Source organism: Myotis yumanensis, unplaced genomic scaffold (assembly GCF_028538775.1).
Source record: "Myotis yumanensis isolate MYYU_CA2020_CCGP unplaced genomic scaffold, mMyoYum1.0.hap1 SCAF_1, whole genome shotgun sequence".
NCBI classification, from domain to species: domain Eukaryota; kingdom Metazoa; phylum Chordata; class Mammalia; order Chiroptera; family Vespertilionidae; genus Myotis; species Myotis yumanensis.
In genome coordinates this window covers 212,558,155-213,134,870 of record NW_027223752.1, presented here as the reverse complement: position 1 = coordinate 213,134,870, position 576,716 = coordinate 212,558,155, and the positions used below count along the sequence as shown (strand labels likewise).

Here is a 576,716-nt window from a genome sequence, read left to right as displayed (position 1 = left end):
CTGGTGGGAACACAGACTGGTGCAGCCACTGTGGAAAACCGTATGAAATTTCCTCATAAAATTAAAAATAGAATTCCCATTTGACCCAGTAATCCCACTTCTAGGAATATATCTTAAGAAACCAGAAACACTATTTAGAAAGAATAAATCCATTCCTATGTTCATTGCAGCAATATTTACTATAACCAAGATCTAGAAACAGCCCATGTGCCCATCATTAGATGAGTAGATAAAAAAGCTATAGTACATTTTACACAATGGTATACTACTCAACCATAAAAAAGAAGGAAATCTTGCCTTCTGTGACAGCATGGATGAAACGGTGTGAAATAAGCCAGTCAAAGAAAGACAAATTCCATATGATCTCACTTATATGTGGAATCTAATGAACAAAAAAACCTGACAAACAAAATAGAATTAGAGACTTGACACAGGGAATAGACTAACAGCTGTCAGATGGGACAGAACTTGGAGAACTGGATGAAAGAAGGTGAAGGGATTGAGTAAAATATATAACACAGACACAGACAACAGAGTGGTGGTAACCAGAGTGAAATGGGTGAGGGATAGGTGGAGGGGGTACAGAGAGGCAAGTAAGGTCAGAAAGAGACTTTGCTTGGGGTGGTGGGTGCACCATGCTGTGTGCAGATGATGTTTTATTGAGTTGTATATTTGAAAACTGTCTGGTTTTGAGAACCAATGTCACCCCAATAAACTCAACTAGAAAAAAAACCACAAAATAAAACTCATTGTGAGTGTAACCAACAGATGCTGTCAATAGTGAATACAGAAAATTTAAAGTTACATTTTTTCTAAGTCTCTTACCTGGCATTTAAATTTAAGAATTACTTACTACACAAAAATTATTAAGTTTAATTTTTAACTCCTTTGCAGAATATAGATCAAAACAGTTTTGGGGTTTCTTTTGAAAATGTTCTAGGAATTTACTTACACAATGAATTTATTTATTTTGAGAAGATGTACCCCTGAAATCAAGATCACTTCCTTCTAAATAGCTCATAGGATTTGGCATCATTTAAATTTTTTTGGCATTATTTAATTTAACATTTAAGCTACATCATAGTACATGTGATACTGTTTATATTGGAAATAAAACTTCTCACTACAATAATGCAGTTATACTCAATACTTGCAATGAGATTCCACACTGAGCATGAAATGAGCTTTCATTGCAAAGGTATGATCTAACAAATGTCCAACACCCGATTACCTGACAGCATAGAAAGGAATATACATTTCTCACAGGTGACAGAGTGAAACATTTTTACTGCGTAGAAATCTCTACTTATAATATGAACTCCATTTGTACAGTTCTTAAAAATGCTTTATATTATCACAGTTTTCACTTTTGATTAAAACAAGATTTCAAGTAATCATCAAGGCTCAAAATATACACTTCTCATGAAATTTCAGTAAATATATGTAAAATTATATCTTAAGAAGGAACAGTCATTTTTTTCTCATCTTTTTTTAATTTTATCGGAAAAAACAGTATGGTGCAATAGAAACAGAAACAGATGTAGGACGTCAAGAAATGGGTGTGAGTCCCAGTCCTTCCTTAATTTAACATTTGGCTTGGTTCAAATCAATTAACTTCTGTGCACCTCATTTTTCCATATCTCTAAAATTATAGGATTGATGGAGATGATATGTAAGTTTCCTCCTATATCTAAAAGCATGTGATTGTAACATAATCATTTAAAAATATTAAGTAATCTGAAAAAAAATATATGTATACACATCATTGCAAATTTAGCTATATAATTAGACAATCCATTTTAGAATCTAAATAAAACACTAAGAATACCTAATTGAGGTACAATTTATATACCATATATAATATATTATATACTGAAGTAAAATTTAAATGCATCTATCTTAAGTGTTCAGGATGATGATAGGGGTCAAATAAATATGTCCTTGTATTAAAATGTCCCCAAATTATTTCCATCTAAATAGTTTCCTGTTGCCCCTCTGCAGTCAATCTCTCTCTCCATCCACTACTCCACAGAGAAGCACTTTTCCAGTATCCTGATTACTATCATCATAAATATTTTGTCTTATCATGAACTTCATATAGATGATATCATACAGCATACACTTTTTTATCTGGCGTCTTGGCATGTCATAATCTCTCTGAAATGCATGTTGTCTGCCATTTCAGTGCATTGATCTTTTTGTATTGGTGAATAGCAACCCATATTATAAAGATTACATTCTGTATGATTGAAAGACATGTGTGGGTGTTTTTTTCAGTTTTGAGCTATTATGAATAAAGCTGTCATGGAAATTCATTCACAAGTGTTTTTGTGGACATATGATTTTTTTTTGTACATATGTATCTAAGGAGGGAATGACTGAGTAATAGAAGAGGTGTATTTACCTTACAAACTGCCAAAGAACTTTGAAGAAATGGTTGAACAACTTTACATTCATACCAGAATGCTACAAAATTCCAGTTACTCTATCACCTCACCAATTTTAAATGATATCAATTTGAATGCTGTGAAGATTTAAGTTGCCTGCCCATAATGACTGATGATATTATGCAGCTTCTCATGTTCCCGGGTCATTTATACATTTTTTGTGAATTGTTTATTTAACTCAATTTATCAAATTGATAAATTTGACTATTAAAAATTATGCTAATCAAAGATACCATTGAGCCAATGGAAAGACACACCATAGCAGGAAGAAAGTGTTAGCAATACATATTACATATTGTAATACATGTATGTTTAAAACACCCTCTTTAAAGAACACACAAAGAATTTCTACATAGTAATATGAAAAAGATAAGCAACACGAATTTGCAACTGTGTATAGTATAGTCTTCTAAAATATGCTTTTATGTGGGCCTTAATTTGGCAATAGGTGTTCAGGGATTAAAAAGTTTGGTGAAAATTATTTTTTAAGTTGTCTTATTTAAATATTTGACATTTTAGTCTCCTTATTTGCATGTTATTTGAAAATAAACATATTAAGAACCATGAGAAATATAAAATATTCTCCTTTCCGAGGCTTACCTTTTTATTTTCATTTTATCTTTCAAAAAGGACAAGATTTTAATTTTGATAAAGTCCAATTAAAGTCAATATTTTGTCTTTTATGGAAAATATTTTTAAAGCAAGCTTTATCTACCTCAAAGTGTTGGAGCTTTTCATCTATATTTTCATTATTGTTCACTTTTTTTGTGGCAGAAGAGATAATCCTTCCTATGATTTTTAAACTAATTTATCACTTTTTATATGGCATCTAATTCAGGAGAAGGCTTTCTTAGCTTCTCTAATCTGCCATGCTGTTGTAAGTGAGAATAATTTTAAGCTACCTAAATATAAACGTTGTTCCACAACTTACTAGGTGTATTTATTTTAGCCTGTGGTTAAGTAGTTATATTTTTTTTAGTGAAAAAAATATATCATTACATTTACAATGTGTAGAAAACAAAATTGAAATTTGCAAACAGTTTCACTAAGCATATGGAGCTCCTAAGGATATTGCTACACCAACAGCTCCATGGGAATCCTATATAATAAAGAGCTAATCCTATATAATAAAAGGCTAATATGCAAATAGACCAAAAGGTGGAACAACTTAACAAATGACTGAACACGCTATGACGTGTGTTGACCACCAGTGGGTGCTCACAGAAAATGGCAGGCATCAGCCACGGCAGGATGGAGGAGCAGGTGAGCGGGGGACACCAGACCAAGGTAGGGTGCCGGTTCCTGTCATCAGGGTGAGCCTCTGGTGGTTACTGAAAATTCTTTGCTCCTGTGCACTGAGGTCCCGCCCAGCACTTACACCTGCTGCTGGCGCCGGCCTGATCACTCGGCGCCATCAGCAGGTGCGAGCGACAGCTGCCGGCCCTGATCGCCCCTCAGGGCTTCTCCACCTCCCCCTGCTCCTGAGGGGATGAGTGGGGGTACGAAAATGGGCCAAGACCCACCCCTGTTCCCACAGCAGCCTCGTGGCCCACAGTTCCTTTCAAGTTGCACGAATTCGTGCACTGGGCCCCTAGTATGCTAATTAGACTGTAGAGCCTAATGACTAGACAAAGCCAGGGCTGCAAGGGCTGGCCAAGGCTGCAAGGGGCTGCGAGGGCCGAGCCCCTTGCACAAATTTTGTGCTTCGGGCCTCAGTTAATTCTGTCTAACCAAAGCATAGTTTGATATATTGGGAAACTATATCCAGGGCTCGATCCTTTTTTTTCTATTTGCTAGATCTTGAAATGTCTCACTCTCCTTAAAATCCATTCTCATCTTGTTCAATCCTTAACTTGAATGTTTATTTTTTACTAGGACTCTGCTTCTACTTATCTGGTTCAGGAGCTCATGCTGTGATGCTGGCATATATCAGTTGCCATCACCTTATTCAGGACTTTCCACCCTATTCATTCTGATCAACCCTTCTTAACTTTACACTGGGAAGGCTTTAATAGCTATTAGAAATCTTTTTTTTTTTAGATAAGAAACATGCGTTTCCAAGTGGTGTTCCCAGGGTTTCAAAGCATCCTTATGTCAAATTGAGATCTATCTCTTCTTTCTTTTTTTATTTTAAATAACCCTTTATTATGAAAAATTTCAAACACACACAAACAGCAGTGAATAGTAAACTTCATATGTGCATCACCTGGTCTCAGCAATTATTAACAGATGGCCAATTTTGTACCCCATTGCCCTTGCTTCTCATTAAATTAGTTTAAAACAAATCCTAGCCTCCATATCATTTCATTCATAATATTTAATATATATCTATGAAAATGGGAACTTTTTCTTCACATAACCATCATCATCACACCTAAAATATTTTTTAATAAGTCTAGATATGTTATGTCATTCAAAATTATAGAAGAACTAGAGGTCTGGTGCACAAAATTTGTGCACTGGGGGGGGGGGGGCGGCGTTGTCTCTCAACCTAGCCTGCACCCTCTCCAATCTGGGACATCCCTCTCACAATCCAGGACTGCTGGCTCCTAACCACTGGCCTGCCTGGCTGCCTGATTGCCCCTAACCACTCTGCCTTCTAGCCTGATTGCTCCCTAACCACTCCCCTGCCAGCCTGATTGACACCTAACTGCTCCCCTGCCAGCACGATTGACACTTAACTGCTTCCCTGCCAGCCTGATCACCCCCAACTGCCCTCTCCTTCAGGCCTGGTTGCCCCCAACTGCCCTCCCCTACAGGCCTGGGTGCCCCCAACTGCCCTCCCCTGCTGGCCATCTGTGACAATTTATTATATTCTACCAGGCCAGTGTGGCACAGTGGTTGAGTGTCAACCCATGCACCAGGAGGTTACCAGTTTGATTCCTGATCAGGGCACATATCGGGGTTGCAGGCTCGATCCCCAACAGGGGGTGTGCAAGAGGCAGCCAGTCAATGTTAATGTTCCTCTCTTGTGGTTGTTTCTATCTCTCTCTCCCTCTCCCTTTCTTTGTCTCTAAAATCAATAAAAAACATATTTAAAACATTTATTATAATCAATTAAGATCATAGGTTTAGTCTTATAACCCCCATAGTGCAATAAGCAGATCTTATAACATAGAAACCCACACCTAAAACTGTATGACCATATTAACCAATTCACTCCAATAAATTTAATTAAAAATAAAATAAAAACACAAGGATAAGAAAAGGAAAGATGGAAATTTAATTGGCCCTAAAAATTCTAGAAAAAATATAACAGAAGTATAAAAGCGTAAGAAATCCTTTGTGGAACTCAAGTGACACCGAAGGAAACCAGAATTCAGGAGGTAGATTGTCAGCACGTCAGAATGATAAGTATCCTCCTCGCTCCCACCCTCGGTCTGACTTCAAGTCAGTCTCCATGCCTTCACCTCCCTCACCTCCCCTACAGGATCTTTGACATTTAAAGCAGAGTATTTGTAGTCATGCTCAATAACTCTGAACTCAAATAGCACTATTAATTTATTTAAATTTTATGCATGATGCCGAGTGTAAACCTATTCAGCAGGGTTCACAAATAACAGCAAACACTTTCCTCAGTTTTCGCCTACAGTTAATGCTATAAGGCTGGTTTTCTCTATTACAGCTGTAAAGTCAAGCCCTACTTCATAAGCTGTTTTAATCTGCATTCACATTTAAATATCTTCATCAAGTTCAGCGTCAATTCTTCTAAAACTGTGGGGAGAACTATGTCAACACAGACTTCATTTCTTGAGACTATTTAATGGATGAATATGTCATGTTAGCTTATGCAAAAAAAAAAAGTGCTCAAATTGAATTGGGAGAGGAAGAGAACAGGTGGTATCAATAATTCATATTCTTTGCAGAAAATTATAGCTTGGCATTCTAGGAAATTTTCAGCTCTATTATAGTGGAATTCCATAACCTGGCAGCATGGTCTGAGTACCATTCTATGTGTGCTCTCTTATCTTGGTATCTCTTTAAGTAACTGTGCCAACGTACATGCCATTTACCACCATAGACACAATGTGCACACATATAAACAGGTAACAGGGTAAACCTGAGGCTTATAAATAGTTTACATATAACAATGTAGCCTTATATATTTAGTACAAATCTTTTTTAAACCCTATTATTGAAGCTTCAGTCTTATTAATGAGATTAAAATTTATTTTTTATTTTTATTTTTTAAAATATATTTTATTGATTTTTTACAGAGAGGAAGGGAGAGAGATAGAGAGTTAGAAACATCGATGAGAGAGAAACATCGATCAGCTGCCTCCCGCACATCTCCTACTGGGGATGTGCCTGCAACCCAGGTACATGCCCTTGACCGGAATCGAACCTGGGACCCTTCAGTCCACAGGCCGACGCTCTATCCACCGAGCCAAACCGGTTTCGGCAATGAGATTAAAATTTAGAGGGAGTAGTTATATGCTAATTCCCAGGCAAGACAATATTCACTTCTTTGTAGAGTTCATTGTAATTAGTTTAACCTAACAGTTTCATCATGTACTGTTTGATGGAATAACCAGTGATGAATGTTAAGACTATTACACTTTTTAATGGATGATAAATCTTTAATTGAATAATTATAATAATAAAGTGCAGTATCCATGATATTGGATTAATTCAGAGCTCATGCTTTAAATACAAAATATACTTCCTTCATAATAAGTCATTTTCAAGGTTAATTTTTTGTTTAATTCTATTAAACAGTATTATTTACTTGAGACTTTAACTAAAAGGACTACTTTAGTTTTCTATGGGAAATTCAAATGGCAGAATGAAAGTATCATTATTAAAAATTTGTTCCAAGGATGGTGATTCTCTTAAGACTGGCCATCACCTAGAGATATCAAATTAAACAGCTTGTGATGAGGATTCACCTAATGTAACCTAAGTTTAATATTTCTGTCTTCTGCTCAAGAAAGGAAGTAAAATTTTATTGGGATAATATAGAACTTTAAAAATTAAAGGCTTTTCTTAAAATTATCCTTATGCCTATTAGTAAGCTTTCCATGTGAATACTCCTGAGCAATAAGGAGTATGTGTCTGAAAGAGGAAGATTTGAGAATGGATATAATCACACGCCATTAAATTATAAACTTTTTATTGGGGTAGTGGTACAGAGTTTGATTCCCCCCGCCTCCAAAAGCTCAAGCAGTATTGTTAAAATATTTGTTAAACTTGAACAAACTAGGAGAAAAAAATAATACTTTAAAATTATTGCCGTGCATTGCTTAAAATCAGAGAATAAAATAAATAATTTTAAGAGAAATAGAAAAATTCAAAGATCCATTCTAATGATTCACAACTGGTTGGATAAGAAGGGATTAAGAATATCAAAATAACCTCAAGAAACCTTTTCTGAACCATATATCCACTATTTTTTCTGAAGCCCTTTGTACCAATAAAACCACCTATCATCTAATGCTCTTCATAGAACAACAGCCAAGTAGTAACTTCCTTTTCATTGACCAGCCACTGAATATTTTCATTCAAATTTAAATATATCTAAAAACATTTCCTATGATTAACTGAAAACTTTATCTCTGTACCTTCTGTCTTTGGTTCTTTTGTGTGGATCCATAGTGTCTATGAGTTATTCAATTTTATTCCATTACCATTAGCTTGAAAGCAATTACCAGGCCTTCTCAACTAAAGTTCTACTTTACATTAATTAATGTCTAAAAGGTGGTTAGACAAACCACTAATTAGTGGTACAAGGGAAACTTGAATGTTTGGGTGGGGAGACTCACCTATTGATGTTAAGGAGAAGAAATACGGTGACAATGTCAGAATCTAACTTCTAGCCTGAGTGAAACTTTTCATCTTACTCAGTGAAACCCTACTCCTATCTTTAAACAAAGCACTATTTTAAAATCAACCATCTTATCTAGAATTCAACCTAAAGGAAATGCCAGCTATATTTAATTATTAATAGAGTCACTGAGAAAGTTATATCAGTCATTATCACTTGACATTAAAGAAATAATCTGCTTGTTAGAGCAATGGCTACTGAGTCAGCAAGATTTTAAAGACATGCCCAGACTCTCCATATCAAATAATGAGAAAATTAAAACTTAAAAAATATAAAAAATAATTTATGCATAGTTACATATGATACTCAGTGTTCTTTGAAGTATTTTCATTTTTAGTACTAGATATTAATATATTTTACGAGGTCATCTATGTAATAAAAGCCTAAGCGACTGTTGTGGGACAACCGGTCTCTATGATGCGCACTGACCACTAGTGTGCTCCCACAGGGGGAGCGCTGCTCAGCCAGAAGCCAGGTTCACAGCTGGTGAGCACAGTGGTGGTGGTGGGAGCCTCTCCCGCCTCTGCAGCAGTGCTAAGGAGCATTGAGCCTAGCAGTAAGGAGCAGTGAGCAGGCAGGCAGTAAGGAGTAAGGGGTCCTGGACTGTAAGAGGAATGTCCAACTGTCGGCTTAGGATCGGGCCTAAGCCGGCAGTTGAACATCCCCTGAGGGGTCCCAGACTGTAAGAACTGCGAGGAGAAAGAAAATTAATACCTGGGTGCATTAGAGGGAAACTACCAAAAAAACCTCACAAAAACAAAGGCAGAGAACATCTTAAAAGTAGTCAGAAGAAAACCAGCAGATGGATATCCCTTGAGGGGTCCCAGACTGCAAGAGGGTACAGGCTGAGAGGAGGGACTCTGACCCCCTCCCACCAGTGCATGATTTTTGTGCACCGGGCCTCTAGTGTATGTGTGTGTGTGTGTGCGTGTGTGTGTGTGTGTGTGTGTGTGTATGTAAATACAATACTGTGGCACTTTTTACCTTTTGTTTCTGAACTATTTTAAACTTAATTTGCAACGATGTCCCCACCGTAAGATCTATAAACTTTTTGACAATTTGTTTGAAAAAATATATATATTAGTTCCTTGAAAAGTCTAAAGTTCTAGATAAGGTCCTCAAGTTATCATGAGTAGCTTCCAATGGTATGGAGAATACTGCCTGAGTTCTGTCTTCAATTTGATCATTAAGTGGTAACATCATCTTCAATGGCTAATCAACATTCCCTGAGATTTTGACTGCTCATAATTAAACAATAAAATAATACCTCTCTTATCTTCTTTCCTGGGCTATGGAGAACAGAGTGCTTGAAAAGAATATCACATTTAATGGAAGATATTATTCTATTCTTACTATCATACTAAAGATAATCAATGTTATGAGGACCACCATGGTGTAGTGTTAAGAACACTACCAACAGCATGGATGGAACTGGAGAGCATTATGCTAAGTGAAATAAGCCAGTCGGAGAAAGATAAATATCACATGATCTCACTCATTTATGGAATATAATGAACAACATAAACTGATGAACAAAAACAGATCCAGAGACAGAGAAGCATCAATCAGACCATCAAACCTCAGAGGGAAGATAGGGGAGAGTGGGTGTATGGGGGAGAGATCAACCAAAGGACTTATATGCAAGCATATAGGCCTAACCAATGGACACAGACAACAGGGGTGTGAGGGCATGAGTGGGGGGTAATGTGGGGATAAGGACATATATTTAATAACTTAATCAATAAAGAAATTTTTTAAAAAAGAACACTACCCAGGAACATGATATTTGAGTTCTAGATATAGCTCCTCATTTAATTAATTGGTTGACCTTGAAAAAGCTGTTGAACTTCTCTGAGTTTCCTTTACTTTTTCCTTTACTGTAAAAAGCAAATGAGGAGATTATACCTCAGTTATGACAGGAACCTGTAAATAAGAATATTTTCAGATTAAAATTGCATATTTTAGCAGCAAAACAATTCATTCTTTTTAAAAAAATATATTTTGTTGATTTTTCACAGAGAGGAAGAGAGAGGGATAGAGAGTTAGAAACATCGATGAGAGAGAAACATCCATCAGCTGCCTTTGCACACCTCCTACTGGGCATGTGCTCACAACCTAGGTACATGCCCTTGGCCGGAATTGAACCTGGGACCTTTCAGTCCACAAGCCAATGCTCTATCCACTGAGCCAAACTGGTCAGGGCAAAACAATTCATTCTTGACAATATTAGATAATCTCTTGACAATATTAGATAATGAATTCTCAGTAATAATGTAACCAAACCCAGGTTCCCCTTCCTGATGCAATGAAAGCCAAACTCATGAGACAGGTGCTGATGGAAAAGAAATAGGTGGTTTATTCCAGAGCTGGCATATCAAGAAGATGGGGGAACTCCTGTCCTCAAAAACCTATCTTAATATCTTAGTGTAGACAGTGGCTTTTATAAGCTTGGAAAGGGAACGCAGAACAAAGGGATCAGGGAGGGACTGTGGACATGCCTTCTCTCCCCAGAGCTAAGGGAGGGGGAGCTGAAGGGGAATGTGAACATGTCCCTTCTCTAGAGAAAGAGAAAGGGAGGGGCTGAAGGAGAGTGCTTCCAACTCTCCTCTCAGAGCTCCCTTCAAACAGGAAGTTGCAGTTTACAGCAGACACCTGTGAATCTTCATAGTTGGTGCCAAGCAGCCCTATAGGCTAGTCTAAGCTATAAAAAAATAACAAAACTATATGAAAAGCAAAAACAGGACTTTATTTACGTACTCTAAGAAAACAGAGAGTTGGCAGTAGTCTTGAGAGAGTGCAGAATACATAAACTTTATTGCTTAATGTAAATGTTAAATCATGGTTACAATAATAGTATCTATAATAATAAAAGCGTAATATGTTAATTATACCAGATGTCCTTCCTGATGTCCTTCCTTCCAGACAAAGCCACAGCAAAGCAAGTGGAGGCTGAGGCAGGGGCTGAAACAGAGGCAGCCATCACTGCAGCAGGGGCCAAGGCCCTTGCATAAATTTTGTGCATCGGGCCTCTAGTATTTTCTATAATATAATAATTAAATTTTATTGAGTCCCTAAACTATTCAGAAAATGTAATATTCTATATATGCTGTTTCATTTTATTTGCACAAAAAACCTCTAAGGCATACTATTGTCATCATTTTACCACTAAGAAAATCAAATTTTAAAGGTTAAATAACATCTTCAAAGTCAGAGAGCCTAGTGGTAAGATTTAGATTTAAACCCAATTACCTAATAATAGACAAACATGGTAATTAACCATACCTCCGCTACGCTTCCCATTGGCTAATCAGCAGGATATGCAAATTAACCCAACCAAGATGGTGGCCGGCAGCCATGCAGCTGAAGTGAGCAGGAGGTTTGCTTGCTCCAGTGATGGAGGAAGCCAAGGTTCCCCGCCTGTCGTGGCCCAGCTCTGAGCTCCAGTCTAAGCAACAAAGTTGCAATTAGAGAAGCTAAACAAATCCAGAAACCTGCTTTCAGCCAGCAGTGGCCATGGAGCTGGAGACTTGGGTTACCCCTGGCAATGGAGGAAGCCAAGCCCTGGCCCCAAGCTACAAAGTTTCAATTATAGAAGGTAAATAAATCCCAGGGAAAAAAAAAGAAAAAAAGGAGAGGCTGGGAGCTTCTGTCACTGGGGAGGCTTGGCCAGGCTGAAAATGGCCCTCAGCCCTTCACTCAGACTGGCCAGGCACCCCAGTGGGGGCCCCCACCCTGAAGGGGGTGTGACCAGCTGCAAACAGCCATCAGCCCCTCACCCAGTCTGGCCAGACACCCCAGTGGGGACCCCCACCCTGAAGGGGGTTTGACCAGCTGCAAACAGCCATCAGCCCCTCACCCAGACTGAGCAGGCACCCCAGCGGGACCCCCACCCTGATCTGGGACACCTTTCAGGGCAAACCAGCAGGCCCCCACCCGTGCACCAGGCCTCTATCCTATATAGTAAAAGGGTAATATGCAAACTGACCCTAACAGCAGAATGACTGGGAATGACTGGTCACTATGACACACACTGACCACCAGGGGGCAACTCCTGCATTGAACGTCTGCCCCCTGGTGGTCAGTGCGCTCCCACAGGGGGAGCTCTGCTCAGCCACAATCTAGGTTGATGGCTTCCAGTACAGTGGTGGTGGTGGAAGCCTCTCCTGCCTCCTCAGCAGCGCTAAGGATGTCCGACTGCAGCTTAGGTCTGCTTCCCGCTGGCAAGTGGACATCCCCTAAGGGCTCCCGAGTTGCCAGAGGGATGTCTGATTGCCAGCTTAAGCCCAATCCCCCGGGGAGTAAGCCCAAACCAGCAGGTGATCATCCCCCGAGAGGTCCCAGACTGTGAGAGGGCATAGGCCAGGCTGAGGGGACCCCCACCCCCTTGCAAAAATTTTTGTGTACCGGGCCTCTAGTATGATTATAAAGCCCAGATTTTTAACCATTATGATCCAATATTTCCAATATATTATTTTTTATTATTAATAAAAATGTCAGTTTGAGTCTGTTAAAGGTAAGTAGTAACTACCCAGTATATATATTTATAAGATGCAGGTGTTGTATCTCACTTGGTGATACTTTCCTCTCTTTACACTTTACTCTGTGCCCAGAATACAGGAGATGAATTTTACTCTTGAAACAGGGTTATACACAGTTTTGTGATTTGGCAGCATCAGCCTATATGTCTATGTGTCTCACTTGAAACTCACAAACATCATTGTCAAAACATTCACTTTAGTTATTAGAAAATACAGGGGTTGTATTTGTGAGTACAGAAAGCACAGTTTATAGTTGTGAGTACAGGAAGCACAGTTTATTCTTGTATTATCATTTATTCTATTATTATATATTTTTCCATACAAACAATGTAAACCGGCTTTTGCCCTCCCCTGTGTACAGTTGAGGTCTGTAAAGAGAAGAAACTGAAGCCACCTTAGGCCGGCAATTGTTCTAAGCTGAAAGTCTTGCCCAGGGAATTTTAAGACTGTAATCTACTCCTCTATGGATTAGAAACATTTATAGTTTCCTTCATAGCACAAGACTGATGAATTTTTTACTTTTTGTTATTTTTTAATTAAGATAATTAAATCGGAAGGCTCCTCTGAGGCTCCTATGGCATATTGTACTTGTAATATGGCCACAGCAATACTTCTCATCCCCCTTGCTCATCTGCAATATGATCTTGTCTCTGCAAAATGCAGACATTGGGGACACTGGCTGAAAACGGTTGTATATGTTATGTATTCAGTGTCGGAGCCATTGGATAAGACTGTACTGGCTCACACCTTCACATTCTGATACCTGACTCTACCTTTAAGAACATATCCTTTTATAACAAAGCAACTACGGAGAGCCGGCCGCTGCAAATAGTTGGTATAAGATAAATTTGAAATGTCTTCACCTCTACATTCAGGTGGAGCAAGAAACAGAACATTTTATACTTTGAATACAGGAACAAATGTTGGTCTTTCTATTTTTTATTTTTTCCTTCCTCTTCAATGTCTTCAGTTTGAAAAATAAATGCCCATTTTAGTTCGACTTATATGGATGGGCTAACATAATGAAGCATTCTTGAAAATTACTGAGGTTATTTCAGAAACCATTCAGTGCAGCTGAGCACAGTTCACTTGTTGCTGTCCTAGTTTGTTCACAGTTAGAAATGTGGATAACATGTCTAGTAAATTTTTTTGGACACCAGGGTTAGCCAGGCACTGTGTTAGATGCCAATGAATCAGGAATCCTGGCCCTAACCTTATGTGGCTGACATTGTATTAGAGAATATAAAAATTAAATTAAAATTATGATTTTTATCTGGAATAAAAATACTGTATTCTATGAGTGTAGAGCAGGGGGGCCATAAGCTAAGTTGGAGGAACTTCTTTATGACAGTGACAAGTAATCAGAGACAAGAAGTTGAAAAGAGGACCAGGAGGACTCCAGTCAGAGTGAAGAGCATGTGCAAAGGTCGGTCAGTGGGAGGGAACATGGCACACTGGAGGACTGTAACATGGTCTGCGAGGGCTGTGAGATAGAGAGCCAGGAGAAAGGGTGAGGAATGAGAGAGAGAGAGGTAAGACCACGTCATGCAGGCATATTTAGGCTCCATTAAGGATCTTGTAATATAGGGATCTGAAATACATAGAGAAGTCATTAAAAGGTTTGGCATTGGTTTGCTTTTCAAAGATCAGTGCAGCTTCGCTATGGATAATGGATTGAAAGTAGAAAGAGAAAGTGCTCAGAAACCACGTTAGGAGGTGTTTCAGAAATAGATAAGAGGTAGAGGTGAGGGTGGCTTTGATTAAGATGGAGAGCAGGTGAGAGATGCTAAAATATTTACAATACAGAATTAAAAAGACTTGATAATGAATGGGATGATTGGAATGAGAGGAGTGAGAGAGATTGTGGCATCATAGATGAATTCCAGGTTGTTGTGTGTATGTGTTTTTTTTGTTTTGTTTTTGTTTTGTTGTGTTTTTTTTTTGGAGGTGGGTGCTTTTTACTGAGACAAGAGATCAAGAAGTTTTTGTATTATTGGGGTTGAGATACCTATGAGACATTCAAATAGAGATTGTGAGTAATTGGTAGATGGAGGATATCGATTTGATGGCCACTAGTATACTATTTTATCCCAGAGAAAAGGTTGAGCATGAAACATGAGATTTGAAGAGGGCTGAAAGCCAAAGTCTATGGAATGCTAAGATTGAAAGATTAGCTAGAAGATAATGATGGGTTAATTCCCAATTAAATTAGAGAGATTCTCTAGTATAGTGGTTAGGAGTATGTTACCTAGAACCAGAATACGTGGGTTTGAGTTGTAATGTACCACTTACCACATACAACTGATGAAGTATTTGACTCATTTGGGACCATTATGTCTTCATGTATAAAAAGGGAATAACAGTGCCTGTGTTATAGGAATTTTCTTAAGAAGTTACTTCATGTATATATTTAGAGTTTAGACAGTGCCTGACACAGTAATTACATATTAATTGGTAGTGACTATTAGGGTAACTTTACTTTTAAAAGTGACTTGTTCATTCATTTATTGAGCAATCTCTAAATGAGTGCTAACTGTGCCAGGTACTGGACTGAGTTCTGGGATAGAGTGTTAACCAAGACAAACAAGTCTGTGTGTTCATGGATCTTACGCTCTCTTCGACAGTAAGTCAGTTGACATATTGTTTTTAGTTTTATTGATTTTAAAAAGACTAATCCTGCCTTAGGAACTTAAAAAAGTAAGGCTTCCTTCTAAAATCCAAATTATCACCAGTGAAGGACACTGACAAAGAAGAGTATATAACCTAGGATTACCCAAGAGTTTACCTCACTATACCAGCTCCATACAATAATCACAACTAAACACAGAAAACCTCTAAGCAGGCCCAGCTTAAGGACTCAGCAGGCCAAATCATAAAACCTATCTTTCCTTGTTGTCTGCATCTCTTCAATCGTAACATTGCCTTAGAAGACTGTGTGGTTTTGGGATGTAGCTCAGTCAGAAATTATTATAGATTTGCTTAAATTTAATGCCAGAATATCCTCATTGTCTTTATTATATATCTAAGGGAATTACACATTGCTCAATTAATATTTGACAAAGGAGGCAAGAGCATACAATGGATTCAAGACAGTCTCTTCAATAAATGGTGTTGGGAAAATTGGACAGATACATGCAAAAAAAATAAAAACAAAAACTAAACCACCAACTTACACCATACACAAAAATAAACTCAAAATGGATAAAGGGCTTAAACATAAGACAGGAAACAATAAAAATCTTATAAGAATCCATAGGCAGCAAAATATCAGAAATATGTTGTAGCAATATCTTTACCGATACAGCCCCTAGGACAATGGAAACTAAGGAGAAAATAAACAAATGGGACTACATCAAAATAAAAATCTTCTGAACAGCAAAGAAACCATCAACAAAACAACAAGAAAGCCCACTGCATGAGAGAACATATTTGTCAATGTTATCTCTGATAAGGGTTTAATCTCCAAATTTATATGGAACTCAGGACAACTTAACAAAAGGAAGATCAACAATCCAATCAAAAAATGGGCAAAAGACCTAAATAGACACCATTCGAAAGAGGACATACAGAAAGCCATAAGACATATGAAAACATGCTCAAAGTCACTAATCATCTGAGATATGCAAATCAAAACTACAATGCTGTATCATCTCGAACCTGTCAGAATGGCTATCATCAACAAATCAACAAATGACAAGTGCTGGCAAGGATGCGGAGAAAAAGGAACCCTCACGCACTGCTGGTGGGAATGCAGACTGGTGCAGCCACTGTGAAAGATAGTATTGAATTTCCTCAAAAAGTTAAAAATAGAACTCCCATTTGACCCAGTAATCCCACTTCTAGGACTATATCCCAAGAAACCAGAAACAACCATCAGAAAGGATATATGCACCCCTATGTTCATAGCAGCACAATTTACAATAGCTAAGATTTGGAAACAGACTAAGTTCCCATCAGCAGATGAGTAGATTAGCAGACTGTGGTACATCTACACAATGGAATACTACTCTGTTGTAAAAAAGAAGGAATTCTTACCATTTGCAACAGCATGGATATAACTGGAGAACATTATGCTAAGTGAAATAAGCCAGTCAGAGAAAGATAAATATCACATGATCTCACTCATGTCTGGAATATAATGAACAACATAAACTGATGAACAAAAATAGAACCAGAGACAGAATCATCGAACAGACTGTACAACCTATCAGGGAAAGCAGGGAATGAAGGGGTAAGAAATCAACCAAAGGACTTATATGCATGCATATGAGCATAACCAATGGACACAGATAGTAGGAGGGTGAGGGTATGCTCTGGGGGGTGGGAGTGGCCTGGGAGAGGTAATGGAGGAAAAAGAAAACTCATGTAATAATCTAAACAATAAAGAATTGAAATTAAAAAAATAAACTCTGCCCTATTTCCTGGAATATTTCTTGATGTAGAATAAACATAATCTCTTATGAAACGTTTTTAAAATGCTAATAATTTACATGTAAATTAACCCTCCAGACTTCCAATGGGCCCTTCCAATATAACCAAACATAAAACATTTAAAGTGCTAGTTCCCGGCTGGACTGGCTCAATGATTGAGTGTTGACCTATGACCCAGGAGGTCACAGTTAGATCCCCGGTGTGGGGCCTGCAGGAGGCAGTCGATCAATGATTCTCTCTCATCATTGATGTTTCTCTCTCTTTCTCCCTCTCTGAAATAAATAAAATATTTTAAAAAATAAAGTGCTAGTTATTTTAAACTCAAGATTTAAAGTCATAGTAAGTGGTCTGCTTTATTTCATCTTGATTAGTGAGGCCAGGCTTGTACATCTATATGATGAATAATTATAGTCTATTATTCTAAGCTAATTACCATAGAAAAGTCATAGTTGTGTGAAAGTGTTAACCTTCTTAGCAAACGAGGAATTGTCTTGCCTCCTTCTAAGTTAATATCGTTATTTCGCTCCTGTGTTTAGGACATCAAAACATGATTTTGATACAGACCTGATAGGGCACTAGAGAAGATGGCTTGCCATTCCCTTTGTTATCTGCAAGAACTTCTCTCTTCTGGTCCTACTCATGCAGGTGGCTTTATAGTGAAATTATCATAATAATTTATGGTTATGATAAATATGAGAAATGAGGAACCCAAACTTTAATAATTTCAAATGTAGTCTTGACTTGGAACAGGAACTAAATTCTGAGCTGCTCTGTGCTGAATAAAAAGAAAGAAAATGTGCTCTGTCTCAATAAAAATTTTTTCTAGATTTGCAAAGGTTTTTATTGTAAGATATATATCCTTATTAAAAACTAAGGAAATTATCATAGTTTCCACTTATTAAATGACTATTACATATGCCAGACACTGTGCTTAGACTTTATATTTACCAATAAATGTACCTGTTAGAATATAAGCCTCCTGAGGACAGGAAAGTTTATCTGTTGAGCTCATTTCTACCTCCCTAGTACCTATGACAGTCCTTGAGTCATTTGGCACTCAATAATTACTTCCTGACTACGTGAACTGGACCCGCAATACTCCTATGCATGAGGCATCACTTGCCCCACTTGACTAATGGGGAAACCTGTTAATGAGTTTTAGCAAATTGCTGGCAGTCCCATAGCTGGTGAAGTAGTTCATAGGCCCTAGTTCCTTGATGTCTTTAGCTTTTCTTTACCTCCAGTGTCTAGTAGCTATCACACAAAATATCTTCAAGTCCTGAAACCATCTTTAGAATACTGGTATATTCACATATGGCTCATTCTACATTTTAAGTTGGCAATGTAATTATCAATCATAAAAGGAAGATTTAAAATATATATTTAAAATGTATATATTATATATATATGAAACTAAAGCATTCTCTGTCATTACTATAAGAAAATTACATTGTTAGAGATAATTTACGTTGAAATAGAGGTAATGAATCACTCTCTGAAGATGTTTCAAAAAGGCTTTTTTTTCCCAAAATTGGTATATTCACATTTCAATTACAGAGATAATTTTTTTTAAAGAATAGACATTTTCCTTAGACCTTATATTTATTTCCTACTTAGTTCTCCAAAGACATCCAAATATAGGCAAACCTCAGAGATATTGGGGATTAGGATCCAGACCATCAAAATAAAGTGAATATCAAAATATAGACAGTCACATCAATATTTTTTGATTCCCCAGTGCATATAAAAGTTATGTTTATACTATACTGCAGTATATTAAGTGTATAATATCAGTATGTCTTAAAATGTTTACAGTTTAAAAATATTTCATTACTAAAAATTTCTAGCCATCATTTGAACCTTCAGCAAATCATAATGTTGCCTTGATGTTAATGGCTGCAGACTGATCAGAGTGTGGTTTCTGAAAGTTAGGGTGGCTGTGGCAATTTCTTAAATTAAGACAAAAATAAAGATTGCAGAATTGATTGACCCTTCCTTTCATCTGAACACTTAAGGACCATTGTAGGGTTATCAATTTCAATATTGTTGTGTCTGAAGGAACAGGGAGCCCCCAGGATAGGGAAAGAGATGGAGAATAGCTGATTGGTGGAGTAATCAAAGCACACACAACATTTATTGATTAAGGCCACTGTTTACATGGGCACGGTTTATGGTACTCAAATCGATTACAATAGTAACATCAAAGATCACTGATCACAGATCTCCACAACAAATATGGAAATAATTTAAAATTTTGAAATATTGCAAAAATTACCAAATGTGACGGAGACATAAAGTGAGCAAATGTTTTTTAAAAAAACGGGGCCACTCAACTCACTTCTTTCAGGGTTGCCACAAAACTTCAATTTGTAAAAGAGAGAACATCTGCCCGGCCAGCGCCGCTCAGTGGTTGAACATAGATCTATGAACCAGGAGGTCACGGTTTGATTACTAATCAGGGCACATGCCTGGGTTGTGGGCTTGATCCCCTGTGTGGGGCATGCAGAAGGCAGCCAATCAATGATTCTCTCTTATCATTGATGTTTCTATCTATCTCTCTCTCTCCCTTCCTCTCTGAAATCAATAAAAATATATTTAAAAAATAAAAATAAAAGAGACAACATCTGAGAAATGCAATAAAAAGAAGCACAATAAAATGAGGTATGCCTGTACTATTATTTAGCATATCAGAGCCTAATTTTTTCTCAGTATTAAAGTCTATGTCCCCAAGAAAAGCAATACATTGCCCACACAAGAAGACCATTGTTTTGACAAATGGCTTAACCAAAAAGGAATACTATAGGGGATTGTCCTTTTAGTATTCAGTATAAACCAATATGTATTCTGTGTGTGTGTGTGTGTGTGTGTGTGTGTGTGTCACACACACAATAAAAATAAGCTGTTATATGAGGAGTCATGCACTTCCTTTGTTCATAGAGATGCTGGAAAACCTAATTGATTTTTTTTCTGCAGAGTGTTTATTTTTTTAAAATGTATGACAACTTTTAGGAATTTTAAATTCAGTTTTATTTCCCTAAAGTTACCAGTAGAGCATAATGCTTGCTGAAATGATTCTACTCCTGAAGAAAGATTAGGCATTATGTAAAGATGATGTTTTGCACATCCATCAATCAAAAACTCTCATTCAACTTGAAAACTTCGCAGTATCTAATTTCAAGGCAATGTTACAGAGGCATGCAGTTTTGTGATTTTTAAATTGAACAAGACACTAGACACTCTAAGCTGATATATAATTTCAGTGTTTTTCTGGGATAAATAAGCATTTCAAGTGTTTCTTCTGTCTTCCCTTGAAAGCTACAAGTATATGTCCAGTACATTTTTAAAAATTATATTTATTTTATTCTTATTCTGTTAACATTCACATAATTTCTAAGCAATACTGCATATGAACAGTTAAATATTTTATTTTACTGTATTTTATTGTGGCTTTGATAATTAGTATTCACCAGTTAATAATTACTTTAATTGAATTCTAGGGCTATAGAAGTAAAATGATTTTCTGGTGCAATCGTTTGCTCCAGTAAAGCCAAAAGCTAAATTATGCTAACTAGGTAATTACTTATCTCATTCTCAAAGTACTTTGAGAGAGGAGCTTAATCTATATCCTTTGCTAAACATGATTTATGTACTTTCTTTCTCCAAGGGAGACTACCTAATACTCCTTTCTAATTTTATATCATTCATTTTTCACTTGGTAAGACCACAACTTTTAAATATAATCTCAGAAAAAAAATGAAGTCATAGAAATGGAGTCCTCTTTTAGAATATAGTTGTGCTCCAACTTTTTTCCACAAAAGATATAATATTGTTTATGGATAATCTGAAAAGTAAATAGTGATTGAATGTATGTGTTTAAAAAAAAGATAGGTTTAAGAAAATAATAAGGCTGAGAATTAGATCACTGTAGAGTACTAGAGAATTCATAGCAAGCAATCCTCAACAGTTTCTAAAAGTAGGTCCCAAATGTGCCCCATACTTCACAGATTGACTCAAGAAAAAGATTACTTTATACTTTTTCCAGCTTCCAACTCTTTTGGCCATCCCAATGGTATGTGGTAGGCAGAACTGTAAGATACCCTATAAATTTCTTGACTGCAGTGTACCACTCCTTCCCTTTTTAAAATCAAACATTAATCTAGGTGTTGCTATGAAAAGATTTTGCAGATGAAATTAAGGTCCCAAATCAGTTAACCTTAAGATAGGAAGAGTGTCTTGGTGGGCCTGACTTAATTGCATGAGCCCTTTAAATATGAGGCTTGAGGTCAGAGATAGAGAAGTCAGAGATTCAAAGTGTGAGATGGATTCAACACCTGGAGGGAACTTCTTTGTAACCAGCTTTGAATATGGAGGAGATCACGTGGTAAGGAATGTGGACAACCTGTAGGAGCTGAATATGACCCCTGACAGGTAGCAAGAATGGGGGCCTTAATTCCACAACTACAAGGAAAATAATACTGCCAACAAGCAATGAGCTGAGAATCATACATTTTCTTCAAACCTCCAGAAAAGAACTCAGCCTCCTCAACATCTGATTTCAGTTCTGTGTTACTGTGAGCAGATAACCAATCCAAGCTATGATGGACTTCTGACCTGCAATACTGGGAGCTTATGAGTGACTATTGTTTTAAACTGCTAATTGCATGGTAATTTGTTACACAGCAATACGAAACCAATATATTGTATAACTTCCAGACCACAGTCCCCAACTCGTTTCTATATGGCAGTGCACATAGAATTGTGTTTTTGTTATTTTCTGAAAAAAAGTCTTATTTCCATGGTTTTTCTTATCTTACATGCATCCTATTTTGGACACATCTCCTCCTTAGTTTTTTCAACTTTCAATAAAAAATGTTAACCAAAACACCCTCCCACATGCACATAGTTCTGCTTAAATAAAAGCATAGAATATTTGCATTTAGGGACTTATCAAGGAGAAAAATATAAAATCTCTGATTCTTAACATTTAACAAAAGCTAAGGTAAGAGAAGTAATATTCCTGAGGATTGCCTAAAATCTTGACTTTTTATTTCTACTCCTGTGTGCTTTTAAAATGTCCCTAAATTAAGCCTAACACTCATTCAATAAACAGCCAGATTATAAGATTTTGAAGCTTCCACATTCAAGCATCAATATATATATATTGATTTCAGAGAGGAAAGGAGAATGAGAAAGAGAAAAAATATCAATGATAAGAGAGAATCACTGATTGACTGCCTCCTGCTTGCCCTCTACTGGGGATCCAGCCTACAACCCAGGCCAGAATCAAACCATGACCTCCTGCTTCATAGGTTGACGCTCAACCACTGAGCCATGCCAGCTGGGCAAGCATCACTTTTAATAAACTGTGTTTTGACTCTAGTTGGTTGATCTCTGGGGAAATTTCAGCACCATTTTCCCCTTCTGTACATCAACCTTCAAGAACCTGTATTGACAGAAATCTGTCCATCTGCAATTCTTGGCTTTTGAGATTTCCCTTTGCGCAAAGATATAGCCAACAGATTGAGGAACATGAAGCATGGACGATGAGAAAGGAGGCTATTAGTGCTCGAGTTTGAATTGCCATACTTCACTTCTCCTCAGATTTTATTGGTCAAACCTTAGTCTCATGTTCACATGAGACTTTAGGAGCAGCTGAGAAATGTAGTTGGCTGGGTAGCCCATGAGTAAAGAGAAAAGGGAAATGGGTTTGATAACTAGCCAGTCTCTGTTCATCTTTTGAAAAATGAACATGAATACAAAGCATGGTTTTGTCTTCTTTTTCTCACTGATATACTTTTTAATTTGCCCTAATTTTATGGTACTCCTATTTCACTTTGTTATAGTATGCATGTATTTTAGTTGTTTTAACTTTTTTGAATAAAGTATAATATGAATCAATCATCAAACTGAATAGTCCAGAAGATAACAGTAGTACTTATTTCATGTGAAAATTAAATGTATTATTACATATATAGTAAATCATTACAAAAGTAGAACACAATGCATAGTAGATGAAGAAAATTATGCATTTTTATTTTTTGTTATTGATATTTACAGTATTATAAAGAAAAAACTGAAATGATTGCCTGTGAGAGAAACAACTTTCCCAGAGTTAAGTTCTAAGACATATGTTGCTGCTAGGTCTTTATAATGATATTCTTGGCAACAACAGATATGGCCTTGAGTTTCATAGAGCCCTTATTCATAATACCTGCCACTGTAAGTAAAAAATATAAGCCTAAAATCCCTTTCATTGAAAGCAATATTAATTTAGGACCAAACACTGAGATTAAAGCTTTTCACAATCTAGCTCAATCTTAGAATGAAATTTTGGGTAACTATATAAATGAATTTCATTAAGCATTCTACCATTAATTCAATTCTCACAACTAGAATTTTGATGAGCTAAACAACCAAGAGTTTGAGGTTTACTTTTCTTATAAGAACCTGGAAAACAGGTGTTTCATGTTATGTTGGAAAAATGGAATTGTTTTCAATAATCAACTAAGAACAGATAGTTTGACTTCATATATGTAGAAGATTACTGTATAGCTCCTTATTGATTAGTTTTAATCACATTTCCAATGGCACCAGCAATGCCAAACTGAAGAAAAATTAATGATTTATATTAGGAATGGGGCAGAAAGAACTATTATAATACATACATCATTCAAGTTAATTTGTAGTCCCTGAAAAATTACTTAAACTCAAGATTGACATAAAATCAATTAGCAAGGGAAAGTCAGCTTGTAAATGTTATGTGTTGCCTTATTACCAATTGCATTTTGTTTTATTCTACTGAATTACAAGCATGCTACAAATTTCCTTGTGGCTATTTCTGCTTGAAGAAAATTTTGCAAAACCTTAGGGTTCATATTATAAATGAGAGGAAGAAAAGAGACATAAATGTTCAACATCCACCAACCCACTCAAGCAAATTTTAGCAGAGTCAGAACAACCACCGCCCCCCCCCCCCCCGCCACACACACACACTTACTGTTATTTCTTACAAAAAAAATCATGATTCTATAAAATTTATTATTTGAAAAATTGAGTTTAAAACACCGAAGTGGAAAATTCCATTTAGGGGAATTCAAGAATACAGTGGTGAAGCCTGGGGGGTGGGAGAGAGAGGAGGCTGCAGAAGCAGGGGTGAGGGTGATAGGGGTGGTGCAGGGGGCCATTGGAGGGAGGAAAGGGGAACATTGTAATACTTTCAACAATAAATATAATTTTTAAAATGATATATTTACATTTTTTGAAAAGAAAGTTTAGCTTTAACTTTGATAGTCTTCAGAGCTATTTAGCTCAGTTTCTATAAATACCCCTTGAATAAATTCTTAGTAATTGAATTGCTCTAATTTAGTTCACAGAGGTAAAATATGTCTAATAATGTCATTAAGCATGTGCTCATTTATCTCATTAAAATAAAAACAAAACAAAACAAAAATACCCATATCAGTTTCAATTATATATTTTAGTATAGACACTTATAACTTTTATATGATATTTTTAAAATTTTTACTAGTGGAAACAAGTTAAAACAGAAAATAGTATGGCAATTTCAAAGTCCAATTTAGAATTGAGATCAAGAAAGACTAACACAGGAGGTTTACACTATGAATAAACTAATGATGAGAGTTACAATAATTATCATGAGACTAATCCAAATGCTTAAGCTATTATTCTTCCAGAAGCAATTACTTGGTTCTAATAATCTATTTCCCAGATATTTATGGGATTCTTATCAGTGTTTAAACATATCTCAAATCTGACTGCTAAGAATACAATGCAGTTTGCATTATAATGTTTACTTCCTACTGTTACGTTGTTTTCACATTATCACATAGACTGTGAGTTAGAGATCATTATCATCCAGTAAATGTGGGGGAATTGTTAATCTTTGATTTCTTCTTAATCTATTCAGTGATGGACCTATAACAAATCAAAACTGCCTTTTTTATAGTAAGCTCTTAATCTCCTCCACTGGCAGCCAATTATTGAGCGAGGATAGAGATGTGTACTTGGGCATTAAGAATACACCCCTGCTTGGCCTATTTCAAGACTTTTATTTTAAACAAACAAGCAACATAGCATAAATATTTTTTGCATGATTATAAAGAACAGAATTCATGTCTGCAGAGGGAAAGTGCAGAGGATGAGCTGAGGCCTCGTCTGCGTATTTTATTGGTGGTTTTAATCACATTATCCACATTTCAGTAACTGAACACTACTCTTCTTTGAATTCTCTTTATTATTTTCTCATTCATATAGACATTAAAATCATAAATACTCCACATAATAGTTTTTGATTTTACACATGTATTCCAAATTTCTACACTGAACATTTCTAATGTTTAAATGGGGGGGAAACCACAAAGGTATTAGTAGAAATAGTTGAAAATTTATCCATCATTCACTATTTGTGGAAGTTTCTAAGCATTGATGTGATTAATCTTCATCATAGTCTAAAGAAATTAGCATTATTTTTTCCACTTTCAAAATGAATAAATAGAAATGCAGAAAGATGAAATATGGACATAAGACCATATAAGCAATAAACTTAAAGCCAATGACTTTATCATCACAAAAATGGCAAAAATCACTAAGGCCATTATAAACATAGAGGGGTCGAGGTACAAGCATTTCTCCTATATACAGTCTTCAAAAATGGAATATATTTAATATCATTTAAACTTTATTAGAAATTCTTTATACATATTAAAAATTCAAACTTGTGGTCATATGTCAGCATCCTGGCATCATTTCTACCATCTTCTCTGCACTCCTCTTCATTAACAACAATAGATGTTTGGAAATTACCTTTCCGTACATTCTTGCCCCCAGAAATCCTATTTTGTTTGATCATGGGAGGACTCAGGTCAGATAAGAAAGGGGGAAGAGATTAGGAGCCATTCTTCAGGCGGTATCAGGCCTTACACGGATTCCGGCACACAGGAGGTTTTGTAGGTCTTTGGGCCGTTCTCCTGGGAATCAGCTTGCTCAGGTCTGCAGTCAGTAGAGTTGTTCCCAAATGCCTAGTTTCTTTGAACACTAGCAGCGAACTCACAGGTTGACTGAAGATTTCTCCATCCTTCCAATGATTCTTCTAAGCACTAATTTCACTTTAAAATCCCTTCTATTATGAAATATCTCAGCTGATTTTTTTAAAGCAAATCTATGCACATGCACATAGTGAGTCATTTCGTGAACGTATCAGAGGTTTTCTTTCTTTTTTTTTTTTTTTTACAAATTAATGAGTTGTTTGAAGTTTTTTGTCTCAATTAAAATACTTATTTCAAATTCATCTCTATTTCCTCATTCAAAGCATGTCCACTGTCCACCAGACAAAATGTCAATGATCCCTGTTCTATCTAATTTCCAACATATTTTATGCAGAGACATTTAAGTATAGATAGCCAGTATCTCATCAACTAATCTGGATAGGGCCCGGAGGTAGTACTGTATTAGCCATGTAGGATCTGGGTATCATTTCTATAATTGAGAACTTAAAGCCCCATTTGAGTTATTGATCCTGCAAAAGCAATGCCTCGAGGTGGCTTTGCAACTTCCCTGAAGTTGACTTTATTGTGGTACACTGAGAATAGAAATCCCAAAATAGCTTCGTCTAAGAGATTAGTTTCTTCTCAGAGAAAACGGGGACATGAATCATAAAAACCTCTTCCTTGTAAAAGTTACAGTTTCTTCTATTGATCTTTTTTATTTTCAACTAAGAAGTGCAAGGAGTTGAAAATGAGTTCTGGAAAGATGTAGTGCACAAACAAGCATTTGCGTAAAGATGAAAGACAACTGAAACAACAGCTACCAGAAAACTTGTAAGCATGCATATTAGCATAACCAATGGACACAGACACTGGGGCGGTGGGGGCTTGCCTGGGGTGGGAATGGCTGGTGGGAAGGGGTCAAGCCGGGAAAAAGGAGACATATGTAAAATTTTAGACAATAAAAAAAATAAATAAAAGTTGTTCACAGACCTCACTTCTCTCACTAAAGTATCAGTACCTGATCAATTTCAAGTCTCTCCACTTCTAAGTAAGAAATTGCACTTTCTTAGTTAGTGGATTAAAAAACACAGAGTAAATTTAGCCCTCCATTTAAAAATATATTTTTATTGATTTCAGAGAGGAAGAAAGAGAGATAGAAACATCAATGATGAGAGAGACTCACTGATCAGCTGCCTCCTACATGCCCATCATCGGGGACCAAGCCTGCAACCTGGGCATATGCCCTGATTAGGAATCGACCTGTGACCTCCTGGTTCATAGGTTAATGCTCAACCACTGAGCCACACTGAGTGCAGAGAGGGAGGAAGAGAGAGAGAGAGAGAGAGAGAGAGAGAGAGAGAGAGAGAGAAACATCAATATGAGAGAGTCACATCAGCCATTGGTTGCCTCCTGCATGAGCCTCAACCTGGCATCAAACCCAAAACCTGGGATGTACCCTGAACAGGAATCAAACCCTCAACTTGCTGGTGCACAGGCCCACACTCCAACCAATGAAGCCACACTGGCCAGGATTAGCTCCCAAAGTTTGAAGATAACTTCAAAACATTCAACTTGGTGCTGTCAAAATTATCTGTGTTTATTTGAATTGTTTAATGAAAGCAAAATTTTATTAGGACTTTTTAAGAGCCAATACAATTTAAACAAAAACTAAAACTCTGTCGGCTTATTTTCTTTTTTTAACTAAAATACGTAGTGTCAAATATAATGCTAGCTGACATTTATTAGATACTTTGCAACCTGCCAGGTGTTTCATATGATTCCTTTCATGTAATACCCATTATAGACGTGAAATACTAGTAATATCTAATGAACATTTCACAGCAGAGAAAACTAAGACATAGAAAGATAAATTGCTCACTTAGGATCATGCATCTATTAAAAAGGAAATGCAGGATTCGAATCCAGGTAACATAACAAAGACTTTCCATTATGAAGTATTACAGTAGATTGCTACCCACTATATTCATGATACCAGTCAGTACTCTCTGTAGTGGAGGAAAAATGATAAAGTGGATCAACCCAGTAAAGGTTTATTGAGCATCTACTAGATGCAAGACATTTTACTAGTCAGATGTTGGTGATAAAACCCAGAAGTTTATTGTCCACTTATAGTAGATACCTAGGTCAATTCATTTCTGAGAGGTTATGATTGTAACTTCCACATTACGGACTCACTCATAAAATGTAACCCTGCTTCCAATATTGCCCAGCTAGATAGGACATGTATTCCAATCCATCTTGCATTACTTCCCCCCACGGCTTTATCTAATTGGTACAAGGTCAGAGAGCTAATATGCCTGAGCCAAAAAGTGACATTTTCTAGGAATATAACTTTGGATTTGGGGATTCCGACACTGCTTGAAGATATGGCATATAAACCCAAGAGACTTTGGTGATACTATTTTTATGATATTATCCTGGAAAATAGCTTACATGAAAGGTGAAAGATGAAGCAGACCAGCTCTGAGAAACAATGTGAAAAATAAAGAGAATTGGTGTTTTATTTCCAGTTGGTTCAGAGACCCAGCCTGCATCTCTGTCCTTGAGTTCTATGAAGCACATTGACCTATAAAAATGTTTTCCTTTTTGCTTAAGCCAGTTCAAGTTGGGTTCTGTTACTATTAATCCAAAAGTTTCTAACATTATATGATAGAGAAAACATGACTTTTCAAGCTGTAAACAACTATACCACTGCAACCTTGACCCAATTTGTGTTTCTGATAGGAGCATTTTGAACATGTGAACATATATTGATTTCTTTTTAAATTAAAATCCGTTAACCTTCTGGATAGGGAGAAAATAGCTACTAATCAGATCTCTTAAAATTTTCTATAAAAATCTCCAACTTGGGAATGATTCTACTTCTCTATTCATCGTCCTCTATTCCCAACCATTTACTTAAACTCCAGTTAAAATAACTTATCCTTATCACCAAAGACATCATTTTCCTCAACTAGGTTGATATTCAACTGGCATTCACTGCTATGATGGCTTGGTCAATGTCCGGTCACACTGGTCAGAGGATTTATTCTGACCAGTCAATGCTCATTTCAGATGATCTGATAAAATTTTAAATCTCTCCTACTTTCACAAGTCCCATCTGTTACATGTGTATCCACCAGCTTCGTATGTCCTTCTCTAATTGGCTCGGCGGCAAATTCCTGCTCATTCATTCATTCAAAAATATTGAGCAGCTATGAAAGATGAAATATTTTACTAATTTTGGAGGCTGATGTATGGCTTATTTTTTAAGAAGGTCATTTCTTCATAAGGAAGACTCTAGACTAGAGTCAAGTGTGAAGCAGGGGAACCAGCTGAGGGGTGAGGAAGACAGCCTAGCCAATGCATGATGATATCTAGGATGGTGATGGTAGCAATGCAGATGGTGAGAAATGGTATGTCCTAAGGCAGAGACAAATTATTTGGAATTAAAATATCACTTTTTCTATGAAGCCCTCCATAACTCTACAAGCAGAGTTATTTGCATTATCACATGCACTGACACAACAAGTTATTAACAGCTCTGCTTTAATCTTTATCCAATTGTAATGTAAAATTAAGTTATAAATAATTAACTTTCCACCCATTCTTTGAACTCTTTTAATTCAGACATCTTAAAGTTTTTATTTTCTTTCTCAATGTCTGGCACAATGCCTAGCTTATATTAAACAATTAATCTTTCTCAACAAAGAGCAAGAGAAAAATTACATGGAAATAATATTTTCTAAATTGAGAATATTATTTATATGCATTCTCTGATACTATTTATTATGTTAGTTCTTATATAATACTTAGTAATACTTAGGGCTATCTTATAGTGGTCTGAAAGGGGAAGACTTAATAGAAGATAATTATTTTCTTTATGTTTCATATATATGTATGTTATATATATATATATATATATATATATATATATATATATATATACACCCTTTGATAAAAAAGAGGCAACAAACACATTTTATTCCTATGGCCAATTTTGCAACAATTGCAACCCACTGCATTATATTGGCTAAAAAACCACAAAGATTTGGTAAGGAATCTTCTCATAAAAATTCCTGTTGAAGTACATGCCTAAAATATTGACAACCAGAAGTCAACATTTTGCTCTTTAGTTATGCTATAATACATAATTTATATGGATTGAAGTGGCAGCATAGAGTAAGTAAATGAAGTTTATTTGGCTGACCTTCAAAATGAGTAATCCACAGAATAGTACTTATTATCAAAACAGTCGGTGCTCTTCATGAGCAAAATATGGTGGCCCCACATCATGGTAAAGCAAGAAAGCACTGCAATGGTGGATATCCGAGAAGAAGCAACTTGCTAGTGATACCTCAAGTCCCCAGAGGCTGTGACCATGAGGAAAATTGATTCCCATAGTTTTAAAAGGGATCACCCAAAATAAAGAAAAAATAATTAGTAGAAAATTTTAAGTCTGGGGTTCAACAAAGCATAAAAATACACCTACACCATCTCTTATTGCTCAGTGAAGTCACCAGAAAAGATGCTAACAGCAGAAGAAAAACCATACCCACTGCATTGTAAGTTTCAACTACTGATTTGATATCTGCGATTTACTCTTTTCCCAGAATAAATTGTCCCTAGACATCAATATGTGTCTTAAGAGTATTCTTAATTAAAGAGATGCCACAGGATATGTGGCTTAAATGTTATGAAAATATTATTTCCATGTAATTTTTCTCTTGCTCTTTGTTGAGAAAGATTAATTGTTTAATATAAGCTAGGCATTGTGCCAGACATTGAGAAAGAAAATAAAAACTTTAAGATGTCTGAATTAAAAGAGTTCAAAGAATGGGTGGAAAGTTAATTATTTATACAATTCATGGCACCTTTGCCTTTTATTCCGTAAAATACACTATATCTTTGAACTGATATTTCGGGATGATCAGAAAGGCATTTTCCCATTCAACACCTACAATGGGGTATAGACAAAACAAACAAACAATTTTGTGATATTATCATCTGTGCAATACATTTAATTCATTTTTGTGTATTAGCATAAATCCACTGACCCAAGACTTAAAACAAATTATTAAGTTTAATGCAAATCAAGAATTCATTAAGTAAGGTTTTTAAACGCAAATCATAATGATTACTCTTTGAGCTAATAATAAATCACATTTCCCTGCTATTGGAAATTTATCATGTACTAAATGGGAAAGGCTAAATGTAATTTTGTTGGAGGATTTAAACTTTTAAAACAGTATTATTTTTAACTGTAATTCCTGATATTTCCAGTGAGGAACTTTGAATGAAAAACTCACATATTTCTAATTTAGAAAAGCTGCTTAAAATTCTCTCCATTAACTTGTTTTTAATATGAAAATGTTTATCATAAAAATTGTGTTTTTATATTAAAAAATATTGCATATGAAAACATTCTACCCACCTACATATGATCATTGCTATTATCCAGGCAATATAATTCCAGTCTTTCCTTGGGCATATATAGTGTATGCATGCTTTATCTTCTACAAAAATAACATTAAACTCTACATTCTATTTTAAAATATGCTCTTTAAATGTTATTTTTGTAGAAGAAGCACCTAAATTTAGTAACTTTTTGCTGGTCTCATAAAAGAGACCACTATCCCTATCCCTATAGCCCAAACTGGAAGAAGCTGAAAATTTTTACTGAATAATAAAAAAACAATGATTATACCATGCTTTCGAAAGGTCTGCAGAAGTGAGCAGTGCTGAGCTAGATTTCTTGCTTTAGTAAGCATTATAGAACCATACCTCTCACATACTGAATTATCACACATGCGGTTATTAATTGATAATAATTAATATAGCTATAAATTATTAAATATTAATTTCTTATCAGGAACAGTAGGCACTTGATAAGCATGAGAGCTATGAATACCACACACTGTATTACGTAAGATAGTCTTATTTAATTCTCACATACCCATGTGGGGCAAGAGTTAACATCTCCATTGTACACTTCACATTCAGTCTTAAACTGACAAACAAATAAATCTCCCATGAGATTACAAAGATCACAACTCTAGTTCTAAAATACCAGCTGGTCTTGCTAAAGGTAGAATAAAATGCCATGTAAAGAACTGTAACATTTCCACTGAGTCTGGTGATTGTAGATGCACGCTATGCTTCAGTTTATCCATAAAACATTGTAGCCTAGTTATATCAATTTATTCACCTAAGATCTTTAGCTGATTGATCATGAACCAGAGAGTCCTATAGTTATTCTTTTAAATACCAAATTTATTTTCTTAAAACATCTTTTTGATGATGAAACACTACTCATAACATTATGCTATAATGTTTCAATTGATCTTTTATAAAAAATCTGGTTGAGATATACTTCTGTCAATGAGGCATAAAAGTAATTACACTTCCATTGAAAAATAAAATAGGGATTTAAAAATAAAAGCTATTTAAAAGGAAAATTATCCATTTGTAAATTAAGTATTCTAAACCCTATTTTGGTAATAGTCCTAATTTATATCCATATCTTCATGTCTTTATAGCTACATGAATTGTATTTACATTGAAAATCTCTAGGAAAACAAATTAAGAGCCTTAGCTAGTTTTGCCAGATGGTCAGAGTGTCGGCCCTCAGTCTGAAGGGTCCTAAGTTTGATTCAGGTCAAGGGTATGTACCCTCAGTTTCAGGCTCTCTATTGCAAGCTCAATCCCTGGCCCTGGGTCGCGGCATGACGCATGTGGGTGGCAACCAATCAATGTGTCTCTCTCACATCAATGTTTCTCTCTGACTCTCCCCCTCCCTTCCACTCTCTCTAAAAATCAATGAAAAAAATATCCTTGGGTAAGAATTAACAACAACAACAACACACACACATAAACCTAATTAAGAATGCCCAGCCCTAACCGGTTTGGCTCAGCGGATAGAGCGTCGGCCTGCGGACTAAAGGGTCCCAGGTTCCATTCCGGTCAAGGGCATGTACCTCGGTTGCGGGCACATCCCCAGTAGGGGGCATGCAAGAGGCAGCTGAATCGATGTTTCTCTCTCATCGATGTTTCTAACTCTCTATCCCTCTCCCTTCCTCTCTGTAAAAAATCAATAAAATATATTTTAAAAAAAGAAAGACTAACAAGGCATGACCTGTGTCCTACTTTAAAAAAAAAAGAATGTCCAATATTCAAATATATATATGTTTATCATGAAAGTGTTATAAATCAGAAACTTCTATTATATTATACTAGGGGCTCAGTGCACTAATTTATGCAACTTGAAAGGAACTGTGGGCCGTGAGGCTGTGGTGGGCACAGGGATGGGTCTCAGCCCATCCTCTGTGCCCCCACCCGGTCCCCTGTCTGCTGGCAGCCCCGCCTCCGCTGCCACTCCCAAGCACTGATGCTCTGGCCCCACTCACACCTGCCGAGGGTGTGGAACGATTGGGGCTGGTGGCAGCAGTGGGTGCGAGGGTGTGAGTGGTGGCTCTGGCACTAGCAGCAGATGCAAGCAGGGCTGGCACCGGCAGCAGGTGCAAGTACCAATGGGACCGCAGTGCATGGGAGCAAAGAATTTTCAGTAACCACCAGTGGCTCACCCTGATGACAGCGACCAGCACCCCACTTTGGTCTGGTGCCCCTGCTCACCTGCTCCACCATCTCGCTGTGGCCAATGCCCACCATGTTCCGCACATGCCCCCTGGTGGTCAGTGCACGTCATAGCAACCTATTGTTTGGTTGTTCAGTTGTTTGGTTGTTCCGCCATTTGGTCTATTTGCATATTAGGGTTTTATATATATAGATAATCTGTATATCAAGTTAATAATCCATTACATATATAAATAAATTAAGATAAGGACATGGATCAATTATAAATGGAAGCTAAGTTCTATCCCATGATCATGTAAAGTATAAAATAGTCTTTCCTCCTAATTATTTGTATTAATTTTAACTTATAGCTTATAAAAAAAACAAGCTGCCTGAAAATGTTAGAAATTCTATTAATCATAGAAATTCTATTAATAAAATTTATGCAATTTTCACTTATGCTAAATTTTCTTTTCAATTCATTAAGAATGCTCCCAGTGAAAATTCTTTGAATTCTCTCAAACTCTAGAAATAGAACATGATAAATTTGACATATCTGAACATTTTTCTGTCTTTAATAGCCCTAGAATCCATTTACCTTATTAAGCTCTTTTTTTCTATAAGCTCTTCCTTTATTAAATATAGAGAGGTTTATGTTTTGAAGAAAGTTTGTGACCACAAATATTAATTGTTTAAAAATACTCAAAGCAGTAGTAAATTTTTAACATAAAAAAGGACTTCTGTGAGCTAAAAAATATACAACTTCTGTGGGTTCCAATTGTGAAGTATGCCATTACTTCAGCAGTTATTCATCATGCACCAATTTTTACTGCTTTCAAAACATGTTAGTTAGTAGTAAACTCTTACTCATCTTAAAACATACATCTTTCACTGACTATATGCATTATGCAGCCCCTCTACATAAATGATATTCGCCAGGGTTCAGCTTAATGACACTATTGTATACATTTGTCCTTCAGTTCATCATTGAATCTAGCATATGTATCTATTATGGAAGTTCTAAGCTTATTTTAGTTGTGTGCACAGCTTAGATCAAGGAGGAAAAAATAAGTTGAGGAACAAAATAAACCTCAAAGCAATTATGCAACTGAAGATCTTACTCCAACTCAATGTTTTGTCCTTTAAATTGTTATGTATTTCTTAACATATGTATAACATAACATGGAATTTTAGCTGCTAAGCATTTTTTAAAAAATCATATATGAGCGTTTATTCCAAAAATGCCAGCAGTATGGGAGTGCTAGCTGTTAAGCATTTTAAAACCTGAAGGCCATAATTTTCAGGGTCAGATGTGTCTACACTTCATAAGGGTCATTTAATTTTTAAAAAATAAAACAAAAGAGATAGTTGTTTTAATTTTATTAGTTATGTTTTAAACTACTAATAAATTTGAAAGAATTTAAAAAATAAAATCCTTAAAATTATTATAGATTATTCAACTGGGCAATCTTTCTTAGAGTTAAACAGTGTACAGGATTGAGTGACAACCTCTCAGGTGGCTGTTTCAAATAGAGCACAAGCACTAAATCCCGTGTCTGGGTTCTCCATCAAAAGCAAGTGGTAAAAGTAAATTTGTAGGTTTAACGAAGGTACTAAGAAATATTTCTAGTATGCACTAAACATCCTCTACTTCTGAAATGGATATAGTACAATCTTCTCTGCTCTATAAATATTATATTTTATTCATCTTTGTGCTCTAAATTTTATTTTCATTCTAAAATCCTTTCAAAGTCCAACAAATTCTGCACAAATCTTTAATTATTAGCAGGAAAGATTAGGGATCAGGCTATTTAGCATTAAAATGTTCTCTTCCATTTACGGATTATCAGATACATTGCAAGTAATTTTTATCTTTTTGTGACTCAGTGTTCTCAAAGGAAAAACAAGGATAATAATTTAGTTAACAGGGTTATTATGAGGATTAGAAAGTATGTCAGAAAGCCTGTAGTTTTCAATTTCTGTTATTGAATATCTAAATTCAACAAATATTTTTAGCACCTAGTATAATTATTTTTTAGAAGAAATGTATTTATTTGGAAAATACATTAATAAATCTCTGAAATATGAGCAAGATATTCTTTATAAGAGTAGGAGATCAATTTATTTGCTTCTGAAATGTTGAAGAAGAGAAAAGAGATCATGAAAGAAGATGGAAAAAGAAAAGATCTAAAAAGAGTATGCTATATGCAGGACTACATGGAGAAATAACCAGTGGTTTCCTCTTTACTGTACACTCAGAACACTTAAGGACCAAGGGTGAATGGTGCTGAATTTTAAGTAATTTGATTGTTATAGTGTACACACTTCCCTATTTAGGAGGTCATTGTAACCAAATAGTCACTAAAGCCTGGTACACTAATAAATGCTTTATATGATTTGGTGTACAATTTGGCTCTGTAAAAAAATAAAATAAAATAAAATAAAAAGGGCCACAGTTTTGTGACTTACAAAAAAAATGGACTATCTTGTCAAGAATCAAGAAGGTAATCAGCCCTGACTGGTTGTTCATTCAGTGGTTAGAGCCCATGGACTGAGGGGTATCAGGTTCTATCCCTGGTCAAGGGTACATACCTTGGTTGCAGGCTCCATCCCCAGCCCAGGTCAGGGCTGCTGCTGGAGGCAACCAATCATTGTGTCTCTCTCACACTGATGTTTCTCTCTTTCTCTCGCCCTCCTCCCTCCCTTCCACTCTTTCTAAAAAGTCAATGGAGTAAAAAGAAGGTAGTCAGCCCCAAGAATTGAAATAAATCCTAAGGACAGCTTTGAATTTCCATGGGGTATAGTACTAGTAATTTTAATTAATCATATCTAGATATAAAGGGGTGGGACATTCTGCCATTGATATTGACTTTATGGATATAACCATAATGATTACATTTTTTAAATATATTTTTATCGATTTCAGAGAGGAAGGGAGAGGGGGAGAGAGGTAGAAACATCAATGATGAGAGAGAATCACTGATCAGCTGCCTCCTGCATGATCCACACTGGGCAATCACCTAAAATCGTACAATGTGCTTATATAATTTCATGTAAGATGGTCAAAGCTGTGTTTACAAATAGAAGGGGGATTTCATCCTATGGTCATTGAAAAGAGAATAAACCAGTTGATGCTAGAGGCTAATTTCTCACCTGTCCTGTAGTTTTTTAAAGGGGTGATTCAACACTCCTTATGTAGGTTAATGGAAGTACAGGCTGAGCAAGGAAGGGTTTTATCTCACAAGGCCCTTTACTGTCCTGGGAAGCGCTACCATTACATAATTGCTTATATGTGTCTTAATCTCCTCTTACTATAAATATCTAGAGTTATGGAAGTGAGGGCCCTTTACTGGAACATTTTCCATGGTATGTCCTGTTCAAATATTATCAGGTTAAGCGTGTCTATAGGGTGATTTAAGCTTGGGAGATTAGGTGTGCCCTGCTACTTCTCTGCTTGTAAATCCCCTCCCTGCAAATAAACAGTTTGTTGTATTTACATTGCATGGTGGTGGTTTTATAGACCTCTGTTTTCTTTTTGCACAACAATCATAAGATGGGCATCGGCACACACCATAATATAAACTACTAAGGTAAGGAAAATAGACTTGTGCATTAAAAAACATTTAGAAACTTGGTAACACCTGTCCCTTTATTCCCTCCTCTGTGGTATAGATTTTAGCACCAAGATTACATTAGTAATGGCATATCTATAATCAAAAGTTAAACCTATTGATGCCTAGTAGGATAAAACTTTTACTGAAATTATTCATTCAGGTATTTATTGAGTCTCTACGTGTATATAGCAATCCAGGTACAAACAATATCTATTGCTACAAGACTAAAAGAAGTAGAAGTTCTATCATCCCATAGACAAGTGGTATTTTTCAAATTGTAGGAGATTTAAGGATGAACACATGATAAGACAAAAAGTATCCAAAAATCATTTGGGCCTTATTTTTGAGAGGGTTAGATTTCTATGTTCAATAAGAATGTATACGGGTACTTAATGTTTAACTACCATAATGACAAAATATCAGGCACATAATTTTTCAGTAAAACTTTGTTGACTAAAAAGCATGATGGCATATGCCTCAATCATATTGGCTTGATAATATAATGAAGGTCATTTAAATTTTAAGATATGGCTAGTGTTTACTTTTGCACGTATGAATTATACATCTTATGATATTTGGAGCTTTCTCAGTGTAATTAATGAAGATTAAACAAGAAAGTTTGAAAGTGTCTCTGGGTTCCCTAGGGCTATGTTTAACTAGTAGCAATTTGTTGAAAAGTTGATGGCTATAAAATAATCCATCAAAATAAATATTTTGAAGGAAAACCAGGGCATCAGCAGTGCCATAAAGCCCTGGAGACCAGAAAACAAATGCTTCAGCAAAGACAGGGCATTTTCTTGAGGCAAGAGATCCCAGAGTCACAAACTGACTCTAATTATATATTGGGTTTTCCATACCCCAGCCCCATATTTACATAGAGAATTTTAAAGATAAGTAACATAGAGGAAGAAAGAAGTTTTAGATATTAGCAATAGAGTTATTAATACATCCCAGACTTAAAATGTAAAGTCAAGTTTCCTAAGGCTCATATTGCCCTGGCACTTGTGTGATAGTTCGTATCCATTATTTTTTTTTTAAATATATTTTATTGATTTTTTACAGAGAGGAAGGGAGAGGGATAGAGAGTTAGAAACATTGATGAGAGAGAAGCATCGATCAGCTGCCTCCTGCACACCCCCTACTGGGGATGTGCCTGCAACCAAGGTACATGCCCTTGACCGGAATCAAACCCGGGACTCTTCAGTCCCCAGGCCGACGCTCTATCCAGTGAGCCAAACCAGCTAGGGCTCATATCCATTATTAATATTAAGTCTCTTTAGGAGTTTTCTTTCATACATAAAATGACCTCGACAGCATATGATAATAAACATTTATTTTTGTTTAGGAGTGAATGGGTGAGCTGGGTGGTGATATTGATCTAGTCTAGGCTTAGCTTATTCATTGGTCTGTGCACCTTGCAGATGCATTCAGTGCTGTTAATCTAGGATGTCTTGGCATGGATTTCTAATCTGTGATCCAGGTGGTCTTCCATCTTCCAACCATCTAGCCCCAGCTTTTCCCTGTGTCACAGACAGAGGTTGAGTAGAGAAAATGGAAATGTGTGAGTCCTTTATTGGCCCATCTCAGAAGTGGCACGCCATACTCTGCTGCAGCCTGTTTGTCAAAGTAATAGTTATCCTAGATTCCAAGTATGAGGTTAGGGGAGGAGAACATTATTTTCCCAATTACTCCCCTAGGTTCTCTGGCTGGGCCCTGCTAACTGAGCTGGCCTGCGAATTCATTTAAGGTGAGTTTTATGTGACACAGGAGACCTCCTAAGGAAATGAAGAGCTGAAAGAACGGTTAAACCTGAGAATTTTTATATTAGGTTTGATGAAAAGTGCAAAGTCATGGGGAGAATGGGATGGGATGAGAGGGTATAAACTGAGGTTAATTCACCTGGGGAAACTTAGCAAGTCTGTTCATTCGGATTCCTCCCAGCAACTCTTCATCTACAGAGATAAGGGTGTATCTTTCCTCTGGGTTTCGGGAGGGCATCTCTCAAAGATGAACGTATGACCTGCTTCAGGGGAGAAGAGGGAAGCAGAGAGCCCTCTCTGCACCTGTCATTTCTCAAATCCTTCATTTTACATAATCACTATAACCAGGTGCCATATTTCAGGGTAGTGGGTTCTGAGCCACATCAGAGGTGACATAAAGTTACAAGACATGCATGGAGGCCATTAACTACAACCATCAACACAGTCAATCCACCAAAGTGCCCATGTTAGGAAATACGAACATGTACCTACGCCTTGGGCTGTGTAACAGGAGACTGGGTCTGTCATTGTGCTGCTTCCCGTCCTGAGAAGTCCTGCTGAAGCCAACACGGAACACTTTTCAAAGGCACAATTTCCAAGACTCTTGGCACCTTGGAGAACACTGTTTCCTAAGTTCACTGTCAGTGGCAAATGGCAGGAGGAAAGCACAACTCGCCATCGTGGAAATCCACCAGGCAGCCCTGATAAGCAGTGAGGCGAGGAGAGACTCGCACAGATGTTAACACTTTGCAGTGAACCGAAGCACAGAAAATCCGTCCCACACCAGGTGAAGAGAGATTAGAGCGGCGGTTTAGGGAAGACAGCATCTTCCCGGGAGGAGCGGATCACACGCTTTTTGAACTAAAGCCAAAAATCATAAATAAGAGTGAGGCTCGGTAGTAAATGTCAGATCGTTTTTATTTATTAACGAGTGTTATTTATCCATGTTAAAAGTCCTGTGAAGGAGCTCATATTTCCTGCCCACAGTTGATCTGTGAACACATTAAAATGTGGGAGAGGGGGAGGAATGAAAGGTATTTATCCAGTCCATCCCACAAAATCAATTCCTTTTTAAATCCAGATCAGCAAAACCATCAGCTAAACCCATCCCTCGACTGGCTGTTTTTATTAACATCACCTCAGTGAATAGTAACAATCAACATACATGGAGGACAGAGAAAAAAATGGACCAAAAAGTCACCCAACACACAAATAGACAGCATTAGTTTTTTTTTTTTATCTACCATCAAACTTAGTTGAAAGCTTAATGGTTTAAAAAATATATGTTAGTTTATTTGCTGCCAAAGTCCACATTTATTAGAATGTTAACTTCTTAAAGAGGTAGTTATATTCAGAATAGACCTATTAAAATTTTTTATTTAGTCAAAGGTTTTAGTCACCAATTCCAATCCATTTGTTCCTATTCTGCCCCAATATTTCCTTATTGCATTTCATAGTCTAGGTTCCATCCTTTGAATTTAGCTAATTTTTTTTTGTCTATAGCTAGTAGTAATGATACCATAAAATTGGCAAATTATGCCTCCCATATAAAGAGTTTACCCCAATAACTAAATGCCTCCTTAACATTCTCAGGAGAGTACATATAACAAAGCTTCCCACAGCCTATTAAGAGGGTCTCGATCACAAAGCTTTTATATGAAACCACTGGAAATTGCTAACAATCACTAGAAGGCTAAACTTGTTCTCCATGTCATTGCTAATAAATTGGTCTATTGTCCTTAATTATATTATTTGTTTACTCTTGAAGACGTAGGCAGAATTTTACAAACTTATGGCCAGTATCCTTTATATTCAAGCAATCAGCAAATTTCAGTTGATTTAACTCTGAACTATGTCTCAAGTTCAGTAACTCTACTATCTCCAAGCCGACTGCCTGTGTTCAGGCCCACTTATTTTTTTCCCTAGACTATTCATTAGCCTGCTGCCTTTAGCACTGCTCCCAGCACTGATTCTAATTGAGTGCGTACATCTAAGTTACCTAAATTTATTTTAAAATTTTATAAAGAACCCTTAATTTTAATGAACTCCTCATGGCACCTAGGACAAAAATGTAAAACCCATGGGTATGAGACCATTGGTTAATTCTGAGAAAACCCTTTATTTGCTTTATATGTGTAAGGCTCTGTTTTAAGAGGTGGTTCCTGTGTGAGAAATGATTTAGTCACTATACCTGACACCAAGATGTCTACATGATCGATTTGACAGCCAAAAGATGACTTCAAGCTTTAGTGAGTGGTATGGGTCAGGCAGCAGTTTTTTCATGTTTCCAATTAAGCTTATGCACAAGTTTATATCTGCCCTGAAATAGGAGTATTAGTGATGAGGAAAGACAGATGGCAGTTATTATGCACCTCTTCGCATCCTCGGGGATTTTGTTAAGTGGCTTATAAAATTGTCATTATTATTCCTGTTAATTATAGTTCTGCAGGTTGGGGCATCCCTATTTTTTATATAAAAATTGTCTAAGGCCACTTAGTTAATAAATGGTACATGTCCTTTGGAAAACCTAGAAAGCTAAATGATTTTAGTAATGGTAATTAAAGGTATTTAGGAAAAGTGAATGAGGCATAGCAATTTTACCAGTTAGGAGGAATGTTTTCAGGAACAGTTTTGGGGGCATATAATTTGATTACCCACTTGTTGTTACCTAAGAGCTGGCAAATGGTGATTCTGCTAGCAAGAGATGCCCTTTTCCTGAGCATCTACAGTGAAATTTCCCTATTGCCCTCATGTGTACTTTGAATATTGTGAACATTGATATTATTTCTATTTAAAGTTTATATGATTGGTTAAGATAAATTTAGAAGCTATCATCTTGAAGAGTCATGTTTCCTCTCAAAAAAAAAGTGCAGGCTAGCCCTGACCAGTTTGGCTCAGTGGATAGAGCGTCAGTCTGCAGACTGAAGGGTCCCAGGTTCAATTCCGGTCAAGGGCATGTACCTTGGTTGTGGGCACATCCCCAGTGGGGGGGTGTGCAAAGGCAGCTGATTGATGTTTCTCTCTCATCAATGTTTCTAACTCTCTATCCCTTTCCCTTCCTCTCTGTAAAAAATCAATAAAATATATATATTTTTTTTAAAAAGTGCAGGCTATGTCAAATACTGCCTATAAAAATTTGTTGGGGAGATGCATTAAATAAACTTCATTCTTTTAGAAAAATATTTTTATTGATTTCAGAGAGGATAAGAGAGAGAGAGGGAGAGAGAAACATCAATGACGAGGATTATTGATTGACTGCCTCATATATGCTTCCACTGCGGACTGAGCCGGCATATGCCCAGGAATTGAACCATGACCTCCTGGTTCATAAATCAACATTAAACCACTGAGCCACTGGAGCTGGGCAGTAAACTTCATTCTTGAAAATATATTGGGAGAAATAGGAAATCTAGCTTCAAGAGTCAACAACCCAAATTTAAGAGAAGTCATCAAGAATTAATGCAACTCTCCTGTAATGGAAAAAGCCACTCACAGAAATGAATGTCTGTTGAGAACATGCATCACACAGCTGTGCTCTGTCTTACATCTGCTCCCAGACAGAGAAGCCCAAATGTCTCTCATGCCAGAATTTAAGGACTGTGATCCCAGAGCCATCAGTTATCACCATAAGCCAAAAAAATAGGGTGAATTCAATTTAATTGCTCATGAAGGAAAATCAGAGTTAGAATAAGAAAATATGTAGATCCCTTCACAACATTATCAAGGTATCTTCTGTCTTAATTTTTTTTTCAAATCATGAGGACTATATGAAGAGTATTTTTGCTCATTGAAAATAGAGTCCCAATTCTATGTAAAAATACATGACTAGTGGAAAAGGTACTTTATATTCTCTTTGTTTTAGCTCAGGACTCTAATGAGCAGTTGAGATAACTAGCTCATTAGTCCAACTATAAAATATGAATGTGCATTTTGAGAAATCTCCTCTTAAGGGACTATGACAGTTTATGAAGTATGAATATTTCAGCTGATCTATAAATAGCTGGGGCTGAGAGCAATAACAACACCACATCTGGGGCAGAATTTAGGCTGCCTCCTCTACCAGATGGACAATCTGGAGATGAACTTCATATAAGGAGTTCAAGGAGGGCCAGGAGGTCAGGATGCATTCTCTAGAGACAGGAGAGAACTAGAATCAACATCAAAATAATTCAATAAAAACAAATGCCTATTTGACAACCAAAGAAGGGAAAAAAAGGCAGGAGAAAACCTTTAATATTGGTAGATGAGCTGAGAATTAAAAAAATACCTTTGCTCAACTTGACACCAGAAATAACAGCTGTTTTAATTTCTATTCTGTTTATAATGCTTGGTTTTTGAGTATCCATTTTTGAACTATGATTTAGCAATACAAGTTTATTTTCTAACTAAAGCAGTGCACACACACACACACACACACACACACAAATACATTTTGGTCATATTTACATGCTTTAAAAAACAAAACTAACAACTGGTGAACTATAAACTATTTAAAGAAATACTTGACAAGTATAAAATATTAATTTTCATATTAGATTGCTTAATCCATATTGGTGTTTTTATAATCATTCAGTACAAAAAATAGTTGCTGAATCTAGGAATCATCTAACTGAAAAATGAAAATCAACTTTGCTGTCTTGTAGTCCTCTGAGACATAATCTCTTAATCACTGGATTGTACCAAGGCATAGAGAAGAATTTTTCTCAAACCTTTACTGGCATCACAGAGAAGGAGCTACAACAAGGAAGACTATGAAAGCACAGGCAAACCCCTCTTCTCTGTTAAAGTTCAGGATTAAGTTTTTAGTCAAAGGAGAGCTCAGAGTTCATCTTTAATATCTTAATAAAAACATAGAATTTAAACGTCTTAAAATTAAACTTCCAAAAATAACCATTTTATTTTATTCATTATTTCATCTTATGTCTATTCTCATTGGACTTAAATTGATAAAGAAGATAATGATTTCTCCTTCTCCTGACTCCTTTACCTCTAGTGGCCTTTAAGCATAAGTAATAAAATTATTGAATATATGTGTTGCTTTTTAACAACTTAACAAAGCACTGTTTTCTGATACTGCATAATAAATTAGACTTCCCAAATGGTTTTTTTTTCTTTTTTGTTTTTTGCTATACTTTCAATTGTTCATTTTTCTATATACTGAGTACCTCTCTGCTAATGATATCTTATTCAAAATTTCTTCTACTGAACTTCATCCTTAATTTTATATCCAATAGAACTTTCTACAGTGATAGAAATATTTACTATCTACACTGTTCCAAATAGTGGCCCCTAACCACATGTGGCTATTGAGCACATACAATGTGACTAGTGCAACAAAGAAACCAAAATTTAAATTTAATTAGACACATGTGGCTTTTGGATACTGTATTGTACAGCAAAGTTCTAGATTTCCATTCTGAAATGCCTGTTATATTTCTCATGAATATCCCATTAAAATTTCAATTTTAATACATCAATATCTAAAGGTTTATTTCCTGGTTAATGTACCCAGTACCCCACACCATCAAAATCTATTTTCTATCTCTGTTATGGTGTTATAAAAGTTTCCAAGAATCTGGATGTTATCTTCTTCCAGGGATAGTTTGCTTTGTCTGCCAGCAGGCATTTACAGTTGGGTGACCCGCTTAGGAACTGAGCTCACTTAAAGCTAGGCTTCAGTTTCATAAGCTTTGTCTACGTCTGGTTCACCCAACACAAGAAGTTTCAACAGAGTACCTGTGTTATGGTGCTTAACGGAACTCTTCTTCCTTGGCTGCGGGGGGGAAGGGGGGGGTTGGGGGGGGAGGTCCCCAAATTCTAAATTTTGTTACTTCAGTATCATAAAATGTTTAGAGACTGTTCTGTTATTCAGTTGTTTCCTGCTTCCCTTCTTAGATGGTTGTGAAGTGTAGAAAACAAGACCAAATTGGAAGCTGTGAAGATGGGCTGGAAACCACCTTTGAACAGGGACTTATGAAGACCAATGACAGCCTGCTTGTCTACCTTTAAGTCTCCAACTTCAAAGATGCCAGAGTTTAACAGAGGATGCTGCCCCTCTTCATCACCTAACGAAACACATACCCAGGCCAGGAGCTAGAGAATCTATAGGAGAAACTCTGCCACGATGTGAAGTCACTGCAAGTTGAGCTACTACTTCACAACAACAAGGAAACCGGCAGATGCTGACACATCTCAAGAACTTCCACAGCAGCTAAGGCCTGCACTGACCTCCCTTCGGTTAAGAAGAAGATCGTTGCTGCTGCCCATCTGCCTTCCGATCCTTGTGTGGACTGTCTCCTGCGGCCACTCTCACAGTGAGCAATGCAGGGAAAGGAATTCTGCCGGATAGAGTCTCAGTTTAGCTAAGGACACAATATAATCCACCATAGTCCATCCTTTATCATTGAACCCATATACAACCCCTTTATCAACATTGGACATTCAAATAAAGACAAAAGGCATACTTCTGCTACCTTTTGTAATTCCTTGTAAAGCAGAAAATATGCCAACTACCTCCACCACCACCACCACCATCACCAACAAAAGGACAAAAAGTCCCTTTATCTGTGGGTGATGTTCATTCTCATGTTTCATCTTCTCATGATTGTGTAGAAAAATAAATAAATTATCTATGTGGTTAAAAAAAAAAGTCAATCATCACCACCAGTCCAGTAATCCCCTTTTTTGCTTCTTTGTTCACTGGCATGAAGAGTCCAAAGTAGCCCAGTGGCTGCCTCACACTCAGTTTAGTGAAGCCATTCATGTATCCTCCAGTGGAAGCCTTCCTCCCTTCGACACGCAGAGCCTAAAGCTGCAGGCAGAGGAGGAAGTAAACATTTTGCTAGAGCATCAATAGAGATCATAGTGAGATGAGTCACTCCTCTCTCCATCCTTTGGTTTCCCGACTTGAGTGGCTACAGGAGAAAGAACACACCACTGGTTGCTTACATGCTGGAAGCATTACTCAATCTGTGGAAGGTGTTGCCAGCAACTAGTGCATAACTGAGTCTTAAAAAAGACATCCCAACCTGCTTGCAGCCAACATGAACTATTAGGGGCCAGATAAACCTTTCCTCCCATAAAAAACAGACGAAGGGGGAAAGTAATTTTCAAGGAATTACATCAGACAGTGAAGGATCATGATCCTCACAATTTTAAGTTTATTCATATTTAATTTGAGATCCAAAAATTAATAACCTCAAACCAAATAAAAAAGATGCTTGGATTATCTGTAAGTAGTGCAGAATGCATCTCTTTATCCCCTTCCTGTCTATTATGATAGGGCTTACCATACAAACAATTACCATTGCTATTTGTTCAGTCAATACCTATTTTTCAAGCATTTTATTTTTTAATACTGTGCTGAGAGTGATGTCAAAAGAGAAGCTAAGCCTTATACCTTAATGGGATACAGTCAATGTGATCTCTACTCTGGTGAACGCTGTGAAATGCCACAACAGTCAGCTTCCTAAGCACATTTCTAAAACTAGTCCCCAGTTGTTTTGTCCTCTTTCAGAGACCTGTGAAGAAGAAGCAGTGTGAGGGAGTTAGCTCTTGAATTGGTCTTTCGAAGCATACAAAACATGAAAGTACTCAAAATCCTCTGTGTGTTTCATCTGTGGGAATGAACTGCTGGAAGAAAATTAATCAATAATAATTATTGATTACCTTCTAAGTTTAAAACTATGATATTATTTCTAGAGGTTTCTGTATGGTGAAGATACAAAAATACACAGTATAGATTTTCCATACTCAAGACATTTATGAACTTGCTGGAAATTATATTTTCTTCCCTCTCTGCCTTTCCCCCAAAGTATAGCAAGGAGACTGTTTCCGTGACTCTCCAAATACTATAAACTCATTCAATATTCAGTAATAAATATTTAATTGAAAATCTACACTGAGCTGGATATTTCTCTGGACTCAAGTATACAACAGTAACCAAAAATATAAAATAATCTCTGCCTCCACCCTGGTTAGATGGCTCTGTTGAAGCATCATCCCATGCAACAAAAGGCTGAGGGTTCAACTCCCGGTCAAGGCACATACCTAGTTTGCAGGTTCCATCTGGCAGGGCTGCATGTTTTCCTCTCACATCAATATTTCTCTCTCTCTCTCTCTCTCTCTCTCTCTCTCTCTCTTCCTCTCTCCAAAAATCAATAAAAATAAGTCCTTGGGTGAGAATTTTTAAAAAATGCTCTGTCTTCATAAAACTTATCATGAAAAGAGAAAATTATTTACTTAAAATAGCAAAAAACAGACTAGAAATCCAAATTCACCAAAATATGATTTAAAATGTGATTGTTGATATTCAATTAAAAACTAAACACAAAAATTAATTAGATTTTAAATTAGATGAGCCAAATACATTTGGGTCTGCCTCTCTCCTCCACATTGCACATTTTCTTCTTCACGCAGAATAGCTCTGAAACTCTACATCATTTGCATACTAGCCATTCTCTTTTTCTTCTGTATTTGGTAAGTTGATTTAGAATATTATTTTCACCAATGTTTGGTTACAAATAAGTCTCTTCTTTTAAATGTAGGAATATAATTGTTTAAATACTTAAAATGTAGTTTTATAAGGCCCTAGTGAACACAGGTTTATATAAATTAAGGTTAGACTATGGCTATGATTGTAGTTCCCATGTGATAGATTAAAAAAGAAAAGAAAAGAAAACTTCAGCAAAAAAATAAAGAAACGATGACAACAAAACTTTCATGTTCTTTAAATATTTAATGTCTTTCCATAAGGCATCCCAAGATGCTACCCAGTATGGCCTACAAAACTGTTTATTTGAATGACCTAAGAAATTGTTGCTTTCACAAAAGGATTCATCCTAAATTTGTTTAAAGCTTATTTTCTTACATTTGAAACTCGATTCAATTTCAATGGACATAATATATTATATTTTTTACCTATACATGACAAAGAAAATATAACAGAGCTTTCATTAGGTTAGATTTCTGTGAGCACTAATGTCTCCCTTTTTCTAGAACCTGTAGAAGAAAATAAATTTTAAATCTTGGTCTGGAAAATGAACTTCTTGGGTAAGAAGCCTCATAAGTTACTTATGGGAATAATATCATACTTCCTGCTGTCCAGCAGGGCAGGTTCTTGGAGTACTTACTCCTAAATCCTGCTCACTGTGTAATTGTGAAAGCAAGTTCCTACTTGAATCCTGCTCGCTGTACTATTCTTGGAAGTACAGGTCCTCTTTTATCTTCTGCTCCACTATGCCAACTGTTGGGTCTGAGCTCCTCTGCCAGCGGCTGGACCTTCTTGGATGCCAGGTAGTAGATGGAGAAGTCATGAGAAGTTGTGGATGTATAAGAGAATCTTTTTTTTTTTAATATATTTTATTGATTTCTTACAGAGAGGAAGGGAGAGAGATAGAGAGTTAGAAACATCGATGAGAGAGAACCATCGATCAGCTGCCTCCTGCACATATCCTACTGGGGATGTGCCCACAACCCAGGTACGTGCCCTTGACCGGAATCGAACCTGGGACCCTTCAGTCCGCAGGCCAACGCTCTATCCACTGAGCCAAACCGGTTTCGGCAAGAGAATCTTTATTGTAGAAGTTAGTAGCCATTGCTAACAAGGAGTCACTAGACAAAATAGTTCTTCAAACAGTCCATAAAACAGGCAGGTAGCCACACACCAGCTAGGTAACAATACATCTTCCCCACACAGTAGCAGCAGCCTCTGTACGACAGCCATTATCTGAGCAGCAGTGTGCTGCCCAGACCCACGGCCTCACATAGCAGTCGCAGCTGAGCCCTCTGTCCTCTGCAGCCTTAGTAACATACTTCAATACTATTTAGACAAAAGAGGCTTTCTGCCAAATAGTGACCTCAGTCTTTTGGGTTATAGAAGGGCACACTTGCACAGTATACCATGAGATTACTCTGTCCTTGCACCTGTGTGTAGCATCTTAGCCTTGAACATTCTCATTAAGATTCCCATGCTCAGAGTTGCCTTGGACATCCAACATACTCTGAATAGGGTCCTTACACCTACCTTCCCAGCCAGTGTTGCTCAGTGGTTGAGCTTGTACCCATGAACCAGGAGGTCACAGTTCAATTCCCTGTCAGGGCACATGCCTGGATCATAGGCTCGATCCCCAGTGTGGGGCATGCAGGAGGAGCCGATCAATGATTCTCTCTCATAATTGATGCTTCTCTTTCTCCCTCTCCCTTCCTCTCTCTGAAATCAATAAAAATATATATATTTTTTAATGAAAGAAAGCAAGACACAAAAAGGAAGGGAGAGAGGGGAGGAAGGGAGGATGGGAGAGAGGGAGGGGGACAAGGAGAAAGGAAGCCAGGAAGGAAGGAGGGAATGTTTCCCTGCTTTGTCTCTTAAACTTGATATTCACATTTGAAGCACCTACTTGACAATTTGTATAATCTGATTTTTTATTTCAACATTAGTAAAAATAAATTTTTAAATCTTTCTCTACACATAAACATATACATGCACACCTTTTGCACTCTAACCTGCAAGCTTGATCTTCAGTTTTCTTTTTCTTATAGATTCTGAATCTCCCATCCTCTTCTCAACCTGGCCTCAAAAATCAAGTCAGTTTAGATTCCTTTCCCCTTTTTATATTAATTTATTTAAATTCTGTTAGTTAATATTTTTCATTGCTTCAAATTTTTTTCTTGCATCTCTTCATAATGACATTTTTTAACTTAGATTTCTAGCATCCCTAATGATTGCACATAGAGGCAATGATTTCTCTGCTTCTAGTCATGCTCTTCCCAAATGCTTTGCTCCATATTCTCTCCACATTCTTTCTCAGTCTCCTATTTTTAAAACCTGTCATTCTGCTCATTTCCTCTAAAATTAGATATCCAAGTCTTCCATGATTAATCCTAACATACTTTTCCAAAGCTGCCTCTCAGGATTTACTACCATAGTCCCTTACCACCTAAAACCATAATCCCACCAGGCCGATTTTCTCATTATTCAATTTCGTGCACTTGGGGGTGGGGGGTCCTTCAGCCCAGCCTGCCCCCTCTCACATACTGGGAGCCCTCAGGGGATGTCCTACTGATGGCTTAGGCCCGCTCCCCGCTCCCCTTGTGGAGCAGGCCTAAGCCGCAGTCTGGCCTTCCTTTATGGGAGGCGACCAGGCTGATCAGGGGAAGGCACCAGTCCTATCACCTCGCTGCTGCAGCCACTGCCAGTCACCGCAGCCACCAAGGTGGTTTCATCAACACAGACTCCAGTCCCTTCACCTTGAAAAAATGACAACTTTCTTTAGGCATTTTCAAGATGTCTCTTTCATAGGATATGACATTTCTTTATAATTTTTTTTTTATCCCCACCTGAGGATATGTTTCCACTGATTTTTAGAGAATGTGGAAGAGAAAGGGAAAGATAGAGAGAAACATCAATATGAGAGGGACACTTTGATTGGTTGCTTCCTGCATGAGCCCTGACCTGGGCCCCAGCCAAAGAGGAGCCTGCAACCTAGGTACATGCCCTTGGTCAGAATTTAACCCAGACCCTGAGGTAGGCAGGCTGAGGCATTATCTACTGAGCCAAACCGGCTAGGGCAGGATATGATATTTCTTAGCCCCTCCAGCAGCAGACCTTTGTTTTTTTCTCCAGGAGTGAGGTGGAAAAACCCTAGATCACCTTCTTGGATTCTATTACCCAAGTTACTAAGAATATTGCCAGTGGCATACAGGGAGCTTAGCCAATGAGCGGTCAGAATAGGTGTTTCCTCTGTAGTTCACACTGATCCCCAGCTCGGCCCCTGCCCAGGCCTAAGACCTCTGGCCGGGGCCTTAGCCCTGGGCAGGGGACCTGCAGCCCATTCTGATTGCAGGCTCCGCCCCTGCCCAGGCTTCAGGCCTCTGGCCAGGGCACTAGGCCTGGACAGGGGACCCCCCAGCCTGCTCGGATTGCAGGCTCTGCCCCTGCCCAGGCCAGAAAGGCTTTAGGCCTGGGCAGGGGATCCCCAGCCCTGTGCAATCGCCGGCTCTGCCCCTGCCCAGGCCTCAGGCCTCTGGCTGAGCAGGGGACCCCCAGCCTGCTCAGATAGCAGAGGGACATTAGGCCTGGGCAGGGGACCCTCAGTCCACTCCGATCGCCTCCCAGGCCTAAGACCTCTGGCCAGGGCCTTAAGCTCTGGCAGGGGACCTGCAGCCCACTCCGATCCCAGGCTCTGCCCCTGCCCAGGTCTCAGGCCTCTGGCCCAGGCGTTAGGCCTGGGTAGGGGACCCCCATCCCTGTGCGATCACCGGCTCCGCCCCTGCCCAGGCCTCAGGCTTCTGGCGGAGGCAATCGCCTGCTCTGCCTCCCCGGGTGGTGTCTGGCACTGCCCGCCCCACCTGCAGTATGAAAATTTAATGGCCATCTTTGTTGGGTTAATTTGCATACTCTTCTGATTGGCTGGTGGGCGTAGTGAAGGTACAGTCAATTAGCATCTTTGTTTTTTATTAGTGTAGATTCCTTCTTAGATCTGACTTTGAAGCCTAAGCTCTCACCATTTTCCCTCATTTATTCTACTGCAGTCTTGCAATTTCATTCATTTCTTAGTTTCAATCCCATTAATATAACCAATTTAGAAGTAGCATTAAAATAAAATTCAAGACTCTGGCCATCTTCAAAACATGATCAGTACTCCTTCTTAGATGATCATTTAAAATGAAAAATGTACTTTTTCCATAGTTTTTTTTAGTCTCCAAAGGAAGTTTTTATGAGAGCCAAAAAATGGCTTATGCATTTTAATTGGTAATAAATTCACATAGATGTTGCCTGATTAACAGATTCATAGATAATATAACTTTGTAGAAAGATCTAGAATTCAAATGGTATTCAATTAAAGCAGATGTAATGTCCTACTTATCCGAATAAGGTATAGAGTGGCTGAGAATAACTAAAGAGAAACTAAAGGGAATTAAGTAATAGAGTTTATAATTTTAATTAAAGTCTAGCTTGTGGATAATATTCAATCAGCTCTTTTGTATAAGAAAAAGTTTGTGTATTTGGGAATGCTTATTAAAATGCAAGTTTCTTTTACTCATTCACATGGTTAAAAAATTGCTGCTCATCTGCAATTAAAAATATTCTTTTATATCAACCCCACTTTTGAATAACACACATTCTCAATGGTGCTTCAGTTCATGGAGGACTAACCCATTTGATGTGATACATGGAAAAACATTAAAAACTGGCTTTAAACACTGGGTTGACCAACTCCCAAAGTAAACAGTTTCCTGGCAAATTTAATAATTTAATAATTTCAAGGTCTACACTTGTATGGAGAGCAGTGAGATATGTGGAAACTAGGTAGATTTCTGAAAACTTATATTCATTTTACAAGGTTAGAATTAACATTAGAATTAGTGTTGGGGTTGGCTCAGCATTCATTGACTGGGGACAGAGAGAGTGAAGATCTTTAATAACACATTATATTTCATAATAGGCATTATTTTTCAAAATATTTTCTACCTGGGGTGATAGATAATCCTTTTTGCCATTAACTCAGGCTTGACCATGTGACTTACAATGCACCTCTCCTTCAATGAAAGATTATACCTCTTATTTTGTTGAATTTGGGAGGGGCCATATGACTTGGGTTAGCCAAAAAATAATATATATAATTTTTAAGAGAGCTTTAAGAGCTATGGTTCACATCTCACTCGTTTCCTTCTGGCATGAGGCTACCAGATAGGAACAGTTCCATTAACATTAACCTGGAATGCAGACAACATGAAAGAGAAATGAAACAGACATGAGAAACTTGTTTTGTAAAACACTGAGATTTGGGGGTTGCTTGTTGTGGCAAAATAACCGAGCCTATTCTGACTAAACCCTGTTTAGTACAATGAATTGCATCCTTTGAACATTTCAATTTATATTTTATGCAGATGTAAATGCTAAATGATTCTATATTTCCAATTTCTTTCCAAATAGCATGAACGCTTTATTCATTCAATTACCCAATAGGAGTTATTATGTCTATAAGTATAAAATGGTACACGGTGAAATGTCTCCCTCACTCCCTGCTTGCTCCTCCTCCCATTTTTTTCTTTACTTTTTAAATCATTGTTCTTAGATTCTTTTGTATCTTTTAAGACCTTGTTTATGTTTATCCAAGTAAACATACATATAGATTCTATTTTTTGCTATTTTTACACAAAAGATGACACATTATGCACATTGTTCTGAACATAACTTTTTACTGAGAGCATATCTTAGTGGACTTTCTATATCAGTGCATAGATAAGTACTCATTGGTTTTTATATACATATTCTACATTATATAGGAGCATCATCATTTATTTAAGTTTTCTCCTTTTAATAGCATTTTGGGTGGTTTTAGTCTTTGGTTATTGCCAACAATCTACACTAATAAAAGAGAAACATGGTAATTAGCATACGACCACTACCCTTCCCATTGGCTAATCAGCATATCCTTATGCAAATTAACTGTCAGCCAAGATGGCAGCCGGCAGCCAGGCAGCTGGAAGCGAGCATGAGACTTGCTTGCTCCAGTGACTGCAGACTGCAACGTTCCCCGCCTGACTTGCCGGCCTCTGAGCTACAACTCTAAGAAACTATCTTGCAAATACAGAAGCTAAACAAAACCCCAGAGAAAAGCTCTCAGCCAGCCGGGATCTCAGAGCTAGAGTTATACATTGTTTCGATTATAGCAGTGGAAGCCTCAGAGCTAGAGCCAGAGCTAAAGCTGGCCCAGAATAAAAATTAAAAAAAGCAAGAAAACAAGGAGCGGTTGGGAGCTTTAGTCACCCGCTTCCGGAAAACAGCCCTCAGCCTCTCACCCAGACTGGCCAGGCACCCCAGCGGGGACCCCCACCCTAATCCAGGACACCCTTCAGGGCAAACCAGCCAGCCCCCACCCATGCACCAGGCCTCTATCCTATATAGTAAAAGGTTAATATGCCTCCCGGCACTGGGATCAGCAGAGCAGCGAGGCTCCCTGCACCGGGATCAGCGTGATAGGGGGCAGCACCCAAACCCCCTGATTGCCCTGCGGCTCTGTGTGTGACAGGGGGCGGGGCCACAACCTCCCTATATGCCCTGCTCTGTTCGTGACAGGGGAAGGCGCCCAACCCCCTGATCAGCCCTGCTCTGTGCCTGATAGGGGGAGCTCCCCAACCCCCTGATTGCCCTGCAGCTCTGTGTTTGACAGGGTGCAGCGCACCAACCCCCTGATCGGCCCTGCTCTGTGTGTGACAGGGTAGAGCCATAACCTCTCCATCGGCCCTGCCCCGAGTGTGACAGTGGCGGCGCCCCAACCCCCTGATGGGCCCTGCTCTGTGGGTGATAGAGGGCGGCGCCCCAACCCCCCTCTATGCGCCTTGCTCTGTGTGTGACAGGGTAGAGCCATAACCTCCCCATTGGCCCTGCCCTGAGTGTGACAGGGTGCAGCGCCCCAACCCCTGATCCGCCCTGCTCTGTGTGTGACAGGGGACGGTGTCCCAACCCCTCAATCGGCCCTACCCTGAGTGTGACTGAGGTTGGCATCACAACCTCCCAATCCGCCCTGCTCTGTGCATGACAGGGGGCAGCGCCCCAACTCCCCAATTGGCCCTGCTCTGAGCCTGACCAGGGGCTGCACTTAGGGACTGGGCCTATCCTCTGCCACCTGGGAGCAGGCCTATGCCAGCAAGTCGTTATCTCCCGAGGGGTCCCAGACTGCGAGAGGGCACAGGCTGGGCTGGGGGACCCCGCCCCGCCCCCCCCCTGAGTGCACAAATTTTTGTGCACCGGGCCTCTAGTGCTGTAATAAATAAACATATTTATGTCATTTTGCATATGTACAACCCCATCTGTAAATGAAATTCCAAGAAGCAGAATTATTTGGTCAAAAGTATGAGTTTGAAATTTGAATAGATATTGCTGAATTTCTGACTACAGGGATTGTACTAATTTATACTTCCATCAGCAATGTATTAAGGTCTCTGATTTCCTAAGTGCTTTTCCAAGAGTATGGTACCAAACTTCAGGATATTTACAAATCTGATAAGTGAGTGATGGCACCTCATTGTAGCTTTATTTTGCATCATTCTTATCATGAGAGAGGTAGCAACCATGTACTTATTCTTCTTTGCTATTGTCCTGGACATCAAATCATCCCTGAATCAGGCTCTCTTCTGATTAACATCTCCTTTCTTTCATTTGCTGCTTTTATTCAAAATACCTTTCTGCTTCTAATTTCTAATTTCATTTCTTCAGTTTTCCCCCCTTTGACTTAGTGCTTTCTTGACTAACTAGAATATAATTATCCTTGGATGGAGTGGGATGTTACTTACAACAAATCAGTGTTTCACAAAATAAAGTGAATAAATCCATTGATATGCTTTCTAATGAGACTTCTTTTTCATTAAATTTATTGGGTGACATCTTACCTAATAATAGACAAACATGGTAATTGACCATACCTTCACTACGCCTCCCATTGGCTAATCAGCGAGATATGCAAATTCATTGCCAACAAAGATGGCAGCCAGCAGCCACGGAGCTGGAACGAGCAGGAGGCTTGCTTGCTCCAGTGATGGAGGAAGCCAAGCTTCCCCGCCTGGCATGGCCGGCTCTAAGCTACACTCAAAGCAACAAAGTTTCAATTATAGAAGATAAACAAACCCCAGATACCTGCTTTCAGCCAGCCGTGACCATGGAGCTGGAGTGCAGGAGGCTTTCCCTCCCACCCGCCCTGGCCGGCTCTGAGCTCCACTCAGGCAACAAAGTTTCAATTATAGAAGGCAAATAAACCCCAGATACCTGCTTTCAGCCGGCCGTGGCCACTGAGCTGGAGCCTTGGGTTGCCCCTGGTGATGGAGGAAGCCAAGCCCTGGCTGGCTCTGAGCTCCACTCCAGGTTACAAAGTTTCAGTTATAGAAGGTAAATAAATCCCAGGAAAAAGAAAGAAAAAAAAGGAGAGGCTGGGAGCTTCTGTCGCTGGGGAGGCTTGGCCAGCCTGAAAACGGCCCTCAGCCCTTCACCCAGACTGGCCAGGCACCCCAGTGGGGACCCCCCACCCTGAAGGGCAAACCAGGCCTCTATCCTATATAATAAAAGGGTAATATGCAAACTGACCCTAACAGCAGAAAGACTGGGAATGACTGGTCACTATGACACACACTGACCACCAGGGGGCAGACGCTCAATGCAGGAGCTGCCCCTTGGTGGTCAGTGAGCTCCTGCAGGGGGAGCTCTGCTCAACCACAAGCCAGGCTGATGGCTGTCAGTACAACAGTGGTGGTGGGAGCCTCTCCCACCTCCTCAGCAGCGCTAAGGATGTCCGACTGCAGCTTAGGTCTGCTCCCCACTGGCAAATGGACATCCCCCGAGGGCTCCTGGGCTGCCAGAGGGATGTCTGATTGCCAGCTTAGGCCCAATCCCCCGGGGAGCGGGCCTAAACTAGCAGGTGGTCATCCCCCGAGGGGTCCCAGACTGCGAGAGGGCACAGGCCGGGCTGAGGGACACCCCCCCTCCCATGCACAAATTTTTGTGCACCGGGCCTCTAGTCTATATATATATATAAAAGCTTAAGCAATCGAACAACCGATTGACTGAACAATTGGTCGACCAGTTGCTATGATGCACACTGACCGCCAGGGGGCAGACGCTCCACCAGGAGCTGCCCCCTGGTGATCAGTGTGTTCCCACAGCCAACCTCCCATGGCCAGCCAACCTCCCGTGGTCCCTCTCCCTAGCTGGTCAGCCCTCCCCTGTCCCCCATCACCCCGATCACCAGCCAGGCCAAGGGACCCCATCCATGCATGAATTCGTGCACTGAGCCTCTAGTTGGTTTAATAAGATTATATAGGTTTCAAGTGTACACTTCTATACATGATCTATACATTGCATTGTGTGCCCACCATCCAAAGTCAGATAGTCTTCTGTCACCATATATTTGACACTTTACTACCCTCAAACCCTCTTCTCTCTGATAGTAACCATGGTGTTGTCTGTATCTCTGAGTTTTTGTTTATTTTACTTGTGAGATTTCTAAACTTAAAAAACTAGGGGTTTCTGGCTTTTCCCTGAGGAAAGATGAAAAAGGAAACAGAAAAGATGCTTGATAGCACCACGAGAAATCTCTGCCAAAGGAAAATTATTATTTCAGTAGGACTAAACAGACTTTACTAGTATACTTAAATATCTTGACTTGTAATCTCTCTGTTCTTCCTCTCTTTTTCCCTCTTTCTGACCCACTTAACACTGTACCTCACACAAAATTAGAAAGCATAAAGACAATCAACTGAGGAGCTTATTCGAAAGGAGCCATCCCAGGGCATCAAAGTTGGTTTAAGAACCAGAGAAAATGAAACAGTATTTGTAATCTGCAGGTTTGGAACTGATTTTTTTTGTAAACTATATTATAGTTATTATCATGCAATCAAAGATCCTGGTTTCATGTTTATTTATCAGTAATTCCTGGCTGAGAGCCTTACAATATATAAAAACTGGTTCTTTCTATTCTGCCAGAATAGTTGTTCATCAAATTGAATTATGAACAAATGGAATTTTCTCTAAGAGATACACTTTTCCATTTTCTGCAGAGCTTTTAGTCAATAGTTAGATAATTGAAATCTCCCATGAGCAACATTTTTACTTTTTCAGACCTTTTCTGATCTATACAAATATTTCACAGTTTGATTTCACTAATGTGTTTTTGCAGATCAATTGGGAACCAGAAGCATCTTGTTCCCTTTTCTAATGTTAAATTGTGTCTCGATAGTAAAGAGAATCTGCCAGTCAAGATGTTATGTATCCATCCATCTGGCAATTCACAGTTTTCATCACAGACCCTGACAAAATGTCAAAATCCCCATGTCAGAGAATATAACACTCATTTAAAAAAATGTATAAAATTTTAAATGTCAGTATTTATAAAGTAAGAATGCAAGTCTATCTTTAAGTTAAAAATATGTAAGTTTCCAAGCCCCCCAAGTCTCCTGAGAATGTTAGGGGTGTGATAGGTGTGCTAAGGTATAAAATATGACAGGGATGTTGGGCAGTGATGTTGACATGCTTTACTTGCATTTTAATCCAGCTCCTTCCCTGACTCCTAGCACACAATTTTGGAAGGCTGTCTAGAGAAATACTTTCCTCCACAGCTTATTCCATCCTCCTGTTCTTTTCCTATTTTGAAATAGCAATGATGCCGTCAGTTCAGCCTGCTCTTCTAAAGGAGCCTATTTGTCTTTGTTGTAGTTTGCAAACTTACCCTCAAAAAAAAAGCAATATTTTTAGGACCACCTAGGGTGACAGAAGGAAAAAATGTGGATTCTCTCCCAGCCTGGAACTCTTTTATACCTCCACAGCATGATATTTGATTTGAATTTTCATAATAGATAATTATGTACTTGACTTAATGACCCTCTAGATGTAGGTTTTTGAAGAAAAGGTTTGATTATCACCCCCAGAATCCCGTGCACGCTGCTTTATAATATATAAGTAATGTATAAAACTGTGTTGATTGAGTTAAATAGTTAAGGTTTCTAGGTTTCATCGATACCACTCTTATTTTACCCTCCTTGACCATTGGCTTTCAACTGAGTAGTCAGCTATGTATTGATATGTATAAATTTAAATATATTTTCACATTTTAATTATTTAATTTTTTATTATTAAAATATTGTTTGACAACAGCAATATTAGCTTTAAAAATATGTACTTTGTGCCCTAGCTGGTTTGGCTCAGTGGATAAACTTTTGGCCCATGGACTGAAGATCCTGGGTTGGATTCCCATTAATGGCATGTACCTTGGTTGCAGGTTGATCACCGGCCCAGGTGGGGCCTGAGGGTGGAAGGCAACCAGTCAATGTGTCTCTCTCATACTGATGTTTCTGTTTCTCTCTCTGTCTCTCCCCTTCCTTTCCACTCTCTCCAAAAATCAATGGAAAAATATCCTTGGGTGAGGATTAAAAAAATACATATAAATTATATTTATAGATATATTAATATGTATACACATGTATATTAATATATATATATACTAGTATATATATACAATTTGTGTATGTTTCATAATATATATAACATTTATTTTTATAGAATGTGTATAATATTTATAAATAAATATATATGTATTGGAGGTATGTATTCATTTTTTATTAAAATGATCACAAAATCATAAAATATTGGAAACTATTCTTTTAGAATATAATACATAATGAAAGTGAGGGGTTGAGCCTCCAAGATGAGGACAATTTTATGGGAACATTCAAGTTATGTTTGGATTGTTATATCTACTTTATTCTTTTTTCCTGGAATAATAAAAGGTAAAGGGCCTGAGATTGAAATTCAAAAAGAATTCAGATTGGCTTCTTTCGTTTGGTAATATGCATTGCCAAGATTTGTTTCCTCCTTGTCTTTCATGGCTTGATAGCTCACTTCTTTTTAGTACGGAGTAATATCCCATAGTCTGACTGCATTATAGTTTATCCATTCACTCACTAAAGAACATCTTGGTTGCTTCCAAGTTTTTGCAATTAGGAATGAAACTGTTCTAAACATCCTTGTGCAGGTTATTGTGTGGCCATAAAATTTCAGCTCCATTGGGTAAATAACAAGGAGTGAAATTTCTGGATCTTACATTAAGGTTTATGATCCATTTTGAGTTAATTTTGGTGAGGGGTGTAAGATCTGTATGCAGATTCATTTTTTAATAGGTGGATATCCCAGTGTCTCAACAGCATTTGCTGAAAGACTATATCTTCTCCATTCTATTTCCTTTGCTCCTTTGTCCAAGATCAGTTGACTATACTTGTGTTTTAGATCATTTAATTTTTTTTAAATATATTTTATTGATTTTTTACAGAGAGGAAGGGAGAGAGATAGTCGGAAACATCAATGAGAGAGAAACATCGATCAGCTGCCTCCTGCACACCTCCCACTGGGGATGTGCCCGCAACCAAGGTACATGCCCTTGACTGGAATCAAACCCTTCAGGCTGACGGTCTATCCACTGAGCCAAACCGGTTACGGCTAGATCATTTAATTTTTATTATAAACACTCAGTTTATTTACAGGCTTTGGATTTCTTATCTGATTCTTAACTAATTATTGATGAGAATATTTAGGCCTAGCGGTATTCTAGAATTCACTTACCATGGCCAAGACAAGAATCAATACTTTTCCCTCTCCAGTCCATTTTAAAATCTGAATTCTGTAGTTATAAAAATTTATTTTTATTTTATGACCTAATATTATCACTCAAAATTTGAATATTAATATATTATAAATATAAACAAAAATGTTATATTGAGTTGGCTAATAAACAATTATTTCAAGAGTGTTAATCAGGCTGGTGTGAAGGGTTTCAATATTTCTAATATAATTAATTCCATAAGGTCTCTAATAAATTAAAGGGAAGCAGGATCATAAAACTCATTGGACTATGCCAGCCATAGTCTGGTTTGATTTTTTCTAGTTGCTGTCCTGGATTTTGCTTCTCTCTGATTGAGATGTGTAAATTGCATCTCTTTATGTAATCTTATATTTGAACAACACCAAATGTTCCTTCTTTTTGTAGTACTAATCATCTCCAAGGCAACCAAGGCCTTTAGTTGAATAGAAAGTGATGTAGAAGGAAATATTTAAAAGAAAATCCACAAATATACATTTCAAAAAAATGTACCCTTCTTAAACTGATCATTCTCCACTTATGTGAAACTTGGCTTCAGCTGGCTATTCTCCACCTTTGAAATCTAAATATCTCAATCTTTGACAGCATTCTTATATTTAAAGTAAGTCTCATATACACAGCATATTTTTCTTTAAAATCTGACAAATTGTTTTTTAATTTGATTATTCAGTATATTTACATTTAATATAATTATTGATATGGTTGATCTACCATATTACTCCCTGCTTTCTTTTTTGTGCTCACTTTTCTTTACTTGATTTCCCTTTCTTGCCAAGAACAATGCATGTCACTTAGTTGGCTTACAATTCTTGTTCATTCTCACTTCTAAATAATCACTAATTCCTTCAAAAATACCTCTTTAACACTTAAAATTAGGCTAGTTCCTCAACTGTTATTACTACTTCTTTTGTTCAACAATTTCCAGTTCATGCTTGGTTACCTCAGTAGATTTACCTTTCCTGCACCTTCTTTTGCCTTGGTTCACCATACTGCAAGCAGAATGATCTTTCTAAAATGCCAGTTTAAGTATATCATCCTCCTATATAATTATTCAATGGCTAAACATTATAACATCCGTTTTGGAAAAGCCTGCGTTACTTATGAAGAGATCAAAAGTTTATCTTCTTCCCACAACCTCTTCACATCTTATACAACAAATATATTGAGCTACATGATATTTTTTCATACACACCATGTTATTTCTCTGCTTTGAGCCTGAGAATACTCTCATTTTCCTTGTTAGCACCTGCCCCCAAATTTTCTCCATTTAACCTTCCTCTAATCAGCTTCCAAAAGAAAGCTAATCACATTTTGTTCCCAATACTTTCCTTCCACCTAAATCTATTTTAAATTAAAATGTCTTGTCTGTTCCATGTTAAATAATAATGGCTTGTCTCTTCCTTCTCTGAACAATGCCATTCTTCAGGACTTGGGAATGAGTCTTGTATGTAAAACTCTTGCAACATAATAAATGTTGTATAAATAGTTGTTATTTCCTGTCTATAACAAAAGCATAACACCTAGTAGACAGGAGGGGCACATTAATATGTTAAACACATGTTTATATGCATGTATAAATCAGTAAAGGGTAAATAAATGAAAATGTGAGAATATATACATAAAAGATTACTAAAACAGATGGTAACAAATATTTCACTTCATCTTTGGAATATCAGAGGCAATATCAATGTTAGCATAGAATCATGAGACTCTTTCCTATTTTGCATAGTTTATGTTGAGAAAGTTTTCCCTTTAACCAATATTTAGAATTGGAAAGCAGCATAGGGCTCGTGACAATTTTGGAGAAACAATCTTTGTTATATTGACATTGCATTGAAGATTTGAGAATAGTTGTCAGTTACTTAGATATGAATAATTTTAGGAAAGGAAAGAATATTTTTCCCTCTTTCTTTCAAAGTCCTGAGCTGGAACTCCTCTATAACAAAAGACAGATTAACAGTAGAAGTACAAAAAAGTTCATTAAAGTGTATACTTAATGTATACATAGGTGATGCACAGGGGGAGATTAATAACTCAGAGGTTTGGTTAGAACTTGAGTTTATATAGTATCTTAGTATAAAACCAATACATTTTTAGAAAAGTGACAAGACAAAAGAAACTACCTCAAGTTTCTTGGGCAACAAGAAACTTGTTTCATAATTTTGGGAAGGCAAATATATGAAAAGCTAATGGTAGATAAAGAATAGCTAATAAAATGTGTTATGTAAATTCTGCTGGTGCTTCCCCAGGCTGGTGGGGTCTAAAGTTGTCTCTGATGATTAACTTCTGTATGTCCTGGTAGAGAAGGGAGGAAGGACTCTATGAAAATGTATGTCCTGCTTCTGGGCAAATAGGAGGAAGGCCGAGAGCTTCTCTTGTCTCTGCTTCTCAATTGAGTGAGCTCAAAAATAATCCTTATTTTAAATTAGCATATTTTGTGGTGGCCTATTCTGCCATCCTCCTAAAGAAATACACTTGACTCAGCTGTGTGTAGTAAATGCTTTTGTTAGCAAAACAGATAAAAGTAAAAATAACTTCAAATTCTCTAGTACATACACATATGTAATTTCCTTCATAATATAGTCATTATACTTTTTTTTTGGCTGACTTACTGTTGTCTTTGCAAATTCATAAACATAAAATTACATTCTATGTTTTAGAATGTTCCTGTTGGATGTGAGCACAATATAAGCTAGAATAGCAAACCTTTCTTTAAATATGAAATTTTTTACTAAATAGAGGAATTTGTCATTATCTTGACTTTATATAGGTCTGCCTTTGTGTGTTTTGTTCCCAGAGGCCACAATTTACAAGTCTATGTTTATGATTTTTCAGTGTAGATTAACACACATATAAAACTCAACTTCTCTCCCTCATCTTTGTTTTTAATTATGTATCTAACTTTGACTTGAATAGTAGGTTTGTATTTTCCAGAGCAAATTATTTATGGAAAAATCAAAGTTATAGGCACATTCATTTATTCTCAAATTTTAAAGAAATCAGATTTTTAAAAACGCAAGATTAAAAAAAAGACATTATAAAGAAAACATCGTTGCTAAAGTGGGAACCCTAAACTAAGGGAAAAATGAAAGGAGCTGGATTCTAAAGTCCCCAAAATTAGTTTAAATCCCACCTGGGACCTTTGCCACTCAGTAGCTGTGTGACATAGGAAAAACTACAGTATTCCTCTGACTCTTGGTTTCTTTATCTAGAAAGTGATGCTAATGGTTCAAACTTGTTGAGATTAAATATTTATAATGGGACAACTGAGACTATTAGCCTAGAACCTCCATAAGAAGAGCGATCTTACCTCTCTCACTCACTGTGAGTCCAACACATAACACATACATAGTGCTCAATAATTATTTATTTAATAAATAATAAATTGGGAGAGTTGTGGTGAAGCTTGCTGTGTAAACTAACCAGCACATTTGTAGGCCCTGAACACGAGTATACATTTTCTTCCAGTTAATTTGATTTGGCCCTTTTGGGTTTTTCACTTTTACCATCTATCTATCTATCTATATATATATATACTAGAGGCCCGGTGCACAAAAATTTGTGCACTCGGGGGCGGGGAGAGGGGGGTCCCCTAGCCCGGCCTGTGCCCTCTCTCAGTCTGGGATCCCTCGAGAGATAACGACCTGCTGGCTTAGGCCTGCTCCCGGGTGGCAGAGGGCAGGCCCAATCCCTAAGTGCAGCCCCTGGTCAGGCTCAGAGCAGGGCCGATTGGGGGGTTGGGGCACCGCCCCCTGTCACACTCAAGGCAGGGTCGATGGGGAGGTTGCGTCGCCACCCCCTGTCACGCACAGAGCAGGGCCCATCAGGGGGTTGGGGTGCTGCCCTCTGTCACTCACAGAGCAGGGCCCATCAGGGGGGTTGGGGCTCTGTACCCTGTCACTCACAGAGCAGGGCCGATCAGGGGGTTGAGGAGCTCCCCCCTGTCACTCACAGAGTAGGGTCGATAGGGGAGTTGGGGCACCGCCCCCTGTCACACACAGAGCAGGGTGGATCAGGGGGTTGGGGGGCTGCACCCTGTCACACTCAGGGCAGGGCTAATAAGGAGGTTATGGCTCTACCCTGTCACACACAGAGCAAGGCCCGTGGAGGGGGGTTGGGGCGCTACCCTCTATCACTCACAGAGCAGGGCCAATCAGGGGGTTGGGGTGCCACCACTGTCACATTTGGGGCAGGGCCAATGGAGAGGTTATGGCTCTACCCTGTCACACACAGAGCAGGGCTGATCAGGGGGTTGGTGTACTGCACCCTGTCACACACAGAGCAGGGCCGATCAGGGGGTTGGGGAGCACCCCCCTATCAGGCACAGAGCAGGGCTGATCAGGGGGTTGGGGTGCCTTCCCCTGTCACGGCACCAAAGTTAAGTTAGGGTTTTTCAAAATGCTGACACACCGAGCTCAAAAGGTTCACCATCACTGGTCTAGACCGTCAGGTGTCTAGGAGTGGTGCCCACCACAACCACCATCTTCCCGAGTCCTCTCTCCACAGTTTACTACCAAAGAGGGCAGCCACATCACACCACGGCCTTTCTTTAGAGCAGTGGTTCTCAACCTTCTGGCCCTTTAAATACAGTTCCTCATTGTTGGAGACCGGGTGTAAACTGACACAGTTCTTGCACCTGAAGGGGCTAGCAAGGCTGGGACCCTTACCCACACAGTTTTCCCAGGCTAGTTTGGGTGGCGATTATCAGTAGAATCAGAACAGCCTTTCATGGCTTATCAAGAAGTCTGTAACTATTTACTGAGATTTGCTGTACCGAGAATTTGTCCTTCTGCTGTGTCTCTTCCTTAGAGATTAAGAGGAACAAAGAATACATTCCTCTTGACAGACCTCTTATTCAGTGTTTTGCGTACAAAAGGCATTGCTTGGTTAATAAACTTACTGCAGTTCCTTGATTGAGCTGTAGTCCTCCCGATCCCGCTCTCCTGTCTTTCTTTCTTTTCTCAATTCCCACCTCCCTACCTCAGCCTGGTTCAACCTGTCAGGCTGGCCCTGACACCTCATGTTGTGACCCAACCATAAAATTATTTTCATTGCTACTTCATAACTGTAATGTTTCTACTGTTATGAATCATAATGTAAATATCTGATATGCAGGATGGTCTTAGGCGACCCCTGTGAAAGGGTCGTTCAACTGCCAAAGGGGTTGCGACCCACAGGTTGAGAACCGCTGCTTTAGAGGGTTTATGAGCAGGGAACTAAATCATACCCTGCAAAGATCTTTGACACTAATAACTGCCCCCCCCCCCCCGCCAGCCCTGCCCCTCGAGTGCTGCCCCCACCCTCCTACCCCCGCCAACCTGAATGGGGGTGGGCCAGCCAGACCCCACCTGCACACTAGTCCTCTAGTTTTGTTAAAAATGTGTTATCATTTTGTTGAGGTGGTAGCTTGCTGAAATTATTAACATTTTTGGTCATGGCTGGTCATTGTAATGGATAAGATTGTTATATTTATCTTATATTGGAAATTTATCTTACAGTTGTCTACTGTCATTAGATCTTACTTACATAATACAAAATTCAACAGGAAAAATGAAATGTATTAATGATAGGAGATTTTCATGGATTTTCTTTAAAATTACTGTACTGAACATATTATGTGCTCAGAAATAACTGCGTTCAGCATAAAGCTGCTTTTATTTCCTCTCCACTTCTGAAGCCTGCGGGAAGCTTACAGGTCTCCTGGCAGATTATGGCTCTACGTAAATGAAGAAAAGAAGATTAAAACTGCGAGGGCTTTCCCACCCCATGAGAAGCTCTGTTTAAAGGAAAATAAATGGCTTTCCTTACTTGCATGTCACAGAGAAACAGGTTTCAACCACTAGAGCTATGCCATGTGAGTGAGACATGAAGAAAAAGGCCTTCCATTGTTAAGTAGCGGCATCTGATTAACACAGCTCTCTTTCTAAAGTGTCTAAATGCTCCCTTTGCCTTCAAGTGAAACTCAGATCATTCAGAAAGTTCAAAAACGCATGAAAGCTTGCTTTGACATCAATCCTTAAAAATTAGTTTTAAATTCAGTTTCCTTGTTAAACATGCTTATTTGCCCTCATCCTTGAGTTCTCTCTCTTCAAAGGTGTAACTTATTTAAATTTGGAGAGAATGAACTTACATCATAATATTCCAGGATATAAAAGGATTAACAATGGTTATGAAGCCAAATTTATAACTTTTTTTTTTAATGAACTCCAGCCATAATGGCCACATAAGATTTAGCACTTGTTTGCATGCTTCCAGAGAGAGGGCAAGCTCACTATTTGTCAAAAAACAAAACCACAAAACATAGCAGAAACATAGCAGCGTTGGATACTCACATTTAAAGAAAAATTACACTTCTGGTAAATTGAAATTTGGCTCCTTTTAATTGCCAATCATTAGTACATTTTTCTATGTGTAGCCATCCAGAACAAATATACATATGATTTTTCTACATTATAGAGTCACATTCTTTTCACAACGCAGAGCAATGTCTTGGTAAAGATGTCTTCAGTCTAAATAAAATTATGTTGACAGTGTTTTTCCCTCTTGATCATGCAATAGAAAAATTGTACTATGGGATTGCATATAGTGCATGAGTAACAAAAACAGTATTACGCCCTAACTGGTTTGGCTCAGTGGATAGAGCGTCGGCCTGCGGACTGAAAGGTTCCACGTTCGATTCCAGTCAACGGCATGTACCTTGGTTGCAGGCACATCCCCAGTAGGGGGCGTGCAGGATGCAGCTGATCAATGTTTCTCTCTCATTGATGTTTCTAACTCTCTATCCCTCTCCCTTCCTCTCTGTAAAAACTCAATAAAATATATTAAAAACAAAAACAAAAAAAACAGTATTACAATAAATTCCTCTAATTAATTAGTATATTTAAAAAATAAAGTTTCCTTCATTCAGTTTTCCAATTTATATCATTTAAGATGAATGAAAGCAAATGTGTATTGATCATTTTCAAAGAAGATGGTTCCTGTGTATGCTAGGCACTTTTCTAAAGACTTTACAAATATCAAGTTATCTAATTTTCATAACAATTTACAAAGTAGATACTTTTGTGATCCCTATTTTTGGATGAAAAAAAAACACAGAACATTTGAGAATAATTTGTCTAAAATCATATAGCTAGTAAATAATCAAGCTGGGCTTTGGATGTAGTGCTGCCTCTAAAGCAATCTTATAAGATGTTACTAGTCTTGTTTCACAGATATGGAAACTAGGGTAGAGAGATAAAATACTTTTCTTATGCTTGTGGGAATCTGGAAACCAAAACCTATAAGAAAGAAAATGTAGAAGAAAATTTGAAAATGTATATTAATAAAAATAATCATAAAATAAAAATAAATTAAAGAAATGCCTTTGCTAACCTCATCCAACTGAATTGATGAATTGAATCTGGTGGCATTGTTAGTATAGAAAAGGTCACGAAGCAGTGTGTGCCTGCATCCACTACTAAATAGCTTTTTACCTTTCAAATAGCAGAATTTAAACTCACCTACCTTTTTTTAAAATCTCTTAGTAGGATCTATTAAAATGTAATTCCCATTGGTGATTTTGTTTCTAATTCATGTTTCAACTGTTCTTTCCAACACTACTCCGGACTATTGACATATTTTTCTCTTCTCATTTCTTTCATGCACCAATCTACTGGGCTTCATGTCCTTGTTCAACTGTACACACAAAAACAGTGGTCTGTCCTCACTTTGATTCACCTGGAAGTACTTTTTCTGTATTTCACAAACTACAACTATGTCTTTGATGCTTCTGTACAATGAAGAAGCTGTTTGAACTTGAGAAATACCTCTTCTATCTCTTGCAGTATTTCGTAACAGAATAGCTTGTGTCCTATATACAGGCAAATGTGGACTTTGTAGCATTCATTTGCAAACAAACTTCTATTTCCCTCTGGGAAACACCATTCACCCACTCTCATATCATTAGGGTTCAAGGGAAGCTGACACCACTTTTAACTCACACAATGGGAACATGACTGAAACTTACAACAATGTGTGTGTGTTTTTTTGTTTTTGTTTTTGTTTTTTTACAATTCAGTACATACTTTTTTCCCCATTTTTTTTCACCCCAATGACCAGACATTACATAACTTAATATGTGATCATCCCAATAAATTCCAAACCCACTCAACACCACACCTACCTATCAGAATATTATTGACTGCATTTGCTATGCTGTAATTTGCATCCCCCTGGCTATTCTGTAACAACCAATTTGTACTTCTTAATCCCTTCAGCATTTGTGCCCACCATCCCCAAATCCCCTCCCATCTGGCAACCAACAAAATTTCTGTATCTATGAGTCTGTTTCTGTTTTGCGTGTTCATTTTATTTGTAGATTCAATGTTGATAGATATGTATTTATTGACATTTGATTGTTCATATTTTTGTAGAATTGGTAGAATTATGTAAAAGATCTCTTAATTTTTCTTTGGGACCTATCATTTTAAGAATACCCCACTTTCAATATTTGATCATGCTTGATAACTAATCACACACAATATCTGATCAAATCCCTCATCCCCACACTCCCCAGGTTATATCTGGTCACCTTGGCCTGCCTTCAGCAAGAAGTCTGTCAAGTTAGGTTAGCAGAAATCCCACTTTAACCCAAATGTTTCCTGTTAATAATTTTCTATCCACTGACTTCCCCACCCCTTGGCTATAAATTGGTTATACATTTTCAGAATTATGTCCAGTTCAATATGGAGGTCTCCTTCTCCCTGTTGTAACAATTCCTGAGTGAAATATATCTTTACTACTTCGCTGGCAGGCTCTGGTTTTTCTTTGACAACATCAATAGGAAAGCCTGGAGTGGGAGGTGAGAGGTTTTGGTGATGCATTACCTTGTTGACACTGATCAATGCCCTCCTTTAGCTGGCTATGGCAGTGGTGGCTGGAACAAGAGACAGGGGCTCCAAGAGGATCTGAAGTTCCACAGCACGTGCCCTAGTGATTTACCTCTTGTAGTTTTATTACATGGCACTGGGAGGGTCCCATTATAGAACTGTCTGAAAGAGTAAACACTCTTTCAATTTTACTTCATTATCATCTCCTTCCTAGGCCACATTGGAATGTTCCTTGACAAAGAGTTAAGTCGGGATTGGTTTAAGTAAATGTGGATCCTGCTATTTGAATCCCTGGACTCTTACTACTTCAAGATACTAAGGCCAAGGCACAGCTTTCTTCACTTTTAGCAATTTTTGTATTATAAACTTGATTTACTTTTAAGTTGTTGTTAATCCTCACTTGAGGATATTTTTTCATTGACTTTTAGGGAGAATCGAAGAGAGAGGGAAAGACAGAGAGAAATGTCGATGTGAGAGAAACAGATCCATTGGTTGCCCCCTGCACAAGTCCTGATCAGGGCCAGGGCTGGGAGGAACCTGCAACAGAGGTACATGCCTTTGACCAGAATGGAACCTGACCCTTTGGTCCGCAGGCCGACGCTCTATCCACTGAGCCAAACCGATTAGTGGGTATCATAATACTTTTTTGTTCAGTGGTCTACCTTCTTTTAGGGCCTGTCCCCTAGTCCTTGATTCCATAAAGCATATGTGTGTATAACTAGAACCTGATTGGAACAGGGCTCATTCCTGACTTCCCCCCATCACCCTGGAAGTCTGGCATCACATAAAAATCAGTCATATTTTTTCTTATTTATGCACAATACACAATCAAAATTTTGAGCAGTATTCCATTGCTTACATTTTTTAAATAGATAAAAATTAAAATATAAAAATAAATATGTACAGTATAGAGAGTAAATCATAGTAATAAAATTAAAAATACCTTAAATGATTGACTGTAGACAAAATTTAAAAACCAATACTTTTAAAATAATTTGGAAGAAAAATGAAGTGACAAATTTATTAATAGTGATACATAAAATGATATACAGCTTATTCTCACTATTTGTGGTAATTATGTTCTGTAAAGTCACCGAATTAGCAAGCCCTGAAACATTATTCGTAGGGGAAATACAGGGTTAGATTCCTGTTAGTATCTAAATCACATTTTTTTCAATCAATCCATACATAATATTGTTTTAGATGTGTTTCTGCTTAAAGATACCATATTTACTATATGTATTACTGATCCATTGAATTCATAACTAATAACAACATTTATCCCTAAGTGAAGCTTACCTGATACACACATTTTCTTGGAAAACCTTATCAGAGACTTACTGCACTTCCTGACAGCACATCTGTACTCTGCGTGGGGCCACTTTAGATAACAAGATCACCAACAAAAATGTGGCACTAACTAGAACGTAGGAGATAAAGCAAGGCAGAATACTGCCTTGTGCAACTGTGGCAGCTGGGAACATGAGCATCTGGCAACTCAAAATGTTCTCCACTTTACCCACATTTGCAAATAACCACAAAAGCACCCTGGGGATTAATTTGAGGGCTACAAATAAATATTAGCAAGTTGGCACATTTACAACTATGGAAACTAAATAATGAGGAGCTACTGACATAAAGCGGAATATGGTAAATTAAGGAATTCAAATACGAGAAATCCAGTGCCTGTAAAGAAATCAAGAAAAGGAGGCATCGGTGAATGCTGTGCAGAAGCAGCTCGCTTAGCTTTGGGTAAAGAACACAGAGGCAGAGAGCAAAAGCTTTGGCCTTATCCGTGTCTCTGCGTTAGGAGATTGAACTGCTGAGGACAGAGGAAGGGGTTGGGCCCTGAGGACAGGGCCTAATCCACACACCGCAGCAGCGCATGTAGACAAGCCTATGTAAGGCTTTGCATGAGGACTCAGGAAATATTATCCTGGAAAGAAAAATCAGTGCTCCATCTACCTTGAATTTACATACACTTTTAATGTGATTTGTATTTTGAGATTTTTAGCACTTCTTGAGTTAAAATGTTCATGAATATTATATTCATCCTCAATTTACCTATTTCAGGTAATGAAGACTTACTTCTTTGGGCAAACTTATGTCTTCTTTTAGAGATATATGCTTTACAAAATTGGTGAAAGTTAAAGATTTGATTAGAATCTAATATATATTTGGATACACCTGACCATGCAAATAATCAAGAGAACTAAACCAAAGTTAAAAAGAGGTGTGTAGCATATAATACATCCTCCACGCTCATTATTTCTCTTCCTAGTACTACTTTCACATTCAGAAATTGAACTAAGTAATCACTCCACTCCGTTTCTGAAGCATTCTTATTAATTGAATAAAAAACGATGGCTATGTTTTAGGACACACTAATGTCCTAATTTGACAAATTTTTACTGTTTTTCTTAATGAAAGCAAATTATTTGGAAGTTATATTAAAAGATACTCATGGCATTTTTTTCTAACCTACAACATAGTTATCAATATAAGCTATTAATGGATAATTTTAATTTTTTATTTTTATTATTCGCCACAAAGAACACATTTACAAATATGTAAAGTGTTTGAAACAATACTGGACACATTGTAGGGATCAACATGTGGGTGTGATAAGAAGCCAGGCTTAATAATAAGTAAATTTTTATTTTTAATGGAAAAGACATTTTTGGAAAGCTTTTATTTTATGTACATAAAATTGATTAGTAAGATGAGGGATGGTAACTCTCCAGGTGGAAGATTTCAGAGGTTCATTCTGTTCAAGTTCATATAATGAGAAGAAAAATCAAATGAGAGAAAGTTTTTAACAAACCAGAATTTTGAACACATTCCAATGAAAATGGAACTCGCTAAGAAATGCAGTTACAATATATGATGTCACAATGGTCTTGATTCAGTGTGAAATCTAAAGAGAGAGAATATCAAGAAATGAAGAAGCTGCACCAAAATTGAATGCACTGAAAACACTTTAGAGATATTACCTTTTCAACCTGTCAAAGTAGTCAAACTCAAGGCAGTATCTGTAATTTAACAGAAAATGAGTTTGCTAGTCTGTCATATATTTCCCAGTTTCTTCCACCATATTTAGACTAGCACTTCTCATGCATATAACAGTGGTAATACTATCATTTTTTAGAATTAACATTAAAGTTATTTTGTTATCATATTAAAATATAATACTGTTATAACTTAAGTTGCTTCAAGACAAAATGTCCCGAGAGTATAGCTGAAAGCAACTCTTCATCCTTATGTGTGGTGATGGGTATATTTTAATAGGATGCACTTGAATTTTAGGTAATTTGCACAGATTTGTAAAAGGCTTTTACCTTCTTAAAGCCTTTGTTTCCAAAGGCAATGTGTTTGAAATATTGACAGGGGTGCTCAGTAATCTAAGGTTTTGTTCAGGATCATACAAATGATAACAATGAGTTGTTCTCTTTTTTAAAAAATCTATAAGCACTTACTTTGAGGATAATTTTGAAGTTATATTGATGCAGATTCATTATGCTACACCTATGAAAATAAATTCATTCTCAGAATCATGAGCCTTGCAGGCACTGCAACCTTCTTAACCAATAAAGATAAATATCTATATATTTTATATGTTTTAACTTTATTTTTAACACTATTACAGAAGTCCCTATTTTCCGCTCCTTTGTCCACCTCCGCCCAGCTCTTGCTGCCCCTTACCTCTGAACATCACCACACTGTTGTCTGTTTCTATGAGTTTTGCATATATTTTCTTTGGCTCATCCCTTCACCTATTTCCATCTACCCCCTTCCCTGCTGACAGCTGTCAATCTGTTCCATGTATCCATGCATCTGTTTCTATTTTGTTTGCCAGCTTATCTTGTTCATTAGATTCCACACATAAGTGAGATCATATGGTATTTACCTTTTGCTGACTGGTTTATTTCACTTAGCATAATAATCTCTGGGTCCATCCATGTTGTTGCAAAGTAGGGTTTCTTTCTTTTTTATTTCCAAGTATCTTCCAATTATGTAAATGTACCAGCATTTTTTATCCACTCACCTACTGATGGGCACTTGGGCTGTTTCCAGATCTTAACTATTGTAAATTGTGCTACTATGAACATAGGAGTGCATACATTCTTTCTGATTGGTGTTTCGTGTTTCTTAGGATATATTCCTAGAAGTGGGGTCACTGGGTCAAGTGGCAGTTCCACATTTAATTTTTTGAGGAAACTCCATACTGTTTTCCACAGTGGCAGCACCAGTCTGCATAGTGGCATTCCCACCAGCAGTGCACGAGGGTTCCCTTTTCTCCACATCCTCACCAGAACTTGTCGTTTGTTACTTTATTTATTGATGGTAGCCATTCTGGCAGGTGTGAAGTGATATCTCATTGTAGTTTTAATTTGCATCTTTCTGATGATTGGTGACATTGAGCATTTTTTCATGTCTATTGGCCTCTTTGGAGAAGTATCTATTCAGGTATTTTGCCCATTTTTTTTTTTAAATTGGACTGTTTGTCTTCCTCGTGTTGAGTTGTATAAATTCTTTATATACTTTGAAAATTAAACACTTATCAGATGTATCATTGAAAAATATGTTCTCCCATACAGTGGGGTCCCTTTTCATTTTGTTGATGGTTTCTTTTGTTGTGCAGAAGATTTTTAGCTTGATGCAGTCCCATTTGTTTGTTTTTTCCCTTGCCCTAGGATATATACAGGCAAAATATTGCTCTGAGAGATGTCTGAGATTTTTGCTGCCTACATTTTTTTCTATGATTTTTATGGTTTTGCAACTCACATTTAATCTTTTATGCATTTTGGGGTTATCCTTGTGTCTGATGTAAGTTGGTGGTTGTTTCATTGTTTTGCTTGTCCCTGTCCAATTTTCCCAACACCATGTTTTGAAGAGACTTTCAGATTCATTATGACACACCTATAAAAATAAATTCATGCTCAGAATCATGATCATCGCAGGCACTGCAACTTTCTTAACCAATAAAGATGTGTTTCAATGTTCCATGCTCTCTAAAACAGAGATGTGCATTTGTATATATTTACTAAAATGCAGGAATCTCTGCCATGTAAATCCATTAAGGCTTTCACTGAATCCTATATGGTTTTACTTGTGAGGATTTCATTGCCATGTATACACTCTACCATAGACAGGTCCACAGCTTTGATTTTTGTGAGCATTGTAGTAAAAAAAGATTTGGAGACCAAGAGCAGAGCCCAAATATTCAAAACCTTGTGTAATGATGGCAAGTTTTCCTGCTTAGCTCATGGTGACAGGAATCAAATGAGAACATGTGTTTACACTTACCACATCTTTCTCCCAGTGAAACTCTATCATTAATGGGAAGTCTCCCTAGACTCAGGGAATTTGATGGCCCTAACATGTTACTTTTGGTGCTATAATGAATGTCTATATTTTTAATTTTTTTTCCTTCCCTGTTTTCCCAGAATTTCAGAGACTGCTTAGCCATACAATGTCTTATTTTGGAAGATATTCATGTTTTGATTAGGATTATATAATTACTATGAAATACCATCTTCTGGGATTAAAGTGAGCCATACTATACAGCTACATGAACGTAATGTTTTCTCAAGAACTGTAAAAGAACAAAGGGAAGAAATTGCTTGCTGCTCCCAATATCAGTTTACCTCTTCTATTCGTCAAATTGATACTCATTTTTGAAAAGAACTGCTCCACAACAAACCTACATTTCCAAGCCTCCTTTCTTGGCCAAAAGACTAAAAGATTCTGGCCAGTGAGAGGTAGGTAGAAATTACAATGTAGTAGATTTTCTTAAGATAACTTTATTAAGAGATACCTGGCATAAGTTTTAAGTTTCTGTTCTTCAATTCTCTATCCTGCTGCTTAAAACATGGATACCTGGAATGCTTAGAATGTAAATGTCAGCCTCCTGAAAAATCACTGAAGCATAGTGAGTAATAAAATTGAAGAAGTCTAGTTTCTTGAGTCCTTGGAGTATGAAAATAATTCATAATTATTTTTCTAGAATTATAATTTAAGATTTTGTAAATTGTTTTATGTTTCATTTACAAATATGTCTATAGTAATTTCTTGTGTGGAAGATGTTAGGGAATAAAAATAAATAAAATACCCACCTATTATTAGATGCAAAAAAGTGTCCCCATCACAAATCAAAATAAATACTCACTTGGAATCTTATGCAGTAAAATTTGTAAGTTGTAGACATCCTTCAGAAGTCATTTTGGGAATAGTGTGGTTAGTATGTCATTTGATTGCCTCTTGAATAGAATTGACTAATTTGAACCCCCATTTAGTCAGAATTTGTGATAATTTGAAAGGAACTAATCATTACCTAGGGAAGATAAGTTTCTTTCAAAATTGACAGCATAAACATTGTTAACAGGTTTTTATGCACCATTTTATATGTAAACAAAGATATTCTAATTTCTAATTTCCTTCATCTGCTAAAGCAGGTCCCCAAACAACTAATTTAGGCAGTGTTTATTTATGCTTGAGTTCCTGTGTGGCCTGTATAGGAAGAAAACTCAGTTTCTTGTGAAACATTCCCTGATGAAAATATTTTAGTAGTTTAGAAAAGTTTCATTTTACCCAACATGCGCGAATAGAAAAAATTATCTGAAAATTTAGCTACTTTTCAAGAAAAGCTCTCACAACATATTTGGCCAAAGTATAACCTAGAGACTTCCAGTTCCTTCTGGAAAGTATTTTCACAAGTTGGAAGCACTGACCAGAGGATGCTGCTAAGATTGTGTTGCACCTTCAGTTTAAAAACTGAGGTTAGTAATGGATAGGGCAACTTCAAAAAGAATCTTACCTATTTCCACCAAAATTACAAACACATTTACACATGGGCCCAGTAGTTCCACTTCCAAGAGTATATTCTGAAGATATTATTTTATGTAATTAAAATGCATTTGATCATTTATGCATTGATTCTTATTCCTAATTCTAAAGGTTTGATAACAACCCAGTATTCATGGATATGGAACTGATTGAGTAAACTATGAACTATCCATGCAATGCAATGTTCTTCAATGGTTAAAAACATGAAGGAAATAAAAATAAAGAAATTCTCCATGTGCTGATGTGGTAGATGTTAAGTTAGGCTATATGAAATTGGTGAGTCAATATAATGGTACTTGGGGAATTTTATGTGGTTTATATTACTAATTCTAAAGCAAGCAAAAAAGACACAAAAATGAATATATTATGTTAACATTTGTGAAAAATAGAAGAAATTTATGATTATATATGGTCACATTTTTTGGAAACAGAGACATTAATAAAATTACCTAAAGGTAGTGGAGTGGGAGGGGCAGGATGAGAATGAGGATTTTCTTTGTTCATATTTGTATGTTATTTCGTTTTAACCAAGTGAATGCATTGCTTGTTTTTTTTGTTTATTTGTTTTTTTAAAAACAAAACAAAACAGGCTTTGCTTTTTGCCTATTTATTTTTCATCATAATGCCTGGAGAATTTTAACTCAGCCTTTTACATTCTTTTTTGGAAGAATTTGTGTTATTAAATCCTAAATAAATAAGATGAAACAAGAATTAAAGTATTATTTGCTTCCAAGATGTCCCTTATCTAATCAAATATTCATTATTATAGCTTTTAAAATTATATAATGCCAGAGCTTTTAAATACCTTACCTGACAGTGGTATTCTCTTAATACAATCTTGTAGTTTGACAGTATCTATATATATAAAACCCTAATATGCAAATAGACTAAATGGTGGAAAAATTGAACAACTGGCAGCTATGATGTGCGATGACCACCAGGAAGCGCTCACGGAACATGGCAGGCTTCAGACATGGTGGGATAGTGCACTGACCACCAAGTCGGCTGCAGCAGGCATAGCCGGGGCACCAGACCAAGGCAGGGCGCCAGTCACTGTCATCAGGGCTAGCCTCTGGTGGTTACTGAAAATTCTTTGCTCTTTGCTGCAGTCCCGCCAGTGCTCACACCCGCTGCTGGCACTGGAGCTGCTGTTTGTACCCCCTGCTGGTGTCTGCCACCAATCCCAATTACTCAGTGCCGTCAGTGGGTGAGAGTGGGGGCTGCTGGCCCTGATTGCTCCTGAGGCCTTCTCCACCACCCCCTGCTCCTGAGGGGCACTCAGGGCAGCAGCCACCACTTGCACCCACTGACAGCACTGGCCCCGCTCACACCAGCTGCTGGTGCCGGCCCCAATCGCTCTGTGCCATCAGCAGGTGCGAGCGGGGCTGGCACCATCAGCTCATGGGAGCAGCAGCGGTGGAAGCCGGGCTGCTGGCAGACAGGGGACTGGGGACTGTGGTGGGAGGGACTGCACAGGGCATGGAGGATGGGCTGAGACCCGCCCCTGTGCCCACCACAGCCTTGTGGCCCACAGTTACTCTCAAGGTGCATGAATTCATGCACTGGGCCCCGAGTCCATATATATAAAAACCTAGGCAACCATTATGACTGAACGACCGGAACAACCGGTAGCTATAATGCACACTGCCCACCAGGGGGAAGACACTCAATGCAGAAGCTGCCCTCTGGCGGTCAGTGCACACCCACTGACAATCTGACCCAGCAGTCCAACATTTCCCAAGGAGTCCCAGATTGCAAGAGGGCACAGCCAGGTTGAGGTACCCCACCCATGCATGAATCTGTGCACCTGGCCTCTAGCCTATATATAAGACTTAACTTTCAGTATTCATGCCTGAGGAATTAAAATGTTTTACTACAGCATCAATGTTATTCTTTACAACCCCATGAGCCTCCCCAAGAAAATGTTTAATGCGATATTTTTCTTTACTACCTATGAACATTACAAGGGTGTAAATGATTACCAGGAGTAAAATCTACCATGTTTAATGAGCACCTGCTAAAACTATGGGTCAGATTGTGATGAAACATTTACCAGCTACTTATTATAATTTGCATCATTAGGCCTTTTGAACGGCTGTTCCCATGAAAGAAAAACATTTCTTAACCTACCTTATACATGTTTATAAAACCTGCTGATTTTCAGCTCTAAAGACATAATTTCTAATATTCATAGGTTTTTGTGAAGAATGAGGCTGAATGAGCTTTTATACTAACATTCTTCCCCATTTGACTGTATGGGTCTGCATCTAGAGCATACAGAAAATATGAACTAATTCAGGGGAAAATGCCTCCCTTTAGGTCTTATACCCATGTTTTGTGAGTCTTATAGGTGCCTACATTTTTATATCTCAAAAGAAAATAAATGTAAGGAATGGGGAAAAAATTGTGAAAGTTATGAAAGGTGATGACTGCTCCTAAGTATTAAATAACTAAACAACAGAATATTTTACTTATAAAATATCTGGTATTCTAGATGATTAACATATAGCAACATTATTTAATGCCCTTTAGAGACCTCTAAGGTCTCTATGAGGTACATACTAAAGACAGTGCTCGTAGTCATTATGCTATAAGGACTTACTGAATAATTAATCAAGTATGCACTACACTGATTTAGTATATGAATATATAAATGGATGAATGATTTAATGAATGAATAAATAGCAATTTAAGGCAGTGGAAAGAACAATCGTATATAATAAAAGGCTAATATGCAAATTGTCCCCTCGACTGGGAGTTCAACCAGGGGGCAGGGCCGGCGGGCCAACCACCCAGCCCCTCCCCCTGGCCGGCCCCACCCCCGATCGACCCTCAATCTCCCCCCACCTCAATTGGGGTTTGGCGGGCTGGACCCCACCCATGCACCAATACATGCACCGGGCCTCTAGTACTTCACAATAAATTCAGGGCCAAGTCTAGTTCAATATATTTTCTGAGCTTTCACCTTCACAAAGAGACCCTTAGTCATTAGATTCTCCCTTCCTTTTCTAACTGCAAAGATTCTATGATTCCATAGGTGAGGACAAATTTTTTTTCTAAACCCAAACTTGTTCTCTACTACCAATCTTATTGGAGATATTACAAAATGGGTTAACAAAATCTATTTTTATTAATATCATTTTAATAGAATACCCATTATGATTCAGGACAGTGTAATGCCAAAGGAATAATGAACAAGGCATAGCCTCTGCATGCTAGGAAATTTGTGTAATCAGGGATTTATGAATCACCAGGATGTGTCTCTTTATTGGCAGACTGTCTGGGGAACACATAGGGGCATTTAAACAGTTTGAAGAGTGGGTAGGGGCAGAGGAATTTCCCTGAACAAAAGTTCTTGGCTGAGTTCTGAAGTGTAAGTAGAGCAAGCCACTAAAGAAGAGATAAAGCACAATGCAAGCCTTAGCTGGTTTGGCTCAGTGGATAGAGCATTGGCCTGTGTACTGAAGGGTTCCAGGTTTGATTCTGGTCAAGGGCACATGCCCAGGTTGTGGGCTCAGTCCCCAGTAGAGGGGTGTGCAGGAGGCAGCCAATCAAGGATTCTCTGTCATCATTGATGTTTCTCTCTATCTCCCTCTCCTTTCCTCTCTGAAATCAATAAAAAATATATATTTTTTAAAAAGCACAGTGTAGGAATTAGAGTAGCCAGTGCAAGTCCAAAGGCAAAAGAAAGTGGGTGCACTCAGAGAATTGGGTTTTTGTTTGTTTATAATTTTGTTTTGTTTTAAATTCAAATTGATTGAAAATTTTGAGATTTTCAGGACCTAAAAGAGCTAACACTAAAATATATTTTTCTTGAAAGAGAAAAATAAAGTTGGAGGGCTAACTTCCTGATTCCTGATTTCATGAATAGTGGCATGGTTATTATAAAGCTGCAGTGATCAATAGAATACCACATTGGTGCAAAAGTAGTGAAATAGATCAAAGGAACAGACTAGAATCTAAATACAGACTCACAAATTTGTGGACAACCAATATTGGACAAAAGTTCAAAGGCAATTAATTCAGCATAGAAAGGGTTTTTCAGCAAGTGGTATTGAATTGATAGGATATTCATATACAAAACAAAACACAACTCCACGCAGTCTTCACACCATAAACAAAAATAACTCAAAATGGCCCTGACTGGTTTGGCTCAGGTGATAGAGCGTCGGCCTGCAGACTGAAGGGTCTCAGGTTCGATTCCAGTTAAGGGCATGTACCTTGGTTGCAGGCACACCCCCAGTAGGAGGTGTGCAGGAGGCAACTGATCGATGCTTCTCTCTCATAGATGTTTCTAATTCTCTATTTCTCTCCCTTCCTCTCTGTAAAAAAATCAATAAAATATATTTTTAAAAAATAACTCAAAATGAGTCATAGATTTACATATAGAACCTAAAACCTAAGATATAAAACTATGCAATTTCTAAAAGAAATAAAGTTTTGTAACTTGGATTAGGCAAAATTTCTCAGCTACAACATTACAGCACAATTCATAAAAGAACAATTTGCTAAGCTGGGCTTTTTCAAAATTAGTAACTTTTGTAGTTTTTCAAAAAACAGTATTAAGAGAATAAAAATATAGGTCACAGATGGGGAAAATATCTGTATAGCATTTATCTGAAATTATTTGCTTGTTTGTTTGTTCATTGTTGTAATATAAGCTACTAGAGGGCCAATGTCTTGTTTGTACCTTTAAGTGCTGTGTGTCTAACATCTAGAATAGTGCTCTGTACACAAAAGGTCCTCAAAAAACATTTTTCTAATCAAAGAATTAATGAACTAACAAACAAATCAGCATATAGTGGAAACTGAAGCTTTGTAAGTCATGAAAGCACCTGATGATAGGCAGTCGGTGGTCAGAAAACTTATTAGTCAACAGAGCCAAATATCAACAGTACTTCTTCAAAATAGACTTGCCCAGGCCGAAAACCGACTTCTGCGCATGGGCCACGAAGTTTCAATCGCACTGTACGTGCGCCTGCAAGTGGTATTTTGTGGAAGAGCCACACTCAAGGGGCCAAAGAGCCGCATGTGGCTCGCGAGCCACAGTTTGCCAACCACGGGTACAGAATTGTTTCTCAAACTGTAGCGTGGAATGAAAGCTTTTTGGAATCTTGTTAAAATGTAGATCCTAATTCTGTTAAGCTCTGAGATGGGACTTGAAGCTCCTCTTTCTTAACAAGCTGGAGGTGTTGGCAAAGCAGCTGGTCCTGAGACCACTCTTTTCGAGCCAACGGCACAGGTATAATTCAGCTCAAGACACAAGCAAGAATTGACAATTTCCTCATTAAATTGCACATGAGGTGACCTGCTGAGGAACAATGACATGGAAAACTAGAAGAGTATTCAAAGAAGGGAAAGAGGAAATAAAATGAGAGTTGTTTGCAAAGAGGGAAAACAAATAAAATAATTTCAATGAATCTTGGAAAATATCTATTAATAGAGAAAATGGTGACTCTATTCTATGGAGAGTCAATGTTCAAACAAACTAACCCATTCAAAACATCATCTACAAATTTCAGGTGTTAGAATTTCCCTGCTGCTTTCCTCCAAACCAGGTAAATGAGGAAGCTCTGAAATGTCAATCAACTTGGTAGGCCTGCATGTTAACAACTCCAGGAAGATTTTGATAAGGGAAGAAGGTTGGAATTTAACTGTTCAAGTGAGAATTGGGGATTTGCTCTAGATTTCATTAATGTGCTATATCTACCTTGCATTTCTATAGGGAATTGAGAGTTTAAAGTAATGAGCACAGATTTGATGTTCAGGATGAAAAAAAAAATCAAAGTTGTCACCAGAGCATACATATTACATGGTATTGAATTTTACATAACCTACAACGTGTTTAATTGAGGAGACAAAACATTTCAGGGATGAGGCCCTCTTAATCATAAGCAGCTCATTGCACTGCTGAAGAGCTCTGCTGGGCACCTTTTCCTTATGTAGAAATCAAAGTCAGTCTCCAGCCCATTGTTCTAACTCATTCCTGCAGCTCTATTGAATATACATTCCAATTTCTCTTCCAGGTTTCAGATTTTCAAATCCTTAAAAGCAAAAATCATTCTGCCAACAACTCTGAAGCTGCATCTCTTCAGCACCTGCAAAAGTCTCAACAATGAGCTACATACGCTTTATTACAGTCACACTGCTCTTAATTTGTCTTCATTGCCTGTGTCCTGTTGAAAATCATACCACCTGGCTGGTGTGGCTCCATGGTTGAGCTTCTACTTATGAAACAGGTCACAGTTTGATTCTTGGTCAAGGCACATGCCTGGGTTTCAGGCTGATCCCCAGTAAAGGGTGTGCAGGAGGCAGCCAATCAAAGGTTCTCTCTTATCATTGATATTTCTCTCTTGCTCCCTCTTCCTTCCTCTCTGAAATCAGTAATATATATCTATATATTTTTTAAAAAGAAAATCATACCAAGAGCAAAAAATACTACTTTCAGTACATTAGCGCAAAGGACTTCCTTAACCTAAACACTATATATGTATCAACATAGTCCAAGTTTATAAGTAGTTTTTACACCACCTATAGGCACCAAGTAAGACTCAATTTAATTCAGAACTGCACTGCTCATTCATGTCAGTGAAAAACTTGGGTCCAGGTATATATCCTCATACATGCTGTCTCTCATATAGACCACAAATTATATGGGGAAAATATGAGACTATATTCATCAGTGACTGTATAAATTTGGAAAGACATATCCACATACTCTTTTTTAACTGCAGTGGTCCCGTTATGCAGATAAAGTATGCCTAATTCCATTTGTCTGTCCACAAAAAAATTGTATACATGAAAACACTTTTTGTAAACTGTCACAAAATATAGTATTTACTATTTGTTTCCAATTTTAACCAATGTTATTTATAATAATTAAACCTGTATGTTTTCAAATTAGACAAATCTAGATTTAAAATATAGATCTACTATTCTCTCTCTCTCTCTCTCTCTAATTTTCTTAACCTTTCTGACTTTCAGTTATGGTGTCTAAAAATGTATTATCAATACCTAAGTTATATGTTTTTGAGGAGGATGATACAAGACAATCTGAGCAAAATGTTCAGTATAAGACATGGCATATAATAAACAAATACTAAGAGATATCCATAGTTTTGACTCCTTGTAAAAAAACTAATCATCAAGAACAATTTAAATTATTTTATTATATAGTTTGTTATTTATTAGAAAGGAATAATATATATGGTACATTTTTAAAATAATCCAATTTATAATAAATTTTTAAAAATTGACTTAAAATGAGGTTCTGTTAGTTAAAACAAATAGATTAGCTCATTTACTTAGAGTACCAGATGACTTATACACTTTGGTTAGAGATACAGATCTCAAATAATCCTCCAAATTATGTAAAAAAAAATAATATGTATTTTTATAAAAAATAATTATGTATTTTTATAAAATCCTTACCTTGTTCTTGGCACTATGCTAGGTAAAGTATGGACCTTCATGTGAATCTAAGATCAATCTGTGGGGCAGTGATTACATTTATTTTACAGAGGAATAAACTGGCATATAGAGAGTTGCTAGCCATATAGTTTGAAATATGAGAAAGACAAAACTTTATAAAATGAGGGCTATTAAAGCATGCCATTTTAAAAAAAACTATGAGCAAGAATTCTCTTCAATAACTAAGATCACACAGGGGATGAATTAAAACTTTGAGAAGAAGCAAAAGGGCAATAATTACTCACTGTACTGAAAATACTTATTTAATATGTTTAGAGATAAGGGAATAAAGTCTTGGGACTCAGGAACAAAAAAAAATCAAAAACCTAATAAGTAAGAGCAAGAGGTTATATTAAATTTTGATGTGGGAATAGATGTCCAAAAGAATTTAATATAACTGCAGTGACATCTTACTACAAAACTAACAATGTTATTAACTAGAGGCCCAGTGCACAAATTCGTGCATGAGAAGGGGGGACTGCAGGAAGTTGGCCAGCTGTGGGGGAAGGACTGTGGGAGGTTGGCTACTGGCCCCAAGGAGGGAGCAGGTCCTCGGCCCCCCTGGGAAAGGGGCTGCGTCTGCCGCCACCAATCCCCAGTTCCCTGTCCCAGCCCAGCCTGAAGGCCCCGATGGGGTCAGGAAAGGAGGCAACGGTCGCTGGGCCAGGAGTAGAATAAATGGAGGCCAGACGCCAACATGGCCATCAGCACCCCGCCACCACGCTGTTCCCCATCTCCCCCACTCCTCCTTCCTTCGTCCTCCATCCCTCGCCACCCCACCACCACCATGGTGGGTGGGCAGCCCCCGGGGAAAGGAGAGGAGGAGAGTGAGACAAACCCTTGTGTGTCAAGGGCTGACTTTCAATAGGTCGTACGAAACCCTGACCCAGAAGCAGGTCTCTACGAATGGTTTAGCACCAGGGGCCAATGGGGGCCAGCCAGCGGGGGGAGGGGCCGTGGGAGGTTGACTGTGGGAGTGCACTGACCACTACGGGGAAGTTCCTGTGTTGAGCGTCTGCCCCCTGGTGGTCAGTGCATGTCATAGTGACTGGTCGATCTGTCATTCTGGTCGTTCGGTTGTAACAGTCTCTTAGGCTTTTATGTATACAGACTAGAGGGCCGGTGCACAAAAATTTGTGCACTCGGGGGGGGGGGGGGGGGGCCCTCAGCCCGGCCTGTGCCCTCTCGCAGTCTGGGACCCCTTGGGAGATAACGACCTGCTGGCTTAGCCCTGCTCCCGGGTGGCAGAGGGCAGGCCCAATCCCTAGGTGCAGCCCCTGGTCGGGCTCAGAGCAGGGCTGATTGAGGAGTTGGGGCACCGCCCCCTGTCATGCACAGAGCAGGGCAGATCGGGAGGTTGCAATGCCACCCTCAGTCACCCTCAGGGTAGGGCCAATTGGGGGATTGGGGCACCGCCCCTTATCACACTCAAGGCAGGGTCAATGGGGAGGTTGTGGCACCACCCCCTGTGATGCACAGAGCAGGGCCCATCAGGGGGTTGGGGAGCTCCCCCCTCTCATGCACAGAGCAGGGCCCATCAGGGGGTTGGGGAGCTCCCCCGTCACGCACAGAGTAGGGCCAATAGGGGAGTTAGGGCACCGCCCCCTGTCACACACAGAGCAGGGCGGATCAGGGGGTTGGGGTGCCACCACTGTCACACTCAGGGCAGGGCCAATGGGGAGGTTATGGCTCTACCCCGTCACAGACAGAGCAGGGCCCGTGGGGGGGGCGGGGGGGTTGGGGCGCCACCCCCTGTCACACACAGAGCAGGGCCAATCAGGGGATTGGGACGCCGCACCCTGTCACACACAGAGCCGCAGGGCGATCAGGGGTTTTGGGTGCTGCCCCCTGTCATGCTGATCTGGTGCCAGAAGACCTCTTGGCTCCGCTGATCCCGGTGCTGGGAGGCATATTACCCTTTTACTATATAGGATAGAGGCCTGGGGGCCGGCTGGTTTGCCCTGAAGGGTGTCCTGGATCAGGGTGGGGGTCCCCACTGGGGTGCCTGGCCAGCCTGGATGAGGGGATGATGGCTGTTTGCAGCTGGTCACACACCCTTCAGGGTGGGGGTCCCCACTGGGGTGCCTGGCCAGCCTGGATGAGGGGATGATGGTTGTTTGCAGCTGGTCACACACCCTTCAGGGTGGGGGTTCCCACTGGGGTGCCTGGCCAGTCTGGGTGAGGGGCTGAGGGCTGCTTTCAGGCTGGCGGTTTTGACTGAAGCTCCCAACCGCTCCTTTTTTTCTTTTTCTTCTGGGCCAGCTTTAGCTCTGGCTCTAGCTCTGAGGCTTCTGCTGCTGGTTTGTTTGCCATTCTATAATCGAAACAATGTATAACTCCAGCTCTGAGATCCCGGCCTTCTATATTTGTTAGAATGTTTCAAACTGCCAGCTCAGAGGCCTGCAAGGCAGACGGGAACGTTGGAGTCCGCAGTCACGGGAGCAAGCAAGCCTCATGTTCGCTTTCAGCTGCCTGGCTGCCGGCCGCCATCTTGGCTGACAGTTAATTTGCATAAGGATATGCTGATTAGCCAATGGGAAGGGTAGCGGTCGTACGCTAATTACCATTTTTCTCTTTTATTAGTGTAGATGTTTTACAGGCTTTCTATTTTAAATTCAACACAATGAAACTATATTAGGCCATGAAAATAGTCTTTATTTTTTCCACTTAGGCTGCACTTACTTAGACAAACTTAGGGCTGGTTAACTTTGCAAAACACCATGCATATAATGCTTTTGTTTGTTTGGTATTTAATATTTTTTAAGTAAAGTGATAGTTGTGGTTATTTTTTTTTCTTTAGGAAGTAGGTAGACAGAAAAAGGACAAGAAGGGGAATAAGACCCAGCCCCAGTCTGTTCTGGGTGTTTTCAAAAAGATGTCAGCATTACTTGACAACTATAATTTACATTTCTGGGTGTGGGAACCATGCCAGGTTTCTGGATGGTCAAGGCCAGTGGGAGCACAGAGACCCTGTTATCAATACAACAGAATGACCAAAGGCCGATCTGGGCATGAGCCTGATTGTCATGTTCAAGGATTCTGAGCGTGGGAATCTTAATCAGGCCAAGATATCAAGAGCGGGTGCAAGGACACACGGTACATTGTGTCCTTCAGTAGCCAATGTGATTGATGTAACTATTGGCACAAAGCCTTCTTTGTCTAATTAGTGTAAAAGTAGGTTACTGACCATCTACTTGGCTGGAGTATTGAGAGAGAGCAGCTAGTCAGATGGAGTGTGGGCAGGAGAGACAGGAGAAGCTGCTGAGCTGGAGAGCTCAGGTACTGCTACGATGTGAGGCGGTGAGTCTGGGGCAGCATGCAACTGCTCAGACCAGGACTGTGGGCACAGAGACTAATGCCACAATGTGAGAAAGATATGTATTCACCAGCCGGTGTCGGCCTGCCTGCCCTTGTGGACTTTGCTGTAAAGGCCTGTCTTGTCTGATGGCTATGTGGACACTGGTTCTGCAATAAAGACTCATTCTTACACTCCCACAACTTCTCATGGCCTCTCCATCTGCACCACCACTGAGGCTTGACCTGTGTCTCCGTGAACAGAAGATAAAGGAGGAACTTGGACTAAGTTCCCAACAGTTAGTACAATGGACAGGGTTTGAGAGGGACCTTCCCTGGTGTCGTCCAATGGGAGAATTTAGGGGAATACATGGACTCAGCACAACTCGGAACACCAGAGCTCGTGCAGGGCTCTGGCTGTGCTCTGACACTGGGCTAAAAGAACTCAAGTTCAAATAGTAATTCCCCATCGGAGAAGCATCACTTTAGCCGGCTTTCCTTTTTGTGTCATCCTAAATTCTTCTGAAAGATTAGATCTCCCTTACTGATACATTTTTGTGTCAGCATCCTACAAAGGTTAATTTAAAAAGTGCAGGAAGCTCTATGCATTGATGGCATCTCCCCAGGGCTGAACATTATGTTCTATTTGCTTTCTTTCATGTATGAAAATTAATCTCTTCAGGAACATTAAAGAGCTCCTTTGCAGGGAGCCAGATTGCATTTCAGGCTCCTAGTTTACCACAATACTAAAGACCAGTCCGCAGGTATTTGTGCTTTACAAAATTTATTTTCTGATTCCGTTGAAGTATTTCTGAATCTTCTGTTCTTGTTGAGCTGCATGCCTCTGGAGTTTTAAGTTCTGTGGTTTACTTGAATTTTTAATCATGCATTTTTTTTATACCAATGCTTAATACCCGTAGCATATTCAATTCTCCTCTATGGACACATATGTAGTGCAGGTAGAATTTAAAGAAACAAAGAGTTTTGATCAAATCATTTTCCTTAAGAGATGACACATTTTCCCTTACTAGTTAATCAGTTTGAAGGTTTGCAATAACTTAGCTATAAGAATTTGAATTCTTTAAATCGAGATTGGCTCATTTCTGTGGGAAAATCAGCCCTAGTTTTAAGCAAAATTTTCTTTGGGAGCTTGTGATATGTGCAAAGTGCACAGAGAGGAGAAACAGAAAAATAAGATTGGCCTTAACCAGAGCAAAAATACGATAACCATAATTAACACAATTCTCCATGAAAAACATCAGATCATAGTAGAAGTCACTGGTATTAAGTCTCTTGCTGATATTCTTCTGCCAGTGAATCCTACTGCCAGTGAATACTAAATTGAGTAAATTTTTTAAATTAATTAATTAATTAATTAATTTATATTTCATTGTTGATAGTATTGCAAATGTCCCAGATTTTCCCCTCCTTTGCCCTCCTCCAACCAGCTCCTGCCCCACCCCAGGCCTTCCCCACACTATTGTCTATGTCCATGGGTTATGCACTTATGCATATGAGTTCTTTGATCTCTTTCAGTCTCCCACCTCCTTCACCTCTGAGCTCTATCATCTTGTTCCATGAATCCATGCCTCAGGGCCTGTTTTGTTTGCCAGCTTATTTTGTTCATTAGATTCCACATATAAGTGAGATCATGTGATATTTGTCTTTCTCTGACTGGCTTGTTTTGCTTAGCATAATCATTGATGGTTGCTGTTCTGGCAGGTGTGAGATAACATTTTATTGCTGTTTTAATTTACATAATCCTAATCCATTCCAGCCAGTCACTCAGGTAAATATTCTCTCTTGGATCCTTTGATATCCCTCTCTCCCTCTTTTATTGACTTGCACCTCCTTCCATTCTGTAATAGACCTCTGACCTGGTTATTATCTTGGTCCAACCTGGCATCATCTCTCTTGAGAATGGAGTTCTGTTGAAATTCCATATTCTTCTCATCCTTCATATGTTCTGAGAACTTCTGTTCAGGGATTCTTGTGTTACTGGCTAAAATGTTGACGAGGATGCTTGTCTCCCATTTGATTAGCATCTACCGGGGGAAAAAAATAGTAAATAGTACATTGGGAAATCAGACAAGACCTCCGTCAATTAACATCACCAGAAAAGTCTTGATAGACACGGTGTGTCTAGAGAGTAATACCCACATTTTTACAGCTTTGTATTATAATAGTCCAGCCAGGAACATAAAAATGAAATTTAAATCATGATCGAACACCAGACAAGTGTAAATGAAGAAAGAGGCTCAATTAAAACCAAATACTAAACCATGTTTACAGTAATGAATATAGGTAAAAAAGATATTAATATTTCTCTAAATTTTAAGTTTGAAATTATTTCCTAATAAAACATTTTTGTAAAAGTGTGTTGAAATATTAATTTATGTTGACATAAGGAATTATAATTTTTTCTTATACTTTTCAATTAGAATATATTTCCATTGCAATATTTATATACTTGTCCTTCCATAAAACTTCAACAGTGACTTTTTGTTTCTTTTTATAAAAAATTTTAATGTTGATATTATTGCAGACTTCTCCCATTCCACCCACCCCTTGGCTCACCTCCACCTCTTCCTCCATCCCTTTCCCTTGGCCATCACTGAACTATTGTCCCTGGCCAATGGGATATGCATATATGTTCTTTAGCTAATCCTTTCTTATCCATTCACTCCCCACCCCTCTCCTCTGGCATCCTCCAGTCTGTTTCATGTATCAGTGCTTCTGGTTCCATCTTATTCTTCAGGTTATTTGTACATTGAGTTTAAATATCTGTGTACTTAGATCTATGGCTAAGATAGCTCCTGTAGTTCTTTTAAAAGTGGCTGACTTGGAACATATTTATGAATTTTAAAATGCATATCCATACACAAATGCATGTCTTTTAATAACTTTAAAAATAAGAGTTTACTTATTCTACATAATAAAAGGGTAATATGCAAATTGACCAAACCGCAGAACAATCAGTCACTATTATGTGCACTGACCACCAGGGGGCAGACGCTCACTGCAGGAGCTGTCCCCTCGTGGTCAGTGTGCTCCCAAAGGGGGAGCACCACTCTAGCCAGAAGCCAGCTCAAGGCTGGTGAGCACAGCGGTGGTGGAGGGACATCTCCTGAGAGCTAAGGACATCTTCTGAGGGCTCCCTGACTGCGAGAGCACTAGGCCTCGTTAAAAATATAAAATGTTGGAAGACAGTTTTAATGAATTGATAAGAAAAGATACTATCTGCCAGGGGGTAGTAGAGATACTGTAAAACACCTTTTTATATCATGAATATCTTTATTTAATTGGTAATATTCATTTATTTTCTATCCATTTTAAGAATGTCCTTCAGAATGACAAAAGGGTGATTGCATTTTATTATGTAGAAATGCAGAAATGAATGTCAGTTCCAATAATAAACTGTCTTATGTAGACCTAATATCACAAGTATGTCCTTATAAATCATAATTTGTATCTATCAACTACCATATACTTCTTAGATCACCAAAGTACTTTTCATTAAGTAACAATAAGCAAATTATAAATCTAAATTGCCTTCCAATTGATTAAAACATAGTTAGGCATATAAAAGTTTATTTTTATTCTTAGTTATTTAATTTTATTTATCTATTTATTTTTACTATTTTTATAATTTATTTGTTCTAGAGGTTTATTTTTAAATTAGTAAGGTATATTGAAAACAAATGTCATTTTGAGAATAAAATGACATTTAATTTCATGAGAGTTTATGACACCTCTAAGATTTTCCCTTAATATCTCTCTACTAAGCAAAATGATAAAAGTTAATAAATGAGAAACATTTGTTAATAATGTAATTGATTTTTAGAGAAAGGAAGACAGAGAGAGAGAGAGAGAGAGAGAGGGAGAGAGAAAGGTGGGAGCGAACCCACAACCTAGGTACATATGTGCCCTGATGGGGAATCAAACTTTTGGTATATGGGACAACACTCTAACCAACTGAGTCACCCAGCCAGGGCCATTTGTTAATAATTTAATGAGGAGAAAAAAAACTAAAAAAAAAAGGGAGGGCAAATTTAAATATCATTTGCTGTTTTCTAAGAGTATTGGAAAGATGCTATTATTAAAACAGTGTCCTTCTTACTTCTAAAGCACCTCTTCCATTAAGACATTGCATTGTTTCCTGGGACCCAGTCACACCCTTTGGTCTATGGCCTAGAATTATCTGATGTCCAAAATGGCTACTCATTCTGATTTATGGCCAAAAAGCATCCTCCAGCCACAAACTATCCTCACCAAAGTTTTTATACATCCCAAACACTCATGCTTTAGGTTAACCCATCAGAGCCCAATAACAAAATGCAAATATGTTAAAAAGAAAAGTAACCATCTAGAAAAGTAGCATACTTGACCCTTGCCAATCAATACAGATTTTTTTTCTAAAAAACTCACCTAGCTAAATTCTGGGGCTCTGCTAAACCAATAAGTTGACAATCATTAATTTTGTGTTCTGTAAGTGGCGAGTAACTTTGCCACTGAGGCTGTAAAGCCTAGTTTTCAAATTGTGCCATCTTCTAATGTATAATGTAGTAATTCATTTACATCTATAAACCTCCAGGATTGAGAAGTTATCTTTGTGGTTAATCTAAAATAGTAGTAATTTATTGATGATCTATCTTCATATTCAAAAAAGTACACTTCTATGAATTTATCAATAGCTTTGTTTATGCAAGTACCTAATTCTTTTATAGATTTTTGAAAAAAGAAATTTAAAAAAATTAGAAACACAAAACCATTCAGTATGCTCCACTGGCTGTGAATAGGAATTTTAAAATAGGCAGCAATGCACCCTTCAATGTCACAGTCATTTGTTTATCAGTTTTGTCTCTGAGGGACCTTTGATCTGAACCCTACTTCCCATCTTGCAACTTCAATATATATAATGTTGATTCATTATTTTCTGACATTTTGCTTCCTAGTGAGCAGATGAAACTCTAAACTGCTATATAAAAGCAATTTCTAATGGTGTTTCCAACACCTAAGAGGCAGTCTATTTTTCAATGATTCATTTGGATTCAAAATCTCAGGTTTTGAGGTTCTAATTGGTGATTTCAGAAAAAAATGTACACATTTTTTTTAACCTTACTAGTCAAAGGGGTTTTGATGATTTAAAAAAATCTTCTCTGAGTGTGTGCATGTAAATTTTTACTATGAGAATTGTAAAGTATTCAGAACGAAGCCCATTGGCTAACACACAGTTTGGGAAGCCATTACTATTGCCCTAAGCATGTGTATTACTTTATAGTGAATAATCATGAGTTTATTCTATAACCTTGTCCAGATTTCATTGATTGCAGAGAAATGAAACATAAGGCAAATCATATTTGATTAAATATCAAAATAAAAATAGGTGATGCCGTTATAATAACCTGGTTATTAGTTAACAGGAATGGAATGAAGGGGACAGTAGATAATATAAGCATGGCATTGCACAGCCTTGCCAGAAAGCTGCATTTAACACTCCCCACATCTGTGCTCTGCTGGTTGATGTGGGGAAGGGACTGGACAAAGGCAGTTTAGACACATACCCAGTAAGGTCTGAGTGACTGGGAGGTGTTTGTCTGTCTGTCACACCTGAGAACAAATTAGTGGCCAGGATGAGTGTGGCCACAGCAAGCTTGTAAAATTTGAATATTGAAACTTCTAAATAAAGGAGCCACTCTTTCTTCTCTCTCTAACCACCAGGCTTCTGTGACTCCTGTCGGAGGGGGATGACCTCCCCTGCACCCACGTGGTTCATGGCCAGTGCGGGACTCCACACAATGTACTGATGGACTGTCATTAGCTTGGATGCTGAACTACACCCAACTGCAACACGAAGGGAAACTATGGACACTGGCCTTGCTTTGGCTCTACTGGAAGCCCGGGTGTATCATCTCCTCCAGGACTGGCTTAAGGGGCATGAATTCTCATTCTCCCTTGGGGGCTTTTGAAACTTATTATTTCAGCAGTAGCCCAGGAACGTCACTCCCACTCCCATGAGCAAGGGAGGGATTTGATCCTCCAGCAACCCAGCAACCTAGTGATTACTATTTAGTAAGGCTAAAAAAACAAACAAACAAAAAAACAAACACTTTAGAACTTGAGATAAGGCAAAGGGAGGATAGTATGTACCTTCAATATCATAGTTAGGCATCGTTTAACAGGGCTACCTGGCTTATTCACCTTTCTAGGAGAATGCATCAATGTTTGACTTTGCCATTTATCTCGATTAGAACCCCCCACTGCATGGAATTATTCACTAGCTAAAAGACTATTGTCTAAAAGTTATGCAAATGATGTCTTTATGATAGACATAACCTCAAAGATTATGGTTATGATTCCATTGATTTATAGGTTATTAACTAGTTTCATATATAATGTAATAATTTTATTCTCATGCTTAATTTCCACTGCTTATTAATTGCTCATTTCAAAAAATAATATTAGAATCAGCTTTACAATCTTGCTGGTTTCTTCATGAGTAAGGTAAATGCATTTGTGACAAGTTTATGAAAGAACTTCAATATGGTACACTAAAAATTAACAGGCATAATTCAAGTCATGCTACATTGAATAAGAATCTTTTAAAACTTGTTTTGAAAATTATAATACAGTATCTTCAATCATATTACAGTAATTAAATCAGTTAAAATTTGGTGCAGCCTTTATGAAGTGATTTTACCATGGAACTTCTCATGTAAAATACATGAAATTCCATCTAAATGGCCTGGAATATGGTTGAAAATGGCAGCCTATTGACCATACAGTGTTGGTGATACCATTGTCACCATAATGACTAAATGCCTTGGTTATCACAGTGTATCTCCTAAAGCCTTGCTCAGTACATGCTCTTCATCCAATGTCATCTTACTAATAATGTTTATCATTATTCCCCCACATGCAGGGGTTACCAGTGTATCTCATTTCCCAGGATGGGACCCAGTTGATGCATCCACCAAGGTCGGCTTCACAGGACCTGGAAGAGTGTAGAGCAGGGGTCCTCAAACTATGGCCTGCGGGCCACATGCAAATACAAATATTATATTTGTTCCCGTTTTGTTTTGTTTTTACTTCAAAATAAGATATGTGCAGTGTGCATAGGAATTTGTTCATAGTTTTTTTAAACTATAGTCCGGCCCTCCAACAGTCTGAGGGACTGTGAACTGGCCCCCTGTTTAAAAAGTTTGAGGACCCCTGGTGTAGAGAGTGGAGCTGTGTATGCAAACAGAGACTATCCAGGGAAATTATTTATCTGAAATTTGCACAAATTCCCTTTGTCCAATGGCATGTCCTTATTTTTATTTCAGGTCGTCATCACTAGAGAAGGCCATCTAAGCTGAAGCCATCATTTTATATCCCCAACATTTGAACTATTACTATGATTCATAAATATCCTGTCAATTTCAAAATGAATAACATTTCATCGAATTGTCACTAATGTGTTGACTAATATTTTTGACTGTGACCTAGTATAAAAGAATCAACAACTATTAAGCTGGCTGAATTGGTAAGAATCCTTCCTCTGGAACCCCACCTCTAAGAGAATTGCAGAGAACAGAAGGAGCAAGGCAAAGCTCCTCCCGTAATAGAAAGAGAGCCCTTTTTTTTCTAAGACGGGAACAGAACGTACCACAATGCTGAGATCTGTACTGGGCTGATTTTTTGGAGGCCCTGGGTGGCTTTTGTTTCCTGAAGTTTATGTTTATTTGCCTTTTGAAACTTCTCATTTAACAGGAAAACTTTCTCCTTCTTAAAATGTTAATGATTGGGATGCACACTGATGTTAATGAGATACCAGTGGGGTGATAATGGAGTTGTAACAAAACTAGCTTAACTCCTATGAAAAAAATTTCATAATGTGTTTACTTCTTTCTCCTTTTCCACTGATATCTTCTAATATGACTCTTACTCACCCTATGATTTCAAATCTTCTGAAGTTCAAATATCATATCCTACAATAGCATCAAACTCAGGTGTATGCCTCTAAGACTCCCTAGACCCCAAAACATTCTTGAACCCAGAGTATATGCAGAACTGCACAATTCATATGTGTGCATACACCTTTCAGAATTTATTCTCAGCATTATTACTAATTATTCATGAGAATCCTTTGCAGGTGAACGATATGAATTAGAGAACTCTGAGCAGCATCTCCTCTAATGTCCCTTTACTGGTCTCATGGGCCATTTATTCATACACCCCCAGAACATTACCAAAAGATAAACAAATACAGTCTGTTCTCCATGTCTGCAGGTTCTATATTTGTGAATTCAATGAACCCTGGATTGAAAATATTTTGAAGTGGCACTGTTGCTGACATGTACTATGTACCATAGTTAGGCCTACAATGATTATGTCTGTACTGAACATGGATAGACCTTTTTTTCTTATCATATGCCCTAAACAATATAACAACTACTAACATTGCATTAGGATTACAAATAATCTAGTGATGATTTAAAGTATATGGGAAGATACGCTTAGACTATATGCAAATACTATATCATCTATAATAATAAAAGAGCAATATGCTAATTAGACCGGACGTCGTTCCAGAAAACCTTATGGATGAAGCCAGAGCTGCGAGGGAAGCCCAGGTCCTGGGTGCCAGAGGGAAGCTGGTGTCAGCAGCCGGGGGAAGGAGGGCCTACTCTTGCATGAATTTCGTGCATTGGTCCTCTAGTTTTATATAAAAAACTTGGTCATCCTTAGATTTTGGTTTCCACGGGATTCCTGGAACCAATCATCAGCAGATACCAAGGGACAAATATACTTCAAACAAAACAGGCTTTATTGAACAACTGTTATCTCTGAAGTCAAGGGAGAATTTTGCAAGAGTATGAGGATTCTGTTTCTCCACAGTACACTGAATGTTCACTGCATCATTTGAATAAATGTAAAATACATATAAAAAAATGAAGTCCAAGTTCTCTTCATATAATCCCCTGACTAAAGAGTTGATCTAGGTCTGTAGGATTTTGTACTGCATTTCTGCAAAATTGTTCCTAAACGTATTTATATTCTTGAACATAAGTTGTCCAAATATACACCATATAAATATAAATATTTGTGCTAGGAGATATATAATCGTGTGTCTGGTATTTTCATTGTAAGCATGTTTGCCATACACATCTTTGCCACAAATATTTTCAATGCAGAACTAATTAGGCATATTTACCATAGTTTGGACAACTTTTGGTTTTAAAGGATGGGAGGGATGACTGTGCTCAGAAAGGTTTTGCAAAACAATATCTTTTCATTTTTTAGCATAGTATAAAATCTGGCTTTACATGCAGAAATGCAATCTGGCTTTTTATGTAATTGTGATCATCCACTATTTTAAGATTACCACATATAGTCTATTCATTGCTATATAGACCACAAGGAGGGCTAAGATTTATCTATATATATAAAAAGCCAGCAACCATAATAGCTATAATGACCATACGACAGGTCGCTATGACACCCACTGTGGCCAACAAACTGGCCCAATCAGGGGGTGGGGCCAGCCAGCCAACCTCGTGGTCCATACCCCCTGCTGGCCTGCCCCTGATCAGACTCTCCTACCCTGATCAAGAGCTGACCCCCGGCCAAATGGCCCCTCCCTCCCCCCCATCCAGCCCTGCCCCCGATCAGCCTGCCCCTCCACGATAGGCCCGCAGGCCCTCTACCTAGCTGGTCCACCCCTGATCTCACACCCTCATGCCAATAGGGGGCAGGGCTGTGTGGCCAACCTCCTGCTACCCCTCCCTCTGGCTGCCCCACCCCTGATCACACCCCCACCCCAATAGAGGGTGGGGCTTGCCAGCCAACCTCCTGCAGCCCTTTCCCCGATCCGATCCCTCCCCAGATCAGCCCTCACCCCATCAGGGGCAGGGCTGGCTGGCCAACCACCCATGTCCCCTACCCCAGGTCACTGGCTCCTAATCAGCAATCCCATCCCATTTGGGGGTGGGGCCAGATGGCCCACCACCCACAGCCCCTCCCCATGGCCGGCCCCACCCACAATCAGCCCCCAACCCCAACTGGGGGTAGGGCCCACCAGCCAATAGCCCATAGCCACTTCCCCCAGCCAGCCAGCCCTGATTGGGCCCCTGATCGGACCCCGATCAGGGCAGGCCAGCTGGCCAACCTCCCTCCATCTCCTCCTCCCTACAGGCCCAGCCCCGATTGGCCCTGATTGGGGCCGGGCCAGCCGGACCCCACAATGCACGAATTCGTGCACTGAGCCTCTAGTATAATATAAAAGTGGGCATACTGCAAAAACTTTGTCAATGGAGAAATAAAACCAAATTGACAAGATTTAAGTACATTAAGTCTGCTAAATGCAAACCAAACTGTCAGCCAGTTATTTTATCTCTTACAACAAAATTGCCTCATGGTCAATTAGTTGTGCTGTGAAAATGTTTGTGACCGAAATACTTGCAATGAAAATGGTGTGGCAAAGATGTTTATAACAAAAATGCTTAAAGTAAAAATATCTAGAACCATACAATAGTCCTGAAATTGGCTATAATGCTAATATATCAAATTGACTACATAAATAAATAATTTTTTTAAACAAAACAGGAATCTAAACTTCAATGTAAGTATTTCTCATACCATTTCATGTTAAGAATAAAAAATATAAAATTTTAAAATATAAAGAGCTAGGGTCTGTCACAGCCTAAACATCCTGATGGACAAGCAAACACTGGGCTAGGGTCCTGGTCGGCAGGCGGAAGTCAATCCTGGGTCCCGGCCTCCTGGGACATGGCAGCGGGAGGGAGCTGTGAAAATGGAGCCATGCTGCCATTGGATTTGCCTCTGGGTCCCTCCCCCTGCCCGCAGGCTCTGGGGAACCAGAGCCATGCTGCCATAGGACTGGCCTCTTGGTCCTTCCCCCGGGCCTGCAGGCCCAGGGAACCGGAGCCATGCTGCAATGGAACTGGACCTTACCCAAAGGGTCCCGAATTGTGAAAGCATGCAGGCTGGACTGAGAATTTTTGTGCACTGGGCCTCTAGTTTCTTTATAAAAACAAAGGAAAAGCATAACAGATGATGGGACTTTAAATTTGAATTGATGATCTGATTTCTTAATCAAGGAAAGTGCATACACTCAAACCCCAAATGTCTTAAAACAGTAATACAAAAAATTGTGAATATAACAGCAGTGTATGGACAATGTCTTAACTAGAAATATCTGCCAACAGAATTCTAATCTATACCAAAATGGCCTTGATAATGAGCTATCAAACCGAGGGGGGGGGGGGGGGGGCGGACAAAACAAAACACAAACCTGTGTTTCAGTTGATTAACCTTTCTCACATGCAAACAAAAAGAATCTCAAGCTAATCAAGTACATCTCTTTTTAATATAGCAGATTGCTCATTTCTTACAGCAATATTCTACTAATGGATGATGACAAGAAATGAATGCTTATCCATGAAGCAAACCAACATGTTGAATAAATTAGGAAAGCTGTCACAATTAATGTGATTTAATGTTCATATGAAAATTAAACAGGTTGGGAGAAATATAGAAAAATGATGAATAAATATAAGAATTGGTATCTGTGAAATGTCTTTGAAGTATGCTCACTAGCTCATTTTCTTTTTGTCATTTCAACCTTTAGAGTTAAAAAGATTTAGGAAATTCTATTCGAAACCAAGATCTTCAGAGCAGCAGGCCATACTCTTATTTTTGTTTCTCTGGCTTCCTCTTTCTTCATTTGTAATGTGTACAAATCAATCTTATCATCAAGTATCTGAACAAATTAAAAATGTACAAAGGCCCTAAATTTTGACCAGTTTAGTATTTCCAGCCAAAATGGTGATGTAGGTCAGATTTGCTGTAGGACATATTCAGATTTCTCTAACCCTTGCTTGGTATAACTTTTCTCTATTTTCATCCCCATAATAGTTATTTCATGTCATTTTTTAAAAAGTCCTATGCATTCCAAATATATAGTCACATGCCATATAATGATGTTTCTGTCAAGTAGAACCGCATATGTGATGGTGATATGCCAGCTAGCCTGGGTGTGTAAGTTCCATCTAGGTTTGTGTAAGTACACTTTATGATCTTCACATGACAATATTACCTAATGCCAAATTTCTCAGAACATATACCCATTGTTAAGTGGCCTATGACTCTGTTAGATTAAAAAAAAAATTCAAACTAATATGTTTAGGACCCAATTACTATTGTCCAACATAGCATTCTCCATCTATATTTGCTAGTCTTTGAAGATGAAGTTTAGTAGTTGAATATTGTGAATATAAAGATCATTAGAAAAAAAAATCTGTAGGAAAGAGCTGTTAAATAGAAAAGGCTCTTTATGGCCAGTAAGTGCATGAGCCTGGATTTCACTCTGATACTGCAAAGATCTGAATTATGAACAAATGATAAATCAGGAGAATTCGGAAGACAATTAAAACTTGTCTGAGCCCCAGCAGAAGCTGGAATAGGACTTATAATTAATGAAGGCAAACTAGGAAGAGACTAGTATCACAGTAGTAGGACCAGGATAATACAGAAATGAAAAAAAAACATGTCATCATGCAGTTGTGCTTAGAACTACCAAAATGACTTCCATAGCCTGACCTATGGGGTGAAAGCTGATATTGTATGGAATTGACAGAGGCCTATTCTCCCACGCAGGAACTATTAAGAAGTAAAATATTGATAAAAACAAAACAAAAATAAAACTTTAAAAAAAATGCAAACCACTTAATTATCTTTTGGTTGAAATATTTTCTTTAATACTTTTTAAATATTCTGAGCTCTAATAAAACAAGCAGTGTGGGCTAAAATTAAAATAAATATATTCTAATTTAAAAGGCATTTCCACTACTTATCTTCAAATTCTGTGTTGCCTGTTCTTATTATCTTCTTATTAAAGATGAAAATGCAAAGTGCATGACTATTTGCATTTGGAGCTACAGTGATCTTATTAGTTATCTATTGCTGCATAACAAATTATTTCTGTACTCAATGAGTTAAAACAATAATTATTTATTATCCTAAAGTGTCTGAGGCCAGGAATCCTGGAGCAAGGTAGCTGAGTGGTCCTTTCTGAGAGGATTTCCTGAGGTTACAGCCACTCAGTCTCTCACCGGGGCTGCATCATCTGAAGGTTAGCTGAGGTTCGAGAACCTGCTTGCAAAAAGGCTCCCACGCATGGCTGGTCAGGGGGCCTCAGTTCCAGCTGACTTTTGGCTGGAAGTCTTAGTTTTCTTCCAGGTGGGTCTCTCCACAGTGATGCCTGAGTGTCCTCATGATATGACAGCGAGTTTCCCTGAGAGCAGTGGTTCTCAACCTTCCTAATGCCGCGACCGACCCTTTAATACAGTTCCTCATGTTGTGGTGACCCCCAATTTCATTGTTACAAATTGAACATAATTAAAGCATAGTGATTAATCACAAAAACAATATGTAATTATATATGTGTTTTATGATGGTCTTAGGTGACCCCTGTGAAAGGGTCGTTCGACCCCCAAAGGGGTCGCGACCCACAGGTTAAGAACTGCTGCCTTAGAGCAATCTGAGAGAGAACGAATATGAAAGAATGACAGAAGCTAAAGTGGCATTTATTATCTAATCTCAAAAGTGACATATCATGTCTTCCATTCTATTGATAATACAGACCAACCCTTGTAAAATGTGTGAGGAAACTACCCAAAGGTGGAAATTCCAGGAGACTCAGGTAATTGGGGGTCATTTTATGGCTGGCTACTATGGCAAGAGAATCAAATATACATTTTGTACTAAAAAAATACTTATTGAAGTCAGCCAACTAACTAATTATCCTAAAGTAAGTATTAAAAGAGTAAGATATAATGTGGCTCATGTGCTTAAAAATTAATGTACAAATACAGCTAATCACATGGTAAATGAAAGCTGAGTTAATTCTAAACGTTACTGTTCTGAGCACATGAGTTAAATAGAATTAAACACACAATAACACATACACACACTTTAAGTGCTTAGTTTGGAAAAGCACTTCTGTTTCACTAACACTAGATACTATTTCAAGTTGTTCCTATTCCATTTTATTTGGCAGGAATTAATTTTATACTAGATATCAGAATTTAAGATAATTTCATATGAAGAAATCATATAGTGATTTCAAAACAAATCAATAAAAGATTTCAGTGTAAAGGATATAAACAGAAGAAATAAGACACACACACACACAAATAACTAACCATCTTTCTTGTAATTTATAGAATATTAGGCCTCCAATGATGCCCATGGCCTAATTGCTAGAATTTATAAACATATTACATTATATGCAAAATGGCAAATAAGGTTGCTGATGGATTTAAGGTTGCTACTCAACTGACCTTAAATCAGAGAGATTATCCTGGATTATCTGTTGGAGCCCAATTTAATCACAAGGATCATTAAAACTAAAGAAAGTGGCCGCAGAGGCAATCAGAGTGATATGTGAGAAGCACCTGACCCGATGCTGCTGGCTTTGAAGGTGGATGAAATAGGATCTCGAGTCAAGGACTGTGAGTGCCCTCTGGAAGCTGGAAAAGACAAGGAAATAGATCCTATCCATCACCCACAGAAAGAAATGCAGCCCTGCCAACACCTGACTTTAAGCCCAGTGAGACCTATATTAGATTTCTAACCTGCAGAACTGAAAGATAATAAATTTGTATGCTGTATGCCACAAGTTTAGGGTGATTTTTTACAATAGTAACCGAAAACTAACATGTTCCCTTGTATTGAAAAGAAGTCAGTAGTCTACTCCTCCTGAATTAGAAAAAAGTTTAGTCTTCCTCCAGTGTCTTTCTCCTTTACCTTCACATGGAACACTTCCCTTTTGACACTTCTGGTCACCAGATGTGTGAGAGCCTTCTCCCACGAGTAATTCTCTGTGACACCAGCTGAGTGCTCTGCAATTTAACTGAATTCTGATAGTAGGTACCTGGAGGTAGCTTCAGATCCCACAGGGTAAGTACTTTGGGGATTTTATGGAGGCTTCCTCACATAGTTATGATCAATCATTAATTCCATTTTCAGCCCTTTTCCTTTCTCAAGAGGATGAGGGGTGGAGATGAAAATTCTAAGCTTATAATCAGGGCCTTGGTCATCAGTTCCTGGAGGCAGAGATCAATATATATATAGTTTTTATTGTCTCACATTCCCCAAAGTAGTAACTAAATGAATGCAAATAGAATGAGAGAGAATTTCCAGTGTCAGGTGAGCAAAAATTTAAAAGACTGATAATACCCATTGTTAAAACAAAATGTGGAGAACTTTATGTTCCCATATTACTTTCTTATGAGTGTAAATTCAATTACATAAACCAACATGATGAAATTCATAATTTATATTATGATTTAATTTTAGAAAATAATATTCTCTCCCAATAATGAATTTTGTTATCTGCTAATATCACATTTGAAGCCAGACTCATATTAAGGATTACTCTTTCAATTTAATGATTTGAAAATGATTTTAATTTATGATTTTCATAATTGCATACAATGGATGTTTTATATCAATTACATAATTGTAAACAACTGATTTTCTATATTTCATTTAGAATTAATCATCTTTTCTATTCTCTGAATAAATATTTACAATAAAAAGGTCTTCTTTCATGTTTATCTGACATGGGTTGAGATATTGGCAATAGCGGTTATGAAGATGAAAGCTGTTTTTTCTAAATTTTAAGTTCCTAAGAATTGTCATATTTTTAGTAGCACTACAAGAAATATACATTTTTGAATAAAATGTTTTACATATATTTAATTTTAATGGTGACTTTGTGGCCTTATGTTTTGCCAAAATCAATTTTATCTACATATACTTGAGCTCTGTACCATCATTAGTACTGCAGCTTTTCACAGTAGTGGAGTTCTGGTTATTTTATTGTAGAAATAACTTCTTTTTAATTGAAATGCTTCATGTAGTAATTTTATTTTTTTTCCTTTTTTCTAGTTACTTTATTCTTTAGATGACTCATGCATGAATTCATACAAGCCCATTTTAAAATTCAAGGCACAAGTGATTTTTGAAATTCATTTCAGAGATATAATAGACTCAATATTTTGTAAAATTTTAAGATATAGAGTCAAATGATTCTGCTCCAAGAACATTATTTTACACTTTCACATAAACTGGGTACTTTATTACTACATTTAATCAATCCTATTAATATGGTCGGTATAGTACTATACATAGAAGTAGTTATAGTTGCTTTTCTATGGTTTCTTTTTGGTCAATAAATCCAGACACATTTAGTTTTCCAGGTGAATTTAATTTGTTCATCTTTTTTTCATTTATTATTGAACCTATTTTGAATTTTTCATGTCAATATTGGACTGAATTTTAAAAGTGTATTTCCCCCCAAATAGTGTTTTTATTGTCATCACCAAATATTAACTTTCTTTATTAATCAAATTAACAATTTTTGGTGGCATTTAAGGGACCTTAAAATAATTCAAAATATTACCCTGGTCTACTCCTTTAAAATATAGAGTAAGATTCACAATAAACACAGAAGAACATGATGGAAGTATAAACCTGGAAAATAATTTTGTAACATTGGATAGTACTGAATTTTTTTTCTGCCTCTATAGACTCAGACTGGTTTGTGGTTATGATACGGAAGTTTTGACTATAAACTAAATCTATGCTTATTAAAAGAATAAAACATATATAATGTATACTATACCCAGTTGACAGATGTTTATGCACAAGATTAAGCAGATGGTAGTGGTGGTGCTAAAACAAAAATCTAATTTTTTTCATCCCATTTAAAGAGTCTTTTTCATTTTGACTCTGTGGTGCACAAGCCCAGATTCCGGAAAACATGTGCCAAGAAGCCAGGACAAGGGTCAAAGGTGAAAGGCAGTAAGGTAACCAATCTGAGAGGCATGGAGACTCTTGGAAGAATTGTACTAGGAAATAAGGAAGAACACTTAACCAAGAACAGAGTACAGAAGGCTTTAAATACCAGCCTTAAGGGCAAATAGTAAAGGACAATTTTCCAATTTATAAATTCCTCCCTATGAGTCAGTCATAATCTTTCATGCCATCAAGAAAAATTATAAGCTACTAAATGATACTGGAGAGAACTTCCCTAAGTATTCAAGTTAATTGATATAGGGCAAGGATGAATATTGTTAATCCTAGAACTGTTTTCATTTCCTTTTGTTGTCTTCAATATATTCCTTGTAAGCAATACAAATCATATGATGAAAATATAACACGTTGGAAGTAAAAGGAAGAAAAACTTAAGAAAAAATGTAGTAATGAATTCAGAAATTGAGGATTTTTTTTAAAAATAAAGTCAATAAGGCTTCCTACAAAGTTTTGTTTTCAAAGATGCCTGAAGATGAGAGTTAATATTATGTGTCAACTTTACTGGCCATGACATGCCCAGATGTTTGGTTATCATTGATCTAGGTGTGTCTGTGAGGGTGTTTCTGGATGAGCAGAGCATTTGAATAGATTGACTGCCTAAAGCAGACTGACCTCCCCAATGGGGGTGGTCCTCATTCAGTCCAATGAAGGTATGACTAGAACAAAGAGGGAGCAAGGAAGAATTAACTTTCTCTGCTTGACTATCTTTGAGCTGATACATTGATTGGTCTTTTTCTGCTCTCTGACTCCCAATGAAAAATGGTCTCTTCTTGGATCTTGAGCCTATCAGCCTTCAGTCTGGAATGTATGTATCTGTTTTCCTGATTCTCAGAGGCCTTTGAACTTGGAACAGACCTAAACTATCAACTCTCCTGGGACTCCAACTTGCCAAATGAAAATTCGAGTACTTAAGTTCCATAAACGTATAAGTCAATTTCTTATGATAAATTTCTGATAGATATTGACATAATCTCTAATTGGTTATGTTTCTTGTGAGAATCCAGACAACTACTCTGAGAATCTTATTTGCCTGGTTATTTGATGCCTGTAAAAGGTTGATTATCATCATCCTTCTACTGAACTTTCTCATTAGATTAAATGCATGGATTATTTTTATGATGCAAAGAAGTAAAAACTGAAAGATTCAGAAATTGCAAAAAAGAAATTTTTCCATCACCTGGTCTACTTTTTTTTTTTTTTACAAATTTAAGCAATTTTTAAATTGAAGGAACTTGACAAGCCTCGATTGACATTTTATAAACTATATATTTAGCCCCGAAGACCTAGGAAATAGACATTGTTACTGTTATACATCAAAGGTGACTCAGACTTCTCTTGATTTCTCCTACTCACTTGCCCATAGTGGGGTAAATGTCTCTGTCTCCGGTTCTTTCTCCTATAGGTTTGCTGGGTCACACAAGAGGCCATTACCACTGCCCAGGCTATGCCTTCAAGAGTGGTTCTTTTTTGGCATTGGAGTAAATATGCATTTATTCTACACACTAATTGGTTACATCTTGCTTGAAATAACCTTACCTCACTATTTTGGTGGTGAGATACAGAATACCAAAGGATTATATGTGAGATTAGATGGAAATGAGCAAGGAAGCCATTTAGCCAGCTTTGTGTTTAGTTATTTAATCTTTTTCAAAGAAAAAAAAATAGGGAGGGGAGAGAGAGACAGAGGAAGAGATGAGAATTCCAGGTGATCCGTCCAAGCTTCCTAGGATTTGGGGCCTCAGAACTATATGAAAGCCTCTAAAACACACTGGAGGATAAATCTTTATCAGAACACAATCTGGTACTTGAATTTGAGAGACTTGTGATCAGTCGCCTTGTCCCCTGCGTTGCCCCTAAGTTTTAATTTAAGAGTAGCAATCCAAATGCGGTTGTTTTCCTGGAGATTACTGATCATTCAGAAGGCATACATTTCCTTGGGACAAATATCTAATCCTTAGTCCTATAGAAATGTAACGTACAAAAGTCATTATTATCACCATCAAATGGCAATTCTTCTTTCTTTAAGTGCTACTTTATTTCAAGATGATCAAAGGTCCAAAAATGAGCATTCTGTAGGTAGACAAGCTCTATTAATTTGCTAGACCAGAGACTATCAGATGAGAAAAAAGAATCCTAAACAGGTAGTGGTATAAATTGGACTCAACAGAAAGGAGTTTTAAATTCACTAAATTACACTGTTGAACAAGGGTTAATTAAGAGTTCTTCATCACCTGCCATTCTTCTATGTTGGGGTCACTGCTTATTTTCCTAATCAATGTGTTGTTAATGAAAAAGTGCTTTGATTCTTTATTAGATTTTATCAGATTCAATATTTCCTATCCACAATGTCTTCAAATTGCCAGTATATTCTTTGGGAGTGAGTTTAAGACAACTTCTCCAATAATGGTCCCTCTTTCTGAGTGACTAGAAAGTTAGTGTCCTCATACTATAGGTGAAATTAAACTGTAACGTAGCAACAATAATATTTTCAGATAAAGGTGTAAAACCACAGTAAGAAAATTATTTAATTCTTTCTTTGTTTAGTATACATCTACTGAGCACCTGCTGATTGCTAAGCAGACTTCTGATTAAAGAGAATAGAGCTGTGAAAAAGAGAAATGTCCTTAAGAGCATATACCATTATGAGGGGGAAAATGATTTAATAATAAACCTATGACTAATATATGAAATACTGTCAGATAATGAAAAGTGCTGTGCATAAAATCAAACAGTCTGTGGAGTAGTTTAGGGTGGGGTGCAATTTTAGATTGGGAGTTCATGGAAGGTTCTTTGAGGTGATATTTAAATATTCTGAAAGGATGTGAATGAGAAGGTCATTGCTTCAGTGAATTAGAAAGTTGTAGGAAAAAAAGAAGCAAGAGCAAAAGACTTATGACAGTGCAATATTTAGTTTATTCAGTGAATATCAGCTGGCTGAAACAGAATGTTAAGAGGAGAATGTTAAGAATGATTTAGAATGGACAGACTAGGGAAGATCATTAAATCCTTACATATCACATGACGAAGGTTGATTCTTTTTACTGTTATAGAAAGCCATTAGAAAACTTTTTGTAAATGATGCTAAAAACTTAACTTTAAAAAATGTTTTTTCTCTGGCTGATGACAAAATCTGTCCCTTAACCAAACTCTAGTCAGACTCTTCTGGGGTGTCCTGGCCTACAAAAACTACAGATTCAGCACAAATGATCCGTCCACCTTCTCACTCCAACATACACACACACTAAGAGTGTAGTTTCTAACAGCTCAAAGCTGGCTCCCTAGAAGCATGACTATAGCCCCCTTAATTATCTGCCTGGGAAGGCTTAAGGCTGCCAAAGAATTTTGTGTTTTCTCCAGCCAACGCCTGAAGATGGAGCTTCCCCCAGTCTCTGTGGGAGGGTAATAGCCTAACTTCAATAAGTGCCATTTGGCAAACCCAGATGGCCCAATCACATCCCCCTTCTCACTTTTTGAAAAGTTCCTCTTCCCTGATTCTGTTCAACCTCCTGCTGATCATTTTCTCTAATGTCTCACTTTTCCTTCAAAATGCCCAGGCACCTCTACACAAATTAAAGTTGAGCTCAGTTCAGGCTGCACCCTCTACCCTACTGTAATAGTTATTACTGAATAAATCTATCTTACAGTGTTAACTAGTATCTGGCTTTGTTTACTGTTGGCATTACTTGTGGAATAAAATAACAGTAGGGAGTAAGAATTGAAATGGTAAAATATCAATAAGTTAATGAAGTAGTTTAAGAAAGATATTATATTGGTAGAATTATAATAGTACAAATGGTGAGAAGTGGTGTATTTTGAGGTTAAAAGCATGGTTACCATGGGTAATGGATTGGATCAAGAATGGTAGTGCTTTTTTTTTTCTTTTCATTATTTCATTGTCTATAAACATATTTCAGTAAATAGATAATATTTTTATTTTTAATTAAATTGTAATTTACATAAAATGAAATACCTGGATCTTAAGAGTATAGTTCAATGAGTTTGACAATAGACTCAAAATTTATGTTCTTATCAACATATGGAACATTTCCATCATCCTAGAAAGTTCCTTTTTGTCCCTGCCCTTCCCAGACCCCCAACACAATAGACAACTACTGTTTAAATTTCTTCAACACAGATTAGTTTTGCCTGTCCTAGAAACTTCATAAAAATTAAATAATAAAGTATATACTCTTTTTAAAAAAAATATTTTTATTGATTGCAAAGAGGAAAGGAGAGAGAGGTTGAGATAGAAACATCAATGATGAGAGAGAATCATTGATTGGGTGCCTCCTGCACAACCCCCACTGAGGATTGAGCCGCAACCAGGAATTGAACCATGACCTCCTGGTTCATAAGTTGATGCTCAACTACTGGGCAAGTATATATATTTGTACACGTCTCTGTTTACTCAGAATAATGTTTCTGAGATTTATCCGTACTGTTGCATATTTTAGTAGCGTATTGGTTTTATTGCTGAGTGTTATGGACTGAATGTGTCTCCCCAAAATTCATATTTTGAAGCTGTAACCCCCAATATTATCTTATTAGAGGTGGGGCCTTTTAGAAGTAATTCAATGAGGTAATGAGGAACCCCATGATGGGATTTGTTCCCTCCTAAGAATAGGAGGAGACAGAAGAACTTCCTCTCTTTGCCGGACACAGAAAGAATTTGGCCATCTGCAAATTTGGAGGAAGGCCTGAACCAAGACCTAAATCTGCTGCATTCTTGATCTTGGACTTACTTTCCAACCTACAGAATTATGAGAAATAAATGTCTGTTGTTTAAGACACTCAGTCTATGGTATTTTGTTATAGCAACTGGAGTTGATTAAGAAGACACTGAGGCCGAACCGGTTTGGCTCAGTGGATAGAGTGTCGGCCTGCGGACTCAGGGGTCCCAGGTTCGATTCCGGTCAAGGGCATGTACCTAGGTTGCGGGCACATCCCCACTGTGGGGCGTGCAGGAGGCAGCTGATCGATCTCTCTCATCGATGTTTCTGGCTCTCTATCCCTCTCCCTTCCTCTCTGTAAAAAATCAATAAAATATATTTAAAAAAAAAAAAAAAAAAGAAGACACAGTACAATCACAATGCATGGGCTTAACACAATGTGTTTATCCCTTCTTTCCTCACAAACATTTGAGTAATTCAGTTTGGGACATTGATAATTATGACCTACCAATTCCATATCTTATATAAGCTTTTTCTTGGATATGTTCTAATTTTTCTTTTGTGAATATCTAGATATGAAATTGGTAGTTCATGGGCAGATGCATGTTTAATTATATGAAAAACTGCCAGAATGATTTCTCAAGTGATTTTGCTTTGTCATTTACCTGTAATATATGAGAGTTCCGGTTGCTCCACATACGAAAACACCAAGTTGTTGTCAGGCCTTTAAATTTTAGCCATTTTTTGTGGATGAAAAAGAGTATCTCATTGTGGTTTTAATTTACATTTCTTTGATGAAAAACCATGTTGAGCATTCCGGCATGTGCTTTTGAGTCATTTCTATGTTATGTATGTGTGTGGTGTCCATTTATATCTCTTGCCTATTTTATTCAATTGTTTCTTTTTTATTATAGAATTTAGTTAATAGTCAAAGTAGAAGCCCCTTGCTTCCACGTTCTGCCAAAAAAATATTTGCTGACACAGATTATGAAGATATTTTCTTATTTCCTCCTAGAAGCTTATCTCTTATCACTTTAATATTTAGGTCTATAATTCATCTCAATTTATTTTTTCTGTTTGATATGTAATATGGTCAAGTTTCATATTTATGAATATATTAACATTTTCTATACCACATGTCCAAAATTTTTTGTTCTCATTAAATCATTTGAACAACTTTTATAAAAAAATCCATCATGTAACTGGGGTTCTATTCTGCACTTTCTATTTTCTTTTATCTATTTGTCTATAATTAAACCAATAGAACACTGTTTACTATAGGATTGCAGTAAGTCTTGAAAGCAGGCATTTCAATTCCTCCCAGTTAATTTTTTTCACGTTTACCTTCTGGTCACTTCTCCAACTCTCTTGGACATCTCTCCTATCTGGGAGGCATAGCCAAGCATGAATTCTCCACTCTTCCTAGCAGAAAGACCCACGCAGTCACTCTCTTTCGCTTGTAAATGGATAAAGACATGAGGGCTGAAATCCTTTCCCATGTAACGACTTGGGTAAGAGAAAATAATGTCTGGACTCAGTCATATTTCAGCAGGCACATCTGACCGTATTGATCCCAAGATTTAGATGCCCAAGTTTATATCTATTTTCTGCTTTATTCGTGATTTTTCTAATATACTTCAAAAATTAGATTCCTATGGGGAAGAGAGGTAAGATGCACCATGATTCTTCTCTTCCTCTAAAACCATTGCAAAATGCAGTAATTGTTTTTAACTATAATTTTCAGAACCATATTATAACAAGCTTACCCCAGAAACCAACATAAAAAAGCAATAATAACTTTATACAAATACCATGTAATTTTAAAAATGTGTTGTGTCTTCCTGCAAAGTTCTATTCTAGAATTCATTGAAAATCTAAATTCAGCTAATGGCTTTTCTATAAAAACCATGGGGAGCTTCTGTTGAGGATATTATAAAACTTTATTTATTTATTCATTTATTTGCAAATGCACATATAAAGATGAGAATGGCTTTGCTGTTCATAATATGAGCCATCTTTGACAAGTATTTAAAGTGGGGCATAAACTTAAAAAGATGGATTTAACTCAGCTTTTCTCCCATTTCAAACAGAGTGATCTTCAATAAACAGAACACTGAAACCCTAAAACAGTACCATGATCCACTTGGAATACAGCAGGCCCAAACCATCAGACAAATGAAGACATATATTTCCAGCCCATAATTTTGGCATTATGGCACTTTTAAAATATTTTTTATTTATTTCAGAGAGGAAGGGAGAGGGAAAGAGAGGTAGAAACAATCTGAATTTTCTATTCATGAAACCATCAAAATAATATGATCTTTTTTTGACAGGTTCTAGTCACATAGTTGGCTGAGAATAATGAAGTGGAATGGGGAGAGACAGAGATTCTGGTACATATAGCCATGGCCATGGGGGAAACAGGTAGCATAAGTAATAGGAATCTTTAAACTCCTGAGGCTAATTTAAAGCACTATGTTTCATGTCTATCTTCTTGTTTAAAACCCATGTCTTTTATAAGGGATGCTAAATTAAATGATTAGCTTTCATAAAGTTGTCCTGACTATGCTCACCTACTCATGAAACTGTTCATGAACAGTGAAATGATAACAGTAAAAGCAGAAGAGAAAATAAGGAAGTTAATTGGGACAAAACACTATATTTTGTTTATTTGATTCATCCTATAAGCATAGATTTTGACACTGTCACAAAAAAAACAACTAAGACATAGAATGTACTTGGTTCTATATGTTTTTCACATGGCTTTCAATGATGTGTCAGATTTAGTGAGATTGCATTAGTATGTAATAGTAAATAACCCTTATACAACCCTGAAAATGAGATATGTGTTGTGTTAGGTGTTTTGTTTGCATTATCTCAATCAATCTTTAATTGTAGAACTGTAGAAGTAGGAAGGGTAGGGTACAATGTGATCATTAAATACCTCTCCTATAGACAGATACATGTGTTAAAATCCCAGGTCTTCCATGTATTGGCCATGTGATTGTGAGTAATTAAACTGTCTTCTCCTCAGATTTTTCATTCATAAAACAGAGGTAAAAATACTTTCTATGTTGGGCAATTGTAAGATTAAAATTATGATTGACCTAAAGAATGTTGAAAATGTGCTGATATATAATTGGCTATCAATATATTATGTACAGATGCAAAAAGTTGGATCCATTTAAAGGAGTTAATTATAATTCTCACGTTTGCATAGGTAGTTGGTGGTGAAAATAGACTGAAGACCCCCATCTGATTTAAAAGTGAAAGTTCATGTTGAACTAATGCCACATAATGTCATCCTCCCTTTGTACAATTAAGCATCCAAAACATTGCATTACACAAATGGACTTTTTGAATGCTTTTATAGAATAATGTTTCAAAAGAATAGGATGATTCTGCCACACCAATTGATAAATGTTATACAAACAAGGTAACCCCTAGAAGAAATGCTATGATATTTTCAATAATCCCAAGCCACTTTTTAAGTCATAAATGGTAATTACTTTATTTTACAATTTATGTGGATGGCCTGTGAAGTAACTCATTGTTATTATCTTGTTAATGTCTTCCTTGTTCATAGCCTGACAATGCTCCAACCAAGAAGAGAGCTTGTAGAGAGAACCTTAGTCTGGTTGTCAGCACTAGGGCTTAAAACCTCAGTCTTCTACTAATCAAAATATGGGCAAATACCCCCCCCCCCCCCTAATTTTTTAATGTGCCAAAGAAGGTTTTAACTAAATTTTCACTAAAATGTGTTACAGGTTCTTCTAAATGCATTCCACTAATATCAGGGAACACAGAAGGGGAGATGATGGCAGAACATGTAGCTACTCTAACAAAATCACCCAGATCACATGTCTAATTCAACAGATACATCACTTAAGTGCCCACGCGTGATAGGATAGCAAGGATATTTATGTAAATTATCTAGTATCAGTCTTAGATAAGACATTGATAACATAAGACAATGTTTATGTTCATAAAAACATCACGTTTATAAAAGGCTTGCACCTAAAGCATATATTGAATAGTATATTTACAAAAATTGTAAAGTGGCATTTATGATCCCTTCTTTTCAGAAAAACACACACAGTATTTTCAGAAATTTCAAGATGTGTTTTAATAAGGGTTATAGTCAATATTTAAATTAAGTTTTTCAACCTTAGTCTAGTATGTGGCTCCTACACCATAGCTGGCTGTTTGTAAGGTTAGCATGTTTCTGCTCCGTAATGTTTTTCATCTCTTTTTATTATGTTTTCTTTTTAAAAAAGCACTAATAATTTGGAGTCTGTATATTCCTGTTGTATAAAATAGCATGACAACTCAGAAGTTCAAAACCAATCGGAAAAGAACATTCTATAAGGTTAGAGGATGAGAATGGCTTCTGGTGCAGATCATGTGTTGCTAGTTGCTGAGTCGGTGAGGCCATATCACTTACCTTCTCTCTTCCTAATAACCGCTCCTGTGAAATTGAGATATAATACACCTTCATTTCATAGGCCTGAGCACTCACCTTTAATGTTTAAAATGCACTTAGCTCCATTACTAGCAATCCCTCAATAAATGCTGGTTGGCATTATTACTCCTGCTGTTGTTGTTGAAACATATCCAAACCAAACTGTCCATGGTCATCTTGTTTATTGAATCGTCATCCTGATCACGTTATATTTCAGAGTATTATATTGTACATATAACCAAATTTTAATACAAAATGTGCATCAAATAAATAAACAGAATTTGCCCCCATAAATGTCCTGATATATCCAAAGACAGGAAAATAGAAAAGTTAGATATTTATTTAATTTTCACACCTTTTGATAGCAATGTAACTCATTTTCCTTATCTATAATGTAAAAATTATTTCCTAAAAATGTTGAAAATCTTCTAACAAAAATAATTTTAAAGGCTCCATATTTAAGAGAGCTATTAAATAGCATAACGCCTGCACCTACCAAAACTATATTGCATACTTCAAATTTGCTAAGATTGTATGTTAAGTGTTTTTACCACAAAAACAATGACAATAACAATAATAGTAATTGGAGCTGAAGGAAACTTTGGGAGGTGGTGGATCTGTTTATGGCCTTAATAGTGGTGATGGCTTCATCGGTTTATACTCATCCTTTAACTCATAAATCTGTACATGTAGTATTAAATATACACAGCTTTTTATATACCAATCAGGCCTCAATAATATCATTAACAATTCATATTATGTATGAAGATCTCATTGGTAGCATAGAGATTAGAAAATATGAACAGGTTTTGAAATTGGCCGGTGAGTAATTATGAGATCCTATTTCAGATGAGAAATTACACTACATGAAGAAATGTGTGGTAATATTGTGCAAGGAATTAAAAATAATTCCAGCCCAGCTGGTGTGTCTCAGTGGTTGAACATAGGCTCATGAACCAGGAGGTCATGGTTCGCTTCTCGGTCAGGGCACATGCCTGTGTTTCAAACTTGATCCCCAGTAGGGGGAGTGCAGGAGGTAGCGGATTAATGATTCTCTCTAATCATTGATGTTTCTATCTCTCTCTCCCTCTTCCTTCCTCTCTCTGAAGTGAATAAAAACATTTAAAATGATGATGATGATGATGATAATAATAATAATTCCAAAAATTACAAGGGCAATTCAAAGAGAACATCACCATGTTCATAGAAGTTTGAAAATTGACTACTATGGAACCAAGAAAAACCAAGACTTCTTTTAAAGAACCATTAATCTTTCTAGTCTCCATTGTATATTAATTAAAATAAAGAATCAAAGACTCTTTTTGCTGTTCATCAAAACTGTGTGACAGAATCATAGTGCCAGTAACCGGGAGACTGCTAAATGAAACTCCATGGTCTTTTCACTAACAAAGTAATACATGGATAAGAGGACATTCAACTGTCTAAATCTGATAGACAACAGAATATAATAGTACATAAAAATTTTTAGGTAAATTGTGAAATGTGATTGCAGTTCCAGTTGTTATACTATAATCATCACACCTTCTATCTAAAGGTAAAATCTAAGAGCAAAGATACAGTAGTTAGTCAATTTATTTGACACACACACACACACCACCATGACCACCACAACCACCACCAGGCAGATAACACTTGGCATATTGTGACATTAGAAAAATATTTCCTACTCCAATTTAAAACTAGAACCCATCAGAAAATAATTAACAATGCTCTTAGTTGAGTCTTCAAAAATAAAAATTTGATTGAACTCCTTACTTCCCCCTAAAATTTTATTTTGGTGTCCTCCAAGAAAACAAATACCATAAAATACTGATGTGACATTCCAAAAAATGGTCCCTTTTATGTGATTCATTTATATACTTGAAAATGCATATGACCTGCAGAATTTAAATACATGAAAGATGTAAATCATTGTTGATTCTCATAAAAAATAATTGCCAGCAGAAATACAAGTTTTTTCACACCCGGAGATAATATCACTAAGTCTCCTCAATAATCATAAAGTTGGAGGAGATCGTGGTGGCCCAGTCCAGGCTGGTCCCGTCCATGCGGTGTCTTCAGGCATAGGCTTCTCTACATTATCTTGCACTGACAAAAATGCAGATGGTCATCACGGAGACCTGAGTTACTTAGAGAAACATACTTGCAACATGAGTGGTCTAGTTCAGTGCTGCACAGGGACAACAGAGAGTTCTGTAAATTAAGAAGGTCCTTAATTAACATTTAAGTAAGCAGCTATTGCCACTTAAGTACATTATGGCATCAATCTGCAATGAATAATTACTTACTGGCTCTGACAATATTAGGTACCAGTCCTCTGACAACCTTTTCAAAAGATTAATGTATAATAATAACAAAACTATGGCCCTATTGATTCTCTTATACATGGCTTGTCTATAACAGTGGAAGATGAATTTCAAAATGCCAGAAAACATTGCTCAGTAGTGATAAGTGCATGAAACTCTCTCTACTTTCTTCATGAATCCATATTTAACAAAATGACTACAATTTTAACAAAATTGCAAGCAATGCTAATGGCTTAAATGGCAGGTTATTCATTTCTAGAGGGTTGAAGTGAACCATCACAGTGCACGTTTGGGACTAGGTGGCTAAAGTATCATTTGATGATGTGTAACATGGGAAGACCATTTTATAATTTCTTCTTTTGGGAATTATGATCAGGAAGAACACAAGGGATTTTCTTATGTTTCTAAAAACATGTCGTGACCCATTATTTATTCACCTGGCTTTAGTGAACATTGGCATTCAGAAATCAGTTTGTTGGCTTAATAAATATTTCACAACATAGTATGCAATTATTTGGTGTCAACCTTGGCTTTTAATAAATATTCTTTAAAAAGCCCCAGGGAAAAAAGTGAAAAAGGCCCAATTAAAATAGGGTGCAGTTTGTGTGATTGGTTGGACTAGAGCTCAGGTGTATAACTAAATGTATTGTGTTTATATTTGTACTAAAGACCTCATTTTTGGGAAAAGCATTCATTTTGAGTAATAAATGGCAGACACTTTAAAATAAATAGCAGCTTATCAAGATGGTTTCTGGGTAAGAACCTTCCTCAATGTCAATTGGAGGTTTAGGTGTTTGACTTTGCAGAGAAATGCAAGGAACTAAACCACTTGCCTACCACCTGGGGAGTGGAACCTCATTAGGAAGAGATGTGTTTACAGAGGGAGACATGACTAGGTTGAATCAAGTTCTGGGGCGTTTGAAAATGCAAAGCCTAGTGAATGGTTGTAGCAGAAGGTCAAATTTTTCTATGTTTAGCCATTCTGGTTTGTGCTAATTAATAAGAAATGTCCTGTAAATATACATTCTTAATTGCAAGTAAATTAAATATTCATTTGTAACATTTGCTCTAAAAATTGATTTCTTAATGAGGATGAAATGAATAGATCAGACTTTCAATGCACACAGAACTCTTTGTAAAAGGAGCCAACAGAAAATAGCATAGGTAATTTTTGAACTTTATAAAGATTACAGAAGGCTGGCTCTTCACAAATAGGATAGTTTCCTGATATTGTTACTATCCTCCTAAAATATGCATTTATAAAAATCAGAAGCTCTCGTTCACTCTATAAACATTAAGTGTGGTAGGTTGTTTGCCTGTGTGTGCCGGATTTGATCATCCAAACTCTCCATGTAATTGAAACAGATATAGGTCAGTCACGGTGCCTGCATCATCCACAACTACACTTTGGAAAAATTCCTTGCTCTCGTTCTTGCCACTGTGATAATATGCCCACGGCCATCATAAGTTTTCTAAAGAAAAATATAAGCAAATCAATGCTACTTCTTTTCTAAAATGGGTTTCTGTCAAAAAAACAAAAAGTAACGCTCAAAGTCATTGGCTACCTTTCAGATCTCATTTTTTAGCATTTTCTTGCCATTCTCTGCTACAACAACACTGATGTCCTGAAACTTCCCCAGTATGCTCACATCACAGAATACCTAGAGAACCATTCCCCCTGGCAGTTGTAGGACTTCTTTCATCTCATCCTGAATGTATCTTTTCAAATGTCACTTTTTTAGAAAAATTCTTCTCTTATTAACTTAACAATAGTGACAACCTATCACTTTTCATACCTGTATCCTACTTTATTTTTTTCCAGAAGACCTATAACCTGAAATATGGAATAGTTGCTGTGTGTCTCTCCTCTCTTAATTATAACATTAGAACAGGGTTTTGTTTCTTTTGACCATAGCTGTATCTCAGAGCCTGGAATAATGTCTGATACATAGTAGGTACTTAATAAGTGCTATTGGACAAATAACTGAATAGACAAACTCATCTTTTAATGTATCAATTATTGTCCCTTTTCCCTCAGAAACCCTCTCCTCTCTGACCATCTAATTAGACTACACATTATCTAATTCAAAGGTGGTGGATCAATAAGACAGTCCTATAATAGGACATAATACAAAAAAACCCAAAACCTCAAATATAATATTCTCATGATATTTCTAATCATATTCTCTTTAGTTTTTAAATTTGACCTAGCAAATATCAAAATAATAAGAAAATTAGCTGCAGAGATGCATTAGGAGGATTGGAATACAGTGGGGACCATGTGTGGTCATGGAGAGCCAATGTTAGGAAGAAGCAGTAATCATAAGCAGACTTGAAGATCATCTGAGATACCATGAGTATATAACACAAAGAAAGGACAGGCATATAAGGATCATGTTCTTAGAATGCCTCCATTCCTGGTGCACAATGCAATCAAATAAATATCCCCTTCTGTGCTGGTTAGTTCAATGAGATGTTCCAATTCTAAATGAAAAGAAACAGCCTATAAAACAATACCCCCCCCCCCAAATTACTACTACTACTAATTATAAACACAAATGAAGCTTTATTAGATAGTTCACATGGAATAATCCACTGCTTATCCAAATGTGTTCTTCAGAACTGTGGGCCCAGAACTTTGGGGTGCAAGACCACAATATGACTCAAATCAATGAAGTAGGAAAAGATAATTAATGAATATTTAGGTGTCTTCAATGCATTCACTCTTAACTCCCTCAAAGACATGAAATAAAATGGACGAATTGAACCTATTAGTAACAGAATTAAATGGCAACCTTCTAAAAATTAATGAGTTGCCCTTGTCCATTCATAACTATGATTGTCATACATGTATCCAGAACTATAACAAAAGTAAAGAAAATGTAAAACCTTATTTGAACTGACATATGGAGAAATTTATAGTGCTTCAAAATCCTATATAATAAAAAGCTAATATGCAAATTGACCAAACAGTGGAATGACTGGTTGCTATGACATGCACTGACCACCAGGGGGCAAATGCTCAATGCAGAAGCTGCCCCCTGGTGATCAGTGCACTCCCACAGGGGGAGCACCACTCAGCCGGAAGCCTGGCTAATGGCTGGTAAGCAAAGAGGCTGTGGTGGGAGCCTCTCCCGCCTCCACGGCAGTGCTAAGGATGTCCGACTGCCAGCTTAGGACTGCTCAAGGAGCGGGCCTAAGCCGTCAGTTGGAAATAGTTGGAAATCCCCCAAAGGTTCCTGGATGGCGAGAGGTGCAGGCTGGGCTGAGAGATACCCCCCCTTCCTGCCCCCCGAGTACACAAATTTCGTGTACTGGGCCTCTAGTACTTAATTAAAAATAAATATATTTATTAATTCCAAGTAATTTGGTATACAGTTTAGTAGTGTTGGGATAGGAATTGTGTACAGAATTCGGTAAAATATTTCATGTGTAAGAACAGACAAGAGAGAATACTAAAAGAAAGAGAAACATCCAGTCAAAGACTATTTCACTTGCATTCCCATTACCTCAAATGCTGTCCTTTTTTGGTTCCACTAGCTCAGTGGTTGGCAAACTCATTAGTCAACAGAGCCAAATATCAACAGTACAACGATTGAAATTTCTTTTGAGAGCCAAATTTTTTAAACTTAAACTATATAGGTAGATACATTGTTATTAACTTAATTAGGGTACTCCTAAGGCTTAGGAAGAGCCACACTCAAGGGGCCAAAGAGCCACATGTGGCTCGTGAGATGCAGTTTGCCAACCACGGCACTAGCTCATTTATTTTATTTTTCAAAGTTCAGTTGTAGGGTAATCTGAAAAAAATCTTTCTCTAACCATTGCAAGATGATGTCAATTTCTCACATCTTTGCTTGCCTATACATAGTAGTTGTTGGCATATTGATTTGGTAAAATTATCCACCATGTTACTAAATTCAGGTTAATTTAGTAAGATGCTTCTTGAAGTTCCTAGGAATAAAATAATCTCATCTTTACATAATATAATTATTCCTCCTCTTCCACTATTTATTACTCATGATTTTATTTGCTGACTTATATCATTGAGCAGACCAAAATTTCCAAATTATACTACACAAGCTCCTCTATTTAATGGAGTGAAGTCCCAATAAACCCATGTTAAGTTGAAGATATTGTAAGTTGAAAATGCATTTAGTACTACACTGTACAGTATTGGTTTCTTGTCCTTGTGCCTGAGGGGTTGACTGGGAGTTAGGGCTCCTTATAGCTGCCCAGATCTCAGAGAGTATTACATCACTTATCTCTAGTGAAATATCAAAATTCTAAAAACAAATTATGGTTTCTACTGAGTGCATATCATTTTCACACCACTATAAAATAAAATAAAATAAAAAACTGTGATTTGAACCATTCTAAGTCAGTAAATAATAAATAATAATGGTGAAGCAGAAATCATTTTTCCTGTATATAAAGACAATTTTTAAAATTTGATTTAAAGTATTTTATTAAATAAGAATAATTTTCTATTACTATTAAATTTAATTTAAAAACTTGACTTGTGCAATTCAACAATTTGGGCACATCCAAAATTTATATTCTAATTTTTATTTACTTAGTAACATATATTTCATTATGCCACCTTTACATGCATTCTTGGATCAAATCCAATCTTGGTATTATTGAATCACTAGAAATTTGTGCACGGGGGGAGGGGGAGAGTCCCTCAGCCCAGCCTGCACCCTCTCTGATCTGGGACCCCTCGAGGGATGTCCAGAACTGCTGGCTCCCAACCACTCACCTGCCTGCCTGCTTGATTGCCCCTAACCCAGCCGTGGGCAAACTATGGCCTGCGGGCCGGATCCGGCCCATTTGAAATGAATAAAACTAAAAAAAAAAAAGACCGTACCCTTTTATGTAATGATGTTTACTTTGAATTTATATTAGTTCACACAAACACTCCATCCATGCTTTTGTTCCGGCCCTCTGGTCCAGTTTAAGAACCCATTGTGGCCCTTGAGTCAAAAAGTTTGCCCACCCCTGCCCTAACCGCTTCTGTCTGCCAGCCTGACCACCCTCTAACCACCCCCCTGCCAGCCTGATCGATGCCTAACTGCTCCCTTGCCAGCCCGATTGCCCCCAACTACCCTCCCCTGCTGGCCTGGTCACCCCCAACTGCCCTCCCCTGCTGGCAAGATCACCCCTAACTGCTCTCCCCTGCTGGCCATCTTGCGGTGGCCATCTTGTGTCCACATGGGGCAGCCATCTTTGACCACATGGGGTGGCCATCTTTGTGTGTTGGAGTGATGGTCAATTTGCATATTACCTCTTTATTATATAGGCTGTTTAATTATAGTTAGTATTTCTATTCAGGTATTGTGGGGTGTTTTTTTTTTGTTATATACATGTATGAAATTGATATAGCATTTACTACTTTTATGTTATTACCAAATTTGGGATTAAGATGATATTAACTTCATATGATGAATTTACTAATCTCACATTTTGTGATCTAAAACAAATAATGTAACTTGATAAGTATATTTCTCTTGAAAGATTATTCCAGTAAACATGTGAAGACATTGTGACTTTTAATTTTCATATTTAAAGAAAATTTCCATGAATTATTGACTACTACTTTTTATAATTCTTTTATATCAATTTGGCATTGTATTTTTTAATAAAACTATCAATGTCAATTATGATTGCAGTATTTATTATCAATTTTACATTCTTTTAAAACATTTTTTTTTGACTTTTTACTCGTTTTTTTCCAGAATCAGATTTACCAATATCTGAATTTTATGTTGTTTTATAAATCAGATGAAGTTTGTAATAATTGATGTGGTTGAAATGCTCACAAATTTCTTTAAGCTGAGCATTCATCCCTTCAAAATTAAGTCATTCTGTACTTTCAGATATCAACTTATGTTGAGAGACAGTATAGCATGGTATTAAATGGTATAGGTTCTAGAGCCAAACTCTTTAGCCATGAATCCAGCTCTGCCACCTACCAACTGTGTGATGTTAAGCAAATTATTAGACTATGTGCTTCAGTTACCTCATCTGATAAATCCGTATAATACTAGGATTTCCCTTGTATGTTGGTGTCGAGAAATAAATGCATGGATTCATATACAGCATTTAGAGAACTGTCTGGCACAGAGTGCGCACTTGATAAATATAAGTAATTGTATTGATTTTTGTTCTACTTGATGGCATAACAATGGAACAAGTAAATATGATGTGTAAGGGGATTGTGAATCTGACACCTTTCTGCTGCTTGTTTCATCTGCAGGTAAGAAAAATGTTCAGGGATCAAGCTCAAAGAAATGAACTCTTCTAGTTGTTTGTTTTCATATGTGGGTTTAGGTCCCATCAATATCTCTCTGAGCAATAGATGAATGTGGTGACTTGTCAGTATTTCTCTGCATACACATACCGATATCCTGACAACAAAATGAAAATACCTGAAGTCAATGAATATATGTACAAATAGTCACTCAAGTAAATGAAATAATATAGCACCTTATAAACTATCACGGTAGGTGACAAGGGGAGCAAAATAAACAACCCTTTGTTTAAAATAAAGTACAGTTTTAAGCAAATATAATAGAGCCAGATGCCTTTAGAATCAGTCATAAGGAATAGAGTTTACTGGGTGTAACTAGATGATTATTTCTCCAGTAAACCTGCAGTAAGACTTTCTAAAACTAAGCAGATACAATCTAGGTGCTAAGTAGGTTTCCATCTTTTTCTTATGATCAGCAAAGTTAGTTACTTAGTGTGCTAAGTGCTTTCAGGTTTGGAGGATGATATGTCTGCAGGCAGCATAAAGCCAGGCTAATCTTAGATGCAGGACCAGATGGTAACAAGAGCTCCATGCTTCTAGGATGTGACTCTAAGGCTTATCCAAGACAATGGCGATAAATAATTTCTGGTGTTCATAATTTAATCCTTTAGACTCCCTATATTTTACTTTCAAGTATGTGTTCCCTGTTTCATTTACTTTTCAAATATCATCTGTATTTCAAGATGTTTACAACTTCATTTAACCTGTGACCTATTTTTTGTGAAAGAGTAAACTGAATGAAGTGCATTGAGTGGGTTAATAAATATTTGAAAATACTCTTCAGTGCAATGACTTTCCCTGACAGGTACAAAAATAAATATGAAAATATGTATCCAAGAACAATATTTTGAGAAGCATATTCACAAAAATACATAAACTATAAATTAATAATGCATTCATGTTGACATTTTATTAACAGCTGATTTTAAAAGTAATCAACAAAGACAGGGCATTTAAGACATGTTTTTCTCTTTGACAGTTTTTCATGAAAGGGGAATCTGCTGACTCAAGTGTCTGTGTAATTAATCTGCCAGTCCTTAGTGAACATGAAATTTGTGATGTACAGAAAGTGTCAGACTCAACTATTTATACTGTTTGCCTTATGAATAAACTATTACTATCGATTCTTGGCATTCTGTGCTATTTTTTCAATGTTTTTGAAAGCTCTAGCCATTGCTGTATCTCTTATCCAATGAAAAACACAAATCTACTCTAAGGAAAGTTTAAGAGTGGATGTGATTTTCCATAATTGGCTTTATTTTAATTGGAAGATGTCCTGAGTCTATACAGTCTTCTCACTTGCACTTCTTCCTCTCTCCTGATTAACGTGAAAGTATGAGAGTTAGTGAATGGCTTACCTTCTTGGTGATAGACATGTCCTCAATATCCAGGTGAGTGTATGTAAAAGCAGAAGTGAAAGTTTGCTAAATCACATCAAAAATAGCTGATACAATGCAGAAAGTCATAAAATATAATAACTTTTTATATCAGATCCTGAGCTGATAAAGAGAAGCCAAAATTTCAAAGTATGTGTCTGCAGACACATTCTCCCTTAGTAGTGTATTTTCTTTCTATCAAAAGGGAAAGGCAACCCTGTCAACAAATGACTTGCAAATTCTGGGTTATATCCACTGCACAATGTTACTTTCTAAAGAGGACTAGGACACCCGGCCGTCATGGCTTAGTGGTTGAGCATCGGCCCATGAACCAGGAGGTCACGATCCAATTCCAGGTCAGGGTACATGCCCAGGTTACAGGCTCAATCCCCAATGTGGGGCATGCAGGAGGCAGCCAAACAATGATTCTCTATCATCACTGATGTTCCTCTCTCTCTCTCTCTTACTCTCTGAAATCAATAAAAATATATTTTAAAAAATCTCTCTCTATATAAAAGCCTAATATACTAAGTGTCCAACCATTCCTTTGACCATATGACCAACCAGTCACTATGATGTGCATTTACCACCAGGGGACATACACTCTGACTGGTAGGTTAGCTTGCTGCTGAGATCCTGCTGATCAGGACTGGACGAGAGGGGCTGGACATGCCCTGGAGTCCTCCCATGGTCCCTCCGCAGCCCTGATTGTGCACCGGTGAGGTCCCTCGACCTGGCCTGTGCCCTCACGCAATCTGTGACCCTTCGGTGGATGTTGGAGAGCTGGTTTCTTCCCGATCCCTTCAGGCCAGGTCAAGGAACCCACTGGTGCATGAATCTGTGCACCAGGTCTCTAGTAAATAAATAAAGAGGACTGGGATGTAGTCCCTGTCTTCAAGGAGGTTTTAGTCAATTACAACATTTAATAAATCAAGTAAAATGATTATGATGATTTAAAATCTATGTAGTTTCTAAATATTATCTTTATAACCCTTCTCAATAGTCTCTAGATGATCCAGACATAGGCAACACTTTCATTGGCAAAAATGTATCTATTTGATTCAATTATGGAATTTACTTCAAATTAACTTCCTTTCAACTTCTAACTCCCAAACGCTTGGGGAAACAAAGGGTAATAATGTAGTTCTCATGAACCAAGGACTTAACTATACCCTTATTATAGGTGCTCTGTGAACATGTTTCACTTTCTACTCTCTCTACTATTCCTCTTCAGCAGCTACACTATTTACTTGGTCCCTAGTCCAAGCACCTTAACAGTCTGTTCCAAATTTATAATGTTTTTAAAGATGTGTTTTATTTTTTCTCTCGCATCATTGATGTTTCTATCTCTCTCTCCCTTTCAGAAATAAATAAAAAATATTTTAAAAAAAGAATTGGCTTTTTGCTTTTATTCATAAATTCATTAGCTATCCAAGATGCTAATTGTAGAAGAGATCTCATCTCCACCCCACCAGCCTATTTCTCCTCTATTTCTTCTTATCCTGGTACATGTTAGCCATGTAATCCAGACACTGAGGTTGGAAACTATAGAACCATCCTGAGTACAGATTTAAATGTGATTGCTGTTTTAGCTTACAATAATCTGTTTTATCTTAACCTCTTGCTTCTGAGGATTCTTAACAATATTTGCACAGACAGTTATTTAATCAAATTTGGAGGAATTGCTCTCAAAACCCCTCTTTGAAAAGCAATCATCATATTTAAAAAATAATGTTTCTTACTTAAAACAATAGCAGATGTACATTAAAGAATTCTAAACCAAAATTACATGATTGGAGGGGCTAGAAGAGGTCAAAGGGGGAAAAAGGGGGTCATATGTAATACTTTCAACAATAAAGTTTTTAAAAAATAAATTAACAAAAAATAAAGTTGTTGTTAATCATCACCTGAGGATATTTTCCCATTGATTTTTATTTTTTAGAGATAGTGGAAGGAAGGGCAAGAGATAGAGAGAGAGAAACATAGATGTGAGATGAACACATTTATTGATTGCCTCTCAAAGGCAGGCACCGGGACCAGGCCTGGGGATCGAGCCTGCAACCAAGGTACATGCCCGGAGTTGAACCCAGCACCATTCAGTCAGTAGGTCGACACTTGATTCACTGAGCCAAACCTGCTAGAGCTAAAAAGGTAATTTTTATGGTCTGAATAGTGTGTCTTTAAGAAATGAGATTATTGCCGAGGCCGGTTTGGCTCAGTGGATAGAGCGTCGGCCTGCGGACTGAAGGGTCCCGGGTTCGATTCCGGTCGGGGGCATGTGCCTGGGTTGCGGGCACATCCCCAGTGGGGGGTGTGCAGGAGGCAGCTGGTCGATGTTTCTCTCTCATCGATGTTTCTGGCTCTCTGTCTCTCTCCCTTCCTCTCTGTAGAAAATCAATGGAATATATTAAAAAAAAAAAAAAAAAAAAAGAAATGAGATTATGGAGCCCTGACTGAGTAGCTCAGTTGGTTAGAATGTCTGGATACACCAAGGTTTCAGGTTCAATCCCCTGGTCAGAGCACATACATGAATCTACCAAGAAATGCATAAATAAGTGGAATAGCAAATGGATGTTTCTCTCTCTTCCTCTGTTTCTCCTTCTTCTTCTTCTTCTTCTTCTTCTTCTTCTTCTTCTTCTTCTTCTTCTTCTTCTTCTTCTTCTCTCTCTGTCTCTCTCTCTCTCTTTCTCTCTCATCTCTCATAGGTCAATAAAATAAAAAGTTAGACAATGGACATGAAAATTAAAAACAATTACAGGTAAATTGTACTCTACTATTGTATGAATATGCTTTGAATGCTACTATGTAGAAAAGTCAATGGAGGTAAGAAACAGTATAAAACATCATCCCAAGAATGAGATTTAGGGACAATTTCCAATGCCTTGGTTGCAAAAATCTAAATTTAATGGGAAGACGTATGTGAGAATTTCTTGTATGATTTTTGCTTGGGGATGTTAAAAGATTCTAGTCATTATACATGTGTCATCTATGATTTTAAAAATATTTTTGTATAATTTATAAACATATGATACTTTCAATTTCACATCCCTAATGATACAGGGTTGTAAAATGAATTTGGTATGCTCTGATATAATTCTACTATACTACATTCTTCAGAGTAACTTTATTCAGATAACATAGTGTTGTCAACTTTGAACAAAATTGAATCTGAATTTCCTGAGTGTGGTGACCTTATGTCAAACAGTTAGTGTTTTGCCTTTGAGAAGGGAAAGTGATCATTTTTAGAATATGTAATAGGAGACAATAAATTATGGGAGTGGGCTGCAATACTGGGTGGCCTTTTCAGTATTCAGTCGTTTGAATAGCTGGTCTTTTTACTCACTTGATTAAAACACCACTAATCATCAAGAAAGTGAATGCAAGATAAAACATTTCTTTTTAAATGGCATAGCATTAATTCTTTCACAGGGCAGAAGTTGAAATGGGAGCTGTTAGACATTTGTAACAAATTTCAGTGTCTCTGCTGTAGTTGCAAATCTTTCGACAGCAGCCATTGACTCTGGATGATGGAATTGTGACCTGGTAAAACCTTGGTCCAGCACTTTTTAGAGTTATGGTATATTACAAATGTGTCTGCCATTCAGAGAGTAGACATGACCTTGGGAAATAACATTGATGTGTCCCTTTCCCTTAGAACATCGAAAATAAATTACATCTCCTGAGAATCCTATTTATAATGATATCCAATAATATCAATTTTATCATATTTTTCAGTAACCCACTGCAAAACAGAAAACGCAATGAAAGAGAGTTCTTATTTACACTCAGTGAAGTAACTTATAACTGATGTAAATCTGTGTTGTACTGGTAGGTAGTTTTGCTGGCCATTCAATAAACATGTATTAATTGAGGAGCAGCTAATGAAAAAAATTGTTTTAAATATGCTAGGTTTTTATATGTAGTAAATTTTTAGGATCATAGAACTTATTTCACTGATTAATTGTATCCAAAAGTTTAGTTAAAGTAAGTAAATTTATATTTCAACACATTGGAGAACACAGTAAATTATAAACAGATATTCCCTTCTTATTTAAGAGTATATTAACTATTCTATTATAATCATCAATATGTAATATTTGGGATTTAAATGGAGAATAGAGTATTATATTTATTGTTTATAGCAAACTTTTCAATGTCTGACACAGAGCAGGAACTCAATAAATGTACTGGAACAACACGTGACGGAATGAGGAATGAGAACACAAGGATAATTACATGTGTGAAAATGTGTTCTTTGTTTCCATCATACTACCAAGTTAACATGAAATAGGCTTTAGTTGTGTTATAGATTTGGAAGTAGAAGGACCAATATTGATTGTGAAGAGATTATATGGATGTTTAAATATAAGCAAGTACCAATAGGAGAATTGATATATACAAAAAAATAATTATTCATAGGAGAGTTAGTTAATGAGGAGATTGGAAGTTACCTATGGTTCCACTGAATGATCAGAGTTTAAAATAAATTGAAAATAAACCAGACTTCTCGGTTGAAATAGTTCTGTTTTTCCTTATTTTAAAGCAGACCTAACTTCTTAGCCCTTTCTTAAGGGTTGGAAATCATAATATTCCTTTATCCTTTTTTGCAAATGAGATTTTAGAGTTTCAAAGAAGCAATACTTTTATTATAGTCTCTCAAAGCATTCTGTAGTTTTATATATATACTAGAGGCCCAATGCACAAAAATTTGTGTACTCGGGGGGGGTAGGGGAGTCCCCCAGCCCGGCCTGTGCCCTCTCACAGTCTGGGACCCCTTGGGAGATAATGACCTGCTGGCTTAGGCCTGCTCCTGGGTGGCAGAGGGCAGGTCCAATCCCAAAGTGCAGCCCCTGGTCAGGCTCAGAGCAGGGCTGATTGGGGAGTTGGGGCGCCGCCCCGTCATGCACAGAGCAGGACGGATCGGGAGGTTACGATGCCTCCCTCAGTCACGCTGAGGGTAGGGCCGATTGGGGGGTTGGGGCACCGCCCCCTGTCACACTCAAGGCAGGGTCGATGGGGAGGTTGCAGCGCCACCCCCTGTCACTCACAGAGCAGGGCCAATCAAGGGGTTGGGGCGCTGCCCCCTGTCACTCACAGAGCAGGGCCCATCAGGGGGGTTGGAGCTCCGTACCCTGTCACACCCAGAGCAGGGTCGATCAGGGGGTTGGGGACCTCCCCCCTGTCACGCACAGAGCAGGACCCATCAGGGGGTTGAGGAGCTCCCCCCTGTCATTCACAGAGCAGGGCCGATCAGGGGGTTGAGGAGCTCCCCCGTGTCACTCACAGAGTAGGGCCGATAGGGGAGTTGGGGCACCGCCCCCTGTCACACACAGAACAGGGCAGATCAGGAGGTTGGGGCACTGCACCCTGTCACACTCAGGGCAGGGCCAATGGAGAGGTTATGGCTCTCCCCCGTCACACACAGAGCAAGGCCCATGGAGGGGGGTTGGGGCGCCACCCTCTATCACCCACAGAGCAGGGCCGATCAGGGGGTTGGGGCGTCGCCACTGTCACACTCAGGGCAGGGCCGATGGGGAGGTTATGGTTCTACCCCGTCACACACAGAGCAGGGCCCGTTGGGGGGGTTGGGGCACCGCCCTCTATCACCCACAGAGCAGAGCCGATCAGGGGGTTGGGGCGCTGCACCCTGTCACACACAGAGCCGCAGGGCGATCAGGGGATGGGGGAGCTCCCCCCATCAGGCACAGAGCAGGGCTGATCAGGGGGTTGGGGCACCTTCTCCTGTCAGGAACAGAGCAGGGCTGATCAGGGGGTTGTGGCCCCACCCCTGTCACACACAGAGCCACAGGGCAATCAGGGGGTTTGGGCACTGCCCCCTGTCACGCTGATCCCGGTGCTGGGAGGCCTCACTGCTCCTCTGATCCCAGTGCCCGGAGGCATATTACCCTTTTACTATATAGGATAGAGGCCTGGTGCACGGGTGGGGGCTGGCTGGTTTGCCCTGAAGGGTGTCTTGGATCAGGTTGGGGGTCCCCACTGAGGTGCCTGACCAGGCTGACTGAGGGGCTGAGGGCTGTTTTCCGGCTGGCGGGTGACTAAAAGCTCCCAACCACTCCTTTTTTTCTTTCTTTTTTTTTTATTCTGGGCCAGCTTTAGCTCTGAGGCCTCGCTGCTGAAAGCAGGTTTCTGGCCTTTACCTTCTGTATTTGATACAATGTTGCGGTCAGGCTGGCTGAAGGCCGGCTGATTGAAAGCCGGTTTCTGGGTTTTGTTTAGCTTCTATATTGGCAACATAGTTGCTTAGAGTTGCAGCTGAGAGGCTGGCAAGTGCAGGGAACGTTGGAGTCTGCAGTCACTGGAGCAAGCAAGCCTCCCTGCTCGCTTCAGTGCATGGCTGCTGGCCGCCATCTTGGTTGACAGTTAATTTGCATAAGGATATGCTGATTAGCCAATGGGAAGGGTAGCGGTCGTACGCTAATTACCATGTTTCTCTTTTATTAGTATAGATGATCTAGTTTGCATTTCCTCCATCAAGTGGATTATCTGGCATAACAGGTTTTGGGATTTTTTTTTTTTTTTTTGCCTGACCTCTATTGATTCAGAATCAGAAATCTAAACACTAATCCAAGTAAAATAAGTCTTGGTACAGTGGAAAACTAAGTCTGTGTGTATCTGATATTTTTTTCTTCATGTCTTTTACAAGATAATATAATTCTCCATGTTTTATAAGACTACTTTGCATCTACCAGGTGCAAATAAATGTTTAAGAATGAAGAGTTTATGTATCCAGAATATAGTTTACTTCATTATCCACTGTTTCATTAAATAAAATTTATGAGGCATCTAATATGTGCCAAATTTGCAGTAGGTGCTAGAGACTCTTTGTTAAACAGAGCACAAAAGCGACCTGTTAGTTTATACTTCAGTTGGTAAAAGCAGGATATAGACAAATACAAGATTAACAAATAAGACAATTTTAGCTGATGAAAAATTTGTGAAGGCAACAAATGTGGAAAATGTACAAGAAAATAATCAGGGCTTGTACTCTGTATCTGTGTTTTCATTTAACAAATTAGAAATAACTTTACTATTCTTATTCTATAGAGAAGGAAAATAATTGTAATGGGATAAATCATAAGAGTTCATCGAAATTGCTTACAATTGAATTTATTGAAACTGGCATACCCTAAATGGTTTGCATTACGAAATGTAATTTGGTGGTGCTCTTTGAATATTGCTTGATATTAATAAATAATAATTCACTTTGCATTATAAATATTAAAAAAGAAGCTAGTGACTTCTCCATGCAGAGTGAGGTCAATAATATTACATGGGTTGCATCAGCAATGTTAGTTCAATCAACAAGAAGCTTTTAAATTTTGTATGCTTTACTCTTCTATTGATATACCAATAGAGGCAACTCACCATTTTAAATCATGAAGTGTGGATTAAAGTACTAGCAACTTGACATCATCCTCTAGATATTCATAATATAGAACTAGCTAATAGCTGTCCAAGATTATGCTGTCTGAAAAATATCGCTGAAAATATTAAATTCTAACTAAAGTTTCAAAAATATGGCAGCAGGATTCATCAATTTCAAGAGAAGGAATTGGTTATATGGTAAGTAAAATTCAAAATACCCAATAGATTTTTTTAAGTATCTTTTTTTAAAGATGAGTTTCATACATAAAGTAAGTTGCTAGATTATCTGGCATCTCATTCTCCATGGACATCTTAGCACTCTGACGGCTCCAAACAGGGCAAAGACAAAATTGGGATTTATTTCTAAAGGATTTGTGCAGAACTCACCTTAGTAAAAAATCATTTCTATTCAACTACTTCCAAATCACACACATTATGGGGATCAGCTCTTACAATATAAACTATAAATCAGAGATGGGGCTCTGACCACATTATAACTATAGAAATAACTAAATCCATGTCTTGGGATCATCCTCTTCTTTCTTATGGAATTCAAGATTACCTTGGATGTTTTCCTCTGGTTCAATTTATAGACACTGAATATATTTAGAAGAGAATATGATATAACTAACGGTATTGGAAATGGCGAGAAAGAGGAAGAGAGAGGTAGAGGTAGAGGGAGAAGTAGAGGGAGAGGTAAAGGGAGAAGTAGAGACAGGAGAGAGAGAGAGAGAAAAGAGAGAGAGAAAGAGAGAGAGAGAGAAAAAAAAAAACAAAGCTCTGTTATTCTCAAGATTATTTTAGAATCCATTCCAATCTAGCTTTTCTGTGTCTCTGATCAAGATTTTCTTGGACAATATAGGAATTTCCCTAGTTGGGAACTGTGTCTAAGGGGCCAGTGTTGTTTTAAGTTATTAAGACTGTAATTTAAACTTTGAAAAAAAAATTGTTTCATGTTAAAACTTGAATTTATCTTTGTGTCAGTTCCCTTTGGACAGTGACAGATAAATCAATCATTAGAACCTTGCGAGTTAGGCAAGAACTTAATGTGGGGAAGCAACTGAAAGGAAGAATTTATGGGTCAGACATTTAAGTGTTGTATTCAGTAAGGTAGAATTACTGTCTTTTGTAACAGATTTATATTCCTGCAAAGGCTTCACTTAGATTAATGTGTGTGTGTGTGTGTGTTTTCCTAAGGAAACATTTAGACTATCCAATGGCTTATTTAGGCAAAGTTGGGCATGTTTTTGTTCAGAGAGTTGTCCCTGGGGGATCTGGCATGCAGACCCTTAAAGCTGCAGGACCTCCAGACCTGCTATATGCTCTTCACCTTCTACCATAAGAGAGTTGATGAGAACAACCTGGACTAGGGATGCAGAACACAACCTGACTCAGCGTGATGATGCACTAGGCCCAGAGGACACTGCTGCTATTATTTTTGACTGACTTTCTTAGATCATGGGAAAATGTACTATGTTGAAATATTACTGTTAACTTTTGCAAAATCATACCTGTGCTGCTATGCACAGCTGTGTAAGCTGTACACTGCAAAAAAAAATACAAAACAAAACAAAAGACAAACAAACAAACAAAAAAACCTGTCTGGGCACAGCACTGGCTCCCAACTGAGGAAGAGGCATGCTTGTCTTCATTGTTTGTTTGGTTTTATTTGTCACTGAGCTGTGTTCCCTGTGGATGTGGTTCTTAGAGGGGCACCATTTTTTATTTGCCTGAACGAGACACCTTTTTCAAGTTCAAACTTGGGCTCTGGATATACTTATAGAAGCCCTGACTGCAGTCTTGTGGATGGGAGACTTTAAAAGGTTAGATTTATCCACTGCGAATTATCTGGGAAATTATCCAGGAATCTAAGATTCGGGAGACCAAGTTTCACCTAAAGTGAGGAACTTCATTTGTAAACTTTGGAGTCAGTTTTTTCTGGATTCTGTAACATGGCAATGTATAGATGTCCCCCAATGCCACATGGTTGTGACATAGGAGCAAGGCGGGGATCGATGAAAGCAGAAATTCTGCAGCAGCTATAAGCTATAATGACTTCCCTCCTGAATTCTAAACCTTTAGAAAAGTCTTGACAACTGTGATGACTGAAATTGACTGTGAGGAATTAAGGAGACTGCCTATTCCTTGCCAGAGATGTAGTTAAAAGAATAGAGCAGTATTCTCTTCCCCTATTCTAAATAGCAAGGACATATTTACTTATGGGAAGGGCACCATTTGGATTAAGCGCAGAGGCCTGGTAGGGCACGGAAGGTTGTTTTTCTTCTTAAATAATATAAACATATTTAGGCCAGGTGATTGCTCTCAAAGTTATATTTTAGAAAATAGTATGAAAAACTGTTCATAATAGCTTTGGATAAAAGTTTTTCTAAAATTAATGTTTACTAGCTGAAATTAGGTTTTACAACTTTTTTTTTTCTATGAAAGTATTCAATTCCTTTTTTGGGAGGAGGAATTGTGGTATATACTCAAATGATACAAATGCTTTTTTCTCTTTTGAGGTGTAACTGGGAAAGGATCACCGAGAAAATATGTGATAATCTCAAAAGAAGAGTCAGAAGTTTTAGATACAAACACATAACTGAATTTGACAAATAATCAAGTAGAAGGCATTTGGATGATGGCTTTTATAAACACTTTGTATATGTAAAAAGTCATGTGGCCATAAAAAGAAGTTGTAATAATTTCCTGTAGGGGCTCTGGTTTTTGTCTGCCCTTTATTTAAATTTTTATTCTCCTAGTTTTATTAATAAACCTTGTTCTGAATAGCATAAGGAATACAGTAAAATAATAGTGTAATAACTATGTATCCTGCCAGGTGAATACTTAAAATATTGGGGGATCACTTTGGAAAGTATATGATTATCTAACCATTATGCTGTGTCCCTGAAATTAATACAAAATAGTGTTGTCAACTGTAATTTAAAAATAAAATTTAAAAAACACACACCTTGTTCTCCTGAACACAAAAATGAATTTCTAACTCTGTCAAGCTAATCACAACCAACCTTTTTTCCAGGGTGATTGGTTCAGAGAAGCGTATAAACTCAAGCAGGGACCTCTCAGAGGCCTGGTATGATGTTACATTATGGTCCCAGGGAAAAATGCTGGCTGTCTTTCCAAGGGATTACTATCCTGGAATCTTGTAGGAAAAGATGAGCGTGACTCTTATCACTACCACATTGAAGAAGCTTAACTCCAGTCAGAGAAACTACTAGTAAGATCTGCACACTGAGGAAGCTAAGAGATGGTTGGGGAGATAGGAAGCATGCAGTACCCTGTAGGCGGCCTATGCTCAAGAAACATTGAAGCCAGTCTCCTCCTCCTCTGGTGTGGTAAAGCAAATCCCTTTGTTTGAGTGGAAACTCTAGCTGCTCATTAAATAAGAGAAAGCTGTGAAACTGGATAAATCTAAGCTCTAAGGTCTAGACTGTTTTTCTCTAAATCATTGTGTCTTTAGAGACAGTTATTCCTTCTGAACCTACCATAGATGCTATTAACGATATATGATAAAATAATTTTATAACTTATTTTTTTGTTATAACAATCTCCATTTTGTCTGGCCTTCATTTTTACATTAAATGCAAAACTTTGACTTGGAGATAAGGTGTTAGAGAAACCATTTGCTGTTTCTGTAGCTCTCTTTTCCAGGCAGATAAATCAATGAAGTAGGGTTCCTTGCATGAATGTTGAGTAACTGTCTGTGACTGTCAAGAATGTAATACAGATATACAACTCACTCATTCCCTCAATGACTATTTTTATTGAGATATAATTGACATAAATCCTTGTGTAAGTTTAAGGTGCAAACCATGTTCATTTGAAACACTGATATATTGAAATTTTGGTAGTATTTCCACTGAATCTATGGATGGCTTAAGGTACTATTGACAAGTTAACAATGTAAATTCTTACAACACACACACACACACACACACACGAGATATCTTTCCAATTGTGTTTTTTTTAATTTGTCTTATGAAAGTTTTACAGTTTACATTGTATATATCTTTCACTTATCTGATTAAATCTATTACTAAACATTTTATTTTTTTATGTTGTGAATGAGATTGTTGTTGTTGTTTTCATTTCTTTTTCACATATTTCATTGTTAGTATACCACTGATTTGTTGATCGGTTCCAACATTTTTCAGTTGAGTCTTATGCCATCATACTTCTGACTATTTTTTAGTAGTCCTCAATAACTACTTTTTAAATAACTACTTTGAGTCAGCTCCTTTCTAGTGATGCAAATCCAGCAATGAAAAATAGAGATAGATCTTTTGTGAGACTTACTTTCCAATGGCATTTTTATAATTAAAACTAACAAATAAGTAGAAAATTTCAAATTTAGTGCAAAAAAAAAAGAAAAAGAAAGCTAACAAGATAATAGATTTTGACTGGGATGGCTATGTAATAAAAGTGCCAATTTAGGTAGATTGTTCAGGAAAAATTCTTCTACAGAAGGGACATTTGCTATGAGACCTGAATGATATAAGAAATCAATCATGTGATAATCTTTGGAAGAAGGATAGAGAAGAAAGATCCAGGAGTTTAAATAACAAAGAATACTAGATTTGGGTTGACTTCATAGTAATTATTAAGGGAATTACTCATGCTGATTCTTGGTACCCTAATTTTGAATATTCTGATAAAATACATCTGAAAACATGAAAATCATTTATACAAAATTTCCACTGTACTAATTTTTTGATGGATCTGCAAAAATCATACTGAGGGGGCATTCAAAGATGGGCCTCCTTTCTCATATAATTAAGACCAACTGGGTAATTAGGGGGAAAATATGGAAGGATGAAAAAAACAGTACCACCTTCATATTACCTCTATTAAATATAAATAATTAGAATCAATCATCAATGGAGCTGACTCCTTAGTTTATTCCAAAATAAATACTGCAGTCCTACAACTTTTCACATGTACCTAAGCACATAAAATATTTAGAAAATTTTATCTCAGCAAATTTGGAAGATATAGTCAATCTTAACTACCTTTTCTTACAAAGATTTAGAGGACTTTTGAGAGATAGAAAAAGAAAGCTCTAACCATCATTCAGATCAAGCCAGGACCATTAACATGCCTGTCACCCTAATGATAAAAGCAAACTGCTTTTGTAGTTGAGAAGCTATCGGTAAGCAATTGGACAGTATATTTAGAGACTTGATATGTCAAAAGTCTAAAACATTCCCAGAGAATATATAAACTCCTGTTCCATTAATGGAACCAAGCACACTTACCTTAAATCATTTCTGATGAATTTAAATGTTAACTTATAAAGCAAACCCAGCAATATAAACGTTATCAAGATCTTCTTGTGAAAGTATCTTACTTGGTTTATTTATTTAGATTGATATGAATAGTATTTCCATTTCATACTCTTCCCAATTTACACTTAATCCTGTTACATATACAGATATAACTAAAAGTTATAACATGGACTGGGTACCTGGAGGATTTAATATATTTCAGTGAGCCAGGCAGTAAGTGCTCAAATGCAGATGAGGCAAGGGTTGCATGGTGCAGAGAGAAAATCATCACACATGAAGCTGAAAGTTAGTTCTACTCTGACACTTTCAATAACCAATTGAAGTCCCAAGTGGAACATGTGTTTTGTGCCTGGTGAGTGTGATGATATCAAAAGTATAAGGTCTGTTCTGGTAAGAGGGATCAGTTGTTGCTGAAGGTGAGCACGTAAACTGCCTGCACTTTTGTCTGAAGAGGATGCCTTCGGAGTAAATTCCAAAGCCAACATCTATGAACCACTTGTCTAGGTTCTCTGTCCTAGGAACTCAATCTCAGGCCCTCGCCATACAAATGCTACACTTGAAGAAGGCCACTCTACAAATGAACTTCAACCTTGAAAGGCAGTGGCTTCGGGGGAAAATATGAAATTCTGAATTAAAATGACCTGGGTTCGTGTCCTGGGTAGGATCAGCTCCAGGTGCATGTGGCCTTCACACAGGGACCCAGACCTGGGAGCGAATGCGCTATAGTAGCTGTCTTGAAATTCTTAATAGTATTATCTTTAATTTGTGTTTTGTAAGTGAAGCTTATGGAACAATGGAGGATGTATGCATTAGGGACTTACAGCCTGGGATGACACATGCCCTGCCTCCCACCTCTCCCACCTTCTTGCATCCCCTAGCTAGGTTCTCTGCCACCTGCACCCACTCCGCAACTGCTACCAGCCTCTGCCCTTGGGGGAAAGGGTGGGGAGTGGGAGAGTGAATCCGGGCATACCCCCCACTCACAGTTGGGGCGGGACTCCAAGCACCCTCAAGAGTCTCCTGCATTTGTCCCAAGATTTCCCCCATTCCTGTGCTGAAAGGACACTGAAATCAAAAACACCATGACAGCTAGAGAGACAGACTGTGGAACAAAGGAAATATCCTCTTTCCTGATTTTTTGAACAAGGGGCCTTGCATTTGCATTTTCCACTGAGTCCCTCAAATTACATAGCTGTCCCTGATACCATGTCCTACCACTTTACTGGCTGCGTGATCTTTGGTAGGTAATTTATTACTTGAAGTTTGTTCATTTATCTGTAAACTGTGGGTTATGTTTGCTGTTACTCAATGGTGTCAACTAAAAATGCCATTATCTTGACAGGAAACAAGTAGCAGGGGGAAGTGACGAGTTGCCTTTGAGTTGATTCATTCACAGTTACTTGTACTTCTAAATCACTTTAAGCAGACAAATCTATAGATTACATAAATCTATAGATCGTTCACTAGAACAACCAGTTCTAGAAGTCTCAGTGTCAAATCAGCAGGAAGATATGTTTCTCAAAGGCCAGGTTAGCACTTTGCATAGAATTAACTTTATAAATTTTAACTAGGTTCAGAATCAATAGTCTTTTTAGTTCCACTGTTAAACTGTAAAGCAGATTAAATGAGATTATGTTGTCTGGTTTAGAAAACTGATTGTCGCTTTTAACGTTATAAAGCCATTATTATATTTTCATAGGAAAATGAATTTTGCATTTCAAGACACTCAAACATACAAAAATGAACTTTGATATCTAGCCTATTTTTATGCTGGAGTTGGACTGATAGTAATTCATTTTGAGGAGATTTCAGTATGACAGTTATGGATGCACAAATTAAATAGTCACACCCTAACTGGTTTGGCTCAATGGATAGAGTGTCAGCCTGTTGAGTGAAGGGTCCCAGGTTCAATTCAGGTCAAAGGGCATGTACCTCCAATATGGGGTAGAGGCAGCTGATTGATGTTTCTCTCTCATCAATGTTTGTAACTCTCGATCCCTCTCCCTTCCTCTCTGTAAAAAAATCAATAAAAAAATTAAACAGTCACCTTCTTCACCCCTCTAGCTCTCCTCTGCCCTATATTTCTAATTAAAAATTCACATGCTAGAAGGAGAATCTGATCTAAGATATCTTGAAGTCATATCTTCTCTCCTTCCCTTTCAGCCATTTGTTCCTGCGTGCATTTCCTCACCATTCCATATCTTTGCCAGTTAAATTTTAAATGCACCAATGCCCATGTCAATTTCTAAATTAATGATGAAAAGAGGAATAAACATTCATATGAAAATATTCTATAATGGCTAGCAGTTTTCTAGCCTTTCGTGTCACTGAGAAATACAGTACTGTAAATCTTTAATACTCAAGAAATATTTATCCCAGGAAACAGAAAGATTATCCTCTTGGGTAGAGTCGAAAGTAAGTTATGTCTTGGAATCATGTTTCTAAAGTTTAATTTCACCGTGAAGCCAGTTATTAGGAGCATATCTTTCCTGCAAGTGGAATTTAAAATTTATAAGCATGCCAGATAGTTTGGACTTTATGGCACGGCAGCAACAAATACATAATTTAGTATTTGGGCTTATTCTCGTTGCCCTACACATCAAATACCCTCACTCCCAGCCTGTATATTAGACTGACAAGTGGTGTTTAATGCAGGTCTGAGGACCCCCTTCCACTGTCTTACCACACGGGCTGTAACAGATATGTCAAGCACATTGGGAAAATTCAAACAATATAACTGGGTAAGAATATTATAAATGGATTGTTTTACAATTTTCTAAAGATGATATGATTTTAAAAGGGAAAGAAATAAACGCTCAGTTCTTCTCTCTGACTAATATCACATCAAGTTAAAATAATCAGATTATATACAGCAAGACCTTTTTTCAAAACTTTAAAGGAATATCAGGTTAACAGGAAGGAGACTTGAAAACTACTTAGTTATAAAAAGAGGATCTAAGGCTCTTTGAGGCTTTGACTCCAAGAAAATGAGGTGAGAAGGTGTGCATATTTGGGCTGGAAACAGACGTCACGTCCCAAATGGGGCTCCATGCTTAAATCCATGAAGCACTCATCTGATCTGTTCCGTCTTTTTATGAAATTTTCTCTAGTTGCCGGAGTCCATTCATTGTCTTCACTCGCTGAGTTCAGACAGAGACCCCCCGAAAAGCTAGTAGCCATTGAAAGTCCTAGCAAAGGTCAGGGCTGTGCACCACCCAGTTAATCTAGGAACCACTCAGTTAATTTAGGCAATAATAGTTGAAGCATCCCCCACCTTAGTTCCCTTAATTCCTTAGATACTTATGTAGATCCTTGTTGATTATTGTTCATCAGATACTCCCGGAAATCTATTGATGAGTTAATCAGATACTTTTGTCTACTCCTGGAAATTGTCTGCTGATCTGTGTGTCATTGAAACTTCCTTACCCTAAGGGCTACTCCAGATCAATAAAAGATTGGAGCAGCCTGAGCATGGGAGGAAGTCCTTCGGGACTTGCCCGCCTGGTCCCCCAATATTGCAAAATTATCTCGTGTCTTTTTCTCTCATTTGCTGTGTGGCTCCTCTTTCAGATACCGAACCCTACTCCACGCAGAACGTGGAGGGAGTGTTACTCAACATCTAGTCACATATTTTCATGTTCAAAACTCACTGTAAATCTTATATTTAAAATGACATACTCCCATCATTCAATATCCAGATCACCAAGGCTCTAATTTTTCTATGCTTCTCCAAACATTGTAACATTAATCATGACATATTTTTTATAGATTTGTTAAATTTCCCTTGATTCTACTCTCTTTTCCTCCCCCAAAAGATTACATTTTTCATACAGTTCTCTTTTTTTCTATTTAGTTTTCTACCATTGGAAAAAAATGTAATGCTTTCTTTAATTTAGCCATATTTGTACTGTACTTCTTAAAATGAGTTCACAGAAATGCTTGTCCTTTTTTTTTTTTAGATATATTTTATTGGTTTTTTACAGAGAGGAAGGGAGAGAGATAGAGAGTTAGAAACATCGATGAGAGAGAAACATCGATCAGCTGCCTCCTGCACACCCCCTATTGGGGATATGCCCGCAACCAAGGTACATGCCCCTGACCGGAATCGAACCCGGGACCCTTCAGTCCTCAGGCCGACGCTCTGTCCACTGAGCCAAACCGGTTTCGGCAATGCTTGTCCTTAATGTATAAATGTGCATATGGCATGACATAAAATTATATTTTGGATATATGCATTAAAATACATGTGCACAGATAAACACTGCTATTCTATTTCAACCCTTGTAAAATTAATACAATTCTGTATGATTATAAGGACATTTTACTAGATAGAAAGTTATATAAACTTATTTATATCAATGAATGTCCTAGAACTAAGATGACCCTCTAAACTTGTTATAAAGTTACTTAAGTTTAGAGCATTCAAAATATATTAACCTTAAATAACATCTATAATAATAACAGCATAATATGCTAATTAGACCGAGCCCCTTGCAAGAATTTTGTGCATTGGGCTTCTAGTATTGAATGAATTTGCATGTCTATTTATTTATTTTCAATTTGGTTTAAGAAATGTGATCACTAACCTATTTTCATTGTTCAGTTCAGTATTAAATATTCATCAATTCTGTTTGTACTGGGATCATACACTGAAAGCAAAACACATGGATCCTGTCTTCTATCATTTTATGAAGCAAATTGTATATATTATATATCATATTTTAGAAGGATAAATCATACGCCCCTGAAATGTAGATACAAGAAAATATCATGACAAAATCTCAAGTTACAAATAAAATTAACAAATATCTTGGAGTAAACTTCACAGAAAAAAAAGTAATTTTGGTGAATATTGCCAATGTTGTTCTGTTGTTTTGTGAAAAAATTTCACCTCAGATATTGGTGATAGTGTGCAGGTCAGGAAATAATTCTTATAGGGATTCTAAGTGTGCTTAGGAAAAGAGAATAGGAATTGAGAGCTATTCAAATAGCTCCTATTATAGAAGGAAAATATAGAAGCCAGCATTTAGCAGTTATCAAAAATAATAAATAATATTGTATACACTTTCTCTACCAAGTCATTATTCTAATTGATACATATCTATAATCATATCCACATATCTATCTATCTATATATATCTATCTATCTACTTACCTAGTCATTTAAGTCTCACAGCCATTCTAAGAAGGTGCTCAATTTGTTGCCATTTAATAGTTGAGGATAATAAAGCACAAAAAGGGTAACATGCCCAAATTTCTCTCCCATTAAATGGAAAGCTAGATTAGATTCATGATTCCAAATGAGAATGCGGATTTTGAACAATTGTTATTTCAAATATGATTAGCCCCTCAAGTACATTATACACATACAGGGTAGTATCTGAAAGCCTGTTAATTGATTTGATAGGGTGTTTATGATTTTCTACCTTTCTTGTGGGATATGTTTTGTACCTATAGATTAATGGTCACTTATATGAAATAACTGACCATGTAGTTAGGCTATCACTCAAATTATCTAACAAGAAAGTTTCTATTTCCTGTTTCTCCATAGCTATGACCATCTGTTTCTTGTATGAAATGTCGCATAATTAGATGTTATCTGTTTCTTGTATGAAATGTTGCATAATTAGATGTTTGAAATTTCTGCTGCAAGAAGAGTAAGCATATATTAGGCAGGAAAGTGTTGATTGCAAGTAAGAGAAACTGAACTCAACTGAGCTTAGGGAATGAAGAGAATTTATTGCTTTACAGAGACAATGAAAACGAGGGGCCAACCAGTTTTGGTCTCTACATAGTGGGGAACATGGACACAGACATTTTGAGAACCTCATTTACTATCGTTTCTGCCACAAAATGCTGATTTCTTTACCTAGTTCCCAGGTTCACAATCCCAGAGAAGAACCGTGATTGGTTCTTGATAGCCATACACCTAGCCCCCAGACAACTGTGGCCAGAATGGACTGTGTATTTGTTTCTTCTGGAGAAGCTAGGAAAGAAAGAAGAGTGTCCCTCAAATGAAGGTAGAGGGGGGAGGACAAGGAAAAGGAGATAATATTGGTCAGACAGAAACTAATTGTATGCAATAAAAATAATTAATGCACTACAAAACCATTAATGAAAGGAAGCTAGATGAACATATTTGTTGCTTGTTTACAAAGCACAGGACAGTGAATGTTTATACTAATCAAGATGATAAATCACTACTTTTATGGACTATTAACAACAATTTAGATATATCCTTTTTAAAATTCTAGTTGATAGATTGGACAGTCTAATTGTTAATAACTTTGTTCTGCATTTGCATAATATAAGTAGTCCTGATAATTATGAAGATTCGTGTTGCATGACAAAAATCAGTGGTGGGTACAATAGTGGTAGGATAATGATTTCACTACATGTCACAGAAACAGCCTTCTCCATTGAATGGTAGGTAAAGTTTGCCTTCTTTCTACACATATATAGATATGCATCTCTGCATGTTTTATGTATGTCCAGTTAAGTTATGGATTTCCTAGGACTATCACATTTTTGCCCCAGTTTTCATTTTCTTTACATGCAATTGGTTAAAGATAACATAAAATGTTTAACTGAAAATATAATTTAAATAAATTTGTGAATCAAATTCTAAGCATCTAGCTTTTTTCCCCTAATACTACATGTGATTTCTTATATGCATATTCTGGAAAATATATCTCTACTAGAGGCCTGGTGCATAAAATTTGTGCACTTGGGGCGGGCCGGCGGTGTCCCTCAGCCAGGCCTGCACCCTCTCGCAGTCCGGGACCCCTTGGGGGATGTCTGACTGATGGCTTAGGCCTGCTCCTTTGCGCTGCCATGAAGGCAGGAGAGGCTCCTGCCACCGCCGCTGCGCTTGCCAGCTGTGAGCCCGGCTTCTGGCTGAGCAGCGCTCCCCCTGTGGGATCACACTGACCGCCAGGGGGCAGCTCCCGCGTTGAGCGGGATTGGTCTGAAATCAGCTCTCTGACATTCCTTGAAGGTCCCGGATTGCGAGAGGGCAGAGGCCAGGCCGAGAGACCCTACCAGTGACCATCGGGATCAGGGAGGGACATGGGAGGTTGGCCAGCCGAGGAGGAACCACAGGAGGGCTCTAGGGCATGTTCAGTCTGTCTCGCTCAGTCCCGATCTGCCAGATGCCAGCAACAAGCTAATCTACCGGTTGGAGCATCTGCCCCCTGATAGTCAGTGAATGTCATAGGGAGCAGTTGAGTGGCCTTAGCATATCATTAGCATATTATGCTTTGATTTGTTGAATGGATGGCCAGACAATGGGACACTTAGCATATTAGGCTTTTATTACATAGGATATTTGTTGCTCAAGTCCAAGGTATTTCTCTAATTATGAATTTTAAAGAGACATTATTTTACTTACTTATTGGTGTTTTTTTTTTTATTTGTTTGTTTAGAGACTTCTAATATATCCCAAATGACTTAATTGTTTAAGAGAGACCTTATAGATTTCTAGTGCTAGGAAGATAATAAACTGGCATAGGTTGCTAACTCTATTATTTAGGCTGACTTTGGAAAGAGTACCAAAGTAAATATGGCCCAGGACAAGAGACCAAAAGAGAGTGTTAGAAACATGTATTTGTTTTGTCTGAAGGTCAAAATATTGATAATTTCAAGAAACATTAAAGGTAATGTGAAGATGACTATTTGTCTTAGTAAGTGACAGATAACCACACAAAACATTTTAATTTGATTCTCTTATCTTTAAAACAGAAGAGAGATATTTTAATCTAACCAGTGGAAGAAAAGATAGTACTTAACAAGAGTTTTAAAAATATAGTAAATTGAAATGAAATAAGACAGAAGAAATATCCTATCTACTAAAGATGAAATATGCAAATTGACCTTCACTTTATGACAAAGATGGTGGCGCCCACAGCCAATAAGGAGGGGATATGCAAATTAATGTGACAAAGATGGCGGCGGCCAGCTGGAGCTAAGGCAGGAGGTGGCAGCCAGAGTGAAGGCCTGGGTCCTGGGTGCTGGAGGGAAACTGGTGCCAGCAGCCAGAGAAGGAAGGCCTATTCTTGAATGAATCTTTGTGCATTGGGACTCCAGTTTCAATATAATGTACTTGCAAATATATAAATGGATTAAATTCACTTATCAAAATATAGATTCTCAAATTAGAATAAAACATTAAAAACAATTCCAGCATTGTAGACTATAAATGACATATAAAATGATGAAGAAAAGATTAGTGGAACAGAAAAAGATATACTAGGTCATTTTGAATTACAAGAAAGAGCAAATAAAACTTTCACATACCATCATATAAAAATTAAGGCAAAGCATTATGCTAGTAAAAGAATATCAAACTTAATAAAATGTAGTGATCATCATGATATGTACATAATGATAGAGTTCCAAAAAAACATAGGGAGAAACAGATAAATCAACATTTGTATTTAGGTTTTTTAAGTACATTTCTCTCAGGAGATGAAAGCACCAGTGATTACTTGATCCCCTCTTCTCCCTTCTCCCTTTTCTCTTCCTCCTTTTTCTCATTTTATTATAGTTTTATGGCAGTTTAGTAAACCAGGCCTTCCTTCCTTCCCATAGTTCTACTTTTAGAGCTTCTACAATGAGCTTTGGAAATACTACTGACGTGCTCTACTCACCTCACTTAGCTCCACTTGAGATTTTTGCTGTTATCAGCTGTATCCTCTGTTTTTATCTACTTACCAACACTAAAAAAAGGACACACGTTTTTATATTTTATATTTTTCTAGAGAATGTCCAGTCTAAGAGTAAAGTGCCAGGCCTCAATGGCAGGAACAGTTTTGAGGATCATGGAGAGAAATGACTTAGATTAGACTCATTACCTTCAGTTCAAGTGTCTACACTTAAGAATACAGAAGAGAGTGCACACAGTCCCCCAATGCCTCTCCTTGTTCCTCAAGGATGCACACCAGTAGTTGGATGGTCTCAGTATGTGGCATGGAAGAAGAGATTGGCCAGGTCAGAAAAACCCAGAAATTTATTCTACGTTAAATTGAGGTGCTGGAGCATGTCAGCATTAAAAGGCTCATGCTGTTACCATAGGAGAAAATTCTTGTCCAATCAGTTACACATTTCTTTACTCTAATTCTTACTGGAACATTAGATCTATTTGCAGTTTCAGTGCTACAGCCTTGGCCATGGCCTGTGGTATGACAGAGAGCAATTTGAAAGAGAAGTATTATCACGTACACAGTCTCACTCAATGTCTCTTTTCTCAACCCCCTGCTGTTGTTTATCTTTTAACTTCCTTTCCCAACCCACTGGTAATCTTCTCATTTGTTATGCAGAGTAGTTTAGGCTGTGCCCTTATCTAGTATCTATCCCACCACTCATCAAAGAGCTCTTTGGAGCACACCATCATGAGAAAGGCACCTGGGACTACATACCAGTATAATAGATATATCCTGTCATTCAGGTGTTCAAGCAAAGCACTGAGAACCAATAGTGTGGATTTATGGAGAAGTCTCCTCTGACCTTCAAGAGTATATCTGTACCAGGGGGGTGAGGGCATGCTTGGGGGGGGGGGGGGTTGGGGGACAATGGGGATATCAGGACACATATGTAACACCTTAATCAATAAAGAAAAAAAGAATATATCTGTAAACCTGCAATGCTATAAGAACCTTGTGTCTTAAAAGCCTTCTGGGAATTGTACACCCCTAGGAGCTGGGAGTCAACCTTGGACCTGGGAGTCAACCTTGGACCTGGGAGTCAACCTGGGAATGCTGTTCATTCTCATTCAATTACCATGTAAAGATTAACAACCTTGTTGCACAAATAATGGAGTCCCATCCCAAGCCCATTTGCCTACTTCCCCATGCCTGCAATTCCTACATTCCCATGTAATCTTTGTCCTACCCAATATAAGCAGCTGGCTTATGGGGAGAAGCAGAGCAGATTTTTGTGGATGACCTGATGCTCTCCCATACTGCTGGCAGTATTGGAATAAATGCTCATATATGACTCAACCCTGTTTCTGCTTAATTGGCTCAAGTAGTGACAGGCAGCATGGACCCCTTGGTTACACTTGGTCACACTTCAAACATTCTAATTAGTGTATTGAAGCATTTAGTGGAAAACTATTTAGAAATTATAGAGGTTCAGCACCTTACAACATGTGAAAAAGTTAAGCCACAATTAGAATTTTGCATTTACATCTGTACTTAAAAGAATCATTACTCCTTTACTAATATTATGAACATTTTATGAACATAATTTATCTTCATTGCCCTTTTTTTTGGTCTGTTTCTGTTGATATATGGCACACTCCACATTGCTAGAAATAAGTTATTACAGAGAGCAATTTCTAATTATTTCCTCTGATGAAAGTTCAGACATGTCAAGAAACCTGATCTCACATGTTGCTGCCTGATGGAAGAAACTATGCTTTATAATTCATCTCTGCCATTTAAAAAATATATGACTTGGAGTTAACATTAATGTCTGTGGACTGTTTTAATAATTTTACTTCTTATTTGCTTCTGATTTATTGGTGGGTCAATTATCATATCCAACATAACTTAGAATAAATGAAACACCACTCTGATGAATAGGAGTATTATATGCTCGATTTAGTATAAGGGTGAACACAGTTAAGCATCTACGAGGAAATTTTATAATCAGATGCAAATCTAAATATTGGGTGTTTCACTCACACTTCTACTTAGAGCTTTCTGCAGAGAAAACTATTAATTTTCTGAGGCACTATTTTCCAACTATATACTCCCATGAACAAGGATTTAATGGAGAACTCACTTTTAATCATACTGAGAATTCTTAAAAATTAATTTTAAAGATTAATAACTCATTATAATCTGGCTAGAGCAGAAATACAACCATGAAGGAAAAAAGAGATTAATATAGTTTCTCCTAAATTGTTTACCGAAAGGTAGTTTGGGATATGAAATCACGTGAACTGAACTTAAACTTTTGATTCTGCCTCTCCTTAGTTGTATAACATTGAGAAGTTGCTTAGTTTATCACTGTTTTTTTCAGAGGTCTTTTGGAGAGAACAGCACCAAACCCAAAGTGATATTGTCACGAACAAGTTAAATAATGTTTGTGACTATTATTTATAAAGTGAAAAACACTATAGAAGTGATAGAAATTACTTTTAATGGTAATAAAAAGGTGCTAATTTTCTAGGTATCTGACAGCTCCTTGGCAGGAAGACATGATAGAATTAAACTGTCTAAAGAGAAACCAACTGTCCAAAGTCCTTTGAGCACTAATCTATACTATTATGAAAACTAGAGGCCCAGTGCACAAAATTTGTGCACGAGTACAGTTCCTAAGCCTGGCCTGCAATCAGAGCCATCTTCCCCAGCTGCCAGCAGCTGGCCCCTCCCCCCTGCCGCCACCCACCCCCAGTTCTTCTTTCGCCATCAGGTGATCAGGGCCTGTGGGCTGGGGGCAGATCCTGCACTGAGCATCTAACCTCTGGTGATCAGTGTGCATCATAGCAACCAGTCATTCCACTGTTTGGTCAATTTGCATATTACCCTTTTATTATATAGGATGATTCAGCCAATAGAAAGCAAATATTTTTTTTTTTTTCGCTTAAAGTATTACAAAGGGTATTACATAAGTGTCCTTTTTTCCCCCCCGCCCTTGACAAACCCCTACCCTCCCTTACCCCCCAGTGTCTTATGTCCATTAGTTATGCTTATATGCATGCATACAAGTCCTTCGGTTGATCTCTTACTCCCCTCCCTCCTGCCCCCCAACTCTCTCTGGCCTTCCCACTGCAGTTTGACAATCAGTTTGAGGCAGCTCTGCCTCTGTATCTATTATTGTTCAAAAGTTTGTAATGGTCTTTATTATCCATGAATGAGTGAGATCATGTGGTATTTTTCCTTCATTGACTGGCTTGTTTCACTTAGCATAATGCTCTCCAGTTCCATCCATGATGTTGCAAATGGTAGGAGTTCCTTCTTTTTAACAGCAGCATAGTATTCCATCGTGTAGATGTACCACAGTTTTCTAATCCATTCATCTACTGATGGGCACTTAGGCTGTTTCCAGATCTTAGCTATGGTGAATTGTGCTGCTATGAACATCTGGTTACATATATCCTTTCTGATAGGTGTTTCTGGTTTCTTGGGATATATTCCTAGACGTGGGATCACAGGGTCAAATGGGAGTTCCATTTCCAATTTTTCGAGGAACCTCCATACTGCCTTCCATAGTGGCTGCACCAGTCTGCATTCCCACCAGCAGTGCACAAGTGTTCCTTTTTCTCCACATCCTCTCCAGCACTTGTCGTTTGTTGATTTGTTGATGATGGCCATTCTGACAGGTGTGAGATGGTACCTCATTGTTGTTTTGATTTGCATCTCTCGGATGATTAGTGACTTTGAGCATGTTTTCATATGTCTCTTGGCTTTCTGAATGTCCTCTTTTGAAAGGTGTCTATTTAGATCCTTTGCCCATTTTTTGATTGGATTGTTTATCTTCTTTTTGTTAAGTTGTATGAGTTCCCTATAAATTTTGGAGATTAAGCCCTTATCAGATATGACGTTGGCAAATATGTTTTCCCAAGAGGTGGGTTTTCTTGTTGTTTTGTTGATGGTTTCTTTTGCTGTGCAGAAGCTTTTTATTTTGATGTAGTCCCATTTGTTCAGTTTCTCTTTAGTTTCAACTGCCCTAGGAGCTGTATCAGTGAAGAAATTGTTTTGGCATAAGTCTGAGATTTTGTAGCCTTTGTATTCTTCTAGAATCTTTATGGTTTCCTGTCGTACATTTAAGTCCTTTATCCATTTTGAGTTTATTCTTGTGTATGGTGTAAGTTGGTGGTCTAGTTTCATTTTCTTGCATATATCTGTCCAATTTTCCCAACACCATTTATTGAAGAGACTATCTTGGCTCCATTGTATGTTCATGCCTCCTTTGTCAAAAATTAATTGAGCATATTGGTTCGGGCTAATTTCTGGACTCTCTATTCTATTCCACTGGTCTATATGTCTGTTCTTGTGCCAGTACCAGGCAGTTTTGAGAACAGTGGCTTTGTAATACAGTTTGATATCTGGCATTGAGATCCCACCTACTTTGTTCTTTCTCAGGATCGCTGCAGCTATTCAGGGTCTTTTTTTATTCCAGATGAATTTTTGGAGAGTTCGTTCTAGATCTTTGAAGAAGGCCATTGGTATTTTAATGGGAAGTGCGTTGAATTTATAGATTGCTTTGGGTAGTATGGACATTTTAATGATGTTGATTCTACCAATCCAAGAACATGGTATGTTCTTCCATCTGTTTATGTCTTCCTCTATCTCTTTTTTCAACGTCCTGTAGTTTTCTGAGTAGAGGTCTTTAACCTCTTTAGTTAAGTTTATTCCTAGGTATCTTAATTTTTTTGGTGCGATGGTAAATGGGATTGTTTTTCTAATCTCTCTTTCTGAAAGTTCACTATTGGTGTATAGAAATGCCTCAGATTTCTTGGGGTTAATTTTGTATCCTGCTACATTGCCAAATTCATGTATTAAGTCTAGTAGCTTTTTGATGGAGTCTCTAGGGTTTTGTATGTATAATATCATGTCATCTGCAAATAAGGACAGTTTTACTTCCTCTTTTCCAATTTGGATGCCTTTTATTTCTTCTTCTTGCCTAATTGCAATGGCTAATACTTCCAGTACTATGTTGAACAGGAGTGGTGAGAGTGGGCATCCCTGTCTTGTTCCTGTTCTTAGGGGAAATGGTGTTAGTTTTTGTTCATTGAGTATGATGTTGGCTGTGGGCCTGTCATATATGGCTTTTATTATGTTGAGGTATGATCCTTCTATTCCCACCTTTCTGAGAGTTTTTATCAAAAATGGGTGTTGGATTTTGTCGAATGCTTTTTCTGCATCAATTGATATGACCATGTGGTTTTTTTCTTTCAATTTGTTTATGTGATGTATCACATTTATTGATTTACGGATGTTGTACCATCCTTGCATCTCTGGGATAAATCCTACTTGGTCATGGTGTATGATCCTTCTGATGTACTGCTGGATCCGATTTGCTAAGATTTTGTTGAGGATTTTGGCATCTATGTTCATGAGGGATATTGGCCTGTAATTCTCTTTCATTGTGATGTCTTTACCTGGTTTTGGTATTAGGGTGATGCTGGCTTCATAGAATGAGCTTGGAAGTGTTCCTTCCTCTTGAATTTTTTGTAGTAGTCTGAGGAGGGTAGGTTTTAGTTCTTCCTTGAATGTTTGGTAGAACTCCCCTGTGAAGCCGTCTGGCCCTGGGCTTTTGTTTGCTGGAAGCTTTCTGATGACTGCTTCAATTTCTTCCATAGTTATTGGCCTATTGAGGTTTTTAGATTCTTCCTGATTGAGTTTTGGAATGTTGTATTTTTCTAGGAATTTGTCCATTTCCTCCAGGTTGTCTAGTTTGTTGGAGTAGAGTTGCCCGTAGTATTGTTTAACAATCATTTGTATTTCTGTGGGGTCTGTTGTTATTTCGCCTCTATCATTTCTGATTTGGTTTATTTGGGACCTTTCTCTTTGCTTCTTGGTGAGCCTGGCGAGCGGTTTGTCAATCTTGTTTATCCTTTCAAAGAACCAGCTCTTGGTTTCATTGATTTTCTGTATTGTTTTTTTGGTCTCTATGTCATTGATTTCTGCTCTAATCTTTATTATCTCCTTCCTTCTGCTCACTCTGGGGTTTTCTTGTTGCTCTCTTTCTAATTCTTTGAGTTGTAGAGTTAGATGATTAACTACCATTTTTTCTTGTTTTTTGAGATAGGCCTGTAGAGCTATAAACTTCCCTCTCAGGACTGCTTTCATTGTGTCCCAGAGGTTTTGGATTGTTGTGTTTTCATTGTCATTAGTGTCCAGGATGTTTTTAATTTCTTCTTTGATGTCATCGGTAACCCAATCAATATTTAATAACATGCTATTCAGCTTCCAAGTGTTTGAGTATTTTGGGTTGTTTTTTTTGTAGTTTATTTCTAACATTATGCCATCGTGGTCTGAGAAGATGCTTTTTATGATCTCAATCTTCTTGAATTTGTGGAGACTTTGCTTGTGACCCAATATGTGGTCTATTTTTGAATATGTCCCATGAGCACCTGAGAGGAATGTATATTCCGCAGCTGTGGGGTGTAGTGTTCTGAAGATGTCAATTAAGTCCATCTGATCTAGTGAGTCATTTAGGATTGCTGTTTCTTTGCTGATTGTTTGTCTAGCGGATTTATCCAGTGATGTCAGTGGTGTATTAAAGTCCCCTACTATGATTGTGTTATTGTCGATATCTCCCCTGATATCTTCCAGAAGTTTTCTTATGTATGTGGGTGCTCCTGCATTGGGTGCATATATGTTTACCAGGGTTATATCTTCTTGTTGTATTGATCCCTTTAGTATTATGAAGTGGCCTTCCTTATCTCTGGTTATGGCCTTCACTTTGAGATATATTTTGTCAGATATAAGTATTGCTACCCCAGCTAGAAAGCAAGTATTAAGAAGTAAACCTTAAATAGGCATTTTCACTTTCCAGCCGGCACAAGTGCCACAAGACTGGTGACAAAAGAAAGCCCTACCATAAGAAGCGAAAATATGAGCTGGGATGCCCTGCTACCAACAGTAAGATTGGACGCCATCACATACACACAGTCCAAGTGCATGGAGGCAACAAGAAGTACCGAGCCTTGAGGCTGGATGTGGGCAACTTCTCCTGGGGCTCAGAGTATTATACGCGCAAAACAAAGATTATTGATGTTGTCTACATTGCATCCAACAATGAACTGATCCTCACCAAGACCCTAGTAAAGAACTGCATCTTGCTCGTTGACAGCACACTGTACCGACAGTGGTATGAGCCCCACTACACACTGCCCCTGGGCTGCAAGAAGGGGGCCAAGCTGACTCCTGAAGAGGAAGAGATTTTGAACAAAAAACGATCAAGGAAAATTCAGAAGAAATATGATGAAAGGAAAAAGAACACCAAAATCAGCAGACTTCTCAAGGGGTAGCTCCAACAGGAGAGCTTCTTGCATGCATTGCATCAAGACCAGGCCAGTGCGGCTGAGCAGATTGCTATGTGCTTGAGGGCAAGGAGCTAGAGTTCTATCTGAGGAAAATCAAGGCCTGGAAAGGCAAATAAATCCTCATCCCTCCTATCTTGGTATAATAAAGGTGTTTATTCTAAAAAAAAAAAAAAAAAAAAAAAGTAAACCTTAAATAAACAGCATGTGTCATAAATATAATGGAATTGTAATAGTAAATATTTAGTTATTATCAAGATGCCATCAAATTATGAACAACTCAAATGAATTCCATTCAAAAATATTAACCGAGCAAAGTCAAATGTACTGTGCTTAGTTCTGAGGACTAGAAACTTGAATAAATAAATCATCTTTATTTTGGTATTTGTGTAGTTACCAAACTCTAAGCATTATAAGAGTGACACAAAAACAAGTAAAAACAACATATTAATTTTAAAACACTGACTATGACAAAAGATTTTTCCGTTATTTACTTCACTTGATAACTGCAATGAAGACAAACATAGCATATGTTCAGCACAAAGAGGAAAGAGAAATAAAATAATATAAGGGATTCATTTGAAACAAAATTATTATAATTAAAGCTATGCTTTCTTTGTGAAACTGTTACCCTCGTTACAATTATTTTGCTTTTTACCTACTGGCACCAATATGTAATCCAAACAGAATCTACAGTCTCAGACTAAAAATAATTTCTTTCTCAAAATGATAATAATTGTTTGAGTATTTAGTACAGTGAAGCCAAGCAAAAGGAGAATGAAGCTCAAGTGACATGTCTGTGTGGGGCTTAGGAATGAGAGTGGCTCAGAGTAATCAAATAAAGATTAATAGTGATGCTTTCTTCAAGAGGAGGCTAAATTGTGTGTTGATGTTGTTTAGCGAAGAGGCAAAAAGAGAATTGTATGCTTATTTAGTAAATATTGTTTGAAAACCTCTTATTTGTCAGGCTGTGATCTAGGCATGAAGATACAGTGGCAAACAAAACAAAGTATAGGTACTTATGGAACTTACATACCATTGAGGAAGAGAGCTAATTAAGCAAATTCACTATATGTATAATAGAAAATTCCTCTGGAAGAGGAATTTCTAAGAGATATAAAGATAAAGAAAGCCGAGTAAGAATAGAGTTTCCTATGCTGTTTGTTTATTTATTTATTTATTTATTTATTTATTTAAATATAGTTTTATCATTGATAGTATTACAGATATCTCACATTGTCCCTCCTCCCTTTATTCCTCTCTTCCCAGACCCTGCCAATCCCCCTAGGTCTTCACTACCTTATTGCCCATGTCCATGGACTATGCACATAAGTATATAAGTTCTTTGGTTTATCTCTTCTTGTCCCCCCAACACCCACATCAAGGTATGTCAGTCTGTTCCAAGACTCCATGCTTTGGTTCTTATGTTGTTGGTCGATTCATTTTGTTCCTTAGACTACACAAATAAGATTGGATAATCAGGCATGGTCTCTTTGAAGAGGAGAGCAGATGTAAAGACTGCAAAGAAAGCTTAGTGCTCAAGAAACAGCCATTCAGAGAGGCTGGGCTTGGATGAACTGGGGGAATTCAAAGGAGACAAGGTCACTCAGGTAGTCATAGTTCACATCATAGAGGGTCTTGTAGGGCCATGAAGAAGACTTTCAATTATTCAATCATTGTAAGGATTTGAGTTTAATGTGGTTTTATAAACATTTTAAAACTTTCTGGAGAACAGACATGAGGATGAGAATGGTGGGGAGGGTGGGACAGTGAGTGGAAGGAATGAGGTTGGGCAGGAGACACTGCTGTGGTCACCTGGTCACCATAGACATGATAGCAACTTGAACAGAGTAGCAGTGTTGGAGGCAATTAGAAGTTATTAGATCCTGGATGTATTTCAAAGTATCTTAGCAGAACTTGACAATGGGTTGTATTTGGATTGTTAAAAAAAAAAAAATGTAAAAAAAAAAGAAAAACAAATGTGACCCTAGACTTTTGTCCTGAGCTGCTGGGGAAAAGTGATGGCAAACACTCAGGGTGAAGGGAGTAAGTTTGGAGATACAGACGAGTAATTCTTTACAAACATGTTAAAATGTGTGTGCCATGATAAGTAGGCAAACAATAGAAGAGTCTAGAACCAAGGGAGAGTCTGGGGTTGGTGATCATAAGCCTACAGAAAAGCCATGGGCCTGGATAAAATTAACTAAAGCATGTGAAGAAGCGAAGAAGCACAAAGGATGAGCCCTGGGAAATTCTGAGAGTGAAATGTCAGAAAGAAGGGGAAGAGCCAATGGAAGAGACTGAGAAGGAGCAGTGTGCTTGCAGGGTAGGAGACTCAGATCTCATACGGGAATATATCCATGAGCTTCGGGAAGTTGGCTCCCACTATCACATCAAGGGTTGGATGTCAGAGTAAGATGTGGGTGCATTCTGTATTTTAGTAGAAGTTGAGATATATACAGTCACATCAATAATAAGGCATAAAATATTTACAGAGATATTGACAATGTAGAGATTCAACTAAACCCACCCACGTATCTTAGAATTTGTTCAATCCCATGTATTATGTATGGTATTCTCAGACTAAGTAGTGACCATCAGACCCTCAGTGGTTCCATTCAAAACACAGGGGTGGTTTTTCTCTGGTCTATGAAGGAAACTTTGGTTTTGTATCCTCGGAGTGTCTTTATTTTTCAGAAGCTAATCAGGGTGAGCTCATCCTGAAAGTATTTGTCTTTCTTGCAAACAGTTACATATAAAAATTGCATTTTGCCTTTTTTCAGCACAGTTGCAGTCAGTACCAGAGGAAATGAAGACAAACAAAATGTGTCTGCCATGCATAAGGCTGTGTGAAAGAATTCCCACAAAAGCTGTTTGCTAAAGGCAATGTTTTATAGTTTTAATTATAACACGGCTGGAAAATCATGGAATGTATATACAAATTCATTTACCTCATTTGTTTTTTGCCCTTAGGTCCAATATTGTACACAACTGCAGTTGAAATCTGAAACAGAAATTTATTTCCCACCAGTGTTTGTTGACTCCTAGCAAAGTGGACTTCCTTCAAGCAACATGTCATTGTGTATAATGCCCTGGCAAGCCAGGGTCTTAATTTCATTAAATGGCACACTTTTTATGGCTCCAAATGCCTTTTGGCCACCATTTATTATTGAAGAACATAGTAATAATTGTAAAATATGAACTCCTGATTATTGGGTAGATATTTTAAGTAATTCACTACCACCTCCATAAACATTACCATTGGTGAACACAACACAATTATAGAGGAAAGCAATTACAGTGTTTTTCTTCATCATCAAGTGAAATCTAATCATCCTTGAGAAATAGACATTCCCTATTTTGACTGGAGCATAAGAAAGTAAATAAAGCATTTCATAATGGATATGATGAAGTCTAATTATTATTTTTTAAAATATATTTTTATTGATCTCAGAGAGGGAGAAAGAAATAAAAATATCCATGAGAGAGAATAATTGATTGGCTGTCTCCCTACTGGGGATCGAGCCTGCAACCCTGTCATGTGTCCTGACCAGGAATCAAACTGTAACCTCTTGGTTCTTGGGTTGACACTCAACCACTGAGCCACCAGCTAGGCTGATGAAGTTTAATTATAAAAATAGACTGCTAACTATAGTTTTCCATCTCTGATTTCCATATCTGTTTGGAAACTTTAAACCATCCTTTATATATTAGATTTCTTAACGTTCAGATTTCACATGAAGATGTAATAGCAGTAGGGATCTGAATGCATCGTGAAAGATTAGCTTTGGGCCAGAAGGGTCAAATGTGACAGAGAAAACAGTGATTCCTTTCAACTTACTACCTGAGACTTGCAGTGTTTATTCTCTTCTACATTCTATTCTTGCAATTGTAGGGAAGTCATGGTTCCGCTAAAGCCAAACTCTTCTGGGAACAAGAGTGCCAGCCAATCAATGAATCTCTCTCATCATTGGTGTTTCTATCTCCCTCTCCCTCTCTTTTTCTCTCTGAAATCAATACAAATATATTTTAAAAAATATACTTTACTGGTCACGATTCTAGGTAGGAAATAGAAAACACTAAAGCACTCCCTGCATCTATTTAAAATTTCATAGAGGAAAATAAGTGCCCACAATATTCTTGGAAGGGTTAGAGGAATGCAATTCAGTCTGGGACTTCAGGAATGACTGCCAAACCCTGAGAACTTGCCTGCCAAGGGAGCTTCCACCACTGAAGCCACCACCAACACTATAGAGATGAAGATCAGACTACCTGGTTGTACTCCAGATATCAGGAATGTATTGTCACTATGAATGGGATACACACAAAACTGGGGCCTGTGTTCTGGAACATGGTAACAGCCTCTTTATAGCCAGAACCCTGGAGAGGAGAAACTGGAGTGCTGATGCAGAACACTTTCCCATCTCCATGACCTTGCTTGTGAGAAGAGAATCAAAATGGCAAGAAAATGGTCCAATTCACACATGGGTTTTCCCCATCTCGTTGGGTTGGATCTTTTTGGTACAAATCAATCCGCATCCAGAATCTTAGCTACAAAGAAATATAGAAAATGTAACTTTTAGTTTTCCTATCTCTGCACTAGAAAGACATACTAGAAGATTGTTGGAATGGAGGAAGGGCAAAGCAATCTGCAATACCTATCACTAATGGAATTTGAAACAAATATTATTTTCAAATAAAGATAGTATAAAAGGATGCTTTTAATTTTAGATTGTGTGAACTCATATGTTGGCAATGTTTGCCAAACCTTTCCAGATCCCCATCTTTCCCTAAAGTTTACCAGAACTTTATTCTACAGCACAGGTATGAAGTAAAATAACATGACATATTGTGTGTCTTCCAATTTCTAAATCTTTGATAAATGGTAGGTATGTTACACTGGTGACTTATTTTCACACATTCCAAAAGAAACACAGACAAGTCATTCAGTCATATGTGTTCGAACATCAATGGTGGTGACAGCATAAACTATAGAAATTGATTTTTATTTGAATTGGTCAATGTTTCTTTTGGATACTTCCAGTGACAACTATTAACCTGACTTTTCTAGAGAATAAGAAATTGCCACCGTTATTCAATTTGCTTTCATTTCATGTGATCTCTTAAGTTCATTTTTTAGCATTTTCTTTTTTGGTCTATCAATATGAAATAAATTTCCTCTGAAATAATATTATGAGCTGACATTTAGTTTTTTTTAATTAAATTTGTTGAAGCTGAAATTTAAAGTGGCTTTTTTTTATTCACTTAATTTCCTTAAATAACAGTATCAAGCAAGGCTTTGAGTTTCACTAATATTTTCCTGTTATTTTTACATGTATGCAAATAAAAATTTTATTTTTGTTAGAATTGTCAGTTAATTACCTGAGTGCAATTCTGAATATGACACTGACAAAGATACCCTAATGCTTAAATATGGGCAAAGATCTCTTGGAGCTAAACAAGAAAGTAAATATACTATTGTTTTGATTGTTTTGTAAACTTGTCATTAGTGAGATGCAAAAACAACTGTATATTTACCATTCTTCTTTTTTTCAAATAGAAATAATGTATTTGAGCAACAGAATCCAATGCAACTTCTCATTAAAACTATTAGGTCAAGTTTCGACAGAGTCTGAAGGGATTTCTTTTCTCTACAGAGTCAATGGAATTAGCCTCAGATATTCATGTGCAAGACATTTATGGGGGGAGGGGTAATTCGGTTTTGTTTGATTTTGATTTTGCCTCCCCACCTTTGATCTTCTTTCTGTGAGTGTGAACACCTACCCTCCATCCCAACTTTATGAGATCTGGTGGGCAACACAGTCCTCAGCCATGACTAATGACTGATGCTTGCATGCCCAGCCTCTCTTTTTGTTTCCCTGCAAACTAGGTCATGGAAAAGTGATCTATGCTAGGGCCAGCCTCCTATGACCCCTTAGGACTCTGAATTTGTTTCTAATGATGCCTTGGAGCAGGGAGAGAGGAGACTTCAGTATGGTAGTGGCAGAAGCATCCATAGTGTCCCCTGACCAGGGAACAGTGGGAGCAGGGCCAATGGTGTTATGCAGGGTGCAGGGCTGAAGGACAGCTCTTCAGCCTGGTGTCCTGTGGTTGTGGCAGTGCCGGGTTCACCAGACTGGAACTGCGGACTGATCTGGACTGTTTTTGACTGCCTAAACTTCTGCTCATTTTCTATCCATTTGCTGACCTTCATCTCCAAGCCTTCATAGAGAGTCTATTAGTGGTCTCTACCATTAATAAATTGCTGCTGATTTTTTGCTTTGTTGTGTGTTGTTTTTTATAAACAGTGATTTGGGTTTATTTATCTGTTTGTTTGGTTGCTGTTTTTTTTTGGTGGGGGGGGGGGCGTTGCTTTCTTTCTTTTCTTTTTTTTTTTTTGCAACTAAGAAACCTGACTAGGACAGAAATAGATAACATCAGAACAGTGCACATAATTCTGACAAATAAAGAGAATTATAATTTGTGGTTGTATTAGTTTCCTGTGGCTGCTATAACAAATTACCACAGACTGGGTAGCGTAAAACAACAGAAATTTATTATCTTGTGATTCTGGAAGCCACAGGCTGAAATCAAGGTGTTGGCAGAGTCACATTCCTTGCAAAGGCTCTCGGGGACAATCTCTCCTTGCCTCTCCCAGGGTGTACTGGCCCCTGGTAGTTCTCGGCTTGTGACAGCATAACTTCATCCATGACTCCATCTTCACCTGGCTTCTGTCTCTGTGTGTCCTTTTGTCCCTCTTACAGGGACATGATCATTAGACATAGGGCCCACTCTAACCCAGTATGATCAAATCTCTAGCCTTACCTAAATGACATCTACAAAGGCCTTCTATATTATAAAAGCCAAAGCAACCATTAAGGCAGAACAACTGGAATGACTGGTCACTATAATGCACACTGACCACCAGGGGGCAGATGCTCAACATAGGAGCTGCCCTTGGTGGTCAGTGAGCTCCCACAGGAGAAGTGCCACTCAGCCAGAGGCCGGGCTCATGGCTGGTGAGCACAGTGGTGGTGGGGGGAGCCTCTCCCACCTCCACTGAAGGCGGGTGGTAAGGAGCAAGGGGTCCTGGACTGCGAGAGCCCCAGACTACTAGAGCCCCTAAACCCTATCAGCCAAAATAGCCCCGGACTGGAGATCGGGCCTAAGCCTATAGGCAGACACCCCCTGAGGGGTCCCGGACTGCGAAAGGGTGCAGGCTGGGCTGAGGGATTCCCCCTTCCCCCCCTCCAGTGCAAGAATTTTATGCACTGGGCCTCTAGTTTCCAAATAAGAATACATTCTGAGGGTTCAGGAAGATGTGAATTTCTGGGGGACACTATTCAACCTACTACAGTTAGTATACTTCATTTGACTGGAAGTCAGTGAAAATTCATTAGTGGGGAAAGATAACCTGGGACCCAAGAGGTATGCTGACAAAACAGTTGGTTATTTTATCTCCTTAAAATGAAGGTGAGGCTTTAGATGCTGCATTGCTACTTTTAAAACATAAAGTGCATTGGGATGTCAAGGACTGTGGGGTGAGGTAGCTGCCTCTACAGCACTGACTATCTTAAGAAAAGGGAGTGAGCCTGGTCAGTGTGGCTCTGAGGTAGAGCGTCAACCTATGAACCAGGTCATGGTTCAATTCCCAGTCAGGGCACATGCCCAGGCTGGGGCTCCATCCCCAGTGTAGTGTATACAGGAGGCAGCCTATCCATGATTCTCTCTCATCATTGATGTTTCTCTCTCTCTCTCCCTCTCCCTTCCTCTCTGAAATCAATATTTTTTTTTTAAAAAAAGAGAATGACAAGTTAAAATCTCCAAAATATCTATAATTTGGATTTAAGCTACACATAAAAGCTACAGAGTATGATTATGTTCAAAGAATAGCCAAATATTTAATATGAAAGGATAAATATGTCTCAAAATATAAAAGCACATCTAGTTTTATCCTACAGATTGACAAAGCTTGATATCAAGTGAATTCAATTGTCTTGGGAATATTATATGAAGACTATGGCACTGACTGATGAGGGAGGAGGAAACCAGATTTGGGATAAATTTATATAGAGGATTTCAGAGGATCCAGCACACCCTGTACCCCTAAACCCAATCAGCCAAAACAGCCCTGCCTCTTGATTCCTCTAAGTGTATTCCTGCAGGCAGAATGGGCTGTGATATGAATCATTACTTTTGCCTCTTTAGTCTTTAGTGGTGGTACCTATCCTTGACTTTTCTAGTCATACAGTGCAGCTTTTTGTTTACTCTTTCCTTAGAGAGGTTAAACTATGGTAGCTTGGCTCCACCTTTTATAATACCTCTTACTCAGGCTTCTGTCAACTGCTTAAGTTATTTTCAGAAACCATACACTATGGGACTGGGGAGCCAAAGGCAGGTGTCCCAACTGGGTATACAGGGAGGTGGACATAGGTCAAAATGGAAGTTTTTATTTGATCCCCAACAACACTTTGGCTATTTGCCCAACTAGTGGCAATTCAGACTGAGTGCCCAATAGTAAATTTGGCAGAATCTTTTAGAGAAGGTCTGGAGGTATATTTGTAGCACTTATTGTGATTTCATCATGGGATCTTTCCTCCTGATTACCTGACAATCTCTTACTTCAAGGATACCAGGTCTAGTAAAGATATTAGTTCTGGAAATTCAATGAGAATTTACAACTCTCCACTGAAATGACTCATCTCGACTTTTGCTCATCTCATCTGGGAGATTTGTTTTTCCAGCTGTGTAAATCAAGTATGGCCTAATGCACATTCTGTATTTATGGTAGCATCACTGAGGTTAATGATGTTACTAATCATAATGTGCTGCTGTCTGAAGTGGTTACCATTGAAAATCACCTCTGGTATTCATGCCACTCCTCTGGAAAAATGAGGAATTAAGCCAAGAAGAAAGAAACTAGGGGACCTCTGACATAAGAAGGATGCCACAGAGAAGAGACGTGAAAGAAATCAACAGGCTGGTGGTGTGTGGAGCTGGCAGTTAACAGCAAAATAGGAATTGATGGAGGAGAGACTCCAGAAGGGATATGTAAGAATAAGATGAAATTAGTGGTGTACTAGATTTTCAACAAAAAATGTACTAAAATGAAACTTTATTCATTACAAAAGAGCTCAATTGTAACAGGCGTGAGGCAGCTCTTGGGTCATACCAATCTCTGGCTAAAAAACTCAGCTTTGCTCTCTGATGTTCTTCTTTGGGCTGTGCTGGTCAGGTCTGCTGTTTTGTACTGAATAAAGTTTACTTCTTGCCCTAGCCGGTTAGGCTCAGGGGATAGAGCTTTGGTCTGTAGGCTGAAGGGTCTCTCTGCTTCAATTCTAGTCAAGAGCATTTACCTCAGTTGTAGGATCCTCCTCAGGCACTGGTCAGGGCACAGGCAGGAGGCAATCAATCAATGTGTTTTTCTCACATTGATATTTCTTTCTGTCTCTCCCTCTCTATTCCACTCTCTCTAAGAAATCAATGGAGTCCTAGTCAGTTTGGCTCAGTGGATAGAGCTTTGGCCTGTGGACTGAAGGGTCCTGGGTTCAATTCCGGTCAAGGGCACATGCCTGGGTTGCAGGTTTGATCTCCAGTAAGGGGAATGCAGGAGGCAATGATTCTCTCTCATCATTGATGTGTCTACCTCTCTCTCCCTCTCCCTTGCTCTCTGAAATAAATAAAAAAATATATTTTTAAAAAATCAATGAAAAAATATCCTCTGGTGAGGATTAAAAAAAATAACAAACCCTATATAATAAGAGGCTAATATGCAAATCGACTAAACAGTGGAACAACTGGTCACTATGACATGCACTGACCACCAGGGGACAAACACTCAATGCAGGAGCTGCCCCCTGGTGGTCAGTGCACTCCACAGGGGGAGCGCTGCTCAGCTGGCTCAAGAATGGTGAGCGCAGTGGCAGTGACAGGAGCCTCTCCTGCCTCTGCTGCAGGTGGTGGTAAGGAGCAAGGCATCCCAGACCGCAAGAGGGATGTGGAATTTCTGACTGCCAGCAGGTGGACATCTCACAAGGGGTCCCAGACTGCAAGAGGGAGAAGGCTGGGCTGAGGGACCCCACCCCCGACCAGTGCACGAATGTCCTGCACCAGGTCTCTAGTAAATAAAGTTTACTTCTTTACTGAAATAAATAAATAAATAAATAAATAAATAAATAAATAAATACTAAAAGGAGACATAATTGGGAGGCCTATTGTAATAGATATGTTAAAATCTATAATAACTAGAGGCCCGGTGCACAAAAATTTGTGCACTCGGGGGGGGGGGGAAGGGGGGTTTCTCAGCCCGGCCTGTGCCCTCTCGCAGTCTGGGACCCCTCGGGAGATAACGACCTGCTGGCTTAGGCCTGCTCCTGGGTGGCAGAGGACAGGCCCAATTCCTAGTGCAGCCCCTGGTCTGGCTCAGAGCAGAGCCGATTGGGGAGTTGGGGAGCCGCCCCGTCATGCACAGAGCAGGGTCGATCAGGAGGTTGCGATGCCACCCCCAGTCACGCTCAGGGTAGGGCCGATTGGGGGGTTGGGGCACCGCCCCCTGTCATACTCAAGGAAGGGTCGATGGGGAGGTTGCGGTGCTACCCCCTGTCACACACAGAGCAGGGCCAATCAGGGGATTGGGGTGCTGCCCCCTGTCACTCACAGAGCAGGGCCCATCAAGGGGTTTGGGGCACCGCCCCCTGTCACGCACAGAGCAGGGCCCATCAGGGGGTTGGGGAGCTCCCCCCTGTCATGCACAGAGCAGGGCCGATCAGGGGGTTGAGGAGCTCTCCCCTGTCACTCACAGAGTGGGGCCTATAGGGGAGTTGGGGCACCGCCCCCTGTCACACACAGAGCAGGGCGGATCAGGGGGTTGGGACGCTGCACCCTGTCACACTCAGGGCAGGGCCAATGGGGAGGTTATGGCTCTCCCCCGTCACACACAGAGCAAGGCCCGTGGAGGGGGGTTGGGGCGCCACCCTCTATCACCCACAGAGCAGGGCCGATCAGGGGGTTGGGGCACCGCCGCTGTCACACTCAGGGCAGGGCCGATGGAGAGGTTATGGCTCTACCCTGTCACACACAGATGAGGGTCCGTGGGGGGGAGGGTTGGGGCGCCGCACCCTGTCACACACAGAGCAGGGCCGATCAGGGGGTTGGTGCGCCACACCCTGTCAAACACAGAGCCACAGGGCCATCAGGGGATTGGGGAGCTCCCCCCTATCAGGCACAAAGCAGGGCTGATCAGGGGGTTGGGGCGACTTCCCCTGTCACACACAGAGCCACAGGGCGATCAGGGGGTTGGGGAGCTCCCCCCTGTCACAAACAGAGCAGGGCGGATAGGGAGGTTGTGGCCCCACCCCCTGTCACTCACAGAGCCGCAGGGCGATCAGGGGGTTTGGGTTCTGCCCCCTATCACGCTGATCCCGGTGCTGGGAGGCCTCGCGGCTCTGCTGATCCCTGTGCTGGGAGGCATATTACCCTTTTACTATATAGAATAGAGGCCTGGTGCATGGGTGGGGGCCAGCTGGTTTGCCCTGAAGGGTGTCCTGGATCAGGGTGGGGGTCCCCACTGGGGTGCCTGGCCAGTCTGGGTGAGGGGCTGAGGGCCGTTTTCAGGCTGGCAGGTGACTGAAGCTCCCAACTGCTCCTTTTTTTCTTTTTTCTTTTTTTTTTTCATTCTGGGCCAGCTTTAGCTTTGAGGCCTCGCTGCTGAAAACATCGATACAATGTTGGAGTCTGGCTGGCTTTCAGTCCAGCTGGTTTCTGGGGTTTTGTTTATCTTCTTATTTGTAACATAGTACATAGTTGGTTAGAGTTGCAGCTGAGAGGCCGGCAAGTGAGGCGGGGAACGTTGGAGTCTGCAGTCACTGAAGCAAGCAAGCCTCCCTGCTCGTGCATGGCTGCTGGACACCATCTTGGCTGACAGTTAATTTGCATAAGGATATGCTGATTAGCCAATGGGAAGGGTAGCGGTCGTATGCTAATTACCATGTTTCTCTTTTATTAGTGTAGATGTTAAATTCCTATTAAGGAGGATGGTGATCCAGCTCTCCCATTCCTAACCTGCCACATCCTCCAATGCAGTTATATTATTACTTTTGTTTATATCACTATTCAGTTGTTGTTATGTGAAATATTAACAGCTGAGCAATGTGATATAACAAAAACAGCAGCACCAACAACATCAAACATTTTTTAGAATTCTCTCTGTGTAAGACAATTTTCTTATTTCTACATTCTTAATTTTGGAGTTCAAAACTTATTTCTATGTCTGTTTTTAAATTATTTAACCATTAGAGGCCTGATGCACAAAATTTGTGCAAGAGTAGGCCTTCCTACCCCTGGCCGCCGGCACCGGCTTCCTTCCGGCACTCGGGACCCAGCTTCGCACCGGGTCTCTAGTGTAAGATATAAATAAGGAAGGGCAACATGAACTAATGTTGATGCAGATGCCAAAGATATCAGCTAAGAAAGTGAGATGAAGCGGGTGTGAAGGAAGATTTGCTGAGAGCTGGCTGGAGGGAAGATGAGGAAGAGACTACTGCCTTTTGTAAAGTACCTTGTATGGTTTTGTGTCTACATAATTTTAATAAAAATTAAACTTAAAAATCTTTAGCAATATGGCTAAAAGTATAAGCTAAGACAATCATACAGACACTTGCCTGCCCCAGACTGGAATACTGTGGGTCCCATCCCTCTAACCTACAGAGAGGCTTGCAGATTTATTAGCAGCCTTTGCACTGCATGTCAGGGCCAGCTTGACAGGTTGAGCCGGGCTGAGGTAGGGAGGTGGGAATTGAGAAAAGAAAGAAAGACAGGAAAGCGGGGTCAGGAGGACTCCAGCTCTCGAGGAACTGAACTGAAGTTTATTAGTCACATAATCTTATTTATACACAACACACTGAATAGGAGGTCTGTCAAGAGGAATGTAGTCTTTGTTCCTCTTAATCTCTAAGGGAGAGACACAGCAGAAGGACAAGTTCTCAGTACAGCATATCTCAATAAATAGTTACAGACTTCTTGGTAAGCCATGAAGGGCTGTTCACTTTCTCCTGATAATCGCCATCCAAACAAGTCTGGGTAAACTGTGTGGGTAAGGGTCCCAGCCTTGCTAACCCCTTCAGGTGCAAGGACCTTGCCAGCTTACATCTGGCCCCCAACATCTGCGCCCTGCTTTTTCCTGTCTCTGTGACCAAGCAGCACATCACCTACATGATGTCATCTTTCTTTAGTTCGGTTCAGACATTACTCATGTCACAGCAAATCTTCCTGGTGAGGAGGTTTTTCTGTCAAGCTCTTGCTTTCACCCCTATGTGGTGATTATCATACTTTCACCTTTCTCATTTGATTTAGTTAATTTCAGCTTCCTGAAGCATGTTTCCCTCTACCCTCTCCAAATAGAAACAGTTCCTAACCCTGATTCAAAATGTATATCCTTATTATTATAACTTATTTCTTAATAGCCTGTTTTAAACACACTAATTCACCCTTAAAGATCTATATACTCTTTGCAAGCATGAGTAATTCATTTTACTTTAATGTGTGTGGGTTTTTTTTTCTCTCCTCAACCTCTGTTCTCTGTTTTATGTGAATGCAGGGACTTAGCAATCTGTATATTTAGGACACTCTTACAATGCACATGCTCCATTGAGAGAAGTTAATTAATTGACAATTTAAAACTGTTTTTCATGGTTATCTGCTGAATGCCTAATACATTAAATTGGCAGAAAACAGTATTAAATAACTTTGGGATTTATTTTCTACAAATATCATTCCCCTTACACCATAAAGAGTATAAAATTATGAGCTTAGTGCTTCTGATGAAATGCAACTCTTTACGAATTAAATTGAGTTTTAGAATTATGTTGGTAAAAAAATGACCTTAGAGCTCAATTAATTTTAACCTTATTCCAAGGGCAATAAACACAATTATATGAAGATATAGTAAGACAGATTCTGTATTTCTTGCAGTGGCAGTCAGTTCTGAAAGTACAAACAGGAAAAAGCTAACACAAATCAATGATTTCACCCTCCTGGAATTGGACACAACATATCTCTTTTCATCACTAATGCTCACACTGTAGAATTCCTTGGCAAATGTTGACCAAGTCTATTAGCAGTGATTCGATCTATAAAGAAACTTTAAGATCAACACTATTATAACATTTGTCCCCAAATAGAGATTATAGGTGTTTTCCCTGAGATTTTTAGGAGAGTTTTAAACCTACATGAAGGATATGTTCACTGGATAGTACATATTTTTAGCAATATAAAACTCTTCCCCATGAAAAGATGGCATTGTTCATATCCTCTTCATCAATACATGAAAGTACTTAATATATTTTATTAATTTCAAAAAATAACAATATATATAGTTTTTATTGGAAGTGAGCTTTGGATTTAGTGATGAACTAAACTTTCCAAAGTAAATTGAGAGGGTCCCAGTTTGCTCCTGATTCTGGATGAACCCAAGGCCAGCTGTGTATCCTTTAATATACACTTTTCAGAATGGAAGAGTATATTTTAAAAATGGGACTTTACTTATCCCAACCAATTATTTTCAAGATTTAAAGCCCCTGTTCTCCCAAGAAATGTTTGGGACACTCTGCAACTAAATGCATCTCACCTTAAATTGGTAGGTGTGCATGGAATATGAATATCTAAGAAATATTCCAAAGACTTCTGACCTCAATTACCCACAGACCTCACTTGGAGAGGCCCCACTTTAACTTTTATCAATAACAGCAACAAAGAAGTCATAGCATTCCCTAGTTCCTCTGGATTCCCTTTATGTTTAAAGGGTAACTCAATCCTTTAAGCCAGTTACCTCAGTCCTGAACTTCTGCAAATTGATATTATTATTGTAAACTTAGAATTTTATTTTTTTTCTGTTAATATTCTTGTTAATTTGAATCCAAGTGGATGCTGTTGGGTAAAACCTTTGAACCTTGATTGTGTCACCGAGAACATTTGCTTCCCTTGCCAGCGCCGTGTCTCTTACACAGTTCACCAATGTCTCTTCGTCCAAGTCACTGGTGGAAATTTATGAAGCCAAATAAAGAAAATCTTACGATATGCCACAAGATACCTCCCTCCAAGATGACAATCGTTTATTAAATAACATATTTGGGGGTTTCTGTGCATTCATTTGAACTGCTCTATCACTTAACACATATTTCTCTGTCTTATCTACCAGAATGCCATACCCAAGAGAATTTACCCAGTGTTTTTACTGTGATTCTAATAAACTGTGTCAGTAATTTACCTCTACTCTCACAGAACTCGCAGAGACAGTTCTGGTGGGGGAAAGCAATGAACACTACTAAGCGTTTAACCCTTCAAAATGCATCATCTCATTTATGATCACTTTCCACATCAGCATTTTATCCCCTGCTAAGAAGTACACAGAGGCTTAGGGTAGTTGTATAGGTACACAATGTCATAAAACTACAAGGTATGGGGTCCAAGTGTTTTTTGTATCACACCACATACTAGCCCTTTGGTATTAAGCAAGTCTCTAAATATCTCTATAATACACATATTTCAACATGTATACTCAGCTCTGAATAATCAGTTATGCCCCGAATCTGTCAGCTAAGTCACATTCAATGTAACAGAGAACCAGAATATAAGTGATTAAAATATAATAGAAATGTATGTATTTGCCACTTAAAAGTTCAAGGTCGGCAGTCCAAAGCTAATATGATTCCTTTGTTCTATACGGTTCTCAGGATCCCAGGCTCCTTCTGTCTTGTTCCTTCATGCATGGCTTCCCATCTTCAGATCAATTCATTGCTCATGAGGGCTCCTGCTCTAATTATTACACCCACACGCCAGCCGGTGGAAAAGAGGAAGGGCAAAGATGAATATAAAACACAAATTGGTTTTAGGAAATGATTCTGGCAGCTGCTATATGGCACATCCACTTACATCTCATTGTCTAAAAGTTAGAGAGATATAGCCACATCTCTGCAAAGAAAGCGAGAAATACATTTAAAAAATTCTGTGTGCCCATGCACCCAATTACAAATTAGGTATTCTATTGCTATGCAACAAAGAAATGGATTTGAGGAGACAACTTTGAGTCTCTACTACACTCTTTCAATATAAATGAAACAAGTTCACATGCTTGTTTTAGTGAACACCAAATGACCCCTAAAATGTGAACTTTTTTTGTGTTGCTTAAAATATGTTCTAGAAATGTCCTAAGATAAAACACATTAATTAATTCATTTATTCAGTCAATGGACATCAACAAAGTGTCCCAGATAACAAGGTTACACATTGGTGCTTCAATAATCAATATAAAACATGGTCCCTGTTTTTAAAGGACTCAAAATCCTCTGAAGGAGATCGACTTTTGAACAAATATAATAAGTTTCATAACAGAATTATGTACAGAGAGACCTGGGAGAGGAGCAAGATTAAATTAACTCTTTGGAGATTTGAGAAAGGCTTCAAAAATGTAATATTTAAACTGAATTTTAAAAGAAAATATATTTTTTATCAGAAAAAGGGAGTAGAGAAGTACTCTGGGTTAAGATAATAATATATGCTGAGGCATAAAGAACAACAACAACAACAAAAATCCGGCAATTAGAGTAACGGTACACAGTTACATCTAAGTGCAAGTAAAGACATAAGTGGGGTGGAGGGAAATGAGGCTGGAGATTAAAACGGGGTGCAATTTGATAGGAACCATGAGTACCATCCAAATCTATCCAATAGGAATAAAGGCATTAAAGGCAAAGAGGGAGTGATGTGATACTTTCTATGGAGTTTCCTATTTGGTGAGTGTTGGCAGCATGAATGGAACTTTGGAACCAGTGGACTAGAGGCAGGATGGTTATTGCACAGATTAACGACTCAAATGAGACCTGTGAGACTCTCCATGGGACAAAGGGAGAGATGACGCTCAAAGACGCCATTGATCCCCTTATCAGCTCCTCGTTTATCAGTGGCACCAAAGTCTCCTTACTTTTTACTTTGTTCTTTCCAGTTGTGAAATCTTTTTAAATGGGAAAACAGATACTAAATAAATAGGTATCATATAATTTTTCATTTTGGAAGGTTTACAACAATAGCTTAAAGTACTGGACATAATCAAAGCTAATTATATGCGAAACACTATGTCAAGAGCTACACATAAATTATTTCGCCTATTCTCCCTTTACCTATAAATACCTACCTCCAAGGCACATGCTATTATTAAGAAAAATTAAATAACTTTTTCATGGGCACCTTGTTGGTAAGTAGCAGATCTTCGATACAAAACCGGGTCTATCACAAGTAAATAACAAGTATGTCTATCGATATATAGTATTTTGCTTATTTACTTATGAAGAGCAAACAGAAAGTCCACTCTATTTTTTGAGCTTTGTGAGTAAGTTTATCATTCATTTGTGCCTTTCTTATCCTGTGTGTGCACAGGCGGTTGTTGTTTCTGTTGTCCCATGTGTCCCTTCTTCTACTTCTCTTTTACAACAAGATTTACCAAAAAGGAATTCCATTTCTCTCCTTAAAGAATGGAAGCTTCTATACTAGTGATGGCGAACCTATGACACACCTGTTAGAGGTGACACACGAACTCATTTTTTTGGTTGATTTTTCTTTGTTAAATGGCATTTAAATATATAAAATAAATATCAAAAATATAAGTCTTTGTTTTACTATGGTTGCAAATATCAAAAAATTTCTACATGCGACATGGCACCAGAGTTAAGTTAGGGTTTTTCAAAATGCTGACACACCGAGCTCAAAAGGTTCGCCATCACTGTTCTACCACTCAAACTATGAGGACAACTTTGTACACAGGCATCCAGTCTCCCTGAACCAGAGCACTTTCTTTAAAAAAAAAAAATATATATATATATATATTGATTTCAGAGAGGAAGTGAAAGGGAAAGATAGAAACATCAATGATGAGAGAATCATTGGTTGGCTGCCTCCCACACACCCCACACTGGGGATCAAGTCTGCAACCCAGGTATATGTCCCGACTAGGAATTGAACCATGACCTTCTGGTTCCCAGGTCAATGCTCAACCACTGATCCACACTGGCTGGGCCCAGAGCATTTTCAATGAGGACGGCATTTTGGATTTTTTTTAATAATCTGTGGAATTTCACCACCCTTTGTATTTCTCTGCTTCCTTAACCCTCCCAGCTTCCAACTTCACCTACAAATACATAGCTTAGTGTTAACCAGTGGTTTTACAGCTATGCTTAGTTTCATTCAACTTTCTTTTTCAAAAAAATATTAATTGATTTATTTGAGAGAGAGGAATGGAGGGAGACAGAGAGAAAAATTAATTTGTTGTTCCACTTATTTCTGCATTCATTGGTTGCTTCTTGTGTGTGCCCTGACCAGAGAGCAAACCCGCAACCTTGGCATATCAGGGCGACATTCTAAGCAACTGAGCTTACTTGGCAAGGGCTCATTTAACTTTCTTAATGTCATTTGTTAATAGTAAATAAAATTGGGTTTTCCAGGACACATAATTATAGAACATAATTTTAAAATTCTGTCAAAATGGTAATTATATCACTGGTATGAATTTATAGTACATAATAAAGATGAAAAGGAAATCCATTATTTAATACCAAGTGTAATTACTTTCAGAAAATATTAGTTCTACCATTTTTGTGACTAAATCAGGCACTTTATGTGCTCTTCTGACACTCATTTTTCTCTCTGGGAGCACTATGCTAATGGTAGGTAAAAACAAAAATATTTGGAGCGGGAAAGACCTGGTTTTAAGTAAAAAAAACTTTCTACTTATGACCCTGTGCAAGTCACTTAACCTTTCTAATCTTTAGTTGCCTAATCGGTAAAATGCAGATAATACCACACGTAGTTTAGAATGGATATATATGAAATATCATGTCTGAAATGCCAGTATAATGCCTAAAACAGGCATGGTTGAAACTTTGCCTCGTAACAGATTCAAGTGGAACACTTTGGATCTGCAAGGAAACTCTTGGAGATAATTTCATTCAACTTAATTATTTAACAGATGAGGTCATGGAAGCCTGCAGAGGTGAAGTGATTTGCCCAAAGTTACACAACCCACTGAGACCGAGCAGACCAGACCTTATAACACCTTATTCCAGTGTAAACTTTACCCACTACTTCATACCATTTCATCCAGAGGAAAACAGTTTTCAAATTTCACACCAAAGAATTCACGTAAAAGATTTTATATCATCCAGAGAAAAAAAGGAATTAAAGAAAATAGTATAATAAAAAAAATTACTGTAGAATTCAAATGTATCATCATATTGATAAAGAGAAATTTGGGCTTTTGAAATCTACTTAACTATTCTAGACCATAAGACCGTAGCTTTCACAAAGTAAAATGAGAAAAGGGAAAAAAAGTAAAAGAAAATGAATTCAAGAAAAACTATTTAACTCTGTCTGCTCCATAATAGCAGAAAACTATGTACTTTAAAACAGTAAAATGAGAACATTAGAAATTCTGTATCATTTTCAAGTTTTATAGATATAGCAACCAAAGTAGATTAAAGTAAAAAAAAATAAAATAAAGTAAAAACTACTTTGTATAACAAATAGCTCTAAATGCTAATAATATTAGCAACTATATATTACCCCAAAATTATGTTAAACACTGTTAATAATTTATTATAGTAATTTATTTCTAATAATTTATATTTATTTATGTAAATACTAGAGGCCTAGTGCACAAAATTCATGCATGATGGGGGGCTCCCTCAGCCCGGCCTGCACCCTCTCCAATCTGGTACCCCTCAGGGGATGTCTGACTGCCCGTTTAGGATGGGGTCTAAACTGGCAGTCGTACATCCCTCTCACAATCCTGGACTGCTGACTCCTGACTGCATGCCTGCCTGCCTGATTGCTCCTAACCCCTTCTGCCTGCCAGCCTGATTGCCCCCTAACTGCTCCCCTGCCGGCCCGATCACCCACAACTGCCCTCCCCTGCCACAACCCACCTCCTCTGCCAGGACCCACCTCCACCGTGCAAGGCAACGGAAAACTAGCCTCCTCCATGCCACACAGAGACACGGGACCCCCAGGCCTCATTGTGTGGAGCAGCTGCCAGGACCCGCCTCTGCTGTGCATGTGTCCATCTTGTGGTGGCTATCTTGTGACGACTTTGAGCATAATAGGTTGCTGCTGCCCTCCTGTAGCTCTCCCTGACCTCCAACCCCACCCCCCATAGCTTGCTGCCCTGCCCCCTCCTGTAGCTCCCTGCAGCCCGCTTGTACCTTGCTGGCCCACCCTCCTGCTGATCCGTGATCTGGTCGTGATGCACTTGGTCATTACACCTCAGGGCATAACAGCTAATTAGCATATTCCTTTTTTATTATATAGGATTGCATATTCTTTCAGTAGCTTCAAATGTAGGAAAATGTGAGAATTTTATTTTATGTATTTATCTTTTTAATTCTTTATTGTTGAAAGTATCACATATGTCCAGTCTCTCCCCCACTGCCTTCTCCCAGCCTCCTCCCGCCCTCACAAAGCATTGTAGAGGTGTCAAACCCAGATACAAACATTTGGCTCTAAAGCCCATTATCTTTCTTTTCTTTTTCTTCTGCTTCTCACGCCAGATCATCTCTTTGTTGCAGAGACATTGCTCCTATCTTCCATTCCTTCTGAGACAACCACCATCCCGAGGAAGGCGTGATGCAGCATAACTGGAAAACAATGACATTACATTACTACACTTAAAGTCCATAGCCTCAATTTATGTGAAAAGACATAAAAATGAAAGATATACTGGTTTTCCTCAACTTGTCTAGCAACCTCACCCCAGATGAAATATGATTCTTTGAGGAGAGGCGGGAGGCTTTGTAAAGTCAGTCACAAGAAACACGAAGTCGTTGGGGGCCATGCACCCTGACCCCTCACTGCATATCAAGGTCTAACCTGGAATCCTTTTGAGTCTACGGATGCTTCTGAGAGAACAGAGGGCCTTTGCTTTGCTTCCTGTGTTAGGACCAAGGACATATCAAGCCACGTAGAAATCTGCTGTGAGTGGTAGAACTGCTGGAACTCCAGGAGGCAGTGAGTGTCAGAGCTAGTGGACTCTGACGTCTACCATCTGAGTAAGAGAGAAGCCGGTGTGAGGCTTAAGGAGGGGAAAAGGCCTATGAAAGCTGGAAGCCTCTTGAGGCTCCTGTTGAGTGACATGAAGCGGGTGAAACTTCCCTGGGGATTCTGGGGATTCCGGATTTGACTCAGTTTAAACGTGACATGATTTACGAGACCCAGACGTGACCGATAATATTTGACAGTCACTAGATTATTGTTTTCTGCCAGCATGCAGAATGTAATCTTGAGATAGGAATTGCATTCGATTTTGTAGAAATAAGGAAATTTTTCTTTCTGGGGCTATCTCTGTTTGCAACTTGGAAAATCCATATCAATAAAGAATGAAATTAAAGGACTAATATTTCAAATAAAGTAACCAGAGTTCTTGACCACAAGGCTGTTTTAATTGACCAAGCTTTGCTATTTTTAAACTAGGTTATCTGCACACTGAAGCTCATTTGTATGGGAGAGAGTAGAATAATGAAATCATAGGGGAATTAGTACCATAAGAAAGCAAATGCTCTTTGCCCTGTGTGTGAAATAATGAGCATGTCTTGTTCACAGCCTTCCCCATTATAATGTTATTGCATGACCATTAAACTGCAGTTCTTATTCCACGGCTAAAACAACTGATCAATATCCATTTCCATCCTCTGACGGTTGGAACCAAGATGATATTAATGTAAATGAGCCACAGTCAGGTAATGATCCTTTTGCATTGATATATATTTATTTAAAGAAATTCCCTGAAGCTCCTAACTTCCTTAAGTGATGATACAAATTATCAACAAAGTACTCCATGTAAGAAAGAAAATGTGCTTTCACATCCTCTGTTCTATGCAACATTATATTAACATTTGAGATAGAATTTTGAGAGTCCAGAACTAGTCCCTGCCATTCTTTCTGGAACTAATCCCTTTGAGGAAGTTTAATTTCATCCCGAAACTGAGCAAGCGCACGTTCTAATGAGCCAGATAACATATGAGCCCTGAAAGACTGCTTTACTGATTGTTTCTGTGTTTTGGGCGCTCTCTGAAATAAATAGATGTCATTATTACCAATGGCATACGATTTACTGAAATTATATGCATGGAGAATTTAAATTCTATGCTTGACAAGAGATGGGCAGAAGTTCAGCTGTAACAGGAAGACAGAAACAGACCATTGGAGAAAAAAATATATAATTTTTAGTACTTTAATTCCAAAGGGGGGGAAACTACTGCATACTTCTATTTAAAGCCTTGTGTAATATATTATAATTAAAGTAGGTGACGGAGCATATTGTATATAAAACTATATTTACATATTACATGTGAAATTATACACATTTTTTTCAGAAAAAAATGCCTAAATATTAATAATGTATTAAAAACATTGTATTTTTAAATACCAGCTACATATATTAAAGTATTACTACAGCAATGAAAAGGTTGTTGTTATAGTCACTGACGCTGTTCACCTCCTTCCTGGCTCCTGTCATTTGATGGGACCCTGCTGTGGGCTGAGTTGTGTGTCCTCAAAACTTATTGGTGCCCTGACCTGTTTGGCTCAGTGGATAGAGCGTCCGCCTGGGGAATGCAGGGTCCCAGGTTCGATTCCAGTCAAGGGCATGTACCTTGGTTGCGGACACTTCCCCAAGTGGGGGGTGTGCAGGAGGCAGCTGATTGATGTTTCTCTCTCATTGGTGATGTTTCTAACTCTCTATCCTTCTCCCTTCCTCTCTGTAAAAAATCAATAAAATTAAAATTAAAAAAACTTATTGGTAGTATTTCAATGACCGATGCTTCAGAATGTGACTGTATTTAGAGATAGGTTCTTACCAAGATAATTAAGTTAAAATGAGATTATTCAGTGGACCCTAATCCAATATGATCAGTGTCCTTAAAAGAAGAGGGGATTAGGACACAGACACATACAGAGGGAAGACCAAATGAAGATACAGGGAGAAGACCAGCTATAAGCCAAGGAGAGAGGCCTCATAAGAAGCCAAGCCTGCTGACAACTTGATCTTGGACTTCCACCCTTAAGAACTGAAAGAAAATACATGCCTGTTGTTTAGGCAATCCTAGCAAACCAATTCAGGCCTTGTGAGCTGTGAGCAATGAATTGCCAGTATGCCAGGCATGCTGGCACCATGCCAGGTAGTGGCTTGCTTCGTTGGCCTTGGTCCTAGGGGGAGTAGGATTCAACATACAGCCCAGTGACTTGCAATGGTATGGACAGAAAATAAACCTTCTTTGTTCAAGCCATAGGGATTTTGAGGATATTGGTACATAGCATGACATGGTCCGTGGTGACTGCTGCACATCTGTGCTCTGAGATTATTAAAGTCAGCAAAAATCCTTAAAAATTATACAAATATATTAATGATAAGGCTATGGAAGAAAAGTATAGCTTTCTCTTTGCATAGTAAAGCTACTTTTGGATGAATTTTTCATTTGATTCACATTCCAACCATTTCAAACACTGAAATGGTAAATATTTTGCTAGGCTGCTGAGAAATTAATTTTCAGAAAGGTAACTGACAGTCAGGCTGCATCAATAAAGCATGATGAAACAAGGGTCAGAATCCACATTTTTCAACTTGGTTTTTAAAAATACTTTTTACTCTACCTTTCTGCCTCCTTAAGAAGTTGAATTTACATTGGAATAGCCATTCAAAGTAAACAAATTCATCACTGCGGATACATCCCTTTCCCCAAAAACTATAAAAAGAAATGTAATTTTATTTTCTTATTATAAACAATGTAACATAGCAGTTATAAGTTTTGACTTCAGAAGATAAATTAAATGTTTATCATTATTAATTGTTGTAAACATAATTTATCTAAACAACAACAAAAAATAGTATCTTTGTGTCCTGTTCATCTTTGATCTACCCTTAGATTCAATGTGACTTCTAGTAGTATTGGACTGCTTCATAAGCTAAGTTTTAATTAATTCAATTTGATGAAGAGTTACGAAGTCCCTAGATGTTTCATGTTCCATGCTAGACTATGGGACCCATAGAGATGACAACTGGGCCTGTGAAGAGCAAGCTTGTTCAGTTAAATTCTAAAACTCTATAATTCTAGGCATGGAGCTGATATTTAATGACTGAGAATATGATTATTTTGATAATATGAGATGAATCTCAAGGTAAAGATTTCAAAGGGTATTCGTAACAATGGAAAGAATTACATGTTCACACTTAGAGTAACCAGGTAGGTTAACCCTGTAGTTTAAATCAGACTGAGCTACTGCGAAGATTTTAATAATGAATTTCACCTTGTCTTGGAAAAGCCTAGATTAAAGATGAAAACCATGTATTGCATTATCTGGGCCATAACCTGGGGACCAGCAGGATTGTTCTTTACAGTTTAATGTCTTTGATTCTCTGCTGTCTAACTCCATATACTTCTGTCAGTAGGGTTTCCACGATGTCCTTTGCAAAAGACAATCTTGGTACAATTGATCTTACTGTCAGGAAAATCTTTGAAGATATTCTGAATAACTTTCTTATTCTCTTAATCATGTATCTGGGACAATTCCCAATTTAGAGCCATACAATAAACTGAATAAAGTTTGTAACAAAAGATCATGCTCTTTTGTTAATACTCTGGTGAAACGTTATTAACAGGTGCACCCGCCATGAGCACCATTCCCTAAATCTGTCATCAGAGAATAAAGAGAAGTTGACTCCTATGAAATACCTTAATTTCATTTAATTACTAGTAAGATTTGTTGTCTTAATGGTACAAGTAACTCATAGAAGTGTTTGGGATTATCCTCAATCCAGAACTAGCTTCATAATTTAAATTTAAGTATTTAGACCAGGATTTGAAAATGACAGTCCATGATTATAGCTACTCGAACTTACATTTTGTATGCCCTTTCAGTGTTTTGGCAGCATTGAAAATTTGGAGACTTTTCATAAAATAAAGCTTTTGGACTTCTATTAAAAATGAAAAAAAAGAAGAGAAAAAATGTAGGAAAGCGGGAGGAGAGAGGGGTGGGAATGAACAGGAAGAGGGGAGGGGAGGGGAGGGGAGGAGAGGGGAGGGGAGGGGAGGGGAGGGGAGAAGAGAAGAGGAATTTAGAACTTCTGAGCCAGCATTGCCTCTTGGTAACAATGGTTTCTTCTGAGTAGCAGGTGTTCCCTTCAGAAGGTATCTCTACTGTTGACATTTACTATAAGCCTCTCTTTTTCCCATTCTTTGACATCTGGCTCTTTTTTAAACTTACTCTTGTGCGCTGTGGTCACTTAGTCTGTGGCCCTTAGTTTAGAGTTCAAACTCTTTAAGGCAAACCCAGTGCCTAGCATAATGTCAAGTCCACAGTAAAATTTATTTGGGCTGAAATGAATTGTGTACAAAGTTGAAGTCTCACCAAATAATGCAAATTGATTTCCATATGAATTTCCATTAGCTACAGTAGGTGAATGTCTGTTTATTCACTCATTCTTCATTTTCCATTCTCAGTATCAGGTAGCACCTTTATGTTGTACTCATGCTCCTAACCTCACCTCCACCTGGCAATTCTTGTAGTCATCCCCCTTTCAAGGATTTCATTTTCTCCAAAGTCCCTGAAGCAAATAGTTCTCCATCTCTCAAATCAAAATATGATTCATCTTAAATGCAAAAGAAAAATAATGTCATCATAAAGTATCTCCAGCTGTATTAACTAGGGCAAAAGAGTCTTACCCCCTTAATTTTGCATTATCAAATATGTATTCAAGAACTGTGAATCGACTCTTACTTACCACTTCAACAACTAAGACTTTTTAGTCATGCAAATTAATCAGTTCTAATTAATTTGAGCCCCTAAAACATAATTAGACTCCTTTCTCATTACTCACTTTAATTTTAAATTTACAGCCTTCACCTAAGTTTATTGCCTATATTGTAATCATCATTAGAATTAAAATAAAATAAATATCATGGCTTCTCTATCCAAAAATTTTAAAAATTCAAATATTGTTTTAATTTAATCTGCTAATTATGCAATATTTAATAAGTTTGGATTTTGTGTTGTTGGTTTTTCTTAAGCATCTGGGTGCTAAATAATCATGCTTCTATCAGTCTTCAGAATTTGGAAGGGTTTTTCCCATCACAATATATTCATTTCACTATCTTCTTGAGGTTTTCATTTTTTTCCTACTAGTGTAATTCTTCTTACTTCAATTCTTAACTCATAACTCCAAAATACCACAAGACATTCAATTTTTAAAAAATGATTGATCCTTTTTCTGCTAAGCTTTTATCTTATTTGGATAATGTCCAAGATTCATGTGCATTTTCATTTAAAAATCTTCCTATTTTTTATATATCTTTATTCTAAATGGTTATTTTTGTCAAGATCTCATCTTATATGTATTTTAAAAGTAGAAAAGAGAATTATATAATTAGGAGTTCTTAGACATTTGAGAGCCACTATTATTTTTAAGCCTCATTTATTTTCTCTCTAGTATTTTTCATTGCATAACATCATTGTAAAGGCCCTGCTTATTCTGTGCCCTTCCCATGGCTACATTGCTGCTTTTAGTTTTGTTTAGTTATTTTTATTTTTTTTATTTTTCTTCCTCACCCACAGACATGTTTTTATTGATATTAGAGAAAGAGGAAGGAGGAAGAGAGAGAGAGAGAGAGAGAGAGAGAGAGAGAGAGAGAAACATAGATGTGAAAGTGAAACATGGAGTGGTTGCCACCCACATGTGCCCTGACTGGGGATGGAACCCACAACCTAGGTACAGTGGGGCCTTGACTTACGAGTTTAATTCATTCTGTGACGGAGCTCATAACTCAAATTACTCGTTTGTCAAATCTTAAAGTGAACGAGTGAGACACGTGATGCTGGGCTGATGTTGTGGCGTTCACTGTGACATTCACTGCGCCAACTAGCGGTGGGGTATCTGAAGCTGGCTCGTAACCCGAATTTTAGCTCGCAACTCAAAGCAAAAAATCAGCCGAGAGATGGCTCGTATCTCGAAAAACTCGTTAGTCGGGACACTCGTAAGTCAAAGCCCCACTGTATGTGCCTTGACTGGGAGTAGAATCTGTGACCCTTTGGTGCACAAAACAATGCTCCAACCAACTGAGCCAGGCCAGCCAGGTCTAGTTTTATTTTTAAAAATACATTCAAGTAAAATAGAAACAGACTAATAAATAGTGAGTAGGCAGACAGCTCTGGTGGTGGTGGTGCGTGTGTGTGGGGGGCGGGGGAGGGTGTTGGGAGAGGTGTTGGGGGCTTGGGGGATTGAGAAAAAAGAGAAAAGAAAAAAGAGAGAACTCATGGACATGGACAACAGGGGGTGGGTGGGGGAGATGGAAGATGGCATAGAGGGGATAAATGGTGATGGAAAAAATAAACAAAAATAAATAACATTTCTTTTTTTCCTTGAAAGCTTTAAATTATAAAATATGATGTAGGCTCTACTCTTAGTTTCCTTTCTAAACCCTGGCTTGGTTTATTTGGAAGCCCTTGTTAGACATGCGCATTTTTTTTTTTACCTTGTCTTTCCAGAACATATATACTCCTTTTTACCTCATTTAGATGCAGTTTAAGAGTATTGACTGTTGTTATTAATTTCTTTTTCTATTTAGCAAACTACAGCTCTTCTTTCTGGTTGAAGGAATAAATGCACTATATAATTACAGTTGCTCAGAGTTTACTGATAAAGGTTGTAAGAAATGCTTAATGAAAATAAACTTGACCACTACCCTCATGTGATTAACACTGGTAACATTCATAGCACACACTCCTTTTCCATTCTGCCAAACAATGGAGTGACTCAGAATGACTCTGGGTCATCCTACTATGTAAAGTAAGATAACCTAGAAGGAGAGAAGGGGGACTATAGTTTTTCAACAACTAAAGTATGTTATTTAATTTTTCAAAAGAATAATCGCTTAAAATTTGTTTTCTAAGACCCGAGGAATCAGTCTGCTAACTATATAACTGTAACAAGCCATGTAACAAACCATTTTATTACTGAAAACTTTATAATGGACACAGTGTAGACAGAAACAAATTTGAAAGTGAAATTTGGAACAAGTCTGACAAATAAAATTGTATTTACAGATGACAAATTCATTAAAACCAGAGTTGTGTCTGAAATTCCAGAACTAAAGAGCCTCCCACCATAGAGAAAGCTAACTAAGCAGAGTGCCAATATCCTGGGAGGGACTGCCAGCCCCAGCTGGATTGGTTCTTTCTTTTCTGCCAATGGAGCAGGTACCTCTCGCTATGCTATGTTAATTCTTCAAAGGACAATAGGAAACAAATGTCACACTGTTAGTTTTTTTCCCCCTAAAAATCCTAACTTCAGGCCCTTTCCATTCCAAAAGTGGCTATATACTCCTGTACTTGCTAAAATGGAACATATATAATCCTTTATAATAAAAGGGTAATATGAAAATTGACCCTAAAGGTGGAACATTGGGAAACGACCGGTCGCTATGACGTGCACTGACCACCAGGGAGCAGACGCTCAATACAGGAGCTGCACCCTGGTGGTCAGTGTGCTTCCTCAGGGGGACTGCCACTCAGCCAGAAGCAGACTCATTGCTGGACAGCACAGCGATGGTGGTGGAAGCTTCTCCCGCCTCCGGGGAAGCACTAAGGATGTCCAACTAACAGCCTAGGCTCGCTCCCTCCTAAGAGCAGGCCTTAGCCATTAGTCAGACATCCCCCGAGGGCTCCCAGGCTTCCAGAGGGATGTTCGACTGCCAGCTTAAGCCCGAGAAGCGGGCCTAAACCAGCAGGTGGACATCCCCTGAGGGGTCCTGGACTACAAGAGGGCACAGGTTGGGCTGATCGACCCTGCAGAGTGCACAAATTTTCATGTACCGGGCCTCTAGTGCCTATATAATACTCTATTTGTAGACTCACAATTCACTCTGCTAACTTGGATGATAAATATTATGACTATTTTGTTTCTAAACTCTGATAAGTTGTGTAAGTTTATTTTAAAACTATTAAAATATTTTTATTATAAATAAATTTGAAACTATAAAACATTTGTAAACTATCCACTATGGTAGAACATTGCTTAGGATAAAACAAATATTTAAAATTTTCAGATGCATCATTATATTTTGAGGTGTGTTTTTTTTCTTTTTTTTTTTTTTTTTTTTTCTTTCTTTTTTTTTTTTTTTTTTTTTTTTGCAGGATGGTCTTTTTTTTTATTTTTTATTTTCCTCTTAAAGTATTACAAAGGGTATTACATAAGTATCCTTTTTCCCCCCCCCCCCGCCCTTGACAAACCACTACCCTCCCTTACCCCCCAGTGTCTTATGTCCATTAGTTATGCTTATATGCATGCATACAAGTCCTTCGGTTGATCTCTTACTCCCCTCCCTCCTGCCCCCCAACTCTCTCTGGCCTTCCCACTGCAGTTTGACAATCAGTTTGAGGCAGCTCTGCCTCTGTATCTATTATTGTTCAAAAGTTTGTAATGGTCTTTGTTATCCATGAATGAGTGAGATCATGTGGTATTTTTCCTTCATTGACTGGCTTGTTTCACTTAGCATAATGCTCTCCAGTTCCATCCATGATGTTGCAAATGGTAGGAGTTCCTTCTTTTTAACAGCAGCATAGTATTCCATCGTGTAGATGTACCACAGTTTTCTAATCCATTCATCTACTGATGGGCACTTACGCTGTTTCCAGATCTTAGCTATGGTGAATTGTGCTGCTATGAACATCTGGGTGCATATATCCTTTCTGATAGGTGTTTCTGGTTTCTTGGGATATATTCCTAGTAGTGGGATCACAGGGTCAAATGGGAGTTCCATTTCCAATTTTTTGAGGAACCTCCATACTGCCTTCCATAGTGGCTGCACCAGTCTGCATTCCCACCAGCAGTGCACAAGTGTTCCTTTTTCTCCACATCCTCTCCAGCACTTGTCGTTTGTTGATTTGTTGATGATGGCCATTCTGACAGGTGTGAGATGGTACCTCATTGTTGTTTTGATTTGCATCTCTCGGATGATTAGTGACTTTGAGCATGTTTTCATATGTCTCTTGGCTTTCTGAATGTCCTCTTTTGAAAGGTGTCTATTTAGATCCTTTGCCCATTTTTTGATTGGATTGTTTATCTTCTTTTTGTTAAGTTGTATGAGTTCCCTATAAATTTTGGAGATTAAGCCCTTATCAGATATGACGTTGGCAAATATGTTTTCCCACGAGGTGGGTTTTCTTGTTGTTTTGTTGATGGTTTCTTTTGCTGTGCAGAAGCTTTTTATTTTGATGTATTCCCATTTGTTCAGTTTCTCTTTAGTTTCAACTGCCCTAGGAGCTGTATCAGTGAAGAAATTGTTTTGGCATATGTCTGAGATTTTGTTGCCTTTGTATTCTTCTAGAATTTTTATGGTTTCCTGTCGTACATTTAAGTCCTTTATCCATTTTGAGTTTATTCTTGTGTATGGTGTAAGTTGGTGGTCTAGTTTCATTTTCTTGCATATGTCTGTCCAATTTTCCCAACACCATTTATTGAAGAGACTATCTTGGCTCCATTGTATGTTCATGCCTCCTTTGTCAAAAATTAATTGAGCATATTGGTTCGGGCTAATTTCTGGACTCTCTATTCTATTCCACTGATCTATATGTCTGTTCTTGTGCCAGTACCAGGCAGTTTTGAGAACAGTGGCTTTGTAATACAGCTTGATATCTGGCATTGAGATCCCACCTACTTTGTTCTTTCTCAGGATCGCTGCAGCTATTCGGGGTCTTTTTTTATTCCAGATGAATTTTTGGAGAGTTCGTTCTAGATCTTTGAAGAAGGCCATTGGTATTTTAATGGGAAGTGCGTTGAATGTATAGATTGCTTTGGGTAGTATGGACATTTTAATGATGTTGATTCTACCAATCCAAGAACATGGTATGTTCTTCCATCTGTTTATGTCTTCCTCTATCTCTTTTTTCAACGTCCTGTAGTTTTCTGAGTAGAGGTCTTTAACCTCTTTAGTTAAGTTTATTCCTAGGTATCTTAATTTTTTTGGTGCGATGGTAAATGGGATTGTTTTTCTGATCTCCCTTTCTGAAAGTTCACTGTTGGTGTATAGAAATGCCTCAGATTTCTTGGGGTTAATTTTGTATCCTGCTACATTGCCAAATTCATGTATTAAGTCTAGTAGCTTTTTGATGGAGTCTCTAGGGTTTTGTATGTATAATATCATGTCATCTGCAAATAAGGACAGTTTTACTTCCTCTTTTCCAATTTGGATGCCTTTTATTCCTTCTTCTTGCCTAATTGCAATGGCTAATACTTCCAGTACTATGTTGAACAGGAGTGGTGAGAGTGGGCATCCCTGTCTTGTTCCTGTTCTTAGGGGAAATGGTGTTAGTTTTTGTCCATTGAGTATGATGTTGGCAGTGGGCCTGTCATATATGGCTTTTATTATGTTGAGGTATGATCCTTCTATTCCCACCTTTCTGAGAGTTTTTATCAAAAATGGGTGTTGGATTTTGTCGAATGCTTTTTCTGCATCAATTGATATGACCATGTGGTTTTTTTCTTTCAATTTGTTTATGTGATGTATCACATTTATTGATTTACGGATGTTGTACCATCCTTGCATCTCTGGGATGAATCCTACTTGGTCATGGTGTATGATCCTTCTGATGTACTGCTGGATCCGATTTGCTAAGATTTTGTTGAGGATTTTGGCATCTATGTTCATGAGGGATATTGGCCTGTAATTCTCTTTCATTGTGATGTCTTTACCTGGTTTTGGTATTAGGGTGATGCTGGCTTCATAGAATGAGCTTGGAAGCGTTCCTTCCTCTTGAATTTTTTGTAGTAGTCTGAGGAGGGTAGGTTTTAGTTCTTCCTTGAATGTTTGGTAGAACTCCCCTGTGAAGCCGTCTGGCCCTGGGCTTTTGTTTGCTGGAAGCTTTCTGATGACTGCTTCAATTTCTTCCATAGTTATTGGCCTATTGAGGTTTTTAGATTCTTCCTGATTGAGTTTTGGAATGTTGTATTTTTCTAGGAATTTGTCCATTTCCTCCAGGTTGTCCAGTTTGTTGGAGTAGAGTTGCTCGTAGTATTGTTTAACAATCATTTGTATTTCTGTGGGGTCTGTTGTTATTTCGCCTCTATCATTTCTGATTTGGTTTATTTGGGACCTCTCTCTTTGCTTCTTGGTGAGCCTGGCTAGGGGTTTGTCAATCTTGTTTATCCTTTCAAAGAACCAGCTCTTGGTTTCATTGATTTTCTGTATTGTTTTTTTGGTCTCTATTTCATTGATTTCTGCTCTAATCTTTATTATCTCCTTCCTTCTGCTCACTCTGGGGTTTTCTTGTTGCTCTCTTTCTAATTCTTTGAGTTGTAGAGTTAGATGATTAACTACCATTTTTTCTTGTTTTTTGAGATAGGCCTGTAGAGCTATAAACTTCCCTCTCAGGACTGCTTTCATTGTGTCCCAGAGGTTTTGGATTGTTGTGTTTTCATTGTCATTAGTGTCCAGGATGTTTTTAATTTCTTCTTTGATGTCATCGGTAACCCAATCAATATTTAATAACATGCTATTCAGCTTCCAAGTGTTTGAGTATTTTGGGTTGTTTTTATTGTAGTTTATTTCTAACATTATGCCATCGTGGTCTGTGAAGAAGCTTTTTATGATTTCAATCTTCTTGAATTTGTGGAGACTTTGCTTGTGACCCAATATGTGGTCTATTTTTGAATATGTCCCATGAGCACCTGAGAGGAATGTATATTCCGCAGCTGTGGGGTGAAGTGTTCTGAAGATGTCAATTAAGTCCATCTGATCTAGTGAGTCATTTAGGATTGCTGTTTCTTTGCTGAGTTTTTGTCTAGCGGATTTATCCAGTGATGTCAGTGGTGTATTAAAGTCCCCTACTATGATTGTATTGTTGTCGATCTCTCCCCTGATATCTTCCAGAAGTTTTCTTATGTATGTGGGTGCTCCTGCATTGGGTGCATATATGTTTACCAGGGTTATATCTTCTTGTTGTATTGATCCCTTTAGTATTATGAAGTGGCCTTCCTTATCTCTGGTTATGGCCTTCACTTTGAGATGTACTTTGTCAGATATAAGTATTGCTACCCCAGCTTTCTTTTCCTTTCCATTTGCGTGAAAGATATTTTTCCATCCCTTCACTTTCAGTCTGTGTGAGTCCCTTCTAATGAGGTGGGTCTCTTGTAGACAGCAGATGTATGGGTCATGTTTTTTTATCCATTCAGCCACTCGATGTCTTTTGGTTGGAGCATTTAGTCCATTTACATTTAAAGTTATTATTGAAAGGTATTTGTTTGTAGCCATTTCTTTTTGTGTGTGTGTGTGTGGCTGTTTTCTTTCTGAGCTTGATATTTCTTCTTTTTACACCAGTCCCTTTAGCATTTCTTGCATGGCTGGCTTGGTGGTGATAAACTCCCTTAGCCCTTTTTTGTCTGTGAAGCTTCTTATTTCCCCTTCAATTTTGAATGATAGCCTTGCTGGATAGAGTATTCTTGGATTCAGTCCTTTGCTTTGCATCACTTTGTAGATTTCCGTCCATTCTTTTCTGGCCTGATGTGTTTCTGTTGAGAAATCATTTGATAATCTAATGGGAGATCCCTTGTATGTTACTTTCCGTCTCTCTCTTGCAGCCTGTAAGATTCTCTCTTTATCCTGAACATTTGCCATGGTAATTATGATGTGTCTTGGTGTGGGTCTTTTCGGGTTCACCTTGTTTGGGACTCTCTGGGCTTGTGTGACTTTTTTCTTCCCCACCTCAGGGAAGTTTTCTGATATTATTTCTTCGAATAGGTTTTCTAATCCATGTTCATCTTTCTGTTGTTCTGGCACCCCTATTATTCGTATGTTGTTTCGTTTCATGTTGTCCCAAAGCTCCCTTAGGCTCTCCTCCTGTCTTTTAATTTTTTTCTCCATTTGCCGTACAGTTTGAGTGTGTTTTGCTTCCTTGTCTTCTAATTCACTAATTCGGTCCTCCGCTTCTCCCAGTCTACTGTTGATACTTTCAATGGAGTTTTTTATTGAAGCTATGTCACTCTTCATTTCTTCTTGGGACTTACTTAAGTTGTTGATTTTTTCATCTGTTTCTTCTAGCTTCTTGCATAAGTAGTTGAGTTTTTCATCTGTTTCTTCTTGCTTCTTGAACATGTGGTGCATGTACTCTAGGAACCTTATTCTGAATTCTTTTTCCGTCATGTTGCATATCTCTGTCTCACTTAGCTGCTTTTCTGGCGAGTCCTCCTTTTCTTTCCTTTGGGGGTTTCTTTGCCTACCCATGTTTGATCTCGCTGACATATGTAGATGTTGAGGTGTTCAGTGGCTGCTCCCTGGGTGGCAGGGGCTCCTTGGGTTGTGGTTGCTGCTCAGACGGTTGCGGTAGCAGCTGCTTTCCAGTTGGCAGCAGCTCCTCTGGTGGGTGTTGTTCACAGCTGTGTTGGCTCTTCTGGCTGGTGGGGGGAGGCTTCACGTACAGTTGCTGTTCCACAGACAGAGGGTGTGGTGATCAGGAGGCTGTGGTGATCAGGAGGCTGCGGTGATCAGGGGGCTGCTGTTGCTTGGATCTGCGGTCTGGGAAACGCTCCTCTTACCAGCACTGCATGGTCTGGGAAACGCTCCTCTCTTATGGGCACTGCACGGTCTGATCAGTTCCTCAGGATGCCCCCTTTAGTCTCAGTTCTCCGCAATCACAAAATCCAAATCTCAAATCTCCTGGCGCCAGCAAACCCGCGGAACTCCTTACCCTGGTCAGGGTCTGTGTCTGTCCCAAGAGACGCGGCTGTCTGCCATGCGGTCTCCCTCCGACCCTCTGGGCTCAGGTCTGGCAAACTTTCCTGCCCAGATCCCTGGTTTTTAACCTTTCCAGGGGAGGTCTGCCCTTCCAGGCTGCAAGCCGTCTCACCAGCTGAGTAAATTTGCCAATTCGGGGTGGGTGTTATTAGTTTCAGCTGCTTACTCCGTTTGCTCCGGGACAAGACCTGGGACGCGTCTGCCTATATCGCCGCCATCTTGCTTCCTCCTGTTTTTTTTCTTAGAAACAGTTCAGAGAATACTATATAAACATCCTTGTGCTTACTACCTAGACGAGGTACATATTAACAGTTTCTTTTATTCTTTTTTATCTTTCATTAAATGAAATAAAATATTATTGGCAAAGCTGAAGTAAATTTATATTTTATTCCTGGTCTCTCTCACCTCCACCCTCAGTGACCAGCACTACCATAAATTGGTGTATATTGTTTAGTCCATATTTTAATAAGAAAAAGAATAGGGAGAAAGAGAAACAGAAGGAAGAGGATTAAAAAGTATAGACTTTTTAATTTGTTGAGAATTTACTGTAAAGCAGTCTATTCAAGTGCTTTTCACATATTAACTCATTAACTCATTTAATCATCCAAACAAGAGATTTTTATAGATGAGGAAACCAAGCCACAATGAATTCAAGTCTACTGCACAAGGTCACGGATATCATAGATTCCAGAACCAGAATATAAGGCCAGTTTCTCTATTACATATAGCTGTATATGTATCCTTTAATTATGCTTCAGTATTATTTTATGTTTTAATACTTTTTTTTTCATGCAACATTTTTGAGGTACATTCCTCTTTGTTTTGTCAAACAAGCATATCTTTGTAAATAATTATCACATTATTTTTACATATAAGTAAAAACAGAATTTCTGAACCTAGTGAATATATATTTCTACTTTTAGTAAAGTTCATTAAATTTTTCTCCACAGTGGTTATATTTATACTTCCACAAGATTTCAGAATTTTACATTTACCTCAGATTCTTTTCAACATATTCTGCCAGATAATTTATTTTCATTCAGATATGTGTAAAATTGTAATTATTTTTTTAAATTTATCTTCTTGGTTATGAGAGAGAAGGAACAGCTGGGGGTTTTACCTGAAATTTTTCTAGTTCTATACAGTGTTGGGCAACAGTAGGTTTACAGTTGTGAGTACGTGAAACACAGTTTATTCTTGCATTATTATTTATTAATTATTGTATTATTTTCCATATATAAACCTACTTTGCCCAACATTTATTTTCCCAGTTAGCTTTTGATTTACTAGTCTTTCACTGATATATAATTTTTTTTTAAATTCTGAATATAAATCCTTTTTCTGTTGCAAGTACACTCTTTCAGTTTGGCACAGGTCTTCTTAAGCATTTACCTTTGTTTCTATTGAGGTATAATTGACATATAACATTATATTAATTTCAGGTATACAACATAATGATTCAGTATTTCAATATATTGTGAAATGATCGTTACAAAAAGTATAGCTAACATCTGTAACTTACATAGCTACAAAATTTTTTTTTCTTGTGATGAGAAATCTTAAGATTTACTCTCAATAACTTTCAAATATGCAATAACTATAGTCACCATGCTTTAAATTACATCTCCATAACTTATTTATTTAATAACTGGAAATCTGTTGCTTTTAACCATTTTCACCCATTTCTTCCACCCTTCACCCATACCACTGGCACCACCAATCTGTTCATTGTATATATAAGCTTGTTTTTGTTTTTGTTCTGCTTTGTTTGTAGGTTTCCCATATAAATGAGATGTTGCAGTATTTGTCTTTTATGACATTTTATTTAGCAAAATGCCCTTGAGGTTGCAAAAGGCAAGATTTCAATAGGTTTTTTTATGGTTAAATTGTTTGTTACAACTGTAAAAAGCATGATATAATAATTAGTTTAAAAGGAGAAATAAAAGAAAATAAAGTTAAGTCCAAAATCTTGGAACTTGGATGTGAAAAAAGCAGATGTGGAAAATTGTACTTTCCAAAGATGCTACCAACAATATCTCCCACCAGCTCATTTGCCATCTACCCTGAAAGATCTTTCCTGACCCCATCAACTGTGCTGAAGCAACCCTGTTATGTGCTCTCACAGCTAACTGCCTGTAGACATATTATCTTTCCAACTGGATAGTGCATTACTTGGTGGGAAATACCTATTTATTGATCTTAATATTCTCAACTCCTGGCACGGTGCTTAGCACACAATATAATAGTTCTCCAGAAAATAAACTTAATTATACCAAATTGAAATTAACTTATATGGAATGAACCAAGATGGGAAAAAATGAAAACTATGAGCGTTTGGTGTTATGGAAGACAGGCAAAAGAATGGCTGCATCAAATATTTCAGAGAAAGGAATATGTCCAAAAAAGTTTATTAGTTTCAACTAATGAACACAGATGAATATGTACAGTTAGTGAGAAAAAGGTGAGATAAAAGGTGAAATTAGGTGACAAAGAAAAAAAGATCCTCTAAAGAGTATTGCTTTGTTTTTAAGATGAGAAGTAATGGCTTTCCCAAAACATATCACAGGATATAAAAATAAACAGCTTACATTGTAATTGTTCCCGAGTGTCTAGTCTTGGATTCCATTATTTTATACTCAGCATAAATAACACATGCCCTCGGGCATTCAAGGTTAATGATGTCCAATTTTTGGTTTCTCAATTGCCGAGGAAGTATACTTTCTGAAATAGCTGAGCAGGTATGTAATTAAACAAGCATATTTCATTACTGGGATCAGAGTATTTTTAGTGTCCTGAGTTTTCAAATGCGTTTCAATTCTCAAAATGTTATTTCCCGAAAATTTGTATTTGTTCTTGCATTCTTAAGCTAATTGTGATTCTATTTTCAAAAAGAAAAGGCAAGGTTTATATCCTTTTGTTAGTAATAATGCACTATAAATCATATGAAGAATGTTTACCTCAGCTCCAAGGATGATTATTTTCTTCTCATGTGTCCAAAATAAGCACATGACACTTTTTGTTAGCCTTTTTTGTATCCCATAAATGGAAATCCTTCAAAATACTCTGAATGCACTTTCTCCTTTCCCCATCACTCTGGCCTGCTCTAGATCCCAGGGGGGTGAAGATAAATCCTGCCGAGTAAGATAAAGTCATAAGAAGATCAAATGATTACAAGGAAATGGAATAACACCTCAGTCTGGAGCATTTCCTTCTTACCATACCCCAAGCATCACTTGGAGAATTGGACCTTTCAAAGGAAGTGAGGGGATTCTGTGAATATCATATTTTTGGAGCAAAGAAGACCCTGGGATAGTTCAACACTATAGATTTATTTTCTTTCTTTCTCCACTGTTCTTTGGGCCTGCGTATGCACTCCCTGAGGTGGGGTCAAGAACCTATTGTATTGCCCAGCCAGTGTGGCTCAGTGGTTGAGCATCAACCTATGAACCAAGTCATGGTTCAATTTCCAGTCAGGGCATATGCCCAGGTTGCAGGCTCAGTCTCCAGTGAGGAGCGTGCAGGAGGCAGCTGATCAATGATTCTCTCTCATCATTGATTTTTCTTTCTCCCTCTCCCTTCCTCTCTGAAATCAACAAAATTTTATAAAAAAAGAACTTATAATATTTTTTCCACAAACCATACATTAATCATGAAATATCACATAAAACACTTTATTGGACTTCTCGTGGAAAGCTTTTGGAGAATGCAACTGGGTTTGCTTATATTGTGTATCTATCCCTTGACAACGACCTATGGTAAAGGGAATGTGATCACACTATATAGATATGACTACCTAGGTGGAATGAGAATTATTAAAAAAGAATTATGTGGACTAAAGAGGTGTTCACTATAGGGAGAAAATTCTAGGCAGTATTGACAAACATATTAGGGTTATGCTTCTGAGTCTGTAGATAAGAGAGTAGATTAATTATCTTGATTGATTTTACTTTCTTTAAAAAAAGATCTCAGAGACATAAGAATTGAGGGTTGTAAAAGAACAAGGTTTGGGAAGAAAATTGAGAATAGTCTAGGAAAGAAGACCCCAAAGGTTAAAAATAATTTTTTTTGTCTACTTAAAAAAATGTTTTTCTCTCTTTTTTTAATACAACAAATCTTAACTGGGAATCAATAGTGTCAATTCAGCAAAGCCTAGTTTCAAACTGGCTGTTTAGATTTCAGAGAGATGCTTGAAAGAATTCCATGAGTAATTAGCAACAGGTAAAATTAGGCTATTTAATTATGAAAAAAATATTTTTCTCATTATTTTTTAAAAAGATGTTGTAGATTTCTTTCCCTGAAGGATAATGAGCTGCCTTAAACTAACAAAGCCCCAAAGCAACTGGACTGAGGAATTATAATATTATTCTTATTTTTGTATATATTAGGATTAGCATTTAAAAATACTTTACAAATAATTTGTAATTATACTTCGAGGATTTATTGTAATCTTTCTTCAATGTAAATGGCCTCTAACAGGCCAATTCAAATTGTTCTCACTTTTTAACAGCTTAACTGAAATATAAATCACATAGCATGAAATTCACTATTAGATGTGCATAATTTGGTATGTTTTAGGATATTCACAAAGTTGTGTAATCATTACCACTATGTAAATTTTAGAACAATCTCATCACCCTAAAATGAAACTACATAACCATTAGCAATGGTTTCTCTCCCATCATCCTCACATCTGGACCCAGTTCTAAGTAGCCACTTATGTCTGTTATGCCCCTATAAAATTGCTTATTCAAGAAATTCCATATAAATGAAATTATACAATATGTGGTCTCTTGTGACTGTCTTTTTTTACTTAGTATATGTTTTCAAGGTTCATTCACACTGTAATGTGTTAATATTTTATTTGTTTTTGCTGCTGAGTAAGTTCTCCTTGTATGAATATGCCACATTTTGGTTATGCTTTCATTAATTGATGGGTATTTGGGTTTTTACTTTATGAATAACAAACTTTTAGAGAGAGTGGAAGAGAGGAGAAAAGACAGAGAGAAATATCATTGTGAGAGAACACATCCATTGATTGCCTCCTGCAGGAGCCCGAACCAGAGCCTGGGCCAGGGAGGAGCCTGTAACCGAGGTACGTGCCGTTGACCAGAATCAAACCTGGAACCCTTCAGTCTGCAGGTCAACACTCTATGCACTGAACCAAACTGGTTAGGGCATGAATAATATTAATATGAACATTTGGGCACAAGTTTTTTGTGTGGACATTAGATTTCAGTCCTCTTGGATTTATACCTAGTGGTGGAATCACAGGATCATATGAAAAACCTCTTAATAACTTGTTAAGGAATTGCCAAAAACTCCTTTCCTTAAATTCGCTGCCTCATTTGCATTCCTATGGGTGATGTACAAGGATCCTCATTTTTCTACAACCTCACCAATATTGTTATTGCACTCTTTTTTGTTTAATTTTAGCCATCCTAGTGAGTGTGAAGTGGATCTTTTTGTGGTTTTGATTTGCATTTCCCTAATGGCTAATTATGTTAAGCAACTTTTTATGTGCTTGTTTGTCATTTGTATCCTCTCTGGAGACATGGCTGTCCGGAGTCTTTGCTCCCTGACTAATTGGTTTATTTCCCTTTCTATTGTTGAGTTGTAGGAATCCTTTTTATATTTTATATAGAAATTTCTTATCAGATATATGTTTTGAAAACATTTTTTCCATTATGTGGGTTGTCTTTTTGATGGTGTCCTTTGTAGCACAGAAATTTTTAATATCAATGAAATCCAATTAATCTAATTTTTCTCTTTAGTTATTTGTATTTTTGATAGCATATAAAAAACAAAACAAACACATTACCTAAACCAAGGTCACATAGATTTATGCCTGTATCCTTTTAATATTTTTATAATTTTAGCTCTTTCATTTAGGTCTATGATCAATTTTGAGTTAATAATTTTATATAGTATAAGGTAAGGTTTGTCTCAAAACTATTTATTGAAAAAATATTTATCTATTAATTGAGATATTTTTGAGGAAAAATTATAAAAAATATTTGTAGAGTTGATTATTAAAAATGCTATTATTAGAATTTATAGAAAAAGGAAGTAATGCCTGGCTAAAGGTCACTAGACTCTTGACTGGCTGTACTCTGGAGGGCTAGGTTGCTACTTTCCTAGAAAAAGAGTCGGTCCCTTCCCCCCAGCTCCCCCAGAAATTATTTATGCATCTTATCGGAAATACTTATTTGCTTGTTGGTTATCAGTTGTCTCACCATAAGCTTATTTTTGACCAAGTTTTAAACTTTTTTTAATGGGCTGGGCTCTAGCTAAAGGGAGATATCAAAATTCCAATAAACTTACTCTTCTGTCTAATAAAAGTTCTGATAAATTTTTATTTTTACCACAGGAAGATATAGAAATTAATATATTAATATAACTTTTGCATGTTTTCAGACATTCAAATGATCACTGACAAGTGTCATATATTTAAAGAACCTGAGCGATTTGTTGTTATTCTTGCTGTTTCATTATTGTTGCTATTTTTGTGTTTTTTCATTTGAATCAGTCATTTCATGGTCTAATCCAAACTCCAGAAACCTTTGTTCATAATGATTGTATAAACTATAATATAATATTTAAACACATCTCCTATATTTTTTAAAGCACAGAGACTGATTTCTGACAGACCAGTGATGGAAATAATAGCAATATTTGAAATCAATTTACTAGGTGAAAAAGGAAAACAGAGAAGCAATTATGCAAATGATCACCATGCAAAGGTTTTCAGAGCCCTTCTGCCTGGAGAAGATAATGTGCAATATGGAGGAAAGGGCAAACCAACATGGATTTGTCTCATTTGATTTCAAGTTTAATGCTCAGTTACTGTTTGTTTTCTGAATGTTAGTCATCCTTTTACTTACCTGTTTAGGTATATTTGTAATTCTGGTCATTATCCCTCATAATTTTTAGGCAAATAATTTTCTCTTATTATAAGAATACTAGAGGCCCAATGCATGAAAATTCATGAACTGGAGGCGGGGGGGGGCCTCTCAGCCCGCCCTGCCCCCTCTCACAATCCGGGAGTCCTCAGGGTCAGGAGGCGACCCGATGATCAGGGGAAGGCGATGCCCCCATCACACCTCTGCTGCTGTCACTGCCGGCAGCGCAAGACTTGGCCGGCCCTGGTTACCTGAGCCTTGAGCGGCCCTGGGAGGCTGGGCAGCCGCCATCTGAGGCTTGCCTGTGCCTCATACCGGCCCTGCATGGCTGGGGGCTGAAGAGATTGGGGGACTTCGGAGGCAGGCGCCCAGAGCAGCTTGCCGGGCACCTGCTGCCCCAGCGGGGCTGAGGGGTCTGAGCACCACCATCTTGTGGCTGTGGGTGCTGGCATCTTTGAGGGCCTGGCCATCAATTAGCATATACCCTCCTTATTGGCTATGGGTGCCACCATCTTTGCAATAGCGGGAGGGTCAATTAGCATATTCCCTCTTTATTAGATAGGATAAGTTTCAGGAGTGCTGAGATGTTTTAAAGTTTTCTTTGCCACTATATTTTATAATCTAGAACAGTGTCTGGCACATAGGAGATGATCAGTAGGAATTTTTGACTGAATGTTGAAGTGTCTGTTCTATTTAGAAATCGGTAACAACAGAGCCCCTGCTACACTTTTGGAAAAGGCAGAGAAGAAGGAAAGAGGCTTTTCAACAAGCTTGTAGATATTTTGAGCATGGGAAATCTATGTGATATGTTTTTGTATATTCACAACTAAAAATATACCAAAAAAACATAAAACTGTTAAACATAAAGAGACTTTAATTTGTATACACTCCCCAAATCCAATTCAATGGATAGTTTTCTTCATATCATTTCTTCCTCAACAGACTCCGAAAGAGAATAAAACCATTCAAGCAATAGTAATGTTAGGACAAGGTTTGTTCACTGTTTTATAGTCTGGAAAACTAATCCTTCTCCAGAGAAGCACAAAAATGGATTTCATTTAGGGAATAAAGATTAGTTTGATAACTATTATCCTCCATTAGGAAATGAAGCTTGATGTCTCTTCTTGCATCAATCCCAGAACAGTTCGTGCAAAACAAAATTATTTAAAATCTTTATTGACTGAATGAGCAGTAATGTAAGTAGAGTAAACCTCACCATAATAGAACAGGGTAGGGGAACGGAGCCATGCATTCACCATTACTATATAAAATGCAAGTATTACTTTTATTTGACTTAAGAATATATATTCTGTATTCTTATTGAATTATGGGTCTGCCTAAATTTTGAGTAAGTTCAGTATAGGTGAAAGAATTCTGACGCTACAGTGGCAATACCTTGATCCAAAACCTAGGTTTCCTATTTACTATCTGGGTGGCTTTGGGAAATTAGTGATCTCATTCTTAACCCTGTGAGTGCCAACCAATATCCTAGGAACTATGCTAAAATTGCCAAGGCATTTTGAGTTAAGGTTTTTAAATTTCCCCCCCCACATAAACAGTGAACTACTAGCATCTAATAGTGACACTGCAGGAGGAGCGTCATCGAGCTCCCTGGCACTCTAGGGGTTAAAAATAAAAAATAAACTGCTTCCGACTACCTCACAGGGTTGTTTTAAAAGTCAAATAAGAGAATATTTTAGCTTAGCAACTTGCATGATGCTGGAATAAAAAGTTGAATAAGTTGTGGGCCTGTTCTCACATCCACCACTTAGTCTATGTAGCAAATAGCTACATAAATGGTAAAGTTCTGTATAAATGATCGTCGCCAGCAGGATGTTCTAGAGACATGATTCTGGAGGAGACTAAAAGTGGTCTAATTTTTCTCTTCAGTGCCCTTCCTCAACAGTGTCTTGCAATCAACTTTCTGAAGTCCTTTTTAACTCTGAGAATGAAGGAATCTATTTTTGAAAGATGTTTTCTTTTAAATCCTGTCTGGAATGAGTAGCATCGGTTTGAAATACATGGTCTATTCCTGGAACCTAAGATAAAATGAAAGATGAAAATAACTATGTAGCAGAGAATTATCTTTGGTTGTATTCTCATTTTAAATGAAAATATTTACCTAAGTCATTTGAATTTTGGAAGGCATGATAAAGGTTACCACTTTTGACTATCTCTAAAGTAATAGAGTTTTTATTAAGCCCAAATCGCCAATTTGTATAGTGCTTTCTTTATTTCTCATCGCTAACCGTGTGACTTTCGGCAAGTTATTTAAATTTTTAAATCTGTTACCCCAAACATAAACTGAGGATAACAATAACACCGACCTCATAAAATAGTTGTAAGGAGGCCAATTGAATATTAAACATGGGAGCATATAAAGAATCAGTACATTTAACCATTATCATTATTATTTTATTCACAGAGGTTATAAGAGAAACTTCATAAATGACCTTCCTAGGCATTTATGCTGTGCTCTGAAATTCCAAACCCGTTCTGCAAATAGCCAGCTTCCCCTGGCTTTCTTCCACTGGAATAGCAAAGATGCTGCAGTAACTCTACCTTAGCCAGGCAGAGGACCTGACGGGCAAAGACACCTGCATTGTGAAAAAAGAAGGCTGGTGCCTGAGTTTCCAGAGGAAGCAGCATTGAACTAAATGGAAGGAAACTCTCTTTAGTTAGGTTGGGTGGGAGGTATGAGTTGGGGGAGAAGTGAGAGCAGAGGGAAAATGCAAATATCTACAGAGCTCTGCTAGAAGACCAAGGTTTTTCATTTTTCTTATTTAAACAGGAAACGTAATTAATTTTGCAGGAATTCTCCTGGCATAGTTGTCTTTTTATGTTGGCTTCTTTCTGAGGTTGGCTTTTTTCATGGCAAAATGTTTTCCAACAAATGTTATTGACTACAACTACAGATTTTCTTACAGTTAGGCAGCAAGAATGTACAACCATCAGATAAAAGTTCCACATTCACTTGATTGGACCAATATGAACCAATAACAGTAACCAGAGACAATATTACATGGTCATTGGTTTATGCTTCAGTTGTTGCTCATCCTTGAACCCACAATTTAGCAACAGGGATTGTAATTATGCCAATTTGCTCCCATTAATCAATTTGCCACACAGGGAAAGAGGTTTTGCTGAAAATAGGGAAGAGGAAATGGTTGCTAAGGAAACAAATGACTGATGATCACTCCAGGACCAATTAAAAAGTCAATTTTAGTTCAGTTGGTAAATACCATCTCTTCTATTGCAAAATGGTCAAACATGGAGAAAATATACTGGCCATGTACTGATTTTTGCCATGCACACTATTACCAAGCATGTTCAAAATATCTTCCATACGTCTTGAAATCCATTTGGTATGAAAGTGAAGTTTTCATTTCCTCATTTTAAAGATCACATGTAGAAATCAGTTTACCTATAATTGATTTACTATGCAGCTTGTGAAGTAGAGATCAAGTTTTATTTTTCTCCATGTGGATCCCTAATCGATTTAGCCTCAGTTACTTTTCCCCACTGTTTTGCAATGCTTGCTTTTTTAAAACAATTCTCCAGATAGGTATGGGATTGTTTCTGGGCACTTTATTTTGTTCCATTGGTCTATTTGTCTATCCTTATATAAATTATAATACACAATATATATGAATACATAATAGATAGATAGATAGATAGATAGATAGATAGATATACCAATATTCCATATAGCAACTCTTCCAACCTTAATTTTTAAGAGTGTCTGAGTTACTCATGGCCTGGTGCAGTCCCCTTTGCATTGAATTTACTAATTTGAGAATTGACATTTATCAATATTATGAATGGATATTTAATTTTATTGTTTTTTTCTATCTATATTAAAATAATCTTATGTTTTTTCTCCTTTATTCAAACAGACAACTTATTTTATAATATTAAGTGAACTTTGCTTTTAGGTATATATAATCTTATATAATAAAAGCCTAATATGCAAATCAACCAAATGGGACAGCTCCTACATTGAGCCTCTGCCCACCCCACCCCACCCCCTGCGAGAGGGGGGTGGGGCCAGTGAACAGGTGGTGCCTGGCCACCAGCCAAGGTGGGTGCCAGTAGGAGCTCCCAAATCCCCCTCCCGCCGGTCGCCCCACAGATGGCCCTGATCGCCAGCCAGGCCTAGGGACCCTACCCATGAATGAATTTCATGCACCAGCCCTCTAGTCTTTATTAAAATGCATCATATTTTTGTACAGTCTCACATTTATGACTTTTGTTGTAAAGTTTAAGAATGAATTCGAATGTGCTTTTTTGTAACTTATTTTAGGGATTTTGTATCAAGTTTATACTGGCTTCATAAAATGAGTTAGAAAGTCTTTCAGTTTTTTTTTTTTTTATTTTATTCTCTAAAAGAATTTGTGTAAGATTGACATTATGTCTTAACCGATTGGCTGGTGAAGCCACATGAAACTGCAGTTCCCATTGTGGCAAAATTTTAAATTAAAAACTTTACATTCTTTAGTAGTTTAAAAAACTATCCTTATTTTCTTTTATTCTTGTATCCATTTGGTACTCTGTAAAGTTTGATAACTTTATTACAAGTTAAATAATTACTTTTATAATATTTACAAAACTGAAATGAGGACCCCTTTTTATTCTTATCTATCTTTGCTTTTGTTGTCTGTGCTTTTGGTGTCATATGAAAGAAATCATTGCCAAGGCCAATATCAAGAAGGTTTTCCCCTCTGTATAAAAGATAAAAGCAAGAATAAAGAGGTTTTAGAAGGGTCAATACAGAATGGGAACAACAAACTTTTAAAGGTAGAGATGGAAGCTTACGAGATTTTTAAAGGTCAATTTCTAAAGGTAAAGTGGAAGCTTAAGAGATTTTGGAGAACTTTGCAGAGAGAGAGATTGACTAGATAAAGTTAGAAAAGAGAATGAAGACTGTGATTGAGATTATAGTTTGGAGGAGACCAAAATTTTAAATTGTTTAGGTCATGAATTCAAGTCTGTAAAGATGCATCAGAAGATTGCCAGGTGGTGTGAGGGGACCAGACAAGGACATATAGCACAATTGTTTAGTAGACTCAGTCATCAGAGCTGTATGACTTTGATCTGTAATGATTGATAGGATAAATTGTCACATAAAGAATTGTTGGGTAAAGTGTATGTACATTTAAAGGTCTTATACATGGTACCAAAATTGTGTATCAGTGGTCTATAATTATCTTAGCCAATTTGGGCTACTACAACAGAAATACCATAGACTGGGTGGATTAAATAACATTCCTTTCTCATAGTTCTAGAGGCTGGGAAAGCCAAGACCAAGGCACCAGCTGTTCTGGTGTCTAGTGAGGGTCTGCTATGTCTTTGCATGACAGAAAAAAAAGCAAGATAGCTCCTTAAAATCTCTTTAATAAAGACCCTCATCTCATTCATACAGGACTTAACCCTCATGACCTAATCATTTCCCCAAGACCCCATCACCTAATACCATCACATTGGGAATCAGACGTCAACATATGAGAATGGGGGGACCTGGTAATCAGTCCATAAAAGTAAGATTACCTGTGATTTGTCTAAAATGTATTTTCTTCCAGGAAAGAAAAATGTTTAAATAAATTATTATTGATTTCATATTAGAAAATTAGTAATAAATTATTATTGAAATTACAAGCAATATTTTAAAATATTATTTATGATATGTTTTCCTGATTTTTATTACAAAAAGTTCCAATATTACAATGAGAAAAAATGTATTTTAATGAAAAGGCAAGATAATGACTCAACTCTGTGGCATGGCAAGTAAAAATCAAGAAAAAGTTCTGAACATTTCTAAGATAGCATTACAGTCATCTGTAGATGATTGATCATGGAGTTCAGCTAATCAGCCTGCAGGTCCATGAGAGTGAGTGAAAGCAAAATGTGCATGTGGGGGAGTAGGCTGGAATGAGAAGAAACAGAGGATGGATAAAAGGCTTGAAGTCATAGCGAGGTTGGAAAAGAGGGCTTGTGGGAGAAGAAATATGAATGGCAGGAGAGCAGGAGTTTATTGGAGGAGACGAAGCATGAGATCTTTGACATAGAGTGGTTTACAGAGGTAATGCGCACATCACCGTGGGTGCTTTGAAAAGACAGATATCTGGTCCCAACTTATACCTTCGGAGTTGTTTTCATGAAGTTTCACATGTGATCTTAATGTATACTGGAATTTATAATGATTTAAGAAATGGGCAGCAGATGAGCGGGGGCGGGGGGACAATGAGGGGATAAGGACACATATGTAATACCTTAATCAATAAAGAAAATTTTAAAAAAGAAATGGGCAGCAGAAATAGAGGAAAGATGGATGCTACTAGTTCAACAGGTTAATGGAGTGACCCTTTTAAGAAGATGATGAACTAATTTACTTTATTACTGTCTTTCATTAAGGAAGCACAATGGAATAATGAGATAGAGAGATCATTTATTGAAAAACAGTATGAAAACTTCAGTTGAAAGTATTAGCAGGTAATGAAGATAATGCTGATTCCCTTTACTGGCTATAGAAGTAGAGGTACACATTGATTGAAGGGGGTTCTGAAGGAAACAGGTACTTTATAGTTCAGTTAAAAAAATGTAAACAGAAAAATTGGTGTTTGAGAAAAATTCTGAAGAAGCACTGTGGAAGGATATGTGATTCCCCAAATGCTGGGGTCCAACCCCAGCGGGTCCAGGGGTCCCCAAAGGTGTGGACGGAGTCGGCGATGAAGGAATGACATGGAGACAGCGTTCAGTTGATCAGCAGCCTAGCCAGGATCTCTAGCCAGGAACTCCAGCCAAGTTCTGGTCAGGATCTCCAGACAAGTTCTGGTCAGGATCTCCAACCAAGTTCTGTAGCCAGGTTCTGGTTCTCCAGCCAGGTTCGGTTGCCAGGTTCTATCCAGGTTCTCCCGCCATGTTCTGTCTAGGTTCTCCAGCCAAGTTCTGTAGCCAGGTTCTGTCCAGGATCTTTTGCCATGTTCTCTTCCTAGGTTCTCTCTCTAGGTTCTGTGTCTAGGTTCTGTCTAGGATCTCCAGCCAAGTCCTGTCTCTAGGTTCTGTCTAGGTTCTGCCTCTAGGTTCTGTGTTTTGTTGTCTTGTTACATCTGTATTTATACCAGTTGATTTTAATCCTATCAACTTCTATTCCAAAGGTTAGGGTGTTTCTTATCTCCATTCCAGGGAGTAAAGATTATGTAGTTTAAGCATGATTAACTACCCACCTGGCACTTAGTTAAGGGGTTTTATCTCCTCCCTAACTTCAGGGAAAAATCCCTACCTGGGGAAACAACCTTTCTCGGAGAGGTGACCTTGGTTAAAACACATAGCGCTAAGGGGAGCAAACATATCAAGAACAGTATGCCACATACGCCAGGTCCCCCGAAACATACGCTGTGCAGATGTTTCTTCTCTGCAGCAACTGTGTCAAGCAGCAAGGATGGACCGGCTCCCGGCACCCAAACAATCTGGAAACCCAATAAAAAATTGATCTTTTTTCTTCTTGAGATTTTGTTTCTTAAAAATAGATTAACTACTCCTATAAGTTTTTGCAGGAAAAATTAAGTATCCTCTTTCACATACAATCAATGCACTTATTTTAACATCACTTTAAATTACAGAATTCCACTGAAATGCATAAAATAAATAGTTAACAATGTATATAGATTTTATTTCTATTTTTATTACAATCTATTTAGTAACTTATGAAAAGTTGATTCTTAATTGCTTTAGGTAATTGAGTCTCTCTTGATTATGGTACCAAATAATTTATTGAAAAAGAATTAAGTGGTTAATGAGTACAACTCTAGGATTTTCTAATTAATTTAAAAAAATTTAAATATAAGCATTAATTATGTTTTGGATTTGCTGACCTATTCTTTTTTTTTTTCCCTTTTACTTATGTACCTCCAATTGCAGCCACTAAACTAGCCCAGGGACAAAATAAAAAATAAATCTGTGTGGGATTGAGAATCACATGCAACCAAAGAGAACCTGAGATAAAGTAGAGATAAGGTAGCAGAAGGAAGGAAATTCAGGAGCCTTACAAGAATGGAAAGGGAAGTTTTTAAGGTTGCCATATCCTTTAGTCATGTTTCAGTCAAGTAAACAATAAATGTGAGACAAGAATACTTATTTCAGCCGAAACCGTTTTGGCTCAGTGGATAGAGCGTTGGCCTGTGGACCTTTCAGGTCCCAGGTTCGATTCCGGTCAAGGGCATGTACCTGGGTTGTGGGCACATCCCCAGTGGGAGATGTGCAGGAGGCAGCTGATCGATGTTTCTCTCTCATCGATGTTTCTAACTCTCTATCTCTCTCCCTTTCTCTCTGTAAAAAATCAATAAAATATTTTTAAAAAAAGAATACTTATTTCAGCTTCTACCTATAAAAAAGAAATTGTATTTTTAATAAGTATGCAAATACGCTATCACTTGGAAAACAAATTGAAAAGCGCTTTCTTCCTAAACATATTAATTTGATAAAATTTTTAATTAATCACTGAACTGACTCCAAGATAACCTAAAACAATTTGGAGAACTATTGTCTTTAACTTCATGAAAAAATTAATACTCACACTACAATGGCCATTTCCCCCATAGACTTATTATTGACAAATACAACCAACAATATGGCCTAACATCAGAAGAAACATTTAAAGTCTATGTATATAAAAGCCTAAGCTATCAAGTGCATTGACCACCAGGGGGCAGACGCTCAACGCACAGGATCCGGCTCCCTCCTGTCTGGATCAGGCCTGTGGGGATCAGACCGAAACCCGCTTTCCGACATCCCCTGAGGAGTCCCGGATTGAGAGAGGGCACAGGCCAGGCAGAGGGACCCCACTAGTGCACGAATCCGTGCACTAGGCCTCTAGTATAATAATATTTCAGATAAGTGATGTAATTCTTTTGTTATGATTATTATCAGTCATGGTGCTTTTTAAATACGCCCACAAATTTGTTGACATTCTTCTCCCTAAATGCTAGAACCTAGTTCTCCTTATCTTGACTGTGGCCAGATTAAGTGACTTGCTTCTAACAAATTAACAATCACTAATTTTTTTTTTAATTTTATAAATGTAACCAATTTTGAAATGATTTTAATTCTGTTTTCTTTTTTTTAATATATTTTATTGATTTTTTACAGAGAGGAAGGGAGAGAGATAGAGAGTGAGAAACATCAATGAGAGAGAAACATCGATCAGCTGCCTCCTGCACATCTCCTACTGGGGATGTGCCGGCAACCCAGGTACATGCCCTTGACCGGAATCGAACCTGGGACCTTTCAGTCTGCAGGCCGACACTCTATCCATTGAGCCAAACCGGTTTCGGCTAATTCTGTTTTCTTGTTCTTAACTTGTTACATTTTACATTCCTTAGAAGTGTGATTATTACCTTCAACAGAATTTTAAAAATCATTAGTCCACCAGAAACACGCTGCTTGGCTTCTGTAGTGTTGTTTATCATTGATTAAATTACAGAAAAATATTGATTCCCTTTTCTCTACTTTTTTCATATATTGAGCTTGAACTTGTTTGTGACCATGTTATTTTTTTTTATATATAAATGAGTATGCCACTGAAATTTTGTGGCTATTATGCAACAATAGCTAACAAAAGTATCTCACTCAACAATCAGAGTTTTCCAGTTTGGAGTGGGTCATAGCAGAGAAAATTTAGTTAGCTTACAAGACAATTCTGAATGAGTGAATGAATAAGTGAAGAAATGATAGAATGGCCCTAACAGGTTTGGCTCAGCGGATAGAGTGTCGGCCTGCGGACTCAAGGGTCCCAGGTTTGATTCCGGTCAAGGGCATGTACCTTGGTTGCGGGCACATCCCCAGTGGGGAGTGTGCAAGAGGCAGCTGATCGATGTTTCTCTCTCATCGATGTTTCTGACTCTCTATCCCTCTCCCTTCCTCTCTGTAAAAAATCAATAAAAATATATATTTTTTAAAAAAAGAAGTGATAGAATGAACACACAAATGTCCGCAATCCAGATTCTGTGTATATGGAAATGTTATGGAGACTTCTTGACATAACATGCCTCACTTTTCATCTAGGGCACTCTTTTTTCTTATTTCTCTTCATGTCTCAATATCCATTTGTCCTCAGTGTCCTTTGCTCATTGTAACTCATTCTTGGAACTTCTTTTTCTACCTTCATGGATTCTCTAGATAGCATCATCAGTTTGGAGGCTTTAAACACTATGTATATGTTGATTCCTTCCTTAATCCATTGTCTTGTTTGAACTTCAGGTTCATATTCCTATTTTTCTATTTATAAGATCCATCAAAAGTGAGATATTGAATTTCCCACTGAACCTTCTCTATCTCCAGTTTTACCCGTCTTCAGTAATGGCAACTCCACCATTGCACTTTCTCAGGTCAAAACCATGAGTTATCTTTCGTACACACCATAAAATTATGTTGGACCTTCAAAAGGTAGTTAGATGTGACTATTTATCACCACCTTTTTTGCTACTACCTCAGTCCTAGCCTCATTCATCTTTCACTGTTCCCATTCTTGCCAACTTTACATCTATTTTCAAATATGCAGCAAAAGTGATTGATCCCTTTAACACATAAAAATATCTCTCTTCTGCTTATAACTCTCCAGTTGCATTTCATCTTACATAGAGTTAAATCCATATTTTTTGCAATGAATTAGAAAGCTCTCAAAAGATCCTTTACCTATTTATGTCTCTTTACTCATGCCCTACCACTATTTTATATCCAATTCTTCCCCAACTCATATTGGACACTTTGCTAAGCCTTGTACACTCTATGTATGCTCTTGTGGCTCATTCTTCTTGGGATATTATTCCTTCAGACTTTTGCATGGCTAGGTAGGGCCCTTACCTTCTTCAAGTTATCTTCTCATTGAAGTCTTCCCTACTCTATATTTAAAAACCCCACATTTCCTATTTTACTTCAGTGCTTTATTTTTTTTCCTCTTTCTTATTACTATGCATGCAGTTGGCAAAGTTTGTGTGGCTTTCTATAATCTATAGTGTTGGTTTTTAATTTAATTTCATAACTTTAGATTTTATATATGTTACACATGTAGAATTAACTTTAATTTATAAGAGATTATATTTTCATTCCAAATCACTCTTTTCCATCATTTATAAATAGAGATTTGTTAGACTAGGCCGCTATATTATTTTGCTAGAACTGCCATAACAAAGTACACCATACTGTGTGACTTAAATACCAAAAATTTATGTCCTCATAATTCAGAGGTTAGAAATTCAAGATCAGGGTATCTGCAGGGTTGTTTTTTTCTGAGGAATGTGAGGGAAGGATCAGTTCCAGGCCTCTCTCCTTAGCTTCTAGGTGGCCATCTGCTCCCTGGGCCTTTACATCATCTTCTGTCTGTCTATGTCTGTATCCAAATTTCCTCTTCTCATAAAAATATCAGACATATTTCTTTGGGAGTCACACTACCTACTTCATTTTATGCAATGACCTCTGTTAAGATCCTATCACCAAATATGGTCACATTCTGAGGTACTTGGGATTTGAACTTCAACATATAAACTAGAAGGGGGGCATAATTCAGCCCACAAAGACCACTTATTCATGTTCATGTCAGGAATTTGCAATATAACTGATTCTGAATTAAACTATAAGATATTGTAAAGGAGTATTTATTGACGGGAGGAAGAAATGAAAGCATAAAAGGGTAGATTGATTTTTTTCAAAAAAATATACTAGGTTGTACATTCATGAACCATTCAGGTGCTGAGAGATTTTCATATGCACTGTTAGCCTGATCCACTACATAGAATATTGTTAAAACAAAATTGGTTATATAGCTCTCCAATGGATGTCTAACTTGTGACTTCAACCTAGTACAGACTTAGAATTTATTGCAACATATTAAAATTTAGAACTATTCAAATTGTTCCTAGTTGTATTCAAGTTCTTACCCTAGCTATTTTGGAAAAGAAATTAGCTGCAAGAATATTGGATTGAAAATGTTACCCTCAGTATTTATCTCTTGGGCCTTAAATCTTTTGATTTTCCCAGGCCACTAAACACTGAATAAATGCCTGAGAGCACAATAAAATATCTGCTGTTATATTTGTTTATCAACTGATTTTGGGAAAAGGCCACTTAGGAGACTTTAACTTGGTGCATGCAGAAAAGAGGTAGTTGTTGGGTTTTATGTTGTTTTGAATCTTTAAATCTCATGACAATACTTACCTTGGAAGTGAGTTAGTTCAAATAATTCATTTTTATAAAAATTTAAGATGAGAAATGGGGAGTCCTTAACATTCTATATTTGCCCATAATCAGTTCATTAGCTTATCTGGAAACCGGACAAATGCCCTACAAATAAAGTGTAATCATTAAGCCTGCCTGCTGGGGAATCACTATTATGATAAAATTCAGGTCATGACAGGTTTCTAACTTCAAGTTGATGGTGAATGATCCTGGAGTTAATTTGCCCCACTCTTTTTCTTCCAAGATTTCTTACATAACATACTTTGGCCCCCCCCAGTCAGAGAATTCATTTACATAACTTTTGGGTTCCTTCATTCTGCCTCCTGGAAAAAAAAATGATAGGAATGGCTCTTCCCCTCAAAATCCCAGAGCTTCAGAACTCTCCTTTTAGAAATGTATGAGAAATGAGCAATGACATTGAAAACCCCCTCAGCGGTCAACACCAAGCTCTGAAAAAAGTTTAGAAGTAGTGTTCATTGACTAAGAGCAGGGTGGATATAGAAACAATAACTAATGGTGCAACATGGATACCAGCCAATCCGGCCTGGGGCACCTAGCAACTAGTCACAACTGCACTAGCTATAAGTAAGCTTCCTGTTGCCCGCCACCTCTCAGGTCTGTTCAGAATTCTGGCAGATGTGGCTTCACATACCCGTCTTGCTGTGTGAATGAGAAAGTTCTAAACTCTTTGAACCACTATTTCGTTTTGTTTTCTTCTGTGTCCTTTGTTCAGAAAATTATACTGCCTGGTTCATGAGATTATTGTAGGATCTAAATAGATAACGAAACAAGATAATTTCAAGTTCTCAACACATAAGCACACAAAAAAAGTGCACATATACATCTATAAATATGTAGATTAGAAGTTTACCAAATCCTTTCTCACTTGATTTGGAGTTTATTATTTCGAAAGGAACAGTTGGGGTGTCTAAGAATAGGAGCGAATAGACCATTGTAAAGCGTGTGAAGGTACTGATTGTTTTATCCTTTGAGTAATTTTCCCAGACAGTTCTTAGTTGCTTAAGAGGATCCAGCATTATGAGCTATCACAACAAGTAAAAATAAAAAGCAGAGTCCATTATTATTATGACAGTGTTTGATTGATTTAGGGAGTAAATATTTTGAAAAGCGTTATTTATTTAATAATGATGATGATAACAATAACACTATCAGTAATATGACCAGCAAGGACTGATGTAGTTAACACTATCTTCCAGACATTGTTCTAAGTAGGTATTATCATTGTTCCCATCCTATAGGTAAGAAACCTGAGAAACAAAGGTCAAGGCATTGTGACCAAGCTCTTATTCCTAGTTAAGTGCTAGCACTGGGTCTTGAACCCAACTAGTCTATTCCAGAGTCAAGGTGCTAGACAACCTCACCACTTTTCCCTTAAGCATTTCCATGTGCCAGAAACATTGACAAGTTCTTTCATTTATCTTATAATATTAAGGCTTGCATAGGACACTTATCCCAATTTTGTAGGATAAGATTCACAGATGTTTAATGATTTAAAAGTCAAGTTCCTGAGAAATGACAGGTGTAGCATTTCCACTTAAGATTCTAATTCCTGTGTTCCAGGAAACAGTTCCAAATATTACCTCAAATATTTTGTTTAAAAAAATTTTTTTTGGTCGTCACCATTTAGTTCAGGTTCAGTTGGTGAAAATATTCAATTTTTCTTTCCTGAAGGTAATGTGTCTGGCTGAGGCCATAAATGTAACCTGAAAGCAGGTCAGCTAGGTATAGCACTTGAAGCAATGTGCCAACAATGTAACGAACTGCGGTTGCAGCTCTAGGTTCTGATTTATAGTCACTGAAATAGAATTGCACTATTTGAGAAGATTGTCAGTTTTTATTTGGGTGACATCCGGAGATTTCTGAAAATATCTCAAACAATGACTAAGAAAATATATTCATAATTGAGAACTCGAAATGAAAGGCACACGTTGTCAAGAAGGATGGGAGGAAAAGAGCCAAAGTCCACAGTTTTCTACTTTCAAGGTAAAAGGTGCTCCCCCATAAAGATAAATGAACATGAAAGTGTCACTTTAAAGGGCTGTGATGGATTCCCTGGGTGACTAGTAGCAATCAGTTTCTTCCTTTTGAATCATGCCTCATATGTCACAGCTCAAAGAGCCTTAATGCCAGCTAATGCCGGCACCCAGGAAAAACAAGTAAAGAATTCATGAATTGCCTTGCGTTCTATAGCTCATTTAGGAAAGCTAACTGTTTAGGGAATAGACTCTTCCTGGCTCAATGGTTTAATAATACAGGAAACACTTTTGGAAGTTTACAGGCCTTCCATTACTCAGCAGGAAGCCAGGCTCAGTCTAAATGAACAATCCTTCCTTAACTCGCACTTGTGGTAAAAGCAGAGAGCCTTACTCATCATTAAAATGTAAACAGATAATGAATGAATTTACTAATAATTCTTGCCTGCTGGGGCAGTTAGCCTTTGGGTAGCCTTTCCCTCTAAACTATACAAAAAGTAAATACTCACTGATTTGAAGCAAAAGATCACAAATTAAACATTCTGTTCACCAACAGTCGCCTCCTAGTTCAACAGACCTCCACCACAAGAGCGTGTCTGATCACTTGAGAGAGATGTCACTAGTATTTTATGATTTCACTATTTTTTTTGCACTAATGAGCATGAATTCCAGGAAGCCCTCCAGAAAGAAAGTGCTGAATTTAGAGCTATAGCCTCCAGAATTGCTTACAATGCTAGGTATATCCAGAGGAATATCTCATTTGTGAGTCATCAGTTATCTGTTTCCAGAAATAAAACAGGTAGAGAACCACTGATACAGTTGGTAATATTTAAAGTCTGATTTTAAACAAGTATCAATTTTTATAGTCAAAAGTTTATATAAGCAGAACAAACTAACAGATACCCAATCTTTGTCCTCTGAAATTTATATTGTAAAGTAAGCTCTGTTATCAAAGACTAATACGCAATGTATTTATGTATGACAAAGTACAGCATGATGATAACAATGCCACTGTTAATAATAGGTTTAATTCCTGGAGTTTTTGTCTAATAACAGATATTAAATTTGATGCCTTACATTCATGGCATCAAATACACGGAGAGATGTTATTATACCCATTTTTACAGGAGAAATATAAAGCCCAGAAGGTAGAGGACTTACCCCAGGAACCAATAAGTAGTGAAGGCAAGATGTAAGCCTAAGGTTCACATGAAATGTGTGTGCATGGTTTTCCCATGTGCCATGAAAAATGTCAACACCAACCACAGATCAAATTTATACTTGATTTTTATCAAGGTCAAAATGAGTGATTCTAACGTACAGACCGTGGAAAGAGCTCCCAATGACCCAGGGCCTTGTAAAATCCCTTCCCCAAACTGTGGGTAGGATCTGTGGATATGATAGGCTATCTCAATCAGCAAAGCAAAAGTGAAGAGACTTTTTAGATGTAATTAAGGGCTCTGGTCAGTTGACTTCGAAGATGTATGCCTTCTTTAAACACTGCAGCGCTCCCCTGCTGGCATTGAACAAGTAAGCTGCCTGGTTGTGGGAAGGATTATGGAAGGGGTCAAAGGGCAAGGACAAAAAGACTGCCTCTAACAACTGAGAGTGGTGCCTTCCTAGAACCATCAAGTTAATAAAACATATTGAGGTGTTTCTTATCATTCTGGATAATTTCCTAGAGGAGGAATTCAGAAATCAAGACTGCAGGATACTCTGAAATATGGTAAATAGACTGCAATTTGTAAATGGGCATTTGGAGACCACTACTTAATAAGTGACATTCAATATAATGCCTAAATGCGAAATTTCCTAACAGCATTAATGAAAGAAAAAGAAGGTAACTTTAATTATATCACAAAAGCCAGTGGCTAGTATATATAAGGAGATAACTATTCCTCTAGAAAACCTGAGTGAATATAGTGTGAATGAATACGAGTACTAGTATATGAGAAAGTAGTTCTGAAATCCAAGTATAACTATGTTCACTATTTTGTTACCTTCACTTGATTTGACATGACAAATGTATAGAGATCTTGACGAGTCTTTCATACAGAAAACAGCACCTCATTTTTATGAAAAATTTACATCTTAAAAGGTTATTTCACCTCTAGGCTGAAATGTGAAATACCACCTCTTACTTGTCTCCTGTGGGTTTGTGAAGGTTTAGAGTCTTTCCTTTTTTTTTGATTTCTGGAGGTTTGATCAAGGTGCCCTGAGCTGCATCAAAACCTGAGATTTAATAGAGATTGTGACATCTGCATTGGCATTAAATTGTTGAGGGAAATAGGATATTACCCCCAAGCCAGAATCATGAAAAATATATGGCAAGCTGAGTCATTGAATGAAGACAATGCATGATGATGTTATATTCATAAAATAAAGTACTATGTGGCTATTTCAAATTTTGTCTTCATAATATTTAACATCTTCAGAGACATTAATCGTGTGTTAAGTGGAAAACTAGGATCTTAGTCTGAGGGCTATTTATTAAAAAAATATTTCAGACAAGAAGACATGAAAATTAGATCAATGTGTTAGCAGCTCTTAGCTATAGACAGTGAGATTATGTAAAATCTTATTTTATAGGTTTTTTTTTTTGCATTTACGTACTTTTATGTAGAGTGTTGATTAGCATGCACATTTTAAATGAATTTATTATTTTTAGAATCAGAACTAGTCGAGCTGAGAAAATTGAGCTTCATGGCGAAGCATTAGAATTTAAAATGACCTTGGTTGTCTATAAAAAGTGAACAAAATGCAATCACTGAATCCCTTCCAGATGCCTTGATTCTAAGTTCACTTCGGGACATGTGCAAAAAGAGGAACATTCTTTGGCACTTAGCCATGTCTGTCGTTCACAATGCATCATAAATGAAATGTTACTCTGTTTCCTTAACTACGAAAAGTGATAGCTAATTCAGGTAATGATCTCTTCCAGCTCTAATAGTCTGGTTCCACAGTCTGTGTTCACTCATCTAGAGTTCTTGTAGATTTTCAACGTTGCATGGTGTTTAGAAACTTTAGTTTATTTAAAGAAATACAAACTGAAAACATGCAACCTTAGAATGTGTTACATCATGAAGGAGTTGGGATGCAGGGAGAGAGAAACAGGCTAGATTACCTGTAGTTGAATAACGTCACTGACACATCCTATCTAATAATAGACAAACATGGTAATTAACCGTAACTTCGCTACCCTTCCCATTGGCTAATCAGGATGATATGCAAATTAACTGCCAACCATGATGGCGGCAGGCAGCCAGGCAGCTGAAGCGAACATGAGGCTTTCTTGCTCCAGTGATGGAGGAAGCCAAGGTTCCCCCCCTGCCACAGCCCAGCTCTGAGCTCCAGATGCAGCAATGTTGCAATTATAGAAACTAAACAAACCCAGAAACCTGCTTTCAGCAGCCAGCGGGCTCAGAGCTGGAGCCGGCTCTCAGCTCCAGTGACAGCTATAGAAGGTAAATAAATTCCAGAATAAAAAAAAAAAAAAGAGGCTGGGAGCTTCAGTCGCCTGCCAGCCTGAAAACGGCCCTCAGCCCCTCACCCACACTGGCCAGGCACCCCAGTGGGGACCCCCACCCTGAAGGGGGTGTGACCAGCTGCAAACAGCCATCAGCCCCTAACCCAGGCTGGCCAGGCAACCCAGTGGGGACCCCCACCCTGAAGGGGGTGTGACCAGCTGCAAACAGCCATCAACCCATCATCCAGGCTGGCCAGGCACCCAAGCGGGACCCCCACCCTTATCCAGATCACCCTTCAGGGCAAACAAGCTGGCCCCCCCCGGTGCACCAGGCCTATCCTATATAGTAAAAGGGTAATATGCAAACTGACCCTAACAACAGAAAGACTGGGAATGACTGGTCACTATGACACACACTGACCACCAGGGGGCAGAAGCTCAATGCAAAATCTGCCATCTGGTGGTCAGTCGCTCTCACAACAGGGAGCTCTGCTCTGCCACAAGCCAGGCTGATGGCTGCCAGTACAGTGGTGGTGGTGGGAGCCTCTCCTGCCTCCTCAGCAGCGCTAAGGATGTTTGACTGCAGCTTAGGTCTGCTCCCTGCTGGCAAGTGGACATCCCCCAAGGGCTGCCGGGCTGCCAGAGGGATGTCTGATTGCCAGCTTAGGCCCAATCCCCCGGGGAGCAGGCCTAAACCAGCAAATGGTCACCCCCGAGGAGTCCCAGACTGCGAGAGGGCACAGGACGGGCTGAGGGACCCCCCTACCCCGAGTGCACAAATTTTTGTGCACCGGGCCTCTAGTATTAGATATGTGACTTGAGGCAAATTACTCAACCTCTCTGTGCTTTCATTTTCTCATCTAAGAATACATGCTGAACTCATGGGGTTGGAGTGAAGATTAAATTAATTCATAGCTGTAGAGAACTTTAGAACAATGCCTGCCCATGTTCAATAAATATTATCTATTATTATTTTCTTCCCTCACTTAAATAGGAAGAAAAAAATGAGTCAAATGAAGAACAGCCCAATGGGACTGGAACAATTTATTCTGCATTAGAAGAAGGTGAGCTGGGACATCCAACATTTCTCAGTCAAAGCAACCTTATTATTTGCATGATTGCTTCTCCTCTAAAACCTGATATTTTACCTTTAGAGAAGTACAGAGGAAGAATTATGTGGGCATATTGCTAATGATGGTAAAATAACTCCGAGATTCTAGCTCAGTGGAGGGAGGATTTGGTAGATAACCTGGTCTGCCAATTCAATTTTACCTTTCTCCTAAGGCCATGCTAAAATGTCTTTTTCTGTTTAGGTGTTGCTGTTCATCATAGGTAGACCATATGATATGCTCCCCATCTCCTCTAAAGTCATCCTTTGCGTTAGCACACCCCTGACACTTTGTGGGTTGAAGTGACATTTTGTGAGTTGAGAGTTTGGGCTGAAAGAAGTTTCGCAGCTTCTGCTCTCACTCTCTTGCTGCCCCAAGACTGCCAGGTAAAGGGACCCACATCAGCTTTCTTTGAAGATAAATGACCACATGGGAAGACAGACCAACCAACGACTAGGACCACCTACCAGAAAGCCAAGTGACCTTTGTAGATCAAATATTCCCAGCGGGATCACCGGATGGCTTGAGTTGCATGAGTGACCTAAGCGAGAGCAGCAGAATCACCCATTGAATTTCAGCCACTAAGTTTGAGGTTTGTTTTGCAGCCAAAGTTGATATCTGCCCATCCTATCTAATAAAAGGGTAATATTCAAGTTAACCATCACTCCACAACAAAGATGGCAGTGCCCATAGTGGCTGGGGCAGGACGCTGGCGGCATCACCCCAGCAACGTAAGCCCAGCAGGAAAGTGCGCCCGCAGGCAGCACCCAGCAGGGCCTGCTTGCCCATCCCCATGGTGTGGAGCAGAAAGGCCCCGCAGAGAGCAGAGAACCATGGGGAGTGGGCTCAAGCCATCAGTAGGACATCCCCTGACGGCTCCTGAATTGGAGAGGGTGCAGGTAAGGCTGAGGGACCCCTCTCCCCCCGGGTCCCCTGTGCATGAATTTTGTGCTCTGGGCCTTAGTAATAACACCATTCTCCTGTTAATATGGACTAGCTACAATTCCATTTTACAAATGAGGAAGCTTAGATAAACTAAATAAACTGTTCAAGGTTGCACAGCTGGTGCATGGCAAACCCAAAGTCCCAACCCCAAATCTGTGGTCTTAGCCATTACATTGAGCTGACTTCCTTAAATTCATATTCCATTTTATAATCTGATCAGTTACACAAACAAACTTTAATCAAGCAACCTTGTCCTCAGTTAGGGACCATAGGTTGGGGTGACATTCCCATAGGCATTGCTTTGTTTGACTCTCCCAACTAGCCTCTGAGATAGGCAGGTCAAGTGTAAAAATTTTCAGCTATAGACTTGAGACAGAGATATTTAGAGGCTGAGTATAATGCCCAAAATTACACAACTATGAAGACGGTAGAGTCCAAATTATGTTCTTTTTTTTTAAACACTTTGCCTAGCGCACAGGTACTAAGTTTAACCTCAAGGCACACGCAATAAAGTCTCTTGCATGTAGCAAGTTTTCAACAAATATTTATCATAAATAAATGCAATGAGAGATCATCCTGTAATCCCTGCTTAATTTATCTTTCCCTTTTCATGGATTTGACCTCTACAGAGCAAAGTTATGAGCTCTTTATTACATCCTGATTATATATATATATACACACACTGTTTGAATAATACATATGGTAGCTATTTTGTTTAATTTAAGAGAGTAAACTTTGGATTACATGTGAACCTCGAGTGTTGATAAGAGCCTAGACACTTTTGATTTATAATTAAATGAATAAATATCACAAATCCTGGCACACTAAATATCAGGACTTGTGACCTATTCGATGCTAATGCCTCATTAAAGTCCTCTGTCCATTGCCTTAGGAAAATAGGGCTTATGGGAGAGTCATTACTGCCAGCCCCAGGAGGCTGAACTTTAAGAACCACTGCAAACACCCACCAGGAAGGCAAGCTCTATTTAAGCAAAGAGGATGTACTGAACAGAAAATATAAATATAAATGTGCTGTTCTTCTTTCCTACCCTACTTCCTCCCACAGCTGTGTCTTTTGGGAAGATGGAGATATGGAGGAGGTTTGTCACTTTAGCAAAAAGTTAAACTTAGGGAAAAGTAAGAAGCAAATTAATAGTATAACTATAATAGTTTAAAATATTTCTAGTGTAAGAAGCCTTCACACTCCAGACAAAGTCTGTGTTACTCTGGGTTGAGCTTAATATTAGATGTGGCACATTCTAGCTGTGTGTTAATTTTCACTGGAGTCTCTTTTATGCTAAGAAATCCAGAAAACTAAGGTTAGAATAGGAAGGTGAGTATAGGAGAGAACCATACACCATATTCTTTTTTTTTAATGTTTTTATTGATTTTAGAGAAAAAGGAATGGAGAGGGATAGGTGGAAACATTGATTGGCTGCCTCCTGCACACCCCCCACTGGGGATCGAACTCATAATCTGGACACGTGTCTTGATCAGGAATGGAACCAGTGACCTCTTGGTTCACAAGTCAACGCTTAAACCCTGATCCACACCAGCCTGACCACCATATTATTATAAAAGTTTGAAGCAATGTATCTAAGAAAATAGCAGATGAGGTTTGCATCTTCTTTATTATTTCTTTCTTGTCTTTTTTTTTTTTTCCCTGGTGCAGAGGGACCTTAATGATAGAAATTTTAAATTCTAGGATCTGGATTTAGAACTGGAATATATTCAATACTGATGCAGGGAGTAAAAATAAGGTGCGTATTACTGTATATCTAACTCTATGTATGAAATGACCTGGATCTAAAGTAATGCTATTAATTCTACTAAAGTCATTTTCTAATTTCCTGCCTTGGTGATAGTTTTATTACTAAGAAAATGAAGGGATTTGTTTCACAGATTTTACATATCTGTGCCTTCTCTTGTATCGTGTTTAAGAAGTAGCACAAAGATAAACACAAGAGCTAAGGAATAACATAAGCTTTGTTACCCTAAAATATAGTAGACATTGTTTAAGTCTAGATTCAAAATGGAACTGTTTCTACTTTTCCTTCACCATCCCTCAAAAAATATACTTGATCTAGATTCTTGGGAAACTCTAGATTAGGCAGACTCTGTGGGGAAAAGGCAGTGTTTATAGTACATATACATAGCCACTGAATTTAAGGTTGAGCCTATTTCAAACTCCAAGTGCAAGATATGTAACACAGGAAAAGCAAATAGACAAACCATCACTGCTTCTTAAAACATCCATTCGCCTTAAGGTGTCCATAGCACCAGTCTGGTGAAGCACTCCTCCCGTGAGGAAGAAGAGTGTAGGGAGTTCAGAAAGGGTTTGCAAATACTTTAATAGTGCTTCCTCTGGAAGTAAAATGGAAGTCCCTTGGAAAATATAAGAATGGGTCAGGAAAAGACCCCTTCCTTCTGATGAAGAGATGGTAGTGTTACTGGACTAAGGGTTTATTTTTAGGATGTGGCCTGTGCCTAGAGTCACAGTTGAGCTAACGCTCAAAGATGCAGCTTCTCGATGGCTTCCAAGGGATGGGTTATGTTGGGAAAAAATCATTAATCATGTTGACTAGCCATGGTCGGCAAACCGCGGCTCGCGAGCCACATGCGGCTCTTTGACCCCTTGAGTGTGGCTCTTCCACAAAATACCATGTGCGGGCACGCATGTATAGCGCGATTGAAACTTCGTGGCCCATGCGCAGAAGTCGGTATTTTGTGGAAGAGCCACACTCAAGGGGCCAAAGAGCTGCATGTGGCTCACGAGCCGCGGTTTCCGAGCCGCAGTTTGCCGACCACTGGACTAGAGGGTCATGATCAGGGTTGTGGTCCCTATGGATTTGTTGGTGCTAGGATAAGGATTCATTGGTAATTGCATCATAGCATCACTTCATCTGGTTCCCCAGCTTTTCTGGGCCTGGAGCTAAAAGACAACTGAGACCTAGATGCTATCTGTAGTTGGACTGAAACTCTGTCTCTGGGGTCAACAGACTTGAGGCTTCGTTCCTAACATTACTTGATGCTGATGAGAAACACATTTTCCTGAGGGCTTAATGACTGAGGTAGTGAAAGTGCAAAGGAGGAGGCAGGTGAGCCAGGATGCTGGGTGAGGCCAGTTTGAATCAAAAGGAAAGAAAGCAGAAAAGGTCATATTAAATAAATGAAGTTTCTATAGTAGGCATTACTACTTTTAACTCTCAGTGGATTAATAAGGCAAATAACTAAAGTATATTTTTAAAATAACTTTATATACAAGCCTATAATAGCTTTAATAGCACAGTTTGAAACAAAGAATATTATATGACTTAATATTATATAATTAAGTCATATAATATTCTTTGTCCAAAGGAAGGAGGGAGAAGGGAATAAGGAAGGAGGGAAACAAAAGAAAGGGGTGTAATCATGAAAAAACAATTACTATAATTTTATAATAGGAAAACAGGGAATTCAGAGAGTAGTCAGAGAATTTATTCCATCCATTTACTAATTAAATAATGTGATTCATTTATTTTTATAAAATCAATAACATACTGTCAGAGTAAAAATTGCACTGGATAAAGTGGATCAAGCAAGGAAGATTTTATTCAAGGCTATTGCTATAGGGAAGAGAAGCCAGAACTCAGTCTGAACTCAACACTTCAGATTTAAAGAGCTGGAGAGTTTTAAAAGCTGGGGTGGAATAGATTGTGGGTATCTGTGCTTAAGTGCTCTTACCCAAAGGAAAAGTAAACTTAGATAAAATGGAAGTTTCATAACTTGGAACAAGGCTGCTCCCTGAAGTTAACCTCCTACCCTCTCACAGAAACTTGGAGATGAGCTAACTGATTCTTCCTTGATGATTTCATTTCAAAGAGGTAGTTTCCTGGTCCTTGAGAAGACATCCCTGGGCTATAAACTGGAAAAGGTACTTTAAAAGATTTACATCTCAAAGAGGCAGAAAAGAATTTCCAATTACAAATGTCCTAAAGTAAATACTCTAGGAAAGAGGAAGTCAGGGGTCCACGACAGAGAGAGAGAGAGAGAGAGAGAGAGAGAGAGAAACAAACCTGTCTAAAGTTAAATTGAGCTGAATGTAAGGAAATTCCTATCTTGGTCAGTATCATCATAAGCAAGAATTTTAAAAAGGGATAGAGGATAATTTAAAAAATGTCATTGAAGAAATGCTAATGATCCAAATAAATATGGCTCTTAAGTGAAAAGCACAGATTTATGGAGAATATACAAAGATATTATGGGATGCATAGCCACGACTGAACAATAAAAGGATATCATATATTAATGACCAGATACGAAAACCAACAATGTGTCAATCTCTCATAGAGCCTTCACTTGGCACTAATATTTTTGGCTGCCTACATTTTATAATAATGAGGAGAAAACTCAAGATATATTTTTAAAAATTAAGAAAGTAAAAGAATGGGAGAAAGCAACTATTTGAGTTAGGTATTATACTGTTAGTAGAAAGAAGTCAGGCCCATCTAAGCTCGGAATTCTTAATCAAGATTGATGTTAATATAGGAAATGCTAAAGTAAATATCATTAAAAGGAAATTAAGCCTCAGTAAGAAATATTATAGCAAGAGTATCCAGACATTTAAAATAAATTTAAGTATCCAGGCCCAGGTGCCCAGAAGAGATCTTAAAGCTCAATTGTTCAATATCTGTAAGAGGCCTGGAATACTTGTGGATGGGATTGCAAAAGCTATTTCAATAATCTTTGAAAAACCATGGAAAATAAGGAATGTGTTGTAAGACATTTTATTTAAAGAATGCAAAAGAGAAAACTTTCTTTAAAATTTTATCAGCCAATTGCATATTTGCTGTGTGGTTCATCTGTAGCCCTGACATCTATTTTAGTTGATATGTTGAAAAGACTGCTATCTATATATAAAAAGAAACATTTTTTTTAAATTTAAGATTTATAATGATTCCAAATATAAGACTATTTGAAAGGCAAGAGAATAGCTGGAGATATTATCTGACTTCTCACAAAAAGTAATGTGAAAAATATTTTCAGGTAAATATGAAATATGCATGAAATATCCTATATAATAAAAGGCTAATATGCAAATTGTCCCCTCAGGAGTTCGACTGACCGGGAGTTTGACCACTTGCTATGACGTGCACTGACCACCAGGGGGTGGCGCGGAACGAAGTAAGGCCTTGGGGAAGAAAGGCCCCAGCCAGTAGCCAGAAGGCCCCAATCGGCCCTGATCACTAGGCAGGCCTAGGGACCCTACTTGTGTACGAATTTTGTGCACCAAGACTCTAGTATAATATATATTACATAATCTATGACTTACCAAGTCCTAGATTAAACAATCATTTTTGGAGCTTCAATAACACTAAATTGTTTTAATAAATATTATTAAATGTCTCCTTGCATTTATTAAAAACTTTCTGGTTCATCATGTAATATAAAATAACCATACCAAGTATACCTGTCATCTTCACGTTACTACTACATTTTATGTCTCAAGCAAATCAAAGCTCTGTCTAAAAATTTAAGATTTCTTTTTCATAAGCAGTAATCTAAGAATATTATATAGGTGATGATTGAATTCAGAATTGCTTTCTTTCTTTCTTTCTTTCTTTCTTTCTTTCTTTCTTTCTTTCTCACCCATCCTGGTTATTTCTCTTCCATTATTAAACTATGTTCTCAATAAAGATTCTGATGCTAGCAATTTATATTTGATCATAAATTTAATTTTATTTCTTGCTTCCTCCAATTGTATTTAAATGGTAGATTCACCTACACTGTGTGGTTTAGGTTGTTCATCTATTTCCTAACAACATGGAGCAAGTTAGGTATCACAACATGGATCCTTAATTTACTTATTCCAATGATTGTCAAGCTGTAGGCAACTCAATAGGTCTGCATGTCTCAAGAAGCTTACAAAAACTTAGACCCCATACATTTCCATTGATCTAGTCCAGACCATCCCAGAATATCATCGTATTTTTTGTTTACTAAAAAGGAAAAGAAAAGAAAAAGAAAACCCTTCAATGTATATTCAATGTATATTTCCCTGTGTTTGGATTTAGTTAGATCTGCTCTTTCATTTGCTTAAATCATCACTTTGTGCTTTGCTCATCCCACTTTTTTAATCACCAAAATGCAAACATTCTATAGTCTTCTCCTTTTTATCTTGCACTGATATTTCATAAAGGTGTGGTAATCTATACATGCTCCCATAAATTCACAAGTTAAAGCTTCCTATTTCTATTAGTTAAACCTGATATACTGTCGTCATCCAAGTCAATAGATTTCTATTCCAATTAGACCTTCTGGAATGAATTTATTCATCTGATGTTAAATATATTTCTGACAAGAAGTGGTAAAACTTATATTCTGGGAGACTGGGGTTTTCAAATGTCCTTGAAAAAGCATTGCTTTTTTACATATGATTGTGTATTAGTATATAGGCATAAGGCAGGAAATCTATGCTATTTTCACAAATCCATTCTCTTCACTCCTTCTTCTCTGCAATTGCTTTAGTTAAGGCCTTACCATTCCTCACTGAATTATTGCCCTAGCCTCTTAACTGGCCTCCCCATCTCTAATATTTTCCTTCTAATGTCTAGCCACCACAATATTGCCTGTCAAAATTTTTTAACTGATCATGCCACTTTCCCACTTAAAACCTCTTAAAGCAGTGGTTCTTAACCTTCCTAATGCCACGACCCTTTAATACAGTTCCTCATGTTGTGGTGACCCCCAATTTCATTGTTACAAATTGAACATAATTAAAGCATAGTGATTAATCACAAAAACAATATGTAATTATATATGTGTTTTCCGATGGTCTTAGGCGACCCCTGTGAAAGGGTCATTTGACCCCCAAAGGGGTCGCGACCCACAGGTTGAGAACTGCTGTAAAGGCTTTCTGTGACATACAAGCCACATCATGACCTTTACTTTGTCTTCTCAGGCCTCATCATCCCACTATTGCTGCATTTACCTATGAAAAGTCAACCAACCACTTTCAGTTTCCTAACACACAATTCTCTTTCAGGACTCCTTGGCTTTGTCATTGCAAATCTCCTGCCTAAAATACTTGTCATCCCTCTGCTATACCTGACTAATCCTTATGGTTCTTCATGGATCATCTCCCTGAGAAAGCTTTCATGCCTCTTTTGCTTCCCTGCTGGGCTGGGCTCCTATAATAGACTATGAATAGCTCCATAAGGGTACTTGCCATATAGGATAACAAATTTTGGTCTATTTTTATATCTCTTCTATTAAACTATGAATGCCTTGAAGTTTCAAACAGAACCCTTTGAAGTTTTTCTCAATGTCCATGCTATTAACAACATTTTGGGTGGGATTGTGAAGGAAAACCCCTATACTGTAAAACTGCTGTTTGGAATTCTCTGCTATTCCTTGGACGGCCTCTTATTCTGAAAAAGTAACTTTGCTTTCTAGCCTGCTTGAATAATGGGGGAGATAAACTTAGCTGTCTGACCTTGTAAGCCAGAGACTAGATACACCCAATGCCATGCCAGGTGCATTTTTTAATTGGATAGAACTGTGTAGTTTTCAAGGCCGCCACCAGCAAGCGCACAAAGGACTGGCTCTTCCATCAAAAGGGAAGTTCTGCTTGTAGCTGGACTTAGAATTTGGATTCATTTCCCTAAGCCCGCCGCGGTGAATAAAGTGTAACTCCAAACTCTCAGAGAGCTGTTTGGTTCTTGTCTGTTTTTTCTGTAACAGGATAATTATTCTTTATGTGGAATGTTTTTGACACTAGAAAATATTTTGCATTCATGGCTCCAACCAAATATTTGTAGGACCCAAGTCAAATTTCCAAATGCCTATTAAGTGGGTGCTACTATCCACAGCCCAAATATGTGGTATAAATAAGGCACTAGAATGTGTGTTGAGTAAATGGATAAATGAATAAATTAATGAATAGATGAGTGAATGAATGAATGCTTTTTCCTTAAAATGAATTGGAATTTTCTGGTTGGTTTTTAGCAAATTCTAAATGCTTTAGTTGTTGTTTTGTGTGGTGTTTGTTTGTTTTTTCAAATATCTCCAATTACTCTGAGTCAATACTTCCAGTAGGCAATTTTATTTCTAAGTGACAACTTCTTAAATGATGCTGATGCAATTAATATAGATGATGTCTAAATTCTTTTAATTTCATAGTCAGATAATTTTTTAGTTGTGGTTGTATTCTATTAACCTTGAAGCTTAACCTATATATACTGACAACTTTGATAAATATAATTTATTTTTCTTATAACAGATACTGCATAAAATACAGCTACTATTAAAATATGGTCATTTCATGGAGTATAACATATGCCAAAATTTGTTTATAGATGTGATTGCAGTTGAAAAAGTATTACAAATTCTAATAGACTAAGATTAGTGAGTATGTCTAATCAACACAGAATTCTTTCTCTTGCTCTCCAATGTGCCATCTTTACATTTTCACTTCTAAGCTTTAATCTAAACTTCCAGTTGCTCAGGTCAAAAATCCTGGTCCAAATACACATCATTTTTCTTCAGAATGATATCAATAGACTTTTAACTAGCTAACCTCCTTGAAGCCTTATTGTCCACTATGATATTTTTTAACAATGAAGCAAACATGATCCACTTGAAATTTAACACAGATTATGTCCTCTTCTCCTAAAAATCTTTAAGAACGCCCCATCTCACCCAGAAAAACCAATGTCCGTATCCACCTCCATAATGTGCCATTGCAGCTCTGACCTCATTCTCTACCAGTCTTTCCCTCCTACACTTTGTTCCAGTCGCATTGCCTTCCTCACTCCTGGACATGTTGGCAATGCTCCTGCTTCAAGGTCTTTGCATTTTCTTTTCCCTCTACTAGAACTCTCTTGTCCTACCTGTCCAAATGATTTTTACTTTTGCTTTAAAGAATAACTTGAATAAACTTTATTTTTAGAGCAGTTTTAGGTTTATATAAAAGTTGAATGGAATATGTATAGAGTTCTCACATACCTACTTAACTGCCCCCACCATAGTTTCCCTGATTTTTAGCATCTTGCATTGCTGTGGTACATTTGTTATAATTGATAAATAGTATTGATACAATATTTTAATTAACATTTACCATTGACATGTTTACATTAGGATTATTCTGTCTAAATTCTACATGTTTTGAAAAATACATAATGAGATGAATCCACCATTATAGTATTACATAGAATCAGATTACCTGCTCTAAACTTCTCCTGTATTCCACATATTCATCTCTCCCTTTTCCTGAACTGATAACCACTTATCTTTTCATTGTCTCCATGATTTTTCCTGATGTCATATACTTGGCAATACAGTATGCATGTAAGTTTTGTAGGTTAACTTTTATGCTTAGCAATATGCAGTTATGGTTCCTCCATGTCTATTTTGTCTTCATAGCATATTTTCTTATATTAAAAATATTAGAGGCCCAGTGCACGAATTCGTGCACCTTGAAAGAAACCGTGGGCTGTGAGGCTGTGGTGGGCACAAGGGCTGGTCTCAGCCCATCCTCTTTGCCCCCACCTGGGCCCTCCCACCACAGCCCCTGGTCCCCTGTCTCAGGTGCAGAAGCCCTTAGGGGTGATCAGGATTGCGCTGGGCACCAGCAGTGGGTGCGAGCAGTGGCTCCAGTGCTGGCAGTAGGTGCAAGAGGCTGCTGCCAAGCCCGATCATCCCTCAGTAGTAGGAGGAGATGGAGAAGCTGGGCAGGACCGCAGCACGAGGGAGCAAAGAATTTTCAGTAACCACCAAAAGCTGAAAATTCTTTGCTCCCTAGTGCTGCGGTCCTGCCCAGCTTCTCCCTGATGACAGCACTGGTGTCCCGCCTTGATCTGACACCCCTGCTCACCTGCTCCACTATCCCGCCATGGCCAATGCCAGCCATGTTCCATGCTCTGCTGCCTGCTGCTAAAGCCTGCCTGTTCTGCATGCTCCCTGGTGGTCAGAGCACGTCATAGCAACTGGTTGTTCAGTTGTTCGGTTGTACAACCATTCGGTCTATTTGCATATTAGGATTTTATATATATATAGATTCCATTGTGTGGATGTATCAGTTTGTCTATTGGAAGACATCTTTGCTGCTTCTCAGTTTGGGCAATTATAAATAATATTGCTATAAACATTTGTTTATAGACTATTGTGTAGACAGAAGTTTTCAACTCAATTGGACAGATGAGTGCAATTGCTAGGTGGCATGTGGTAGCAGTATGGTAACAGTTTTCTAAGAATTTGGCAAATGGCCTTCCAAAATTTTTCTGAACTTTACAAGGTCTTTAGTCACATATCACCTTCTAGTCCAAGAGTGGGCAAACTTTTTGACTCGAGGGCCACAATGGGTTCTTAACCTGGACCGGAGGGCCGGAACAAAAGCATGGATGGAGTGTTTGTGTGAACTAATATAAATTCAAAGTAAACATCATTACATAAAAGGGTACGGTCTTTTTTTTTTTTTAGTTTTATTCATTTCAAACGGGCCGGATCCGGCCCGCGGGCCGTAGTTTGCCCACGGCTGTTCTAGTCAGTCCTTCCCCAAGGATCCTATTTAAAATCACAAGTTATAATTTCTTGACCATGATCTTATATAAAACTTGACACTCTCTACCCATTGCCCTTACTTTAAAGCACTAATCACTATGTAACATATCATATATCTTAACTTATTGAGGTGTCCCCATTGAGATGTCCCCACTGACGTTCCTCTATTTAATGCCATTGGAGTATACATTTAATAAGAATGGAATTTTTGTTTTTGTTTTTTTTCTTCAAGTGTTCTATTACCAAAGCCTAGAACACTAATGAGATCATAAAGGCCTTTTAAACATATTTATAGAACAGATGTATACCTGGTAAATTCAAGGAAATATAATTGTTAAAAACTATGAAGGGCCTGAGATTTTATCCTCTTTTAAGCCAACAAGTTTGTTTACCATAGTTTCATGATTTATGGCAGAAAGCATGAACCTTCTGGGTCAGGGACAAAGAATGTTATTACTTGTGACACAGAAATAGTGTGTGTTTCATGTGCATAATGGTTCCTCTTCCTCCCAAGCCCCATGGAACTAATCCTGGTGCACATGCACTGGGTTTGTATCACACTTAAAGAATCCCAACATTAGACAAATCAACCTTTTGTAATAGGTTGCAACCTAACCTGAGAAACTTTGGCCCTGGAGAAAGATATGATCTTTATTATCCTGGGCACTGAAAAAAGCCTTATCTCTGCTCCAACTCTATTTGATAACATCCTTGAAAAGACAGTCTGCAACAAAACATTTCAGTTCCCATGTCTGCAAGGTGTACAGAAACACTGGAGACTGCTGGAGGATTGTCTCCCAATAATAATGATCCAGCTCAATTTTAACTTCCACAACATCTTCCTACACATCCCTAAAGGGGTGGCCAGTGTTCTAAACTATTTGGAGATCCCTGAGTGCAGTCATGCTACTTTTATGTCTTTCGCTGTCTTTGCTTATATTCTCAGTGAAACAGGAATTTTGGGGGTAAAATAGGACAGGTTTAGGAAATTTTAGAAATTTTGGAAATTAAGGGGACCATGGAGGAAGCACAGGGCTGCAGAGCAACAGAAGGTATATTTCCATATAATGGGGAAGCTGAAAAGCTGCAACAGGTACATTTCCATAGAATGGGGGAGCTGGGAACAGCAAAAGGTCTATATTTACAAAATAAAGAGAAGGAAACCCTTCATCCAGAAGGAGAAGAAGAAAACCCAAAGGGAATAGGAAAACAATAATGAAGCAGGGGAGGGGAAGAACCTCACATGTCCCATGTGAGGGTCGACCTTTGAGCCCAGGAGTTACTATAGTAACCAGTCTAAGGGAATAGTGACCAATCAGTGGGGATAGCAAGGCACCAGGATCTGCAGCCTTTATAAGCCATATGGACAAGGAACTCAGTGGGACCCTTGCCTCCTCCCTACTTGGGAGTCCATTCTGTGGGACTCTTTCCCTCTCCCCATGTGGGAGTCTGTATTTGTTCTTCAATAAATCTCCACCTTTGCTATACCACTTTCTGTCCTTGGATTCATTCTTTGATTCCTGCAGACAAAGAATCCAGGTTCCAGTCCAAAATTCCATTTCATTAGGAAATTCTTTTGGCAACCCCTTCCATCAGGTATGCCCAAACTTCTACTTGGAATGCATCTTTTCTCCTTTCAGAATGGAAGTGCAATGTTACTTCCTCCTTAAAGCATCCCCTGTGTATCTTTAAGAGTAATGACCCCCCCACCCTCACCCCACACCCCGCCATTGGTGCCTGCATTGAGTCCTATACAGACATCTGTCAGAGCACCTGGAGGTTATATGTTCACATGTATAAATGCTTTTTACTGTCCACTGCTTCTCTCCCACTGGCTCTTGATATATTGTTGAGGCCTCATTTATGGTGGAGATTAACTATTACTAATAATAAAGTGTTGGAATTTGCCTCTGCTTTGTTACTTAAATAAATTTGAATCGTTTTAAGGTTTTTTTATATAAAAATATCATTTTTATTTCACTATATCCTTTTAAATGAGAAAAATATGGAAGAGTAATCCACACAATGTCTAAATTAGCTAGGCCCAGCATTCCTCCAGTTTTCCCCCTATATCACTAAAACAACTGAAGAGTAATTCTGTTTTTTATTTTATTTGCTAAATTATCTAAAAACCTGTTCATCCTGAGTTTGATATTTTGTTATGCATGTGACCCCCAATTTGCTACTAAATGAAGACTCTTATCCGTAATTGGCACCAGATGTGTTATTCCACTCAACGTAATTCTTCTTAAATTTCAATTTATAAAAGTCATACAATGTCAGTATAAAGTAATGATTTTTTTCTATACGTTGTTAAAGAACAAAAAATAAAACAACACAACACCTATTTTTATAGCTTTGGGCTAGAGCTTCTCTAACTCGCTGTGCCTTGCGAGTGAAGTGATTGCATTATGTTTCATTGCTCAATGTGCTGAGACTGTACAGTGCCTCTCGGGGTGAGTTAGTGGCAGGCTTGCAGTTTCAATTCTCACTTGCCTTCCTTTAATTCATTTGTTACAATATTGCTAGAATCTTTATGTTTTTAATGTTTAATAATAAAAAGGTGGGGTTTTTATTTGTTCATTCTCTTCAGATAGCTGTCTGGCTTTTGTAGGTATATAGTAATTGTGCACATTGCTGATTCATACTGCCAAAAGCAAACTTGAAGATACCAAGTAAGTGAGCCATCCGGTGAAAACAAAAGAAATATCCTCATGGAACTCTGAAAGCTTAAAAGGGGACGCAGTACTATTAAACACAAGGCTAAGTCCAGAATCAATTCACACGATTCTTTAGGGCATACCCTCTCATAACAGCAAAAGTAAATAAATAATGTGAAATAAAAATGATTATATAACTTTTTTAAGAAATGATTGTGCCCATTTACAGTAAAGAATAAAAGTGTAATATATATCTCAGTGTCAGTTGTCAAAGTGTTTTGGGGGCATAAGGCACAATATATAAGCATCATACATACTACATAGTGGGGTTTCAGTGAGCATAAATTAAGAGGCAATATAGCAAAGTAGTTAAGCTTGCAGACTTAGGTTAAAATTCCAGTAACATAACCTTCTAGTTGTGTGACCTTGGACAAATTATATAATGCTTCTGAGCTTTAATATTTATACCTATAAAAGGGGAACACTAACATCCTTATTCTCTTCATCGTATTTGTCATCATAAGTAATATCCTTTGAGATTTGCCCATCTTACTATATGCCAAGGACTGTACTAGGCATTTTTTGTACATCACCTCACATAACCCTCAGAGCAATATTATAAAGTGTGTTTTATAGATGAGAAAACTGAGATCCAGAAAGCTTTCATCATGTGCTCAAAGTCACATAACTAGAAAGAAGCAAAACCTAAATTGAAACTGAGGTGTGTTAGCCGAAACCGGTTTGGCTCAGTGGATAGAGCGTCGGCCTGCGGACTGAGGGGTCCTGGGTTCGATTCCGGTCAAGGGCATGTACCTGGGTTGCGGGCACATCGCCAGTAGGGGGTGTGCAGGAGGCAGCTGATCGATGTTTCTCTCTCATGGATGTTTCTAACTCTCTATCTCTCTCCCTTCCTCTCTGTAAAAAATCAACAAAATATATTAAAAAAAAAAGAAAAGAAACTGAGGTGTGTTTGAATTAAAAACCAATCCAAGCTAGGCGGGGATTGAATAAAAGAACGGATACACAAATTTTTGGCATAGACGAGGATATAGAGTAAATGCTATGCTAACTGTGCCCAGGACAAGTCCCTAAACTCAGAATTTCATGGATGTGGCAGAGTAAAGGAGGAAGCAAGAAGCACTCAGAATTTGTTCTTCCTCCATTTTCCTTAGTCACTCATACCATGAGTTACTCCCACATAATTTTAGGAGAGACCACAAACTACTAAGAGGCATGGATAGAAGAGAGAAGAAAATAGGACTTACCAGAGATAAATACTGGTAAGTGAATCAGTATCCCAGAGGAGCCACACAGCAGCAAACAAAGAAACAAACAAATCAACAAACACAAACAGGGCACTGAATTTCTTCTACACCCTAAGGTATTTTTACTGTCTTTAGAATATAATGTAATTGCCAGAAAGGGTAAATTCATCCTGAATTTGCTGCAAATAGTGCCTGGCTTCCCCCTTGTTAATCCTCTAAGTTTCCTTCAGTCAACTTTTCCTCTGGCATTGCTAAAACTTAGCCCATTTTGCTCAATTTATGGACCCAAACCAGAGATAGGAAAGTTTTGGGTCATATCTAAACTCTAAATTCATGTGTTCCTGTATCTCCAAATCAGTGTTGCCTCTTCTTGCAGTGTTTGTTTTCCTTAACTCACTCTGTGGCACCTTTTGTTCTTTTACATATATCCCCCCACCCAGAGTAAGAGTGAATGAACCTTTATCCTAATGATGGAAGAGCTGTCTGTGAATCATAGTGTCTTGTCAACGCAGATGTGTAGTTTCCTTATGGAGTTGGGCATTGCAGTTGTATTAGCTGTATTAGCTTGTTGGGGCTGTTAGAGTACCAGGTGGCTTAAAACATAGAAATTTATTTTCTCACAGTTCTGGAGGCTGGAAGTCCAAGATCAAGGTGTTGGCAGAATTCACTTCCGAGGCCTCTTCTCCTTGGCTTATGTATGGTCAAGATTCTTGCTCCATCTTCAACTGGTCTTCCCTCTGTCACTATCCACGTCCTACAGTCACAGTGGTTTAGGGCCGACAAAGGTTGTCTCCTTGGTCCAACTCTTCTTAAGCTCCCCAACTTTCAAGTAGACCATGACTTTTGTGCTTTTGCGTTCATCCTGCTAAGTCAGTTTAGCCAGAATCGTCCAACCTTGACATCTGATGACCTTGGACATCTGATAAGGTTTCTCATTCTCTATCATCTCCCAGGCGGTGTCTGACCACCCTGGCCTGCCTTCAGCAACAATACTATTATGTCAGTGTAGCCAGAATCCCCTTCCCCTCATCCCTGATGTTTTCTATTAGTACTTTTTCCATCTGCTAACATACACCCCCAACACAAATGACATCATATGAATGTGAAGAGACATAAACTAGCCCATAATACAGGGCATCTCTGCCCTGAATCTGGGTCCTGATTTCAGAACTGAGGCCAAAGGAACTTTGAGATTCCCTTCTTTCTCTCTTCTTCCTGATTCCCTTTAATGTAGGATTTAGAGGAGTCCTCCCGTGGTCCCCAGGGAATAGCAAGATAGTCGGCAAGCATAGCGGGCTGGATTTCTGAGCTGTTTGCCTTGGCCTGGTAGCTCTTCATTTTTCAAGTGTTCCTAACTGAATAGTGTGATTTACTCAAACAAATAGTTTTCTTTATTTTATTAATTTTCTTTGCACTGCTAGAATTTTGAAAATCTCTGTTGGGCCAGTGTTACAGTTAGCGACAAGAAAAAAAATGAACAAAGTTAGTGTGGGGCTCAATGAACTGATCTATGCTGAACCAAAGGCATAAACTCATTCCCTGAAACTAATCTTTTTTTCATGATCCTTCCTTCTGCCCAACAGCCATTCCCACTTGGCCAATGAGAACAGGCAGCCCTGTGGCGTGGCTGTGGCAGCTGGTTCCTGTGAAAGGCAAAGGAAAGGATTTGGGCAATTGCCTCTCCTCATCTCAACCCCCATTCAATAATTCATAGAGAACCCAGGTGTCTGAGAGGCAGAATTCAAAAATTGCATCCCTTCCCTTTGCAAATCCTGATGGCAGACACAATGCCATTCCACAGGCATCACCTTCTTCATTAGTACCAGGAGGAGTCCATTTGCTTCTACACGTACCATTTTCCTGGAGAGTATAAGCTTTTGTGTTCACGTGTGTGTTTTTGCCTTCCTTACAATTTCCAGTGCTTAGACCGGTAGCTGGTATTCTTTCTAATGGCTTTAAAAAAAAAGCCCTGAGGCCAGAGGGATGAGTGCATTGTGTGAGTTCAATAATAAACAGATCTGGCAAAGAGGAAAGAGATCGGTTCTTATTTGGAGGCGCTCCAAAGGGCTCAGCTCTGGGCACACTTTACAAATCAGTGATCTGAGAAGCGCTTCTGTTGAAAGAAATGGAAATCTCCAGTGAGTGTGGGAAAAGCTTTTCCCCCCTGTTTCTTGTCAGAGGCAACATCCAGAAAGAGAGCTTGGCTCCTCTTGGACTTGCTCTAGAATTATTTTGACAGGATTTGCTTTCAGTTTTTGTAGTCTTTGTTCTTGCCTTCATTATTTTTTTCACCACTGAGGCTTAGTGATTCCTCCTGCAGCAAGGAAAACAAATTTGCTGAGAGAATGGCCTATTAATCACATTGACCCTAAGTCATCAGCAAGTGTTAATTACATAACAAACAACTTAAATGCATCCTATAACTAATCATAAAACCTCTGCAGCACTTTCTCTGGACATTTGAAACTTGCTTGTTTCTGTGATTATACTGAGGTCTTGCATTTGTGAAATAAGCTTTGAGTTCTCAGCCTTCTCTAAAATAAATGGTTTCTATGTCTCCTGTGGGCTATTTCCTCTCATGATTTCCTTTTGCATTTGGTTATTAATAGTATAGAGGTAGCAAACAGCTATTTCTTAATAAAACACATTTTAATTTTAATAGCAGTGGATTCGCTGTATTGGGAAACATAATCATTTAATTGTTTCAAAATCAAGCAGGCCCCTCTTTACAAAACCTCATCTTGTACAATTGAAATCAATATTCATTTCTTTGCCTTCTTCTATGTTAATTCCTTGAGAAAATACCAAATGAATAATCATTTTGTTAATATAAAGATATAGCTGAACATTACTAGTGGAAAGACCCTTGGCTCTATAAATAGACTTACACATACACACACCTTACAGGCACACAAACAAAATATTGGAGAATCAGGAAAAAACTGAAAAACAACTTTTTTCTTCACAGAAAGCATAGTTTTGAATGGTTTGCATTTTGTTTATCTTTTCACAATGTGTGAAATGGCTTGAAGAACAGTGAAACATTTAGTTTTGATATGAGTCCAAATAAAAGAGATCAGATTTTATATCATTCATTCCATTTGTATCTGATTAAAATACCTTTGATTTAATAAATTCAGTATTTCATCTGTTCTTTTATTCTTCCTCCCTTTCTGTTTTTCCTCTCTACTCTTTTTACTATTTTTTTCTGTTTACATTTCCCTCAATTTTTTTGACCATTTTGAACTTCCTCCATTGTAGTGTAATTTCTCAACACTTGCTTTTTATCTAGTGCTTTCTACCTTTTGCTGACTTCCCCCTCACTCTCTCTTTTCCACCTGTCATTTTAAAATATAAAATAATGCCATGGTTTTCTTTGCTGCCACCTCAGTAATGCTTTATTCCTGTCCTTTCTTTACCACTCCTGGCTCTTAAAAGATTATTTTGTACTGGATTTTACAATCCATTGCCTAGGCATATTAAATTCTAATAAGCAGGGATAACATCATTAGTAAATTATGTGTAATATTTAGAATATCATCAGTGGAGAATAAATTTTGAACAGTTTAGCAAGGGAATATCCTATCACCACAACCACCAATCACAGCAAAAGATAAATGTTCCAGAGATATTGTTTTCTAGGCTTCACTTTATAATCCATATTCAGTTAAGCACCTTAAGACAGGATCTTCTAAAGTTCTTTTATTTTCAAACTTCACTTTTCTCTGCTCCATGAACCATGTAATAACAAAATGAAAATCACAGAGGAGTGTCTAACAACTCAGGCACCACATTTTCTACAAAAAAAAAAAAAAATACCCAAACATAGACTTTAAATTACATAACAAAATTAGATAGTAACATCAGGAATTAATTAAAGTGACTATCATAAACTTTAACAATGTAAGATATAAACTATAAAAATTTCTAGTTTTTAGAAGAACAAAATTAAAAGTCTACTTGATTAAAATATAGATTTTTATTTCGATCTTATATATGATATGAAGATAAAGGCTTAGGCATATTTTTATGGAAGAAAAAATCCCTTAAAAAGAGAAAAGAAGGTCAGGTTGAAATAGAAAGTATAAGTAAGAATCTTAAGAGAAAATGTAGGTAGAAACTACTTGTACTTATCAGCTCTAGGAAATTGAAGATTTTCCTCTTAAAGATAAGTTTTATGCTCTAGTGTTGTTGTTGTTTTTAATTCAGCTTTTCAGGTCAGAAGCATCTGGAAAATTCTTGACATTTTATTACATAATCCATATTTTCTAACAAAAATTTGAGTATAACAGCTCCCACTGGGAGTTTTTTTTTTAAACTTTTCATATTTTTTAAGCATAGTTTAAGATATTAGTGATTAATGTATAAGTATTTCAGATGAACATGATGATTTAGTCTTGCTTGGTGAATTTTGGTAACATAGGATATGTATATGATCCAAAAGAGACAAAATAGAAACATTTTATGGAAAAAAATTATTAAAGAAAACATGGTATTAAATAAAGCATGTCATTAAAACATTATTAAAAATTTAGAGAAAATGTTATTAAAATATGTTATTAATTATTTAACATTGTGTTTTTAAAACAACTCATTGTTTGATGGGATTTTCAAAATTTAACCATGACTGCAATTTTAAAATTACACAGATACAACCAGGAATCTGTGCCACTAGTACCAGCATCCATACCACCAGCTGGGGCTCACCTGCTGGCATGACACAACCTTGATTCCTCTCATAAAATGTATCCTCTCTACATTCACAGTCTATAAAAGTAACTCTAAAAACTAAGATCTGTGAGCTGTAGCAAAAAGAGGAACAATAGCAACAGTCTTATGAGTTTCTGTTAGATAATTTTTAAAGAATAAAAGATAATAGAGGTGCAATGCTGATTTTAATGCACAGTTTTAAAGAATATTTTTCTTATTTTATACAAAATAAAGTCCAATAATCCTGGTGTCAACAAGGTTACATGAAACCAAGCTAGTGATGATAAATAGGATTTCATTTAAAATCACTTAGACACAAGAAAGTTGAGATGCAAAGCACAGAAGACAGATTAAATTAAATTAAATGGAGAGTATTAGTGATATATAATGTGGTTGCCTACATTTAATTTATTAATGCATAAATATGAGAGATAAAATAAAATTGCTGTCTAAAATGTGCAATGCTATGGAAACAACAGTAAATATTTATATTTCAGAATATACGTGTAATTAAAATGTGCACTATAACTGATAATAACATACAATTTACAAAAAACTGGGTCATACAAAATATATATATTACAAATATAATACATAAGTATGTTTTAAACATGTACATTAATTATATCTTGGAAATAGTAACTTACCAATTATTTATTATCCTATACCTCTTGACCAGTTAGGGATAGAAATACTGGTATTTCAAGAGATCATTGTCTAAGTTAGATAAGCCAGCCTCAGATTTTATAGAAATCATACGCTCAGAATTATGCTTTGGACTTAAAAAAAATACAAAGTAAGCATCTGCCACGCCCAGCATCTCTTTGAAGACTAGATGGACAAAATGAAACTATCATGTCATTAACTAATTATGTAAATGCATTATTTCTTCATTTATATATTAGGCAAGAGATCGCAATGCCTTACTCACATAGACACTGCCAAAATATTAAAGAATTACCTGCTGAGATAGAATGTTACCTATGGCTTGGGGAAAAGGGGAGGAACTGGATATATGTGTGCTGAGAGTTACTATGTTAAAGACAAATTTTAATTAAGTGATGTGCAAACTAAAATGTTGTAAAATACTAGTGACCCGGTACACGGATTTGTGCACATTGAAAGGAAATTAATTAGAAGGTGGCCAGTGGGGTGGGACTAGGCAAGACAGGACAGACATGCCCTGGAGCAAAACTCCCACGGTCCCTCCCGGACCGGCCATACCTGTGGTGACCCCATGGCTCAAAAGGCATCTGTGGAGTGAGCAGTATCCCTCCAGTAGGTGGGGTCCCTCAGCCTGGCCTGTGGGGATGGGGGCAAAACCAGCTCTCCGGCATCCCCCGAGGGGCCCCAGGGTGTGAGAGGGCACTCTGCAAAGTTGCTGTCATACAGGGTGTGGAATGCAAATGCAAGTGTGCAGTAAACCAGATTCGGGGCCGACAGTGCCCCAGCATCAACATAACCCACCACTGAAGGGGGACTAGCACATTCCCACAAGGAATTGGCTCCCTCCTCTCTGGTTTTGAGGTGCGTCACCCGAGAACCACCACTGCCAAGTCACTGCAGCCTCGCAGCTCCTGTGTTGAGCACCTGCCCCCCGGTAGTCAGTGCAAGTCATAGCAACCGGTCAGAGAGTCAGACACTTGGCATAGTAGCCTTTTATATATATAGACTAGAGGACCGGTGCATGAAATATGTGCATGAGGGGTGGGTCCCTCAGCCTGGCCTGCACCCTCTCACAATCCGGGACCACTGGCTCCTAACTGCTTGCCTGCCTTCCTGATCGCCCCTAACTACTCTGTCTGCCTGCCTTATCATCCTTAACCACTCACCTGCCTGCCTGATGACCCCTAACCACTCGCCTGCTTCCCTGATCACCCCTAACTGCCTCTGCCTCAGCCCCTGCTGCCACAGCTATGTCTGGAAGGACATTCGGAATGATGTCTGGAAGGTTGTTCAGCTGTCTGGTCTAATAAGCATATTATGCTTTTATTATTATAGACTAGAGACCCAATGCATGAAATTCATGCATGAGTAGGGTCCCTAGGCCTGGCTGATGATCAGGGACGATCTGTGGAGCAGCTGGCGAGGCAATCAAGGGCCCCCGCTTGGCACCCGTCTTGGCTGGCTGGGGCCTGTGGGCTAGGGGCAGCTCCTGCATTGAGCATCTGCCCCCTGGTGGTCAGTGCACATCAAAGCAACCAGTCGTTCCACCGGTCATTCTGCCATTCAGTCAATTTGCATATTAAGCTTTTATTATGTAGGATATTTACCATCATCATGAATATATTTACCAAAATGTAAAATATTAGCAATATCAAATACTGATAAGCAGTAGAGACACAGATACAATTTAGTATGACAGCCTTCATGGATATTCATTAGCATAATATATTAAAATTGTAATTTTATATACCTGTTGTCCAGAAATTTCACATCTAAGAAACCATCTCAAATAAATAAAATGTAATAATATTATTATATACACATATGCATATTCATATCAGTCTTATTTCTAACAACAAATCTGAAGGCAAGGTAATTGTTCATCAGTAATCTATCATGTACCACAAATTATGGAATATAATACAGTCATTAAGAATAATAGTTATCTCTAACTAGCGGCCTGTTGCACAACATTTGTGCACTGGGGGTGGGGTCCCTCAGCCCAGCCTGTGCCCTCTCGCAGTCCAGGAACCCTTGGGGGATGTCCGACTGCTGGCTTAGGCCCACACTCCACCAGGAGGAATGGGCCTAAGCCAGCAGTCGGACATCCCCCGAGGGGTCCTTAGCGCTGTCGCAGAGGCAGGAGAGGATAAGTGAGCCACTGCACTCACCAGCCATGAGCCCAGCTTCTGGCTCAGCATCGCTCCCCCTGTGGGAGAGCACTAATCACTAGGGGGCAGCTTCTGCATTGAGCATCTGCCCCCTGGTGGTCAGTGCATGTCATAGAGACCAGTCATTATGTCATTGGTCTATTTGCATATTAGCCTTTTATTATATAGGATGTGAAGAATATCTATACAATTACTAAAAAAACTTAGTTGCAAAGTAATATATGTGTGTGTGTGTGTGTGTGTGTGTGCGCGTGTGATATCAATTTAGTAAAAATAAAATAAAAAGCATATATATATTTATATATATGCATCTATTCCTATTTATGTAAACATAAAAGTCTGTAAAGTTGTGAACATAGTAGAAACTCAATATATGTAGCAAACCTGTTTAAATTGATTTAAGCTTAGGTTTCTTCCAAACTCAAATGAACTTCTGTTACTGTATAACTAGGTATTCAATGGCAGTAATGCATAGTTGTTGCTTAATTTTTCATTTTCTCTTAAAAATATTCATCTTCTGAGTTCCATCTTGTTCATTCTTCACTTCAATTTATTATTATATTGGATTTTATGATATCAAATACACAAATTTAAAAATATGTATGCACAGAGGGTGATACATGGATACAGAGTTGATAAAGAAGCTCATTCTGGACTTTTTAAAACACTCTACATATCAGGAGAAAAATTATATAAATACATAACTGACTACTATTATAAAGCATTATGGATCTGTAATTAATAGAGGTGCAAACCAGATTCTGTGGGCATTCCCATTAAGGACCAAGTAGGTCTTGCCTTGTCAATCAGGAGGCTGAATTTGAGAAAGTTTTGAAGGAACAGTTAACACTTTATGGGTGCAGAAAGAAATTCCAGGTGGTAAACTAGTGTAAGCAGTAATATAGTTGGGAAACCAAGGGTTATTTGTGAAATGATGGTCAATCCCATTTGGCTTTAGTGTAAGGTATAAAAAATGATTAATGTGGGGGCCGAGAAAGGAAGTAAAGGTGCTGTATCTTGCCAGAGGACAACTTCATCAAGGGAGCCACTAAAGGTCTTGTCCTAGGAGAATAGGTGTTGTCTTTACGCTGAGGCCATCCAAGTGATCTTTTGACCCTGACTAATCGTCAATGAAGCCAGTAAAATGTCAGCTCTGTGATTCTCCTAGGCTAATGACAATATTATATGCATACACCGAAAAATTAACATATAAATCCAATAATGTTGAGGTTCACACTTTGTGGCTCCTTGAACTTTAATTTTTCCAAAGTATGCAAAAATAAGAGGCATTTCATATATTTTCTGAGAAAAGAGCAAGTGGTTTTACCTTATGAGTGATCATAAATGTCCTCAGAAATACCCTGCGGCAAAGTCACTAATGGTTAACTCCTTAGAGATAAAACTGACCACGCTGTAGAAATAGAAGGAAATCGTGTAAATTTCTGAAATTCAGTAGCATACAATTTGTTTGCCTGAAAATACTGAAAGATAATAAAAAGAGGTGTTGGAAGAAATGTGCAATAAATATACTTATTCAATACACAATAATTGTTTTACGATGTTTTTTCTAAGATCAGGGAAAACTTACCTGTCATGGTGAGACCTCACCTTAATTTGTTTTTAATAAGGTACTGAATGAAAGGCTGGCTCGTTTATCCATGCAACAGACTTCAGTTTAAACATCTTTTCATCAAAGTCCATTTATTTTCTACTTGCGGTAGCATTAAATAATACCTACAATTAAATATTACCTACAATTTTTTCAGAACTCTGCCAGGGAGGTCTCTTTGATATAATTACAAAACCTCAAGCAAAGCATCCACATTCAAGGACAAAGCTCATGCCCTAGTCACTGTTCTTTCCTTTTCCTTGCTTCCTCCTTTTATCTTCAAAATAACAACAATGATATTTACATCTTTTCCTTTTTTCATTTGGTGCATGAAGAAGTGGGATTCTTCTATTTGCTAACAGAGACATTATAGAGTTACAAGCAAACAAAAAAAATTTTTTGACAGTGAAGGATAGCAACATTGAAGAAATATTATACTTTATTTTGTTCTTTATCCCCCTGTTATAAATTACATAAATTGTTTCCTAGAAATGGATGAAAGGTGGAGACTATACTGTCACCTGGACTCACAGGAACAGTTTGCTGAGTCTATCTGCTCACAGTTGAAGGAAACATTGTCTGGTGGCAAATGTCCAAGATGCTCTCTCAGCCTGCCCACGAGGGGCTGTTTGAGGACGTTCTGGCACAATGAGTCAAGCTGTAAATGTACAGGTGGTTCTTGAACCACGCAGGGTATAGGGGCACAGACGTCCCACGCAAGAAAACCCGCTTATAACTAATATTCTAAAGTGAAACAAGGGCCATGCTGGCCATAGGTGTACTCAACTTCATGATGCTAGGTTACATGAAGCCCTGACCAGTTTGGATCAGTTGGCTGGTGTTACCCCATTCCCAAAAGGTTGCCAGTTCTATTCCAGGTCAGGGCACAGACCCTGGATTCAGGTAGGGGGCATACCAGGGGGCAGCCAATGGATGTTTCCCTCTCACATCAATGTTTAGCTCTCTCTCTCTCTCTCCCTCCTTTTCTTTCTCTCTAAAATTCTATTTTAAAAATTGTCTTAGAGAGATGATAGGTTATGAAGACACTATTAAATTTTCACTGGCTGGAGTGGACATTAAACAGGAAAACTAAAAATGGCTGAGGCCAAGATCTCTCATTGGGATTTTTTTTTTTTTGGACCTGAGTGCAGACTTGAACTGTGTCATTGGTCCAAATGAGAGACACTTGTCTTATGGGAAGATGATGGGGAGTTACAATCAGACTGACACCAGGAAACACTATAGAATAGATCAAGTTATCCTTCAAATCCTATTTCTCCATTTCGGCCCTTAGCTACTGTAATACACATCCAACATTCTAACTGCTCTCTTGGTTTGAGAATGAAGTTGACCCAGGTCACTCATACCTTATTGTAAAACAATTTACTTTCTTTTATCTACTCTAGAGTTATTTACATGTTATAATATAAAATAACCAATAAAGGTAAAAGAAATGAGAATGAATTCCTAGTGGGAAAAGTCCAGACCCTGGTACCAGAATAGGTGGTTATTGGCCTATTATGGCAGCATGGTCCTTCAAATACCCCTCAAACCATGCCACAGAAAACATAAAGCACTTTTGTTCTTCACAGGTGGAAAAAACAAGGTTCACTGGATGCTTATGGAAAAAAGGACAAAATGACAACTGTATAAAACTTACGGTAACCGATTTGATTAACAACTATAGGGAAAAATTATAACAAATTAATCATACCGTCCGAGCCTGTCTACATAGATCTATAGAAATATATGAGATTTTGAGTGTTAAAGCCGGAACAAGATCCTCATTCATGAGAAAGTGTGTCAATCATATTCTAACATACTTGTTAAGACAGAAAATTAGTTTCTTATGACTTCTTAAAAAAAAAACCCATTAGCAATAAGGTCTAAAAAGAAAAGGGCACTTAAATGAGCTCAGTTAATCAACATGTCAAATTCCTTAAGGATGTGGGATAACAAAACGTTGCCATAATGCATGCCCCAGAATTTTTAAATTTATCTACATATTGCCATTTACAGAGAAAGATTCAGCATTACTCAGTTCTGATTATCCGGAGAAAAGTTCTATGTAAATCAAATACCTATGGTTGTCTGGGACTCAACCAGAGATCACACTAAGAACCAGCCAACTCAGAAAAGGGAGAGCAGAGTTATTGGCACTGCTGCCCAAGCAACTTGTGACTGAAGTCAGGGTGGGCAGGGGACGGGGAGCTGGATTCTACCCAGCAGCTTCCATTAGTTGCTTTTTGCACTATCGGATGTTAGTCAAACATTGTCAGGCTTAGTGACGAGATCTCATGTATGAAGATCTAATGAGAGGAAAGGAGTGCTGCCAGATGGACTAAAGGTGACCATGAATAATGTAGCTAAGTCCAGCAGGGAAGCAAAAGCAAGCCACATGGAAAAACCCCTTTATAACTACCTCCAGTGACATTAACTGGCACATTTTTAGAATCAAAGGCATATCTGTGGTTTATAGAATTGCTGGCCAAAGGAAATGCACAAAGCTCCAACAGGAAAGATAAAAGTTGTGGGCAATAAAATAAAGAATAGCTACCTATGGCCAAGCTGACATTTTATATCTAAGGACGGCTACTGTTAAGATCTACCCAAAGAATGAATTACTAGAATCCAAAGAAATATTCCAGTGGCCTCAGCTTCTCAAATAATAGAAGACTATTGCATACAGCTATTTAGAATAACTCTTGCAGCTACAAGTAATTTAAATAAAAATTCAAAGTCAGTTCACAGTTATTAAGGTTATTTCTTAATTTGGAACTCAAAAACATGGACTCATGCCAGAAAATTGTAGAGTCATTTAATAAATATATCTGCCATTATCAAATATATGTGAATGTTTTCACTAAGCAAAGATATGAAAAATATGCTCACTAACATCGGGATTCTTGATCCACTAGACATGCATTTTTCTGGCCCTGGAGATATATGATATAAATGATATGTATGTTATAGATACAGTAGCTTCTGGGTGGTCCTCAAAGGAAGGAAAGGAAATGCGTTGCTCACATAATGTGCAATAGAAAGAGACATCATATTATATTACAAACCTTGCTTTTAAATCAGTTTATACAGGGTCATGGAGTTTCTGCAGATGTTTGATGTGAAAACAGGTATAACATTCAACAGACTGACTTAGAATGTGTAATAGACTATTGAATTTCCCCTTCCCAGATGTCTCTTTAAGAATATCTGATTCCCCATCTCTACACTGCTCCAGGTGCATAATTATTCATGCTAACCTACTTGTTTACTTGCTGCTAATAAAAGTGTTATCTCTATTTGTAGTTTATAAAGTACCTTGTACAGGTATTATCTGCTAGGTAGTATGGTTCTCCACTATAGAACCAAAGAAGAACTAATTCCAAAAAGCTAAGTGACTTGCCAGGAGGTAGTGAATAAGTGAATTGGAATTCCATTTGCATCTGCTGCCTTTTATACTTACAGTTTTAAATTCCCACTAAAAAACTTGTTATAATGGTTATAAAAGGCTTATAAAAGGGTTAAACCACCTGAGGCATTTGTACCAGATGTGCCAGGATAGCTAAGAAAATCCTATATAATAAAAGGCTAATATGCAAATTGTCCTTATAGGTGAGAATTCAATCAACTGGGAGTTAGACATACGCTGACCACCAGGGGGCAGTGCAGAACATGGCAGGTGTCAGCGACAGGGCACTGGCAACAGGTGGCAGTGGAGGCACTGCCGGCCCCGATGGGCCCCAACGAGAGCAGGACCACAGCAGGATGGTGGAGCAGGTGAGCGGACAGCACCAGGCCAAGATGGGTGCAAAGGGAGGCCCTGGCTGGTGGCAGTGGCAGCAGGCAGCCAAGGGAAGGGAGACACCGGCTGGCAGCCGGCAGCTGTTAGGGACCCTACCTGTGCACGAATTTCATGCACTGAGCTTCTAGTAATTTATATATATATACACACACACACAAAATAAAAACTAAAACAAAACAAACAAATTAATAATGACTGCATGAATAGATGTGCAAATAAAATGGTGGGTGCAAATAGATATGAATAAAGGACTAATGGTTTTCTAGCTAGGGTTCCAGTTAGCTTTTTATTTAATTGCCCAATTAAAAATAAAGAAATACTTCAAAACCAATATGATAGGTGCATTATGTCAACCTAGGGTATTTCTGCATTAATGACAATTTGTGAAACGACTATTTAGTATGTAAGATATGACATTTTGTAAATAAGGAACAGACGGAGAGACAGGGTGACGGATGTAGTGAAAAGGCACACCATCAACATGTAGGAAACTTTGATTACTTGGAATCAAAATTTCATCCATGTCTTTAATTGTGCTATAGATGCATCTGTTTCAGCACCTAGACATTGACAACAGCACATGCGAGATGAAAATTTCTTCCTAATTTGAAGATAGATCCTGTCTGCTCACCATTGTAGGTGATTTCTACCATCAGACTGAAGAATCTAAGCTCTACTTTGAAAAAAAATAAGGCAGTTTAAGGTTTTCAGTTAAACATTTCAAGCATTAAAATATTTAATGATGCTTTATGTATTTTGTAATTTTTTAATTCTTGGAATAATGACCTAGCATTTCCTATAGATAATATTTTTATGTAGGACTGCAGTGATGATTGTTAACAGAAATGTTGCATAATGTAAAATAATGTATTTATAACACACTTCATTTTTTTCGTGTCCTCAGGTAGAAAGACCCTGCATTTTCAGTGATAGTTTACTTGCTGTTAGGAAGATGCTAGTTTAAGATTGGATTCATTTAATTGTGTTTTGTGTATAGGTAGATTCAGAATTTTATGCCCAAATATTACTACTACTATTTATGAGCAGTTCTATGTGATTATGAAATGATTGCTTTATCTCTGCCTTTGTATTGTCTTTACTTCAAACATGAAAAATCTGAGATTGCTGAAGTAATAAGGGGGAAGTGAGAAGGCAGCCAGTCAAACATGCTAATAATGATTTAATTGGAATTAGGGTTTACTATTGTGACATCAAAACCACTTTTATTGGGCTTAAAATTGAAAAAGTCCATTTAAAAATAAAAAGGTTGCAAAAGGACATTATGCTATCTTGCTACAAGCCAGTCTGCATATACCCATACATGCCCTGTTCAAAGCAAACCAGCTTCTTGCCCATGAACCAAAGCTTTGGACCTGCACTTCGCTGGTGACTGGTGATTTTGTTTCCTTAATAGAATTTTCCAAGCTAAATCATTCTTCCACTGACAAGGAGTTTTGAGAGAGGTGACTATTCTAAACAGCAAAATTTTTACTTCAGTCTGATCTAATCAAGACTAAGGTAGGAGCTCTTTTGAAGTGATTGGATTTATTACATGGTGTGACAGCCTTGAGCTTGACCTCTCTCGTGCGGGCGCATGATTTCTAGATACTGAGGGAAGTGATTATTATGCTGTTCAGAATGCAGGAAACTCTAGAACAATGGAGGCAGTTATGAAATATAAAAGTTATGAAATATAAATTTTTTGCTGACCACTATCATTCTTTGTCCATGGAAGGAAATCTAGACACCACAGCCAGTGTTTTTATTACCATAATATCAGAACTGCCAGTATTTTCAGTCATGTGAAATACAACTTTCAACATATTGCATATTCTTCGATTTATGTTATTTTACTGCAGTCTTATTTTGCATGGGGCATAATTCATCATAGGATTACACTGCAATCTCAGAGTGATGAAATCAAGAAGCAAGAATATCACTAACGAGGAAAATGATTGTTCTTGTGGTCTCCGTCCCTTAGGAGTCAAATTATGTTGAATTTGCACTGGGGCTTCTGAGAAGACTATGGAGGGAATAGCGTCAGCTTGTAAGAGCCCACATGATGCCATGGAATGAGCACATCTTTTCTGTACATTGAAATATGACTTTCTATTTGTTAAAAAATGTCCTTTAAAAAAAGACAAACATTAAATTTATATCAATTTCAAAAACACTGATAGAGGAGGAATGGATAAGAACTCCAAAAATCCTCTCCTCAGAAGAGCAATGAGAACATTGGAAAAAAATGGTCAAAGTCAACTTTTTAAAAACTCTGGAAATTAACCAAAGGCTTGCATCAATTTGGAGAGTCTTTATTCAAGACTTTACTAAATCCCAGTTAAAAAAAAACAAACAAACTGAGTTGTGTGGCATTTTAACATGCCCCAGTCCCAGGCCCTTTCTCAAAAGCCCGCAGAGTCAAGAACAGCAGCCTACCATCTTCTGGAGGGAATAAAACGTGGCTGGCGTCCTTCCAAAGCACAATTCCCCACGTTTTCTAGAAAATGTTTCTGGCAAGACTTGTTTTTGTTTGACCTGACTCAGACGTCTCACAGTGTGAACATTCTTTCCTGAGGGAGTTGGAGAAAATAATCAGTGGCAATTGTTTATTATCACAGCAAAGAACAAACTGACCAAAGCAATGAAAAGGATATGCTGGGGAACGAGATGTCCATGGGGGACTTTGACAAACAACATGTTTCTGGGAGACGATGAGGCCACAGGCTTCTGCAGGCCTGTGTTCAGTGCCGGGGCTGCACAGGTGCCAGGAGAGGCCTGACAATGTCCTAAGCCAGTGGTTCTCAACCTTGGCTGCACATTGGAATCACCTGGGAATCTTTTTAAAATCCTGATTTCTGAGCCCCATCCTCCGGAAATTCTGTTTCTTTGTTATGGGGTGGGGCCACAACATTAGTAACAAAGAAACAATTTCTGGAGGATGAGGCCCAGAAATCAGAATTTTAAAAAGATTTTCAGGTGATTCTAATGTGCAGCCAAGGTTGAGAACCACTGTCCTAAGGACTCCCCGTGCTGGCTGACCTTCAAGCTCTGCCCGAGCAGTAGGCAAAGGTCAAAGTGGAGTAAGTAATCTGTCTGAGTGTTGAAGGGTAGCCCTGACATGTGCACAAAGCCTCTTGGCAAGGACTAGGAAACTTATTGGCCCAAACGTTTAATAAAAACACTTCCAAATCTTTATCGGATAAGCTCTAATATCCAGGACATACTAAACACTCCTGCCCTGGCTGGTTTGGCTCAGTGGATAGAGAGCTGGCCTGCGGACTGAAGGGTCCTGAGTTTGATTCCAGCCAAGGGTACATGCCGGGTTGCAAGCTCAGTCCCTAGTGGGGGGCGTGCAGGAGGCAGCCAATCAATGATTCTCTCTCATCATTGATGTTTCTATGTCTCCCTCTCCCTTGCTCTCTAAAATCAATAAAAATATATTTATAAAAAACACACAAAAAACACTCTTACAACTTAAAAATACAAAAAAAAAATCCAATTTAAAATGAGCAAAGGATTTGAATAAGCATTTTTCCAAAGAAGATATAGAAATGGCCAATAAGCTTATACACAAGTGTTCAACATCACTAATCATTAGACAAATACAAATCAAAACCACAGCAAATTAGCATTTCACAATTACTAGGTGGCTATAATAAAAAAGACAGACAATAGGTCTGGTTGAGGAAAGGGAGATAGGAGCCCTCATAGAGTGCTTGCAGCACTATACAAAGTTGCAATCGTTTTGAAAAAAGAATATGGTAGCCCCTCAAAAGGTTAAACACAGTTACAGTAGGGCTCAGTAATTACATTAAGTACATACTCAAGAGAATTTAAAACATACCCCAAAACTCGAAAGCAAATGTTCATAGCAGCATTACTTGTAATAGCCAAGAGCGGAAACAACCCGAATGCCTATCAATTGACGAATGGATAAACAAAATGTGCTAGATCTGTACACTACAACATTATTCAGCTTCAAAAGAAATGAAGCACTGATTCATGATACAACATTCACAGACTTTGAAAACATTATGCTAAGTGTAACATACTTCCTGTATGATTTTGAGACAGGCGCGTAAGCCAGGACAGGTGGAACAGGGAAACAGACAATAGCTGAACAAACAAGAGCAACTGACAGCAGGTACCGAGGTCACCAGGGCAGAAAGCCCCGAAACCTATCAAAGGGCAAAACTGGGAAAACAAGGACCTCGCCCCCAGATTGACCTTCCTTCCCTAGCATATTGCTACTCCTGGGGTTAAGACCCCCTGACCTATCCTCCTTAGAGATAACATCGAGCTCTCAGTTGTATTTCAGCTCCAGGCCCAGACAAGCAACTCCCAGGCTGACCTCAGGACCAGCTGCATTGACTAATCAGCAGTGACCTTGATTCTGTGAGAATACACCTGGAAAGCTGATGAACATTCTATTGAGATCCACCCCTGAGACCTTTCCTAAGATTCCCGCCAGCAAGAGAGAGATAAATACCCTCAACACAAAGGACCCAATGCACATTCTCCCTCAGGAGAGCATGCCCTTCCCCACCCCCTTCCCTCCAAGGGACAGGAGACTTGCAACCAGGAGAGCAATGGGCAGCGCCAGCTGGTCTGGGCTAACCCCCGAACCTGTCTCCAAGGCCTCCTTTTCTGACTTCCCTGGGAGCTAAAGCAGCCCAGTCTAGGCTCTCCTGCTGCTTCTATGCTAAGTCCTTCCTTGCTTCTCTATCCTGAGTGTGCTTTTGCTGCAGCCAATAAATTGTTGCTTACTTTGCTGTATTTTGTCTCTTGACTGAAATCTTTCTTTCAAGAAGACAAGAACCAAGGTCTTCTCGTCTCGCCGCTAATAATCTCATATATGTGAAATGTCCAGAAGAGGCAAACCCGTAAAGAAAGAAAGCAGATTAATCAGCACCAAGGGGCGGCTGGGGAGAAAGGGCATAAGGAAATGACTGCTAATGGGTATGGGCTTCTTTGATAGGATGAAAATATATATTTTGTTAATTAAATAGTGGTTGGTTGTGCCACTTGGTGAATGCACTAAAGATTTTTGAATTATATAATGTAAAGTGGTGAATTTTGTGGTACTGGATTATATCTTAATAAAAAAAACGCTGATAATATGTTTACTAAGGAAAAATAGAGAAGACATTCACTTTGATGTCAATTTTTATATATATTCAAAATAATCAGGTAATGAGATATTATAATATTAAACAGAAGTTTAGGAGAAATATTACCTTTGCAATAATGGCAACATCCCAAAAATTATTCAGCAGAATCTCAAAGTATATTATCATTCAGATATTCCATTGTATTACATTGATATAGACAAGTTTGAATATTAGAGCAATTATTTACATGAAAGGCATCTAAAATGTCAACATTGATTCGTGTCAGAATTTACTTTCTGACACATTGTCAGTACATTTAAGAGCTCTATGAAGCTTAGCAATGCTTTTGAAACCCCTGTAAAATAGTACATTTTCTTGAAAGTTTGTATAGCAAAATAACTTTACTAACAAACAGCTAGCAGCTATAATGGTGAAAAATGGATATACTTTGGTTTTCCGAATTAGAATGGTGATGAATAATTAGTGGGGGGTTACAACTCAGGAGTTTTAAGGTTTTACGGTTGAATGGAACCAAATTGACAAAGCAATACCTGAGAAAAAAGAACTAAGCTGGAGGTATCACACTTCTTGGCTTCAAATTATACTACAAAGCTACGATAATCAAAACAGCAAGGTACTGGCAAAAAAAGAGACACACAGACCAATGGAACAGAATTGAGAGCCCAGAAATAATCCCACATGTATATGGGCAAATAATTTTCAACGAAGGAACGAAAAACCTGCAATGAAGAAAAGAAAGCCTCTTCAGTAAATGGTGCTGGAAAAATTGAGAAGCCACATGCAAAAAACAAAACAAAAAACAAACAAATGAAATTGGACTGCTATTTGTCCTCATACACAAAAATTAACTCAAAACAGATAAAGAAACTAAATATAAGACCTCAAACAATAAATTACATAGAAAAAAACATAGGTACTAAATTTATGGACCTTGGTCTCAGAGAGATTTTATGAATTTGACCACAAAAGAAAGATGAGTAAAGGCAAAAATAAATGAATGGTACTATATTAAACTAAAAAGCTTCTGCACAGCAAAAGAAACCAACAACAAAACAAAAAGACAACCAACTGAATGGAAAATGACATTTGCTAACAACAGCTCTGACCAAGAGTTAACACATTGCGTACCGCATAGAAATCTCTAAGACGTATGCCAGGGACCACACGTTTTTGGGCAAACTGCACGTTATTTAAGTCATCATAATGCACTTTAGGTGTTGTTTTTCAATAACTATAACATTTTTATTTACAAAAACAATTAAACAATTAAAGTTCCTAGTACTTTTTTAACGTATGGTACTGAGTAAAACGTTTTCCTCTATGAAGAGGGACCAAACAAAATTTACGTAAGTGTCTAGATTTGCTCCTTTTTCCATGGGTGTGAAAAACGAGAACACTCATGAGCGGTCCTTAACAGATGGCGCTCGAAACACGAGAAAACTCCTGAGTGGTACGAAATGTGTTAAGATGTAAAATAGATAAAGAACTCATACAACTCAGCATAAAAAAAACCAAACAGTCCAATTAAAAAATGGGCAGAGGGCCTAGATAGACACTTCTTCCACGAAGATGTGTAAATGGCCAACAGGTATATAAAAGATGCTCAACTTACTAGCTATTAGGCAAATGCAAATCAAAACTATAATTAACCCTGGCCAGTGTAGCTGAATGGTTAGAGCAATGGCCTGTACATGGAAGGGTCACAGTTTTGATTCCCAAACAAGGGCACGTACCTGTGTTGCAGGTTCAACCAGTCCCGGTAGGGGCTTGTAGGAGACAGCCAGTCTCTCTCACATCGATGTGTCTTTCTTTCTCTTTCTCTCTCCCTCCCATCCCCTCTTTCACTCTCTTTAAAAATCAATGGAAAAATATCCTCAGGTGAGGATTAACAAAAGAAAAGAACAAACTATAAATAGCCATCTCACAACTGTTAGAATGGCTATTATCAACAAGAAAAGTAATTACAAGTGTTGGAGAGATTTTGGAGAAAAAGAAGCCTTCATTCACTGCTGGTAGGAAGATAAACTTGCACAACCACTATGGAAAAAAGTATGAAGGTTCCTCAAAAAATTAGGAATAGAATTACCATATGACCCAGCAGCCCCTCTTCTGGGTATCCACCCAAATATTTTAAAAATATTTATTAGCAAAGACTTATGAACCCCTCCATGTTTATTGCAGCATTATTCATGGTGGCTAGACATGGAAACTAACATAGTGTTCTGCAATAGATGATTGAATAAAGAAGATGTGGTACATATGTACAATGGAATACTACTCAGCTGTAAGCAAAGATGAAATACTGCATTTTGTGACAACATGATGGACCTTGAGAATATCATTCTAAGTGAAATAAGTCAGTCAGATAAAGCTAAGAACCATATGATTTCAATCCTATCTTATCTAATAATAGACAAACATGGTAATTGACCATACCTTTGCTATCCCTCCCATTGGCTAATCAGTGAGATATGCAAATTAACCACCAACAAAGATGGTGGCTAATTTGAATACTGCAGTCAGGGCGGGACAGTGCGAGCTGCCAGCGCGTGAGACCCCAGAAGCCGCCTGCATGCCACCTGTGATCGGATCCGATCCCGGGCCTCTGGCCAGGCCCAGAAGCCCCAGAAGCCACCTGATATGGTAGTAACTCTATCAGTAAACACTCTGAAAGTCAGTGGAATAAATGCACCAATTAAAAGACACATTATGAGGGTGAATCAAAAACAAAACCCACTTTAAATATAAAGATGCATATAGATTAAAAGTAAATGAATTAAGCTGCAGCCTGGTTTGCTCAGTGGATAGAGCATTAGCCCATGGACTGAAGGGTCCCAGGTTAGATTCCAGTCAAGGGCATGTACCTCAGTTGCTGGGTTGATACCCAGTCCCTATCAGAGCATGTGCAGGAGGCAACCAATCAATGTGTCTCTCCCTTTCCCTTCACTCTCTCTAAAATTCAATGGAAAAATATCCTTGGGTGAAGATTAACAAAAACAAAGTAAATGGATTAAATAACATTAAAGAGATTATAAGAAAAATATATTCCAAATTTTGTTAGTTGTAAAATGGTTATGTTTAAATTATTAACACCTAAGAAATTGGGTGAAGGGTACATATAATATGCTGTACTGTTTTATAGTTTTTTACATGTATGAGATTATTTCAAATTAAAATATTAAAAAATTAAGAATTAATAAAATATTAATTGAAATGTATCTGCATTACATGAAAAATCTAATTGTTTCTAGCATAATTTATTAAATTGTGCTAAAATTTACAAGGGTTCAATTAAAAAATATCTTAATTCTAAATGATATAATAGAAAATATAAATAGTGCAGTTATAAGCACTTATCTGAAAATAAAAATTTAAAGAAGTGAATTTAAGGAAGGGATTAGCCAAAGAAAATATATACACAACCCATGGACTCAGACAACAGTATGGTAATGGCCAGAGAGAAGTGGGGGGCAAGAGCTGGGTAGAGGGGGCAAATAGGGGGAAATAGGGACATCCTATAGAATAATAATAAAAGGCTAATATGCAAATTGACTGAATGGCAGAATGACCAGTTGCTATGATGTGCACTGGCCACCAGGGGGCAGACGCTCAATGCAGGAGCTGTCCCCCTGGTGGTCAGTGCACTTCCATATGGGGAGTGCCACTCAGCCAGAAACTGGCTCATGGCTGGCCAGTGCAGAGGTGATGGCAGGAGCCTCTCCCACCTCCTTGGCAGCACTAAGAATGTCCAACTAAGGGTTTAGACCTGATCCCTTGGGAGCCTAAGCCTTTAGTCGAACATCCCCTGAGGGCTCCCTGGCTGCCGGAAGGATGTCTGACTGCAAGCTTAGGCCTGATCCCCCAGGGTGTGGGCCTAAGTCAACAGGTGGACATCCCACAAGGGGTCCTGGACTGCAAATGGGTGCAGGTTGGGCTGAGCGACCCCCCATCCTGAGTGCACAAATTTTTGTGCACCGGGCCTCTAGTGTAGGTTATAAACTGAAAGCAATAAATGAACAAACAAGAAGAACAAACATACTAAAACTCATAGATGCCGACAACTGATATATTGGTTACCAGAGGGGAGGGGGTGGGGGAAAGTAAAAGGTAAAGGGGGACAAACATATGGTGATAGATAATTTGACTTTGGGTGGTAGGCACACAATGTAATATGAAGGTCGTGTATCATAGAAATGTACACTGAAAACCTATATAGTTTTATTAACCAACTAGAGGTCCAATCAGTGCATGACATTTGTGCACTGGGGGGAGGGTCCCCTCAGCTCGACCTGCACTTGCAGTCCAGGACCCCTCGGGGGATGTCCACTGAGGGGTCCTTAGTGCTGCCGCAGAGGTGGGATTGGCTCCTGTCACTGCCGCTGCACTCACCAGCCGTGAGCCTGGCTTCTGGCTGAGCAGCGCCCCCCCTGTGGGAGCGCACTGACCACCAGGGGGCAGCTCCTGTATTGAGTGTCTGCCCCTGGTGGTCAGTGTGCATCATAGTGACCAGTTATTCCATTGTTGGGTCGATTTGCATATTACCCTTTTATTATAGAGCAGCGGTTCTCAACCTGTGGGTTGCGACCCCTTTGGCGGTCAAACGACCCTTTCACAGGGGTCGCCTGAGACCATCCTGCATATCAGATATTTACATTACGATACATAGCAGTAGCAACATTACAGTTATGAAGTAGCAACAAAAATAATTTTGTGGTTGGGTCATAACATGAGGAACTGTATTTAAAGGGCCAGAAGGTTGAGAACCACTGTTATAGAGGATGTCACCCCAACAAATTTAATAAAAAGGAAAAAAAGGAAATCATGTAATTTGTTATGTGAACTCCATCCTTTTAGAAATTACTGACTGAATTCTGTCATCATTTAAAGCGTTCTTTATTCCCTGTTTTTCCAGAAAACTGGTAGTTAGATACAGTGCTGTGAGCTTCTGAGTGCCTCTTGCTTCACCAAAGAGGCACTGATGCCTAATGTTTCTCTATGTGTGGTAAGATTTGACAACGGGATTGAATACTATCAGCCTTATCCACCCATTACAAAGATTCCCATATTCTTTGATGTAATGATTTCAGCAGTACAATGGAATATATTTCTTAGATCCATTATTTCACTAGGTTTACAAAATGGTAATATTTTATTTTTATTACTGATTTTGCCGGGAAGACAAAGCTAAGAGAAAATAAGAAAACTGTGGTAGTCATGAAGTGTGTACTGTGTTTCTTGTATTCTCAGTATTTTTATTCTGTGTCACCAAATAGGTGGGGCCTGAGCTGGCAAAGCTTCACTTCTGCTTGGGAGAAGCAGAGGAAGGAACGTTCACACAAGCTAATGAAATGTGTCCCTCTCATAATAAATATTACACTGCTGTGCATAAAGAAAGGAGTGGTAAATTCTTATTGGGAGTTAGAGGTAGAGATAGCTGGAAAAAAGGAATGTGTGTGTGTGTGTAGCACGCGCAAGTGTGTGTGCACATGTTGGTACATGATGATAAAATTGGAGGAAGTGAGGAGGTAGAAAACAGAGAGCTTTGTTAATTATATAAGGTAGACTGTAAGTTTTTTTCCTAGTAGGAAATGAGATGAAGGATTTTCAGCAGGAGAATATAAAAAATTGGTTGTGAGATCACATTTTTAGCAGAGTGAGGAAGGAGGAAGGCAGATCAGTATGGTTCTGATTACTGCCACAGAAGTGGAAAATGAGGAAGGTGTGAACTTGTATTTGAACTAGAGACAGTCCTTTTACTATGTGCCCCTAGCAAACTAATTTGGTTCTTCCTTAGTGCTCTGCTGCTGCAATTGGAGACTGAGGGCCAGGGAGAAAAAAAGACTGGGTGGGTTTAAGAAGAATTTACTCAAGAGCATATATATTTGGCCCTAGCTGGCTTGGCTCAGTGGATAGAGCATCGGCCTGCAGACTGAAGGGTCCTGAGTTCAATACCAGTCAAGGGCACATGCCCAGGTTGCAGGCTCGATCCCCAGCAGGGGGTGGGCAGGAGGCAGCCTATCAATGATTCTCTCTCATCATTGATGTTTTTGTCTCCTCTCCCTCTCCCTTCCTCTCTGAATTTAATAAAAATATATTTAAAAAACGCAAAAAGAGCATATAAATTTGAATATGAAGATTATTAAACTATTCTTTGCTAATATATTCTTTAGCATAAGAATGATTATTCATTAAAATTTGTATTAAAATATATCCGTTAATGTTTTTGTGAAAAATTTTCTGGAATATTTTCATCTACTATATTCTTCTTCCATATTTAAACTTATATGCTTGTCTCTTTCCTCTTTTCAACATTCTTATAAGTACAAATCCAAAACCCCTTTTTCATGTTTTAGCTCCGATTTTACTTCTACTATAAAGTTGTCTCTTTTCTCTAAATCTCTGTAGCAATATTTGTGCTGCTATTATAGCCAACCCCACTGCCTGCGCTTTATCATAGTCATTGTGCACATACCGTGTGGCATGTGGTAGAAATTAAATCTATAAGCTTGTAGGCATTTTTATTATTGCTTATTTACTGCTGTACCTTTAATTCATCTGGTAGAAGGCCTTGCCCACAGAAGGCACTCTAGAAATAGGCATAGTTTACTTCTAATTCATTTGTATAGAAAATGTACATGCGATTCTTTCAACCCTGCAGTTTTGTGATTCGTTTAACTTCTGCATGTTCTGCTTCAAAGTGAATGTTTTTAGTAACATAGAATGAAGCAGGAGAATAAATTTGAAAATAGATGTGACATTTAAGGGTTTTGTAGACAAGTCTTCCAAATTGCTTCCTTTTTAAATGATTATAACTATTTTTTATTCTATTTTCTTAACTAATCTAAAAAAAACACTAATATGATATTAGATTATGTTTACCTCATGCAAACAAAAGGTAAACACTGTGAAAGGATGGTAATTTTAAAGCCAAATCACTGCCTACCTAGCAGTAGAGGCTAAACCACATTCATACAAGTTGAAACAAACTATGAAATATTTTGAAAAATACTCATTTGAGTCATATCTCTGTGAAGGATTAGCAACATAAGACCAATGAATGAAACTTGGCCTGCACACATTGCAAAATAGCTGCTAGCAAGCTTAGTGAGACAGGGAGAGTCTCTCTCAAGGACTGTTGGGGAGATTCTTACATTGGAAAGAATGTTTATTCAGTTGTCAAATGAATATACATTATTTATTCATTTGTCAAAATCATTAATACCCACTGTGCATCAAAAACTGTCTACTCATTGTTTTTGCTAATTCAAAGACAAATGAATATGATCTTAATCTATATGAAAAATCTCTTCATACATTTGTAATGAAACATACAAATGTATATTCTTATATATTATAAAACAAATAATTTATACAGCAAGGCAGAATGTTTTTGAAGTGCTCTGAGATCTGAGAGTGGAATGATTAATAATTCTGCCCTGAGGAATTAATGAAAACCTTGGAAAATATGTGTTATTTGAATTAAAATATGCAGTATGGGTAAGATTTCAAATGTGAATGAAGAAGTGTGTGTGTGTGTGTGTGTGTGTGATGAGTTTACGGTATGGGTAGAGTCTTGATAAGTCACTAATAAGTGGTGTACAGAGTTTGCTTCTGGTTTTAATCTGGAAAGACAGATTGGATCTCTAGATTACAAATGGCCACAAATTGTTGTTGCTCCCATGAAGACATAGATTAGACTTCCATATTCCTTAAATTTGAGATAACTTGCTTTGACCAACAGAATGCAGGAGAAGTGAGTTGTATGAGTTGGGAGCCAGGTTTCCAAAGGCCTTATAACTTCTGGTCTCACACTCTTGGATCACTGCCACTATGAGAGCAATTCTGAGGTTGACTACTGGAGAGGAAGGGATATGCAGAGAACTGAGGCACCCAGATCCAAGCCTGGCAATGAGCAAGGCCATCATAGGTTAGTTGGCCCCTGACAACTTAGCAGCAGATTGTCCAGATGAGTAAACGCAGATAAGACCAGTGGAAGAGCAGTCCAATGGAGATCAGCCAAAATTGCTCATCCTCAGAATGGCAAACTTAGAAATGGTGGTTGTTTTTAAGTCACTAAGTTTTGAAAGTGATTTTTTGCCCAAGAAAGGTAAACTAAGACGGAGCCACTTTGTTAGTGTTTTTGGGTAACCAGCTTCTCTAGCTCCAAAAATGAATGTAGATTTTTAAGTTTGGAGTTAATAATGCTTATCTCCCTCTATTATCCTCAGTGCTTCTCAACTTCTATTCCAACTAACCACAGAGAAGGTTGAGCTCTATAATTCCTGAAGTTATTTTTATCCTCTTTCAGTCTATTTTTAAATGAAATTTCATGATTTTATTCTTTCCTTATGGTGGGGAAGGTAAGGCAAGAATTGTGTGGCTTCTGATAAGAAAACTTGTTTCCACATGTGCAGCCAGGAAGGAATTTCTTATTGTTCAGGTTAACCTTTTAGCTTGCTGTTGACATCTTTGTCTCTTAATTTGTAAGAAGTAACTTCCCAATTGTTTTTGGAGAGGCTTTCAATCTGATTGTCAGCTAAAATAAAAGTTTAGTGCATTCTCAGGTGAAGCTATTTTCTCTGTGGGCTAAGAGTTTATGAATCAATACCAAGGCTCTCAGGACCAGAATCTAGCTCCATTTTGAATTATACTAAAACTCTAACTTGTCAGCATTAAGTTTGCACATGTCATTCTCTAACTTGTGATTTTAAAGAAAAATTGGAGACAATGTAAAAATTGAATATTTTAAAAGAAGAGTCCATAGAAACCAAGGAATTCTAATATATTTTCCTTTTTTAATAAATACATAAAGCTTTTTACCATTTCCCTCAGTGATTTTGATTAATATGATAGTAGGATCTTTCAGAGCATCATTATACCAATTTTCACAGCCTGATGTAAGAACTCATTTCACAGAAATAATCATGACTAGCATTAATATATGAATGTCAGTGCCATAACACAATAGTATAAGGCATATTTACACCATCTGAACATACAGAACACCATACACATACACACCAAAAAAATCACAGATCTAGAACAAACAAAACCCAATTTCCTAGACAGCTTACATTAACAGGCTTCGCCTGAAACAATTTATTTTTTTGCTTTACTTTTTTATAACATTTTTTTCTTTCCAAACAACAAACAGACCTTCCCTATGTCTTGTGATTTACTTGTAACATTGTGCTCATGCAAAAATAATACTTGTTTTATTGCAATAACAGTTAAACAGTTTTGGATTTGGGTCCCAAAACCATCATCTAACATTTTACTTGATGTTGCTCCATCCATATTGTCCTTTCAGTTGGAGTGATATGATGATTTCTTTTTAGTGAGTTACAAAACGACAAACATATCCAGTTGACCATATCCAGTTCAAAAATCAAGATTCTAAGCTTCTTGATCATGCACATTGTACTTTCATCCTTGAAAAATGGTTCGAATCAGACACACCACTTTGATTCAACATTTACTGGTGTTCTTTTCTTTTTGTAAAATATTTCTAAAAACAACAACAGCAAAAAGGAATGAAAGGAAATACTGTCCCACATTAACAGCTCACGAAACGGAAGAGCAGCAAGAATCACACTGACAATTGTTAAGACACAGTCAGGTGGTGACACTGGAGTAAACACTGAATGTCATTGCAACACTGTAGGAACGTGATCATCACTACAACCCATACTTCTGTAACAGTTCGGATTGCCACTGGCGTTTCCGCTCTGGAAAATAATCGGGAATGTGGATTTTTTTAAAATCCTGAATACACTTTTTCATTTCTTCTTCTACGCTGAGCTTCTCACAGACTTTCTTTTTGGAAAGATTGGTTTCCCGGGACTTGCTGATGAGTGTCTGAAAGAGTTCACTGTTTCTGCGTTTGTCTGGTGGGGGCATCCATTGCACAGGCGCTTTTTTGGAAGGGCGATCCAAGGTTAAGGTGTTAGGCTGGTGAGCTGTGGCCTGCTGGGCGTTGGCTGGGTTGTCCTGGGGGGTGCTCGCCTCTGAGTGGCTGTCACAACTGGAGGTGGAGAGCTCATTACAGGAAGTCCCACTTTCACTTCCTTTATCTGTGACTTTGTCATGTTTCCTGTCCTCATGTTCTTGTTTGGGTGACACCATTTTCTGAGATGGCCCTAAAAAGGATAAAAAAGAGTAGAACAATTGAATGAGAAGTGAAAAAGTCCAATTAAATAAACTTTATTTCTTTTTTGTTTTAAACCAAGAATATTTATATTAAGAAAAATGCTGTTTGTTGAGGGATTAAATACAACACTCAGGGCTGTTAGTCTAGCTTAAAATATGCAGCATGCTGATTAATTATTTATAACATAAAGTTTGGGAGGTTTGCCTAAGGAACATTTCTGCCATAATGGGTCATCCATAACTTTATGTTTAAAAGATTTTTGCTAGGTACTATTTCCTGAAATCTGAAAAAGATATCACATGTAAATATTCTGTAACCATGTCATTAGACACTTAGTTCATTTCTGTTCTAGGTACCAACATTGGCTGTTCATTCTGCCATTATAAGAACAGAGAGTACCATTGCTCACTTTTATAAAGTAGCAGCATTCTCCGGGCCCAGAGGCACAATAGCATCATTTATGCTTCCCAGGGGGTGGCTGGTTTGAATCTTATCCTCCGTCTTTTAATCTTGTTTCCTGTCTATTTCCTTGGGGAGAATTATGCAAGTGCTATAGACATATATGTGCCTCCTATTATGGTGAAAAAAAGTATAGTTGAAATACAGTGTTCTCTTAAAATACAAGGCTTACCATTTGAGGTAAATTACCTAGGAGGACAATTTTCAGAAAGTGATAGTTTGCTAAGATAATTATTTCAAATACATAAACAGTTTATTTCCAAGAGAGAGTGTATTTTATTCCCCCTCGCCTCTGCTGTGAGATTAGGACATCTATTTAACATTTATTGAACACCACCACATACCCAGAACTATAATAAAACCTGATTAACTGGAGCCTAACCAATCAGAAATATTAAATTACCCAAATTTGGCTTTTTTAGTCAACTTTTATGAACAAGTTACATAAGTCAGAATGAGGGATTCATCAGTATTTTTGAACAGTTGCCCCAGGGGATTCTACTATGCAGGCAGAGTTGATAAAAATTGGTCTAATTCATAGGGACTCACCTGAGCCACATAAGGAATTACTTGGAAAGATTAGATTATTGATGCCTTGGTATCAATCCAAGATGCCCTGCTTTAATGGGATGCCACCTGGCCATTGGGCCGTTTAACAGATTCAGGTAACTTCAATGTGCAGCCAAAATTATGAACCTTTTCTAAGCCTATTACATGTGCAGTGAGTTCATAACCAGTATGAGTAGTTATATTACTGAGAAGGGTGGGAAAACAAACCAACAAAAATACTTTTTACCAAAGCACCTATTATTTGCAACTTACTGTTTGGGTGTTAACATCAATTTCCTATTTAAAATCAGAAGAAACAAAAGTTGATACCAAACATTCAGGTGAGTTGGATTAAAGATTTAAAAAGCTTTAGAACTTTTTGGAATGATGGAAATATCCTGTATCTCGATTGTACTGTTAGTTACAGGATTGTACACATTTGTGAAAACTGACAAAATTACATAGTTAAAATGGGTGAGCTTTTCTGTATGGAAACTATATCTCAATTAACCAAAAACAAACAAACAAACAAACAAACAAAAAAGCCCTAAACACCTTATTAAAGGATATGTACCTATTTGAGGGAAGGCCTAGCCATTATTTCATACCTGCTTTTTCTGCAATAGAGTATACCTAAAACAAATGGTGATGTTAATAAATGCTTAGTACAAAAGTGCACTAGTACATTTCAGAAGCATTTGCAATCATGAATTAAAGAAAACAAAAGCAGCAGCTGTTTTGCAGTCTCTGCCATCTATAATAATAAAAACATAATATGCTAATTAGAGTGGACATCCTTCCGGTCATCCTTCTGAAACAAAGCTGGGCTGCAGCCGAAGGATCCAGGCAGCCACCAGTGGCTGTGAGGGAGGGATCCAGGCAGCCAGGGCTGCGAAGGCCTACTCTTGCACGAATTTCGTGCATTGGGCCTCTAGTGACATTATAAAAGCAGAGAGTACCATTACTTAATTCTACAAAGTGACAGCATTCTCCAGGTCCAGAGGTGTAATAGCACATTTATGCTTCCAAGGGGGTGGCTGGTTTAAATCTTATCCTCAGGCTTTTAATCTTGTTTCCTATTTCCTTGGGGAGAATTATGCAAGGGCAATAATTCCAGGGTAAGAGAGAATGGAGGTGAGCCTGAGGGGAGGGAATGAATGAGGTGCACTTCTCACATCCCTAGCTGACTTACTTACCCTGAGGCATTCTGAACCCTGCTTTATCCTCTGTGGTGGTTGGGCACAAGCTATGCCCTTAGGGCCCCTTGCCTTCTGGCTTTCAGTTGGATTCAATGACAAAGACTCGCAACACTATGTCTCACCCCAGAAATTCTGTCATCTAGTTGCCTCCCTGGACCAAGAGGCACATCCCTGGTCAGCAGTTCTCTCTACCTCCTTCTCACTTCTCTCCTTTTTCCTTCTCTCTCCATCCCTCTGTCACCCTTCTTTCCAGATCCCATTAAAATGAGGCTCACATCTTCAGGCCTACTGGTGTTAACCATGTCATTGTAACTGGTCTGAGGGTATTGCCCACATTAATGCATAATGTCAATAGTCAACTTTTCTCAAATCACCCAATTCAATGTGCTTTCTCTTTCTTCCAGAGCCCTGTCTGATAGACCCATACTGGTCCCCAACCATCCTCTCCAATTACTAGGTGTATGTTACTTGTAGGATCAGTTTTTAGTGGTACCAAGTTTTTGTGGCAATAATATTGAAGTGTTTTGACCTGGAATCAAATTCTAGCTCTTTAGCAAACAACCTCATGGCCTTGGAACCATACTTAGTGCCTCTAAGCTTCAATTCCCTTATCTGTAAAATGGGTATTAGTACTTTCCTCATACGGTTATTTTTGAGATTAAATGAAATACCATACAAAGGGTCTAGCAAAATAATGCACAACAATCAGAGTATATCATTGTCATTTAAAAAAGTTCTGACAGGTGTTCAGTCCCATCTCTAGAGATTTTACATTTGCCAAAGGGTTTGTATGTACATGTTTACATAGAGGTCGGTGTGGTTGGAGGAGCTAAAGCATCTGTTTATCTCATTATCGTTATGGCTGAATGTGATCCATGCTAGTGTGATGCCCACAAGCCTAGTGAGACATAGGATATAAATAAATGCTTTCTGTCCTTTCTGTCAATCTTCTGCATTACTTTAGCCAGAAATCCCTAAAGAGAAATCTACAGTTTTCATTCCTACTAATGACTAAGGAATTAAACTGCAAATACTTGAGAAAACCAATTTATATTTAAGGAGAAATGAGAAATGAGAAATAATTTCATGTTAATAGGCACGGGGAGAGAGCATTAGACAGAAACATCAGGCAAAAAAAGAGTAACATCCGAGTGGAAGACAGTACAGAAGGAGGACACAGGTGATCCTTGAACAATGTAGGGGTTGGGGCACCCCACACACAGTTGAAAATCCATGCACAACTTTTGACTCACCCAAAGCTAACTGCTCATAGCCTACTGTTTACCAGAAGTTTTACTGGTAACATAAACAGTTAACACATATTTTGTATGTTATATGTATTATATACTATAGTCTTACAATATGCAGTAAGCCAGAGGAAAGAAAATGTTATTAAGAAAATTATAAGGAAGGGAAAATGCATTTTCAGTATTTTTCTATTTATTGAAAAAAAAAATCTGTGTATTGCTGGACCGGTGCAGCTCAGACCTGTCAAGGGTAAACTGTCCTAGATAATACAAAATCAAATGTTTCCTTCTGTTTGTATTCACTGGGAGGGAATGCTTAATGACATACCCTAAGGAGAATACAGAGTTTCATAAATTCCATGCTTTAGCTAAATAAATCATATACAGTTATTATGCCTAACGGCATTACAATTTATTCATGAAAATAAGTCTCTGCACCCACCACATGCACGTGCGCATGCACGGGCATGCACGCGCGCACACACACACACACACACACACATTTTTATTATGCGCATATTTCTCTTCAATGAGGGAAGAGCCTTGGAAGAAATGGGTTTGAACTTGGTGCACTTACCAAGTCCTATTGTGCTGGTCACGTAACCTCTTTACTATTTGGTCCTTGCTGGTTAAAATTTTGGGATTGGCTCCTAAGTTCATTAATGTAATGAAGTTGTAGAGTTCTAAAGTATCCTATCTAATAAAGAGGGAATATGCTAATTGACCCTCACACCATCACAAAGATGGAGGCGCCCACAACCAATAAGGAGGGAATATGCTAATTGACTGCCCCACCCTCAAAGATGGTGGCACCCACAGCCACAAGATAGTGGTGTCCAGTCTCCTCAGCCCCCCAGCCACCCAGGGCCGGCCTGAGGCACAGGCAAGCCTAGGATGGCAGCTGCCCAGCCACCTAGGGCCGCCCAAGGCTCAGGTAACCAGGGCCGGCCAAGGCTTGCGCTACCAGCAGTGGCAGCAGCTGATGGGAGCATCGCCTTCCCCTGATCTCTGGGTTGCCTCCTGTTCCTGAGGACTCCTGGACTGTGAGAGGGGGCAGACCGGGCTGAGGGACCCCCCCTCCAGTGCATGAATTTTCATGTACCAGGCCTCTAGTATAATACATAAGAAGGGATTTTCCAGGTAGTAAAATTCTAATCATATATTAAATATGAAACATTAAAGAGTTACCATTAATAAAAATTACCTTTTAGAATGGGGAAACAAATTCAATTTCCACTAAAGTACTTCACAGAATTACAGGCTCCCGGATAACTTTTTAAAGTTAATCAGTGGGAAGAGTAGTCCTAGAAGACATTATTGACTCACATTTATTTCATTAAGTCTATTCTTGTCAGCAATGACAGCAATAAGAATGATTTCTAAAGCAGGACAGTGTGGACTGGCTGGACTCACATCCTTACCTTCTTTGCATCTCTATTTTCTTCCTTTTTTAAATATATATTTTTATTGATTTCAGAGAGGAAGAGAAAAGGAGAGAGAGAAGGAAACATCAGTGATGAGAGAGAATCATTGATTGGCTGCCTCCTGCCCTTGCAGCCCCACACTGGGAACTGAGTCTGCAAACTGGGAATATTCCCTGACCGGGAATGGAACTGTGACCCCTGGTTCGTAGGTCAATGCTCAACCACTGAGCCATGCTCACTGGGCAGGGTCTCTGTTTACTTAAGTTTAAATTTCATGGAGTTGTGACAAAGATTACATGAGTCAACACATGTAAAGTACTTAGGATGTATCTTGCATGGGTACTTGCTCAAAATGTTAATTATTATTATTCAGCATAAGTACCCAGTGTTATTTGGCCATAGTATGGCATATTTGTTTATCTAAATACTAGAGGCCTGGTGCACAAAAATTTGTGCACTCAGGGGGGGTCTCTCAGCCCGGCCAATGCCCTCCTGCAGTCTGAGACCCCTTGGGGGATGTCCACCTGCTGGCTTAGGCCTGCTCCTTGGGGGATCAGGCCTAAACTGGCAGTCAGACATCCCTCTGGCAGCCCAAGAGCCCTTGGGGGATGTCTACTTGCCAGCGGGGACCAGGCCTAAGCTGCAGTCGGACATCCTTAGCATTGCTGAGGAGGCGGGAGAGGCTCCTGCCATCACTGCTGTGCTGGCAGCCATCAGCCTGGCTTGTGGCTGAGCAGAGCTCCCCCTGTGGGAGTGCACTGACCACCAGGGGGCAGCTCCTGCATTGAGCGTCTGCCCCCTGGTGGTCAGTGTGTGTCATAGTGACCAGTCATTTCCAGTCATTCTGCTGTTAGGGTCAATTTGCATATTACCATTTTATTATATGCCTGGTACATGGGTGGGGGCTGGCTGGTTTGCCCTAAAGGGTGTCCCAGATCAAAGTGGGTGTCTTGCTGGGGTGCCTGGCCAGCCTGGGTGAGGGGCTGAGGGCCGTTTTCAGGTTGGCCACACCCCCTTCAGGGAGGGGGGTCCTGCTGGGGTGCCTGGCCAGCCTGGGTGAGGGGCTGAGGGCTGTTTGCAGGCTTGTCAAGGCCCCCAGCAGGGACCCTCACCCCTTGAGGGTGTGGCCAGCCTGGGTGAGGGGCTGATGGCTGTTTGCAGGCTGACCACAACCCCTTCAGGGTAGGGGTCCCTGCTGGGGTGCCTGGCCAGCTTGGGTGAGGGCCTGATGGCTGTTTTCAGGCTGGCCAAGACCCCCAGCAGGGACCCTCACCCCATGAGGGTGTGGCCAGCCTGGGTGAGGGGCTGATGGCTGTTTGCAGGCTGGCCACAGCCCCCAGCCACCCAAGCTCACAGTGGCGGCTGGCTGGAAGGAGGTATCTGGGATTTATTTATCTTCTATAATGGAAACTTTGTTGCCTTTAGCAGAGGCCACAGCCGGCCAGGGCAGGCAGGAAGCTTGGCTTCCTCCATCGCCAGAGCAACAAAGCCTCCTGCTTGCTCCAGCTCCTTGGCTGCCGGCCGCCATCTTGGTTGGGTTAATTTGCATATAGTCACTCTGATTGGCTGGTGGGCGTGGCTTGAGGCATAGCAAAGGTACGGTCAATTTGCATCTTTCTCTTTCATTAGATTAGATTGAGAGGATTGAATGAAGAATACAAATACTTCCATTTTAATTCTGGTTCTGTACATGGTATTTATGAACAAATGAATTGCAGGCAAGTCTCTTAGCTATTTTCAGTCTCAGTTTTTTATCTATTAAAATAAAATAAGGATGGTAATACTGTCACATGGCTATAATAAGAAAGGAGATAATGTCAAAGCAATTTTGTTGTCCAAGTAATTTTGTTGTAAAGATCTACATAACAGATTTGAGATATTATTAAGCATTACGTTTTCATGTACTAAAAGGAACTTATTTGAGACAATAAAACACACAAGCTCTTTTAAGTTATGAAAACATGTGAATTTAAAGCAACAGTAAAAACATTACATTAAACTAAATAAAATAATTTGAAGGACAATGGACCAAATTTGTAAAATTGGGAAAAACAGGGCTTTCAATTAATTTGATTGGGTTATATTACAGTGACATAAAAAGGAGGACATAATAGCTTTTCTAAGTCCTTTGGGTGGATAGTGTAGTAAAGAATTTAATTGTTACTATTTTCGTCTTTAAAGAAGACACTGACTCTAGTTAGTTGTGAGTGTGGGCACCTTCAATGTGTTCTTTCATATTATTTCTTGAAATACACAGGCATTTCCAAGGGAAGTCTATGTGAACAACTGCTCATCTGAGAGAACCATTTATTTTTTTACCTGCCTAGTGATGATAAAAAAAAGGACTGGATATGTAAAATATTTCTGCAACAGGCACAATTCTCAGGAGGGAAATTGGCTTTTAATAGTACTAAACTCAATAGTGTGTGAATGTTTATGTGGTACTTGAACGGAATAAATCAATCTATCTTAAATATTAGTACTACATGCCTTTGAGTTTTAAGCGCTTAAATCAAAAGGGAAAAAAACTCAATTTTTATTAGATAAGCATTTGTTGAACACCTACTAGGTACCAGGCATAGTGTTAGTTACAAGAGCAAGGACACACACACACTCACACCCTAAGCACAGTAATGCAGCTGTAACTAAAGTTTGACTAGGACATGAAGAAGGGAACAGGAGTACATTGTGTTTGGACTGAGCTAAGAAATGAAATCATTTTTAATTTATCAGATACATTTTCGTAGTAAATTGAAACTTAACAGTCATACAGAAGGTGCATTCATTTTAGAGTAAAAAGGCTATGGGAATAAATAAAAATTAATTTATATGTAATCCCTACTTAACCACTTTTATGAATAAAGGGATATAAGAAAGAAAGGAAACATAAAGAAATGCAACTTAAAAAAAGAAACAATTTGTGGTCTTCCTTCCTTACATCCTGATATGACTGGTCACTAACACACGCTTCTGATTATCCTTATACTTGTTCATTTTTACTGTACTATTCACCTAAATGTGTCCCCCAGTCCTAAATCGTAAATCTTTTGAAGGCAGAAACTGTGTCTTTCTAGCCTACTGTGGAGCCTTGATCATAGTAATTGACTAACCAAAATAATAAAATGATTGTCATTGCTAGGAATTCCTATAGAATCTACTACTGACTACACAATTCATTTGGCACTTAGTACTCACTCCCTTGTATGTTACTAAATATTCAGCTAACTGAGCACAGACTAGTAGGACTGTTCCCATCATCCCCACACAGATGTCCATCCCAAAGCCACACATGTCTGTTGTCCCATCTTCCTCAATAAGGTTATCATTTCAACGAGGGCATAGACTGTGTCCTCTGTTTCTTTGTATCATACAGTTCGGGAGGCTGGTTTGTTGTATCACTGAGTCAAAGACACTAATAACGGGAATAAGCAAATACAGCATTAGGAAGAGTGTGAGAGAATATACATTTAATTGAACATATAGTGGAGAAGGTTTTCAAAAGTGATCTGACCACCTTCCTCCCATTCTATGCATCCGTGTCTTCCTATCAGTTCTTTCTATAGATGATATTCAAGGTCACCTTTGGCTACCCAGTGGATTCATCTTTTATTTCCCATTACTTTCCAGATCTTGTAATTCTAACCTTGCAGTGGCTCTTGAATCTAGATCTGCACTTTTGTTCCTATGTTCGCCAGGTATAAGAGGTTTCTCATTATTTCTTACTGTGTCTCTTAACCAGTTTTCTGACTCCACTTTAGTCTCCCTTCAAACTATTCTCCACACCATTGCCATATAAACATCCCTGTAGTCTAATTCCTTAAGTCCCCGCCCCCCCCAGCCCCTTGTACATAAACCTTTTAAAGAGTTCCTCTGCAAAAGGAAATCTGAATGCCACGTTCTGGCATTGAGGACTGTCCTCAGGTTTTATCACCCCAGTCCATCTTGCAGTGTTCCCCACAGAGCAGCCAAAAGACACTTGTTGTTTCTGGGAAATGCCTTGCCTTATCCATGCCTGTTTCTCTCCATCTGGATTGTATTTCTTCCTGCTTCCATGTCCTACGAAACCACTCCACACAGTGCTTTCAGCATAAAATCTTCCATTCTCACATTTGGATGTAATTTCTGGTGAGTTCTCACTCTCTTAATGGCCCATAGCACAGTGTTCGAATCTATCTCAAAGTGTTAAGCCTATTTTGTCTAGGAATAGTTATTTCTGTACTAATTTATCTTATATCTCTGTATGTCCTACTCCACAAAACAAACACACTAACACAGATACAAACTACACTAGTCACTCTGGAACAGAGGGGTTTTTTGTGAGTTTGTTTGTTTTTTTAATCTTTGTATTTCCTGGTGTACCCCCTCCCACAATTAGGCTCATAACAATTCATTTACTAAATTAAATGAAATCAGTATTATATACTAAAAAATGTCTAAGCACATAGTGAATTGTTTTAGCCCCAAAGAAGTTCTTTTGTGGTTTGTTTTAACTAAAAAAAAGATAAACCCAAGTATAACTGAGCTTATAGGGTGTAACCAAGAAAAAAAAGGAGAAAAGATGAGCCTTTTTCGGTTACCTATAAATCTATAAGAAGGACCTCATAGTCATTCTAGTTAGTAAAAATATTCTTTGGGGAAAGTCCTTATATTATCCCTTTTCTGTTATTAAAGAGAAATAAAAATATTTAGTTATTATAAAATAATGAGGAAAAACAATCCCTTCATCTACTGAAGAATTTTATCTCACAGGATTATCTGATTATGTCATATGAGTTACTGATTACGTGATACTTGCACCTACATATTTCTAGTAGAAAAGGTATTAGGTGTTCACTTGTCTTTTCCGGAGCCTTAGCACTTGTAACATAATTCATTTGTTCATCCCCATCGCAGAGGTCTACATTTAAAACTAATCTGCACATTTCACTCATGGAAGCCAGGATTCCATGGCACACTCTCCATTTTTGTGTTTAAAAAGAAAAACAAACACGCAAAAAAAAAAATCCAAAAAAACAAAACCAGACAGATGCCAGGCTCCTTTTAAACCCTGGCATTAAGATGTGCTCACTCCCAGGTTCGCACTTCTGACTCTACCGTTGCTTATTATTGATATTGTCAGAGGGTTGTTGTGTTTTTTGCCACATATTTTCTAATGACCTTTCTTTTCACTGGCACATGCAGCATGAAACGGACAATTTATCTGTTCTTCAAACTCGTGAATACAAGCCTACTCTAACTTGTTCCACATCCATAAGCTGTGGATTGGAAAACCTACATGGTGCGTGGCAAAGATGAATGAGAATTTGTATCTACAACACGACTGATGGCTCAGGAGGGGAAAACAAGGCATTCTGTAAATACAAATTGGGGTTGCATGTATGATGTGCTGTGTATAACAAATCTGTATGAACATAAAACCATGCTGGTTATAAATTATCATTTCCTGTTATAAAATACTAAACAGCTGTCTCAAACCGGAGAAAAAAGGCTTGGTGACAACAGGGATGCAGAGACAGTGAGGAGGCAAACACACACACACACACACACACACACACACACAGAGGCTAATACGCTGGGGTTCTGGGAGCAGCAGCAAGTGCAGGCAGAAAGTCATAGTTGAGGGGACTGTTATTTGTCAGATCTCTTCAGATCTTGAGTGCCTGCCTGCCTGTAAAGGTTTTCAAGTACTCCCAACAAGGTCAGCAAGATGCCACTTTCTGTCGCTGTCAGACTATTTAACATGAGTGCCACCTCTATCCACTTTGAGATTTATAAGAGTGGGCCTATTTTGGAGGCAGCTCAGTGTACAACACTTCAGCAAGTACAAAATGGAAATGTACATGCTCACAGCAGAGTTCAATCTCATGTTGTGTGACCATTGGAACAAATGCTCGGCCTTTGCAAATATCAAAACTGTGCTTGAAGTGACGTTCTGACACCTGCTCGCTAGGTCAAAGGTGTCTGCAAGAATCCTTTTCTTATCCTGCTTAAGAGGGAATAAAACTATGGAACCTTTCTCCTCGAGTTGCTTTAAGTCAAGTCAAGCATGAGGAAGAGCCTCACAATAGTGGCCTCAGAAAAGATATCAGATCCTAATCCCTGGAAACTGTAAATGTCACTTTACATAACAAAGTCTTTGCAGATGATTAAGGATTTTGAGATCTTGAAATTATTCTGGATTTCCTAGTTGGGCCCCAATCAACCGCAGGTATCCTCATAAGAGGAAATAGGAGGGATATTTGATGCACAGATAGGAGGAGCAAGCAACGTGACCACAGAGTCAGTTGGAGTGATGCGGCTACAAATCAAGGAATATTATCAACCACCAAAGCTGAAGAAAGTTAGAATGAGTCAGGCATAAAAAATATAATCAAGTGTGTATTTGTGAGTAAATCTTTATAATAGAAATATATATAATTTAGGAAATCCTGGGGATTGACTTTTATTTGACTAACAGGGACATGTGCCCCCCGACTTGCCTTAGAACCTGTGACTAGGGTGGGGCAGGCACTATGATGGTCCTAGACTAAGATGCTGACCCTTTCCTGTGTCCTGGGGAAGAAGGTCTGTCTCCAAAAGTAGATAGGATGCAAGGTAAACGCAAAGACACACACACACACTCTGTACTTTATTATGTCAGTGTGGTTAAATTCAGAATCACGATGTTTTATAGTAAAATCAGTGTTTCATACCATCCCAAGGCACCATGACACTTTTTGTCATCTTTTCCTGAGTTTAGAGAGACAAAGTAATGCAACCAGAACAGTTTTACTTAGTTCATATTTTACCAAGTGAGTGCAAGTTTGTAATAAGGAATGTTCACTGAACACTTACTATGGGCCAAAAACCATGCTAAGTGCATTACCCGTAGCTACTCCTGTAGTTCTAACAGTAACTTTGCAAGGCTCAGTGCCTATGATGCCATGTTACACATGAGAAAACTGAGACTTAGAAGGTTCTATAACTTGACAGGTCACATTTGAAAGAGACAGATTCAAAGGGAGGTCTGTCAGATTCCTGAGTTGATGCTGACTTAAGCTCTGAGAGACAATGCCTCAAAAATCCTGACCATGCCAGCTCCCCTGAAATGCCAAAGGAGAGCTAAAATTACTCATGAATTTTAATCCCTGATAAAATTAAGCTAAGGTGCCTATCTATAAACATTTTGGGATAAAAGTGCATAATTGTACCTGAGAGTTAGAATTTCTTTAGATCATTTGAAATAAAGGATTATTTTGTATCATGTCTAACTATTTTAACAAAAAGTTAATAAAAAAGGCTAAACATATGAAAATGTGGACTGTGCTTTCGAACTCAGTTCCTTGTGACCACTATTGGGACCAAACCACTTTAACCAAGCAACTTTGATTTATCAAACTTAAGATTTTCACATTTCAAAACAAATGCTAATTGGCAGTATCTTTACAATGAGTTTTTTGTGAATATAAAAATTAAAAACAAACCTCTTACTTTGATTGGATAGGTACAGGTTGAGAAACAAGTATGGTTTAAAGAAAAAAATTATATATTTAGGATATAAATTCTACCATAAAATTTACAGGGTAAATATAATTAGGACTTTTTTAAAAAAATATGTTTTTATTGACTTTTAGAGAGAGCGGAAGGAAGAAGGATAGAGAAATAGAAACATTAATGAGAGAAACATCAACTGGCTGCCTCCTGCACATCCCCTACTGGGAATCAAGCTGAAACCTGGGCTTATGCCCTGACTGGGCATGGAACCATGACCTCCTGGTTTATGGGTCCATGCTCAACCACTGAGTCACCCTGGCCAGGCTAAAAATAATTAGAAAAATATATAAGATGATGTAGGCTTATAGCAGAGAAGAAACAGTGAAAATGAGAGACTTACTTGGACTCATGACTAGTCAGGCACTATAATTTCTAAGATATCAGAATTATACTTGTACGATAGGGCACCTTTAAGATTGAACCTTTCGATGATGTTCACCTCTTGATCAAGAACGGTCCTGACATAAGGCCAGACATTTTTTGAAAAGAGCTTTCAGAGTCTAATTAAATAATGAGTCAGTTCTGTCAGAGTTGAGATGCCTTGAACTGTTCACATCACTTTATAGTGCATTTTACTCTAAACCTCATCTTTCAAGAGCAGCAGTATCATCAATCTCCCCTTCTGACATGAAAGCCTTAAAGATTAAAAGCAAAAAAATTGTGCAGTGGTGCTAATGAAACCATTTAAGATAAAATGATGTACTGGTAACACCTTTTATGTGGATCAAGCAAAGTGGCCGTGTAAAGGAAGCCTTTGCACTGGGGATGCATTTGGAAATCCATGTTTAATTACAATATATATGAATGATTATTCATTCAAAGCTTGAAGATAGACAATCATTTACTACATGAAGCATTAGGACTCGAGAGTGCTCCCTGTATGACACATGTTGAATGGGTCTCCAGGAAGAGTTGAGAACATAGGATTCACAAAAATGAATAGTGTGCGCTGACTTTATGTATTTCAGTGAAGGTAACCTGGGGTGGCCACCTTCTGTTCACTTTACAAAACTGATACAAATTTTGTACAATTGGAATAAAAAATTCAAATATATGCACTCCTTTTAGGGCAAACATTTCCATAACAAGGAACTAAACTAGAGCTACCATTACTCAATTACAAGGACCATACTATATAAAGATCATTAATTAATTGGAAATTGTGATTTACAGTATAATTGATTTTAATACAATTGTGATTGCATATTGGCATTAGAGAGAGAAAAAAAAAGAAAAGATGTTGAGATGAAGACTGAAGACTCAGAATTCCTTTGCTTGAATGGCTGGCTGATTCATTTACCTTTAATAGACTATGAACTATTTTGCCTGAAAAACAGCAAGGTCAAAGCCAAAGATATTGAAGACTGAGATAATTCTGATTTTTTGATGTGTAGATCAAAAAGAAAATAAGAATGGCTGTTTGTTTTTTATTGGTTTTGTTCTATCCATTTTTTGTCAGTTTTGTTTATAATAACAAAAACATACATTTAACTAGAAAAAAACTTTATAATAAAAATCTTCAGTATTATGTGTCTAAATTGCTTTATGCTTTAACTACTTTATCATAAGAAAAATATTGTTTTTGGTAGCATGTATTCTATTTAAAATATTACCTTTTAGCACAGTACATTCCCAAAAACTCAAAGCAATTATAAGGGAAATGAATCACATTCACATCACTTTTTTTAGTACTCTATTTTTATAAAATCACCAGGGAATAAGGCATCAAGATTACAGAGCATTTCCTACTCTAGTGCATATAGTCCAAAAGGGACAGGAAAGGAAACGGAGGAGATTGAATAAAAATGTCAGGCCATTTTTTTGTATTTCCCAATCTCTTACAAAACCTTTTAAATTTTAATGGGGCGGGGGTGTGCAGAGAGAGAGAATGAATGAATTCAATCCTTGCCTTTGCTACAAAACAAGAAAAGTGTCACTAACAGAACAGATCTTGGAAAAATTCTGGGTGACACAAAGCAGATGGAATCAGTCTAAGGAAGAGTAGAGGACACATTAGTTTCACACACACTCACAGGAAAAAAAAATTAAAAAGAATGATTCAGTAGAACCCAAAGCCTGGAGTAAACTAATAAAAGAGACAAAAGGAATCTTCAAGATCTAATCTAATAAGCAAGCATATCCAACTGGTTTTATAGAAATGATAAGATGTATGTTATACAAACTGAACCAAGAAATGGAAAATAAGAGAAAGAAAAATTCCTAACCAATTCTGTAAGCATCAATAACCCTGACCTCCAATCCAAAGAAAAATGCATACAGAAAAGAATATTGGGGATCCATCTACTTTATGAACCTGGATGTAAAAATCTTAAATATAATTTATACAACTTTAATCCAGTAAACTATCAAAAGGATAATGTATCATAACCAAGTAATGTTTATTTCAAAAATAGAGACAATTCTTCACCATAAAACATATAATGCAAGATAAAAAAAATGAGAAAATAATGTAATTATCACACTATATAAACAAAACATTAGATAGAGTACAATACCCATACTTGATTTAATTTTTTCTAAAAACAGCCAACCTAAAAATTGGAAAAAAATAATTTCTTAATAATAGAGGTATAAAAAGTATTTCTATCCAAGTTAATTAAGTCCAATATGCCTACTATTAATACTGCTATTCAATTTTGTACAGAAGGATATCATCAATAACATAAGTAGAGAAAAACAGATAGAGCTATTGGAAAGGAACAAAAGAAACATCATTATTTCAGGTGGCATGATATGATCCAGAAAAACTGATAAACTCTTTAACAGTTTCATAAGGAGGCTAGATAGAAGATTGACATGTAAAAAGTAACGGCTTTCTTTTACATCAGCAATGCCAATTAAAAAATATATATTTTATAGAAAACAGATCACAGCACAGCAACATAAATTTTAAATTAACTGTGGATAAGTTCAACAAGAGGTAGATAAAAAAAAAACTTTGGTATTATTGTACTTTATTGAGGGACCCAGAGAAAGTAAATAAATGGAGAAAAAACTATATGTTCCCTGTTATGATAACATTTAAAGATGAAATTATCTCAAAATAAATGTATAAATGCAATGAAAGACTAACACAAATCTCAATAACATAATTTATGTAACTTGCCAAACTGGTGTTAAAATAATTTAGAAAAAGAAATATATAAGAATTACATGTTTTGAGACATACAAAAAGTCTAACAGACTTGCCTTCCTGGATATCAAATTATACTTTAAAACTTTATTAGTATTGCAACAATGTGGAAAATCATGTCAATGAAATGGAGTGAAAAGTGCAGAAACCAAACCATGTATTTATAGAAATTTGGTATTTCAATTTAATGGGAAAACAATGCACTATTCAGTTATTTGTATTAAGGTAGTTGCCTATCCATTTGGAAAAATATATATATATATATTTATACCTCATATTATATATAAACATAAATTCTGGATCAATTAAGAGCTAAATGTAAATAATAAAACTATCAATGCACTTGAAGAAAATGCAAAGTTTTTGGAAAATAATTTTATGCTGGTTAAAAATACTCAGAATCGATAAAGGTAAAGCATGTTGAACTTGCTTTATAAAAATGTAAACTTTCTATAGGATCATGGTACCAGCACAAAATTAAAGACTAGTGATCACCTTTAAAAACAACTCAACGAATATAATGTATTGTGACCCAACTGAAAGATGATGGAGGTCAAAATATCATTGGTGATGAAAATATTGCAAAATGGAATTAGTATTAGGGAGAAACAATTTTGTTATCATTGCACTCTAGAAATAAACTTACCATGTCATAGACAGAACCAGACAATTACAGACACCCTTTCGAACACGCCCCCCGCCCCACCGCCAAGGGAGGCCTGGCCCCTCTAAGCTTCATGGCATAGAGAAGCAAAGCAAAATGCACCTTTCCTAGAAGTAATCAGGTCACAAATAAAAGATGCTAAAAGCTAAAGGAAGCACTCCAATCTAATAAGGGTAGCTTTTCTAGGGAGAAGCCCCTGGGATTAAGAACAGTGAAGGGAGGCTCTCCTTCTATACTTTAATTTTTAAAATTTGCAATGAGTATGTTTGCATTACTTGTGATGAAAAGAGCAGGTGGGAAGACATGATAAGAGACTTGTCTTCAAGTCTCGGTTCTGCTGGTAACTGGCAGAATGACTTTCAAGAAGGAACTTCAACAATGTGGAGCCCAATTCGTTATTGTTTCAACGGGGATGATATTTTTCAGCTCTGAAGTTTGCAAACATCCCAGAATAAGGATATGGGCAGTTAGGGCCCAGTATTTCCTACTGGCAAGACCTAGTATCTATTGTCTTGACTCAAAACGGCCTCCAGCCACAAGTCTACAACATGTATGGAACATTCAGACCTGGGCAATCAAGATGAAACCATACCACACCCAATACCAGGTCATGGCTGCCTCCGACGAGGGTCTCCTGTGGATTGCTGGAAGGGGAGCGGAGTTGTCTATCCAGTGACCCATGTACTGAAGCAGGGCAGTCCTCAGTCTGACCAGGGCAGTCTTCAGTCTGACCCGCAGACTCTTCTCCTTGCTCTGGGGGACCAGATGCCTCTCCCAGATCATGTCATCTAAACTCACACCCCCTTTTGCTCATCCCAAATTAAATTGGAAACTTCTAACTGAGAAGGAATTGTGCCTGAAATAGTTGCCACAAGCCAAGCTTTGAGTACAGACAGGCCTGTGTTCAAGCTCAGGCCTGCCTACTTCCTGGCTGGAGGTGACCATTGGGAGGTTACTGAAACATCTCCCCACAATGAGTCTTCTTGTCTGTGAAGATTACATGAGATATATTATTATTATATGTTATTATCAGTAATAATCACTCAACATAAACTTTTACTATTTGTCCACTCCTTTTTCTAAGAGCTGAATCTACAACAACCTTGCGAGAGTCTCTTTATGTCCAATATCAGATGAGAAGATACTTGGAGATGGCAGAGAGGTTGATACTAGTACTTGTGCTGTTGCTTCCCAGCTGTTTAACCTTGAATGAGTTACCTGAACTCTCCATAAGCCAGATTCTTTATATGTAACATAGAGGTTAAAATATATCTTTCACAACATGTTTGGCCTTGCCCTTAGTAACTACTCAGTAAATATTTTTAACTAAACAATTGAGTAAATCTTGAAAGGCAATGCAAATGGTAAAGTATGGTGTGCATGATTCATCATGCTACATAATCTTTCATGTGCTTTTTTGATCAATCTTGTCTCAGGGAGTCCGACCCTGCCCACCCTATTCTAAGTGGTCACCCACCTCTGCTTCTGTCCTGATTCCCATCCCAATTGAAAAGTTCTCACACATCCTTCTGCTCTGTCCCATATTATTGGCATACAAAGTTGTTTTCTCGACAAACGTGTGCATCAACATGGAAAGTTAATGTAAGCAAACATATATCTCCTTCATTCTGTGGAGGGGGTAAATTTCCCTGCCAGCTTGTGCTACTCATGTCAACTGCTACACACGCCCTGAGTATAGCATATTAAAAACTCCCTCCTAGAGGAAAACACCGCTGCCTCCTCCAGGAAGCTACAGTCAGGCTGAAAGGTGCAATTGCTTCGCCTGAGGAGTTTCATTCCATGCTCCGAGCCTGGGGAATGGCTTGCTGCTGAGTAGATAGTGGTATAAACAGTCAGAGTAAGCCAGGATGAGAATCCCAAGTACAAAGACCAGGCTGAGATGACCAATTATGACCTCGATGTGACACCAGAACTTCTTGTGGAACTTGAGAGGTAAGTATTGAAGTCCCAGGAAATTGGGATAGGCTTAGAAACCCTGTGTCTATTTCAGAGTTTGAATCTGAGCATCGCCTTTAAGAAGAGGTTTCACTTGGCTTTCTTAGAAAAGAGAATGTCTTGATACCCCAGCAATGATCTCTGTACAATTTCTAATCATTACCATACTTGTAAAAGAGTAATTGCATTCAGGGTTTAACCAAAGGCACTATTGGTCATTATTTTTACTGAAGTTTTACTGAGTTAATACCATTTAGTGACACCTCTCCAATCTGCCCCTGTGCATCCTGTCGCGTGAAGGACCAGCTAGAAGGGGAAGTAATTAGTGGGGAGCACAGTCACAGGGACCTTTAGAGAACTGTGCCACCCCCGGAATGCATCCTAATGAGTAGAATATTGTACCTCCACCTCTTATCACTACTTCCAAAAAATGAAGCATTCCCTAATTAGAGTCATCATATTAGCCCACAAGATAAAAAGCACATAGAAAATTGCTCAGGCCTGCCCACTAGGGCATAGAACCCTAGATGAGAAGTTCAGTGTGCTCCAAAACTGCAATGTATGCAAATTTTTTATCCAAAAAGGAAAAAAAAAGATCTTGTCAAGGAGTAGAATAATTGGTCTGCAGTTATTGAAGCCCTGTGCCTCCCAACTCTCACTGACACATTGCCCTCCTCTTCCATTTAATTGTCCTCATAAAACTCCATTGGAACCCCCTCCCCCAATTATAAATACTGAAATTACTGAGTAAGGCAAAGTCTGCATCATCCTATTAGGAATTAGAAATAAGATTAGGGAGGATATATTTACATTTTTACAGTGCTTATCAGTTCTGACTTGATAACTGATGCCAAGGCAGAAAATTACAAACCAGCTGAAGGCTCATCTTTGATTCACTATCTAACTCTCTAGACAATGTGAAAATTTATTTACTTGTTTATTAAGAGGATTCAATTTCCTTGCATGAGGATTTCATTTGAGAGTTTGTTATTTTATAAATGGCACCCACTTTCGGTTTAAATATTCTAATAGAAAAATTAAAACAAAAAATAAAAATGGTGTTTGTTCTGGAATCTTGGGTTTCTACTCCGTTACACGCAATAAATTTAATGATGTTAAAATGGGGCTTTTCTGAAGGGTTTTTATTATGCACACACAGCAGGGCTTGCTTTAAAATGGCTCCTCTTGTGATGGGAAACAGAGAAAAGAGATGTGATGGGCCAGAGAACTTAATAAAAGTATATGAGATTCAGAATTCCTGTCAAAAGGCAAGATACCCACTAGGGAATAAGGTTCAAAAATGATTTTCATCTTTTTGAGTTTACTCTTCAAGTCAGTAGACATTTTATTTTACAGTCCTTAGGGGGAAAAGGTCTCCTTTCCCTTTCTTTTATCATGTGAAAATAAAAATATAAGATTATGAATTAAAAGAAACAAACATATCTATAATAATAAAAGCATAATATGCTAATTACACTGGACGTCCTTCCGGATGAAGCTGGGACTACGAGGGAAACCCAGGTCCAAGGTGCCTGCCGGTGGCCGGAGGGAAGCCAGCCTGGGTCCCGGGTGCTAGAGGGAAGCCAGTGCCAGTAGCCAGGGGAAGGAAGGACTACTTTTGCATGAATTTTATGCACCGGGCCTCTAAAATACACACACATATATATAAAATACACACACTCCCCTGCCTGCCTGATCGCCCCTAACCACTCACCTGCCTGCCTGATATCCCCTGACTACTCGCCTGCCTGCCTGATCACCCCTAACTGCTCACCTGCCTGCCAGATCACCCCTAACCGCCTCTGCCTGGCAGCCTTATTGCCCCTAACCACTCATCTTACTGCCTAATCGCCCCTAGCCACTCACCTGCCTGATCACCCCTAACCACCTCTGCCTCAGCCCCCACCACCGCAGCTTCAGCTGGAAGATCATCCGGAAGGTTGTCCAGCTATCCTGTCTAATTAGCATATTATGCTTTTATTATATATATATACACACACTAATAAAAGAGAAACATGGTAATTAGCATACGACCGCTACCCTTCCCATTGGCTAATCAGCATATCCTTATGCAAATTAACTGTCGCCAAGATGGCAGCCGGCAGCCAGGCAGCTGGAAGCGAACATGAGGCTTGCTTGCTCCAGTGACTGCAGACTGCAACGTTCCCCGCTTGACTTGCTGGCCTCTGAGTTGCAACTCTAAGCAACTATGTACTATGTTGCAAATGTAGAAGCTAAACAAAACCCCAGAAACCAGCTTTCAGCCTGCCGGGATCTCAGAGCTGAAGTTATACATTGTTTTGATTATAGAACGGCAAACAAACCAGATACGAAGCCTCAGAGCTAGAGCCAGAGCTAAAGCTGGCCCAGAATAAAATAAAAAAAAGAGAAAAAAAAGGAGCGGTTGGGAGCTTCAGTCAACAACTGCCAGCCTAAAAGCAGCCCTCAGCCCCTCACCCAGACTGGCCAGGCACCCCAGTGGGGAACCCCACCCTGAAGGGTGTGTGACCAGCTGCAAACAGCCATCATCCCCTCATCCAGGCTGGCCAGGCACTCCAGTGGGGACCCCCACCCTGATCCAGGACACCCTTCAGGGCAAACCAGCTGGCCCTCAGGCCTCTATCCTATATAGTAAAAGGGTAATATGCCTCCCAGCACTGGGATCAGCGTGACAGGGGGCAGCGCCCAAATCCCCTGATCGCCCTGCAGCTCTGCGTGTGACAGGGGGCGGAGACACAACCTCCCTATCCGCCCTGCTCTGTTCATGACAGGGGATGGCGCCCCAACCCCCTGATGGGCCCTGCTCTGTGTGTGACAGGGTGCGGCGCCCCAACCCCGCACCCCCCCACGGGCCCTGCTCTGTGTGTGATGGGGTAGAGCCATGACCTCTCCATTGGCCCTGCCCTGAGTGTGACAGTGGCAGCGCCCCAACCCCCTGATCGGCCTTGCTCTGTGGGTAATAGAGGGCGGCGCCCCAACCCCCTGATCCGCCCTGCTCTGTGTGTGACAGGGGGCGGTGCCCTAACTCCCCTATCAGCCCTACTCTGTGTGTGACAGGGGGGAGCTCCCCAACCCCCTGATGGGCCCTGCTCTGTGCGTGACAGGGGGCAGCGTCCCAACCCCCTGATTGGCCCTGCTCTGTGCGTGACAGGGGGTGGCAACGCAACCTCCCCATCCACCCTGCCTTGAGTGTGACAGGGGGCGGTGCCCCAACCCCCCAATAGGCCCCACCCTGAGCATGACTGAGGGTGGCATCGCAACCTCCCGATCCGCCCTGCTCTGTGCATGACAGGGAGCGGCGCCCCAACTACCCAATCGGCCCTGCTCTGAGCCTGACCAGGGGCTGCACCTAGGGATTGGGCGTGCCCTCTGCCACCCGGGAGCAGGCCTAAGCCAGCAGGTCGTTATCTCCTGAGGAGTCCCAGACTGCGAGAGGGCACAGGCCGGGCTGGGAGACCCTCCTCTCCCCCCTGAGTGCACAGCCCGGCCTGTGCCCTCTCGCAGTCTGGGACCCCTCAGGAGATAACGACCTGCTGGCTTAGGCCTGCTCCCGGGTGGCAGAAGGCAGGCCCAATCCCTAGGTGCAGCCCCTGGTCAGGCTCGGAGCAGGGCCGATTGGGGAGTTGGGGTGCTGCCCCCTGTCATGCACAGAGCAGGGCGGATCGGGAGGTTGCGATGCCACCCTCAGTCACACTCAGGGTAGGGCCGATTGGGGGGTTGGGGCACCGCCCCCGTCACACTCAAGGCAGGGTGGATGGGGAGGTTGCGGCACCACCCCCTGTCACGCACAGAGCAGGGCCCATCAGGGGGTTGGGGAGCTCCCCCCTCTCATGCACAGAGCAGGGCCGATCAGGAGTTTGAGGAGCTCCCCCCTGTCACTCACAGAGTAGGGCCGATAGGGGAGTTGGGGCACCGACCCCTGTCACACACAGAGCAGGGCGGATCAGGGGGTTGGGTTGCCACCACTGTCACACTCAGGGCAGGGCCGATGGGGAGGTTATGGCTCTACCCCATCACACACAGAGCAGGGCCCGTTGGGGGGGGGGGGGTTGGGGCGCCACATCCTGTCACACACAGAGCAGGGCCGATCAGGGGGTTGGGCCGCCGCACCCTGTCACACACAGAGCCACAGGGCGATCAGGGGGTTTGGTCGCTGCTCCCTGTCACACTGATCCCGGTGCTGGGAGACATATTACCCTTTTACTATATAGGATAGAGGCCTGGTGTACAGGTAGGGGCTGGCTAGTTTGCCCTGAAGGGTGTCCTGGATCAAGGTGGGGGTCCCCACTGGGGTGCCTGGCCAGCCTGGATGAGAGGATGATGGCTGTTTGCAGCTGGTCCCACCCCCTTCAGGGTGGGGGTCCCCACTGTGGTGCCTGGCCAGTCTGGGTGAGGGGCTGAGGGCTGTTTTCAGGCTGGCAGCTGACTGAAGCTCCAAACCTGTCCTTTTTTTCTTTTTTTTTTTATTCTGGGCCAGCTTTAGCTCTGAGGCTTGGCTCCAGCTCTGAAGCCTCAGCTGCTGAAAGCAGGTATCTGGTTTGTTTGGGTTCTATAATTGTAATACTGTTGCGGTCCTGCTCACTCCAGCTCTGTGATCTCGGCTGGCTGAAAGCAGGGATCTGCGTTTGTTCTATAATTGAAACAATGTTGTGGTCCTGCTGGCTGAAGCCTGGCTGGCTGAAAGCAGGTTTCTGGGGTTTTGTTTAGCTTCTATATTTGTAACAATGTTTCTTAAACTGCAAGCTCAGAGGCCGGCAAGGCAGGCGGGGAACGTTGGCTTCCTCCGTCACTGAAGCAAGCAAGCCTCCTGTTTGCTTCAAGCTGCCTGGCTGCCGGCCGCCATCTTGGTTGGCAGTTAATTTGCATATCGCCCTGATTAGCCAATGGGAAGGGTAGCGGAGGTATGGCTAATTACCATGTTTCTCTATTATTAGATAGGATATACAAATACACATACACATACATATACATATATATACTAGATGTACTGGTTAATAATGTGGATTTTTTTTCAATAGATGGAGTTACACATATGTTGATATATATGTGATTTGATATGTATACTATTTTGTTGTATTGACAGCAAGTTTCAAAAGTTCATATGTCAAATTTTCTGAAGGTGTTAACATCATAGATATTTTTATGCTTAAAAATGTCAAATTTTGTGCCAAAAAAAAGAGCATTTGTGGGAAGTTTTAAGTCATTACTTTATTTTGAAGAAAAATGCTGCTGAAAGTTATTGTATACTTCAGGAAGGTTATGGTGAACATGCTCCATCTCAAGATACTTGTGAACGCTGGTTTAAATGCTTTAAAAGTGATGATTTCGATGTGAAAGACAAATAACATTCAGGTCAACTGAAAAAGTTCAAAGACCAACAATTACAAGCATTATTGGATGAAGATGCGTGTCAAACTCAAAAACAACTTGCAGAAAGATTAAACATTGCTCAGCAAACAATTTCTGATCGTTTACAAGCAATGGGAAATATTTTAAAGGAAGGAAAATGGGTGCCACATCAACTGAATGAAAGACAAATGGAAAACTGAAAAGTCATCAGTAAAATGTTGCTTCAACAGCACGAAAGAAAGTCTTTTTTGCCCCGAATTGTGACTGGCGAGGAAAAGTGGATTTGTTTTGAGAATCCCAAATGCACAAAATCATGGGTTGATCCAAGCCAGTCATCAACATCGACTGCAAGGCCAAATCGCTTCTGAAAGAAGACAATGCTCTGCGTTTGGTGGGATCAGGAAGGCGTGGTGTGTTATGAGCTTCTAAAACCAGGTGAAACCTTTAATACTGATCGCTACCAACAACAAATAATCAATTTGAACCACACTTTGATTGTGAAATGATCAGAATGTGCCAGAAGACATGGCAAAGTAATTTTGCTTCATGATGACACACCATCACACACTTCAAAACCAGTTAAAGACACGTTATAAGATCTTGTCTGGGAAGTATTAACCCACCCACCATATTCACCAGACCTAGCTCCTTCAGCTACCACTTATTCTGATCGATGGCACACACACTTTCTGAGCAGCACTTCAAAACATACGAAGAAGTGGAAAATTGGCTCTCTGAATGGTTTGCCTCAAAACAAGAAAAGTTCTATTGGGACGGTATCCACAAATTACCTGAAAGATGGGGAAAATGCATAGCTAACGATAGACATTACTTTTAATAAAGCACTTTTGATGTTTCTCTTAAAATTATCGTGTTTTCTTTGATTACAAAATCCGCCATTATTAACCGGTACACCTAGTATATGCAGAGACACATTGAAAGCCTGCACAGATTGGATAGTGAAATGTACAGTTGGATAGCTACAGAGGAGCTACACTACAGAGACCAAAGGAGATGCTGGAGTTCCAGCTAAATAACTCCAAGAGGTGAAAGCTGCTGGGTGTTCTAGATTGGAGGAAAGATCTAATAAAAAGCAGAGTTAAAGCTGAGGCCAGAAGGCAATTAACCTATCTGAACTCAGGTTGAGATCTCTCCGTTTACATGCCCAACACACATATTTTTGTTGATATTATGTAAATATTCTAACAGGTAACAAGATAGTAGTTACTTCTTACCTTTGCTTCAGAATTTTTCCCCTGAAAGTGTTTTCCCCGTCTATAAAACATAATGCGCCTTTAGTGCATCTAAATCCTCTAAGAGCATTGGGAATGGGAAGCTGCTGTTCAATGGGTATAGTTTCAGTTATGTGGGATGGAAAAGTTCTCAAGATCTTCTCTAAAACACTGTGATTAGAGTTAAAATACACTGCACACTTGAAATTTTGTTAAGAGGGTAGATGTGATATTCTCTGTTCTTACCACAACTAAAATTAAAAAGAGAGAGTTTTACAAAGTCAGATCATCACAGTAATGAGTCTTTCCAGTTCTCTAATTCTCTGGGTATAACTGTGGCCATGAAAAAAAAAATGCTAAAGCATTTTTCTTTATTTAATATGTTTATCCCCTATTAATCACAGTAGTTTTGTTTTGAAAGGGAGAAGATAATCTTGAAATGTTTTTTGTAAAATAACCAAGAAAGCAGTCTTATTAAATGGGAATATAGATTTAAACCATTAAGAAATTATAAAGCAGTTTGCTCTAAAATTGAGTGGTTCCTTTAATGCTATTTCATTATTATTGTCTGCCTCAAAGAGCACCTCTCCATTATTGGTTTTGCTAATCACATAGAAAAAATTACTTAAAAAACCTCCACAAAATTTCAGTTCAATCTGATAAACAATTCCTGGAAGAAGGGAATAAAATCAATTTCCTGTAGGAATATGGAGAAGGGGCACGACCTCATCTCTGATAGGAAGATAGGATGGAGGGGGGGCCACTCTCTCTTATTTCATGATGTGCGTGGAGCCTGGGGTTTGCAGCCAGACACTAAGCAGTATAGCTCCTAGGAGAGTTTCCACTTCACATTAAGGGAGGAGCAGGAAAGCTTGCTCTCTGGGGGTAGGCAGAGTCACTGTCACTGATACGGAAGTAATAGCAGGACACGTCACATGAGCAAGTGGGGCTGTAACAGAGAGAAAATGCACCGATCACCTAGAGGCAGAAATGTGTTCATTCTGGTTCTACCTAATGTTCATAAACAATATTCTGTTTGACAAAGATTTCCCCTTTCATTAGATCTGTACAACTGTTTTATTTTTACTGTTTTTGTGATTTCACAATTTAGACATAATCATTAATTTTGGAGCATGTGTCATTTTTCATACAGGTGAACACATTCTGATGCTCTTGTGCTTTTCTGCTAGAACGGTTTACTTTCTTCTTAAAATATTTCTTTTATAGAATAACTTTGAGGGCCTGTTTATAGTAAACTTTCTGCTTTTGCTTATCTATTTTTTAATGTTTATTGTTATTCTAGAAATAATAGTTTTGCTGAGGACATATTTCTAGATGGACTGTATTTTTTCTTAGTAATTTCAATGTATTTGTCCAATGTCAATTGATTTCCATTGTAGCTGTAGAGAAATGTCGCTGTCATTTAGCTGATCTCTCTTTTGTCGTCCTTTTAGAAAGGTTGGGAGACTTTAGCCTACGGCCTGTGTCCTATACTTATAAGGCCCTCAAGCTACTAGTAAGAATGGGTTTATATTTTTAAAGGGTTAAAATAGAAGAGTATGAGACTGTAATCCTCCCGACAGTCAAAGCCTAAAACATTTAAAACATTTACTTTGGGACCCTTTTCAGAAAAAGTTGGCTAAACCCTGTCTCATTTTGCTAGTTTATCTTATCTCTTTCCCATTCTCTCTCTCTCTCTCTCTCTCTCTCTCTCTCTCTCTCTCTCTCTCTCTCTTTCTCTCTCTCCTCAGCCTTTTTGTTTTGTAGTTTCTCTACAACACAATAGGTGTCTATTTTGTTTATTCCTTTTTATACAACTTAAACTTTGGGCTGGTAAACTTATAGGTTTGGTCTTCTAAAATAATGTATATAATTGTTTTTCAAGTTGTCTCTCCTTTACTTTTTTTTATTTATAGGACTTTCCATTCTATGTTCCATGTCCTGTTCACTCTTTCATAATTTCTAACTCCTTTTTATCTAAAAACTGAATTGTGGGTCATTTTTCCATCCCTATTAAAAGGAGCTTTAGAGGTAAAATAGGCAACTTCAGGGAGTTTTAGGAATGAAGAGGGTCCATGGGGGAGGAGGAATACATAGATGGGAGACTTGAAGACGCCAGGTGCTTATCTTACTTGTACAAAGGACAGAGCAATGCCACAGGTAGATGGAAACATTTCTGGCCTAAACAATTAAAACAGCCATAAACCAAGGACAGACAGGGGTATCTCTGGCCTGAGATATTAAGGTGACCATAAGTTAGACCAAAAGTAGCCCTGACCTGAGTAGCTGGGAGGGCTATAAGATAAGGCATCTCTGCCAGCACAATTAGGAGAAAACCACAGGATAAATCAAAAGTGATTCCAACCTAAACAGGTAAGATAGCCAAAAGAGGAAAAGTGCGAACATAGGGGTCCTGGGCTAAGTTCCCATGGTAGAAAAGGAGGGTCTCCAGCCTCTTTAATGCCTCAAGACAAAGAAAGCAGCGGTCACCCTTCTTAGGGGCCCCTCTGTCCGTCCAGGAGGGACATAGTCTCAGGATTAGGAACTTAGAGGACACCTTTCTTAGGGGGCCCCTCTGTCCTTCTGCACCAAGAGGGACAGAGTTGTAGGCTTAGAATTTAGAATTAAGGTTTAGAGGTAGTATTTGCTTGCAATACAGTTTCTGTACTTTTCACCTACACCTTTTTTCCGTGGCTTCATTCTACGAATCCATCTGGACAAGGACCTGGGCAAGAAATCACCCTGCTCAATAAAACAACCTGAATCACTATCTCCAGTCTCTTAAGTTCTCTTTTCATTTATGTCTAAATTGCTACATATAACTCATGTCTTGAGTCTTTTTGATATTGATTATGTTTTTTATTTCTAAAAGTTCTACTTTGATTTCTAAGTAGTACTTTGTCCTAATTTTATTTGTAAGCATTCTACTTTGTTCTTTCCTGGCTAGAACACTTTCTGGCAATGTTCCTTTTTATATTAATTCTCACCAATGGTATCTCATATACTTATAAACTGGCTATTTTTGTGTGTGTGTGACCCCATATTTGGTTTAGGTTAATGTTTAAGAATCCTTAGGACTTAAATTCAGATTACTTTCTTGCGAAAAGCATTTGGGTTTCCTTCTAGCTGGTCAAGGTTACCCCCCAATTAGACATTCCTCCCTATAATAGACCTAGATTAATACAGAATATCAGGTTGGCATCTCTACCTTGTGATAATGCAGGCTTAGCTTCCCTATCTATTCTCAGTTATTTTAGCTCCCTTATTGCTGTTTGCCCCATACAGGTTTTTGCCTGCAGTTGGTTTATACACATTATTTAAATTTTCTTCTCCATCTTTTCTTGCTCTTCCTCTTTGTTCTCTTTTTGACACTCGATGATTTCCCCTGGAAGCCTAAGAGTCTTTAAACATTGTTTATAGTAGTTTATCAGCAATCTACTTGTAGAAAGATTATTATTTAGAACACTAGAGGCCAGGTGCACGGATTCGTGCACTGGTGGGGTCCCTAAGCCTGACCTGAGTCCTCTCACAATCCGGGGTCCTTCAGGGGGATGTCCGACTGCCAGTTTCACGGGGATCAGGCTGAAACTGGCAGTACAACATCCCCTGAGGGATGTAGTAGCGCACGAAGGGACAGGCAGCCAGGAGGAGCCTGGGCCAGGCACTACCCTGCTCCTGCTCATCCCAACCTCACTGTGCCGGTAGCCACCACTGCTCAGTAGCGCTGCCGCAGAGGCAGGAGAGGCTCGTGCCACTACAGCTGTGATCGCTTGGTGCACATTTGTATACTTCATTTATTTTTCATGAATATCAATTTTGTTCCCATATCTAGACTGGAAAATCCCTGAGATCAGGCAAAATACCTGCCCTTATACTTTTACCTTTTTATCCTTTGAATATCTAAAAGAATTCATTTCCTCTTGACCAACTTGTTTGCTAATTGTTTATGTCTCAATGTGATCCATGTAAACTCTTTAAGTCCCATTCTTTACCCTGTCTCTCTTCTCTTTCTGTTTGAAGAATGCCTCAAGTATACAAAAAACGCAATATTCTTCATATAAAGCTTTTCTCAATTCTGCTTAAAAGGGAAATCATGCATTTTCATGACCTATGTATAGAGTAATACAAGCAATGATATGCAGCTTAGTATTTTACCAGAATAAAATTAAATAAATAGCAAACCATTTATTAAATGAAAAGAAAACATCATAAAATGTGTTTTCTTTTTTCAATTAAAAATATAGATGAGTATAATTCAATTTTAAATAAAATTTATATTAAATAATAGATTTATTCACTTATTTAAATTTTAATAACATTCTTTTAAATAGTTTATGTTTATACAGAAACACTTTTTTAATATTAATTAAAAACTAAGTCACTTAAATTTCACACTTATATATTTTCATTATGATACTTAATTAGGAGGTCAATCTTTAATTCAGAATTCTTAGAGAAGTAACAGAAAATACTGTATGGAATTGATCGTGAATTTTAGCCAAGGTCTGTTTTGAGGATATGTTTACCTTCCCAATTTTAAATCCTTCATTAATCTTATATAGACATTTAATGAATACAGAATTATATAATACAAAAGAGGCTTTTGAAAACTAGTACACTAATATTATTCTAATTCTTCTTAAAGAAAAGAACCAGCAAATGTGAAAAGAGCAGAGTGTTTGTCTAAACTGATAAGTCTTTGAATATAAAACTATAAGCAGGTCCCCTATACAGTGTCATGTCTTACTAGAAGCTTAAAAAAATATTCAAACGTTGATAATATGGTAAAGTGCAGAAAGAGAAAACTTTAACATTTACTGTAGCCAAAAGACACTTTGAAATTTAATATAGAGAGACTCTGAATAAAAGAAAATAGCACAGAACAGGACATTAATATTTCTGAAAATGATCTCTGCTACTAATTTTCTGAATGGCAATTATAAGTGAGAATTTATGACAATATAGAGATAACATGTTATAAAGATTATCAGAATATACATTTTGCAGTTTCATGACTATTATCCAAAGCATCATTTTCCCAAGAATCTCTAAGACTCCTGGTGAGAAATGATGCAGTCTATTGGAATGACAGACCCAAGGGATTATGATTCTTGACCCAAAATTAAAGCTGGGTCTAAGGAGTATAGGGATGGTTTTGTCTGTAGGAAAATTTTATTGGCTAGAAGATGAATATTTTGGGAGCAACAATGAAACATTAGCACCAACAAAGAAGTGTGTAAAGGCCATCCATACTAGTTTCAAAAGGTAAGGAACATGAAATATCATATTATCTCTATTTGGTTATGGTTGCTGAGTCAAAGGCCTTCTTAACATTCTTCCTTAAGCCCTGTCTTCCACCCTTCCTGGGCCAATGTAGCCTCATGAAACAAGAATGAGAGACACCCATCATAAATTGAAAGACACATGTGTTTCTACAATAGAGCAAGTAGGTCTGGAAGGATATACCTAATGCCCAGCACCTAGGATGTAATAGCGGTTAAAGAGGCACTGCTAAAAGATACATAAGAAATATCTTTGAAGAGTTGACTAAGGTATGACTAGGGCAAGAGTATGGTGGAACTACACATACTCAAACCCTGATCCTGCCCCCAGCACCATTTATTGCCCCTCTCATATTTCCTTAATAAAGATGTTATCATCAAAATGAAGTCTGTAGTAGTAGACATCCTGCTCCTGTTACCATATAAGGAGCAGTTTGCTTTTGTCTTCTGTGTATTCTTTCCTCCACAGGGATGCATCAGGTCACACTAAGATCTTTGAGGCATCTTAACACTGAATAGAGATAAATGCAGTCAGAGAAGAACAGCAGGTATTTGGAACTGAGGTCAAAGATGGAAAGTTTCTGGAGTATTTGAGGTGAAGGATTCAATACTCTAGAATGTGAGGAAAACAAATTTAAGATTAAAAAAAGAAAATTTACATTGAGCTTTATGTCCCCCTTTACAGTGTTTAACAAATTACCTTTGGTTGAAGTGCTTCTTTTAACAATATTACCATTCTGAGTCTAGACCAGTGGTCGGCAAACTGCGAATCGAGAGCCACATGCGGCTCTTTGGTCCTTTGAGTGTGGCTCTTCCACAAAATACCGACTTCTGCGCATGGGCCACGAAGTTTCAATCGCACTGTACGTGCGCACCCACACGTGGTATTTTGTGGAAGAGCCACACTCAAGGGGCCAAAGAGCCGCATGTGGCTCGCGAGCTGCAGTTTGCCAACCATTGGTCTAAACTATGAGGGTCCTGGCCATCTACTTGGTATATTTTGAGAGACATATGATGGATTTTAGGCCTAAGTATCAATAGGTGGCTGTGTGCACACAAACACAACACACACACACACACACACACACACACACCTGAATAAGCAAATAAATCCATCATCCTGAAATGCTAGAAATGTATGTCATCATCACTCCTAACACTGGACTTAGACCAACTGGTGTCGCTCAGTGGTTGACCCTCAACCTATGAACCAGGAGGTCACAGTTTGATTTCCCATCAGGAACTGGGGTCAAAGATGAAAAGTTTCACATGCCCAGGATGCAGCTCATCAATGATTCTCTTTCATCATTGATGTTTCTATCTCTCTCTCCCTCTCCCTTCCTCTCTGAAATCAATAAAAACATATTTTTAAAAAGTGCTGGACTTATAAGGGTATAAATACAGGAAATGTCATCAGTAGGAATTCCAGGATTGTCCTTGGAATATTACTAATACTCCCAAAGGGCTCTGTGGCAGCTATCAATTTACTGTCTCCCAGCTCTGAATTCACCTTCAATACCATCTCTATTACAAAGGACTGGGCTCTTAAAGCATTTCAAGCATGTCTCCTTTACAATGACCATGATCTCATAATGAGAGTAGAGGGCAGGGTGGTGGTGGATCACTTCAGGAAGGAAGAATAAGCTCTTGTTTCACTGTGCTGCAATTTGCTTTTCCTTGCTCTCCTACTGCAAGGTTCATCAGTGTGTGTGTGTGTGTGTGTGTGTGTGTGTGTGTGTGTATAAAATAAAATAAAATAAAATAAATAAAATAAAATAAAATAAAATCAAGGTGTTGGCAGGTCCCTACTCCATCTGAAACCTGTAGGTGAATCTTTCCTTGCCACTTACTAACTGCTGGTGGTTTGCTAGTAGTCATTGACATGCCTGGACTTGCAGATGCTTCATGACAATTTTTGCTTTTGTTGTCAGATGGCATTCTTCTTGTATGTCTTTGTCTTTACATGGTCTTCTTCTTATAGGAGCACTGGTCATATTGAATGAGGGGCCCACCCCACTCCAATAAGACTTCATCTTAATTAATTGCATCTGCAATTAAAGTCACAGATTCTGGGGTACTGGGGATTAGGACTTCAACATATTCATGGACACAATTTGAGCCATAACAGAAAGGAAGACCTTCTTCCAAGTTTGTCCTTCTTTATTCTCCCTCAGCCTCAGGATACCTTTAAGAGTTCTTGTTACATCTTCACACTTATTTTTTCCATCATCCTATCTAATAATAGACAAACATGGTAATTGAGCATACCTTCCCTATGCCTCCCATTGGCTAATCAGCATGATATGCAAATTAACTGCCAACAAAGATGGCAGCTAATTTGCATATACCAGGTGGGAGCAAAGACTGAAGACACTGTAGAAGGCAGCCAAGCAACGGAGCCGAGGTAGCAGAGATGGGCAGGAAAGAAGCGGCAGAGATGGGTGGGGTAGCAGTGGCAGAGAAGGGTGGGGTAGCAGTGGCAGAGAAGGGCAGGGTAGCAGTGGAAGAAAAGGGCGGGGTAGCAGTGGCAGAGAAGGGCGGGGTAGCAGCAGCAGAGACAGACGGGAGTGAAGCCCTATTCTTGCAGGAATCTTCCTGCAACAGGCTTCTAGTAGTTTAATAAATTGGTAAATAGCTTCTGTCTCTTAATTGGATGCAGACTAAAAGAAACTCTGTGGAAATCATGCTAAAATTGAAATAATTTTTGGAAGACTTCAATTTTGTATAATTTCAGAGTTGCAAAAATGGAACTGTGAGTTGGAACACAGGAAAATGAGCAGGCATTGACTATAGAATTCCTGTTATCAGTGAATAAGCTAGAAAGGTTCATTGTAAAAGTTATAAGAAAAGTTTCTGTGCAGAACTGCCTCACTGACCTTGATCATGTGTATGTCAGAGGGGTCAGTCTTGGTTTTATATTCCAAATTTATAACCTTAAATCTGTGAGATCTATACTACACTTTCCTCATGACTGCGAGTCTTTATGATTCTACAGCAACTTAAAAAGGGATTAGCCCTTATGCCAGTGTGAAAGCTGATGGGACAGTCTAGGCAGCCTACTGCCTCTGTTTTCAGAGTTGAGTCTGAAGTTGCTATCGAATCATGAAGACCGGAAGTCATCAATAGAAGCTGAATGTGGTTGAGAGCAAGGATAAACTAGAACCTGCAGGGACAAATCGAAAATGACAATGACCATTGAAATTGTGTGTGTCTTTCAAGAACTTCAACCTTGATTTTGTGTGTGACCTGCAGGAATAACTAACTCCTTCTCCACAGCTGCAAACATATGCCTAGGATCCAGAGAATCTGAAATTGGATATCTGTCTAGGGCTTGAGGAGCTATGAAAAAGGATGCTGCCACACTGCAAAATGTGAGCAACCAATGTAGTTCCCAGTACTCTATATCATCATTCAAAGAGTAAAAAAATGGGCCTGCTGCTTCATTATCACTTTCCAAGTCTCATACAAAATATATCTATTGTCTAAAGCTAATGTTGAGCTATTCACAGAAGGGAAATCTAGGAATTCTAGTTTAGTCGACCAAGCACCAAGCCACCATACCTGCCTATTATGCAAAGAGAGGGGGGAAGAACTAGGCAAAAAGAAAGAAAGCAAAAGCAGGTTTGATATTGTTTAGGAATGACTGGCTATTATCGGGTAAGGTGGAGAGTAACCTTGACACTAGATTGGAGATTTGGGTAAATGATTTATTACGGATGTCTGTAGGTCATGATGTGGAGTATGGATTTATTCCAAATCCAATAGGAAATCATTGAACAGTTTTAACCAGAAAAGCAACTGACTTATAGTGATGTAGAGAATACTAGGAAGGTATCAATATCGGAAGCACATTTGTTCTGCAATAATCCATATGGATCTTTTAAAATTCAGAGGTAGAGTCTACAGGAAATTTTTTCCAAAATTCCATTCCTCTAAGTTCAGGTATAAGAATGGCTCATAGAATTTCTGTTTCTAGTGACTAGAGAAATGGCAACAACATTGATGAAAACGGAGAGCACCAGAAGATTAGATTTGAGGGTAGAGGACAAAGGGAAATTAATATCTGCCAATTTTTAAATGACTCTTGGACATCCAGGTAAAGAAAGGCTAGATAATTTGTTCAAAGTAATAAACATTTCTAATAATGGCATGACAATTTTCCATTAATTCAAGGTTTCTAGTCATTCTGAATCACATGGGGTCTTCATCTATTCTTTCTTACTCTCCATATTCAGTAAGTCAAAATTTATCTAATTAATTATGCAACTATTTAATTAAATACTTACCATGTTGCCAATACTTAGAAGAATACCATTGAGCCTTTCCTTCATGAAGCTCCTAGTTTATTAGTAGCAGAGAACAAAGTATACTGATTATAGAGTCAACATTGAAATTATTATAAGTTCTAGCTCTGAAAATTCTGTTTGATTGACTTCTATGTGTTATATTCCTGTATTCTATTGTCCTTCCATTGACCCCCCTCCAATAATTGAAGTGGAGTTTTATTAAAATTTTTTGAAACATATGAAATGTGTCTATTCATTTCTATACTGTCTATGACTACTTTCACATTACAAAAGGAAGAGTTGTGTAGTCACAGCACAATGACCTACAAGCCTGAAATATGTATTACTTGGCCTTAAGAAACATTTTCAGATCCCTGATTTAGACCAAAGTATTAAAATACTTTTTATGGAAATTCCTTGTTTCCTCTCTCTTCAATCCAATCCTGCTAGATTAATATCTCCAAAGTTTCTATAATCCTTTCTTCAATGAGACATTGTATTCATACATAAATATGAAAAACATTTTACAAATATCTTTGAATATATAACACCCGTGCTCATAATTCTTCAACAGCTCTCTAATGCCTCATGAATAAAATATGAACACCAATTCTGTAATTTGAAAGTCTCCATTATATATGATCAAGACCTAATTGGTCAGGCTTATCTCCAAATACACCTCAGGAGAGGGACTCCAGCCAAATTGGTCTCCTTCCTTTATGATTCTCCTCTCTGTACCTTTACTCCTATGCCATTCCCTCTATCAGAAAACCCCTCTTTCTGCCACTGTCTTTGCAGTTTCAATGATGTCCAACTACATTTGTTGGGACAATGTTAGCTCCTAAACAAACTTAAATTTCAATGGCTTAACACAATAAAAAAGAAGGATCTCTTACTCTTTGTGACAGCATAGATGGACTTAGACAGTAGCATGCTAAGTGAAATAAACCAGTCAGAGAAAGATAAATTCACATGATCTCATTTATATGTTCACTTTAATGAACAAAATAAACTGACAAAATAGGTCCAGAGACATGCATGCATACAACAGACTGACAGATCTCAGAAGGGAGAAGAATGGGATGGGAAGAGATTAACCAAAGAATTTACACACACAAGTGCCTAGCCCATGGACACAGACAATAGTGTGGTGAAGGCCTGGGGTGGAATAGGGGGTGGGTAGAAAAGGGGAAAGGGGGGAAGTAGGGGACACCTGTAATAGTGTCAACAATAAAAATATACATTAAAAATTGTCTCATCCACATAATAGTTCAATGCAGATGTTCTTAGTCAGTGGTGTGGGGTGAAGTATGGCGAGAGTGATAGTTTATTTCACAAAGTCACTCAAAACAAGTCTTTCAAGGTCAACCTGGGCATCAATGTCCAGTTTGCAAGTAAGGAAGAGATGACAGAAAAGGGACAGTGCTTTTTAATCCCAAAGAAGTCACACACATTGCTTCTGTCATTATTTCATTGCTGAGAACTAGTTTTATGGCCCCAGCTAATTTCAAGAGTATTTGAGAAATATGGTCCCTGTATAAGCATCTAATTATCAGCAACATGTTTACAGGATCAGTGGGTAGCATGAATCTTTAATGGGCAGTTACAGTCTCTGCCAAACCATCTTTCATGGTACATCCATTTCCTTACGACTTTCCTATTCCTATAAACTCTTTTTTTCCATTTAACCTTTGTAGCACTTTGCATTTTAAAAAATATATTATTAGGTTCTAACATGGTTTATCAGGTATTTATCATGTGTCTATTTATATTACTGTTTTTTTTTAACTTAATTTCTCTTTTTACTTTTTTGACCTTACATTATTCAAATAGTCTTTGTATCCATCGTGGTGATGAGGAATAAACCCTTGTGCTAGGTTTGAAGGGTTTTTGAATTTTAAATCTCTTGATCAAGAAAATAGTTTTTATGAGCAAGGCATCCAGATTTTTCCCTGTCTGTGTAAACACCAAGACTGATATTTGGATGATAGAGGAGGAAATGGCACCAATGGGTGTTTCCTGAGAGACAATATCCCTGAGGTTAAAGATGAGATTCATAGATAGTCCCTACTACTAATACATGCTCATTTTAGAATGTGTGTGGCTACATAATTCTGGAAACTAACTGTTATGAGTTGAATTGTGCTCCTCTGACCTCACCGTAGCCAAATAGAAGGTATGTTGAAGTCCTAACCACCAGTACTTCAGAATGTGACCTTACTTGGAAATAGGATCTTTACAAATTATAATAAAGCCATTAGAGTGGGTTATATTCTAATGACTAGTGTCATTACAAAAAGAAAACATGCAGACACAGAGATAGTCTTGCACAGAGACAAAAAGATGTGAAGACACTTAGGGAGAATGTCATGTAAAAATGGGGCAGAATTTGGAATTATGCTGCCATAAGCCAAGAAATATCTGGGGTAAGGAGAAGGTGGAAAAGGCAATAAAGGGTCTTTCCCCTACAGGTTTCAGAGGGAGCATGGCCCTACTGACACCTTGGTTTTGGACTTCCAGCCTCCAGAACTGTGAGACAATAAATTTTCTGCTCTTTGAATATCTGGGTTTTCTTTTCTTTTTTTTATTCTCACTTCACCTCCTCCAAGATGTCTTCCCAGGCCAACAAATCTAAAACTCCACCATTGCCCACTGTTCCAGCTTCATAATCTACCTTAGCATATTCATCATCTGTGTCCCTCCTTAAAATGTAACCTACAAGAGCGCAGGGTATTTGTCTCATTCATTTATTTCACTAATCCTTCTGTGCATAGCATAGTGACTTCTATCTCATACGGTCTCAGTAAACACTCGGTGAAACAACGAATAGTCCTCTTAACTTAAATGAAGAAAAGTTACTCAGATAAATCATCATGTATTTTCAAACTTCTTGCCAATTTTTGGATTTAAAATACACAGAATCTGAAGCCAAACTTACTGCGTTTAAATCTCAGCCTTATTATTTCATAACTCTGATTTAGGGCACATTGAATAACCTCTTTGTTGTTTGATTTCCACACATCTCCAAGATGAATTTCTATATCCATGGTACTACGTTGTTCTAATGATTGAATGATTGTACAATTATTTAGAACTACCCCAGCACATGGCAAATGCTATATAAACATTTGCTGCTATTATTATTATTGCTAAAGATATGCAAGATATAAAATTATTTGCAATAGGTGATAAAAAGTGATTAAGGCTATTTTCTCTGCCCACAGGACTTAACCATATACGTAAAGAGACTATAGAAATTAAGTTATTTAAATAAAATTCAACTTACCAACTTAAAACAAATGAGATAAGAAAAATATAAAATGTAAAATATTTGGGGTAATAACTATAAGAAAAATTAATATAATTAATGTGATTGTGAATCATATAGTTATTTCAGAATGAATGGTACTGCTTAGTACGAATTTCACCATTTCTCCTCGTCTGGATTACAAAGCTCAGTTCCAAGAAGCATTGTTTACAAGGGGCTTCACTAGAGTTTCCAAATAAATTCCTTCTGAAGTATTTCTTTTTTAAAAAAAAGTTCTTTAATGATGCAAAAAGACCCAATGACTGGCAGAAATCTACAGCAGAATGCAGGATGTCCCAGGGCCTCTCAGCAGGCACCCCCAAATTTAGGATTAATATGCTGCTTATAATTTTAGTATTCTTTCTCAGGGAGGAAGTCTTCAGACAAACAGTTCGGCTTTGCCATTAAAATCTCTTAATATTCAAAGCTTGTCTTGGGGATTTAGAGATCTTATTAGAACACCCCATTTTCAGCTTCCAGTTGGAAATACTCAGACTCTCAAGCATAATGGATGGAAAAGAGGGTCGTTTCTGAGCCATCTGGCCATCTGCGCTAGGGAGTTCCAAGCAAATGCCCTGAAATATTGGATTTTGCTTGCAAATTTATAAGTTGGGGCCTAATTCTCTGTGTTTGTTTAGTGCTCCTCCACTGGGCAGCAGAGACACTACGTGGTGATGGCAAACTCAGACATGCACATTTAGGTGATTATTTTGGATTCCAAACACCTGCGCCAGGAGTTGGTCGCCAGCCAATATTCCCAGTTATCCCGCAGCTGCCATGTGACTTGTTTCATATGTGGGCAAGGAAAAGATCAGATGTCTCACCCTTTTCCTCCCCACACTGGCCCCATCTCTGATTTTCAGGTCTTTCTATAATTGCTTCAACCAATGCTATAACACATTACGTGGCTATTTATGGAAAATCAATTTAGATCACTATAATTAGCAAGCACTGTAAGCCTGAAGATGTTCATGCAAATCATTCAACTACAAAAAGGGATTTGTCTATAATAAAATTGGTATAAAATTACCTAGCAGATTTACCAATATGATTTGATTGATGCTTAAATATTGGTTTTTAGTTTAATTTTTTCAGATACTACATCTGGCCTTTATATTATTCTCTCAAACAATAATGAAGCTGTATTCCAAAATGAAACGTTATCTTTGGATATGTAGTTTAAATGTTTTCAGCATCATGTTAGAGGCACTAAGATGCAATTTTGTATCCCATTGATGAATTTTTAAAATGTTCTTCATGTATCAGAAAGACATACTAGAAAAATTAACTACATATGTCTTTAAATCAACCCTGGAATAAATCAACCCTCTTCTCTTTCTTTTCTCTTTCCCTCTCCCTCTCCCTCTCCCTCTCCCTCTCCCTCTGCCTCTCCCTCTCCCTCTCCCTCTCCCCCTCCCTCTCCCCTTCCCTCTCCCCCTCCCCCTCCCCTTCCCCCTTCCTCTCCCCCTCCCCCTTTCTCTTTCTCTTTCTCTTTCTTCCCCCTTTGACTCTCTGATGTCTATCTGATGGAATAACAAGTTGATGCCAGGTTGATTCTAGGCAGTGACTCCAGAAATGAAATCAGATTGGTAGCTCTAAAAGTCAACTGCTAAAATGAACACCTTCTCAATCTCTCTGGGTGTATGCATAATGAAGTTGTCCACAGTTCAAAATTGAATAATAGTGTCTCTACCACTAGTCCCCAAACTCCCAATCATGTGAGGAGAAGGTGTTCTGGATAAATTGCAAACGTATAGGCCCTAACCTTTGATAATCTGATTCAATAGATCTGAAATGTGATCTACATTTTGATAATACTCAGATGAGTCTTAACTGAACACATAAGAAATCCAGAAACAGCATTTTCAGAAATAATTTGTAGAGTGAAAGGCTTTTTCATATTATTCAAATATTCCCTCATATATTTCTTCTTGATTAATTTCTCAAGATCTTGTCTTTATCTTTCCAGAGCCAAAATCCCACCCTCCTTTATTAATGGTTGGAGTGATTTTGGGAGCTGTCCAAAAAATCAGCAGCGCTTCAGAGATTCATACCCACCCTTCTGTGATCCTGACCCAGGATAAGGCCAGTCTACCTAGCATGGACTCCTCGATTTTTAAGGAAGGTGCACAGCTAGAAAATAAAGTGGGACACAACAGGGCCAATTTACAGAAAAAAAGGAACTCAGCTGTGCTTACCCTTCTATTAACAGAAGAAATTATTGTGTTAGTTTTACCCTCTAAAACAGTGGTTCTCAACCTGTGGGTCGCAACCCCTTTGGCGGTCGAACGACCCTTTCACAGGGGTTGCCTAAGACCATCCTGTATGTCATATATTTATATTCGATTCATAACCGTAGCAACGAAAATAATTTTATGGTTGGGTCACAACATAAGGAACTGTATTAAAAGGGCCAGAAGGTTGAGAACTACTGCCTAAAAGATGATTAAAAAATAAATGGACTGAGCAATTACAATTATAGGATAATAAAAATGACAAACAACACATGTAGGATAACGGTTTCCTTTGGGGAAATGGAAGTTCTACTGTGACTGGTGAACTTTATTTCTTAAGTTGAAGCATAGGTTCATTATATTATTATTTATACCTATTCAATTTAACTCAATATTTAAATAATAAGATATTAAATATTCATCTAGATATATGGAGGTAAATGATGAAATAACTAGAAAACGGTTGCCCCTGAGGAGCTAAAGTTGGGAATGGGGAAGTAGGAGAAATGTGTAGTTGCTTATATTTTGTTACAAATTTTATGATAGTAAAACTGTGTAATTCAGTGTTCAATAAATGCAAAATGTTTAAACTGTATAATGCACTGTTCAATAAATGCAAAACTTAGATAAAAATTTATAGGACACTAATTTAGCTAATGTTTTTGTTTGGTGGGTTTTTAATTTTTTGTTTTGCAGTTTTCTAGAAGCAAGCAAATCAGCTTAGGTGATTATCTTATGAAACACTTTCTAGAGAGAGAGTAGAAAAGAAATGTGTTTTCTTACTATTCATTGTGGCTTTTATCTTTATATGATTGTGATCTGGGTGCTTTATTTTATAAGCTTTTTAAGTTGCCTTAATATTTTATGCCTTTTCAAAAATTTCTAAGCCACAAAGTACTTTATTAAAGATCAATTATTTTACCGTTTTCTATCTCTCATTTTAATTCAGAGTGTTTCTATTTTGGTGAATTTAATAATCTTAAATATAAGTTATCCTTTTCATGTAGCTTCCTAATTCATCTCACGGCTGTGTAGTGCCCCAATCCCACTAGGCTGTTTACCACTTCAGCATTCTATATAACATTTGAACCTGTCAATCCCTGATTTCATTAAGATTAAATTTGCTTGAATGTAGCAAATACCATTGCCTCAGGTTCAATACAATGAAGTGAAGGCTAGGAACCAGGTTGCTGTCACATGGAACTGTCAGGTATACTATGTTACTTTGTCCTTGTCTTATTTTTTATATAAATCCTGTATCTCAGAAGAATGCAAATATTTTAAATATTTAGATTAAGACTAAAATTTACCAGAAGAATATGATTCTCGAAAAAGCACGCTTTATATAGTACCTAAGAATTTTAAGTATTTTTCTAAGGATCCAGGTTTCTTTAACATTGTGCATTACTGACATAAACACAATGCAAAGCATTTCAACAGAGTCAGTCTGTAAATGAGGCGGTTTGAAATATTTTCTCATGCATTTATATATTTTTTCCTATTAGCTCTATGACCTTGTGAAATCCATGCCTACGTTTTCTCTTCTGTAAAATGAGGTTTAAAACATTATCAACTTTATAAGATTAAATTATTCAATAATATAGCTAATTCTTATGCATAGCACTCACCTTGTATCATACACTATCCTAAGCCGCTTGAGTATAAGCATTATTTAGTCCTCAAAACAACCCAGGATAGAGTTACTCTTGTCAACATCTACATTTTATAGGTTAATAAAGTGATGACTGACAATGGCCATGGTTTTTACTCTTAGGGAGCTTATACAAAATATAAACAATTACAATCAAGTGTGCCTGGTATCCAGGCATGAGCATATAGGTAGTGTGATGGCAGGAGACAACATGAAGCTCCAATCTACTCTACAGCGTGAAGGAAAACCCTTCAGGTCAGAACTGGCTCCATTGATGAAGATGTAAAAGCTAAGCTCAAAGAGAATTCTGAAGGTGACAGTAAGGATGGTCTCAGGAGGTGTCCTTCGGTAGTTGGGTACAAAGGTGAGAGTCGAAGAAAAGGTCTTTTAGGATGAATGGAGAAAATTTGGACCTTACTTTTTCTCTAGAATTATTCACAGGTGCCAACTGGACAGTGAACATTAGCAGAGGAGAGTCGAGCACTGGTCAAGGGCAGACTAGGTGTTCACTGCATCTCTCTGCTTTGACTCTCCAGGAGAGAGCAGAACAAAAAGTCACTATTTTTTCCCACCCTCCCTACTTCCTTAGTCAATGAACATATAAGAGATTACTATACGCGAGGCCCTGCTGGGAAATAGCAGGAAATATTACAGATACGGTCTATGTTCCGAGGATCTTTACATTCCTATGTGAACCTAACAAAAGTGAAGACTCCATTACTGAAAGTATCACTCTTGCACAGGAAAAAAATTAAAGTTAATTTTCTAGAAAAGGCAGACTCGGGCTCATTTCTAATTGACATTTCCTTTAAAGATAGGATTGATAGAGGCCCTGAGACTGAAGCAACAGTGTTAAGCATAAATAAAATGTATTAAAAAATTGTTAGGAAGAAGGTGACATTTGCTTGTTGTCTAACTCTGATAACAAATCAAGATCATAAGATCAATACATCAGAACATGTCAGCACTGACCAATGGTGAGCAATAATAATGATAATAATGATAATAATACACTATTAAGACTAGAAATATGATTGAGCATTTAAACCTTGCCAAGCAGTGTGCTTAATTTTCTATACACAATATCTCACTCAACCCTGAAAACCTTTTGTACCTAAGAAACCTGAGGCTTCAGTAGGCATGGCTCAGTGGTTAAGTGTCAACCTATGAACGAGGAGGTCACAGTTCGATTCCTGGTCAGGGCATATGCCTAGGTTGTGGGCTCCATCCCCACTGTGGGGTGTGCAGGAGGCAGCTGATCAATGACTCTCTCTCATAATTGATGTTTCTATCTCTCTCTCCCTTTCCCTTCCTCTCTGAAATCAATAAAAATATATTTAGAAAAAGAAAGGTAACAAAATGTTTACAATATGGAAACTGAATGATAGGTACATTAGAACCATTATATTTTTCTATATCTATATATGTTTGAAATTTTCTATAATAAAAATAATTTAAGCTACCATAATTTGTAAGCAAGTCTCATGAATGAAGTGTTGATTAAAATGTTATCCCATTTTTGTTGAAAAAAAAAAAAAACCCACAAAAAAACCTGAGGCTTCAATGAGTTAAATATCCAGTCCAAAGTCACCCAGCAAGTAAGGGGCAAAACAGATTCACATCCTTATTTGTCATAATAATTTTCTGAATGTCAGTAAAACTAACATACATTGAGAATAGCTTGGGTGAAATGGAATCCCTAAGCAGGTAATAGACCACATAGCTTTCACTCTATCAGTAAAATTGTTTTATTAGATCTTATTTGTGATTATGGTTATTTTATATAGTACACAAAGTTTAATAGAGAAATAATATTATACATCTCTCAACTGCCTGGCACATTCTGGTTTTTCCAGACTCTGATGAATCAATTCTTCCCCACAAACATGCCATAATGCCATAAGCATTCTTGGCTTTAATTTTACGCATAGTTCACCTTTACTACAATGATGTCCTGTATCAATCAAGGTCATAATAGGAAACAGAGCACTCAAAGATGTTGTTGGAGTAGAAGTTACTAAAGGGACTACTGATGACGGGTGAGTGGGAATAAAGGAACCAAACAGGAGCTGCTGAAGCACTACAGGGCTAGCAACAGAGGGGGATCCTCACTGTGTCTCCAGACCTGAGGGGTCAGAAGACAGCACAGCTACCCCAACCTGGAAAGAGTACCTGCAACTGAGGGGAGAGCTGTAGGGGCTCTGGCCCCAGGTCCAGGAACACAGCCACTGTCCACCTGCAGCCAAGAGAATGGGAGCCAGGAAATCAATACCTTGACCTCATTGTTGTCCTGTGCTCTCGCTGTCCTGCAGTGCTCCCCGTGCCTGAACCCTTTCAGAAGCCAGAGTGCAAGTGAGCATGGCTGATGCAGTACAGAACGGTCAGCCTCCTGGAGTCTGGAGGGTGAGGTCAAGGAAGAAGTCTAGGCTGGCTTCATGGTTTCTGGCCACCCAGTGAACAGTGGTTGAGGCCCTGACTCAAAAAGGAATCTAAAAGAGAAGGATGAGATTTTTAACAAGTATGAAAAATATGTATTTTGAAACCAAGTGTATCACTTTAAAAGGAGTTCATTTTGGAAGAAGTGTTTATCTCCTGCCATCCCTCTTATGGTTTTGATAAATGTGAGTTCATTGTATTTAATTCTTACATATGTACACATATAGTATTGACATTATATATATATATATATATATATATATATATATATATGAAAAAATAATAATTACTCTTCTCCACCTGGGATGCTATGTTTAAATTTTCCTGAAATGTACACACCGATTGATATGTATATATGTCTACTTGGAAGACAAGTAGAAAGGGCTAATATTGAAGAAACAAAATATAACAAAGAAAAATGAAAATGCAGTTATATAGCTATGAGGGAGGGTGGACATATAGTCACACTTCTTGTTTCTCTAATAGGGAAGAAATTTCTACTGTTCTCCTAGGAAGAAGAATATGGGAAGAATCCTTTGTGCCTCTCTCTCTATGCCTTCTTATTCCTCCTCAGGGAAGGAGTGATATCTGACAGGTGAATGGTTCTAGAGAGTCTATCTCTCACTCCTGCCTCTCTCTCTTCCCATTTACTCCTGCAAGAAAAAGAAGAGTTGCTATTCCCCTATAGGTTGAGTATATTAGAACACCCTCTGGCTCTACAAGTTGCTATTTGGGAGGTGGGAGTGAGTTTCATGGGCTGGGGTGGCCTGTAGTTACAGATGAGTAAAATTTATTCATGGCACTATCAGGTCACAATTGTGACCTAGATGTAAATGGTATTCTCCAACTCAGATTGACCAATAGTAAAACAAACATATTGATCTCCATCTGTCTAACACATACATCATTTCAATTAGTTTTCAACTCAGAAGAAGAAAAAAAGAACGATCTTTATTACTCCACCCTGAAAAGAAGTTCAGCAACTACTACATTGAAGAATGAAATAACATGAGAGACCTCTTTCCCGATTCTCTATTTAACCCTGAGCACATTTTGTACGATCTCTAATTTGCCCACTCCGTTTGAGTAGGCACATCATAGGAGTGGGTGACTCATTACATAAACCACAGTTGTTGGAGGGGAGAAACACTGCTGAGAGATTATGCAGAAACTGATGGAACAGCTGAGGTCCAAATTTCACAGTTCCCAGTCATGTGTGCATAACACTCAGCCCTGCTCCTGTCACCACTCCCTCTCCAGACATTCTATTCAAACAACACTAAGAAATAAAGAAAAAACAAACAAAACTCAGACCTTCCAATATCTTCTCTTGCTCTCAAGATGAAGTGCAAAATCCCTGACAGGATTAGAGCTCTGCCATTTTCTCCCACTCAGGATTCATCTTTACTACAAACTCCATTACTGTCTATGTTCTCTATCCCTCAAACCCAACACTCTCCCTTCTGTCACAGGGCCTCTGTGTATGCTGTTAGTGCTCCTTGGAATGTTCTTCCCACCCTTATCATAGTTAACTGTTCTTCATGTTTCCTATTTCAGTTTAAGCTTACCTTCTTCAGGGAATCATCCTTGACCCTCTAGCTTAGTTAGGTTATCCTATATCAGGGGTGGGAAACCCCTGGCACGCGTGACAAACATGGCACACCAGTAACTTTTGCTGGCATGCAAAACCCTCTCTTATAATCTTCCATTTACTATTTTTTTCTTAATATTGACTTTTTTATTTTTCAGATAAATTCAGTGTAGATGCATCTTAAATAAATAAATAATTTTACATAACAAGTTATCTTAAAGACCATAGACATGGATTGATGAGAGAGGGGAAGAGCAATTTCTATGCCTCTGCCTTAACTCTTCCTGCCTTCCTAGATCCGACCAGTGTTTTGGTTTCATCCACATATGCTTGTGAATCTTTGTTCTCAGTGATGAATTTTGTTAAGTCTCGTAATAGGAGTAGCCTGACGGATGAAAGTAGTAGCTCGTGCATATCTCTGAAGGTCACAAAATATAAACCTGATGTAAAATCTCTGTCATCAGTGATGCAGCAGCAAAAGTCCCACTGATAATATCAAATGGAATCATAAAGTTTTCTGTCGGACTATCAGTGTACATGTATACATTAAAAAATAAATGTATTTTTCATCATCATATACTGTGTTTTTGTCACTTGAATGAATTTTATTATTTCTTCAAGGTTCTTCACATACATACACCTTAAGAGATATCAAGTAGGCGTAACATGTTCTCAAAAAATTAGGGTTGGCACACAGAAGAATTTTGAGTCAGAGATTTTGCTGGTTTTGGCACGCACTCACAAAAAGGTTGCCCACCCCTGTCCTATATAATAAAAGAGTAATATGCAAATCAACCAGATGGTGGAATGAGTGATCGCTATGACACGCACTGAACACCAGGTGGCAGATGCTCAATGCAGAAGCTTTCCCTGGTGGTCAGTGAGCTCCCACAGGGGGAGCACCACTCAGCCAGAAGCCAGTCTCATGGCTAACGAGCGCAGCGGTGGTGGCAGGAGCTTCTCCTGCCTCAGTGGCAGTGCTAAGGACCCCTTGAGAGATGTCTGCCTGTCGGCTTAGGCCTGCTCCCTGCGAGAGGGTGCAGGCTTGGCTGAGGGACACCCACCTCCAGTGCACGAATGTTGTGCTCAGGGCCTCTAATTGTTATATGTTCTCATAGGAAAAAGTCTTAACTGGCTTCATGAATGGTGTGAATTCTGCAGCCTTTTGGATGGAGAAAGAATCCACGGTCCACTTAACACTTCAGGGATATTTTATCAAGGGAAATATAACTTTGCCAATTGGAATTTAATTATAAGAAATTTACCATTTTTAATTTACTACTTAATCTCTACTGTCTTTCTAAATTAAATTTGTTGGGATAATGTTGATTAATAACATTAAATAAATTTCATGTGTACAATTCCATAATACATCATCTGTGTGCTCACCACCCATAGTCTACTTCCTTCTTTTGATCTCCTTTACCCTCTTCATCCTCCCCCCACCCCTTTCCTCTCTGGTAACCACCATACAGTTGTCTGTGTCCATGAGTTTGTCTTGTTTGTTCACTTGTTGCTTCCTGTTTTATATCCCACATATGAGTGAAATCATACGGTTCTTGTCCTTTTCCTTCTGACTTATTTCATTTATCATGATGCTCTTAGGATTCACCCATGTTGTCACAAATAGCAAGATTTCATCTTTTTATGGCTGCAATCCCTCTTCTAGGTATCTACCCCCAAATTTTGAAAATACATATTTGTGAAGATGTATATTTAGCCCTATATTCATGGCAGCAATATTAATAATAGCCAAGACATGGAAACAACCTAAGTGTCCTTTGATTGATGATTGAACAAAGAATATGTGACATACACACAATGGAATGCTACTTTACTGTTTTTGTTGTTGTCTCATGGTTTTCTTGGTCTTGCCTTCTCCCACAGAGAGAGGTGTGCCTGGGACTTTTGATGGGCTTGCACTTTCATCTCTCAGAGTAGGCTTCCACATTTTCCAAAGAGTTAGCCTCTAACCTTGCTGCCTGGTTTCTCTTGGTCTTGAGGGTACATCACTTTAATTTTTGGTAAATCTCTCTTCTTTCTTTTATGCTAACCACCTCCCCATATAGATTTAGTAATAAAGAGATTGGGGATGGAACTTAATACTAGAAACCACGTAACTTCTGGTGCCATTTGTCAGGACTTCACTGCCCATCTCCATTGTGGGAAGCAGGCTCACTTTGAAGCTTGTTTAAATCAATCTGTAAAACTGCCTGAGACACTAACAGATGATTTACTGAAATTGAGGTATAACTATTACTTTCTCAGTTGCCATAAATGGCGTTCCTCTAGCAAAACAGCAATTGAGTGAGATTTACATGATTTGTTTTTAAAAGACCTACAGCCTTCACTGTTCACATTTGTTTTATCCTGCAGTTGCTGGCAACTCCTTCCCCTAGTCCTTTACTTTGCAGAGATTAAAGCGAGATTTGAGGGTCAGTGACTGCCAACAGCAGGTGCTGCAGCCCCACACACGCTTTCATCACCGTCTTGTATTGCTCCCGGCAGGTTTTTAATGTATGTGTTTAACTCCACCCGTGAATCAGAATTATTATCAGCTGCAGGATTTCATTCTTGTTTGTGCTCATGAATGAATTGTTCACCCTTCTAAAGGCTGGGATAGGAATCACGTATCTCCAGGAACCCAAAGAGAGAGAGACTCATCTCTGCAGCAGCTTTTAAAACGTGTAAGCCTGACATGACTGCAATTCTAAAGATCAGCTGGCCATGGTCAAAATAATGTATTTGGAGATATGCAGAGCCCACATAGTCCCCTGGGCTATTGTTCAATTGTAGTGAAAGAGAAAGGAATTTTTATTTTATGTTAACCACCTGGCAGAAGCCACTCAGATGAAGACATGCAACAAAGTCTACCTCCACTAAGCCTTTCTCCATAATCTCAAGCAGAAACACCATCTCTCTTGAGATCAAAATCCACACTTAATTTTCCTGCAGCTGCCTCCATACCAACTCTTCCCCAGCTCCATTTCAAAGCTCGGTGATACCCTAACCTCATTTTGCCAATTATGAAATCCCTAATCTATATTGCAGTTACTTTCTGCTAGACTAGGTGCCAAACACTGGTTATGATTTTTATATGCATTTTCTTTTTTCATCTAGGAAAAAGAAAACTAAATCATGGTTGTAACACTGGTGTACTGAATTCATAAAAGATCAAAAATATGTAGGGCTATAAGTAACTGAAAAATAAAAAATTATCTTGTGAATGTTATATCATAACTTTGAAAGAAAATTAGGAGGTTGTATTTAATACAACAACAATGAACAGGACAATATGTGTGTGTGTGTGTGTGTGTGTGTAGTCATTAATGAATTGAGTGCATGTGCATTTATTTAGCCCATGTAAATTAATCTCATGATGAACACTGAGTCATGCAAAGGAGATGGCACAGAAGACCTGCCTGCTCTTTATACCTGGGCATTGTGGGTTGGACTGTGCCCCTCAATTCAGCTTTTACAATCTCCAGTCCACTGACTCCTCTGAAGCAAAACCTGTATTTAATAAAACAAACATTTAAAATATTCTCTTACTACGTGCAAGATACTATTTTAAACGTTTTAACTATATCATACTATTTCATTTTCATAGCAACCTTTGTGTGATCGGTTTGATTTTCACCCCATTTTGCACATGAGGATACCAAAACATAGAGATAACTCATTCAAAATCAACTAAGAAGTAAGTGAAAAGGAGAGGAGGGGAGGGAAGAATATGGATATGAACTTGGTTGAACCACAAAGACAGATAGCCACAGAGGGATAAAGAAACAAACAAGATGAAAGGGAGCTGACAGTTTTAAGATCAAGAAAGGCCACTTCCTTTGCAGGTTCCAGGCAAGGAAATGTGGAGAGATGCTAAAGTAGCGGTCAGAAACGTGTGCCTTTGTTTTACTTTTAATAAATCAAAACCTATACATTCTTTTTTATAAATAAATCTTTATTGTTCAGATTATTACAGTTGTTTCTCTTCTTTCCCCCCATAGCTCCCCTCCACCAGGTTCCCGCCCCACCCTCTGCCCTTACCCCCCACACTGTCCTCATCCATAGGTGCACGATTTTTGCCCAGTCTCTTCCCGCACCCCCCACATCCCTTTCCCCCTGAGAATTTTCAGTCCACTCCCTTTCTATGCCCCTGATTCTATTATATTCACCAGTTTCTGACAAGCTGATTCTATTGCTACCTCAAGGATGGTCACAACTTTTGTATTTAGAGGATGATTTCAGTATTAATAAAAATCACATACTTAAGGTACACCAGCACAGAGCCTGAGTTAACAGGGGCAAGATGAATATTAATTAATTCCCCCACTTCTGTATGAAATTTTTGCGAGGTAATTCCCAACGTCTTAATGCGGGGGTCTTCCCAGATGTAAGGCCTGAACACACGACCCTGCCGGATTCCCAGGTCCTTTCACCCGGGCTGGTCAAGACTCTGATTCAAGGGCTTTAATAAATCGTCTGGTGTTCACAACAAACTTTTCATTTTACAAAAGTTGGGACAAATGTGACTCATGAGGTGTTAATTAACCTAAGAATCATCAACTTACAAGAAGTGACACTGACAGAATCCAAAAGCCAAATCTACTTCCAGCCACCCAGCTGCCTTGTCATTAGACAGCAAAAGAATAGGAAGAGAATGAGAATGGCTGGTGGCAGAAACATTCCTGTCTATCATCTTGTTGCATCCTCCCAGGTACTTCTTATCGGTTACTATCACTTACTACCTAACAACAATCCCGCAAGTAATCTTTGTACTACATGTTTTTTTCCCAGACACTCTAACTGCTCCTGTCTTTCAGAAATGGCTTTCAGAAGATGGCTTCGCACCATTCCCCTTTAATCACCTACATTCTGACTATTCTTAGGTAGAGCTAGAGATAAAATACAAGATGTCCAGGCGATATATGGGACATACACATAAATCATTCACAACAGTCATCTGGAATTCAAATACGACTGGGCAACCTGTATTTTTATTTACTAAATCTGGCAACCTTATTACCAGGAGACATTAATTTAAACAAAATGTTCACATTCTATTATTGAAACTTTTGCTCCCAGTCCTTAAAACAGGTTCAAACTTCCGCTTTATCTCCATATGCAAACACAAAAATATCTATAGAACCTGATATTTTCTAGTGATTCTGAAATTTGATTGCAGAAAATTTGTTTTAGCACCAACAATTTCCCCCACTTTTTCTTAGAGTAAAATAAACATACCCAATCGTTCTTTCCTTCTTTTCTGTACCAATTTTCTAAAGTGGCAAAAAAAGTACAAACGTTTGAATTTGTGGCTTTCAAAACTCTACAAAACATGTCCAGAAAGAAGTGTTTTGGATGAGAACAATGAGAATAAGGGACATAAAGCTAGCTGCTTTTCTAAAGAAGGGATGGAAGTAGGAAGACTGGAAATGAAACTAATAGTCCTTGAACTGTTTTAAAATATATAGAGCTCAGCTGGTGTGGCTCAGTGGTTGAGCATCAACCCATGAACCAAGAGGTCACTGGTTTGATTCCCAGTCAGGGCACATGCCCGCCTGGGTTGTAGGCATGATCCCCAGCAGGGGGACATGCAGGAAGCAGCAGATGGGCGAAGTTTCTCTCATTGATGTTTCTCTCTATCCTTCTCCTTTCCCCTCACTCTCAAGATCAATAAAACCATTTAAAATTGACTGCATTTATAAAAATAAATAAAATATATATTAAATATTAGTATATTTATAACATGACTGAAAAAAGTGTAGGATCTATCATACTCAAAATAATATGCAAAAGAGGCTAAAATTGGCAGCTAACTATCAAAATGTTGGTAACTATTTATGTTTGGAAGCCTCAGAAAATGATCTGACAAAGAAACAACTGTTACACTAAGCTAACAATATATATGGGATCTGGGTTAACATAATGTATGGTTTTATAATGTTATGGCTTTTATAGCAGGTACTAATGGTATGTGAATTTTTACTTTAATTTTCTTTGAAGAAAATTATTTTTAAGATATAAGAAGAAAGGAAAGATAAGATTATTATCATAATTCAATAAAGTGATAAAGGAGACTTATCAAGAAAATGAGATTAAGGATGTAGTCTAATTGGTATTAAAATGTCAATATTCCAATAACCATATGCCAGCACTAAAGTCAACTTAATTAGTATTTTTTCTTACCAAGCAATAAATCAAGCAGAAGACTGATTGCGGAAAAATCAGCTGACTCTTATGAAACACTCTGGAACTAGTTTTCTAAGATAAAGATGCCTCCAGATAGATAAAACATGCTTGGGATAATTTGAATAATTTAAAGGTTCAGAACACATTATGTAATCTGTGCAATCCTCCCAGTGCTTTATACATATGCTTCCCATATTTTAGCTTTTTATATATTTTTTAAATTGTGAGACTATAGTAAACACTAGAACAAGAAAACAAACAACAAATAAAACAATTATTTATTATTTTGCGTAGCATCAGAAATAAGAATATAATATTGGTCCCCCAAATTGCTGACACACAGTTATAATAGATTCCAATATCTAAAAACATCTGGACAATGTACTTCTATCTGTCATGTAGAAAATCTTTCTAATCTATCCTAGCATTTCATTGGTTCAAACTTCTTAGAAATCAATCCCAAACCTTTGCAACAATCCTCCAGATAAACCAACCTCAAATGCATCTCATTCCTGGCAAACGGCTATCTTCTACTTAAAAAGGAATTTGAAGTCACTGGGCCTGAACTATAACTCTCCAAACAACCAAACACACCCACATTTTGTCCCATTTTCTCTCCAACTTTGAAGATGAGGTACCTCTCCTCTTGTTTGAATTAGTCAACCCAGTTATGCTTTTTAACCCCTTGTTTTCCATTTCTTCAAGGAACATGCTCCATTGACCATAGCTAATTTCTCCAAGATCTTTACTCTCCAAAAATCCTTCTTTCTGAAGAAGTAGACTTAAGTTTCTCCTACTATGAAAATCAAAAACCCTCCTTAGCTTGGATCTGCTTTATTTTTCTCTTTCCCAATTATCGTGTGTTATCTTCTTTAAAAAAACATCAATTCTTGTTGCTTTTAATTCCTCACTTCACATTCATTCTCAGTTATCAGTCTTACTTTTCCTCCCACCTTTACCCCCAGATCCTCCCCTGGAAACACCTTTGCTACAACCAACTATGAAGACTGTTGCCAAATCCAGCGGCAATTTCTCATTTTTCATCATATTCTCCCATGGCCTTTCAGCTGGGCAGCATATATTTGGCCTCTGTGTTACTGCTTCTCCTACTCTTTGCTATTCCATTTGGTCATTGCTGGGTTGTCTTGCTCTGCATATCCTTAATTTGTACCATTCCACAGAATTGTGCCACAGGTCCTGTGCTTTTTTTTATTTAACTATACAATTCTCATTATGTATAGTATTATTTATAGAGTGGCCATTTCCAATTTGTACACATAGTCCAGACATCTCACAGGAGTTCCAAAACAGTATGTGTATCCTCCAACTGGTCATCAATACCTGAGCACCTAACACTAAAGTCAACCTGTCCAAAACGTACCCTCTTATGCCTCCCCCAACGCCTATGCCCCCCCACCTCCCTGCTTTTTGCTGTATTCTTTATTTCTGTTTATGGAATCAATGCTTACACATGGAAAAAGTCATCTTAGATCCATTTTTAGTGACCCATTTCCAACCATGCAACTAATCACTCACTTTGATTAGTTATAAAGCCTAATTATTTCCTGATTATTTTCCTTTTTACTAGCCATACTGTTTTGGTCACTATTCTCGTTTTTCTCCCTAAACTCTCTTTACTAGACTATTATAATAATTTTTTAAAACTTTATTTTACAGTGGTAAGGCCATTTAACATGAGAACTACCCTTTTAACACATTTCTAAGTGCACAATACAGTATTGTTAACTGTAAGCACAATGTTGTACAGCAGATCTCTGGATTCATCTTGCATAACTGAAAGTTTATACCTGTTCAATAGCAACACCCCATTTTCCCCTGCCTGCACCTTGGCGACCATCATTCTACTCTGTTTCTATGAATTTGACTATGTTAAACATCTCATGTAAGTGGAATCATGCAGTATTTGTCCTTCAGTGCTTGGCTTATATTACGCAACATACTGTCCTCTAGGTTATCTACATCCTTGGATAGGGCAGGATTTCCACTCTTACTAAGGCTGAATAATATTCAATTGTATGAATATACCACATTTTCTTTATTCGTTTATCCAACCATGGACAGTTAGGTTGTTTCTGTATATTGGCTATTGTGAATAACACTGCAATGAACATGGGGCGGGGGGAGTCTACTCAAAAAAGTAAAAATAGAACTATCATATGATCCAGCATTCCCACTTCTAGGTATATATCCAAAATAATTAAGATCAAGATCTCACCTGGCTGGTGTGGCTCAGTGGTTGAGCATCAGCCCATGAACCAGGAGGTCACTGTTCATTCCAGGTTAGGGCACATGCCAGAGTTGTGGGCTCAATCCCCACGTTTCTATCTCCCTTCCTCTCTCTAAAATCAATAACAAATATATTTTAAAAAATCAAGACCTCAAAAAGCTACAATAGTTCCTTTTCTCCTAATTTTTCCTTATTTTTTCTTCCTCTGATTTAACCTCTTCAAATCTGTATTCCTTTATGCTGTTCGCATGACTTTAACATTCATAGGGCAGTAACTTTCATATGCTCTTCTTAAAATCTTTAAATGGCACATTACTACTCACCAGAATGAATGTAATCTTTTTAAAAGGGATGAAATAACTTCATGATATGTAGCATTACCACATTTAGCAAATGAAATTACTGCATAGGAGATACTTAAAATTGCCATTATTTCTCTGAAATTCAGATTTAATAAGGCATCCTTTATTTTTCTGGCAACCCCACTGATATGGGACTTGATTACTTCTCTAGTCATCTTTTCCTGTGCTCCCCCCATAACACTACTTCTCACCCAAGTACATTACCCCCCCAACCCCCCAAAAGAAAAATCTGCTGGCCTACTCTACTACACTTTCTTGCCTGTATGTCGAATCCCTATCTGTGGTATGCTCTCATTCTCTGTAGTAGCCAGGCACAGGTCTAACTAGCTTGACCCCACTTTTCAAATGGATCTGCAGTTAGGTGCGACCATATATCAAATTATCACCGATGGAATAGGAACGAATGTAATCTGTGTCATGATCCAGCCCTGTTTCATAAAACTTTCAAAGAGAGCCTTTTAATGTTCTTTGGGATGATGCTACAGAGAGGACCTTAAATCCATGTATGGTTGATAATCACGCTGCCATCAGCCTGGGTCCCTGAAAACCTGCATGGAAAGGACTCTCTCCATCCTTGTGGTGTACCTGCCTTAGAGTGTTTTGTGAGAAAAATAAATTAATAAAAATGCATTTAAAATTCTATTGTGTCTGAGTCCCTTATGTTCAGGATCTAACTAGCTTATTTTACTGATTCACTTTCTTCCCATACATTTAGGTTTCAGTGAAAAAAAACAACATCTAATATTGTAAGATTTTTCTGCCTGTGAAATATTGGGCTGCAGAAGGAGGTGTAGAGTAGATGAAGGAGGTTTGATGGTTTTGAGGATTGAAAGCTGCAGTGAGAAGTGTAAGACTTTCATTAAATTTTATTTGCGACATGGATCATAATGGAAGAAGCCCATATCCTCATTATTACTTATGAACAAAGACACAGAGGTTAACAATTATTTTCTCATGGCTAAACATAAGCTCCTCTGACTTTCATCTTTGAAAAAAAAATTGGAAGTTAACAAGTTACCATTAACATGGCTTTTGAATAAAATCACTTCAAAAATAAATTTCCTTTACAAGTCACTGTATTTTAATGCATATTTAAGAAACATAAAATACTTTAAATAAATGGAAAAGGCACATATTGTATTCTACACTAAGCATCACATTTTTCTGAAAAAAGTACCTAAGAAATATTTTAGAATTTGAAGGTCATAAGTTCTCTGTCACAATTTTTCAACACTATCATTAAAATACAAGAGCAGACTATAGATGATATGTAAACAAATGAGCATGGTTGTATTCCAATAAAACTTTATTTATATAAACAGATAACAGGCAGAATTTGGCTCATAGGTTTTAGTTTTCAAATCCCCAATCTATATCCAAATATACAGTACCTTAAAAACAGCACAAATGATAATCATATTAATATTTTGTCCCTCCCCCATCTCTCTAAAATTTCCCTCTGTCTATACAAATTCCTCTTTCTCCCTTTCTCCCTCCTTCTCTCTGACTCTCTCTCTCTCTCTCTCTCTCTCTCTCTCTCTCTCTCTCTCCATATATATATATATATAGTATGGCATTGGCTGTATCTGTAATATTATATATTACATATATAATATTATATATATAGTATTACAGATACAGCCAATGCATTTACTTCCTGTCCCTTCCTCAGACCTTTCCCCCTCATCACTTCCACAGTAACCACTATACTAAAGCTAGTGTCTGTCATTTCTATGCTGATGTAACCACACTTCCCCTAGATATACACAAATCCATAAATGATGCAAATTAACATGTTTATTTTTTAAGTTACATAAATGGTAACCTTTTCATACACAATCTTTTGCAGCCAGTTTTTCCACTAAACATTGTCTTTTGAAAATTAAGCATATAGATTGAGTTAGTTCGTTTTCATTGATATATAATATGTTGGTGTGTTGACAGTTTTTCATTATTCTTCACTGGTTGACAATTTGTACACTTTTTAACTCTAAAGAACAATGTGACTATAGATATCTTTGTACACTTGTAAAAATTGTATATAGGTAACATTATACATGTCCATGCGTGAGATTTTTCTCTTATATGCTTCAAAGTGGAAATGCTGAGTACTAAGAGTATGTGTATCTTCAATCTTACTATTCCCAAAATGTTTTTCAAATTAGGTGCTATGTTCTCACCAGAAATATGTCAGTTCTTGTTTCCTCTTATCCTTCCACAGGCCATTATCCGACTTAAAATTTTTTGGCCATTTTATGAGTGTTAAATACAATCCTTATTGTTTTTTTGTTGTTGTTGTGTGTTTTTTGTTGTTGGTTTTTGTTGCTTTATTTTATTTTATTTTATTTTTTAATTTCTTTATTGATTAAGTTATTACATATGTGTCCTTATCCCCCCAACCCCCCACTCATGCCTTCACCCCCCTGTTGTCTGTGTCCATTGGTTAGGCCTATATGCCTGCATATAAGTCCTTCGGTTGATCTCTTTCCCTTACCCCCACCCTCCCCTACCTTCCCTCCTAGGTTTGATGGTCTGATTGATGCTTCTCTGTCTCTGGATCTGTTTTTGTTCATCAGTTTATGTTGTTCATTATATTCCATAAATGAGTGAGATCATATGATATTTATCTTTCTCTGACTAGCTTATTTCATTTAGCATAATGCTCTCCAGTTCCATCCATGCTGTTGCAAATGGTAAGAACTCCTTTTTTACTGCAGCGTAGTATTTCATTGTATGGATGTACCAAGTTTTTTAATCCACTCATCTACTGATGGGCACTTAGGCTGTTTCCAAATCTTAGCTATGGTGAATTGTGCTGCTATGAACATACAGGTGCATATATCCTTTCTAATCGGTGTTTCTAGTTTCTTGGGATATATCGTTCATAGAAAACTCTAAAGACTCCATCAAAAAATTATTAGACTTAATAAATGAATTCGGCAATGTAGCAGGATACAAAATTAATGCCAAGAAATCTATGGCATTTCTATACACCAATAATAAATTTACAGAAAAAGAGACTAAAAAAGAAATTCCATTTACCATCGCACCAAAAAAATTAAGATACCTAGGAATAAACTTGACTAAGGAGGTAAAAGACCTCTACTCAGAAAACTACAGGACATTGAAAAAAAGAGAAAAAGGAAGACATAAACAGATGGAAGAACATACCATGTTCATGGATTGGTAGAATCAACATCATCAAGATGTCCATACTACCCAAAGCAATCTATAGATTCAATGCACTCCCCATTAATATACCAACGACATATTTCACAGACCTATAACGAACTCTCCAAAAATTTATCTGGAATAAAAAAAGACCCCGAATAGCTGCAGCAATCCTGAGAAAGAAGAACAAAGTAGGTGGGATCTCAATACCAGATATCAAGCTGTATTACAAAGCCACTGTTCTCAAAACAGCCTGGTACTGGCACAAGAACAGACATATAGATCAATGGAATAGAATAGAGAACCCAGAAATCAACCCAAACCACTATGCTCAATTAATATTCGACAAAGGAGGCATGAACATACAATGGAGTCAAAACAGTCTCTTCAATAAATGGTGTTGAGAAAATAGGACAGATACATGCAAAAAAAATGAAACTAGATCACCAACTTACACCATACACAAAAATAAACTCAAAATGGATAAAGGACTTAAACATAAGACAGGAAAGCATAAAAGTACTAGAGGAATCACAGGTAGAAAAATCTCAGACATATGCTGAAGCAATTTCTTCACTGATACTGCTTCTAGGTCCATGGTCGGCAAACTGAGGCTCGCGAGCCACATGCGGCTCTTTGGCCCCTTGAGTGTGGCTCTTCCTAAGCCTTAGGAGTACCCTAATTAAGATAATAACAATGTACCTACCTATATAGTTTAAGTTTAAAAAATTTGGCTCTCAAAAAAAATTTCAATCGTTGTACTGTTAATATTTGGCTCTGTTGACTAATGAGTTTGCCCACCACTGTTAGGGCAATGGAAACTAAAGAGGAAATAAACAAATGGGACTACATCAAAATAAAAACTTTTGCACAGCAAAGGAAACCATTAACAAGACAACAAGAAAGCCCACTGCATGGGAAAACATATTTGCAAATATTATCACCGATAAGGGTTTAATCTCCAAAATTTACAGGGAACACATACAATTTAACAAAAGGAAGATAAACAACCCAATCAAAAAATGGGCAACAGACCTAAATAGATACTTTTCGAAAGAAGACAGAAGAAAGGCCCAGAGACATATGAAAACATGCTCAAAGTCACTAATCATCCGAGAGATGCAAATCAAAACAACAATGAGGTACCATCTCACACCTGTCAGAATGGCTATCAGCAACAAATTAACAAATAATAAGTGCTGGAGAGGATGCAGAGAAAAAGGAACCCTTGTGCACTGCTGGTGGAAATGCAGACTGGGGCAGCCACTGTGGAGAACAGTATGGAGTTTCCTCAAAAAACTAAAAATGGAACTCCCATTTGACCCAGTGATCCCACTTCTAGGTATCCCTTTTGTTTTAAGTGATTACTTATACTTATGAAGTGACTGCATTGAACACGATCCAAATAACTAATATGCCATAACACACTCATAGGTCGAAGCTATTATCTTCATGTCCATTTTACAGCTGAGATAACAGAGGCTGAACGATGTAAAGTAACTTTCCCAAGGTCACTCAGACAGCGATAGAGCCAGAATTTGAACCCAGGGCATCTGATTCTAAAGTCCATGTTCATTGCCCACAAAACTAATTCTCTAGGTTTGACTTTGCTTTTCTCTGATTGTGAGTAAATTAGATGAAGCAATAAAAATTAATGAATATTTTATATGTTTACTAGAGGCCGGGTGCACAAAATTCATGCACTCAGGGGGGTACCTCAGCCCGGCCTGTGCCCTCTCGCAGTCCAGGAGCCCTTGGGGGATGTCCGACTGATGGCTTAGCAGGTAGTCAGACATCCATCATTGCTGCACTCGCCAGCCTGAGTCCTGCTCAGGGCTTCTGGCTGAGCAGTGCTCCACCTGTGGGAGTGCACTAACCACCAGGGGGCAGCTCCTGCATTGAGTGTCTGCCCCTGGTGGTCAGTGTGCATCATAGTGACCAGTCATCCTGCAGTTTAGTCAATTTGCATATTACCCTTTTATTATAGAGGATTAAAATTCCGATGTCCTCTTTGGTGAACTACCTAGATCTATCCTGGGCTCATGGGCTAATTATTATCAAACTATGTTTTTATTAACCTGTTTGAAGAGGTTTCTTTATATATTCTGAAAAGTAAGTACTATCTAATTTATACAGAATACAAATATTATCTACAATTTAAAAGCTTTGTTTTTTTTCTTTCCATTTTTTTTAGGTCATTTTGGGTTCTGGAAAAAAAACACATAAGTTATGTATGCAAATGTATCATACTTCATTCTTTTCCTTCTTGGTTGTCTCTTTTCATTCTTATTTAAGAAATTATTTTGAATTTCAAGATCATAAAGATATTTCTTTATGATTTTTTTACATAGATAGCCAATTTTACCAGCTCCATTAATGAAAAAAATCCATCCTTTGCCTCTCTGAATTTTAATGTCGCCCTTGACACTGACTATTTTTCCTACATGCTAAGTTATTTTGGAGCTGTTTATTCATTTTCATTGAGATATTTATCCCTTCACTGATGTCAAAATATTTTAATTTCCATATATTTTTCACAAATTTTGCCATCTAGTGGGGTGTATTTTCTCTCACATCCACAAATAATACTAAGACTAGAATTTTCATCCTTTCAGTTTTTCTTATAAATTTTAGGAACAGTTAGACAAATGCAAAAAATGAATAAAGACACACTGGTGGGTTGAGAATAATTCGAATGTGTGGATTAATTTAGGGAGAACTGACAACTTTATTTCAGTGAGTCTTTGCAAGAATGAGCATGGTAAATCTCTCTTCTATTTGCGTATTTTTTATGCCTTTCTTTGAGATTTAATATATGTTTCCATATAAGTTCCACATAACTTTTGTTAGATTTATTCTTAAGTACCTTGTTTTTGTCATTATTGTAAATAATACCTATTTAAAATTAGATTTTCTAATTACTTATTGCTGGCATTTATGAAAACTATAGATTTTTGTGGCAGTAAGCTTCCTTACTTTGTTCCTCCTTTAAAATAACATGAAAGAGGACATAAGGAAGGCCAAGAGACATAAAAAACGTGCTCAAAGTCACTAATCATCCAAGAGATGCAAATCAAAACAACGAGGTACATCTCACACCTGTCAGAATGGCTGTCATCAACAAATCAACAAATGACAAGTGCTGCAGAGGATGCAGAGAAAAAGGAACCCTCCTGCACTGCTGGTGGGAATGCAGACTGGTGCAGCCACTATGGAGAAAGGATGGAGTTTCCTCAAAAAACTAAAAATGGAACTCCCATTTGACCCTTTGATCCCACTTCTAGGAATATATCCCAAGAAACTAGAAACACCAGTCAGAAAGGATATATGCACCCATATGTTCATAGCAGCACAATTCACCATAGCTAAGATCTGGAAACAGCCTAAGTGTCCATCAGCAGATGAGTGGATTAGAAAACTGTGGTACATCTACACAATGGAATTCTATGCTGTGGTAAAAAAGAAGGAATTCTTATCATTTGCAACAGCATGGATGGACCTGGAGAGCATTATGCTAAGCGAAATAATCTAGTCGGAGAAAGATAAATATCACATGATCTCACTCACTGTGGAATATAATGAACAACATAAACTGATGAACTAAAATAGATCCAGAGACACAGAAGCATCAAACAGACTATCAAACATCCAACCTCAGAGGGAAGGCGGGGGTGGGTGGGGGTGTGGGGGTGTGGAGGGGTGTGAGAGATCAACCAAAGGACTCGTATGCATGCATATAAGCATAACCCATGAACACAGACAGTAGAGGGGTGAGGGCATGTGCTGAGGCGGGGGTGTGTGTAGAAACGACCAGGGAGAGGTCAATGGGGGAAAAGGATACATACGTAATACTTTAAACAATAAAGAATTTTTAAAAATAAAATAAAGTAAGGACTGTAACATTTCTCCATTAAGTATGACCTATGTTATAGGTTTTGGAAGATAAACTTCTTAGAGTTAAGATCATTCTAGTTTGCAAAGCTTTTCTTTCTTTTTAAATCATGTTTAGATGTAGAACTTTTAAATGCTTTCTTGTATGTGCTGAGAGATATTTTCCCTTTATTGTTTACCGTAGAGAATTTCACTAATAGATTTTTCTAACATTAAACCAGTCTTAATTGAAGAAATATATTCTACCTGTCCTACTGTATTTTTAAAATTACACTCCTGCGTTGATGCACTGACATTTAATACTTTTACATCGATAGCCACATATATCATGGCCTATGGTTCCTTTTCCTGAAAGATACTTAAAATTTGTATTCAGTTATCCAGTGGTCTCACTAATTGAAAACAGGTGCTTCCTTGTTTGCTGAAATAGCTTGCATGTTATGAGGAATGACAATTTGAAGGTTTATCATTACTTGACCTTTACAACCTCCTCGCTTAGAGCTGTTTTGTATTTCAGGGTAGCCTTTAATGTACTGATACTGTTCAGAGGCTAAGAGTTGTTTCAGATATTACATTATTTTCGTGAATCCGATTGTTAAAGTTCCCCCAACGTTGAAATAAATGTATGCATAATAAAGCATTATGTGCTTTATTTTTCACACACTCACATTTTTAAATTAATAACTTTTCTCCTTTGTTTTGTTCAACCTTGCTAGAGATTTTCTAGTACAATAGACCTGTCAATGAATATGTTTGGTTTTGTTGATCTTTTTTATTATTTGTTTCATAAAATTTACCAGTGAAACCATCAAGGTCCAAGATTTTCTTTATCGGAAGGTGTTTTTTTAACAGAAATTCAAATTTTAGGAGATATACCTTATCCATATTTTTAATTTTTCTTTCTTCCGTTTTAATAAATGGTTAATTTGAAAGTGTTTATCTCTGGTGGATTACAAATGGCCAAAAATTATTGTCGCTACCCTCTATATGGTTTCATGTGTACCTTCTTTAAATCTGGGCTGGTTATAGAACACGGCAGGACTGATGCCATCCCAGGCTATGAAAGCGCTCACAGCTTCCAATACTCACTCTTGGATTCCAGATAAAGAAGCTACCCTCACGGTGAGCCCAAATGAGTATAGAGAGAGGCACCAGCCAGTTTGTCAGTCCTTTCTAATTCTCCGGAACACAACGTGAGTGAAGCCATCCTGGCTATGTTAGCCTATCTACCGTCTGATTGCAGCCACATGAGAGACCCCAAGTGAGACGAGTGGAATAACTACCTGGTCAAACCAGAGATCCATGAGAAATGATTATTTTTATATTTTGCCATTGAATTTTAGAGGTTCTGTTTCATCACCATAAGTAACCAAAACAGAAATTGGTCCTGCAAGTGCGGTGCAACTATATAACAAAAGCCTTCAATATGTGGTGGTGGTGGTAGTGGGAGGAAACTGGAAGGGATTTAAGGGTTAGTGCATAGTGGAAAGACAGTGAAAAAATGTTATCACAAAAAGAATAAAAGACAACCTGTGGTGAGCAGTGCTGGGAAATGTGGCAACAATATCATCACCTACAATAATAGTAAAAAAGAAAAATAAATCTATGGGTTTGCTGAAGAAGATTTCCATGCTGAATATTGGAAATCCTGACTGCATTCTTTCAGTGGTATATGCCAAGGCATAGAGAGAGAGAGATGAACTACATAACAAACTGTTCAGTTAGTGAGCAGAATCTAGAGAAAATATTTCCAAGCTTGGACTTGCAAAACAAAACTTGCAGGTTTTGTGTCTAATTTCTAATATCTCCCAGCCAAATCTTTTTAAATAAGTACTGTTCTTAGGGCAAAAAAAAAAAAAAAAAATCAAATGCAGGTCCTGATAGGAAAACATGGAATCATGATGCTCAGGCTGTGAGACCTGCATCCAATTCCCAGAGTCCGCAGCATCCCGTCTCTGCTAGATCTGAAGGAGGCTTATCCTGCACATGCACAGCCCAGCCCTTGGCCAAAGGATTGCGGTGAACACCAACACAGACATCTGATACCTCCCAATGGAAAGTTTACTTTCTCCATTTTTTTCCCCTGCAAATTGGAGACACTCCAGCAGCCCTGAGTTCTGATCTCATCTTCTCAGCAACATAGGTCACCTCTCAGCTTGGGTGTTTCTTCCCGACACAGTGGTGAAGAAAATGCTCTCACAGGAGGGCCTGGGTAAACACAAGGTCCACTCCATCTGTCTTTCCTGTCTCAGGAATCTCAGCCTCTCTGTCTATTGCCCAATGCTGAAGACTGTTTTGTTAACTATCTTGTCCAGTTTTGTGTTGTTACGGAACAAGGAAAAGTCTAGTATCATTTATTCTGTCACTATGGGAGACATGGTCATTCTGAGCTCATATTTATGGGTGCTTATCTTTATGTAAGAACCTTTACAATTTGGGAGGGGGGAAAACCTCTCTAAGCAATTTTATACCTGTTTCCACCAGTGCCCTAGGGGTTTCTCGACCCCAGAAATCATTTTCATTTTGAGGAGTGAAATTCAAAACTTAAACGCTGTGCAAGTGCTGTGAGTAAACAGAGATTTTTGTTTAACCCTGAGCCCAGGCATAAAAAATATAACAGCATCTGACGTGTGATGGTAAACTGTTCTTTTCCACCCCCTAAATAATCCTTGCACTGTGTGCAGCCTTACTTGCTAAGGAAGACCTTGTGGCACCAATACCTCAACTCTAGCGGAACCTATGTCATTCCTTCTGTTTTGCTGTGGGTGCTAAAACCTACCCAAGTCCCAAAGACGGAAAACCTCCTCATTCCCCAAATACCCCATTCTTTCCTCAAGGAACTGGTACTATGTCCATCTGGGGTATCTGACCTCCAAAACTGGGTATAATAAGTACGCGTTGTCTTAAGCTGCTACATATGTGGTGATTTGTTATAGGAGGAGTAATACAAAATGCACCCAATGAACCAGCGATTTCTTTCTTCGGGCTCCCCTTATTAGGGAATGCATTTATTAAGAGAGGTGCTACAACATTCATTGCAACACTCTTTGTAATGCTGAAAGCTAGAAACCAGTGGTCTCCCAAGAGTAGATTGGATAAATAAATTGTGGCACAGTCACACAGTAGGATACTATGTAGCAATCAGAATGAACACTCTATAAATACATGAAATAACATAAATCACCTTACAATGTTGACAGAAATTCCACACATAACAATAAATGCTATATGACCTAATTTACATAAAATTTTTTTTAAAAGCTATGATTATAGATATGTGAATAGTGGCCACCCCTGAGGGGCAGCACAGAGCCTACAGGGGAGCAAGAGGTGCATTTTGGTTATGTTAGTCTGCTTCTTAGGCTGGTGATTCCTATATAAGAGTGTTTAGTCTATGACAATACATCACTATTTCTATGTGCATTTGTCTGTATTTGATATTTCAATAAAAAGTACATTTAGAATGCGATCCAGAAATTTCTTTTGATAGACAACAGGGAAGATTAAAATCTGTGGAAAATTTAAAACACTTAAAAAAATTGAAATGACTTCAAAAGTCTTCTTGGATAAGTTCATCAAATATTATTAACCAAGGTGTTTTTGAGGTCTTATTTAAAAGTTTTAAGATTCTCTCTGGGCCTGAGGGCCTCACCAGAGGCTACAACTATCCCCAGAGCACTGCCATGAGGCCATGCATATTTAATTGAATAGTTAATTGAAATATACATAGAAGAAAAATTTCCCATAGCTGACACAATGGCAATAGTTTCCTTTCTAATTATTTGTTCCCATGTCCCTACTGAGACTAAAATCTTAATAGAAGCTCCATTTAGCTGCAGTCACTCCTACTCAGATGTCTTTCAATTCCTACTAAGTGTGTTGCACTACTTCTCCTTAACAGACACACTGACGTCATCGGCACCAGCTGCTCTCTGCCTACAGCATGGATGGGTGAGGATGCAAGGCAGCCATGATCCGGGCTTTAAAAGTGAGTTGTGAGTAATGGACAAGGCCTCTACTCTCCCTCTTTACCTCTACACAAAGAAAAATAGCCCACTGTCCAGATACAAGGTCTTCATCCATTGACCTGAATTCCCATTTTTCGAAGATCCAAGCAGCTAGACAAGTAAACTCATCATCAATAGGAAGAAAGGTACGTTACTAAAGTGTGCCCTTCTAAATTCCTTGCAGTTCATTAGTTCCTTTCAGCTAAATGTAATATATAATATATGTCTATTGGATAGAAAGTGCTGTTTTAAGAAACTAAAGAGGTAACAAAAATGAGTTAGAAAATCTCTGCCCTCAAAGAAATCAGGTGCTCAGAGGAGAGGCAAGTCATGATTCATGGACATAAATATATTACTACTAGACCAGTGATGGCGAACCTTTTGAGCTCGGTGTGTCAGCATTTTGAAAAACCCTAACTTAATTCTGGTGCCGTTTCACATATAGAAATTTTTTGATATTTGCAACCATAGTAAAACAAAGACTTATATTTTTGATATTTATTTTATATATTTAAAGGCCATTTAACAAAGAAAAATCAACCAAAAAAAATGAGTTCGCGTGTCATAGGTTCGCCATCATTGTACTAGAGGCCCAATGCACAAAATTCGTGCAAGAGTAGGCCTTCCCCCCACCCCGCTGCCGTACCAGCTTCCCTCTGGCACCTGGGACCCGGGCTTCCCTCACAGCCCCAGCTTCATTCAGAAGGTAGTCCCGAAGGATGTCCAGTCTAATTAGCATATTATGCTTTTATTATTATAAATGGTATTTTTCCAAATCATTCAAGGTTTTAAATTTAAGGGAATAGCAGGAATATTGAATGAAAGAAGATTTCAATTGGGAGTTGAAACAGACTATTTAATACATTTCCCTGGATGATACCGCACTTTGTTTTCATAATGGCTTTCCCTTCCTTTAATCTAAATCAATTACAAGGATAGTCTTTGATACCTACATCGACATACCAGTCAAATAATTTAAAATGTGGGCTCTCTAACTACAGTGTTTGGATTTCAATCTGGTCCCACCACTTACATACTGTGTGATCTTGGGGAAATTACTTAACTGCCCTGTGTCTCAGTTTCTTCATCTGAAATGGGAATAATAATGACACATACGATGTAAAATTGGTGTGAAGTGCCTGAGACATAGTAAGTACTCACAAATATTAACTATTATTATTGTGTCATTTGGAGCCAATAACTTCTAAATATATGGTTCTCACAATTAATAAATGTACCGCCAAATGTGATCCTGAGTGGGGGGGTGAAAGGATTGAGAAAAGACAGACAAGAGAATGAAAGCTGAGTCTCGGTGGGACGCTGCTCCCTGATGAGGAGACAGCACCCACAAGCCGTGTCTTTATTTTATAGCAAATGCCACCAGGCAAAGTAGGGGCATGATCACGTTGTTTACAGCATTCTCGTGAGTTCCAACCCTACTCAACTACGTGCACCTGAACTCTAGCACAAGGCACGTGCGGCCATGTGTTTGGACCATAGGTTCAAGCTTACAACCACAGCCATTGGCTATGATTGTGCTGGGAGGGCCCTGCCCTCCAGCTGGGACTTGCACGTGGCAATGAGAGGACCCTGTCCTTTCATTAGTCCGAGGCTTGAACCTGGCCAAAACACTGTAGCCGCGCCCCACAAATAAAGTGAGTTAGGAAATTGTTTTTTGGACAGCAAAGCAGACCTTTCAAAATTCGCACTACCAATGTCATTTAAACTTTCAGCTGAAGATTCTGTACTGGGTCTGGGATCGTGCCTCCAGGAGTTTTGTTTGTATGTTTTTTATGAAGGAGATTCTTTGGTTTAGTTTTGTCTGTTTTACCTGTTTACCTACCTACCTACCTACCTATCTTCTTAGTGAAAATACATGATCTTCTACATGTAGCAGATGGCTAGAGAGATGGTAATTACATGATTCTTTCCTGCACCATGAGGAAATTACATATTCTTCAACTATCACTGGCAGGTTCCTATATTAATTCTAGTACAAACATGTCACACTACCACTCTGAATCTGGCAAATAAAGCTTCTACTTCCCTTTTCAAGTAGAAATGGCCATAGGATTATAGAACCAGAGATTCAATAGAGCGGAAAGTAATTTTAAGATTTAGCTCATCCTTTTTTAAATCCAAGTACCTAAGCCATCCCCCAAAGTAAGGCTAGTTTATTCTCCCAAACCTCTTGAGATGGAAATGTATTTTCCTTTGGCAGCCTCTTCTAATTTCTTATAATCTGTACAAATAGTTCTGAAAGCAAATTCAGAAAAAAAATTGACCACACTTCTATTTCTGGTCCTTTCCCTAAACATGACGTTTTCTTCCACAGAAACTTCCTGAATTATATCATCACTTTTGTGAACTGTTTGACACCATTAATGCTAGAAAATTCTGGTAGGAGCAAAAAAGTCTATGGGCAAATTTTTCGTGATAGATCTGTTCTCTGAAGTAGAGAACAGTTTCTCTTATCCTCCTAAAAGTCTTAAATATTTTTTCAATTATTGTAAAAATTTTTAACATATCACATGTGCAATTCCATATCTTAGGTATAAATCTGATAGGAGGACTCAATTTTTATATGTACTTCAGCTTTCCCGCAATATAATATACAGGTCATGTATCATAGAAATGTACACTTATAACCTATATAATTTTATTAACCAATGTGACCTCAATAAATTTAATTTTAAAAAAGAGAGAATGGGAGATGAGGAGGCAGAGATTTCAAAGTACTTTTCTCTTAAGCAGAAAAATGGAGCCATTGCTGCCAAAGGGAATATAAGATCAAATATAAGATCAAGGTCAGTGTCTCTCTATCATCTATGTATCTATGCATCTATGCATCTATCTATCTATCATCTATCTACCATTTATCTATGATCCAGGAGAGAAGAAATCAAATAACTGATGATAAGAGAGTGAAAATGCAATAAGGAGTGTAATTCACATTAATTATATATTAACCTGTGCTTTAAGGTTTAAAAATGCATTTATTCTTTAAATTAATGCTAAGGAAAGACTTTATTATTTTGCTGTCTAGAAAGTGTGCATTAAATTGTATTTGAATCACTTTTTTCATCAATGTCTTATGATAGATAAAAACAACTGGCATAGCCCTAAAAGAAAATAATTTCTTTAATGGGCATATTTCCGCCCTTGAGTTATTCAACATATTAAGTGGGATTGCAGTGGCACACAGGTAGAGTGGTGAAGCAGGACCGGTACTCTATTCTCAGTGGAAGGTGTAACAGTTTGTTCAAAAATTAATATTCATTGTTCTCAAGGGTAACTTTTTTTTTATATTTTATTGATTCTTTACAGGGAAGAAGGGAGAGAGATAGAGTCAGAAACATCGATGAGAGAGAAACATAGATCAGCCGCCTCCTGCACATCCCCCACCGGGGATGTGCCCACAACCCAGGTACATGCCCTTGACCGGAATCGAACCTGGGACCTTTCAGTCTGCAGGCCGACGCTCTATCCACCGAGCCAAACCGGATTCGGCATCAAGGGTAACTTTTAAGCTTCAAACTGAGACTTTCTGATGTTGTAGTTGGTATGAACACTTGAGCTAAGGTGGTATTATGAAATATGTGAAATTACCATATTAAGAGACCAGTTTAGGGCAAGGGGCTGCTTTCTGTATGAGTGTTTGTGTAATTGTTATCGCTCTCCCCATGAGAATTCAAAATCTCACTCTGAGGTGTTCTTTCTTCTGCCATTGCATCAATGGAAATAATGTGGTAGTTCTTCTTTTTACCTCTATACTATGATTTTCTTAATTTTATCACATTTTAGTTTAACAAGGAAGTTGAAAACCTGCTTCTTTCCCTGTATCAACATTAAGTTGGGTATCAAAATCTAGGCCGGTGAGGAAATGAGCTGTTTTATTTTCCGAAGAAGGCAGGTTACATAAACCATGGCTGTCTCTCTGGATTCTTGCAAAGAGAGTAAATAGAACGCCGTGTTGTCACGACCCCGAGTCTGCACTGATGGACTTGCTTATGTAAATGCACTGATGTTTGCGGCCCTAAAAATGGTTCCTTATTAATGGTTGTCTGTTGATTTTTTTAAACCCTGATATAAACACTGCACTGTCTTACTGTCTACATATTGCAACAAAATATATAGTTTGTCATTGTATTTTACTTTTATCCTCAAAAGAACAGAGAGTAAAAATAGAAGTACAGCAAAAAAAGGGAAGTGAAGAAAAAAGAAGGGAAGGGAAGACAATACCCAGTTTGGGGAAAAAGGATTTAAAATATTTAAAAGGGCGATGAAGATCACTAATGCCTTAAAATGCATCCCTGGTCAACAGCCTTCTAACAGCGTAAGTTGAATTTGCCACCAAGACAGCAAGAAGAATCATTTGTCCATCAGCATGCTTGCTTGTACTATCCAAATGTAGCTGTACTCGTTTCCTTAGCAGAATCCAAGGGAATTCCAAAAAAGGCTTTGTGTCCCTGACAAAATGACAAGTGTCATTTCTTTTCTTTGCTGGGAAAGGTCTCCAATCTCTCTCACTGTTTCCAAGTAACTGGGATCTGCAGCCACATTTGTCTGTGTCCAAAGACTTACCAATTCAGAGCAACTATCTTGCCTTCTTTCGCCTGCATGTTCTCATCTGTAAAATTTGGAAAATTCAGTTTTTACCTCAAAGGGTGTTATGAAGATAAAGTGAGTTCAAAAGGATGAGGTGCTTTAAATGGTATTTAGCACATTGTAAGTACTCAGCAAATATTACTTATTATTAAAATTACAATTAGCCCTAAAATAATGAAGAGTCGCTCCTTTTCACTCTTAAACTCACAATTGAAACTTGTTCAAAGCCTGCCCAAGTATTTGAACCAGAGTTCAGTACTTAGTCCTTTTATTACTTAGTCAATATAAAATCAAAACCATTATGAAAATTCCTCTAAGTTAATGTCAATTTTTTTCATTTCCTTCAAAGTAGGGCATTTGTCAAACCTCATCAGAGTATCTGTATTAAATAATAAAATCCTAGTCCAGCCAATGTGGCTCAGTGGTTGAGTGTCGACCTATGAACCAGGAGGTCAAGGTTTGGTTCCCAGTCAGGGCACATGCCCGGGTTGCGGGCTTGATCCTCAGTGTGGGGCATGCAGGAGGCAGCTGATCAATGATTCTTTCTCATCACTGATGTTTTTTTTATCTCTCCCTCTTCCTTCCTCTCTGAAATCAATAAAAAATATTTTTTTTAAAAAAAATTATGAAGTCCTGGAAGCAGTATTGGAACTCTATTGGAAAGTTTCACATACTTATTATGTCCTATTTCTTGAGATTAATAAATAACTTGGTATAATGTTGTTCCAAAAAATATAAGTAGTGCATTCCACATAAGGAGAAACTTCTTAAAGCACAGTTTGTTGAAAACTATTATCTTCAACAATAATTTCATTTTATAAGAAATGTGTTTATATTTACATTAATGTACATTTTTCCTAGATGATTTCTATGTCAAGATAATTAGAATTTTGTCTTCAAATGTTACTACTTTTGAATAAGAAGAGTTCTCTTTTAAATCTACTTTTTCTCAGAATATCATTCTTTTTCCCCAATATGTATTTCCTAACCTTTCTCTTCTTTCATTTCTACTTTTTTATAGTTTAAGAATGCAAAATAATTAACCCACCTGTTGACTACATATAAATAAAGTGTTAGGAAGAATAATGATGACTGAACACTATCTACCCCCTCCACATGCCATAGGAAATTAAAAACTTAGGAACCAAATTGAGGCTAAAATCCATAAAGAATAACAGCAAGTTATACAAGTGTTTACACTTTGGTTACTATTTAAAGCTTAATTTATTATAATCATCATTGCCTGTCAGAATAATAATGCATTTCAAAGTCCTTTCATTTGGAGTTCATCTTCAATCAATATTTACATAGAACTGCAGTCCTCTAGAAGAAATAGTCAACCTAATGAATAGCAATCAATCATGATAGAGAGATACTGAGTACAGCAGATAATTAATTTGCTAATAATTGTTTCATTTTGAGAGACAGACGAGCATAATGATTAAGAGTCTGCAGATTTCCAAGTTCTAGTATTCAAATTCCAATGCTAGAGTACTGAATGTGTGACCCTAATTCCTGTATCACATGAAGATAATATGATTATATACACCTCATGGGGTTTTGTCAGTAGGAAATGAGAAGAGACACACTAAGTGGATATAAATAGTAATAGCTCATTGATAAATACCTACAATATTATTAACATCAATATATACTAGGCTGAGCCGAAGTAACTGCTGTTTTTGTCAATATCTGTCAAATATGGAATGTTTATATGATTCAATCTAACAGAGGCAAACAGAGTGACTCTCCAGAAGCTTCAAAACAACACCCCCAAAATTTAGCAACAGAAGTATTTTCCCATAGACTTTTTCAGAAGGACAAATGATGAACACATTAACCAAACTTAAAAAATATTAAAGCTATATCTAGGATATATTATGGAACCAGCATAATTTTTTCCCATCTTTCATACTCATGTCTAAAGTAATGTACAATGACAATTCAACATGGTACACTTTTAAACTTGAAGAACTTTAAATCATAAGATGTTTAAAATATGTGTAAATAGTGCATTCCCGTGTACTATGTTCCTTGAAAAGTGATAATCTATATAGAATAACATTGTAGATAATCAGCATATGAAATTAATTTCATGGTTTAAAAATTCTTAAAGAATTCATGTCACCTAAAGCTCGCATACATCTATGGAGTATGTACAAATGAATTAGAAACACAAACACAGTCTGCAGCATTGTGCATTTTGAGTCATTCATTCATTTAACAGGTCTGTTTTCATGTTAATCACCTGCCAGGCACAGTGTCTGGCACTCGGTACACAATGGTGAGTGGGATAGGCTGGGTCTCTACTCCCAGGTAGCACAGACCTTTGGAACTGCTGAAATCTAGTTATTACTGCAATGCCACAAAAACAGAATAAAAAACTTTTCAAATATAAAAACTCAAATCCCTTTGCTCGCTGCTAATATTCACTAAGATCAGGGTTTATGGTATTTCTGAAAACACGGAGAGTAGAAGGTTATCCCTCATTTATGAGCCACATCACATATTAAGAACCAGAAATTTTCTTAAATGACTTGAAGAGTTAGACAGCTAATAACAAAATTGGAACTAAAAGAATAATAGGTAAATTATAAATCTGCTTAAAGAATTCTGAATGTTATGGCTTTTTCCTAAAAAAACAAAAACACAACAAACTGTTTCACAATTTTTTAAAAATCAAATGTTTTAAATATTCAGAAGGTAACATTCTTTCCCTGTGGCCAATATAATTTGTCATTTTCTCCATGCTTCTATTTTCAGGTAAAAAAGATGTACATTAAAAGGGTGCTGACTATTTATTTGGATTTAAAAGCACACTCTCTCATAGCAAATGTATAATTTCCAAAAAAGAAAAGCATGTGTGTGTTTTGGTCATATGTATTTTAACAGACTTCTCCTTAAACATTTTTTTATGAGAAAACAACTAAGATAGTTCAATGTTGGCATCTTAAAATCTTAATGAATTCTTCATGACTGAAAGAGCGCAAAGGTTTGGAATATGAATTAGAAATCTTATAAAAGTTGAAAATGTCTCTTGTTCCAGTCATTGAACCATGTGAGAAAAAAAATGAAGATTTTGAAAAAAAGAAATCACCTTTCCTGAACTCAGAAAAGCAGCTTGTCAACTGAATTGCCAGGATACTTCACACATGGTCACCTCCTAATTTTACCCATTGATAAGTGAGTAATTCTCTTGGGAAATATGTTTTTTAAGAAATAGCATGGCTAAAAGAAAAATGCATGTTACAGAATTAGCCTAACATTATCAGTTAAGCCAAATGATGTTCAAAAAATGATAACAATGATCGATAATAATCTAAAAATGCTATAATGATAATATAGTTTATAATTATCTTGTCAAGATTAGGAGATATTAAGTTGGAGCCTCTTAGTTATGCCTATTTACTTGTTTTTGTTTTGTTTTGGAGGGGCTAACATTTGTTTATAATATAAGTTCCAGGTATACAACATTATAATTCCACATCCAAATATACTATATCATTCTCACTACCAAAAGTCTAGTTTCCATCTTCTCCCTTGGAAGATTAATTTGGGTTTTAAAGCAATTGGGGTTATCTTCCTTCTCCCCAAACACTCAACTTTTTCATCACTGTCAAGAGTAGCATCTTCTCCTCAGATTTAGGGTCATCCAGATATTCAAACTTCACTGATGACAATTAGTAATCTCAAGACTAAGGATCAAGAAAACAAACGGGGTGCTCCAGAGTGAAGAAGAAGTACAAGCCTCCATTTTATGCCCTCCCTCACAGCTCCCCTGGGCTAGGGACACGACCCCTGGGGATCAAATTGTAAAAGGAGACAGATGTCTTTCCTACCATGCAGCTCCCCACCTGGCTGGCCGAACAACAGAAGGGTTCTCCCTTTGCGCTCTGAAAGTTTCTCTGTGCTTCATACACTCCTTCCATTATGACCCCAGAGCACCTGCCAAATCTGGATGAAATTCTCGCTCCCTACTACCGAGATGGTGCCTGTGATTTTCTTCTTGGGTTCCTTCTGTTTATGTCCATCGTTTCAGTAAGACTTTATTTTTTTAATATGTCTTTATTGATTTCAGAGAGGAAGGGAGAGGGAGAGAGAGAGATAGAAACATCAGCGATGAGAGAGAATCACTGGTCGGCTGCCTCTTGCACGCCCCACACAGGGGATCAAGACCACAACCCAGGCATGTGCCCTGACTGGAAATCAAACTGTGACCTCTTGGTTCATAGGTCAACACTTAACCACTGAGCCATGCAGGCCAGGCCAGTATGAGTTTAAATTGAGAGAAAAAGGAAGTGTGGTTGCATTGTTTCATTATGAGTATTATTGCAAAATGAGATGGTTTTTCCTGAGGTAGCTTAGAGTACATGAATTTTTTTTATCTTTCTAAGAAAACTGTCATTGAATAAGAATGATGAAGTTTCAGAGCTATGAGATTCAAAATTACCTAATACAACTATATTGATTTTAAAATGAGGCTAAGAGAAGTTAAGTAATTTGCCTAACGTGGCACAACTTAATCAGAACTAGCAAGACTGACACAAAGAGGTGGCCAATCTGATGTTATTGCCACTACACAACATGCCTCACACCCTTTAAAATTCTGCTAATCTCAATATGTGAAACTGTCTCCAGTAATATGTTCCCAAATTAACCAATGCTGATCACAATCCTATTCCTGGCCATTGAGTATTTATTGATTGCAACAGAGTTAAATTTATGGGTTGATTTTTCACACAGAAAGCAACTCAGTAGTCTTCGTTTCTAAAAGTGTGCATATTTTCTATTTAGATTTAGAAGAAATATGTATTCTTCTCTCTCTCTTCCACATATGAAACTAAAAAGCTTGAGTTGCAGGCATCCCTGAGTCCATCTACTTCTCCTGGGCACTACTCTGAAAGAAAAAAATAAAAAAAAGATGTGTGCACTCATTAAATACTGGGGTTTGACTGATTAGAATTTTCCGTGAGCTTTCTTCTGCCTAATGATATTAAGACAGAGTTCCCAATTTGTACCTGCGGTGATTTACCGTTTCTGCTTCAACAGTAATGATGGAAAATGCTTTTCCACTATCATTTAATTAGTCCAGGATGCTAGTAGAAATTCATCTTCAAAATGTACCAGCAGAGAAAAGATTGAGAGCAACTATAAAGAACCTTGAACCCAGACTGGACAACTTTAATAGCACAGGGTTGATATTAAACACTATTAATAATGTGCGTGATCCTTTACAATGCAACAGTCAGAAGCAGACGTCCTTAGCTTTTTGGGCCTTGCACTCTCCATCTGTATAATAAAAAGGCTGGTCTAGTGCATTCAAAATATTCGTCTCCCAAAGGACATCCTCAAATAGAAGTGGCTGGAGGATTAATAGCATGCTGACAAATGTTTTAAAATGAGTGAGAAGGAATGCCAAAAACAGTGAAGTAAATCTGGCTTGCTTAACTACATACCACAACTTAATTCTTCCAAGTTCCATGCACCCAGAAAAGTACCTAGTTGCTACATAAATATCAAGCAGACTAGGGGTATTCTTCTTCATTTCCTATGGCAAGTGTGAACTCATCTGGAATGGTTGAGAAATTATAGTAACACCTCAGGACTAATGAGCTATTACAAATAAGCGAGAGTTAACAATATTTAAAGAATCAGTACAATCAAACTACTAGATATTGAAACCATAGTAAAGGAAAAGTTACTATGACATACTTTAGAATTGCATAGTGATTTTGAGTCACAATATTTTTTTTTAAAGAAACTTGATAAATTACAGTTATTTGAGATTTCCAACTGACTATGTAAATGAAGGTAGCACTAAGAAAAGAATAATTTCAAGCAAATAAAATAGCATTTGATCTTTACCTGGCAGTTAAAATGAGTTGAGTTCTTTATAAGAAAAAAATCTGTCTTTTGCCTTTATTTTCTTTAGTTTTCTCTTCAGTAAAATGAATATAGACAACCATTCTATCACAGAAACCAAAATGATAAAACGTCTGTCAATTACATCTCTTTCTTCTCAGGCATAAGTATGCAAAAATACAAATAAATTTTGAGTGCCAGATTCATTTTCACCCATGTTAATTCCCTTGGTAAATGCAGAGACTAATGACTTTAAGTGCCAAGTACATCCCAACAACTCAAAAAACTTTATCTCAGCCCAGACCTCTATTCTCAACACCAGGCTCAAATACTCAACTCTTAGACATCTCAAATTCAACATCTACCAGAAGAAACTCCCAAACTTCTCTTCCTAATATACACCCCCAACTTAGCTTCTCCCATTTTAATTGATGGCAACTCTATCCTTCCAGGTGCTCAGGCCAGAAACCTTGGAGTCATCCTTAAACCCCTTTCTGTCACACAAAGTATCTGCCAGGAACTGATGTTACTTCTACCTTCCAAATGCATTCATACCTGACTCCTTCTCATCTCCAATACTACCACCCTTGTTCCTCACTGATAATACTGCAATAGCCCCTCACTGATAAAAAGCCCAGTGTGGCTGGGCACGGGGGGGAAGGGACAGAGGGTATATCAGAGAGGGAGGCAAGAGATAGATTCTTGGAGAGCTTTTTAGGTAAAGATAAGAAGCTCAGGTACATTTTATGCTACTGTGATAGGAAACTATTGGAGTATTTCAAATAGGAAAGTGACATGATCTGAACTATTTTTCAAGAAAGATACTTCTGCTCCTGGATGGAGGATGAATGATACAGGAACAAGGGTAAAAAAAGGTGTATCAAAGAAGAGGCATTTCTGTAGACCAGGGAGAGATGGTGATGACAGTGGATATAGAAAGAAGAGGGCAGGTTTGGGATTGGGGTAGAGACTTCAGGGCTTGTTGATGGATGTAATGTAACTACTGGGTTCTTAGCTTAAGTAACCTGGTAGATGGTAATATTATTTTCACCAAGTTAGGGGATACTCATTTACTATAGTTTTGTGGCATCTTCAAACATTTGCCCAAAGACTATTTTCTCTTACTTAAATGTTCTACAGCTTTAAACCCTAAAAACTTGCATGAGTTCAATAAAAATTGAAATGTAAAAAATTATTTCATATACCTAACAATACTTCTCTGCTTTAAAATTAATTCCTTAACATGCCTTGGTTATATTGGTAAACTACTTCCTACAAGCTTAGAATCAGAGTGGAAAGTATAGTGTTTGATATTTTTCCAATATTTTTCTAATTTATGTGCTAAAATTTCTATGAAAGGGAATGTCACCTATCCCAGGGACTCTAGCACTGAACTCACTTTTTAAACTTATTTATTTAATAGAACACTGATTGTTATATTGAGCCAAATCTACCTCCTGGAGTATTTATCTAATAGTCCTGATACTGCCATCTGTGGCAAATAAATAGCATCTAATCTAGGATGAACAATATTTGCTACTTTGGCACCACTTTTAATTCTTTGGCTCGGGGCAGACATTGCTAGCTGATCAATTTACCCATTCTTGCTGAGCCGCCAGTGACCTCAGAATCACTCTCCACACAGTATTCTTGGCAGGCACGACAAATCAACAGAAGATAAACCTAAGCCTTCTGAATTTAAAAAAGAAAAAGAAAAAGATTATTGGGTGCTTATTATGTTTCTGAACTCAAGGAATTCACAGTCTAGACTTGTATGTGATGATTATAAAACAACCTCAGACATCAGTTAAAACAATCAGTTGAACCACTTTAGAATTAAAAATTATAAATAGAAATTTGTTTGGGAGTGACTGGCATCCATCAGATGATTATAAAACAACCTCACAAATACTGTATACTAGAAATCACAGAATACTATAAAATACAGAAAGGGCACCTGGCCCTGATTAAACAAAACAAGAATGAGTTTCCTTGTTGCTAATAGCACTTTAGTTAGATGTATATAATTTTCTTTCTCCAGGCTAAATATCTTTAGTATCCTCAAAGTCATTTGCTAAAAGAAAATGTTAAAGCAATTTAGGAAGATTTCTAAAACTTTCCAATGCAAAAGGCACTTCGAACTTGCACATAATTAACATTGGGAGACAGCTGAGAAATGACTGCACAATTCTAATGTGAAAGTATAAATCAGGAATTGTATACTCAGCCAAGTATTCCTTCATCTATAATCAAGAGACACTGGCAACTATGCAAGAGATTAGGTAGTTTAGCCCATGGAAGCTTTTCTCTAAAAACACATAGACATACAAACTGACAATGTGATTGAGGCAACCAAGAAATTAATCAGAGTACTTCAATAACGAAAACTAGTGATAAATCAAAAATACCTAATGGTGATTACTGAATCCATTTCAGTATGAAAATTAAGCAACTGTGGGTTTTGAAAGGCAATATGTTTTTTATTTCTTTCCAGGGAGTAAGAAGATACTTTGCATAGTTGAAACAGTTAAAAACATTGATGCCAAGCACATATGGGCATGGCCAATTTAGAGGTAAGTTTTTTTAATGAAGAAATATTAAAGTTCAATATACCATTTTACTTCTGTTTCCGTTATTTTAGTTACACTGAAGTAAAAATTAAATCAATATTTTCTATCTTTATATGAAAATGTATTGCATCATCCCATTTTCAAAACTCATGTCTTTCTGACAAGCTATCTAACTTTTTCATGTCTTTTCTGCACATACATATATTTAGAGATGCAGCTGAGGAATATGTTCAGAGAAGGTGGGTAATGATTATTGTTGGAAAGTCAGATTTTGAGTCTTATTTTGAGTTTTTCTTATGAGTATTGATCAATTTTTATAAAAACAATTTAAGTATACCTAAAAACCGTATTTTTTTAAAAAAAATCTACATTTTCATTTTGGTCTTATTCATTCTTATGTGAATATCTTCAGAATTCCCATCTATAAAATGGGGATATTATCTCACAGATAGCTGTGAGCTTTAAACAAATTGATGTATGTAAAATGTTCTCTAGTTGTGTTTCATATTCATATATATACACAATATTATATGCATATACTATACATAAGTTATAAATAATATAATTTTATATATCAATATAGTTATGTATTATGTATTAATATTATAACATATTAATATAACAGAACAATATTAACATTATATGAGATTCTACTCTTCAGTGCCAATAATGTCTCACAATATATTAACATAATTATCACAGACCAACATATAAGAAAAATTAAATATAAGTCAAAACATATAGTATAATTGTTCTTAGGACAACATTGATACTATTTATCTTCCATTTAAATACAATTAGATGATGATGTATATATTTTTAGTGACTAGTTGTCAGAATTATATATAGTGGGGTAGAAAATTCAAGATGTTACAAGTAAGTTCTAGTCTTCATTAATAACTCTTCAACCTGAAAAAAATATAGAATTATAGAATTTTATAAAAATTATAGAATTTTCTGTAGAATTAAATTTTATCTCAGAAATACCAGTCATTTCCAAACAAATTCTTTATTATAATTTTTAATTCAAAAGCAGTTCAACTGAGATCTGCTATATGAAGACATAGGGACTACAATAAATATTTTTTTCTGTATCTCCTATGGTTGAAGTCTTTTTCAAGATTCCTTATACACAAATCTCTAGTTGTTAAGAGACTATAGATTATCATTGCAAGATCATTAAAAGATGTTGATAAAATACCCCCAAGAAAATATAAATAAATTTTCAATTAGGTTAAAAAACAGAATCTGAACAGACATAAACCTTACCTAAGCACCGAATTATTATGGCAAGTAATATCTCTTTTTTTAATTTGGTTTTTTTCCAAATAATGCAATTTTCTTTTAAAAATTATTTTGATTTTTTTTCTACTTAGTTGATGACCTTTTCCCATTCAGGCAAGTTATCAAATATAATCTCCCAAGTTACTGAGCTCAAATTATTTCCAAAAGAGCCCAGCTAGTGTGGCTCAGTAGTTGAGCATCAACCTAAGAACCAGAAGGTCAGGGTTAGATTCCTGGCCAGGGCACATACCTGGGTTTCAGGCTAGATCCTCAGTAGGGGGCATGCAGGAGATAGCTGATCAATGATTCTCTCTCATCATTGATGTTTCTATTTCTTCCTCTCCCTTCCTCTCTCTAAATAAATTAAAAAATTATTTCCACAAGAAATGTTCATCTTGTCCAGATTTAGAACCAGACTATTATATCCCCCATACTTTCTGAAGAATATTAACCTTAACTGCTGCCAGGATTCTGAACTCAGTTCTGCATCTCAATTTATGTTTGAAGGGGGCAAACAATCATAAGTAGCTCTATATTCAAGCATGAAAATTGTAAAAGTGTAATTCCTAGAAGAAGCATACAGAGTATAAAGACATCTGATTCATATAAGAAAACATCAGAGAAAAGAAAATATTTATTCATAATCTAGGTTTCTCAGACATTTACCACCCCCCTAAGATTCCCATGTATTAGGTTGATTGATAGTGTTTAATCAATTGTTTGATGAATCAAGGGAAAGAAAAAAACAACCCTACAACTTTTTTGACCCAGGCCAAAAATGGAACAAACTTAAAAATATTGAAGCACAGTAACTTGAAAATTCTTTCAGCATTTTAGAGTTAGAGAACAGGCTCTAGCATGAAAACATTGTCAAACAGACTGTGGAAAAACCTATGAAAAAGGAGCTTTCCTTATAAGAAATGTTATAGAAAGATTATTGCATTGAGAGGTAAGTCCATTTATTCATTCGTTCAACAATCTTGATGAACATTTTAATATCTAAATTATCAACACAAAAATTTAGCATGACTAATAATTAAATTTTAAGTTAATACAATCCATGCCTTTTTGCTTAAAAATTGACAAAGGATAATGCTTATGGCCAGCAAGGTTTTAGTGAAATTGACAATCAAAACTTATGATGTAAATGATATTATGTTGTGGAGCTATGTCATAGAAATAACTTGGGACATGTAAGTTCCATCCTATATAATAAAAGCCTAATATGCTAAGTGTCCAGTCGTCTAGTCATCCATTCAACCAATCAAAGCGTAATATGCTAATGATATGCTCAACCACTCACTATGACGTGCACTGACCATCAGGGGGCAGATGCTCCAACCGGTAGGTTAGCTTGCTGCTGGGGTCCAGCCAATCAGGACTGAGCGAGATGGGCCAGACATTCCCAGGAGCCCTCTTGCGGTCCCTCCCTGGCTGGTCAACCTCCTGCATCCCTCCTCAGCCCCGATTGTGCACCAGTGGGGTCCCTCGACCTGGTCTGCACCCTCTTACCATCCAGAACCCCTTGGGGCATGTCAGAGAGCTGGTTTCATCCCAATCCCACAGGTTAGGCCAAGGGACCCACTGATGCATGAATTCGTGCACCGGGCCTCTGGTATAAATATAAAGAAGGAAAAACAAACAATTATGTTACTCCTTCCTAGACATCCCTCCTCTTAGACCACCTGGGTTCCTAGAGTCCTGTGGTAGTAATGTAGGAAAGATGGAAGCTGGTCTGACTCTTAGTAACTTCGATTGTATAAGCCTTACTTGCCCACAGCTACCTAAGGAGCCATCAAAATGTGCCCAAGATCTGAATATAAGAGCATGTTCTGACTAAAGCTCTGATAAATCAAAACCAGATTTTCTCATTGAAATAAGAGAAAATAATTTCTCAAAGGAAAATCTATTCTTTTCTCATGCCATTTAGTTCAAATCTATTTCCTTATCACCCGCCAGCACCATGGTAAGATTATCTGGTTTTGATTTATCAAAGCATTGACTCAATGTGACATAGAGCACCTATCCATGGATACTGAAAAAAAAATTCCTGATGGATGTCTTATTTTCTTGACAACTTCTCACCATATATCATGATAAACAAAACTGAAGAATGAAGAATGCTGATTGTGCATAGCATTCTACACATCAATTTGTGTATGGTTTTTATTTTTCTTCTCTTTTTCTTCATGGAGGAAAAATTCACACAAAATAAAATTAACCAGTCTAACCACGGCTTTGTTTTATTTATCCACCTCTATACCCTCTTCCACGTGCATGGATTTTCAGACTTACATTTTTAAAATTTGGACTTGCTTTACTAAGTGAATTGTATGCAGAGCCCAATATACAGAAGAAAGGAAAGTGGAGCTGATTTGTTAAAAAGCAGAATGAGAAACCAGCACCCTTCACTTTAAAGTCCCACCTTTTTTCCTCATAATATCCTGAGGCATATCCATTGAATCTTAAGGCCAAGGAGAACATAGATAAAACACTATAGAACTAGGGAGAAGTTACAACAATATGTGCTGGGGCTCACCAGCGGACCCTGAGTGATGGATGAATGATTACTCTGACACACATGTCTGTGAAAGAGAGGGCTAAAGGACTGCCTGGCTATAGGAACCAGACAGCCTCATTCGCCTTTCTCTTCATGCTTTTATTGTAACAGCAGTTTGAGATAAAGTTTAACTTTTAGATACAATCAGTAGGGTAAACATTCTTGGGAGGACACATGTGTCTGCAGTGTCCTTTGAGCAAGGACATCTAAAGATTAAGCATAAAGATTCTGGTAAACACACAAGGGTCTGCATGTACACAGACTTGTTTAGAAAGGTAAAGGAACAATTAGGGGCAGCTGCCTTCAGCCAACTCCCCTAAGTCGGAATTTCCTCCTTAAAAACTTTCCAACTAGGCCCCGTGCTTCCCCACAGATCCCACAGATATGTTCTAAGACAGGAGGAGACAAAAGGCTATAAAGACAGAACAACTAGATGACTACAAGCATGTCCTTTGATGGGGCTTCTGGAACTAAGATGCTGGCAACTTCAAGTTTGGCCCTGGAATGACAGCTCTTAAATGGGAGGTCCAGGTGAGCCCTTCTTTAAGATCCTTTAAGGTCCTCATCATTTAATTGACAGGGGAAGAGAAGAAAAGCCAAAAACCAAAACAACTTAATTTTTCAAAATGTTGCAGATAAATATATATTTTATTTGTATCTGACAATATTTACATTCTTTATGTTTTCCTTTAAGTATTACCTGTCTTTTCTTTCTATATACAACTGGAGGCCCGGTGCATGACATTCATGCACTGGGGAGTGTGGGGGTCCCTCAGCCCAACCTGCACCCTCTCCAATCTGGGAGCCCTCAGGGGAGCCCTCTCCAATCTGGGAGTTTCTGTCTGTCTTTGCAATCATATGAGCAAATTGTCTGAGACCCCAACTCAGTTTGGTTTGTTGCTTACAGAATAATAGAGGCTTTTTTTTTTATTTGCTTCATTGGTGGAGATTTCCTGGAAGTTTTAGGATATCTTCCCTTTAATTTTTCCTAGACACTCTGATTTTACTTATGTCTCTCACCTTTGCTTTCCCTCCATCCCCCACTGCAACAGTAACCTGCTCCAGGCTCACTTTGCTCTACTGCAGCGGTTCTCAACCTATGGGTTGCAACCCCTGTGGTGGTCGAACAACCCTTTCACAGGGGTAATCTAAGACCATCCTGCATATCAGATATTTACATTATGATTCATAACAGTAGCAACATTACAGTTATGAAGTAGCAACAAAAATAATTTTATTGTTGGGTCACAACATGAGGAACTGTATTTAAGGGCCAGAAGGTTGCTCTAGTGTCTAGGAGATCCGTCTGCCACCAGAACTACGATTCCCAGCATTCCTGGTGCTCCCCATGCTCTGGGCTTCTGCTTCTGGTCCTGTGGCTGCCACCAAAACTACTATTCCCAGAATTCCTGGTGCTCCCCACACTGCTGGGAGTGACCAAGGGAACCACGTCCCCCCCAAGCCACTGGCTCTCCTGCTCTGCTCTCCTCCCGTGGCCTGTGTATGCAAATTAACCCTCCATCTTTGTTGGGTTAATTTGCATACTTGTTCCTGATTGGCTAGTGAGTATAGCAGGAGGGATGGTCAAATTACATGTTTCTCTTTTATTATATAGGACTAGAGGCCCGGTGTACAAAAATTTGTGCACTCGGGGATAGGGGGTCCCTCAGCCCGGCCTGTGCCCTCTCGCAGTCTGAGAACCCTTGGGGGTGACCACTTGCTGGCTTAGGCCTGCTCCCCAGGGGATTGGGCCTAAGATGGCAATCAGACATCCCTCTGGCAGCCCGGCAGCCCTCAGGGGATGCCCATTTGCCAGCACGGAGCAGACCTAAGCTGCAGTCGGACATCCTTAGCACTGCTGAGGAGGCAGAAGAGGCTCCCACCACCACCACTGTTCTGGCAGCCATCAGCCTGGCTTGTGGCTGAGCAGAGCTCCCTGCTGTGAAAGCACACTGACCACCAGAGGGCAGCTCCTGCATTGAGAGTCTGCCCCCTGGTGGTCAGTGTTTGTCATAGTGATCAGTCATTCCCAGTCTTTCTGCTGTTAGGGTCATTTTGCATATTATCCTTTTACTATATAGGATAGAGGCCTGGTGCACGGGTGGGGGCCGGCTGGTTTGCCCTGAAGGGTGTCCTGAATCAGAGTGGGGGTCCCGCTTGGGTGCCTGGCCAGCCTGGATGACGGACTGATGGCTGTTTGCAGCTGGTCATACCCCCTTCAGGGTGGGGGTCCCCACTGGGGTGCCTGGGCAGTCTGGGTGAGGGGCTAAGGGCCGTTTTCAGGCTAGTGGGCGACTGAAGCTCCCAGCCTTTTTTTCTTTCTGGGATTTATTTACCTTTTATAGCTGTCACTGGAGCTGAGAGCCGGCTCCAGCTCTGAGGCTGTGGCTGGCTGAAAGCGGGTATCTGGGTTTGTTTACCTTCTATAATTGAAACTCTGTTGCCATCACTGGCGCTCTAAGCTCTAAGCCTGCTGGCGGCTGAAAGCAGGTTTCTGGGTTTGTTTAGCTTCTATAATTGCAACATTGTTGCATCCGGAGCTCAGAGCTGGGCTGAGGCAGGCGGGGAACCTTGGCTTCCTCCGTCACTGGAGCAAGCCAGCCTCATGTTCGCTTCAGCTGTGTGGCTGCCTGCCGCCATCTTTGTTGGCAGTTAATTTGCATATCTCGCTAATTAGCCAATGGGAAGGGTAGCAAAGTTATGGTTAATTACCATGTTTCTCTATTATTAGATAGGATTATTAATGTTGGTGATTCACTAAATGCTAATTAAATTTTAATAGTTTTTTATTTTATAAATAGCCTGGTCATTTGGTAGATAACTTAAAAAATTTTAAGTTCCTAAATAATTGAAACTTCTCTACCTATTTCCCTTAATTGTCTGGCAATCAATAGTGCTTTTCCTTGGTTTAAATATTTACAATTTGTATCTGATCATATTTGTTATTAAAAGCAATATGCAGCCCTAACCTGTTTGGCTCAGTGGATAGAGCATCTGCCTGCAGATTGAAGGGTCCCGGGTTCGATTCCAGTCAAAGGTATGTACCTTGGTTGAGGGCACATCCTCAGTAGCGGGTATGCAGGAGGCAGCTGATCAATATTTCTCTCATTGATGTTTCTAACTCTCTATCCTTCTCCCTTCTTCTCTGTAAAAAAATGAATAAAATATATTTTAAAAATATTTTTTTTTAAAAAAGCAATATGCAGCAGAACAAAGATTGCTCAGATCTTGTTACTTGACAGCATGGTGCAAATAGAGATTATCAATAATTTTTTAAAAACCTACACACATATTATATAAAATAATTTAAATTTTTCTTTGTTGGAAAAGCAAAAAGTAAATCTTCCCTCGTTTTTCTGATTTTGTGACTAGGTCAGTTTCATTAGTTGCCAGTCCTGGCTTTTAAAGCACATAGTAGGTTCAACATCTACTTATTGCACATCCTGTAATTGGTGTATCCATATCCCAGCCTGCCATTCATTAGACTGAACTCATTGTAGTCAAGACCATCTTAGTTATTGCTTTCCCTTCACAAGGCACACAGTGTCTGGTATAGAGTCTGTCAGTATTCAAGACGATGTGTGGAATGAGAGCTATAATGGAAATACACACGAGATGTCTATACAGAAAACATACACTAAAATGATGCAGAATAATGAAAAGACACTGGGTCCAAGGTCACTCTTTCTCTGTGTTCAAATGGGGACTTATAGTGCCCTTCCAGGTCCACTGAAGCTGAAAAGCCCTTGTTCCCTACAAACATCAGTGGCAAATTCTCCACTTTTCCTCACAGACCTCCCTCACACTAATGACCTCTTACTAACTTTACTTTTTTGTAAAATAAACTTAACTCAAATGAATTATTGAAAAAAGAGGGAACATCACCACCCCACCACTGTCTTTACCTACATTTCCTGTGTAAGCAGCAATATGGTTGTAAACACATAGAAAATCACCTCAGGGAAGAGGTGGCAGCCTCAGGCAACAACAGGAAATAGCTCCCTGGAGAACTTCCCTAAAGCTGTTTCTTCATAGTAACCCTGACAGTCCCAGTGTGAAACCAACTCCCTCAACTGACAGAAGGGAGTATTAAGAAGTTTAAAGTTCAGACGTACTGGATCTGTAACCAAATGACAAAATGCTACCTTCTTAATGATAGGTGAAAAGATTTAGATTTGAAAAAGCCTCATTGGATCCAGAAAAGCAGAGAACAACACAGAAGTCAGACCTGAAATAAACTGTGTTAAATAACAGCAAATAAAGTGAAGGTCTTTTGATAAAGTCATTTACCTCATGTAATAGCCTACAAAGGTGAAAACATAGTAAAATGCATATAGTTGTAAAAAGAATTAACTCTAAGTTTTCAGCAGCAATAAAATACCTTTTTTTAGCAATAAAATCTTAATCATTATCCTAAAGTTCTTTAAAAATTGCCATGAACCTAGGTTAGAAACATAAACATTGAGAAAATTCATTTTAACATGTGTTAGGTATAATTTCCCCCCATTTAGAACTGAACATGCACTTGTGAAAATTTATGGAAGACAGAAAAGTATGAAAAGGATCTCAAACACTAAAGCTGAATCACCTAAAGATAATCACTACAGAATCCTTACATAACCCTGGAACAGATGTTCGCCAGGGTCTTCTCCATCTCGTTTTCAAAGAAAAACTCTTCTTATTTCTCTTTAAAGAGTGAGAAGGTCATCATGTTTTGTGGCCTACCAAGTCCTCTGTCACGTGCAGCGTTCTCACATAATGGAACTCCAGGATATGTCCAATAAAACTTAAAGTGAGGAGCAAACCATGGTGTGCGCCTTTCTTCTTACAAAAGAAATGGAGTGGGCAATTTTAAAAAAAATAACTGACTCTTATCTATTTTTAATATGTAATGAAAATTCAGAGTTGTCTGAAATGACGTATGGAAATGTAACATATTGTTTTGCATTATAATTAAGTCTTCCCATTTATGTGCAAATTAGGAGAGATTCCAGTCCTCTGAAGGTCTGGTATTTATTAGAGACATAGCTTCTGTTTCATGATTTTTATTGCTAGTATTATAAGATAATAATAAATGTAAAGGACCTTCCAAAATGGATTTAATTCCAATCATGCTATCAGAAAAAAAAGATCACATTCACATATTTTATGAGAAAATTATTTTCTGTATTGCCATCTCTTTTTAAATAGAATATTGGCATATCCTAGTAAGTGATGCAGATTTAATCAACTCTGCAATCTGATTGCAACAAGGGAAAATACTATCATCTATAATAATAAAAGCATAATATGCTAATTAGACAAGACATCCTTCCAGATGTCCTTCCAGACAACCTTCCGGACAAAGCTAGGGCTGTAAAGGAAGTCCAGGTCCTGGGTGCCAGAGGGAAGCCAGTGCCAGCAGCCAGGGGAAGGAAGGCATACTCTTGCATGAATTTTGTGCATTGGGCCTCTAATATGTAATAACTAGAAAAAAATTAAAAACTATAATGGTATGTTTATATATATTTTTTTAATTTTTACTGAATTTATTGGGGTGACATTGGTTAAATAAAATTATATAGGTTTCAGGTGTATAATTCTATAAGACATCATCTGTATGTTGTATTGTGTGCTCACCACCCTAAGTCAAGTCTCCTTCCATCACCATTTACCCCACCATTACCCTTTTCTACCTCCGCCCATACCCCTTCCCCTCTGGTAATTACCATACTGTGCTTTGTGTATGTTTTTTATAGTATGTTTTTAAATTTTATTTCATGTTTTATTTTTATTGAATTTATTGGAATTATACAGGTTTCTGGTGCATAATTCCACAACACATCATGTGTACACTGTATTGAGTGTTCACTGCCCCAAGTCAAGTATCCTCCCATCAGCATTTATCTCCCCTATACCCTCCCCTGACCCGCTTCCCCTGGCAATCACCACACTGTTTTTTTCTTTTTTGTTCAATGTCTCCACCACCACTCCCTCCCTGCCCTGGAACTCCACCCTATGCTCAATTCAAACTAATCCATGCTAGGATGATTAGTAACATGGATTAATTTTTTTAATTTTCTTAAATAGAGAAAGAGATAAAAAGTTCTTTAAATTAACAAATTGTTAGCAGAAAGAGTATAGTGCTTCAAAATCACAACTGCATGACAAATACAAATTCAGGTTACAAATCAATATGGCAACATGTATGAAGCCACATTAATAAAACTTCATACAACACTAAGCTGTGGTGGGGCACTGCAGTCGGTCCAGCCTCCAGCTGTCCTGTGTCCTGAGAGGCTGCATTATCAAACCTGAGGCACCTGAGTTTTACTTTACCTGTAAATATCACCAAGTGACCATCTATATCCCCAGATCTGTGAGAACCCTTGTCCCCATATTAAAGCCTTTGTTTGTTTGTTTGTTTTTACTAAGCCCAAGAAGGATAAAACAAGACAATAGGAAAAGATGGGCAAGTGGTATTTTAAAATTCACTCTAGATTTGAATAAGGATTGAAATATCTGACACATAGAACATGCTCAATAACTATCCATTTATTAAGTAAAAAACATGTAATCAAGGCAGAATTCCTGAAACTAGAAAGCTTTCATTTAAAAAGTATTTTCCCTAACCTCTCTACCACTTGAATCATTATTTGAGTCAACAAATTCTTTTGTTGCAACTCCAGATACATCATTGATTATTCCTAGTTCAGTAATAAGTAGCAAGAAATGATAATACATTTGATAATATTAACAACTCTCTGAAATCAGCCTCAGTGAACAGATTTGTCTGAAAGGGATGAGAAATCCAATATGTTGAGGCCTGGACCAGACCCAAATTCATAAAGTAACTTCTCTTTATTTCACTTCCCCTTTAAAATGGTTACTTGTGGTTAACAGTAGTTAATAATGTCAGTTAATACAGTTAACAATGGCTTCCATATTCACAGGAACTATACTACTCCTCAGAATTTCAACATGTCTCCGAAGATATTAAGCCTGTGGCCTTTTCTTAATACTTTAAACATTTTCTCATATTGTTATCAAAAATGGTATTATTTGAATGTGTCTCTTTAGCTCATGTTTTGCCAGCTGCGTGGACCATATGGTCAAAGTAATTTTTTAAAATGTTTGCACAAATTGGAATATGGAAGCTGAAATCATAAAGTTATCTATATCCCTACTATTCAGAGAATAATCTATGAACTGCTATTACCTGGAAGATTGTTAAAATGCAGAAGCTGGGGACCCTGAGCCTATACATCAGAAACCGCACTTTTAACAAGATGACCAGGTAAACAGCTCCTCGTTAGTATAGTGGTTAGTATCCCCGCCTGTCACAAGATGACCAGGTAATCCATGGGCACGTTATAGTTTAAGAGCATTGTTATTTACAATGTATTATTCATCTACTATCATATGTAAATGGACAATCATGTGGAATACTCACATCAAATGGCCAGGGCTTATAGTGTTGGGAGAAATTAATATATTGGAGAATAAAATCAAGATTCTCAAAGGTCTAGGTAGGCTAGAAGCTGGCTCAGAAACCCATGTGCTGTTCAAAGTGCTGGCTTTTTTTGGCCAATGAAGCAATTGTTACTAACCCTGTTTTTGCAGATAATAAAAAATGAGGGGCAAAATTTATGCAAAATAAGCCTGAAAGTCTGGCCCGTTTGACTCCAAAGGCTCTGTGTACTGCCCCTGTGACACACCTTACATTTGAGATTTTAAAATACCATATCCAAATATAAGAAGACTTAGCTGAAAGTCTATATAGTTCATGTAATAAAAAAACATGAGAATTGTAATAGACAAATTTAACCTATGCATATAGTATAATGTAATATTTAAAATTATATATGGTACCCTTAGAAATGCCATGCCCATATTTTGGTAAAATCACCAAATTGGGCTGTATCTTCACCACTGCCTAGTTCCAGAGCTTATACTTTAACATGTACATTAGATATTGTTTGGCTATATGCAAAAAACCTTAACAAAAAATCTTTAAACAACTTAATGAATTCTTTTTCTCTCATATCAAGAGCAATTTAGAGTTAAGATGGAAGAGCTACTCCTGCCCTTCTATCCTGCTCTCCAGTCATTCTCAGCAAGTGTGTTGCCTTATTAGCACCAGATGACTGATCCACCTCTTGCTTTGGAATTACACCCAATACGAAGGAGAAGGGGAAGAGGGAAAGGTCCATCAATATGAGTCAATCCCCTTGTGAAGGTATTTTCATGGGAAACATAGGCAATATTTTCTGCTTAGATGTGACTGGCCAGAAGTGAGTCAATGGCCATCTCAGGGAGCTAAGAAATGCGTGTTTTATTGGATTTGTTTCTAATAAAATTGGCCTTCTGTTAGTAAAAAAGGAAATGGATTTGAATAGGCTACTAGCACTCTCTGCTACAGTCATTAAGAAAAGCACAACAAGAAGCCTCTAATTAACAAATTAGACGCTTTTTATAGATGGCCAGCACCAGCGTGACCAGGAAATCAGAAACACCAAGAGATATGGAGAATGATTGGAGGTACCAGGGACATTTTGACTTTAGCAGTCTTCACATATATGAGGAATTATTTCACCACAGCAGCCGTAAACAGGAACAGTCATTAAGAGTTTATAAGGACAGAATTGGTTTGAATATAAGGAAGGATAGTTTAGTAAAAGTTATCTAATCACAGAACTAGCAACGCCAGTGAGGAAGTCCCATCCCTGAAGAATTTCACCACAGTCAGGGTGAATGTTTGCGAATGATATTGTAGAAGGGCTATATGTCTAAGGGGAAGATCACATAAGGAGAAACTGAAAAGGTCTTCCAAGCCCATGTTCAGGTTCTTATAATGATGACCACATACTTTCTTTGCACTTAATGCCCAGAATTAATCAAATTTATAGAGTTAGAAATAAGCTAAGTCATCCAGATGTATTGTTGAAAACTGGTCTATTACATTATGGGAAATGCCCACTCACTCACACTGTGAACTCATACTATGGTTTTTTTATGCATCATTATTTTCAAGAGAAACATCATTTTTAAAAAATAGCACAGCACAAGATGTATTTTTTTTTATTTTTTTTAAATATATTTTATTGATATTTTACAGAGAGGAAGGGAGAGAGATAGAGAGTTAGAAACATCGATGAGAGAGAAACATCGATCAGCCGCCTCCTGCACATCTTCTACTGGGGATGTGCCTGCAACCCAGGTACATGCCCTCAACCGGAATCGAACCTGGGACCTTTCAGTCCGCAGGCGACGCTCTATCCACTGAGCCAAACCGGTTTCAGCAAGATGTATGTTTTTAATAAGCTTTGTCAAATAAGACAAAAATATTCAATATAATGTCACTGTGATGTCAGATTATAAAAACAATGTGAAGCTTTATTTAAAAAAGATAATAATAGACCACCGGGTTTAACACAATACTTCCATTGTAATTTATTTTCCAATTAATTGAATAATTAGGTTTCAAACCACAAGAGAAAACACCCTGATTCAAGCTGCATATCAGCCTTGGGTTTTCTGTATCACAACAAATATGATGAGCAAAGTAGAAATTATCACGAAATAGGCTACATTTTATATGTAATTTTTAAGTGCATAGTCTTATTGCTCATAAATATATCTACCTAATAAAATCTCTTTTCAAAAATCCATAAAATTAAATAGTGTAGAAGTTCAATGCATATTTTAAAGAGACCCAGACCAAAGACAGATTTGTTAATTATAAAAAGCAATATCATATCCTCAAGTAACTTACAAACATGGGAATACAGCCCACTGTTACAGTCACTATGGCTTATTTCCATATAATGAAATATATTCCTTGTCTATTTTTCAAATATTCAATTACTATTATATGTAGATGCAATATTTTCTCATTCTATGAAGGTGCTCTGTTATATATAATTCAGTTAAATAAAACCTTCCATGGGTCCAGATGAGAAAATAATATTTAAGTATATGTGATGTCTCATAGCTGGATACGGTAATAAAACTTTCAAACTGAACTATTAGTGTATTTTAATCAATCAGGTGTTCATTAAGCACTAAATCTATGCCCACATAGAGAATAAATTTTTTAAAAATTTCTTCTTTTCCTCTACAAAAGTGTGAAACCTGTTCCATATTCCGGTAGTTTATTAAGAAGATTATCTAAATCTCATTCTGCTGGTTTAATAGACTGTATACTAATCATAAGCTGGCAGAAGAGTCATAAGTAAATAGGAAAAGAGGAAGCAAGAACAAACAGTGTAGAATTTGACCCATTCCATGTTCAAGATCTGTAAGTGGTAGTATCACAATATTTCATTCTGTGCATATTTTAGTTTGATTTATGGATGCATCTTCTTGGATGAACTTAATGTTTACAAGAAGAAACATATGAGAATATGCTTACATCTATGCACCCATCTTATTTAATGTTTATGGCCTGTCCCTTGAAGAGTACTTTTAAAGATAAAAGATAAACATAGATGGCAATATAAAAATAAAGTTATGCAATAATCAATTACAAAAATGCAGATTAACAAAAATTCACTAAGACACTAAAATTTTAATAAAATATGAAGAAATAAATGTTGAGTCACTGTCATGTATGTTTCACAGTACAGTAATAAATTAGGAAAGCCAGGAGTTTGCCCCAAATCAGCACATTAATCCTAGAGGACATAACAATATTGAATAATGATGATCTTAACTAAATACAGGTGAGACAAATATGCATTTCCTTGACGCATCTTTGACAGACCAAATTCATGAATTTAAATCTAACATTTAAAGGCAGGTATTTGAACTAAATGAATTTTAATTTCAAAACTATCTAGTTGCAATAACTTAAAAGTAATATTTCACAGAATTTTAAGTCTCTTTGGAAGATATATACCTTATAAATGGTATTATTCTGAGCATCGACAATCTGGGAATCCAGTAAAATCTTTCAGCTATATTTGTTTTTTTCTCATAAAATATTCAGCAACACACATTATTAGAATTGTATAGCTGAGATAAAATAGAACTAATTATGACTTTCAAAAAGGTAGATATTAAGTTTCATTGAACCATAATCTTCCTTTCCCAATTCTCAACACTTGATTTTTAAAATATAGTTATGCAGTAATTGCATCTATAAAATAATAATGATGTGAAGAACAGTTACCTAACAGAGTATTGACTCTTTGGAGGCAATCTGATCATAAAATTTACATCATTTTGAGAATTGTAAGCCCTTGGAGAGATGCTTTAAAAAGGAAAATAGAAGAAAAAAAGAACTGTATGTTCTTTAAAAGCATAGTTCCTGGTGTTAGTAAATTATATCCAATTGAGAAGAACTACAGTTGTTTTTGATTACATGTACCACTTTGAAACATTCGACACTTTAAACATTTTAGATGTAATCCAATGAAATAAATGGATTGATAGTATGCTGCTTGTATAATGATTACTTTGTGAATAATCCAGCTTTGAATATAGAACCAGCCCTAGTACATAATTCTAGACCAAGAAACACTAAGTGTAATTAATTGTTTAATCAGATGACTTTTAGTGCTACAATAAAAAAGACCATGGAGTGTTTTATGAAATAATCAAAATATTAAAATTGAGAATAAAAGTACAAATTTTAACACATATTCAGCAAACTAAGGTCTTATGTCTCCTGATCTGGTTTAAATGATTGATTTGCTGGTTAGTCACTTTCAGGGGGAAAAACACACACATTACTTCACTATTATAGGCTTTTTATCTTATCATAACATTTAAACTTCCAAATGTTTCTTGGAAACATTGGTTGCACTACAAGGAAGGTGATAAGATTAATGAGAAAACCCAAGTACCCAACATAATTAGTTCCCATCAATGTGCAGACATTGTAGATGTGATTAAGACACCTTTCAATTATAAATCCTACCTTAATTTCTGAAAATCTTTTAATTTATCAGTCTTGATATTGTAAGGAATTTATTTTTATTTTGGCTTGTGTGTGCATGTTTTTGTAATTATATACAAGTCAACTACTTTCTGATTCAGTAGAAAAGATTAGCCATGATAAACCCATTTCCTTCCCATTGCCTGGAAGGTTAAATAGAGACCACACCAGCAGTTCTGCAAATCAGAGTAGTTCTACACCATCTTGCACATACTTCTAGACCCCACCCCATTTTTTGTTTATTTGTGTTTATTTTCCTTTTAGCTGTCTTTAAAATTATTTTTTTAATTTTCTCAATTACAGTTTACATTCAATATTGTTTTGTATTAGTTTGAGGTGTATAGCATAGTGGTTAAACAATCATAAGCTTTGCAAAGTGTTCCCCCTGATATTTCCAGTAACCAAATGGCACCATACATAGTTATTGCAATATTATTTACTATATTTTCTACACTGTGCTTTACATTCCAAACACTCTCTTGTAACTATCAATTTGTACTTCTCAGTCCTTCACCTTTTTCACCCAGTCCCTCATCCCCGCTCCCATCTGTCAACCATCAGTCTATTCTCTGTATCTGAGTCTGTTTCTGTTTTGTTTGTTCATTTAGGTCAGTGATGGCGAACCTTTTGAGCTCGGCATGTCAGCATTTTGAAAAACCCTAACTTAACTCTGGTGCCGTGTCACATATAGAAATTTTTTGATATTTGAAACCATAGTAAAACAAAGACTTATAATTTTGATATTTATTTTATATATTTAAATGCCATTTAACACAGAAAAATCAACCAAAAAAATGAGTTCGCGTGTCACCTCTGACAAGCGTGTCATCGGTTCGCCATCATTGATTTATGTTGTTCTTTAGATTATACATGTAAGTGAAATCATATGAATATATCCCCATTTCTCACTACCTTGTATTATATTAATATAGGTCTGAATTTCAGGCTTGATAATACCCTTTAAGGTACATAATTGTTTAAGATATTTTCTTTAAAAACACGGTTAGGCACTCAAATTCTTCCATAAATAACGTTCCTACCGATCCCTTAGAATCAGACACATAAACAACCTTTAGTTCTAATATCCTCTTTCTCCCATCATTTTTCTCTTCCAAAATGTTCAAAATTCACAGTTTAAATGACAAAGAAAATATCTGCAATAAGCTCTCTCTCCCCATACCTTTCCTACCTTACATAGAGTTGCCTTCAATCTCCGAAGCATTTTCTGTGAGAATAAGAGAAGCTCCTGTAACCACAAGGATAGAGATAATGTCTGTCCATTACATTCACATCAGTCAGATGAAAATGAAAATTGCATATTCAACTCCTAACCATATTTACATATAGCAAATAGTGTTATCCACTTTAACATTATTATAAGGAAGTTACACTTTGAAACCCAAGCATCAACAACCAATACTACGGTATGTCCATCCCAATATAAGAACATGCGTCCATTCTGCCTGTCAGAGAGAGAGCCTGTAGTTACAACATCAGAAACCATGTGAACACACACAGTGCATAACATTCAACAACACATGGCAGTTTAAACAAATCCAAAGGGAGCAGGTAATTAACAAATGTGCTTTACAGTATGAATAGTTGAGATGAAAGTGATTTAGGAACTGCAAAACAAGAGGCCAAATTAATTTATTTGCATCTCAACCCCTAAATTGAATTTCAAAAGCAGAATCTTATATTTGTATTCCTCTTAGGTTCTGCGTTGTCATTATGTAATCCTGTGTCATTATCATAGAGAATACATAATTGGACCGAATAACTAAAGCAAGTGAAGGAGATCTGGGGTCTTAAGCAAACTGCTCACCCATATTTTTGTAGACACCTATCAGAAATAAAGGATGATAATTATTTTCCATGTGTCACCTTCCACTCTGGAGTCCACAACCCACTTTCCCTTTTGAGTTTTAGATATCTTGATTGATGATTTTTAAAAAGCTAGATAAAGTGTGGGGAAAGGTATAACATTGTTAAACATTGGAAAATGTTCTCCAAAGATTTTTTTCAATTGAAGAACACAGTTCTTTGGAAGCTCTTAAGAGTGGAGAAAGCATTTTAATTATCTTTGTTTCCCAAAATACACTTAGCTTCTCAATAAGTGTTAGGGGTTCTAAGCCAGATAACTCACTTGCATGGACTATTATATTGAACTGAATTGACTTCCTAACTGTATCTGCAAACAGAAAGGCCAATCAAATCAGGACTTACATCCTTGGGATCTAATCTGTTACGTTTTAGCTTACAATAAAGGCATATGATTAATAATGATGGTATTTTTTCAATTATTCACTTTTTAAATGCAATTGTAAATAAATATTATTCAGGGCATAAAGCTTGAAAAAAAAACACACCAACAGACATAACTACCACATGAATACAAAACCAACTTCTAAATGTATCTGATGCACCTAGAAAGCAAAGTTCAAATTTTACACAGATGCATAAAGAAAACATGACTTATACCCCACCCTCTGCTGCCTTTAAGGTTAAAGTTTGATATGCATCCCTTCACAATTTTCTTTATACATAAATATGTGTGTTTCTATACACACACACACACACACTGTGTACTGATTGTTTGAGTCTTGTATTTGTTGTTGGTATTTTATATATGCAATAATGTTTGTGGGAAGACAAACAGGTTTGTTCAATGAATGACCCCAGGGAGTCTCCAGAAATTTCCTGGCAATGAACTAACTGAGACAAGGGTTTTCCTCCTCTCCCAACAAGGAGTGCTGCGTAAGCTCTTACCTTTCCCCAAAGCCTGATGCTGGTAGGCAGCTGGAATTCTCCACACTCCAATACCAGCTGATATCCTGGATCAGACTATTTTTCCAAACTCAGACTATTTTCTCCCGTTTTTGAGGTCACTTGCACATTCATCTCACAAAAAAATGAGTGTACCAGGGGCGTGTGTCACTTTCTTGTAACCGTCCTACAGTGTGCCCAGCTGTGTCCAGCCCAAGCACGCCTTCTGCAGCATTCCAAGAAAAAGGGGGACTCATACCTGTGATCTGTCCATGAGCTCCAGTCGGAGCAAGGTGACAATTTACTAATGATGCCTTGCAAATCTGTGGGTCACTGGCATCAGAGGTGTGGTGAGTACCACTACTCTGTGAATGTTGAAAGCATTTAACTGAGCACACGCTCTAGAGTTAAAGCAGGTCAGTGAATGTGATGATCATGTGGTCATGTGGCCTGTGGACTACAGTTGTCAGGAAGCAGGCTGAACAGTGAAATAAGGTACATCAGTGTCTCTCTGTTCTCCCTAAAACTCCTTTTAGACATGCACTCAATTCTTCTGATTTAGTTTTCTTGTCATTTGATTTTCTTCATAATGTTCATCTGTTCTTTTTTGTCTAAATTCTGTCCAATTTCCTTGATTTTCATCTTTCAGCTGATTTGTCGCTCTGATATAAATTCTTCCACCTGTACACCTTAATGATGTCCACTTTTACCATTCAGACTGCAAATGTCCTTTTTACTTACATACTCATTTTAAAATGTCATCATTATTTTCCCAACAGATGAAATTTACACCTAAGTCTTTATAAGGACAATTAAAATTATTTTTAAGTTTCCTTTTGTTCTCTGAGTTATCTCTAATCCTCCAGGGTTTGTTTGTTTTTTTAATTGATTTTAGTTCTCTGATGGTGTTGATTTTTTTCAGATGCCATATGACCTGTTGTTGTCCATTCGTAAAGGTATTGTTAGCTAATGTGTGTGGGTAAGGTTTTTTTTCTCACCAAGTGTGTTATGTCCCTTTAAGGTGATCTAACTTGAATTGGAAAACCAGCTGCAATTTTTGTATACAGGTATACAGATAACACTGAAAGATTGGGCATGTCAAAAGGCAATATTCCTGCAGGTGCATAGATAAGAAACAGGAAGTCAGACATCTATACTGGCCTGAGTGAGGAGGAAGTAATTTGGCAATACAGATAATCTTACTGCTCCATGAAACTATGTTCCTTCCTATGTCCCTCTCCGGATTATTAATATTTATTTGTGTGTGAATCCATGGCAGGAGTTGACACGCATATCACAAATTTACCGGAACACAGCCATGCTCATTTGTTTAACAGAATTGAGTAGTTGCTGCATAAGACTATATGGCCTGCAAAACCTAAAATATTTTCTATGTGGACCAAAAGTTTGCTAGCACTTGGTCTAGAGTACTCTTAAGCTCTATGATAATTCTTTCTCATCCTCTAATACTCAATAGTAGCTGTGCTCAGGTAGATCACTTTCTCTGTTTAGAGAAGAATTCTCAGTATTACCTTGATGTCAAAAACTCCAACTGCTAGATACTTAGTTTATAATAGGAAGAGGGGAAAAGGCATCTGCCTCAGGTAGTCTAAAGGTTTTTACTTAATAAATAACGTGGCTAATTCCCAGGAGTTTTTAAATTTGTTGACTCGACCTGCAGCATCTCTGGACTTCCTTGGGAAACCCCTGCTTATCTCTGATGTCTGCAATATATTCCATATCAATCCTATGCCATCTGCTTTCTATATCTCAACTATCATAAAATCTCTGATTCACTATTGGTATAAATTATTTATTTGTTATCATTGTAACTGATCTTATCTTCTTTTTTCATGAATTTTCTGATAGGTCCATAAAACATTTGGAAATAAGTGAGCTAGCCCAGCCAGCGTGGCTCAATGGTTAAGTGCTGACCTATGAACCAGGAATTCACAATTCCATTCCCGGTCAGGGCACATGCCCAGCTTGCAGCCTCGATCCCCAGTGTGGGGCATGCAGGAGGCAGCCAATTGATGATTATCTCTCATCATTGATCGTTCTCTCTCTCCCTCTTCCTTTCTCTCTGAAATCAATAAAAATATATTAAAATAATAAGAAATATGTGAGCTAGATTCTTGTGCTCAAGCTGTCATCTAATACATGAAACTCCAAAGGAAAATGTTTTACAAGAAGGAATAATAAAATAATGCTAAATACTACAGAAATTTCTAGTGAATTGGGGGTGGAAAAGTGCCTATAGATATAGAAACAAGAACGTCTTTGGTTACCTAGGAGATGGCACATTAAGAGGAGTAAAGGGGAAGAGGGCAGAGAGCAGTAGCTTGGGGGAATAATTGAGATTTGAAGAAAGAGACAGTGAACATATATAACTCTCTAGTGTTCGACTTTGAGGGAGAGAACTAGGCTGGTATGCGGCTTCATGGGAGTGTGTGATTGAATTGTGGAGCTTTGCTTGTTTATTGCTATTTTTCCCTTTTAAAATAGAAGTGAATATATCAAATTTAAAGTTCAGTGAAAGGAACTTTGAGACAGAAAGATATTTTGTGGAAGAAAATGAGAATGAGGGAGAATGAATAACTTATGAATTGTATCCATGAAGAGGCAGAAGAGAATAGAATTCAGAGCACTTAAAGAAGAATTTACTTCAGATAAGAGTGTAGATGGAAGGATAGTAGGAAAGGACTGATGTGGATACAATCTAGAAATTGACAGCAGTAGGTCACAATAGTTTATTTTATCACTTTAATGTTCTATGGGAGTTACCAGCTGACAATGTATATTAGGTGTTAGCTAGTCTAGGAAATTGAGAAGGTTGAAATAGCAGCCAATAGATAATGAAAGAGAGAGATGATTTCGGTAACACTGAAATATTGAAAAAGTATTAAGGATTCAACTAAGGGTAGGTATCATTCTTTTATTTTATTTATTTTTTTAAATATGTTTTTATTGATTTTAGAGAGAGGGGAAGGGAGATATAGAGAGATAGAAATATTAATGAGAGAAACATCAATCTACTGCCTCCTGCTAACATCCTACTGGGGATGGAGCCCTCAACCCACCCCTGGAATCAAACCGGTGACCTCTCGGTTCACAGGTCAACGCTCAACCACTGAGTCACCCTGGCCAGGCAGTATCATTCTGTTAAAGTGAAGCAAGCTTCATTTTGTGAATTTCTACTAGTATAACAGCTTTCCACAGTCCAAATAAGGGTGCAGAAGAATCACAGTTGGATTTATCTAGACTTGGGGTTTTACCCAGTAAGGAACTGGAAGATTAGCAAGAGACTAAGGGAAAGTTGACCATGATGTTTAACATGAATAGGAAGGAAGTAAAAATAGGAGGTAATTGGTAGAGAGAAAATGTAGATGATTTAAGAACTCCCATTTGACCCAGTGATCCCACTTCTAGGAATATATCCCAATAAACTAGAAACACCAATCAGAAAAGATATATGCACCCCTATGTTCATAGCAGCACAATTCACCATAGCTAAGATTTGGAAACAGCCTAAGTACCCATCAGCAGATGAGTGGATTAAAAAACTGTGGTACATCTACACAATGGAATACTACTACGCTGCTGTAAAAAGGAAGGAACTCCTACCATTTGCAACAGCATGGATGGACCTGGAGAGCATTATCCTAAGTGAAATAGGTCAGTCAGGGAAAGATAAATATCACATGATCTCACGCATTTGTGGAATATAATGAACAACATAAACTGATGAACAAAAACAGATCCAGAGAAGCATCAATCAGACCGTCAAACCTCAGAGGGAAGGTAGGGGAGGGTTGGGTAAGGGGGAGAGATCAACCAAAGGACGTGTATGCATGCATATAAGCATAACCAATGAACCCAGACACCAGGGGGGTGAGGCCATGAGTGGAGGGTATGTGTGTGTGTGGGGGGGTAATGGTGGGATAAGGACACATATGTAATACCTTAATCAATAAAGAAAATTTAAAAATAAAAATAAAAAAGTAAGCAAGATAGTGTACGAACAGAACAGGGAGTAGGAGAAATTAGAGAGTAAAATGTTTAAATTTAAAGTAATGGAGATAAAGCATTTCTATGTTATGATCCATCCCTGGTGTAGTTGTAGAAATGAATTATCTAATTAAATTCTCACTCCAAGGTGAAGAACTATTCTCTCGGAGATGAGAAAATTACGTCTCAGAACAGTAACTTGCAAAGGGTTACACATTCCAAAAAGTGATTGACCTGAAGTTAGAAAAGCCCAGGTGTTTCTACAATCTGGTGTTCTTCATACACTCCCTGTGTCTCAGTGATACCCCACTGAGAAGGGGACTGGCATAGGATAACAGTTTTACACCCTGTTCTCATAGAACATCATCAAATCCTGGAGGAAGTTACTCTTATCTCCTTCTTCACTTTCTAACCATCCTTTCGGACACAAATTCACCTAAAAAAAAATGACCCCTTTGTGAATAGTTTGGGAACTCCTGATCTAGAGGAAATTAAAAACAAAACAAAACAAAACAAAAAATCTGACGGTTTTTTCAAGTGCACTCAGGGATATTTCAGAATTTTCTTCAATAGAAATCTCATTTTTGTTTCTGGTGGTACCGTCTTAAATTACACAAAGACATGTTATGATTCAGATATACAGCTATGCCTAATCATTGGTACTTTTTCTCCTGTAAATATTGTGAAATATGGCTTTCTACATTTTGATAGTGTGGAGAAAATCTAGAAGTAGAGCAAACTAAATAAAGCGTTTTTATTTTGGAAGCGTAATTACAGTCTTAGAAGACTCTGCTAGAATGCATTTTCAGGAAAGGTTTTGAAATTGAAAGACTGGATGCATAACAGTAAAGCATCCTAGTGGTTGGGTTTGAGAAAATGGAGACAATGTTAATGAATCTATATATCCCTGTGCAATGGTTGCTGGAAGAATGGAAGAGAGGAAAATGAGACAAAATCCACTGCTGATTCCTGACTAAAATAAAATCCCATCAATACCTCCTCTTTGCTAATGCACTTGGTTTGCTTTAAAACATTTAAGAAGGTATGTGAAAGGACAACCACATTAAAGACATATGAGAAGCCTGGTCATGACTCTGGGAGACCTCACGAGGGGCATTCCCAGTGCCTTTGCACGTGCTCTTCTCCGTTCCTATACTCTGTTCCTGGAAATGCTCACGCTTCACTTGTTCCATTTTGTTCCACAAGTGCCATTGGTTCACAGCAGCTTTCACCAGCCACCCTCTAGGTAAACACTTCCTGCCGTGTTTGCCCATCACGTCACTCTGTTTATTTCCTCCAAATCATTTATCATAATACCACTTTTCCTTGCACTCATTTATTCTCACTGTCTGTCTTCTCTTTAACCCCCATTTTTACTGTATAAATAATTAAAATCAGAAGCAACGCTATTTTATGTATAACTGTCCACCAAGAAGCTTACACAGAGTGTACACTTTATTATGGACTTAATTAATGTGCCGTCCTCTCTGCTCTATGACAGCACTCTTCCAAAGGCTGATTGTAAGATTTACCGTGTAGTTTAGGATTGCATTTGGGTGCAGGCAACAGAGAGTCTAGAGTGGCTCATCCACAGGGGATGTTGTTTTGTTTTCCATGTAACATGTTCATGGGTAAGTACTTCAGGAAAGGTGTGGCATTACTACTGTCGTGAGAACTTCTGACTTTTCTGTTTTCCCATCTTTAACATCCTGCAAGAGAGTCTGGAAAAGGTAGTTTCTGTTTATTTGCATAAGCTCAAAATATTACAAAAATATGAGGCGTGGTTAATAAGAAAGAAGGCTGGGCAGAGAATTAACAGTCTCATATACTAGAATGACTCTTGATTAATATATAACAACAAATCAGCAGCAGCAGCCACATACACCATTAGACACAGGAAACAAAATATTTATCAGAAGAAAGCTGGAGAGGAATGAGTTAGGACAAAGAGAGATAATTTAATAAAATAAACATTTGACGGCAGAGTAAGACAGCCTGATGTGTACACACCCACTTTAGGAAGGGCCTTTGCAATGAGAGAAGAATGTTCAGTTTGTTGAAAGGCTTGTTCTCCCCTAGACCTTACTTGGATCAATATAATCACCTCTTAATTCTGGGACCTTCTCTTTACTATGCTTCACTTTCTAACTTCTTTCTGATAGACATATTCTTTCATTTGATATTTTAATATATTCAATTAGATTAAGTTTAGGCTTGCAATTCAGGAAGCTAATCTTTCTCTCTAAGGCAATTTTGCATATCTCTGATCTGATATATTATGTGCTGACTTCACAGTTTAACTCTCAGAAAGCAATTGCATTTCCATTTTTTTCCCAAGTTCTCCTGAGATATTTCAGCATAGTTATAAAATATTGACAAAGAATGTATGTAATAGACTACACCTAATGTGCAATCTAAAATTAACTAGTAAATATTCACCATAAAATAACTTTCAAAGTTTGTTTAACTTTTTGTTCAATTACCCCTTAGGCTGAGTAATTGTTCCTAATCATGTTTTAGCAATAAAAACTCTTCTGCTAAAGCCGCAATATTTATATTGGATTTCCCTTGGAGAAGTTTGATAAATGTATAAATTTCATTAATTAAGAATTTTTAAAATTTCTGAATGTTTGGTTGTTTAATTAATTCACCAACACATTACCAATTTATTCTCTTTTTAAGAGTAAGGGTTTTAAATCTAAATGTTCCAACTTAGGTGGGCTTTACATTCACTAGCTGTGGTTTTAAGCAACTCACTTGACATCCCTAAACTTCATTTTCTTTATCCAGTGATGTTCCAGCCAAGCCAATTGTTTAAAAATCAGATTATATAGTCATGAGGAAAAATACGGTAAAATGAATGATCTTAGGGAAGACTTCCTAAGTGTTATTTACCTTTATATTTCTACAATTTTGGGCAAAAGAACTTAAAATACAATTGTCTATTTGAATATATCTGATGCTCATATGGAGGGTGGCAGCTCCTGCTTTAAGCTTCTGCCTTGTGGTGGTCAGTGTACGTCATAGCGATTGGTGTGTGTCATAACAAAACTTAGCATATTAGTATTTTATATATATAGACTAGAGGCCCGGTGCACAGGATTCGTGCACTGGTGGATGGCGTGGCCTCTGGGGATCTGCCTGCTGTGGGAGCGCCACTCATCCCGGTCAGCCGAGCAGCTGCTCATTCTCACCAGCCAAGTGGCACTCCCACTGTGGGGGCACACTGACCACCAGGGGGCAGCTCCTGCATTGAGTGTCTGCCCCCTGATGGTCAGTGAGCATCATAGCAACTGGTCAACTGGTTATTCTGGTCGTTCTGCCATTCGGTCGCTGGGCTTTTATATATAGAAATTCTTGCCCCAGGTCTGCAAATGTTAACAGTAGGCTTGGTTAGTCTGACTCTCCATACTGAGAAAAAATATGAACACAGTCTTACTTAAGAGGTGTATCCTCAAATCCCTAATTCTTGAGAGATATAATCAATGTATGTTATAAGGCACAAGAAATTCAATTCAAGGCAGGAAGAAACTTATACAGATACAAGACATACCTTCCATCACCTACAAAGAGTGGTGAGGTGGGAAAAACATACACTCAATGCATAACCTCTCAAAACAGAATCTCTGGCTATACAGAGAAAACAGAAGTGAGTGAGACAGCCATTGTGCAAATGGCCACATCTGAAATGTGCTCTACAACATCCAGTTTGAAAAGCTTATCCCTTTGTGCCATTGCTGCTTCTCTTATGTTCACAACTCAGTTCTGTTTTGTTTTTTTGCTTGTTTGTTTCACTCATTAAATAAATTGAGCATATGTGATGGGCTTTTTGTACATGTTTAACATGTACCACTTCATATTTCGGGTCATTGTTACCTTCATGAACAATAGCACAGAACTAATCACACTATGATTACACATCATTGTGTCTATGTGTGTGTGTGCGTGTGCATGCGTGCACGTGCATATGCGTGCATGCACATGCATGTGTTCTTTGGTAGCTGTCTATACCTCAGGATTAAGTTTTTCTAAAAATCAGGATTCCATTCTTTGCCCTATGGATTTAGAATTATGAATAAAAGAGTTTGATTTAGAGAACATAATTACTTAAAGCCCTTACTATATATATATTTTTAAAAAGCTTCAGCTCTATTTCCATATATTTTACTTTCCTGCAGTGTCTAGAGCCTGAATTATCAAGATAATTGCTTTCACTCTCCATTGCATTTGTTTAAACAGTTTGTTTAAAGCATAAGCATAAATTTGTTTTCCACATTTTGGCTCATCTTTTTTTTTTTTTTTTTTTATAAACTGGCTGTATCTTTTTTCTTGTGCTCTATGCCCAGGTTGTTTGTCTAGTGAGCTTCCTCCCTTCCTGTTATTTACTATGTGTGGCCATGACTGATACTCTTGTCTTTCTAATAGATCCTTCAATTTATTTTTATTTATTTTCTTAGCCTCACCCGAGGATTTTTTATTGATTTTAGAGAGTGAGGAAGGGAGAGAGAAAAAAAACAAAACACACACACAACAACATGAATGTAAGAGAGAAACATCAATTGGTTGCCTCCCAAACGAGCCCTGACTGGAATCAAACCCACAACCAAAATATGTGCCCTGATCAAAATCGAACCCACAATCTTTTTAGTTTATGGGAGGACACTCCAACCAACTGAGCCAGCCAGCCAGAGCCCAACATCTGAACCTTTTAAAGCAAGCTCAACTCCCAGGTATGGGTAACACGTATTCTGACAGTGAAATCAACTGCCTTATATTCTTTGTCCCTTTATTCTTCCAAATGAAAAAACTAATCTTGTTATATAAGAAGCCATTACTTCATCTACTCATCAGCTGTTTCTGACATGCTCCAGTTGGCTCTTAGTTTGGAAATAAAATCACACGAGGATGAAAATGAAGCCTGTTTCAGAACATTTTCAAGGAAGATTTGTTCCTCTAATGGGGCTCTTGGCCAAAATGTATGGCTCTTAATATGTGATAAAATAAAAACCTGTTCAAACAAATAAAGCATAAAAACTCAGGGGTCAGAAGACTTACTTCTATTTGTAGAAAGGAAGTTTAAACTCCGTATGAAGTGAAATTGCAAACACAATTTTTTCTGTGATTTCTCAGTTTGGGAAATTCATCTGAAAACAACTTAAGTCTAGTTTTAATACCTCTGTTTTTCATGCATATTAGTCTTAGAAGCCATTTTTTTAAGTAAATATGAGTCACTTTAACTTCAGCCTCAGCGTCTCTATTTTCTTATAATTATAGGTCTCTGCTTTACATTTTCTGGAAAATAAAATATTTCCTAATTAATACATGGGGTGCTAAAGAATGTTTGCATAATGTTCTCATCAGTAGCTCTGGTTGCAAGACTTTATAAATATTGGAACTGAGAGCAAGCTTTAAGAATACAGAGAAATAATCCAGGTTCACAAAGAATATAGGAGTCTGAGGTAAAGTTACTTAACATTAATAGTATTACTACGACTATTATTTTAGTTCAATGTTTACAGAAGGTAGGAACTAAGACTATCAAGTCACTGAAGATAAACTTTGTGTTCACATGCCAGCTTCACCACCACCCAGCTATGTGCTCTTGGGCAAATAACTCAACATATTTATGCCTCAGAAACCCCATCTGTTGCCTGGGGGTAAGGAGGTTTGGGGATGGGGGACAAGATAACAATGTAGATCCTAACTCAAAGAGCTGCTGTGTAGGTTTTATGGGTCACTACAAAGTGCGTCATTTACTGAGCACTTGCTTTGTGTCAGACACTGCGCTAAGAATTTATAATCCCACACGGGTCATTTAAGAAAGTTTTAAAATACTAATTTTCAAAGCACATTGGGAATTTATACACTCCTTCAGGGGTACTTCTTTGAAAAGAAAGCAAGGTCTCTGTCTCACATCAAGTACTAATTTTATCTGTTTTATTTACATTCAACTGACTTTGTATTCATTTTCAAATACAAACGTAATAATTAGAATAATTGCTTATAGAAGGAAGTTTGCATAAAGAATCTACATAAAAATAAACCACACAGTTGTTCAGTGTGTTGATGGCAAAGGCAACAGGTTGGAACTGACTTATTTTTAAAGGATCTTTCCTAACAGCAACTGACTCTAGCAAATATATTTACCTAGGAAGAGGTCTTTGCACAACTGAATGACCACTTTGTGCACATATACACTCTTTGGCAATCCCAATGATTTGGTTCTACCACATGTATCTTCTCTCAGCTTATGGGACTTTTCACTCTATAGATGTAGGGCACCTGCCAAATGTACAGATAGAGGGTGTCCCCCCAAAATGTATATACACACGTTGAGTAATGATAAAGGTAGCGTTTATTAAAATACATCTCATTTTCAAAATTGAGCTATCAGCTGTTAAAGTGCACATATATTTTGGGGGCCACCCTGTATTATTGTACATAGTAAACACTCAATAAAAATAATTTTAGATGATTTCCCATGAGGGACACAAAACTATTAACTATATTAACTATTCTACACTAAAACAAAGACCAGGAGAGTTGGGCTGCTAAATAATCAGTGTCATCCTGAGAATTGCTTTTAGGCTTCAACAAATAATAGATGAGGTTGAACTGAACTAAGGGAAGTGGTTCTAGCTCTTATTGAGTCGAACCTTAACTACCCACAAGTTATTTTGAACAATCCATTGATCTTTAGAGAGCTCTGAGATTTACTTCATTATTGACTATCATGGGAGACTGGATTTGCCTGTCACTCCCTTGAAGCTAAGGAGAAGAGAACACGGCCAAGGAGCTCTGAGCTCAGTCCCCACTCCATCCACACTTAGCTGCCATATTGCACAAGTCATGAATCCTCCCAGGGTTTTTTGTGTTTTCATCTACATACGGACACTAAATATCTCTCTTATGATCTGCTAAATTTGGGGGTTATGGTTAGGTACCACAAGTACCAGAAGGTTCCTTTTGGAACATTACATAAGAATTAAATATTACCTTAGTGTCTTGAACTAGTTCATGGGTTTCAATATTGTTAAGAATAAATTATCTACATTTTTAGATAAAAATAACCTCACTATTTTTCTTCTAAAAATCTATTCTTTTTAAAAATAGCCTGTTAAGATGTGAACAAAATGATCATTTACAAGTCAATTGCATTTCTGGGGAAAAATTAAGTTTCTGAGTATTCTGAAAACTTTGAGAAAAAGTTTCTTCTTTCCCTTTTACACATTTTTAATAGGTTTCTATTACTTTATCTCCTGCTTCTTTTTAAAAGTTCTCTCTGTAGGCTTTACTTTCAGTGAGCTCACAGTGAAGTCTCTTCTTGTGACTGTGTGTTAGTCCTTCGGCCTGACTAAGCTCAGTTGCCTCCTGTGCAGAAAGGAGGGGCAGATGGAAAGGTGCTTCGCTGCTAAAAGTGAACCAACACTGGTGTCAAGCCGGACCTTGTAAGAAAAGCAGAATCTCAGGCCCCAGCCAAGACTTGCTGAATCAGACCTGACATTTTATCAAAATCCTCAAATTATTCTTCTGCACACTGAACTTTGAAAAGTGTTGAAAGGATGAAGTTGGGTGACGATGAAGGTGAAGATGATGCTTGAACAACAGAGGTTTGAAATGTGTAGGTCCTTTATGCAGTTTTGTGTTGTTGTTGTTTTTTTCCAGTAAATATCCAGTCAGCCCTCATATCCCCAGGTTTCCCATCCATAGTTTCAACCAACCACAGATTGAAAACAGCGGATGCAGAGGACTGACTGCATTTTTTTATCCTCACCCAATGATATGTTTACTGATGTTTAGAGAGAGAGAGAGAGAAACATCAATGTAAGAAAGAAATATCAATTGGTTGCAACCAACTGAGCCACCTGGCCAGAGCTGTATGCATTGTTCTATGCCATTTTACGTAAGAGACTTGACCATCTACAGATTGTGGTATCCACCGAGGCCTCAGAACCAATCTCCCACGGATAACGAGAGATGGACTGCAGAGTCCAAAGTTACATGTTACTTTTGACTATGCAAGGGTGGGTGCCCCAACCCCTGTTGTCCAAGGGTCAATTGTAGTTTGTAAACTGTAAAGCTCTATAAAGTGTGACACGCCCATTATTCTCATGTTCTTAATTCTAACAGAGATAAGACTAGCCCTTACCTTGCTCCGTGCAGATTAAAGCATGAACACACAACATAAATCTTTTTACTAGATTATAGCAATAAATACACCTTTATCTAATAAAACATAAAAGTGAGTTGAGAATGTAGAGCACTTGCTCTAAATGTAATATTAATAACACTCTATCAGAATAATTTTCTTTAGCTACAAAGGAGTCAATCATTCATTTTTATTTCTCAATGTCATACTGCCCACATGGGCTGGTGGTGACAGGGAAGAAGGAAAGTAGATTTTAAACTGCAATTAATATGGCTACCATGTTTTGTACAAGACACATAGGGAAAAATTCACAAAGTGGCATGCACAAAATCTGAAAATCATTTTTAATAATTCCATAAATTGCTTTCTATATATCTCAGAATGAGTATTTCTGTACAAAATTAAAATCTGACCTCATAGGTTTTACCTTACAGGAAAAAACACTAAGTTAAGTGAGCTCATACTGCTGGGGTTTCCCAGGAGTACCCTGAGAAACATCTCATGAAACCTCATGTCTCAATACCTTACAGTCTGGCCACTGCCTCCACTTTCTGTTCTATGTAGAAAAGCCCAAACAATTAAAAAAAAAAGAAAGAAATGCACACAAGCTGGTCAGTTTTTCCTCTTGTCATTCTCTTGTTCAGCACAATGAAAAGCCTCACATCTCCGGTTAGATATGTCTGAACTACAGTAGGCAGATGGATCTTTGGTTAGTCTTCCAGCCATCAGCAGTACACTGTCAGACTTTCCTGTAAGATTTACAAATTTGGGTCATACCTCAGGGGGATTTTTCACTTGTAAAAATTATACCCACATGGACTATTAGCTTGAAAACCTCAGGCCAAAGCTGTCCTTACCTTTCCATAACACTGTCACTGATCATTGTCATGTTTTATTTAGTTCTGCTCTTCTCCCATACACCAGTTTCTCCTCTTAAGGAATTTTTAGAAAGTTTGCATCTCTCTGGGTTTATTTTCCTATTTCGGTTGCCATTAGCTTTGTTATTCATAGTTATCAGTACCCCAGGATGTTATCTGTTTTGCAAGAGCTCCAACCCACCTTTGTAGTAGGTTTTATGATTTTAAAAAAGGAAGCAGTTAACCGTGGTATGCATTATGGAAAAACATTAGAATACAAATTCAGAGAGACCTGAGTATAAATCAGAGTCAGATAGTTACCAAAGATGTGAGTTTGAGTGAAATTCCTTAACTTCTCTGAGCCTTAGTGAAATGTCTCCATATTTGGTATAAAAAAATGGTCAGCAAGAAGGTGGCTGTGAAAATTAAATGAGGAAATATATGCAAGGCACATGGTATATAGCAAATGTAGGCATATAATTTCATACCAGGGTTGGTTGTGACATTGACGATGGCCTTAATGATGACAAAGATGTGTGTTGATTATGCTGAATGAGAGCTTCTATCACTTTTCTGTTTGAATCAGAAAGTAGGACTTTGGCACAAATACTTTATGTAATTATGCATATGATTGTATATACATATACATACATACACACACACAGAGAGAAAAAGAGAGAGAGGCCCTAAGACCAATTAAAAAAAAACAACCTGAAATAAGGCACAAATGAAAAAAAAATTATTATATAGTTACTCCAAAGGAACTAATAGATATCCTCAATTAATACATCAAATTCTCTCAGATCATCACCCTTTAACAGGCATAAAGTTTAATGCAATATGCTAAAATATACTGTAAGGAGTCAGAAACCCTAAATTTCACCCAAAATTCAATTATTTTCTACCTACAGAATCTCAAGTAGGTCACCCAAGCTCTAAATGTCAGTGTTCTCAATTGTCATAGAAGGAGTTGGACTATAGCAGTCAGTGTTTTCCCCACTGGTCTTCATAGCAGTTGACTCATCTTTTTCAATCACAGTCTTTACAGGGTGTCAATATGTTCAATCTGCTCTGCTGCAATGAAGATGAGAGAAGATGGTGCAAGACCCTTATCTGTTGAATGTAGCTGTTCTACAAATATCCAAAACGTTGTTTCAAATCAAGTATCTCCACTTCTCAAAGGTATTAATCCCAAATCTACAAATTTCCGTTTTTCAATGCAGAAATGAATGAAATTGTATTCAATGTTTTCACCCTCAGTAGAACCGTACAACACATAAGTACTCAATACATGATTATTATCTTGAGTGCCTTCAATTGCTATTCTACTTATGTACTGTTTTACTTCTTACAAAGCACTTTCACATAGTATCTCATTATCTCACTTGTTTTCATCACTAATGAAGTAGGCAAACAAGTGAATGAAAGAGGAGAAAGCTGTTTTTCACAGCATTAGGCTTTCTCTTAAAAAATAGATCTTAATAGTTAGGAAAAGACAAACCATCATACTGATCCCTTCATAAATGATTCTATTTTTATATCACCTCACATCAGACATGCTCTATATTCATATCATCTTTTCAAAAATGCCTTTTGTTCAGGGATTCTCACCCTTGCCATACTGACACTGGGGGTTGGAGAGTTCTTAGTTGTGGATTATGTGATATCCTGTGAATTATCGGAGATTAACAGCATCCCTGGCCTTTGTCTTGCACACTCATTTTGCTCTTCCCCAGTTGTGACAACCAAAAATGTCTCCCAACATTGTCAAATGTCCCTTGAGGGGAAAAATTGAAAACCATTTGATAGACAAACATTGAAGCCTACAAGAGCTATGAATTTAACTATGTGTGAATCATATCTTAATAAAACAAAATTCAAAATCAACAACATGTAATGAGGTGTACCCCGATTAAGCTTTTAGCTCTTGCTTTAGCAACTATAAAATCAAAACATAAAAAACACAAATATAGTTTATGTTATAAAGTAACAAAGTATGTTAATATTCACATAAATATAAAGAACCAGATAATGTTGTTATGCTGAACTAAATCAGTATTTACTATGTGAAAACTGAACCAGCGACCACATTATAGGGTCTTTTGAATTCAGTATGCGTATATGCTGACTACTGAACTAGTTCTATTTTCTTCTATTCAAACTACTATGAAATCTTCAATTGTACAAAATCCATGACATTAGGACTTGGTTTGTAGTTCACACGCATTCTTTCTACCTTAAGTCCCCCCTCTCCTTTGTTACAGGCTATAAGATTAAAGAAGCATTACAATATGCAAATACAGGAATCAAATCTGGTATTCTGACATAATGGTCAGCCATTGATCCAGGATCTACCTAGAGTAATTTTCTGAAAAGTATCATTGAATTAAAAACACAGAACTTAATATTAAGGAATGCCCACAAAATGTGAAAAGAGGGTACTCTTTGGGCTTCAGTTTGAGAAACAATGCTATAAACTTCCCCATTTCCAGTAGCAATGCACATTTCTTGAGATAGCAGGGAAAAAAGTAGTTGAATGTGCTCCCTCCTCTTCACTGTTCTTAATTCAGCATTGGCTCACATTATTCTCTTCTTCCTGGTTTCTGTGTTCTTTTATCAAGTCCCTGGAGCCAACTTAACTGTCTTTTCTATACCTGTAAGGGTAACTGAACTACTTCAGCATGCTTCTCAAGCCTGAATAGCTTAGTCAGTTTCTACTTTCTTTATTAGGTATTTCTGGAACTTACTTTTCACTCCTTTCCAGTAATCCAGTACTTAGTTTGAGAATATTTTATTAAGTACTTAGAACAATAAATTAGCCTTTACTTTTTAATTTCTCATGGAAATTATTTTTAACTTATTCAAAATCCTGTATTTTTAATATAAACAATTTTCATGAATAATAAATGTAAAAGAAGAATGAATATTAGATGCCAACATAGTAAAGAAAATTGGAAATTTTCTCAAACATGTTCTTTGCAAATTGGAATAAAATGCCCTAAGGAAATTATTTGAAACGTACTCTCTGGATAAACTTACATAAAGTAAAACAGAGAATTGACCACTAAGCGATAAGTTCTGAAGCTATATTCAACCAATATAAGTAGTTTAAAAATATATATATATATGGTTGGGTTATCAGAGGGATCACCTCATAAATTACATAAATGTCTGAACATTGTGCTGAACACTTGAAACTAATATAAAACAGTAATGAATGTCAACTGTAATTGGAAAAATTAAAAAATTAAAAATAAAAATAGGGACTGAAGTCAAGAATAATTTTATGCAGAAAGGAAGAATGAATACCTGTCAAATGCTCAGTCAAGTAGCCCTGATGAGGTCCTTCATTTTCTCTCTTCCCTGTAAATCCTTACCAGTGGTAATAAACTTCTCTATTGATGTCTACAGTATACTAGTGTATACATAGACCATTGGTCCCCACTAGCTAAATAGCTAAATGAGCATTTCATATCCCTAGTTTACCATATAGTATTCACAGGATGTTACGTGCTATAGAGAGCTGGCATCCTTGGAATCAGTTTGATTGACTAAAAAAATGAAAATTTTATATATCTAGTGTACATACTGATCAATTTTACACCTCTTTATTATGACCCAAACGTAAGTATACTCTACATATATTCAAGAAGGTGTGAAAATGAACAAATAGGACCTAAATCAAATGGAGACCGAAAACTAGGAAAAGAGAGCTCTTAGCAGCATATTACTCACTGCAGCTCGCACACCTCACTAGGAGGAGGAAATTCCTTCTGACCCAGCAACAACAAGCTGCCCACCACTTGCAGCCAATAAAAACCTGGAGAGCATTATGCTAAGTGAAATAAGCCAGTCAATGAAAGAAAAATACCACATGATCTCACTCATTTATGGATAATAAAGACCATTATAAACTGATGAACAAAAATAGATACAGAGGCAGAGCAGCATCGAACAGAACTACAGCAGGAAGGCTGAGGAGGGTTGGCGGGGGGTGGGGGTGGGGGGGGTAAGAGATCAACTGAAGGACTTGTATGCATGCATATAAGCAAAACCAATGGACACAAATCACTGGGGGGTAGGGGAGGCCTGGGGAAGGTCAAGGGGGGAAAAAAAGGAGACATATGTAATACTCTTTGTAATACTTTAAGCAATAAAACAAAATTTTAAAAAAGCAATCACAATATAAAAAATTAAAACAAATTATGTATGTCATTTAAGATCATTGTTATTTAATTGCCATTAATAATTTTATAGAATAAGTCATTAAGAAAGCCTAAAATTATTCTCATAAGTAAAAGTGATTTGTTATTTTGAAAACATTAAAAAACAAAAACAAAAAAAACCTGCAACAGCCCTCCCCAATTTCCTCCTATAAACTAGTGAAAGCTGACTTTCCTGTGTCCCCTTACATTTGCCTATGATTGGCCATAGTTTGCTTGTCCCAATGTGCAATTTTCCTCTGCTATTCTCAAATAAACTCATTTCAGCTAGCTAAAGACTTTATTATTTCATTTTTTAAAATATATTTTATTGATTTTTTACAGAGAGGAGGGAGAGGGATAGAGAGTTAGAAACATCTATGAGAGAGAAACATCCATAGCTGCCTCCTGCACACCGGCTACTGGGGATGTGCCTGCAACCAAGGTATATGCCCTTGGCCAGAATCGAACCTGGGACCCTTCAATCTGCAGGCCGACGCTCTTTCCACTGAGCCAAACCAGGTAGGGCTTATTATTTTACTTTTAAGGTGAACAAGAGTTTTGTGGGTTTTTTGCTTGTTTGATTTTGGTGTTGGGTTTTTTGGGTGTGTGTGTTTTGTTTTTTATTGTTTGTTTGATTTTGGCATCTCATTGTTTCTTCCTTATCACCTCAACTACACTGTATTCCCAAGTACAGGATTCTCCAGAACACCAAGCACTAGGGAGAATACACAATATGTATTACATAAATTAAAACTAAGATATAGATTATCTGGATAAGAGACAAAATAAATTTTTTAGCAATTCTGTATCACAAATTAAGTTTTAAACTATGTATTCAAAAGGTTTAACATTGGGAGCCAGGGGGACAGTCAATAAGAGAAATACAAAAAAAAAATTTTAATTGAGATGTTTCTATCCTAATAGAGGGGATATCAATCTACTTGAGTTCAGTAGATATGTTTTACTAGTACTATTAACGTGAAACTTATTAAAGGAAAGGTATAAAAATGCTAGATCTGTATTTGAGTAGCTGAATAGACTCAGATCTCAAAAGAACTTATGAACAGAAACATCTGCAATGGAGTCACTAATATCAAGGAACTCTAAACTGGAGCCTGCAGGCCATTGGGGAAATTGGTCTTATGCTCATCCACACTGGATGGAACATGAACTTTTAGACAGTGCCTATCCTATTGCAGTTCTAGGAATGAGGCATATTTTGCTGAACTCCAACCTAGCAACTGGTATAGTAATCTACCCTATATAGACTAATGTTAATTAGTTTTGTCTATAGCAATTATAATTCTTTCAAAACAATTTAAGCCTGTGGTGTTTGCTTTATAAACTCTGTCTTTCTCCTCCCCACCACCTTGGAGGACATTTCCGTTTCCTCCTGAAATGTGCCTCCAGAATTTGAATTCCTAAGATCCCAAATAAACTCTGGTTTGCTTTGAAGCCTCAGTTCTTTCTTGTTTGAAAGACCCCACTTGAGAATTCTACAGTAGTTTTCAATCTAATTTTCAAGTGACTATTACATATTTATGTAACTCAAAGGCTTGGCTTTGTCAAAATGACTTCAGGAATACAAGATCATTCTGCCCAAGGTCTTAGATGATTCCTGTAACCAGAGGCTCTGGTTCTAATTCCAAAGATATTTATTGCAAAGAAGTTGCAGTAAACTACAAGAGCTGGCATATTTTATATCCCACATCTATACATATTTTAGATATTTTAAATTCTAACTCCAGTATCTCCTTACTAGTGAGAATACAAGTGACAAATTCAACCACTCATAAACTTTCTCTACATCTGATATCCAGACACTAATTGATTCACCAGTTTCCTTCTGATAGCTTGTTAATCACCCAGAGCAACTACCTCACATGATTGGACTAATTAATGAATAAGTGGCCAGAGGCCACTTTTAGTGACAGACCTCAAACTCCAGAGAAAGAACGAAAATGATTCCAACCAATATATATACAGATACAAGTATCACCCCCATCTCTTGGCTGCACGAAAGAAACAGGATATTGCAACACAGATGACTGTGTAGCAGTGGCACGAAGAGAAACTTGTAATGCTCTAAATCACCATAAACCAGGACTCTTTTATAGAACTAGTTGTCTTCCTAACAAAATACACATCCTTTCACTTAAAAACAGCAGACCTCTTGATGTTTAGTAAAAGGGATGGGGATTATAACTTTGGTTTTGTAAGCCCATAAACACAAAAAGTAAAGTACATATTTGTAAGGAAAGAACAAAATTACTAAGATTTGGACTGAATATCTCATGAGCTTGGCAGAAAATGGAAAAATAAGCCTCAGTGTACCAAATTTCTCAGTAGGGTTCCTCAGATTTAGATTCTCCAGACACAGTATCTTGGATGATACGATTCCCGACAACATTGAATACCACCATGTCATGGTTTTAGATATAAAATAGAGGCTGCTGTTCAGATGCTGTGAATAAGGATATAATTCTAGCCCCTCTTAAAATTGTCATGCAACTAGTAGAAATTAGCAATTGTTCACATTATATCAAAGCTTTCATCAGATCTTATTAAACATGGTAATATCAGCATTAGGTATGTCTAATGGATGAAAGGGTCATCTAAATTCCCCTGGTCAAGGCCCGTGACAATCATGGTTGGAATAAAGACTTTGGACCACAGAAGGCTCAAGCCAGTTCTGGTATATCAATGATGGCTGCATAAAGCAAAGAGGATGGCAAGTGACTCAGCTTTTTCTTAGTGTTAATCAGTGGGAACTAAAGCTCTAGGTCCAGAATGCACTGCTAAAGACACCAAAAGCATAAGGCTCTCAGTCATTGGAGACCTTTTAACCTCCATCCACAGTATTTGATCCTGGAAAAACAGTTCCATTGAGACATCCCTTTGTTTGCTCATATTGTTTAATGCAGTATTCCTTAGCTTTTTTTCAACTAAACATGCTTAGTTATCACTAAAGCCTAGAAGTCATTAATAAGTAAGGTATTTTATATCACAATTTTTATATATGCCCTTAGTATAATTAATGAGAAAATTATATTAGATAAAAATACATCATCATTATCAACACTCTGACATCCATGATCAATAAAATAACTTAAGATAAAGCCATAAGATTTTTGAAAATTTCAAGTCTTTCAAATAAAGTTTATTTTATTTTTGTAAAAAATAAATCTATACCATTTATACTTTAAAAATTTTATTTTATCTAATTTTGATTCCATGCTCACCAAGCAGTTTTCTTATTACAATTTGGCTACTATATAAAAAAGTTTTTACTCATTTACTCACTCCACTAATATTTATTGAGAGCCTACTATAGGTCATGCTTCATTTTAGGCAGGGAAGTACAGTAAACTAAATATTTCTAAGGGAGGAAGGCAAACAATAAACTTGTGACAAGTGCTATGGATAAAAATAAAGCAGAAAAGGGAGGGTGTGGGTGATTGGGGGGTTTCTATTAAATTAGAGAAATGTCCTAATTATGTATGTTCTGATCCACAAGATAGTCTTTTTTAAAATGGATTGCAGTGTAGTTTTCTTTAACTCACTCTCTGTTGTGCATTAACAATGTCAATATAGTGAATACGTTACTTTTCATGCATTTCATAAATTCAACATCATTTGTATAGGTAATTGGCAAGTGAGAAAAAAATAACCTAAAAAGATGATGCTGATTTCCCTATTTCAAACTGTCTTAGGTTGGGTCCCCTCCAAAGCAAGCCCTGTACAAATGATTTGAGTTCAAGTAGTTGAACTGGGAGGTGACCCCAGGAAGCCGTACTGGTGGGAGAGGTACATGATACAAGGAAGAGACGCCAATATAAGGTGTGTTAATGACAGGACTTCTGTGGACGACTGGGGCTCTGAGAGACCATGGGGAGGAAGGAAGCTGGAGTAGTTACCAATTTTGTCCATCATCCATTAAGGGCCCCTCTATTAAATATGTGAATAGGGAGCTCATGAGCATAAGGAATCAATAATGTCTACTACACTGTGGCAAAAACCTCATATTTTATTTTTTACTCTCCTAATTCAGAATTGTTAATATAGTATTTAAACAGCATCTAAGTTCTGGTTTTCCTTTTTTCAAATAAGCTTTCCACATTATGATACAATATCATAGATAAGATTGTGGGAAGAATACTTTAAATTACTTAAGGAATGAGACTATTTTCACACATTCTCAAAAGTTTCAGAAACCCTAATTTTCTAATGTGCTAATAACAAATTATTATCTATTCATTAAAGCAAGGCATATGAAATCTAGTAATTTGATTTAAACTCTAAAGATAATGAAGTTGCATTCTTTAGAAATAGTCTACACTAATATTTCTTTCCTGAATTAATTTGAAAAAGAGAACACTGTTTTTATGTTACCAATCCAGTGGACCTTCCCAGCAAATGAGCAACAGATAAGGGACGTCTCTATATTCATTCTGCTATAATTGTATATAACACCAGCCAAGGGGAAACTGGTCTTTCACTTGCTCAAATTTTCTTGAGAACATTGAGAAATCAAGGCTTTCCCTACACAGACAATTGAAGCAAAATGGGATTAAAAATTGCAGATCTTTTCTTTTGTCCACTTTTTGCATAAGAGCTTCTCTGTGCTTCATTTTTTAAATATATATTTTTATTGATTTTAGGGAGGAAGGGAGAGGGAGATAGAAACATCAAAGATGAGAGAGAATCATTGATCAGCTGCCTCCTGCATGTTCCCTAATGGGGATCGAGCCAGCAACCTGGGCATGTGCTCTGACCAGGAATAGAAGCGTGACCTCTGGGTTCATAGGTTGATGCTCAATCATTGAGCCATGGTGGCCAGGCCTCTGTGCTTCTGTGGGGACCAGATAACATGGATCCCCTGGAGTGAGGCAGGAGTGGGCTTCTAAGGTTAGGAAGAAAGTTTCTCAGGAAGTCATTTAGGTAAATGCAATGGTAGAAATTGGAACATTGTCAAGTATTTTATTTCTTTATTTATTTTTCTTACACATATTGTGATTTTTTAATTTCTACAGCTAAGAACTCAAAAGTCACAGATCTTTTAGGTCCTTATAGGTGTTCCACAGGGCATCTGTACTTTTCTTAATTTTCTTTTTATTTTTTTAAATTTATATTCTTTCAATTTCAGTTTACATTCAATGTTATTTTGTATTAGTTTCAGGTATATAGCATAGTGATTAGACAATCATATACATTACAAAGTGATATTTATAGTACCCACTGGCTCCATCCATAGTTATTAAATATTATTGACTATATTTCCTATGCTGTACTTTACACCCCATGTGTATTTTGTAACTACCAATCTGTACTTCTCAATCCCTTCACCTTTTTACCCAGTCCCCCCAAACCACTCCCTTCTGGCAACATCAGTCTGCTCTGTAATTATGAGTTTGTTTCTGTTTAGGACATTGTCAAATCTTTTTTTTTAATTTAATTTATTGGGGGTAACATTGGTTAATAAAATTATTTAGGTTTCAGGTGTACAGTTGAATAATACATCATCTGTATATTGTATTGTTAGATATAAGTTCTTTTTTAAATTAGTTTAAAATATAACTTAATATTATATGTATAGCCCTAGCCGACGGGCTCAGTGGCTAGAGCATCAGCCTGCGGACTGAAGGGTCCCAGGTTCAATTCCAGCCAAGGCCACATGCCTGGGTTGTGGGCTCGATCCCCATTAGGGGGCATGCAGGAGGCAGCCGATCAATGATTCTCTCTCATCATTGTTGTTTCCATCTTTCTCTCCTTCTCCCTTCCTCTCTGAAATCAATAAAGAAATATATATATATATATATATATATATATATGATGTATAAACCAGAATCATGTTAATGATAATGCAGGCGGTCAAATGTTTCTCCTAGAACCATTAAAGAAATAATTAGATCAATACTTTAATACCAAAAAAAAGTCATTATTCTCCCTGTAAGGCATAATCTTGGCCTTTCACTTGAAATAAGTTGGCAAGTTTCCTTCATGATAAATAATGTAATATTAAAATCACAGTTGGAGAACTGTTCTCCAAATACACACAGCAGGTTATAGGAATTATAGCCCAATTTTACTTGGAAATAAACTATTCCTTCCTAATGAGTATGTCTAGCTTCAAATAACATAGAAGGGCAGAGTTAAGAACATAATTAAAATAATTATATTGCATAAAAAAGAGCACATGAGTTTGCATAGTAAAGACTGGATCAGCTGTGAAAATCACCAAAGAAAATGACACAGTTAATTGGGCTAAACATTAGACAAGTAAAGCCATAATTCAAAACCCTATTTTTCTACTTTCCATTTCTTAACACAGTTTTAAATAACTATAACAATGCAGATGGCATATGTAACAGGAATCTGAAAGTCACACTCTACAAAATATAGGTATAAACGAACTTCAGCTTCAATCAGAGTGGAAAATGAGTGCAAAGTGGCCAGAATCACAAAATGAACGGTATTCATTCTAATAATGAATAATGTGTCTTAACTGTAGTTGATTATGATTCTTATGTTAACTCCTTATCAAAATTACTTATAAGAAAAGATATATCTATTGCCTTAGAGGGCAAGTGATGTTTACTCAGGGTTTTTTACATCATTAAGTTCTAGACACAAAATTCTAGGGATTGTGACCCTCTCGCTCTTGTTGCTCAGTCATTTATGATCACATTGAAGAACAAAGTCACATTTTTTAAAAAAGAAACGTGACCTTTCTGCTGTGTTCACCCTCTTTGGCAGCTTTGCAGAATTTATGGTATTGATTCCCTCCTCCCCACAGAAACTCTCTTCTGTCTGTTGGCAAAGTCCTCCTCTTCGACCCTTGAGCCTCCTTTTTTCTGACTTTTTCTCTCTATCTTAGATTCTCTTTAGATGCATTGTCAGTTCTAGAAACTGCACATTTATAAACTGTATTTCTGAGTGTGACTATAAAAAAACCCAAATTATTCTAAAGTCACTGTTATCATTAGCATTAGCATTATCATCCTTATCATCATCACCATCATCATCACCATCAGCAGCAGCATTCAGCAACAGCTCTACCATCTGTCTTCATTTTTTTAGTTTTACACTTCAATCATCCCAAGACAAACATTTCTGAGATGGAGTTAAGAACACATGTGATTTTTTGGGAGTAATATCTGTGACAGATAAAAGGGGAAGAAGGAAGACTGGGTAGGGAAAGCCTTCAGACTGGGATACGGATATGAAAAATGTTTAAAGAAAGGAGTTGCAGCTGTTAGTCTGTTTTCTGTTTCTATGAGTCTGTTTCTATTTTGTTTGTTAGTTTATTTTGTTCATTATATTCACATATAAGTGAAATCATATGGATCAGAGGGGAGGAGGTTAGTGGGTGTATGAAAAAGGTGAAGGGATTAAGAAAAAAAAAACAAAAAAAAACCTCACAGACAACAGTATGGTGATTACCAGAGGGAAAGGGGGGTGGGGTGAGGTAGAAGAGGGTAAAGGAGGAATAAATAGTGATGGAAGGAGACTTGACCTGGGGTGGTGAACACACAATACAATAAATAATGATGTATTATAGAACTGTACACCTGAAACCTATATCATTTTCTTAACCAATGTCACCCCAATAAATTCAATAAATAAAAAAAATACAGAATGAATAAATCCTATATAATAAAAGCCTAATATGCAAATTGACCGAACAGCAGAATGACTGACTGGTTGGGGGGGGCTGGGCCGGTGGGCAGGGGGGTGGCAACCTGCGGCGGTGGAGGGGCGATCTGGGAGGGGGGCAGGGCTGGCCACCAGCAGTGATAGGGTGATGTGGGACAGGGCCAGCCACTCGCTGGCCAGCACCATCCCCCAATCGGCCCACCGGTTGCCTCCCTCAGAGGGAGGCCAGACTGTGGCTTAGGCCTGCTCCCTGCGAGGACATCCCCCGAGGCTCCCGAACTGCAAGAGGGCACAGGCCGGGCTGAGGGGCTTCCCCCTCCACCGAGTGCATGAATTTTCCTGCACCAGGCCTCTAGTAAATAAATAAATAAATAAGGAAAGGAGTTGTGGGAAGAAAAGAAGCAGGTTTCGGCAGGCAGTGCTTCAAACCACAGTAAAGATCTGACACTCTTGGCTCACCCAGGGGGCAGCTAAGGAACAAGCAGCTCCTATTATAGGAGTCCCACATTGGGCAGAAATGTTCAGGCACTAGAACCTCTGATATGCTCAGTTATTGTTAAAGAACCACCCAGAAAAAAGCATGGCTTTGAATCAAAAACCATTGTGGATCCTGAAAGGACTAACAGCTGGAATCTGTCTACTAACTATACAACTTCCACTGAACATCAAGTTCCATCTGGAAGGGAGAGCCACGGCTGCCATCTTCTTCATGCCTTCCCCGGACATGGCTACATTTGACTTATGTTTGCTGTGTTCTATCCTGACTTCTCCATAACAAACAGTTCTAGACTCAGCCAACCGATTAATTTTCCAAAGCACAATTCTGATTATACCAATGCTTATTCAAAAAGCCGTTGATATTATTTAACATTATTATCTATTATGTACAGTTGACCACTGAACAAGGTGGGGGGTTAGGGCCACCTGTGCCCGCACTGTCAAAAATCTGCATATAATTTATGTCATCCCTCTGCACCCACAACTTAAAAATACTGTTTCTGATCCACAGTTGGTTGAATCTGCAGATGTGAAACCCTGGGCTGTGAAGGGCCAACTGTATGTTTACATTAGCCGTGTGTAAGTGAACCTGTGTAGTTTAAACCATGCAGGTCAAGGATCAATGTATTTATTATTTAGTAATAAGATTAAAAGTCTTTAAGCATCAAATACCCACCAAAATCTGGGCCAAATCATTCTTTCTGAATTTATCTAAGACAGTAAACTGCAGGAAAAAACACATTTCAGAGCCAGGAAAGATAAGCTTTGAAATGCTGACTTTATCCACCACTTACTAGGTGGATAGCTCGATTTCTTCATTAATAAAATAAGAAAACTTGGCATGGATTGTGCAAAAGTTTATTGAAATAATTTTAGGACCAAAAAGCACTTGGTACACTTGAATTCCCTCCCACAGTTCTTTCTCCTCTGCTTGCCTCCAATCAGATCAATTGCCAAGCCTTGGAAGTGTCTCCTACTTTCCTGCCTATGTTTCACCTCTGATCCTTTTTAAACATCTTTCTCTGCACCATACCATTTCCCAATACTTCATAAAATATTATCCATCTTCTGAATTTTTACAGTTTACACCTTATAATCATTCCAGGCAGACGTTAATCCATCATTTAGACTAAAACAGAAGCAAAACGAAACAAACCATTTTGGGGGAATATTCATGGGCTGCCACGTGTTCTTTTTATTTCTGCACCCGTTTGTTTTCATTTATTCCTAGAATAAGTAGCTCATGAGGTCAAGTTCAGTGTGTGTATTTATGTATACACATAAATACTGGAGCTTCTAGCACAGCATTTACAATAGGAGATCCTCAATAAATATTCCCACATGACATCAACTGGTGATGTGCAAGCTAACAACTTCATGAGATTATTTGTAATGTTCTAATGATATCTGCTTATGTATGATGGCTCCACAAAAGATATACTATGGCAAAATGAATAAAAAACTGTCAGTGTTTAGAAAACAATTGACAGCCACAAATCTATGAAATGCCATCAATGTAAAATGGCATTACAATGAGTCGGAAAAACCAGACCATCCTTTCCATCATTTATTTAACAAATATTTATTGTCTGCCTTAATTCAGCCAAAGTCCTTGAAAGAACTGTCAATACCTACTCTCTAGCTACCCACTGCAATCAGCCTTCTATCCCCATTACTTGACTAGGACATCACATTTGCCAATGAACTCCATGTTGGCTTCCTGGAACACTGACACTGTAAATTCTGACTCACTCCATATCTCAGTTTCATTCAGATCTTTCTCCGAATATAGATCCTCTGCTTCCCTGGTCCCCAATCTAAAGTGGAATTTTCCCCATTTACTCTATTCCTTCACTGAGCTTTGTTTTCACATACTGATAATTACCTGACATAATTTACGTATCAGTTCTTTATTTTTTTCCCCACGAATGAAAGTCTTAATAAGGAAATAGACTTGATCTTACTGTTTTATCCTTAGCACTTGGAATAGCTCCCGGCTGTCAGGAAGTAACTGTGGCATGCAGGAATAAATGATGTGCTGAGAATAGCATTATGGGTAAGATGATCTGATATTTTTAGCACAAAACTGAAATTAGATCAATTTTATTGATATTAAAAGAGGATTTTTGTACCAAGTTAGGGGAGGGTAGGGGTAAGGGGGAGAGATCAACCAAAGAACTTGTATGCATGAATATAAGCCTAACCAAGGGACACTGACACCAGGGGGGTGAGGGCATGAGTGGAGGGAGTGAGGGGAGGGGGCAATGGGGGATAAGGACACCTATGTAACACTTTAATCAATAAAGAAAAAATAAAATAAAAACATAATGTACCAACTTTAAATAAATAAATAAATCCAAGTTAGATTTGCATATTATTTCTGCTATATTTCTTCAGGAGAAAAAAAACACATAATGTAGATTGGTGCAAAATCAATGTGTGTCGTTGGTTTTCAACTTGTGTGTTCATAGACCATAAGTTCAAGGATGTCTGGAGATCTCAACTCAGAGAGACCCCTGGACTCTGTCTTGGCTTTTCCTCCTCACATCAAGGTGAGAAAAATGTTTTCAAGAAAAAAAGCCAAGGTGATCACAGAGCTATCCTCATTTTCTTCTCTTTACTCTGTGGCCACAGTCCTGAATTTCCCATTGCTCAACATGGGAAATTGTTTAACCTATTGTATCCAATGTCCTAGTTATGCACTGAAAACGCTACTCCAAATCCAGTTATGCTACCATGATTGGAAAACTTGCTTTATTCCAAGTATTTTTATTGGTCACTCAGTAACCAACATAAGAAAAATCTAGTAGATACTCAATAGAAGCAAAAGTTAATTTTGTAACATCCATCTTTAACTCCCTATTTTTGAGTCTTATTATCACTAACCTACTTCTTTATTTATTTTTTTTGCAATAGCATACAACAGGTCTCTCTTCCTCTAATCTCTTTTTTAAACAAATTAAATATATTCACTTACTAAGATAAAATTTTAATCCTATCAGTTTCCAGGTTTAATCACATCTGGTGTTTTTTGTAGAGTTGTTTTTGTTTTGTTTCTTTTGCTGGGGGAAGGGGGGGGAGGATTTCTAAATTAGGTCGAACCTTCTTAGATTGGCCTAACAGCCTTCCCACTCCCTGACCACAATGTTTCCATCTAATTTGATCATATTCCTTCATGCTCACTGTACATACCAATGAAATTGGATGACATTTCCTTAAATATGACACAAAGTCTCATCTGTAAACCGTCGCTCTCCCACCTGACACAGCCTCCTCTTTCAGAGGCTTGCCTCTCCTCTTGTCATCTCAGAAACCACATTTTTCTTGAAGCCTAAAGAGATGTTGCCTCCTTCTTTTGAACCATTATAACACACCCTTCTTTTACTGACTTATTGAGCACGTAGCAGGTGCCACTTCTCTCAGGTTTCGGGGCGAATTATTTTATTTGAGCTTCATAAAGTCCTATTGGGTGAGTTCTGTTATTATCCCCACCTTCAAAATGGGGAAACAGCGCACAGGGATGATAAACAAGTTGTCTAATGTTACACTACGTGCAAGCTCTATGCTGTGTTGCTTTACTTAGCACATCCTCACAGTATCATAGATATAAACTACATGAGGGCAGCAACTTTGCAAAACATTTAGCAAAGATCTTGCATCCAGAAGGTTTAATACAGTAAGTATTTGCCCCTGCTCTGAAAGGCAGAAAGAGTGAAAAATAATGGCCATGAAATGCTATTCTTTTAAAAAAAAATTTATATATCTGCAGATAAATTAATAAAAATATACTAGAAAGTAGTAAATAATAAAAGTTTTAGCTGCCTCAACACTTTATTTTCCAAAATTGTTGTTCTATAACTAAAAATTGGAATAGAGAATGATGAAAAATGGAGTCAATAGAGAAAAACTCAAAAGCCGACAGTTATGTTGGAAATCGTTTTCAGGTAAGGTTTATCCCGGGTAGCTCAGTTGGTTAGAGTATCACCCCAATGCCATAGTGTTGGTTTGATACCCAGTCAGGACACATACAAAAAGCAACCAAAGAGTGAATGAATAAGTGGAACAACAAATCAATGTTTCTCTCTCCTCTCTCTCTCCCTTCGCCCTCCTTCCCTCCTTTCCTCTTTTCCTTCTCTCCTTTCACTCTCCCTTCCTCTCTTTCTCTTAAATCAATAAATACAAAATTTTTAAAATCTTTAAGTAATTAGGAAAAAGTTACTATATGCTTTTCTCTGTCTTTTAAATCAAGAATACCAAAATATAGCTTATTCTTTCTCTTGAAAATATAGCCTTTGGAAACATTGATTACTAAATTATGCAGTTATGAGACCATGCCTTCTGGAGTTAATGAGATTGATGAAGACATTTGCTTTATTGCTAGGCATGTTGTTTCTTGTGTCTTCGTTCTCATTAGAAACCATGATACAGAGTTTCAACTTTCAGTAACACTAATCCATTCTGTTAATATTTTGTGATGGCAAATTTATTAACTAAGCAACACAACAGTGCACTTAATTTAAAAAATATTCTCTGCCATGATGGGTGGTTCTAATGCTATTATAATTCTACTAGGCCTGGTGCATGAAAATTTTGTGGAGGGGGCGGGCGGGGGGGGTGTCCTTCAGCCCAGTCTGCACCCTCTCCAATCTGGGACCCCTGTGGGATCGGGCCTAAACCAGCAGTCGGACATCCCTCTCACAATCTTGGACTGCTGGCTCCTAATCATTCGCCTGCCTACCTGCCTGACTGCCTCTAACCGCTTCTGCCTGCCAGCCTGATCACCCCCTAACCACACCCCTGCCAGCCTGATTGACACCTAACTGCTCCGCTGCGGGCCTGATTCCCCCAACTGCCCTCCCCTGCCGGCCTGATTTTTCATAACTGCCCTCCCCTGCCAGCCCAATCGCCCCCAACTGCCCTCCCCTATAGGCCTGATTGCCCACAACTGCCCTCCCCTGCCAGCCCAATCGCCCCCAACTGCCCTCCCCTGTAGGCCTGATTGCCCACAACTGCCCTCCCCTGCCACAACCTGCCTCCTCCGCCGGGACCCACCTCCTCCTCACGAGGTGGTGAAGATGCTGGAACCGTTCTCCTCTGCACCATGCAGAGACGTGGGACCCCCAGGCCTCACCATGTGGAGCAGCCACCAGGCCCCACCTCCACTGTGTGCACGGCCATCTTATGATGGCGTCGGGCGTGACGCCACCTAGGCTTTTATTATACAGGATGGGGACTTTGCAATAGGTATCTAGTGAGAAATTGTTTTCATTTATTTCTTGGTGACTTTGTTTTGTCTGTCAGAATTCTCAGAATATGACTCTTATGCAAATAAGATATTTACATAACTAGAATAAATTACCATCCAGTGTCTTAGAAAAAATTTATTTGGTCTGCATGTTGAGGGCATGGACACACAATCAAGAACTCCAGATTAGAATGCTTCTCCACTAGATAATATCAATCTCTAAGAATGTGATTTATTTATCTTTGTATTCCATATGGCACAGTACAGTTACTCAAAATTCTTAATAAATGAACAAAGCCACTGAAAGAGTTAAATATAATCATTAAAGAAAATTTACAGAAGTGTAGAAAATAATACAATTTATAGTAAAATTAAAGAAATACAAAATCTGAGTATTATCATCGACAATAACTTGCAAAATGATCACTTACTCATGAACACACACATTCAACCCTATGCATACAGATACACTATAGAGAACTTCTCCATCCCATCCTGACTTTGCCTCTCATGCTTCAGTTGTATACATCTTTCCAGCTAACACTGAATGTTTCATAAGTTTCATAGTTTTTATGATAGCTTAAGGGTGTCTAACATTGCATCAAGTCTTTTTTATGCCCCCTTCACTGAACTTTCTAATTTTATTTTATTGATTAAGGTATTACATATGTGTCTTTATCTCCCCATTGCCCCCCCAAACCCCCCACTCATGCCCTCATCCCCTGTTGTCTGCGTCCATTAGTCAGGCTTATATGCATGCATACAAGTCCTTTGGTTGATCTCTCCCCCTTACCCCAACCCTCCCCTACCTTCCCTGTGAGGTTTGACAATCTAATCAATGCTTCTCTTTAACCTTTAACTTACTTTACCTAAAATTTATTAAGATCCCCAAAATCCCAAGAAATTTGGCGTGAGTTAATAATAACAGATGTAGTTTCTCTCTTTACATTTCTTTACATCATGACTTTTTTACTGCAAAAAAAAGAGGGGAAAAAAACGCTAAGCATTATTAGTTGACAATTATAAAAGATAAGTTGCTCCAATCTATAGATCTCTTAACATGTTCTTAAATCCCCATTTTCTCCACCTCTTGCCGGGTGCCTGGAGCCTGTGCATGATGGCATCAAATAAAAAAAGCAGTGAACTAGAATTTCTCAGGAATATTTCATTTCTGTCTTAGCTACTTGTGGTTTGTGTAACTGTGAATGAAAGGCTTTGTCTGTATGAGGATATTAATGAGTATGATGGATATGACATGAAATTGTCATAAGACCCAATAATCCCATGTTTAGAACAATATTTTCAACCCTCTGAACAGTAAAAAATGCAGACAATTTTATACATGAACTAAAATGTGTATAAGGTATTCTTATGGTACAAGAATATATATGATATCTTCCTTTGTAAAATGTCATGTCATGTTGCATAAAACTCAAAAGCAATTGTTACCCTGGCCAGGTGGTAGTAGGTGGAGCATGGTCTCTCTCTCTCTCTCTCTCTCTCTCTCTCTCATCTCTCTGTCTCTCTCTCTCTTTCCCTTCCCTCCCTTTCTCTTTCTCTCCCATCCTTCCTCCCTTCTTCTCTCTCTAAAAATAAAAAAGCATATCCTTGGGTGACGATTTAGGATTTTAAAGAATGTTTTTAAAGGTAATTTTTGCAAAAAAAAATACTTTTAAAACAAAGGTATAAAAAGTTAACATTTACCTTACATGAATTAACTTTCACCACATCATTTTGTTCTTGTAAAGATGAGGAAACTGAGAAACTACAAGGTTAAATTATTTGACAAATGTAAAGTGGTGAAACTCAAGCAACCTGCCTTCAGAGACTATGCTGTGGCCTCCGCCCTTGTCCTTTCTTCACTGATCCACCCTTTCTCCTTCTTTCCCCTCTCCCCCATCATTACCAGCACAGAGAAATACATTTGAATGAATGAGTGAATGAATGCAGGTTAGGTTCTCTGTAATTCCTAAAACAACTGCAGTGGCTCCCAGTACAAAAGACCAAATAGCTGAAAAGTGTTGTAAGAATATTTCAGGCTGATTAAGAGTCAATTAACATCACTGTTGAATGACAGAGGATTCCCCTCCTAAAGCAAATTCTCAACAACAGGGAACAAGGATATGAAGTTAACGTCCATGGAGATTCTACTCTGCTCAAAGGAATCACCAGAACTGAGTAAATCCTTCAAAGGAGGGAGTGACAGCCATGCATATTATGTTCAACATTTTGTAACTTACCTAAAAGTGAATAAGAAAAAGCCCAAAGTCTGTATATATGTGAAAGTAGATGTATTCTTTTTTAATTATACCTTATATTTGAATAAATATAATCAATATAAGTATTATCAAAATAAAATAAAATATAAAAGTTAAGGAATAATTATATCAGACATAAGATTCAAGATCCTGTCTAAACATTTAAATATTCTTCAAATAAATGTTCTGAATTTCATCTTTTCTGTGTATCTTTTTTCTTGTTCACAGTATAGTAAAAATAAACAACAGGTGAGAGGAAATAAATACTGCCAGAAATATTTTCTTGTGGTAACCTTGAATGCTATTAAAGTATCTAAATATAGGAGATGACACTCAGTTGGAAATTTCTACCAAATCCATAGAGGAAGGACTTCACAAGGTTGGGCTTTTTGCCCCTTCGCTTGAAGCTACACTCTTCTTGTAATTTATATGAGCATAAACATGTTGCTTAAAACTTCAAGGTAGGGTCACCGCTTAATTAGCAGTTCAAGAATTATTTCCATCAAGGTCATTACAATATAAAAACTATGCAGCAGAAAAATAGGAGGCAGTGGAAAGTATACTGATTTAGGAGCTATGGAACTCAGTTCTTGTCCCAGTACTGCTACCAAGTGACATGCACACATTACTCCCTATATTAATATTTTTTCTTATTTGCTAAGATAAAGTGATTATTTCAATAATAAAAATACAAATAACCCAATTAAAAATGAGAATATTCTCAGGGAAATGTATTGAAATGGTTCCAATTTATAATCTCTTAACAAAAAACATGAAAAATCATAATGAAATATCATCTTTGGACTATTGATTTGCCCAAAATAAAAAGATTGTGGCTATTAGATTGTGGTTATTATTCACTGTTGGAGCATGCCTGGTGTGAGTGTAAATCACAATGTCATTAGAGAACAATTTGATGTTGAATGTCACCCAAAGCAATCTATAGATTCAATGCACTCCCCATTAAAATATCAATGGCATATTTCACAGACCTAGAGTGAACTCTCCAAAAATTCACTTGGAATATAAAAAAAAAAAACCAAATAGCTGCAGCAATCCTGAGAAAGAAGAACAAAGTAGGAGGGATCTCAATACCAGATATCAAGCTGTATTACAAAGCCACTGTTCTCAAAACTGGCATAGGAACAGACATATTGACCAATGCAATAGAATAGAGAACCCAGAAATCGACCAAACCACTATGGTCAATTAATATTTGACAAAGGATGTAAGACCATACAATAGAATCAAGATAGTCTCTTCAATAAATGGTGTTGCGAAAATTGGACAGAAACATGTAAAAAAAGAAAGAAAGAAAAGAAAAGAAACAAGACCACAAACTTACATCATACACAAAAATAAACTCAAAATGGATAAAGGATTTAAACAGAAGACAGGAAGCTATAAAAATATTAGAGGAATCCACAGGCAGCAAAATCTCAGATATATGCTGAAGCAATATCTTCACTGATACAGCTCCTAGGGCAATGGAAACTAAAGAGAAAATGAACAAATGGGACTACATCAAAATAAAAAGTTTCTGTAGAGCAAAATAAACCATCAACAAAACAACAAGAAAGCCCATGGCATGGGAGAACATATTTGCCAATGTTATCTCTGATAAGCGTTTAATCTCCAACATTTACAGGGAACTCATACAACTTAACAAAAGAAAGATAAACAACCCAATCAAAAAATGGGCAACGGACCTAAATAGATACTTTTTGAAAGAGGACATAAGGAAGGCCAAGAGACACATGAAAACATGCTCAAAATCACTAATCATCCGAGAGATGCAAATCAAAACAACAATGAGGTACCATCTCACACCTGTCACAATGGCTGTCATCAACAAACAAGTGCTGGCAGTGAGGATGCAGAGAAAAAGGAACCCTTGTGCACTGCTGGTGGGAATGCAGACTGGTGCAGCCACTGTGGAGAACAGCATGGAGTTTCCTCAAAAAACTAAAAATGGAACTCCCATTTGACCCAGTAATCCCACTTCTAGGAATATATCCCAATAAACTAGAAACACCAATCAGAAAGGATATATGCACCCCTATGTTCATAGCAGCACAATTTACCATAGCTAAGATTTGGAAACAGCCTAAGTGCCCATCAGCAGATGAGTGGATTAAAAAACGGTGGTACATCTACACAATGGAATACTACGCTGTGGTTAAAAAAGAAGGAGTTCTTACCATTTGCAATAGCATGGATGGAACTGGAGAGCATTATGCTAAGCTAAATAAGCCAGTTGCAGAAAGATAAATATCACATGATCTCACTCATTTGTAGAATATAATGAACAACATAAACTGATGAATAAAAACAGATCCAGAGACAGAGAAGCATCAAACCTCAGAGGGAAGGTAGGGGAGAGTGGGGGTAAGGGGGAGAGATCAACCAAAGGACTTGTATGCATACATATAAGCCTAACCAACGGACACAGACACCAGGGGGGTGAGGGCATGAGTAGGGGATGGGCACTGGGGGGGGGGGCGGGGGGGGGTAAGGACACATATGTAATACCTTAATCAATTTTTAAAAAGGTGACATCAAATACTTTGAACTCAGTCATTCCAGTTCAAAGAATCTATAATAGAAATATTCACAGGGAAGCTTTTGCAATATTATTTGTTATAAATAATCAAAAGACACATATACTCATTAAAAGCTAAATGAATTAGTTTTTAGAATACTCAAGTTATGGAGTAACAAGCACTCATTGTTTAAAGGATATAGCTACCAATACAAATATGTATTACTATTTAAAAACATTTCTGAATAGTTATATATTATGAACATTTTCTTATAAATTATACTACTTAGGAAGACAATATTAAGAAATATATCTCAATGACATAATCATGGGCTTAAGTTATTTTTGTTCTTCATACTATTGCTGTGTTGTCTTCTCAATAAAAAACTCTCTCTACCTTAAGAGAGCTGATAGTATTTGTTATTAACTGTTTGCATGGGAACTAGATTACATGCATGTGACCTTGAAATGGCACTTTCATTCCTTAAGGAGTTGATGCACCTACTGACACAGGTACTTTAAAAATCTTTCAATGCAGCGATTTTACAAATTAAAGTCATGCTTTCTTTGGCTTTTATTTTATCAAAAGGAGAGTTATGATTACTACTTTCATTATTTAGAAAACTTTCACGATATAAACACATAGCATTTTAATGACAAAATGATGCTCCTTTCTATCACATCAGCGTCCTAAACAAAAGTGTCATTTGTGTATATATACACTCTACTACAGGCACTCATACTGAGGTAAAAATTCAATAACAGGTGAAGCATCATGCAGAATGTCAAGCCAGTCTATTCAGTTCTGTGTTTGAGTAGTAAAATCAAATTCCACAAACGTCCTACATATGTTATGAAAGCATATTAAACAGTTCCCTTTTCTCTTTTAAAGATAGCTTGTCTATACTAAAAACATTTATTTTAAGAACTAAAAATACATGACACATAAGACATTGGGGGGGGGGGGGGGAAGCACTTAAGAAGGCCATGACAGCTATTGTTCAACCACCTGCAGTGTTGTCATGTGAACAAAAAGTAGACACACATTCTCTTGCTTCAGAAGGCTGAACTTAGACAAACATGTGGAACTAGCACAGAGGAAAAATTATGGCAGCACTAGAAGAAACTTCAAAGCTTTCACTTCCTGTTTTGTACAATACTACCTGCAAAAACATGTTTTTGAATATATGTAGTATTTTTATAATGCAAAAAAATCACTTCAGGAAAAAAAAGAGATAAAAAGTAAGTCGAGTAGTAGAATCTTTAAAAATTGATAAAGAAAGTGACTTTAGTGTTGCCCAATAATGGAGGAGGCTGGCTCAAAGAGCACATTCTTCATCCCAGGAAGCTTTCCAATTTGTTTGCTCTCCAGCATTCAAACCCTCTTCTTGAAAGCACCCAATTTTCCTTTGAAGAATTATATTCTGCTCTCTTTCCCATGTGTATAGCATCAGCTGAAAGATAAATGTAAGGTACTGCAAAGAGCCAAGAATAGCTAAGACACTACTGAGGAACAAGGTGAAAAGACCTGCTCTGTTGTAGATCAGGAATGATTATAAAAATGCAGTTTTTAAGATAATGTAGCATTGGCACAAGGACAGGGAAAGGAACAAATGAAACAAAATGGAGAGTGTATTACTAGATGTGTGCATATAAGGACATTTTTTTAAACAAAGTTGGCACTTTATACAGAAGGGAAAGGACATGTTCAATAAATAATTCTAGGACAATTCAATATCCACATAGAATAAAATAATTTGATATCATTGTACAAAATACATAAAAATCAATTCCAGGTAAATTATAGAGCAAAATATAAAAGGCAAAACAATAAAGCTTCTAGAATATAATATAGAAAGTATCTTTATGATAGGGCAGGGAAAGATTTCCTAAACAGACACAATCAACATTAACCATGAAGAAAAAGATTGATTAATTGGACCACATAAAAATTAGTTATTTATGTTCCCAGCAGATAGCATTAAGAGAATTAAAATAAACCACTCTCAAGGAGAAGCTATTCACCAAAAAACATAACCAACAGGGAATTTTTATGCTCTGTGTGTATATCAATCATACAAATTAATAGAAAAAATAATAATCCAATAAAAATTATGGCAAGAAATTTAAACTAATACTTCACAAATGGCCAAATAGAACTCAACCTAATTAGTCAGATGAGCAAATTAAAAGTATGCCAAGATACTAATATATACAAATCAGAGTGGCTAGAATTTAAAAACCTGACAGATAATGAAAGATTGCTAAGGAGGTGAAGTAATGGGGGATCATCAAGAGAGAGATGGGAGTGCATAGTTGCACCACTTTGGAAAGCAGTTTGGCATTATCTACTAAAGCTGAAAATACACATACCCAGCAGTGCAGTTCCACACCTAAATATACACCCAAGAGATATAAAGTTAAAAACTAAAAACAACTCAAATGTCCATGAGTGGTAGAATGGATTTAAAAATTGTGAAGTAGCTATATAGTAAATACCGTAAAGTAATGAAAATGAAAAACAGTGCAGCTACATGCAACATCTTGACTAAATATCACAAACATCATGTTGAGAAGGGTTGAAGCTAGGCACATAAGGATACATATTGCATCATCCCATTTCTTTACAAAATAGTGAACTAAACATGGGGAGGGATGCACACCTAGGAGTTAAAACTATAAAGAAAATTAATACCATTAAATAAGTAACAAACATTGATGTGAGAAACATCAACTGGTTGCATCCCATAAACACCCCAATTGGGGATCGAACCCGAAATCTAGGTATGTGCCCTGACCAGAAATCAAACCTGCAACCTTTTGGTGCACGGGATGATGTTCCAACCAACTGAGCAATCCAGACAGGGCTGGTCTTGTTGCTGTGGGGACTTACTTCAAAGTTTAAGCCCAGGTAGAACAGTTATCTTTTCTCTGGGCTTTGACAATATTTCTAGCACCAAAGACCATTCTGAATAACTTCAATGCTGATCTGATTGAGACCAGATGAGGCAAGATTAAGACCAGATAAGTGATTATTATTAAAAAAAAACTGCATGTATAGAAGGTCCTCGGGACCACCTACATAAGCACCTACGTCACTCACATGGAGCACATACACAGCAGTAATGAAGTGAAACAATAAAAAAAAATTAAAAGAAAGATAATTCCTGACCTTTACTTGTGCTAAATACAGTAAATAATAAAAAAAAAAAAAACCCATAAAGCACATATGTGCATACGTCAAAATGATGGAACTTTTTTTTTATATAAATAAATGGGAGATGGCAACGTAACCACAAAACGATGTAACCCGAGGACTGCCTGTAGTTCTCCCTTAAATATCTTTGAGACATTACCACTTATCAAAACCAGACATTTTAATTCTGCCTTTCTGTGCTGCCTAGTGAATAGATATAAACAAGTGACTTTTTAAAAAATATATGTTTTTATTTATTTCAGAGAGAGGAAGGGAGAGGCAGAGAGAGATAGAAACATCAATGATGAGAGAGAATCATTGATCGGCTGCCTCCTGCATGCCCCCTACCGGGGATCAAGCCTATAAACCTGGGCATGTGTCCTGACTGGGAATTGAACCATGACCTCCTGGTTCATAGGTCAACACTCAACCACTGAGCTATACCAGCTGGGCCACAAGTGACTTTTTAAAAATATAAGGAACAAGGAATTCTGTCAGCAAGGTTGAAAGGAGAGTTGATGATTACAATGAGGATACGGACACGTAGAAACATATCCTCACTTCTCAGGATCAAGACACAGGGAACCAGGAATGTTTCAGTATATTTTTTTCAGTAGATATAAGTTAACAGCAATCCAACACCCACATGTTTTCTTTTATATTTTGATAAAATGTTTCATCCTAAAAAAGAAATATATGGAACATATAAATTATCCATGTAATATAATGAAAATGTAGGTTACACCACCCAAATTCTATAAGAAACTACAAATTTTTTTTTAATTTACTTTATGGATACCTGGCCTTACTTTAATAAGATATTTTATTATAAAATAAAACATAAGTTATAAAAGTAATGTAATGAAAAGATAGATTGTACAGATTGGTTTGGACACGCCATTCAAATTCTCTAAGAAACTATGAAATTTTCATTTAGTTTATGGATACCTGGCCTGAAAGGAAAGATAACAGAAATTGTTAAAAGCCCTGCTCCCTTTTACTTTCCACACACTTAGGGCAGGTAGCTCACTTTTCCCCCAGTGCCAGCCAGGGTCACAGAGTTATCTTTAAGAATACACAATTCTTAAAGAAAATGTAGATGCAGTCACATAAAAACAGAACTGAAACTGCCAGAAGGAAAACAACAACTATACTAATGGATGGTTTTAATTATCCTTACATCTGCTGGGAGTGTGCAGAGGTAGAACAACAAACAAGCGTTTTCTTTATTAAATGAATCCAGTGTTTTGTTTTGTTTTTTAAATAGCCAGAAGCATCAAGAAAACAGAATAGAAGGCAACCCTTATATTTAATTCATTTATTAAAAACTAACCAAAGTGAAAATAGAGAAATTCTTGAGGAATCCTTGGAGAAAAGCCATCATAAAAATGTAGTATTTACAGTTTTAAAATTGCATGGGGTTTTTGTTAAACATTAAGCAGACAATATAAATTCACAGCTCGCAGTTTTTAAACTTCAGTACAACAGACATCAAATATCTCTTAAAGATGCTATTTAGGAAAGCTTCAGTTGGGTCCGAGCCGCTCTGACAGGGACTAGACCTCCTTGGACGCCGGGTATCGATCGGAGAAGAAGTGAGAAGTTGTGAGTATATGAGAGTCTTTATTGTAGCCCAAGTAACCATTACTATGACGAGAGCTATTAGCCAAAGCAGTTATTCGGAGTAAAGTCCCATACAGTAGCCATACACCAGCTAGATGACAATACATCTTTCCTACAGAGTAGCAGTGGCCTCCAACATAGGAGCTATACAGGAGCCATCCTTAGAGCTACAGCCTCACCAAGCAGTGGTCTCACACTAAGCAGTCCAGCCTTACCTAGCAGCAGCCTCCTCTGCTGGTCAGTAACATACTTATATACAAGCTCAAACACAAGATCCTTTATGCTAAATAGTGACCTCAGCACTTAGGCTATAGAAAGGCACACTTGCACAGTGCATAGCTTGCTGTGTCCTTGCTTTACACCTGCACATAGCAACTCAACCTTGAACACTTTGATTAGGAGTCCCACACTCAGAGTGGCCTTGAACATCCGGCCATCCGGTGCACTCTAGACAATGTGTCTTTTCTATTTCATTTACTTATGGGAATAGTATTTCTTTCCATATGCTTTTTTTCCCATTTAATTCCCAATATTTCTTCTTCAGATTTCACAAATGCTCTTCTCTTCCCTTTCCTCTTCCATCACAGTTCATTCTCTCTTCATTCTCTCTCTCAAAGCAGAGTTTTCCTGAGATGCATCATTACAAGCCTTCCAATATGCTTTATGCTTACCTAATCTCAAGCAAGGTGCCGTATTTTTCTTGATCTTACTCATTCCAAGTTTTTCATTGACACATTTCATCTGTCACTGCAATAGCTCTAGGGTTCATATACCAGCACTCATTTGTGAAGATCCTTCTTGTATAAGGGAGGTTATGAAATCAACTTTCCATGGGGTGGTTAAGGCTGGAAGAGTTATCGTCCTGTCAGAAATGGTTTATGTAAATATTGCCTGAAAATGTGTAAAAGTACTGGACAGATTCAGAAGCTTTTCTTAGCCTTACAGTATATAATGAGGTATTAAGAATTAGTTGGGGCATTTTTTTGTATGTTCTTCTGCACAAAACCACACTCATTTAGTAATACAGCAGAGCCTTGTGTGTTTAGATGTTTGGGTCAGAAATAACCTGCATTTAAAATATATATAAATTATTAATTAACAATGCCTCAGATCTGATACATTAGGGGATTTTTTTTTTTTTTTTGCTATTAGTCTATTTGAGCTAGTTTTCTAGACAATAGTAATACAAATACTCAGAGTGATATGCATGTACTCTGCATTGCTAAAGTGAACAAATAAGTCCTCTTGGGCCAATCTAGGAAAAACACAAATACACCCAGATTTTGATGGTTGGTGATCTGTATGAGAGATAATCCTGAAATAATAGGATAATTATTAATATTAAAAAGGTAAATGATACCTTAATTCACCAAACAGTTACTGAAAATGTTTAACTTTGTGTCCAATACTGTTCTAAGAGCCATAAGCATGCATGGTTATACCATTGGCTTTGATGTTGAGTATCTCATGATCTCTTAGAAAAGACCTTACACAAGTAACTATCCCTCAAAACAGTTACTATTACATGGTTACGTGTCAGAAGAAAGCAAAATCAGTGTCCTACAAACATCAGGAGGAAAAACAGTCACTTTAGGCTGGCTACCCCTGATTGAATTTGACAATGTCATACACTTGGGATGTGGAGGTAGCAATCAGTTGGCTTCAATGAGTTGGCAGCATTTCACTAAATCAGGAAGATCAGAAGAAAGAAACTCTAGGCAGAATATAAATAGAGATGAAGGTACAGGAATAGAGAAGCCAAGAATGGTAGGAGGTCTCTGAAAAAGGCTTTGGCTAAAATGTTGGCCACATATAGATGAGTTAATTAAGGGTTCAGAGTTTTCTGAGCCAAAATATTGATTGATTCTGTATTCCAAGTTAAAAAATGTTAGAATTTATTCTTTAGGCAGATGAGAAGTATTAAGAAATAAGAATTACGTTCATTCAATGATAATCCCAACTTTTATGAGTTTGCTAATAGTGTTCCACTTTATGGTTATGGATACTGAACCATAGACATATTAGGAAGTGTGTCCAAAATCACAGAGATAGCAAGTGGTATTTACTCCAAGACCCATGCTGTTTCTACACTACAATGCAGAACAGTTACTACAATATGAGCAGGGTGTTATTTGTGGAAGATCAAATACTGTGTAGAGTATGGGGCAAAACAGTGAAGGAAAAGATTGAAGTGAGGGATATCATGAAGTTATTATAAAAACAGTTTAGGTGAGATGAAATGAAACCTGCAATAAGTGCAGTAGGAAAGTAACAGAAAATAAATATTTCAAATAATACCACAAAGAATCTAGAGAGTTTCTTTACTGAATAATAAAGGGAATACCGGATAACTTCAAGTGGCTAATTTTTTCTGTGTTAAAGGTGAAAAAATTCTTTAAAACTCTAACCCAGTTAAGACTCCCCCAAAATATAATAACTCAATCAATTAATAAGTAATAGCAGACATTTAAAAGAAATAGCTCAGCAATCCAAACATAATCTTCTAAATAACAAAAGTGTTACAAGATGTATTTATAATATTTAAGCCATATGCTTTACTTTTTAAAAATATTTCTATAATTTAGGTTTAAAAATAACCTGGTAAAATTAGGCAAATGTAAGCATGGTGTTACATGAATTCAAATAATTCTTGAAGTTGCTATTTTCAACTCACTTATGCCAGAAAGGAATTTGTATGAAAGATGGTAACTTAAATAAGAAGCTAGAGGAATTAAAAACACATTTATATTTCAAATCAACTGAAAGTATCATTAATTCTATTTCCTTGATGCCTGTCACCATAGTATCAAAACACAGAACTATTAGAAGAGAAGCATTAAGAACTGAAACTCTTGGGTCTTTTTATCCATTGTAAGTCATATCAAAGCTTATGAACTAAGAGGAATACTTCCACATTATTTATTCTAAGGTTAAAGGAAGACATTGAAAAAAATGTATCTTTGATGTATTCCCGCACATATTAATACTGAGACTATAGCTAGTCTCCAAGGGTATGGATCAGGGGCCAGAGCATTCAGCTAAGAACTCTGCTTCCAGCATCAGTGAATGAAGTTCACTGCAAGCCAGCAAAGACATAGATTATAAATTTGTGTAAAATAAGAAGCTTCAAGAAAGACCAGAGCAGAGAGGGAAGATGTAGGAAACAGAATTTCTCCTCTAAGGACATCTATAATTTTGCAACAACTTTCGTCTTCATTTTTTCATATGTGAAGATTTATAGCACGTTTTATTGAATTTATTGAGGTAATATTGGTTAAAAACATTATAAAGTTTCAGCAGTACAACTATCTAATACAACATCTGTATACTCCATTGTGTGCTATATGTGCCCTCACATTCACTGCAGCATTATTCACAATAGCCAAGATATAGAAACAATCTAAATGTCCTTGGATGGATAATTGGATAAAAAGATGTTGCATCAACTTTTGAATAGAACTTTGTGTATCTCTATACAACATACCAGTTCTATGAAAATTGGATGTTAGGAAGTGTTCCTACCAATGAGCACATCCTTACTTAAAGATATAACAGGATAAACAGAAGTCAGTTTACTGGTTTTCAAAAAAACTGATGAAAAGTAACAAAATATTCAGAACTTTATTTAAATCTATAGCCACACTTATAAATTAGTATCAATAACACAGGGATGTTTGGAGGGTTCCAAGCATGTACAAAAAACATTTGTGGTTCTTGAACTAAAAATCTGCATGCAAAAAAGTGAATATAAACACAGTCCTTACACCTTCCACAAAAATCAACTCAAAATGAATCATGGAGCTAAAAGTAAAAGACAAAGCTATAAAACCTCTAAAGTATAAAATAGGAGAAAATTTAAGTGGCTTTGGTTTTGAGAATGACTTTTTAGAAACAACACCAAAAGCACTATCCATGAAAGAAAAATTTGATAAATTCAACTCAACTTTGATAAATTCAAGGCCATATCTCACTGACTTATAATAATCATAATAAATACTGTATCAACAATTCACAGTAACAGGATTTGGAATTACAATCATTACCAATTTCTAGAAAACTGATTAAGCAAATGACTTCTCTTCTGTCATTTGAAAATACTAGAAAGCTCTAACCAAATAATAGGTATACACTCCCCTCCCTCCAACTTTTTCTTTAGAATAGGAATTTTATAGTGTTATATGTCTTCTACCCTGCTCCCTGAATCACCTATTTAAAAATCCTTTACTGAATTCCCGTTGCTCCTAAGCACTTTAAGAGCCTATGGAGTGACTATTAATAACCAGTCCAGCCTCACAGTGAGCCATATTCCTCTCTCCACTACAGCCATACCTGTCTTCCTTGAGTCTCTCAGACTTGCCAGAGGCTCCCTTCTGCCACAGGCGCTCAGGACCTTCTTCATTTCCTCTTCTAAACCAGAACCAATAACGGCACCAATGGGAATTCATCCAGCCAGTGAGATCAAGGGGGACCTTCCTTCTACTCCACATAATAGTGTCAAGTACTCAGTGAAGCCCCCCTTGACCTTCCTGGCTGAAGTCCCCTATTATGCAATCACATAGCATCTTGTACACTCTTCTCTGGTTGCTCTTACCATAGCTGAAATTTCTGATAAATTTTATTAATATCTGTCTCCCCTACTTCACAATAAACTCCAAGAGTACAGGGAACATGTCTATTTTTGCTTACTGTTCTGATGCTAGTACACAGCCTGAACTCAATGAATCATTCATTTAATGAATAAATACATGAATCAATCAATCAGTCTAAAAGCTAACAGAATTCTTAGAGGTTATATTCCATTACTGGTTCTAGTTTAGCACATCAGACTACAATGTTTACACTGTACATTAAGTTTACAATAGGAATCATGTATGAAGAGACTACAAAGTAGGGGAACTCAACATACTTGAAATTAGAATTAATGCCACCATCTATCCAATTAACTAAATTGCTATTATTGCAAATCTCTGAGTTGACTACAGATAACTACTGGCATAAGTGTGATGATCTAGGCCAGTGGTTCTCAACCTTGGCTGCACATTGGAATCACCTGGGAATCTTTTTAAAATCCTGATTTCTGGGCCTCATCCTCCGGAAATTCTGTTTCTTTGTTACTAATGTTGTGGCCCCACCCCATAACAAAGAAACAGAATTTCTGGAGGATGAGGCCCAGAAATCGGGATTTTAAAAAGATTCCCAGGTGATTCTAATGTGCAGTCAAGGTAGAGAACCACTGATCTAGGCAGGTAGTCTTTTAAATATTTTTTCAGCTATTGGCTGTATACAAGGCAGCAAATGGCACCATAAAAACCATCAACCATTCAAAGATATTCATGATTTTATACCAGTACAATCTTTAAAGCTATCACTTAAGATTGCTGCCTTAAGTTATGACAGGAATCTTTTAAAAAAATGAACTTACAGAGCAGGGAAAATATTTTTCTTCAGAAAATCTTTTGGTTGCTTTATAAAGGTGGCATTGAATTGAAATCCTCTCATATGGGCAGTCATGCCCAATCTTTGAGATTAAGGATAAAACCAGGATCTCACAGACATCACATTTAGCTTCTTGATCAGTTTCATCAGTGCCTTGTTTATATCTTCCTGAAAGCAAATCAGATTCTGCATGAGCCATACTTTGGAAATCAGCCAATAGCTGCTGAAACTCAGTGACACTAAACTCACAGCAGGATGCCCAAGCACAGAATTATTTTTGGTGGGATTAAGGTGAGGTCCACATTTAGTATATGAATAACCCCTATAAATACAGAACATGCTGTGTTTAGATCCCTTGACATTGGCATTAGTCAGCAGTGGAAAGATAAATATGAATGTTGGCACCCAGACCAGAAACAGGTTTTTTGAGGGGAAAAGCTGTTGTGTAAACTATAAGATAAAGAAGTAAGCTCAGAGACAACAAAATATAAACCCTGCTGGACTCATCTTTACCCTTCAGTATTTTCAAAATCACTTGCTTCAGAGAAAGCAACTATAACCCATATTATAATTAAATAGGAAGGGCAATGATATTTTGAGAAAGGATTAAAGCTAAGAAAACACACTTTCTAGAAATCTTACCTTTTGGCACATCTCAGTAACTGGACTGGGGTGTTTCTAACCTGATTTCACACTTGACCAGACTTCAGTGAGTCATCAGTAGAGACACTGCTCAGCTCCTTCTGTCCTTTTTTGCAGCGTTACATGTTAGCTGGTCATCCAGTTTTTCTACACCCGCGACTCTACTCAAGTAGTAGCTGAATACACACCAGTGTAAAGAAGATACAGAATGAAAATATTCCTAATAATTAGAGGTGGAATTTAGGGCACTTACTGGCATAAAAGGACTCTCTACCAGGAAAGGGATACACTAAAGAAGGAGAAGTATTCACTTAGCATAGTTTTCTGGAATTGATTGGAGACAGATTTTTTCCCCTTTTTATTGAATTTTATTTAAGCTCCTTAAAGAGTTATCTGTGCTACTTAGGTCATTTTTAGTATTCTAGAAAACAACTCCTAAAGGAAAGGTTTTTTTGTTTCTTTCTCTATAGGAGAGCTGAGAATAATTACTAGTTCAGTATATGCTCCATATTTCAAAATGAGAAAAGAGTATATTTAAGAAAAAAAAATTCCAACCTGCTAGCAGGATGTACACATTTTATGTGCAAAAGATAGAAGTTGTGGAGCACTTAAACAATTGAAGTCTTTTCAGTTTTGCTGAATTTATTTGATAACCATTATTTTTTAATAAAAGGAATGAGATTATAATAGATGAACATATTTGCTTTTACTGGAATTTTTTTTCTGCTCATTTGAAGTTTTTTTCAAATAAATATCATACCTGTTGGATGGAATTTTCCTGAAATTTACACAAATTCTCGTCATTTTCTGGGTTAAAAACTGCTTCGATATTTCAGAACTCATATCTATTTTACTATACTTAAAGAACATGATGAGTTGAAAATGTATAGTTAAAAAGCACCAGTCATTTGAACTGGGTACTTTTATTTTATTTGAGATTATAAAATGTTTCAAATTGTCATGTTAGAAATATGGCCAAACTGCATCCAAAACCATGCCCTATATACAGTAATTATACATCTAGAAACTTATCAGAATAATTACAAGTGGGCTTAAAATTTTGCATATGATATTATTCATTCTAGTATAATTTTAAAATTAGAAAAATGTAAAGTAACCTAACTATACTAAAACAGCCGGCTGGCTAAATAATAGGTAACATTAGGACTCTATGTGGCTACAAATAACAGGAAATTGAACTAATGTACATGAACGAATAAGAGTTCTTACATAATGTCTATTGATAAATAGTGGCTGATATGGCTTTAGGTGCTCAACAATGCCACTAGGACCCCAGAATTTTTCCATACTTCTGTTCTGACTTCCTTAGCATGCTGCTTGCATTCTCATAGTTGAAAGATGGCAGATAGCTCGGACATCTGTGCCAAGCCAGCTCAACCAAGGGTTCCAAAAGCCTGAGTGAGGGCGGCGAATGGATGAAGACAGACAAAGAGAATAAGCTGGGTCTAGGTGGATCTTCCTGTGCCTGGCTGAGGCCACAGAGAGAGAAAGCCAGAGGCAAGCTGAGCCTTTGTTTTATAGCCAGTGGTAAACAAGGTAGTGGTCACCGTAGTTACAATGTTCTTGTGAGTTTCACTTGTTTGGGCAGCACTTGCTACATCTCCCTCAGCCCATTAGCTTCCCAGATAAGATCTAGGGCACATCATGAAGTCAATCCCAATTACGCTAAGAGGGCTGTGCCCTATAACCTGGGATTTGTTTGTGGCTTTGCCAACAGGTCAGTCCGAGGCTTAACCCTATAGCCGCACCCTACAGACATCATCTTTCAAGGTAGAAAAAAGGGAGATAATGGGCAAAAATCTCAATATCTATCAGTCCTCTTAAAAAAAAAAGCAAAAACATACCAGAAATCCAGCATGAGACTTCTATTGAAATCTCACAGGCTAAACTATGTTACATTGCCAACCAACCCAACCAGGAAGAGAAGTAGAGAAAATCTTTCTTTTTCAGCCTTAATTCTTGGAAGTAGAGAGAAGGAAGTGGAAATAAATGCTGAGTTGGCCAACCAACAGGACAGGCCACAGATATTATATCTTTAAAGTAAGTTACATGAGAGCAGGAATTTTATCTATTGGCTCTTGTATCCCTAGAGTACAGTGCACTGCTTGGCACACAACAATGTTCAATAAGTAGTTGATGAGTGAATGGACTGACAAATAAATGGAATATAGATAGTCATTGAAAGTATATTTTCAAAGGCTATTAAGGACACTGGAGTTTGTCCCAATAAACATTATATGAAGAAAGGAGAATACAAAATATATATTATATGACCCCCAATTCTGAAACATAAACATGCAAACAAGTTTGAAAATAAAGTCCAGACTATTGAGTAGTTCTTTCTAGTTAATATTATTCTGAGTTACAACATAGTTGTACCTTAGTATATCCATTGTAAATGGGTAACAGAATTTATATCTTAAGGTCCTTGTGATAGTGAAATGAAATATCTCACTTGTTAGTGACTCAAATGAATCTGCTCTTGTCCTTTGCTTATTCTTTGAATGGGTTTTACCCAGTTTTAAAACTTTGTGATTTATCCTTGTCTTCCTTCCTGATTGTCTCAATTTATGCTCTGAACAACTTATGTGGAGTTTAAAGTTACATTCTGCTTATCTGAGGCTAATCCTGACCATGAAATGGTTTTTTTTAAAAAGAAAGTATTGGTTAATACTGGTGACAATCTTTGTATTTCTGAGGAGACATGCATTTGCTTTTTCTAGCTAAAATAGCATGATTCCCCCTAGGTAATAGTTTATCTAGTGATATTAGGTGACTAAGTCTTTTAACAAGCACAGTGTGTCATGAAATCCATTAGACTGAATATAATAAAACTAGAGGCCGAGTGCAAATTTGTGCACTCGGGGGGGGGGGGGTCCCTCAGCCCGGCCTGTGCCCTCTCGCAGTCTGGGACCCCTCAGGGGATGTCCACCTGCTGCCTAAGGCCCACTCCCCAAGGGATAGGGCCTAAGCTGGCAGTCAGACATCCCTCTGGCAACCCAGGAGCCCTCGGGGGATGTCCACTTGCCAGCAGGGAACAGGCCTAAGCTGCAGTCAGACATCCTTAGTGCTGCTGAGGAGGCAGAAGAGGCTCCCGCCACCACTGCTGTACTGGCAGCCATCAGCCTGGCTTGTGGCTGAGCAGAACTCCCCCTGTGGGAGGACACTGACCACCAGGGGACAGCTCCTGCATTGAGCGTCTGCCCCCTGGTGGTCAGTGTGTGTCAATAGTGACCAGTCATTCCCAGTCGTTCTGTTGTCAGGGTCAATTTACATATTACCCTTTTATTATATAGGACTAGAGGCCCAGTGCACAAAAATTTGTGCACTCGGGGGGGAGGGGGGTGTCCCTCAGCCCGGCCTGTGCCCTCTCGCAGTCTGGGACCCCTCGGGAGATAACGACCTGCTGGCTTAGGCCTTCTCCCAGGTGGCAGAGGGAGGACCAATCCCTAGGTACAGCCCCTGGTCGGGCTCAGAGCAGGGCTGATTGGGAAGTTGGGGCGCCACCCCCTGTCATGCACAGAGCAGGGCTGATCAGGAGGTTGTGATGCCACCCTCAGTCACGCTCAGGGTAGGGCCAATTGGTGGGTTGGGGCACCGCCCCCTGTCACACTCAAGGCAGGGTCGATGGGGAGGTTGGGGCTCCGTACCCTGTCACACACAGAGCAGGGCCCATCAGAGTGTTGGGGAGCTCTCCCCTGTCACTCACAGAGTAGGGCTGATAGGAGAGTTGGGACACCTCCCCCTGTCACACACAGAGCAGGGCGGATCAGGGGGTTGGGGCGACGCACCCTGTCACATTCAGGGCAGGGCCAATGGGGAGGTTATGGCTCTACCCCGTCACACACAGAGCAGGGCCCGTGGGGGAGGGGGGGGCCGCGCCCTGTCACACACAGAGCAGGGCTGATCAGGGAGTTGGGGCGCCTTCCCCTGTTACGAACAGAGCAGGGCAGATAGGGAGGTTGTGGCCCCGCCCCCTGTCACACACAGAGCCGCAGGGCGATCAGGGGGTTTGGGCGCTACCCCCTGTCACGCTGATCCCGGTGCCAGGAGGCCTCGCGGCTCCTCTGATCCCAGTGCTGGGAGGCATATTACCCTTTTACTATATAGGATAGAAGCCTGGTATACGGGTGGGGGCCAGCTGGTTTTCCCTGAAGGGTGTCCTGGATCAGGGTGGGGGTCCCACTTGGGTGCCTGGCCAGCCTGGGTGAGGGGCTGATGGCTGTTTGCAGCTGGTCACACACCCTTCAGGGTGGGGGTCCCCACTGGGATGCCTGGCCAGTCTGGGTGAGGGGCTGAGGACCGTTTTCAGGCTGGCAGGTGACTGAAGCTCCCAACCACTCCTTTTTTTCTTTTTTTTTTTATTCTGGGCCAGCTTTAGCTCTGAGGCTTGGCTCCAGCTCTGAGGCCTCGGCTGCTGAAAGCAGGTATCTGGTTTGTTTGGGTTCTATAATCGAAACACTGTTTCAACTCCAGCTCTGAGATCCCGGCTGGCTGAAAGCAGGTTTCTGGGGTTTTGCTTAGCTTCTATCTTTGTAACAATGTTTCAAACTGCAAGCTCAGAGGCCGGCAGCCGCAGGCGGGGAACATTGGCTTCCTCCGTCACTGAAGCAAGCAAGCCTCCTGTTAGCTTCAAGCTGCCTGGCTGCCGGCCGCCATCTTGGCTGGCAGTTAATTTGCATATTTCCCTGATTAGCCAATGGGAAAGGTAGCGGAGGTACGGCTAATTACCATGTTTCTCTTTTATTAGATAGGATAGAGGCCTGGTGCATGGGTGGGGGCCAGCTGGTTTGCCCTGAAGGGTATCCCAGATCAGGGTGGGGGTCCCGCTGGGGTGCCTGGCCAGCCAGGGTAAGGGTCTGAGGGCTGTTTTCAGGCTGACCACACCCCCTTCAGGGTGCCTGGCTAGCCTGGGTGAGGGGCTGATGGCTGTTAGTAGGCTGGCCAAGCCCCCCAGCAGGGACCCTCACCCCCTGGGGGTGTGGCCAGCCTGGGTGAGGGGCTGAGGGCCATTTCAGGCTGCCCACAGCTTCTTCAGAGTGGGGGAGTCCCTTTGGGGTGCCTGGCCAGCCTGGGTGTGGGGCTGATGGCTGTTTTTGGGCTGGCCATGACCCGTGGCGACCCAAGCTCCCAGCCTCTCCTTTTTTTCTTTTTCTTTTTTTCTGGGATTCATTTATCTTCTATAATTGAAACTGTGTAGCCTTGAGTGGAGCCCAGGGCTGGCCAGAGTAGGTAGGAAGCTTGGCTTCCTCCATCGCTGGGGGCAACCCAAGCCTCCTGCTCGCTGCAGCTCTGTGGCCACCGCCATCTTAGTTGGGTTAATTTGCATACTCGCTCCTGATTGGCTTGTGGGCATGGCTTGAGCATAGCAGAGGGATGGTTAATTTGTATGCTTTCTTTTATTATGTAGGATTCCTACCCTCAAGGAGCTCACAGTTCAAAAAAAAAAATACAAACACATGTACCAAGAACTATACATAATTATGGGGAAGATGCACTGTTGAGCTAAAGCTATTAGTGAGGGTATGGGCATAGTGTGGAGGAAGACCACAGGATCAACATAGAGGCAAAGACTACCGGATCAACCTAGAGATCAAGGCTGCTTTATGGAGGGGATGATCACAGAGCCAGGTGTTACAGAAACAGGTGGAGTATAAAGGGAAGGAAGGGTGGTAACGCACTCAAGAAGAAGAGGAAAAGGAGAACATCTGTTGTTTATTCATTTTGTTCACTCAATTTTGATTATTCATTTCCATAGAAAGAAACCTGGGTTACTTTTTCCTTCAGTCACTTTACTAACAAATCCAACTCACAATCCAGTGAATTCGGATTAATAAACATCATTCACTGTGTTGGAAAGGGAAGGTCGTAAAGCCAATAACAGGATGTTTTTCTAGGCACAGATTTGTGTCTTAATTTATACTTCTGCGATTCAGGCCACATTTTAGAGACACTGCTTGAATTTTTTAAAAAACCTAAGATATCATTACAAGATGCATGGTCGGTACAGAGATATAGCTCATTATCTTTTATTACAGCACAACTATAATTAAAATCCCAGCTGTATCAATGGCTTTTGAAATCCACAGGATAGCTCTTAGCAGCTCAAGTAAAATATGGAGGGAACCTTTTCTATTCAATAATATAGAGTGATGCAGCGGTGGCAAATACTGTTTCTTTTACATAATGTAAATGCAAAGTCTGCACCTTTACTAGTGGGGTTCACCCTTGCTTGGATTTTCTTCTTCCTACTCTCACTTGGCTGAACTCCAATTAACCATCAGCAAGTACAAACCTCACCTTCTCTGGAATGAATCCCTTCCCAAGGGAGAGAAATCTTTCCTGTTTGTTTCCTTATCTTCCCACGATTTTCATCTTAACAGATGTCTATCAATTGTCCCTTTCCTTTATGTCCCTAACCTTAGACTCATGGACTATAGTTCCTCAAGAAGGTTTAATACAGTGTTGTGATGTTGTGATTAAGAATAAGGGCTCCAGAGCAGGGCTTCCTGAGATCGAATCCAGGCTCTGCCACTCAGTGACTTATGTACATAGTCTGTTTGTTTATTCTTCAGTTTCCACATTTGAAAAATGAGGAACATAACAATACCAATCTCACAGGATGTTATGAAGATAAATGACTTAATATTTTTAAAGTATTTATTCTTGGACTTGACTCATAGTAAGTACTATACAGGCTTAGATATTTTTCACTCTTATTTAATCATCAGTCTTTGCCAAGGACTAGCATGATTCCTGGCACCAAACAGATAATAAATATATGTTAAATAAATGAATTTTAAAAATACTAAACAGTTTTCTTTTCTCCCACCTCATTCTTTCCACTTTTTCTGCCTCTTCTTCCTTCCTTCTTTCCCAGGGTCCCATTTCCATTTCCCTCTCTCCTACTCTTTCTCCCTCTCTCACTCACTCACATTTCAGACATCCAGGTAATACTTCAAGTTATGATAAAATCCTTGGACTAGACACTGTGAAATTTCATACATCCCATTTGTTGCACTGAAAAACCAGGCTTGGTTAAAGATGCATAAGTCTATTTCTACCCCCCAAGTACAATTCTTCAGAAATAACACAAAATAGTTTAGACAGCTACATAGGCAGCAAGGTAAGTGAAGATTATAGACTTCTCAGTAGAATTTGGGCAATTCTCAAAACCAGTCTATCATGTAGGCAGTGGTCAATGTTTGTTAGCCTAGATTACATATAACTATCTAGATGAGTAAACAGATTTTTCCTATATACTGATGGGTGGACACAAATTTTAAGTGTAGACTAATGCAAAAAAGTATATAAAGGTGTTCCCAGAGGAGTAAGGACAGTCAAGATACAGAGGCGTGTTGGCATGTGATAAGATGAATTTTACCTACATTTTAGCAGACCTAGAGGCTGTTGAGAAAGTCACAGATAAATTTTAAAAACAGGTAATTAATTGTTGGGCACCTAATATGTGTCAGGTTTCATAATAGAGGCTCTCTGCATTTACTTAATTTGCTTTCTATGAGTTATCTATCTTTGTACTCATGTCAATATTGAGGAAACTGAAACTTAATGCAATTAACTAATATTCCTAAAATGAAGAAGCTATTTTGAGCTTGGATTTAAAGCCCGATTTGTCTCACTTCTAAGGTCCTATTTTTTCTCACTACTATATGCTAGTTAAATAATAATAACTTTGATCAAACCACACATGAGAATTAATAATTCCCCAAAGTATCCTTTTCTAATAGTTCTCAAGAATGGGTAAATGACTTCAAAGACTTTTGTATCCCTGGGATAAAAGACTTCAAGATTTGGTAGGTTCTTAGTTTTTTTCCAACATGGTATTCATAGTAAATGAAAAATAATTTTAAGTTATGCTTCCAATGATTTCCTTATATAAAACAAACAAAATAAGCAGGATTGTCCTCTTATATCACACAAAAAAAATTGTGTGGGACACATTTGCTAGTCAGAAATAAAGTCATGTTCAAGGACATGAGGTGAATACAATAAAACAGAAATGACCCCGGGTTATCAGTTTTCACAGATTCTCAGAAAGCCTGATTTTTAAGAAGAGTTAAGAGAATTTTAGATGTTTTATGGCAGCTTTAACACTAGGATTAATAAAAAAATGATGCAATATCAGAATTCTGGTTATTTGATTGTTTATAATGAAAAACTATGGTTGTAGATCCAGCATAAAGAATAAATACATGAAGCCCGGCCGGTGTGGCTCAGTGGTTGAGTATCAACCTATGAACCAGAAGGTTACAGTTCAATTCCTAATCAGGGCACATGCCTGGGGTTGCGGGCTCTATCCCCAGTATGGGGGATGCAGGAGGCAGCCAATCAATGATACTGTCTCATCATTGATGGCTCTATCTCTCTCACCTCCTTTCCTCTCTGATGTCAATAAAAATATATTTTTTAAGAAAAGGATAAATACATGAAAAAAATCTGTGTTCCTCACACAATACCTAGCCATACACACACACACACACACACACACACACACACACACTGCATATGTTACTAGAGGCTCCGTACACGAAATTCATGCACAGGTAGGGTCCCTAGGCCTGGCCAGTGATCAGGGCCGATTGGGGCCTTCTGGCTGCAGGCTGGAACCTTCCTTCCCCAGATGCCTGCTGCAGGGCTGGGGCCTTCCTTCTCTCCACACCACACCCTAGTGGTCAGCGCACATCATAGCGAGCGATGGAACTCCCAGTCTCCATGTCAAACTCCTGAGGGAATACTTTTCATATTAGCCTTTTATATGCATAGATTGTTATGGTTAATAATTGACCTTTTAAACAAGTGGAGTTTGCCAAATTACAAAAATGAGTAAGTCAGACATCTGAACTATTTAAATTATTTCTGTTTTCTTGAAACATTTTCAGTTTCCCATTCTTTAACTTTTGTTATGTAAAAAAACGCTATTTAGTTAATGGAATCAGTCTTAATAGACCCATTAGATTTCAATGTAACTTTAATATTTATTTGAAAAATTTTAATAAATATTTTTGTTGTTAATAAAATTAGAAGCCACAATATTCCTTATTGTAGCATTTTTTGTTCACATTACTATTAACATTAACTTTTACTTCAGTGTATAAATCACATAAGATTTTTTCACTTTAAGTTACCTCTAAAATGTTTACCTATTTTTTAAAATCTTCTTCCACATACAAAAAAAAATGCTTAAACCAAATAAATTCAGCAAAGTCACATGATACAAAATCACCCAAAAAACAAATGCATTTCTACACACTAACAATAAATCACATGAAAAGGAAATTAAGAACACAACTCCATTTACAATAGGACGAAAAGGAATAAAACACTTAGTAATAAATTTAACCACCAGAGAGGTAAAAGACTTGTACATTGAAAACTACAAAACATTGAAAGAAATTAAAGAAGATGCAAACAAATATAAAGACATCTATGTGTTTATAGATTAGAAGACTTAATATTTTTAAGATGCCAATACTACCCAAAGTGATCTGATCTACAGATTTAATGTAATCTCTATTAAAATCCTGATGATACTTTTTGCAGAAATAAAATCATGTATTCATCTACAAATTCTTATGGAATATTAAGGAATCTGAATAGACAAAACAATTTTGGAAAAAAAAAGTTGGAGATCTCAAACTTTCTGATTTTAAACCCTATTACAAAGTTAAAGTAATCGAAAGTTTGATACTGGCATAAAGAAAAACATATAACCCTAACCGGTTTGGCTCAGTGGATAAAGCGTCAGCCTACAGACTGAAGGGTCCCAGGTTCGATTCCAGTCAAGGGCATGTACCTTGGTTGTGGGCACATCCCCAGGAGGGGTTGTGCAGGAGGCAGCTGATCAATGTTTCTCTCCCATTGATGTTTCTAACTCTCTATCCTTCTCCCTTCCTTTCTTTAAAGAATCAATAAAATATATTTTTAAAAAGGAAAGAAAGACATATAGACCAATGGAATAAAACAGAGAGCCCAGAAATAAACCCATTTGATTAAATTATTTTGGAGGAGTGTACAAAGATTATTCAAAGGAGAAAGGACAGTCTTTTCAACAAATGGTATTCAGAAAACTAGACATCTATGTGCAGAAGAGTGAAGAATGAAAAAAACTAAATACCCACATGCAAAAGAATGAGTGAAGAATGCAAACATGAGAATGAATTTGGACCCTTACTTTACATCGTATATAAAAATCACTAAAAATGCACCTAAGAGATAAAACTCTTAGAGTAAAACAGAGGAGGAAAACTTTATGACTTTGGATTTGGTAATGATTTCATTGATATGACACCAAAATCACAAACAACCAAAGAAAAATAGGTCAGTTGGACTACATCAAAATTTAAAACTCCTGGCCCGGCTATATTGACCATTGTCCATGGACCATGAGGTACCAGGTTCAATTTCCAGTCAGGGCACATGCCCGAGTTGCCAGCTTGATCCCCAGTAGGGGGAGTGCAGGAGGCAGCTTAATGATATGTCTCATAGATGTTTCTATCTCTCCCTCTCCCTTCCTCACTGAAATCAATTTAAAAAAAAAATAAAAAGAATTCTTAGCCCTAACCGGTTTGGCTCAGTGGATAGAGCATCAGCCTGTGGACTTAGGGATCCCGGGTTCGATTTGGTCAAGGACATGTACCTTGGTTGTGGGCACAACCCCAGTAGGGGGTGTGCAGGAGGCAGTTGATCAATGTTTCTCTCTCATTGATGTTTCTAACTCTCTATCCCTCTCCCTTCCTCTCTATAAAAAATCAATAAAATATATTTTTTTTTTAAAAGAATTTTTAAATTTCTGTACAGCAGGGACATATCAGAATGAAAAAGCAATCTACAGAATAGAAGAAAATATTTGCATACTGTATATATGATAAGGCATTATATCCAGAATATATTTAAAACTTCTGTAACTATCTAACAAAAAAGAATATTATTAAAAATGGGCAAAAGACTTGAATAGACATTTCTCCTAAGAAAAATACAAATGGCCAACAAGCACAAGAAAAAATGGTCAATATCACTAATCATTAGAAAAATGCATATCAAAATAATAAGATAGCACATCGCACTCATTAATATGGCTACTTTTAAAAACAAAACAGAAAATAACAAGCATTGGCAAGAATGTAAAAAAATAATAACAATGGAACCCTGTGTACTGTTGGGCTAGAATGTAAAATGATGCAGTGGTTCCGGCTGGTGTGGCTCAGTGAATGGCCTATGAGCCAGGTCACTGTTCAATTTCCAGTCAGGGCACATGCTGGGCTTGTGGGCTCAATCCCCAGTGTGCAGCGTGGAGGCAGCCAATCAATGATTCTCTTTCATCGTTGATGTTTCTATCTCTCCCTCTCCTTCCTCTCTGAAACCAATAAAAATATATTTGAAAACATGAAATTGCCAAACCGGTTTGGCTCAGTGGATAGAGCGTCGGCCTGCAAACTGAAAGGTCCCAGGTTCGATTCCGGTCAAGGGCATGTACCTGGGTTGCGGGCACATCCCCAGTGGGAGATGTGCAGGAGGCAGCTGATCGATGTTTCTAACTCTCTATCTCTCTCCCTTCCTCTCTGTAAAAAATCAATAAAATATATTTAAAAAAAAAAAAAAGAAAACATGAAATGATGCCATAGTTATAGAAAATAATTTGGCAGTTCCTCAAAAAATTAAAAATAGGATTACCATATGATCCAGCAATTCCACTTCTGGGTGCATACCCAAAGACACCCAAATAATTGAAAGCAGTGTCTCAAGGAGATAATTTTACACCAGATTCATAGCAGCATTATTCACAATAGCTAAAATGTGCAAGCTGACCTCGCTGATGTGGCTCAGTTGGTTGAAGCGGTGTCCCATGCACCAAAAGGTAGTGGGTTCAATCCCTGGTCAGGGCATGCAAGAGGCAATAAATCTCTCTCTCTCTCTCTCTCTCTCTCTCTCTCTCCTGTCCCTCTCTCTCTCCCTCTCCCTCTTTCTACAATCAATAGAAAAAAAAATTTTTTTAAGGAAGCATCAATCAGAAATTAAATGTGGAAGCAACTCAAGTGTGCATCCACAAACGAATGAAGAAACAAATGTGGTATATTATTTGACCCAAGTGGAATATCATCCAACCTAAACAAGGAAGGAATTTCCTACTCATGCTACAACATGGATAAACTTTGAGGACATTAAGCTAAGTAAAATAAAGCATTCAAAAAAGACAAATACTATATGATTCAATTTATATGAGGTACCTATAATGGTCAAATTCATACAGACAAAAGGAGAACAGTGGCTGCTGGAAGTTTTCGGAAAAGGGGAATAAGGAGTTATTTAATGGGTACAGAGTTTCAGTTTTGCAGATGAAGAGTTCTGAGACTGGTTGCTGCTGTGGTCTAAAGGTTATGTCCTCCCCAACTTCATATGTTAAAAGCTGATGCTCAATATGATCAATGTGATGGATTAGGACGTAGGGCCTTTGGAGGTACATGGGGCATGAGGATGAAGCCCTCCCGAATGGATTAGTGTCCTAAAAGAGGCACCAAGATAAAATATTGCCTCCTCCAATGTGTGAGGACAAAACACTAAAGCAGTCTATGAAGTGGGTCCTCATGAGACTCTACTCTACTGCTGTTTGATCATCGCTTTCTCAGCCTCCAGAACTGTGTGAAATAAATGTCTGCTGTTTTATAAGCCCCTTGGTCTATGTTATGTTGCTATGGCAGCTGAAATTGACTAAGAGAGTTGACAATCTGAGTATGCTTAACATTACTGAACTGTATACTTTTAATGATTAAGATGATAAATTTTGCTATATGTATTTTACCACAAATAAAATTTTTAAATAATAAAACATGTTCATATTTTTAAAAATTAATACAAATATCATACTTTGCATTATGTTACACTGATTAGATGTACCACCATATGATGGTGATATTTATGATCCCACACAAGTTCAAGGTTGCCAAAAATGACACAGATAGGGCATTTAGCTAATCAGTGTTCCAAAACCTGAGCTTGAAGCTAAAGTCAAACAGCAGGTATAGTCTAAATTTTACAGCCCATGCCAAAACTCAGTGTGAACCAAAAAGAAGACTTGCGGTCTTGCCAATAGTGAAAATTTCAGAAACTTTTGGCAGTCAAGTTAAAAACCAATTTCTGGTCAAGCAGCTAGATTTACCTTCTCTTAAACCACACATATCTTATTATTTAGACTGCCGCTCATTTCCATTTATAGAATTGGACCTAGAAGTTTTTACTAACACTTAAATAAGCCTCTTCTTCCTTAACTTGATGCTGAGAAAGGACATTCAGATTTGTGGAAGGAGAGAGAGTTGGTTCTCTGGATGGGTGTACCATGTGACCTTCTCCAGGATCTTGGAAGTGAGGGCCCTCCTACAGTGATGAAAACGTGGACCTCTGCAAAAAAAGGCACTAAATACTTATTAAATAGCATATTTGTTGACCATATCTTTTAAATACTAAAGAAAAAACACACACACAAGTTGAGCTGCTGGGTTGAGATTTTAGTTGCCATTACAGTTTCAACTATCATTGAATTTGATTACTCACAGCATCAAAGTCAAACGGTAGTTAAATGGCTTGAGTGTACTTGGAGAAGACTGAATTATTGCACCTTGGTTTCCGCTGTCGATATTCATGAGCATCTAAAGGTTAGCAGCTGATGCATCCTTATAAGTATCATAAAAAAGATGCTTATTGAGTACTTTTGATCATGCTGATGATTAAAAACAAAAACAAAACAACAAAAAAAACCTTCTGAAGCTAAGAATAGCCAGGTGAGGAGAAGTGTAAAAAGGGTGAGATCTGGCGTACAAGCAGGGAATGTTCTCAATGGATCATAATTTCTTCCTGAACACTGCATTATAAAGTCTATTATAAACTATGGTGCTGTACAGCTGAAAAACATCTATTTTTTCGAAATCCCAAATATATCACCCACTGATATTCATGAGATAAACTGAAATATATCAAATTGTTGGAACAGATAAGGACAAGGAGGCACTTTCCTCCCAGCCTACAAAACAAGACTACTGATCACTGCTAAGTCATAGTTGGGAAAGTGCTGACACTGCATCCCAATTCCTGCTGGAAATACTGGGCCACAAAATGTGGGGAAGATGTAGTAGTGTGACAACAGCAGAGATGTATTCCTCCCATATACAAGCACTGATTACAGTAGAACAGTTCTATAGCCTTAGATGGGTAGGTATTTTTAGGAGCATTATCATAGCAAACTATTGCTTTGCTGGCTCTCAAATGTAGGATCAGGCTTCAGTAAAGGAAACATGGTAGGGACAAAAACAAAGGTAATGCTATTTTCCTATAGTTATAAATAAAATTATTTTTTAAATATATTTTATTGATTTTTTACAGAGAGGAAGGGAGAGGGATAGAGAGGTTAGAAATATCGATGAGAGAGAAACATTGATCAGCTGCCTCCTGCACAACCCCTACTGGGGATGTGCCCGCAACCAAGGTACATGCCCTTGACCAGAATCGAACCTGGGACCCTTGAGTCTTCAGGCTGACGCTCTATCCACTGAGCCAAACCGGTTAGAGCAAAATAAAATTATTTTTAAAAGAACAGAGATTTGGTCTTGCAAATAACATAATTCTTAGAAAAAATTAATGCCAAAAATTTCTAAACACACCAGTGGGACTAAAAATAGATTTTTAAACAAAAAATCTAGGCAACTAAAATTACACCAATAATGTTAGTCAATGTACTATATTTTCAAAATAGAGTAGCTACTAAGCATCACTATGGAAAATATACATAAAAAGCCTATCCACCTACTAACATTATAGATATTCAACTCCGTTTTTAAAAAATCTAGGCATAAAGTTCAAATGAGCATCTTTTAAAACTACTGTGCATAAGCAATGAAGTTTCTGAATGGTAATTATCAGAATATTAAATTATCTTATGAATTATTAGTATAAAACTAAATGGCATTTAGTATGCCCATATTAATATTATTTATAGTTTTCCAGTTACTTTGAAAAAAATTAGTTTTATTGATTTCAGAGAGAAAGGGAAAGGAAGAGAGAGATAGAAACATTAATTATGAGAAAGCATCATTGATTGGCTGCCTCCTGCACATCCCATACAGGGGATGAGCCTGAAACATGGGCATGTGCCCTGACCAGGAAGCGAACCATGACCCTTCTGGGTCAACACTCAACCACTGAGCCACACCAGGGGAGCTCCAATTATTTTAAAATTGATAATATGTAGTAGTATTTTATGAATGAAAATATAGAGTCCAAGAGTACATAATATTTTGCAACCATTCTATATGTTTAGTTACTGTCATTTACTTTCAATTAAGTCATTAAAAAGTACCAAAAGTAATATTTAATTCAAAATACAAGACATTCACTCTAAAACATAATTATGAGTAACAAACTCAAATGAATCAGAAAATATCATGTACTGATTCCTCAGTAGTCTGGCAAGGACTAGTTCTCAATTGCATCATCTTATTTAGTGGAGGGTAAGTGCTACTATGCCCTTTGATACAGACAGAGAAACAGAGAAACCAGAGGTTGAGAAAGTTCAAGTAACTACCTGAAGTACACAATTCATAGAAGTGGAATTTAAGTACTTTCTTTCTTTGAGCTGCCAAATACCATAATCCCTACAGAAATATCATAATACGTCTCAAAAGAAACCTAAACTCAGAAAAAAAATAAAAGAACCCCTTTGGTCATTTTGCAAGTTACTTCAAGAAAAACCCATTGGCCCTAACCAGTTTGTATCAGTGGATAGAGCATCAGCCTGTGGACTCAAGAGTCCCAGGTTCGATTCCGGTCAAGGGCATGTACCTTGGTTGTGGGCACATCCCCAGTAGGCAGCTGATCAATGTTTCTCTCTCATCAATGTTTCTAACTCTCTATCCCTCTCCCTTCCTTTCTGTAAAAAAAAAAAATCAATAAAATATATGAAAAAAAATAAAAAAAGAAAAGAAAAGAAAAACCCATTATTTGTGCAACATGTATTCCCATATAATTGTATTTACTCTCACAAAACCCCATGAGGCCCTCTTTCCCCTATGTAGGGGGATAAATGATAATGGAGAAAAAATAATAAAATAAAATAAAGGGAAAACATTTATAAAATAATGAAAACCTTGAAAATAAATCAATAAAAGTACAAATTATAATATAGTCGATAATATTGCAATAACTAGGTATGATGCCAGGTGGGTACTTAAAATATCAGAGGGATCACTTTGTAAATTATGTGATTGCCTAAATCATTATGCTGTACACTTGCAACTAATGTGAAATAATATTGAATGTCAACTGTAATAGAAAAAATTAAATTCAATTAAATTTTTAAAAACCCATTATGTAGACATTATTATTCCTATTTTAAATTTAATTCCTCAAGAAAAAACCCTGGCTTCAAACTCAAGCCTGTCTAACAACATAAAACCACACTGAGCTCAAATCAGGTAACTTGTACAGTACACACACCTTTTTGCTATCCTATGAATGATATGGACAGATGAAGCATTCCTTCTTGGGGCTTTTTATGACAATTCTAAACTAGGCCAAAGTCTCAAAGACGAAAACAACACATTAACCTTAGTTTAGTTCAGCAAATAAATGGACACAATAGGGCCTCAATAACATTTCTAGGTGCCTCCATCTAAACCCTGTACATGAATATTAAAAACAAAACAAAACACTTAATTTGTTTAGGGCATAGTTTATCAGGTTCTGTTAGCCAGCTTATAAATTGCTATTAATTGGACATAAAGATATCATGTCAAATCTAAATGAATCATCTTACAGAAAAACAACCACAGAGATATTAAGAATCAATAGTCCCTTTCATAGGTCAGATGCTTACTGGTGAAATAATTTTTACTGATTTAAAAGTATCTTGACCAAAAGTAGAAAATATTAAGCTTACTTCTCTAATATTTACATGTATAAATATTGATAATATATACACATATACTTATGCAATTCATTTATATGTAGAAAGTATATGTATGTGTATATAGTGTATACACCTACACATACATACACAGATAAACATATACATATACACTTCAGACAATAATTACTTCGTAAGTAGGAGTTTATGTTCAGGGTTTAAAATGAAGTTATGGAGGCAAGTCTTACGTAAAGAAATGACTATAATGGCATCTGCATAATTTTCATAATAGTATTTTCTGGGTGGTTACCTTTTAATAACTTTTATTATTATTCTTGAATGTTTCTATATTGCTTATCTATTTTTTATTAATGAGGTTGCATCTTTCTCTTACAAAAGAAATTAAGTCATTCTGTAGGATTTATTGTGGCTAATGTGTTAAAACTAAAATATACTGGCAAATGTTTTTACAATGTGAGAAAATATTACAAGAATTTTGAACTGTTCTTTCAAGCACAATTTATTGCAATTATATATATATAAATATATATAAATATATATACATGAAAAATGGAATTAATTTGTGCTTACAAAGCAGTTCAAGCACAATGAATTACAGTTAAATCAACATTTAAAAAGAGAGACTAATTACCTTTTGCTCATGTCTATATTTTAATATAAAGAACACATTTCACAGCCATGTTCCCATAGGAAAATGGTGGATAGGAAATTAAAATATTTATTCTTGGGTTCAGAGAATGAAACTCAGACATGCATTTCATTTTATAAGAGAGTCATAAGAAAATATTTAAAGTGACATGTTTCAGGTAAATAACTGAAATTGATACGGTTCTGTGATGTTAGAGTCAAAGCCTTTCATCTGTTTTTCTTACTGCCTAAGTTATTCCTTGGAAGTACGTGTAAGAAGTCAATCACTGCAGCCCATTAAGTCAGCTGTTCAAGAAAATGGTGACCCGTTACCTTAGTTAAATATGTCCTCTTTATCATTTTCTACCTTTAGTCATGAAAGGATTAGACTTTCTATCTACTTCTCATCAGAAATTAAAGAAGCAAAACTGAAGCATAAGCATCAAAGATGAAGCCCGAAAAGAAGTGACTTATCTTAAGTCACACCATGGCAACTGATTTATTCATTAAGCATCCACGGTGCATCAATTATATTCTAGCTGCTGGGGACACAGAGTTAATGAAGGGGATACTTGAAGGTATTTCACTTGATGGCCATTATAGTGGCCTTTCAACTCTATCATCTTAGGTCATTTAGGTCTATCACAGAATTAAAGATCCAGAACGAACTCTAGAGGGCAACTTGAACAAGCTCATTTTACAGCTGATTTCACTGGGTAGCAAGAGAGCAGACCTATTCTGCAGAAGGTAGTCATTTAAACTAAAGAAACAGCCAAGCACGGGAAGAGCCAGGTACAGCATTTACTAAGCCACATGGAGGAAAGACCACATGTGGCTCTTGGAACAGAGGGAAGGCCACAGTGACTGACTGAAGCATACTGATGCCAAAGAAGCATGAGCTGAAGTCAGAAAGTAGCCAGGACCAGATCACGGCATGGAGGTTGGATTTAATTTTAAGTCAATAAACAAATGGGAAAAGAGATTTGATGATAAAACTTTCAAGAGAGCCTTCATACAGTTGGTATAGAGGAGAAGGAAAAGGAACTGGCAAGTTTGGGTAAAACAGAACTATGCAGGTGACCAAAACAGAACTACGTCACAGAAGCTGAGGGAGAAGAGAGTTGCCGGTGGGGAGAAGAGAGCTGATCCAGACTGCAAACATGCAGTCACAGCGAAGAGGTCATCCTATAAACCCACGGAACAGATTCAGTAAAACATTGAAAGGCAAAAGCTACATTATAGAGAAGTAAAAGACCATTGACTAGTCAAGGAATTCAGGAAACTGGCTTTTGCAACTGAAGGAAGAAAAGAAACATCAGTGAAGAGACACCACTGAAATAGAAGTAATGGTGGGAAAAAATTGTTGGCATGTAGAGATGTTAGTTTGGATACAGGTAAAGGCAGAAGAGCCAGGGGACAGGGCGAGACTGAGGATGTGAGCAAGATCACAGGGGAGGCAGAAGGGGATGAGAGCTGAAGCCAAGTTGGAAGAATTGTCCTGGGCAAAGGTTCAAGGGAAGAAAAGACCAATGGCCATTTTTAAAGGATTAGTAAAGGCTAATACAATTCACAAGTGATGGTCCCCAGCAGGATAAAGGGTATCTAATAAAGATGCAGTGAGCATATGGCTTGGGGACTCAAGGAGAAAATGTTCTGTGAACTAGCATGGGCTCCCTCACAAGATGATTTTGAGGCCATCTAGTCAGAGTAAGGTTTTAACTAAGGTCTGATAGCACTAATCACACAACAGAAGGAAAGGGTCCAAACTTAAGTGACAGGATGTTTCTCTCCCTTCCACTGTGATGGGGATGAATCTTTTTCTGAGCATGTATTCTAGTTCAGCGGTTCTCAACCTGTGGGTCGCGACCCCTTTGGCGGTCGAACGACCCTTTCACAGGGGTCGCCTAAGACCATCCTGCATATCAGATATTTACATTACGATTCATAACAGTAGCAACATTACAGTTATGAAGTAGAAACGAAAATAATTTTATGGTTGGGTCACAACATTAGGAACTGTATTTGAAGGGCCAGAAGGTTAAGAACCACTGTTCTAGTTGGTATTGGAAATAAATATAATCTTAATAGTTAAAGCCAACTCATCATCTTTTCAGATGGACTCACAAATAACTTTGAATTTCCCACTATCATTCTTTAATCCAGCATTATTTTTCTGTGGTAAAAGGAGACCTTGCACTACTTAGAAACTAGTTAATTTACTATTAATACCAACTCTATTGTTCATAGTACATCTTCAAACTAATTGAGATTCAATTGCCTGTTTCTGTTCAAATAAATCCACATTATTTTATTACCAGAAGAAAATAGGTTCAAATTTCTCATATTTAATTTCTGTAATAAATTTTTATAAAGTTTCTTCAAATGCTAAAATAAAATCTTATATTGCCTATCCAATAACATCTGTTAAGTGTCTGAATCAGACATAAGACACTTACAAATCTTTGAAGTATAGAATTTCATCTACTTTCCCACTACTTCAATAGATAGTGAACGCAGGTCAAAACCACAATTTTCCTGTCTCCTAGTTTCCATCTCTTCTAGCATGCTGTTACCATGCTCAGACCTGAGAGAAGGAAAGAAAAATGACACATCAAAACCAGTTTTTCTAGCACCTTCAATTCTGAGCTCAACCAATCTCATGGGAATTCACTATGCGGCTATTTTATTTTAGTTCAATGGATAGATTTTATAGTTTTGTTTTGATCATGTATTTCTTTTCAAAAAAACTTTATTGTTGAAAGTATTACACATGTACCCTTTCCCCCCCGCCATTGACTTCTTCTAACCCGCCCAGGTCCCCAGCCCCAGGCCTTCACCACCCTATTGTCTGTGTCCATGGGTTATACATACATGCATACAAGTTCTTTGGTTGATCTCTTCCCGCCCAGCCATCCTCCAAACTGTTGAATCATAGAGGGAAGTGGGGAGGGGAAGGAGGTTGATCATGTATTACTTAAGATATACAGTTTGGTATGATAAGTAAATACTGTAGACTTATGAAGCTGAGTTCTTTCAAACAAGACTTTATGATTCCTACTTTCAATACTTTTCTCTTAAAGCACCATATCAGAAGCACGAATCTTTTAGAACTCTCTGGAAGACTGGAGTTTTCATCTTTGTTTTTAGTATGTTTCTCTGGAGTACATCTGCTTACAGCTGTCACTGACAGGCCTTCAAAGACAAAGGGGCAGTATAGGCCAAAGGTTAGGCATCTGAGCTCTGAAGTCAGAAACACCTGGGTTTAAGTCACCTCTGGACAAGTTACTTTACCTCTCTGAGCCTTGGTCTCCTCATCTGTGAAATGGAGATGGAAATACTACTTATGTTGTCATTGTTTTACAGATTAAATGAGTTAACATATGTAGAATGTTTAGCACAGGACAGAAGACACTCAATCTTAATTAAATGAGAGCAATTACTAGTCTAGGTAGGCATTTCCTCTTATTCCCACCTCCTTAATACTCACTTGAAGTCTCAAAATAACTCCACTGCTCCATCCAGAAACTGCAATGTCACTATGGTATTGAACAAAAGAATTCTATTTTTCATATTACCAAGAGAAACATATAACTGTATACAAAGAGCCATGAAATTATGCAAACTGAAATACACAATGAAGTACAAGGTAGTTCAACAAACATTCATTTGGGTATTTCAAGACCCTCTATATTTTTTAATTCTAAATTTTAATATAAAAATCTATATTCTAGAGCAAGAATTGAATTCACAAAGGTAAAGTAAACCTGGCATTTTAAGGACTATTTGTCAAAAAAAAAATGACTATATAGAATGACTATTTAGCTCTTCTGGAGAAGAGCAACAAAATAAAGGACAATTGAGGGAGTTTCAATTTTAATTCTTAGATTTTCATCAAGCTGCTATTTGATATTTCATTGCAGTGTCATCTGAATCTCAGCCTTTCAACCTCAAATGCTTATTTTCTCTTTTAAGCATGGAAAACCTTAGTGCGACAGAGTAATGAAAACAATAAATTATTCATGCAACTATCCCAAGAAAAATATTAAGATAAATATTCCTCAGGGCATTAGATAAAGTCTTTATAAGAATATCAGTAATTAGTATTTAATTTAAATTGGCTGTCATATGACACTTAACTGTATTAGAAAAATTAAAATGCATAAATCCATGCTTAAAAAAAGAAAGAGAAAGAAAACTACATAAATAGACCTACCACAGAGGCCCCACTAACCACTGCATGAATTTAGGCAATCTCTTGAGTCCAAGAAATTGATTATCCAGAAGCCTAAGCTTCAAGGCTCCCTCCTTGGCCTAAGAGGCCCTAGCAATATGTATACATTTAGATTTTCATAAAATTTGCAAATGGCATTTTAATTGCAAATGGCATTTTAACTGCAATTGGCTATAAATGTTGTCTGCTTCCCATGTCAGGTGGCACTGGAGTGTTTGTAAGCACTTTGGGACTCTGGCTAAGAGAAGTTGAATTATGAATACATGTCGTTGAAATGATTTTAAGTAGCGTCCACTATGCAGCCATCCCAGTGTACAAGTGGCTTCTAAGAACACTTCTACCATCCACCAGCACAATAAATTCAGCTTTGTAACAAAAAGGCACAGATGAAAGATTATACCATGACTAGAGGCCCGATGCACGAATATGTGCACCGGTCGAGTCCAGCCAGCCCACCTCGATCAGAGCCAATCAGGCCAGGCCAGCCAGGGTAAGGGGCCATGGGCGGTTGGCTGGCCGGCCCCGCCCACTGGTCAAACTTCTGGTCGAATTCCCAGTCAAACTACTGGTCAAGGGGACAATTTGCATACTAGCCTTTTATTATATAGGATATAAATGTGTCCTTTGGCACCAAGCAATAAAGTGTGTGGTCAGAATAGAATAGAATAGAATAGAATAGAGAACCCAGAAATTGACCCAAACCACTATGCTCAATTAATATTTGACAAAGAAGGCAAAAACATTCACTGGAGATCAAGACAGTCTCTTCAATAAATGGTGTTGGGAAAATTGTACAGATACATGCAAAAACATGAAACTAGACCACCAACTTACACCATACACAAATGAAGAACTTAAACGTAAGACAGGAAACCATAAAAATATTAGAGGAATCCACAGGCAGCAAAATCTCAGACATATGCCAAAGCAATATCTTCACTGATACAGCGCCTAGGGCAATGGAAACTAAAGAGAAAATAAACAAATGAGACTACATCAAAATAAAAAGCTTCTGTACAGCTAAAGAAACCATCCACAAAATACCAAGAAAGCCCACTGCATGAGAGAACATATTTATGTTCTCTCCAATAAGGGTTTTTTGTTGTTGTTGTTGTTGTTGTTGTTTTAAATATATTTTATTAATTTTTTACAGAGAGGAAGGGAGAGAGATAGAGAGTTAGAAACATCGATGAGAAAGAAACATCGACCAGCTGCCTCCTGCACATCCCCTACTGGGGATGTGCCCGCAACCAAGGTACATGCCCTTGACCTTCAGTCCGCAGGCCGACGCTCTATCCACTGAGCCAAATTGGTTAGGCCCCGATAAGCGTTTAATCTCCTACATTTACAGGGAACTCATACAAATTAACAAAAGGAAGATAAACAATCCAACCAAAAAATGGGTCACGGACCTAAATAGATGCTTTTCGAAAGAGGACATAAGGAAGGCCAAGAGACATATGAAAACTTGCTCAAAGTCACTAATCATCCGAGAGATGCAAATCAAAACAACAATGAGGTACCATCTCACACCTGTCACAATGGCTGTCATCAACAAATCAACAAGTGACAAGTGCTGGTGAGAATGCAGAGAAAAAGGAACCCTCGTGCACTGCTGGTGGGAATGCAGACTGGTACAGCCACTATGGAGAACACTATGGAGTTTCCTCAAAAAACTAAAAACGGAACTCCCATTTGACTTAGTAATCCCATTTCTAGGAATATATCCCAATAAACTAGAAACAACAATCAGAAAGGATATATGCACCCCTATGTTCATAGCAGCACAATTCACCATAGCTAAGATTTGGAAACAGCCTAAGTGCCCATCAGCAGATGAGCGGATTAAAAAACGGTGGTACATCTACACAATGGAATACTACACTGTGGTAAAAAAGAAGGAATTCTTACCATTTGCAACAGCATGGATGGAGCTGGAGAGCATTATGCTAAGCAAAATAAGTCATTCAGAGAAAGATAAATATCACACAATCTCACTCATTTGTGGACTATAATGAACAACATAAACAGATCCAGAGACTGAGAAGTATTGATCAGATGCTCAAACCTCAGAGGGAAGGTAGGGGAGGGTGGAGGTAAGGGGGAGAGATCAACCAAAGAACTTGTATGCATACATATAAGCATAACCAATGGACACAGAGAGCAGGGGGTGAGGGCATGAGCAGGGGGTGGGGGTGAATGGGAGGATAAGGAAACATATGTAATACCTCAATCAATAGGTGCAAGGGTACAAATGTGAATGTCAGCTCTAAGCTCTTGGTCTCAGCAACACTGTCCTGGTAACATTGGTTACCTTACAGAGAGGGAAATGGAGGAAATTAAGGGGAAGTTTGAAAGTTCTCTGAATGTTTATCTTTGCAATTGTTTCACTATTGGCATTACTTGACTGATAAGGATTGGGTCAGTATAATTGAATGGACACGCTGTAACTTGCCTGGCACTGATTTAGGGTCAGTGGGGACAAAAGTTTGTTACTAGGAGCTAGCGTTGATTGAAGGTTACCACTGGCCCGTACTAGTCTAAGCATTTTATATTTATTAACACATTTTATTAATTAAAAACATATTTAATTTTCACTATAAAAAAAAAGTGTGTGGTCAGGCCTAGCCGGCTTGTCTCAGTAGATATGTTGTTGGACTAAAGGCTCCCGTGTTTGATTTTGATCAAAGGCATGTACCAAGGTTGCAGGCTCCATCCCTGTCCTAGTCTGGGTGTGTGCAGGAGGCAACCAATCAATGTGCCTCTCTCACATGAATGTTTCTCTCTATATATCTCTCTCGGTCCCTTCCACTCTCTCTAAAAATAAATGGAACCCTAGCTAGTTTGGTTCAGTAGATAGAAGGGTCCTGGGTTCGATTCCGGTCAAGGTCACATACCTCACTTGCAGCCTCCCGGCTCTGGTTTGGGGCATGTGGGAAGCAACGAATTGATGTGTCTCTTTCACATAGGTGTTTCTCTCTGTCTCTCCTTCTCCCTTCCACTCTTTCTAAAAATCAATGGGAAAAGTATCCTCAGTTGAGGATTAACAAAATATAAATAAATAAATAAATAAAATCATAAAATAAAATAAAATAAAATAAGTGTGTGGTCAGTGAATGAGAGACAAGATAAGAAATAAATTAAGCCAAAACCGGTTTGGCTCAGTGGATAGAGCGTTGGCCTGCGGACTGAAAGGTCCCAGGTTCGATTCCGGTCAAGGGCATGTACCTGGGTTGCGGGCACATCCCCAGTGGGAGATGTGCAGGAGGCAGCTGATCGATGTTTCTCTCTCATCGATGTTTCTAACTCTCTATCTCTCTCCCTTCCTCTCTGTAAAAAATCAATAAAATATATTTAAAAAAAAAAAAAAAGAAAAAGAAAGAAATTAAGCAAAAAAAAAAAAAAAAAAAAGAAAGAAATGAAGCCAGGAGCTAGTCTGTGGGAAATTATTTTATTTTTCAAGTATTTTAATGGAAATTTGAAAATGAAAAATTTATGATTAAAACTAAATTTCTCTCTTGTCAAGATACTCAACAATGAAGCATATGTAATTATAAATACATAATTTTGGAGGGGTTGTAGTTAAACAAAATAGAATTTATCAGAATTACACTTTGATAATCATAAAGTAAATACATCTGTGTGTAAAGTCACATGGCTTATGCATCCCAATAATAAAATATATATTTCAAACAACTATATAAGAGAAAAGGTTGGATCATATTTCTATTTTTTCTCTTATATAATAAAAGCCTAATATGCAAACTGTCCCCTTGACTGGGAGTTTGACCGCTCACTATGATGTGCGCTGCCACCAGGAGGCGGCGTGGAACATGGCGGATGTCAGCTACATGGCGCTGGCAGCAGGCAGCAGTGGAGGTCCTGCTGGCCCCAATGGGCCCCAATGAGAGTGGGACCACAGCAGGACGGTGGAGCAGGTGAGTGAGTGGCACCAGGCAAAGGCGGGTGAGAGCGGGGCCTGATCACCCTGCCAATCACCCCACAGACAGCGACCAGTGGCAGCAGCGGGGGGGGGGGGGGGGGTGCTGCCCGGCTCCCAGGTGCTGAGGGAGCCGGGCGGGGACCCAATGATTCAGGCAGAGGGGGCCACATGGGGGCCCAGATGCTGCCCAGGGCCCAGAGGTCAGCTGCGACCGGCCCTCGCACGCCAAGACGTTCATGCTTCAATCACCAACCAGGCCTAGGGACCACACCCTTGGACAAATTTCATGCACTGGGCCTCTAGTAGAAAATATTACAAAATCATTTTAATAGTACTAGTTTGCTACAGCTGCCATAACAAAATACCAAAGATTGAGTGGCTTAAATTGCACACATTTATTTTTCTCACTAGAGGCCTGGTGCATGAACTCATGCACCAGTTGGTTTCCTCAGCCTGGCCTGCAGGATTGGGCCAAAACCAGCTCTCAGACATCCCCTGAGGGGTCCCAGCTTGTGAGAGGGTGCAGGCCAGGCCGAGGGAACCCACCAGTGCACAATCGAGGCCTGGAAGGTATGTGGGAGATTGGCCAGCCAGGGAGGGACTGTGGGAGGGTTCCAGGGCATGTCCAGCCTGTCTCACTCAGTCCCAATCAGCCAGACCCCAGCAGCAAGTTAACCTACAGGTCAGAGTGTCTGCCCCCTGGTGGTCAGTGAGCATAACAGCGAGCGGTTGAACAGCCTTAGCATATCATTAGCATATTACGCTTTGCTTGGTTGAATGGACGACCAGACGACCAGACACTTAGCATATTAGGCTTTTATTATATAGGACTAGAGGCCCGGTGCAAAAAATTCGTGCACTAGGGGAGGGCCCTCAGCCCGGCCTGCAACCTCTTACAATCCGGGACCACTCAGGAGATGTCCAACTGCCAGTCAGACATACCTCTCACTATCTGGGAACGCTGGCTCCTAACCACTCGCCTGCCTGCCTGCTTGATTGCCCCAAACCACTGAGCCTGACTGCCTCACCACCCCTAACCACTCGCCTGCCTGCCTGATAGTCCTAACTGCTTGCCTGCCCGCCTGATCACCCCTAACTGTCTCTGCCTCAGCCCTCGCTGTGTCAGCTTCATCCGGAAGAACACCCAGAATGATGTCCAGAAGTTCGTTCAGCTGTTTGGTCTAATTAGCATATTACACTTTTTAAAAATATATATATTTTATTGATTTTTTTACAGAAAGGAAGGGAGAGGAATAGAGTGTTAGAAACATCGATCAGCTGCCTCCTGCACACCTCCCACTGGGGATGTGCCCGCAACCAAGGTACATGCCCTTGACCGGAATCGAACCCGGGACCTTTCAGTCTGCAGGCTGATGCTCTATCCACTGAGCCAAACCGGTTAGGCTACACTTTTATTATTATAGATGGTCTGGATGTTAAAAGTCAAAATCAAGGTGTCAGCAGGTTTGGTTTCCCCTCAGGCCTCTCTTCTTGGCTGGCAGGTGGCAACCTCTCCCTGTGAGCACACATGCCTGGTGTCCCTTCATGTCCTGATCTCTTCTTCGGAGGACGCCAGTCAGACTATATTGGGGCCCACTCTAAAGGCCTCACTTTAACTGAATTACCTCTTCATTACCTCTGCAAAAGCCCATCTTCATTCTGAGGTACTGCGGGTGAAGGTCTCAACATGCAAATCCAAGGGGGACACAATTCAGCCCTTAGCAGACACTGAGAGTATCGGAACATAAAATGTAGTGAAAAAATAAACTCGGTAGGCAATTAACAATTTTTTAAAGACTGTTGTTTTTATGGATTTTGATAGGTTTCTGGCAGTTGTCATGTTTTTCAATGGGCATGTGTTGCAATTTATTCCCTCATGAAAGATAAGTTCACTTTGTACCAATTCTGTATTTATAATTGGTTTTGTATTCTCCTAGGAGAGCTATCTACCCCCACATTGTATTAGATTCAGCCCCTAAAAAAACAGGATCCACTCCTAGCTCATAAATCTGATGCCTTTATAAAATGCCAGGATTCAACGGATTAATCTCTAAAATCAAAATCATTTTGACATTGAAAAATATGTAGTTTCCATCCCAATAAAAGATTATCTGTATTTCAAAAAGAAATGGTCCTCTTTAAAATGTCATATAGTAAAAGTGTTTCCTAGAAGGCCAAAGAGAAGGTGGCTTTTTATACTAATATTCAACTCTCCTTAAAGTTTAGATACTAACTGCCTGGCTGTGTTCATATTATATTTCATATCTCATTCCTATTTCTATACATGCAGAAAATTTTTAAAATAACAATCAGGAACATCTTGTCTAGTGACACCAACCATTTCTACATGAGGCTGGCCTTGCCAAAAAGACAACTAAGTATAACATTTTATATTTCTATATTAAAGTCTATACATCATTTTTTAAAAATATTTTTTATTGGTTTCAAAGAAGAAAGGGAAGGGAGAGAAAGATAGAAACATCAATGATGACAGAGGATCATTGATCAGCTGCCTCCTGCACGCTCCACGCTGGGAATCAAGCCCGCAACCCGGGATGTGCCCTGACCGGAATCAAACTGTGACCTTTTGGTTCACGGGTCAATGCTCAATCACAGAGCATCACTGGCCGGGCTATACATAATTTTTTAATGGGACACTACTTGTGTAAACCCTGTGCATATAGTTTCTCCTGAAACACCAGCATCCCCTTCAGTATAATCCGAGACAGACCTCAGGACTAAGGAGAAAGAATCTAAAAGAGGAAATAAGCTGAATGACGTCAAGAGCTGGCCTGTTGAACAGAATCCCCAGGGAATAATGAGACAGATAAACTGGGTAACTAATTTATAAAATCCTCACGTTTCACATTTTGAGAAATCCCCTAACTCACACTCATTCAAGATTCTATCATTTTACATTTAATTTCATGTTTGAAGCCACATAAAAGTAATGAAGCGTGTCAAGCAATCTCGCTTTGAACATTCCCTGAAATGGTGAGAAAATTTAGGTCAGACTTCCAGGTGCTAAATGCCTCTCTTGTTTCATAATAATCACAGTTCGCCTTCACTGGGCAATGTTGGAAGTAAAAAAATTTGGGTTTCTTAGGACATAACTGCTTTGAAAAGCGTAAAGAAATTACAGTTCAAAGTAGATAACTGCACTTTTATTTTTCGAAATTTAAATTCATGAGGCTTCCTAATTTAGGTCTGGATTTCTACCTTCTTGGATCTAATATTCATGACCAAATATACCAGCTTTTGTTCCAACCAAAAAATAAAAAAAGGAAAGAAAAAGGATTTTAAATATCCATACATCATCTTAGGTTAAAAAAGAAATCATGCCCGGCCAGCGTGACTAAGTGGTTGAGTGTTGACCTATGAACCAGAGGTCACAGTTCGATTCCCTGTCAGGGCACATGCCCGGGTTGTAGGCTTGATCCCCAGTGTGGGGCATGTAGGAGGCAGCCAATCAATGATTCTCTCTCATCATTGATGTTTCTATCTCTCTCTCCCTCTCCTTTCCTCTCTGAAGTCAATAAACAATATATATTTTTTAAATCACTTGCAAAATCTGGTCTTAGCAGGGTCAAAGATCTGATCAGCCAGGTCCTTAAAATCACAGAACAGTAGAGGAAGGCATGGCCAGAGTTAGTGCAAGTCACTTTTCTAATTTTCTTCTCTAGAACGCTTCTCAACTAGCCCAAATACCAAGAAAAATGTTATCCATTTCTACCTTAAGCCAAGGTAAAACCTAAAAAGTCAAATGGCTGTCAGTGTTCCAGGGATCAGATCAGTTATCCCTCTAAGTATTCTGAAGGTCTTGTTTCCTCCAGAGAACAAGAACTAGCATGGTTTTTCTCATCTCGAAGCATGTCTTTATATTCGGAGACATTTTGCAAACAAGGTTTGATTGCCGGGAAGTGAACAAGAGTAGAAAAGATGGGTGGCCATCCTAGAAGACTGTCATGATTACTTTGGCAGCTTTGTTTTCTTTGAGATCAACATTTCTATTTTTCACTTCTTTGTGAAGGTACAGCCAGTGGAAAAATACATCATGTCTCCTGTACACCGAGACATTTCTGCAGTCTTTATACTGCTCCGGGTATCCTTTCTCTTTCCATACTGGGACAGCATCCAAGGATGAGGAGGTGGATAGACAGTGAATATCAGTTCTGAGGTTAAGGTAGAAAAGGGACAAGTCTTTGGTAGTCAGCGCAACACCCAGAGTATATAATAAATATCTTTCGTGAGTTAAATATAGCTTGGACAGTCAACTTCAAAGCATAATTTTATGCATTAAAAGATATGGCTCTTTTCTTAACTCAAATAAGATGTATAAAATCTCAAACCTGCAAAAAGGACTTAAGGGCATAAGTATCTATAGGAATGATAGCTTTGCCAAGAAAAGAAAAAAAGAAAGGGAGAAGAAAAAATTCTGAAAAAAGTATTCATGATTCCAATGAAGAAGATCCCATCTGTGCTTCTTGTCACATTATTTTTAGCTTCAAATTTACATATTGTATTTACAAATGTTTCTGTTCTCAGGTTAATTTTAAGAGCTCAAGTTGGGTAGTTAAATGTTTTAATTAAGCATGACAACTAAATAAACATAAGGACACAAATCTTGGGTGTTAAATGCATATAGATGACTAATTTTTCTCCTTAATTCTCAGCTAACACGAGTTCAGTTCCATCTGTGTAATAGCCTACTAGACATATCCATATCATTGCCCAACCCTCAACCACAATTCTCTAAATTTATTGCTTCTTCTTCCTCAAAAATGTTCTGCCTTATATTGCCCTTACTTCAATCAATATCACAATTCTTCCAATTACTTAAAACACACATTTTATTCTAAATTTTATTTAGGAGTGTGTTTCACTCCTAAAACAAGTCCGAAAGATACCACCTTCAAAAATCTCCTATTTTATTAACCTAGTCTAAGTTCTCATCATTCTCATCTCAATTACTATAAAAACTCCTAATTCATTTTAGTGCTTCAAAGTCTACCACTTTCCAATTACACTGACATAGTTATCACGTGTGTGTTTTTAATTCATTGCTTTCATCATGACATTCCATCACTCTAGATCAGTGGTTCTCAACCTTCCTAATGCCGCAACCCTTTAATACAGTTCCTCATGTTGTGGTGACCCCCAATTTCATTGTTACAAATTGAACATAATTAAAGCATAGTGATTAATCACAAAAACAATATGTAACTATATATGTTTTCCGATGGTCTTAGGCGAACCCTGTGAAAGGGTCGTTCGATGCCCAAAGGGGTCGAAACCCACAGGTTGAGAACCACTGCTCTAGATCAAATCCTTCTATACTTTTTCATTACCTACTGAAACAATTTTATGCTTTCCAGTCTGTTATTGAAGCTAGAACTACCTAATATTTTTTTATCAGAATATTTTCCTGCAAACAATCCTAGTTCTCTTATTTTCTCATTTTCCATCCCATACCCCACACCTCTTTCTAATGAATGTTCTCCTACTTTCTCACTGCCTTACTTCATAGGAGTTAATCTGGTCGCACCACTTTTCTGATTTTTCTTCGTCCTTATGTCACCAGAAGCAGCATAGTAGAGTAGGAAATAGATACTCTAAGATTTCAGGCAACTTTGAGGTCAAGTCCTAGCCCTATCATCTATCTACTGTGAAGGACAAGTTAAATCCTTGGACCTTGGCTTCATTGCCTGCAATATAGGGGATAATAAAACCAAACTCATGTGGCCAATGAAAGATTAAATGAAACAGTGTATGTAAAGTACAAGCATGGACAAGTGACTTTTACTTGACAGTCTATTAAACACAGACCCATACTTCTAAATATAATCATAAAGTACTTGTTAAAATTACAACCTTGACTCACTAAATGATCCCTACATACTTATTAAACAAAAATGAAATCTCTGTGGTGTACTTTTATTGCTGCCTATACTGTCTATGTATTATGAGCCTTTTAAAAATTGGTAATATATACCTGGTAAATATGCTGCATTTAACTAGAATTTTTCATTACAAAATAATGATAATAAAATACAATAATTCCTTCAAAGGACACTGCCAGACAGAGCTTAATATATTGTGAAGTTGAGAAATGAATGTAAAAGATTTTTTAATTCAGAAATACCTACTTGAGTAGAAAATTTCTAACCATCCTTTTAGCAGTATAATTTTTAAATATATTTTATTGATTTTTTACAAAGAGGAAGGGAGAGGGATAGAGAGAGAAACATCAATCAGCTGCCTCCTGCACACCCTCTACTGGGGATGTGCCTGCAACCAAGATACATGCCCTTAACCAGAATCGAACCTGTGACCCTTCACTCCACAGGCCGACGCTCTATCCACTGAGCCAAACCAGTTAGGGCTGCATTATAATTTTTGTAAGTGAAATGACTGACAAAGAACGGAGAGACATTTTGACATATCCAAGGGAGACCCCAGACATAGTCTGCAGCTATTCTAAGACAGAACTGTCATGCAGCATAAGATGTGCTGGGAAAGTGTTTGCATCCTCCAATAGGCTGGAAGACAAGCTTCTGACTCCCAGGGCCTACCTGAAAGAGGGATGGCGGTAGCCAGATTGGTACCCATTTGGAGAAATTATGTGAAACTGACTGGGAAAAGGGGGGCATTTAGAGACTAATAAACGATGGTGAAGTGGCAATTTGGGAGCTATCTTTAGCTTACACAAAAGTAATCATTTTATGGGACATAATACTGTAACGTGTTATCCACTGAGCTAGCAATTTTAACCATGTAGAAACATATACTCAAGAATTTGCAGTAAAAAAAATAATATTTCGGCCATTTTTATAATGTTAGAAAGAACTGAATAACACTCATGATCAGGTTCCCACTTTATTGTATATTTTAAAAGAGCAAGGTTTGGAATAAGTAATAAAATAAAACACCTGAGAAACAGGGGAAAAAACTGTCAACTGATTTCTTTACATAAAGGGCAACAGAAGCAAACACACTAAAATCCAAAGCAAAGTATTCTGGGGCTTCTATTGCAAGTTCTCCCAGCCTATACATTTCAATTGCTCCAGGGCATCATTTTTATTAACAGCACAATAAAATGGCTAGTATTCTTAATGGGAAACCTTCTTAATTTAATCATTCTCCACAAAACTATTTCTAAAATGTATTGCACAATTCCCTCTCTTACCGTACCCATTAAACTGATTCTAATATAACCTTTTTTCTTTATTTCTTGAGGTATTGCTATAACACAGCTAAAGCTCCTAAATACTTATAGAATAAAATACATAATCTCTTTATTCTGTGAACTAGATAAAAAGTGTTCAATCTTAAAAGTATGAAACTCTTATTTGATGCATCCTGACTCTGGACTAATGCCTAGTGACAAATCTTGACTATAATAATAAAATTCAAAATAATAATAAACATGTATCAAGTCATGTTTGCATCTTGCTCTTGGCCTGGTCTTCTTATTTAATTGTCTCAATATTTTTTATGATACAACTACAATTATTATTTTCATTTTACAGTTGATAAAGCTGAAGCATACAAAGGTTAAAGTAATCTGCCCGTGTTCTTAATGAAAAGGGACAATAATATCAATGTTGTGGTCTTCTAATTCAGCATTTCCCAAGATAGTTGTGCAAAATAAAAATGGTTACATGATAAAGACTTTCCAACATCAAACATATTTAGGAAATTTAAGATTAGATTCAATTGATTTTACATAGGACTTCTCAGGGACTTTAAAAACCTAAAGGGCACTAGGGTACCTAAGTAGAATACGGTTCAGAATATACCATAATTATCTATAACACGCCACATTACTTAGAGTATCTTGAAAAACTTGTATTTCTTGAAACAAACTTGGAGAAACACTTACTTATAAAAAGTATAATAATTATTTCTATACAATCATTATTTGTAGCATTTTTTGATAAAAATCTGAAAAAATAAAGCCAAAATACACAATTTATAACATAACACTGTATTTTTCCAAATATGGTACACATGGTGTTATGGGTTGAATTGTGTCCGCCAAAGAAGATATGTTGAAATCCTCCCAGGCCTTCAGAATATTACCTTATTTGGAAATAGGGTTGTTACCAATGTAATTAATTAAGGTCATACTGTAGTAGGGTAGGCCCTCATTCTGATATGACTGGTGTCCTTATAAGAAGAGGAGAGAGAGATACAGAAAGGAGAATGCCATCTGCAGACTCACAGACACATGTGATGGCAGAGGCAGAGACTGGAGTGCTGTGGTTACAGGTCAAGGGACAGCCACCATCGGAAACCAGGAAGAAACAAAGGCTCCATGCAGTCTAGAGGGAGCATGGTCCTGCAGACGCTTCTCCAAAACTGTGAAAGAATACGTTTCTGTTGTTTGAAGCCCCTAGTTTGTGGCACATTGCTCCAGTAGCCCTAGACAACCAATTGGTATAGGTTACAAGAAGACAAAATTCTGATACCTTGAATGTGGAGTAAACTGTAAAATACTTAGAGTAAAACACTGTGTAATAATTGGACAAAGTGAATAATTTGGAAAGAGACTTGAGAGCAGTTTTCCATGTGATCAATGGAGAAGTTATCTACTTTTTATATTAATTTTAAAAACTTATCTAGTTAAGAACCATATTTCACTCATAGGTGGAATATAAAACTGAAAGGAAAAATGAACAAACAGGAAAAACAAACAAAAACTCAGATACAGACAACAGTATGGTGTTTACAAGAGGGAAGAGGAGTGCGGTGAGTAGTAAAAGGGAATCAAATATATGGTGAAGGAAGATGATTTGACTTTACGCACACAGTGCAATATACAGATGATGTGTCATAGAATCCTACACTTGAAAATATATAATCTTATTAGCCAATGTCACTCCAATAAATTTCATTTTTAAAAAATATATCAGAGTAAGGAATTTAACATCTGTTTAAAACTCAGTTTTCTCATCTGGGAAATGGGACTACCAGCTCCTACCTTACAAGATTATTATGCCAGCCTGGCCAGCATGGCTCAGTGATTGAGCATCAACCTATGAACCAGGAGGTCATGATCTGATTCTCAGTCAGAGCACATGCCCGTGTTTCGGGTTTGATCCCAAGTATGGACATACAAGGGCAGCCAATCAATGATTCTCTTTCATTATTGATGTTTTATCTCTCTCTCCCTCTCCCTTCCTCTCTAAAATCAATAAAAATATATTTTTCAAAGATAATTATGACAATTAACTAAGATACATAGCTTAAAAGGAAGCAATCAAGATATATTTCTACATTAGCTACTTCATACTACCAAAATTATCTCTCCAGCCACCTTCAGTTACCAACATTTTGTTTACCCCTTGAGTTATCTCAGAGCACTCTAAAGTCACTGCCAAAGTGTTATTCTAGTGAAGAAAGGATCGATATTATAAATTGATTCCCAAGTTATAATATCTCAAACCCAGTCTCCGTAAGATACTAGGCATTAGCTTAATGGCTCAAGAGAGTTAGTATAACTTCTAAAAGCAATACATTTATAAGAAGACAGCACAGAGCCATACATCTTTAAAAGTCAGCCTTCTGTGAAAGGGATTCTTAGAAGATTTTATTTTCTTTGATAATATTGGTGGGCAGAGCTTGGCCTAAGACTACAAATTTTAAGAGTATTTAATCAGACAGAATGGCCTCCAAGTAGATAATGGAATGGGAAAGAAAAGCACTTACTACATACAATGACACTCAAAATGCAATTTAAAATTAATGCTATAATTTTTTCTAGCCAAATTGTCAATTACTTCAATTATTTAATGTAATATAAAGCTATTCACTTGACCTTCAATGTAGAACATTTCTGTTTCTTCAACGGGCTGGTCCAAAACACAAAAACATATTTTTCTTTCTTCTGAGCCTTTTCTCTTAGTCATCTTCACCTTGTCGTGATCATACTTCCCTGCTATTGAAATTTATGCACTAGTTCAGGATCTATAAAATGACTTGATAGTGTATGCCTACTATAACTCCCAGGTAAAAGATGCTTACTCTGTCTCTATAGCTGTTTAATACAGTAAATTCTATAATAAAATACCTATTATATCACATCAAGTCAATTCAAATATTTTGCATCCACATATGAAAGGCATTCAAAATAATTCATTGCATAATTTTCCTAAACTGACCATGCAAAGCATGAGTACATCTAAATGAGGAGACAGATTATAGTACTTGTTAAAATTTAAGTTATTCCTAAGTAAGGTACAGTAACGTCTAACTGAATTGGCATCCTCAGAAAATGAGCAGTTCCCCAGAAGTAAATTTCCCAGGTGGTTGAAACTTTCAATTTTAAAAGATAAAATTCACTTCTAAAGGTGGAAACCTCTAAAATATATTTTCTACATCCTTGTGATTTCTAGTTAGTCAATAAAAGAAGTATTTGAACTTGAATACAACATTAGCCTTTAAGAGTTGAACTAGTAAGTTAAACACAGAAGGGATAAGATGAGCTATTAACCTGCCTAAAGAACAAGATTTTTCCCAAATCAATATACTTAAAGAGCAGTCCAAAAAGAGAATTGCATCATTGTTAAATGTGAAAGGTGTCATTATGCAACCAAGAGTATTACCATACCACAGAAAGACTATCTAAGCATGCCAAACTCAAAGGCTAACATGGGCCAAGTAAACAAGGTTTCAGTTCATGTGGGCCGCAAAGAAAACCAAAGCTTCACTTTTCATGGAAAAGTAGGTTTATTTTGATAGGGACATGCTGAATACAAAAGGCTGAAATAAATGAGTCATCGTTAACATAAAGTAGTAGAACATTTAAAAAATAAACATATTTTTTCTTGAACATTAACTTACCAGACACTGAATAACTGTACAAATTAATAAGCATAGCACAAATAAATCTATTTTTCTTGTTCTCCGAAAGCGAAATATTTCCTGTTACGCACACCAAACAAGTCAGTCCAAGACTAATGACGTGGCAATTGGCTGCTAAAATATTCACTGCTAGTATTAGTGGAGAGAAATAGTGCGCATAAGGCGCATAAGGGAAATGAATGCCACCTGATTATAGTCATCAGTCATTAGCGAATATTGTAGCTTGCTATTAATAATTATGTATAACAGGATATTGTAAAAATTAAGTTTTGAAATTTTTATTAAAATGTTTCTAACATACCATTATATTGGCTGGGTCGCAAAAATGTTCGTTGTGGGCCGGTTTGTCACGCTTGATCTCAGCGGTGGATGTAAGCAGAATAAAGCACCCCCCCCCAAAAAAAAATGTTCACCCCCAAGCCCCGAGAACCTGTGAATATGTTACCTTACATGGCAAAAGAGATTTTTCAAATTCGATTAAGTTAAGGGTCTTGAAATGGGGGAAACGCTCAAGCATTTTCCAGATGAGCCCAATGTAATCATGGGGTCATTATAAGTGAAAGAAAGTGTCAGGAGACTCAGGGAGACAGAGAGGCAGAGACAGAGAGGGAGACGGAGGGATTGGTGTGCAGTGTTACTTGTCTGGCTTTGAAGATGGAAGAGGACCAGGAACCAAAGAATACAGTCAGCTTCTCGATGCCAGTAAAGGCAAGAAACAGATTGTGCCCTGGCGCCTCCAGGAACACAGCCCTGCCCACACCTGGATTTTACCTACGGAAACCCACTTCAGACTTCTGACCCCCAGAACTGCAAGATGTATGTTGTTGTAAGCCACTAAGTCTGTGGTCGTCTGTTAGAGCAGCACTAGGAAACTGACTCGGGGAGACTTCATAGAGTACTGAAGAAGAACACTGAAGAAAAGCGAAAGATTGATTAGAAGAAACAGTACACTAGGTATACTGGTCAGGAGATCGCATTGTTTTTAAGCAACTTTCCTTGGATCAGCTTCTGTGCTCACAATGAAAATGTCTAATGACCAAATTGGCTTTTAGGATATAAAACAGGAAGAAAGTGCTCTGGGGAGTGAACTGTATTATAAAAATGAGCCAAAAGCAGAAAGCATCTCCTGTTAATCCCAAGTCTATTTACAAAGGTGCATCCCGATAAATCAGAGTGTCTGCCTCTCATGGCTGAGGATTACAGCCACGGCCACTCTTCCTAAAGTCTGGGTGCCTTGCCATGAATCCTTTACAACACCTTTATCTCACTCTCTTTTATTTGACACTGTCTTGACTAGACACACGACGAGTTATTCAAAATATTTTAAAACTAATTCAGGAGCATTATTGTAGTAACATAAAGATAGTAAATATATTTTGAGGGCTTGCCAGGTACAAGGCACTCTACTATAAGTCATAATCTTTTTTAATCCTCAAAACAATTTCTGAGGCATCACACAGATGAAATGATACTATCTCTCCAAGGTTATCCTATATAATAAAAAGGTAATATGCAAATTGACTAAACGGGGGAATGACCGGTCACTATGATGTGCACTGACCACCAAGGGGCATACGCTCAACACAGGAACTGCCCCCTGATGGTCAGTGGACTCCCACAGAGGGAGAACTGCTCAGCCACAAGCCAGGCTGACGGCTGGCGAGTGCAGCAGACCTATGCCAACAGTCAGACATCCCCCAAAAACTCCTGGACTGCTAAAGGGTGCAGGCTGGGCTGAGGAGGACCCTCCCCCCCCCACCACCAGTGCACAAATGTCATGCACTGGGCCTCTAGTACAATTAATAAGAAGTCAGAGTTGAATCCCTGTGTATCTGACTTCAAAGCCCCAAGCTCTAAACAGCAAATGGCCCTGAAAAGATGGATCCTTTTAAAATTCTTGAGTGGCGTCTTATTGGGTTTGCTAACTTACTAGTAATTCTCATAATTTAAATTATGTATCCCACAGAAGTTAGAAAACAAAGCTTGCTAAAAATTATGTCCAAATTTTAACTCATAACTTTTACTCTCTAGGTCAGTGGTCGGAAAACTGCAGCTCAGCAAACCGTGGCTCGTGCGCCACATGTGGCTCTTTGGCCCCTTGAGTGTGGCTCTTCCACAAAATACCGACTTCTACGCATGGGCCACGAAGTTTCAATCGCACTGTACATGCACGCCCGCACATGGTATTTTGTGGAAGAGCCACACTAAAGGGGCCAAAGAGCTGCATGTGGCTTGCGAGCCACGGTTTGCCAACCACGGCTCTAGGTGAATACTTTATCTACAAATGGTGTTTTTAAAAAACATTAGCTTTCAAAATCATTTTAAAATACATAATAATATAATCTCTTCTAGTAATGCACTAACTCAGAAGACCTTGCCACACTGTTTTGTTTGTTTTTTGAAATACCCACTACTCTTTATTTTTTTAGTTTTTTTCTTTATTGTTGAAAGTATTACAGATGTCCCTTTTGTTTGTTTGTTTGTTTTTCCCATTGACCCCCTCCACCTCGAGCCCGCCTGTATGTTTTACTGATGAGATTATCCACTACCTGGGGAAAACAATGCATTATTTGGGTTTGTATCTCTGTCTATGGCAGATCCTTGAGGAGTATCTCCTCCATGAGGCCTGAAAAACACACCAACAACACCCACTGGAAGCAAGTCTCCCTTATTATGGGAAGCTGGTGACATCAGCACACTGTGTGCTGTATATTGTACCCATTCTCCTGACCATGCTGCCCTAAAGTCTGTGTCTTTTCCAAAACTAGGAACTGCATGTTGCAATAAGGAAGATCTTCAAATATCCTCTGATTTCCTAGAAATTGTTTGCTCTTCTATTTCTATTGAAAATAGAGATAATTTTATCTGTGAAATGTCACAATTGAAGTAAGAAAATTATGTATGAATGTCATCCAAAGACCAGTAACTTCTGCCCTAAAAAAGGAGCCCAAAGACCATCCCCTTGAAACAGGAGCCTCTTAGCTGGTAAAGCATGTAAGGTACGTATTGTAAGGTAAGACATCCTCACTTGTCAATGCCCGTCATTAAGGGAATAATAACTTGGAGCCTAGACCCACTGGGACAACTGAATAATTTGACCTTGGAGAACCAGGGATAGTTCAATTAGCTTCTGAATATTAAGATTGTGTTTGATCAGAAAAATAAATAGTAAAACCATGTTGCATAGTCTATGTCTCTTAATGTCCTAAAATGTCAATCTCATTGTGATTTGTTTATTTTTTATTGTAGACACTATTACAGATATCACTCATTTTTTACTTTTGCACACCTCCACCCAGCCCCACCTCCCCCGCCCCTGGCCTTCATTATTCTGGTGTCTGTGTCCATGGGCTATGCAGATGTGTATTTTGGCTACTCTGTCTCATTCTGATTTTAAAAAATTAAAGCACAATCTTTTCCAACAAGGTCCATCACCCCTGACTTGGCAAAATTCTAGACCTATCCAGAAATGACAACTATTAGCTTTCAATACGTAAGTGATTTATTAAATGAGTGAATGAATAAATGAATGATGGAAATGTAAGCTGATGAAGTATTTGAGGTTGTTGAAAATAAAATCAATCTGCATTTGGCTTTATAAAAGCAGTGTTTAGTTTATTTCTAAAATTCAATCTGTTTTGCCGAAACCGGTTTGGCTCAGTGGATAGAGCGTCGGCCTGCGGACTGAAAGGTCCCGGGTTCGATTCCGGTCAAGGGCATGTACCTGGGTTGCGGGCACATCCCCAGTAGGAGATGTGCAGGAGGTAGCTGGTCGATGTTTCTCTCTCATCGATGTTTCTGACTCTCTATCTCTCTCCCTTCCTCTCTGTAAAAAATCAATAAAATATATTTTTAAAAAATAAAAATAAAATAAAATAAAATTCAATCTGTTTAAATGAGTATAAACCACTAGACCCGAGAACAGGAAAAGCTGATTACGAATGTTAATTAAAATATTTAATTTTGCTGGGCATGATGAGCTACATGAAGAAATATTATTCACATGCAGATAATTCTCAGAGGACTGTCATGCAAGATAGAAGGTTAATTTGGGGGCAAATATCGAAAAATAAAATGCTGTCTGTTTATCCATGCTTACGTAAGCATAGTTTTGAATATATGTTACTTTAGATAAGTAATAACAGAATAAGTATGCAATTGTTAAGTATTTGTTTTCAAACCAAGAAGCTAAAACTTGTCTTATAATAGCAACATAAACTCTCTCATACTAATTGGGTTCATCTAACAAAACTGATTGGAGTTCTTTGTTCCAAGTAATGTGGAAACTCTGGGATTACAAAGATGAATAATACATTGTCCCATTCCTCGGTAAACTCAGAGTCTAGCAGAGCAGACAGATGCACAAAAAACTCACCTAAACACACTCAGATAAATGCTATGATATAGATCTTTTCTAATGACTGTGCGAGGCCCATTAAGGAGCCATAAATTCTAACACAGCACTGGAGGAAACCAGGGAAGGCCTCACACATCAGGCCACCTAGGCATCTCGATTTAAAAAATGGCAATGGGGAGAGAGAACATTATACGAAGAGATGGCAGCATGAGCAAAAACGAGGGTGAAACTAAAGGGCAACGCTACCGAAAGTGAATAGATGGATGTGGCTGGAACAAATCATTCCTAATGGGCAGTCACTAAAAACAGGGCAAAAAAAAAAAAAAAATAAGCAAGCATCAGTGGTGGAGTAGTTGAACTTTCTTCTGTGGCAATAAAATGTGAACTAGAATATTGTCCAGTCGCATACTTTTCTGACCAGTTAGAACTTATCACAGAGGTTTTAGAGTTTTTGTTTTGTATTTTATTGGTGAAGCAAAGGGTCAGATCAATGTCAGAGGGCATGGAGGAAGTTGCAAGGGATTGGGAGGTTACAGTAGGTCCTTGGGTTACGTTGGAGAGCCGTTCTGGCATGACGTAATGCGATTTTCGCCATAAGTAGGAACCCACCTACATAAGCGCCTACGTTACTCACATGGAGCACACACACAGCAGTAATGAAGTGAAACAGTAAAAAATTTAAAAGAAAGATAACAATTCCTGACCTTTACTTGTGGTAAATAAATAATAAAAAACATAATGCACATATGTACAGACGTCAAAATGACAGAACTTTTTTTTTTTAATAAATAAATGGGAGATGGCTACGTCACCGCAAAATGATGTACGTAGAGTCCGATGTAACCCGAGGACTGTCTGTACTTTTAGAAGTTCTTAGAGAGGATTAAAGCAGTGGGTGAGAAAATGCAGAAGGAAGGAAGACAAAAGAAGGCTTTGCTGAACAACAAGTGTATTGCAGTGATCAAGGCATGCATATTCTGTAGAATCTACATGCTTTTGTTAGAATGCCACCTTCCCAATTACTAGTGTATTACCTTGAGCAAATAATAACACTTAACTTCTTTTTTTAATATGATCTGGTTGATTTTATAGAGAGAGGAAAAGGAGAGGGAGAGAGAGAGAGAAACATTGATCAATTGGCTGCCTCCTTCTTGCCCCTTACTATGGATCAAGTCCACAACACAGGGCCCAATGTACGCTCAGTTGTAATTGAACAGGTGACCTTTTGGTGCTTGGGATGATGCTTAACCAATTAGTTCACAGGGGCCAGGGCCATACTTCACTTCTTCAAGCCTTGGTCTCCTCATCTGCAAAATGGTAAAAACAAATACTATGGCCGTAACCGGTTTGGCTCAGTGGATAGAGCGTCGGCCTGCGGACTGAAAGGTCCCGGGTTCGATTCAGGTCAAGGGCATGTACCTTGGTTGCAGGCACATCTCCAGTAGGGAGTGTGCAGGAGGCAGCTGATCGATGTTTCTCTCTCATCAATGTTTCTAACTATCTCTCTCCCTTCCTCTCTGTAAAAAAGATCAATAAAATATATTAAAAAACAAAAAAAACAAAAAACAAATACTATGTATCTCCATGTGACTTCTAAAAAAACCTTCCAAGCTGCCTTTCTGAACAGGACTCCACACAGAGGAAAAACTGCTGGAGGTAGAACCAAAATACAGCCCGAGAGAGACAAAAGGGAGGAAGAAATGAGAAGGCCCCCAAAAAAGTAGAGTTTGGGACCCAAGCTAGAAAAAAAGCTTCCAGAAAAGCAAGGGGCCATATTATTTTAATGCTACACAATAAACAATCCTGTGGGAAAATCTACCAAATTACCTGGATTCTTTAACCGACAAATTGTAAGGGGGGGACAGGGAGGAATAATGGAGACTTTGGGGTATCACTTGGGGATGTAGAAAATTGAAAGACCTTCCTCAAACTTGAAACAACAAATGATGGGTGGCTTAGTTCGTTTGGCTGCTATCACAGAATACCACCGGCAGGGTGGCTTATAAACAACAAACATTTCTCTCACAGTTCTGGAGGCTGAGAAGTCCAAGATCAAGGTGCTGGCAGATTCAGTGTCTAGTGAGATCCCGCTTCCTGTGGGATCACAGACAGCCCTCTTTTCACTGTGTATTCACATGGCAGGAGGGGTGAGGGAGCCCTCCGGGGCCCTTTTATAAGACACTCATCCCTTGCCAGTGGGCTCTACCTTCATGACCTAATCACCTCCCGATACCCTACATACACTGGGCATTAGGCTTTCCCACGTGAATTTAGATGAGACATAAATGTTCAGTCTTCAGCAATGAACAAACCGCAGGTTGACAACCTGAACTTACTGGAGAGCTAAGGCCACAGGGCAGCCAGCTGAGAGTTAGGTGCTTGCAGGAAGAGACAAGAGGTGAGCAGTGATTTAAGTTTTTGTTTCACTGATTTTTTCAGGGATAGTGGGAGGGAGAGAAGGAGGGGGAGGGAGAGAAGGAAGGAGGGGGAGAGAGAGAAACATCAATGCTAGAGAGACACATGGATTGGTTGCCTCCCACATGTGCCCCACCAAATGGCAAGCCAGGTACATGCCCTTGACTGGAATCAAACCCAATATCTTCAGTGCAGAGGCCAACACTCTAACCACTGAGCACACCGGCAGCAGTGATTTAATTTTAATTAGCCAAAATAATCCAGGCACTGGTAAGAAGAGATCAACGGTCAGCAAGTATTTTTTTCATAGGGCCAGATAGTAAATATTTTTAGCTTTGGAGACCACACACACTGGGTCATAACTACTCAGCTGTATTAAAAATGGAGATAGCTAATAGGGAAATGAATGAGCATGGATGTGTCCCAGTAGAAGTTCATTTACAAAAAAAATTCACAACAGGTCATGGTTTGCCAGCCCTAGGCTATATGTTTGGTCAATTGCTGGAGACTCTGTGTGCTGGTCAGAAAGCATTAGGCCCCTGAGAACTGTAAATATAGGTGAGTTCATATCCTTGTCCCGGCATCTCCCCAGGCATTCAGAGACAATCTCAGGAAAATCCTGGCAAAGTTTCTTTCGTGAAATTAAATAAGAATTCCTAACAGAGCAATTCAGATGTTAAAGAGACACAGGGAAGGATTATAAGACTGTCAGGAAGTTAACCAGAAGAGTCAGAAAATGATGGTGCTAAAGCAGCAGTTCTCAAAATGTGGGTCGCGACCCCTTTGGAGGTCGAACGACCCTTTCACAGGGGTCGCCTACGACCATCCTGAATATCAGATATTTACATTACGATTCATAACAGTAGCAACATGACAGTTATGAAGTAGCAACGAAAATAATTTTATGGTTGGGTCACAACATGAGGAACTGTGTTTAAAGGGCCAGAAGGTTGAGAACCACTGCTCTAAGGGAATTACAATTGAATACTTAAAAGAGGGGTAGTGGTCTTCAGTCCCTAGAATGACCCTCATCCAGAGACAGATATTAAGCTGCTTTTTGGAGGAAGGTGATAAATTGCCAACAGAAAGGCAAGAGGCTTGTGGAATCTCTTTGTGGAGGTGTTCTTAAAATTTTTGTGGGTTTTTTTTTTTTGGTCATTTTATTATGTTTTGCTTAATTCAGGAAATTGAGATAGCATAAATGAATTTTCCTGAAAGCAAAATGTTTCTTCAAACCCTCTGGTTTTATGATAGTTACTGAGAGTGACGTATGGCATATATTTTCTTCCAAGGAATGGCATACATTTCTGAAACGTAGGCTCTAAGAGCACCCATCCAAATAGAGTCACAAATTTCAGTCACAACATACGCATTTCAGGGGTATTGCATACCTCCATACCTTACCTACCTTTTGTGATACATAAAATCTTTGGAAATCTGTTTCAGTGTTTGATGTAGCAACTACTGGGAGAAAGCCCAGAATTCTTATAGGAAAAAAAGTGACAATGGCCTGTTCATAACAATGCTTGGTTTCCAATTTTAACTATGGATCACCTTTTTTCCCCTTTATTTAAATTATTCTATGCTTAACAGCAATTCTGTGATATCAGCATGGGAATTAATTATGCCTAAAATATATGCCATTCATTCTTATTTTTATTACTTAGCAATGTCTTTCTAAATGTCTATGCATAATGTAATACACTTCATTCTTTAGCAATGAAGCAGAAATCTCAGACTTGACATTCGTATCCTTTTTAAAATATATTTTTATTGATTTCAGAGAGCAAGGAGAGAGAGAGAGAGAGAGAGAGAGAGAGAGATACATCAATGATGAGAGAGAATCATTGATCGGCTGCCTCCTGCACACCCCACACTGGGGATCGAGCCCACAACTTGGGCATGTGCCCTGATGGGAAATAAAACTATGACCTTCTGGTTCATAGATAGATGCTCAACCACTAAGCGACGCCAACCATGCTTCACATTTATATCTTTATTTTTTATTTTTTTTTAAATATATTTTATTGATTTTTTACAGAGAGGAAGGGAGAGAGATAGAGAGTTAGAAACAACGATGAGAGAGAAACATCGACCAGCTGCCTCCTGCACATCTCCTACTGGGGATGTGCCCGCAACCCAGGTACATGCCCTTGACCGGAATCGAACCCGGGACCTTTCAGTCTGCAGGCCGACGCTCTATCCACTGAGCCAAACCGGTTTCGGCACACATTTATATCTTTAACTTAGAATTTTACCCCTCCTTAGTTTTGCTACCTGCTTACTAGCTATTTGGTTCCTGATAAGGTCCCTCTCTCCAAGGGAACAATGAAAAGTACTGAATTTAAACCTATCAACCTTTGTTATTAGAAAGAAGGTCTTAATATTTAGGAATTGAGGTGTTTGTAATATGAGTTTTTTTCTCCATTACCAACTATCGGAGTGAATACCTTTGAGATACCTGTATTAGTGTGATTTTCAATTTGGGTATATAGGAGTGGGGGAAGAGCCAACTCCATAGCCAAGAAAGAATCTACTATATTAGAATTCCTTTGAGAGTCAATATATTTTTAAAGGATCTCTATCACAATTATTATTGTGTTCATTTAAAACAGAAAACCATATCACATTTAAAGTAGAGCTAATAATTTTATTAATATATAAAAATTAAAACAGAATACTGAATGCTTAGAACCATGTTATCATTGACAGAAAGAATGAAACTTACAAAGAAAGATGTTTTAAGGGCACAGTGGAATGAGGCAGAAAAAAAATTGGGTTTAGAGGTGGGTCTGGCTACGTTTCTTCCCAACCACACCACCTATCAGATGACTGACCCTGGGGAGGTAGCTTAATCACCCTGCCTCAATGTTCATGGTAGCAGAATGAGAGCCACAATGTTCTCCTCACGGGGCTATTAGGAGGAGTAAACGAAATAACATCCAGGGCCAAGATAGCACCTGGCACTTGGTTTCTATCCAGCAAACATTCCTTTCCATCCCCTCAGCCCAAAGGTGGGAGTAATGGCTGTTGTTTCTGTTGTTCTTTTGGGATAAGAAAGAGATAGACCCTACCACAACTCTATTTTACTAACCATGAATCTGACTGCCTCAGTTTCCAGCATAAATTTTAACATTGATCTAAGTCAGTGGCTCTCAACTAGGGCAATTTTGTCACCACCATCCCAGACATTTGGCAATATCAGGAGACATTCTTGGTTGTCACTCCTGGGAAAGGGGACAAGATGAGTTTGCTACTAGTATCTATTGGGTAAATGCCAGAAATAGTACTAAACTTCTTACACAGCTCAACCCCCATAACAAAGCATTATTGGACCCAAAACATCAACAGCACTGAAGCTGAGAACCCCAGACCCAAATTAGTAAAGTTGACACCCTTATATTGTGTCTTCAGTGAGCACCCATTACACAGAGCAGAGTACATACTTTCCTGTTCTTTAGCAGTTTTTGAAGTAAGCAATCATAACACCCAGAACACAAAATATTCCATTAGTAACAGCCCTGCTGTTCATTATCCTGTGAATTGTCAAGTCATCAGTGAAATAAGAGCTTCTTTGCAGTTCATTAACTGACACAGCTGTGTTTCCAGAGACTATCTACAAGCCTGTCTGCTCAATAAAATGTGACCCAATTCCTCTGTTAATTTATGCTGGAAAAGAAGTTCTTGGTCCAGAGAGTGGTCCACAAGAGACAGTGAACTTCATCTCCCTCTAAAGGTAAAGCCAGGATTCTAAAGACAAATAGAGACTAGAAAGGTAGTCAAGGAAAAAAGTAAGAAATAAATGTACCATGAGATTATTGTTTACTTGAGTCAACAATGACGAAGAAATATGAGCTTTTTTAATCCCACTGATCTGTGAACACTGAATATATAGTATATGTATATGTGTATGTATATGTATATGTATATGTATATGTATATGTATATGTATATATGTGTATATAAGTGTATATGGATTATAGACCCCTTTGAGAATCTAATAAATACTAGAGACCTTCTTTTCTCCTAAAACTGCTCAGAGATTATGTACAGAAATCTGGGAATGAAATGTCAGAGGTTTCGCTCAGATTAAATACTTCTGAATGAGCAAATGCCTACAATTCCTTTCAATTCTAAAAGAAAACAAGTAAAAGGATGCATCAAGGAAGATTACTAAGTCTCTGGTCTGTGTATCAGAATGTGATAAGATGATCATTTACTAAAGGAGACAATATTAAAATAAAAATAGGTGGTGGTAGGAGTGGGGGAAAAGAAGGAAGAAAATTATGAATTTTGCACTTATTAACTTGGACATAATATTCACACAGAAATTTCAAATAGGAGTTGGGTAGGTATGTCCTCAAAGGAGAAGTATACATTATGGACCTAAATTTGGGAGCTATTGACATGTAAGAAAGTGATCAGTGACGGTGAACTTTGAGTAACATGGGAATGGTGAGCTGTGAGATAGAACAAATCAAGTAACTCTAATATTTAAATGCTAGTCAGAGAATGATAAACCCACAAAGGAAACAAAAGGAAGAGCCAAAGAGATAAGTATACTGTTGTGTCATAAAATTAAGAACCCTGAAAGTGTCCCTTATGAACGGATGAATAGAAAAATCTCCTCTTCCTTCTGATCTGACACTGGTCCATGCTCTTCTACAGGCTCGGATAGAGAATCACACATTAGATTCTGTCCTCTAGTTAGGCACAAGCTGAACAGCCACATGCACAGAAGCCAAAAAATGCATGCTTCAAGACTATTAGAATAGTCAACAAGGCAAATGCTGATAAGAGGTAGAAATAAATGAGGAAATAAAGATAGCTGCTGGTTTTAATGCACAGATGGAAAATACTGGAGTCCTGTGAAGAGGCTGTTTTAAAGATGTGCTGAGGACCAAAAGCCACATTGGAGAATGCTGAGATGTAAGAATAAAGTGAAAACAAGGAAATATGGACATCAAAATACAGACCATTCTTTCAATAAGTTCAGTTGTGCAAAGATATAATTGGATAGAGATAAGGAATACCCTCAAAAACTTCGGCTGTGTAAGGGGCATAGAGCAGAGACGCATCCTAGGACAGAGAAAAGAAAGTTGCTCTGTTATAGTAACATCAGGGAAGGCAGATAAGATGGACTCAGCCGTGCATAGATTTGTAGGTTGGCAGCAGAAAGATGAATGGGCAGGAAGATGAATGAATGTAGCGGCTTCCATTTTTTTCTGTAAAGAAAGAAGCAAAAACATTTGCTGAGACTGAGGTAAGGAATAGGGGAGGTAACTGGAGGTTTAAAAAAAGTTATAATAAGACTGTATTGTGAAAGTTAGAAGAGCTTCCCACAGAAGCACAGGAGAATTCTCAAGCAGTGGTGAATGTCTGTTTAAGACTGGTGTCCATGGATTTTTAGTAGAAATGATCTGTTCTATTGTGTGACTTTCTCCAGCAGCTCTCGGCTGTTTGGTTATAAGAGGGAAAAGTTGCAGGCTGGGCCCACTCAGAGCCACAAAAGGCATGGGGTGGGGGGTGGGGGCGCGGGGAATAAGAGGAATAAGAGCGTTCCAGATATTTCCAGGAGAGTCACTACCATTACAAACCTGTAACCTAAATCAGATAATGAGGGCAATGAACAAAAGAAGGCTGATGAATTGAGAGAAAGTGGTAATAGAGAGCGATAGCATAAGAATACTGATAGGAACGAATATTATGATTCATGAGACTTCGAATTAACAGCTTTGGAGGTGAGAAAACTATGTGACTATGGCATATGATTGATCTTTGTTATCCTGAGTTAGTGACCAGAAAAATATTTGGAGCCAACATGTGTCTCATCCCCAACCTTCGTGTCTCCCCCTGGTGATCTACATCTTTAAAATGTTCCTTGGTAATCTTCTTTCCATGAAGATGTGCTCTGAAGAGAGAAGTACACGTTCTCATGGATATGACTGTGACTGTAATGACCAACTTGATGTAATAAACTAGACTTGTCGCCCTGACCGGTTTGGCTTAGTGGATAGAGCGTCAGCCTGCAGACTGAAGGGTCCTGGGTTCGATTCTGGTCAAGGGCATGTAGCTTGACTGTGGGCACATCCCCAGTAGAGGGTGTGCAGGAGGCAGCTGATCGATGTTTCTCTCTCATGGATGTTTCTAACTCTCTATCCCTCTCCCTCCTCTCTGTAAAAAATCAATAAAACATATTAAAAACAAAAACAAAACTAGACTTGCCATTTCCCTCCTGCGCCTACATCAGTCCTTCCTCTCATCCTCCATCTTCCTGTGAGTCTTTCTAGGTCTGAGCACTGAAGCCCTGGAGTCCTCTTTGACTTCACCTCCCTATTTCTCTTATACTCATACAGTTCACAGCCCTAATGATTATTTCTTCACAGTGTTTCTCATGCCCATCTTCTGCTTCTTTGTTTTTGTTAATCCTCACTTGAGGATATTTTCCCATTGATTTTTAGAGAGAGTGGAAGGGAGGGGGAGAGACACAGAGAGAAACATCGCTGTGAGAGAGACACATTGATTGGTTGCCTCCCACAAGCACCCCAACCAGGGCCAGGAATAAAGCCTGCAACCAAGATACCTGCCCTTGACCAGAATCGAACCTGGGACCCTTCAGTCTGCGGGCTGACGCTCTAGCCAATGAGCCAAACTAGCTAAAGCCCATCTTCTGTTTTCCATTCTCCTTATCATCAGTTCAAGCTAGGGCCCTCTCATGCCTAGACTCTTGTAATCACCTCCCAAAGGCTTTTTCTTACTATAATCTACTCCCTTTCTGTCTTCCTTTGCTTGCAAGTCTTTAATATTTGCCATTATCTTCAGAATAGAGATCTCATTTATTTTGTCTTCTTATTTACTTTGCAAGCTCCCTGAAGTTAAGTATGATATATATACATTTTGATATCCCTCCTTAAAGAGTCTACTCTAGTCTATAATAATTGGCTCTGACATTTGCTATGTATAACAAGCCCTGTAACACAACTTAATGCAAAAAAAAAAAAACCCCAACAAATTCTTTTGTTTAAGTCTTGCAGACTATTCTGACCTCCTGTACCCAATTTTTATCAGGATAGCTTTTGAAAGATATACTCCCACGTGACCAGTAATCTATGCTAGATTTCAGCAATTCCTCTAAAATAGCCTTTGGGAATTATCCTAACACAGCTGGATGCATGATTTCAGGCTTTTTTCAGACTGATAACCCCACGACTAAGTGAACTGACTCCACAAGTGACCTGTAATTTTATTTGAACATCTGTAGTCTCTTGGGTATTAGAGGTTGGCAAAATTATAAAGGACATGGAAATTATCTTTCACAAAGCTCTGCTTTGCCTCCATGTTCCTCTCAGATATCATTTCCTCTAAACTTAATTCAGGTATAAAATGCTTTTTATGCTCTTTCTTCTATCCTTGTCAAAACATCCTTTTTAAGGCACTATCCTATATCTCTCTATATCCATAGCTACAATCAAGTATATAGAAATATATCATTTATTAGCTACTGGTTTTTAATAACTGTAATTTATTTCTAATTATAAAATAAATGTAAGCTGTGATTAAAAGATTTTCAAAAAACAAATAAAAGTTATTTAAAATCCTTCAAACAGCTAAGTGCATTTCCTTCTAGCCTTTCTAATGCATAAACATTGACTTGCATCTTTTTAAATATAATTAACAGCATTCTATGTATACAGATCTCTGTTCTGTTTTTTTCTTCACTTAATATTTTAGCAAGACCATAATTTTTCTCAGAACTAGCTTGTTTATAATTAAATATTCTTAAACATTAATCTGGACAGCTGCTTTAAAAAAGAATATTCTCAAGCAGACTCTAACTCATTAGGGAACAAATATTCAATTTTAACCAATAGCCCAGATGATACCACTACAAGTTCTTTAGACAAGTATGGCGAATCGATTTCTTTACCCATCCTGTAACAAGCAGCTGGCTGCATCAGCTACTCTGTTACCAGCATCTTTAACTAGCTCTGCTCTGTTCGTAGCAGCCACACTAAGAATCCACAAGCTTGGATGAATCCCATTATCTACCCTCTACTTTTGCATCCATACCAGAGACCATATTCCAGTCATGCAATTTATCAGCACTATAAATTTATAATTTTCTTTGATCATTTCAATAATCACTAATGAGCTCCTAATTGGTCAATCTAATTGATGTTTTCTGTCTTAATCTATGATCAACCCTCTGTAGCGTTACACTGGTTTGCTTAAAACTTACTTATTTCTTGCCCTAACCGGTTTGGCTCAGTGGATAGAGCATCAGCCTGCGGACTCAAGGGTCCCGGGTTCGATTCCGGTCAAGGGCATGTACCTTGGTTGCGGGCACATTCCCAGTAGGGAGTGTGCAGGAGGCAGCTGATCGATGTTTCTCTCTCATTGATGTTTCTAGCTCTCTATCCCTCTCCCTTCCTCTCTGTAAAAATCAATAAAATATATTTTTTTTTAAAAACTTACTTATTTCTGCTTAAAACTTATTTTTCCCATAAATTTCCCAACCACCTCTCTCTCCTGATATTTCCAATGTCCAACTGACCATTCTCAATATGACCCCCAGGCTCCTCTTCATCTACTCATTCAGTAGCTTCACCAAAGCCCTCTACCTCTCCGAACTCACTGGTTATTCATTTGGTCTCCATATTTGAGACACCTCCACCTGAAAGTTTCAGAAATACCTCACACTTAACAGTTTTAGCACTGACCTTCTCATCTTCTCCTTGTGGCCCAACCCCTCCAGTACGCCCTATCTCAGGTAAGACCATCACCAACTCTGGAGTCATCCTCTATATCTCATTCTCCCCCTCCCTCACATCCAGTAGGTCACAGAGTTTGAGCTAAGACAGAAAATCAGAACACCAAAGCAGACTCCCATGAAAAAGAGATTGGGGGATCAAGATCTACTAATAAAGAATAGAGGCATGGATGAAACAAAGAGTGGTCTACCACATCCCACGTGGCTCTCCAGTTCTTTCTTTTCCACATAGAATATTTCTTCTCTGACCTAGAATGATCGATGGAGAGTTCAAGAGAGGTTTTATGGGGCTCCTCACAGAGACAGAAACATGTAAGTTATAAAACTTCTACATTTTATACACCCAGAGAAATGACTAACTTACATGGTAACCTCCAGGGAGCCAAACCTTATAGAGTCTGTCCTTATTTACTGTAAGTCATCCTTCAGCCAGGGTCATCGGTAAAAGCCTTTACTAGGTCAGGCCTCCTCTTCCTAGAAATAGCATTCATCTACTTCAGTGATGGTGAACCTTTTGAGCTCGGCGTGTCAGCATTTTGAAAAACCCTAACTTTACTCTGGTGCCGTGTCACATATAGAAATTTTTTGATGTTTGCAACCACAGTAAAACAAAGACTTATATTTTTGATATTTATTTTATATATTTAAATGCCATTTAACAAAGAAAAATCAACCAAAAAAATGAGTTCGCGTGTCACCTCTGACACGCGGGTCATAGGTTCGCCATCACTGGTCTTCTTACTTAGAAAGCCAGTTGACAAGGATATTAGACCTCCCTTCTTTTCTTTCTCCCAAGGTATCACCCTGTTAAAGGGAATAAATGAATCATGGTTGCCAGACAGTTTAACTCCTTTTCCTCAGAGTTTAACTGATTACACCACCTTCATAGCTCTAGAATCCATCTCTTTCTCCCTATCACTACTAGAGCACATTGGCTTATCTTTGGCCTGAGCCTTTCCAATAACCACCAACTAACCAAGTAACTTCAGTTTCCCCAGCAACCTGTGTCATTCTGCTGCCATCTTTTCTTCCTGAATAAGCATACTTGACCATGTCACTTTCTGGCTTAAAATCCTTCGCCTGATATAAAATGTACTGCATCAGCTTTCCTTAGCCTACATTTCCAGATTTTCCCCCCAACACAGTCTCTGGTATCCAGCCAAACTAAGCTAGCCTCTAACAAGCCGTGCCTGGCAAAGCTCCCAAGCACTGATCTAGGATGCCCACCGTTCTGGCCATAATTTGCAATGTCACCTTTTCCCAAATGCCATCCCTGAACCCTCCATTTAGTGCAGGCACTAAACACCTCCTCTGTATTGCCATTGTTCTTTATAAATAGGTAATAGTTCACTTTAGAAAACCTGGACTTTGAATACGTTGCTGGGCCAGGTATTTTATATGCATCCTATGATTTAATCCTCAGAGCACCTTCTGAAATATATACTATCATTCCAATGCGTTTACAAAGGAGGAAGCCAAGGTTTGCAGACTATAAATGACTTACCGATAGTCAGACAAGTATTAACTAAAAGGGTTATGATATGAAGGTAGCCCTGGTTTACTTTGGAGCCCTCTTCCTTAAGTCCAGTCATATGTCTATCCTCATCTATCACACAGCTTCACTAATTATATCAATAAACTTGTTCTAAGTGACAATTTGGTGCCAGAAACAGTGTGAGGTTTACTGAGTGAGACACAGAGAATAAATACAATTTAAAAACATCGCCCTCTCTAACTGAAGAAACATGAGTTTCAAATTCTAAAAACCTACCTCCACATACCATCCTTCACGACTTCTATCAAGAAATGCTAACTGAGTGTCAGACACAGTACAGTGCAAGACTTCATGCCACAGGAAGGGGAGAGCAGAGCTATTATGAAATTACTAGAGGCCCGGTGCACAAATTCATGCACAGGTGGAGTCCCTCAGCCCTGGCAGGCGATCGGGGCCAATCGGGGCAGTTTCACCCAGTCCTGATCTGGGCCGATCGGGGCCAGCCGGCCAGGGAGAGGGACTGTGGGAGCGCACTGACTACCAGGGGGCAGCTCCTGCATTGAGCATCTGCCCCCTGGTGATCAGTGTGCATCATAGCAACTGGTCGACCAGTCGTTCGGTCGTAATGGTCGCTTAGGCTTTTAAATATATAGATCCCCGTAACTCAATTGGCCAAAACATCTGCATCAGGTTTCACAGTGAATTTCTCTGGGAAGTTAAAGTCACTAGTAATTGCTGCCATTCCTGATTTCCTGTGGGAGTACAGGCATTATTATTAGTGTTGCCTGTGATTTTTCTACATCTGCTCTACATCTCACACTTCACAAACGTAAATTCACATTTAATTGCCAGGCAAAAGTTATTCACCTGGCAAATAACTGGGGCAGAACCTCAGCTTGTATCTTACCTATTACAAGAAAATGAGGAAGTTCCTTAGCCAGCTTCTTCCTCACATTCTAGCCCCAAACAATCTATGTGTTGTTACTACTAGTTCAATTTACACCACATAATTCAACTGAAGTGCTAAAAACACCTGGCAAGTATTATCTTGTTGTGCTCAGATCATTCTTCGGGGGAGAGATGGTGAAATAGTCTCAAAGTACTTGAGTGATTTTTGTGGAACAATAAGTGGAAAGTGACAGAAGCAAATGGTTTACCAAAATCCTCTAATTTTCTCTAACGCTTGCCAGAACCCATATACACTATAGCATTACTACAACTATAGTCTAACAATGTAGCACACATCCATTTATCCTAGACTCTAGCTTTTAGAATGACATTCTTCCACAATATAAATACTATTCCTCAGGCATTTTTTATTTCCAGGCTGTGCTCCTACTTTCTATACTTTTTCCTCAGTGATAACTTGCACTGAAATGATGAGATTAAAATTACTGGTCTCATTTCTATTGTGCATACATTAGTATATAAAGGAATGCCCATAAAGGGAGTTGTGCAGTGATGTCTTTGCAAAAATTAGATGTGTGAGAATATTAAAATATTTGCAGGTATTTTAATAAAAGTGATCATCTTTCAGATGTTCTCAAATGCTAATGAGACACCGAGTGTACAGGCTACAGTGACTGGGCACGAAGAGACTGAAAATAATTTCCTAACTCCATTGAGATGGACTCCTGAGTGTGATCCATGTCCCACCACTGAGTAGCCCTCCCACAGACTGTCATTCATTCAGGACAGGCTGGGCACAGGGCATCAGGGTGTTGGGGAGAAGCGGCCTATGGCTGCGCCAGCAGATTCTTTGTTCTCAGTTCCCTGACGGTGGCAAAGGCAGAAGCTACTTCAGTGGCGGTTCCCCAGTGAAGTCTTATGAGCTCAGTCTAGAGTCTTTTCCTTGAATCCTTCCTTTGATTCTATAAGATATGCATATCCTTAATAAATCCCTTCAACTTAAACTAACTAGAGTGCATTTGGTTTTAATGCGGCTAAGAAATATAACTTGGACTAGGGACGATGGCCCCGTTTTGCAATACCTGAAGGATGCTACGGGTTCAATGTAGCAGGGAGGCAGTCAGGTGGTTGGCCGCAGGATAACAATGTTACAGATGGAGAAACTGGCAACAACTATTACATGATGGTGACCATTTGATCAGATGATGATCTGTTGTACTTTAGAAGGTAGATGCGTGCCAACTATAGCTGTAGCACGAAATAAAATGCCAGGGAATTTCAGAATGTTAGTGTGTAGTGTTTGCTCCTGCCTTTTTCAGCAAAGTCTAATAAGGGAGAAAGACCCAATTAGCAAGCCTACCAAAAGAGGCAGAAGACACAGGTCTTGCAAAGGAGGTGCTCTTTAGTCCCTCTGCCTGAAGCCCATAAGAGAAGGTGAAGGAGAGTCCTGTAATTCAGACATTTAGGGAGCTATTTCTATACCACCAATCCAAGTAGTTAAAGGTTGTGGCTACATAATAGCAAGTAATGCTCCAAGGACTTAATGGGCTGTGTCAAAAGAGCACAGAGTTTCTCACTGGTCAAAGACTGAACTGCTTGAGCATCCTAAATACCATTGACCGAAATGCTCAAATATGAAAATATCCATGATTTCACAACTACACATGAGAGAGAGAGAGAGAGGGAGGGAGGGAGAGAGAGCGAGTGAGCACAAAGATGACAACTACCACAACAGAAAAGGGAAAAAAAGAAAGCACTGAAATACCACAACAACAGCTACAATTCACTGAATATTACTGAAAATGACTAGAGAACCGATTCCTTACTATGAAAAATGACAAGAAATAAGAATTATTCATTTTCCTGCCTTTCCTCTATGAACTATATTTTAGTAGTTTTTGAGAAAAGTTACAAGATTCCACCTACCAAATGTAGAATGACAAAATTAGAAAAGTCATAATTTTGCAGTCCCTAATGTAATATTTGCATCAGATAATGGTCATCAATGGTAAAACTACTAGATAAATGTTTGATGGGAGTCAGGCTGACACCATTCACATCTCCTGAGAGTTATCATTAAAAATGGGACAACCTGATACTTGTGGAATGATCACCTGTGAGTTGAAATAATAATGGAGCACACAGAATCACCATGATCACCTTGCTCCTCCCCCCGAAAAAAGAAAAAGAAGCTGAGTTTAATATGCTCAATTTAATATTCACTTACAAATAATATAGGGACAGAGAAAGCATGTAGCTACATACAGAACATGGGGCATTAATCAAGTCAACAGACCCTGTTTCTAGAAACAAACTGATGGTGTTACATGTGAAGAGACAGAGAGAGGCAGAGAGATAGCGATAGAGAGAGATAGAGATAGAGATAGAGATAGAGAGAAATAGAGATAGAGATGAACAGGGGAAAAGAGAGAGCAGGAGCTATCCTATATTAATTAAGAGACAGGCACATAATAATAAAATGTACAATCCCGACTTCAAAACAAGAAACAACTAAAAAACATACTTTTGAGGCAATCTAAGAAATATGATTATGGATTATATATCAGATATTGCCAAAATCATTATTCATCTAGTTAAAGTTGATAATGGAATAGTATTGATATAAAAAATACCCATTCTTTGTTTATACATAGATTTGAAATAACATAATATTTTGGAGTTGCTTTGAAATGCTTTAGCAAAAAAAAAAAAAAAAAGATCAGAGATACAATTATATTTTTATTACTGTTGAACCTAGAAGGTGAATATATGGGAGTTTTTTTGAACAATTGTCTTTTTTCCATTATGTTTAAAATGTCCACAATACAAAAACTTAAGTTTAAAAAACAGCAATAACTAAATATAACCACAAAAGTGCAGCCTTAGCAGGAGGTACAACTCTTTCACACAGTAGATCGCCCTGCTGACAAAGCTGGCACCACACTCCGAAACCTTTCATTTGAGAGGGGAAATGAGTGATTCAGAGAGGCCACAAAATAGCTCTCAGGTATAAAAATTACATTAGAGGAGATATTTTCGCTCTTAATTCACTCATGAAACTGACCAAAAGTCCACTACAATTTTGCCAGAAACTGCAAAACTGGCCATCAACAGCATAAGCTATTTAATCCTTAAAGCCACCTGCAAGCCGCTGAACCTGCAGAGTCAGGAAGTGAGCTGTGAAATCTGTGCAGCCGCGAAGAGGGTGCATGGCCCAAATGCCTGCCTCAGGGGTAGCCAGGGAAGACAACTGACAGGTAAGAATCTCCCAGAAGGCAAAGGAAGGGACCATGGAGGACAACAGGCAAGGGAGATGGCTCCATAGCAAAACCAGGTGCTGCCAGATAGGTTTAACAAGGCATTTATTCTATTGGCAGGAAAGGGAGTCAGTCTCTGACATGCCTGCCCAGCAGAATTTGCTGCAAGACCTGCGATGCTATGTGGGTTCCATTCTCCTGTTCTTGGACCACAAGCTTTCACTGAAGTCATCCTGCTCCCATCTGATTTGTTTATTGACTGCATTGAGGGCAAATGACATCTATTAAAATATTAATTCATAAGAGACCATTCCACAAGGAATCACCTTCATACCTCATACAATATACTGTATGTACATCATCCAAGATGGAGGCAGGGTCGATGAAACTCTGAGGTCTCCCTTTTGAGAAGAAGGGTAGTAAACATTCAATTGCATGAAGAGTAATTTTATCATTTTATGCAGGAGCATGTGTTTGTGATGCTGTTGCTGCCGTTGAAATTTGAATAGGAATAGAAGGTAGCCTATGATTAGACCATAGAGCAGTGGTTCTCAACCTGTGGGTCGCGACCCCTTTGGCGGTGGAACGACCCTTTCACAGGGGTCGCCTAAGACCACCCTGCATATCAGATCTTTACATTACGATTCATATCAGTAGCAACATTACAGTTATGAAGTAGCAACGAAAATAATTTTATGGTTGGGTCACAACATGAGGAACTGTATTTAAAGGGCCAGAAGGTTGAGAACCACTGCCATAGAGGATCTTCTTGACCTGCTTACTCAAAATCTTTCCAATACCCTTCTAATCTACAGAGACTGGTGAGCTAAAAATTACCTTTCCATCATTAGTAATTAGAGAGATGAAATTGAAAACAACAATGAACTATCACTTTTCTTCTATTTTTGCAACAATTAGAAAACTGGATTTTGACAAGTTGGCAGGGAAGTGGAGATAATGACATTCTCGTGTACTATTCTTAGAAGTGAAGACTGGTTTACTCATTTGGAAAGCAATCTGACAGTACTTAACCAAGTGCATCCCCAATGGCCCACTAATTCCCTCCTAGATGTATATTTTAAAGGTTCTCACACAGGTTCACAGTAGGCTCAGCCATGACAGGTGGAAGAAATCTAAATGTGGATCATCAGTGAGGGTAGAGGTTAGTTAGGGCAAGTACACACCAGGAAATACGTTTCAGTAATCAATCATTTAGAAGGGCACATAAAAAGGAAAGGATCTTAAAAAGAAAGTTCTTAATGACAGACATATGTATGTAAATTGATAATATATAAAAGTTAAAACAGAATATATATTTTGCAGTAATGCATAAGGATATACATTAAAGACATTAGGTTGTTTCTGGGGATGAAATGGTAGAAACTAATTGATTTAACTTTTTTAAATATATTTTTTATTGATTTCAGAGAGGAAGGGAGGGGGGAGAGAGATAGAATAATCAATGATGAGTGAGAATCATTGATTGGCTGCCTCCTGCACGCCCCTCCCCCGCCCACTGGAGATCAAGCCTGCAACCTGGGCATGTGCCCTTGACCGGAATTGAACCTGGAACCCTTCAGTCCACAGGCCAACGCTCTATCCACTGAGCCAGATCGGCTAGGGCTAACTTTTTAAAATAATAATAAAAATAAGAAATATGCTTGCACAAACAAATCTTGATAATGTGCCATGAAGATTTGTTATTATTGTTATGTTTAAAACACCATTTCCTAAGCTCTCTTATGGCTAAGATTCCACATGTCATTCATGTTGCACAACTAGACACTTGTGAACTGAGGAATATGAGACAGGCAGTGTGCTGACAATAGATTTTGTTGTTACGGATCATGGCAGAGGTGGTGCGTCTAACGGCTGGGCTAGACCATGGCAGCTTCCTAATTCTAAGCTTGAACATCATAGCAAGGCAACACCACCCTTGGCAGCTCTACTCTTGGTGTGGTTGGGAATCATTTCCTGGAAGCTCAGTTCTCCCAGGCAATCTGTGAGCTATCTGTATTACACTTATTAAGTTTTTTCCAACTTCAGTTATCTAGAGTGGAGTCTGCTTTCCGCAACTAACACCTCTGGAAAACACAGGAAATTGAAAAACCATTAACTTGTCAAACTTTTCCCAGATTTGCTACAAGATAAAGAATTTGAAATGGCAGTATTGCTTTGCTAAGGCTGCTGTAACAAAGCATAAACTGGGTAGCTTAAACAACAAAAATTGATTATCTCCCAGTGCTAACGGCTAGAAGTCTGACATCAAGGTGTTGGAAGGGTTGGTTCTTCCTGAGAAATGTGAGGAAGAATCTGTTCCGTGCTTCTCTCCTAGTTTCTGGTGGTTTGCTATCGATCTTCAGCATCCCTTACTTTGTAGATGCATGAGCCTGGTCTCTGCTTTCATGTTCACATGGTGTGCCCCCAGTGGGCATGCCCATCTATATCTCTAAGTCCAAAAGATCTCCTTTTTATAAAGATGTTAATCATTTTGGAGTAGGGTCCACCATAATGACCTCATTTTAACTTGCTTTCCTCTGTAAAGACCTTGTTTCCAAAAAAGGTCACACTCTGAGGCACTAGGGTTTCAGGCATCAACACATTTTTTTGGCGGGGACACAATTCAACCCATAAAATACTACACACAATTTAACCAAAAGTATGGCCATTAGTCCCTAGACCTTGGTGCTTGTACTAAAACTGGGGTAGACCTGTTATTCCTTTTCTTAGTTTTATCAAAAACTGGGTATTACTGAGCTTCACAGTATGAATGCTAAGTATCAAGTGAGGATTATGATAAATAAGGCTTCATAATGGTAGCTATAAAACAGACAGATTACAATAACTTAAGTTTACAATCCAAACATGCTAACACGTTCGGCCCTGGTGAGACTCAGACGGCCCTGGTGAGGTTGAGACTACTCCAGTGAGGTTGGGACAAATAAAGGGGACCAGTATGGACTGATGAACAGGTGTAGATACAGAAGCAGAGCAACATGGAACAGAATGTTAAACTACAATGGGGAGCCTGGGGAGGGTTGGGGGGGGATTAAGAGACCAACTGAAGGACTTATATGCATGCATATAAGATTAACCAATGGACACAAGACACGGGGCGGGGGTGGCGGGGGGTAGGGGCCGGGGGAATGTCATGGGGGGGAAAAAGGAGACATATGTAATACTCTTTGTAATACTTTAAGAAATAAAAATTATAAAAAAATAAAAAAAAAATAAAAAAATAAAAAAAAAAAAATAAACAAACATGCTAACACGGAAAGTAAAAACTAGAATAGTGTAAGTGGTTCCTGCATGCCAAAGAACCCTATTAGTCCAGCAGGAAAAAAGTAAACAATTATACTAAGCTACAGAATGTCAATGCTGCACTTCCTAGCAGATTTATTCATGGTTCCTTTCACCAGCAACATTAACAATTCTATGTCTTTTTAACAATTTCTATATCTTCTTATTCCAAAGCAAATATATATCTTTTATGTTGTCAGTGAAGCATGCTAACCCAACCTTTCACAGATCCACTTGACTGAAATGAAAAGGAATACCTCATACCCATTTCAAATTCAAATTTAACCTTAATTATGAACTAAGGCAACCAGGAAAAGCCTTCATGTTAATTTGACTTTAGAATTTCTTCATGAAGAATAGGCAACATTTCTAAGATATAGGGCAAATCCCGACCCTTGAACAGGCTGTGCATTTCTTCAAGTGGTAATATCTCTCAGAAATGGAGTCAGGTGTGATACAGAAACTAGAAAGTTCATCACTTTCAAATTACTGAGTTTATCTCTAAACAGGCAATTTCAATAAAAGGTCAAGATCAATATTAGTATGACATTTTTCTAAAACAACTGGGTCATTATTCAGGCACAGTCTATAGGGCAAATATTTTTAACTACCAGGAGCACCATGGAATTATGCTGATGCTTCCCCTACACACACTTACATGTACACACACACACATACACACACTCAAATTCATGCCTGGATTCTTGTGAACGGAAGTTAGTAAGAGATATAGTTGGTCTTTGGCAATGAGCAGGGCCATCTTACAGAGCCTCAGAAGCTGGGTATTGCGCATCTATTACTACCACATCTTTAGCAGCTAACCGACTGTTTCACATATAATATTGGTTAATGAATGCATTAATTAATATAAAGAGCTAAATAAGAGATATGACTCATTAGTTTAAGATGAATCTACTCTGGATTTCTCTTAGTTTGAAAGATTTTATGTTTCTAAATTTTTTAAAAAACCATTAAATGAGATAGTGAGTGAAAAGATATCTACCCTCAATAAATACCTTCAACATACTCATTAAGAAAAGACAGTATGAAACACTAAGATAAAAACAAATAAATTTTATTCAGCACAGATTACTTTAAACATATTACTTATGGAATCCCATGGAAGTAAGATGGAAAGGGTCAATTTCTACCATTTGCTATATAAAGAAATGAAATACAGAAAAAGAACATAGCACAAAATAAAATAAATCTTCATGCAGAAAATTAAAACTATAGCTCATGGACTTCTATTGCCAAATCTTGTTTATTCTAAGTCAAGACCAACATTAGATGGACTAATCCCCAAAATTACCAAAGAGAGCAGACTAATAATTTGTAATTGCCATGCCTGTTTCCTCCCACTACTCACTACGAAGTTTCCTCTGTAACAACTTTTCCTTATCAGAAACAGATGTCACCAAACCGAATTCAAGAACACATCAAAAGGGGTATAACATAACCAAATGGGATTTATCCCAGGCATGCAAGGATGGTTCAACATGCTCAAATCAATAAGTGTAATACACACAAGGATAAAAATTGCATGATCATCTAAGGAAGAGCAGTACTATGTTGAAGGAGAGATAATATCAGAATCTCTTGGTCCCCATGCCTAAGAAGCAAAACCCCTGAATACTATGAATGGCTTAATATTTTTTAGTCAGATTCCTTGACAAATTCTGACTGGAGCTTTGAGGTACTGGGAAAGTAATTTAATCTCTCTCCTGAAGGGAAAGTGGGGAAAAATACAACACACATCTCAGAGGTTTGCTATGAGGGTTAAATGAAGTTTTACACATATACTTAAAAGAATATCAAACACAAATTAAATGCTCAATATGTGCTCACCATTGTTATATATTAACTTAAAGGCCTCAAAATACATAACTAATTGCATTTCTGTACATTGTAATTCTCAATACCACATTTCTCTTTTCTTTTGAGGAATTTGATAGCTATACCTATTCAAAATTGCTCTGGTAGCATTATCTGATTCCATTATCATTATCATTAGTAAAACTTTAGAACAGTTGTTGACCTACTAAATGTAAAATCAGTTGTAATTTATTATTAAAATAAGTTTGTTCTAGTTGGCTCTTCACTGCTTAGGGGGAAATGCGTTCTTTTAGGTCTATTGCTGGTCACTCATTAATTTTGACATCATTAACAAGAACACTGGTATTCAATGATTATTGTTTCAAACAATAGGTTGTATTTAGGCAAGGCATCTCTTAATCTGATGAAGGCTTTTAGCTTTGATTTTCAGCAGTTTTGTATAAGAGAACAAATGGTCACAAGGCCAGGCAGGCTCAAACATTGCTCAGAGTTTGGACTTTTGGCCAAAAATTTCAGGCTAGATTTTGGATTCAAGTACATATCTCCTCAATTTTGGGAAAACTATGTTAGATTTCAACTCAATCAGCTCCTATTGAAACTATGCTACACATATGAATATAAGTTTTCTAATTGCTAAAAGTCTAGGTATTTGAAGAAAGCAGGTATCTAAGGCAAATGCTGGCAGCCATTCAGAGATAATTCTCAGATATATTGACCTCTTCTGGTTGGTGAAGGCAGCATCTAGAATGTCTCTGCAGGTGGAGGGTAAGGATTTTCATGCATATAATTTCACAGTGAGTTGTGTGTTTTTTTTTAAGTTTAAGGTATGCTGCACGTAACTTGGAAACATTTATGTATTGTTATATGATTACTGATGACATGATATTTATCACATTACATAATTATAGTACAAGATTATTGTCTATATTCATCATACTGTGTTTTAAATCTCTATAGCTTATAATTTCTTGTTACAAGCTTGTACCCTTATCACATTGTATGCGGGTAGTTTTCATCAGACGCTAACAGGTGGCACGTGGCGCGGGCCATTTTTGCTAATTTTTTTGCGCAAATGGCAACGTTCAGTAAAATTATGGTAACTTTAGTTTACGTATTTATATGTTACCCGCATTCTACCGCTAGTCTATAAAAAAACGTATTAATACGTGTCCTGCTCTCTACTTACTCCCAGTCAACGTAAAACGTATAAATATGTTTCCCGCATTCAATGTGTTAAACACCATTACTCTTATTCCCCTCCCCCAACCACCGCTCTTTACTCTCTGCTCTTTACAGGTTTAACATTTTTAGATTCCACATATACGTGATTATCACACAGTATTTCTCTGTGTCTGACTTATCTCAACATAATATGCTCAAGGTCCATTCATATTGTTGCAAATGTCAGGAAGTCCTCTTTCCTCAGGGCTGAATAATATTTCATTGTGTATATGTACCACATTTTTTATTCATTCATCTGTTGATTGACATTTGGCATGTTTTCTTGACTATTGTGAAGAATACTGTGATAAAGTGATGGAGAGTGCTTATATCTTATTGAAATTCTGTTTTCATTTCTGTTGGGTGTATACCCAGAAGTGGAGTTGCTGGATCATATGGTCATTCTGTGTTTTAATTTTTCATAGTGGTTGGCCAGTTTACATTTCCACCAACAATAGTTAAGGGTTCCCTTTTTACCACATCCTTGCCAACACCTGCTGCCTCTTGTCCTCTTGATGATATCTCAGTGTGGTTTTGATTTGCATTTCCCTGATGATTAGTGATGTTGAGCATTGTTCATATGCCTATTGGCCATTTTGATGTCTTCTTTAGAAAAAATGTCTATTTAGTTCTGCCCATTTTAATTGGATTAGTTCTTTTTTGTTATTAAGTTGACTGAATTCTTTATATTTTGGATATTGCCCCTTAGTTGATATATGGTTAGTAAAAATTTTCTCCCATTCTGTAAACTGTCTTTTCATTTTATTAATTGTTTATTTTGCTATGTAAAAGCTTTTGAGTTTTATGTAGCCCCATTTGATGATTTTTCTTTTTTGTGTGAGTGTACTTTTTGTATTATGTTCAAAATGTATGCCAAGATCAATACTGATGAGCTTCTTCTCTAAGTTTTTCCTAGGAGTTGTATGGTATTAGGTCTTACATTTTAAACCTTTGATCCATTTTGAGTTAATTTGTGTGTGTGGTGTGAGATAGGGGTTCAATTTCACTATCCTGTATATGTTTCTCCAGTTTTCTTAGCACTAAGCATTTTCCCATCTTTCATACACTGAAGACCATAGGTAGCAAAATCTCAGACATCTCTTGTAGCAATTACAGATATATCTCCTAGGGCAAAGGAAACTAAAGAGAAAATAAACAAGTGGGACTGCATCAAAATAAAAAAAACTTCTGCACAACAAAAGAAACTATCAACAAAATGAAAAGAGAGCCCACAGCATGGGAGAACATATTTGCCACTAATTCATCTGCTAAGGGGTTAATTTTCAAAATATATAGGGAACACTTAACCAAAGGAAGACAAACAATCCAATTAAAAAATGGGCAAAGGACCTAAATGGACAGGTCTCCAAAGTGGACATACAGAAGGCCAAGAGACATGAAAAAATGCTCAAAGTCACTAATCATCTGAGAGATGCAAATTAAAATGACAATGAGGTATCACCTCACACATATCAGAATGGCTATCATCAACAAATCAACAAATGACAAGTACTGGTGAGGATGTGGAGAAAAAGGGTACCCTAGTACATGCAGGTGGGAATGCAGACTGGTGCAGCCACTGTGGAAAACAGTATGGAGTTTCCTCAAAAAACTAAATATGGAATTCCCACTTGACCCTGTGATCCCACTTCTAGGAATATATCCTAAGAAACCCAAAACACCAATCAGAAAAAATATATGCACCCCTACGTTCGTAGCAGTGCAATTTACAATAGCTAAGATTTGGAAACAGCCCAAGTGCCCATCAGCAGATGAATGGATAAAAAAACTGTGGTGCATCTACACAATGGAATACTACACAACTGTATAAAAGAAATAATTCTTACCATTTGCAACAGCATGGATGGAACTGGAGAGTATTATGCTAAGTGAAATAAGCCAGTCAGAGAAAGATAAGTACCACATGATCTCACTCATATGTAGAATCTAACAAATAAAATAAACTGATGAACAAAACAGGTCCAGAGACATAGAAGCATGAAATAGACTGTCAAATTGTAGAGGGAGTGCAGGGGAGGGTGGGTGGGTGGGTGGGAAGGGATTTACCAAAGAATTTATATGCATAACCCATGGACACAGACAATAGGGTGGTGAAGGCCTGGGGTGGGGGATGTGGGTGGGCTACAAAAGGTCAATGGGGGAAAAGGAGGACATATGTAATACTTTCAACAATAAAGATTTTTTTTAAATTATTTTTTAAAATATATTTTATTGATTTTTTACAGAGTGGAAGGGAGAGGGATAGAGAGTTAGGAACACTGATGAAAGAGAAACATCGATCAGCTGCCTCCTGCACACCCTCATTGGGGATGCACCCACAACCAAGGTACATGCCCTTGACTGGAATCGAACCCAGGACCCTTCAGTCCGCAGGCTGACGCTCTAGCCACTAAGCCAAAATGGTTAGGGCTAAATTTTTTAAAAAAATAAAAATCTAGTAAGATGAATTAGACTTCACATCCCAGTTCAACAATAGCATGAATTCCTAGATCTGGCACTCTCACATAGCACAACAAAAATGGGTATACAGAGAAATCCTAGAGAAGGGTGTACTTTGGCACCACATGCTACTCAGTCAACATATGGAGCGCAAAACTCAAAACGCTGTTACAGAAGATCAATAAATCAGTAATATGGTAAACCCACCAATTATGAGAAATGAAGGACATGTGTAATGCTAGTTTTAACTATGGTGGTCTGTGTATCACATTTCAAGCAGATGTTGCGAAAAACAGCCAGAAATACACATAACAGACACCCCCTCAAAAAAGAAAGCCCAATAAATCACTGGTTTTCTTCAAGAAAGAGCAACCCATCTTAATTATTAAAAGAGTAATATGAAATGTAATAGTACTAGTATATGTTGCAGATTTTACTGTAAATGAATTGATAAAATAATGAGTTATGACTGAGAATAGATAAGAGTGTCCATGTAGCTAAATGAAGCTGGTATTCCGTGTTTAATGTTCTGTATATAACCTTTAGCATTACAACCCACTGACTTGGATACAGTCAGAAAATACTGCCAAAATTTCAAGTCCTGGCGGACAGCGTTAAAACACTTCTTGGCGCTGAATCAGAAAAGGCTTCTATTGGAGTTAATCCAAAGAAACTAACTGGAGTATGATTCGCAAAGCCAGGTGACTTGAACTCGGCCTGAAAATTTCAAGTTCCAGAAAAGAAGTTGGTTATTAAATTGGTTGTTTCAAACTTTTGAAAGTTTATTATACTACCATTTAATTGCAAAATAATTCTACAATTAACTTTAAAATGTAATAAATTATCCTTACTATAAAGCAAAATTAAAATTTAACATTAACAAGAATAATAAAATCTGTCCTCTACTACTTATCATTGTTAACAGCTAACCTTTGTAAACTTTTACTACAGGTCGAGCACTGTTCTAAGCACTTTATGTTTATTCTCAAATCCTATTAAATTGATACTATAATTATATTAGACTGGTGAGGAAACTGAGACACTGAACAATTAAATAATTTAACCAATATCACACATTTGGCAAATAGCAAGTGTTGCAACTACTGAACCATATGCCACTCTCTTCCTATTTATAAAGGGGCAAAAGGAGGCAGGTGAGGAGATGAAATTGGCATTTGAGTGTATAAACTATAATTCTCTAGTTTTAGGAAAGCTTCAAACTAAGTTCATGTGCAGCCTGAATTTAAAAGTGTGTTAACATGACTGATGCATGTTATACACTAAATAAATATTTGTTGAAAGTACTGTGTCAAAGGAAAAATAAAAGGTAAGGCCCTCTTCTGTATTTGAAACATAGTGGACAAACAAGGTCATCCAATAATTTTGTTTTTAATGAGTAACACTGATATTCATTTTAAATAAAGACCACTAAACAAGGTAACTATATGCTGTATATTTCCATCATTACCTAAACTGAATAAGATGAAAATACAAATATTTTATAGTGTATTTTCATTTCCAATTTTAAAAGGAATCTCGTCCAAAATAATTTGTGAAAATATGCTGCAAGCTATATAAAACATAAGTGTATGTATAATAGTATTCAATATCAACTTTACATAATAAATTTATAGTGATAACTAAATTAGGCTGTCCAATGACTGGAATACCACTTCAAAGAGCAATATTTAATCTGAAATTTTCCCCTACAGGGTAATTAATGAGGAAAGTTTTGGGTTGCTTCCTTAGATTTCTGGGATTTTTATGAATGAATCTCAGAGCTCATTAGTTATATGAATACTCTGCAAAAGGTTATTCATAATATGACTATTTATTTTGTTAACATTTCTTCTAGCCCCAGAAGTGAAATATTCTGAATTCCAAATATCTCTCTCAAATTACTTTATTAGTTTAATTGGCTGAGTTTCCAACTTCAATGTACTATTTTAAGGACAATTTTTTTCATAAGTTAGAGATAACCTGTTGTTATCTCTTTATAATCTAACTAATGAACATTTTTTATTGCCTAAAGTTTTACATATCTCTTCTTTTTCCCCAACTGACCCCCACCCCAGTCATTCCCACCTGGGCAAGCCCCCACTGCCCCAGTGCCTGTGTCCATTGGTTATGCTAATATGCATGCATACAAGTCCTTTGGTTGCTCTCTAATCTCCCCCATCCCCTACCATTTGTCTCTGGATGTATTCTTCTTAATGAACATTTTTAAGTCCACAACTTTCTATGGGCAAAAAGACCAAATCTATAAAAGATTCCAAAATGCAAGAAACTCAACTACAGAACACATGCTTATATCTGCTCTAACAAAAATCACTAACCACAAGAGAGTCAAAAGTTCATTTCATCTCATCTTCTGAAATGCTTGAAAATATATCCATTTTGAAATGATAAATGTTTAAAATCTCAAATGTTAATACGGAATAAGATGTAAAGAATACTGCTAAATAGTTTAATTACTTAAATATAGTGAAGAGATATTGTATATATGCAGTAAAAAAAAAAACCACCTTCCTTTGGGTGGCTTTTCTATCTCTTTATTACTGTGCAACTTGTAATAGCACTTTGATATAATTAAGACAATTAGATTTTTATCCACCACTTCAGTGGACACTTTCTTTGCTTCTCTGTTGAAATGCTTTGTTTTCTCAGAACATCCACTCTATTTAAAAAGACAATCTAACTCTAAGACTGAGCCTGCTGTGTCTTATCACACTGCCTCAAAGGTTACTAGAATATACCATGAGCACCTTCCAATCAAGCTTGTGCCTGTGCAAAGAGACTTCCCACTTCTCCAGTCAAAATAAAGTGCAAAAAAATTGTCTAATTCTCAAACAGTGAGTAAATTACCAAAATAAACAAATACAATTAAAACTGGTTTGTTTCTATCATAGACGGCCAATGGTACTCTCCCAATAGTACAGGCACATTTCGAAGCTTCTTGTGTCTTGCCAAAGAAGCACCGTTTGCCAAATGATGTTCCTGCTGCCATCCCAGCTGGCTTTTCATTTCCCCAAACAGCTCTCAGTTGTGGCCCTCCTCGCTGTCTAAACGCCACTGAGAACTGAGCCGGCCCCGCCTCCCCACCCTCCAAGCCCCAGTGATATTCCATGGAGTTCTTGAACTTGATCCACAGGGCCCCCTCCTGAAGCGCACTGCACAAAGCATCATGCCAAACGCTTTCCAAATCCTCTCCCTCATTCCCTCATTTCAGAATATCCCATGATTTATTCCCCCTGGGAAAGTCGACTCAAACTCCCTACCCCCTTTGCATTTGAGATGTCCAGAAGGAGGGCTCTCTCTCGCTCGCTCTCTCTCTCTCTCTCTCTCTCACACACACACACACACACACACACACACACACACACACACAGTCACTTCCTAATCTCCAGCCCTGACAACAGCACTCAGACATGCACACTCTTTGGTTCCCTCCACCTTCCGCCGTCCAAAACACCCAACAATTAGGGATGACAAGTGGCGCGGGAAAAAATCTGAGGTTTCTCTGGGTCGATGGAGACCTTTCCCACCAGCCGCTCACGCCCCCGCCCCCTGAGGGGCTCTGGAGGCACAGCCATCACTTCTCAGGTTGCCTCCTGCTGAAACCACCCCTCCTGGGGCGCTCGTGCGCCTAGACCCGTACCAACAGGAGGGGATCCCGGCGGTGCGCGGCGGCGCCTCCCTGCTACCCTGCCCTCGGAGAGGAAACACTGAGACGCACCTGTATTGATCCCCAGGAGTCCCGCAGGCGCCGAGAGAAAAAGGAGAACCCCTGTGCCCAGCCAGTTCTCCCAGGCCCCCTCCCTGCCCTCCGCCGCAGAAGGGAGCCCAGGACTGCCAGGTGCAGAGTGGAGGAGAGGGCAAAATCAGTGAAGTTCAGACAGAGAGGACTGCGTAGGAACTACGCGCTCCTAAGGGACCAAGTGGCGATCGCTAAAGCAGAAGGCCTACAGTCAGTGGCGGGGCGCGCAGGGAGAGCCCCCGCGCTCATTAATGAACCAGCGCCCGCCGAGACACCCTGTCCGTCCGGGTTGGGGGGGGGGGGGGGGTACAGAACATGCGAACACTGCGAACTTACGGAAGAAGATGTACTCAGTGTAGCTGCTCCAGATCTTGTCGTCGCGGTACTGGTTGACGAAGGCGGCGGTGCCCGAGGAGTTGCACGCCACCATGTGGAAGCCGGCCTCGGACAGGCGATCGAACGCCTGCTCCAAGTAGGTGAACTTGAGGTAGAAGCGGGACGTGTACTTCTCGGGAGGGCGGTCGGGGTCGCGGCTCTCGTTGAGCGTGTCTCCAAAGACCTCCTTGGCCAGCGCGATGCGCCCGCACACCATGATGCGCGCCACCCGCCGGAACTTGGCGTCCGCCTGGTTGTCGCGCACGGTGGTGTAGGAGCCGCGGTAGCCGAGCGTCAGGAAGCCCGAGCGCTTGTCCGGCGCCCCGCCGCCGCCGCCGTGCGCTCCGGGGCCCGAGGGCGCGGCCGCCGCCCCCCGCAGGAGGAGCGCGTCGCTGCTGCCCTGCGAGAGGTTGTCCTCCAGGTCGCTCTGGCAGCCCTCGTCGTTGAGCGAGTTCTGCTTGGTGACCTTGGGCGACAGCAGCTTGACCAGGTCGGGGAGCTGGAAGTACTCGGCCTCGCGCAGGAGGCGCTCCTTCTCGGGAAAGTGCTCGGGGAGCGCGAGCTGCTTGTCCCGCAGGTAGTCCAGCACGTACCTGAAGAGGAAGCCGTCGCGGTCGATGAAGAAGCGCGCCCGGCTGTCCCTGGGCAGCTCGCCCCGGCGCCGCGCGCCGCCCCGGGGGCTGGAGGGCGAGAACATCGCGGCCAGAGTGCTGTCCGGGACGCTGAGCAGCGTCGAGTGCTTGGTCACATAGACCTGGCCGCCCACGTTCAGCTCCACCACCTCGGGGAAGGGCGAGGGCGCGCAGGACCCCGGGGCCGCGGCTGCCGACGCCCCGGGCGAGGCGGACGAGGAGACCATCTCGCTAATGGGCAGGATGGTGGTGCCCACGCTGCCCGTGTCCTTCAGAGCCATGGTCCGCCCCGCCTCCGACCGAGGGACCGGGGAGAGCCGCACTTTCTCGATCGATCCCGAAGCCCGTGCCCTGCACCTCCGGGGGCCCGCCCCCGGCCTTGGCGCGCGCTGGGTGCGCCCTCGGGCCGGGCGGCACGTTCCTCCGGCCGGGGCGGCCGGGTTCAGGGCTCGGGGCAGCGGCGGCGGCCCCGGCGCTCGGGCTCCATCGGGGGAGCGAAGCGCAGGAGAGGAGCTCAGCGGGAGCGGCGGCGGCGGCGGAGGCGCTGGGAGGAGCGGCCGCTCCTTTGGGGCGACGGCGGGGAAGAGTGCGAGAGACTTGCCAAAGGCTCTGGCGCGGCCGCTCGCCTCCCCGCGGGGAGGGCGGAAGGAGGGGTCGGAGCGAAGGAAACTCGCCGCCCCGGCGGCTGGCGAGCGCGCCGCGAGTGCCGAGCGCGGTCGGTGGCGCTCACTACTCCTCTCCGCCGGGGAGGCGGCACTGACGTCAAGCCCAGGATTGGGACCCGAGCCACAGCTGTCATTTAAAGAGATAAGCGCCAGCCGCGGGCTGCGGGCTCCGCCGCTAGGGGGCGCAGCCGGGGGCCGAGCCGGGAGGAGAAGCTCTACTTGGCTGGGAGCCGGATTAGTGGGCAGCGAACCTCCGAAAACAAATGGAAAAAGGACGGCAACTCTGCATTTTATTCCCTCCTTCCGTACATCTGTGTGTTCCTCCCTGTCTCCCTCCTTCTCTCCCTTCCTTACCCCCCTCTCCCCCGTTCACCCCGGAAAACTAGTTTTTTTGTTGTTTTGTTTTGTTTTGTTTCACTCTTGCATTAAAGTGGAAAATGGAGTGGAGAGGGGAGGAGGGGGAATTATAACAAAAAATGCCAATCTTCTCATCTTTCTTTACTATGTTGACCTGAGAGCAGTGACTGCGAAAAGACTAAGTGGGGTTTAATCCCTTATAATGATTTTACCACGGATGTTAAAGTGCAGGCAGAAATGTCGGAAGGTCTGTTACAATCAAATATCACGATTACTTATTTAACTGCATGAGCTACATGCAGTTGAAGAATTTTTTTAAATTAAAATCTGATTTCAGTTCCCAAGACGAATAAAGGACTATATGTAACATGATTGTTTTCTTCTTTCATCGTCTCAGTATTTGACTCATAGGAGATGCTTAATAAACGTGTATGGGGGAGGGGACAGTGCCAGGAGGAAACAGCTCTGTTTGTTCCTAGTTTCCAATCCTGATCATCTCTTCGTTAATCTCTCCATTCCCCTTTCAACTAGAGCAAGAGAAATGGCTTTTGTTTTATTGGTCTTTTAACTCCAAGGATCGGGTCACAAATAAAAATAATCTGTATTTAAGCTCACCTTAATTTCCATTGTATACAGCACAAGTACAATCTGCAAGATCAGCATTATTTGTCATAAAGAGTGATGACGGAAATGCAAATGAGAATCTTCTTTATGGTGTGGGAGAATTGAACATGCTACCCATCCTTTTGTGTTCATAAATATAAAGACTCATTCATTTATAAAGTGCTGAAGTGAAGAGTATACTGTGCCACAAAGTAGTTTCTTCAAACATTAGCATAATAATGTAGACGAACCTTATCCATTAAAAGTTAAAATACACAGATGTTAATTTTTTTAATTTAATGCTTTAGGATTCCTTCTCTTTGAACACACCAGAAAAGCACTAGAATTGTGATAAAATTTTTTATCAGTAACACATTATTCTTTGGAGCACTACAAACTGCATTTAATTCATTGATCCTTATAAGCCATACCCACAGAAAATGTTACACCAATTTTGAAGTTATAGCACCTGAGGCAGAGAGAACCTAATGGGCCAATGAAAGAACACAAATATTTCCAAAGGCCTAAGACTTTGAAACTGGGTTTGTAATAAGCATCTTCATGCAATCTTTTTATTTATTTTGTACAAGGCAGCTGAAAGTTGTACAAAACAACAATAAACAAACACCTCAAGTATTTGTAATTCTAAGCAAAAGCCTGAGGTTCTTTCCAATATCAGAAGCTTTGTGGTTTTTAGAGCAGTGCTGTCCTGTAAAAATGTGTAATTTACCTAATTTAAATATTCTAATAGCCACATTAAAAAAAGTAAAAATGAAATAGGTAACACTTTATTTCTATAATATATTTTACTTAGCCCAATATAGCCAAACTATTACCATTTCAACATGCAATCAATATGAAAATTTATTAATGATGTAATTTATATTTTTTCATACTAGATATTCAAAATATAGTATGTATTTTACACTGATAATACATCTCAATAAGAACTAGCCATATTTCACATGCTCGATAGCCACATGTGGCTAGTAGCTACTGTTTTGTACCGCACAGCGCTCGAGCATTCGTGACTCTTAAATACCCACTTGCTTTAAGAATTAGGCGAGATAACATGTCTTTTAAAAGATTTTATTACAGAACTTGTAATGAGAGGAGCTGGAATTCAACACTTGAATAGAATCAAAAGAAGAAATAAAATAACTCTATCAGTGGGAGAATTGTGGTTTCCTTTCATACCCATCACACCCCCATGATGGTGGGTGAAATTTGAGTGAGTTTTGCTTTTCATTCTTATGAAAAGCGGGCCAAGACAAGGGTCTATGCTGGCTTCTTGCAAGGTAAGAAGTAAAATGTTTGCTGCCGGAGCAGGGCCAACATTGGCAGAAATGACAATATAGGACGGAAATGACCATCAACAAATTCAACAACTGCTGTAGAAACTGGGGGAAATTGCAAACCAGACTATCTATAATAATAAAAGTGTGATATGCTAATTAGACTGGACAGCCGAACGACCTTCCAGATGTCCTCCCGGACAACCTTCCGGAGGAAGCTGGGGCTGAGGGCCTAGGCAAGCTGACGCAACTGCGAGGGCCGAGGCATGCCACCGTGGCTGTGAGGGCTGAGCCTCTTGCACAAATTTCATGCATTGGGCCTCTAGTAAAACTATATTTTAGTTCACCTCAAAATCTCACATACCAGTTTGAGAATTTCAATGATGCTATGAAATGGAAACCTTTGCAAATGAGGCTTTTAGGAAACTCCAAGTATCAGTGCTGGATGTGCATGTTATATAGCATATACCAGCAATTTAAATATCTTAATATATTGATATGAGTTCTTGCTCTATATTACAATTATTACAGAAGCATTATTAAAGGTTAGGTAACACTTGGTAAAACCCTAGGAAATTAAATACCCAAAGACATTAATGAAAGCTTGTATAGATTATGATGCAATGTATCTGAGCACTTAATGCCTGACACATAAAAAGTAATCAGTAGCCTGGCTGGCATGGCTCAGTGGTTGATGGTCGACCTATGAACCAGGAGGTCATGGTTCAATTCCCAGTCAGGGCACAAGCCCAGGTTGCTGGCTTGATCCCCAGGAGGAAGCATTCAGGGGCAACTGATCAATGATTCTCTCTCATCATTGATGTTTCTATCTCTGGCCCCCTGCCCTTCCTCTCTTAAATCAATAAAATTATTTTTAAAAGTAATCAATAGATGTTTATGAATAAAACCATTTTCATATCAACATATAATGTAAAGGTCATGTTTTTGGAGGTAGCTAAGTGGGTAAGAATATTTGTTTTGAGGATAGTTTAATAAGATGATCTAGTATTTCATATTGCCCAGTTGGTTATCTCCTTAAAACACTACTTAGCTCCTCAAAGCTTGGGGAAAGGGCAACCTAAGTTCCCATAACATTAAAACACCTGGGGGGAAATTGCGGTCTGGAGAGTGGGGATAATATTTTGATCCAAAATGGATTCTAAGCCCCTTCAGATAACATAAACCAGGAGCCTAAAACTGGTATTCTCATATACATAATTGAATATTGTCAATTCAGTGCTATAACTTAAAAAAAAATGTTTCAATGGTTGAAAAAACAATCTAAAATATAAGCCAATGCTAATTTCTCCTCACCACCAGATTTTCTTTGGAAATGTCCCCAAGTTATAAGTTTTATTTTAATTTGTTATTTGAAGTAGTGACTATTAATTGATGAGTTTGACTCCACCATTAAAACCATAATTACAGCAGGAATTCAATCGTTTCCTATACTTTTAAGCTTTTTGTCTTATCTAATATGTTTGTCCAGGGAATTATTTATATAATAACTCCAAGACACTTGATGCTCCTCAAAGGAAGTCACTATGGAACCCAAATAGTGTTATTGTAAATATTATATTTCTCCTATGCTGCTTGTCTTGTCTCCAGTGGGAGCACAGGGCGAGTTGGATTTGTGAAATTAATCCTTCAACCTAAGGTTTATAGTTAATGAAATGCTTGATAACTATCTTAAATTGAAAAAGAAGCAATCAAGGCCCTGGCCATATAGTTCAGTTGGTTAGAGCATTGTCCAGATATGCCAAGGTTGCAGGTTGCAGGTTCGAACTCTGGTCAGGGCATACACAAAAAGTAAACAGGAAATGCGTAAATAAGTGGAATAACACAAATTGATGTCTCTCTCTCTCTCTCTCTCTCTCTCTCTCTCTCTCCCTCTCCCCCCCCACTCACTCTCTTTCTAAAAATCAATTTAAATAAATAAAAATAAGCAATCAAAATTTTAAAATAAATGTCCCCTGGAAAATCTACCATTAAAAATTATGAATGTATGTGTGGATGCTGATAGTTTGATATAAATAAAAACGATTTAATTACAAGTAGTATTGCTTCTCTTGTCACTGGGATTTTTTTACATGAAATACTGAACATTATGTCAAGTGACTTAGGTCCTTGGTAGTGCTTAATTATCTGAGCCTGTGACAGTAACTTCACCAAATTAATAAGCTAAACTGTATCAAATAGCTAATTTTGTAAAAACTTGAAAAATTTGGCAATTTCATATGGTTCAACTTAGTGGTTTTCAGTAATAAGGGCAATGATCTAGCACCATATCACTACATGCTTAAATATTTAGAACTGTGCATTTTATAACAAGTTTTAAACATGCATATGTTAATGTGTTAAATCTTTATAATTTTTCACACAAAAAAGTTATGCCTACTACTTTACTCTTGGTTCTCTTAGCACTTAAATATAGCCTGTATAAATATATATATAAGCCTAAGCGACCATTACGACCAAATGACCAGAACGACTGGAACGACCAGTAGCTCTGATGAGCACCGACCAGCAGGAGCTGCCCCCTGGTGGTCATTGCGCTCCCACAGTGAGAGCACCGCTCAGCCAAAAGCCAGGCTCATGGCTGGCAAGCACAGCAGCAGTGGCGGGAGCCTCTCCTGCTTCCGTGGCAGCGCTAAGGAGCGGCAAGTGGCCCAGGAGCACTGAGCAACCTAGGAACACTGAGCCAGATGGCACCCGGCCTGGCTCAGGCTCCTCCCAGGCCACCTGCTGCTTTGTGCACTGCTACATCCCCCAAGGGGTCTCAGATTGCAAGAGGGAGCAGTCCAGGCTGAAGGACCCCAACCGGTGCACAAATCTGTGCACCGTGCCTCCAGTCTATATATATTTGGGTTGTATGTGTCCTGAATTATCCTTCATATGGATCTGTTTTCCATCTCTACCTAGATAACAAACTCTTTGAAAACAGGGACTATTCTCCAGTGGTTTTATTTCCAGTTCAGTGTTCTACACACAGGAAGCTCAAAATGATGATGGGCAAATTATTTATCCACAGGGTGACTAATTAGCAGTGAGACTACTCATAGGTATTTGTGGTTCTGCTTAATTTTTCTATGTACTGCTAAAATAGTAAATATTGATATTTGTATATCTCCAGATTCTACTTTAAAAAGTACATCAGTCAAATCAGACTTTTAAAATACAATTAAAGCACCGCAATGCCTCTATCTGGGAGAGCATTCTACCATAAGGTATAAATTCAGCTAATGAACACCAGTTATAGTAGGTTACGGTATTCAGATTCAGTAGACAGCTTTTTAAAAGTCTATCTTTAAATTGAATTGTGTTACACATTTTCATGCCAATAAATGTTAGGGTGTGTTGTCCACTCGTAACTAAAGTGAATCACTGGTCTGAACAAAAGATAGACACTCTGATTTGCAATCTCACCCCTAACAATGACACAGATTTACTCAGTGACCAGAACAAGTATCTTTTCTTTTTACCTTCCTACCTGGTCAAATGGACACATCCTAATATATTTTGGGAAATACAGTTCTTTTAATTCTCATCTGAGGATATGTTTTTATTGACTTTTAAAGAGAGGGGAAAGGAGAGAGAGAGAGAGAGAGAGAGAGAGAGAGAGAGAGAGAAACATTGATCTGTTTCCTCCCTGATGTGCCCCAACCAGGGATCTAACCACACCCTAGGTATGTGCCCTGACAGGAATCAAACTCACCACCGTTTTGGTGTATGGGACAATGCTCCAAGTAACTGAGCCACCCGGCCAGGGCTGGAAATAGTGTTCTTATTATCTACTCCTGTAAAACAAACTGCCCTTAAACTTAGCGCCTTACACAACAGTGACTTTATCATGATACTAGAGGCTCAGTGCACAAAAATTTGTGCACTCGGTGGGGTCCCTCAGCCCGGCCTATGCCCTCTTGCAGTCTGGGACCCCTCGGAGGATGTCCACCTGCTGGCTTAGGCCCACTCCCTGGGGGATCGGGCCCAAGCTGGCTGTCAGACATCCCTCTGGCAGCCCGGCAGCCCTCAGGGGATGTCCACTTACCAGCAGGGAGCAGACCTAAGCTGCAGTTGGACATCCTTAGTGCTGCTGAGGAGGCGGGAGAGGCTCCCACCACCACTGCTGTGTGGGCAGCCATCAGCCTGGCTTGTGGCTGAGCAGAGCTCCCCCTGTGGGAGCGCACTGACCACCAGGGGACAGCTCCTGAATTGAGCATCTGCCCCCTGGAGGTCAGTGTGTGTCATAGTGACCAGTCATTCCCAATCATTCTGCTGTTAGGGTCAATTTGCATATTAACCTTTTATTATATAGGATAGAGGCCTGGTGCATGGGTGGGGGCCGGCTGGTTGGCCCTGAAGGGTGTCCTGGATCAGGGTGGGGGTTCCCACTGGGGTGCCTGGCCAGCCAGGGTGAGGGGCTGATGGCTGTTTGCAGCTGGTCAAGCCCCCCCACCCAAGTGGGGACCCTCACCCCATAGAAGTTTGGCCAGCCTGGGTGAGGGGTTGATGGCTGTTTTCTGGTTGGCCACAGCCCCTTTAGGGAGGGAGGTCCCCACTGAGGTGCCTGGCCAGTCTGGGTGAGGGGCTGAGGGCCATTTTCAGGCTGGCCAAGCCCCCTGGCGACGGAAGCTCCCAGCCTCTCCTTTTTTTCTTTTCTTTTTTTATTCTGAGATTTATTTACCTTCTATAATTGAAACTTTGTTACCTTCAGTGGAGCTCAGAGCCAGCCAGAACAGGCGGGAAGCTTGGCTTCCTCCATCACTGGAGCAACCAAGCCTCCTGCTCACTCCAGCTCCGTGGCCACGGCCAGCTGAAAGCAGGTATCTGGGGTTTATTTATCTTCTATAATTGAAACTTTGTTGCCTTCAGTGGAGCTCAGAGCTGGCCGCAGCAGGTGGGAAGCTTGGCTTCCTCCATCACTGGAGCAACCAAGCCTCCTGCTCGCTCCAGCTCTGTGGTTGCTGGCCACCATCTTGGTTGGGTTAATTTGCATACAGTTGCTCTGATTGGCTGGTGGGTGTGGCTTAAGGCGTAGCGAAGGTATGCTCAATTTGCATGTTTGTCTTTTATTAGATTAGATTAATGGTCTAGCGGCTCAGTTGGGAAGTTCTTCTCAGGTCTCTCACAGGTTGCAATCAGCTGTGAAGACTTAAACATCTGAGAGCTGGAATAGTGGGGCTTTTTGCTCTCTCTTTTTGCTCTTTCTCTCTCTCTCTTCCTTTCTATGTGATTTGCTCTTGTGGTCTTCCCATCATCATCACACAGGGCTCCAAAATTACATGATCCAAAGAAGAGTCAGCCAAGCAGACGCTGTATCATGTTTATAATCTAACCTAAGAAGTCACAAAGTGTCCTTCTATCATATTCTGTTAAGCAAGGTAGCCACAAAGGCCCTCCCAGTTTGAAGGGGAGGAAACAAGACCCTACTGCTGAAGGGAGAGTGGAAACATTCTGGAAGAGCATGTGAGACTAAACATTGTAGCAGGGAGAGAGTGTCACCTGGTTGATTTGACTTTGAGTGGTAAACACACAATGCAATATACAAATCATGTACCATAGAATTTTACACTTGAACCCTGTATAATTTTATTAACCAATGTCACCCTTACAAACTTAATAAATTTAAAAAATAAAAAATGCAAACTAAAACAAAAAATATTGTAGCCATTTCTGAGAAGTGTAATCTGTCACAAAAGCAGTAAGGATCAAGAGTCAGTACACTCTTTATGAGATGCATAGAGAGAGAGTTCTGGAAAGAGAGCCATGGCATTTTGCTGTGGCACACGTTTTGTAGGCTTTGCATACCTAATTTTGATGTATGGAGATACATGAACACAGAGCACACACACATGCACAAGCAGCTAACTCAATGGTATGGTTGTCTAAATCTTCAGCCAGTATTTAAGGACAGGCCGCCTCCTTCATTTTCAATAAAAATTTCCATTTTTTAAACTTTTGATCATTTATTCTGCTCTAATAAACTGCTTCAGCCAATTTGCCTTTGCTCTAGTTAATCCAGAACTCTCCTCTGCCTTGTCCTTTTAACATCCCTTACAACATCTGCAAGTCTTCATTCTCCCTCAGTAAATCATCTCTTTTCATGTCCAGATGCTGACCTAGTTAACACAAATACATCTGTAAACACCTCAAGACTTACCTGTCACCCAATTTTTCAACAATTTGCTTTCCTCTGATCATTACACATAATGAATACAGCCCTACTGTATAAATTTCAATCTCTGTGTTCTTCAGTTCACTCTTCTCCACACAAAAGTGCTGGCTCTTTGGCAGCTCTCATTATGTTTATTTTTCATTATGTCATTACCACCCATGTTACTCTCATTTATTCCATACAACTCATGTTGCTTATTTACTCAAACATTGGAAAGATAGTAAATATAATATGGCTTGGCACATGGTCACTCATGAAACCAAAAATTTTGAATTTTCTGCCCAATCTTAGGGAAATTACTCAAATAAAAGGAAACAGTTGCTTTCACCCAAATATTTTTTCAATAAAGATAGTATTTATGTTTTGGTCATACAAAAAGTTTGAATAACTTTGAAGTAGCTTTAAAAGCTAAGTTCATACCAAATTAATTTCAATGAAATTCAACAAGTGTTTGCTGAATATCAATTATATACTCTGCTAAGTGCACTATGGGTTATAAAAATAAATAGGACATATACCCCTGTCATTAAAAACTTACAACATTGGCCCAGTTGCTGTGGCTCAGTGGTTGAGCGTTGACCCATAAACCAAGAATTCACTGGTTCGATTCCCAGTCAGGGCACATACCCAGGTTGCACTCAATCCCCAGTAGGGGTCATGCAGGAGGCAACAGATTGATGATGTTTCTCTCTCATTGATGTTTCTTTCTCTCTATCCCTCTACCTTCCTCTCTCTCTCGCAAACCAATTTTAAAAAATATACTTTACAACATGAGAAAGAAGAATTTAAAAATTACCGAGATTGAATTACAGAGAGGAGTAAGGTTAATGTTTCAACTGAAAAATACACAAAGTGATATGAGAGCAGAGAGAGAAAAAACACTTCAAATTGAAGGAGTAAAAGATGTTAAAAGCAGTAGATAGTGGGTAGATAGGCTTTAAAAGATAGATATAATTTTCATAGACCTGGATGACAGAGAATAGTATTTCAAATATAAATTACAGCATTAGCAAAACCAAGACAAGTAAGCAACAACCCTTTCTCAGTGATCTACTATCTACTCACCTATCTATTAAATTATTTATCTATCAATACTCACTTGTTTCAGAAAGGTGGTTATAGAAAAATATAAATATATACAAATTAGGATATAGAGGGAGCAAAAAGTGATCAGTTATTCTAGGGATCAGGATAACTAGATGTCTTTATTAGCCATGGATTTGCCACCTATCTAAGATTTGTATGACATTTGGACAAAATCATTCCAGATCCTAGATTATTCACTTTGGACTACTCTCTCAGAGAATGGGAGCCTCAGTATCACCATGTAACATTTGCTACTTGAATTTTATTAATTTTTAAATGTGCCCATGATTATGCCCATTACACACTAAGCATTCAATAAGTGTAAATTTGTCCCTTCCTATACCTTTAATTTTTACAAATATATATATTTTTTATTGATTTCAGAGAGGAAGGGAGAGGGAGAGAGAGAAACATCAATGATGAGAGAGAATCACTGAGCATCTGTCTCCTGCATGCTCCCTACTGGGGATTGAGCCCACAACCTGGGCATGTGCCCTTGACTGGAATCAAACCTGGGACCCTTCAGTCTACAGGCCGATGCTCTACCACTGAGCCAAACTGCCTAAGGCCCCTCCTATACCTTAAATCCACACACAGCACATATCAAGGTCTGACAGTTGGATAGAGATTCTTAATAGGAGAGAAGTAAATGCCCCCTCATCTGGAATTTATTTATTACTAGGGGCTGGGTGCACAAAATTCGTGCACTTGGTGGGGGGTGGGGGGAGTCCCTCAGCCCAGCCTGCACCCTCTTGCAGTCCGGGAGCCCTCGGGGGATGTCCGACTGACAACTGGAAGGAAGCAGGCCTAAGCCATCAGTCGGACATCCTTAGTGCTGCTTGCCAGCCATGAGCCCAGCTTCTGGCTGAGCGACACTCCCACTGTGGGAGCACACTGACCACCAGGGGGCAGCTCCTGTATTGAGCATCTGTCCCGTGGTGGTCAGTGTGCATTATAGTGACCTGTCATTCCGCCATCAGGCTGAAACTGGCTCTCCGACATCCCCCGAAGGGTCTTGGATTGCAAGAGGGTCCAGGTCAGGCAAAGGGACACCACTGGTGCATTATCAGGGCCAGGGAAGGATGCAGGAGGTTGGCCAGCCAGCATCTGCCCCCTGGTGGCCAGTGCACATCATAGCGAGCAGTTGAGCCGCCTTAGCATATCATTAGGATATGCTACTTTGATTGGTTAAACCGCCAACTGGAAGACCAGACACTTAACATATTAGGCTTTTATTATATAGGATTTCATTTCTAATAGGATTTCATTTCTAATTCTTTCAATAAATATTAATGCAATGCATTCTATGTGGCAAGAACCCAGGTATTCTTGAAAATGATGTATAATATCAGATTTAGGCAACATTCTCCTGACTGTTCTGTCTATCTTAAACCTTAGTCTATTCCATGCTTCTATTTTTAGGTGTTTTGTCACTTGTATTAGTACTTAAAATCCTATATCTTAGTACAAATCTTGATCCCCTTATTATAAGATGCAGGTTTCTGCTTCCTGCTTCACATCTCTTACTTAGGTTCTATATCAAGTTAATAATTTTGTTCTGATGCCTGATTGAACAAGGCCAGGATTAGTAAGATAACATATCAAATATGCTTTAAACACCTGAGAGAAAAAAACATGGGCAAGAACAAGATGTAAATTGTTTCATAAATAAAATAATAAAATTCATAATGTATTTTCTGAAATAATTGTTTCCTGTTCAATTACTCCAATTCAGAATATTTGTCAATCTCCTTTCTCAAAGAGTATTGTAAGCATTGTGTCAGACACAGGCTAGGCAGGAAACTGATAGTACACACTCCTGCTGTGGATAAACCTCATGACATTTAAAATACTGTGTTCCACCGGGTGATTAGAATTCCAACAAATGTATGTACTTAAATAACTAATTGCCATTTAAATAATTGTTTTCTACATTGAGCTGTGGTACCTCAGATGCCTTATTCCACTTTTTCCTGCTTGAGCTTGATTCTACCTTGGCATACAAAAAAAAAAAAAAATACAACACAAGTCATAAAAGTGAGACATGTACTGTTACAAGTGCTAGTAGCCACATTAAACAAAGTAAAGAGAAACAGGGCAAAGCTCAGGAGACCACCCTCACTTCTAATGCGAGTTTGAGGGTCCTCAAGACCATCAATTGCAAGTTCAGGGTCTATAAGACCACTCTCTATTTCAGTGACTTTCTAGAATTCACTGAAAGCATTTGTACTTGTGGTTAGGGTTTGTTACAGTGAAAGGTACAGATTCAAATCCGTCAAGGGAAGAGAGAAAGATTCCAAGAGAGTTTCACACATGGACCTTCCATGTGTCCACTCCTGAGAGAGGCATGGACAGTGCTGACTTGCCCAGTATCATTGTGCGGCAATCGGGAAGCTCACCTGAGATATGCTGTCCAGAGCTGCATCACATTGACATGGTCAGCTGCCCATGGGGCCGGCATTCGTTCCAGCCCTTCCCAAGTTTGAGCTGATACCATATGATTCAGAGCCCCTTTTGTAAATCACATTATTAGACTGTCTGCTGGGGCTCAAGACTTGCAGATAAACAGACTTCTCTTTGAGCAAGGGTAAAGTTTTTACTACACACAGGTGAAACTAATTTTAATAATGTATGTTATTTAGTTCAGTTAATACATAAATTATTATGTATTAACATTATCATGTTAATACATAATCAATATAACATATTATTGAGATTTTTATTTTTTATATACTAAGTTTTCGAAATCCTGAATTTTACATTTACAGTACATCTAAATTTGAACAAGCCACATTTCAAATGCTTTAAAGCTACATATGGCTGGTGGGTAATGTACCGGTCAGGGCAGCTCTATGCTCTCCTCCGTCTTGTTGAATCTAACAAAGTTTTACCTATTTTTTTCTGTGGGCGTAACTATCAGTGTGCTCTAATATTTTAACCTATTGTTATAAATGCATTCATTATTACAGAACTGTTCCTATCACACTTAAAACTGATATATTTTTCAAAAACAAAATCAAGATTACCTCCTTACCTTCTCATTTGAAATCTAAGTTTCTATTCCTTAACTATGTAGTCTTTATTCCTCTGGTATATTTAGGTTGGTTTTCAAGTTGTTCTTAAGGTGACACTTCAGATGGTTAATGATCTACCTCTTGTCACTTATAATTCAACATTTTACTTTCAGTGCACCTGATTTTTGCTTAGCATTTAAGGGCCTTTCTCTTTCAATATCATCTTTTGCAAACCAGGGCAATAGAGGCAAGATATTAGAGAATTTCAAAATATTATTTCTTTTTGTATGGAAACTCTCCCCTTCCTAAGAGAAACGTTGACATCATTTATTTTTATCTTTGTCTAAAAATAACCAAGAAGCTTGCAAAAACCTTGAAAATATCTAGAACCTACCTAAGTTATCATTAAAACTGACCAAGAAACACTGCTAGCTATTAGAGATTTTTTTTCCCCTTCAGCATTCTTTATTACAGTTTTAGGCCAACACAAAAGGAGTTCCCTCAAAATTAAAAAATTGAGCTGCCTTTTGACCCAGTGATCCCACTTCCAGGAATACATCCTAAGAATCACGAAACACCAATTCAAAAGAATGTATGTATCCCTATGTTCATAGCAGCATTATTTATAGTAGCCAAGATCTGGAAACAGCCCAAAAGCCCATCAGTAGATGAGTAGATAAAAAAGCTCTGGTATGAACCATGTCCAGCATGGCCAGGGGTGAACCTGAGGAGGGGCGGTGAAGGATTAAAGAAGACAGACAAGAGAACACAGTTGGAGCCAGGTGGGACACTGTTCTTGGATGGAGAGACAGTGCCACAGCCTGTAAGCCAACTCTTTATTTTATAGTCAGATCCCACGAGGCTAAGCAAGGGCATGGTCAAGATCTTTACAAAGTTCTCCCAAGTTTCAAATCTACTTACTTACGTGCACCTGAGAATTCTATCAAGCTTTGTTTTGGCAGCACTTTCTGCACCTCCCACAGCCTACATCACTCAGCCACCTGGGACCACAGGTTCAGACCATAAGGTCAAGCTTACAACCGTAGCTTTTGGCTATAATTGTTCTGGGAGGGCTTTGCCCTCCAAGCTGGGACCTGCATGTGGCTTTACCATGATAGGACCATGCCCTCTCATTTGTCCGAGGCTTGAACCTGTCCAAACGCTGTAGCTGCTCTCCACAGTGGTACATTTTTACACTACTTGGCTATAAAAAAGAAGGAACTTAACTTTTGCAACAGCATAGGTGGACCTGGAGATTATTATGCTAAGTGAAATAAACCAATCAGAGAAAGACAGATACCATATGATCTCACTTTACATGTGCAAAATAAACTGATGAACAAAATAGAAAAAGAGGAATGAATACATGGAACAGACTGACTGACAGCTGTCAGAGGGCGGGGGGTGGGAAGGACTGGATGAAAGAAGATGAAGGGATTAACCAAAGAACATACTATATACATAACCCATAGACATGACAACAGTGCGGTGATGGCCAGAGGGAAGGGAGGATGGGGCTGGGTGCAGGTGGGCAAGTGCCGGGGGAGAATATTGGGACATCTGTAATAGTGTCAACTATAAAATAAAATTTCAAAAAAACTCACATTTAAACAACAGAAAAAGTAGTCATTTTATACAAAGTATGTGTTGTTTAGTGTGTCTTACTTTCCTAGTATATAAACAAATGAAAAAGTGCAAACTGTAAATTTAGGTCAAGCTCAGCCTCCCGGTGTCTTAAGATTCCTTCTTGTCCTCCTTTCTTCCTCTGAAGCGTGGCCTCCTGTGGTGGCCGGACACGTTGTGGGTTCGCAGTTAGTTGAAATGTACCTTAATAATTCTAAATTCATTCCTTCTTCATTAACATTTTCCAATATGATTAGTCTCATATATTTCCCTTGTTTTCTCCCTTCAAAAATCTTCAAATCATACTACTTTCTACCCTCCATGATGGGTACTTTCCTACCACAGACACCATTTTGTGTGACGTTATTTCTGCACATTTTCTGTTGTTGTTTGTAGCCTGTATGGCCTTTTTGCCTATAATCTTGGTTCTTGCTTGTATTGACTGTATCTGTACAATAGGAAGGTCCGATTTAGAGTATTCAGGTATTCTGGAATAAGAGCATTCTTCTAAATGCTATTCTTAAATGTTCTTTGATATTCTGCCTGACTATGGGAGATGGTTGTTATTTTTGAAGAGTGGGGAGATTGCCTGGATATTAGCTGTTTTTATCTAGAAGATTCTTGTTTTGTTTTGGTTTTTTGTCCACATTTCCTCTTACAGTGTGTGTGTGTGTGTGCATGTGCGTGTGCACATCAATTAATATTTCAAGAATTTATTGTGACCTTTAAAAATCCCTTCCCATGTTCTTAACTGTTGACACATCTGTTGCCTCTCTATTTAGGCCTCCTTATCCCTTTCTTCTCTTAGAAGCTGAAAATGCTGTGTCCTCTTCCCTTTGGTCCCTGGCCTTTGTAACATTTTTGAATGGATAATTAGTGCTGCTTGATATAGCTGGGACTCTTGTTCTTCCCCATTAAGACACTGAGGCATTTTTTTTTCTCTTTGAAATGTTATCGTAAGATCTCCTTCTCCTTTCAAGGCCACATGTGATTCTTCCTTTTAAGTATTCTATGATTTATTGAATTGGAAAGATCACTTCAAAATGAACTGCATTTTACTATTAATGAGTGACCTATCACAAGACCTTATCACCAACAGAATCCATACCCTGACCACACATATATGAAGCAGATGATTTTAAAACCAGTGCAGCTTGTCTTAGTTTGGGCTGCTATAGCACAAAACCATAGCCTGGGCAGCTTATAAACAACAGACATTTATCACTCACAGCTCTGGAGGCTGGAAAGTACAAGGTCAAGGTGCTTGCAGAGTCAAAGCAGACTTGCTTCCTGGTTCATAGATGGCCTTCACTGTGTCCTCTGAGGTGGAAGAGGAGAGAGAGCTCTCCGGGCCACTTTTAGGAGGGTACCGACCGATCCATTCAAGAGGGCTCCACTCTCATGGCCTCATCACCTCCCAAAGGCTCTCCCTCCTACTACCATCACACGCGGCTTAGAATCTCACCTTATGAATTTGGGGGGACACAAACATTCCATCAGCAACACATCTCTAGTTAGAAATATCCCGGGACATTTACAGAAAGGGAGAATTAGAAAACGGCATCTTTCTGGAAACATACCTAATGCTATCATGTAATTTAAATAAATAAAAAGCTTAAAGAAATAAAAAGTATCATTTATTAACTAGGAGAGGCAGCCTACATGAAAATTTAATAATGAAATAAACAAACAAGATATAGAAATTCCATGCGGATGACCACTGTGGTGGCATTGCTTTTAAGTCTCCCTCAGTCTCTCCGTAAGGATAAAAAGGACCTGAATTAGGTTACCACATAGAATGTAAGACGTTCAGTTAAACCTGAAGAACTTTTAGTGCAAGTGTGTCCCAAATATTAAATGGGACATAATCATACTAAAAATTATACACGGTTCATCTAAAATTCAAATTTAACTGGGTGTCCTGAATCTTTATTGGCTAACTCTGGCAAGTCTGACCTTTGTGACAGAGGGCAGTTAGGAGGCATCTCACAGATGTAAGAACGGGGTGGGGGAAGGGGTGCGGGGAGGGGGGGGCGCAATAATCCTCACAGGGGCGCCTGGAAAGAGGAGCAGGCCTTGGGCCTTGGGAGAAAGACTGAAAGGAGGCGGGTTTTCCATACTTTCCAAGCTCCAGAGTGCCTGGGCCTGCAGAGGATGGAGAGTGGGCTGGTGTTGCCACCTTCAGGATGGAAAGGGAACCTGTTTAGAACAAAATTCAAAATTAGTAGAACAGAGACAACTAATACAAGTAAAAAGAAAGTTCCAGAAAGTTAAAAGGGACCTTAAGATAGAACATCCCTAGGCCTAATGATTGATAGTTCACAAAGATAATAGACAAGGGAGCTATAACACCTAGAAGTTAGAAAAGATATTCTGACCATATGTCCCTTCTAAATATCCATTATTTGGGTTTGGTTGAATGAACAATAGTACAGCCACATAATAAATTATGATGTGGTTGTACACAGAAATGAAGAATATCTCTATATACGACTATGGAGAGGTCTCTAGGATATATTATTACCTGAAAAAGTATGTATAGTAATAAACCTGATTTAAAAATATATTTTGCGTTCAAATAAAATTTAAATGTTATACTAGCAGGTTGTATAAATTATAGAACAAAAATAAATGTTGGGAGATTATTTTCTCCTGTTTTTGGACTTTATCTTATGTAGTAATAGAATGTATAACCAGTACAGTCAAGGAGAGGTCTTTAGTGCTCTAAGCTTTGGCATATAAAAGAGAAGCTGTATGGTAATGATAAATTAATAATAGCTTTGAATCTAAGAATAATGTTGAATCTGACAAATTTCACAGAGAAAGGGGAACAAAAAGGGAGTACAAGTTCAAATTTTAGCAGTAGCTATAAAAATTGTTTTTAGAATTATTCTTCACAGAGAAGGATACTGTACTATAAATAATGACAAATTATATTAAAAGACAAGCAAGTGTTAGAAATTGAATGGAATATATACTAATGGACTTTCCTTCGGAATTTTATTTTTATTGTTTTAATTTGCCTTTATTGTTGAAAGTATTACATATGTCCCCTTTTTATCCCCATTCACCCCTTCTAGCCCACCCTTGCCCCCACCGCCCCAGGCCTTCAGCACACTACTGTCTGTATCCATGGGTTATGCATATATGCATATAGGTTCTTTGGTTAATCTCTTCCCACCCACCCATCCACCTCCACATTCCCTCTGAGATTCATCAGTTTGTTCCATGTTTCTATGGCTCTAAATCTATTTTTTTCATCAGTTTATTTTGTTCTTTAGACTCCACATATAATTGAGATCATGTGATACTTGTCTTTCTCTGACTGGCTTATTATATCCTATACTAAAGGCCCGGTGCACGAAATTCGTGCACTGGGGGGAGGGGGGCCTCTCAGCCTGGCCTGCACCCTCTCCAATCTGGGACTCCTTAGGGGATGTCAGACTGCCTGTTTAGGCCCGATCCTTTACCAGCAGCCGGACATCCCTCTCACAACTCAGGACCACTGGCTCTTAACCACTTACCTGCCTGCGTGCCTGCCTGATTGCCCCTAACCACTCTGTTTGCCAGCCTGATCACCCCCAACTGCTGGCCTGATCACCTCCAACTGCCTCCCCTGCCAGCCTGTTTGCCCCCAACTACCCCCTGCCACCAGCCCGATTGCTCCCAACTGCCCCCCCCCTCACCAGCCTGATTGGGGTTGGGGGGCTGATTGGGGGTGGGGCTGGCCATGGGGAGGGGCTGTGGTTGGTGGGTTCGGCAACCACCCCCCCAAATGGGTTGGGGGTGGCAATCAGGGCCAGTGGCCTGGGGGAAGAGCCATGGGTGGTTGGCCAGCCAGCCCTGCCCCTGATTGCGGTGGGGGTGGGGGTGCAATCTGGGGTGGGGCTGGGCAAGGGGAGAGGCTGCAGGAGATTGGCTGGCCAGCCCTGCCCCCTATTGGAGTGGGGGGATCAAGGGTGGGGCCAACCTGGGGAGGGGCTGCAGGACATTGGCCGCCCAGCCCTGCCCCCTCTTGGGGTGGGGAGGTGCAATCAGGGGCAGATAGCCACGGGGAGGGGCTGTGGGCCTATTGTGGTGGGGCAGGTTGGTCAAGGATGTGGCTGGCAGGGGGAGGGGGGGGATGGGAAGAGAGGGGGTATTTGGCCAGCTGGCCTGCTCTTCTTTTTTTTTTTTGGCAACTCCACAATTTTAATTTGTGGTGCCTATGCTATGTCTGAAAAAGACCTTCTTCCCCTGCCCAGGAGAGCGATGGAGAGGGAGCAGCAAAAAATAGAAGACATCCCTCCCTATTGCACACAGACCCTATATACATGCTCACCTGGCCCAGGCCAGCGGGATGCTTGGCACATTCTAGGATCCCTGCTCAGGGCCTGGAGGGGTGACTGGTGGCAGCACACGTGAGAGGGGACCTCTGGGTGACCACTCTGGTCCTGGCTACTGGTCTTGGCACTTCTTGGTCCCCAGTTCCTTTCTGGTCCTGCCTGCAGCCTTGGTCCCCCTACCTGGCCTCAGATGGCCCCCTTGGCTCCTGGGGGCTCTGTCCTCCCCTCCTAACCTGGAGATCTCAAGGAAGGTTATGGCTTCTCAGAGACTCCTCGACAGCCCTATCACTCATGTTCACACAGGGAAGGGGTGCATGTGGCAAAAGCAGCTGTATAAATGCGGGTGCAGGAGCAAGTCCTCCGGGGTCACTTGGACAGTTTGCTGATGACGCAGATCAGGGCCACATTTTCATCCTTGAGGTGCTGGTTGTCAGCTCGGAGATTGGACAGGCCCTTCAGCTCCTCTTCCAGCTCAGCGGCCTTGCACTCCAGGGCCCTGCACTCAAATCTCGCCAGCTCCAGGATGGCCGGCCTCTCTGCAAAGTGCTCTTGCCTCTGCATGGTGCGCTCCAGCTCCACCTTGAGCTGCTCCAGCCGCAGCGTGGTCTGGGTCAGGGCCTCACAAAATCTCTCATTCTCAATGTGCAGCTTTGCGTAGAGTTTCCTGAAGCTCCCCCAGGCTCTTCCAATTTTGGCTGGGGTTTGGGGTTTAGGTCCTGCTGCCTCTGGAGGGGAAGAGCTGGATTCTGGGCTGATGTCCACTGGCTTCACCTTCTCCCCCTTCACAGGCCCTCTCCTCTCATTGCCAACTCTGCGGTGCTCCCTGGAGGCCTGTCGTCCATGTCCCTGCCCCTCAGGCACCTCTACTCTCTGGGCAGGGCCATCAGAATTCTTAACCCCAGGTACTCGGGGCTGCCAGGAAGGGTCCAGGCTCTGAGCACCCTGCTCTCCATGTGGATGGGAGAGTCTGATCAGGGGAAGGCCTGCAGGGGGGAGGGGCTGCAAGGTTGGCTGCTGGCCCCCTGATCAGGCGGTGTGCTGGCTACAGTGGGCGTCATAGCGACTGGCCCAATCAGGGCCATGTTCTGCCTGCTCACCACTCCCCAGTCCCAACACGGCCTCCACTGCCCGGCTATCAGGCCTTTGGGATCACCAGCTCAGGGCGCCTGCTTTCCCACAGGCCTGAGGGGCTCAGGCCTGTGGGAAAGCAGGCGCTGGTGATTTCACCTGCATGCGTGTTCGCCAACCATCAGCTGATGGAAAGCACTGCCCTCTTGGGGCGGCCGCTCAAACCTGGGCGGGCAGGTGGGGGGGCACTGCCGCCACTGCTATTGCCACTGCCGCTGCTGCTGCTGCTGCTGCTGCTGCTGCTGCTGGGGCTTGAGGCACTGACTGAGGCTGCCAGGCATGCCAGTGACCTGCCCGCCCGAGTTGGGTAGCACATAGGATGCGCCAGCGGGCAGATCACTGCTGCCTCCCGGCCCATAGCACAGCGGATACCCGGGTGGGTACCCGATAGCTGCGGCCCCACCGCCAACCCCAGGACCTGGCGGGAAGCCCAGATGAGGGCAGAGCAGGTGCCGAACACCCTGGTCCCAAAAGCCAGCCCTGGGTCCCCTGGGAGGCCCGGATGAGGGCGGATCGGGTGCCAAACACCGCGGTCCCACCTGCAAGCTCCGGTTCCCTGCAGGAGGCCCGGATGAGGGTAGAGCGGGTTCGGTCCCTCCCGCCAGCCCTGGGTCCCCGTGGGAGGCCCCGATGTGGGCGGATCGGGTGCCGAACACCTGCCAGCCCCGGGTTCCCTGCGGGAGGCCCGGATGAGGGTGGAGCGGGTGCCAAACACCGTGGTCCCACCCGCCAGCGCCAGGTCCCCCGCGGGAGGCCCGGATGAGGGTAGAGCGGGTGCCGAACACCGCAGTCCCACCCGCCAGCCCTGGGTCCCTGTGGGAGGCCCGGATGTGGGCGGATCGGGTGCCGAACACCTGCCAGCCCCGGATTCCCTGCGTGAGTCCTGGATGAGGGCGGATGGGGTGCTGAACACCGCGGTCCCACCCGCCAGCCCCAGGTCCCCTGTGGGAGGCCTGGATGAGGGCAGGGACCTCTGCCGCCAGCCCCGCCTGCAGTATGCAAATTAGCCGCCATCTTGGCTGGTGGTTAATTTGCATATGTCGCTAATTAGCCAATGGGAAGGGTAGCGGTTGTACGCCAATTACCATGTTTCTCTTTTATTAGTGTAGATAATAAAAGGCTAATATGCAAATCGACCAAACAGCAGAACAGACGCTCAACGCAGGAGCTGCCCCCTGGTGGCCAGTGCACTCCCACAGGGGCAGTGCTGCTCAGCCAGAAGCTGGGATCAAGGCTGGTGAGCACAGCGGCAGCAACAGTGGTGGGACCCTCTCCTGCCTCCACAGCAGTGCTAAGGGTGTCTGACTGATGGCTTAGGCCTGGTCCCTGTGGGGAGTGGAGTGGGCCTAAGCCATCAGTCGGACATCCCCTGAGGGCTCCTGGGTTTCGAGAGGGCATAGGCTGAGCTGATGACTAGCCCCCTCTCCCCCCGTGCACGAATCTTGTGCACCTGGCCTCTAGTATTTAGTATAATACTCGGACATCTCTTGTAGAGATGTGTTTACTGATACATCTCCTAGGGCAGTGGTTGGCAAACTGCAGTTCACGAGCCACATGCGGCTCTTTGGCCCCTTGAGTGTGGCTCTTCCACAAAATACCGACTTCTGAGCATGGGCCACGAAGTTTCAATCGCACTGTATGTGCGCGCCCGCACATGGTATTTTGTGGAAGAGCCACACTCGAGGGGCCAAAGTGCTGCATGTGGCTCGAAAACCACAGTTTGCCGACCACTGCCCTAGGGCAAAGGAAACTAAGGAGAAAATAAACAAATGAGATTACATCAAAATGAAAAGCTCTGCACAGCAAAAGAAACCAAAAAATGAAAAGAGAGTCCACTGTATGGGAGAACATATTTGCCAATGATATATCTGATAAGGGGTTACTATCCAAAATATATAAGGAACTCATACAACTGAACAAAAAGAAGATAAAAAATCCAATTTAAAAATACGCAAAGAACCTAAATAGACACTTCTCCAAAGTGGACATACATTTGGCCAAGAGATATATGAAAAAATGCTCAAAGTCACTGATCATCAGAGAGATGCAAATTAAAATGACAATGAGGTACCCTGGCCTGTTTGGCTCAGTGGATAGAGCATCGGCCTGCGGACTCAAGAGTCCCAGGTTCGATTCCGGTCAAGGGCATGTACCTTGGTTGCGGGCACATTCCCAGTAGGGAGTGTGCAGGAGGCAGCTGATCAATGTTTCTCTCTCATCAATGTTTCTAACTCTCTATCCCTCTTCCTTCCTCTCTGTAAAAAATCAATAAAATATATTTTTAAAAAATAACAATGAGGTATCACCTAACACCTGTCAGAATGGCTACCATCAATAAATCAACAAACGACAAGTGCTGGTGAGGATGTGGAGAAAAGGGAACCCTAGTACATTGCTGGTAGGAATGCAGACTGGGGCAGCCACTGTGGAAAACAGTATGGAGTTTCCTCTATTTTAAGTTTTCTCCAAAATTAAAAATGTAACTGCCATTTCACCCAGCTATCCCACTTCTAGGAATGTATCCTAAGAAACCCGAAAAAATGAGAAAGAGTATATGCACCCCGATATTCATAGCATTGCAATTTACAATAGCTAAAATCTGGAAACAGCCTAATTCCCCTCAGTAGATAAGTGGATAAAAAAGCTATGGTACATTTACACCATGGAATACTATGCAGCAGTAAAAAAGAAGGATCTATTACTCATTGAGACAGCATGGAGGAACCTGGAAAGTATTATGCTAATGAAATAATCCTTAGGGATTTTAAATTGGTAAGTTTCATATATGAGAAGTAACTTTTTAAATAAAAAGGCAGCATGCTAGCTGGTTTTGCTCAGTGGAAAGAGCATTGGCCTGCAAACTGAAAGGTCCCAGGTTTGATTCTGGCCAAACGAACATGCCCACGTTGTAGGCTCAATCCCCAGTAGGAGGCATGCAGGAGGCATCTGATCAATGAGTCTCTCTCATCATTGATGTTTCTATCTCGCTCTCCCTCTCCTTTCTTCTCTGAAATCAATAATATAGATATATATGTATATATTTACATATATGTATATATAGCCCACGTTCAAAGGCTGTTAAATTGCATTATTTACCCATATCTTCAGAAAAAAATTACTTCTACTGTCGTGGAAAACAACCTGCTTCCCTATTTATAATGGTCTGGCCCTCTAGCAACTTCAGTGCAAAATTATAGCTAATTTGCCTACAAATGTCAGGTGGTCATAATAATCTGGCCACTCAGTGTATATCACACTTGTAATGTGAATTTAAAAATTGCTGTCTATGTCATGCTAATTCACATACTGATGAGATAACTATTTAGAAAACTACTTTGACTTAAATACACTTTTTTAAAAAATTATATTTTATTGATTTTTTACAGAGAGGAAGGAAGAGGGATAGAGAGTTAGAAACATCGAAAAACTTCGATTAGCTGCCTCCTGCATACGCCCTACTGGAGATGTGCCCGCAACAAGGTACATGCCCTTGACCGGAATCGAACCTGGGACCCTTCAGTCTGCAGGCAGATAGATGCTCTATCCACTGAGCCAAACTGGTTAGGGCTTAAATACACTTTTTATAGTACTCAATTGAGCCCAGTATAATACTTTGAAAGTTCAAAAATATTTGTTGAATTTTTTAATTATTAATGATAATCATTAAAATAAATGTTGTCATTTTACTTTTTAATTAGAGGCCCGGTGCACAAAAATTTGTGCACTCAGGGGGGAGGGGGGGTCCCTCAGCCTGGCCTGTGCCCTCTCGCAGTCTGGGACCCCTCAGGAGATAATGACCTGCTGGCTTAGGCCTGCTCCCGGGTGGCAGAGGGCAGGCCCAATCCCTAGGTGCAGCCCCTGGTCGGGCTCAGAGCAGGGCCAATTGGGGAGTTGGGGTGCCGCCCCCTGTCACACTCAAGGCAGGGTCGATGGGGAGGTTGTGGAGCCACCCCCTGTCACGCACAGAGCAGGGCCAATCAGGAGGTTGGGGCGCAGCCCCCTGTCACTCACAGAGCAGGGTCGATCAGGGGGTTGGGGAGCTCCCCCCTGTCACACACAGAGCAGGGCCCATCAGGGGGGTTGGGGAGCTCCCCCCTGTCATGCACAGAGCAGGGTCGATCAGGGGGTTGGGGAGCTCCCCCCTGTCATGCACAGAGCAGGGCCGATAGGGGAGTTGGGGCACCGCCCCCTGTCACACACAGAGCAGGGCCGATCAGGGGGTTGAGGTGCCGCCACTCTCACACTCAGGGCAGGGCCGATGGGGTGGTTATGGCTCTACCCCATCACACACAGACCAGGGCCCATGGGGGGGAGGGGGGGTTGGGGCGCCACACCCTGTCACACACAGAGCCGCAGGGCGATCAGGGGGTTGGGGAGGTCCCCCCTATCAGGCACAGAGCAGGGCTGACCAGGGGGTTGGGGCGCCTTCCCCTGTCACAAACAGAGCAGGGCGAATAGGGAGGTTGTGGCCCCGCCCCCTGTCACACACAGAGCCGCAGGGCGATCAGGGGGTTTGGGCGCTGCCCCCTGTCACGCTGATCCCGGTGCCGGGAGGCATATTACCCTTTTACTATATAGGATAGAGGCCTGGTGCATGGGTAGGGGCTGGCTGGTTTGCCCTGAAGGGTGTCCTGGATCAGGGTGGGGGTCCCCACTGGAGTGCCTGGCCAGCCTGGATGAGGGGATGATGGCTGTTTGCAGCTGGTCAAACCCCCTTCAGGGTGGGGGTCCCCACTGGGGTGCCTGGCCAGTCTGGGAGAGGGGCTGAGGGCTGTTTTCAGGCTGGCGGGTGACTGAAGCTCCCAACTGCTCCTTTTTTCTTTTTATTCTGGGCCAGCTTTAGCTCTGGCTCTAGCTCTGAGGCTTCCGCTGCTGAAAGCAGGTATCTGGTTTGTTTGGGTTCTATAATCAAAACACTGTATCATCTCCAGCTCTGAGATCCCGGCTGGCTGAAAGCTGGTCTCTGGGGTTTTGTTTAGCTTCTATGTTTGTTACAATGTTTCAAACTGCCAGCTCAGAGGCTGGCAAGGCAGGCGAGGAACGTTGGAGTCCTCCTTCACTGAAGCAAGCAAGCCTCATGTTCGCTTCCAGCTGCCTGGCTGCCTGCCGCCATCTTGGCTGGCAGTTAATTTGCATATCGCCCTGATTAGCCAATGGGAAGGGTAGCAGTCGTATGCTAATTACCATGTTTCTCTTTTATTAGATAGGATAGATAGGATGTTTATTATTGAGAGTATTATAGATGTCCCACTTTTCCCCCCATTGCCAGCTCCACCTGATTCCTGCCCTAGGCCTTCAAGAGGAATGAAAATATGAAATGTTGTCATTTTTAAATTGAACATCAAAACAAATGGTTTTATTTATACCTTACAACTTTGTTGATGATGGTCAAGATGGTAGGTTGGTTAGAGCTTTTATTGACCCTCATGAACTGAGTCGATCTTACTCCTCAGTTTATAATAAAATGTTAATAGATTATGCTCTGCATATTTAAAATGTATTATTATTAACTTGTCTTTCCTCTTTATTCTACATCCAACTTAACCCTATCCCTTAAGTGCCAAAGTTTGTCCTTAATGCATGGTCTTTAAATCAATCCTATCTAATAAAGAGGGAATATGCTAATTGACCCTCATGCCATCAATAATATGGCGGTGCCCAAGCCAATAAGGAGGGAATATGCTAATTGACTACCACGCCCTCAAAGATGGTGGTGCCCACAGCCACAAGATGGCAGCACCCAGTCTCCTCAGCCCCGCCAGGGCAGCAGGCCTGCCTCTGGAGTCCCCCAGTCCCCTAAGCCGCCCAGGGCTGGCCTGAGGTGCAGGTAAGCCTCAGATGGCAGCTGCCCAGCCGCCCAGGGCTGCCCAAGGCTCAGGTAACCAGGGCCGGCCAAGCCTTGTGCTGCTGGCAGTGGCAGCAGCAGAGGTGCTAGTTTCAATATATTCATTTAGCTTTATGTATATACTAGAAGCTTGGTGCATGAAAATTCATGCACTGGAGGGGGGTCCCTCAGGCCAGCCTGCGCCTCTCACAGTCCGGGAGCCCTCAGGGGCGGGAGGCAACCCAGCAATCAGGGAAAGGCGATGCCCCATCACACCTCTGCTGCTACCACTGCCGACAGCGCAAGCCTTGGCCGGCCCTGGTTACCTGAGCCTTGGGCTGCCCTGGGCGGCTGGGCAGCCAACATCTGAGGCTTGCCTGCACCTCGGGCCGGCCCTAGGTGGCTGGGCAGCCAACTTCCTAGGCTTGCCTGTACCTCGGGCACCAGCTGAGCAGCCGACATTCGAGGCTTGCCTGAGCCTCGGGCTGTCCCTGGGCTGCTGGGGAGCTGAGAGTGGGTCTGGCTGCACCGTGGGCCTCCCACACCCTCTCTGTGGGGCTGAAAGGACTGGGGGACTCTGGCAGGCCTGAGGGGACTGGGTGCTGCCATCTTGTGCCTATGGGAGCCACCATCTTTGTGATGGAATGACAGTCAATTTGCATATTCCCTCTTTATTAGCTAGAACTAGAGGCTTGGTGCATGAAATTTGTGCACTGATAGGGTCCCTAGCAGTTGCCAACTGCCTGCTGGGGCCTCCCTTCCCCCGGCTGCCTGCTGCTGCAGCTGGCCGGGGTGGGGCTGGCCAGGGGAGGGGCTGTGAGCAGTTGGCAGGCCCCGCCCCCTGGTTGAACTCCCAATCAAACCCCCAGTTGAAGGGACAATTTGCATATTAGGCTTTTATTATATAGGATGTAAAAATTAGTATTGTTTTTCATATGTATTTTTTTTTCTTCCTCTGCTTCCCCATATGTATTTTTAACATTATATAAATAGCATTGTGCTTTGCATTATGTCCTATTCTTTATTTTATCTAGCCAACATTTTTTTTTCTAATATCTAGTACATGTTGCTATCTGTAAATCTAGGTTTTATCTCCAGACTAATATTCTATACTATGCATGGCTACATGTCATTTACTCAATCACACATGATAAACATATAGGTTGACTCCAACTCCTATAATACTGCAGTAAGTAGCCTCATAAATGTTTTTTCTGTGCCTGAATATAAGTTCCTTGAGTATATATGTCCCAGAGTGAGTAGGCACTTGCTCAATTTTACTAAAATGCTGCCAGTTTGCTCCATAAAATGGACTTGGCTAATTTACTCTCAAAAGTAAAGCATAGGATCCCCATTTCTTGCCATCTTTAACAGCCACTGATTTATCCAATATTCTCATTTTTGCCAATTATATGAGTAAAAAGTGTCTTCCACATGTTTTTTATTTACAATTTTTATTATGAATTGCTGTAAGAATATTTTCTGTATTCTGGAACAGAAAAGGACAGTAGATAAAAACTAAGGAAATCTGAATAAAGTATGGACTTCAGTTAATAATATTAGATCAGTATAGATTCATTCAAAGAAGTCACTAATATAAAATGTTAATAATAGGTGTAATTGGCTGCAGGGTATATATAAATGCTCTGACAACTTTGGTAAACATAAAACTATTCTAAAATTAAAATTTTGTTTCTTGGCAACACACCTGGTTCGCCTGAGAGAAGGGCTTTTGAAAATTCCAGTGCACGAACCAAACCACAAAAGCATTGAATCAGAACTGATTGGAATAAGACTCAGGCACCAAACTGTATTAACTATAGTCACCATGCTGTACATTATATAATAAAATAATTTTTTAATGTTGCAAATATTATCTCCTAGTCTGTCAACCACCTATTAATTTTAACTATGGTGACTTCATTGGAACAGAAATCTGGACACTATAGTTGCTTCAATGAAGGTGATAGTAATGGAGATGAAGGGAAGTGAATAGATTTGGAAAATATTTTCGATAATGGTAAATTAGATGTGGGAAGCAAAAGAAAACAAGCCATTGGGAATGAATTCTAAACTTTCTTATTTCAGGAATTGGGTGGTTAATTTATAGAAGCTTTACAGTCTTTATTGTGATTGTAAACTGTCTCATTTTCTATTTCAATTTCTAAATGTTATTGCTGTTGCAAAGAAATGATATCAATTTTTGTATATTGATCTTGCTGCAGTGTCTTAATAGTTCTAATAGTTTGTCTCCTGATTATGTAGGGTTTTCTTTGTAAATGATCAATTAATTATAAGTACTGATCATTTGTTTTCTTTTAATTTACATGCATGCTTTTTTTGCTTTGCATTTAATTGGATAGAACTTCCAGTACCGTGTTAAACAATAGTATATCGGAGTTTTGACTTAATCCTAGTATTAGGAGGAAACTTCTGAAATTTCAAAAATTAAATATAACACTTGGTATTGCTTCGTCTGTTTTAATTTGCTTGTTTTGCTTTATATTGCAATTGGGGATGGGTATCAATAGAGATGGGGAAAGATAGATTTTATCTGATAAGAAAGTTTCCTTTTATTCCTTTTTAAAGAGTTTTTTAAAAAATTCAAATGGATTTTGAACATTGCCAAAAGCCTTTTCTGTGTATATTGATACCATATGATGTTGCCTCTGTATCCATTAGTATGATAAATCATGTCACTACATTTTCTGATGTTGATTGTCCTTGCATTCCTGAGATAAAGCCTCTTTCATTCACATATGTTTTTTAAAAATATGCTGCTAAATTTTGTTGGTTAATTAATATTTAGAAATTTTTCATCCATGCCCAAAAGAGAAATTGGCTTGTACATTTCTTTTCTTATAGTGTCTTTACCTAGTTTTGATATTGCACTGGATATTTTTTTCATTTGCCCTTCTGAATTTATTCTCCATTCCCCTGGCTTTACAGCATGGAATGCAACTAAATGGATTGCATCAATGGGCTCTTTTGCTCTCTGGCTGCTGGTACAGTTGTTGTGTATTGATCTCCTCTGGCAGGAGATTCAAGAGTGAGAGATAAGTGAAGTCTGGGTACTTTCTCCCCCAATTTCCTTTCTATTAGATTGCAGTTTGATGCATTCCCCTGACAAAGATCCCCGCTCCACTCTAAATTTTGCAAATCATTTTCTCAAATTGTCCCTTTAGGCCAAAGAGTGATATTGGCTGTGATTGCAACAATATCAAAGAGTGATACTGTTGGAAGCCTGAGTGTGAAATTATTCTCTGTTGATTTTCCTAAAGTCAGCCCACACCATTGAAAAAGAGCTCCTTCACTAAAATCTTCTCAATTCCTCAGTGTGAGTGTGCCAACCGCTTCCTTCTGTGACCCGGACTGATACAGACATCAAAGTTACACTCACATCCAAATATGAGTTGCACACCTTTGTTGCTTTTCTGCTATAAGAAATGCATTGTGTAAAACAGACACGTATTTCTTGCATTTGGTAGAACTCACCTATAAAACCATCTTTTTAGAGAAAAAGATTCAGTAGTAGTTATTGATCTGTAAAATGTTTCTGTTTCAGAGTCAATTTTGGGATATTATATTGTCAAAAATGTCTATTTACTTAGAATTTCAAGTTATTGGCATTTAGCAATTCATAATATTCTTAAATGACTTTTGTATATTGTTCACACCAGTAGCTATTTTCCTTTTTTTAAAAATTACTAATTAAATGGGAATTCTTGTATATTGCTAATATAAAATGCTGCAGTCATTATAGAAACAGTTTTTTGTTCCTGAATAGGTTAAAAATACTATTACCATGTAACCCAGCAATTTCTCTCAATGGTATAGAGTCAAAAGAATGAAGATCAGATATTCAAGCAAAAACTTGTACAAGAATACTCATAGAAACACTATTCATAATAACCATAAGGTGGAAGCAATCCAATATCCATTAACTGATGAATGAATAAACAGAGGTGGTATATACATAGAGGGAAATATTTTTCCACCATGAAAAGAAATGCAGTACAGATACATGCTACACATGGATGAACCTTGAAACATTAAGCTAAGAGAAAAAAGCCAGACTGAAGAGGCCAGAATGCTTCCATTGTATAAAATATCTAGATATAAGCAAATCTACCTCAGAGAGAAAGAATGAGTGGTTGCCACAAGCTGGTAGGAGAGAGGAATGGAGAATAATTATTTAAGGGTATGAGGATTCTCTCTGAGGTGATGAAAATATTCTGTAATTAGTGGTAATGGATGTACAAAGTGTTAAGCATGGTGAATTTTCTGTTAGATGTGCTTTACCACAGAAAAAATTTTAAATCAAATTAAATAAATAAAAATATATGTATTTATCTGACCCTTACCTACTCTTTAAAAACTCCTGACCCTTTCTAAAATACTTACCAAATTATCCCTGGGGTGAAGAAGTGGGAGAAGGAGAGCAGATTCTTCAGTGAGCCCTAAGGATGTATCCTCCTTTACAATGACCTAGTGTCATTGTTTTCTTCGCTTTCAGCTCTGACTAGCGGAAGTAAGGTCTCCTAGAATAACTAAGGGAAGAACCAGATTCATCACAAATGTGCACTGAAGGTGCTCGCTCAAATGCTGGCATCACTGATAGCCATGCTGAGCCTCAAAGGCTGCCTTTTTTGTGATTGTTTATGAATTCATTTATAATCCACCTCATTCCAAAAATGGCTTCAGTTAATTAATGCTTAAGTCAAGAGCACTGACATATGTGCCAAGCTCCCTACATACTGTAAATGTAGCTGATGCTTCACAGAGCAACTAAACAGAAAGATTTTAGTAAAATAATGACTTTAGTTTTTACTTGTTCTTTTATGGGATATTACTGACCTAAGACCCAGGCCTGAATCCCTAAAAAGTATGAGTGTTGGAAGTATCTAACTGTCCTTCTTGCTGGTGTATTGGTAGGAATTTCATTCAACAGCTACCATCATATGGTCCATTGGCTATTGGTAGGAATGATGCCAGATTTTGCCCCAAGCCTGTCTTGATTAGAGAACCTCTCCATCTCCCTACTGTTCTTGGAATATCACAGAATACTGGTAAGCTACAAAGGACAGTAGTGGTATTCAGAAGACACCTTCTAATATGTACATGCATGGGAAATATAATTGAGATTTCTCCTGAACAAAGAGTGGGATAAAACATCCTTCTATGATGGTGCCATTGAAACAAATTACAAACAAAAAGGGATACTCAGGTTTGGTAATATTTGGGTATTAATCTGGAGAAATACAAATTTAATGGGGTTTTTATATGGAAAGAAAATGTAGTTTCTCCCAAGGATATAGTAAATGAAAGAAGTTCGAATGAAGAAAAAAATTAACAAATGGTACTATATCAAGAAAAAAAAAAGTTCTTTGGAAATAAAATGGGAAAACAAGCTGACCCCAAAAAGCTAATTTTAAAATAAAATAGGTATTTCTGCTCAGAAATTCTCTCAGTTAAATAATTAAATGATATCATGTTACAAAGATCAATGATACAATTTAACTGGGTTAATTTAAATGTCTAATATATTAGGAAAGATCCATTTGAATATGAATATTATTTTTAAGTCTTCTGTCTACCAAAAAGAAATATATGTGTAATCTATGTATTATACATGCCCAGTACCAAATAAGTATATTTTTAATGAATGAATAAAAAGATAGTAATGGAGATAATTAACTTTACAAAAATTGTTCAGAATTGGGAACATTTGTTTGCTATTAATTTTCCATAATGCACTGATATTTGTTAAATTTTATTAATTACTAGAGGCCCGGTGCACAAAAATTTGTGCACTCGGGGGGGGGAGGGTGGTCCCTCAGCCCGGCCTGTGCCCTCTCACATTCTGGGACCCCTCGGGAGATAATGACCTGCTGGCTTAGGCCCGCTCCCGGGTGGCAGAGGGCAGGCCCAATCCCTAGGTGCAGCCCCTGGTCGGGCTCAGAGCAGAGCCAATTGGGGAGTTGGGGCACCACCCCCTGTCATGCACAGAGCAGGGCGGATAGGGAGGTTGTGATGCCACCCCTAGTTATGCTCAGGGTAGGGCCGATTGGGGGGTTGGGGCACTGCCCTCTGTCACACTCAAGGCAGGGTCGATGGGGAGGTTGCCACACCACCCCCTGTCATACACAGAGCAGGGCCCATCAGAGGGGTTGGGGCTCCATACCCTGTCACGCACAGAGCAGGGTCGATCAGGGGGTTGGGGAGCTCCCCCCTGTCATGCACAGAGCAGGGCCAATCAGGGGGTTGAGGAGCTCCCCCCTGTCACGCACAGAGTAGGGCCGATGGGGGAGTTGGGGCACCTCCCCCTGTCACACACAGAGAAGGGCGGATCAGGGGATTGGGGCACCACCCTCTATCACCCACAGAGCAGGGCTGATTAGGGGGTTGGGGCACCGCCACTGTCACACTCAGGGCAGGGCCGATGGGGAGGTTATGGCTCTACCCTGTCACACACAGAGCAGGGCTTGTGGGGGGGGTTGGGGTGCCACACCCTGTCACACACAGAGCAGGGCCGATCAGGCAGTTAGGGCACTGCACCCTGTCATACACAGAGCCACAGGGCGATCAGGAGGGTGGGGAGGTCCCCCCTATCAGGCACAGAGCAGGGCTGACCAGGGGGTTGGGGCGCATTCCCCTATCACAAACAGAGCAGGGCAGATAGGGAGGTTGTGGCCCCACGCCGTCACACACAGAGCCACAGGGCGATCAGGGGGTTTGGTCGCTGCCCCTGTCACGCTGATCCTGGTGCTGGGAGGCCTTGCGGCTCCGCTGATCCCAGTGCTGGGAGGCATATTACCCTTTTACTATATAGGATAGAGGCCTAGTGCACGGGTGGGGGACAGCTGGTTTGCCCTGAAGGGTGTCCTGGATCAGAGTGGGGGTCCCCACTGGGGTGCCTGGCCAGCCTGGGTGAGGGGCTGAGGGCTGTTTTCAGGCTGGTGGGTGACTGAAGCTCCCATCCTGTCCTTTTTTTCTTTTTTTAAAGTCTGGGCCAGCTTTAGCTCTGAGGCTTGGCTCCAGCTCTGAGACCTCGGCTGCTGAAAGCAGGTATCTGGTTTGTTTGGGTTCTATAATCGAAACACTGTTTCAACTCCAGCTCTGAGATCCTGGCTGGCTGAAAGCAGGTTTCTGGGGTTTTGTTTAGCTTCTATGTTTGTAACAATGCTTCAAACTGCAAGCTCAGAGGCCGGCAGCCGCAGGCGGGGAACGTTGGCTTCCTCCGTCACTGAAGCAAGCAAGCCTCCTGTTAGCTTCAAGCTGCCTGGCTGCCGGCCACCATCTTGGTTAGCAGTTAATTTGCATATTGCCCTGATTAGCCAATGGGAAGGGTAGTGGAGGTCCGGCTAATTACCATGTTTCTCTATTATTAGATAGGATTTTTAATTCTCACCTAAAGATATGTTTTTATTGATTTTTGCAGAGAGAGGAAAGTACAGAGTGAGAGAGAGAGATAGAGACATTAATCTGAGAGAGAAACATCGGTCAGTTACCTCCCATATGCACCCCCACCAGGAAAGAAACCTGCAACCTTTTGATGTATGGGATGATGCTTCAACCAACTGAGGAACCTGGTCAGAGTTAGTTGTTAAATTTTAACACATGAATAATGTCTTTCTTACCACTGCTCTGGGCTGCCTCTCCAATAATATCTTTCTTATACCACCATCTTATTTTTAAAGACATGAGAATACAGTATCATTCTGTCCTAATAAACCAGATTACATGTGAGATAAAAATGGCATTCATTTGCTTAAGACAGCTAAATTTTTCTGACAGAGAGAAGATTTTATTTAGCAATCCTATATAATAAAAGAGAAACTTGCAAATTAACCGTCCTTCTGCTACGCTCAAGCCACATCCACAAGCCAATCAGGAGCAAGTATACAAATTAACCCTACTAAGATGGCAGCGGCCATGGAGCTGGAGCGAGCAGGAGGCTTGGGTTGCCCCCAGCTCTGCTCAAGGCTACAAAGTTTCAATTATAGAAGATAAATAAATCCCAGAAAAAAAAAAAAGAAAAAAAGGAGAGGCTGGGAGCTTGGGTTGCTGGGGGGCATGGCAAGCCTGAAAATGGCCATCAGCCCCTCACCCAGGCTGGTCAGGCACCCCAGTAGGGACCCCCTACCCTGAAGGGGGTGTGGCACACTTGAAAACAGCCCTCAGCCCCTCACCCAGGCTGGCCACACCCCCATGGGGTGAGGGTCCCCACTGGGGGGCTTGACCAGCCTGAAAATGGCCCTCAGCCCCTCACCCAGGCCGGCCAGGTACCCCAATGGGAATCCCCACCCTGAAGGGATGTGGTCAGTCTGAAAACGGCCCTCAGCCCCTCACCCAGCCTGGCCAGGCACCCCAACGGGTCCCCCACCCTGATCCAGGACACCCTTCAGCTGGCCCCCACCCATGCACCTGGCCTCTATTCTCCTATATAATAAAAGGGTAATATGCAAACTGACCCTAACAGCAGAACGACTGGGAATGACTGGTTACTATGACACACACTGACCACCAGGGGGCAGATGCTCAATGCAGGAGCTGCCCCCTGGTGGTCAGTACACTCCCACAGGGGGAACTCTGCTCAGCCACAAGCCAGGCTGACGGCTGCCTACACAGCCTCTCCTGCCTCCTCAGCAGCGCTAAGGATGTCCAACTGCAGCTTAGGCCTGCTCCCCGCTGGCAAGTGGACATCCCCTAAGGGCTCCCGGGCTGCCGGAGGGATGTCTGACTGCCAGCTTAGACCCAATCCCCTGGGGAGCGGGCCTAAGCCAGCAGGTGGACATCCTCTGAGGGGTCCCAGACTGCGAGAGGGCACAGGCCGGGCTGAGGGACCCCCCCAAGTGCACAAATTGTTGTGCACCAGACCTCTAGTATAATAAATAATTTTATTAGAGGGTTGAAGATTCAGACAAGAGGGGGGATAAAAAGAGCAGTTAAAAGTTAATCTCTAAAGGAGTCCTTATAAAACAAAGTAAATATAAATTAATTGACATGAAAATAAAGGAATATAAACTCAATGATGGGAGAAGGTGAAAAAAAAGCTCACCAGAAGTGGAGAGTTATTCATATGAAGCAAAAATGCATGCCACAGTCATAACTATAACCTAGAATGAAAGCTTTGAAGACAGCCTGCTTCAAACATCATACAATCACACAAGCTGGGTGATAATCTTACCTCAAATCCTCATCTGCAAAACGAAGACAAATATACTTGCCTTGGGGAGAAATTAAACTAAGTAATGAATATAGACTACCAAATCTTCAATAAAGAGTGATGACGATGGTTATTATTATCATTATTATTATTATTGATTTTAGAGAGGGAGAAGGAGATAGAAACATGAATAATGAGAAAGTCATTGATTGGTTGCCTCCTGCACACACCCTAATGGGGATCCAGCCCAAAGCCCCGGCATGTGCCCTGACTGGGAATGGAACCCTGGACCTCTTGGTCCATGGCATGACGCTCAATCTACTGAGCCACCACAGCTGGGCAATAGAGTGATTATTATTGAAGGGCAGTGCAGTTGATTCTCATTATTCATGATAATATGTTTTATACAGTTGCTGTGAACAATCAATTAATAATACTGAAACATTGTTCCTAAAAGAAATCGAGGGTTAAGTTTCTGTGAGCTTTAGTCACATTTTTGTCCACTGATCAATATATAATCTTGTTTTATGTGTGTTCTGTTTAAAGACACTTTATTTAATATATATGGTTTATTCATTAACATTGAACTCACAGACAACAGTTCTATAATTCATGCCTGAACGAAGCTGATCTAACACATATATTTTCTCTTTAAGGCATATCACAGACTATTTTCCCTTTGGGACACTAGACAGCACTTTCTCACGTCTCCTTGGGAACCATTTTAAACAGAGAAATGACCTACAAAAATTATAAAAATGCAAAAAAAAAAATAGACAATGAGAAAAATACTTGCTTACGTTGTGAAAGCTCAAACAAGATGGCAGAGTGTTGCCTTGGAACTCAGCTGGGAACAAGCACATCTGGTGACTCAAATGTTTTGCACATGTCTGCAAATTACCACAAAAGTGCAGCAAAGTGCCTATTTAGCAAGTAGGCAAACTGGAGCATGTAGGCAGATTTAACAATATGGATCCCAGGAATATTGAAGACTGACTATAATATTGTGGCTAAGTCTTAGAGTCTGTCATCAGGCTGGCCTCACTGCTCACCATCTGTGTGGTCAGGGCAAGTGCTCTGTCCCCTTGGTCTCAGTGTCCTCGCCCGTGAAGTAAAATGATGATAGCTCTTGTATGTATAATGAGAATCAAATGAGAAACTGCATGTAAAGTACCTGACATATGATAAATGATCAAAATGAAAAATTACTAACGCAAGGAAGACTAAATACAATAACATGAATTAACTTTAATATACGTGGAATTTTCTTACTGTCTCTTCTCAAAATGCTGTGAGGGGGAAAGATTTGACTGAATAATTTATTTTTTAAACTGATTTTCTGTATATAAGCAGAACCAATTTTAGTGACAGATATAAAGGATGTTATATTCTATTATCAAATTATTTTAGTGAAGAATTGTTAAAAAATGACATCATTTTAAGGTTTTAACTAAAGTATGCAGGTGCTAAGCTTTAAATGGAGCTGTGTGCTAGAATTTAAATTAATGCAAATGGATAGAAAGTTGAACTAGAAGTACTAATTTCATTTGCCTAGATTAAGCCAGGGAAAATGAGCTCATGTCTCGAAGGATCTGATCTCAATGCTAAAAGATAAATGCACATAAACATAGTCACATGACTTAAAATTCAGCTCTTTTGATAGGTTTTAAAATTTCTAGTTTATTTTATTTTTAATATATATTTTTTATTGATTTCAGAGAAGAAGGGAGAGGAAGAAATAGAAACATCAATGATGAGAAAGAATCATTGATTGGCTGCCTCCTGCATGCCCCACACTGGGAATCAAGTCTGCAACCCAGGCATGTGCCTTGACTGGGAATCAAACCATGACTTCCTGGTTCCTAGGTCGATGCTCAATCACTGAGCCATGACGGTTGGGCTAAAGTTTCTATTTTAAATAAACATTAACTTTTGATGGAAATCCTAATAAGATATTTTCAGACTCTACCATCCATCTGTACAATGTCTGTGATAACGAAAGAGAGGCGTGTAAAAACTACATTATTACTTAAAAACCAAAAATTCTTGCTCAAAAACAGTGCCTGCTTAAGTCATTGAAAGTATACTTGAGTGTGTCTCACTTTATTTCAATTAGGTATATTCAGTACTCAAAATTTCACCAGATAGTGCAAAACAGAGTGATGAATGATGAAAAATGATTAAATCAGAAAACAAAGTAAATGACTAGGATATTTTGGTACATTATGATTACAGACTGCCAGGTAGAGGGGAAAGGGCAAACATTTCAGGTTGAACAGATTTCATTCAACTAAAAATGTTATTGAAATGAGTTAGAGAAAAACATTCTAAGTAGATGTGGTTCTCAACCATTCTGGATTGCATTGAGGATCTAAAAACAATTTACAACAAAAACTAAAGAACTTCCTCTCCAGAGAAGTTCGCCATTCATATACCCATTTTTTAAAATACACATATGCATCTTTTAATGTTAGTGGTTTAAGAATGCACCCTTAAGTTAATATCTTCTCCAAAGAGGTAAGAAAAGTCACTTTTAATTGTATTAAATTGATTTTCACAGATCAAGCTTTTAAAAATAATTTTAAAGTAATAATTTAAACAATTTTAAGGAAGTCAAAGTATATGTTTACATTTACTTAACTTTTTTATAGCTCCGCTTCCCCAATCCTCTTCCATAGATGTTAACTGCAAATGCTGCTTAGAAAAAGGAAAGTAACCTCTACCATTTTAAAGCCCTTCTGCACTGATAGAACCTTATGAATTTTCATTAAATTATTATAGATGCTGCAGGGACTTCAGTGCAAAGTCTGTACATACTATTGACTTCAAGAAGGAAGGCGAAGAGGATGAACTATGAAGCAAAACAACTCTAAAAGAAATATGAAAATATAGCTCAATTCTGTGATGTTTGATGGGTGCTATTTGAAGAAATTAATCACTTCTTCCATAAGCCCATGACCTGAAGCAAAGTAATATTATCATCATTCCAGTCAACAAATGTCTTATATTGCCACAACCTCTATTCTTGCATATTTCACAGTTCATTGTTTCATAGACATATCACTGGGGTCTCATCTCAGTCACATTACAAAAACATTCAAAGACTGGAAGTCATTCACTTTCAAAGATCCATTGGTCACATCACTTGGTTTTAATGGAAATATATAATTATGGCTGATAATGCCATCTAACATACCATGATCCAGAGTTTCAATCTGACATCCTTTGGCGGTTATCTTTGGCATTCATCATCTGGAAGTTGCTTCTAATGCCAAGCTTGGTCATGCAGAGAATGCAAATCTAAAGAGCCATTTTCATTTATAACAAACAGACCCAGCTGGGAACACAGCTGTTTAATGGGAAGGCAAAGCAAAATTTCATGCTACCTAGAAGGGTCCAATTATAAAACCACCTAGACAAGCTTTCAAAATCCACACATGCACTAGCTCAGCTTCAATGTGGATTTAACTTAAAAAGAGAGGGAAAAGTGAAATTATCTGAATCATGTATTACAGAAGTCAGTCATCAGGAGTATTTACAGACTATATATATATATATATATATATATATATATATATATATATATATAAATGAAGTTGACATTTTTGATACCTAACATAGTTTCCTGGCTTATCTAAAGTTTGGAATTACCCAGACTAAAAGAAATGTGAATTACAGCCTCATTGTACTTCTATCCCAGTGTCCTTCACTAAAGAATAAACAAGATCAGCAAGTACAATGTATGAAAACAAAGTCTAGAAATTTGAATATAAGAACAAAGTTTCTCAATAGTCAAGGGAAATAAACACATTTACATATAAAGTGTCTGTGGCATTCCCTAACATTTCACCAAGTTATGACAGAAAATTCATGATCACTGCAGTATGTTTTTCCTGGTTGTCCTTTTTTCAAGTTGACCTTGTAATATAAAGTGATCTTTGTTCTACATTTTGTTAGATTTGATCCAACATCTTAGCTGCCCAGTATCTATTCATTGTGCATAGAGACCTATGTGACTCTGGGACCCCCTCAGACTGCAGAAAGGTCCTTGGTAAGTAAGAAATGGGTAGTATTTTATTCCCTCCAGGGATTGTCTCCTTTAATCTTATTAACTTTCTGAAGTACACCCAGAATTCCTAAGACAGGTGTGTAACCCATATGAAGCATCTGTCCATTAGTTACTATCACATGGATGATAACATTCTAAAGCGTTCCACCTCTTGATCTCTGTGCATAACAGTACATCACAGTAAACAAGTACATGTTTCACAGACACTACTTACTTTGAGGTTGGGCTCATTTCAGTTTATGATTTATCTCATGCTGGGTCAACCATGAAGACTCATCTATTCCATAACCAAGCCCAGGCAGCAATGCTGATGACTGAAACTGAGAAGTCATGGTTTTTAAGAGCATAAATTGAATTTGAGGTTTTAATTTTTAATTTATATTACTTTCTTTTTGCTTATCTACTACTTTGCTTCTTTGCATGGGAAAAAAGATTTCCTATTATTACTAAACTCTCATAAAAAATGTAAACGGAAATGAATATAAGACTGGGTCTGAATTTCATCTAACAAATAAATATCTGAGAAAATAAGGTAATTCAAAGAAAAACATTATGGAAAATAACCTGTTCTTCAGTTGTGCAGCATTTTCTAACACTGTCATCCATAATTCCTCCCTTTTTCACTTTTCCTTATTTATATTTAGACATAGTACCTTTTCAATTGAGGCCATATCCTTAAATAACCCTCCTGCTTTGTAGTGGTGACTAATGTTCAATAGCCCTTCCAACAAAATAATGTTAGTATGTTTGTAAAACGTTTATTTCCAAAATACCCTAAAAGACTGAGCACAAATGTGGTGGTCTTCAAAGAAACTTCCTCAGGGAAGTAATGAAAGAGTAATAGGAGGAAAAGATAGAGAAGAGGATAATGTTATTGATGATTAAAATTTATAAAGTACCTACCAAGTGTTTGGCACTGCTCTATGCAATATTATATTCTTTTTCTCATACAATCCTCACAAGGATCTTATGAAGTATGATTTTCCAGGTAAGGAATTTGGCAGGCACCAAAACTGGATTTACCTGCTAAATTTTCTATTAGGTTATGCTTCTGAAATGATTTGTCATGGAATTCTTTATAGTAGGGTTTGATGCCGGCTCAGGAAGAAGAGGCTCTAAACCAGGAATTATTAACCTCAGAGTTTTCTGGTAAAGGATCTGTGGTAGGACTCAGTGTATTAATATCCAGCAGAATGTTGTCCACAGTAGTGTGCATGAATAAATGGATTTTTGTCACAATTACATCCAGAGCTTTTATGAGATCCACACAAAAATCCAAGTCTTAAGGTATTTTTAATTTGATAAAGCCAAGTCTTAAGGTATTTTTAATTCAAGTGTTGTTAATGGCTGTGAATATTCAATTTTCTATTCTTAGTACCTCTTTATATTTATTGGAATTGAGGAAGGCCTGCTGTTGCTTTGAATCCTATTGTTGGAAATTAGAAACTAGAAACTTGATCCATATAAGAATTTTGTGAAACAATTCTAACTATTCATAGCTAGGGATGTAAATACTCATAATTCTGGCTTCAATCAAACAGAGGAAAAAAAAAACAGAGAGAAAAAGCATTAAGGTAAAATAAGAATAAGTTAAATGATAATGGTTCAGGCAGGGAAAACAAAATACCTTTGGATTAAAATAATTTAAATTCTTAGCTATTACAATTCACTCTCTTCTCTGTTTTGGGGGTGGGGAGGAAGATGAGTAACAGAGAAAAATTAAAATTTTAGCTGACCTACTGAAATTGCTAAATTACAGAAAAATTAAGAACACAGCTATAGGGCTTACCTCAACGTGCTCAAAGAAATCTGGAAAACAGGCCCGCATGGCCACAAAACACGGGGGGGGGGGGGGGTCCCTCAGCCCGGCCTGTGCCCTCTCCCAGTCTGGGACCCCTCGGGGGATGACCACCTGCTGGCTTTGGCCCAATCCCCGGGGGATTGGGCCTAAGCTGGCAATCAGACATACCTCTGGCAGCCCGGGAGCCCTTGGGGGATGTCCACTTGCCAGCAGGGAGCAGGCCTAAGCTGCAGTCAGACATCCTTAGAGCTGCTGAGGAGGAGGGAGAGGCTCCCACCACCACCGCTGAACTGGCAGCCATCAGCCTGGCTTGTGGCTGAGCAGAGCTCCCCCTGTGGGAGTGCACTGACCACCAGGGGGCAGCTCCTGTATTGAGCATCTGCCCCCTGGAGGTCAGTGTGTGTTATAGTGACCAGTCATTCCAGTCATTTTGCTGTTAGGGTCAGTTTGCATATTACCCTTTTATTATATAGGATAGAGGCCTGGTGCATGAGTGTCCCGGATCAGGGTGGGTGTCCCTGCTGGGTTGCCTGGCCAGCCTGGGTGAGGGGCTGATGGCTGTTTGCAGCTGGTCACACCCCCTTCAGGGTGGGGGTCCCCACTGGGGTGCCTGGCCAGTCTGGGTGAGGGGCTGAGGGCTGTTTTCAGGCTGGCCAAGCTCGTTGGCAACGGAAGCTCCCAGCCTCTCCTTTTTTTCTTTTTTTTTTTATTCTGGAATTTATTTACCTTCTATAATTGAAACTTTGTTTCCTTCAGTGGAGCTGAGAGGCAGCTCCTGCTCTCTTCAGCTCCATGGCTATGGCCTGCTGAAAGCCGGCATCTGGGGTTTGTTTACTTTCTATAATTGAAACATTATTGCTTTTGAGTGGAGCTGAGAGCTGTCGTCAGGCTGGCTTCCTCCATCACTTCAGATGGCTGTCGGCCGCCATCTTGGTTGGGTTAATTTGCATACAGTCCCTCTGATTGGCTGGTGGGCGTGGCTTAAGGCATAGCGAAGGTATGGTCAACTTGCATGTTGGTCTTTTATTGGATTACTAGAGGCCCGGTGCACAAAAATTTGTGCACTCGGGAGGGAGGGGTGTTCCTCAGCCCAGCCTGTGCCCTCTTGCAATCTGGGACCCCTCAGGGGATAACCACCTGCTGGCTTAAGCCCGCTCCCCAGGGGATTGGTCCTAAAATGGCAATCAGACATCCCTTTGGCAGCCCGGCAGCCCGGCAGCCCTCGAGGGATGTCCACTTGCCAGTGGGGAGCAGGCCTAAACTGCAGTCGGACATCCTTAGTGCTGCTGAGGAGGCAGGATAGGCTCCCACCACCACTGCTGTACTGGCAGCCATCAGCCTGGCTTGTGGCTGAGCAGAGCTCCTCCCATGTGAGAGCGCCCTGACCACCAGAGAGCAGCTCCTGCATTGAGTGTCTGCCCCCTGGTGGTCAGTGTGTGTCATAGTGATCAGTTATTCCCAGTCCTTCTGCTGTTAGGGTCAGTTTGCATATTACCCTTTTACTATATAGGATAGAGGCCTGGTGCACAGTTGGGGGCCAGCTGGTTTGCCCTGAAGGGTGTCCTGGATCAGGGTGGGGGTCCCGCTTGGATGCCTGGCCAGCCTGGATGAGGGGATGATGGCTGTTTGCAGCTGGTCACACCCCCTTCAGGATGGGGGTCCCCACTGGGGTGCCTGGCCAGTCTGGGTGAGTGGCTGAGGGCCGTTTTCAGGCTGGCAGGTGACTGAAGCTCCCAACCTCTCCTTTTTTTCCTTTTCTTTTTTATTCTGGGATTTATTTACCTTCTATGGCTGTCACTGGAACTGAGAGCCGGCTTTAGCTCTGAGGCTCAGCTCCAGCTCTAAGACCTCGGCTGCTGAAAGCAGGTATCTGGGTTTGTTTGGCTTCTATAATTTAAACACTGTTGCAGCTCCAGCTCTGAGGCCCGGCTGGCTGAAAGCAGGTTTCTGGGGTTTGATTAGCTTCTATAATTGCAACAATGTTTCTTAGAGTGCAGCTCAGAGGCCAGCAGCGGCAGGCGGGGAACCTTGGCTTCCTCCATCACCGGAGCAAGCAAGCCTCCTGTTTGCTTCAGCTGCCTGGCTGCTGGCCGCCTTCTTGGTTGGCAGTTAATTTGCATATCACCCTGATTAGCCAATGGGAAGCATGTCAGAGGTACGGTTAATTACCATGTTTGTCTATTATTAGATTAGATTTTGTAGCCTCAGGGCTGCACACCCCTCTGCACTGACTGCCTCATTCCCCTTGCTATTTATGGTTGCCAGCTGAGGTCCTATATTATCATGGCCAAACATGAGAAATTAAAGAATTATCATTCTTCCAAATTCCTTAGAAGCTTTAGCTCTGTGGATCGGCTGTCAAATCCAATATGTTTAGTCAGTTTCTCTCTCCCAATACACTCTTTCCATTCTACCAAAAACAATGTCTACAATCCATATTTTTTACTTCTCCCCACTACCTTAGCACACCTGAACTTGAGGTGGTTACAGATACATATAGCTGAGACCTTCATCCACTAGGATCAGTGGGGAGGAAGCTGTTTTGAGCCAAGGCTTGGCAGGCAGAAAGTATTTTGACAGGAGTACTTGGGTGAGGTTAAAGAGAAAGAAATTTGATGTCCAATGTGGAGTCACAGAAGTCTGAGAAATATTTAAGGAATAGCAAGAAATTCACTTAGATCAGAACCTTATTCACATTTTCAGTGCCCCTGTGATGAAATTAGAAATTATCACATGTGGATCTTAGCTAGTAGGCTGCAATTTTTGTCACCGTGGCTTTTGTGTATTTATGAGCTTAACTTATCTGAAACACAAAGCTGCTAAAATTATTCTTTATGCAGAAAGAGGCATAATATTATTATTGTTGAAAAACTTTCCTGCTGTGCTTATAATGCTCTTGTTGACTACTCTTGGGAAGTTCATTATGATAAACTGATTAAGTTTGAGAACTCCTTGGTGCATAGATGAGACCACTGCTGAATAGATGTTCCCTACTTTCTTTCATAAGGGTGCTTTTTTGCCTACGCATTTGTTAAAAAGAAGCTCATGACTTGTACAAAGAAAGCATTTTTTTTTAAATTCTCTTATATTAGGTGAAAGGTGGTTCCTTCTCTCAGGTAACTTCTATAAATTAAAAACTAATGAAAAGATATCTAATTACAATAAATACCTAGTAGATCATTGTTTTCAAATGAGCCATTTTTGCAAAGTTTTTAAGCGGTGCCTGGCTTCTTAATATTGGTAATTTGTTATCTGTGATCTTTGTCAGAGATTTAAAAGGATCTCTGTCTCTATCAGAAGGGGCAAACTGGAGGCTTATGGGACTAACCACTGTTAAATTAATTAATCAAGGAGACCATTTGCCTGAGGTCTCAGGCTCTATTGCCTTGGCGGCCTACAGAAATAAACCAAAATCCAAGTCTGTCAATGCCTCAAAGTTACAAAATCAAAAGGCGAAGGACAACCGATCACAAATAGCCAACTGGGCTTTAAGCTACAATCAAATAATTTCCTGGCTTTTCTCCTGCACTTTCTCTATATGTCCTTCCCCAGCTCTTGTTGGAGGAACTTTCCTAACCACTTCCAGTTTGGTACTGACCTGTTCAAATTAATTTTTGCTGTTAAGTTTTTTAATGTTATCTTTAACACTATGCTGGCTGGTATGTTTGGTTTTGCCAATAAATGTTTAAAAATGTTTATAGTTCACTAATTTTAGGCTCTGTTCTGTCTGATAATAGGAGCCTTTTTAGAAGATTGCGCTGGATTGCTGCATGGCATCAACTGGATTAAACCGAGAAGCTGCCTGGTTCCTGCAGGCTCTGTGCTTTCCTCCACGATCATCTGCCTGACCCTCTTTATTCCTTTATGGTTCCTTCCAGGCCCTCACACACATTTGCGTTTGTTATTTGATTTTTTTTTTTTGGTCTGATATTCAGCTTGAAATTTTATTGTTTAACATTTTTGCGATTTAAACCAGTAAAATTAAATGCCGCCTCCCTCATATTTTACAAGAAAACAAGTATCAAGTTAAGATAAATCCTTTGTAGGATTTAGACTCAAAGATTTGTAAGGACTACCCCACCCTATTCTGTGCATGGTGCTTAGCTTAAACCTTCCTCTGAGACTTTTTACACAGTCGTAAGGAGATATAAGAGGCAAGGTCTCCAAGAGTGCATATGTATTTGCTGATTATATGTAACTAAAAAGAGAAAACACACCATTTTCACTCAATTCCATAATGCCACTGACAAAAAAGAAAATAGTCCAATGAAAACCAATCGTTTTTGCTGTAAAACAAAAAGATAAAGAAAAAAAAACACGTTAGAAAACCCCAATCTCATTTTTTCTTTTAAAAAATTTTTCATTATTTTAACACTAGAGGCCTGATGCTTGAAGATTTGTGCAAGAATGGGCTTTCCTTCCCCTGGCTGTCGGCCCCACCTTCACTCTGGCCAGAGCCTCCTTTCTGCCTTCCCACGCTGCCCAGAGGCCCAGAGCAGCTGGGGCAGTACAGAAAGCCTGCGTCGTCGCCATGGTGATGATCATCCTGGCCGGACAACCATCCCATCCTGCCTATGGCCACTCAGTGCCTGGTATGCAATTTAACCCACCATCTTTGTTGAGTTAATTTGCGTACCCATTCCTGATTGGTTGGTGGGCATAGTGAAGGTACGCCAATTTGCATCTTTCTCTTTTATTAGTGTAGATGACTTTGATGGTGGGACTTGAGTAGACCTTAATTTTAGTTTTGGTATTATAATTCAAGGTTTACTGAATGCTCTTTATATTCAATTTTCATCAGTAACGTGGGGCTAATCATGCCTAAGCCATAGCATTGCTATGAAGTTTGCAGGAAATATATGCAGAAGCTGAGCTCAGTGGAAGTGATTTATAGGTAGCATGTTATTATAATTTGAGCTAAATATCTGCATCTAACTTCTAACTCCTATTGACAGAAACAGTTGCCAAAATTTGATTTAGACACATTGCAGTGTTAAATGATAACTTCTGATTATTAACCCCAACCTTACATGAACCCAACCATATGCTTTCTCTACACCTATGCTCATAAAGCGAGCACAGCTAGAAAGAAAAAAGAATCATGGAACTGGGCAGACTTCACTATATATTTGGGTTGTTAAATTTATATAGGTGTGGAAACTATCTGGTTACACTATCTGATAATACTACCATTGTTTTCTCTTCATATTGTTCTTCTGCAGAGATGAATTCATTAACTTCTCACTTTTCAAATCTCCATCTTTGCTTCCCCCTTGTTTACAGCTGATATTCATGCCTTATGCTCCTTGGACAAAAGACAATGAGCTGCTCATATTCCCATCACTAAATCTATAGGGCATATGTCCTTTCTACCATCTCCTTTGCACCAAGATAGAAAGTGTCACTTCTCCCAGCACAAACTAATTTTGCCCTGTTGCTTCCTGGCTTGTTCTACATTCTCAAGGATCTTGATCCTCAGATATTCTCTATATTCTCATCATCATTCTCTCTCTCTCTCACCTAAATGTAACCTTTATGCACACAAATATAAATCTTTCATCTTAAATGATGTCTCTCAATGTTTCTCTTGACCCTGTATTCCCTTTTATCTACTGCCTCTATTCTCTGTTCCTATCCCATTTCAAATCAAAATTGTGTAAGTTAAACCCCCATGCTGTGTTCACACCTTACATCCCAGCCATTCCTCAACCTATTGTCTCCTCTGGCTTCCACCCCACTGAAATAGCGTGGAGCAATCCAGCCAAAGACCTCCATTTGGCCTAATTCAAAAGTTAATTTTTCTTTGTTTCTCAAATTTAATATGTATATAAATCACCTGGGCATCTTTAAAAAATGCATATTCAGATTAAGTAGATCTGAAGTGAAACCCAAGATTCAGCCCTACCAGAAAGGTTCTAGATGGTGCTAATACAGCTTATCTGTGGACCAATTCTTGAGCAGCAAGTGTTTCAGACCTTGTGTTTTGTTATCCTGTTCATTGTGTGTTTATTATTTTGTCTTTCTGTATGGGATGAGGTATTTGGGACCATGTCATCATTATGCACCACTCTAGCTAGGCATACGGTAGGAATTCAGTAAACACTGACTTAATCCTACAAAATAATGCTCTTCAAGTTTCAATTGGAGTTGGAGGAAAACCCGTAGAAATGTATTTGCTGATTTTTGTGCCCTTTTTAACCCATACCTGTTGCTATGCTCTATTTCCTGCTCATGTCTTCATATATTTAACTCCCATAACTCTTTCTCCAGTCTCACTTTCCACTGGTGATGGTCTAAAGTCAAAGCCCCCACACTTTTTCAAAGACTTCCCAACTAATAAACCCCAGTGGTTTCTTCCTACTTGAGAAGAAGCAAGTATTTCTGCCACTCAAGGGAATTTAACATATAGTACCTTGAAAAAGTCAGGTTTTTTGTTTGTTTGTTTTGTATTTATCATCTCCTTCCCTTCAGTGGTTCTCAACCTTCCCAATGCCGTGACCCTTTAATGTAGTTCCTCATGTTGTGGTGACCCTCAACCATATAATTATTTTCGTTGCTACTTCATAACTGTAATTTTGCTACTGTTATGAATTTTAATGTAAATATCTGATATGCAGGATCTATTTTAAGGGGTCACAGCTCACAGGTTGAGAACCGCTGCCTTAGTGAATAGTAAGGGGAGTTCAAGAACCATTATTATAATGATGGTAACAATTTACTAAATATGACAGTGCTTTACATAAATACTTTATGACCTTCGGGACAATTCTTCTTACAACATTTATTTTGCCAATTTTATAAAGAAGGAAATTGGGGTCCTAAGGCCACCTGCAAAAAGTAGGAGAGTGTGAGCACAAAATCAACGTCGCTTCCATTATGATGTCTTTTTCTATCACCCCGTATCTCCTTCCTCCTACATACTGATATCTAGCACTTAGCAAAACTCTCTCACATTATAAGGGTGCAATAAGTCTTAGCAAAAATCCTGGCTATATCCTCTTTACACCCTGAACCAGAAGGAGACTGAAATAACTAGAGATTCTCATAGCCTGTTTCTTTTCTCAGAGTTATCTATGCTAAACAGTGCGTGATATCTAGAATCCACTGATATTTTATCTTATCTCTTTGTAATCCTGCAATTTAGACAGTGGGAAAAAACTCATATATTTCTTTTGGAAAAACATATAGTGAAAGTGATCATGTTTAATCATTTTCATGGCAGTGTTTGGAGAATATTGTTTGATAGGATAGTTTGAGGAGTTTAGGAATGAACATACACTAATCATTTTCTCCCTAAGAATTTCATAAATTTTGCCTTTAGGAATAAAAAAAAACACTCTGAAATAAGGGACAACATGAGAAAAAAATTATTTCCCCTCAGATGAGTAGGAATTCATTTTAGACCCCAAAATGGGGGATGGAGGTGGAAACTGCTCACTACTTTTTAATTCCTTATGAATGTTGTAAGGCTTTAGTTAGTGGACAGCTAAACCCTCATATTTCTCAGCAAACTCTGAGATTAAGCACAGGATTGGAAAATATATTCCACCCAGCTGTAAAAAAGAGAACAGGCCTGTCTTAAAAGTCTACTAGCCAGCCTACCCTATAAGAGACATGGGAATTACCTGCTAAAATCATGCTAGATTGATTTAGGAAGATGTTCTCCAGCCACATGAGTCATAAATCAAGAAATTATATTTTATATATGGAGTGTTCAGTGAATTGACTTGACTCTAAGTTCTTTTTAAAGATTCCACTAGTTCACTCAGTCATGAAAATGGCCAATGAGAGCATCCCATTGTTTAACTCTACTTCTACAGGTTAAACTTACATGGAAATTCTATATATCCTTTTAGATTAAAAAGATACATGAAGCACTTGCCTCTAAAGACAAAAAAATAAACAATAAACTTGTGAACACTTCAAAATGATAAATCAGTACCCAGACAGGTCCCAAGCTGGAGGCTGTCTTAACAATAGAACTAAAGAGGCATCAGTTCCTGGTAAACAGGCCTTCCCTCCCAGGGCAGCTACAGGCAGAACAGGGAGGGACTCAGAAGGGACCCCCAATAGGTTCATGTTGCTTTCAGATGTCACTTTTGCTTCCCAGGAACAATTTATCATGGCATAAATAACTCCACAATCAATACTCAAGGGACTCCAGTGTGTATTTCTGTTTGGTTTTGTTGGTGGTGTATTTCTTTCTTCCTCTTTCTGAAGTCACCCCGTCAATTTCCTTTGTCTAAAATGACTCATAAAATAAAGCTGGGTTATCTAGCAGTGATGACAACCAATACCAGGGCCCACGTGGTAAGGTGTCACTTGTCTCATAGTAGGCACATAATTTTATTGGGGTAAAATGGGGTTATTGTCTTGAGATTCTTTCATTAAATAATAGTAGACTGCATACAAAAAGATGACAAGGAAAACTACATATGCTCAATTATGATTCTTGACATTTGTGTCCCATGAATAGTTTCAAGACATTTTCATGTAAATGATCTAAAGGTCTCAATGGTAGTTTCTATTTCTTGTACCCTCCCCCCCACACCCCCCAAGCCTCTGTCTAAATTTAATACTTTCTTTATCTCCTTCTCTTCTTCTGTCCGGTCTTTTTCCAGAGTCAATAAGTATGAGTGGAATAGCTTGTCAAAAAGCCAGTAGTGGTATGCAGAAATGGGATAGTTTGCCCTTTGGCAAAATTTCACTTATGTTTCTAAAAAGAAGCAAGTTCAGGAACGAATGCTGAATCAACCGGTGATTGTTTTAATTAAAGATTCTCTCTCAATTTATTCAGGTCATAAAAGTTCTGAAGGTTTTATTAAAGATTATTAAAAGACTCCTGGATTGGGAGGAGAAGGTAAGGAGAAAGGTAGGGGAGGGGAGAAAAAATGTGAGCAACTGAGGAGGTGATTGACTGCTTATCTTGCTACACCTGGGGTCAGAGTAGCTTCATGGGAATATTGAATCTCTGCTCATGTGCCTTCTTACCTAGTGACCTAATGTCAGTGTATTTCCATGGCCCATTGCACTCCTGCCTGATGTAGCATCTAGAAGGCCTCATGGCCAATTTTTCCATGCTGATTTTTATGAAGATGTGACTAACCCTAATCTTTGCTTAGAAAAACAAAGCACTAAACTGTGACCTGCCAAGGAAGATGTTCTCCAGCCACATGAGTCATAAATCAAGAAAATATATTTTATATATGGAGTGTTTAGTGAATTGACTTGACTCTAAGTTCTTTTTAAAGATTCCACTAGTTAACTCAGTCATGAAAATGGCCAATGAGTGCATCCCATTGTTTAACTCTACTTCTACGGGTTAAACTTACATGGAAATTCTATATATCCTTTTAGATTAAAAAGATACATGAAGCACTTGCCTCTAAATAAATTCTGGTTCTGCAGAAGCAGGAAAAAATCACTCACTGTAGCTGACTTCAAATTCTAAATGAAAAAAGTGCTTATTGACATCTACGGTTTGAACTACAAACGGTTGATGCTGACTTAATATCATGTTTTAGAGATTTGACTTGCTTTTGCCTTGATAAATATCAAGATCCACAGGTCTTAAAGTATTAGTGTCTTCTGATTGTCCTCAAAGTACTATTGAGTAAAGGCTTATAATAAACCTCCTTGTGAATATATCAATAGACTTATAGCCTTGGACTCTACCTTTTTCATAGATGCTACTTCCTGTGATAGTTCAAGTTCTCCAATTTTTGACCACTATTATTAAAGTTCCAACAATTTAGAAAATCTCCCTGAATTTGTAAAGTTTTTATTTATTTTAAATTGTTTATCATAGTTTTTTTAATATGATGACTAAAAAGCTCTAAGGGTTGATGGTGATCAAGACAGAAATGTAACATTTCATACCTCATCATAAGGATCATTTTGAGATTTTATTTTCATTAATGAACAAAGCATCTCAGAGGCTAGAAAATATTAACTTGGAAAAAAACTATAAAATTATGTCTCCTTCCAGAGCAAAACACATGAAGCCCAAGTAGTTTGATTTTATAAAGCCTCATATGACTCCGTAATTGCTCACAAATTATTATCAGAAATTTAAAATGTACCTTTTGGGAGTAAGCTTAACTTCTCTAACATTCTGACTTGATATGAGATTTCATCCCTGAAGAGCTTGGGTCAGGGATATTCCATGTGTCACTGAAGCAAGAGAACATGCTGCTAGTGGGCTCATCCCTTTGCAGAGTTCTGCATCTGTAAGGTCACATCACAGCTGAGAGGCAGAGGAAGGACAGTTTTCACTGAATGACAGAAGGAGCAATGCATCACTGAAATTAAGTAGGTGGTGGTCTTTGACATTTCATACTTTCTTGTGTTTGTAACTGTAATAAAACACACAAGTAGACAAGCCCAGCAATAAAGCAGCAGAATGGATCATAGTGGAACTTCCTGTCCACTAATTGATTCCCTCCTCCCTTGGACCTCACCATATATATATATATATATATATATATATATATATATATATATATAATTTGCTTTGGGTCAAATAATATATATTTGCTTTGGATCAAATAATACAAAACATAAAACAAATGATACAGAACAGCCAGCATCATTCATTGTAATGTAGATTTCAACTGAGGTCACCTTATCTTTTAGTTTAAATAAAATTAGACTGAGTTCCTTACCTTGTATCCCGACCTTCAATGATTTCTGTGAGTTTGGTGGGGAGCTTACATAAGTAAATAAACATTCCAATATTAATAGATATCTTAAACCAATTCATGTCCCATTCATTTCTCTCTGCTTTGTATCAGTCGAAAGGAGGAAATCACCTCTTTTCCTTGATTTGTCCTCCAAAACATGCATACACATATTTGCATGGTTGACAGACTTCAGAGGAAGTTTGTAACAACAAAGTGGGATGCATTATGCAGTGAAGCAACACACTTAAAATTCATCCATTCAACAAACATGTAATGAGTACCTAATGCAAGCCAGCCACTGTTCTACAGTCTGAGAATGTTGCATTCAATAAAATACAAATTTCTGCTCTTGTAGACCTTAAATCCTTATGGTAAGGGATAGACTATAAACAAATACATGCATATGTAATATACCAAACTGTTTATAAAAAAATAAAGCATGGTGAAGAGGATGAGAGTGAGAAGGGATACAAGGTTATTTGATCAGGAGCCAAAGCAGACCTCTCTGGTCATGTTTGAGCTGAGTCCTGAGGGAAGTAAGAGCAGAAGCACCCCTGCAGAGCTCCTAAGGCAGGAATATGTCTAGGGAACCAAAAGGAGTCCCATGAGGCTAGAGGAAGGTGTCCAAGAAGGAGAGAGAAGTCAGACAGATAAAGGGATCAACTCATGCTAGGGTAGGGTTTTGGACAGGATAGTGTCTGCTACAGAGCCTTCTCTGAATGCTTTAGAATATAACCAGACTGTCTCCTGAGTGGCAGCCTATTTTCTTTCTTCAGCATTTTGCATGTCCCTATCATCCTCCCGGAGTTTCGTGGCTTTGGGGCAGGTTCTTCCAGCGCAGAAGCTGGCCCGGCTGCATTTGGCTCACCGTTCTGTTCTTAGCCTTGGCTGATCAAATTGGCAGTGGCCTTAAGAAGGCTGGGGAGGGTTGGGGGAGGGGGGGCGGAGGTAAGAGATCAACCGAAGGACTTGTATGCATGCATATAAGCATAACCAATGAACGCAAGATACTGGGGGGTGGGGGAGGCCAGGGGAAGGTCAATGGGGGAAAAAAGGAGACATATGTGCTACTCTTTGTAATACTTAAAGCAATAAAATAAAATTTAAAATAATAATGAACTACAAAAAAAAATGCTCTGGAGCACTTGGCTCCAGGGCAGAACAAAAGGGCAGCTTTTAGCATTGCGACGACTGCCTAACTCAACATGTTGGCATCTTGGCAAGCAGTGGTTTAGTCTCACCAAAGATGGTTGTTCATATTTGCTCCAGACACAATGGGTCTGAGCATTAGTACCACAGTGATCCTGGGTGAAGCAATAAAAAATGAGTGACTTTTTCTGAGACAGAGTGGCAAATAGCAATCCCCTCATAAGTACTTTTGCCAAATGAAGGGTAAATGCACATTATTTTCGCTTTGTATTTTCAACTTTTTAAAGCTTTTCTTTTGGATTCTAAAATGACGGCTATGGAAGCTTTTAGAAACTCTGAAAAGCATTTTTTCAATGCATTTATTGATCAAGTGCAGTCCTATAAGATTTAAAGTCACATGAGAGTTGTTAGTACTGTTTTCTGTTCGCTTTTCTTACATAAAAAAATAAGATATTATAATCTAGTGGGTTTCAAAAAAAAAGCCGCTGGAAGAAATGAAGAATGATCCTCATCAAAGGTTGCAGGGGCAGAGAAGGTGGGCCTGCCCGGATGGACAAACCATCAGAGAAGTTCTAAAGATTAGACAGTAAGAGAAGGTACAGACCAATGTTGATGGTTAGAACAATGGTTGAGAAAAGGATAGAAAGTATAATGAAGAATATCTGAGACTGAAATCCTACTGGAAAACATGGCTACAAAGATAGAAGCACAGAGTCTAGAGTTAGCAGGCAGGAGGACTCCACCTTAAAAGATTGGAAGGACAAGTACAAACTTGAATTCTAGAGGAATCTGAGCTAATGAACAGTGAATCAAAGTATGAGTTCTGGCAGTGCAAGAAGATAAGTATGTGACTTCAACTGAGGTATGGAAGCATTACAGGCCTGGCATTGTGTTAAGAGTTATAGAAAGAGCTTTGGAAAAGGTCTAGCCCTATCCGGTTTGGCTCAGTGGATAGAATGTGCAGACTGAGATGTTCCAGGGTTGATTCCAGTCAAGGGCACACGCCCAGGTTGCAGGCTTGATCCCCAGTGTGGGGTGTACAGAAGGTGGCCAATGGTTGATTCTCTCTCATCACTGATGTTTCTATCTCTCTCTCCCTCTCCCTTCCTCTCTGAAATCAATAAAATATATATATATATATGTTTTTTGAAAAGGTCTACTTCCTTCTTTTTATCTTAACTTTTAGCTTGACTTAGAACAGTGGTTCTCAACCTTTTGGCCCTTTAAATACAGTTCCTCATGTTGTGACCCAACCATAAAATTATTTTCGTTGCTACTTCATAACTGTAATGTTGCTACTGTTATGAATCGTAATGTAAATATCTGATATTCAGGATGGTCTTAGGCGACTTAGAAGCTAGATTTAAAAAATATGTATTATATTAAGTGAAAATGTATGCTATTAAGAGGCACAAGGGTATTATGAAAATATTGATAAAATAGGATCATCTTTGTTGGTAAGTTGAGAAATCTTCCTAGCAAATATTTAAGTTTTAGGTCTAAAGTCACTTAACAAATTACCAGGAAAATTTGTATCATATTACCAGTTCCTCTGTTAAAATAAGCAACTCTAAATAGAATTATTAAGAATATTTTAGTATGGTTTTTTGGGGAAAAATAACTTCTTTATAATAAAAAGAACACAGACCGGCTATAGCATCAGATAAACAGTGAGCCAGTTACAACCTCTCTGAGACTCAGAGGTTTGCATATTTGTAAATCATGTAGTATAGATTCCACTGCACTCAGTAAATGTCATTGCCCATCTTCCAAAGCTTTCAGAAATGAGAGTAGTGATTTTTTTTATCCTCTTATGATATGTTCAGAACCTACTGATATGTGTAGATGTAGAAATAGGGGGGAAATTATCACACATTTGAAACAATACTTTCTGGAGATCTTGTTAATATAACTCCTGTTTAATTATAATAGCTACCATTCCAGGAATGGCAAAGAATGCTCTTAATTCATTACTTGAAAAAAAATTAAGTAAAGATTTTGGGCTTCACAGGAAGAAAAGCACTTCTCAAATCAATATATGTGTTACTTTTGTTACTGTAATAACTAAAATTTAATGTCTAGTCCAGAATTTTATAGGAAGGCCAAATGCAAAAAGATAGCCAATTGGTTTCCATAAAGTTATACTGCTTAGCACAATAATAGTTTCTGTTTTATGCAACATTTTCCAAAGAAAAGTGGTAATATCCTAATAAGGAAAAACTGAGAAATATTGGAAACTCTTTTCCTTGTAAACATTTTATAGATTAAATGGCTCCAGTGGAAGAAATGAAGGTTCTATCCAGGTGAAGCACAGGATTAGTTATACAGAACAACTCCCTGTGAGTAGAATACTTTTCAGGAAAAAAAATACAAAGAACATACGGATCTATCCATAATGAAGGGGAGTTTATTATAGTGGATAGACAAGAAAACTATTGACAAAGACATTTTAATTATTCCAAAGGTATTTATTGAGCCTCTAATATTTGCCAGACAGTTTGCTGTGTGGCAAACACAAAGACACAACAGTGACAATGGCAGATTGTATATTCCAAATATCACTGCATAATAGTTCTCATTCTACATAATCTTCTTAAAATGTGACTGCTGTTTTTGCCATAGAGATTTTGGGGGTCTATGTTTCCTCCTTTGGGTCTGGGCAAGGTTGTGACTATGATGAAAGTGGGGTTAAAGGATGTCTAAGGTTAGGTCATAAAAGGTGGCACAGTTTCTTCCTGAAACTCTTGAAAAGCTTGCTCTTAGAATCAATAACCTCATGAAGAGACCCACATGGAGAGGAATTTACAGTCAGCACCAACTTGTTAGTCACATGTATGAATCAAATTAAAGTAGATACTTGCTGACACCACATGAATTAGAATAAACTTTTCCCACAGAGACTGCCTATCTATACTAATAAAAGAGAAACATGCAAATTGGTGTCACTGCACTACTCCCACCAGCCAATCAGAGTAACTATGCAAATTAACCCAACAAAGATGGTGGTTAATTTGCATACACAGGTGTGGAGCCAAAACTGAAGGCTCCAGCCGGAGTTAAGACTGAAGACTGAAGACTGAAGACTGAAGACTGAAGATTGGACAGTAAGCCTCACTGCGGCCTGACCAAAGGCCTGGATCCTGGGTGCTGGAGGAAAACCAGTGCCAGCATCCAGGGGAAAAATGGCCTATTGCACGAATCTTCATGCCATGGGCTTCTAGTCCTATATAATAAAACCTTAATATGCAAATCGACTGAACAGCAGAATAACTGGTCTCTATGACGTGCACTGACCACCAGGGGGCAGATGTCAATGCGGAAATTGCCTCTTGGTGGTCTGTGCACTCCCACAGGTGGAGTGCTGCTCAGCCAGAAGCCAGGCTCACAGCTGCTGAGCTCAGCAGTGGTGGTGGTGGGCCTCTCCTGCCTCCGAGGTAGCACTAAGGACCCCTGGGGGGATGTCTGCCTGATGGTGGGGACCAGGCCTGAGCCAGCAATCAGACATCCTTTGAGGGGTTCCAGACTGTGAGAGTGCGCAGGCGGGGCTGAAGGACCCCCCGTCCAGTGCACAATTGTCATCCACAGGGCCTCTAGTTTTATATATTTGTGAGCACAATAAGTGATCATTGCTATATTAGGCTTTATGTTTTGGGGTGGTTTGTTACACAGCAATATATAACTGGAACAGAGAGAAGTCAGTCAGATTTGCATCCTTCCAAAGCTGACAGTGAATGACAAAAAAATTAAACAAGCAATTATGATAGAATGTGGAAGCTGTTCTAATAGTGGCAACACGTTAATATATGGATATATTTGGAGATATGGTGGTTTTCCACAGCAATTGCTTCTCTGAAGAAGTAACACCTCAGATGACATAAGCAGATGAGTGAGAAATGAAAGCTGAATGTCTTAGAGATGAAAAGAAACTATTTCTCCTTAAAAGTCCATGTGGTGATAGGGGTAGGAAGCATGGGGGGAAAAAAGAAAGTTGTGAGAAGAAATATGCAAAAGCTAAATGAAATCAGGTTAAGAAACTTTATCTTAAAATAAATGGAGATCCAAAGTAATCTTTTAATTAGCTAAGGATGTGGTCAGGTTTTTAGAAATGTGAAGAACTGAAGGGAGGTAAAACTAGAGATGCGCAGACTAGTTAGATAGTAACAGTGATTCAATCACTCTCTGTCTGAAGAGTTGCTCATCTTGGTTAATGGAAGCTCCATCCTTTTATCTTTTTAAAATATTTTATTGATTTTTTACAGAGAGGGGGAGGGATAGAGAGTTAGAAACATCAATGAGAGAGAAACATCGATCAGCTGCCTCCTGCACACCCCCTACTGGGGATGTGCCTGAAACCAAAGTACATGCCCTTGACCAGAATCGAACTTGGAAACCTGAGTCCGCAGGCTGACGCTCTATCCACTGAGCCAAACCGGTTAGGGCATCCATCCTTTTAAATGCTTAGATCAAAAACTTTGGAGGCATCCTTGAGGTTTTTTTGTTTTATTTTGTTTTGTTTTTTGTCCTCCATCCAATCTATTTACAAATTGGGCTTTATCTACCTTCAAAATATATCTAAAATCTGACCATTCTTTTTTTCTGCCTGCACTGCTACCATCCTGGTCAAAACCATTTTCTCCCGTATATTTTATTGCAAAAGTTTTCTAAAAGTTGTTTTTGCTATTACATGTGCCCCACATACCAAACAAGTCTATTAGCACAGCAGTCAAAGTTGTTTCAAAGCCAAAATCAGCTCAGCTCACTCCTCTGCTTAAAATCCTGGGAAGGCTCCCCATGTGAAGAGTAAAAGCCAGAGTTCATACATTAACCTAAAAGTCTGCACATAATCAGCTTTCCCTGTTTTCTTTCTCCTCAACCCTTCTCCCTCTCTGTTCAGTCCACACCGGAAGCATTACAGCCTTGGGCTTTTGTTTCAGCTGTCCCTTTAGCCTTGGAAGCCATTCCACAGACACCTGCATGGCTAATTTCCTCAGCTCCTTCAAGTCTTTTATCAAATCTCACCTATTTAAAACTGCAATTAGCAGCCCTCTCATTTATCATCCCTTAAACTCCCTTATTCTCAAAGCCTATATTACCCTATAATGTTTGTTTGTTTAGTCTATTGTGCATTTTCTATCTTCATTTCTACTTGCCCCCATTCTTGATAGAATGTAAGAGAGATGATGAGAGCAGGAATCATTTGTTCAATGATGTAAAAACAGAAATTACCTCTAGAAGTATCTGGCACATAGTAGGCATTCAAGTATTTGTTGAATGAATGAATGAACGAATGAATGAATAGATGATAGGTGACAGAGATGGAGGTATTCTCCCTATTCTTTGCACCACAAGCAATTCATCTCTTCTACTTTAACACAACTTCTGGCATGTCCCTTTCTCTGCTTAAATTCTCCCATTGGGTTGGTCACATTATTTTTTTTTTCTCTTCACTGTGACTGTCATTGGAATTTAAACAACTATCAAAGACATCTTGGCTCTTGGCTTCTTGGCCACACCAAATATCACACAGAACATTTTAAATATTAATACTCACACTATTCTAGTGAGGAAAATAGGAGTGACTAACCTAGGCATCAAAAATTTAAGTGGCTTTTTCAAGGTCACTTTTTCAATCAATACTTTAAAGGGCAGGATTTAAATTTAATATATTTCAAGGAATTGATAGAAAAATGAATGAAATTAAGAAGAAACAAGTGTTGGGTAGGACAAAAACTTATCTCTATTTCAAACACACATATGATAAAATATATATTCATATACATATATATTCTCTCCTGATACTTGGCAGAATGATTGATAATCATCTCATATATTAAATAATAATTTCTCTTTCATTTCTGTTGAGTGTCTATTATAATTTGTTGCACATGTTCTAGGCCCTGAAATGTAAGAAGAACCAAAACACACATGATTTGTTTGCTCATGAAAGTTAGAATCTAGGTTTTCCACTAATTAATGGAAACAGCAATACTGGATATTACATCTGTCAGTTACCTCTGCTGTAAGTGATACTAAGATCTTGCTCTTACACTTCTTACCTTAGTTTTGGCCTCTTAGGAAAATAAAAGTAATTAGAGAAGATGCAGATGCTTTGATTTTTAAAAAATCTCTGAAGATTGTATGGATGTTGTTATTTCTAGGATATTCAGCATATTTTTCTTGAGCATTTGTTCTAGACACTGTTCTAAGTGTTAGAATTAGTAGCAGTCAAGATACACATAGTTGCTGTCCCCATGGATATTCCAACCTAATGAAAGTACATAGATGATTTTCTTTCTTAAGCAGGATCAATGAAAGAAACTTCCTCAAAAAAAATGTTGTAAGTCCTAAGATTAAATATTTCTCTGCTTTCTCCCATTTTTCATTGCCATGAAAACCTCTCAAAGATGGGGGATCACGAGCTGGAAGAATTAAGAGTGAAGTCTTTATTGAGGCTCCTGTGTTTTTCTATTATTCTTGGTTCATTATTCATCTAAGTTGTGCTGGTTCAGAGTATCATCAACCATCCCAGAATTTTCAATATTTAATGTATTGAAATCAAATTTGATATGTGCTTTTAATGCTCAGCCTCTACAAGTAAAAATCTTAGGATTTATAGATAGTATACACCAGAGAGAGGAAAGTTTATATTCCTATCACAAGAGTCACAGAAATAAAATAGTGTGGAAAGGCATTGTAAGGCAAAGAGCAGGACAACAAATTAAAGAAAAGGACTTATTTTAAAAACAAAAGGTCATTCAAGGCTAAAATACACTAAATCCTTATTCTGCTTCAAACTGGAATAATGTGTCACAATTTGAATAACATATGGACACCTTTTAAAGAACAATAAATTTTGCCCTGGCCAGTGTGGCTCAGTTGGTTCAATGTCGTCCCCTGTGCCGAAAGCTCCCAGGTTTGATTCCTGGTTGGGACACATGCTCAGGTTGCAGGTTGGGGTGCGTGTGGGAGGCAACTGATCCATGTTTCTCTCACATCGATGGTTCTCTCTCTCCCCTCGCCCTTCCTCTCTCACAAAAATAAAAAGAACAATGGCCCTAACTGGTTTGGCTCAATAGATGGAGCATCAGCCTGTGGACCAAAGGGTCTCAGGTTTGATTCCAGTCAAGGGCACGTTACCTCACCTCAGTTACAGGCTCCTCCCAGCCTTGGCTTTCGTCAGGGCTCTTGCAGGAGGCAACCAATTGATGTGTTTCTCTCACATTGATGTTTCTCTCTGTCTTTCCCTTTCTCTTCCACTCTTTCTAAAAATCAATGGAAAAATATCCTTGGGTGAGGATTTTTTTTAAAAAAGTTAAAGAAAAATAGTAGTAGATAAAAACCTGTGCTACAAAAAGGAATGAAGAACATAGAAAATAGTAATTATGTGAGTAGGAACTATTTTTTATTTCAATTTTTTAAGCATTAAAAAACAAAAGTTTACCTTGAACATATTTGATATATAAAGAAGTAAAATCCATGACAACAATAATACAAAGGCCAGGTAGAGGGAAGTGAAAGTAAATATTTACTATATGTGAAGTTGTATAATATCACATGAATATGGTTATTATATATTAAAGGTGTATTCTAGAAATTATAAGATGATAGTAAACAGAAGAAAAAACAGCAGTTTTGTCTAATAAGCTAAGAAGATATATTAAATTTTAAAAGTTGGATGATACAAAAGAAGGCAGGAAAAAGAAGAAAAAATAGACAAATTAAAAAAAATGATTATATTTAAATCTTACCATATCAATAATCACCTTAAATGTTCAGTTGATTACCATTATTTTTGGATTCTGTATTTTCAAGTTTGCCTACTCCCTAACGTTTATTTGTAACCTCCAAATCAATATTTGCTGTATTTTCCTGGTAATTCATGGATTTGTACAAGTGCCAGACATGCAAGTTCTCAGATGGAGTTAAATAATGCCACACTCTTTCTTCTTGTTTTAGCTCTCATTATATAAACAAATGCTCTTTTTGTGGTCTATTTTGTGCCACATTTTTTCTTTTTTTGTGCTTTTTGTTGGTGATTTAACTATTTAACCCCCCCCAGGCATAATGTTTCTAAGCACAGGAAGGCTGTGAGCTTGTCAGGTTCGCTTAATTCAGGCATGAACTATATTACTGATGGCCACGAGTTCAATGTAAATCAAGAATATACATTGTGCAGCCGTCATGGCTGAGTGGTTGAGTGTCGACCTATGAACCAGGAGGTCACAGTTTGATTCTCGTCAGGGCACATGCCCCAGTGGTAGATCCCTAGTGTGAGTGCGTGCAGGAGGCGGCTTATCAATGATTCTCTCTCATCATTGATGTTTCTATCTCTCTCTCATCTCTCTTCTCTGAAATCAATAAAAAAATGTATATTTTTTAAAAGAATGTACATTAATTAAGGTATCTTTAAAAGAAACACATAAAACAAGTTTATAAATTGATTAGCAGATAAAGCAGTTATGGCTAGAAGCTCTAGGATTCTAACTGTATTTTCCCAAGGAACAATGCTTAGATATTCACTAATTCAGTGATTGTAGGAACTTCATAATGTAACTATTGCATATATCAAGAATCAACTGTAAAAGTTCTTAATGACCCAGTCAAATGACAGAGATTGTCAAGATTGAATAAAATAGCAAAACCAAGCTAACTTGCCTACAATAAACTTTTTTTTTTCAATCTTAACCTGAGGACATGCTTAGAAAGAGAGAGAGAAAGAGAGAGAGAGAGAAACATTGATGACAGAGAGAAACATCAATGAGAGAGGAACATCGACTGATTGCCTTCTGTACATGCCCTGATGGGGGATCAAACCTGCAACCCAGTTATGTGCCATGACTGGGCATCAAACCAGCAACATTTTGGGTGACACTCAACCAACTGAGCCACAAGAAACTGGCTAGGCAAGAAACAAACTTTAAACAGTATAATGACACAGACCCGCGCATATATAGTCTATTAATCTACAACAAAGAAGGCAAGAAGTCACATATTTAAGTGTGTGCATTTTATTTTATGTCAAGTACACTATAATAAAATGATTTCTGAAATTAGTATAAATTAATTACAATAATTGCATTTTAAACTTATTTACAGTTTATTATATTATAGAACTCTATGTAACAACCCCATGAAGCAGAAAAATTGCAAATCCCATTTTCTGGGTGATAACATTGAGACACAGAGAAGTTAACTAAACTTTCCCAAAGTCACACTGCCAGTAAGTAGCCCAGCTGACATTTGATGCCAGGCTGTCTGGTTCCACATGGTTCATGTACTTGTCTGCTCTGCTGCACTGAACGTGGGAAGGGCTGCGTTGCTGAGCAGACACGAGGTCACATGCCTAAAATCGATAAGGTCCTAATTACTATGCACTTGTTTTCTGAGTTCAGCAAGCCTGCACCACCGTGGTCCTTGTGTTGGCTCGAATCTTCCACCATTTTCTCTGAAGAATCATTTTGTTTATCCAGTGCAGGAGGGTATCATTTTTATTTTTTATGGAGTCAATTCAGTACTACATTCAGAGTTGTTCTTTTCTAATTGGTACACAACAATTAGATTAGTAGTATATGACACTCAGGACAATCATGAAAACCATGGCAGCTGCAGACACTGAAAGTGCCAGCATTATTTGATTATAATAATGTAGTCATCCAGAGGATCTATTCTAGAGCATGTTTGTGCTAGGATTTTATTATCATCAAACTGAAAACAATATTTAAAATTTGGATAGATAATTTGAGAGCTTGCAGAAATGTTTCTACCATCATCCTGACATCAATGAAACTCAGTTAGAGAAACATTGAATTAGAGTAAGGGAAGAGCTAAATAAGTTTCTTTTTTTTTTTGTCAGTATCTCACTCTGTAACTTGGCAGCCAAGTATGGTTTTCGCCATTCCAGTCAAATAATCCCATATAAACCATCTACCTTTAGAACCATGGATAATTTAGTTTCAGTTGAGGCTCAGTTTCTTCATCTATTAAATTTAAATCATAAGGTCTTGTTTCATAGATGGTTCTTTTTAAAATAAAATATATATATATGAAAATGTTTTCATATATTTTTAAGAGTTAAAAGGAATTTCCTTCTTAAACTGACCCCACTTTCTGTAACACTCCAATTTGCTGTACTCTATGTATAGCCACCTGCACAATTTTTCTAGCTGTGTAATCTGCAGCAAATCACTCAACCTCTTCCTACCTTGGATTCCTCATGTGTGAAATGGATATAATAATAGGCCTGTCTCACAAGAGGATTCAAGGAGTCAAATCTTGATAGGACAGCACCTGGCCATGTAAATTCTCAGGCAGTGTTAGCTTCTAGGAGGGCAGGCTATTTTTCAAGGACCATTCCTTACGGATGTACTTTTTCCCCCTCCTCTTTGACAATCTATATCTTATTTTTCCTTTCCAAATTTAAGAATATTTTCTGTAATCAAATCCAATACATTATTCTAATTCTTTAGCCACAAAAATGAATCAAAATTTACACAATGAAAGAGTAATGTGGTCACAGACTAGTAGAAATGCTAGAGACTGGATCCAAACAAGATAGTCTGGCCAAAAACCCATGTTTATAGCCATTATGTCATACTATCTGATTCTAGAACACTATTAGAGCCACAGTGTTATGTCCACTCTTGGGCAACTCACCCCTCGATAATAGCTCATTCACTAAGCACTTATTGAGTACCAGTTTTTCTAGGCTCCTTTCAAAGTTTGGGAATACAATGATAAATAAGGCAGAAGAACTTTTAAAGAGAAGAGTGAATGATTAATTACAATAGGTGGGTTAAATGGCAATGTGGAGAGTATAGAAAGGGCTACAAGAGCATAAATGTGACCATAGTTGGTCTAGAAGCCCTCCCTTGGGGGAGGAAAGAAAGGGGAGAATATTTGAGGAGGAGAAAATGGAGTGAACCCCTAAAAAGAGTCAACAACAAATTAAAAAAAAACCTGACCCCATTATATTTAGACTTACATCAAGGAAAAAATGGTGAATTCATAATGCTTCAAGAATATGAATCATTTTATCAATCAGGATCCCTGCCACACACATAGATGTGATAATTAGGGCACTTTAATGAAGAAGACTTTATGAGAATTGTGGGGCAGGGTCATTGGCACCGACTAGAGAAGGCGAAGCATTAGGAACTCACACAGTCAGAAGCTGTTGTCATCTCTAATCTGGAGAGACAGATGTTGCTATCACAGGAAGCCAATAAGAGCTGCAATGGTGGGAGAGGGTCTTCCCCAGTAGGGGATGTGGCTCTACGGGAACACAACTACTACCAAACCACAGCCCAGCACATGGATGGGGAAAATACACACTCTGACCTCATTCTTCTCCCATCTACCAATCTCCTGCTGGTGCCTCCACTGGCTGAACAGAGGAAAAGGGAGTGTAGGAGATACAGTCCACAGGAGCCAGAGCTCGGTCACCCAGAGCAGGGTGGGGAAGTGTAACCGCGTAGAAATTTCTTTAATGGGACCTTTTCTTCTTTCTTTCCTTTTGATTCAGACTGGGCTCATCCAGCACCCTGACTCACCTGCCTCCTTCTCCCTTGCACATCCACTCATTTAAGCATTAAGCTCTCAGGACAATGAGGTTTTGATCAGCGTCAAATAATCTTAGGGACAAAGCCTCAAGTCTGTTGACCATAGATAGAGTTTTGTCAAATGAGAGATAACATCTAGGCCTCAGCTGTGTTTCAGCTTCAGCTGAGAGAATCAGTGGAAGCAGACAAAGCTATGCCATGGCTGACATCAGGACCAGATGCACTGATCAATTACCCCTACCATAGCACCAACCAACCAATAGAGACCACCACCCTGACCATAGCCCTAACTCCCTTAGTCACCATGGTTAATGATCCTCCCACCTCCCTCCATGTAACCCATCCCCTGGAAGCCATTGGAAGCCAGGTCTCTGCTAACCTATCTCCTATATTTAGGTGTGGGCCACTACCTAAATATAAACCCTTACTTTCTTCGCTGCAAACTCCTGTTCACACCTTATTGGGTTTTTGATACGTGCAGGTAATGAGACCCCTTTAGTCCAGGATTGGGTACTGATCTGAAGGACGAATGGAGAGTAACACCTAATCATTGCTCAGGAGACAGTACTTGGTACTTCACCTCCAAGGAAAATAGAAAACAGGTATCAAGAGAAACCTATATTTGGTTAAATGAAGACTCTTCTAGGAGAGCAACATAATTACTAAAATCCGCTCCATCAGCATGGAAATTGCAGGGGTTTTTTATAAAGATTATTAAATATGTGTGATAATTGTGGGGGGGGGAAGGGGGTCAGGGGGAGGGAGGTGGAAGAGGGCATAGGGGGATAAATGGTGATGGGGGAAAATAAATTTTTAAATTTTTAAAAAGATTGTTAAATACAAAATTCACATCACTTTAACCAGGATCAATTCTCTCTCTTCTAGCACTTTACTGACTTTTAAATGTTTTAATTAAGGTGACCTATTTCCATCTACTGACAACGGTTTTCATCCATTTTGACCAACAAAGGTTATTAATTCTACTTCAAAGCATCCTTTCATCTATTTCTTTCTCTCTTTGCCCACTGCTACTGGTTAGTACAAGCTTTTATTAACCAAGGCAACTCTTGGCCCAGACAATAGTGAACTCCAAGTCCCTGAAAGAATAGGCTGCTGCCTGCCCAGAGTCCCTAAAAATGACATAAAATATATTCAGATTATGGCACCAGCAGCTGCACAGAGAAAGATCCTTTACTGATTATGTTTTCCAGTTTGCAAGTGATTTGTAGTCATTTTAACTGTGCAAAACTAGCATTTAATTACCATTTATTACTTTTGGCTTCTTGTAGGGAGCCCTATTAATTAAGGTGAGAATTTAGATGAATTTGATTCTGCTAAAAAAGGAAAACTGGCTTTGATAGTATGTAAAAATTGAGCATTCGGACAATTCTCCTAATAAGTGTTCATATTGTCTCCAGTCATATTTAGTTTTTGAGTGTTTAGTTCTGCTGTCCCTTACTGAACTTTCTTTTATATGGCTCTCAACAACGATTTAAATTGTGCAATATTTCTTATTTGTTAAGCTAACTTATTCAGTGAGCATGGGATAATGAAACCAATTGTCAAAGTTGTCCCTGGGAGTAAAAAAGAGGGTAAGAGGTAGACAAGTAGCAAGTATAATGTCTCTCTTTCTCTTCCCATTATACCGCAAAAAAAGTATTTTTTTTTTCTGTAATGTATTAATGGAACAAAAAAAAGTGGAGAATGAACAATGAGAAAAAGAGAGTGGTAACTAGAAAGCATATATATATATCCATATATATGTGGGTATATATATATATATATATATATATATATATGTATTATTAGTACATACTAATAATATGTACTGGTTCTTCAGGTTTATATTAGGACACTTGGGAAACTGATGTCACAGGGAACACATCTATCTGCTCTCCACCAGATTGAAAACAGTCAAAAGAAGATTAATATTTTAATTGTGCACTTTTAACTTACAAAATTCAAATTCCAGTGTCCATAAATCAAGTTTTATTGGAACACAGCCATGCTCATTCATTGAAGTACTACTGATGCTGCTTTGTCATCATAAAGGCAGATTTCAGTAGTTGTGGTCAAGAGCATATGGCCTAGAAAGCCTAAAATATTTACCATATGGTCTTTTACAGAAAAAGATCTTGATCTCTACTATAAAGAATTAATTTTAAAATTGTCCCTTTTATTGAAGGTTAGAAAAAATGGGTCAGAGGATTGCCATATTGTTTAAACTCTAGACTTTCCCTGGCCTATTTTTTTTTTACTTGTTTTCTTCCCAAGTAACAGATGGCCAGCATCTCACATTTCACATGACCTGTTGCTTCCACTTTTGAAAAAATCTGGAAGTTGAAATCCGTAAGCAAGATTCATGTCCACCCTCTTGTTGTTGGATGGTACCGATGCAAAGTGGAGATTCTGAAAAAGTCAGGCTGAATTTTGGCTATATGTGTATGGGGGGGGGGGCGGGGCGGGGAGAAGTGTCAGGCCAAAGCCTTCACCCTTTTCTTTAAGACCTAAAGTTTCAAGCTGGAATTCTCCACAAACAACCCCAAGGGACCATGTCTTAAGAAATGGTTGCTGTCCTTATATGAAAATATTTTTATTGCCATCCTGAAACTATACAATAATATTTTATTTATATATTTTCTTTGGAAACAGGTTTAAACTGAACTCCAACCACTGCCTGAGTCTGTGCTCCTACAATATGGCCTCTTAATAGCTCTTTTCCTTAATACATAGGCCTAGATGGTCTTTTATAGGCCCAGGAAATTAACTGTCAGGTCTTGACATGGAGACAGGAGCTGAATCTGAATAGAGAAGAGCACCATTAGAGAAACCTTCAGAGAAGACATAAGGTTATCCAAAGGACAACAGATACTTTCATTTTCAGTTCCTGACATGTTATTGGGCTGCCTGCAAAGAAATACCACAAATCATTGACACTCCTGAGCTGGGCAGAATTTCTGCCTTGTTATGATGCTTTCATTTTATATCCTAGAAATACATGAAGTGATGTGAATTTTCATTTGGGAATTTAAGTGTTCTTCAGTGTTTTGCCCTAAGTACATGAAGGAGCCAGAGGCAACTACAACATTGAAAGTAAAATCCGAAGAAACAGAATAAAGAACACGCAGGGTTTTTCTGTGGATTTCTTACTCCAGAATTTCCCCTTTCTGGCTCCTATAGCACTTAGGAAAGAGGTAACCTCAGAGGCTTTGGGGTTGGAAACAAAAAAGGTAACCTCAGAGAGCTTTGCAGTTGGAAACAGAGGATTTAAGAGTGCAGGATCTGATTGAGGATCTAGTATGCTTATTCTAAAGCTCAATGAAAAATATTGTTTGATTATCCAAATCTGTGCCCACTACCAATCAGAGGCTAAAATGCTGTCTTTAAAAGGGCAGCAATCTTATTCAGACAAAGCGCATACTGAAGAAACATGAGGGAAATCTACTTGGAATGGTTGGCATTTGTCTTCCAGACATTACTAGGAAGCTTTCCAGTGTATTTACCTTCAAAAAGACAAAGACAAAACTCCTGAAAGCAAATGGGTCCTTGTAATGCATTGGGATTTATTACCTAAACTCCAGTAAGTAGCTAATATAAATACTCTGCCATAAATTCATGAAAAGATAATGTTGTGTCAAACAGAAGTTATTATAATTGTAATCATGCACCATTAGGAAGACATTCACTATGTGTTAGTCATATATTGGCTCTAGATAAAAGTTAACATCCACATAACATTGTGCTATACAGCAATTATGAAAATAAACATCTAATTGACTATTAGATGGATTCACAATTGTAATCAAGTAATTCTACGAACAATTCACGAAGGATATTAACTTGTGTGGCCTATCAAATTGTGTATAGTTTCCCCTAAAAATATCAAGCAAAATGAAGATATTTAGACTTTGTGAAATAAAGATGTGCATTATTTTAGAATTTACTACTAGAGTGGATATTATGAAAAAATTATTTAGTATTAATTCTATAGAACAACTACAATTATACTGAGAAATGCTTTGATATTAGTCTGCTCAAGCTATCATAAAAAATACCTGGAGACTGGGTGATTTAAATAGAAATTTCTTTTCTTATTGTCTGGAGGTTAAAAGTCCAAGATCAGGGTATCAGGGTATCAGCAGGAGTAATTTCTGGTGAGGCTTCTCTTTCCTTCTTACCATGTCTCCATATGGCCTTGCCTTTGTGTGTTTGTGTAGAAAGAGAGAGGGAGAGGGAGCTCATCTTCTTATAAGGTCACCAGTCTTATCAGATTAGGGCTCCACTCTAATGATTTCATTTAACTTTAATTACCTTGTCAAAGGTCCTGTTTCTAAATATAGTCACATTGAGGCTTAGGGCTTCAACACGTGAATTTTGAGGGAACATAATTCAGTCCATAACAAAATATACAAACAGAAAGCACACTTCCCTTTTCACTCATTAAAAAAATATATATTACAGCAAAATAAAGTACATTTTGAGTTTAGATCTCCCCAGTATACACCCTGTTAATAAGCTAGCAAAGAACTAAAGACAGTATATTGATTTAGGTAGTCCTTTTGGGGCACTGGGGAAATAATGATAACCTAAAGTGATACCATTTAGGTGTAAGACAATTCACCAAGACCTTCCTAATGAAGAACAAGTTACTGTGCCCATCTGAACACATGTTGCAGACTATGTACAGAATCAATTTCTGTGATAATCTTGTTTTAAAAATATGTCATAGTAAATGGAATTAAACACCTTGGTTCTCATTCATTGAGACACCCAACAAGCTTCTTTAATCTTTGATATTCTTAATATTTTTAATTTAAAAAGACCCTCCTCCAAAGTTCAATAAGAATAAATACAAGACCTAAATAAAGATCTTGTGAAGAACTTCTTTTTCTCTAATTCCAAGTAATGTTTGTTATTGCTATTGTTTTGTTTGTTTTTTTAATGACCTAAAAGATAAAGAAAGAAATGGTTTGGGTAATTCATGGTAGGATGACACTTACCTACCTTCATATTTTGGATTTGGAAGAGTCTTTGGACCATATAGAGAAAGACCAAGAGGAACTTGCGTCCCTGGGATGTGTCAGGCAGCAAAATGCAATGTGCATTCTTAAACAATATAGTCTCAGCAGTCACCAATCATCAAGTGGCAACTGTGTGACAGTGTAACAGTGGACTTTTGATGATACTTATCTCATTGAATCTTTTAACTCTATGCAGAGTTATCAAAATTTTTCCCTTTTTTGCCAAATGAGGGAGTTGAAGCTCGGTAAGGTTATTGAGCCTAACCAAGGTGACATAGTAAGTGTCAAGGTTAGAATTCACACCCAGCACTGCTTTCTATGTCCACGTATGTTCTCTTCATGCTATAATTCCCACCCTTATGCCTTGAGAAAAAGAAAGTGTGCTTTATAATCTCAGTGTATAGAATACTGTATATTTCTAAATAGTATAACAATAGCAGGTCAAAGTTATTAGTCACTCCAAATGGTATGAAGTAAACAGATATCCTGTCTATGACCCACTCATTCTTTCTCTGTAAGATACAGGAGCCAAATTATAATCAGGTTTTTGGTGAGCACTGAATCAGATTAATTAGCTCTGTAATTACTAGCATGTGACCTTGGAGAATAAACACTTTTTGTCTCAGTGTACACATCTGAAAAACAGTGATAATGATAATACCTACTTCTAGAGTCATTGTGAGAGCTAAATGAGTTAATGCATGTAAAATGCTTACAATCATTTCCTCCACAAGTAGCTGCACAATAATAAAATAATATCATTTAAACATTTAATGACATGATTTATAACAGTCATATATGCAATACACAGCATAGTTATATAGCAGCCAAGAGACTGGAGCTAGCAGATTTATTTATTCATTCATTTAGTCATTCCTCAATATGTATGGAACACCTAACATAAGTCATTCACTATATTTAGTGTTAATGATGTAACAGTCAACCGATCAAAGTGATGTCTTCCCCTAACAGAACTTACATTCTAATAGGAACTTTATCAAATAATTACAAGAAGATGTGTTGGTGGTTATAGGGGTGGGGTAGGGGGAGAAAATTTCTTCCTACTCCTGATATTTCCTTCCATGATTCTAACTAAAATTTTAAATAGAACCTAGAGCACTGTCATCATGAAAAAATAATGGATTGTAGTGTGGATGCCAGCATTATATCCTTGGCACTTTATTTGCCTGAAAGCATTACAGTGAATGAGAGGCTCTACCCATTCCAAATATCCCCCTATATTTTGAAACCTTTCTGAGACATATGTACTTTTTAAATATATTTTTATTGATTTCAGAGAGGAAGGGAGAGAGAGAGAGATAGAAACACCAATGATGAGAGAGAATTATTGATTGGCTGCCTCCTGCATGCTCCACACTGGGGACGGAGTCAGCAACTGGGCATGTGCCCTGACCAGGAATTGAACCGTGACCTCCTGGATCATAGGTCGGTGCTCAACCACTGAGCCATGCCGGCCAGGCAAGACATATGTGCTTTTTAGGGAGGGATGCTGAGAATGAGAGGTAGAAGAATAAGTCTTTTTTTTTTTTTTTACCAGCACAATGAGTCTAGATTGGAGAGAGAAAAATAAAAAATGGCTTTCTGCATCAGCTTGTCCTTTTGTAATTACAACAATCACTTTCAAGAACTGTCTGGATATTAAAGTGGTAAAACTAAAATCAATCTAATTATCCACAGTGAATTTTCCTTCCATCAATTTCCATTACAGGGGAAACAAAATTGGCCATTACTTAGCCACTTCAATATTAATGCTGGCTGCAGCCCCAGTGCGAGGTACTTAGATGCACACCATTTGTTAGAAATCTGAAAATGATTCCTTTGACTATTAACACATGAGTAGCAAGAGAGAAGAGACAGGGAAAAATTACTAATACACTTTTTTCTTTCAGCCAATAGGCACTGGGCTTAGCCCTGAGACTCTAAACTAAATTCAAAGAATTCAGTCTGGTTGGGAACAGAAACTCATTTAGTTAGTAATGAAACAATGCAATAAAATCAAGGACAGAGAGATTCGTACAACGTTGAGAACCAGTAACTAGACAAGTCAGGATTTTGTAAAAGCTAGGGAAAGGGATGTTAGTCAGAGATGTGGCTAAGCTGTTTCTTGGGAGAAGTTAGAAGGAGGAAGAAAGCATCTGCTCTAGAAGGAAAGGCCTGAACCAAAACATGGAGGTGAGAATACTAGGAGCTTAATATGGAAGCACAAGCAATTTGCATTCTGTAACATGGCAAGCCGGGCAGGGGCTGCCAGACAAAGAGGAAATGAGGTAATAAGGAATACTTTGTGGTCCTTGATAAAGAACGAAAATTTTGCCTAATAGAAGATGGGAGAGTGCAAATCTTTACAAGCAATGGAGCTACGCTGCGAGATCTGTGTGCTGAATGGTTCCACTGCCTTCTCCACCTTTCTCAATTCTGTGCTCTGCCCTGGAGACTAACCAGTACAGACTCCATTGAGGGGTTCCCATGCCTTCTGATTTTCTGTTGGGTCTGACTAACAGGCTCTGCAGTCAGGAGATCAGAGGGAGAGTGGGAGGCAGAAGAGGTAATTTATCTGGTGTGGTCTGGACATGCCTTGGCCTGGGGTGTCTCCTGATTAATCAAAGATCTCTACTTCTTTCAAATCAGCCAGCTTTACCCACTTCACTTTTCCATATTCCAGTAATCACTCCCACACCTCATTCCATGAAACCTAAAGGCGATAACAACATGACTAGGTTATTACAGCATCTGTTATGGTTGGTTGCTCCACACAATCTTGTGAAAATTATTTATTTGTGAAAAAAAGAAAACCTTCCTTGAATTATATTATTCTGAAAATATTCAGTGTTTTCTGTTGGGACCTGAGCTGATATACGTTGCCTTTAGAAAGGCCCAACAGGGGGCTGTAAAGGAAATGGTTTTAAAAGAAGAGAGAGAAGGTGTTCCTGCTGAGAAGGTGTTCCTGTATCAATGATAGCTGAATCAGACAAGCAGCAGTGTTTCATAAACACACTGAGGTAAAATCCCTGTGGAATGTAGTCACTGATTGGTTAGAGAGAGGGATAAAGTAGAGGGGTAAATTAAGAATTATTTTCAGTTCTCTAATTTTAAAATGTTTAAGTTCAGAGAATAGGTGGATGATGGTACTACCAATGAAGAGCACAGATGAAAGAGCAGGTTAGTGGGAAAAGATGATAAATAAACTTTTGCAAGTGTTGACTTTGAGGTCTGCTGGTTACATGAAAATAAATGGTCAGAACTGATATAACAGCTTTGAAAGCTGTCAGTGTGTCAGTAGCTGGTACTTAAACCATGAAATTGAGAACAGTGAGCTGGGAAAAAACCCTTGGAAAGGTCTAACATTTAAGGAAATAGTTATCAAATTTTAATACTTGTGAAGTTTTACTCAAGTTAAATGCTTGTTCAAATGCATCATCCAGTGTCCTTAATCTAGTGACTGATTCAATAGGCAAAGTGGTGGATTCAGAGAAAGTATATTCTAAACACATATCCCAAGTGATTCTGATTACAGTTTTCAGACTACACTTAAGAAATATACTCATTGGAGGTAGGAAAAATGCTTATAAAAAAGGGAAAAAAATATACAGAATATATGGAGAAATCCTAAAACTCAACTGTAACAAACACAAACAACTTCAAAAATGGGCAAAGGACTTGAATAAACTTTTCTACAAAGAAGACATGTGAACAAATAATAAGCACATGAAAAGATGCTCAACACATCACTAATCATTAGATAAATGCAAATAAAAACCCCAATAAGATACCACCTCATATCCATCAGAATGGCTACTATCAAAAAATAAAAGAAAGCAACAAGTGGGTTTTTTAAAATATATTTTATTGATTTTTTTACAGAGAGGAAGGGAGAGAGATAGAGAGCTAGAAACATCGATGAGAGAGAAACATCGATCAGCTGCCTCCTGCACATCTCCTGCTGGGGATGTGCCCACAACCCAGGTACATGCCTTTGACTGGAATTGAACCTGAGACCTTGCAGTCCGCAGGCCGACGCTCTCTCCACTGAGCCAAACCGGTTTTGGAGAAAGCAACAAGTGTTGATGAGAATTTTAAGAAATTGGAACCCTTGTACAATGATGATGGGAATGTAAAGTGACATAGTTGCATGGAAAACAATATGGCAGTTCTTCAAAAACTTTTAAAAAATTACTATATGATCCAACACTTCCACTTCTGTGTCTACATCCAAAAGAACTGAAAATAAGGTTCTGGAGAGACATCCTACAAGCATTATTCATAACAGCTAAACTATGGCAGCAACCCAAGGATACATTGACAGATGAATGAATAAGAATTTCACACACACACACACACACTGGAATATGATTCAGCCTTAGAATGGAAGGAAATTCTGACATATGCTACAACATGGATGAATCTTGAAGATATTATGCTAAGTGAAATAACTCAGTCACAAAAAGACAAATATTGGATGACCGCCTTATATAAGATACTTAGAATAGTCAAAAGTATAGAGATAGAAAGTAGATGGTGGTCACTAAGTACCAGAAGGAGGGAGACATGGGCATTTTTGTTTAATGGGATTAGATTCAGTTTTACAAAATAAAAAGAATTCTGGAGACGGGTGGCAGTGATCATTGCACAACCATATGACTATACTTAATATCGCTGACTTGTACTCATATAATGGTTAAGATGATGAACACTGTGTTTTGTGTGTTTTATCAAAATAAAAAAATTAAAATGAATACACAATTTTCTCCAGAGGAGGGAGAGAGAGAGGGAGAGATAGAGATGAGAGAGAGAGAGAGAGAGAGAGAGAGAGAGAGAGAGAGAAGTTGTCAGAGTGTGAAAACAAGAATTTCAAAATGAAGAGAGTAATCAACAATGAAGTCAAAGGAAGTATATAACCATATGCTGTAAATGACTTATTTCACTACAAATGGCAAGAAAATGTTGTCCCTTAATTTCAATACCTTTTCTGTATATCTCTCTAGTAAAATCTTGTGCCCTCATGTGAGTAGGAATGTAATGTTAAATGCTGCTGGTGTTCCCAAGAATTAGACTTATCCACTAAGAAGTTGCATCTCTGTCCTTTATGAGTTAGGCACTCATTGATTTTTGAAATAGGCATAGAAGAACTATTATCTTAATATGAAATAAAGCACCAAAAACATATAACAGGCTGAAGGTTACAGAATTACTAGCTATCTGCCTACTACACCAGGCCACCTCCCCCCTGAGAAGAATAAGAAAGTAAGAAATAAATAAACATCCCATCAAAGCCTTAAGCCTATTTCCCAGAAACATACAAGACTGGCATTAGGCAGATATGGTTTTAGACTGGTGTAGTTGTCTCTTAATATCTCTTACAAGCTTAAGATTTCTTGGGAAACATGCTGAACTCACACTTCACATTAAGCATCCCCTTCAGTGGTTGGCAAACTCATTAGTCAACAGAGCCAAATATCAACAGTACAACGATTGAAATTTCTTTTGAGAGCCAAATTTTTTAAACTTAAACTATATAGGTAGGTACATTGTTATTAACTTAATTAGGGTACTCCTAAGGCTTAGGAAGAGCCACACTCAAGGGGCCAAAGACCTGCATGTGGCTCGCGAGCCGCAGTTTGCCAACCACGGCCCTAGATTCACAGGTTGGATTTGCCATTTGTTTCTCAGAATCAGCCTGAGGCACAGAAATATAATGTATCATTGGGAATATTTAATTCTTCTAAAGGCACTTATCTTTCTGCATTTTCACAGATCCACTCCCTCTAATCCTTTAAGTAATAATCATCTGTCCTCTCCACAGATTCACTTACCAAGTCATCAAATATTTGAAAGTGACTACTTCTTATAAATACATCTTGTCATTTTCAGAACAAGATCACATGTACCCAAGCAAAGCCAAATCTTAATTTTATAGATGTGAATAATGGTGAGGATTACCCTAATGTTTGGTTATGGCCCATTAATTTTCTTGGGCTTTTATGCTTTCAGGAAAGTGCAAATTTGTCTCTCTAATTGTACTTAGCCTGGACTTAAGCTAATTCTTATGCTGATTTCTCTTCCTGGAAACAGGTGGCATCCTTCTAATGGCACCACCTTTTTCACTTCTTTATTTTTGCTGAAATTGGTTTCTCTCATTGTGTACCCTCATCGGTTTCACATTGTCTGTTTTCACAGTATATCTGTCTGTTTTCACCTTACTCACTTATTCCCCTTTAAAGCTTGGACAAGTCATTTTAAAGCAGTTTCCTAAACAGTTTGGCCACTTTGATATTCTATTCTGCTACATACCAATCTTGCTTCCTGGAGTGATTACTGTAAATAAGACTTGCTGGTTGGATGCACTGCAAATTTAAACTTTTTTTAAAAAAAATTCAGAGGCAGTATGTGGTTAAGTGGCCCTCTGACATGTAAACTGGGTTTTGGTAATTATCTGAACTCACAAAGTCTTGGTTTTCTGATCTATGAGCCAGAGACAATAGAGGACGTCCAGGTAGCTGCACAATTGTCTAAGTCCGGATCTCTCTTGCCATTCCCCAAACTGTACAGACAAACAAAAAACAAGCAAACAAGCCACACAACTCCTACTCTTTCAGCATAAACTTAAAATTATATGTAAATAAAAGAATAATAAAATAAAATAAATACCAAATTCCAGCAGACCTATTTATCAAGTCCCTGTTGCAAGTCTTTGCAGAGAGGTAGGGAAGTCCAGAAAATTTGTGCTGAGCAAAGAACAAGAGATCAAAATAAAATGATGACCAGGAAGAGAAAGGCTTCCTCACATACAAAAGAGTTCCGGTCCAGCAGAACACTGACTACAGAAAGGGATGTAAGTGAGCACACAGCATTCAAGGGGGCATTATTGAAAAAGGGCTACTTCTGGGGCAGCAAACGTCAAAGGCAAAGGCAAAGACACTCTTCGAAGACTGGGTGGTGAAAGGTAAAAGAAGCAAGAAGGGGACATTTTTTGAATCTTTTAAAAGTAAAGCAAAAATTTCAAAGAAAATGACTCTCTCCTCATTTACAAAGAAAAGAAAAGAGAAGAAAAGAAAAGGAAAGAAAAAAGTCATCCACCCTTAACAGAATATGTTCTTAAACTATAATTGCACAAACAACCCCAAACTCCCACATAAGAAATATAGAAATATAAGCAGTTTCTATATACAAAGCTACTAAAAATAATAAAATAGAAAATGGGAATTAAACATTTCTGCTAGTAAGAACCCTCCACTCCCCCCAAAATTGTAAGAAAATTATAAAACAGTGTTCCACATTGAATTAAATAGCTTTAAAAATGTAATTGAATATATAAAGCTAAAACACCTTAAATCATAAATTCAAAAATTAAAAACAAAACTAAATTTAAAAAACAGGACAGAATGAATGACAAATAATTGAACTCAGGAAAGAAATGGAAAAAAAAAACAAAACAACAACATAAAGTTTTTAAATGATAAAAAAATTTACATGTTACCCAAAGGAGAATGCATCCAAAGAAAATGAAACAGCAGTCATGAATTAAAAGGAGGAAGACAATCAAAAGGATAAAAATTAAATCATAAAATAAGTAAAAGGACAAAAAAACAACAACAGAAAGAGACAAAGGCAGGAAAACATCAAACAACATTCAACAGATATATTATTATTGGTTCTGGACAAACAAAGTAAAACAATGAAGCAGAACTAATATTTTAAGATATTATCTAAGAAAACATTTCAGAAATAAAAGAAGACCTCCATTTACATATTGAAAGGACCTACCAAGTTTCTGGGAAAAATTGCCTACAGCAATCAACTCAGTGATGTATGCTATTAAATATTAAACTTAAAGATTTAAAAAATCCCCAATGTCTGTGGACAATATTATCAAAGAATTTAGAAGGAAAAATAAATTAGATTGGCATTAGACTTTCAAAGCAACCTTACAAGAAAGGCAACAATGGAGCAGCGTTTTTCAAGGAATTCAAAGATAAGAAGTGTGAAGCAAGGATTTTCACTCCCAGCTAAGCTATTCTTCAAGTACCAGGTCCATAGAAACAATATTAAGCATTCAATAACTGGAAAATGGCTGTACCCATGAGCTCTTCTTGAGGAAGAGTAGAGACTGACCTTCATCCAACCAAGAGATAAGTGGAGGAACTTTGTCAAAGGGAATTGTGGTGGAGAAAGTACATATTTAATTAGATATCTAAGATAAAATCAAAGGCTAGAGACAAGATTGATAGAATAATATATAAATGTTATATGCTTTATATATTTTTTTATTGATTTCAGAGAAGAGGGAGAGAGATCAATGATGTGAGAGAATCATTGATCAGTTGCCTTCTGTGCACCCCACACTGGCCTGCATGCCCATACTGGGCATCGAGCCCACAACCCAGGCTTGTGCCCTATCTGGGAATCAAACTTTGACTTCCTGGTTCATAGGTTGACACTCAACCACTAAGCCATGCCTGCTGGGCTAAATGTTATATGTTTTGAAAAGGAAATAATTCAATTTTAAAAATGGAAAAAGGTGGAAAGGGAAAAAGGAAAATTGAATAAATTCATTGATTGTTGTATAAACAATAGGTGGGTGTCAATACAAATTAACACTAAACATCAACAACCCAGATAGTAATTAGTCATATATGAAAATGTGGTAAAGAACATTAAAAGGTATAAAATGTAGGTATAAAAGGAACCACTGGAACAAAAACACAAAACTTCCAAATAGATAAATTCAGAAAATATAATATATATATAGAAATTTATAATGTGAAATTATATGAAGAGTTCAGTTAAAAAATGTCAGTCATATCAATAAATAAGAATGAGTTTAAATCATTCAGCAAGACAGACCAAGTGGACCAAAAATAATAAAAGATATGGACAATAACAACCAACAAAGTAGATTTTATAAATGTATATTGAAATTTACACTCTAATAATAAAGAGCACACTTTCATCTCAAAACAAAACAAAACACATTCACAGAGATCAATCTTATATTAGATCACAAAGAAAGCATAGGTAAGATCCATAAAGTAGAATTGTTAAAAACAGCACTTTCTGAATACATACAATAAAACTAAAAATTAATAATGAATGAATGGGTAAATGGATGTGTGGAAACTTTTGTACACAAGCATGGTTAACACAAAACAATATCAAGAAAGATTGTAGGCTATTTAAAAACAATAACAAGAAAAGTGGGTATCAGATTGCAACTGTTCGACATATGATCAAAGTGGGATAAGAGCTGAGGAAGGTGACTTCTTTAAGTCTCTTCTATGTCGTTTTGATATTATTTAAATAGAGTAGGTATTTTGAAGGCTATTTTCTTACTCAGAATGTATTTCAATTGTCTAATTTCTTTTTAAATAAAAAACAGGGCAAAATATCCTGAGCTGAATGAGAACAGGGCAAGGAGTAATGAGGTAATATATAAGATCTGGCACCTTCAAGGAAGGAGCTGAGCTTACTCTTGATAACCCTGCCTAAAAGACAAAGTACCTCAAGAGAAAGCAGTTAAGGATGATTGGCAAGCATTCTATTTAAAGAAGGATCACACCTTATGTTCTGCAAACCCATCATGTTTAGAATGATAGCAACAGTGTCTTTATCAAGATGAAACTGGAAAGATAGAATAAATACAATCATAGTGGAGGGATAGCCTATGTGCTTCTTTGGGGAATTGTTAAATTATTTGACACTGAGGGGTAAAGGGAAGTATTCTAAGTCCAGCAGAAAGACAGTGAAGGATGGATGGTCATAGCCTCAGTGTTCTCCTTTTCAGCGCTGTTAACCATATCCTAGTTGCATAGGAGAATATTATTTCCTTGAGATATTCCTTCATATGCTCCTAAAATCATTACTGTAACCCTTCTCATTTGTTTAATACCCTACTCACTGACTTTTTAAGGACTTGAGTTTTATCTTAAATCCTAGAGGCCTGGTGCATGAAATTTGTGCACGGGGTGGGGGGATGTCCCTCAGCCTGACCTGTACCCTCTCCAATCTGGGACCCTTTGAGGGATGTCCAACTGCCTCTCACAATCCTGGACCACTGGCTCCAAACCACTCGCCTGCCTGTCTGATCACCCCTAACCACCTATGCCTGCCTGGTCACCCCTAACCACCTCTGCCTGTCTGCCTGAACACCCCTAACTGCTCCCCTGCCAGCCTGATTGCCTCTAACTGCCTCTGCCTTGGCCTTACACCCAGGACCCAGGATTCCCTCCCTCTGGCCGGTCGCAGGCACCCGGGACCTGGTCTGGCTTCGCCCAGGCCGTCTACAGCCATGGGGTGGGCAGCTTTTCTCCCTCTCCTGGGCCACAACCACAGCCTGTGGTGCCCAGGACTGCAGGGCAGGCGGCTTTTCTCACTCTTCCAGGCCACAGTCTCAGGTGCTGGTGCCCGGGACCGTGGGTGGGCGGCTTCACCTGGGCCCGGCTTTGTCTGGAGGAATGTCCAGATGATAGTCCAGAAGACATCTGATCTAATTAGCATATTACCCTTTTATTAGTATAGATCCCTGGGAAATAGATTTCCCCTCTTTTTTTTTTTATCAAAAGTTTACAAGCCATCAGGAAGATTTCATTAAGAATGCAAAATATTGCCCAGTCAGTGTTGTTTAGTGGTTGAACCATGACCTATGAACCAGAAGGTCAAGGTTCTATTCCAGGTCAGGGCACATGACCAGGTTGCAGGCTCAATCCCCAGGAGGGAGGGTGCAGAAGGCAGCCAATCAATGATTCTCACTCATCATTGATGTCTCTATCTCTTTATCCCTCTCCCTTCCTCTCTGAAATCAATATATATATATATATATTTTTTTTTTTTTAAAGAATGCAAAATATTTCATACATCTGTTTCACAGTTTCTAACACATAGTAATTGTTGAGCATGGTTAACTTTGCTTCCAAAAGAAAGAAGGGCAGAGCAGTTAGAACCAACTGGATCTACTAGTATGTGAAGGAAGCCAAAACCAATCACTACTTGCCTCCTACTTTACTTCTGTCCTGTCCCTAGTGCTGCCACCTACAGCTGTTCCGGTTGTTCACTGTACACAGGAACTTAGCAAACAGGTAAGTGGAGGCTGAAATCTAAGTCAGGCTCCATTCGCCAGGGTATGTGTTCTGACATAGGGCTGCATTCCATCAGCACGTCACCTTTTCACGTTCTCACAAAGATGCCCCATGGGCTCAAAGCAGTTTTGCCTGTCTATTTCTATCAGGGGGTAGGTAGAATATTTACCTAATGTCAGGCACCAGTGATCTATCTCATAGAGAAGAAAGGTCCCTGCCAATGATGACCAAATATCCACTTCTCCTTCTTTCTAAGAAAACCTGGTTTTCTTCATGATGACAAGATGAAGAAGAAAAAATCCTTCCACTAAGGAGGGCACAATGGGAAACTACAGGGATATGGGACATCACCAGCATAATGAGACACTTCACAAATACAGATTTCCTGCCTACAGACTGCTCGGTGTGTGCAAAGGACAAACATTTCTGCTAAGCCTCTGTGTACTGCCTGCTGTCCCAGGCAACACAAAGCACTCCTAAATGACATGCCAATCTGGCCCCTTGGGAAAGATGTGTGAGAAAACTTTCACTAGTTCTCATGTCCAGAATATTTATTGTATAATATATTTATTCAGTTTAAAAGTTTCATCCTTAATTACCAAGGTGAACCTAACTTACTGTTTCTACCTCATAGACAAGAAATTTAAGCAGGTTTCAGTTAAACAGCTCAGATTGATTGCTAAAGAGAATGTATGCTTTTCCCAAAGTTTTAGTAAGGATTCCAAGGGAAAGGAAATAGCAATTAATATTTGGCAAAGCTCTGATGGGTTTTTGTTTGCTTAATGTGCTCAGGATATGAAATTTTTAAAATAGATTCTGCCACATGGTCAGTAAATCCTATATAATAAAAAGATAATATGCAAATTGACCATCATGCCCTCAAGATGGCTGCCTACGACCAGGCCAGCAGGGGGGTTAGTGAGGGATGACCAAACGACTGAACAAGCAGGCTGTGTGGGGTGACCAGGTTGGCAGGGGGGCCATGAGGAGCAACCAGGCCAGCAGGGGGAGACAGTTGGGGGCGACCAGGCCAGCCAGGAGGCAGTTAGGGGTGACCAGGCCAGCAGGGAGGGGGCAGTTGGGGGCATCCTGACTGGCAGCAGGGGGCAGTTAGGGGTGACCAGGCAGGCAGGCAGGTGAGTGATTAGGAGCCAGTGGTCCAGGATTGTGAGAGGGATGTCCCAGATTGGAGAGGGTGAAGGCTGGGCTGAGGGGACCCCCCATGCATGAATTTTGTGCACCGGGCCTCTAGTATTGAATAATGATTACAATGGTGGCAAAATATAAACTGTTTTAAACAATTTCCAAAAGAACACTTTATGCTATAGATAAAAATAGATTGGATATAGTATAGATCCTGATTTTAAATTTCCTAAAATAGAACATCTTTCTTCTACCTTAGAGGCCAGAAAATTGGAATGTTTGATTAGGAATTTACTCACAGTGAGTTTACTATAAATCTATACAATTACTTAATGAAATAGAATGTTTTTCATCATTTAAAAGGAGAGTTCTGGAAAGGAGATACTGACACAAGATGTTTATTCCCTGTTGGCTGGTACTACCTGTAAGAAATTAATTAACCACCTAGCAAACAGGCTTTGTGGCTTATGTCCTCAGAGTGTAAACTCCAGAGGCCACTGCCTTACATCCTATGTAATTTTAGCCATAGAATATTGCCATTCCACAAGTATTTAAATCTCTTCACTCTAGTGTCTTCCAGGCTTGATAGCACTGGGGATTAAAAGGTAAGTAAGCTATCGTGTCTCTCCTGGAAGTGTTGCGGTCTTATGGTGGAAATATATATTTTTTTAAGCTAAAGTAAAGGAAATCTAGTAACTGAGGTGGATAAATTACTTAATTACTTTGCTATTAAAATTTTTTTAAAACTGTTCAATAAAAATAGAAGCAGAAAAGCATACTAGTAATAAAATCATTTGATCGCTGATCAAACCAGTAAGCAAAAATAATCCAAGAAATAATAAGAATCTGAATAACAGTTGGTTTGAATAGCTCTATAAAAATAAAAGATTGTATCACATAAAGAATATAATTTTTTAAATTGTTTCTAAAAAATTTCAAACATCGACCCACAAAGAAAATGTCAATTAATTCTCCAAAGTGGAATGCGAATTACATTCTCTGATTATAGTGCAATTAATCTACAAATTACAAAAATATATAAATAACCAAAATACAAACACTTAAAATGTGCTTTCAATAATAGTGGAATCAAAAAGAATGTAAACCTTACTTTGAAATTATTTAGAAAATGAATATAAGAAGAATATTAAACATTAAAACACATTTGCTGTGTGTGGCTAACATTGAGCTTATGAGAAAACTTATAACCTTAGAAGGTTTAATTAATAAATAAGAGCGAATAGGATTAAATTAGTTAAACATTTATGGGCTTATAGAAAATTGTAGAATTTAAAAATATAATTCCCTCTGTGTATTATTTTTACCCAGCTTTGATCACTGGGAATCAATAATAGCAAGGAGTCCTTCCCTGGCCCCATGAATACTTTTTCTGTGTTCTGGTGATGTAAAAGGCATTTCTTTAAGCTAATGAGTAAATTGAAATGAAACAAAAGTTTTGAATAACTGATAAGTCAGTCAAAGGATTTTCTCTGTAAGACTAGATTTCCCTTGCACTACACCAACAAATTTAGTCTCTCTGCATCCATTCTGACCCTTTGTAATTTATTCTCCAAATTCTAACAGAGTAATACTGAGTTTTAAAGACACACATATTATCATTTTACCTCCATTCTTAAAACACTCATTCTAGATAGTCTACGGAATGAATCCCACTACTCTTATAAAGGACTTACGAAGCCTTCTAAAATCTATGTCTGCACATATCATTTCTTTTGTCTTTATGTATGTAAATATGTAAGATATATGTAAATTATAATTCAAAATAATAAATAAAAACTTATGAAGCCATCATTCAAATGAAGAACTAGAACATCACCAATAATGTGCTCTTCCCTAGCTCATTTCTTCACCTACTCACCCTCAACTAGGTAACCACAATCTTACGTTTTGTGACTATAATTCTCCTTTTTGTTGTTGTTGCTGTTGTTAATAAATTCTTCAGTAATTGTTTGGTTTTGCCTAGTTTTCCAAGACTAGCATATTTCTCTCAACTTTATTTTGTTAATACCAATATTGTTGCATGTATATATGGAGATCTGTTTTAAACTGGGTTGGTGTTTTGCCAGACTGGTGTATAGAGAAAGATCAAGGATGTTACATGTAATCATTATTGTGCACGTAAATTCCATGATTGTCAATGGAATTTAAAGAAGATATATTATTTTTATTATTGTTAATCGTCACCCAAGGATATTTTTCCATTGAGTTTTAGAGAGAGTGGAAAAGAAAGGGAAAGACAGAGGGAAACATTGATGTGAGAGAAACAAATCAAATGGTTGCCACCTACACAAGCCCTGACCAGGGCCTTGGCCTGGGAGAAGACTGCAACAGAGGGACATGCCCTTGACCAGAATTGAACCCAGGTCCCTTCAGTCCATAGGCCAATGCATGATCCACTGCGCCAAACCAGGTAGGGCTAAAGAAGATATTGATGGCACAAGAAGGATGAGGAGCATAGAATGGTGACTTCATTCATGGTTTATAAAATCAAAAGATTGTTGGAGTCAAGCAACTAGTGAAAGTAAGACAGAAAAAATAGTAAGTGATATTGAGAGAATATATTTCAAATATTAATGGATATGAAAATACCTAAGAGAAAAAAACATGTAAACTTATAGCTAAATGTCAAAAGAGCCTTATTTTTAAAAGTATAAATAATTTATTTTCTTAAATAGTTTGTTAAAAGACATATTTCAAGCCAACAGTTGGCACCATGTTTAAGGGTGACATGTTGGAGCATGTCTATTACAGTTAGGAATAAAACAGTTACTTTCCTTATCCTCAATATTATTTAACATTGCTCTGGAGGAACTATTCAAAGCAATTGACCTTTAGCTCCTGCCCCAGAATGTTCCTCTTCATGACTAGTTTCAGTGATAATCAGCATACTTCTAGACCCAATAACCTTTCTCTTGACTTCACCAGACCTTTGCATCACCGGAAACTGAACCATCTCTAAAGTTTCAATTTCTTACACTGTGCCCTCTGAACAATTCCTTTGAGTCTTCCCACTCTCTTGTCCAAGTCCACTCCCAGTAACTCTGAAGAGACCTGACCAAGTTTAAAAACAACAATAAGAATATAATATAAATTATGTTATTCTAAATTGTAGTTTTGTTGTTGCTATTTTCATCACTTCTTTTACCCATCAATGAACAACTTTTGACCCATTGATCTGTTTTAATACAACAGAAATAAATAAAGCTTGCAAACTTAATAAATGTAAACATTAATATGCAAATGCTATGAAAATATTTTCTTCAGTATCTAGACTCTTAATGTAACATCAGCTGAAACAAGTGACCAACAGGTCATTACGTATATGCACAACCCTGGAGAACATTAATTTTTATTAAGAACATAATAAGGTTTCTATGAAAATCATAATCTTAGAATTTAAATTTATAATATGTTTGAAAACAAACTAATATAATTTATTTTCTACTGCAAGTGCTAACTTACCCATGAAACCACAAGGTCCATCAAACACCGATTGTTTAACATTGCTATAGATTTCTTGACATAGAAATATGTCCTACAATAAATCATTTACTTAAAGAAGGTTATAAAGTATCATGCTTATGTGAGTACATTGATGTGAAATTATATAAGTATATAAATAATATGAACAACAAAAAAAAGAGATACCAAATTCCATTCTGAGTGATGGAATTTGGCTTTTTATTCTTTTTTTCCCTGTTATGAAGTTTAAAAGGCTATATTCTATCACTTTAGGTCTACAATAAATAATTGTTAAAAGGATAAATTGACAAATTACTGGCAACATTTAGTTGCTTAAACAATTTTATTTATCATTTATCCCCTGTGGTAGGCTGTCCCCAAATATAGCCACCATCGTTCCATTCCTCTTCTTATTAACATGTCACACCTACATCATATGGTTGAGTCTAATTTCCCTCTATACATTCAAGTATTTAAAAACTTGCTCTGTCCAATACATTAAGCTTGGCAATAAGGATACAGTGACAAACAAGATCTGCCACTGAAATCCCTGCGATGTAGAAATAAGGCATCTCAAAAGTTTTGATTTTGGAGAATTTCCATTAATAGTAGGATACTGTTGCCATTCAAGAAATGAAATAATAAGGCTGGGGGAAATATTAAGGAATAGTCAGGGCAATACACATCAATAATATGATCAACAGCTGCCCAGACAGGTTGCTCCAATCGTTGGTGCTAGATCTGGCTCTCTGAGCAACACCACTTCTGGGTACATGACGTGAACAATTGATAGGAGAATATTATCCCTCTTTAGTTCTTCTCTGGGAATAGAGATGCCAGCACTTTTATGGCCATGTGTATAGAACCATCCTCCTTGTTCTGGCTCAAGAGCCCTCTAAATCTCCCAGTTTAACACCTTATTGCATGGTCCCCATTCCTCACCCTTCCTGTTCCCTTGTCTCTGACCTCTTCTTCTGTCAACTCTTACAAATCAAAATTTTATCTAACTTCCTTTCTTTTAAAATAAAAACCATTAAAAATTTATTATCAGAAATAACCTCCAGATCCTAACAACATAATATTTTCATTCAATGTTGGTCTGAATTTTCCCTTAAAGAGGAGGGGGAACAATGTAATGTAAGGTGAGTAATTTAGTTGTAATACTTTGGTTAAAAAATAATTCTGTGCTAGAGTCTTTAGTTTTTGTAAAACACAAAGTTAAATAATTCTAGAAGAGTAAAGCAACCATATAAAATTAAGACGAAACACTCTAATAATAAAATATGTATAGCAATCTTATTCTTTTGAAGTAAATACAATTACATTCTCCATTTGCACACAATGATGGCTAGTCCACAAGAGAGGCAATGGGAGAATTATTATAATTTAGGCAATAGAGTCAACAAAGCTACCTATTGTCACTGAAAGTTTCCCAATCCATATAAAGTAAGGAAATGAAACACTCAGAGCTTTTGGCTATCATTGAAAAGATAAATGAAGCAATGAAGTTATGTTAAGTGGCTTAGGAAGAGAAGAAATCTGATCTTAAAGGTTGCAAACTGTAAAAATATACAAACTAATTTTTGTCTGTATATTTGCAGACAGAAAGATCAAAGAGAAGAAATAGATCCAGGCACTTTATCTGGGATCATTTAGCATAAACCTTCATCCACTGAAGACAAAAAGTCCGGATGACATATATTATCAAAAAATTTTTTTCTTATGTATTTGTAATTAAATTCAATGTACTTCCAAAGAATTACAAGAATCACAGACCAATGCTAATAAAAAGAGAACCTTATAGCACCAAAATAATTAAATTACAGTTTTTCAGGAAATAGAAGCTGGGGCATTTAGAAAAATGTTTAGAAATAAAAACAGTAGCTAACATTTTGATAGATTCTAACATTTAAGTGCCATGGAGAAAAGTATTTTATCTGCAAAGAGACCCACAGAAAGCTTTTAAATTCTAAAACATCTAAGGTTCTGTTCCCCAAGTACTGGCTACAAGAAGAGAGCTGAGAAAAAGGGCACAACAGAGTCTAGAAAAACAAACTGGGATTGAGAGATTTGTTGCTTTGGGCAAACTCAGAAGTATGTAATATTTTTTGACATTTCTGGCTCACTAGCTTTACAAAAATTCCCAAATTATAGAATTTGATTCCCGTTCCCTTTTTTCCTCTTTCACTGTCTATTATAATGATTTCCACTTGTTTTTGCAAATACACTATATGGTACTGAGAGTATATTTATACATTTTTGAAGGCGCATAATTATATTAAAAATAAGTAAACATTTATAATTATTAAGCAATTGGTTTACAAATTACCCTCACTATCCGAAAGTAGAGCATTCTTTGAAACCTTTTGTAAGCCAAACTGATGTAAAAAGAAGCAGTAGCAATAATTTATAAGGAAAAAAAATGTGAGGGTTCCCAGACCCAAAATTCAACGCATGCATATCTTTATCTCTTTCACCATGACCGAAACAATGACATCTAGTCTTACACTAAGCATAACACCCTGTGAGCTCTTAGGCTTTTCTGAAACCTTAGGACACATCTTGCAAATGGATGCACAAAATAAATCTAGATAAAGCTCAGGTGCTCACAGACCCAGTTCAAAGATACGGTGGCTTGGTGCTCAGATGCTGAGTGTAATTGCTTTTTGCCTTTTTCTATAAAAGCGAAAATCCTCTTTGCATCTCTTTCAGTTAGTGAAAGCAGGTGTTAATGTGGGTCTTCCGTTTAAATGACATGTCATAACACCGACTTTTGAAAAGCAGGAGATACTTGTATTTGTTAAGCTTCTAATATCTCCCTTTTGCAAATACATCTTTTTCCAAAATCTAACTAATGTTTTTACTTAGAGGAAATAAAAGAGGCAATAAGATTTTTAAAAACACACACTTTGATATAAAAAGATACAAAACAAAAAAATAATGCACACACACACACTTCAAGAAAATCAAGAAAAACTCATTAATCAGAAATTTCAAACTTTAGGCGATTATATGACAAAAATCATTGAAACCATTAATATTACATTAACCCAGGCTTCCAATGGGTAAGAACTATGCCTCTAAAAAAGCAAAACTTCTAATATTAACAATTAATACAGACTTGAACCAAGATGAATAAATATTCCTCATCTTTAAAAATTAAAAGCCACAGAAGCCACGTTGCTTATGTGGCCTGTTCACTAACAGCAGCAGGATCTTGCTATTCCTCTACTAATCTCATTCTCTGATTCTAGAATATTCCTTCACCCTCCACCTTTCTCCAGTCTCAACCATGGCTGTTGTCACCATTTCCATAACACACTTTTGCTCTTCAATGTTCAGTTCTGGCATCACCCCTTGTCCCCTGCAGCACTAAAGGCTAGACAAAGTGACCTTCTAACATCCCATCTTCATGCTATGTGTAGTACTGTATTATGCTGTCCGGGGCCTCCAGGTGAGAAGTGATGTCTTATTCACCTTTCTCACTGAGTCATGTACCTGACATTTACCAGGCCCTTAAGAATATTTGCTTTACTAAATTGAATGGAATTTAAGTTCTTCCTGTTCAATTTAGCAATCCTTGAAGCTCCTTTAATATGGGCAAAAAAGTTGACAAGAACTGAACATATGCTATGAGTGAACTATGTGGTCTTAAGGGTGGCAATGATAACATAATATAAAAGCAGCATGACTAGTACATTTTTTTTAATAGGAATGACCAGTCCTTCTGCTCTAAGATGTAGTGAAACCCTGTTAGGAGGAGCCCCATGGGAATGTCTCTGTCCCAGGTCTGGTCCAGATCTGTTTCTACTATTTTTACCTCCCCTCCCCTCCCCCAACCAACCCACTAACCTTCTTCTGTTCCTAAACTGGTTCATGTCAGGCTAATTATTGCCTTTTATAAGAGCTTCTATACAAGTCTCAGAGAATTCTCATTCTCTTCTGTAATTGACCCATGCTGACTTTAATGTAGAAACTTGTCAACTCTGCTCCCATAACCCTCACACAGATAGGTAGATTGGCAAAATTTTCATATGCTATTCTCTTCCAATTCAGCCTCTGCCAAATATTCCTGAGCCTCTGTATGAAAATTCCCAACAATAGTTTCTCTTCTTACTGCAGAAGACCCCTCTGGTATTTGGAAGAATATTAAAATGTTTAAAAAATAACTTCTAAGCTAAATAAAACTTTTCTACCAATACTAGAAAAAAGTATATGCTTACATGGCCTTTAACATTCAAATGCCTCATATTTATTAATGCTTATGAACATTTATACATTAGCTACTAACACACTGCAATTTCCAGTACTTACATAGTGGACAAAACTCATTTATAATAAATCATAGTTTCTTTCTATCTAATATAATAATAGAGGAATATGCAAATTAGCCGGGATGCCGTAATGTCATGAATAATCTCCAAGCGGCAGAGAGCTACAGGAGGGCAGGTCAGCGAGCTAAGAGCAAGAAGAGGTACAGGAGGGCGGGACAGTGGGCGGAGAGCTACACAAGGGCAGGGCAGCGAGCTATGAGCAGCAGAGAGCTACCAGCAGCGGTGGGCGGGGTGGCCAGCTGAGGCAAGTGGCAGCGAGCTACTCATGCACAGATTCGTGCACAGGGCTACTAGCTTAGATAAAAAATGTATCCAATGTTTAGTTATGATTTAATATAATTTTGGATAAATTATAGGTAGCAGCTAAAACAAAAGCCAGCGCACATCATGGTTGGGTCTTCTGCAAATATTTTCAAAACACAAAGGCTTAAAAATCCAGTGTTTTACAGACAGTCGTAGTAGCACTTATAGCAATTACTGCCCCTTCCATCACAGGTACTTAGGGCTACTCACAAGATACTGCTTTTAAGGCACTTACAACAGTTATAAGTAAATACATTAGTGATGTTACATTCTGAAAAGCAATGAGACATTGAAAAATATATGCACTGGAACACCCCAAACAAGTAGAGAGATCACTCATAGACAACTGAAGGTAGAGAATATTTAAAATTTTAGAGGTGAGACTCATATGCTTAAAAAAGCACTCAATGAAAAAAAAAAACTCTTTCTGAATTGGGATAAAGCTATTGGCCACGTATATTTTTTAAATAAACTCAAAATTGTGCATCCAATAAAAATAAGTCTACTAGATTGAAATCTCAAGCAAAACCTCCAGCACAAAAATATTTGTCAGTAATAATTCTGGGGAAATAACAACATCCATAATATGGAAAAGCTAGTTTTTCTAAAATTAGACTTACAGCCTTTCTAACTATAAACATAATAGATCCTTATAGAAAGTTTGAGGATTAAAACAAGTCATTAAATAACAACACTCATCATTCTATTTTTCTCAAAGAGAATTACATTTTTGTTTTTCTTTGCATAAGTTTTACCATTGAAATAATATTTTAAATTTGAAATTTTTTACCATTTGATATTACTTATGTATTTTCTGTGTCATTGATTCATTTGCAAAGAATTGAGAACTTATTTAAAATGACAAGCAAATAAAAGTACATTTTGGCTTGCATGAATAGAAAGGTTACATCAGGAGTAAGCTTGTTCGGGCTTATGTACTCAATGAATCAATCAAAAATCCATCTATAACCCAATGCATTTCCCTGTGTTGGTTTCATTCTCTGTCAGTTCTTCCCACAGGATGGCAAAAATTCCCAAGATGCTTCTGATTTAGAAACTCCCATGGAAAGTTTCTGCCTCTTCAGCAATACTCCCAGGGAGGGTTCTCCTTGGGGTCCCTTCACTCAACCCAGGGGGATATAGCATTGCTTTTCCAGCCCTTAATTGCCTGGAAAATGAGAGAGTCATTAGCATAGAGCTGAATCTAAAGCTCTGAGACTGGGTGAGATCACTGCCTTGGGAACAAGTATTACGTACAGAAGAGAAGAGTCTAAAGAATGAGCCTGAGGTCACACAACCACACTTATAAGCAGAATAAAATTTGGCATAGAACAATAGTCATGACTTCTTTTACATAAATTCCATAGTCTCAGTAAATAGAAAGGTCATGGCCTAAAAAGTCCATGTATTCTACCATAGAGAGGTTAAGTCAAGCTAAATTTTCAGAAGGAAGTATTTCAATGGCTTAATAATACAGTGGGGCCTTGACTTACGAGTGTCCCGACTAACGAGTTTTTTGAGATGCGAGCTGTCTCTTGGCCGATTTTTTGCTTTGAGTTGCGAGGTAAAATTCAGGTTACGAGCCAGCTTCAGATACCCCACCGCTAGTTGGCCCAACGAATGTCACAGTGAACGCCACATCAGCCCAGCATCATGTGTCTTACTCGTTCACTTTTGACTTGACATACGAGTAATTTGAGTTACAAGCTCCATCACGGAACAAATTAAACTCATAAGTCAAGGCCCCACTGTACTTCACTTGGAAATCAATATCACAGTGTCCAAATAAAGTAGTATAATTAAAATACTAGTATACTAAACTACAGGCCCGGTGCATGAAATCCGTGCACTGGGGGGGGGGGGGGTCCCCTCAGCCTGGCCTGCACCCTCTCACAGTCTGGGACCCCTTGGGGGATGTCTGACATCCCTCTCGAAGTCTGGGACCCTTCGCTCCTTACCACCTGACTGCTTGCTGCTCCTTAGCACTTCTGCAGATGCCGGAGAGGCTCCCACCACCACCACTGCACTCACCAGACATAAGCCCAGCTCTGGCTGAGCGGTGCTTCCCCTGTGGGAGTGCACTGACGACCAGGGGGCAGGTCCTACGTTGAGAGTCTTCCCCCTGGTGGTCAGTGTGCATCATAGCAACTGGTCATTTCACCAGTCGTTCCACTGTTTGCTCGATTTGCATCTTAGGGTTTTATTATATAGGATGGGTTAAATGCAAAGCCTACATTAAACTTTTTTTTAAAAATTGCATTGCTGTACACATAATGACTATAAATTCCTTCCTGGTCAACTAATAGAGTAAGCCAGCCAGATCATCTTCAAAATCAAGTTCAATAATATGCAGGAAGCCATGATAAAAGACAAACTGTCATCTAAGATTAACATTTATTTTTGCACTCAATATAAAACTGTCACTTCTGAGGATGTTCAATGTCTTTTGAAAATTTTATCAAACTGCACAAGACCAGAATTTTTAAAAGTGTTTTTTTATACTCTACAACAATTTGCAAAGAACTTGGTTACATGACAGCAAACAAAATATGAATAGCTTCACTGCTACATTCAACTCATGTTACAATAAATAATTTTTAATATTTCCTTTGGAATTTTTGAATATTATAAAGCAAGTGGCACTAAAATCTTTATACAAGTATATCTCAATATCCTTATTAGCTTTAGAACATAGCATGATGCATAGTCTGTGTTTTTACTGGAAGAATCCATAAACTGTACAAAATAACTCATTTTAATTTTTTATTAGTTCTCTGTAAAAATAAAAAAATATTATATACATTTACAAAACAATTCTTGGTCTCTAAGATCATATAGTCCCAATTCATAAGACATGATCAAAATTTCACTGTAATAGAAAACATGTCCTGAAGAATTCAAAACATGTCCTGAAGAATTCAGAATCCATAAACTGTACAAAATAACTCATTTTAATTTTTTATTAGTTCTCTGTAAAAATAAAAAAATATTATATACATTTATAAAACAATTCTTGGTCTCTAAGATCATATAGTCCCAATTCATAAGACATGATCAAAATTTCACTGTAATAGAAAACATGTCCTGAAGAATTCAAAACAAACTTATTAATAATAGTTTTTAACCCCCAAGAGGAATTGGAACATAACTTTCACATTTATTTTTATATAATTCTGTTTTGAAAGACTTTTTCAAACAATAATCTCCTCTGATAATTATTTAAAACTAATTTGTAGTCTTAATGAAGTACTAGAAAAATATGTCAACTATATCAAATTGTAATATGCAAAATGATCTACCCTTTTTCTTGATTTAAAAAGTACTAATTATTTGGGTCTAACCTTGTAATCAAATCTTGTAAGTCTAGGGCAGGGCACCAGGATTCCACACTTTAAGTAAACAAACCCAGGTGGTTCTGCTCAGGTGGTCCATAGACCACTATGTAAAAACACTGATTGAGAAATAATTACAAAATGCTATAAAGGAGGAGACCTTTCTGAGCCTATTAGCAAAAGCAAAATCTAGCGAGAAGTGATGGAATGATTTGACAAATAAAATTTTAACATTGATTAAAATTAAAAAGCAAATGATAAACTGGGAGAGCTATTTTTAAATATGAAAGGTTAATACTGATATATTAAAGTGTTTAAAAATCAATAGGAGAAAAACAAGCATCCTAATATAAAAACCCTATAAGATTCTAGATCTCAAAAATGTTATCTCTTAGATAGCAAGAAAAATTAAGCAATTAACCCTGTGAGTGATAGCTGTTGAGAAGAAGAAAGAGAAGCCATGAGGATGAGATGGTACCAAGAAGTGTTTAGAGATAGGGTCATAAAGACTCACAGCAAGCTGAAGTTTTGAGATAGCAGAGTTAGAAGACAGAGCAGCAGGAATAATACAAAAGTCAATACAAAGAACATAGCACTGCTGTCAAGCTCCTGAGAATTCATGAACTTCTGCTGCAGAAAGTATTAGTGCTGCCTTGGATCACGTTCCATTTGTAGGATGATCAGTTGTACTACGGTTTCCATTCATGGAAGCATATTTTATCTCTGTCTCTCTAGTTGCCCTAAATGTTTCCTTACCATAAAACTTGAGTGAGTTTCTGTTTCCTTCAACTAAAAGATCCTAATGAGAACATCTGCAGAAGTCTACCTAATGCATCAGTCTTGGGGAGTAAACTAATATATACTTGGCTTTGAAAGTCAAGAGAATGCTCTTTTTCTGAAAATAAGCATGATTTTGTCAGGTTACGCTGCTAATTCACACAAACACATTCTTCTAACAAAGAGGACAAAATCATATTGAAAATAAAGCTAGATTGTAAAACAAGATTAAACTGAATATGGTCTCCCTTCTGGAATTTGAGCAGAATGTGTATTTAAAATAACAGCTTTGGGGCATACTTGAGTTTAATAACAATTGACCTATTTCCTAAACTTTGTATGCTAACAGCCTCATAATCTATCCTCAAATAGCCAGAATAAAAAGCACCAAACCAAAAAATAAACAAAACCATTTTAATCTTTGTAGTTATAAGGTCTAAATATATGCTATTAGGCCTTGCTACCACCTCTACTTCATCTAGAACTAACACTTTGGTGACTATGTGGACTATTGAAAGTACAAATCTTATCAGCACTATCTGGTATCAATAGCCCGAAGAAGATATGAGCATCGTTTGGCAAAGGGGCACCATTGATACTAACTCCACATGGTGCAGAGGAGCGTACTCTGTCATTCTCAATGGACACCACTCCATGACCAAGGCGAACCCTAGATTTATAATACAGCTTACAAATAAGCAAGCAACTTCTCATCTAAGTGCTATTCATAATTCAAAGGCAGGGATACCTGCCAACAGGGTCATCAACACAGGAAATGCACCGCCTAAAAGGCCTGCTGGTCGATGCAGACACTGCAGCTCTCATTTGGGTTTCAGAAGGTTCCATCAACGATCAGCTTGCAAACTCAGGGATGTAGGCAGAGGTTCTGCATGAAAGAGAAACACCTTAACAGTTCGTGGTGTTTCGAAAGCATCGTGACAGCCTAAAAAGTCAGAGACTATGACTGTTCTATGAGCAAGCTGTCTTGTCAGACCAATTATTTTACACTCTCGCCTTCAGACTGAGGTGAAGTTCAGGTCCCAGGTCCCTCCTGTTCTTCTCTGCATCTCTGCTCTTATCTCTTAGTGAGCACCCAGTTATCACACACCCACACAGATAAATATCTCCATAAGAATATGAAAAATATTTACCTTTTTTAAAATTAAGAATAATTTGTTTCAAAAGATTGCATCAGTGCCTTCAGGTTTTGAGGGGCAGAAAATGTTTGCTTTCCTTTTCGCCAGCTATCACTCAAAGTCTCCCAAATCTGTGGTCATATTTCATCTAGAGTATCTTCTCTAATAATAAAAGGATAATATGCTAATTAGACCAGACATCTTCTGGGCATCCTTCCTGACGAAGCCTAGGCCAGAGGGAAGCCAGCCCGGGTCCCGGGTGCCTGCTGGCGGCCAGAGGAGGGAAGCCCAGGTCCTGGATGCCAGAGGGAAGCCGGTGTCGGCAGCAGGGGGAAGGAAGGCCTACTCTTGCACAAAGCCGGGGCTGCAAGGGCTGAGCCCCTTGCACAAATTTTGTGCATCGGGCGTCTAGTCTCATTATAAAAATTTAAATAAGACAGGATATAACCAAAAAAAGATATGCAGAGGAAAGAGAAACTAAACAAACAAACAAACAAACAAAAAGGAGATAAAAAGATAGTAGTACAGGGCTAGATGTGAGGATAGAAGAAACAAAAAACCCACTTAAGTAACAAATAAGGGGATTTTATTAGTTCATAGTACAAGACCTGAGGAAGGGAAACTATGGGGTTATTAATTTAGCAGCTCCAAGTCATCAGTAACAATCCAAGTTTTTGCTATCTTCCTACTTTGTTACAAATAGCTGGTCAGCTTATTTCATTTTTGTAATAATTCTATGGCTCCTGACATCAAATATTTTTATGCCAATGAAAGGGAGGTAAGGAAAGTGTTTTGTGTTTAAGAACTCAGAAACATTTCCCAGGTTTCAGGTATCACTTCATATCTCCCTGGCCTTATTTGGGTAACATGCCCAAACTAAAATCCATTATTGCCAAAGTTTATGGGACCTGATCATTGGTCTAGAACCATAAGGATTTACCAAAGCACATGGGGAAACTTGGACATAAAGCCAGAACAAAATTTAGGCTCTCTGTGCAGGAACAAGGTTGTGAATAAGCGTTGCATGAATAAGTATCAGTTTTACCTACATCCTCTCTAAAAATTAGTGTCCCAGATCCCATATGTTTCTAACAATATGGTTATAGAAACTGGCCAGTCCATTTCCCAATCTACCCTCTGAAGACATGGACATTGAAAACAGAGGTCAATATCTTTCCAACTGAATACAATCTTTGACTGTCAAGTAAAAAGAAACGTATCTTTGGCTGTGAAGTTGAAGAGATGGAACATCAAAAAAGCAAAATCCTTGTAAATCACACACCTGGCAAGTTACACTCATTATACCCGTTTCAAAGCCCAGTGGAAAAAAGAGAAAATATAGCCTAGGTTTTACATGTACAAACTCAGGAGTCACACTCCCATTATAGAGTGGTGCTGGAACTGGCTCCCCAGGCTTGTGAGAACAATGGTTATGGTAGAAGTGCATACATTTGGTCCTTGAAAAAGCAGGGTGATTAGTAGTGCCAACCGCCAAACAGTTGAAAATCCACAATCTGCTATGACTCTTGACTCTCCGAAAACAACTACAGTGGGCCCTTCACTTTCAGGATTCAACCATCCACTGATCAAAAACAGTATTTTTTTTATCTATAGATTGAAATAATTTTTACTACTCAGCCATTAAAAAAAAAAAGATTAAATATTGCTATTTGCAACAAATGGAAGACCTTGAGAATATCATGTTAAGTGAAATAAACAGTTAAGAATCATGTGATTTCACTCATATGTGGGATATAAAACTAAAAGCAATAAATGAAAAAATAATTTTTTTAAAAGAAGCTTATAGATACAGGCAATAGTATGTTGGTTACCAAAGGAAAGGAGGTAGAAGGGCAGTAAATGGTAAAGGGGGTCAAATATATGATGAAGAAAGATGATTTGACTTTGGGTGGTGGGCACACAATGCAATATACAAATCATGTATCATAGAAATGTATATTTGAAACCTTTATAATCTTACCAGAGGCTCGGTGCATGAAATTTGTGCATGGGGGAGGGGGTCCCTCAGCCCGGCCTGCACCCTCTCCAATCCGGGACCCCTTGGGGGATGTCTGACTGCCAGTTTAGGCCTGATCCCAGAGATCCTTCTCACAATCCAGGACTTCTGGCTCCTAATCGCTCACCTGCCTGCCTGCCTGATTGCCCCTAACCACCTCTGCCTGCAGGCCTGATGCCCCTAACTGTTCCCCTGCTGGCCTGATCACCCCCAACTGCTCCCCTGCCAGCCTGATCACCCCTAACTGCTCCTCTGCCTGCCTGATTGCCCCTAACTGCCTCTGCCTCGGCCTCCGCCACCATGGTTTTGTCCGGAAGGGTGTCTGGAAGATGTATTGTCTAATTAGCATATTATCCTTTTATTAGTATAGATTAACTAACTAAAGGCCCAGTGCATGGGGGGGGGGGGGGCGGGGAGAGTCCCTCAGCCTGGCCAGCACCCTTTCACAATCCAGAACTGCTGGCTCCTAATTGCTTGCCTACCTGCCTGCCTGATCGCCCCTAACTGCTCACCTGCCTGCCTGACTGCCCCTAACCACCTCTGTCTCAGCCCCCACTGTGGCAGCTTCATCCAGAAGGACGTTTGGAATGATGTCTGGAAGGTCGTTCAGCTGTCTGGTCTAATTAGCATATTATGTTTTTATTGTTATAGATGTCACCACAATACATTTAATTTAAAAAAAAAAAAGAAATCAGTATTTTCTATAGGTAGTTGAGAATCCATGGCTGCGAAACTATGGTTAGGAATGAAAAAATACTTTTTTTTCCAACCATGGTTGGTTGAAATCCATGGAAGGGTCAGCTGTATTTATTGAAAAAATCCAAGTATAAGAGGACCTGTGGAGTTCAAACCCATGTTGTTCTTGGGTCAACTGTGTAATGGTTTGCTGCTGTGCAGCTGTTAGCAGGTCAGTGGCATCACATTTACAGTTTGAAATCATTGTGAGTGTATTAATGCTACCGAAATCCTCAAATGCTGCAGACCCAAGCTTCCGTGGTTGTTAAACATTCACCAGAAAATTACTTCACTTTCAGTTCCTTCATTTTCTTAGCTGGATAACCTTGAGCATCTTTTCCAGGTATTCCCTATTTTCTTCATCTGCTGGTACTAAAAATACCTACTGCATAAATTAAATATGTTTTATGAAACATCTAGCTGCCTGTTAGACATATCATAAATACCCAATAATAAACATTGCTACTGTTCTTACTACAATTATAAAAGTGAGATTTTTTTTTTTTGAGATTACAGTACAATAAGCAACCTATGTAGACCCTGAACCTTCAAATAGTGCTTGGTCAATACTACTAAGTATATAGAGGAAACAAGAGCATTAACAGTTAATGCTTTTTTAATCCTCATCCAAGGATATTTTTTCCATTGATTTTTTTTTTCAGAGAAAGTGGAAGGGAGGTAGGGAGGAATAGATGAGTAGAGAGGGAGAGAGAGAGAGAGAGAGAGAGAGAGAGAAACTTTGATGTAAGAGAGACATCAATTGGTTGCCTCCTGAATGCACCCCAGCCGGGGCCCTGGATCGAACCACACTTGCCAGGACAATAGTGAATGCTTTTAGACTGTAGTTTCAGTTTTCCACATTCAAATACCATAGAGACCATTTTTCTAGATATCCAGGTTTGGTGCCATAGCCCAATTATGAGACATGAATTTGGGAAGGGTAATTTGGTTCAGTTTAAATGAAAGTACTTGAAAGGAATATACAGGAGACTGAGATTCATAAGTATGCTGGTGTGATATGTGTCTGTTTAATCCCTGTTAATACTCTTCGTATCCCTGTGTTTTGATTTTCACATCTGTAACATGAAAAAGTTGAATGTAGTCATTGGTTATCAGTGCCTCAGTCACTACCAGCATGAAGAACTTTGGTCTCTTCCCCCATCTCAATCACATTTTAATCCTTAGAATTGGACCTCAGATCCACCAGACACAAAATCCATTTGTTATTTCCATAATTAGTGATCCTGTCATCTTGGACTCATTCCTGAAGATATATCAGAAATATTCCCAATGGGCCTATAAGATCCCTGGCAGACAGTTCTTAAATCTGCCCAGGATATCTGGCTCTTCTTAGTATCCTGGACTCTGTATCCACTATTTCCTCTCTCGCTTGTCTCCCTACTTTGCACATAGCCATTATCTCTCATCCTTCAGGTTTAAGTCTGCTCAAGTTGCCCTAACAAAATACAACAGAAATTTATTTACTCACAGTTCTGGAGACTAGAAGTCCAAGATTAAAGTACCAGAATAGTAGTTGGTTTCTGGTGAAAAAGCTCTCCTTTGCTTGAAGATGTGTCTTCTTGCTGTGTTCTCACATGGTCTTTCCTTTGTGCATACATGAGGGAAGGAGGGAGGGAGGGAGGAAGGGAGGGAGGGAGGGAGGAAGGGAGGGAGGGAGGGAGGAAGGGAGGGAGGGAGGGAGGAAGGGAGGGAGGGAGAGAAAGAGAGAGAGAGAGAGAGAGAGAGAGAGAGAGAGAGAGAGAGAATAAGAACTCTGGTCTCTTTTCCTCTTCTTACAAGGACACCATTCCTATGGGTTTATGGTCCTAGCCTTATGCCCTATGATTACTTCTGAATTGTAATCATTTGCCTCTTTGTGTCTCAGGGATAAGACAATGTACTCCTTCAGGGCATAGACCAAGTCTTCATTTTATATTCTCAGGAATTAACACAGTGCCAGTGATAATAACACAGTACCAGATGTTTAATAAATATGCCTAAATGCATGAGTGAATAAATGACTGAGGAAATGAATTAACCTTGAGCAGGAAGTGTAATATTTCTTCCTGGGAAGTAAAAGAAAAAGAAGAAACACTGGGTACATGTATGTATCAGAAAGGTTCTGTCAGAACAAAAGAACTCTAGATGTTAATGTGGGAAGGGGGATTTAACACAGGCAATTAGAACCCAGGGCAGGGATCAGGAATCAGATGCAATCTGGTGAATCAGGGCAACAAGCCCAACTGAAAATAACAGTAAAGCCTTTACTGCTTTCTGTGACAGTGCAAGTAAGGGACAAAAGGAGACATTGGTTTCCCAGTGTTCCAAATTTCCCCCTAGAAGAGCACTGGGCAGGGTCAGGTGGATGCCTTGCAGATGGCTGGGATCATATCCCCATGAGGAGAACATCTTTATGGATCCATGAGCTGGTGGGGCGGACTTGAGGCTGAGCAAGCAGTGGAAAGGTCAAAGTAGATAAAGTGCCTTAGGCAAGGCCCCTAATAAGGTCCCAGACAAGGAAGTACCTGAAAAGTGTGGACACTCCCAAAGCCCCCTGGTTAGGTCACCTTAGATATGTGTATAAGCAGGGCTAGTCCCCAAAAACCTACCTCCTTGACTTCATTTCCTCTAGAGCAGTGGTTCTCAACCTTCCTAATGCCAGGACCCTTTAATACAGTTCCTCATGTTGTGGTGACCCCCAATTTCATTGTTACAAATTGAACATAATTAAAGCATAGTGATTAATCACAAAAACAACATGTAATTATATATGTGTTTTCCGATGGTCTTAGGCAACCCCTGTGAAAGGGTCGTTCGACCCCCCAGAGGGGTCACGCCCCACAGGTTGAGAACTGCTGCTCTAGAGAATATCAGTGTCTGACTGAGCAACAAATCTGCTGTGAGGAGGGAGGGTAGCTTCCCCTAGGAGGCCTAGTTGGCAAAGCCTTTTGCCTGTGGTCCAACCTGAAAGATCTAGAAATTTTTGGGAAAGGGCCAATGATAATCTCAGCTGCTTGTAGCATCAAATTGAATGAAAGGTAGGAGAATTCCCAGAAGGCATTTGTCTTCTCCCAAAACCCATGTTTGTCTACTTCTGCTTAGAAGGAATAATGTTTTCTGCTTCTTTTTAGCCATCTACATCTTGCATGATAGACCTATTGGAATCTTACCAGAAATTCTGTGGGTGGAATTTTGGTAAATATAATTCTTAGGTTTCTAGCTCACGTGATACAAAGGAACACACAAAAGAAAAAATGATTCCAAAAGAAAAATGATTTAGAGTCATCAATAAACAAACCAGCCCAATATATAAGACAGAATATGGAAATGAAGAAGAAAATATGTTTTAGCTAGCTAGACTCAATGTAAACTAAAATATGGGAAAAAAACCGGAAGGTGTAGAATTGGAATGGGTGACTACCAGAAAACAATGAAAATTAAGAGTGACTAAAAGGAATGGGAGGGTGAGATAGTCAGAAATAGTTCAAATGATTATTTAGAAAATGTAGATACATGATCTATCTATAATAATACAAGAGTAATATGCTAATTAGACCCAACAGCCGAACGACCTTCCGGACGTCATTCTGGATGAAGCCACCATGGCAGGGCTGAGGCAGAGGTGGTTAGGGACAATCAGGCAGGCAGGTGAGTGGTTAGGAGCGATCAGGCAGGCAGGCAAGAGGTTAGGGGCAATCAGGCAGGCAGGCAGAGGCAGTTAGGGGCAATCAGGCAGGCAGGCAGGCAAGTGGTTAGGAGCTAGCAGTCCCAGATTGTGAGAGGGATGTCCTGAGGGGTCCCTAGAGAGGGTGCAGGTTGGGCTAAGGGACAACCCCCCCTCCAGTGCATGAATTTCGTGCACCAGGCCTCTAGTATAAGGATAAATCAATAAGTGCATGAATAGGTGGAGCAACAAATTGATGTTTCTCTTTCTCTCTCAAATCAATAAATAAATATAAAAATAGAGCAGGACACAATAAATGCCCTAAGTTCTCAGTGGATGCAAAGGGTTCCCTGAAGGAGGTGGCAAGAAAGAGAGTGTACGCATGGCCTGAGCAGCATCTAGGACGGTGGTTCTCAACCTGTGGGTCGAAACCCCTTTGGGGGTCAAACAACCCTTTCACAGGGGTCGCCTAAGACCATTGGAAAACACATATATATTACATATTGTTTTTGTGATTAATTACTATGCTTTAATTATGTTCAATTTGTAACAATGAAAATACATCCTGCATATCAGGTATTTACATTATGATTCATAACAGTAGCAAAATTACAGTTATGAAGTAGCAAGGAAAATAATTTTGTGGTTGGGGGTCACCACAACATGAGGAATTGTATTAAAGGGTCGCGGCATTAGGAAGGTTGAGAACCACTGCTCTAGGAAGTGACGGTAAGGGAAAGATGAGAATGGCAGTACTGCCTCTAAGTTTTTAATTTAAAAAAAAAACCCTCTTTGATTTTTAACATTTTTAATTATCATCACGCCTTATAAAAATTGGTTCAGATGTAACCAATTTTCCTGTGGTACCTTTATGATTACTTAGCTTCTGAAGGGTAAGAGGTTATAGTATTCGTTAATTTACTTCCCTGCTATCATTACAGTGATTAATGCCTAGCCGTACGGAGAGGTGTGCTTTCAATTTTTTTTCTCATTAAAATTGTGCAAGGAATGTTGACAGTGCCAATTGTACCTTAATAGGCATTTCAGGTTCAAGAATATTTGAGAACCACTCAGTGGATGGTAGATTCAGTGAATAGATTTAAAATTATATGGAATTGGTTTTATGTTAAAAGTGCAAGAGTCCATCCTATAAAATGCATTAATTTTATTAAATCATTTAGAGGCTTTAGTTCCCTTTGGACAGAGACAGCTGACCTCTTGGGTAAGGACAGAAGACAAGACTGCACTCACTGCCTACTCGATGTACTGGGCTAGTGTAAAGGAATTTTCTAAGATAATGGTAACCTATCCATCCCAGGTGGCACAATAGGGGCAGGGGTTTCAGTGAACTGGAATAAGCACAGAGGTTGTTATGATTCGAAGGATGGTGTCAAGGAAAATGCAATTCTTCTAGTTAGAGTTTTCATCAACATGTGCTCAAGGTAAAAACGATCTGCCCAAGATGTCTTCCTCACTAACATTTCTAGCACTTCAATGCTCCTTCCTGTAGGATCTCATTCCACAGAGGAACTTGAACTCCTCACAATTGGCTCAAGGCTTCAAGAGCCAGGCAGCAGAAGTGGGCATTCCTCTTGAAGGCTGGGCTCAGAACTGGCAGAGTGCTGTATTATACTGGTCAAACCAGTCACAAGAGGCCCAGATTCAAGAAGGGGGATAGCACCTGTGTACAGGCAGGGAAGGAGTTGGCAGCAGCCATATTTTCTGATAGATCCCATGCAAGGGGGCAGCAGTGGGGGAGTGTCTTAAGGAGGTGGAAATAATAGTCATTCTTTTTTTTTCATATATATTTTATTGATTTTTTTCACAGAGAGGAAGGGAGAGGGATAGAGAGTTAGAAACATTGATGAGAGAGAAACATCAATCAGCTACCTCCTGCACACTCCCCACTGGGGATGCATCCGCAACCAAGGTACATGCCCTTGACCGGAATCGAACCTGGGACCCCTTGGTCCACAGGCCGACGCTCTATCCACTGAGCCAAACCAGTTAGGGCATAATAGTCATTCTTAGCAAATTGAGGAAGAGATTAGAAAATTATTTGGATAAACAAGTGGCATGATAAAAAGAAGCACTAACTTTGTGGTGAACATAAAAAATGATTATATATTGAGGTCCTAAACCCCAGTACTTCAAAATATGACTACATTTGGAGAGAAGACCATTGAAGAGGTATTTAAGCCAAGATGAGGACATATGGGAGGGCATTCATCCAATGTGTCTGGTGTTCTTATAAGAAGAGGAGATTAGGAAATAAAGAACCCAGACCAGGGAGAACCAAGATGGCGGCGTAGGCAAATGCCTGTACTCGCTGCCTTCCACAACCACATCAAAATTACAACTAAAATACAGAACAACCACCATACAGAACTGCTGTAAAGCTGGCTTAATGGAAGTACTACAACTAGAGAAGTAAAGAAGAAAGCACACTGACACTGGTAGGAGGTGCAGAGGCATGGAACAGGCCGGTCCAGCACCCACATGTGCTGCTTCTTTAATCAGGAGGTTGATCATCTCCGCAGAGGCCACCTGGAGGAGCAAGGGGTCCCATCCCCACACCAGATGCCCAGCCCAGGATCCCAGAGCTGGAGAAAGAAGTCCCTATGGGCAATAAGAACTACGGGCTGTAAAAACCAGTGCCAATTGGGGCTCAGTGACACAGAAGCAGCTGGAGACCCAGCTGTTGCTCTTAAAAGGCTGGCATCATGAACTGACCATACAAGCTCCCACTTCTTCTGAGCTCCAGTGCTGGGTGAGGATCTGGAGGACCCAGACAAATATGAGGGGAAACTGGACTGTCTGTCATCAGGACAGGAACTTGGGGGAAGCTTTCTTCCTGATGGAGGTGCTTGCAGCAGTCATTGTTCCTATGCTGGGCCTTCCCTGGTTGCAGGGCTGACTGGCAGCCATTTCTGTTTGCTCCGCCCTGGTGATTTCCTGAGATCCCGCCTCATCCAATTTACAACCTCACCCAAGCTGTGGGCAATGGCTTTTGCATATGAATGGCCTGCCCTTTCTCAGGCTAAAACCTGTCAAAGGAGCTGCAGCTGGGTCAGGGAGCCCCAAACCTATCAATAAAAGGCCCAAGACCCAGCACCAGCACCTGCATGCCTTGCTTCAAAACTGGGCCTCGTCTGGACACTTCCAAACCCAATATAAAGAGGAGGAATCTGAAGATCTCTCTGTAACTCCTGCTGGGTGGCCCCAGGCAGTGGCTGACTTTGCACCTCCTTGGAGACACAAGAGCCAGTGTACCCAGTAGTCAGTGTGAGACCATATCAGATTACAACTCTTCACATCCATAAGCAACACACTCAAGGGTCAGACTCAGTGACCACCAAAGCCCCACTGAAGCAAGTCCTGCTCCATAAGGGTGTATCCTGCACAGCAGCTCTCCACTGTAGTCACAGCTGGTCCCCACAGCCAACTGGCCTGGAGGTCAATTCCTCCCAGTGACACCAACAGCAATCAAAGCTCAACTACAACAAGACTGTGCACACAGCCGACAAAGGGGTGTACCTACTACACAAGGCCACTCCATCAACTCAAGGAGACTTAGCAGCTCTACTCAACACATAGAAACAAACACAGGGAAGCAGCCAAAATGCGGAGACAAAGAAACAGGTCACAAATGAAAGAAATGGAAGAAAGCAAACTACTGGATAGAGAGTTCAAAACCACAGTTACAAGGCTATTCAAGAATTTTCTAGAAACCTCCAAAGGACTTAGTGAGACTTTCAAGGATCTTAGTGAGAATGCCAAAAAAAAAAATGGAAAAGGACCTGTCAGAAATTAAGCATACACTAAATGAAATAAAGAATAATATACAGGGATTCAACAGTAGACTAGAGGATCCTGAAAATCAAATCAATGATTTGAAATATGAGGAAGCAAAAAAACACCCAACCAGAAGATAAAAAACACACACACACACACAAAAATCCTAAAATATGAAGGAGCCTCTGGGAAAACTTCAAGCGTACCAACATCAAAATTATGGGGGTGCCAGAAGAAGTGAGGGAGCAAGATATTGAAAACCTATTTGAAGAAATTATGACAGAAAACTTCCCATACCTGGTGAAGGAAATAGATTTACAAGTCCAGGAAGCACAGAGAACCCCAAACAAAAGGAATCCAAAGAGGACCACACCAAGACACATCATAATTAAAATGCTAAGGGCAAAAGACAAAGAGAGAATCTTAAAAGCATCAAGAGAAAATCAGTTAGTTACCTACAAGGAAGTGCCCATATGACTGTCAGCTGATTTCTCAACAGAAACTGTGCAGGCCAGAAGGGAGTGGAAAGAAATATTCAAAATGATGAATAGCAAGAACCTACAACCAAGATTACTCTACCCAGAAAAACTATCATTTGGAACTGAAAGTCAGATAAAGAGCTTCATAGACAAGAAAAAGCTAGAGTTCATCACCACCAAACCAATATTACATGAAATTCTGAAGGGTATTCTTTAAGAAGAGGAAGAAAAAGGTAAAGGTAAAAAATATGAACAACAAAGTGTCAACAAATACATATCTATCAATAATTGAATCTAAAAATCAAATGAATAAAAAATCTGATGAACAGAATTAACTGGTGAATGTAATAGAATCAGGGGCATGGAAATGGAACAGACTGACAATTCTCAGAAGGAAGAGGGTATAGGGGGTGCAGGAAGAGATTAGGCAAATATCTCATAATCATGTATGCATTACCTATAGATACAGACAATAGGGTGGCAAGGGC

General features: G+C 38.5%; 1 protein-coding gene and 1 pseudogene across 2 annotated transcripts; one reads left to right on the top strand and one right to left on the bottom strand.

Moving 5' to 3' along the window:
- Positions 1-101,278: 101,278 nt before the first annotated feature.
- LOC138995733 (small ribosomal subunit protein eS8 pseudogene) lies at positions 101,279-151,648 on the top strand (annotated as a pseudogene).
- Positions 151,649-172,112: 20,464 nt separating this feature from the next.
- On the bottom strand, positions 172,113-470,864 carry KCTD8 (potassium channel tetramerization domain containing 8). Of its 2 annotated transcripts, none has more exons than XM_070397325.1 (2): positions 469,726-470,864; positions 172,113-172,204 (listed from the first exon to the last, which is right to left on the bottom strand). In XM_070397325.1, exons 1-2 carry the CDS (start codon positions 470,675-470,677, stop codon positions 172,119-172,121), a joined length of 1,038 nt encoding a protein of 345 aa, XP_070253426.1. In that variant the 5' UTR covers positions 470,678-470,864; the 3' UTR covers positions 172,113-172,118. The 2 variants fall into 2 exon arrangements, with proteins under 2 accessions (XP_070253426.1, XP_070253416.1); XM_070397315.1 differs by lacking the exon at positions 172,113-172,204 and adding an exon at positions 255,039-255,677.
- Positions 470,865-576,716: the final 105,852 nt, after the last annotated feature.

Coding starts and splice junctions, on each gene's coding strand:
- KCTD8 (XM_070397315.1), bottom strand. CDS start 470,677: ATGGCTCTGAAGGACACGGGCAGCGTGGGCACCACCATCCTGCCCATT. Junction 255,678..469,725: donor CACTGAGTACATCTTCTTCC/GTAAGTTCGCAG, acceptor TATCCTTTTTAG/GGCCATCTCAGAAAATGGTG.